General features: G+C 41.7%; 24 protein-coding genes, 1 long non-coding RNA gene and 1 other non-coding gene across 42 annotated transcripts; 17 read left to right on the plus strand and 9 right to left on the minus strand.

Moving 5' to 3' along the window:
- Positions 1-2250: 2250 nt before the first annotated feature.
- Positions 2251-16929, minus strand: srl (sarcalumenin). 2 transcript variants are annotated; one of them, XM_029508264.1, is made up of 7 exons: positions 16867-16929; positions 9252-9344; positions 8947-9042; positions 8057-8092; positions 6801-6917; positions 6385-6618; positions 2251-6302 (listed from the first exon to the last, which is right to left on the minus strand). In XM_029508264.1, exons 1-7 carry the CDS (start codon positions 16925-16927, stop codon positions 5491-5493), a joined length of 1449 nt encoding a protein of 482 aa, XP_029364124.1. In that variant the 5' UTR covers positions 16928-16929; the 3' UTR covers positions 2251-5490. The 2 variants fall into 2 exon arrangements, with proteins under 2 accessions (XP_029364124.1, XP_029364125.1); XM_029508265.1 differs by lacking the exon at positions 8057-8092.
- Positions 16930-19896: 2967 nt separating this feature from the next.
- tfap4 (transcription factor AP-4 (activating enhancer binding protein 4)) lies at positions 19897-28003 on the minus strand. 2 transcript variants are annotated; one of them, XM_029509470.1, is made up of 7 exons: positions 27621-28003; positions 24393-24558; positions 24196-24294; positions 23900-24070; positions 23660-23809; positions 22132-22299; positions 19897-21896 (listed from the first exon to the last, which is right to left on the minus strand). In XM_029509470.1, the coding sequence occupies exons 1-7, from the start codon at positions 27707-27709 to the stop codon at positions 21738-21740; spliced, it is 1002 nt and encodes a 333-aa protein (XP_029365330.1). In that variant the 5' UTR covers positions 27710-28003; the 3' UTR covers positions 19897-21737. The 2 variants fall into 2 exon arrangements, with proteins under 2 accessions (XP_029365330.1, XP_029365331.1); XM_029509471.1 differs by lacking the exon at positions 27621-28003 and adding an exon at positions 24797-25649.
- A 3157-nt stretch (positions 28004-31160) lies between these two features.
- On the plus strand, positions 31161-54591 carry glis2b (GLIS family zinc finger 2b). 2 transcript variants are annotated; one of them, XM_029507890.1, is made up of 7 exons: positions 31161-32135; positions 49849-50049; positions 50160-50290; positions 51681-51836; positions 51944-52077; positions 52169-52287; positions 52390-54591. In XM_029507890.1, exons 2-7 carry the CDS (start codon positions 49872-49874, stop codon positions 53130-53132), a joined length of 1461 nt encoding a protein of 486 aa, XP_029363750.1. In that variant the 5' UTR covers positions 31161-32135; positions 49849-49871; the 3' UTR covers positions 53133-54591. The 2 variants fall into 2 exon arrangements, with proteins under 2 accessions (XP_029363750.1, XP_029363751.1); XM_029507891.1 differs by having other exon boundaries at positions 51699-51836.
- A 1637-nt stretch (positions 54592-56228) lies between these two features.
- On the minus strand, positions 56229-154194 carry LOC115047142 (mitochondrial import inner membrane translocase subunit tim16-like). 3 transcript variants are annotated; one of them, XM_029507886.1, is made up of 31 exons: positions 154059-154194; positions 151956-152052; positions 151596-151676; positions 151375-151445; positions 150683-150869; positions 149571-149647; positions 145715-145765; positions 127375-127458; positions 127026-127108; positions 66906-66960; positions 66664-66721; positions 66425-66570; positions 66242-66340; positions 66054-66158; positions 65764-65923; positions 65495-65670; positions 65259-65367; positions 65047-65133; positions 64710-64852; positions 64409-64513; positions 64157-64242; positions 63925-64066; positions 63749-63838; positions 63507-63623; positions 63240-63375; positions 62989-63080; positions 62682-62768; positions 59417-59501; positions 58745-58881; positions 58446-58511; positions 56229-57873 (listed from the first exon to the last, which is right to left on the minus strand). In XM_029507886.1, exons 1-31 carry the CDS (start codon positions 154116-154118, stop codon positions 57784-57786), a joined length of 3162 nt encoding a protein of 1053 aa, XP_029363746.1. In that variant the 5' UTR covers positions 154119-154194; the 3' UTR covers positions 56229-57783. The 3 variants fall into 3 exon arrangements, with proteins under 3 accessions (XP_029363746.1, XP_029363748.1, XP_029363747.1); XM_029507887.1 differs by lacking the exons at positions 56229-57873; positions 58446-58511; positions 58745-58881; positions 59417-59501 and adding an exon at positions 60420-62141; XM_029507888.1 differs by lacking the exons at positions 62682-62768; positions 62989-63080; positions 63240-63375; ... (22 more) ...; positions 151956-152052; positions 154059-154194 and adding an exon at positions 59866-59932.
- On the plus strand, positions 84523-107628 carry vasnb (vasorin b). Its single transcript, XM_029507889.1, has 2 exons — positions 84523-84793; positions 103619-107628. The coding sequence occupies exon 2, from the start codon at positions 103626-103628 to the stop codon at positions 105708-105710; it is 2085 nt and encodes a 694-aa protein (XP_029363749.1). The 5' UTR covers positions 84523-84793; positions 103619-103625; the 3' UTR covers positions 105711-107628.
- A 404-nt stretch (positions 154195-154598) lies between the features above and the next one.
- Positions 154599-159221, plus strand: dnaja3a (DnaJ heat shock protein family (Hsp40) member A3a). Its single transcript, XM_029508612.1, has 11 exons — positions 154599-154810; positions 155367-155503; positions 155590-155673; positions 155784-155990; positions 156131-156283; positions 156363-156510; positions 156962-157026; positions 157254-157382; positions 157485-157600; positions 157759-157856; positions 158294-159221. Exons 1-11 carry the CDS (start codon positions 154603-154605, stop codon positions 158311-158313), a joined length of 1365 nt encoding a protein of 454 aa, XP_029364472.1. The 5' UTR covers positions 154599-154602; the 3' UTR covers positions 158314-159221.
- A 448-nt stretch (positions 159222-159669) lies between these two features.
- Positions 159670-164505, minus strand: hmox2b (heme oxygenase 2b). The gene is made up of 6 exons (XM_029508613.1): positions 164442-164505; positions 163376-163448; positions 163142-163259; positions 162480-162971; positions 162027-162150; positions 159670-161938 (listed from the first exon to the last, which is right to left on the minus strand). Exons 1-6 carry the CDS (start codon positions 164449-164451, stop codon positions 161811-161813), a joined length of 945 nt encoding a protein of 314 aa, XP_029364473.1. The 5' UTR covers positions 164452-164505; the 3' UTR covers positions 159670-161810.
- A 2787-nt stretch (positions 164506-167292) lies between these two features.
- Positions 167293-172045, plus strand: tedc2 (tubulin epsilon and delta complex 2). 2 transcript variants are annotated; one of them, XM_029508860.1, is made up of 9 exons: positions 167293-167796; positions 168309-168364; positions 168806-169397; positions 169512-169565; positions 169670-169748; positions 169943-170087; positions 170405-170500; positions 171282-171475; positions 171605-172045. In XM_029508860.1, the coding sequence occupies exons 1-9, from the start codon at positions 167693-167695 to the stop codon at positions 171752-171754; spliced, it is 1470 nt and encodes a 489-aa protein (XP_029364720.1). In that variant the 5' UTR covers positions 167293-167692; the 3' UTR covers positions 171755-172045. The 2 variants fall into 2 exon arrangements, with proteins under 2 accessions (XP_029364720.1, XP_029364719.1); XM_029508859.1 differs by having other exon boundaries at positions 167693-167796; positions 168306-168364.
- Positions 168000-168073, plus strand: trnat-agu (transfer RNA threonine (anticodon AGU)). Its single transcript has one exon. It is a non-coding gene; the product is annotated as a tRNA-Thr (tRNA).
- A 10095-nt stretch (positions 172046-182140) lies between the features above and the next one.
- On the plus strand, positions 182141-191160 carry ccnf (cyclin F). The gene is made up of 17 exons (XM_029508746.1): positions 182141-182364; positions 183219-183370; positions 183458-183564; positions 183681-183748; positions 183911-184107; positions 184448-184501; positions 184747-184851; positions 185005-185082; positions 185631-185785; positions 186172-186336; positions 186508-186631; positions 186788-186968; positions 187144-187231; positions 187901-188000; positions 188238-188374; positions 188693-188871; positions 189176-191160. The coding sequence occupies exons 1-17, from the start codon at positions 182352-182354 to the stop codon at positions 189628-189630; spliced, it is 2358 nt and encodes a 785-aa protein (XP_029364606.1). The 5' UTR covers positions 182141-182351; the 3' UTR covers positions 189631-191160.
- Positions 191161-192413: 1253 nt separating this feature from the next.
- abca3b (ATP-binding cassette, sub-family A (ABC1), member 3b) lies at positions 192414-214458 on the plus strand. Its single transcript, XM_029509143.1, has 31 exons — positions 192414-192724; positions 193701-193804; positions 194724-194970; positions 196922-197049; positions 198302-198467; positions 199009-199268; positions 199354-199470; positions 199847-199967; positions 201549-201722; positions 201842-202023; positions 203340-203486; positions 203610-203739; positions 203837-203991; positions 204336-204491; positions 204572-204782; positions 205091-205241; positions 205562-205660; positions 206402-206600; positions 206688-206994; positions 207080-207347; positions 207758-207962; positions 208106-208325; positions 208611-208769; positions 209111-209283; positions 209802-209936; positions 210085-210279; positions 210386-210573; positions 210703-210873; positions 211272-211468; positions 211710-211783; positions 212065-214458. Exons 2-31 carry the CDS (start codon positions 193751-193753, stop codon positions 212194-212196), a joined length of 5121 nt encoding a protein of 1706 aa, XP_029365003.1. The 5' UTR covers positions 192414-192724; positions 193701-193750; the 3' UTR covers positions 212197-214458.
- A 2127-nt stretch (positions 214459-216585) lies between these two features.
- LOC115047921 (cytochrome P450 2K1-like) lies at positions 216586-229902 on the plus strand. The gene is made up of 10 exons (XM_029509146.1): positions 216586-216934; positions 226191-226425; positions 226526-226688; positions 226830-226979; positions 227188-227348; positions 227663-227842; positions 227932-228073; positions 228512-228696; positions 228796-228937; positions 229027-229902. The coding sequence occupies exons 2-10, from the start codon at positions 226216-226218 to the stop codon at positions 229212-229214; spliced, it is 1521 nt and encodes a 506-aa protein (XP_029365006.1). The 5' UTR covers positions 216586-216934; positions 226191-226215; the 3' UTR covers positions 229215-229902.
- LOC115047922 (cytochrome P450 2K1-like) lies at positions 216929-219800 on the plus strand. The gene is made up of 9 exons (XM_029509147.1): positions 216929-217169; positions 217270-217432; positions 217579-217728; positions 217937-218097; positions 218412-218591; positions 218681-218822; positions 219023-219207; positions 219307-219448; positions 219538-219800. The coding sequence occupies exons 1-9, from the start codon at positions 216960-216962 to the stop codon at positions 219723-219725; spliced, it is 1521 nt and encodes a 506-aa protein (XP_029365007.1). The 5' UTR covers positions 216929-216959; the 3' UTR covers positions 219726-219800.
- On the plus strand, positions 220941-225402 carry cyp2k16 (cytochrome P450, family 2, subfamily K, polypeptide16). Its single transcript, XM_029509148.1, has 10 exons — positions 220941-221070; positions 221406-221689; positions 221780-221942; positions 222028-222177; positions 222408-222568; positions 222775-222954; positions 223189-223330; positions 223441-223625; positions 223734-223875; positions 223953-225402. The coding sequence occupies exons 2-10, from the start codon at positions 221492-221494 to the stop codon at positions 224138-224140; spliced, it is 1509 nt and encodes a 502-aa protein (XP_029365008.1). The 5' UTR covers positions 220941-221070; positions 221406-221491; the 3' UTR covers positions 224141-225402.
- Positions 229903-230131: 229 nt separating the features above from the next.
- On the plus strand, positions 230132-234764 carry LOC115047924 (cytochrome P450 2K1-like). Its single transcript, XM_029509149.1, has 10 exons — positions 230132-231417; positions 231756-232039; positions 232130-232292; positions 232378-232528; positions 232742-232895; positions 233102-233281; positions 233516-233657; positions 233768-233952; positions 234061-234202; positions 234280-234764. Exons 2-10 carry the CDS (start codon positions 231842-231844, stop codon positions 234465-234467), a joined length of 1503 nt encoding a protein of 500 aa, XP_029365009.1. The 5' UTR covers positions 230132-231417; positions 231756-231841; the 3' UTR covers positions 234468-234764.
- A 1126-nt stretch (positions 234765-235890) lies between these two features.
- Positions 235891-239074, minus strand: LOC115047920 (uncharacterized). The gene is made up of 4 exons (XM_029509144.1): positions 238878-239074; positions 237562-238241; positions 237321-237422; positions 235891-237239 (listed from the first exon to the last, which is right to left on the minus strand). The coding sequence occupies exons 2-4, from the start codon at positions 238195-238197 to the stop codon at positions 236283-236285; spliced, it is 1695 nt and encodes a 564-aa protein (XP_029365004.1). The 5' UTR covers positions 238198-238241; positions 238878-239074; the 3' UTR covers positions 235891-236282.
- rnps1 (RNA binding protein S1, serine-rich domain) lies at positions 239062-241876 on the plus strand. The gene is made up of 7 exons (XM_029509153.1): positions 239062-239124; positions 239655-239801; positions 239973-240155; positions 240255-240360; positions 240961-241114; positions 241206-241347; positions 241484-241876. Coding segments are annotated over exons 1-7 (840 nt in total). The 5' UTR covers positions 239062-239122; the 3' UTR covers positions 241590-241876.
- A 524-nt stretch (positions 241877-242400) lies between these two features.
- Positions 242401-254428, plus strand: LOC115047927 (arf-GAP with dual PH domain-containing protein 1-like). The gene is made up of 11 exons (XM_029509152.1): positions 242401-243030; positions 244878-245008; positions 245616-245707; positions 246615-246697; positions 250185-250297; positions 250571-250717; positions 251056-251139; positions 251404-251466; positions 251620-251691; positions 252031-252259; positions 252351-254428. Exons 1-11 carry the CDS (start codon positions 242940-242942, stop codon positions 252377-252379), a joined length of 1134 nt encoding a protein of 377 aa, XP_029365012.1. The 5' UTR covers positions 242401-242939; the 3' UTR covers positions 252380-254428.
- Positions 253804-338655, minus strand: rab26 (RAB26, member RAS oncogene family). Of its 3 annotated transcripts, XM_029509155.1 has the most exons (10): positions 338532-338655; positions 330925-331023; positions 295814-295924; positions 280598-280639; positions 277744-277810; positions 272285-272337; positions 257156-257221; positions 256223-256279; positions 255369-255445; positions 253804-254971 (listed from the first exon to the last, which is right to left on the minus strand). In XM_029509155.1, exons 3-10 carry the CDS (start codon positions 295919-295921, stop codon positions 254872-254874), a joined length of 570 nt encoding a protein of 189 aa, XP_029365015.1. In that variant the 5' UTR covers positions 295922-295924; positions 330925-331023; positions 338532-338655; the 3' UTR covers positions 253804-254871. The 3 variants fall into 3 exon arrangements, with proteins under 3 accessions (XP_029365015.1, XP_029365016.1, XP_029365014.1); XM_029509156.1 differs by lacking the exon at positions 330925-331023 and having other exon boundaries at positions 338532-338621; XM_029509154.1 differs by lacking the exons at positions 330925-331023; positions 338532-338655 and adding an exon at positions 297283-297870.
- On the plus strand, positions 336376-343475 carry sox8a (SRY-box transcription factor 8a). 2 transcript variants are annotated; one of them, XM_029509151.1, is made up of 4 exons: positions 336376-336396; positions 340110-340522; positions 340842-341077; positions 341169-341923. In XM_029509151.1, exons 1-4 carry the CDS (start codon positions 336376-336378, stop codon positions 341921-341923), a joined length of 1425 nt encoding a protein of 474 aa, XP_029365011.1. The 2 variants fall into 2 exon arrangements, with proteins under 2 accessions (XP_029365011.1, XP_029365010.1); XM_029509150.1 differs by lacking the exon at positions 336376-336396 and having other exon boundaries at positions 340107-340522; positions 341169-343475.
- A 43796-nt stretch (positions 343476-387271) lies between these two features.
- rasd1 (RAS, dexamethasone-induced 1) lies at positions 387272-388641 on the plus strand. Of its 2 annotated transcripts, none has more exons than XM_029508790.1 (2): positions 387272-387630; positions 387738-388641. In XM_029508790.1, exons 1-2 carry the CDS (start codon positions 387360-387362, stop codon positions 388259-388261), a joined length of 795 nt encoding a protein of 264 aa, XP_029364650.1. In that variant the 5' UTR covers positions 387272-387359; the 3' UTR covers positions 388262-388641. The 2 variants fall into 2 exon arrangements, with proteins under 2 accessions (XP_029364650.1, XP_029364651.1); XM_029508791.1 differs by having other exon boundaries at positions 387812-388138.
- A 360-nt stretch (positions 388642-389001) lies between these two features.
- med9 (mediator complex subunit 9) lies at positions 389002-389790 on the minus strand. Its single transcript, XM_029508792.1, has 2 exons — positions 389695-389790; positions 389002-389456 (listed from the first exon to the last, which is right to left on the minus strand). The coding sequence occupies exons 1-2, from the start codon at positions 389772-389774 to the stop codon at positions 389237-389239; spliced, it is 300 nt and encodes a 99-aa protein (XP_029364652.1). The 5' UTR covers positions 389775-389790; the 3' UTR covers positions 389002-389236.
- A 6285-nt stretch (positions 389791-396075) lies between these two features.
- usp22 (ubiquitin specific peptidase 22) lies at positions 396076-420407 on the plus strand. Of its 3 annotated transcripts, XM_029508459.1 has the most exons (14): positions 396076-396534; positions 397453-397485; positions 407744-407876; positions 410690-410803; positions 410909-411010; positions 412029-412195; positions 413746-413905; positions 414534-414639; positions 415767-415925; positions 416868-416994; positions 417689-417780; positions 418248-418310; positions 418796-418945; positions 419034-420407. In XM_029508459.1, exons 1-14 carry the CDS (start codon positions 396415-396417, stop codon positions 419074-419076), a joined length of 1569 nt encoding a protein of 522 aa, XP_029364319.1. In that variant the 5' UTR covers positions 396076-396414; the 3' UTR covers positions 419077-420407. The 3 variants fall into 3 exon arrangements, with proteins under 3 accessions (XP_029364319.1, XP_029364320.1, XP_029364321.1); XM_029508460.1 differs by lacking the exon at positions 397453-397485; XM_029508461.1 differs by lacking the exon at positions 397453-397485 and having other exon boundaries at positions 414537-414639.
- Positions 420408-424081: 3674 nt separating this feature from the next.
- LOC115047436 (somatostatin receptor type 2-like) lies at positions 424082-427400 on the minus strand. Its single transcript, XM_029508363.1, has 2 exons — positions 427282-427400; positions 424082-425517 (listed from the first exon to the last, which is right to left on the minus strand). The coding sequence occupies exon 2, from the start codon at positions 425472-425474 to the stop codon at positions 424362-424364; it is 1113 nt and encodes a 370-aa protein (XP_029364223.1). The 5' UTR covers positions 425475-425517; positions 427282-427400; the 3' UTR covers positions 424082-424361.
- A 54759-nt stretch (positions 427401-482159) lies between these two features.
- Positions 482160-528918, plus strand: LOC115047011 (uncharacterized). Its single transcript, XR_003840995.1, has 4 exons — positions 482160-483312; positions 514168-514227; positions 525912-525967; positions 528067-528918. It is a non-coding gene; the product is annotated as an uncharacterized LOC115047011 (long non-coding RNA).
- Positions 528919-568555: 39637 nt separating this feature from the next.
- Positions 568556-572470, minus strand: LOC115046984 (transcription factor Sox-9-A-like). 5 transcript variants are annotated; one of them, XM_029507588.1, is made up of 4 exons: positions 571659-572470; positions 571041-571288; positions 570533-570765; positions 568556-570475 (listed from the first exon to the last, which is right to left on the minus strand). In XM_029507588.1, the coding sequence occupies exons 1-4, from the start codon at positions 572084-572086 to the stop codon at positions 569996-569998; spliced, it is 1389 nt and encodes a 462-aa protein (XP_029363448.1). In that variant the 5' UTR covers positions 572087-572470; the 3' UTR covers positions 568556-569995. The 5 variants fall into 5 exon arrangements, with proteins under 5 accessions (XP_029363448.1, XP_029363447.1, XP_029363446.1 ...); XM_029507587.1 differs by having other exon boundaries at positions 568556-570459; positions 570514-570765; XM_029507586.1 differs by having other exon boundaries at positions 568556-570459; positions 570511-570765.
- Between the last annotated feature and the right edge of the window lie 4246 nt (positions 572471-576716).

Genomic DNA, 576716 nt, shown 5'->3' on the forward strand with positions numbered 1-576716 from the left:
GCGTGAATTACGCGTTCATTGGTGATGCACGTCCATTACCGCTGATCCATTTAGTTTTAGGGTTCCACTGGGAACACGGAGAGCTGGGCAAAAACTTCATCCAAAACAAATCCTGCGCAGCGTCTCTCAAAACAATCTGCAAGATCCGAGTCTGCTGTTTTAGTCCCAAACGAGTGAAAAAGCTGTCACCAAGTGCCCACATGCTCTTGGCTGCAGGGCCTGATCGCAACAGTTCCCGCGGAGTCAGCCCCGTCCTTTCCTGACTTCCCCCTCCGGAGTCTCCGTGCGCAGAGAGGAGCTTGTGCAGAAGGTCTGCTGGAGACAAATGAAAATGAAAATAAAAACAAAAACACAGATTTGTTGAGGGGGGGGGGGGTTATGGAGCTCTCCTGTTAGTGACTCCCGTGTAGACTGTGCAGCAGCCAGCCTGGGCTCACTGTTGCGTTGGTGTCACTTTAACACCCAAACACAAACCAAACGCGGCCAATTAAACGCTACAGTGAGCCCAGAGTTAATCTGAGCTGTTTTCTGTGTCAGTCGGAGTTCTGCGGACTGAGGCGGACTGAGGTGGACTACGTGAGGTGGTCCGGGGTCCGGTCCTGCCTTCTCTCTGAGCTAAACTTCCCTCTCGGCTGTCTGGTCCGCTCCTAAATGGCAGATGACGAAAACCCGGAGAGACTCTGGCTAATTAGAAGGTCTCCACCTCCGCTCCACCCCCCGCCCCTCATACAAAAAACAAAAAACGCACACGCACACACACGCACACGCACACATACATCCTACAGGTCAAAGCGGAGCGCAGTCTGGATCCAGCTACTTTAATTGAATTGCATGCGACGCGCTCGGGAATATCTTCCTACCTCCAAATACCTGTCCTTTAATCCCAGCCTGACGTGAAGGTTCGGCTCCTGCATTTCCAAAATCCCAACAGCGTCCTCGGAGGGATGGGATTGTCCTGTTTGCGTGATGTGGCCGCTCTCCGCGCAGCGCAGCGCCGTCCACTCCCGCAGGAAACGCCGTGTGCCCTCATCCGGGCGCGGCGGCCAACGCTGTGGCCGCAGCCGCCACCATCTTCTGTCCGCCGACCGCCGTCCAGCCGAGAGATGGCTGTGTGTGTGTGCGTGTGTGTGTGTGCGTGTGTGTGAAGTCACCTAGAATGACGTTAAAGCCTTTTCCGCCATTTTCTTTCAAAATAAAATCCAGTGCTCTTACAATACAACCATGCCAGGTAGCCATATTGTCTTATGGTCTTCTTTGGATCTGGTCCTGGTCCACGACTGCCAGACTGCACTGACTGAATGATTTCTTTGACAACTTTGCCATCAGGCCAGAGCGACAGTCTGACGACCTGTCCAGGGTGTACCCCGCCTTTGCCCAGTGTGACCTCCAGCACCTCTGAATGCCATCAGGCCAAACCAAAGGAGGAAGGAGAAAACTTTCCTCCGATCTTACACTGTCTCCTCTTTATTCTTCCACTTAGTTCCTTGTTTTTGATGATCATGTGGTCAGACTGGACGTCTGTTCCTCAGAGATGACCAGAGAACTCTTCGACTACACTTATTATTTTGAAAAAGTATAATATAAGAAAAAATATTACTTCCAAGCCAAATTGCAGACTGTAAGGTGCAGCCAACAGACTGGCGTTATGCAGACTTTATGGGACCTTTGACTCATCTGAAGAAACAGATTTTTGGGGGGCGGTTTATTTTGAAAACCAGCGGCCGTGTTTCCGGTGCAGTGGTCATAATTGCCCATGTCTGTGTTTACTGAGCGGAGGAGAGAAAGGAAGGGCCGAGCGGTGATGGGAGTGGATGGGAGGTAGCTGTGGAGGTTGTGCAGAACACACTCATTTGGGCGAGAAAGAGCTTGACTCAAATTAACGGTACGTATTTCAGAAAAGGGTGGGGACGTCTTCTTTTTCTTTCTTTGATCGCAATAAGCTCATCCCCTCCCTTAGAGCAGAAGCCCCTTTACCTTTTTTAATTTTTCAGAATGAACTCTGCTTCATGTAAACACCTACCCTGAAATGATTAGAAGTAAAACATTGGACTACTTGAAATAGTGAAAATAATCCAAAAACAGTCGAGCAATAAACTGGTCTAGATGTTCAATATGAATACAAGTAATCTAATTAAAAAGTGGCAGATGAGTGAATTTAGTTTGGCACACTTCAATACTTCAGCACCTCCGAGATTATTCAAACAGTGACCTCTTAGAAATAACAAAGCTGGCAGCATATTTGAATCCAGTTTTAATGCTTTGGCCTCTCATCTTTGTAGCCTCAGAGAAATATTAATCAGAAGCCATCTCTATAGTCAACACTGTGGCTTCATAGCTGTGCAAGTAAATCCCCAGGAGGGACTGTGCAGACTCTTGAAATCCACCTCCATTTAACAACAATATAAATTCCTTTATGACAGGCACGAAAACAATCTTCCTCCTCCTAATGCTGAGTTTTGGGTCCAGTCTAATAGAACTTGTACAAAATGGGGAAAGCATTAGATAAGTCTCAAAATGCAAGATTTACTCCACAGGTATAAAACATGAGAAAAAGAAGGATTTGTTCTGGGATTCAGACTGAACAAGACACAATACAACAATCAACGATTGTGTGTATATGGCTGTGCACTGCTGCATGCTTAATCATCAGTACAGCTTTATGTTGAAAAAAAAAAAAACATGTTTAAACCACTAGCTTTGATTTAAGCATATAAAAAGACTGCTTTAATATATTGTTCCTTTTTATGAAGTTTAAATTATACTTTTCATTTGCAAGTTATCTGCTTTTGAATCTTTATAAATCAATGTTTTAAGGGATTAACCAAATGCACTTACAGAGAAACACACATCAGGGCATTGTAGAGGAGTCATACACTGTCGAACACACACTTATACACACACCCCTCCCTTCTTTCAGTCACGACAAACTGTTGGTGCAATGCAGCTACAGGATAAAACTTTCAAAACTAAAAGAGTGTTCAGACCCTGATAAGAAGGGGTCAGACAAGGACTCTCAGTACAAGTTCAACCCTCTGTCTTCTCTCTCAGCTCCCCCTGATTATAGTTTTATTATTTTGTCAGAATAACTGCAAAGTTTCACTCACTCGTCAGTCAGAAATCTTTATTCTTCATGATCAAGCTTCCAAAATTTGGGCCAAGATTAGTTTAAAATTTATACCAAAACAAAGAAAAAGTGACTCAACAGCTATGTTAATGGGACACACATCCATTCCAGATCTAATTCACAGATAAATTAAGATAATTAATAATGAAATATACCAAAAGCACAACCCCACGACATAATTAGCCCGAGCTGTCCCTCCATTACAGACTGTTGCTAAACATGGGTATTAAGTTAGTGGTCAGTATAACATTTTACTCTTTTACACAGCACTCTCTAGTGGGCATGTTCTGGATCTGCAGTGTAAACATGCCAAACACATCCTGTGATACGCACACACGCGCACACACACACACACACACACACACACACACACACACACAGATTCATCTGGGTGGCATTGCAAGTTAGTTTTCCTTTTGCTTCCTTTATGCTTCAGATTTCATTTGGAAAAACACTCTGCACTACAGGGTTACTGAGGGAGGACCAAGAGAAAACAGGAAGTGTATTTGCCCATGAGCTAACTTTTGTTTTTTATGGAGTTGTAGTACAACCTCTTTCTTTGATGATTTAAGAGTGAGTGTTTTAAGCTTTGGTTGTGGTTATATTTTGATAAATTTAACTCCACTGTCATGGGGGTGGATCCAACAGCTGGTTAGCTTAGCTTTGCATAAAGTTAGGAAAAAGAGGGCAAAATGTTAGCCTAGGCCTGTCAAAAAGTCACAATGACCTGGAACTTAAAAAAAAACTCCCAAATTAACTAATTATAGGTTATTATCTGAAACTAAATCAAAAAACACATTTTAAAAGCGTTGTGTTGCTGTTGTAGGAGCGGTCATGAGCTCAATGTGCTTTCTTGGCTGTGAGGCGTAATTCGGCGAAGATATTAAACCGAGGATAAACATAGTATTGAATAAGCGTGGTCTCAAAAATGTGAAACTATTCAAAGCATTTTTGTCATAACACGCTCCTCATGGAGTAAGCTGTAGGTAGGCTCAATTAAGGAATTGATTTGAGAGATTTGGTGTAAGGGTCAGTATTTAGGACTTCCTTCTATTCATAGAGGTCAGGGGTCAACTCATCAGTCCTCCAATTCATCTTTTCCTCTCTAAAGCTAGCTTTATGCAAGCTAAGAAATCCATTACCACAACTATCCACTATCACAATCTTGCCACAAGACTTTGTCTGATTTTGTAGCAGGATTGTTCAGTACACAGACACAGTCTACTTCAATGCCCATTTGGAAAGTTTACACAGAAAAATCCATAGTTATCTTCATAACCTGCACAAGAAATGGCAGAACAAGTGGATGAATACAGCTATAATTCAAACACAATCCTATGTGTAATTTTTTGTGGTCATTCAGCTATAAAAGCTGGGAAGCTTATCATTGAAGGAAAAAATATATTCATAACATAGTTCTGAATTTCTGCTAAACACCAAGGATTTAGAAATGCTAACAGAAACAGCAAGAGCAGTTAAGAAGTCAAGCAGAATGAACATATCCACCCTGCTCTGAAGACTCTGACCCTTGAACCCTGACCTCTGCTTCCATCACTGTGCTCATTTCACAGGTTGTCAACAACCAAAACTGATGAGCGTCTAAAACTAAGAACATTTATTGCACGGCAGGGCTGGTTCAGGTGTCAGCATCGCGAGAACTATTACTCTAGTTTGTTAGAAGGAAATTACATGCATCTGTTAAATAAGATGTGGCGTCTAACATGCAACGTTAATGTCAATCTATGTCAAAAGTTTGGATTATCACCCAAACTCACAGGCTTTGTATAGCACCCACAAAAAAAGCTACTTCAAAAACAATTTCTGAAGCATATGGAATTGACCTGCTGCAATGCAGCACTTTACAAAACAAATTTGCAACTCCTATTTCAACTTTTACCGTTTTATTCACATACAAGGGAGCTAGTAATAGACTGTTTTCAGTCTCAGGATTTATCATTTTTATTTGATATAGCTTTTCTCCACTTTTGGTTTTCTTTACATTATTACTTCCTCAACCCTGAAATCCTACACAGTCCACTGTAATTGTGCAAGGGTGAGAGGAGGGTGTGTATTAACAAAACCCCGTGATGAGTGGCATGCTCTCAATTCTTTGGTAGTGGTGTCCTTAAGCTGCCTAATCAAACAAGTACTCTTTCCTCCCACTATCTGCGTCATTTCCACAGTTCCTAAATGCATTTCCCCCCATATTCTCCTGAGGAAAAAAACCAAAAAAACAAACACTAATCTCCTCTCCTCGGTTTCCTTAAACAATACAGGCATTCTGAAAAAAAGCAGGGCTGGTATCCACCAGACCCCTTTACCCTCTCTTTCTCCTTACTTCCCAGACTCAAGTTAATTTGGGTTCCTCAGTTCTTCCGGTAGCGATTCTTTGGCTTCTCGCCGCAGCCGGTGACCTCACAGGAAGACAACCCAGGCTGTTTGCCAGAGTTAATGCTACTCAGAAGAGCAGGCAGCTCATTGGTGATCGCTTTCTCAATCTTCTCCAGCAGACAGCCTCCCATGTAGGAGCACTGGCCTGACAGGGGCTTGAAATTGGTGATTGGGTTGATGCCAAAGAAGTCACGGTAAGCATCACGGTTGGGCAGATCAAACTTGCTGACATTAGTCTTGGCTAGGATTGATTTGAAAATGTAGAACTTGTCTGGGTCATCTATGATCTCCTTGAACACTAGCTCAGGGTCGCTGAAGAAGCTCATCTTCTCTTTGAAGGTCTGGACGTAGCGGTCCACCAGCAGGCCATGGATGCGCACACGGATGCCATGCTGGCGGATGAAGGCAATTTTATTCTCCATGCGGTTTTCAATCACCTGGTTAAGATCTTCCAAAAGGGAGATTTCCTCTCGCTTGAAGAGGTCACGACTGGTGTCAGGTGCGTAGTCATATGGCCAGAAGGAACTGACGTAAACGCGGGGGGGCTCAGTCACATTGATGAGTGGAGCCAAGCTCCAGAAGAGTGCTCCATAGACTCTCATTAAGTCCTGGGTGGCCAGGTTGTCAGCCTTGTTTAGGATGATGCGGATTTGGGACTCACGACCCTTCAACTGCCGGAAGAGCATCTCCAGCTCCAGGCCAACATCCAGCTTAGTGGGGTCAAACACCACGAAGATCAGGTCAGCACGGTCAATAAACCACTGGCAAACATCATTGAATGGATAGCCTGGGCAGGAAAAGAGAAATAAGTAGCTTTTACCACAAAGTACTGAATTGTACTGAACTGATGGTCAATGTTTCTACTTCACCTCTCTCCTGCTGTTTGCGGTTCTCAATGATTCCTGGTGTGTCCACAAAGGTCACACGCTCCAGCAGCTTGTGGGGCATCTCGATACCGATCAGCTTTTCCAGGAAGTTTTGTCCAAACTTCTCCAGGGGTGAAAAAGAGCGAGAGCTGTCTGCTGCCATAACAATACCCTCAACAGAGCGGATCTTCTCCCCATGCATAATAACAGTGAACTCAGAGGTAGTGGGCTCAGCTCCTAAAGACAAATTAGAAACAGAGGGAGACATCAGGAACATAAACAAACTGAGATACATTTTGAAGAAATCCACAAGGTTTACACCATCATTACTCAATTGTAGTGCAAACGATTCCAAAATTTAGTATTTTCATAGCTAAATTAAAAAAAAAAAAAAATCAAAAAAGGGGAATGATAGATACCCGTGTAGAGCTGATAGGGGCTGTCGTTCAAGCCCAGGAGGTAATTGATCATGGAGGACTTTCCAACACTCCAGGGTCCCAGGAAGAGTACCATGGGTTTGGAGGTAATCTCTCCATCTGTGGGCAGGGACAGACAAACAGTGATTAAGATATCTGAAGGATGGCTAGGTGGTGATAAAGGTTCATCCCAATTTTGATACCGTAAAATAGGAAAATTATGCTGAGAATGTATTTTTTTGTAGAATAGGTATGAGATCTTTGTTTTTCTTTGTTCACCTGTGGTTAGCTTAGTATTCTTTTAACCCTGTGCCTTATGGCTGGCTAGTCAAACCAGCATTAATCCATCCAAAATGCTTCCTTTGGTTGTTTTTGGGATGAACCTTATTTCAAGTCTGAGCGACACTAAGAGGCGTGTCAGAGAAGCACTGCCATTCGTAATCCAAAGCACAGAGGAATGTTTTTGAAGACTTAAAAGGAAGCAAAAAAAGGAAAGGCAAAGAGACACATTGAACCTGTTAGGTTTGTTTAATAGCTTAACAGGAAAAAAAAAAAAAAAAAAAAAAATCGATGAAATGCGGCAGCCAAATCCCAGTGGTATGTAACAAAGCAGCGCTATCACTCTGACGTAAGACTCAGCAGACCAAGGTGCCACGTGTGTTGTGGGTGGACATGGTGTCAGGTGGGAGGAAAGCTCTGTGACAGCCCACTGATAAATTCAACAAAAGATGTGGAAAAAATGCCAAAAAAAGAAAAGACAGAATAGAAAAAAGAAGAAAGGAAAAAATAACTACTAGTTAAATGATTTTAAATGGTAAAAAACAAAGTGGACTCCCAGCTGAACACTGACCACCCTTTCCCACCAGTGCCCCCTCCTCAAACCTTTGTTTAAGACAAAAAACTACACATGCATCACCTTCCATATATTATGCTTATCTTTGCTATCTATTATGCTTTCCCACTTTTAAAAAGTTCTTTTAATGGACAACAATGAATAACTTTTAATGATTCAATTTCTTCCCTTTTCATTCTTTAAAATGCTATTTTGAATTTTAGATTGAAATTTTGAATTGTAATTGAAATCATGGTAGATAGTAAATAGATTTTCTTTTGCATAAGATATAAAAGCTGTGGAGTATTTATAATGATTTAAATGATTCAACAAATGTATGAAGATTAATGAGGATGGGGGGTGGGAAAGGAAGGGGCTGAGCACTTCAGGCAGTGCCATGCACAAGTGAGCCCCGGACCACACCCACCTGTGGCTGAGTCCCCTAAAGTTCGTCCGGGGTAGGCTGTTAGATGAGGGGGTGGGGGTGGGGGGAGGACAAGAGAAGGAGGTGGAATATAGAGAAATGAAGGGAACAGGAGGTGGAGGAGAGTGAGGAGAGCTACGTGAGGGAGTGAGGTATTTAGAAAGCAACAGGGAAGTGGAAGAATAACAACGTGGATGAATGGCATGAATGGTGTGTCCCATATTTGACCTGATGCGTCAAACATGTTTTTCTACTAATGGATTTTGTGCCTATGTGGTCAAGCCTTGAAGTGATTTTTTTTTTTTTTTTGGTAATCTGTTTCTTGACACAATTGGTATTTAACAAATTAGCATGCATGCTAAGCTTGAAAAGAGCAGGAACTTTATTTCATTGGTGGAAGGAAGAACTGTGACTTCACTGTGCATTTTGAGCCTACTGTAAGAACTCATTCTGCAGAGTCAAACACTTCACCACAGAGGTCTTAGAAACAGAAGAAAAGGGGAAGAAATGGTTTTTCTAAGTAGCATTAACTGAACGAGTGAGTTCAACAATGGCCTATCAACAGACCATATCTGTGTATGTTGGGCAGGAAATCGAAGAGGACATGATTATTTCTTTACAGTTTCTGTGCTTCACAGCCAACATATGATTTCACATATCACAGGTAACAGTGAGTCTGAGTAAGTAACCCTAACCCTAACCCAAAACCTAAATAAAACCACAAAGTCACAAAAGGTGAACATCTGAGAGAACTACTGTGCTATCTATATGCTAATGGCACAAAGATGGGCGTGTGTGTACAGACAAGTTAACAAATCAGTCACCAAAGCAACATAAACAGAGAACTGACACAACAGCACAAAGTGCAGGCACAGCCAAAACTTCCGTGGTACCTGAAATCTCATGCTGCCTCAGCTCATTGTACTTGTAGGCCTGCTCCATCGGCTTGATGGAGTTATGATAGATCTTCCGCAATCTCTGTATTGCCGCTGAAGGACAAGAAGAAAAGAGGAGAGGATGTTTAGGATGTTCTTCTTTATCATATCAGTCTTTCACCTTCACTTCCACCTTCTGAGATTATATACTGTATTAGTGATCAAATGCAAGTTAAAGAAAAGCAGGGAAAGGGAATCTGTCAAATCCAGTTCAAGCGTCACAAAAAACAAAACACATCCACTGAATGACCTTAGATCCTTACCTGCATAGTCTGCCGCTTTTTCCTCAGCTGCTAGTCGCAGCGTCTCGTCGATGTGAGATCTGTCTCTGAGGACGGAAGTAAAATCTTCTTCTTCTGTAAAAGGAACATTAACGAAATTCAACTAGGTTCAAGTCATCAGTATATGTTTAATAAACAAGTGATGAAAGTGGACCCAGGTGGCCAGGTGAAGCCCGCAGTGAGGCTGTTGACAGCCCATCCTGAGTTAGCTTTGCTACTGAGCTAAATAATGCTGCTTTTTCTGGATGCAAATCACTCAGTGCATCCCGATACGTGTAAAACTGGGAATTTAATTGTTACGCAGGGGATTTATAACTGCTTAAGAATAGTTTTACATCCACTGCGTTCATCAGTTTCACATGCCACTTATGTGAGCAGTCTGAGTCCAGTTGCATACATTGTACACCAAATGCCTGATCTTCACTTTCAGCTATATCTTATATCTTTAGCTTTACTTTGTAAATAAAAAACCTTTACTGTGTAAACGGCATGATAAGACCCACATTTACTATGGCAGACCTTTTTTAAGGTGGGGAAGGAACAGAGGCCAAATGAAAATAAAGTCATCCTTTCAATCCCTTTTACCCCAGTCTGAGCTCTTCCATTTTGGGCATCATCAACATGACAACCCTTATTTCACCCCATGCCTGCACTACAAAATCACCACCATTTTAATGTGCGGACAGTTTCCTAAAAGAAAGAAAGAACAAATCGAACAACAAACAAAATATCAATTCAATCTGATAGAATTTATCATAATTTACTTTCATGAATATGCATGACAGACAGAGACCAGAGCACCAGAATAGGAGAGACCATATCTGCTCAGTGTGTCATGTCCTTTTAAACATATCAGATTGCATGGATCACAGCTGGGAGTACAATTAGCTCTCAATTTAGAAAGCAAAGGCTGAAATTAAACAGACAAAGACATCTGTTTGACATCATCATGGCTTCATAACAACAGAAAAGATAAGAGAGACAGATTAAGGGACTTCCCCAGTTTCACTAGGGCCAGCAAATTCTCGACTGTCCTCATCAGTAATGTACATGAGACAATGATGTGCAGTCCTCTGTCTTTTCTCCTCTATATTTATCCACCTATCAGACTTATTGCACTGTGTGGCCTGTCCTTGTGTGCCCAGGTCTCGGAGGAGGCCTCCCTTCTAACGCCTCCCACATAGCCCTGCTGCTTTCAGCCAAACCTGCTACGGCCATGAGCTATATATAGGAGCAGTCGGGAAGTCTTCCTTGTTCACACTTCAATGCTGTGGGGGGTTATGGGCACAGCTACCAGACACTCCCCAAATAAAGTTGTTCAAGAACTTTAACGGTATTTACAACATGTAAATGGACGTTATAGTAGCAGTAGAGTGGTTAATTGCATAGCAGATTGGGTAAAGCACACGAAAACTGGCTATTAATATTGTTATACACTGTCTGTCTGTCTAGCCCGATTAACACAGTTCAAAATCAGTCATGGACTCCCTTTTTACGTCTATGAAAATCTGCCACAAACATTAGAGTGATCATAGTCTATTAGAGCTAATAGTCCAGGTTTGGATGGAGAGATCTGCATGGAAGATCAGAAAGCATAACAACCTGGAGCTGCAGCCGGAGGCACAACCGTCTGATCACAGCTTCAGACTGGCAAAGAACCTGTCCTAGATATATCTGGGGATCTGAACAAAACTCATCACAAATCAAAAATCAAAAGCTAACTGCTGTAAAGCAGAAGCACCCTAAATGCAGATTTTTTGCAGACGCCAGAGGAACAAAAACGTGCGCTGCTGGCAGCCTTTACATTCTTGTTGCTCTGGACCCAGTCCAACAGATGCAACAATATGCAAATACATCTCCATTCTGGTGCAGCAACACGAAACACCAGCCCCATCACTGTTTTTTTCCCTTATTGCATTTTCAGATAAATTTGAATGAATGACAGCCAGACTCTAAGTAAGCCCGCTCTCTGGGAACACTGACTGTCAACAGTCATTAAACACTACATTGTCTTATGAAAACAAAATCAAATATTATTTCCTTTGGTTTGTTTCCATCTCCACCTATTTTTGTATGCTGATAATTTCATTTCAATTGTTTTATTTTTGGGCTTGGCAAAGAAAGGATTTAAGTCACAGCCAAGTGCTGGTGTCATTATTTTCTACACATAATAGTAGACTGTATAGCAATGTGAGATGACTCCACCCTGTCAGAGGGCAGCAGTTCTCATGGCATCCTGCTCCATAACCTGGAGTACAGCCACTGGCCATGTGGTCAAAGACTTCTCATGTATTTGGCCAAGAGTCAGAATGGCACGTTGTGTTGGCCAAAACCAACGGTGCATCAAATGACAAGTAAAGTCATCTGAATGCCTGTTTGTTTACAAGCATCACACAAGCTGGTTTATATTGATTTGGGTCAATAACGTTGTCTGCCAATGCAGGAATCTGGACTGAACGTTCCATCAAGCAAACCATTTCAATGATCAGTGAATCACTGTGGCCCTCCCCAACCACACACACACATACACACACGCATAAAGACATGCTATATGGCCCAGGCTTTAATTAAGACCCCAGCAGTTGCTTCTTTGCAGCATGGCTGCTGTGACACACACTCCTGGTCTAGGAACAGCACAGAACTGATGATTCTCTCCGAGTCAACCTGCTAAAAATAAACCTGTGTAATGTTGCTCCCAGCACGGAGGAACAGCGAAAGAAAGCAAAAGGTTAGCAACCAGAATAAAAGAAGAGTATGAGTAATGCTGCAATGCCTAAAAAGGTCTCCATTTATATCTAGATATTTTGCAACCCATTCAGATATGGAAAAAGCTCAATTATTTGTTTTTGCTCTCAAGATGGTGCTGGTGGTGGAAAGACAAGGAGTGCCCTTCCAAAGCAGGATTGCCATAATGATGCAGAAGTGTGCAAGCAATAAAGACATTTATTAAGATGTATTGAAGTATACATAGAATTATGTGGCACCATTGGGGATACATTGCTGCCATTTCACCACTCCAGCCCTCAGGAGATGATAACGCCGTATCCTGTGGAACAAAGGTGAAACACTGGGCTGTTTTTTTGTCAGGGAGAGATAACTTTCCTATTAGAAGTTGGTTCAACTTCGACGCTTTAGTGCCTTTTTGAAGACCATAGCTATCTTTTCAATGTGCCAATGTGCGAGCTGTGCAGGGTCCACAGCTCACTCAAGCTTCTGTGACTTCACTTATCACTCAGACAGTCATGTCTTTTAACACTAGCCTCTTGACTGGGCCTGAACTGCTGTGAACTTGTTAACACCTTCCAATCCAGTCAATCCCTGATGGAAGCCCTGGGATGGAGCTCCGCAAAGATCAGAGAGGTATTGTTGCCCATGCACGGTGGGCCTTGCATCAGCGCTCCAAATGAGCCCTGCAGGCGCCAGGGGAGTTGAACCCTGGACATCTGCACCCAGGACCATGTGTCCTCACTGAGCCCGTTGCCACACAACCCTCCTACAGTTTGGAGAAACATTCTGGTGCCATCGGCACATCCAGCAGGAATGTGAGTGATTTAAGCCCACCATGGCTCCGTGTCTGGGTAAGTCATGCCTCAACTATAGCTTCTTGGGTTAAGGCTGTTCAAACTTCATAAATTAAAGTAATCTTAAACTGTGAGTGTTAAATCGACATGCAAATATGCCACTCAAGTTAAAGACCTTCCAACTGCCTAACTCCTCCAGGTATTTAAATCTTGGTTTGGTAAAATGGTTTAGTAAATAATATGCACAAATCAGAACTAATGCCATGGTTAAAAGGTTTTTATTATTTTGGGCTTAAAAGGTTCATTATTTATTCTGCAACACAACTAGGGAATACCCCAGGTCTGATATAAGCATATTTGTTCATCAGAAGTCATGTGCATTTACACTGTGTATATTAAGCGTATGTGTAAAACCCTAGGATCATATTATGCTTGCAGCACAGTGAAGGTAAATTCAATTATAGTAAACATGATGAGGGCGGCAGGCCTGGAGCCCCCAGTCAGAGGATTTATCCTAAGCATGGGGGGATTGAGGCAATCTTAACTGAAGGCCAAGGAGGTCCACTGGAGGGATCAGTAACGAGGTATCGAATTCATTCAAATTTAAACTGATTGGAAGATATTTTTTACATAATATGGGGTTGCAAAAGGCCCAGAATTTCATTCCATATAAACCAATAACCCCAAAAAATATGACTCCTGATGTACCGAGGGTAAAAAGTATGAGAGCAGTCGGCAGAACGTATGCGGGGTGTGGTGAGAAGAGGCCACAGATGGCAACAGGTGGCACAGCTTGTGGACCTAGTCCTCCCTCAAAGTCAGGAATAGCCCCACAATGGGTCAGAAAATGGACAGAGGTGGGGCAGCATGGCTGCCTCCTATTTTAAGGTTTTGACTGTTGGTCAGTGTCGAGACTCAGAGACATTCACGTCCCACATAACTGAGTGGCTACCTCCTACTTGGTAATACATGATCATTTTTCTTGAATATTTAGCATTTTACAAGGGAAAGGCAGCTCAGTTGCAGATATGACACAGTTTGTCTTTATTATCTACATTACTTTCAAACTGTGTCTTTTAAATGTAGGTATGTATTTAATCAGCAGGTCTTTTCCAGGAAAAGGCAGACCACCATCTACAACAGAATGCTGATGCATTTTATTTCATAGCAAAAGAAACAAAAATGAAAAACACTGTCATCATCTTAAGTTGGCCACAACCAGATTTAAAGTCCTCTAAGAGGTTGCCGACAGCTCGGACATGAAGTGGAATGACAGTCTCAAAGAAAGGCACAAGGGCAAAGGCACTTTACGCTGAGGTGTTGATCAGATGCTTCTATCCCTGCTCTCCTGTTCGAAAGCCAGGGAAGGACGTCAGGTGCCCTTGGGGCAGTGGGGTGGGGGGGGGGGGCGTCTTAAGGAGGGGTGTAGTAAGGCAGTTATGTATGACTGATTTGTGTCCTCTACTATTGCCATCAGAGGGGTGTCCCAGACATACTCCATGCCTTCGGATGAGATCACGTGGAGACAGTGCGACTTTAACTTTCCATGTCTCCCCCCCTGCAAAGCGAGGAGGCCAAAGATGTTTTTACTGTATTGAGGATGGCTTGTATTACCGCTTGAGTATCAACACATTCGTGTGAAGAACTAATCAGAGCCCGAAGGAAGCTGCAGTCAATTTGTATATACAGAAAGTCACAGTTTGTTTTGTGTTTTTGCTGCTTTCTGTGTGTATTTTAGTAAAATGTTTTGAATACATATTGGACACATGACCTTTTTTATAATGTATGCTTAAACTACATCAGATGTGGTTAGAGTGACATCAGACACTGAATGCGGCTTAAGACTCCATTTGGTAGGTCTGAGCCATTCACACAAGACCTGGTTAGTGTAGGGTTTCTAGCAACCTTATAATAACCCAACAGTTACTATAGTAACCCATGTTTACCACTACACGCCAGCCATGTCACATCCATGTATCAGGCATGTAATATGCCCATTGGCACCAACAAAGCAAAAGAAAAGAAATAACTCTAGCCATTGCTTTGGTGTAAAACTGGAAGGTTTTTAGCACTTTAGGAAATGACTTTGATACAGGTGCATTCATGTTGTTGCAGCCAATGCTGCCTGATTAAACCTGATTACTGCTTACTTGACTACAATATACCACATCACTGTGTCTCTACTGGCTCCAAATGTAAACATCTCCTGACAATCAAGAAAGGCAATGCATTAATTGTTACATAATCAACTGGCTTCAGACTTGAAATTAATTCGGAACAGAAACATGAGTGAGAGTGAGTGGAAGCTTTCACAACATCATGATTGTGTTTGTTGATGTTTTTTTCTCACAAGATGGACCTGCTAAATGACAGTGTTAGGACACAGTGTTAATTTGTCTCATTTGTGGACTACAGATCTGCTCTGCCCAGGGCAGTTAGACAAGCCATGATGAAATGATTGCAAATCAATTTTGCATTCCTTTAGCAGGAAATTACCCTTTCTGCTCCTCTCTCCTGAATTAGCTTCTCCAGTGGAGTTCCTGACAGAGAGTGAACCAATCAATAACACAAATACAGTAATAACACACTAGCAGGGAGTTCATGATTCTCATAATTGTTGCATAACTTGTAGCTGTTGGAATGAAAACGACTGCACGCTCTACAGTCAAAAAAATCAATATACCGTTCATTATGTATATGCAGTAGATTAAAATACACCTGCATGAGCCTGCAGAGGGGTCTGTAAAGGCATGAGTTGCAGTCACAGCCCCTCCTGCCTGGAGAATGCATGTCCCTATAAGGCCAACTGCTGGGAATAAATTGCGATTGTGACAGTGCAGAGTGACAGCAGCTGTGCAGTGTATCTAAAGGGAAGCATGAGGCTGGGAGGGGTGAGGAGTTGAGAGGGGAGGGGAATCGATGAGGAGTGGAGGGAGGAACGGTAGTGGACAGTGTTGGGTTTCAGAAGGCCTTCCAATCTTAGACACCTGACAGCAGCCTGGAACATGGAGGCCTGGCCCCGCACTATGGAGCTAGACGCCACCCCAAGGACAGACAAGGGTGACAGACAAGGGTAACAGCTACCGTTCTGGTCCAGAACCACAAGCCAGTCCACATTTTTAGAACAGGTAATCTGGGGGTTGTTTTCTCCATGACAGGCGGCACCATGTAATCAGATTAATTGTGAGTATGACATTATTGCTGTATCTAAGGACACCATGCATCTCCATCAAATGGGAAGTTTGGGTGCAGAGTAACCAAACCTAATTTATCAAAGATAGAATTCCAAAGGAGACCGAAAAAAAAAACCAGATGGTGACGTTAAAGAAAAGACAGTGCCCATTTAAGCTTCAGTGTGATTTCTCTCCTCTCCTTGGTCAGAGTAAGACTTTCCATCAGCTGGTGCCACACGTTAGAACAGCTGACAGACTGTCACAGAGGAGGATGAACTCTAAGTTTAATAATCCTCAACAGCTCTTCTTTCGGAAACTCATCCAAAATGGGGATATAGCATGTTCTCATACATCAAAAGTGGGGGGTTTTTGTGTGAATTTTAATAATTAGAAAGATGGGAAGGAGAATATTTAATCCATTATTTTACATTGGGTGACAACCCTTTAATTATAATCTGAGACTTTAGAGAGTTAAAATAGTGCTGCTTGATGGCAAAGAAAGGCCATGGTAATGTTTCTATCTCTGTCTCTGTCTATCCCAGGCCGGTGTCCCTATGACTATCATTATCCCATGTGCTGTAATTCCAGAAGTCAATGCCATTCCTGAGCAAAATGCCCCCACATCCAGCAAAATAACCCAATAATAATAATGAAAACAACAGCTGAACTGTCATTTCAACAGTATGAAATGTGAACACTGTCAAACCATCAGACAGATGAAGTACAGCAGTAACGGTAGCAGTATATTCACTCAACCAACCTCTAAACCTGTACCCTGGTCCCAATCCATTTGTTTTGGAAAAAAACAAAAACAAAGCACCCAAACAAACTTCATGCCCGCAGTGCACCATCTTACATAAAACAGGAGGAACCCACCCAGTATTTGACCAAGATCCTTCCTACCTGCTGTGGCCTGCAAAAGCAGCAGGGAGAGGAAACAGCAGATCGAGACTGCACCCTTCATGATGGCTGCCAGGAGAACTCTGATAGTCCCACAGACTATATATACCAAGGCAGAAAGGTCAAAGGGCATGCAGAGAGAAGGGGCGGGGCACAGGCAGGGCCAGCTGGTACAGGGGATGAGATGTGTGTGTTTAAGTTGTTGCAGGAGTCATACTGTGCCACAGGGACTCCACACATACGAGCAGCTGAGTCTGCTTTTTCAGAGAGGTCGCACCCAGGGTCTCTGCATCAATGCACCAAAACCTGGCTCTTCAATCAGATATCGTTTGGGAAGGGCGTGTTCCATTTTTTGTTAAGACCTAGATGAGACAGAAACTCACTGTGTAAAAAACTAAACATGATGACACAAATTAGACGCAATGTGCCAAATAATGAACTTACTAGTAGGTTTTATACGCTATTTCCAGTCTTTGTGCTGAGAAAAGCTAACAGCCTGCTGGCAACATATATTTAAAAATATAAATGTGAGAATGGTAAAAAAACTAAACAAAATCTAACTCTCAGTAAGAAAGTGAATACATCGTTCCAAATCCATTTTAACAGTGAATTCAATTTAAAGTTAAATTGAACACTGAAAAGGAATATTGCCTTCCAGGAAATTAATGGTGACAACTGTGCATTCTTTGTAAAAATCAGTAGGTAGAATCACAATTAGCTGCTGTGGTTGCCGAACAAAGAATGATGATCAAACATCTGAACTTTGTTACTGTCTTGCAGTAAATGTGTGACATGTAAATGAATGGATCGCACTGGAGGGCGCTGTTAAACCCTCACTTTAGTAATAAACACAGCTCATGGCTGCATTGTTTGGAGAGTAATGACTGGTTTAAGGGCTCTTGGGGAGCCTCTGGTGGCAATCACTCTGAACACTGGCTGTGTGTGTGAGAGCGCGGAGGATGAGAGCTGAAGAGAAGGCATGTCTTCAACATCAGGACCCCTGAGTCAACCTGGAATCCTTAACACAGCAAAACGGCAGGCGGATTACTGCTTTATCACACCCAAGCAGATACACTGTGGTGAACATAATCTCACAATTCCTCGGGAATCAAAATCTCAACTATAAATTAATCCCCTAATATGGCATGAGTTCCTTAGCCAAGCACGTCTATCCCAAATGACTTCGGAAGCGTGTCAAAAAAAAAAATAAAAAAAATAAAATACAGCATGTTCATCCTGGAGCGTTAAAATGCTTTAATCCTAAAGAACTTCACTGATGGCAGGATTTATCTGAAAGGCATAATCATGTTTATGAAAGAAATTGTGATATTGATGAGAAGTTGTGAAAACTATTTAACAGAAATGTAAGAATAATAACTACAGTGGCTACTGTCAGTAGGCATGTAAAAACTTGAACAGAAAATGGTAGATGTATAAGTGTAGAAGCCGTAGCCACAGTCAGGAAAAGCACAGTTCACTGTTTTGACAGTATGAGGAAGTGGCAACAGGATAAACCACATAAATTATTATTTATTATTATTATTACTATTCGCAATGGGAGCTTTTTGGTGAAGCTAATCAATCATAATGATACAAAATGTAGGCTTGCAGGTGATTAGAATACCGACTGATTGAGCAACAGCGGACACACAAACCAAAGGTGACTCTGAAAAAGGGTGTGATCAAGAGGCTTGGAGTGAATGAATGCACATCAGGCGACCATTGCAAAGGAAACCATTTTCTGCCCCTTCAGTCACAAAGAGGGTGGTCGATCTTAGTTTAGCAATGAGCTGGAGAGCTGGGGAAGAAAGGGGGGCCTTCAAAGTCTCATTCACCGATCAGGAGTTGATCCCTAGAACTGGAGGGCAAACCAATGCAGCGACGTCATTCGTATCACAACAACCATTTTGAGGGAAAAACAATTCACACATGGGGCTCGATGTGTAAAAAACAAAGTACAAACTTTATTATTCTGTCTTTACAAAGGCACGAGCCTCTTTATCCCCAAAACATTTCTCTAAAAAAAAAAAAAAAAACTTCTTGGTGACCACGTGCACCAACAGGTCTTACATAAAAAGGTACAGTGGACAAACCAAAAGATTTGGGAGAGGGAGAGGATAGAGCTGCAAAATGTGAGGGGAGATGAGAGATATTGACAACAGATAAACAAAGGCAGCAAAAAAGATTGTAAAAGAACAAAAAAAAACATTTGAAGGGCAAACAGGTCAAGTTGTAGGAGAACTTTACATGGAGGGAAAGGGGGATACAAAGCTGTGCGGTTTAACTCCATAACCTCAAGAGCTTCAGCTGAGGAGATGCCCCTTTTTACAAAACAAAGAGGCAGCCTCCCGTATAGTACAGTAAGTGCTTTGTAATCTTGACACCATTTAATGATCCCAGACCCACCCCACTCTTATGACAACATGATATGTCCACATAACATTTTCTAAGACACACAAAAGGATGCAAAACAGATGGAAATAAAACTGCTCTTGGATTCAGCATAAGATTCTCAAATGCAGATACTCAGAGGAAGAAAGATAAGGGCTGTACAAAAAGCAGAGCGTACAAACCGTGTTTTCAATATCCAGGAATCCCCTTCCTGTAATGACGAGTCTTGGGAAAATATCCCATGATTTCAGCTGACATCAATTTTTTCTTAAAGGGCAATTCCGTGACATGATAGATGAAGTCTATATGTCCAGCAATTCAAAGCTCCATCTATACATTGGTGCAGAGAATTCTACTAAATGCAACTGCAGTGATGTGTCAAATGCCCTAAATGCAACTACTGTCTAAATATATCAGGTTTAACATTTGAAAAGTCACCTGATCAGGGGAAAGAAAATTTAAATTATATGGAATGTAATTTCAACATTTCATTGTGGATTTTTTCCCCCCACACATTTGATGATATTAGTGCACACAGTGGGGCAAAAACAGCTGCAAATCTACATGCAAATCCTACCAGAGGTTATTATTCAGATAGATTTTGAAAACGAAGGGGGGAAAACGATTTGGAACACTTGAATGTAATAAGTATACCAGCACCCTGTTCTTTTTTTTTTTTTTTTTTTTTTTCTTTGAGGAAAATAACAATACAAACATAAGTAAAACAGACAAAAATAACTGTAAATATATCTGCCAACACATCCTGGAGTTAAAAAGCCTGCTTGGAAAGGTGAAGTGAAAACCAGAAGGATTCCAGTGGCCACTAAAAGGCCCAGATCAAGTGTTCAGGTACATAACTCAGACCCCAGGGCTGTGTTAAGGCTGGCTTCACAGGCTATCAGTAAGGCAAGCTGTTGCCTCTCTCAGCTACTCCTTAATATCTATCTGTCTGTTAACCAACAGTTCCAGGCAAAAGAGCGCATTAAAATAAGATCTGAGCTGAGACATGTAAATAGTGTGGTACACTAGACAAAAAACACACAAACAGGACAAATGATCTCTGTAAGGAAATGCATAGAGCATATGTGGTTGACCCAGTCACCTCCATGGCACATTCAAACTATTTCACTGGGCATTTTGCTCATATTTTAAGCATATTCTGCTTGGACAGATGTCCCAACATTTTGGATGAGAAACTACAATGTTAAAGGCCAAATAAAACCGGCGGCCCTTAAGATTTAGGAAACAAGTGATTGTATGTCAGTCGTACACTTGTGCCTTAATTTCAAGGCAAAAGTGGCGTTGTTGCAGACTACCAGAGTCTGGGTAACACTTAACGCCATGCTGATTCAAAAGTCTAAAAGGGACAGAGACAGACAGACACAAACACACACAAACACACTCACTCACACACACTCATACCAGTGGAAATCACTAAGGAATGCCCACAAATTAGCTTATTTAACAAGCCAGGTGCTTTTATATTCAACAGGGGAGGGGTTCAAGAAACGCTAAAGCACAGATTTTCTTTCTTTTTTTTTTTGTCAGGTCCTGAATAAAAAGAAAAACATGCCAAATATATATGTGGGATTACTGGGAACCCAGCCCAGTAAAAATGGTAACAAACTAAGAGTTATGAACCAATAAGTGCACTCTCTCCTCCTGAACACTGGACAACCATGACACCAGCATTTAAATTCCCATCAGGGTGGTTTTCCAATACAATTGCTTTAACTTGCTGGCTGTGGGAGCCTTAGAGAAGCAAAACATGATAAAGGTACAAGAGCACAATGACACAATCTTTCATTCAGAAGCCTAAAGGGTGTGACTTTGAGACAGTTTTATAAGCTCACAGTGTCTCACCAACAGTTCAAATGGGTCACGATAAGAAGGGTGTTTAAAGGATGCTTATCTTAGCAGAAATGCCCTTGATGGTGGTGGTGATGACGCTACGCTGCTGGGCTCTTCATCGACTCTGCCTCCTGTTTTGCTGATAAGTCAAATGGCTTGAGAGCCATGTAAAGAGACGAACAATCCCAGTGGTTGATGGAGATGTTTTGCAGACATTCAAAATTTCTGTGTCCCATTTGACAGAGCATTTATAGATCAGTTTGTGAAGTAGTTGTTCTAATAACCTTTCTACAGATAAATGGACATGTGTTTGTGTTTATGACAAGTAGTAGAGGCCTAAATATATGCAGAGAAAAGACGCAGAAGAAACTGCGTGTATGAGTGTCTAAGTGTTAACCTATGTGGGCTGCCTATCACGGAACAACATGTAAGAGTGTGTGTTAAAAAAAAAAAAAAAAAAAAAAAAAAAGAGGGAAAAGAAAAATTTGAGTGCTTCAATCTGTCTGCCATCCTTATTAATGCCCACTAAACAAGAGTGCTGTGGGTTTGAAGCCTCTCCTCGCCCTGGTCTGCTTGGGCCTCTCTGTGTATGCATGGAAGTGTACGGCACATGTGAGACACTGGGGGTGAACTCAGGGCAGCGAACAATCATCGGGCCCGTCGCTGTTTGAGGCCGTGTCTGAGCCGAGCGCATCGGACAGGACTCGACCTGAAGTGACGATGACTGCCCTTCGCTGCTCTTCCTCCCCGGCGCAACCCTTTCCCTGGGTGCCCTCGATGTGCTGGATTGCCTGGAAAAGGAAGATGAGCGACGTGAGCCTGTTATTTTCAGATCCTCGAGCTTTACACCATGAAATGGTCCACAAGTCTGCTTTAAATTTTTTAAAGCTGGATGGATGGATGGATGGATGGATGGAGAGAATAGATAGATAATCCTCAGGGGTGGGGGTGTCACAGCACCCTAGCACATAATTACACAAGTAAATAAATAAATGAAAGAATAATATTTTGGTAATTGTATCTTACTTGAACAATGGTGTCCAGGTTCTGTCGAGATGTGGAGACTGTATTGATAACTGATGAAGGGCCCATGGTTACCACAGTGACATGATGGGGTTGAGGAGGTTGGACAGGCGCAGGGACGATAACCGTGGCATGATGTGTTGGTGCAGGAGGAGTAGCCGGAGCCAACACCTTGGGGAAGAAATTCTCATTATTCCTAATGTTCCTGTCAGCTCTCCCCTGTCCTAAGATGCGAGGTTAATGGACTTAGGCGTGGTGTCAGATTTATGTCCACAGTCGTGAGCATGATAAAACATGTGCACGGGTGAATTAGCTCACACTTTGCACAGGATCCCAAGCTGGACTCCTTATTAACCATTAATTAACCAGTCCAGATCGCTCATCCACCTACAACATTTCACCTGTACGTTTGCTGTGTATTTTGAGTTGCCTCTAAAAAACTGAATTATTTGACGAGTGTCTGATTTTTTTTTTTTTTTGTTTTGGTTGTTGAAATGGCACAAGTGATGGTTGTTCAGGTTTCTCACAAGTTTGCTGCTTACAGGCGGCGCTTTGGATTGTGACCAAAAGGGAGCATCTCACAGATACCAGGAACCTGCATAACTAATAGTAAGACAGCTGGATGTTACTCTTGCTCTAACATCTTGTAGCTTTAACGTGATTAAAATGGTAATGAAATGGACTTTCTACTACATGTTGATAAATGCACTTTTAGTAGACAATATGATGCTGCAAAAATCATTATTTCACAGATATCTGTTCAGTGATATTAAAGCAGATCATGTAAAAAATAAAGGAGCCACGAAGTGCACTTCTGTCTCCTGTAATTTGTTGCTCGTGGAGTACATTCACCAGATTACACTGATATTGATTTGAGGTCATATCACTCAGCTCTGCTTGGGGAGTTGCAGTGTCACATGACTAAACCATTGTGTATCAATCACTGTTCACCACCAGCGCCCCAACTATCACTAGCAGTAAGTGGACAGAGAGCACACACCAATTGATTTGGTTTCATGTTCAGTTCGGGTGAGGCTGCAGAAATATACTGTGGATACTGTGGCTGTCAGGGCAGAGATGGGCCCGGTAGAAGGATGTGTGAGCTGGTCACTTAACACATCATAAATCAGTCATAGTTGTTGACAGGTAGAATTCAATCCACAAAGGGGACCGTCATGTACAACTATGTGAGTGTGAAATCTGCAGCATGTTGTGTCATTGCGTGTTTTAAAAATACAGTATGCTTCAACATGGCTATAAAAATGTGCAGTTACTCACAGCCACCTGATGAACCTGAGTTCATCAGGTTCAGTTTTTAAAATGTACTGGGTAGAAAACTGGGGTATGTCTCCTAGTCTGCTTGTCGCTTGTTAAGTTTAAATAAAAACTTTCACGTTTTCCCCATTTGTCTTTGAAAGGAAATGTCTATTTTGAATTTACAGAAAAGGTAAAGTCATTAGCACAAGCTTGATTTTCCAAAGGTATCCCACTGTTTATCTGTGAGCCAGGCTCATATGCAAATGTTTCAAACCTGTGGGCTGTGAGCTGGAGTGAGGTCCCTCTCCAGCTGCTTGTGCTGCTGAAGACGAACAAGGCTCTGTGTTTGGGCCTGCTGCTCCTGGACCTGCTGGGCGATCGCCTTCAGTTTCTCTGGGTACAGCTGTGCATCTAAGGAACGCATCTGACGAACAGGGCAAGAGATTAAAGTCTCGAAACAAAACTGGTTACAAGCTACATCTGGACATACATTCAGACTTTTGGATTTGCATACCTGATCTTCCAGCATCATCCTGACTGACCGCTCTTTCTCCAGCTGTTGCCTCAGCTCAATCATTTCCCTCCTCAGGTCTTCAGTCTTCTCTTCCTCCAGGATGTCTGGTGAGCCAATTCCTTCATCCTTCTCCTCTGCACGCCTCCTCTTCGGGGAGGAGCCACTTAACTCCTACAAAGAGCATACAAAAACAAAAATAAAAATGGAAATCCATTTTAGCTCAAGGCTAAAGCTGGTGATACAGAAACACAGAAATGCCTTGTATCAGTTTAAGGTTTGGAATGGTGATGATTTACTTGTATGATTCGTTTGAGCTGACTGTTTTGCTGTAATAGCCGTGTCTTCTCTTGCTCCAAAGTAAAAATGTACTCTGCTGTCTGTTGCAGGATGGCAGCCTGGGGAAAAGAGAGGAGTAACATTAAAGGCATTTTATGAAGGTGACTAACAGCAACATCTAACTCATTGTCCAAAACAAATCTGTTTTGTGACCCACCTTGCTGAGCTTCTCTCCATCGCTGTGTGGGATGAGTGTTTTAAGTGACTGGAATCCAGCATTGATGCTCTGCATACGCCGACGCTCATTGCTGTTGGCAATCTCTCTGCGGATTCGCCTCTCTTGGTCCCGGGCTGTCTCTGGGGTCAGAGGAATGTTGGCCAGACTGGGGAAGAAGAAAGTCAGGAGAGGCAAAGGAGTCAGTCTAAGATAAAGAGAAGAGTTTCACAGACAGATTGTTAACTTTGCTCAATAGAAATCTGCATTATTTTCCTACTTATTAATAATTCCATAAAACCTGCTTTTCTTCTTTGAGCAAATCTTAAATTTTTTAAATTTCATCTCAAGCTGAGTATATAGAAATAAATATTAGTGCTTAAGTTAACAAAGAACTAAAGACTGACCTGTCTCTCATCATAATCCTCGCTCACTGAAAATGCAGCGTATGCAAGGCTTCTCTGATTGGACCTTTCAGCATTCCTGCCTTAGTACCCAAGGAGTAGTCCAAAGCCACTGACGTCATAGTGAGGTAACCAAGACAGGCCATTGTTTCGATTTAGGGCTCTATTCATTTCAGTTATATTGGGGTGTGGGCGAATTTTCAAGGTAAATATCTCATGAACCTGAACACATTAGCCACATGGCCAACAGATAGTTTATAATGGGCGAGAAAATATAATTTAAACCATTTAATGTTACACCATCACCTCACAGATGAAGAGGCCATGAAGCACAAAAATAATACCCCGGACTACGAGACCTTGAAGTGTTGTTGCCCTTTAACGCAACCAATAACTGTGCTTTAGTGTGTGCATCCTGCAGAGGTAATCACAGTGGGGCATTGCAGGAATTACAAAAAACTATTCTTTTGACCCCAGCACAAGCGGTCAAGCCCATTTTAAACTGCCTGCACCCTGCTGAAGAGGCCGCAAGCAAATGCACTATATGGCTCCAGAACTAAAGACACTGTATGACATGACCTTATAAAAGTGAGCAACCTGAGAGAGAGAAATGCTTCACAGATGTTAAAGTGTAATACTACTTTGAGCGCATCAATCCACGTCTGATGTTTCCTCTTGTTAAAACCAGCACATTCACATTTCAAAAGTTGCTTGCCAAACACCACCTGCACCCTAAAGAGGTCGGGTAACATTGTTGTAAACTCTATGACTGAGACATAATTTGAGCAGCCCAAAGTCTGTGAATATGTTCATCCTAAAACTGAGCTGATTTGCAGCAAAATGCATATGATGGCTTTTCCTCTAAGGAACATTCCTCTGACATCCTCTGTATCAAGCTCAGTATCTCTGGGACCCTCTCTAGCCAAGCTCTTATCTGTACTGACTCAGCTGCCACAGTGCAAACACAGGGAACAATTGTGCAGACACAGATGAGAAAAAGAAGAGCGAGTGTGTGGACACACACAGTCACACAAACATACACAAGTACCAACACTGCAGCAGCACATCCAGCAAACGCATCAGCTGCCAAAACATGACCAAACCAGCCTGGACTTCACCATAATCTCACAAACCCAAACCATACCAGAGGAACAGCCAGGGTCCCAATTAGAGCTGGTTATGGCGTAAACAAGAAGTAAAGTACTAGGAAACTAAATTTAAATGAATTTAACAGTTGATTAAAGGATTATGAGTCAGATCAGATAATTGTTTCAACATACTGGGTAAAATACCCGAAAAAAAAAAAATGAATGGGCTTAAAGTCTCAAATGCACAAAATTATACCCTCTTACCTTAACTGTAACTTTTAAGGTTGGTCTGACAAAATAAGACACTTGCAGATGTCAAGTAAAAAAAAAAAAAAAAATTGTGGATATTTTCTTATCTATTTTCAGACATTTTCTAAACAAATTGCAAATCAGTATATTCAGTTAATCATTAATGGAAATCGCTTCATTAGTAATCGTTTGAAGATAAGAAATTTAGATCTTTTTTGACAAAACAAAATGTATTTTTTAACATCACGCGCATGATAGATTATATATATATATATATATATATATATATATATATATATATATATATATATATATATATATACACACACATACACACACACACATAACAAAAAACACATCTTCTAACATAATCTGACCTACTTACATTACTTTTAAATTAAAAAAAATTTGGGACTACATTTCCCAGATTGCCCGCGTCCCTACCAGCAGCAGCAACAGCGGCAGATCCCTCCGCCTCCCTCTTCAAACAGGGCTGCGGGCAGCGGACGTAGCGACGGGCCTTCCGCGACACACACACCCCCTTATTACTAACACTTTTAATCCCTCTCCAACCCCCTTCCCTCCTAACGAACGCCAAAATGTCCGTATTTCCGGACATGCCGGGGAGGTAAATGTAATTTTCACGGCCCAAAATGAGCTCCCTCCGTCGGTCATGAGCAGTCAGACTTTCCGTGTCCTCCGCCATTACAACAATGCGGCAGGCAGCATGGCAGAGGTGCGGGATGAAAAGACGCAGTGGAGGCGGCTCGACAGCGCCAAGCAGACACGCTGAAACCCCACCAAAACTATCACCGCGTCGAGTGGGGGCTATTTGGAAAGCGGCTGTGCATTTTCCACTTGGGGAATAAACCACAGCAAGGCGTCACACTCGGGAAACCAACGCCAGAACCCCCTCGTCACTTTTAGCTCAAGCCCCAAGCATGGCCGCACAGCCCACAATAACTTCTGATCGCTCTGAGCGAAAGCGGCGACCCCCCCCCCCCTCTCCCCCTCCTCCTTCTTTTGATGTGTGCGGGCAAAAATAGACCCTTTCACACCACAAGACCCCCCGGTCAGCCAGTTTATCTTTCCGATGATAAATCGCAGCATCTGTAGGCGACACGGGGGGATAATTTGAGGATAAATAGAGCTGGGATGCGCTCCGGAGCAGAGTAGCAGCGTGGTGCGCACGGAACCACGTGGTTTGTGTTTGTTAGCCACAAAATACGCCGATTTCGCAGCCAAATGTGCGAAATAACACCGGAGGCGGGATGCTGCGGTCCAAACCGGAGCCCCCGCTCGGTCGGCCGCAAGACAATTTAACGTTTGATGATAATAAACGCCCCGCAGCTCCCCGTGAGTGGGTCGTGTACACAATAACAGATCACATCAAACATGTTGCCTCAGCGCCGTCGCTAAGTGCGTGTGATCCAAACACATGATTTGGAGGAAAAAAAAATACACACAGCATGAGTAAAGTGTATACACACCTACACAGACCCCCGATCACTTCTTTCTCCGTTTTCCTGAAATGTTGCAAGGAGGGCACCTTCTGAGCTGGTACCATGAAATACTCCATGCTCGCCTCTCGCCAGTTTTGGTCCCCCCCCCTTCTCTCCCTCTCAAAAAAGGCAAATAGTCCTCGTGGAATAAAAATAATGGTGATATTAGAGAACAAATAAAAACGTGATCCCACGCGGATTAAATCCTCGCAGAAGATCTGAATCCTTCGGCTGTGTAATGTAGTAGTTTCAGGCTGCTGAGAGTTGTAATGTTACTCGACTTCCAGCTGATGGGGTTCCCTCGTTGTGTGTGGTGCTCTACCTCTCTCTCTCCTTCTCTCTCCCTCCCCTTTGCTTTCTCTCTCTGCATGACCGTGTGTGTGTGTGTGTGTGTGTATGCAGCTGATCGGATGGCTTTCAAGGCGGGAAACAGCTGGTAGGAGTCACACACTGCTCTACCAAAAGCCTCCTTCCGCAGAGACGGGGGACTGCATGTAAACAAAGGACTATTTACACCGACCAGAAAGCGCACATGTGGAATTCGTCTGTATGAATGTGAATAAGAGCAGAGCGAAGCATTGACATGGACTTAATGATTAAAACTGCAAGATGATATCGAGTTAGTAAAAAAAAAAAAAAAATCCACGGCCTTTCCAGTCAGTGATCAATTAGTTTTCAATGAAACACCAGTGTCATGTTATCGCCCTTTAGAAATGGATGCTCTTATCAGGAGCGCCTATACTTATTGCCCATAAACATGTTTATTTATTAATGACACATTAATTATATAATCACGGCGTCTGGAGTCGCTTTTTAGAAAGTACATTTTTATTGCAGCAATCCAAATGTGTTTTGCAGCTCAACAAAGGAACTAAAGAGCGGGGCTACTATAGGGGTGGATACAACATCTGCGATAAGCGAACAAGGGGGATCAGCTGACAAGTTGGCAGGGCTGCACAGCAACAGCGCACCGGGGAGGGCTTTCAGGGACACACTGCTGGCCGACAATCAACGCGGCTCCACCGGACTGCTGCTCACCATTTTGGGTGCAGCGGTGGTACAAACAGGACAGGAGGAGAAAGCTGCGGTGGCGTCGTCTCACTGGGTAAAAGGAAGCGGAGACGCGCAAACGAAGCGAAGCCACAAAACAGAAAAAAAAAAAACTAAGAAACAAACAGTGGATGATGAATTATAGTGAGAGAGTATGTTCTTAAACCCGGAAGTGTGTGTGTATGTAGAGCTGGGGGGGGGGGATTGTTGAAGTTGTCCAACAATTAACGTCACAATAATAATATATCTTTCTTCAATAAATGTAAAATGTCGCGAATGAAGCATATTATGTAACTTTCGATGAATGAAACAATGGACTGTAAAAAACAAAAAAAACAAAATCAATAATAAAACAACAACTTCTTTATAATCGCCTATTTTGGCGTGGCCGTTAAAAACAACACGTTTACAGGATATTTACGGGTTTATTTCAGCCAATTAAAGAAGTCTAGTGTTGCCCAAACATTTACACAAGCATACATCCAGTTAATGAGATGAAGTCACACCCAGAAAATAGCATGCACACTGCAGCATCAGAGTATAGTTTATTATTTATTTAGTATAGTTTGCTAATACTGAGCTGAATTTTTTCTTAATGCTCTTGTATTTCAAACTACGGACAGGTTGTGTTTTATAGTGTTTTCGTGTGATTGTGAGCTGGGCCCTTTCCCTCCTTCTATCGTTTTCCATTAGATTCACAATCGACCTGCCAAGCTTTCAAAAATACTCCCCAAATAAACTGCTGACTATTGCCGTTGACACTTTGTTTGAAATTAGTGTCACAAACACTCACTAATTTCAATTGAATCTAATAGTTTTTTTGACTGCATTAAAACAACGAACTTAATCTGCACTGAATAAAATACCTTTATCAGATGGATCTTTATGCTAAAAATACTGAGTCATTAGATTTCTGCGGCTTTCCATAAAATGGAAATCTTCAATTGCTACTGATGAATAAAATCCCAAGAGACTCTCGAGTAATTAAATCTTCTCTCGTGCTACTTACCGCCTTCTAGTGGTAGCATGGTGAAATTGTGGGGGCGGTGAGGGGTGCTCAGTTTTCATCCCACATCACAGACTGGCACACGGTGGACAAAACTGGAAAATGTCGAACCAAAAATGAGAATAATTGTCATGGGACGCCAGTTTTATTTATTTGTTTGTTTGTTTTTCATAAAATGCTCACAGGTTTTTAGGTTGTGTAAAGTTGTCCTGTATTGATTTCAGAGACTTCACACAATGAGAAGTACCTCACCTGCTGCTGCTATTCCATAAAAAACAACAACAACAACAACTGAAAAGTCATTTGCCAAATACAAGAAAACCGTGTTTATCCATTGACAGACATGTATGGAACATTTTACATCTCACCATACATCAAGCCTGATGATGTTAGTCATGACATTTCCATGATAGGCCTATTGTCCACTGAAATGTGTGTTTGGCTGTAGACTTCACCTTTTCCTTATCTTCTCCTTATCCAGACTTTCACCTTATTGCTATGATTTTATTAGCTGTAGGAAAACATACAGCATTTAGATTACATTGTTATTTTAGAATACATAAAGTCACTCTATCCTACTTTTTTGTTCAATTGTTTACTTTTCAGATTGAAACACCACATATTGTGTGTATATATATATATATATATATATATATATATTTACACATATATATATGCCTTTATTTCAGCCAGTAATCGGCAGAGAGGCCGAGAAGTAACACGGACGGAGGGGGACGACCTGAAGCTCTGCTCCTTTGGCAAAAGAGCCAAAAAAGGGACACTGTGATTACACGGACCGTGTGTTAACCACTTGATCACCTGCGCTGCCACATGCAACATTGTTATGGATAACTAAAAGGTGAGGTTACCTCTTTGACCCCTGACCTCAGATCAGGGAAGCCCAGTTTTTCCTACACATGATGTGAGCACATGCAGCAGTCCAACAGGAGCTATCAGAGCCATGAGTGAAGACAGAAATGCAGGGTTTGCATTATTTACATTATTCAGATGTTATTTACTTCAGTCTGTTTTATATTTACCATCACTGTTGTTATAGGCCCCGTGTGTTTACAACAGCTGCAAGTTGATCTGACTGTAATGCTTTGCAGGGGATTTAGACTGACATTGTTATTATAGTCAAAATGACTGTGTACGTTATGAAGAAAAAAAAAAAACAAAAACGTGGTTTGGCTGGACGGCCTGTTGAGGCAGAGCTGGTGGCCAGCAGGAGAACAGAGATGTCAACAAACTGTGGAGGAGAAAAACATTTTATCTGAGCAAGAAACAGAGGGGTGTAACCCTGCAGGACGGCCTGTTGATGGAGGGCAGCTGAGGCGGGGGGGGGGGGCTTGAGGACAGGGAGGATGGTGGTGGTGGATGGGGGGGGTGGTGGTTGGAGAGGAGCCGGGGACTGCCCACGGTGGAGGGGCGGAGCAGTAAGCATGCGCTGAGCTGGCAGACTCTGGGCTGGTCCTGACGGGCTGGCTGGGCTCCGGACGGCTGTCTGTGCGCTTCAGACGGTCGGAGGGAGAGACTACCATCAACGCTCGGCGTCTCCTTGAGTGCTCAGAGAAGAAAAAAAAAAAATAATAAAACGAAAAAAAAAACAACAACAACAACAACAACAACCCAACAACTAAAAAACCAACAGCTCGAAGAGACACGGGGATAACTGCGAGAAAAAGAAAGCAAACAACCCCACATCGGCCTCTGGAAAAAAAAAAGCACCGAAGAAGAAGAAGGAGACGATCCTCCCCCTATAACCCACACCCCGTCGCCAACCTGCCCTATCTACTCTACCCACCACTTCGTGCCATCCCTGTGGTCTCAGCTGCCCTCCCACCCCCCCAGGAGAACCACCAGCACCCATAGGAAACCCCCCCACTTGACCAGCGTTGCCATTAAGCGATGCGTTTTGCATTTTAGGAAGAAATCACTTAGACGTTTTTGATGCAGAATTCAACCAGTGGTCTTCATTTTTTTCCTCAGCGGGAACAGTTAAGGCTTCGGATCCGGCTGTTTACACTTTGACGGGTTATCAGAGGCATGATAACATGCAGCATATATCATCCTACGGCAACAGACGAGGCTGTCAGTCCTTAGATTAGTCTTTATTTGCACAAGCAGCTGTCATAGTCGCTGCGTGTGAGCTTATGTTTGATTCTTTATCCACCCCCCCTCCGTGCTTTAGAAATAATCCTGACAATGGTCTGGGAACGGACCGCCTCTCCAGACACCTAGTAATATATTTGTAAGACAGTGTCAGATCTGTATTTGGTTTTCACGGAGGAAAAGGCGACAAAACCGACGAGGAGTCACTTGACACCGACGCCGTTTGAGCTGCAGGACTTGTGCGTGCGAAGTTTTTCACCGGGAAGAGGCGGAGGTGGGGGAGAACCGAGCCGGAGACATCGCTGCTGTGTCCACGTTATTTTTCCCCCCGAAAGGTAAGCCGGCAGCCGCCTTGTCTTCTTGCATGTCACCCCTCTGCACACTGTGTCTATTGTCATGTGTGTCCCCGTTAGAGAGAGCGCTGAAAAAAGAAATAAATGCTGGAGTTCAAACAGGGCAGTGACCTATTTTCAGACACTCTCCAGCGGTTCGCCTACATCCCGATGGCCGGACTGCCCACACCGATGACATGCTGGTGGTGGACGTGCAGTTTGTGCCATTTACGCAGACACCGTAAATCGGTTCCCCAATCCAACATGGGAGCGACCGTTTTTTTTTTGTTTGTTTTTTTTTTAGCGCGTCCGCATCCTTTTGTAAACGGGCACCCCCTGTCTTCAACCTCCGAGAGGGATCGTTATAGAGCAGCGATATCACAAATCCTGCCCTATAAAAAGGCACACATCAGCGCTCAGACAGCTGTTGTGCAAGATGCAGGCTGGCTGTGAGCTCTCTGCTGTTCTGTCACAACATCTGATAAAGAGTTCAACGTCTACAGACCGCTGAGCACTTAAAGCGGTGATGTATTGGTAAATAGAAAGGTTGGCGAACTGAAACCTCCTCATGGGGTAAACATCTTCTAGAGTGATGCTCATTTTCAGATTTTCTGATCTATTTTCCACGTGAAATACAAAAACCCACTCTATTATTTCAAGCCACCAAGCCCAGAGAGTGAGAGAGTATGCTGACATTTAAGGAGTGTTTCTGGTTACAAAAAGAGACTTTGGGGTGTAAAAATCCTTTGGTTTGTTCCACGCAGGGGGTGATTTTTGAATGTGGTGTCATTGCTGAATTTTTATATATATTTTTTAGATGCATTCTGGCTTAGTTTAGGCCAAGCATGTTATGCAGGGGACAAGGATGAGCACAGGCAGAGAGGCCCAGATAAAGAGCTATTTTCCTCCAATTAAGCAATTCCACTGTCCCTAAGCCTAATTGTGTGCACACTGGGACTGGGTTTGGGATGGACCTTCTCCTCATTGGCTGCCTCCCATGGGCCCATTGTTTCAGAAGATGCCAGGGGAAAGAGCTGAGCCCTGCCAAGGCAGACCTAACAAGCCCTGTGCTGGAGTGGAATAAGGCCCGATCATTAAAAAGCATTAGACCACAATGCAGATCGAGGCACATTCAAGGGTTGCAGTTTTATGTTGGATCAGAGCATAATGGCTGTATATTTCCAAGGTAACTGTGAGGTAGGAGGCTTGAACATTTCAGTGTGTGGATGCATTAGTGGAGCTGTAATACTGATTCAACACAAGAGTGGAGGAGGTCTGCCTGTTGGCCCACCTGACCTCTCTCAAAGTATTTGCAGAGGAGGAACAGCGAAATTGGGGGTACAGGCGGTCGCAGAGGACTTTGATTCCTTCTCCTCCTCCCCATTGTTGGCCCCTGCTATTTAATCCATAACCCCGCTTTGAACTGTGAGCACAGGTGCTCTTCACATCCCCAACATGCTTTCTGCATTGTTTATCCAATCAGCTGATTATCAGTTCAGCCACAGGTCAGCCATAACGTCCATCTGACAGAAAGACATGGGCATGTCACACCACGGGCACACCAATTATTTAGGTGACACTTCTCTCACATGACACTTAGTCATTACAGAGGAAAAGCTCAGCTCTACCATAAAGCCAGATGTCTGCTCACTGAGGTCCAGCTGTGTATCCCTGTAGTGGGATTCCACATTCAAAGCATATATATGTGCTTGTGTAGGCAGCCTTTTTTTTCTTTTCCCCCTGTACATTTTCTCATCCTGACTGCATGCTTGGCTGTACGTCGGTACTTGGACAGCTGCTGGGGAGCAACAGCTTGCACAGAGTTTTGCTCACAGTCACAAGTTTGACACCAACTGGCTTCATCTGCTGTAATTAGTGCAGCATAGGATATGTCACAAAGTCTTTCCAGCATGCCAGCGTCTGAAATCAAATCATGGGTCATGGGTGTGGTTGTCATCCCCCTCCCCAGATTTCCTCTGTTTTGAGATTTCAACCCACACCGCAACTGTGTGACATCATACCTCTGAGGTCCTAAACTGTGAGGGAAAAGCAGCTGCTTTATGGTGGAAAAGGTGGACCCTAATGGCATATTCCTGCGTCAGAGAGCAACCACGAGGCATGTGGTAGAGGGATGGTGGGAACCCACACTGCAGTTGTACTTAATGCCTTAAACCAGACCAATAAAAGTGTGCCTCATCTGATATAAGGAGGTGCACGTTCAGTTTGATTCTTGTTTCATACGGTATGCTGTCGGAGAGAAACTCGTATTTGATACTGGCCTGTTGTGGTGTGCTAAAATATTAGACCCCGGGAAAATAAAACTCTGAGGACTGGTGCTGCTACCAGTAAGTGGGGAGAATTTAAGTGGTACAAACTACATTGGGAGAGTGTTTGAATTAATATCTCAGTGGGGTTCCATAGCTGCTGAGGATTACGGTCAAGCTGGAAAACAAGTGAGCAGCAGGGGAGGGAGGATTACAGTGGTCACTGAATAAGGCAACATGCGGTGAAAACAAGGCAGCTGATACACTCCTGTATTCATCTTCATAGAGATAAGAGCCAATTTATCCTAGATACGGCTGACAGATAGGTCCTTTTAAACTTGTTGGTAATTAATGCTAATCAGTATTGTGAGTATTCAAGTATGCAACACTATGTCGTCTCTCTGACATGCTTAATGGAGTTGCACGTTCAAGCTCTTGACCTTTCTTTCAGCTGAAAATGTCACACGGGATGCATGATGTACCCGGAGGAAGCCATGTGGTCCCTCAGAGGGATGAGGAGCAGAGGAGATGTGTCCAATCTTTTGCTATTATGACGTTGGGAATGGTTTGAAACTAATGGCATGAACACAGTAATGCCACTTCATGAGTAGAAACATAGTTGATTCAATAGCTAAGCTTACCGTAAGTTAAACTTGGAATATGACATGAAATTATTTTCTCAACTTTTTCATCAATAAACAACACTGAACATTTTTTCCCCCAAATCTCTTTTTGCTCATTTTTGCCATGTGTGTAGCAGTGGAGGTGACACAGCACTACAGTGTGATACATGTGTGCGGGATGATGGCCAGGTCCCTGCATCCACACATCAATAACTCACAGAGCTTGACTCACACTAACTTGCAAACTGAAAGAGACCAGTGCATACCGCTTTGCTCCCTGTCTGCCTGGGGTAAAGGACTGTGCATTTTTCTGCAGTTAAACTGTAACCACTAATCACCTCACAGCCTCGCTGTTTCCTCCTGGAGCAGACCATTCCTGGATCCCCAGGGTGGCATAAAATAGTCCCCCAGGGCTATATGGTCTGCCCTTCTTAAAATCACCTGTGTGGGACATCCCAAACGAGCGTGGGGCTCTCGGTCTTTATGTGAGGATCTGCCCCTGAGAAGTGTAGGGGCCAGTTCCTCTGCTGCAAGTCTGCAGGCCTGCATTTCCAAAATAAACACAGACAACTCAGTGCCTCACTCCAGCCAGTACCCCACCCTACGTCTTCTCATTCTCTTTAATGTTCCTTCTGTGCTCCCTGCTCAGTATTTCTATCGTGAGAGAATTCTAGCTCGCAGGGCCCTTCAGACAATGTGCAGACCATGTCTGGGACAGGACACTTGATGAGGAAAAGTTGCAGAAAGAATATCGGACTGAGGCTAAAATATGAAAGAATAACAGCAATGTAAAGGAACTGGCAGAGTGGGAAGTGGGCATGAAGGCTGAAAGGGTGTGATTGTTGGTTTTATTTTATTATTATTTTTTTTTTTTCAAAGTAAGTTTTGGGTTAGTTTCTACCAGCTTACTTAACTTATAGATGATGGTAAAAGCGGATTGTGCTGGAGCCACATGTGGGAGCTCCGTTTAGGAGCTGTGAGTTGTACAGTAATGTGCTCACAGTGTGGCTGTTTAAGTAGAGCCACAGCTGGTTTGTATTATTATTTACTTGCTTGGCCAACACCCTGGATTGTCTAGTATAACCTCAACAGGACTTAGGTATGTATGTGTGTGTACATTTGTTTGAAGAGAAAAGAAAGGGAGGGGTCTAGAGAAGTGGGGCACAGCCTGTAAGCATGGGTGAGGGATATTATGCTGGGGGGGAGAGAGGACGGGGGAGATGGATTGACGGCAGATATTTTTCTTGAGCAGGGGATGAAGGAGAGATGGGTGAGGCCTTTACAAGACTCAAATAAGGCTCTCAAGTCTGGGCCTGGGCCTGGCTCTCTGTCTGGGCATATCCAGTCCTGTCTAGCTTCCAGACTTTGCCCCCTTCACCCCCTCCTCCCTCTATCTCCAACTCCCTGGGACTCCATCTCATACTCGCTTTAAACTCGTCTTCTGCTCCCTCTCTCTCCCTTTGTCCCTCCCTTGAATTTTCTTCTTCTACTTTCCATGAGCCCCCAGCTTCATAAACGGCACATAAATTATATAAGAGATTCTCCATCTTATACATGCAGTTAAAGAGAGCGGGAGTGAAAAAAAATTGGCCTCTAAGTGTTTACCTTCTCTGTGGTGTTGTGGAGATGTTGCCAGCACTAATTTAATTCATATGTACCGTGGCTGTTTCTTTTTTTTTTTTTTTTCTCTCATGATGGAGCCTTATGTAATTTGGAAATGTTTGAAGTTTGAGGTTCCAAAGACTTCCAAAGACCTCAGATGCTTTCCTTGAAATACCTTCTCTGTTTTTATTTGTTAGATTAATTGACTTTCAGTGGTCATCCTAAATAATAACTAGTCTCTACCTGAACAGCCTGGTCCTCTTTTACTGCATCAGTGTGTTGTTGTTCCTTGTTTGCTAGTGTTTCAGTAAATGGTGTTGTCAGTCATTGTGGAGTCGGCTATTCTTTAATTGATTCTAAATGTCAGTATTGATTCAGGTCAGCAGAGTGTGTAAGAGCTTGAATATCGCACTGACCTTCAACACTAATTGAGATCCTCTCTAAGACTCATTCTTCCCAAGGCTGCCGATACGCTGTTTCACTGCTTTTGTCACACATGTCACACAAGGCACATTTATTAACCGTTAGTGTGTTTCAAAAAATGAAAAGAGGACTCGGCTCCAGATCTTTTCTGATGCTCGTTTCCAACAGATTGTCCAAATTGGATGTGCCAACAAATTTAATTCAGGAGTTTATTGCTACTCCATTTTGCAGCATTATGCTCAACTATGTCTGTTGCCATCTCGGTCGCCCTCCATCTGTCCCTTTACATCTGTCTCTGCTCTCCTTTTCTGTTTCTCTCTTGGATAAAGCCGCAAAAGATGAAAGCTGAAGGGTGGAGCCTGTCACTTAGTTGAGCTAGAACACAGAAACAGAGAGAAAAGGAGAGGGATGGAGATAAAGGGAGAGAGAGAGGAGAGAAGCGACTGTCATATTGACCTTGTCTTGTTGCCAGCCACGGTGGGAGGGGACGCAGAGCGGAGGGTTACTCAGAGAGAACCGATGCTCCATGTGAGGAGACAGAACACAGGGCCGCCGTTTAGTTGGTACCGCCTCATAAGGGAAAGACAACACAAAGTTTGTGTGCATACGTCTGGTCACTGCTGAGTGAGGTAGAAGGGTTGAAATGGATGTATAGCAGACGGCAAGGGGTAGACACCCAAATTTAAAGAAACAGGAGCTCCTTGATGGTCCTGCTTCTGTTTTCCCCCCTAACAGACACACACACACACATCACGTCACTTCATCTGCTAATTGCTCTCTCCTGTTTTGTATTTCTCCCTCTTCCTGTTTTCCTCTTTTCAACATGCTTTGGTTTTGGAAGCTGAGCCCCTGACCTCCTCTCTCTATATAAACACACTAACACATGTATAGACTCACATGCTAATAAGCACACATAAATGGAGGCACTCCCTGTCTAGAGTACATCTGGCTCAGTGTGACCCCCCCTCCTTCCTGTGTAGTGTGGCTGGTGCATAGATGTCACCCAGCCCTCTCCAGGGACAGGGAGTGACCGCCCAGGATATCTGGCGTTAAGAATTAGAAAAGTCACAACATGGCAGACATGTCTGATAGGACTGAGCAGCACCTCGTAGGAATAAACAGAGCACCCTCCAGCCCACCCCACGCCTTACCCCCAGGCTGCCTGTGGCCGTGTTGCATAAAGCTGTTGTTGGGATCATATTACTGTAGCTATTGAATAAGGAGACTTGCTTCCCAGAGAGTTCACTGTGTGCTCTTGGCTTATTCAGTTGCAAGCAAATGAAAGTGGCTGGGGTCAGTGTGTAAAGGGGAAAGGGGTTTGTTTCTCATGCATGTGGTGCCATAATATCCCAATCCAGGAAATGACTGTGAGACAGACGCACCCCTCCCATAGCTGGAGCGGTACCACAACACTCTGAACTGGTCTGAACTCCACAAGGCACAGCCTACAAGTGTGTGCTCATGTGTGTTTGTACACGTATCTGTTGCCTGTATTGTTGTACACAAAGGCTGTCCATTCACTGTGTTTGTGTGCTTGTACTGTGTGGCCCCAAACTTCTTACCATGATCCTTGAAGCTGTCATTGGAAGGACAGACCTCATTGGCCCAGCAAACTGGTGCTGAAATATAGCCTGGGTTTGCAGCTTATCGTAGTTTCCATACGCATGTCACCCCTATTAATCTGGCCTCAGCCCACTGTGTGGGAGAGAAGAAGAGAGAAAGAGAGATTTCTGGACCTCCTCCCACTCCCTCCTACCCAGTGGCTTAGAACTGGTGTTGGGTTTTCACCAGTGGAGGAATACAGAATTCAGACACAGCTGCTTTGTGCACTCAAAATTAGCTTTAGCTGTGGTGGTTATTCAATATTATTTGATGCAGATGCACTTTTGGTGTGTACACCTCTGTCTTTTGTTTTGAAATTAAGTCATTTCGCCTAAGGCTTAAAATCTGACCTGGACTTTCGGGGGCTGTGTGTGTGTGTGTGTGTGTGTGTGTTCTGCGAAAACCTGGTATTTTAAAGATTTAGGCAGGTGCCAGTGCTTTTGCATTCCTAACCTGACCTTGTGTCGGTTTTTGCTGCCTTTAGGGGAGGTCTGCCTCCACAAAGTTGGCGTACCAGGGTGGAGTGTGTGTGCGTGTGTTTACACATACACACCCCTGCATTTAACCATTACAAGGTCTCAGCTTTAGCTTCCACTCCTTAGTTCTATTATCTGCCTTTCCATTCCTATTGAAGTGCACTTAGTTTGATAAGATCACTCTTTCCATGCACGCATTTCCACAGTAAAGAGAAATTAGCATACCACGACATGTCCAATGTATACACACAGTGCAAACAAATGTCATCGTCACTGGCCCAGGACCAACATACAGAAAATGGAAGCTTTTGTCTGGAATTATACTTCCAGAGTGTTAACCATCCAGCGCCGATGAAGTTACACCTCTTCAATTATCAGTAGAATTTCATACCTCAAGTCTAGCTGTGAGTCAGCTGGAATGACAGGATTTAGTGTGGGAGTAGCAAAGAGTCGTCACTTCCGAAACATATGCCCTATCCAGCAGGCCAGGCAAAACAGACACAGCTGGTCAGTGGGCTGATGAGAAGACAAGGAGTTGGGATGTTGGGCTGTTTGATCTCGCACAATGAAATTCATTCACAAGAGCCCTGAAGAAAAACACACCTCTTACCACAAGAACGCTAAAAAAAGACATGCTTATTTCAAGTTTAATTGTTAATATGTAAAGACCGTAAAGCAGAACCATTAACTTTTATCAGGTTTTTTTCCCCCTCTATCAACTATCGCCAAGTCCGACAGACCCAGACTGTTTTTCCTCTTTCACTATTTGGCTTCATTTCTTCAACCCCCCCCTCCGCCTTCCCTTCTTTCCTCTCCTGTTGCTTTCCTTCTGAGCATGGTGCGGTGACGCCCCTGCTTGGCCGGCAGGCCAACTTCAGACCCTGTGATTGCGCGCAGGAGTCGGAGGATTGCATCACTGCCTGTGGGGAGAGGCCACAGGAATGGACTGAAAAGAGGAGGGGGAAGCAAAAAGGGGAGACGTGAGAGGGGTCGATGAAGGAGAGGAAGAGAAGAAAGAGATGACAGACGATGGGGATATAGCCTGAGGAAGTGAAGAGGAAGTCGAGAGGGAATAGAGCTGAGGGGAGATCCGGCATTATATGCTGGTATGGCAGGGAAAAGATGAGAACGGGGGGTGTGAGGATTGGAGGTAAACATATTCAGTGGACTGCAGGAGGTAAAGAGGCCCAGCAGAATTAGTGGGAGGCCAAAGTGAGCCGAGGTGGGGACGTCCATTAAATCTGTCCGTCTGAAATACATACTTCTCTTCTTTTCTTCTCTTGTCTGGTGACACAGGCCTCCTGCTGTGTTCATTGGTTCCCATTGGCCTTTGCTACACTATGAAACTGCTTTGTTGTGAAATGCCCCACATTATTGTCAGATTACTTACCACTCTTCAAAGCCTACAGTACTGTTGTGTGAAGTGCCGTAAGCATTAGTGTTGGGTTTACTGCTTACACACTCAGAGTCATCGTCCTCAGGAGGATTATCTGTTTATGGCTGATTGCTGTCCTGATACTGCACTATAGATTAAAACAATTTTGGTTGATTAAAAACGTATGTAGTGGGGTTGTAAATGGGAGTAGGTGGAAGAAAAAAAAAATAAGCAGTGACTCAAAACACATGTTGCTACACGTGGGCCCTCAATCACTTCACTGTCACAGCCCCATCAGCTTCTCTTCCTTCTGTAACTGCCTCTTCTAGTTCAGAAGCTTGGATTTATTAGAGACCTGATTTCCCAAAGATATTTACACTCGAAACCCAATAAATCCTCCTCTAATGAATTACAGGTTGTAAAACAAACTTCAACTGGGAGACTCTCTTTGTTTCTCTTTGCAGATGAAGTCAAACAATGAAAGTAGCACTTTCCTTCTGATCGATAATGCATGTCTTCCCTCGACACTCACCCTTTCATCCTTCTATCCACAACCATCCCCACCACACAAAGAGCCAAGTCAGGTCACTGTGTCGTTCAGTAATCCCAGGTTCAACAGGATTACTGACACAATGTGAAATCTCCCTCAGTCATTTGTGGCCAATTCTCACTATATGGAAGAATAAGTTGGATCTGCTGTCAGGTCTGTCCAATTGCTACAGCCACTTGAATACATTTTCGTTTTAAAATTCATCACTAGCCCCCATACTGCTCTGAGTTGTTGCTGGCCCTGGTTTAGTTTGAAATCTCCCTGACTGGCCCTCATCTGTCACAATACATCTTGCTGTGTGACTCTTTTCTGGATAAAAACAGCAACTCCCATTTTTACAGTTCCTCAATCACTGTTTCTCAGATCCAACAAATCTCGCATTTTGCCGTTGCTGTTCCTCATTCACAGTATTTTCTTCAACTAAGCAACCAACTGCAGGGGAGACAATCTTCTTTCTGTTTACACCAGCGCAAATCATCTATGCTAGACATAGATGGCCATGCAACGTGCATTATCAAGCGGTTTAGTATGAGATTATTTCTGATACAGACCTCAAATATTTGTCTAAATACATCATCCTCATTTTAAAAGGTTGTTTCAAACTCAAAATGTGTCAGTGCAGATGTAACTACAGGATCTGGAGAACTATTTTGTCTCAAATTAAATGTGTTACACTTAAATGAACCTCTAATGTTAAAAAAAAATAAAAAAAATATTTTTTTTAATTAATTAAAACCTATTATTTTCAGTACTAATTAGTCTGACAATCTTGATGTACAAAATGTCAGAAAATTGCAATTTCCGAGAGTCTGGGGTGACTCGTCAGTCATCAGTTAATGGCTTTTGGAAATCAGACCAAAAGCTTTGCATCCTAACCGAAATTCAGCTACAGAGAGGTTTGACTTTAAGCGTGTGCCCGTCCTCCCTGATGTAGTGATCCCCTTTGACAACAAACCACAGGCATGACCCACCCTCCTGGTTTTGTGCCTCCCGCCCTGCCCTCAGTATGGAATTCCTCAGTGTCTGAACACTTTGGCTGGAGGCCATCAGTAGCTCGCTGAGACGCTTCCTGTTGCACTCGTTGTCTCCATCCATTCCACCCTTTTTTCCTTCCTTTCTTCTCCCACTCCTAACTGGCCCGCTCCATGTGTTGTCGAAGATCTTTCCCTCTCTGTCCTCCAGCTCCAGCTCTTATTTTGTCAGACTCTCTTCCAAACTCTTCTTAGTTCATTAGTCCTGTTTTTATTTTAAATCGCCAAAAGAACAAGTGGTAAACTTTAGCTTTTTTTTGTCCAGCACGTTTCTCTGTTTTGCAGCTATTGTGTCTCCACTCCAACATCTTTTTCCTCCGTGGCCCTTCCCCACTGGCACCATGCATGCTGGTATTACATAATCCTGAGTACGATCCTATGTGCCTTTTTACAGCAGGGGGAGGTTGAAGTTGGGGAAGGCTGATTGACAATGAGAGAAAACCAAACTGTTTAATTTTTTTTTAAATAATGTTATGTAAATTAATATCAGAGAAAGGGTATGAATGCTGGAAATAATCTGTCAATTAATGTAGCATCGAAGCCAAGGGGGGCTACAGTAGTAGGTTAGAGAAGAAGGCGATGAGACAGAGAAAAATGAGGAAAAATAACTGAAAGAGGAAGCAGGGGAGTAATTGTGATAGAAAAACAAAAGCGAAGAACAGAGGGATGAGGAGAAAGAGGGAATGAGAGGCCCAGAGGAGGAGGAGGAGTGGAAACTGAGGTTTCCTGTCTGAAGAGGCGGCTGGCTGAAGAGGACAGAGGCAGGGAAAAAACCCTCTCAGCTGTGTGTGTTGTTTGTGTGTTGAGTGATCCATCAGGGGTGAGGGGTGGAGGCTGTACACAGGGGTTGCGGCTTGGGTGTGGATGTGTCAGTGGAGGTGCGGTCAGTTGGGGCTATTACCTCAAAAACATCAGCAAAAACAGAAGACGGAACAAAGAACAGACCGTTTGGGGGCTATTTTCTTCCATTTTTCTTCCAACATCACCAATTAACTGGATATTAACTTGTCTTACCTTCGACTTACTGTCTTCAGAGCCCGTTTGTAAAATTCACTGCATCACCTCCCTCTCTGACTAAGCCTGACTTTGATACGAGTCCATGTAAATCTGGCTGTTAGGGAAAAAAATCCAAAATGAAAATCGCTTTACTTTGAAGAGCAGAAATGCTTTGATCACCTCAATCCGATTATTGTGTGTATAAAGCTGCCTGCAACATGCCAACTTTGTTTATTCCTCCTTGGACAGAAATGCAGATGAAGAACTCGAATGTCAAGTGTCAGAGGTCAAACCACACCCTCACCTTACTCAGTCACCTTTGACCTCATCCCTCTCACCTGGAGAATGGCAAGCGCAGCAGGTCTAGACATGACCTGTGCTGCAGCTGTGATTCTTTAACACACCGCTGAAAAAAACTGCAGTTCCCAAACCTAGAAGAAAGATATTTGCTACGCAGAGTTGTTTACCTTCAGTTCATTAAATATAGTCTGTGGAAGAGATTCCTGTTATTATTTAAGGCACCTTTTGAAAAGCTTTGCTCATCCTTGAATGAGCCAAAATTTATCTCTGCTAAACAAGCTCATGACTAAATGGGCTACAAGTGCATATGATGTTTCAAATATAGTTTTACTAACCCCCTCTAATATCAGCATATCCCGACAGAATAACAGAGAAAGGGAACAAAGACATTCACAGCAGTCCAACCTATACTGCATTTTTTGAAGAGAAATATATCAATATTTGGGTAAATCCTGTGAAATACATGTTTTCCCGATCCTCATTTTTGAACATTTTGAACCTGTCTGGGTCTAAAAGCTTTAAGTTAAAAGCTACCACGATTATTTACTGATGATGGATAGATGAAGGATACCAGACACGGCACTGTGAGAAAATTAAATGAAAAGAGGACACTTGTTGATGACTTCACTTGCACTCACATTTTCAAAATCAAATCCATACAACAAAGGACAGAGAGTAACATCACGGCACGGCCTTTGCAGCAGACTTGATCAGTGCACATTAAAGCCACTCAGAATCATATCCACCAGTGTTATCAGTAGTTTAAAGCTGTTCCTACCATGTTGTTTGCCTTTCTCTCTCACTCTGAGATTTGTGTGCGTGTGCTTTCTGTGTGAGAACGTATAAAAAAGAGCAAAGACCCCCGGGGAGAGATGGCTTACCTCCTACAGACCCACCTCCCAGGGTCACAGCAGGAGGGAGATTAAGTTACAGCCAATCTTGGGGGGTGGGGGGGGGTCACACAAAACATCTATGCACACGCACAGACACACTTTCACTCTGTGAAACCCTGACAGAAACCAAAATATTACAAAATACGATCTGGAACATAATTATCTGAAAGCTCACAGTTCTGATGTTCTCCGATGCTTTTTGTTGGCTCTGGTTTCTGCACCCTCGGTCCAAGTGGACTGAACTGAAACACGAGCCTCTTTGGTGCGGATTTCCTCAGATCAGGACTAAAGATCAGTTGGTTGGAGCGTGATTAAGGGTCAGCGCATGGGTGCTGAAATACTAAAACACGCCCTGCTTTGGCTTAATGCCTTCCCCGTGTTATCTCACCCATCTCCTAACTCCCACCTCTCCAACACCTTCCAGCATCTTTCCCGCAGAACACACACACACTTCAACAATGGGACTAGGGACAACACTCTGGGCCCAGGTGGAGAAAGGTTATGCAGGGGAATAGGTGACAGGAAATGTTAAGAGGACGCACACAAGCCTCTCTTTCAGGACCCAGTGCTCTTCCTCCTCCACTTCCTCCACACCATCGTCCATCCTCACTGCGGCCCCTTGGGTCATCCCTCTCTCTCTCCCGTTCAGCTGCTTTAGCTTGTGTTTACTCTGCTAGAGAGAGCAGGCCCAGAGAAGGGACAATGCAGCCTTTCAGAGAGAGTGTCGACCCCACGGCTGAGCAAGGAAGTCTACATGGGGGCCAGCCAACACCCCTTCCCTAAACTTCACAGCCACCCGCCACTGAACTTTATACACACACACACATTCACACTTGAATATCTTTCTGGCATGCACACACAGACAACACCACGCTCTCTCCTTCTCTGTATCACGCTTTCACTCACCCATTGTCTTTGTCTCACGTTTCCCACAAACCCCCTTTTCACTGGCTGTGGAAGTTTGGAGGATGTAGTTGAGATCCTGCTACTCCAGTCCAAGATCCACACACTGACTCACAGTCTCTACTATTCCTGCAAGAAGAAATAATCATGAGGGTGGTCTGAGGTCAATCCAGCATTGGGGACTGATAGGAGCTGCACTGGGATTATATCAGTGTGGTTTAGACTGCACTGGCTCTGTTTTAGACATCGCATGCTGTTTCTCAGAAGTCCAACAGATTTACAGGTGAATTAAATATTTTTATTCCCAAAAAGACGGCACATAGAGTGACAGACAGATGTGAACCAGTGTGCCCTGACATGCACCTCCAGTAAAATAAAGCAAAATTTTACTTTAACACATCTCCCAATAAACTCAATTTCCATTTCTTATCATAAAATTGATTTCAGTATGTTGTAGGGCTGAAACTAATTATTTTCTTTATCAGCGACTCACATTTTTAGCCTTTTTATCAAACAAGTGGCTGCAATGATGAATTCATTATCAAAACTGTAGACAGATTTTCTTTCAACTTAGCAGTTGTGTCGACACAAGCAGATCAGCAGAAAGCCAATGTAACCTTATTGAGGAAAATGGAAACAACTAAAATACTTCCACTCCAGGCAACAGTATTTACTTAAAAGGATAAAGAATGTGTTAAAATTCATAATTCACAGCAGGCTACTGCCAATTTGAACTAGCAGTCCCTTTCTCCAACAACACGTAGCAAGCTGAGAGACTCCAACAATGTTCTTTATATATCGATAACAGGACACATGAGACTGGCTGTTGTGTGTATGGGGTAGCATATATATTGAAGCCTGCATAATAAATTGAAAAGAGGAGCCGTAGAGTTTCTTGTGGAGGGATAGTAACGGTTTGCACGTGAATCAGCTGCCTGAGAAGACCTTTTGTGTGTGGATCCCCCCCATAGTGTCTCCCTGCCGGTCTTGCATTGGATCATATGATCCTAGTTTCCAAACTTATTTATATTCAGATAGATCCAGCAACTCCATATCTGTTTCTCATTGAGTTTTATAGCATGGTTTCTAACACTGATGGGCGGCCAGATTGCTGTTTGTCAGTGCATGAGAGTAGGAGAAGTTAAGTCGATGTCACATGGTGATGGCATTTACACTCGGTCTACCTGAATTCTGCAGCTACTAGAATGACCAGAGCAGTCATTTTGACTGCTCAGACGTTATTTGCATATAATTTGGATAATCAATAAAAAGATCTCAGAAAAAATTGATGGAACAGGTAAAAAGCACATAAGGACACAAAAGGAAAAAATTATGAATGAGATTTTTACTTATCTAATTGATACTATGACATAACTTCTCTGAAATGACACGTAAACCCGTACTGAATCAATTTTATACTGCCTTCAAAATATGTTAGCGTGATCATAAGACCTTAACAATGAAAAGTCAACAATGTCGCCATGCAATGCAACAAATCGTAATGTTTCGCCTTAAAACAGAAACTTGATTACCTCTCAGCAGAACTTCACTGAATTTGTATGATGAGTGTCCTGTTGTCAGCCATGTACATAGTCACAGGCCACTGTAGGAATTATTTCCTCGATCAAGCACATCTACTTCAACATTGGCTCTGTTGTAGTATGTAATGGTCTCCGGTTTAGCCTTGCAGCCACTTGCGATGGCAACAGCTGTGTGGACAGTGCTTTGGTTTTCTTGGCCTTTAGTGCCTTGGCAAGTTCAAGTGAAGTAAAGAAGATATCAGTGGTGAAGTTGTCCCCCGTCCCCAGGAAAGACTCAGCCAATTTCAACACCACGTTGCCTCCCACTCACTGTCCTGGCCTTTGCGTCTCATCTATGCCTAGATATGGCGCAGCATTCAGCATGGATTTGGCATCAACGTCAGCAGCAAGCCAGAGCTGGATACCAAATTTATCGGGTTTGCTAGCAATATACCGGGTGAAGGTGCACCTTGCTTTTGTTGGGAAGAGCTGACCAAGGCTACCATCTCCACGTCGTTCATTCTCCTTCTAGCTGTCATTTTTGCCTTTCTTGGGTTTTGAGTGACGCTATAGCTAGATTTTAGCGTCACAGATCATAACAAACAATAGAGCAGGAAAAAGAGATAATGTAGCGTGTGTAGTAAAAAGCAAACAGTCAGTTTGACTGCTATGGTCATTCGAGGTAGTGGTACTCAGACCTATTTTGCGTTTTGAACTTTTAATGATAAGACAATGTTTGAATAAAATATATACACATTTAGGAACAGTCAAGGTCCTCTTGGTACAAACAACATCAAGCAAAGTTATGACGGTGCAAATTTTGAAAGCAGCCAGAATGACTTTCTTGGCAGTTTGAATGTTAAAGTGGATAACAGGAATTTCCTGCTTCTTTAGCCAAACAATAAAGCCAAAACTCGACAGCTTGTGTAGTAGCTGTTACATGTTAGAAATATTCACTTAGTTCAGTTGATGGAGATGGCATTCAAAAAGAGGACAATATCTGTTCTGACTGATCTAACCATGTTTATTTTCACAGCTGGTGACGAGTTTTACCCCGACAACAGACTGTCTGCGGTCAAAATGATCATTAGAGCAACCAGCAAAAAATGCTCCTGTTATCGTCACACACCTGACCTGGGTTTAAACTGATGGTTATATTTCTGTTAGCCTGTCTGTTCGGTGTATCTGTCCAGGACATTGGACAGTATTACAATATTAGACAATAAAACAAGACAGTGACACCCTCCAATCTAAACACACATTTATCTGTTAAATGGCAAAATTATTTAAAAGACATATTTATCTTCAGTCCAATGTGACTGTCTCGTTGAGAGTTGCTAAGAGTTGTTTAAAAATGTGAAGAAGACATATTTTTTGATTTTGTGACTGACTGGCAGCAGTTTATTGGAAACAGCTTTTCTAATTCTGTCACTTCACTCTGTCTCTCCTGGTGTAACACATCTCTGCGCTGTTTTCCTGCTTTTAGTGGATTAAATGATCGATGACAATTCAGCGTCTCTCTAAACCAATGCTTATTTGTTCTAAGAGTTTCTCCATGTGCATGTGAGGAAAATGAGGACACGTGTGTTACCGCAGTGAAATCAGTTTGATTGCATCACAAAGCTGCTCTGTGTGCGTTGTCATACAGTATGTTCCTCTGTTTATGTCAGTATGTGAGTGTATCATCATCCTTTATCAGTGGCCGGTTGAGTCTGTACATTCCTCCACCCCCCCCCATCTCCTTGTGGCTGTGTGTGTGTGTGAGGTGGTGCCCTTCCCTCATTGGGTTGGTGAACCTGGTGACCTCTCTGCTTCGTGCCTCCCAGACACAAGGGCTTCTCATGTGGCCCCTGGCCAGTCGTTCTCAAAGCCTACCATTCACTGGCGGCTGTGGCTTCTATGAATGTGTGTCGGCATATATGTGAGGGAGAGGGAGAGCAAGTTTGAATTTGTTGAAATTACAATTGATTCATTACTTGTGTGTCGGCATGCGTGTGTCTATTTCTCTATTTTTTTACCAGTATGACTGTGTGTGTGTCTGTGTACGGTCCACCCGCTGCATGCGCACTGGCAGCCCTTCTGCAGGAACTCGAGCAGAAATACGGGTCATACTGCCAATGGGCATGTGAGATGGCAAATGCTTTAAGGAGATTTGTGTGTTTGGCTGCGAGTCTGGTGAGAAGGACCAGTGAGCCCTAACACACTGGGTTAGGGCTCACTGCGTAAGGGAAAGCTTGGTTATAAATCAGCAGCAGTGTGCTCACACCACCTGTATATGTGAAGCATGGATGGAATAGAATAGACTCAGCATTTATTTATATTTGAGTTGAAAAATTCTGTCTTATGTGAAAGTCTGTCAGTTTATAACTTCTGGTTTGCTGAGTGATTGTTTCTGATATATCTAATAAGATTTTAAAAACGACTTACACTGTTCATGTAGCCGTATGGTTGTGTATTTACTTGCTAAATTCCTTGCTTAGTCATCAACATGGTGATGGTAGGTCTGTCCACCAGCTGAGGAACTTGAAATGACAGCTAGATGAACCGTCCCTCCAACTAGCCTCAGGGCTGGGCTCCGAGGTCAGTGTGTTTAGAAGAAGGAGGAGGTGGCTGGAGTGGGTGCAGCTGGAGTTGAAGGCCTGGGGGTGGCGGGGGGTTGCTGGTAGGACTTAAAGGTCCAGGGTGTTTAAAGGTGCACCCTGTGGGGGTGGGGGATGTGACCCGGTGCAGGGGGCAGTGACTGGCCGAGGGGCAGGGTGAGGGAGGGCTCACTGAGGGTGACCATCTGGATTGGATTGTAGACATTCCTCAGGAAGAGTGTGTGAGTAAAGGTCAGCATGGAAAAAGAGGAGGGGGTCACTCAGATCTCCATGTGTGTGTATGTGTGCTGCGTGTTTATTTTTCTTTGGCTTACTCAGTGTTTCAGTTTACAATCATGGTGAGTTTACCTTTGTATTCCTGACCCAGTGGGACTGTGGAACGTGAGCCACTTTCAGCAGCGTTTCATATGAGAAATAGTGCAGGTGACAGAATGACTCTGTCTCCTGCAGACTGTATTTGCTGTATCTGTGTTTATGTGAAAAATGTGTAATCTAACATTTACCCCCCACACCCCGTTGGCCTTGCTCTGACATTCTGTTATTGGCTGTTTGTGCAAGTGGGAGGTCAGTGGGTCGCTGACATGTTGTCCCTGGACGAGCCCCTGGACCTGAAGCTCCCTCGGCGGCCCAATGTGCGGGACAGAGTAGTGCGCTCACCTCCTCTTTCCCCACTACACTCCAAGCGAGCTCGCCAGCTCCACATGGCAGACGATGGCACTGCAGTCATAGAGCCAGCCTCGCCATCTTCCCCGCACACAGGTAGGTCACCATGAAATGAAACGAAAGGGAAGACAGAGCAGTGTCCTTGTGTCAGAGCGCCCAGATAATAAGTGATCTTACTGTGTGTGTGCATATGTGTTCTGTGCCAGGTGTGCAGGTGGTCCCTCATGACCGAACAGACACTCCCACCCCCCCTGCGGTGGACTTAAGCATGTCTCCCTCCTCCCGCCACACCCCCAGCTCTCCCGAAATGACCAATGGCAACTACGTCCCCTCAGGGGTGAGTATGATGGCGCCAAAGCACACATACCTACACAGCAGCACAGGTGTTCGCCTTAACAACCAACGACCCCTCCTCTTTGTTCGCCTCGGCGTTGTCCAAGAAAAAGTCACTATGCTGTTTGATGTAGCAGTGAGCAGCCAATTTTCTGTTTTCAGCTGAGAGTGATTCAGACTGTTAGGGTGAACAAATCAAGAACAACTCAGGGTCGTGCCACATGCTCCATCAGGCAGTGAGAGGGTGTCAGCTCTTATCAAACACCTCTTGTGTCCTCAACAAGTGCCTTTGTCTGGGCAACTTGCACTCAGTGGCCCCGCTGGTATGATGTGTGTGCGCCTGTGTGTGTACAGGTATAATCAGATTTGAAATGAGGTACAGCCATGCAGACCTCACGCCACCTAATTCGATTCACTCTCAATTGAATTGAGAAACACTGGCTGGGACCATTCAGCCGCCCTCCCACGTCCTGCTGAGTCCAAGATGGCCTCCCAACCTGACAGCTCCTCTCACCCCACACTTATCCCCCGTGGACATTCTCTCTCGTATGCACAATTAAGTGCTTCTTATAAGCTAACAGCTGCGCATACTCACACTCACATGACTCACATCTCCCCTACAGCATCTCACAAAGCAGCTCACATAGTTCTGCATGCAGAGGCAGAGTTCAGTGCAAGGAATTGGCCTAATTTTATGAATTTTACGAAATTTGTCACATACACATTTTTGACATAGCTGAAGACGATGAGACAGCTGCAGGATTGTGATCCGTTTGCACCCTTTTTCTCTCCCTGTGTCTGCCTCCCGACTCTCACATGACTATTTGGACTTATGTGTCCCTTATTCTGAATTCCAAATTTCATCCAGACTCCTCTGTTTTCAGCCTGAGTTGCGTTACGCTGCGTGTGTGTGTGTGTGTGTGTGTGCGTGTGTGTCTGAGCTAGTGCAAGAGCTCTTTGAGCCCTAGCTGAGTCTAACAGCTCCCATGCTGAGCTCAGGGATGCAGGGAGGTTTTGTAGTACGCAGCGGGTGACTACAAGAGAGAACCTAGAGTGGCTCTTTTGAAGAAAAAGATGTGTTCCATTGACAAAATGAGAGATTTAGTCTCAGCAGTATTAAGCATTTTCTCCATCAAAGTCATCAGGATTAATCTGTCCTCTTCTTCTGGTTTTTTTAGTCCAGCTGGTCTAAAGCTGGAAGCATCCAGTGATCTAGCTCAGCTAGGAAATCAGAATCCATTGCTTCCAGCTACACAGACAGTAGTGAGGCTTCTACTAATTTCAGTTGTTTCAGGCACATTTTACAGGAAAGGTGACCGAAAGTTTCTTCTGTCTTAATGGTGCAGCTGATGAATCTCATTTGCTCCTTTTCCTCTTTTGTTTTTTCTCATCAGAATTCTCACATCTCACAGGCCTTTCAGTTTTTTGTGCCCATCGGAGCTGGGGCGGGACTTCATCTGCCATCCTCCATGTTCATTGGACAAACAAGTGACACAAGGGCCTCTCCAGACCTGTCAGCAGATGAACAACTGGCCTGCCGCTGGAGGAAGGTAAGGTCCAGAGAGTTGTCCATTGAAGGTGAACTAACATTGGACTAAAATAACTTGTCAAAATGCACTGCAACGAAAAGAAATGCTAAATGTTTTCCCTTTTCCAGTGTCATCTGCTCTTTGACTCCCTGCAAGACCTGGTAGACCACGTCAACGATTTCCACGTGAAGCCTGAGAAGGATTCTGGGTACTGCTGCCACTGGGAGGGCTGTGCTCGTAAAGGCAGAGGGTTCAATGCAAGGTGAGAAAAATCACACAACTGGGTGATTTAGAAATAAGCAGAGAATTCAAGAGGATGATGATTTAGTGACTTTATGTTTGTTTTGTTGTAGGTACAAGATGCTCATCCACATCCGCACTCACACTAATGAGAAGCCCCATCGCTGTCCCACCTGTAACAAGAGCTTCTCACGATTAGAGAACCTTAAGATACACAACCGTTCTCACACAGGTCAGTGCCAGTTGATCATGGTCCCTGGGTATGAGATGAGATGGCAAAGCAATTTTTTTTTTAATTCTAGACAAAACACTGAAACGATCTTTCCCCCTGCAGGTGAAAAACCCTACATTTGTCCATATGAGGGTTGCAACAAGCGTTACTCCAACTCCAGTGATCGTTTCAAACACACGCGTACACACTATGTGGACAAGCCCTACTACTGCAAGATGGTGGGCTGCCTGAAACGCTACACAGATCCGAGCTCCCTCCGCAAACACATCAAAGCTCATGGCCATTTTGTGGCTCAGGAGCAGGGATCCCCAGGTGGGGTGGGGTCCCTGCTGAAGGGGAGTCAGAGTGGAGGGCTTGCAAGTGGAGGGGGGAAGGATTCAGAGCTGTCCTATGTGAGTGGAGCCCACATTATCATCCCAGGGGCAGCGGCTGCTCTTCTGGGGGGCCATGCTCTGCAGGGCCTGAGTGGTGCGGTGCCCCTGTCGCCCCTCAGCCCTCGGCCTTTGGACCTCAGCTCTCTGGGTTGCCCCAACTCACCTCCAGGAAGCCTGGGAGGAACACCCATCCTTTCCTTCAACGGCTCCCCGCTGGGATTGGCCAAGTCCCCTCTGCTCTCTCCAGCGTTCTCCTCCTCAGCCCTGGGCCTGCCGATGGTGCCCATGCTGGGGGCTGCGTCAGAGCGCAGAGCCCAGAGCCAGCAGGCCAAGAAGGGCCAGGGGGAGGAGGCTGAAAATGAGGTGACAGGGGGGGTTCTGAATCTTTCCACAGGAGGGTCTCATGATCCCCTGTCCTGGGTGGTCATCCCCCCAGGCACCGTGGTGCTCAAGCCAGCCGTGGTCAACTGATACACACACACACACACACAGATACAAATACACACGCATTCCAGAAGAGCTCAGGGGGTCGGGATGGGATGGAGAACGCCATAACAGGGGTACGGGCAGTCAAAGATGAGTGATGGGGACTGACTTGCACAATGCAGGCAGTGCATTATAGAGAGGGTGGAAAAGGATAAAACCTATAAAAACTTCAGTTAAGAAAGGAAATAGATGACACTACACCTCACAAAAATTAAGAATACAACGCAAGCCTCTTTTTTTGTTGGGAAACCAAGGGGCCCAAGGACTCTGTACAGCAACATGTATGGTTTGGCTCCTTGTTGCTTATTTTATACTCTTTTCATTCCTGATTGCTGGTCCCGTGGACAGCGCTCTGTGTTCTCACAAAAGTCCCGATTCATTGATATTAAATATTTATGTGACCGTACTTCAATGACAGTGTGCCTCCAGCTTAGCAGTGAGATACATACGCCATGAAACTGAATGACGCACTCACAGCTGGGCAAACTTGCACATAATAGGAAGATTATCCACAGCTGATTTTAAAGTTATGACCTATTTTTCACAGGCTGCTGTGAGAAATAAGATTCAGACAAGCTTGCTGTACCAAAGCAAGCAAACTCAAACTGTCTTGGATTTGTGCAGGGAAAGGCAAAGTCCGCTGCTTCAGCTCCGAGGCTGTTCAATTAAACACAGCACTTAATAGTGTCAACTGGTTATAGTATTGAAACCTCAAAACTGCTGCTAACTTCTAAGCTTCCCCGGTGTAACATAAACTGGGAGAGAGCACTTTTGACAATCTGTCCCCAGTTTGGGGAGGGTGACCAACACGGACCAGCCTAGTCCACCAGAATGTGTGCCAGGCGTGCAGACTAGGGGCTTTTAGGGCACAGAGTGATCTGAGGAATCAACAGACAAATGGTGTGACATCACCTGGCAATGACCAATCATTATTTCCTTTTTTTTCTCTTTTCTTTAAAAAAAAAACAAAAAACAAAAAACAAGTGAAATTTAAGCACTGGTGTGTCTGGCTCCCTCCTCTGGTTGGCCATGGCATCCTGCTTGCCATTTACAGAACTAGCACTGTTTTGCTCCTGGATTGTCCAGCTGCTTTCCCGTAATTGAATCAACATAGCCAGTTTGTGTATGAAAGGGCCACTGTGGTGATAAACACTACTCTCTTGTGCTTTTAAAAAGTGACCCGACCCAAAACCAACTGTGAAAAGCAGGTGGTCATCCAATCAAAGCCCAACTTAGCCAAGTTTTGACCCAAGTTGTGCCAAAAATACCTGGAGAGGGTAAAGTGGGATGCACGTATTGTGCCACAGAGGGAGCGTGTGACACACTCAACGCCACATACAGCTGGACTGACTAGGAAGCCACACTATTGCAAACTGCCTCATTTTACTGTCCAAAGGGGCAAAAAAAAAAAAAAAAAAAAAAGAAAAGAAAAGAAAAAAAAAAAGACTTGACTTCTAGGAAAACTTTTCTCATGGTTTGATAAAGCAGTCAACACGCACTTATCACAAACTATATTCCTTACATGTGTTATAAAATGTTACTGCTAAGTCATGGTTCTTTAAAAACTAGTTTGCTTATTTCATTTCGCTGCGGGGTCCTTCCAGGCTCGTGTTGCATAGTGCTAATGCATGTATGACGTTGACAGCTGTCTCCACAGAGGAGAGGCTCATCACAACACGAGGAACATTCCTTCAAGAGACTGACTCACTCAGCCCTCCTCTCCCCATATGCTTTTTGTTGGTGGTCTGAGTTTCCATCACCCAGTCTTAGAACATCATTAGACATCAGCTATTGTTGTTATGTATTTTTTTTTTTTTTTTGTCATTATCTTTTGCTGTTGTTCAGACGAGACATTTTTTCTGATGTTGATGTTGCTTCTTGTGTTCTACAATGACTGCTCTGCTATCAGCTTTCTGCTGTTGAGGGTGAGTCTCTCTAAGGGATGAAGAGATGGAGAGATTTGGATAATCTTTCACAGGGTGGTGGTTCCCAGATCTAAGATCAAAGAAAGCAAAGCAAACAAAATGAACTTGAAAATTTCGTTTTGGTTTTGTGTCGGTTCATCAGTTCGGTGTATTTCCCAGTAGGCCTATTTGTGGGTATGTCCATATTACAGTAAATCAAAAATTTTGTAGACACTACATCGGTGCTAGGGGGATGAAACCCAATGACTTTGGTGATCCCCTCACTTTTTATGTCTCCACCAGGTTGATATTTCTGCTATTAAATGTCCCGACAGCTATAGGAGAGATGATTTTGCTGAAAGTAGGTGCAGATTATCTTAAAGACTCATTGCAATATCTTCACTGCGATTCCACGGCTCATCTCGGACCATCATGGGTCCAATTTTTTATATTTGTTCGGTATGTTGGATTGTGACCAAATAACTGCAAAACGAATGACATTCCCCATCAGCTAACACAGCTGCACCCATGAACATCCTTTGTTAGCATTCCTGTAAAATCCAACTCACTATCAGAGTATGATCACCAGTCCAGTGCTGCAAAATCCATCATTCTAACATAATTTATAATTTTAACCATTAACTAAGTGGCTCATACACTCAATTACTACATTTTAAGGGGCCATATTTGGAAACCACCACTCTTGAAAGTAAATAGAGTTGACTAAAGGACACTCCTTAATGACAATCACACTGTTATATTGAGGATAATTCAGATGAGGTATAGGCATGAAATATTTATCAAATGTTGTAACACCAAATTAACTTGGATTTACAACTCTGCCACTTGACTTTTAATGTTCAGTCAGATGCAGGGAAATGGTAGAGATATAACATTGGACTGTGAAATGGTGACAGCGCTGGGAGAGCAAGCATTGGCTGAATGAATAAATGAATGGACAGGGGACAGGGAGAGATGAGGGGGAAGGCTGTGTGCCAGCAGTGGAAGAGAGGCAGAGGATAGCTGTGTAGTGTAGCCGCCCTCCATCTGGCCACCTATCCAGCAAAAGGCCCTCTCGGCTCTGAAGTCGCTGGCTGTGCTGCGTCCAATGTGGCAGCCACTCACAGGCATACCGGCCTGCAGAAAACTAGGCCACTGAACTCTGTCTGCCCTCTGGTTTTTTTTTTTCTTTTTCTTTTTTTAAACAGATTAAACCCAAAAAGCTCAGCTTCCCCACCTCCTGGTTACAAAGCTTTTTACCAGAGATGGGTTAGGGGGCAACTAACAGGCTTCAGTAAACAAAAACAAATAAAACCTGCTCTGCCTGAATTCAGTGTCAGGCTGTCAGAGTTGAACTGCCTACCTGTCTTTCTGCCTCAGTGTCTTTTACTCATTATCTCAGACAGACACACACCAGTGGCCTGTTTCTGGGCTGGGTGTCAAAGTGAATATCTTGTTGTAAGTGGATAGTCCTGGCTAGTGATGTCATGAGAAACAGGTGTTAAGTAGGCTAGACATGGTTTCCGTGGCAACAGTGAAACCCACAGATGCTGCAGCTCTCCTCCTCCTCCTCCCTGTCTGTCTCTCCTCTGCTGGTCAAAGCCAGGGACTGAGACTCAGCTGAGCAGCAGAAAGCTGAATATGACATGGATCCTCGCAGGGTCCACATCTTTTCAATATTAAATAAGCTGTAAGATCCATTAACCCTTTGAGCTCAATCTGTAATAAACTGCACTTTTGTACCCCTCATAGTGTGTGTAGACACAAGGATGCTACCACATCCTCACATCCTCTCACTGCAGAGTGTTATTTGTCAGTCAATTTGAGAACCAAGAATAAGTTAAAATTCTCAGCCGGTAAAATGTTTGAGTTTTAAAGTCCGTTCTTTTTTTTTTTTTTTTTGGACATAATAAAAGCGGTACTTGCTCATGGAGATTTTAAAGTAACCCTTAAACGCTATGAACTGAAATCCAGGTCACAAAAACTGTGTTAGCTAGCTGGGTCAGTGTAATTGTAAAGGGGTGCCATTGACTAAAGTGCCACAGTGTTGCACAAAGGGTTAATGATAAGACCAAGGCCATGCAAGGCCTGTTCCAAGTTATGTTTTTTGCACATTTGTGAGATATTATGTCAGTATTTGAATTTTTCCAAGTGCCTTTTTATTATAGGTAAAAGATATAGAAGTTATACGCTATATGAAAAAAAAAATATTATATGAAAATATATTTTTCCTGGCATCATGTTCTGTGGTTGAACATACAGAATTTTAGAGTTGTAAAGGTCTCCAATTGGTACAACATAGCGGTGTTCTCCTGTTTTAGAGGAATTTTATTACGATATTGATAATAATGTCAATGAAAAAAGAAATGTTTAATAAAGTTGCATTTGATACAACTTTTGTGTTCATTTCCATCCTAAATATACAATAAAAATTATAGAAATGTGCACATCCCATGAATAGATTCAGGTAAATGTGATTTAGCTATACCAACATTTGAGAGCTTCAGACTTTGACAGATTTCACCTGAATAAAAACAAAATCATAGTTTTCAGTGTTCCATCTTTTCCAGATTGATATTATTTCAAACCATATGTACTACTATTGCACCTCCCTGTCTAAGTCTCCCAAAAACTGGCATAGGTCTTGATTAGAGAAAAGAAGAAGGCTTTTATTGGGCTATAATTTACAGAGGACAGGGAGAGGGAAGTGTGGGTGAGCATCATTTCATACTTCATGTTTCCGTTTTCTGCTGCGGCTGCTCCTTTTGTTGTTGTGATTGTATACTCAATTCCTCATCTAGACGTTCTTTAGCTCGCACCACCTAGACACAAATTGAGACAAGGACACTTTAAATTTTGGTGGGAAATAAAAACACTTTTAACAACTTGATTTCAAACACACCCTAAGAGTGTGTTTTTCCTTCATTCTGAGAGTCACGGGCCTTGGCTAAGTGGCTAAGAGCCGTGCTGATTATCACTGTTTCCAGCTCCAATACCCAATCTATATTTCATCAATGCTGCTTCCAAGAAAACATCCAATTCCTAAAAAAACATCTAATTGCACATTTTATTGTCATATGTACAGGGAGACCATGTCACACAGTACAATGACTGAAAAGATAAGGGTTTAGTTTTGACTTTAATGCTTTATGCTTTCTTTGAATCTTAACAAGTGCATCAAAAAGGGTTAGTATAAATAAATAAAAGGCACTAATTTAATCTTTTAGCTGACTTTTTTTCTTTTTTCCTTTCCATTTTAATAATAATATTAGAATTATAGAAGGCATTAACTTTGTTCAACTCTGCAACACATTTGACAATCATTATGTGCCAACTGTTTAAATAAAAAACAGAAATGAGAATTATATTGAGACAGTAGAGAAAGAATACTTACTTTTGATTGTAAGTAAAATGAACCACCGACTGACTTGTCATTAACTTTAAAAAGGTGTTCGTAGTTCTGAAAGAGAGAAGCCAATTAGTGTTAGTGTTTAGGTATTATCCTTCAATCTAAGGTCAAGGATGTTTATATTTCAAACCGAAAAATTCTTTAAAGTGGTGTCTGACACATACATGAACACACAAAATGATTTTTGCCAAGAAAAGGGTGGAAAAATCTGGAACAACCCCAACAAAGAGTTCATGGCTCTGCAGCTCGGTGCCTACACTTTGATTGTTTGCATGAATCTCTACCTTCTGAATCTCCTCTGGAGTGAGCATGGAGATATTGAGGATTTGCTGCGCCTCTTGCAGGCTCATTCCAGTGATGCTGGAGGCAGCAGCAGACTGCTGACCGGTGCGGCCCCTGGCTCGCGCCGCTGCTTGGCTCGCTTTGAAGAAAAACACAAATGTCATTTTGGATCAAGATCAACCTAGGCCTAGCTGTATTATTCATAATCTGAATGACGTGATATCACCACATTTTATCTCAAAATGTCTGTCCAAATAAACTGTTCTGAGCAGGATGTATTACAATTTATTACAATCAGCATATCAGTAGAAACCCCTGTATCATTATGCAGTGGTTGACTTTGCACATGTTTAGCCATATACTGACACGCATCAATCAGCCATCATCTGTATTCAATAACATCTTCACTTCAGTCAGTAAACTTTCTTTGCTGTTTTTTTTTTTGTTGCTGTTTTTTTTATAATCTTTGGATCTGATTACTGTTCAAATAAAATACTTTCCCTAGTGGTGGGTTTTGTATTGCTTTCTCTCACCAAACAAAACTGATATTATTCAATTTTCAAATATTTAATACGCTGCTCTCAATCAAGAGAAAAACTAGAATATCTCACTAACAGCACAATCTTAATGTATAATCACAAAGTTGGTTTCAAAGCTGAAGTCACGGCGATCACCTGCATATTCTTGTTGTAAAGCACGAGCAAAGGCGCGTCCCACCACCTGAGCTCCCATCACAATGATCTGAGCAAGATACTTGGCCTGCAGGGGAGACAGGGGAGACATGAGAGACATCAGAGACCGATCTGCGTTAGAAGATGGACACAGGGACAGTGGAGGTCAGCCAGAGGAGCCGGTTTTAAGGAGAGCCACAGATCCGGGGTCATCCCGGGGCACCGAGGATCTCCAGTCCGGCACAACGACAAACAGCCCCCCGCCATGTTTGGACTGTCTGTTTACATTTAGCACTTTGAATTAAACCCAAACTGCAAAGGAGCCTTGTCTGTCTTACGTAGCAATGTCGGAGAAGCAAACTACCAGCTGAGGCTAATGCTAATGCTACCGTGGGGCTAAAAGGTCAGCGAAGGCGACAGCTGTGAGGATAAGAAAGAGGAAAGACCCTTACCATCTTAAAATGTTTAGGCAGCCTCCATAAACGGCGCTCACATGTACATCAGCGAAGGTTACCTCGGGGTCAAAGTTGAAGGAAGCGTCAATGAAGCAGAATTAGAGTGGTGGCGTTTGTCACAGAGACACCTGCCGGCGGGGAAGAGTCACTGCAGCGGTTATTAACAGTGGCATTCATGTGTGTTTTGGGGGTATAGTATGTATTTCCATCACAATGCTCTAAGAGAAAACTCCAGAACTGAGCTGCGATCTCCAATTACATTGTGTCATAGTTAAAGTGAGATAAATAGATCATGTATATGATTAAAAGGAAAAGCGGTAAAAAAAAAAAAAAAAAAGCATTTGAAAGGGTCGAACGATAAATTGGATGGTTTATCTATATGGAGAAAAAAAATCTCTCCACTTAAGGACTGAACTAAAGACTTGTGCTACACTAACATTACTGATGGGTTTTTAATCTTTAACAAAGCAAATTAAAGAAATTCTTCAAATGTTTTGAAAATAAAAACTTTTTAACTACAGCTGTTCACACAATCACACAAACATAAAAGGCAATGGGTTCAAAAGGTTTATTGCAAGACAATATTGATTAGCCACAAACCATTACTCAAATAATGCACTCCTTTAGTCACCGTATAAAAAGAAAGTTCCTTTTAAACACAATGAAAGGCAAGTTAATCCAGTCCAAATACTACGAAGTATGGCATGTGAGAATTACAAGCATGTACAGTATATACCGCACAAACACTTGACAACACCTGAAGTTCCGATGTAAAATAATATGATGTGGACGATCATGCATGGCTGAACTGATTGGCTTATTTCAGTACATCAGAGGTTGAATGAAGTCTGGATATTTATATTGCAGCCCTGATTAGAACTAACCAAATGGCTTTCATGGTTGCATTGTCTGGTTGTTGTTAGTTAATACTTGTTAACATTAGACAGGAAAATTTAATCATTTGTGAGGAACATATCCCCAAACAGAGAAACATGAGATGCTCTACTATCCAGAAAAAAAGGTTAAAGTAAACAAACATCGATTTGAAACCCCAAAAAGGATCTGGTTTAGCTTTAAACGCAAATAAAATTTCATTTTTATTCAACTTTTAATGAAACTTAAACATAAGACTATTTCTGGAGAAAGAAAATACCTAGCACAATTGGCACAAACAATAATACTCATGAATGGTAAAATGAAGCTTTTTTTTTGACAATGGCAAAAAAAAACCCCAAACAAACAAAAAAAAAAAACTAAATTGCAAAATTTGTCATTAAAAATTCCAGTTCATGACTAAACATGAACACTGATGACCCTGTTGTATCCTGAATGGTTTTTGCTTCTGAATGCATGCTATAGCAATTGTGTGTGTGTTTGTGTGTGTGTGTGTGATTGTGCTTTGTCTGACTGAACAGGAAGACCATTTTTGTTATCAGATGCATGATGCTCACGTGTTATTTACTCATTAATGAGACATTTTTTGCAACATTAGTGATTTTTTAGTGACACCTTTTTTAAAGACACATTGTGACTAGAAAAAGCACGAGTGGTCCACTGTGGAGGTAACTCGACAGGAACAGAGTTTGTACACATTGATACACAACGAGGTATGCTAATATATATATTTAAAAAGACTGGGCCATTATTATTGTTATTATTTTTTTAATCAAATGCTCATCCACTATTGCGAGCGTAAAGCAGAAAGTATTATTGCTATGACTGCCTGCAGCTCAATTCACCTTGTAGTTTACAAAAAAAATGTTTCAGCAGTTTTGTGTATTTACTAATTATTATTTTGTATGGATGATGGAAATATTTTTTTTCTTACTAACAACATTAGCATGATAATAATTGTGTAGTCTGCATAAACATAAGAAAGTCTTTACAGGGTTTCAGGTTTGAATGATTTAGTAAATATTTAATAACTCCAGCTGAAAATAGTTTTCATATCAAATTTCATGCAGTTTTTTGATTTGATGAGCATCAACAACACACTGTGACATTTCCCATTTCCCTAACCTGAACAGATATTATGATGTATACAGTATTAATCTCATATCAGGAGATCTTATTGTGATTCTTTTCCCTTTTTTGCTTCTTTTGTAGATGTGTTCATATAGTATAGTATATGATTGTGCAGTAGGAAGAGACATTATTAGATTTAGCTCCAGAGAAGTCTGGTTGGTCCTGTGGCAACCGGAAGACCAGTCTCTCCTCTCTGTTGTTGGCACCATGATTGAATTGACCGCAAGGCGATATCAGCTCTAATCATCCTGAGTGACGGAAAAGTTGCTGTTAGTTGACAAAGTTGCAGTGATTTTGCATCATGTCCTGTTGGTCCATGCAGTGTAAATATTTTGACACTTAACTTTCCCCACACCACACATGCAGAATTTCATTCTGATGCTACGTATATTAGGCTAGCACAGTTCTTTCCACTGATTGCTATTGATATCATGACAGTGTTCATATTAACGTTAATATAACTAACTATATCCAAACAACATCACTCTTTATGAGCCCTAAATAAAGGAATAGTGAACAAAACACAGACTGAACTAACAAACCTAAACAGAACCACTCCATTCTGCTTCCACAAAATATAAATATTTTATTTGACTTGGTCTTAAAAACTTTATATTCTGATCACAACAGAAGGAGCACAATGTACTGTAGATGGTACAGGTGTTTATGATGTACTAAGCTAGTACTGTGGCTGCATATTGTGTTAGAGTACACTACACTACATTTGCCATTCATCATTTAATCATTACTAACTTACAACAAAGATCGGCTCCATGATATTCACTCACCCATTCATCGTCAGCGACCCCCTCAAATGACTCCTGTGGCAGTGGGTCGTCCATGTTCCCCAGCTTGGCCACCATGGCACTCAGGAGCTGGATGGGTGCATACACACACACGCACAAACAAACACAAACAGATCAGTGGAAGCAGCTTTTAGCCAGCACATACATTTTGAGTAGGTTACTATGAAAAACAGGTGGCTGACTCATTAGATGTAGCACAAACAGTGGAAAGTCTAAACAAGATGAACTGGATAACACAACACATACAGCAGATGCACAATCACACAATGGTATTTTAGTCTGCCCTCACCTCTTCTTTCTTCTGTTCATCAGTCTTTTCCTCCAGGTAAACAGACGACGGCAGGTATTTCCTAACTGGAGCCTCTTTAGGGGCCTCACTCACTGAAAAATAAAAACATCCACACAAGTACACAGCTCATCAAACACTGAGATAGAACAGAACCTGGCCTGGACTGCGGTGTAGACCTCTGAGGATTGACAGCGATTTAAGATAAGTACGCACTGTATGTTACATATTCAGACTCTGTTATGTATCCGCACCTGCTGTCATGTTTTTGGGCTTCAAGCTGATCTTTTTGTGTTGGCCGTTGGAGCCGGACAGCCAGGCAGAGGCAGTCAGGACAGGTTCCCACCACACGGCCGTGTCTGTGTACACGTCGTCCTGGAAAAACTCTTTCTGAAGACCCGAGCGTGGACAGATATAGGAGACAGTTATGTTTGTCAGTTACAACCTTTTCTTTAGATTAACCATCAGGAAGGACTGCAATGTGATATTCCTATATATCGTGGGTGGTGTAGTTGGCTCACCTTGACCCGCGGCACTCTGAAGGCCACTGGCTCTATGGTTGTCTTACTGAGCATTAGTCCTACAGCTATCTCCACGTCACGCACATTGCACTCTGTCTTCGGCAGAAAGGCCAAGCCCTGTTGACAGGAAACAGTCAAAAATGCTGTTAGCTAATATGAACAGCATCACAGAGAGAAGAGAGCCGGAGTAGAACTGTGTGTGTGACTAATAAATTTAAATCTAAAAATAAGTGAAGAGGTACCTTATGTGGCTCAGGAGAATGAAAACTGCTGCATTCCATAAAGTAGGGGTCTTCAGGGACGATCTCATAAATGTGCACTCTAGTGTCACCCTGGAAAACACAAATTACAACAAATTCTTATTCTTTTTTCGATTTTGGTTCAAATGTAACTCGCACAGTTCATTTCATTTACTTACTTTTCCAGTGAGAATGATCACATTAGTATCAGGGTCATAGAAGGGGATGAGTGTAGAGGGGGACACATCTACTTGAATGTTTGCAATGGCTCCAGAGGACAGGGAGTCTGCGGAGTACAGGTAGAGTCCTCTCTCACTGCGACTACAGGCAGGAGAAGAAGAGGAAGGGTCAGAGGTCATGCATAAGCAACTTTATGCCACTTAAGCAATATATTGATATGATGTTAATTACCTGTCAAATCCAGACACCAACAGGTACTTTCCCTCACACACCCACACTATACGAGCTCCCCTGGGGCCCTCAGGACCAGGGCCTTCCTGCAATCGAAAAAACAAACAAACAAAGAAACAACAACAACAAAAAAGAAAAAAGCAACAAAAACAAAAAGAAGCAGAAAGTGTTAATTTATTTTTGTGTCAAAACCAACCAAATCACGATGCTGAATGCATTGTTTCAACATATTTCTATGTCTATTCTGCATACCTGCAATGGTGATGTAGACTTGCGGGGGTCATAGATGCGAACTTTACCATCTTTGCACACTGTGGCCAGGAACTTGCCATCTGGGCTCCATGCAATCCCAAACACCTGAGCATGAACCGTAGGAAGGAGCAAGAAAGAAGAAGCTGATGTTTTCACTTTGGTACGTTGTAAACAAACATACATCCTAACCCATGTCGAAAATGTTGTGCACTTATCAGGGCTGCTTTCTTAGCACCATTTCATTTCTCATTATGGCTGGATGACTTCTTGGCTTTCACCTAATTCTTTCTACATCACCCACCTGGTCCTTGTGCCCAGTGAGGAGTTTGACCTGCTCTCCACTCTCCAGGTTCCACAGTCTGACTGTGAGATCGTAGGATGAAGACACCAGGAGTCCACTGGCCAGAGGGTGAAACTTGATTGAGTAAATCTTCTCCGTATGGCCTATAAAGGGTCATATCAGTCGTCAGTCAACTTTTGTTGTGGCTATCATCACTTCTTTTCTCTCTCAAACATGAAATATTTTATAGGCACACAATCAATAATTCATAGACAGTTATATAACAAATATGTTAATCATCAATTTGTTAAACACACAACTGAACTGAGCTTATTTTGGAAAATGGGTACTGTCCTACCCTGCAAGATGAGCTCAGGCTCCGTCAGGGTCTCTTTCAGCCCTCCCTCTGGTACCTGCCAAAGCCGAATCTTGGCATCATCACCAGCTACAATCAGACAAAGATGCAAGCATGTTAAATCACACTCATACTCTTGTCACGAAAGTCAGAGAGATGACAAACACGGATACAGCGACAAATGGGCCGACATATAGATTGTGTGTATTACTCACCCACAGCAAGACGGTGCGTGTCAAATGGGTCCCATGAAAAGTCAGCCACATTCACGGAGTTTTGGATGGTGGGAAGGGATGCGTCTGGTAGCCTGCCAGGCTGAGAACGCTAAGAGGAATAAAATAAGTGACACACATCCATCAAACAGGAGTTACATTTTCCAAACTAACAATAAAGGGACAATAGTTTTGTTTGTGACAATCGTCATTAACAATTACATTTCCAGGTGTTTTACCTCATAGATGGCAATCTGCCCCCCAGAAATGGAAAGGGGCACTGCCACACGGTGGCGGTTGACACAGAAGCCATCACACTCGCCTGGTGTGGTCAGATTGAGACCACGCATGTTGGTGATGTGTGTGTCCCGGTGCATCACAGCTCCCTGGATGTGACGGAACTTGGAGGTTGGCCCTGTATGGGAGATAATTTTCCAAATCCATTTTTCTTTTTGCTAAAAGTGCTATAAATCGACAGACACTAATGAAGAAATGCACGTGTGCCTACCCAGCAGGCTCTGGATGGCCTTGGCGCTCTGGCTGGGACTGGGGCTGGGGAGGAAGCCTGAGGAGAGCCCAGAGGTGGAGGAGGGAGAGCGGGATGGGACAGCACTGCTGCTGGGAGTACTCAGAGGACTACTGGAAGTGGAGCAGCCACGAGCTGGATCCTGTAGAACAGTATGATGCTGCTGTTATAGGTAAAATGATGGTGAAATACCTCTGGAAATTCTAGCTCTAGACTGGGTGGTAAAATTAAGACCATGTACTACAATAATATTTTCTGCCGATGTCTCTCACTTCTTTTCTCTCCCCGCTGGCTACCTCCTTCTTTGCAGGCATCTGTTTTGCTGGAGGAAGCTTTGCTTTGGGCCTTTTGTCTGGGTGGAGGCTGACTTTCTCCACCTGAGGACAAACAGAACCAACTGGTTGAGGCATCTGTACGGTTTAAAATATGGAGGATCTTGCTGTCGGTTGAGACCAATTACCTGCTTGTTCCCTCCCTGCCACCACTCCTCGGCAGGCATGGCTGGAGTCGTGCCCATTGTGTCTGGGTAAAGATCTTCATGAAACTCCTGGCCTGAGTGCTGGAGATCAATAAAGGGCGTACACACGTTTAATACCTGTTTTACAATGAGGTGATGTCAGCACAGCACTGTTTTTGAGCACACCTTGCGGGGGACGTGGTAGCTGATTGGCACAATGCAGCTGTCCGTCAACTGCAGTACACACATCACTTCACAGGACATCACATTCAGCGCCAGCTTGGGAACCATGGCAACCCCTCTGGTTGAAGTATCCGTAAGACAGTGACTCACTTCAGTGTTAAACAGAGAGAAGAAAATAAACGGTGAGGGTGTGTGAATGAAGCTGAAATGATCCAAACAGACAACAGATGACTAGCTCTCACCTTGAGAGAGGAAAGGCTCAGAAGAAGAGACTTCAAAGCAGTCGACCACTGTGTCTCCCTGTGCATAACAGACATTCAATATATCAGAATATAACTCAGAGGTTCTTTAAAATTCATCTCCTGTCACAGTGAGATTATTTGCACAGAGGTGGAACATGTACTGCAGACCTTTGAGGACATGATGGTCGACATTTGATCTCTGACTTGTCATAGTCCACAACATTAATTAATCTAACTCTCACCATGCCAGCCAGAATGAGCAGACCAGTGTCTTCATCAAACAGAGGGATCAGCATCCTGAGAGCAAAGAGACAATACAGGGGAAGAGGGGAGAAAGGAGAAAGAGCCATTGAAAAAAATATGCATGCTGATGCCAAGTACTTAGTGATGTAAACTTTAAATCTGTCGCAGGCTCTACAGGTTGGTATTTAACACAGCCACCACTAGATGGAGCAGTCTGCTCAACTTTGAGGTAAAAGTAGCAACACTCAGATTAGTCCCCAGAAACTGCAGATATTTTAAAAAATATATATTGTAAACAGAAAGAAACACCAAAACTAAAAAATAAATTCAACTGCATTGATAATATTCAACTCATGAAGAATGTGTTTCAAAATGGATCTTCTCAGATGGATGTGAACAAAGAAAACCAGACTTAAGGTGGGAGAGGAACAGGGCTGGAGACAATCTATTGATCTGCTAGTCATAAATATCCTATATCTCCCATTATAACGCTCAAGGCAACATCTTACAGTGCTATGTGTTGTCCGAAACTGAGAAGCAGCAATCAGCTGCTTGAAATTTGTGTTTAGTTAATTTTGGCCTATTGACAAATTGTTCATTCGACACTCACTGCACTGAGGCAGGACGAAACAGGCCTCAGTCACCTGCTTTCTCTCATGACTTGACGTAACAGTAAGACGGATGAGGAAACTGAATGAGCTTTACCTCAATGAGGAAAGGACAATTCTATGTCGTAAGTAAATGTAGCTGGCTTAGGCAGAGGAAACTCGCACAGGGGCAAATCCCCGGTTTCATACTCTCCTTCATATTCCCTCAGCCCTTTTCTTTCCTTTCCTCTCCTCATCGCAGAGTAGCGTGCTGTAGTATTTTCCAGGGCCAGGACAGAGAGTGATGGCTGATCCAGGCAGGCCCAGTGAATGGCTTATGGGAACCTTGTGTAATGCTGCTATTATAGGGTAACGGCACTCGACTGCTTCCACATCAACTGCGAACGACAGGCATAATGTAATATACCAAGTATGACAATATAATTAAAGACGTAGTTTGAGTATCTACAATGACAGCACATGGTGACACGCAAAGGTTTTTCTAGTGTACATGTGAAAGAATGAGAGTGTGTGTGTGTGTGTGTGTGTGTGTGTGTACAGGTCAGCTGTGTATATGTATGAATTCGATGAGATTTATTCAAACCTACACAAGTTCAGGGTCACTCAGTTACTAACAAGTGGCAACAAGCCACATGTTTGTGGTTATAAAACTCATATCCTTTATTCAGCTTACAAATGTTTTCCATCCTTTTTCATTTCAAACCTTTGTTACATTTTTGGAAGTAATTTTAGTTTTGGCAGCTTTTCCATAAAGGCAGAAAGAAAGACAACTGGCTGCAATGTTTTGGGAAACTACCCTGCCAAGTAAAAATGAAATATTACTTTGTGTATTTGGATACGAGGTATTTTTTTTTTACTGTACTGTACAGATAAACTTTGGTGATACTACAAAGGGAAACTGAAGATGAGCATAATGAATTGAAGATGTAATTGCACATATAACTTTAACCCCTTAAAGGACAGACCTATTTTTGGGCATCAGGCCAAAATTTCTCAAATAAATGGTTATTCATCTTTACATTTTTGATTGCAATTTAACTGTGGTCTCCTATGAAAGATAAATCTTTATATGTAAAAACTGAAATGTCTGACAGAATAAGAGATACTGACCCAAATGTATGAAGTGTCATGCTTATTTTATCTGGCAAAAAAGTTCATATAAGTCTTGTACTATATTAACAGGGTGAAAAGTTGCTGGGTTAATGAAATTATGAAATTATTATTAAACATACATGATTTCCTAATGGATATTACAATTTAATATCTAATATCTAATGTGATTCTGCATGTCATGTTTTGTTAAAGTGTTAAAGGAAATGAAGTGTGAAATTAAACTTAACTCATAAGTTTATTGTATCGAAAAAGTGGACATTTCCCCAATCTGTGCTTCCTCTTTTCTCTAAGCTCCCTCCCTTTGTCCCAGGCCTGTGAGGTCAGCGAGGGGCAGCCACGCTTCGTTAGGGCGGCTGTGTGTTCCCATGTCGGAGTCAGTCCACAGGGAGTCCCTAAACACCTCCATTCCCACACCCCTCTTTCTGCCTGTCCTCCTTTCCTTCTCTCACCACCACCTTGCATGCTGCACTTTCTTTGTGCCTCCAGTCCCAATTATGTCTCCAAGACCTTATCGCTGCTTTTCTCACAGTAAATGTAGCAAGTCAAACAGCCACATAATAGGAGTGGAGCTTTATCACTGATAGTAGCCTCTGTTTACGTTTGTTTTCATACTCCATCTAGCCCATTTTCCCACACAGGAAAACTGAAACGAGTATGCATTTGCATATGGATGTACAGCTGTGGCCAAAAGAGAGTGATTATTAATATTGATTTCCAGTCTGCTTCCTCAGTTTTTATGACCGCAACTTGCATATAGTCAGGAATGTTGTGAAAAGTGATCAGATGAATTGTTATTTATTGCAAAGTCCCTCTTTGCCATTAAAATGAATTAACACACCCTCCACCCGAAAAACAAACAAACAACAACAAAGCCCTCCCACAAAAGGACCAGCTGATATCATGTCAGTGATTCTGTTGTTAACATAGGTAAGAGCGCTGACACAGACGAGGCTGGAGATCACTCTGTCATGTTGAGTGAGTTAGAATAACAGACTGGAAGCTGTAACAGTGATGCTAGAAAACACTGTTCTTCCTCTGTTAACCACAGTTACTGGCAAGGAAACAAGCTCCAAGCACTGATAATGCATGAATGGGCTGCCATCAGTCAGGATGCTGATTGACAGCATGCCAAGGTAAAATGCAGAGGTCTTGAAAAGGAAAGGTCAATACTGCAAACACTGACTCTTTACATGAAACCCTTCGATGCTAACTATTCTTCAGTATATCATAACAACAGCTGAGAAAAAGACTGAAAAACACCGAAGCCAATACTCAGTCATTCTCAAGACTTTTGCCCACGGCTGTGCAAGCAAACATGCAAATCATGTGTTAATAATAAATACAGCTTATTGATGTGTGTGCTCACGCATTAATAACAAAAAAGTCGTGCTCCCACAGGATTAACTGTGGCAGCATGCTTGTTGTGGGTCTGAATCACATGTTCTGATTATGAATGAGAAGACAAACTATTATAGACCTCATTCATGCTCTTAGAGGAGAGGCTTTAAATAGAAGTGTGTGCAGTACTGAATTAAGCCTGACCTGATTCAGACCAGCCTTTTCAAAATTGGGTGTGCAACTCAAAGAGGATTAACCACACACACACTAATTTCTTATAACATAGCACTTCTACAAAAACAATAAAAGAAGATAATACCAGCTGAATAGCACAAGTATTACCTAAGAAAAGAATCGGGAGATTTTACTTCAGTAGCAAACCTCAGTGTCAGATTTTCAGGCATATCTGCATCCACCAATGTTTCAACAGATTTCTGACCCTTCCAACACTGTGGTTGCGACCTGATGCTCCAAAAATCCTCCTGGCTTCAGTCTGTCACAGGCACTCTACTCCTATCTGAGTTTACACAAAACAGAAAGTGGGGGAGAGCATGCCTCCTGCCTCGTCAGCCGTCACCCCACACCACTCTCTCGCACAGACCAAAACGTACATCATAAAATGACCTTCTGCCCATGACAGCAGCCATCAGCACCAGCAGATATAATGGCCAAATTACTGTAGTGTGTGTGTGTGTGTGTGTGTGTGTGTGTGAGAGATAGAGAGAGAGAGAGGGTCTGAATCAGTCAAGGTATATTATGATTATGAGAATGTGTTGTCATTTGATAATGTGGGAGATACTGGAATAACTGACTAATGGAGGGACAGACAAACATCTATTTTACGGGGATGACAGATACACACACACACACACACACACACACACACACAGAGAGAATAGAGAATAGCAGCCTTTCCATATTTGGCATACACAGGTGCAGAGATAAATACTGCGTTATAAGAAAATGCATACGCTCATGCATCTGCATAAGCGTGACAAAATCTGAAAAATGCACATGCAGTACTCATTCTCCATGCTTGTGAGCACATCCAGACTCACTGATAACATCAAACACACTAATACATTATATACAGTATGTAAGTACAGCTAATGAGAGCTGCCTGCCGAAGCCATTAGGCGACGGGATGATTTAAAGCAGCTATGTTCAAAACAGTGTCTGTGTAAGTGACTTTTCTCTGTTCTTTGGCCGTCATCTTTGCCAAACTTAACCTCTTTACTCTATTTAAATGAAACTACTTCATGGTCGCGCAGACTGGAAGAGAAATTCCTCTCTTTTCCTTGATCCACTCTTTTGTATTATAACCTTGTTTTCTTAATACATGATGTCCTTTTCCGTACACATTATAGAGCCCCCTGGGGTGATTTGAGATTTTAGTCCGCGTAAATAAGCCTGCCAAGCACAGTCAAGCACGTTCCTTCTTGATTTTGGCCAGTTTTTTTGTATACATCAGATTCCATTTGGGATTTGTCAAAACCTCAAAGTGACAATGAGGTGGGAAAACTTGAAACTTGAAACATGAAGCACAGCACTTCTTTATCTGCCTCCTGGTTGTGCCATCCTTGACAGTGGGAGTGAAGGAGTGCTGCAGCGCTGTCACTGATGTTGAAGAGTCTGCTGAACTGTGAACTCCAGCAGTCCACTTTATCAGCCCACCAACATCCACAGGCCGATGCCTGCAGCTCGTCGAGCTGTCCCACTGGACTCACAGCCTCAGACTGTAAGTTTGGCTATAAAATCCTGTTTGGATTAGCACACAGGTCATGGGTCTAAAACAGCGTGTTGGTGTGAGCAACAAGTCACTGATTTTAGTGTCTGAGGGTGAGAGTGCACTCAAGTCATTCCAATAAACAGGAGACAAATACTTTTGGATGTCAGCTAAGGACTCCTTTGCTATAATTCAGTGACTTGCACTTCATGATAGATGTTTTCGCCTCTCATCCAAGGACTGGTGAGGACTAGTCAGACCGATGCGTTACGAACTGATGAAGCCCCTTGGATAAGAGTCGAAACGTCTTTGACAAACCTAAGTCCTAAATCCAGTTGCTTTCGATTCAATTGTTGGCCGGATATGACTATGACCTGGATGAATGAGAAAATACACAGACATGTTTAGATGATATAAATATTAATGGGCTTCTCTTCTCTCCATGTCAATGAATCCTACTACCTCTTCTATGCTACGGCGATTTGCAGCGATTTAGTTAAAAATTAAGTAATGGATAAATTAAAATTCAAAACTAAAAAAATCACCATTTTGAGGCGGTGCTCAACAGTCCACAAGGCATGACACTTCTTTGTCAACATTTCTTGACAATCTGTCCCTTAAAGGGCCATGCAGCTGGCATGGTGGAAAATATAGAGATCAATACAAGCATGAGGTCAACTCCATTGACAAGCTCCTTTGTTTCATTAAATTGTAACTGTGAATCATCTTTAAAACTGGTGTGGATTATATAATCAGTAGCAGATACCGTGGCACATCTGTTGTAATATAAAATGAATCTGGAAAGATATTTGGTATGATAACAAGCTGGCTGTAACTAAAGAGCTGTATCTCCAATCAGAAGTATGACCATAAAATCAGGTTATATTCATAACCATGTGACCAGATTATCAATTATCTTCTTCTTATGATTTCTCTTCCTGCCTACATTGTCTGCTCCAACAGAACACACTCTTTCTGTTTCGGTGTTATTACTCTTGTGTAAAGGAATTGGACACAGCTAATGGTTTTAAGCACACTTACACTGCAGGCCTATGGCTGTTCACATTCACCCGACAATGGGAGGACTGGTGCGGAATAATCCATCAGTGATTAACTGGGATTTATAATGACATTGGACACGAAAAACCGTCTCCAGGATGGTAAATCCTGGGTTGGTTTCTAGACTTCTATAAATATGTGAAGTACTGAAAGAGAAATCCTTTCCATAGTAGATTTGTGAGTGAGAATATGAGAAAATCATGGGAAAGGTCAACTGAAAACCAGTGAATGGTTTGGCAAGCATGTGCCAAAGCAAGCAAATATACAGCATATCAAAATGGATTAACTTTGTCACCTTTATAAACTTACAAGTTCACAAAAAAAAAAAAAAAAAAAAAAAATCAAAGCTCTGCGCCTGTGCAGTCTAAATTTGTATAAATGCTGCCATTAGCGGCAGCAGAGCTGCAGACTGTACCACATCAGCTAAACCACAGGGTCAGAGCGAGGGCAGCGTCAGTCTAAGGCTTCATAAAACAAAATATAAAAAAAATAAGAAATTCAGTTATAGCTTTAAACACAAATACATTTCACTTTCTCCACTGTCCAAATTCATTTCAGATGCGAGTGCTGATTATCAGCCCCCTGACTCAGCAGTTCTCTGCTCTCTGCCTGTTTGTGGACATACAGCTAACAGTATAACATCTTGATGTTCATTCTCCGTTTCAACCTCCCATGTACTGTCAGTGAACTAGACAGTGCTACAAATCAGCTTCTCTCTGTGATAAATCATTTCCTTATGTTTATCAGAGACAACTATGTTTCCAAGGAGGCTTCGTGTGGCCAGAAATGTATATGTCCTTTCTCACTTTAAATGATAAAAGAAAAATATTACACTCTACACTATATAAAATATAACACTTTACAATTATCACCTTTATTTGGATTAGGTAATGTAATTGTAGCACCAGAAGTATAGAGAGTATTTTCATCCAGATGGTTATATATTTCTCATTAAACGTTGGAATGAAAATGAAAAAAGGGCCCAAACTGAGGACACTGTAGGTTCTTCTTATAAGGTCTCAAAGGCTAAACCATATCCCTGTCTGGGGCGTTACTGCAGCTTCCAAGCAAGATGAGTTCAAGAATCCTCAGCAGGAATCTGAGTCAAGCTGTACAGTCAGCCTGCTGAGCTTTGAAATGCACTAAAGTGCAATGTACTTTTTCCACTGAGTGTGTGTGTGTTTTGCTCCCAGTTTGTGTATTTAATAAGTGTGCTGGGCCTACCTTCATAGCTAACTTCAGTAGCCAGTTCATTAGAAGGGAATTAGAGTTGACGCGCTGCGTCCCTGAGAGGGGAAGAAAAGCTCGGATTGTTGGTGGAGGGGCCAGCTGTGGCCGTGTCTGAGCCCCAGTGACGAGGCCCTCAGATAGGCTGCCAACCTGCTGCTCTCCCCTCTCTCCTCGCTTCACCGGGCCCCATCCTCTGGCCCCTGACGACCAGCACACACATAGACACACATGCGTAGTGGCACATATGCATGTGTATACACACATGCTCGGCATTTAATTAAACTGACTGAGGCCTATGTCAACAGGTCTTTGGTGACCCCTCTGACACCCACACACTCCCAATTCCACAAAGAACCACATGCAAAGATGCTCAAATGGAAAAATGCAACAGCTTCAGCAGTAATTTCCTCTCTGCCCTCAAGAAACAGATGAATGCTCCAATGCAATTCCAGCTTGTAGTCAGTGCAGTTCCAGCGTCAGACTGAGGCAGGCAGCTCCAACCAGTGCCAAACAAGTACTAATCCCTAAAACAATGAGGCCACAACAAGGCAGTCCTTGCTGCATGAACCACATTTCACATCTTTACAAAATGTCAAGCATGTGTAGAAAAACAGCCACTTAAAATACAGCAGGCATCACGATACAGCTCAACAAACAGTGCTGCCCAACCACATGATGGAAAGTGCTGTTTTACATAATGGTGAGATGAAAAATGAAGACAGAGAGGAAAAGCCAGGCTTTCAACTAGCTGAGTAGATAATCACACACACACGGTTCTACTTGTCTCAGATGAATAAGAGATATTAGGGGCTCTTCTCAAAATAACACACAATTGTGTATATTCACACACTCGTAAGCATTCAGGCAGCCCTTTAAACGCGCAGCAAACTGGTCCAGACAGGCCGAGCTATAAAGCAGCCAGGACACTGGTCATAAACTGGCAGGATATCTCTGACTCCACACCCACCACAGCTCTGCAGACTGGGAGGGCTGGAGGGCTCACACATGTTGGGGGTTGGGTTGTTGTAGGATGTGGGTGGGAATGAGGGTGTCAGGGTAGGCAAAGGGGTGACAGTAATAAATGAAAACATAAATCTTTTAAAAGCACACGATAAAAGTAAGATGGCGGTGAATTTACTGGCAAATGAATGTACGAAATAAGTGTGTCTCATATTGTTCTCATACTGGTGTGTGTTTACGTTTGTGATTGCATCTGTGATGTCTGAGGCGTGTGCCTATCTCCCTGGCTGCTTGTCATCTGTGGAGCCCCGGAAGAGGTGCGTTCCACGTTAACCCCAGGGTTCAGCATCAAGGGCCCGCACTTGATGACCATTAAATGACCCGTCGGCAAGGGCCTGGGAACTGATCAGCAGCAATGACTGTCTGAAGAGGACAGAGAGGAGAGGAATCATGGCAAAGAGGACAGAAAAAGGTAGAGTGAGGGTCACGACCACTACAACCTTCTTCTCTGGTGTTTAGGTCACCTGAGAAAAACTCCAGTTCTGGTCACGGTTGCATTTGAAACACTAGAGAAAGAGTAAGTAAGGAAGTACTGCACTCCTCCTCGGAATCTGATGGATTGTCAACAAGTATTAATGCTTCACCAATGTACTTTGGTCATTTAATAAAGCCCCCATCTCTGCCTCCCTCTGCATGAGCTTTTATCGTGTTTTCACATCAGCTCTGTCACACATGTGAGTCCATACTGATAGTGGACCCCATGCAGACATGAGGAGACCAACTCTGCTCAGAAAGACCACAGCTTGCTGGCAGGTTCTCAGCCAGTGTGTTGGTGCTGCGAGGCATCAATGTTGCCCACTACATTACCGTGCCACCCTTATTCTGAGAACAGCCACTGAAATTTAGGGCTAAACCACAAAAATAGTCTCGCACAGTAATTATTCTGCATGCCAGGGGCATAACTTGAAAGTAATGATCACACTTTGAATTCAGCCTTGGCTCAGCTCCAGCGTGTCTGTCACTCCACATTGAATTGATTTGCTATAGAGAATAAATTGGAGATGATGTAAGCCTTAGGTACACTCAAGCCTGTTTTTCCTACTATGAAAAACCCACAAGTCCAAGCTGTTGCTGCTCTGTCCTGCACACAGTGAGACACTCAATAAAGTCTGATAAAAACACAATCCACCAATAACTGGCTTGCTGAATGACTTGTTTTAACTGCTCTGTTAAAATCCTGTCCATCTAAATGGTCAGTGGTCTTTCCTGGACAGACACTCCAATGCTAAAAAGCAGCAATCCAACCGAAGCAACAACCAAACTGTAATTTCACATGACCTGTACATGTAATGATGAGCATTTTTGGCAGATGTTGCTGAAATTTTCCAACAGTGTTCCTTCAGAAGATAGCAGTGCATGCTTTCTCTTTACTGTCTGTGACTGAACGTGTGTGTGTGTTCGCGTGTGTATGTCTGTGTGTGTGCGTGCGTGTGTGTAGGAGACTTTCCTTCATGGACAGCCAAGACAGAATTATTGGAAGTGGTGGAACCATAAAACTCAGTAATTTACAGACACAAAACATACTGTTTAATATTTGTTTTTCCTTCAACCCCGAATACGCCTGTGCAAATGTGAGTGAAAGGGTCGAGCTGAGAGAGGAGGAGAAAAATAAAGAGAGAAATATAAAACCTGAAACAACTTCTTCAGACCTATGCTTCCCCCCCTCCCCGTTCCAATCTCTCCTGCTTCAGCTAGAAAAAACATTCTTGAGTTGTTGAACAGAGCGCCTTTCATCGATCGTTTCACACATGTTTAGGCTCTGCGGTGTCGTCCAGTTCTTCTTTATCAGAGACAGTTTTCAGTTTATCAGTGCTGCTGTCTCTGTGTCTCCGATGCCAAGCAACTAGGGGGCTGACTCGTCTTGCTGTGACAAACACCCATGCTCTCTCCTAACTGCAACTATGTGTCCATACTTGCTCTTTCTGGTCCATTTAAAATGACACTTTATCATTCTGATCTCCTGCAATGATTGCCCTTCTATCTCAAAAGCACAAATTCCAGTCCACAAGTAGGAAAACCTTTTTTCAACAGAAAGCCAATTTTTGAAATCGGGAAAAAAAACAAAAACAAAAAACAAACAAACAAACAAACAAAAAAAAATAAAATAAAGAAAATAAAGAAAAATTATTGTCTGACTGATAACAGATCTGTCTCACATTTTGGTATCAATTTTATGGATGATATTGTTAATGTAAAAACATGAATATAAACAAAAACCTAAGCGTTAAGACATTATCCCCACAGTATTCTTGTCAAAAACGGTATGCTGTAGGCTGAGCAATTTAAGAATTATTCCAATGCTGTAAGGCCTCAACCATACCTTTCCCCCTTTGTCCTTGGAGGACTGACTGATCACAAGTTTTATCGTTCTACCCAACCACACTAAATCATCTGCTTTAATGACTGAAGGAGGGATTCATACAGCAAAAAACAATAAAAACCTCTGAGAACAGAGCAGATTTACTATAAGAGAGGGAGTTAAACACTGAGAGAGGGAAAAAAGAGGGAATCTTAGTGAGACAGCAAAGTAAGAGATAAGATCACTATCACATTTGTGTAGTAAATCACAACAGTTATGCATGTTCCAACGCGCATGTGTGTCTATGTGAGTGCAAGTGTCCTTATGAGAATGCTTTGAGCTTTATTATGCTACATCTGGGAGAGTTATAGAGGAGGAAAGAGAGAAAGAGAAAATAAAAGAGTCCTGAAGATGCAAATGGTACGACCAGATCAACTCCTTTCACTGCCCCATCTTACCAGCAACCACTCACACACACATTGGAAAAGACATTTTTGCTCTAGTTTCCCTCCACGTCCGTCTGTCTCCTGGTCAAAGAAAAACCATATTTTTTGACCACCCATACAGAGTAACCATAGCATTGCACAGTTTGGTATTCTAGTCAATACCAGCAGCAATGCATCTGACAAAAGGAGATGTGAGGATGAGTCACACACTTTTGCTGTCTTCTCTGTTGCCACCATCTCACACATGTTTATGAGCCCACATACAGCCACACAGCAGGAGTGTATTCCCATGGAGGAGAGAGCATAATGGTGCTCATTTTGCACTGAATTACACAAAGATGAACCACAGCCTTGCAACACAAAGGAGGATGGTCATGAGATACTCCTAAAAAACATAGTTTGGACACTTCTCAAACTGATTGCAATAAAAAAAAAAAAAAAAAAAAACTCTCTCCACTGTTTCTTTTTATTTAATTTACTTCTATTTGACCTCTCCCTGGTGTCCAGTCTTCCACATCCATCTTTTCGTGACACTGTTATCAGTGGTGTGTGTCACAGCTGAAGAGAGGCTTGTTATCTGACCGCACGTGTTTGTTTTTATTTAACCTCCTTCATTTAACCAGGCAGGTCATTGTAGAGCCAAATCACTCAGTGTTTGCCCGGTAGAGCCAAAGAGGGGCTTTGGACAGAGCCATGATATTGTCAAAAGCGTACACACAACACAGAGAGACAGAATGAGAGGAAATAAATTTAAAATGCATCAGGGCAGGAACGGCGCCACAACACTTTGGAAACAATGCACCAAGGCAAGACCACACAGTTTGCATGTCAGACAGAAAGGGGCATAGGGGTGAAAAATGTGCATAACATTGAAAGAGTATTGCTTAATTATGAGAGACAGGAAATGAGATGGTAAGATGTGTACCAAGGACATGTATGAAATAAAATAGCAGATTTTTACATTTATAGCCCCCCCCTCATTTCTTTGTGCCATGACACCGCCACACAGAGAAGGACCTTATGAACACATCATGTCACTGGCTATATGATAAATATCTAATTAAATCAGCCATCTGAAAGCTGATCTGATGTGATCTATTCCATTTAGATGTGCCCTCTGATACACTTTCTGTCATAGCACTAAAACACCAGTGCGTTCAAAGTGTAGATACTGTAGATGAGCTGCAGTCACTTCCTGCACGAAACCACAGGCATGTTGCTGTTACACAATACCTGACATACTAGACTTGCAGGGTGAGAGTAAGACAGAGGTAGAAAGCACCAAGCAAAAAAAAAAAAAAAAAAGGAAGAAAAGGAACGAAGGATCTTCTTTACATGAGAAAACGTTGGCACGCGCCTCTCTGGTTTATAACAAGGTGCACATGAACTTGGAGGTTTGAGCACATTTGCGCAATTCTGTTTTCCATGGATTTTAAGGGCATGTTTACATGTTACATGTTGAACCCAAGATGAAAAAAAATCAATCAGACTGGATGACACACATTGTTGCAATTTGGGATTTGTGTGCCAGCTCCTCCATGCGTCTCTATGCTTCCCAGAACAACCTTCCTTGTGTAGCCTTCCACGTTGTTGACCGAGCATCAGCCCACGCAAACACACAGTGAATGAAACAAGCAAGCGAAGGAACAATTAAAACACATTGCCGTGTGAAGGTGGAGACAGAAAGAAAATGAAGCCTCTGTGTTTTATCATGGGAAAATGGCACTACTGGGTGACCCCCTGAGTAAGTGAGGGATAGATGGATCGCAGCCCTTCTCCTGTTGGTCTGAAATGAGCAGAGATCCTTCACTTTGAGCTGCTTTCTACCTGCTCTTTCCACAGACACGGGATACCACAGCTGACACTACTTTAAAAGACTTCGAAGGCAAAAGGGCCAGTTGCACAGGGAAACATGTTCTTAATCATCTTGATAATATCACTTGGTGAACCCAGGATTGTTTTCACGATGGATTCCTCATCCTTTCAACAATAAAATGAGCACTAATGGCTTGTCCAGTTCTGTGACATGCACATCCCAGCTGTGCTGTCTGCCTGTCTCTTTTCTTAATGAGTGCCAAGATGTGCCGAGTCAACAGACTAGTAAATCTCAAAGTGAACTATGGTCTGACCTCTGAAGGTTTCTGTGTGCCCTCCTCGGTGAAACAAACAGCTCCTGCAATCACTAAAAGCTAAGTGTACAGATTCTTGAGGTCTTTGTGTTGAGGGCCTTTTCATGTTCCTCACTAACATATGAAGCACTCAGCGTACTTCAATGAGGACTAATTGGCATGACAGGGCCACAGGGAAAATGACAAGGAGCCCAACATCATCATCATACTAATAAAAAGTAAAAGAACAAAACAATAAACAGATGAGAAACATTAGCCAACATTTTTCTCCTCCTCCTCTTTTTGTAAATTATGACCTCCTGTCTCTTGAAGTAAGGTTTGTTAACACAGACTGTCTAGCCCAACTTCTCCTGGATGAATGCTGAGAAAGGGCAGAGTGACATTCAGAGTGAACACCTCAACCTAAAACTGAAGTTCACTTTGGGTCCAATTAACCAAAGATGGATGGATGAAATCAGTACCTGCTGTGATACTGTTATATATAAAGGGTTCCTCGATAGAAGACAGCTTTATGAGACACAAAGCGACTTAGTGTGGGTAAGGCTTCAAGAGATAGCAGGTGGGAAGAGTCAACATTTTCCTTTGATTATTGCATTACATGTTAGTTCACACAGAAACAGTGACAACTTCTGCTTTTACTATCAAACCATTATCTCTCTCTCTCTACCTCTGCTGGCTGTATTTCTCGTTCCCATTCAGGTCCTTTAGCAGCCGCTAATTTAGCATGCATGTTCCTCCTCCCCCCGTCTCCCTCTCCATGTTCTTTCTCCTCTTCATGGAACTCCTTCCCACGGAGGCTGTTCAGAGCCACCCAGTGCTGAGTAGCTGTGGGAAGAAAAGGCAACTTGGGCCTTGTGAGGAGGTTGCTGGCCATGTTTCACAGTAGCCCACACATTTGGCCGTCAGGGCGCATTTATGTGTGACGGGGAGACATGTTCCAATGGACAGAGGGTGGGGGGTAGCGTGCATCTGCACAAAACACACATGAACATAGATGCCAATGTATATGCAGATAAACTAAACACTCTCACTAAAGCCTCAATAGGACAAGGAGAAAGAGAGAATAATGACCACGGCTTTAGTAAGGGCTTCCCAGGCTGTTCGAATGGGAAAGTAAGTCAACCCCTGAACTCTCCCCACTGTGTTTGTGCTCACTAATTGTGCGTGTGCTGTATATTGCTAAATATGACTAACATTGTACATTCCTGAACCACTTGTGTAGTAAAATTAAGATAAAGGAACAGGGCATTCAAAGCTCTGTTGAGAAACTTCTAATTCAGCTTTGTTTTGTCTGACAAATTATCTAACTTATGAATACAAGTGATTTCCTTACGTAGCCCTCCTAACAGTCAGTGTGACCAGAGGTTTTTGACTGAGCAAGAATTAGTATGGCATGCCAGTACAAAGAAGGAAATCTGACAAGTGAGTAAAAAACTGGTCAATGGGAAAACGGAAAATTTGTGGTGAACTGTTCTCCTCAGTTCACCCACATTCTCCTTGACTCTTTTCCTTTACTCCTGCAGAGACACTTTCCTTGTTTGCTGTTTGCTGAACCCTCCAGCTCCCACAAGCATGTTGTTAGCAATAAAACATGTGCACCTCAAACCGAGACACAGGCTTTTGTTTCTGAACACATAGATGGATATCATTCTGGAGTGTGGTCCTGGGCTAAACAGATACAGTGTGTTTTTGTTGCGGTTAGTTTGTCCCATGGCCTGGTGTTGAGAGGTTGAAGGGCAGTTTTAAAGCACAGGGTGTATTTACTACGCACCAGTTGGTTAACAGTAAGATGAATATGAATGCAATAATTAAGGGAGAACATTTTGATGATTGTAATTTACTGTGATAGCTAGTTTTGTCCATCGAAAACCATCTGATCCAAATAACAACACAAGAGCTGAACCGTTCCTGTTGAGTGAAATCTTAACTAATCTTAACTTAATCCTAACTTTGGCATAGAAGATGTAATCATGATTAAAACACACACACACACACACACACACGCTAGACAAAATGTCATTACCAGGAACAGATCTACTAATTTATGTATGATAATATGTATAGGCTTTTTGATAAGCTCTTTGGGGTTTTTATTCCTGTGTGGAGTAAAAGAATAAAATCATACAAAAAGAGCTTGAGAATCATTTTCATGTTATCATCACTTTGCTACACTACAACTTGAAGATGCTATTTTTAAAATACAATATTTTGATAAATATAATAATAATATGATATGACACAAGTGATGCACAAGGTCTATAAATACTGGGCAAAGCTGAACGGTAAATAGAGTTAAGCAACAGTTTAAAAGTTATTGCATCCCATGGGGTAAGCAAAGAAGTAAAACACAAGTCAAAAATAATAAAGAAAAATTCGCAAAACAGTGAAGCAGCCAATTAAAGGAAAAGGATTAGGGACTACTTGGGATGGAGAAAGAAAGCGATGAAATCCTAGTGGTTGAAATGTTTCATCATGAATTTGCACATGAACAGAACACATTGGCAATTGTGAATGACATGAAACTGGAATGAAAAAGGCAAACTGTGCGAACACGAGTTAGAGGGTAGAAAATGTAATTCTAGGAAAATTGACAGAAAATGAAAAGAAGAGGAAATCGCTGTCACCTCCTGAAAAGTTAGCAAGTTTCTGTGCGGCTAAGAGCCTCTGGTTTTAAACCGTTACCAGGCTGCGGTTGGCTCAGCAGCAAACCAGTATTTTACTGGTTCCCCTGGGCAGTGTTGGGGAGCAGGCTGTGCGCCGTCTCGCCATCTTTTATTGAGCCAGGGTCATTAGGAACTCAACGTGCTGACGGCACACACTGTAATGCCGTTACAGTCATTAGAGTGTGATTTACACCACTGACCAAGTGGCTATGACGGTCCTGCATTGTACAAATAGACAGAACTGACCGTAGAAAGGCCTTAACAGAACAGAGTGGACCAAACTTCAAGTGAGACAGAATCCTGAAGAGAAGGAGCAGGTACACATACTTATTGTTGAGTTGTTTGGTCAAATCAATACACACAAGTGGAACTATTCTTGCTCAGACGACATGATAATGAAGTTATGTTTTATTTTACCATCTGTTCACCAAACACGCTGGTGAGAATCATCTTATAATATAAAATGAACGGATGGTCTGAGAACCTGAGCTCTGGCCCTCCTTCTCACCTAACACACACAAGCTAAAGGACTAACACAAATAATTTAACCTCAGCCTCACCCACCTGGATAACCTTGGTCCAGACTACAGTACCAGTTACTGCCGTCTGTACACAAAAGACTGAGTAAATAAAGTGGGAGACACAGAGATTGTTTCTGATGTTTATACTTGTGTGATAAAATTCAAAACGATAAGATTTATTTTTTACTTCTTCTGAACACATAAAAACTCAGTTGTGGCTACGACAGAGGAGCTACATCTGGTCCTGCGGGGCATGTGCAAAATCATTTCTTTATTCCTGCAATTTGATGTAATGCCTTGCAGATGGGACTGTGTGTGTGTGTGTGTGTGTGTGTATGTGTTTGTGTGTGTGTGTTACACAAGGAGTTGTTGGTAATAGCGTCTACTGTAGGAAGCAGAGGGAGAGCCAAAAAGGAGAAAGGTATGTGAGAACTGATATCAAAAAGTAAACTGTACAAAATACATAAGCATGGCTTGACAAGTGGAACTAATGTGTCCCTTGATCAGAGGATACAAAATGTGGGGGCGGTTTTTTGAGACGCGTGCGAAGGCCTTTGGGCTGGTGAGCGTTGTGCTTGTTCAATATTTTTCCTGTTCCAGTCCGTGTGCCTTCAGGACCAGGCTGAATGACATCATCACAGAGAGACATTTGGCCTGGTTTCAAATATTTTTTACAATATCTGTCAACGTGGAGAAAACAGAAGCTTTGCAAGAATGTGTAGGCCGGCATCCAGACAGCACTGTGCACAAGGGCCTTCAGGGAGCTGCTTGATTCGGTGACACAGGGCCAAAAGTACATATCAGAGGAGACGCAGTTCCTGTGAGCTATCACCTTAATACACCTTTGACTGAATGGCTGTGAAACTTGGCCCCTGGCTGCTGGCAGGTTGTTGATCACTGGAAGTATTGAATAGCCTTCTCATCTTGAAAATGGCTCTGCAAATGAAGCAACCATATGTGCCAGTGAAAAATGTGATGAGTCAGTGCCTCACATGCCAAAGATGGATAAAGTGTGTCAGCTTCTAAGAATCAAAGGCTAGATATTGACGAAAAAATAAGAAACAACGTTCTTTTTTTACTCCTTAGAAATCATAAACATTACTTTGACATGTTTGCGGGTTTGCTGGGATTGTTGTATCACCACCAAATTTGATTTGGCGTGATGTGGTCCAAGTATTTGCTCTTTAAAAGTGTGTGTAAACATAATGCTGACGCGTCAGTGAGTTCTGCAGAAATGACATCCAGAAACGCTCATTAAGAAGGAAATGTGACCAAGCTCTGTACAAAGCAAACAATGGCGCTCGTATTGCGTCGTGCTGAAAACAGGTCTTGCAGGTAGGCATTAAGATACGGTGCAGTGAAGGAGGCAGCAGAGCTGGAAGGTGAGCTGAGAGCTGCTCTCCGGTCTGTGCAGGACTGAATGCGCCGTGCGCCTCGCCTGGCCCGGCCTGGCCCCTCCCATCCCTCCGCTTTAGACTCTCCTCTGTGCTCAGCAATAAAGCGCTTTTTGTCCAGGGAGTCGGCACTTGAGCGCATTCCTTGACGTGGAGGTCCGTGTCCCTCTCCTAGGACTTGATGAAGACCTGTCCTTGTAAGTTTAAGACGTTTTTTGTTTTTTTGTTGCTGGTTTTTTTTAATGAGCGATTCCACGGAAAAACTACAAGCTGTGGAGTTATATCGGTGCAGCGGATAAAGGCACAACTGCGCTCCCAACTTCACTTCTTCCAAGTTTGGGGTAAGACTTTCCTGCTTTAACTACTGGCATAACCTTAGTTTTCATTTAATCCTTGGAACAGGACGATTTACATTGACAAACGCGGTTAGGTATTATTTACTGTCGGAGCATCCCAAACCACAAAAAAAGAAAACAAAAACAAACAACAACAACAAAAAAATAATAATAATAATAATGATAAAAAAAATCGTATTGAACCATAATCCTAAAGGATTCGTCAGATTTTCGTCTCTTGAAAATGACTTTAACACACACTGACCGTGTAGCTTATAAAAGTCATTTCAGTGTGTCCTGAATGACAACTCTCTTCAGCAAAACTCCCTAAAATATTCCAAAAGACACGCACCGCGATTCTGTTAGAACAGCAAGTGAGATGACAACATTGTAAAGATGCTTTTAAAGCACATTGTGTTACTGAAATGACAAGAGCTGTGCGGTTTTGTTTTGTTTTTGGTAATGCATCCCTAAAATCAAACTGTCGCTCTTTATTCCACCTAAAGATGAAGGCTCCTCCGACTTATTGCATTTAGCAGCTTTTATTGGCGGAAAGCGCCACTAATCCTTCACATCACCAAACGCTGCCAGTAAAACAGAGCGCCTCTGTGTTTGGGAAATGCGTAAAACGCGAGCGTGTGCGCGGAGCAAAAGGAGCCGCCGGGGCGGTAATGAGGCGGGCTGGTGTCGGACCGCAGGACGCCGTACAGCAGGCAGAGGCCGAGCCCAGAGTCTAGACCGCACCGAGCAGTTTTCACCACGGAGGACACACACACAACGGAAATCCCACAACAGAGAGTTCAGTGGCACACAATGTGCCCTGGTGTGTAGTGTGTCAGTACTCAGGACGCTCAGGTGGGTCAGAGAACGTCAAGTCAATGGATCTGTTACAGTTAACAGCATGAAGTCAAAACATTTTTACATTTGGAGACAAAACAATAAATGGTATCACAAACCATCAGGTGACTACAGTTTAGACAACGGCTTCTTTATTATCCTGTAGTTGGCTAGTGCATGACTGCTTTTCACTGGAAAAGCTGAGGAAACAAGGACAAAGTTGGGCAAAGACAAGCACTCATGCCAAGTCTGACCAAAAGTGATGCACTGATCTGATGAGCTCTCTAAATGATTTGGAACAACAGCAAATTGCAGATTCTCTGTACGTCGAAAAATCCACAGCTATTAGATAAACAGTAAGTATATGTTAGCTCTGTCATACAGTGGCCAGTCAGTATCAGCCAGGCATGACTGGTGACTCAGTGCAATGTTAAAGTTGCCCATCAGCAGGTGCTACTGTATTATTATTATTATTGTGATAACAGATATGTTTCACCTTGATTGAAATGTGGACAAGTTCCATCATTTGACTATGAGCTAAACGCGGCGTATTGCAGGATGAAGGAAACACTGACTTAGATGTGAGGGAAAGGTACGCAGAAAGTAGAAAGATCTCGTTTTCGTTCAGTGTGTGTGCAGCAGAGCAGCCAGTGATGAGGTCAAATTCCTGAAAGATTAAATAGCTTTGTGACCCAATCCGGCAATAAACCAACATCCAATAAACACAAATCTCTGTTTCACAAAGTAAAAATTACAAGGAGCTGTCAGAGCATCTCTTTTTTCCAGATAACACAGCCTTATATTTTCAAATAATATGCAAATATGCCAACAAAAACTTTGATTCCTTAAGAGGTGACTTTAGAAAGGTTTCTTTAATCTTAGATTTTAACCTGTTTATTCTCAGTTGCTGGTTGATAAGCACAGAAACATGACCACACTGCTCCTTTAAAAAAAAAAAAGATCTCATTGTGTTAACACTAAAGGTATCAACAGTGAAATTTAAAGGTTATTTATGATGTGAGAGACCCCTGGATTCTCCTCAGGGATAACTGGTAGCCAGCAACAACACACCACTGATAAAAACATGACAATGTCAACAACGGTCATATACACCTTCCCCTAAAATACTTCATCCAAGTCAGAGCAGTCTGCTGACCACAATCCTCCCAGCTTTCCGCCAGATTAGCATCTTTTACGTGGCTCCAATAAACAGGCACGGAAAATCACCTAATCTTTCCTGGGGGCAAAACAGGCCGTGTAAACTACTCCAATAGCCCCACAATTAACCCCTAGAGCGGCGTGCAGCGTGTTTCCTCTCCATGTGTTTCCTCACAGACCGTCATTTCGCTACAGGAGAAGCTACCGTGTCATTGATGTATATAATGGTTGGTTTATATTAGGCTACCAGGTACAGCAGAGCAGTTACAGGAGGCCAGTTATCCCTGGCTAATGTGGAGAACTTTCAGGCTACTACGCTGCACGGATTGTAACACTTACAGGACAAAGAGAGCAGTTGTGAGCACAGCCTGACCCTGTAAAGCTGTACAGCTCGCTGCGTTCAGCTGCAGTGTTTCCCTCTTACTCACTCGGCAGAATGTCGTATTTGTACACTCGATTATTGACACTGACACACTTGATGGAGACTGAGAAAAGTCTAAGACAATGAATGAATCGTAAGAGAGGAAGAGGACAGACATTGTCAAGAGGCGTAGTGAACAGGGATGAAGGTCCTTTTGCTGTAAAATAAAGTTGAAGCTGATCAAAATTGCTGCATAATACATCGGGACGCTTTAGCGATAAAATGTGCAATTATGCATGATGGTGTGAGCATTAACTGAACCATATGTGCACACTGCGTGCACTATCCCTCCCCCTTGGGACGTCATTACCTCTTAAATGTGGTTCCGAGGATGGAAAGGGAAAAGAAACCCTCTGTCATAAAGTCTGATTCCAACAATTAAGCACAGGCCTGCTGTCACACAGCCGTCACTGACATTGATGTTGAAACCACACATTCAAAATTTGGTCACAAACATTGTGTCAGCCTGTACTTGTATTTGTTTTTTGTTTTTCTTTCCTTTACAAAATCAAGTCTGGCATGGGGTTATCTGTGCTAAAGAGCTTGAGAGGAAAAGAGCATGATGTCTAAATTTGGTGGTGACGACAACTGACAATTGTGTTCTTCTGTTTGTTGTGTTGAGACATGACTGAAAGACCTGCTGGATGTTTGGCAGGAGTTTACGGCGCCCGTTAATGTGTTTGTTCCTGCGATACAGCGGTAGACACTTAATTTCGCTGGTATTCTTTCTCCAAACTGGCTCGGCTCAGTTTTGGGGCAGTGCTTTAAGTATCCTGCCCAGCGCATCAGAGGGATTAGAGGGTTAAAAGTCAGGTGCTGGGCCGAGGAGGCCTAGGGAAGGGAGGAGAGGAGGAGGGTTCAGGGAGGTGGAGCAAATAGAAATGGACTAGCGTTGGGCACTCACATGTGAAAAAGAGTGGAGTCGATAGGGCAGAAAGTTTGAATGAGTTTGTCAATGCCATGAGGAAGTAACGTCTCATCACAATTAGCAACAGTGCAAGCAAGTGACTCAGGTGCTGCACAGCGGGGGGGGGCATTCCCTGGTTAACTACCAAGAGTCACTGCTCTCTCGAAGATGTGTTTTAAATAAAACCCCTAACTTCAAAGGTCTCAGCCTCACACATCAATGCTGACCCAGCGGTATGCAGAGGCAAACCCCGCCACATACGCCTGCCAAACTAAATTGAAGAAGAGCTTGCCGATGCAGCCAAATGATGCGTTCAGAAGAACCACTTCAAAACCTTGCATAAATATACACACACATGTGAAGGCATCTGAGGCCTTTGGAGTGCCCCAGCTTGAGCACAAACCCCAAATAACTGCTGTCGTCCATGCCCACACACACATCTTATAAAGCACATGACCCTTTGAATCAAATACTCCCTCAACCTTTGTATTAAATTGAACTCTGATATTTTTGTAACCTTTTCAATCCAGTTGGAAAATCTTCCAAAAGCCAGAAATCCCCCGAATTCCTCAACTGACTCCAGTGAAGTGCCGAGGGAGAGAAGCAGGGTGAGAGACACAGATGGAGAAAGAGAGAGAGGATGAGAGGGAGGATGCTCATCCCAGAAAGCCACCACAAATTGCTGCATTTCAGTCAGCCTGTAAAAAAAGAGAAACTACTCTTAATCTTAAGGTTGTAATTACCTCTGGCCAGTGTTGTAATTAGAAATCGAGCCTCGAACGAGATCATACTGGGCAAGAGTGAAGTGAGGGCACACACACGGGAGCGCACACACCAAGACCTACACTGTTTAACCTAATCAGAGGTGAGGGAGGGAGATCTCACTTTGTGAATAATGTAAAATATTTCACCACTTCTTATAAATGACCAATGACAGTTAAACAAACACTGAGTTGAAACATTAACTATTAAATTAATGTTCTACCACATACGGATTGTATGATAGAACTGCAGAGTAAACGTGGAGTGTGTGTAACCTTTGAGCTGTGTCTTAGACCTTTATTTGTCACAGAAATTGGTGACATTCTCATCGTACATATGACCCAACAAATACACACAAAGCCACTCTCTTTATTACACCTCTTGACGTGTGGCGCCCTCTTTTCTTCTTCGGCAGTTTTAGGCTGATGTTTAGAACCATAATTTGGACAAATTGTTGGCAGTTTTAGAGGATGCTACTACAAAAAGGCTCTCACATGAACACCAGACTTTGCTGTGCTCTGTTTTTGAAGAGGTTACACCAGATGTTAAAAGAGAAAAGGGAGTGAAAGGGAAAAAAGGAGTACAAGAGGAGAAGAGTGGGGCGATGTTTAACAGATGAACACGAAGAAAGAAAATTACAGTGGAGGGAAAAGCTGAAAAGAATCAATGCTCGGAAAAACAGAATGAGGGAATGACAGACAAAAATAGCTCCTTCTAAAGAGAATAAATGTGATTGCAAAGCAGTAATAGTGAAAAGAGAGAAAGTAAGAGCACTGACAGGAGAAGGGATGTTGCAAATATTCTGGCAGTGCCTAGTCTGCTCAAATTAAAGACCACATGTCTCGTGGAAAGAGGTAGAAGACACAGCCTGAGATATTACAGCATACCAAAGCAGAAATAAAGTTGTCAACAGCTTTTTCTTTCAGAAAAGTACCACAGTTATTCAAGAAGCCTGGCGGTGAAGCTGAGTTGCATCTATTTTGAGCGTTGTTTCACTTTCAAAGCTAAATATTTATGATGTAGTCAAAGGCTGTCTGAGAGACAGTGACCTTGGCAAACCGAGCACAGCAGGGTCAGTGCATGAGAATCCGCACACACAACAGCTACACACAAGTTTGTCGCTCACCACTATTTGCGCTCAAGCATGGCAAACATGCATCATCGCATTCACCTGTGCAGAGCAGTAAAAGCAGGTATGCAAATTACATGAAAACACGCACTGAGCACGCAACGCGGACAAAAACCTCTGTGTGGCAGCGCACAACACTCTGACGGACAAATAAACACAGAGCAGCAGAGTGCAGCAAAGGCCTAAAAGCAGGACAGAGAGCCAAAACAAGTCTTCGCTATTTTCAGATGTAAACAATGCAATATAAATGTGGACAAGTGGCTTGGCTGCAGAATGAGTCAGAGAGGCAATATGCAAATTGAGGTGAAGTGTCAGGTAAACGTGCTTTACCTGAATGTGTTTTCTTTATCTCAGTGTCATCTCCACACACTGTTGACTCAGAAGTTAGGTATGTGATTTATACACATACCTAAATACAGTTAATTACAGATAGAGACTAAGATATTCAGTTTTTACAAATGTATTCAATAGGCTCTGTTGCATCTATGGCAAAAAAAAAAAAAAAAGGTCTCACAGCTTATATTCAACTTTTTAATGAAACGTGGGAAAACTGTCCTTGGCTGAACATCTCCCACTGAAAAAAAAAAAAAAAACATTTACCAAGCAGTTGTGCTGTGTTTTGGTTTCCTTAAACTGAATTACATTTATGATCCCATAATTTTGCCCCAAAAAAGAGGATTCAATGTTAGTTAATCGTGTATTTATACAAAGCAGCAAATACGTGAACAAAGTCAACAAATGTACACAAATATTTTTTTGGTAAAGGAAATTCAGATGAACATTCAAGCAGTGTGGTCAGTTTGGAACTTGCCTGTTTATATCACTGAAAGCTGCTGGGCCACGGCATCGGGCCGCTTCAGCACACAAAGCTGAGGAAACGGAGATAAAGTTTTTCTTCAAAAACCGAATTAAAAACTCCGTACCTGCTCTGGTACATTAGTAAAATGATTGGACTTTGCATCAGTGACCTTTGATGTCCTCCTGAAGCAACACCTCATTCATGTCCAGGTTAAGAAGATGAAACTGAATGAGTCACACAGTAATAGTGCAATGAAGACAGGTTCAGGCAAAAATGTGTTCACGCTCTGCATTCACAAACATTTGGGCCCCAGATGATAATCTGATACCACAGGACAAGGAACCGACAGCGCGGAGAGTGGTTGACCTGCATTCTTCCTCTCCCGCTCTGTCATTCCCCCTTGTGTCGCCACACGGCCAACCAGCTCTCAGCATGCTCCCGCACACAGCTGGAATCCAACCAATTAACTGGAAAAAAAACTTCCTGCCTTGCTTGTGCGCCATTGGCAAAGCATGACGGGAGATGGATTCCAAATAGATACAGAGAAAAATAAACAACAAAAAAAAAATCATATGACAACAGATTTTTTTCGTAAGAAAGGTGGAGTGACTGGATGAGTGGAGCAGTTTCTTTAGAAATCTTCATTATTGAGAAGATGGAGAGATAGATAATAATAAAAAAAGGTCTGTTTGGCTCAAGACAAAGATAAGCAAACAATACAACAATACACTCCTTTCAATTATTTAGCAATAGCAATTATGTCATTCTGCTAATGGCCTGGGTCCTGGGGCCTTTATGTGTGGAGTTTGCTTGTTCCTCCTGTGCCTGCATGGGTTTCCTCCCACCATCCATAGACATGCAGGTTCAAGTTAAATGACTCTAAATTGTCCGTAGGTCTGAGTGGTTGTTCGTCTCTGTGTGTTGGCCCTGCGATGGACTGGCGACCTGTCCAGGCCGTCCCCTCCCCTCGCCCAATGTGAGCTGGGATTGACTCCAGCACCAGAAATATATAAGTGGTAGAAGATGAATGAATGAATAACAGTGGCAGTAGTATTCAATATTTCAACAGAAATACAGAAAATTAGACAGGTCCCCCTTTAAAGTTTTTGTGGCGGTTAATGCATTTGCAATTGGCGAACTCTGTTTGCAACAAGGCTCTAAAAATAATCTTGGCACAAAGTCAGAAGAGAAAAGGGGAGAAAAATGCCTATGATCCACAAAATATGCAGTTCCTGTAAAGAGAACAAACTGTTTCAGTCACAAATCTTATTTTTAAATTTCTGGTTTGGAGAGATACAATTTTCAAACTTTCCTCTAAAATCAAAAACAAAGTGTTAGCAGTGAAAAGTTCTGATTTTCTGTTCAACATACATGGCCCTCTCTGAACCCTTACCCTCTGTCCTGTCTCATTCCTGTGTTGTACTAATTGTCAATGAGCTGTGACAGGGAATGTGTGGGCTTGCAAAGATGCACACACAGGACAGCCTTGGTAGCCTCAGGCCTCGGGACGCACACCGCTACTCTCTCTAATTACTTTACAACTCTCGACCCTGTCTCCCAGAGGCTAAGTCCTGTTCAGGGAAAACAGATCAGAGGTGGAGACAGCCGCGGCGGTGCACAACTCCTCTTCAGGGGATTGGGATTTGGTCATGACACATGTACACATTCCTCAGGTTAAGGGATTTGGGCAAGGTGTGTCTGCTGGTTGGCTGTAAATTATTTGCCATCCAGCCAGCGCTTCAGGATCAACATACACACTGGCTCAGATTCTGCCTTGATCCTTTTGACATCAAAGCTCACGTGGCCATTGACTTCAATTACAGCACACTCTGACAACCCGAGTGAGTGTTTTGCTAGTCTACCTACATTACCTAACCACACAGGCTTGTCTGACCCACACGAATGCCTTAAAATTTGACAGTTAACATGCAATGAAGCTTTGAACCAGCCGTCTGTTTACTGTTACTGTGTGCGTATTTGTGTAAAACGTCTAGAACTTGGCAAATGTAATCAGTTAATGTTAACATTTCTACCTTAAAACAAACAGAAAAGAGCAAATTAAGTGTATTCTAAACAAAGTTCATGTTGTCCGACACGTCCATTTCCACACGAGTGGATGAGTAAACATAAACAGGTATGCATTTTTCAGGTTAGCTCAGGATACTCACTGAATGGCAAGTATGAACAGATACATTGATATGAGGAAAGAGCTGCTCTTTGTTAGGATGAGTTACAATTCATTGCTACAATAACAAAGCATTACCCCCTCCCCTTCCATTTCTGTGCGAGTCTGTCAGGTTGTCTCAGGCTCTGTCTAACAGCGTGACTAAGCCATAGGCACGGACGTACAGACACAAACACGCTCTATACTGAAAAGACAGATCTCAAAGCCCTGCCAACAGACCACCAACTAGGGTAGGGATCAGTGTCAAAGTGTGAAGACATCTTTTATGCCAACATTTGCAATTTAGTATAAATCCCATTTAATGAACAAACAATACTACTGAGTTTTTAGAAATTTGAATAGAATTTTTTTTCCTCCCTCAACAGGCACTCACTGATTTCCATTCATTCACATTACGCATGTAAAAGGACAAACTTGCTTGCATCATAAACATCGAGCCTACAAACTATGCAACGGACCACTTTTAACTCAAACCGGACCTAACCAGCATTACCCACTGTCAGACTGTATTTAAATCAATGGAAAGTAAAGCCTAACTGAAATGCAACAGTAATTAGGAGATTTGTCTGAAAATCCAAAACTTCTTGACTTTTATCACAATCAGCCAATCCTGCTAAATGCATTTGACAAGAAATCACACTAGATAGATTTTGACAGAAGAAACACACCATGAATTCCTTTTGGCAGTTTGCCTTTTCGTTGCATTCAGCATAATGAAACAGTCTGTTGTGTGTCCTGACAGCCTCAAGGAAAAAAGTTGTTTATTCCCCCGCTGCTGTCACTCTGCTCCTCCTCTTTCTTCACTCCTGTCTTGTATGTGCTGGATATGAGGAACCCTCAGGTGGTGTGCACCTGCTGCAGTCAAATTGTGAAACTGAGGACCAGTCTTGATGTCTTAATAGTCTGTTGCTGAGTGATGCCTCTACATTTGATATGTTGGAAGGGTTCAGCTGCTTAATCTGGGCTTGGCACAGGGGGGTACAGCAGCTGAATATGCTAAAGTACGGATCAGGAATGATGTTGGCTCACGGGAACCTGTGATTTACTTGAGGAGTATTTGAAAAATTTCATTCAGAGAGTTTCTTTGCCAGATTTACTTAACATACATCTCGCTCGTGTGATACTAAGCAACACAAGTTTAGCTTAGTTTTTAAAATTTGGACAATTAAATAAAATGGATGCAACGACTTGAGACAAATAGGATGTGTCTCTAAAAGGCAATTCGAAAGAAAAACGTTATGATATTGATAGTAATCCTGTAATAAAAATGGTGACAGTTCTTGATCAGTAGGTGATCAGAGGGCACCTGAGGCCATGGAGGCATGTTACTATTAGGTGGCAGGGAACTTTACAATGACTGTTGGTTTGACAGTCAGCCTCCTCAGCGCTGGCATGCTACCAGCATAGGCAGCAGTTTCACAATAAATTCCTTTGTGACATGTTAATCTACACCAGTGATCTCCATTTCCATCTATCTTGTGTGTGCGGCACAAGCTTGAGGGTTTCAAACCAGGAAAAAAGGCTGCAGGGTGGAATGACTCAAAAAAATCCCAACCGGTAACAAAAGTGGGGGGTGGGGGCAGACACTGAAAATCAGGTAACAATAGCTGCCTGTTCAGTAAGTGAAAGTTGAGGTATAAAGTAAAATGAGCAACGTTTACTGTAATTGTACAACATTATTGCGAAACATTATCTACTTCATTTACAGCCGAACATGCAAATGCCACTGGATTAACTTTAAAATGTACTCAAACTATGACAACATCAATAAAGAGGAACCAAAGCCAATAAATCAAATCATAAATCAGTTTTCTTGTTCACCTCCATGAAGTAGCAGCTATCACACACGCACAGCTTTAATTGCCACGTTTTAGCTAATGGTGACAGACAACTAAATCACAACACCACACAAAGAGGAAATGCTCCTCTCTTAGAGGCATGTCTGATATGAATGTTTTATAGTTTTATAGCGTTGGTGACAATGGGACAAACAGCTGAGGAGAGTTTCATTTAGCTTTCACGTTCAAATATTATCACACTAATGTGCACTAGTTTCCGTAGTTTCCAACTCTGAACTGAAAATTTAACTAGGTGAATAACTTGTCTATCTTTTAGCGCTGGCCCTGCCCCAAGTTTCTGTTTACCGAGCCATAACCTTAGCTCTGAGCTAAGACAAGCCTGATGAGCACTTTGACAACTATGTTGTTACCAAGGGGCCCTGCAGGGCTGTTGAGGCAGGAGACGAATGTTCATCGGATTCCAGTCGTACTCTCACTAAATTCATGAACAAGCCTGAGAGAAAGAAAAGAGGTGAACAAAAGAGCAGGAGGAGGAGAGGGTGAAAGAAATATTTGTGTGATGAATTAAAGAAGCAGCTCAGCACCAGTGCTTTGAAAGAAAATGCAGTCAGACCATTTTATTGAATCAGGTGATGGAAATTCTTTTAACATACCAAGATAAGGTACACAATATTCAAGGAATGAGTGGAAACATTCAGACAGAAAGATGAGCAGACGGGCACGTGGATAATGTGCAACTTCCTCTGTAAGTGCGTGTGACGCTGTTTGTCTAACAAGGATAGTCCACCTGCCAGTCAGTCAGGCTTACAGTCAGTAACTGTGTGCCTGCCTGTGGCCTGACTCATCTCGCTTCTGTTCAGCCGAGATCCAAATTAACCTCTTACACAGCTCAGTTGCAAGAAAGAACAAAGGCAAATTGGTGTCAACATACAACTGCGCACAAAGTCTGTTCCTTGATCTTTTCATACATATAGAGAAGGGTGCTAGCTAAGTCAGCTGTACTGATACTGTAGTTTAACGTCACATGTGACCTCTTGCGTTGGGAAGTGAAATAAATCAGTCCTGAGAATACAAACACAAATTTTTCAGTTGATATCAGGTAGCTAAAAGCCATGGTGGCTAGATGACGGAGTCGCATTACAGCATGCTGGCACAGGGGGAGTGTGTCAGTGTGTGCACATAGCTGAAAGATAAAACTGGTCCATCCAGCCACTTAAAACCGCAAACACGCGCTCACAGCACAAATATTGTCCTGTCCCTTCTCCAGGCCAGGTTGTCACAGTAAAGAACACCACAATCTTTTTGCTAACTACTTCTTGTTGCATAAGATCAGCTCCCTTTGGGCGCCCCTACCAGCAGCACAAAGCTTTGGACGAAACTCACAGCACATTCATGTTTTGGTTCTGGGAGAATGCATGGATAGATGCTGAGAGGTAACGAAGGTGCTGGCGAAGGCTTGGCAAGGGCCCAGTTTTTTGACATGCAGATGTCTTATATTCACTGTTTCCTGGTGATGTGGTGCCTTTGGCTCATTGCACTGTGACTCCGACCGTGGGGAGTGCGCTTGACTGCTGTGTGACAGAAAAGGTGAGCTGAGTGGAGAAACGGGAAAGAATGAGAGTATGGGACGCAAAGGAGTGTCGCTGTGTTTGTGGCATTTTGTCACTCGTTTCTGAACCATTCAAGCCAGTTCAAAGCAGCAGGGTTGATTCAAACTATGTATGTGTCTTTGTAATGCAAGAGTCTTTTGGTGAAGCTCTCAGGGAGATAGATTTGAAACTCACCATAAAAGTAATGCGACTGTGACCTCCAGTATTATCAGTCCCAAGAGGTCAAAGAGCAGGCTGCACTGGTGACAGATATGTGTCAGCATCACTCTACATCACTCTACAACGCAGAACAAGAGCACAGTGTCAGTGAGCTGAGTGTCCTGAACAAGTGAACACAAGAAAGAGTCTACCTCAGTCAGAGCATCCTGTGTCTGCCCTCATAAGCCCTTGTAAAACCTTTATAATAAAATCCAGTCGAACATCTACTATGCAATTCGTCATGTCCTTCGGCAATAAAAGAAAAGGAAATGGTCCACATTTCCTTTTTGGAACTCATAGCAGCTGACCTCTGTGCTCTAAAGCTCATAGGAGACAGAGCTGGACTTAAGACATGCTATTGCAGGGACACAGTGCTGGTCTAGTCTGCCTGCATCTGCTCTCCTCCTGCCTGGCTCTGACCTCCGAAGCAGGAGCTTTGGTGCTTGCCGCATCATTTACTCAGGCACACTCCAGAAGGTTTTGGGTTTCATGTTTCCCTGGGGGAGCAGAGAAAAGCACCTGTCGGCAGACGGGAGACCAGCAAACTTCAGTTGTAACTCTTTGAAACTAGAGCTGGGCGTGTTCCTGTGTCAAACAGAGCCTGTTATCTGTGTTGTCTGTGCCACCGTACAGAGGACACAGTATATCGAGCACCAATGGAAATACTAATCGTAGCCTGACCTCTGACCTCAAGGAGTCAGTCTCTGCTTTGTTGTCCTTTAGACTGATGCTACCTGACCAGATGAATCAGGAAGAGGAATGACTGTTCCTTTCTTGTTCTGTGTTAATATTTTTCACTGAAACATTCTTCAGCACATGGAAATGTAAACAGACCCCGCGACTTGGAAACAGATAAACGGTTGAAGATGAATGAAATGTAAACAGAAACACAAAGTGTAACCACTGTCTTGGATAACAAAAATCAAAGACTGAGGCTTTCCATATCTCCCCTCCAGTGCAGCAAATAATTACCATTTCAGTATCCCCCATTCTCCCTTGTACTATATCTTATATTGTCTTTCATGTGGTCCAGGTGCTGTATTTAATAGTAATGCTTATTATGGGCAGCATGGGGGAGCACGGCGGCATAGTGTTAGTGCTGTTGCCCCACAAAGACGGTCGCGGGTTCGGTTGCCGGGCCTTGGGCCTGTCTATGCGGATTTTGCATGTTTTCCCTGTGCTGCGTGGGTTCCTCCCCGTCCAAAGACATGGATGTTTGGGTTAATTGATGACTCTGAATTGCCCGTAGGTCTGAGTGTGAGTGCGAGTTTGTATTTGTCTGTCCCTGTTTGTTGGCCTTGCCTGGACTGGCCACCCGTCCAGGGTGTACCCCACCAGGGTAGAGACCACCTTTCACTTCTTTGCAACTCATTTAGGTTGGTACTTGCAGTGTCAAGAGGCAGTCCAAGAGACACCTGTCTGTTTCTTAAATGGTTCCTCAGTTTAAGTAAAAAAAGCAAGAGCCCTCTAACATCAATCAGTCGTGGCAAAGGAGATATTGGATGGATGTGGCCATTACAGAATCTATTCTTGTGGTCAGGCTGAAATCAGTTTGAAATCTCTGTTTGTGCAGCACATTGTAAAACGTCTACGACCCCTAATCCCTCCCTCTCAGAGCACTACAAAGCCTAGCATTATGCTGTGGCTTCAAGACGAGTATTGCTTGTGGCAGACAAAGTAAAACTATCATCCTTCATTCATTCCACACATCCTCCTCTCCCTATTCTGTGTTTGTTTTATGCCTGCTTGATTGGCCTTGATGTAAATGCACTGTTAGTAATGTATATTTTGGAATATCAAGTTTGTGTTTAGACATTCTGTTTCACATTTTATGCATATTTTATGCAACTGAGCCCTGATCTTTGGACACCTAATCTTCAGTTTAGCTTCCCACAAATTTTAACTTGCATTTGCTTTCAGAGGAAAATACACATTAGCTTTCATTTCATCAAACTTATTATCAATGCAAAGATATTACATTTAAATTTTGGATTTTACAATTTTAAGAAAAATGTTCTCCTGTTATGTCGCCAAAGCCTGTGTAGTGAAAATCCCTGAATTCATGACAAGAGTAAAGTGCTGCTCTCATAAGTACATTTTAGTTTATGCCATATACAAATAGGTCAAAGCAACGCTTTCATACCATAAGAGCTACATAAACATAGTTGACATTTTTAAATACATACTTGTGTGAAATGTTTCTGCTGTCTGCATAAACATGCAATGGTATCCCCCGTACTACTACTACAATAATCTTTTCATCCTCAGATGTTTTTACATAAGTCATGTATCTCTGTTCCCATTTCTCTCTTGACCTCTTTGTCACTTTGACGGATAACTCCACTGGATTGTTGATAACAGGGTCCAGCTGTGGCATGGACGGCACTGTCAGTGCAAATGGATGGGAAGATGTTGGGGGTGGGGGGGGGGGTTGGTAATATGTCTTCTCTGAGAGTCGCAGATGGAAAAGAGGCAAATAAAGAGAAGGGAGTGGGGCATATTGGAAGGAGGAGGGGTCAGGGGGCCCACTTCAGCCCTCAACACCACCTCATCTCCGGGTGCCTAAGTCATCATTTACAACTAAAATTAATTCATGCCCCTCTGCTACTGAAATAAATCTATACCAGGAGCTGTGCACCCCAGTGAGCTGTATATCATATACTAATGCATGTTCTGCAAGTATTCCTTTGGACGACAGTCCCAGAAGACAAGGGGCCTCTTTAATGGCAGTGTGCATTCTGTAGTATGCAGCCTCATCCCCTTACTGTGACTTGGCCTGGTGCCCCCCCCAGTAATTTCTGGCCAGGCCTGCTGAATTATGCAAGTGCACAGTGACCTGTGAATCCTCTCCACACATACACACACACCAGAACCTCCCCCCCACCCCTAAACCCCCATACCCTTTAATGCCCCTCGGTGTTGGCCTTCAGCTCTGAAGATAAGGGCTCTTGACGCTTGGCCTGCCGGGATTTAATTGCTGAAGCCCACTTCACCCTCCCAAAGCCAGGCCTTATCCACCTCTCCACCCATGTGCCCCTGCTGAGAGAAACCTGCTTTTGTCTCCACCGTTCCCTTGCTCATGTTTTCCTTTCCACCTCATCTTGGAAAAAAAAAAAGGCAGGATAAGAAGTGAGCAGAAGGAGCAGGGAAAATGCTTTTCTTCCTTTTGCCTCTCTAGGTTTGATTTTCAAGGGCTTGACAATGTATTTCACATTTTGTGGACTTTCCCATGCTTGTGTTTTTGTATTTTCCCTTTACTGTTCCTGGCACTCAGATGATTCCACATTTTCGTCAGTCAACACATTTTATTCTTATACAACCCACAAACCTGTAATAAATCATAGCGAAAACACAGATGAGGGAACAAGAGTTATATAGTCGATCTGATTGCAAAGATGTTTTTACTAGCATCAATTTAAGCAGTGGCATAATCCATCCACTCAATCATCTATTTGTGAATTTAGTAAAATGTTCTGTTAATCTCTAAATGTACACCATTGAGACAGACAAGCTCTCTTCTTCAAACTTAGCTGCTGTCTGTCTGAGGAATGTCTCAACAAGCACGCAGGGGAGAGAAAAGGAAATCACAACTCAAGAAAGGAGGAGGAAGGCGAGAGGGGAGGAGGTATTCCTCCATTTGCAGGATGACAAGCCTATCTTTATACTATCTCTCTCTGCAGCCTGCCCACCTTCACTCACTTCAAAACACTTGAGTTAAAGCCACACAGTCAGGACTCACTCAGCACCACAGTACAATGTGGATCAGTAGTGCAGTGACGCCACAACTGCACCTTATCTGACACGTTGATAAGACCTGCACAAGTTACTCACATCCAAAAAAAAAAAAGATGAGAACAGGAGAATCAAACCAATCAAGCTATGGTTTATCTATTATCCGCCTGAATGAACCACCCCTCTCCACCACAGAGTTATCAGATCTGCCTGGCCCAGTTTGGAATGAGACACACTCAAATAAGCATTCTGCCCCAGGAAGCTACAGTAGAATCACCACACTGAGTTTCTAAGAAAAATATTCTCAGCTTTATCTGCATACCTCATTCCCCCCTCATGGCTGCCTTGATGTTGTTGTATATTCTGGTGCTGGTCTCATACCCGTCTCTGGCTCCAAGGAGACCGTACCAAATTAAAGTTTCAATGTCTCCGGAAGGAATGATATTGGATTTTTTCAAGTTCAGACACATTTCTGTCACACAAACCCTTTTATACAAACAGACAGTATCCTGGACTGAACTTACAATGCAGTGCCCCACACACAGTCATAAAATGAAAACCTGAGACAATCTGCATACGTTTGGGCTGTTTGATTCCTCTTATCCCTTTCATCTCCTGCTTATCTTCCTGAAACCTTTGCTTTTCCTCGCTCTGTTCACTTATGCAGCACAACAGCCACACTTTCTTTTCTACCTGCCCATCCACCCTTTCTGAGGCCTATAGTGAAATCTACAATTTGCTCTGGATGTCCTGTGTATGCTTTATACATTTAAAGCTTATTGCGGTACAGGCATAAACCAAAAATCCTTTACAACACTGTACATATAATCACTCGCTGTAGCTCCCCCAGGTGTTACGTGTAAATTATGGGATAACTGCAACCTTCCATCTCTACCACCAAATTTGCTGTAACCAACAACAGACTATCGATATCAGATGTTAATATTTACTTTTAGTACAAGATTTTCCATACACAGTTGCAAGACTAATTAGCTTCAACCTTGTTTATTGAAGTGTTCAGGTTTGAGCAGGATCATTTCTGTTGGCGCCTGCCCTATATTTAATACAGTTAAACATTGGCAATAGTGAATGTTGTGATTGCTGTGAGTGAACAAATTGGAGAACGATCAGAGAATTTTTCCAAAGAGGTTGTAATTTCAAGGAGGGGCACACAGTCAAGTACGCTGAAAGAGAAGGAAAATAAATGCCATGGCTGTGGCATGATGAGGTTATGAACCTGCTGTGGATGGGGACAAAAGTGATCAAACACAAATTAATGAATTATTTAATTTTGTAAAAATAAAATGTAAATAGAGAAAAAGCCATAGGGACATAGTAATATTTGATACTTAATAATATTTATTTACTCGACCATATTTATGACACACTTGAACTTATAAAGAGATCTTGAAAGAGGACATTCTGCTTCAAATGAACATATATTGATAATATATCTGTAACTTCAGAAGAAAAGAACACAGTTCAAGGATAGATATGCAAACGTTGGACGCCACAATCCCTAGTAAGCAAAGTGAGAACAGAAAGTTCTCCTCGTATGCCGCATCTGTGTGAAACTGTAAGTCACACATACTTGGCCTCTCATTCAGGTATTTGTGCAGTGCCGACATCGAAACCTCAACATTTAAGGCCATAAAGTAAGTTTCTGGAGCATATAAGTGAATCAATTTGCTGCAGTAAGATATTCACGAAGCAACATTCTTTAAAATTTCCTATCCCCAAGCAGTAAGCATAACTCATGGACAGGACAGTGGGGTCATTTTGAGTGTATATAAGTAAGACCAGGTTAAGAATGAAGGACAAAAACAAATTTAGATTGACTCCCTGAGGAGTAAAAAAAGTAAAAGATCAAAAGCTGTCTAAAGAAGAGAAATGGCAACAGATAGAGATGTTGTCCCTTTCCCTCAAGGCCGTTTCACTCGATAGCAGAGGATGATAAATTGCCACACAGGTTGTCTGCTACTAGTTTCCTCTTTATCTGCCCGCATGTCTTTCCCCTCTCTATTCCATTATAGCTTTTCTCCCTTTTTGCCCTTTCAAGTACTGTGTGGATGCTTTGTAAGGCTTGGGCTCCAGTAAATGGGCTTAACACAGCAAAATATCTTCATCTTGAGCTCTGTATTTCGTTTTTGTTTTTTGTGTTTTGACAGAATGAGGGGCACTTATTTGGTAAGGAGCAGTGTCACTGTATAATGACAACATAGGAAGTTTGTCTTATTTATTTAGTGCCATGGTCAGGGAATCAAACGAAACCATCAGTGAATCAAAGATTTCAATGGTGCAAAATAAATCAGTATGGCAGCAGTATGGCAACTATACAGGAAGAGGACACTAACACAGTTTGGTTTAATGAAAACCAGGCAGTGTTTATGGTGAAATGTTTAAAAAGAGGGTGCCAAGCTTTCCACTGTTTTGATAGCTCTGAGAAACAGAAAAAGTTACACATTCACTGTTTTCAGTTTGACACAGTCCCAGAAACAAACCGAGTGTACTTTGTTCATTGCTGCTGTGTGTCTGTGTGTTTCATAGGCTGTGGAGCCTGTCATAAACAGGGAGAACAGTTAGCTGTGACCTCACTACAACCACAGAGCGTGTGCAGTACAGAAAATAGCAGTGGGTGGGCGGCTTACATCCAAGCTCAAACTCTTTTGTTTACAAACAACGCCACACATATGACCGTGTGTACATTATATGCAGCACATGTGAATGTGTGGCTGCGCGTATGCACTTGCACACAGAGATGCATATGGCCATCTGCGGAAACATTAGAGAAGCAAATAATAGTACTGGCATCCCCCAATACTATTACATATATCATAGCAAGGAGTACGTGGCACTCCTTTGGACACAAAAGTATCGTTGGATGCCACTATGCCAATTTCCCCTCTGAAGCCTGAGGTTACTGCTACCGCCCTTTTGTTTGAGAGCCCTTGTGACAAAAGACAGCCTTTGATCACTGGCTATGTATACTTAAACCTTTGATAGTAATCTCCATGAAACACAATGAAGAACTCCATATAAAAGAGCCACACAAAAGCTGAAAGCAGAGAAAATAGAAAAACAGAAAACAGGCTACATGGAAAATATGGTTTGTATGTGTCACACTTATGTTGGGGGAACAGTCGGATGTTTCAAACCTTAAACACAGAGCTGATAAGTGACAGATATGAACAAAATCGTGTTTACTACTTTTGTTTCTTGTTCACAATCTGCCAGAATTTATAATATATATTTCTGATGTAGGTCATTGACAATTTTTATGTTCTTTTGTTTTAGGCTGAGCATGGAGAGAGAAAGAATCTACACCATGAAGGTCTTTCTCACTCCGTGGATGCTCTTTCTACTCCTGCTCATTCTCGCTCATGGTATCTTGTCCAAAGCCTGTCCAAGGGACTGCACCTGTTCTACACCAGAATCCATCTTATGTTACTTGAGACGTTCCACTACCATTCCCAAGGGATTACCCCCAAATACAAGAAGTCTCTACCTGTTTGCCAATGGCATCGAGGGGCTGAAAGCAGAGGACTTTAGTGGTATGGAGAAGCTGGAAATGCTGGATCTCAGTCAAAACAAACTGACTGAACTTCCTGACAGGGTGTTTGAACCTTTGACCTCTTTGAGAAACCTGGATTTGTCATCCAACCAGATCACCCACATTTCAGAGGAATGTTTCCAGGGTATGGCACTGCTCGAGCGCCTATATTTATATAGTAATCTTATCAAAACCATACACCCTGCAGCCTTTAATGGCTTGGAGCACCTGCTGGAGCTCAAAATACAGGGGAACCAGTTGACATCCCTGCCTGCCCTGTCAATGCCCAGACTACTGCTGCTGGACCTTCGCTTTAATGTCTTACCTAACTTGGGTCCTTCAGACCTTCACACCCCAAACCTAGAGTCACTCAAGTTGGGTGGTGTGGGGCTTACCCTCCTGGATAGAGAGCTCATAAGTAGTCTGAAGAACCTACATGAACTTGACATCTCAGGAAACCAACTTGAGTCCTTCCCTCCAGTACTAAAGGAGACTCAGGGATTAATTCACCTCAGCCTGGCTGGGAACCCGATGGGTCCTCTTGAGGTTCAGGACCTGCAGAACCTTGGGGAGCTTCAGGAGTTGGACATTAGCAGCCTCAGTCTTCAGGGCCTCCCTGAAGATTTCCCACAACTCTTCCCCAATCTCAGAAAGCTCACAGTAGCAGAGAATCCCTTCAACTGCCTCTGCACCTTAGAATGGTTTCCAAGATGGCTGAGGGCCCAAAGCATCATCGTGGAGAGAACAGAGGAAACCCGGTGCCATTTTCCACCTATTAATGCTGGGAAGGTCTTGGAAAGATTAGAGCACAGGGATTTTGGCTGTCCTACCACAACTACAACCACCACGAGTACTGTCAAAACTACAACTACGACCCTGCCTGCTCCAATCACCACTTTGCCAAGCACAACTGAAGCTATTCTGGTACCCAGGGGCAGTGATGGCCCTTTTGACACAGGTGATGACTCTCCTCTGGCCCCTGTTCCTGCGTCCCCCAGTAGTAGCAGCATGGACTTAGGAGAGGACCAGATTTTTTGTCCCTCACACACCTGTCTGAATGGGGGTACTTGTCATTTGGACAAGCATGGCCAGGTTGAGTGTGCCTGTCCAGATGGCACTTCTGGCATGTATTGTGAAGTTCAAAAGCTTCAGCCACCCTCACCACCTGAAGCTGCAATCCCTATGGCAACTGTTACAGCAGATACACCGGATATCAGCTCCAATGAAGTGACGGCAACATCAATCCTGGTCAACCTTCACCAATATATAAGAATGCGGCCTTACATCCGTGGAATTCGCCTAACCTACCGCAATCTCTCTGGGCCAGACCGCAGGCCTATCCAACTCAGCCTCCCTGCAACCTTTCCAGAATATAGACTCCGAGGCTTGAAGCCTAACTCCACTTACACTGTGTGTGTCAGTCCACTAGGTTCCCCTAGTGGCACAGACAGTGCCTGCACTGAGGCCCATACAGCCCCTGAAAGCATCAGTGGTCCTGATGCACGGGTTACTGACCCAAGGCTGACCACTATGCTGGCACCTGCTGTTGCCATCTTGCTCGTGCTGGTACTGATAGCAGTAGCAGTGGGAGTGGTATGCTTTCTTCGCAGGAAGAGGGCAAAGGGCCACTTGGAGTTGGACTGTGAGCCCTCCCAGCTAGAGTTGGATGGGGTTAAGGCTAGCTTGGATAACGGGGCACTCCCTCAAAAACAGCCTCAAATTATGATTCCTGAGCCTGCTGTTCAGAATGGCAATCTGGAATATGAAGTGCTGTTACTACAAGATCACTGTTCATCAAATAACAATATGTCTTCACACAAGCCTTCCTACTTTTGACACATGGATTTTACTGCTCAGACTTAAAGGGGGGTTTTCAGTATTCAGCTCTTTTTCTTCCCAACCAGTGAAATATAGAGAAAGAAGAAAAGACTATCAGCAAGCCAACAATATTGATATTGAACTCAGTCCCCTGTGTAGGGAGACATTAAACATGCTCAAATCATTTGTTTGGACATCAGAAGGCATTTTAAGGGCCTCTTTTGCATTTACATGCCACATTCTGCTTCAGGATTTCTTCACACACACTGCAGGACTGGAACCCCCTTCAGCTTTGAAGCTATATTGCTGGGACTAATGATGTGTTCTCATTGGCTGAAATGTTAGGTTAAGGGACATTGTGACTCCATGCCCTCATTTATTTGTTCATAAAGGAGTGTGCACTGAAATGGGGTATTTGCTGCCATTTGCCCGTTACAACAGCTCAGCTAAACGTTACCAGAAATTGTTGTTGCTGCATGTCATAACACATTAGTACTACCCCAAAAGAGAATGAATGACCTTTAAGTACCAAATTAAGTTGTGCAGAGAAAATGGCTGATGCTTGCATTGCTTTATTTGGCTCTCAGAATCTCTCTGGCTCTGATATTTGTTTTATTTTGTATATGTGTTTTTTATACAGTACCTGTGTTTTTATGATATACTGTGCAACATTGTGACTGTTAGCCCTTGATACCCTCCACCCCCCCCCCCCACCTCTTGTGACTAACAAGACAAAACAGCAGATTAAAATCTTTGAAGATTAAAACTCGTTTGGTACCAGTAAAGTCAATCAAAGGGCTTTGCCCCTAGAATGTCAGACAGTCTAAGTAGATGTTAGTCTGGACAGACCCAAGAGTAAATCCCCCGTCTTCATTCTGAAGGCCTTAGCCTGCTTTACCATCACAAAGGGGGAAGGTAAACAGGATTACAAAAGGTACAGAGAGAAGTAGTTGACTGAACTCCTTTTGTTTCAGTGCTACACTTTGTTTCATCCAGTCTAGAGTTCATCTGAATTACAGTAAACATTCATGTGACAACACCGCAGTAAAAGAGAATTTAGGAACATTTATTTATTCTTTATTTCCCCTGCAAGGGAAACTCTGTGTTATCCCTCAAACACAATTCATGGACAACATATTACTCGGCCTGACCAACAACAAGCAAAACAAATTGTGGTTGCGTGTTGTGTTTCTCTTGAGTAAAAATAGCCTTTCCATCATATTTCTGTAAAGTTTTGTTCAGTTTTACCTAACCAGGTCAGGCCAGATGCACAGTGTGTTGTTGTGTAAAGCACAATGTGACTTGCAAAATGAAAGAGTCACTTGAAGGTTACAATGCAGGCATGGCGCTGAGATTCAATCTGTGAATACCCAAAGAAACCTTTTGTCTGTGCACACGTGTGTGTGTGTGTGTGTGTGTGTGTGTGTGTGTGTGTGTGTGTGTGTGTGTGCATGTACCTGTCAACTTCTGTGATAATGCAACATGTTCTGGCGTGTCCAGAGGCCTGCGGACATGAGGTTACTATCATATACCTCCTTCATGTGCCCACATACGAAGGAGTACATTATGCCCCATACAGCCTACAACCTATGGACAAACATGCCAAAGACCCAGTTAATATCTCTAAAGTCACCTAAAATATTTCCATGATCATCTGTTTCACTCCAACAAGGTGCCGTAAAAGCCCACATGGATAACATCATCAAGCGATGCAACTGGAATAATTGTCTGTAAAGTAGAATACATTGAAGATAACCTAGAAAGTATTTTCGATGTGAATGTTAATATTTTCCCTGTTTATTTTGGGAAGCTCCTTATCGTCGTTTGTTGTTGTTGTTGTTGTTGTTGTTTTTTTCTTTTTTTTTTCTATTTTGTGAACTTATTTGTATAAGTGGAAAAAGTGATATTATCATTAAATGAATATCCAAAAATAAAACTGTCATAATTGTGTTGTTTTTTTTTTTTATTGTAGTTTTAACCTTTGCTTTTAAGAGGAGAAATTACTTTGATGGACAAAGGTGGTTATTAACTTCCTTTTCCCTCTCAAGCTATCAGTCAACAAGGGAAAGATCACAGGAGGGAGAGTCCATGAAAGAGGAAAAGACAGTTGCTAAATTATGCAGTAAATAAAGCTATTACATACTGAATGCCATAATAACGAACACAGCTATCTATGTGTTTGTGTATTTGAGTGAAAATGTATTTCAATATGGGTACAGTGTCAACCATCTACATGGACATTCATTTCAGTCAGATTGTCATCACCTCTTTAGTGTGTTTACAGTGTCATTACAAGGCTAAAGCTCAGCCATGCTAGTAGCAGTAACAGCATGTGGTAAAATCAGCATGCTGTCGTGTTCACATCACAATACTAACAGATGACTCAATGCACTATGCCCAAACATTATCTAGATATTTTATTCTGGATGGATATAAGATCATTTAATGTGTTCTTTCGCTTGACGAGAGCTCTTGGAATGTTTACTTACCATCAGTGGAAGCAAAATGAAAATTAGGATAACAACTGGGACTATTTGGTTGAAGGTAATAAGTGGATTTAACCACTGATGAATGACTCACTGGTGTAAGCCTAATGAGTGAACATTGTTTGCAAACCCACACGATAAACAGGCTGACCACCCGTATGTTTTATAGGTGGGATACTAGTTGGAACTGATGCACTATGCATGCAGATAGATAGGAAAAGACACACACATACACACGCAAACACAAACACACTCTTACTGTGGCCAACTGCTGAGGGCTGTTGTGAAAGGTTCCATGCGAACAACACAAACACATAAAACAGCACCACTCCTACCATGCAGGCTTCATTATATCAATTTGCACAAAGACAGCAAACTTCCGAGTGAAATAACAGGAGAAACAATGCACCCCCTGGAGGTCAAGAGGCTTTAACACCTTTCTTCTTCTTCTTCCACTGTTTTAAACTTAATGTGCAAAAATGCAAAAAGGAAAAACAAGGCATTGGACTAGTAAGCTCACTGAGTGCATACAACAGTGCCTCTAGGTAAAAGAACAGGGAGGACATATATGATATAAGATCGGACTGATGCTTCCAGGCGAAAGAGTGAAAACATGTTTCTGTCCTCTTTCCCAGCATCCGTGAGTATGTGAGTAAGACAAGGAAAGAGCAGAGGGAGTGTGTCTGCATGTCTGTTTCCCTCCTTCCCTTGCATAAAACACTCTTTTCTTCTCCTGGCTTTAAGAGAAATCTGGAGCCAACTTTGACACTCACACTCTGTCTGCACTTCTCAATGGCCCCTATTGTCGTTTCAAGGGAACTTTTTCATAATTGTCACCCCTCCCCCAAATAAATAAATATCTGCATGTATTACTACTTCTACTTACTTCTGAGTAAATATTTCTGGGTAAACATTTCTTTTCACTCCCATTCCTCCTCTCCCTTTGTCCCACTCACACTTGATTTTTTGTTTCTAATTTGTTTCAAAAATCAGGGCTGTGAGAAGGCAGCCAAGGACAACGCATTGAAGCACAGGGTCATGTGGCAGCAAGCGGCACGTATTTCCACTGCACCTAAATATTTTATTCAAATGACTTTGTCCCTTTCTGTTTTCCATCTTCCAAATAGCACTGCTGCCCACACAGTACAGCTGACCTCTCCGTAACCTCAAACCATCTCTCTAAGCTCTGTTGAGAGTATTTCATGTCAGCCATAAAGGGTATGAAATAAGCTACACAAAACTCATTATAAACTCAAAAAAAGAAAAAGATGCCATACACATACTGAGTGACATCTTCTATGATATACATCTTAATTTGTCCAGTCTTAGTGAAATGTAAATGTTACATAATAAAATACCTTACCTGATACAAATGTGAGCAGTAAGGCAAAAAAAAAAAAAAAAAGTAGGACACCAAAGCCTCAACATCCTTCTAGATTTACATGAATATTCATAGATTCATGTAGATTTAGTACTACTACCAGACTAGTTGATCTGGAGTTGGTCGTACTGCAAGATAATGAGCCAAAACAGAAAAACTAAGAGAAAGGCAGAAGGGCAGAAGAATGTAATGTCTTCACATGATAGAAGAGTAGCTCAGTCTCCAGACTGGAGATCGTTTGGGATCAATTGCACACAAGGCGAAAACCAAGCAACCTGTAGGTGAAACACATATCACTCCCTACTCTGCTTTATGGTCTATTTTCATTTAAATGGGACCATAATTTTAACATTGTGTAGAGTCAAAGGAGACTTAGAAATAAAGAGTGAGATCATAAACTGAGGTAGTAAATCAAGCGAGAAGTACAGCCATTTTCACATAGACTTCGATCCAATCTGACATTTTCATAACCAGAGCAGTCGCCCCCTGATGGTCATTAAATTTTGTACAAGTTCAAGGCAGTTAAGTATTAAGGATTCACTTTTTCAGACTTGGAATCCTTATTCACTTTTATATACAGTGTATGCGTATAATAATACAATATCATAATAACAAACATTTGAATTTCTGAGCTGTATTTTCTATGATGGGTTATATGGTTTCTATGTCTTTCAACAAGTGCATAGGATGGTAGCATCGCGCAGTAAAAGAGCAGAGAAAGAAAAGAGCTGAGTAGAAAAACCAAACCACCAATTTGGAACCCAGATTTCTGGCTCCAGTTTTTGGCCCACTGGTTGTTTTCCTACAGTGCTCACCCCAACTTTCCTGCCCCACATCCCACCTTCCCCTGCTATTGATCTTTCTATGGTACTATTAACAGATGAAGGATTATGCGCCACTGGTTCCTCTCATGCCATCCAGATGCCAGTCTCTTCCCACAAATGGCCCAGATGTTGTTGTGACAAAAAGCAGCAAGGGGAAAGATGAGAGGTGAGGGAACGTGAAAAACAGGAAAGGAGAGCAGAAGAAAGAAGTTGACTTTGGTTAGTTCTTGGCATCGTACATTAGCAGGCACATGTGCAATTCATTTCACGTACTGCTCAGTAGATTATTGCATATAAAAGCACGTGGTAGTATTATACCCAGAGCAGGTATTCAGTTCTTTTCTAGGATTGTAATTTCTGTCATTTTCAGTCATCGTCTCCGTTTTTTTGTGCCAGTACAATGAACTTAGATATACTTTTACTAGTGTATCAGACAACTAAGCATGACACATATCTTTAGAAATAAGTGTCAGTCATTTTTTTATTAATTAGTATCATTTAGTCAATAAAATGTTCACAGGGCCAAATTTTGAGTCTTGAAATGTCTTGTTTGTTGAGTTATATAAAAGACTAAAACTTAATTTTCTTAAAAAAATAAACAATTATCCAAATACTTTGACTGATTCATTGACTAATCCTTCCTGCACTAGTAACATTCATTCTGTGTTCATTTGAAAACAACATAAACTTTTCTTTGACTACACTTTGGATCAAACCTAGGGCCCCAATGCAAAATCTGACTTAGTGCCTCAAAAGGCTGAGGCTGCTCCTTGTTTTAAAGCAGGAGAAAGAAACCTGAGCTTCTCCCCAAGCATAAGGTGTTGAAAAATCCCAGGCAAAATAGAAACATAAATGAGGAAACCAGAAATGGAGAGTGGCGATCCAACCAACACTGTAAAATAAGAAGGAAAGGGTGTAAAGAATGAGCTGAAATTAAAGAGATAGAGGAGTTGACATGTGAAGGGAGAAGAAGGCGGAGGGTTGCTGTTACTGAGTTCAAGCATGGCCACATGTTCTGTAAAACGTATCCGTCTATGGAAATATACTGATGAGAGGAGGTGTTGAGCATCTGTGTATATGTGTGTGTGTGCCGATAGCAGTGGAGTTAAAAAGCACCTAAACAGAACCGCCTGTCACTTCTGGAAAGCGACCCCACTGCACTCATCTCAAAGGAATGGAGACAAAAGTGGGTGGGGAAATGTTACTTATTCAGAAAACCATAAGCGAATGAGTAATATTGTCATAAGGAAGAAGAGAGGAGATGCTAGTTAGTGCGCAGTAAGGAGGTTGTTGAGGGTGACAGAGGGCTAGGTATGCGTAAAATACTTCATCATGATCAAGTCGCAGAGAAAAGTCTGTCAAATCCAAATAAGCCCCATAAGTCGAGAAGATGGGGCTATCAGATCAAGCATTTAGCTAAATCAGGTCCATTTTATCCCAGAGTAAGGTCATGTGAGAGCATAGTCCTCTCTCATTTCTTACATGTTTTGAATTTAAACAGCTATAATCTTTTGGCTGCAAATTACAATTCACTGATGAGAATAATTGAACTCCTAAATGCTAATTCCTTGGAGGCAGCAATTAAGGGACTGAATTCAAAAGCAACAGAGATGTACTGTGTACTAAAGGGTCTGTCTGGAATAAGTTCAGAGAGGTTTTAAAGTCTGCTCACCCTGACAAAGGTTGCTCCCCTCGCATGGCCTTTGACAGAAAACAGCTGTGATGAGAAGCGACAAAGGTCTGAGCAGCTGTTCTTGGAACTAGTAGTTACAAACACCAGAGGCAAGTGAAGGGCACAATTTTAAAGCTGAGAGGTGAATTCCAGTGATCATCACCAAGAGTTGCTGCATCAGTGCCTTGTGAGCCTCAAAGCTCTCCTGGGATCCCACAACCTTAATGCTCTCAGCCAAATCACGACCATATGAAGGAGACAAGGACGCAATAAAGTGACAGCGTCTGAGGGGTGTCCATATTTCTGGGATATTTACAAGTTATCCTCAGGATGCAGTGCATGTACCTTTTATCATATATACAAATTAGCATGACGGCACTATTTTAAAAGTATGAGGGTAAAAAAGTATGAAAATGTATGTTTATGATCCTTAGCTCAATAAGAGGAGCAGCACAGCGTCGTAGTGGTTGGCATTTTTGCCTCACAACAAGAAGGTTGTAGGTTCAGGTCCCAGCCTGGTGCCTTTCTGTGCAGAGTTTGCATGTTCTCCCCGTGCCTGTGTGGGTTTCCTCCAGGTACTCCGGTTTCCTTCCCACTGCCCAAAGACATCATGTTTGGGTTAACTGGTGACTTTAAATTGTCCGTAGGTCAGAGTGTGAGTGTGAGTGGTTGTTGGTCTCTGTCTGACTATTTGTGTTGGCCCTGTGATGGACTGGCGACCTGTCCAGGGTGAGATTGGCTCCAGCACTCCAGCATGAATGAACTCAATAAGAGATCACTAAACTTAATTAGCACTATGCTGAATTCAGAGTACATGCAAAATACAGATAAACAAGAACTCATTAAAAATTCGATCAAGGTCTGCAGGGAAAAAAGCAAAAAGCATTTTCATCTATTGAATTGTGTGTTTTCTTGACCTCCCATGAAGGCACATAGCGACATACTGTGGACCATCGGGATGCTTGATCAGATGAAGTCATAGTTTATGTTCATTTGTCGTTGCAAGGGGCTACACATGCATCCAGATGAAAACGGGTGGAGCCGCAGCAGGAGAGGATGATGTTAACTGCAGGGTCGCCTGTGCTGATTAAAACAATATTACTCAGCGCAGTATTTGGTCTTTCCACATCAGCAAAACTTGTGCTGACCCAGCAGAGCAAACACACAGTGAACACACACAGATCTGCACTTCCAATGAGGTTAAAATAAGGGCTCCATGGTTGTTTGTGATGTGCTACAAAAACTGAGTTTACTTCAGGTAAGCAGCTGCTCGGTCTGAGCATGCTATAAAGCATTATTAGGCATTATAATGTAGTAATGTACATTACTACAAGTTCTGTTGTAGAAATGCAGCCACAGCTAAAACTTGAAAGCAAACTTGAAAATGAAAAAAAAATTGCGAAAACGCCATAAAAGCTTTTATGGAAATTACAGCTTTTTGACCAACTTCTAAATATTTAGATACCAGAGACATGCAAGGCTTCTGCAGTTAGTATTAGGATTAATCTTGCATATTTGAAAATCTACATTTTACATTGAAATCGCTCTCCAACCCACCCGATCAACAACTAAATTGCGACAATAAACAATCTCTCATATGCATGTGCATTTCTTATGTAAAGAAGCGGAAAATGATCTGGAAAACACAGTGGCTGGTTTAACTTGGAAACCACCAGCTACTGTTTCCTTTCCCTCTCCCTCCAGGCTCCTTTCATTTCTTCCACTTCTCATATTTCCCAGATGCAAAGCAAAACGTGCACAAGCATAATGTTTAACTGAATTTCTAACATAACTTCAGAGTAGCACACTGACAAGGAGCAAGCCAACCAAAGCCTTGGAGGTCAAGCATTTGGGCCTCTGATACATCCCCCTTAAGACACCAGCAGCCATTCATCAAACGCTGTGTACACATCCTGCGCTAACTTCCAAACTCTGCTTGCATCATGCCTGTGCTGTGTATACACATCTGCAAATTCCACTTTGTTTGTGGCTGGGGCTCCTGTGTAATCTCAAACTGAGCTGAGCTATGCTGTAATGTGGGTGGGCATATTATGGGTACAGGAAAGTAGAGGAAAAAAAAAAAAAAAAAAAAATCCCAGATCTGCCGCCACAAAGTCAAAAAGTGGGAAAAAAATAATACTGCTTTGAGACACTTAGGTGTGGAAGAGTGTATATTGTTATTTAAGTTGTAATGTTTTTACATCATTAGGGAATTATGTATTTGTGCTAGTGTGTGTGGTGAGTGGAGGGTGGTGACAGGCGCTGATTATCTGCCTGTAATCCTTTTCATCACAGTAGGTGCTCATGGTGTTTCTGCAGCTGATAGAATGAGTTACAAACATCTCTTACACACACACACACACACACACATAAGTGGATGAGATGGGACATGTTAGGTTTCTCAGGTTTTAATGAAGACTTCAAATATAAGATAAGGCTCCTGACATAGCTTGAAAGGATGATGGCTCAGGGTTAAAAATGCATTACATGATGATCTTGAACTGTGTGTATGTGTGTGCATGCTCTGGGGCAAAGCCTGGATTTAGTAAGCCATGCCAGTCACACTAATTCCACTTCCCTTCAAACACACATCAATCCACATACAGCCCAAACAAATATTCATAGGGGGAGCATAATGGCCGTCTGCTACCAGAGGGCTGAGGCCACCTGACCTCTGACCCCTGTATGTGAACTCTAACCCCGCAGCAACAGACCCTAAACTTCCGGCCAACAAACACCTGTTTGTTCCTCACAGATAATAACAGTGAAATGAAAGGGTGTGTCTCAGAGCGAGTCATTAAACTCAAACACACAAAGTGCTAATCAGCTAATCTTGGCTGCGGGAAGGGTCTGGACAGTCACAAGTGTCTGGGCACTGATTTGTCCGGAGCGTTTGAATGAATAGCAGACCTGGATAAAGCAGATTTTTAAAGGCTGCTGTCTGGTAATTGGGGCACTGGTTTACATATCCTGACCAGTTGGAGCTAAACAGGGATAAACATGCACATGTCCTCTTACAGATCTTGAGTAAACAGTGTCCCAGTGTCATATTTGTCTTTGTGGTACTCTTTGAGTGCAAGACTGAAGTTGTGCAAAAGATGTCTTTTTTAAAAGTCAACCCCGTAAAAAAAAAAAAAAAAAAAAGGCCATAACAGTCTTTCAAAAACAGGCAATTGTCCAAGTAACATAATTATTGTGATACAATACATGAACCATATTGTCAATGGCTGCCAGCTCAGTCCAAACCTCGTCAGGCAACAAGTAACTCAAAATCCCAGAACTTCAGGGAGAAATTCAGAAAGAGACCAGCCCTTCCTCGGATGGCTAATGCTGCAATAGGAGATGTACATGTAGGTAAAAAATATTGTATATGCACAGCTTGGCATGTGATGTTTTGCATGGTTTGTTTTTAGTCTTCATTTGTCAAAGTCACTGAATTGTCAAACGTAAATGAAGCTGTGAGCAGGGATGTTTTTCCTAGTTTGCATTACATGCATTTTTTTTTTAATGGCTAAATTGGCATTAAAAAAAATGGCAAAAAAGCACAATTGACCACATGCAAGTTAGTTTTTTGCTGATCTCTCACACGACTCACGCTTTATGGTAACCAACTCTCCCATCTCCTCGGCTTTTTCGAATGGACAGCTGCTGTTCTCCGAAGTGTTCCTGCTTTGTTTGTAAAATTGTATTGTTTATATAGCGGCTACAGAGAGTAAATGGGTACTGCAAAGCGGAGAAACCCGAGCTATCTAATGCAAGTCTATACAAGGTGCTGGACAAAACAAAAAAAGTCAACCAAAAGATTTATGATATGTTTAGGTAAATGATAGACAGTAATTTTAAGTACACACAATTAGTATTTCATGGCCTAAAACACGCAAAACCACTAGTATGACCCTTTAAGTATGGCCTAAGCTCTTGCCGGCTTCAATATATGGACATGCAGCCACAGTCGACTTCTGATTTGGTCCAGTTGCAGTGATGGATGCCAAAGGCCACTTTACAGCACACAACTGTCCGGGGTTGGAGAGGGCATTTCTTGGACAGACGGTGGCGTGACCTGCAGGGTGGTGCTACAGCCCGAACATTACAGTGAGAAACTAGCCACCGCACAAGACAAACATAAACAGGGGCACCCGCTGGGCAGGCTGACGCCGCGTGCCTGTGTGGGTGCCTGCCAGCCTAGACTGCGGCCTTGGGGTATGGGCAAGGCAGTCGAGCACCCTGGTAGGCACCCCATGTCGATGGGTTCACTGCAGTGGAAAGTCTGTATCAGCCTGCATGGAGCCCATTGTGGCTGAGAGAAGGTAGTGATTCACCAGACACCCCCACCCCCTGCTAATGTAGCCATCACTTCCCAAGTGACCACAAGTTAAATGTATCCTGCAGGCGCAGTAAAAAATAGCATAACTGTGGGGAGGGAGACAGAGAAGAGAGAAGAGTTGGGGGAGGCCGATAAAAAGACATAAAACTGGAGGGTTCGAGCGGGAGAATGATGAAGTGATGAATAGATTAAATAAGAACTGGCGTTATTGTGGTGCGATCAAAAGGGAAATGGCTCAATAAAAAAAAAAGGATTGAATGCTGAGAGCAAGATATGAAGAACAACATGAAGAGACGCAAGAAGACATTGAAGGGGGGTCTGAAAGATGGATGGAGCACTGCTTCAAAAGAGTGAACGGCAGCATAGAAAGATGAAGAGAAGAGGAGGGGGTTCTCTCCAGTTAAACCACCACATAGTTTCCCTCGTAAGGGATATAATTTACACAAACCCACCAAAGGTCAGAAGGAGAGCATGCGGTGCCAGCTAAATCTCAGCGGCCAACATTTTTTTTAAAATGTCTTTCTGTCTCTCTGTTCTCCTTGTCCCTCTCTCTGTCGGTCTGGCTGTTTTTCTGTCTCTCAAAGCATCCCCATCTTTTCCATCTATTTTTACAGGACCTACTCCAATCACCTTAGGTTAGGATATTGTGTGTGTTCGCGTGTGTTTTTCCAAGGCCATATGTCTTTTAGCAATCTTGGTTTTTGCAGCATGCGGTTGGCAGACAGCGGTATTCCACTCCTGTCTCAGTCTCTCACTTCCTCTTCTTCATTATGGCCAAAACTTAAAAGAGATTGAGGGAGATGAGAAGGGAAGAAAAGTAATAAGTAAAATAAAAGGTAGAATGGCTGTGGCTTTCTAGAGAAAGATATAAAAACATGTATCAATTTCAAAACCTTAATAGAGAAAAAAGAATTAGTGTAGTTTGGGGGTTTTCAAGGTCTGATACAGAGGGCATCTCCTCCACTTGCCTACATATTTGAAGTTTTTAACATGGGGTGAATACCTCTATATGGATGACGAATGAATGCTCACTAATTTCAAAGTGAATTGCAGCATTGACAAAAGACAAATGGTATTTCAATTTGATGACAATGATGACTGGCTTTTGCTGTATGTGTCGATTCCCCTGTGTTAGTGTGCACAGTAGCTGGCTCATAGCAGCTGTGGTTTGTGGATAGTTAGGATGTGTGAAGAAAAGTTAGGATTGATACAGGCTACCTCATCTTTGCATGTAGTGAATACATTTCTATTACCAATAATCAAGCCAGTGTTTTCTGTTTGTTTTTTTTCGGAAGGGGGGGGGGTTCAGTCTAGTGCAGATGAAATATTTTTCCCTCTTGTACACCAACCAGGGAGGTCAGAATGAAAGGCCCTGCAGCTTTGTCCCTTCAGCTTCTAAGGAACAAGTGGTCTCTTAAATATTTCCCTCTAACTGGGCCTCCCTTCTTTCTCAGGGAAGGACTTCTGGTCAAACATGTTTGTCTAAGGTGCTTTTTGAAGGGGTTACTCTTTCACCATCTCTCCAAGAGCCAATGCACACAGCTGGCACATAAAGAAACCCATTGCAAAAGAAAAACAGCAGGACACAGTAAACATGTAGGTACAATCCTGGGAGGGCGCAGCAGCTTTACATTGTATGCTTTTCAAAGTAATTGTGACACAGGTCCGGGTTTTAAAGGAATGAATATACACACACACACACACATATATAAACAAAGTGGAGGAGTTTATACTGTATGTTTTCAAATATATTATCTTGTTAAAGTATCTCACATGCTGTGCATGAATTCATGGTGAAACAAGGACATGGATGATTAAGTCTATGTCACTCCACTTGTCAAATCCTGCAGAGTGATGATGAATGGTGTTTGGTGATGGTCTGCCTGTGCTGAAAAGGTATAGAAACGGCAGATCCGCTCAGGCATGTATATGTGTATGTGACATCATGTGTGAGTGACTGACTGACAGCTTCCCAGTAAGAATGCAGTCCCTCCAGCTCATGGCTGAGTTGCTGTGTGAGAGACACCTGTGCTGTACGCTCAACACACACACACAATACCCTGGACAAGTGCCCCTATGCTGGAGTTGATGGCATTTCAAAAGCTCCCCCAACACACGCAATTCACTGGATATTGGAGCAGAACTGGAACCACTTTTAGGACTTCTGTGTAACTGGAAACTAGCATACCAAGGCCTGGCATGGCAAGTTTATTTAAATAGAGAGGATGAAAGAGAATACCTACCGCAAATTCAAACTACCTCTTCCCAACCATCCATGTAGGTCTGTTAACCACCACCAGCAGGTCCATTTTTATCCACAAACCACAATTGAACAGGTGCTACAGTAATTTGAAATGGCAGATTAAGATGCTAAATTAGCCTCTTACTGTTTAAACTAAAAACATCTTCAACTTAAACATGAAGTGTGCTTTGTTCATCATGTTTGGTGCCAGAGGAAACAAGTTCTGGACAAAAGACGGTAAGGGCACAATAGAGGGCTTACACACCCAATGCTTACAAGACGTTTACCTCCCACTTGTCCTAAACTCCATCCTTTGAACACCCCCCTCTTCTGGCTTGCACAAAGCATCTGTACAATAGCTGGCTGACTAATTGACCTTGCTGAAATAATGTTAGCTGGACTCATACAGAGAACTTCAATATTAGAGAAGGTAAGTCCATGTTTTTTTCTTTAAGAGCACACTGACTAAAGACCAACTAGTGTTCCCCCTGAGGGTGCTCCACCTTTTCTTCTTTTCTCCCATGAGAACTTGCATTGCACAATGGGAAAATTATTTCCTGGCCACCACTTCCTCCACTCACTCTCCCACCAATTACATCTTGATGAATTTTTTTTAGCTGTTTACGACAAGTGCACTTGCATGACACAGACACACAACCCTGAGCTGAAAAGCCAGAAAGTTCATGCAGGTGCAGAGGAGCTTTTGTTGACATAACATTTCCATAGTGACAAGTGAAATCTGACAGGCGGTAATGTTGTTCAGTCTTTTCCTTGCAGACATTTAACAGTATTTCAATCTCTGGTCCAACAGCACAATGAAAACACGGTGAAGCATTAGAGCATCCAATCATGTGACCTATCATGTAGTGATGGCACACAATGAGCAGCAGCATGCCCCGGCACTTTTCTCATTAAACTAACCGTGGCATATTACTCCTGCCTCACTGAAACTGACATGTTTCCACAATGTGGGCAGAAAAATAAGGTCCACATGGGAAATGACATCAGCCAGCAGCACGGGTCCCACCTGTAACCAACCAATCAGGAATCCTCTTTAATAAAGTATAATCTCCTGTTTCCTCAAAGACTGCAGGCCTTCAAAAGGATGGAGCCAAGGGTCACTGGTTTCTATCCTGGAAACATTATTGTAAAAAAAAAAAAAAGAACACAATGAGCAGACAACCTACCTTGCCTGCTCTCCCTATTAAATGATTGGAAAAGTGTGCTCACTCAAATTTGCTTTTAAAAAAAGAAGGGACTTTTGGCTGGTTTTGCTGTAGTTCCAGATGTGGATGAGTGCTTTGCCGAACTTACACAGACCATTTACACACGAGAGAAGTCATTCACTGAGCTTTGCCATCTCTGTTGGCAGTCATGATTGGCTTTAAGTTGTTGGACAGTGATACTCTTTTTGGTTTGTTTTTATGTCTGGATCTGAAACGAAACAATGATTACGATGTTTAAGCACCTCGGTTTCAGCTTCAGGAGATCATCATTGATTCATGCAGAACAGAATAACAGTCAAGAGTCGTTAACTTGTGACATTTCCACTGTTGGGAGTGTCAAAATCAACTGCCTATTATCAAGACAGAGTTATAGTAAGTCTCAAAGAGAGAAGTTAGTAATTGCAAAAGCAATAGAGTTAGAAAATGTTGTTGAGATGGATGAGATGAAGATCAATTTGTCCCCGAAGGACAATAACATTAAAGCATGGAGTAAAAACACAAAATATCGTGATCCAAAATGTATTATGGTGCAAGAGAACTATGATCCTAAACAGACAGAACTCAACCATTTTTAAGGGTCAAACAGTGAAATAGTCTTGGCCACCAAATACAGGATATGATGAATATATTCAAGTTCATTCTGATTTCATGGATTATGTTGATTCACTGAAATCAGGTTGACCAATTTGGAGGTAAATGCAAACCTCAAAGCCAAAAGTAAACACAATCAGTCACAGTCAGATGGCTTTTCATGTTGGCAAATCAGTGGAGGCTATAAAAAAAACCACAAATTTTATTTTTCACGGTCGATCCTATCGCTGTCTTTCAAATATCTACCAGTATACATATGTGGGGTTTTGTTTGTGTGTCTGTGTGTGTATCGCTGTCACTGCCTTTGTATCTTTGTGAGTCTTTTCGAGACTATAAGCTGTGCTGTCACGAGCTGCCAATCTGCAGCACTCCCAGAGACAGTGGCTGAGGCAAGGGTGCCGGGCAAGGGAAGGCGGGGTGCAAGGCCGAGGAAACCAGCTACTAATGGGAAACACACTTCTCCCCATTGCTCAAATAGTTGCTTTTTTTTACCACTGCAGAAAAAGATGGCAGGCATCCAGGTGACTGGCATCCAAAAGCCAGGCACAATTTAAAAACGGGAGCTCTGCTGCGCCACAGTTCCTGATTGTTGTGAATCATCCATCTCATAAAACAAATACACGTGTTGAAAGGGAGTTGTGGAAGAAAAAGAGGTGGGAGGAGATTTAACAATGCATAAATAGCTAGAGAATAAGACAGGGCAGCCAATTTGAATGAAAAATACACAGTGAAGCAAACTGAAAGCAAGTAGATGAAATAGATATACTGGAACAATACCTAAGGGTAAAGGAAACTAAGGATAATTATAGAAGAAAATGGAGCATAAGTAAACCTTGTGGGTGTTCACAAAGGCTACTCCTCCTTTGGAAAATCTCCTTGAACCTGACATTGCGGCAACTCAGCAAATATTATCCCTTTGCCCTGATACTGCAGTGTGTTTATTCAATGCTTAGGATTGCATCCATGTGAAGTGAGTAAAGCCTGCGCTGGTTTCACTTTAGTCCAGTCTTACATCTCCATCAGACAAAAAGCTGCTGGATACCCAAAGCTGCGGGGAGAAAAGGGGCTGAAATGGTTTTGGGATGACCCAAGCTAGTGTGAAGGTTTCTGGTGGGGGAAATATCCCAAATATTATTGCCAGTGAAATTTTAATCAAGTGAAAAACAGACATTTTTCCAGTGGCTGGGGTAAAGTGGTATCTGCAGCTGCAAGTGCAACACTACTGCTGTTTTTGTAAAAAGGATGGAAAGTGAAGTCTGATGCTGTCCAAAAACGTAAAACTCAGATGAGAGTGAGATTCCAGAAGAAGCCTCCAAGTTTTTTGTTATTTGTGCAGCTACCATATTAAGATGTTCATCAATGCCAAACAATGTAGAGCGGCCTCCCCTGACAAATCATCTCCAGTTTGGTCTGCATGAAATTATGAGCCAAAGCATAGAAGAAAATAAAAAAGTAAAGGTTAATGGAAGATTAGGAAGGGGAGGTAGGAAGGAAGGAGGGAGGGAGCCAAAGGTGGGAGGGAGAGACTTTTTTCTATTTTTCCTTCTGTGGTGGGTTCACACAAAAGGGTCCTTCTGATCCCTGGAGTGCTGAGCACATACCTGCGGGATGAAATCAAAACCCTCTGTGAATTATATTAAACATCCCCTGCCAAACGCTCCGCATACTTCTATGTCTTTCTTACCAGTTATGAAAGGCTCCATTAGGCTTTGCTCTTAAAAAGGAAAAGAAAAACCTTAATCAGGCTCCCAGACACCAGCACCTCTAAGAACGCAGTTCTATATTTGTTTGTTTCATCTGCTCAGGTTTGAGAGAAAAATTAGGAAAAAAAAAAAAAAAAAAAACTAAGTCAGGGGACAAATGATAACAGACAAAAGCTGGCTAGATGAAGACAAGGAAAGGCTTAACTAAAGGATAAAGGCTTTACTTGTTTCTGGCAGGTTAGCAGGTTAAATAAGTAAGCTGCTCAAAGAGCTTTAAAAAGGAAACGTGCAGGGGTTGCTATAGAGTGAAAGAAGGCTGGAGTTGCTACATGGACTTCCATTAAAGTTCCATAAACCTTAATAGAGACAATATCTCCTAAAAAAGAAGATATAAGAGGGGATTTCAAGGCCCCATCCTCCTGCTCCTTTTTCATCCACTTCTCCTGGTTGGACTACCCCTCCACTGAATCACAAACTGAAACCCCAAATGACTAACTGATTCCAGACACCATGTTTCAACTGTCAGAACAGAGTTCAGGTTCTTTGCCAGAGCCCGTGCGGTCACATCTTTACCCTACACCATCCCCCAAGGCCATCCCGGAGAGGGGGTGCAGCGGCTGAACTGAACTGTCGACTTGACCCTGAGGAGCAGCACAAGACTGCAGTTTTGCCTACGTGAGTTTCTGGGCTGGACCCATACAACAAAGCTCCATTTTCCGTTGGAAAGTGAACTCTGAGAGAGAAGCTGGTCAAACTATCACTGAAACATTTTGCGGCTTTTTTGGGGGGGGTGCGGTGGGGGGGGTCGGTTTGGTTAGCAGTGCTGCAGCTGCACCTAATCCCCACAGGAAAGCCTTCAGCTGGGATTGATTTTAGAGTGCTTGGGCTAGAAAGGGGAGACTATTCTGTAAAACCTTGTTCCCTTCTGGGGCCACAGGCCCCTTCTCAATCCATCTGATTAAAGGGGGTTTGGCTCAATTACGCCCGATGACTGGGCTCTGCTCTCAACCCTGGTAGAAAAAAACAGAAATAGATGATGGAGAGTGAACAGAGGCTGGGTGCACGTGTATCACACCTGGGGCCCTCACATTTGTCCAACACAAAAACACTCTCTCTTTGCCTGAGTTGCCTCATCGCGTGAACCCTTTGTGTAACCCGTGACTAGGTTGGGAAAACAGTGGGGTCAGCTCCTTGGGGAGAGGCTCATGTCTTCTCCAATGGGAATGCTGGATTCTTGACAGCACCAGGTCACAGCGCTCTGTTTTAATCAGCCTCATGCCAGGCCATACACACATACGCAGAGGTACGCCAATATGGGGAACAATTGTGTGTGTATGTGTTCACGCCCTTATGGCGAGGACCTTTACAGACATTAGAGGTATAGCCAGCACTTTTACCAAGGTTATTATTTAGTCAAGCTGAATCTCGACGAATCAACTGACCCTCAGAGAATTCACTATCAACCTTATAACATGATTACAAGCAGCTACACAGCCATGCATCATTTAGACTTGCTGTATTAAATCTGTGACAGCAGTAAATCTTTGTGTTGTTGCTAAAGCAGGGGTATGGATAATTACCATGACGTCTCAAGCATTTACACGGCAAGCTGGTTGCAATCGTGCCCAGTTGTAAAGTTCGCTGACTGCAGCTGGCTTGGAGGCCCTATTAAACTCATTATTATAATTCAGGTTTATGGAGGAAAGAGTACAAGTACACAGAGATCCATGCTGTTCTCCAGTGTCCAGATCTGCAGCTTGTATGGAAAACGCAGTAATAGCAACCTTTACGCAGTTAAAAACACCCCTTTCAGACTCATCACTCTCAATTTTTCGGTCTCCATTTCAACCCCAACCAAAAAATAAACATTTTCCCTCCATTATTCGCCATCCAAATTATATTCCACCCACAACCCTATTTTACTGGCTCATGGTCCCAGGCCTCTTCATGTTGTGACAATCCAAAGAAAACAGTCCTACTGAATGTTGTGGATGAGCACAGCAAACCTGACACAGGCCAGTTTGCTGCTCCAATTACACACCATGTTTACCACAGTGCTTTTAATTAAAAACATGCAAAAAAAAAAAGAAGACAAATCCATCTTTACAGTATGTGCACCTCAGGCCTAAAATGAGAGGGAGGAAATGCTCCACTATGGATGATTGACTTTGAGCTTGTGGTCCAATCTATTGATTGCAGAGAAAAATGGACACAAGTCATTCCTCTGATTAATGCGTTTTGCCTTTTTCATAACTGCTTGGTCATACATGAGAGACATGCACCGAAGCAATGCCGAACTAAAACAAAATTCTCTACAGAAAAGCCACCATACTAACATGAAACAAATAATTAAAATCGTGAAAGGAAAAGGGAACTTGAGGACAGCCCACTGCTGAAGTTGAACGATGGAAAGTATGGTGACTTTCCCTAAGAAATAACAAAGCACAGTGAGATACTGAGTAAATAGTGACTAGCATGCCTGGAGGGAAGCCCAGACACGAGCCTCTGTCCCCCAGATGTATTCCAAAACAGATAAAAGGAGATACAGTAAGACTGAGTAAACAGAAAGCAGTAATGTACATTTTAACCTTGCTCAAAAGATTGAAGCAAGTGTGCCATTTCTCTTATCAGCAACTTCTGATTGCAAAATGTGTCTAGGAGTAGTTTAGCTCTTTAAAGTGTTTGGCCAGCGCTTTGGTGGATATGACTGAATACGACATTGTGAATACATTTTCCACTCAATTTAACTCATGAAGGCTTGTTTACTTTCAACAGAGTTTTGGATATTTCCCATTGCAGAGATTAGCAGACATGAACACAGGCTCAGCCTGTAAGAGCAGTATGGGTCAAAAAACAGACGGGACCTTGGCCAAAGCTGTGGCTACACTTTAAGAGAGTAATAAGCAAGGAGGAGGAGGGAGAAAGATAAATAAGGAAATGTGTGAAGAGAGATTATGTTAGTAAACAAAAACAGATCCGTTTCTGAAATATTGTACAAAATGAATTGGAGACATTTTGATTTCTGTTTAATGGAAAACACCAGACAAACGAAAAGAAGTTGAAGGGTGAAGGCAATATTGCAGCAAAAAAAGACATAACAAAGTGGGAAGGAGAAAAGAAAGAATTGCAATAAAAGGCAAGGTCTCATCTGTCATTTCATTGTCTGTTTTATGTCAGTGCTGGTCTGCAAGAATCTGGAGGGGATGTGGCCTTGGGAGTGATAGCTAACGGACAGAGCATCCCAACACATGATAGTATTATTGAGTTGATTTAACGCAGAACACGCATCAAACTTGTCAGCACGTAGACTTAAAATTACTGTACAGTATATCCAGTGGGGAAAAAAAACCAAAAAAAACAAGGTATTTCTGATGAGCCAGTACCAAAATACAGGAAATCATCAAAGCTAATAAAATGAGTTCAATAAGTCAGCAATGATTTTTTTTCTGTTTACTTATCAGACGCGTAAGAATCCTCACACTGTTGGTACATTCTCTTTGAGCTTAATCATCAGCTCTCCTACAAAACAGTGACTTTTAAGCAAACTTCAACATTCCTTTGTCTGTGAGCGAAGTCATTAGAAAGACAACACTTCCAGTTGAAGCGACTACCAAACTCTGTGGGTCTCAGCTCCTCTTCCTTATACAGCGGCTTGCCATCTATTATCAATATTTTTATAAAAAATATATCTGCTTTGGAAATATGAAATCGAAATGCGTTGCATCAGTGGCATCAGATATTCTAAATTTCCATGAGAAGTATGCTGGCACCAAAGAATTTGATGGTTATCAGTGAGGCATGGAACTATTTGTCAAATGAGGAGGAAGTGGAGGAAACAGGCAGAAGGAGGAGGCAGAGCGGAGGTTGTAATTTGGATCCTGCTGTTTCAACTCTTAAACATCTCTGTCTTCCTTACTTACACACACACTCGAATTCCAAAACAGGGGGAAAAACAATTACTGCTTTTCAGCATCAGTCTTGGCCTCATAAAAAGTGGTCTCACTATTTATAAAAAAATTACTTTGAACATATTCACACTCTCTAGTTCTTGCTGCAACCAAAAATGGGCACATACAGATGCTGAAACACCTGAGCCAAAGAAACCAGAGGCAAAAGCAGGAACAGAGACCGCCCTCTCTCTTTTACTGCACTGTGTTACTACCTCACTGTCTTTTTATAGTAATATTCATGATAATAGATCTATTCAGTCCACCCCAGCAAACTGCATGACCTTGTGAAGTCTGGTCAGCTCTGATTTGGAATGGCTTGGCCCGCCAACCTGTTTATGCTACAATGGATGAGCTGGATCTGACAAAAGAGCCCTCACTCCCACCCCCTCTGTTCTCTTTCTTCCCCAGTCCTTCCATGCCTCTCCTCTCTGGAACCTGGCCACGCTCCCGCTCTCCTTCAGTCCTCAGCAGCCGTGTTTGGAAAAATAAACGAACTGATCGGAGAAGGTCAGGAGCAGAAATGACACATAGGCTGCTGAGGGGAGAAGTGTCTGCTGCTGTTGCCTGACCCTTCACAGTGGTTATGGACAGAAAGACAAAGAGCACACCCAGCTAGAGGATAGGAGTGAGTGTGTGTGTGTGTGTGTGTGTGGCTCTGACCCAGGAAATGGCAGGAATGTGGAGGAACAGTGTCAGAGCTCTGGGAGGTCTGTCTGCCCATCCAGCTGTGAAGCCACGAGGAGGATTCACAATACACAGAGGCCATCCATACCACACACATATATCTCCATACCTCATACACGCTGTATTCTCAGTATGCCAGATCACACAGAGAGACACTGTGTGACACATGACTCTCATTTAGGACTGACGGTGTCATGACAGGACCAGTCAGTTATGAGGGGCAGCAGTTGTACACTAATGTTGTACTCACCCACTGGAAGTGCCGAGCGACACAGAGCTGAGAGAGGAGCTCAGCTTCCTACTGTCCCACAGTTTCACTTCCCGACTACGCATCTACACACAAAAACATGAGACGAGGATGGGTAAATTTGGTCAGCTTGATGAGTCTGGAGTCTGAAAAAACATTGATGTGCCAAATAATTGGGGACAGTGTCAACATAAAAATGGGGTAATAACAACTTTTTGCATCTAGTTTAAAAAAAAAAAAAAAACAACAACTACAAAAACAGCCAGCACATACATATATACATATATATTACTCTGAAGTCTATGAGGTGGGAATAAACACTTTTGACAAACCATGTCAAAGAGTTTCTCACCATATCAAAGCCAGTGGTCAGTAGAAGGTCTTCTCTTGTCCACAGGATGCGTGAATCCTTGTTGTTCTGAAGACTTTTGGCACTCTATGGGACAAACAATGCAAAAATGGAATTTCCAGACAGTCACAATTAGATAACTTAAACACAGCTAACGTGACTACATATTCCCTTTCACAAAGGGTTCAATGATGAACCCAAAATTTTAAAACAACTTTGAGGTTTAGTTCAAGATAACAAGGAGGGGAGGTGGTGAGTGAATAATTTGCAGGTGGGAGAAAAAGGACACGAGAGGAAGGAGGACAGACAGGACTATTCCAAAGTGCCTCTGGCAGATCCCTGTTGTGGGACAGAACAAGACTTGTCCCATGAAAGGAGCACTTGTTGATGAAGCAGACGAGGTGACTTTGGCCCTAGGTGTAGCTTAGATTACCACAGTGTCTTTTTTTTCACTCTTGATGTGTGCATTAATGGTACTAGGACGTTGTTGAACTGTTTCCATGGGGAATATGTGTCAAAACAGCACTGCCAGACTGGATTTGATAGGTGGTCTTCCAATACAAATGGCACATGTCAGTGGTAATGACTAAAAACAACTGTGAGCATTGAAATGAGAGAGTGTTTGTAAAGACAACACGTTAGACAGAAGCAAGTGGAAAAAGGACTGAATAAAGCCATAGACAGATCACAATTAAAGAGGTGAGGACAAAAGGTGAGACAAGATGTGCCAGGCTGGCTCAATCAAAGGCAACAAAGTGCGATTATTCAGTAACTAAGTATTTAAAAACACTGCATTGTTTTTATTTCGAGCTTATTTGCCTGGTCTGAAGTACTTACAGTCTCAAAAACAAAGTCAGTTACTGAGTCTCCTGATATTTCTGTGCTAAGTACTCAGTACTGTCCTCAACCTCAGCAGCCCGTCAGCCCTCTGGATCTCCACCTAAACCTTTGTCATTTTCATGGCTGCAGTGTCCTGAAAGAGTGTGGCTGGGCATCTGTGCCATGGCAAGAAGGCACTGGTTGATAATCCATGAATTAACACCTACATCTGAACTGTACAAGATTATCAACAGGCATGTCTCCTGGGCCAAAACTACAACAAGAGCTTGATGAATAGGAATGAACACAGTATAAAATCCAATTTCAGAGCAACACAGCAGAGCGCACCAGTACAACTTCCAGACATCACTTTCGCCACATACCCAGCTTAGTATGTGCCATGGGGGACAAACCAAGAGCCTGTGAACCGTTCCAATGTAATGTTTCATCACTGGCTACTCTCCCTGAATCCTCTCCTCCAGGGTGTATGACACACATGTTTTGATGCTCTGATATCAGCAGGACATCTCCGGATGAAGTAAGATGAAGGATATGGGCTGGTCACTTTTTGCATTATTTATTGATTTCAATGAAAAGGAATTCAAAAAGTTTCCACCCCTTCCCCATGAGGATGCTGTAATCGCATCTCGTGTTGTTAAGAAAATATAGATTTAAAGAAACTGAAGCAATGATCATGGGATGAGTCATTACTTGATTAGTAACCACTCATGCAGAAGATCAGAACTTGTCCTCACAATGGTTGCCTACCCCAACTAAAACACTCGATGTCTGAATTGCAGACAAATGCAGGTCCTGCTAAGCGTATCACCTTTGGTCCAATCACTGCTCCGAATACAAAAAATTGACAGTGGTTCTGATTTTTTTTTTTTTTTTGAGCTGTCACTGCCTGAACAGCTACCTCACATTTGTCTATTCTGTTAACTATTGCATGACATGGATATAAATCTTGTCTAACTGAGGGTAGGATGGAAAACAATTTCCATATTCCTCGAAATGTTAGTTTCCAATGTTAGTAGCCAAGAATTGGAACCATGGAACCATCCATGTTGGTGAAACTGAACAAACTATGAATTGGTCAGTTATCTCGTGTGTGCTCAACATTGCAGCGCATGTTAAGAGCACACGCCAGCTACATCATGCTTTTAAAAAGACATTTTTTACACCTGGACTTCTGATGCTTTTTCTCAGAAGATGTTTTTGTCCATAACAGTGTTTCATCTTATACCGTCTGTTTTATGGTCCTTGGTGTGCTGCTAAATACCTTTATCCACTAATAAGGATTAGCAAATACTCACCTGACCAGACTCTCAAAGACGTTTCTGAAGTAATGCTACCAAAGCACTGACAGAGTTGATAATCAGTCCTGGGTTAAATAAACACTTTTGTCTGCAGTCAACCAGTATGTCTCGTGCAGGTAAATGAACTCATATTTGTCTTGATAAGTCTATGCTTATGAATGTGTTGAAAATAAATAGTCCAGACATACTGGAGAGACCTCCGAAAATGCCATAGATCAGAGAGGGGTGGAGGGAGGAGACAGGGAGGCTAAAGCCAGCATGTTATAAACAGACATGAAGGGAATTCATGGCCACTGAGCTATCATCACCACCACCGCTGGATGATTTCCTTCCAAGGGTAGGACAATGCAGAACTGCCACTCTGACCAAACTAGGAACAAGTTGAGCGTGGACTATTTTAATCTGCTCAAGGTTTGTTTAACACTAGTGCTGCTATCAGGAGCCACATGTGTTGTCTGATTCATATTTCTGGCTAAAAGGAGATTCTAATTGCATTCCTATTAGATCCAGGAGTAAACAGCATAAATTCTACATCATCACTTTCCACTTCAGTCTATTAGGCCCAGCTGTGCTTTGAACTGAACATCAGCAAACTACCGTGCTCACAATGGAACTACTAAGAAGCTGTTGTTTAACACATATTCTGTGTTTTATTAAGCTCAGCTAATTTTTAATGGTATTTAGCTAAGTTTACTTTATTACCATGCTAATTGCCAATAAAGCCAAAGTCAACAAGCTTCACAAGACACCCATATTGATCCTGCCTTAGGAAGTTCGAAGAACATGACAAATTTGTCTTTCAGAGGATCAATTAAAAAAAAAAAAAAGAAAAGGAAAAAGAAAATATATCACCTTTCAATGAGTATTTCATGCATTACACAGGCCTAGTTTTGCCATTACAGCATCCCTCACGCCTTCTCTACACAGCCTGAGCCAGCCTGCTGCATGGCTGCCTGCAAATAAACTGGCCTTCCGTCTCACATCGCAGACAGCTATAGACGCTTCATAGATCCCACCAGCATGATGTCATCTTGCACCCGGATCTGAAGGCACGTGGAGCTTTGAGCCTTTTAACAGATATGTCATCAGGGCTTGGCGGCTGGAGCGACACAAGCGCAAGTGAGGATTAGGGGTTTGTGCTGGGCCCCTGCTTACCCTATCCCAATAAACAGCGTTTCAGCTTAAGGAAGCGTAACACAACTGTCAGAGAGCTGAAAAACTACTAACACCATGGGGCAGCCAGAGGACACAACATCTGGACCTTGTGTGTGTGTATATAAATGTTGCCAAACAGTATCCCTCCTCAGCAGTCATAAATTTAACGAAAATCCCATTCACCTAGAGCCCCCACTCCTGAACGGCTGAAGCTTACTGACATGCTACAAATCGATCATGACACACTTGAAAATGGGGAAGAAAAGGAGAGGGGGGCAGAGAGAGATATAACACAAATGTTTTCCTTAGCAGCAGAACAAAGGAGCCATGTTGATTGAATTCACACAGAAGGATGGACGCAGGGGAAGAAAAGCTCCTTACTTGACTAAATATGCAGAGGAAGTGTAAAGAATCAGTTACATTTGCTCAAATGACTTGCTCTCATTCTCAATGAAGGAAGTAGAGGAAATGACATCACATCTGGGAAAATAATTTCACCAATGCAGGTGTCTACATCCAGATATGAAATAATATTTTTCACACTGCGGAATAACAGAAGTAATGGAATAGGATTAATAGCCACAAAGGGAGTGGGGGGGGGAGTGGGGGGGGGGGGGGGGGGGGAGTTTTGAGTGTCCATGGCTGTGATAACGCTACTCAAACCCAAATGACAGCAGACAGGTCTGACTCTTGGCACTCACAGATGCCGCCACAGAAAGTGCCAGTCAGCAGCCCTAGCCAATTATGGTTTTATAGGTCTATTAAGTATCCTCTACCACTATAAACAAATGAGAAGCACTCCATTTCCTTCTGTCCTTCTCTTGCAGCTTTTCAACTTCTGAACTTCAACAGACGGAGCACACATCTGTGTCACTCACGGAGAATGTTGATTCACCCAACAGGACCGATATCAGGTGTCTGTGTGCACATATGGGAACTATCACGATCTCAGCATCTAACTCTATCTCTCTTGCTGACTTTTTTCCTTTGTCTTTCCACAGCTCTGAGTATCAGCTCAATAGGGGTGTTAAGGATCTAAGAATAAGTGCCAGTGGTGCAGAAATTAATGCAGTGTGCTGGAGTGTGGGCTTCACCGACAGGGATGGCGTGCTTATTTTCCTAATTTCGTTCAGTTTCATAATACATTCTAATGGCAGATCTTCCATTCAGATTATCTGTGTTTAAGTGTCAATCAAGTGTCAAGCATCAAATGCTGTCTTTAACTCACTTTTGCCTCCTGCATGTTTAATCCATATCAAACAGTTCAGCTGTTTTCCTCCTATTTCCATTCTTATAAGCTAATCACATGGGAGTGGTGTTCTTATACTTGACTTACAAATATGACTGCGTATTTTCTAAAATGTCCAATTTATTTTTCAAAAACTCAGTATCTAATGGGGAACATGCTTGTTTTTGTTATGCTTTATTATGATTGGGGTTTGGCACAAAAGGTGTGCTGGATCTCCGTGCTGAACGCCATATATTTCCCCAGCTGCAGCCACTCATCTCTTCAACCTGCTCCTCTTTTTCTCTCCCCTCCCGTCGTTCCACTCGACCAAATCATCTTTTTTCTCACTTTAATTTTCCCTCCGCTCAATAACTGTTGCCTTGCAGCTTTCATCACCCCTGAAACAGACTCTGTCCCAGTCTTTTCATCTAAACTAATTAGTCTTTTCAGCAATCACTGAGGTTTCTTCATCCCGCTCTGTCTTCATGGCCCATTTCATTTGTGTTTCTTTGTCAGGATTCACTTTTGTGAATGCAACTGTGACTTCACAGGAGCAGCCTGGCTTTTAGAAAGAGGACAGAAAAGAGGGTTGTGCATCAAACTGGCCATTTTATTCTTTCATTTCCTCCTCAGCCTGCTGCGACATTTCCTCTGTTAATTGGAACCATGTGACATTTCACTCATTTTTCTTTAACGCCCGGGAACCCTTTTTCTAATTTTTCTCTGCTCTATCCCTTGAGAGAGATGAAAGATGAAAATGAATGTGCAAGGTCAGAAGGGGGACATACAGTGTAATCTCCGAGTAGGACAACATGAAGTAAATCCTGCAGTTGTAATAGCATGAATCTGAGAAGTGATCCCACTGACATTTGAGGGTCATATATGTTAAACTCTAATTCACTGCAAATGCATGTTGCACAATTTTTTTTATGCAAAATAAAAAGAAAAATACTAAATAAAAGATAAATATACATCAAATTTCAACTCAGTAGAACATTTGAGTGATTCACCTCACAGGCTGTCACAGACTTTTCTCATGTCATAGAGGCCTTGCCTGCAGTCATTCTTTCCCTCACCTCATTTCCTTTGTGTCAGCAAATAAGAAGTACTGTGCAGAAAAGAAAATCCAGCTGCGATGTGAGCCAACGAGACAATGAGCACTGCCACGGGGCCAGGTCTCATTTGTAGACACCCAGCAAGCAAGCTGTAGCCTTTGGGGAGGGTCCAGGGAAACAAACTGGACAGATCCCCAGTTAAATATAGTATCCAACTAAAATGGGAAATCCAGAAGTCTTCTCTTTGCAACAGTTGTCTGGATTTTCTTCCTTTCTGTCCTTTTTCTCATCTTCCTACAGTAGCCTTAACTGAAACAAATGTGGGGGATAAAGATAGGACAGGAGTGGAGAGGGAATAAAGAGGTGAAAAAGGAAATAAGGCACTCTTGGATTTGCACACAAGTAACATTAATCTTAGAAGGATCAGCAAGGGATTTCCTCAATTTCAATCTACTCACCCCTCAATGCTGCATATCCTATTTATATGTATTGCATATGTATCGCATATCCTACATTTTCTTTATTATAAGCTGGCAGGTGCAATACGGTCATGAATGTTGCTCCATTTTTACTTTGGGCTGCAAAAAAGAGAGAGAGAGAAACCAAAGGCTACATTTCACCTATAAATGAAGATCTACTTCTGCAGCTAAATATTCTTTTCATTATCAGCCAACAGATTATTTCCTTGATTGTCTGATTTATTGTTTGGTTGATGAAGTGTCAGAAAAAATGTCCATTACAGTTTCTGAGATCCCGAAGAGATGTCTTCAGATATTTTGTCTAAGCCCCAAAGTTATATAGTTTACAGTCAGATAAATTGTAAAGGTAGAATGAATGATGCAATGATCAAGTCCATTTTCTTTCAATTAACAACGCACTTAATCAAATTTAATTTTGGGCCAACAGTACCAACAGCTGGCTCAGCTTCTGTGCTCCACTGAGACCTTGTGAGAGACTGATTGCAACCGACTGGCGACCACAAAGACGTCACCCTTTGTTTAGGAGGGCCGGAAAAATTATTGGCCCCAGAAATCAGTCTACCCAAAGGAAAAATAAATCAAGGGGGGAAAGGATGTGGACGGAAAAAGGGGATTCAACAAGAGATCAATTCCCTTTAGGATAGTAGATGACAGCAGCTAAAAATCTGCCGAAATGCAGTGAAAAGAGGGAAAGAGCCACAACACAGGTTAGAAAGGTGATCTAGGGCAGCACACAGTCTAGGATGTGCAGTTTTTGTCCAAAAGTGGCTAAAATACAGACAGGTCCTGCTTTCTCAGCAGTATTTACACTGTGCTACTTAACCTCCACCACGACTACACTCGTTTGTTTGCTATTATCTCTTCAATCAGCATTCAAATACAAATACTTTCCAGATCGCCTCAATTAAAATGGCTACAATTAAGCTTTTTTTGGTTTATACTTCATCTTTATACTCCAAGGTCACTATGAAATAGATATAAGAAAAATTAAACCTCAGCAAACAGCTGAAAAACAAATAACAAACGCCAAAAGTCTTAAATGTCCTGTCCAATTTGGTTAAGTGAAGATGTAATTTTATCTAGCAAGTGTACAGTATATTTTGAAGAGTCTGTGGGACAGGTGTAAAAACCATTATACAGCCTGAAACAGTGAAGGTTACTTTTTATCCACACACAATCATTCAGTTCGATTGAGCCAAAGATCACATGCCTTTTTTTTTTTTTTTTTCCTGGATAACTGCAGACAGAGAGAGGCCAAATGCCTCAGCAAAACTGATTAATAGGAGATTTTCAGGCTCTCAAGGCTCCCACATCCATGTTTAGTGTAAAAAAAATGAATTATGGGAGTAAATCATCCTTCAATCACATGATGTTGTCTAATTTTATTAGTAATTTCATGAATTTTACATCAAGTCATAAAACTCTTTTCCAACCAGTCTCATTAATGTTTTTGAAAACTAGTTTTAAGACACAGTAAGACAGACATTGTGGTTTTTGGTCAAGGCTAGAAAAACAAATCAGTTTAACTATCATGTTAAGTGAAATGAAACACTGAAGTCGAAGAGAGACTGTGATTATTGAGCCACGGTGCTAATTGGGCTGTGTGGCCGCAGCCAGAGATCCAACAAGCTAACCGTGCCAGCCTGGGCTGTGGTTGCCCCTTTCTGGGGCCTGGGGCACAATAGATTGGACGCAGTTGCACAGCACTTTAGGGGGACTGGCACCAACAGCACTTTGCCTATTGGCAGGCAGCCTCCTGCGGTAAAACTACCCAAGGTCAGAAAGACGGGCCTTGGATCAGAACCCAACACAGAACTAGTCAGTTCCAGGAATTAACATGATTAACTGGTCCGATGAATTACCCAAATTTACATTTCAGTCCAAAAGAAGCACTAAAGGGCCAGCGAAGATTTCAAGTTCATGTTTGGTGATCTTTAGAGTTCTTGAAGGTTATTGTGGTTGATGTTCAAGCAGTGAATATCCTAAAGATGCACTTAGTGCCTTGGTCCTTTAAATCAAAACAGAGATCCATAGAACAGGACAGGCCACAAATGACAGAAGAAAGAGAGATGATGTCAGATGAGAGAGATGATGACAGCAGGAACACCCAGGGCTGATTATATTCTGCACACCAGACCTGCTCTATAAAAACAAAGAGATGACTCTTTGGAGGATTTCTTATTAAGATGGAATGTACTAGACACAGCAGGAGCATACAATACAACTAATCATGTTCATACTGTTAGAGACACCAAGAAGCCCTTCAGTCCTTATTCCTCAGCCCTCGAGTCCCTGTTGACATCCACGGCTCATTCAAAGCTGGCAAATGATACAGTTGGCTGGCTTTACTCCCTCCCTGAAACCACATCATACAAGCTTCACATCTTCAAAGTATCCCCACGCGTTTGTGTAGAGTTGTGCACAGTGGTATACACACAGGAGGCGCATGTGCACATAGCATGTGATGTCCTGTCATTTGTGTACAATCATAGAACCCTTTGCCTTTTGTAAACAATGAAGGCTTAAAATCCTTTCGTAATGCTGTAACCAAAGTAAATGTACAAAGTAAGTAATGGTGGAACGTTTTGCATCAACTTTGTGAACTTAAGAAATCATTCATGTTGTAGGTACATTAAAAACGAATGGAAGAAAAATAAGGTCAATGTGATCATGATTACAGCAGCAGGTGTTAGCCTAAAGTGATATGAACTTGTGGTGATTTCTGCGGTGTGCTAACCAATGCTCAGTCTTGCAGGGTATCATTCCAATGGCCTGTGCCAATGTGTTGACCCCTGACATACTTTATGTGCAGCAGAAGTGTATGGTGCAGCTGACTGACAGCTTGATTAATTACCTCATCGACACAATGCTAATAAACAGCTGAATCTCCTGCTGCTGCTGCTGCTTGAACACTCTTTTGAGAATTCCCAATGCTCAACAGCTTTGCTCATGGTGAACTTCTTGCTCTTGCATGAAACCACAGACTCTGACAGAATCTCTTCCCTTAGGCAGTTAATTAGTAAAAGATGACCAAAGCTAGCTTTTGTTGGAAAGGGATGTGGTATTTATACGACATGTGTGAGCCAGATATCAGGGCCTCCTATGCTCAACAGTTTCCCCTGTTAGTAACTCATTATGTGATACAACATTGTTCATTTTTCTTTGGCATCCGAGAAGAGAAACATTATGCCCCAGTGCAGGTATGCACACCTGTGTCCTATTCTCATAACACGTGGTAAACAGCAGCTGCAGTGGGATACGATTTTCTAAAATGACCCCTGGGAAACATTTTGGGGGAATTATTCTCAAGAGAATGTCTAAATTGTACTTTGGAGTCACTGTATTCAGTATCATTCACTGCTGTTTATGCTAAGTAGCATGAAAATAAGCAACCTCTGAATAGCCACAAAGTTAGCACTTATATTGACTGACTGATGAGTCACATTGCTCAACTTTGTGTTTCATGTGTTTATGTTGCATAAAGGTTTTTGTTGCTATCTAACAAGTGAATTCTCCCTTTGGCTCATGAAAAAGTAGTCTGCCAGTCTACCTATCCACCTCCCTATCCATCTCTCTACTTATCAATGAGTCCATCTCTTGAACTTTAATAAAGATTGTGTCATAAAAAATAAAAATAGTCAAACTGGAAAATCAGCCTGATTCCATATTGAACTGTTCTTAACCCTATTTCATTTTCATTTTTATGATTATCATATTAGTGGTTCTTCTACTTTTTCTCCTTCATATACTACTGTTACAATTCACTGAATGTTGTTATTTCTCCTAATTTGTCGGCTATTAAACCAATTATCTCCTAATTATGTAACCACCATATCCTGTAAACTATTTGATTTTTTTCCCTACAACAATGGCTTCGACATTCTATTTAACAAGGATACCAGAGAATTAGATTTAAGTTTTTAAGTGTATTTTGGCTATACCTAATAATTATAGTTGCTGAAAGAATGGAAACTTGTTAACCCACAGTGTGATTATGCTAGCATATGGAGGACACACAAACTGTCCAAGCTAAGCTAAGCAGCATCAGTGAAACCAAGGTCACTTGGCTTAGCCTCAGCTAGAGGCTCTTTATTTCCGTCCAAGCACAGAGGCCAGTCTCAGCTGTGTCTCATGTCCTTTGGAGGACCATAGGGGAGGGATGACCTCATCTGGCCTGTGCTTTAAGGTGAAGTCTGAGTCGATGCGATAGTATTTATACATTTCCATAAGACAATGGAATTATGTCCTGTATGTCGTGATGACTGGCACAGGCCTAACTGATACATCCCCACCTGTTCAATCCTCTGAAGAAAAAATGTCACTTCACACACAAACAATGCCGGCTGCTTGTAGCTATTTGCACGGCCTAAAACCACACAGTTAAATTTACCACACTAATTGAGCATTCATAAAACAACAGAAGGCACAGAATATCAACAAAAGGCCAGTTCACACCTCATTCTGCTGTTCTGGCTGCGAAAAAAGAATGAACCTAACTGAATTCTCCCCTCTTATAATGCCTCTAGAAGCAGCAGACCTCTGCCAAGTTTAAAGCAAACACAGAGGTACAATTTAGTGTTTGATATAAAATGGATAATCTCTGCGAAGCAACACAGTTGCTGATTTGGTGATTGAAGCCATATTGCGGTTTTTGAAAAGGGGAGATAAAAAGAGCAAACTGAGGTGAAGTCACATGGGAGTTGGTTGCAAGATGCCGAAACTGTGCTGGTTTGAAAGTGCTGATGTCAAGGTTATGATTCATTTCTTATATCAATGCTTTCCCTCCCCATTTAAAAAAAAAAAAGAAGCCAAAAACTTGCCATACTCCCACAACGAGCCATTCTCATGTGAACTTTTCTTTTTGAACTTCATTTACCAAATCTTATTTCTTGCTTCATTTTTCAGCTTCCCATCAGTAAACTCTTGACTGCTGAAGAGGACACTAATTCCCATGATGGCTGATCTTAACTCTCAGGATGCAGCAGGAGAAAGCGCTTATCAGCATTGTTTTTTGGCTCCAGGTGTCACCCATATGTGCGTAGGGTCTAAATTAGTTGGAAACTAAGAGTCCCAGAGCACTAAACTCACTAATGAGGCCTCCGTTCACAAACAACACACACGTGAGCAAAGTCCATCTCTGCCAGCTGGCACCTACTCTTACTCTTTTCCTCCAAACAAAATTCTTCAGCACCACCGCCAGAGTACACACCACCACAAACACTTACACACACAAAGACAAACTCAGTTTACTATCCGAAAGAGCTAAAACCCTTTCAAACAAATATTATCCTCCCAATCCCCATCCCCCCTCCATTCCACTTCCTCTTCCAGCAACCAGAATGACCAACATTCATTAATCCAGTCTTTTTATACCTAGACACACAAAACATAACTCACACATGATATCACACCAAACCTTAGATTATCTCTTTATTTACAAAGATAATATGCATCCAGTGGAGCATTAATGGAGTAATCATGATTCAGATGGACTCCAACGAGTTCAGAGAATGGAATATCCAGATTTCATGCCACTATTTTTGCTGAGCTGTCCAGGACAGCAAAAAACTTGCCCCCTCATTAGGAGAGACTCCTGTCAGCCTCGCCAGATTCCCTCAGTCTTTAACTGATACTGGCAGTGGGGCAGCCAGTAATACAGGGAGCCGAAAGATGGAGAGAGGAAAAAGAAGGGGGGGGGGGCGAAACATCTGGGCTAAATTAACCACTGTATATTACCAGGTCCTGATCACAGCAGGGTCCAGTCGTTTGCTGCGTGCAGGCACTGTGTATGGGGTGATTGAAAGAGAGGGAAGGTATCCAGAGACAAACCACGGGAGTCAAGATAGAGGGGAGTGAAGAGAGTTTAGTCAAAACAGATGGAAAAATGATCATTTGAAATATGTCACGATGCCATATGAATAAATGGATTTTGATGTACCAAGGCAAAGGTTGAAATGCCAAGTCAAATTCTGACAACCTGAAAGTAAATCTCTTTCAATCTGGAGGAGGTCAAAGTTCACAGAGACTCTGGTTAGATGAGGGAAGAAAAGTTAGAAGCAGGCTTTATTTCTATGACATTTCAGCAGGCAGTGGATGATGTGGGAGCATCACAAGTTGGTATGGGGAAAATAAAAACAAAAATGTGTCTCCTTGTCATCACTGTCAATATTTGCAAAGGCAGTTTACATGTTATCTTCCAGTACTGAGATAAAATATTCACTTCATGCCGTCACAGATTCACGGGGGAGGCAAAAATGCTATGAGGGGAATGTCGCTGTGTATACCAGAGGAATATTTCTGCTATGACATGTTTACAGTTTGAAAGAGAAATTGATGTTGAGCACAGTATTTAGCAGTAAAAAACTGTGTATAACAGCCACAGCACACATGTAGGAACTGAACATGTGTCATCAAATCACGTTATCACAAATGTCAGCCAAAGCATTGCCGCCAATACTGGCTATACAGAGAAATAGTTTTGAAAACACATATTTTGGCGTAATTTCAGGTAAAATTACACAGTTTGTGCATGAAGGAGTTGGAAGCTCACTGTTGAGTAAGCAAATTACGTATTCTTGGAAAAAGCTCTTGTTCTTTATTGCCATTATATTTTACATTTCACAATGTCGACTGCGTATCCCCGTGGTGTTAGTATTAGACATTCCCCAAACTGTAAACAAGCTTCATTCTGTGGGAAACATCAAAATCTCATTCTCTGGTAAGTGCTGATTCTATGAGAGGAAATAATTTGTTGGTAGAGCACGGGGCATTTTTGAGACTGAGAAAGGACCACAGAAATCTATATCACCATCTGATCTGCATTTTCTGCAATAAACTTTTGAACCTTGAACTGCAGATTAACCCCTAACCAACCTGCTGATTATAAGAATGCCGCTGTCATGAAACAATATATTTGCTTACGTTATTACAAATTATCATACACAGCGTACACCACCATTAAAATCTGCAAATGGTTTGGCTATTAAATACTTTGAATTTGTTTATGAGGCAGGATATTAGACAAATTACTAAAAGTGACATAACTAAAATTTATATTCAATTTACAGCAGTTTACCTGTGCTTCATTGGAAATTTGAACAAACTAACAACATTGCAAATGCAAAGAAATATGTTGAACTTGAAGATTAGAAACTTGGTCTTCTGGTGAAAATACTGAAATATAACTGAAAGTTCAACAGCAGCCAGTAAAAGGACTTGAAAATTTGTTTTGGCAAGTTGAATTTGAAAAAACAAGTTGTATATAAAATAGAGTCTGGCAATTCCAGCTCTATTGCAGCAATTAATCAAATCTTTGCCAACACATGAATGATGACAACATATCTTTCAATGTGTCAAGTAATACTATCAGCACTAATATATAACTTGGGATTTTGAAAAGAGGCCTTCTATTTCACCTCATCTCTCTGTAAGTTTCTCCTTCATGTCTTTCCCTCTGGGTTTACATCCATGATACAAACTGAACTCCTCTGCTCCACTCAAAGGTTTTCATTGTACTGCTTGCCAGAGTCCACACACACACTAAGCTCACTGTGCCCATTGCTAGTTTACTCTGCCCGTAATGAGAAATGTGAGCATGGACATACAAACGCACGCGTCCCCCCATTTCCCAAACACACAATTTTCTAATTATAAGAATTCAAAGACATAGATAACACAGATGCACTAAATATAGTTTATTATGCTTGTAATGACATATCCACATATGTAGCCACACACACACACACATACACCTACCAGGGAGTTTAGCCTAGGTAATTTATGGCAGAATATAAAAGATGGTATGAATGGCTGCTTGCAGCCACCTATAGCAGTAAAACCGCGGTGCTTTTTCTTGGCCCTGCCCAGCATTCCCTCCGTAAGTCCAAACCCATTTCAGCCCGTGGTCCTCTCTAATTTCACCCATAGCAGCAGAAGCTTGAGCTGAAAAAGTGGAATCTGGCCCCCAAGTCCAGCAAAATATTCCCTTTTCCTGTCTCCCTCCTCTTCCAGCAACCACAGATCGACAGCTCTACGGCCAGCACTGGCCCAAAACTATGAGGGGTATTTTCAGCACTGTAATTTGAAGCGCACATGGTATACACAGAGACACACGCTCATACACAAAAACACACACACTCAGCAAATACACAGGCATTGGGGATAGATGAAGATACAATAAACCAGGAAAGAGGAGGCGCAAATGCCCACTAAGGCACGAGTCCTCACATGCATAAAACACCTCTGGTCCCCTGGGACCGGGTGGGTGAATGTGCCTCTTTTCCTTGTGTGCTGGGTCTTAGGAGTCATATAGCTCAGTGCAGGGAAGCAGGGTGGAGGCCCAACTACAGAGAGATGTAAAAGAAGCTCATCTGAAAACAAGAGGCCAGTGCAGGGATGTTATGGTAGTGAAGGCAGAACCTTGTATAGCAAAGAGAGGGGGGAAAAAACTACTTTCATGCTATATGTAATATCTATCTTTGGTAGTCAGTGTTTTACCGAATGTCATCAGCACAGTGTTTCATTTATATGTTTATTCCCAAAGATATGTGAAATCAAGTATTCTTATTGTGATGTTCACAGGGGAATGACATGGAAGTCACGCCAAACAGAAAAACAAAATGCAGAAAAAAATTCAAATTTGAAATTCAACCCTGGGACAGGAAGCAAAAGATGCCACATGTACACACACACACACACACACACACACACACACACACACACACACACACACACACACACACACACACACACACACACACACACACACACACACACACACACACACACACACACACACACACACACACAACGTGATTACAGATGCAGTATATACAGCTCCTTCTGTCCAAGACCTTAATTACCCTGCACAGTCTTATTTCCCATAAATACAGCGGAGGCTGGGCTGTAATTAGGTCCTATATTTACCCCACCTGGCCAGAGGAGAACCCAGCTCACTGCTGGCCACGAGGATGAGCCAGCTCCACTTAGCTCCGCTGCCATGGGTGGAACCAGGACACGAGTAAAACGGAGGAGCTGTGGCATGGGGGGCATGTAAATACACTTCCTCCTCAATTACGTGTTAGTCATAAATTTGTTAGAAAAACTGTGATTTTCCAGTATATGGTGACATATTGAACAAAGTTTGATTTATTTGATATTGATCAAGAAGAGGTCCATTTTACAGTTCAACACAATATCTACCAGTGATTGATAGCTAGAAAAATGGAAATATGTGGTAAACAGGAGGATGTTGGTTGCATGGTACGTCCAGGCTGCATGAGTCATTTTTATTAGCGCTGCACTGATTATTGCAAACCAACAGCTTTGCAGAGTTGACTTTTTGACTATATGGATCACACTTTTGATGTCCAACATGGCAACAGTCGGCAGAGCTAATGATAACAAATGGGTTGTGCATTTGTCCTATGAAAGCACAAAACATAGTGGTGAGGCTAAATTGGTACATCGCCACAGATAACATATTTACATACCCTCCATTGCTACAATTATCAATCAACTTTTGTTACTACAGACATTTCAACATGACGCTTCTCTCTAATGCTCTGCAGCATTCGTGAGATACCCTTCCCCAGAAAGAAGCTGTGGCTTCTCTTGATGAGGACAATGGACTGGCCCTCATGCAAGACACAGACCTCACAGTGAGGTTACAAATCCAAATATTTTGGAAATTTCTTTGCCTCTCTCTATTCACTTTGTGACCACACTGGTCTTTTCCCCAGCATCACATCACATGTACAACAATAAACGGATCAAAATGAAGTGAAGAGATTGCTTGAATATAGCCTCACATTGGGCACAATGCGGCATCTCCTTTAAACCACTGACACAATGTGAAATGTTTTGTTGTTTTATGGTGTGGAATATTTATTTTTTTTGTGGCGCTATGTAGAAATCGGAACTTCACATTCTATTATGCATCTAAATTACTGCCATCATCACATTAGACTTTGTTTAAATCCATCGCCCACATATAAACCATCCTTCAGAAGATGGGAGGTTAATAGTAGTGCTGGTGGCGCTCTCATACTCCAGAGTGTGAAGGAGAGAAAGTCACACATGTGAAAGCTGTCAAGGTAAGACTCTGCCCGCTCTACTATCCAAATTGAAGTGTCCCACAGCAGGACTTGTGTATTTGAGAGCGACAAGGAGAGGGAACCAAAAAGCGAGAGCTCAAAACCTAAAAGCGAATAGAAACACTTTATTAACTTGAACCCACATCCCAACTCTTCTTTAGTTTGAGGTGGTGAGACCTTGAGAGGAGTGCAGAGGAGGCCAGTGAGCTGACTAAGGCACTCCTTGTTCCTCCTCTACATGGAACTGAGGATTTTTGAGAGAGCGTGGAAGAAGGAGAAAAGAAGAGAAGAGAGGAGGAAAAGAAAAACACAGAGGGTTGAGAGACTAGTAGACTTTGGCTGATGACTCCAGAGTGTCCTGGTGGCCAAGAAGTCAAAGGCAACATTTTTTATACCACAGACCATTTAGACCTTGGCAGTTTTTTGTAGACCAACTATGAGGGACAAAGGGGTCTCCAATTCTCATAAGCTTTTTTTATATTAAATAAGATGACAAAGACAGGATGAGACAGATGAAGGGAAAGCAAGAAAGAAATTAGTGTCTGGTAGAGGCAGACAGGCAAGAATAAAAATTAAACAACTTTAATAACTTTTATAATCTCTCTCTCTCTCTCTATATATATATATATATATATATATATATATATATATATATATATATATATATGCCACTGCTTTATCATCTGCTTTATCATCTATGAAATGGGAATATGATTTAAAAAGGTTTAAGGCATTTCTGCATTGGTTTCACTTTACAGCCCTGAAACCACATCTATATAAAGTCAGTGGTAAAAACAGAAGTTGCATTTCATGCATGCATTTATTGTGAAGTATTGTATTGTGTATTGAAGTATGTGGGTTGTAGTTCACCACTTCCACCTATCTATGCAGTCAAAAATTAACTTGGCTGGAATATCCCAGCACATTACATCCCCACCACTAGTAACCACTGGACTCCAACTGATGATGCCATTTCATACATATACATAACCCAGCAGGAGGTCAGACTGAACTAATGCATCCGCCTGGCAGCACTAAGTGATTTAGCTTCAGCTTCAGAGCAATTTTATTTGAATTACTTAATTTCTTTAACAGAGCACATGTCAGGCCCATGGACCTGTTATAGTATTTATCCAGGCAATCTGGAGCACTGTTGAAAAGTTGTGCTTCATGTCTGCTTGTGTAGCGAAAGCATTGAGACAGAGAAATCACATCAGCTGTCAAAAAGATTTGCTTCTTCACTGATAATGCTGATGTAAACATTCACATTCAAACACAGGAGACAAGCCAGCTCACTGAGCTCACATTATGAAAGCAAACACGCAAACACGCAAACACACACACACACACACACACCTGTACAAAGTATACGGTTTTGCGTGTGCCACAAAGAAAATAATCCACATGTGCCTGTTTCGATGCCTCTCTGAGTGAATTACATCATATCACCTCTGAAACAGTAACACATTCATAAAGGTGTCAAAACTTTGAACGGCACATGAAGGAGCAGATACACAGACACCAAGCCTACAGACCTACACAGATATTTCCAAGGACATACGCCCTCCAGGTATTTCTGTGGTCTAACATGTAATCTGCTGAAGCATGTTGTGTTTTTGCAGGATTTCATGTATTTACAAATGAGAGAGCCCTCAGCCTGAGGGAGTGCCAAGCATCTCTGGAATTAAAACACCCTGGGAGGTCCACCCACAAAATGTATGAGAATATTTGCTCTACGCTGACCAACATTCACCCTCCCCCACTTCATCTTCCCTCAACACACCAATTAAACTCATCACTGCTGGTTGTAATCTGGGCCATCACAGCTCAGGCCTGGTTGTCACTGGTGAGATTTTTAATGAGGCGGGGGGGGGGGCGGAGAAGTTTGTGGGCTCATTTGTCTAGTGTGGGATGGGTAAACCATGGGAAGAGGAGAGCCAACCATAAATCAGTTGTAGATGAGTCACTGAGAGAGGCCAGTGGTGAACCCCCTGGCACAATATCTACATGTTAATCATTGGATTTAACATGAGGGGGAAAAAAGTCTGGAAATGGCAGTGATTGACAGAGACAAGAACAGTTTTGTACTCATGTCCAAGATTTTCTAATGTGGGGAACAGGATTTTTTTTCCTTTTCTGAGAACAGATGATGTGAATTTTGGTAATGCAGTGACAGCTTTATAAGAGGACTTACCTGCACAGGTGTTAGCTGGGCCCGAGGGTCAAACACTCGCAACATCTTGTCCTAAACATCCAAAGAGAAAAAACTTTATTGGACTGAAGGAAGACGGAAATTATTTACAGTACTACAAAACACAAAATAATATTATAAACCCTTTGGCTTTCTATCATATTAGTTATTGGTTCCTTCTTATTCTTAGTCTTATATGAAGAAAATGTGAAGTAGAGTAATAACATGTCACAAAAAAAAAGGAGGCAAATAATCAGGGCCTCCTAAATCAGCTGTAATAATTTCATAGAAACTGAAATATGAAAGCTGAATACTGAAAACATTAGCATCTATCCAACTCAGTTTAGATCGGGGGGAAAAAAAAAAAACAACACAAGCTTTGTGAGGCTTCCTTGTGTATACGTGCGATCTCACTGATTCATCCTGACCCCTCCATGGCCTCATGTGCCTTGACCCCAGCCTGCCCAAACATGCATTCAGCATCAATCACAGAAGCCAATCAGAGAGGTTCCTATATGATTGAAAGGAAATGGGACCTAATGGGATCAGGCTGTGACCGGGACATGCATGTCTGCAGCCGTGTCACTCAATACCACTGTGTGACTGTGATCACAGCAGCAGGCTGACATACGAAGCTGATAGCAGGTAATAAGTAAAATGGCTTGACTTAACCACGCACACACTCAGCAAACATATGTCAAAGAGAATCAGGAGCGTCACACTGACACAGTCGAGCATGCACACACATGCACAAACAACATTTAGCCATACACAACATAGATACTGAAATTATATCTGGCTGAATACAGTGTTGAAGGAAATGATCAGTGTGAGTTTCTCCTCTCAGTCCAAGTGGGAATTTTCTCCCCGTTTGTTAGCTTGAATAGCAAAGATGGGTTATTCCTAATGTTCCTTTTCTCTTTCTCTGTGTGTGTGTGTGTGTGTGTGTGTGTGTGTGTGTGTATGTGGCCCACCCACAGATATGATGCCCCAAGGCTATGTCTTCAGGCCGCTATGACCTGGACGTAAGCCAAAGGCTCAGTGAGCAGTATGGACACACACACACACACACACACACACACACACACTTAGAAATAATAGAGTACTCAGCACACGCGCACATGAATGCACACACACAAAGACGTTTCCCTTGAACTTGATGTACACATTGTATCCCATTGGTTCCAGAAATTCCAAATTCTGGCTAAAACAACCTTCGACCTGACAGATTTCATAGTGTGCCAGCACGGCATAAATACAGATGAATCTCTTGTAGAAAGATGATATTTTGGTGATAAACATTTTCAGTTTACCATCATCTATATAACAAAGAAAAGTACAGGGTAGCACATATTTAGTTAAAAATCATTCAGACTGATTCAAATATTTGTCTCCTTTCTTTCTGTCTTTCTGTCTGATTAATTACAATCATTTGTTCATACAATCCTTCAAGCTGCTTCATTCACCTTTCACTGATTTCCCCATCCTTGCCACCACACTTTAGAAAAAAAAAAAAAAAACACACACACGCATTCCTACTGTACAACTGTACACATACAAGACTACAATTGCCAAATGGAGTTCAATAATATAAATGTATATTATGTACACATGATACACATAGAAGAACCTATATGGCTGTGCAAACACACAAATGAAGCTTTTTCATCCCAGATGTGCCCACCAAGTAACCACACAAACATTCAAATGAGCATTTACACTCTCTAAAGCCTATGACAATAACCCATACAATAAAGTGCGCGCACGCGCACACACACACACACACACACACACACACACACACACACACACACACACACACACACACACACACACACACACACACGACAACAGTGTACGTCTATGCTGAGACAGCAGCTCAATCAAAGGGGCAGAGCCTCATTCTCAAGCTTCTGGACTTCTCACTGCTGGCCTTCTGCGCACAACTGTCCCATGCAAGTAAATACAAACTTTAACTGGTAATATTCAAGCAGAGGCGTTTTCTCCCACGGCCGTTCCTAATTTCCAATGGTTACCACGATATGAGCCTGCTGGATGCCGTCATCAATTAATATATCTCCCCCTTTACTGAGAAATATTGCATGGAGCCGTCTGATAATGTGAATCAAAGGTGGACCATGGACCATCAACCTAGCGACACCTAATTTCTAAACTCCACACCACCCACACCTGTCCATCATTGGGGTAAACTTAAACTCCTTTCTCACACTACCTGTGGATTTCCCTTCCGAAAACCTGGGCACCGCCTTTCTCCCTCCAAGTGTGTCATAAATATACAGCTCTCTAAGTCCAAATGAGTCCTGTCATGCTTCCTGCTCTTTGGGGTGGTGGTCTCCCCTTCATCTCCCCTGATCTCAGCCCTGTGCTCCAATGTTTACCCTATGGGAGGGCCGGGGGATTGGACCCACATGTTGGCAGGCCTTATTTGCTTTAATAAGCCGGATTGGAGAGATTGAAAGGGGTCTTTTGGGTTAAATGGCACCAGAGCCCAACAGGAGCCCCCCAGCTCTGATCTTAGCTCACATTTCCCCATGCTCCTTTTCTTTCCAGGTGCCTTGTTCTCTCAGCCTGCACTGAGGCCAATGGTAGCTCTGCTGAGGATGATTATCCTGTCAAAGTGAATGCCATTATTTGGATATAGCCTGTGATGGGTGGAATAATTTGTTACTTGTCAGAGCAAAGACAAACAAGAGGGACAGGCCTGACAACCATACTTTTTAAACCGTGCACATACGGTCAATTTTTGTGTCAAGGTTTATTTTGCTTCAAACACAGGTAAGCTCATTACACATTAAACCAGAGGCTTCTTGTTTATTTTCACATCAATCAGTCAATGTGTAGTTTAAGGCAAATAAATGGGGACATTCACTGAAGTGCTCAATCTAAGAGTTAAAACACTGAAAGCAAATGCCCATAGTTTTTCCAATTAATCAAATATATTCATGAAACAACCCCACCTAAACTCATAAATCTGCTCTTTCTCTGCCCCCTAGTCTTAAACACATACCACCTCCCTTCCTCCTCCTACACACAATATTAACAACCCAATGAAAAGCCCCTCATGCTCTGTGATTGTTTCCTCATGACAGAGGAGAACTTTGCCATATAAATGCATAAAAACCCAGAAAGACTTTCTCTCTTCTTAGCTTTTCCCTGTACACCATTTTACTACTGTCCATGTCAAAGGAATTACAGTCTTCAGCCCATGATTACACCTAAACTAGCACTAGGGGATGGTGGGGTTTGCAGAGCTATGTACTGTGGATAGGGGCTTTGGGATCAGGTGGGGTCAAAACAAAACAAAAGCCATGACAGATTTATCCTTCCAGTGCAGGCATGTGCCCTTATTACTGCCTTAATTGCCAAGTTACTGCAGTTTCCAGTCAGATTACTAAAATATCTACAGGCCCTTGTACGTGTGGTCAGGATTTTTTCTTAGTACTTTGTTATCACAAAGTTAAATTGTCTTTTGTGCTTTTTTGTTCACTGGATTTTCCAAGGTTGTTCTTCTTTTCCTTTCATGATCTGCTCACTAATTCCTAATCCAATAAGTGATGTGCTCCACACCCCTTTTATGAGCATAAACCCTGTTGACATTTTGATGAATGAATCCCATGTAAGCAGATAAGGAAGTGTTGTGTCCAAGTTGAGGAATGCTACATTGAATGAAAACCAATGGCTGCATCTAGTGGTCCAAAACTGAAACTACAGCAGCCAAAACCCCAACAAGCACGATGAACTTGGTGGGAGACTAAAACAAAGTGCAACTTTTGATTCATGAAAGGTTGAGTCAAGTATGCGATTGCAATTAATGGGGTGCAATGTTAGCTGTCCTCACCTTGCAGGAGGAAGCTAGTAGTGAGCCGTCCCGTTTCCAACTCAAACTCTGCAGCTGATCACTGTGCTGCTCCAAAACTGTAGAGACACACGTCAGCATCAGAGAGGTGAGTCAATGGCAAAACAACAAAACACAATGTTTATGTAAAACAGACAAAAAAGACAAAGAAAAGTTGAAATCATGAAAATACAACCAATCAACACAGAATGGCTGCAAATACACAAACAAGACAAAGAATATGGATATCTGACAACTGACAGGTGACTGCAAGAACAACGCAGGAAAGAGATGAAGCCATAAATTAAGCACACAAAATTTAAACAACACACAAGTGGGGTTGATTATGCCAGAGAATATGCCCTTGCAGTTAAGGCATATGAGAAAAATCATGAGCATGATGAATGTATTAGCTTGCAGTGCCTTAAGTGAGCACAGCACAGCTTGTGTGAATTGTTCAGTTTCACAATGACACCAGACAGATGAAAAGAAATGAGAGGTGCACTTGTTAAGACAGTTACAAATAATATAGTAGAGAAAATATGAAATCCAAAACACAAACTCATTCAAACATAGACTTTTATCACTCAGGACTTGTCCCTTAGCTACAAATGAATGAGGAGCAACTGGGATCAAAGACAGTGTGATGGTGGGGGGGGGTTACAGCTCATGAAACGTTCGATCAGCAGTGAGCAGCAGCAGCCAGGCCAGCTGTCATGGGATGGGAGCGGGGAGGGGGTGTGAGGCCAGAGGATAGTGACAATATCCTGAGGCCAGTCTGGGGAGACTGGGACCAGGACTGCAAAACCAAAACATTACCTCTGCTGCTCCAGCACTTAGAGCCACAGGGCTGTAAAACGTAGGCAGTGTCAGTCAGACAGTCCCCAACGAAAGAACAGAAACTCAACCACTTCAAATATATGTATATTAATGTTACACACAGAAACAAAAAAGACCACAACAACAAAACTCGAAGACTAGCTGACAGAAATTGAAATGTTATATGTAACAGACAGCGCAGGATGTACAACAAAGCCTTTGACATTCTTGCTGTGATGTGTGTTTTTCGCAGACATTTGTAAATGCACAGCTCATATTACAGCAACTATAGCTACCTGCTAATGGTGCATCCTGGCGGCTGGTGTCCCAAATCAACGGACACTTAGCAGTGCCAACAGCCAGCAAGCCAGATGAGGAGGGGTGGAAGTGCACCATCTCCAGCCTGCCTTGACCTGGACATATGGTCAACTCTGGACTGCTCGGTTGCTCCAGCTCTGGATCACACAAACGCCACAGCTTCACCTGCATACACAGAGAGGGAATTATAAGGTGGAATAATATGTGGAAGAGGTTGGTATGTCAAGACAGGACAGAAATGGCCTCTTGGCAAAAGATAAGAGGAAGGAAAGTGAGTTGCAGGTGCTGGGCACTGTAGATGACCGCAGCATGTGCACTATAGGTCTGTGTGTGGCAAAAGTTGTGTGTGTTTACACAGGGCTCTGAGGTAAATGAAGCTGTTGCGTCTGAAGATGAAGGCCCACACTCAGCAGATTTCAGTAAGCCAGTGCACCTGTGGCTGAGGATAATGTGCTGAAAGGACAGAGTCTTCAGCTGGTTTAAATAACGAAAAGCAAGGCGGTTCACATTGCAATCAAAGTCCAGCCAGCAACAACAAAGCCTCAGAGGATGTGAAATGCACTCCAGTGTCAGTACACCACTAACACTGGAGTGTAGTGTAACAAAAATCAATACAGAGAAAGAAGGGACGGATGAAGGACAAAAAGAAAGATGGCATCAAAGAGCTTACTGTCTCATCTCCAGAGCATGTTGCCAAGAGATTCTCTTCGAAAGGTGAGAAGTCCATATCAGTCACTACATCTGTTGGAGAAAACAAATGGAAAGTAAAAATCTGATTGCGGAAACAAGCTGTTTTGTTTTTTTTTTTTGTTTCTGAGCCAAGAATTCATATGATTTGTTTTCTAAACAGAAACAAAATACTGTGCTGATAAAAGAATGAGGGAAAACTACCAGAATGGCAAGAAAGCTGGGTGACCCTCCATTGGCCATCTGAGCCAGGTCTGAGTGAAGACAGGCCCACCATACCTCCACCTGTGGACACACACACGAAATATTCACCATCATACCTTAACCATTCATTCCCTGAGATGTGATTATGAATTTTTAATAGAGTAAAGAGCCATCCCCCTTCCCAGGGAATCCTCTCTGATTCTTGCTCGCCTTACAGTTTGATTTTAGATTCAGCCTTCTTAACATTCTCAGTTGATTTTTTTGGACATTTGTTGAAACACAAATACTGATTTCAACTACATAAAGTTAATCCTTCTGTTTATTTGAAGCAAACTGTTTTCCAGAGTTTCATAGCCTTACCAGCCTGCTCGGTGTTGAAGGCCACCAGTTTGGAGTTTGCCTTAATGTGGTTCCCCTGGCAGGAGAAGGAACCAGCACGGATGTTGTTGATCCATCCCTGAAGACCAAGAGATTATAGTTGATGAAACAAAGACAGGATAATTGACATGGACCAACAAGATAAGAAAGAAAAATCATTCCGTTTTTCATCAGACCACAGTAATATGGAACTTGAAAAATCTGTAGAATCGCAAGCGCTCTCTTGATATTTGGAAACAAGAGAACACCAGCAAACGACACTAAAGAAACCAACAGAATAACATAGCTTATCTGTTTCATAACACACAACCAAGCTGCTTTCACAACTAGACAAAAAGAAAGACATAAACAGGAAGGCTCTGGCTGAGAGCACACGCACATAAGTAGAACTGAATGAGGAAATTGCTGAGGAAGTGGAAAGGCTCCCTGTGTTGCACAGCACAAAAACCCCTTAAAACCTCTTTCATAGCATTAACAAGGCAAGAGTGCCAAGAGGAAAGCGCTTCTGCACAACAAACTCCAACAGCTACTGCCTCACTGCTCCACAGATTATTGTTATACCAAAAATGGCAAATATCTACCCTCTAGAGGACACTTAACAGCTGAAACAGCTTGGTGTTTTACTGCTCTGTTAATGCATATATGCATTTCTCAGCACACTTCATATCAAGCGTGAATCTGTTTCAATTTGACTAAAAATTCTGCATCTCCCTTACAGAAACAGTCAGGCTATAAAAGCAAATGTGCATATATTTGTTTTTATGTACTGTTACTGTAAGGGAGATGCTGAATTTTTTATCAAATTAAGCTTACGCCCACACTGTGAGGTGGCAGTTTTACTGGGAGGAAATATTGAATAAATAAGAATCCTGAACTTGATGTCTTCTGATTTGGACATATAAGGTTGTGCTCGTTATTTTCAGGACTACCAGTCATGGGTAGCTGCATCAGAGTTGCACAGATATAATGTTGTTAATCCCCCTGAACAAATCTTGATAAGATTCAAAGAACACATATTAAACTGTATCAAAGCACTTTAAACCTCCCAGTGTAACTCTTTCGGGGGTGCATCCTGGCCTGCATGGGTAATATTAAGGACAGCTAAAGTGTAGAGATTATCTGGAGATTTAAGCATTGAACTGAACACCTTTTGTTATCAATGCACCTGCAATGCCATGATTAGAAGGAGCAACACCGGACAGTTTTCAGGGGAATAAAATGAGAGACCTCTGAGCCAAATTCATTCATTTCATGAGACTACAGAGTGACTACACGCCCATCCCTGAATCCCTATAAACCTGCCTCTCCACTCGCGTGTCCCACTTTCTTTTGCATAATGTTTAACATGACAGCTTCTGTCATATGACTAGCTACGAGCACATATTCAGTGGTTTGTTGGATAAATGGCTGCTGTCTCAGATCTTGTGCAGAGATACAGCAAGACCATCTTCTGTCTGCACATACCAGGCATTACACCGCCTCAGCAAAAACTAGGCAGGGGGTTACATAATACACCTGGGCCAGGAGAGCTGCAGGGGTTGCAACTTGGGGGGAAAAAGGGCGACAGGGAATAGCAAATGTGCATATTTGTATTCAAGGAACTCCATTCCAGTCCAGACAAGCCGTCTCCTGCAGCCAGAGGAGCAGCCTTCATTAAAAGACAGACACTAGTAATGTCACTTATCGCATCTACTATTCAAATGCATATCATCCCCTTTGGCTGACACGTAAAATCTGTGCACACTCCAAGCGTGTAACCAGGACCTGGCCATAAGTGAAAAATGCCATAATGATGGACGTCGCCGCAACATCAGATGAAGGCTAGCGGCTCTGTGGAGCACATGGCTCCTTGTTTCCTCCAGCTGCCTTCAGTTCGTGTGGACACCGGTGTGCGGAGTGAAAGTGTCGTGAACTTCTCTGAGTACTGTGCAGCCTTCCAGATGCAGGAAGTTCAACATCCCTCGCAGGCAGGCAGGCAGGCGTTCCCCCCAAAACACCACTTACATAGCACACGCTATGAACCAGTGCTAATGTTAGCTAGAAAAAAAAAAACTCTTTCCACCTAGACGCTGGCGAGCTACTCACATCTTTCTTCGCAATTTTCGGAGTGGTGTTTTTGAATTTGGAGGCCTTAAATCGGTTCATTCTGCCCCTCTCAAACTGACTTTCGTGCCTTCCGGGTGTCTATGTCGAGCTGGTTGGTGCTCTGCAGAGGTTTCTGCTACAGCTGACAGCTCAGGCGCTCCGAGTAGGGGTGCGCTCGCTTTGCTTCTCAGAGCTGCCTAACTGGGCGGTGTTTGCCTTTCTGAGCGCAAGAAAACACCTTCTCTGCGCTGCCACGGGCTGCCCTGGGGTTTAAAACATGCCCACCCCTTTTTTTAATTGTCACTTGTGGAACTGCGATTCGCAATAAAACTAGTAATATGTGAACACTTGCAGTCTTTGATAATCTATGCCGGCTGTAGCTCTTCGTTTAGTGTTTATTAAAAAAGGCAGAAGGACAAAAAGAACAACTTTTAAACATCTTTTTTTTTTTTTAAGAGAGCATCATCTTGAAGTGGACCATCTCTGCGCTGGCGGGAACGCCCACTCCGTCCCGAGCATGCGCAGTTTTGTCCGGAGCGGCGGAATGATGGCGTCCTCGGCTGCCCGCTGCTCTTCACGCTGGATTACAGTCGTCGCGTCCTGCGGACACCGACGGGCCGCCGCCGCCGCTGTCTGTACCGGCCATGGAGGCGTCCGGGGTCTCTCTACGGGGGGAGCAGAAAACCTGTTCAGAGGAGGGAGTCGGGTGTGCTGCGGGGCGGGAAAAGCGTTGACATTGAGACGGCTGTCAGGTGAGGGCAGTAGCCGTATGATACTTGCCTCTGGCTCGGCTCAGCTCGGCTCGGCTCGGCTCGGCTAGGCTATGCTAAGCAAGGCTAAACATTTTTTTCTGTTGTTTCTGGTGTGAGCAGAGCCAGACGGCCCGGTCATTTTACCCTCTGTTATCCTACTTAACCGAGCCTATACTGTCTAACACAAACGTTTGTGCTTTCATACAGGACGAGAAAGTTGATGAAATGTGATGTAACTTTGGTTTGCACTTCTCACCTCGACCTAACGGACTCTGTGGCCTGCTGAGTCAGATACTGCTAAAATTTGCTTTTGTTATTTTTATTGGAAAAGTCACCAGTAACGTAATCATCTTTGGCAATGGTTTCTCAAATCTTCCTATCCCAAATCCCAAAACTGCATCTGTGCTTTACAAAGAAGTTCATTCTATTGAAACAACAACGGGGTTATGTAAAACTACCTAGTTTAACTGTTGCACGGTGGTACATGTGTAAAGATAGTTGACAGTTGATACGTGTAATTTGACTGTCCCTGTACCCTGTTTTGACACATTTCCAGGTCTCAAATCGCCCCATGCTATCTGCGCACTGTCCTTTCACACAACTGCCCCTGCCAGCAGAAAGCAGGATTTCTACCAGGTTCTTGGGGTACCTCGCACTGCGACCCAAAAAGAGATCAAGAAAGCTTACTACCAGGTGCCCTCCCACTGACAAATGTTTGCAGTTGCTATTGGTTTTCATCAATCATCGCAGTAATTCACTGTGTCTCTGTTGACTCTTAGATGGCCAAAAAGTACCACCCTGACACTAACAAAGATGATCCACAAGCCAAGGAAAAGTTTGCTCAGCTGGCTGAAGCTTATGAGGTCTAGTCTTCAACTTTATTCATGCAATTACATCAAACATCTTTTGTATATTTGTTCCCACAACTATGTGTTTGCCTGAAGATTTTTGTATGGTAATTTTTGGCCATCAGGTGCTTAGTGATGAGGCAAAGAGGAAGCAGTACGACACATATGGATCTGCAGGCTTTGATGCGGGTCAGTCTGGTGGAGGGCAACATTACTGGTCCGGACAGGCCAGCAGTGTGGACCCAGAGGAGCTCTTCCGTAAGATCTTCGGCGAATTCTCAGGAGGGCGCGGTTTTGGAGACTTCAACGCCATGTTCGATCAGCCACAGGAGGTTGGTAGGAACCTGTAAATTGGGAGGGGAAGTAAAGGCCAGAAAGTGGCCTTTGAGAACTTGTTTGAGTCTCCTTCATTAATTCATATTAGTGAATATACTGAGTAACGACTTTTTGGCTCCCAATTTCTCTGACACAGTACATCATGGAGCTGACTTTCACCCAGGCAGCAAAGGGAGTCAACAAAGAGATTACTGTTAATATAGACGCAGCCTGCAAGCACTGCGATGGGAAAGGCCATGAGCCAGGCACTAAGGTCCAGCACTGCCACTACTGCAATGGCTCTGGCATGGTAAGGACTCTGACAGTCAGATCTTCTTCGGAATGTTCATGTGGTGTTTTTCTTACACATGTATGATCCCTACCTATAGGAGACAGTAAATACTGGCCCATTTGTAATGCGCTCCACATGTCGTCGATGCGGAGGCAAAGGCACAGTTATTTCTACCCCCTGTCATTCCTGCCATGGGACCGGCCAGACCAAGCAGAGGCAGACTGTTATGGTTCCTGTGCCTGCAGGTTAGTTAAACTCAACCACGTCTTCTACTCAGTACTGTTGATATACTATAAATACCTCAAGCATATTTCCTTTTGTTATGACTATTATTGAACACAGTCACCCATCAGTATATTATGCCAGAGTCACAAGCAGCGTCATGTCCTTGATGTTCTTTGAACGATCATCTGAAAATAATTCCCCATAAAATACAAAGTCTTCACTTCAAACTAAAGGCATGTTAGAATAAATGAAATAGTTTGAGCCTTGATTTATTATACCTATAGGTTTAAGCTCTTGATATTGACTATAAGAATAATAAAAATATACTTTATCTTTTGGGATATGATCCACAGGAATCAACAATCCAAACACCAGTTTGAATTTAACCTGACTTTGCCTCCAAAATACAAATTTTTACACTTTATTTTAGAAGATTTAGGCCAGCTAACTGTTTGTTGTTTGTGCTATAAGGAGTGGAGGATGGCCAGACCGTCCGAATGCCAGTCGGTAAGAAGGAGATCTTCATCACGTTTAGGGTGAGTGTCTTCATTATCATCACCATAGTGTAGCAATCCCAGGCCAGAAATAAAACTGCTCTGCAGGATGTGCATGTTCACCCCTTTAATGGGATTGTCTCATATGTCTGTCTGTGGATGAGTAGGAGGCCCTGAGCTGTCTGAGCTCTTTAAATTAACAACTGCAGGTAAACTGCTTTTTGTTACTGTTTCCAATTGATTGAGATGTGGTTTGATTTGGGATCCAGGTCCAAAAAAGTCCAATGTTCAGGAGGGACGGTGCAGACATCCACTCAGATCTTCATGTCTCTGTTGCACAAGCCATTCTGGGGGGCACGGCCAGAACTCAAGGCCTTTATGAAACGCTCAACATATCAGTAAGTAGACAAGACATTTGAACCAGAAAATGGCACACTGACACTGTAGTATGATATGGCATATAATGACTTGAGTGGCATGTTTTCCCCCCTCATCTTCAGATCCCTACAGGAGTCCAGGCAGACCAGAGGATCCGACTTTCAGGGAAAGGAATCGCTCGTGTCAGTGGCTATGGTTTCGGAGACCATTACATCCATTTCAAAATAAAAGTACCCAAGTAAGACTTCTCAAATAAACGTGCATATAGTTGGTCATGTTGCTCTTTTCATCTCCTCAAGAAGAGAAGTAGCCTCGTGATTCCAGATGAAATTATATAAAAGAAAAAAAAACTAAAAATATTAATGACTCAATCAAGTTTTGTTTTTTTCTGTTCAGGACACTGACAGACAGACAGAGAGCTCTGCTAATGAGCTATGCTGAGGAGGAGACAGATGTGGAGGGGACGGTGAATGGTGTCACTGCCACCACCACAGGTAAGAGGAAAACTTTGCCTTTCCCAAATTTCCTTCACCGAGTTTCTGTGTCTTCAGAAATGACCGTCCTAGTTGTGAGCCTGGTTTATGCAGTGTTAATCCCTGTTCAGGTGGGGGCATCAGTGCTAAACAGACTGAGGCAGGACAAAGCAAGCATGATGGGAGGGAATCAGCTGAAATATGAGGGGGGCCTTTTCCCCTAGATATAATCAGTTATGCAATCCCTAGTTGTTAATAATAATATACTTTTCTATTCTTCACAAGCAAATGGGATGGATTATGCAGTAGTCAATCTTTATCAAATTTTCACAATCAGGTTTGTAGCTGTGATAAAATCGTTGATGCACAGACGACTGTGTGCTCAGCTGGATGTAGCTAGTCTATGGGATGTCCTAAATCAATACAGGAACCTTTTTTCTTTTTTCATTATCTTCAAGGTAAAAGATCCTGGAACTGAGTGTTCACCAGCATGTCAGAGCAAAGAGAAGATGGTGTAACGCAAAGGCAGCCACATTATAGATGAGGAGACAGATCACATCACCAATGGTTGAGCGCAACAAGGTTCCAGGATGGATCAGTACACATCTACCAGAGAGGAGGAAGAAGATGACTGTTTTTTATTAGACCAGTTACCTTTCTGGACAAGGTCTATGGAAAGATGGCAGAATCCGTGCGCACAACATAAACATGCACTAGAAATGAAGTCAACAGTGTAATCCAGGATTTCCCTCTGTATTTGATGCTTTTGGTCTGTTCGCTTTGGCTTCTCACAAACGCTTGAATTTGTCCCCAGACTCTCCCCGCTGTCAGTCCTAGTCCTATCAGGTTGACAATTTGCCAGACTACATGTTTACTTTTGAGTTTCAGATGTTGGAAAGTGAAGGTGTGGTCTTTGTCCAGCGGTTATTCTGCTCTGGAATAACTAGATGCAGGGTTAAACTGGAAATGTTAGGATTTCCTATGAACACTGATGAGCTTGATCTGTCCGTCTTCAAGTCCTTTGCAATATGAAAGAGAAATCTCTTAAGCGTTCTGAACTACAATTGCATTTGTTCATAGACAGTCCTGTGTCATATGGAGGAGATATAGTGCAGAGTTACAATAAAGCTATAGTCTGTCTCCTATAAATCTCTGTAGAACTGATTGCTTTTACTCTGTATAGCTCTTAATACATGATATTGTTTATCCTGTAGATGCAACAGAAATATAAAAAAACATACTGCCTCCTACATCTTCTGAACATCACAATCATTGCAATGTTATTGTATTAGAAAATGTGCATTTGTACACATGTGCCTAATACACTAGACTGCATATTCCAATAAATCTGGTAGCATTAGCACTCCCAGTCATCATGTGTGGACACTTTCATTATTTTTTTTAAAGAAGGAGCTGGCTTATTTCCCAGTAACATCATATTTGCTTTTGATATAACACGATCCATTATCACTGCTCACAAAAATTAAGCATGCTATTAAAAACATTGTTATAGTTTATATTTCTAAACATTTGTAAGGCAAAGCCTTTATTTGGAAACTAAAAGCCATCCTCACAGTCCTCGGTTTTTCAGTATACCACCAAAAGAATATTACTTGACTGGATGAACTGATATTTCAACATGATGGAACTGATTGAAGTGGTCACTTATCAGTGTAATAGTATGTTGTTGGCATCAAACTGCTGCAATCCAACCAGTCAATATTCACATATTTCTTCCAAACATTACAAGCAGGACTCATCCCCAGGACCTGATTTCTTGCTGCTTTTCCTGTTGGAATATTTTTGAAATTATTTTGTCTTTGTTAATTCATGATGTAGTTGAGGCAAACGTTTTGAATTAATCAAAAATCTTTTCTCTTTCTGTGCCAGAAACTTCTATGATTAAAAACACCAGATTCTTTTCAACATGAGCAGGAAAACAGATTTTATTTTACCACTGACAAAACATAATCCTGGATTATAACTCATTCAACGTGGGCACTCTTGCCAGTCACGAATAAAGCTTGTTCACCTAATATACACAAAGGGACCAAGAGCATAGGTATAGTGAAAATGCAAGAAAATTCTGAATCAGCATGTATTACTTAAGCGTTCTTTGAAATTGTGTAATTTACCTGTTCTCCTGAGATCAAACAACTGACTCTTCAGTGTGTCTATAGATACTAACATATCACACTGTTGCCATAAAACTTCAAAGAAACAAGGACACTAAAGGAGTATATCAGTCAGTCTGTGTGGTAGTCTTCTATACACATTGCATTGCATTGTATTGCCATCTTACTGCAATACGAACCTGAGGCTCTCAAATACAAAATACGTCATTACTTATCGTCACTCTGATCCAAAAAAAAAAAAAAAAACAATACTGCAAACTGCTAATTCCTGTACAGTATGTGTGAGAATGTTGTGCAATAGACACAGCACAGCAACCTGGCTGAAATGTTTTTAGCAGGTTTCATTTGGTACTCCATATCCACCAAATTCAAGCATAGGAAATAAGGGCGATAAAGCAAAGTTAATAAAATGTCATTACTGTGTCAGGATAAATATTAAACTTAAATTGCAAAAAGGTGCAATTAGTCTGCATACAAACAGCACAGCAACAATGCTGAGAAAAAAACTAAAACTGTTGTGCATGGCTCTGGGAAAATTTCCCAGCATACAGTATGGATAGTCAGTACATAGCTTTTGTGGTGATGATTCTGGAAGATCCATAATAAATGGATACATAGAGAGAGCTGAGCTGCTGAAGGACCTGCCTATTACAAATATATTCTTCGTGTAGATGAACCACATGTCTATTACAGTGTAGAGAAATCATTACCATTATAAAAAAACAATTTCCTTTTAAAACAGCTGCAATCACCTCTGTTACCACGTTTACCCTGATATAGGCTCCTGCCATCACTCATCATGGCTCATTGAGCTATGAATGTAAATGTATAACAGATATTTTAATAAATCAATAAGAGATGTCCTACCACATAATTCTGAAACAGAGAAATAATATATTTCAACATGCAGCAGCAGACATTTAAATATCTGAAATATGCTTATTTATCATACACTTGTCATGGTGTAGGCGTGCTATATCTTGGATAAAAGCTTTTGATTCTCATCACTTGTTATATAGCTCACATGCCCAAACTCTTGAAGCCAAGTATGAATCATGAAATGTGAAAGTGGATTTTTTTATCTGATAATGTAACTGCAGTGTACCATCTTTTCGAATTTGGAACTGCAATCCAATATGTTGAGGAATCAACAAATTTACAACTGAACCGCTGATCCATTGCTGCATTATTAACATACCGAATTTGGTTGAATTTACATATTTCAACAGAAAGGCCTCAACAGTCCATTCATCAAAACATACTTTGCTATTAAATTCATGCATAGTAAGTTCTAACATGTTTTGCCTACACTCACCATTAACTGACTTTGATAACATGTCTATTGTGTTACTCTATACTCAGTTTATAAATTGGCAGTATCAAAAAGTCTCTGCTTTGTCAATCTGCTAGTTTCATTTAAAGTTAGGAGAAAATTTCATTTCACAACAATTAGTTATTCACTCATTGTTGAGGTATGACTACACACATTAGGACACAGAATGGAGGGATAGTGCAAAGGAGGTAGAGAAATAAAACAAACTAGAGGAAACATTGTAACAGGGTGTATTTTGATGACTGGATGGTTAGCCTGATAATGGTCCTGAGGAACACTTCTTCTGAATCCCATCAATGAAGAAACAGATCCAAGTTTATCTCCTGCCAGCTACCATCATTACCAAATGAGCAACACTAAATAACTTGGACCAAAAGGACAGAATGCTTGTATGAAATTATGGCATGGTCTTCACCTTGCAGAACATTTATAGTCTCCTTACTGTCCATTAATTTTCATTTTTCCTCCTTCGCTCTATAGGAGACAAGTGAGAGGCTGAAGGGTGGATCACATGAGATACCATGCAGCCACTCCAGCAAGAACAGCAAAACAAGCTGCAAACAAAACCTGTCCTGTTGGGTGTTGGAGTAAGGCCATGGCGAGTTGACAGGCGTATGCTGTTCCACCCGATGCCGCTAAAGGCACAGAAAAGAAAACACTGTTACAACAATGCAGTTAATATATTATGTACATTGACACACAAAGAGAGGTATAGCAGCGTACCCATTTTAGCAGCATAGTAGGGGCATTTACTGATATCACCACCCATTTCTCCATGGACGGGCATGCCAGCATCTAAAGCATCTTCCTGGATGGTTTTACCAATCTCTTCCAACTCCTCAAACACCTGGAATCACAATATTTATGTAATAGCATTCAGTTCGTTATACACAAGTGAGCATCTGAAAAACCTACCTATAAATATATAGTCATTTGTTTTACGAATGTAAATAAAATTGGTATTATTTTTTATTTCCATCACTTTTAGAAAACTAAAAGTAAACTTTTGCTAATAGATTGACTCTTCCCTAAATATAATCACTTCAGATACATTCCACTCAAGATATTAAAGTTATAATTTACCACAGTACCAAAATAATAAATGATCAATATTTCTCTAGCTCCATTTCTGCTCTTGTCCAACTCCCTAACTCATTTCCTTTTTTCCCCTCTCACCTCCATATTGAACTGGAAAGCCTTGACAGCTTCATTCACCAGGTTCTTCTTTGTTTCCATGTCCAGCTCCAGTTCGTTCATCCGACTACGATACAGCTGCTTGAAAGCTTTGGCGCTATGAATGGCATCAAACTGATAGAACTCCAGTCCCTCTCCTGTGGGCGGAAGCTTCAAGGCTCTCTGCGCCACCTTCTTCAGCACCTGGCCTCCGGACAGGTCCCCCATGTACCGAGTGTAAGCGTGGGCGACAAGCAACACTGGGTCCTCCTGTCCTACTTCATGGATACGGTCAACATAACGCTGGGTGGCCTCGGAGCAACGGACCTTGCTCTGCCAGTTTGAGCCATAGAAATATTCAAGGTCACGTGCAAGAGCTTCATGGCGGTGTAGCTCTGCAGGAAAATAAAGAGGGGCAAAATCGGGATGGTCCTTGTTCCTTTCAATCTCCTCCTCCATGGCTGTGTAAGTGTAGTAGAGTGCCACAGCCCCAAGCTATATAAGCAAGAAAGAAACTTTGAAATTGTGTTTGCTTCCATTTCCAGGTATATTTGCTTTCATTCCCTTCATGCACATTTGATTTATTAAAAATGTTTTATATAGTGAAGGCTAACATCACATAACATTAAGCTGAAAATGTTCTCCCTGATTTGAACCAGACTGACCTTAAAGAGCTCTTTACGAATGCGTCCCCTGAGGAAATCTTTCACAAACTGTGTGTTCTCAGCCTTTTCATGAACTTCTTTGGTCCCTGCTGCCAGCATCTCAGAGAGATCCTCTGGACTGTGAAAAGGGGAAAATGAGGTCTAATGTGTGATTGACAGAACCACAACGTGATTATTTTTAAGTGTTACACCACTCTGCCACTCTTTTTGAGAATCTCATGGTATCATATTTACCTGACATTGTCCTCTTTCTCTTTATACACAGGCCCAGCTCCATTTGATACAGTTGTGGTCTCCATTTTTTCTGCTTCACCATGCAAATCAGTGAAAGACAAAAAAAGCATTATATAACATTAAATTACATGACACTCATATTTGTGGTTTTTTGTTTTGTTTTTGGAGTTTTTATCAAAATATAGCCACATACCTTATGCAAGACTGTATTTTGTGTTCTAGCTATGACCTATACTGGTTTTCTTTGTTTCCTGCTGTCAAAACCTGTCACCATCGTAATGATGGTGTCAGTGTTTTTTCTCAATACACAATGAAACAGCCAGCCATGTTCCCTGTAGCTCTGGACATACGCATGACTGAACAGAAGTTGTATATAAAAACACCATCAAGTTTAACTTAAAGGGTTTTATGTAAACCATGTTCAGTCCATTGGATCCTTAATATTTAAGTTAGGTTTGTTAAGAATTTCACACTTACACATTCTGACTTTCAAATAATCTAATTCTCCTGACAAAATTAACAGACGGAGAGAAACAACAGCAGCTTGAAGACTTTGACCTCATTTACTCAAAGGCGGAGCTATGGCCAGGACAGTGACAGCTGATATAGTCTGGCATGATTTACACAGGCTGGACTTTATCTACACCAACACAGTCAGACAAAAGGCATCTCAAACAACACAACACAACACAACACAACACAGGCCCTCTGGCGTTTACCAGGGGTCTCACAGAATAAAACCTCTGTTTAGCTAGCTGAAGATTTTTGGCGCATTAATATTTCACTCATTTATTTAATTCAAGCCGGCCCCACACTGCGATCACACACACAGATATCGTGTTTGTTGGACCTGCCGCTGGCTAGCAGCATCCTTTTGACATCCGCTAACTTCACCAGCTAAGTTAGCTTACAGCTAGCTAGCGGTTGGACAAGCTAACGGACTGGTTAAAGAGTTGACGAGCAGCGCTTCACTGCAGCCGACACGTTTATTCAGCAGAACAAACAGTAACTGAGTCGTACTGTTGAACTATGAGGCTTCGGTATAACAACATTAACCCCAACAAACCTTCACCCATCCACTCTGACGCTCGCTCGGTGAAACTACAAATCAAGTTGGAGGTTCAGGGCGGAACTGCAGGTCTAACTCCGCCCCCCCCGCCGGCCGGCCCCGGTCAGGTGCCTCTGTGAGGAAAGCGATGAGTGCGCAAAATCACAACACAGAAGTTTGTGGAAGGAAAATATTTTTCGGACAAAAATCGTTTCCTGACATGGATTTGTGTGTTTTTAGATGAAGAGTTACACGTGGTAAAAGTTCAGTTTACCTACATTCAGGGAAGGCATTTATTTTGACATTCAATTGATTTCAAAATAAAATGACATGTTAGCGTGGTCAACAGTTTGTCAGCACACTCTGCTGTCTGCAGTCTGCTGTATTGTGTGGTCACAATTAACCCGTGTAAAATGAATAATTCTTATATGAAGAATTCTTGTCAGGGACTGAAAATGGTTGTTTTTTGTTTTCCATTTTAATAAGTGCAGTGTTGTGTTATTATGAGATTACATGTTTAATATATGTGCATATATTGAGTTTACACTTATGAAATATGTAGCACCCAAGACCAAATCAATAGGCTTGATTATAGTAGCCACTAGATGGCATTCTCACCCTATAAATTTAGTGCATTGGCGGGTTTCACATTTTACTCACAAGTTGAACATACAAATCAAAAGCCTTATAAAAGTTGCTTGACCCAATTTAAAGACTTCATATTTTAAGTAACATTTTATTGAAGCATATATGCTTTAAAGTTTTCCTCAGCTTCCATTACATTATACATTTCTTCCAAAATGTTGAAAATCAGGTCTTTATATAGTATAATACATGTTCTTGTAAATATTAGGTCTGCACACTTGCATTTTCTACGCAGGTGCTCTTTTTATGACTGTGATACAAATGTGATGAAGCCACTTCTATCTGTAAGAGGTCAAATTTTAGGAATTGAAGTTTTTTACTGTGGAGTGGGCATAATAGTCCCACAGCGAAACTCCATTACAGATGTGACACATTTGAAAAATCAAAGAAACAACAAAACTGAAGGTGTGACATTTGAAGAGGGGAAAAGGGAGCAGAGGGGCCAGGCACATAATTTTAATGAATAGTCCACTGTCTTTACAGAGTGTACTGTGTACATAATGCACGCTGTACTGGGAACACCGTGCACAGAATGCACTGTGTAATTATGAGTGCCCCCAGATTAGCAGGTGTTTGTCCAGAGCCAGCCCTAATCGCAGAGACAACCTCAATTTTAGCTTTCTTTCCACTGCTGAACTGAACATGTTAGTCAGGCTCCTTGTACTAACAAAACAATGTTCCTTCATGTTCTCTGGTGGACAGCATGCAGTTGGAGTACTCTGCCATTCACAGATCACAGTTGAATACTGATTTCGTGTATATGTGATTCACACATTCTGTTCATTAACAATGTCAAGGTGATTCCGCATCTTGCTGAGCAGATTTGTCCATCAGTGTATGACTGAATGTGGCGTGTTTGAAAATGAGTATATCGTTGGTGTGTGTGTGTGTGTGTGTGTATGAGACACACCACCAGATGCTCTGTTGGCAGAGCAGCTCAGAGCCCACCCCCCTAAGATGCTACTAAGGCACAGGAGGCTGGGGGGTGGATGATTCACTTCCATCCAATGGGGCCGGCAAGCTGTTGCAATTACACCAAATTGCTTTGTGAAGTGCTTTTGTGCTGCTGGTGCAAGGGGGATTTGGTTTAAAAACTCATGTGGGAGAAGGATGTGCCAATGATATTATCTTAATATCCTCTTGGATACTAATCTGTCCATTTAATTTTGACTAGATATTGATTAGATTCTTAGAAAAATGTCTCACAACAGCCATACACATTGACACCACATTATAAAACCAAGAGATCACTCAGCCAATAACAGGCATCTATTTATTTAACTTGTTGGATATATTTACAATGTTACATAAAACAGGAAATCAACAGCAGACCAGCCAAAAGTTAGTCATATCTTGTGTCTGTTTACTCTCGCCAAATCTGAATATGTGTCACTATCGGGCAGCAGTTGGACTAAACTGCAATGTACGTGGGCTACTTGAGAACATAATCCCATATTTTTAATGAATCTTGTCATAAACCTGACAAACAAGTACAAAGGAGGGTGTGTGGGTGGGTCAGCTCTGGTTGCTCTGTAGGGGTCCAGTCTCTGGGGGAGGGGGTCTGGTTTAGTCTCTAGTCTGTGGAGGGGTCCAGTCTGCGGGGTCCAGTCCAATCCCTGGTGGGGTCAGCTCTGGTCTCTGTGGAGGGGCGACAACAAGCTCAAGACACACAACAAAAAGTGATATATCAGCAAACTCCATCTGTATTTTTCATTCACATCCCTGCTCATATACAGGTGCAATATTATATGATATTATTTTGATATTATAAATATGATAGATATTTACTTTATATTATCCTGAGGGAAATTCACTTACATGACTCATTCACACAGTGACACATAAAGCGACATGCTGCCTCACCTTTACACTTTTATGTGCTTTACTTCCCAACATGACAGACAAACAGTTCGTTTTTGTAGAGATTAGATAATGACGGGTTTACAAACACAAAATAGGCTCAGCAATGGGGAACTATATTAGACATTGTGCTAAGACACCTGGTTAATATCCACACTTTAGGGGATCAGGAAAAGAGGCAGAAAACTGGAGTTTGAGTGTCTGCTTTGTTGCTTCGTGTCCAGCAGGAGTCAGTAGCAGACGTGTTACATGGACACAGTAAACACAGTGTGAAACTCCGGGGGGCCTGTGCAGTCAGGCGTCCGGATCGTCCCGTCACGCTGTGGTAACGCGTTATCTCGCGTTATCTCGTCCCTGCTGGTTGTGATATTTCTCGCGAGAGCCGATAACTACGTTGTGGAGACAAGTCCTCAAAGTTTTTACCTTGTTATCTTACGTCGCCACCTGAATGCCTATCGTTTTATTTGTTTTAAAAATCAGACGACTCGTGGACAATTTTCATTTTTTAAAGACCTTGATGCTATTTCACGCCAACTTCTGTTTGCACCGCGCGAGAAACGTGACTTCCGCACCCGTTCATTTCGATTTCGCGGGCCAAAGCGGCCGAAGCTCGCGTCAATGAACGTCTTACGGAAACACACGAACCGACCGAACTATTTACGAGCAAGTCTCTGTAAACTTGAGCTCATTCTTTATTCTAGTGCTTTAGTTTGTAGTTTATCGGTTCGTTTTGTTTGGTAAAGAAATGACGCCCAGATTCCAACATGTCGCTGCTGGCTGGACTCGAGCAGGCTATCAGGTCATGTAAAGCTGAACAGCAGAAGATCAGTGACAGTATACGAGACTGCAGAGAAATATTGCAGACCATGTAAGTACTGTGTGTGTGTGTGTGTGTGTGTGTGTGTGTGTGTGTGTGTGTGTGTGTGTGTGGGGCTCACCAACCCATCTGTTTCTGCAGAGCTTTGTTTTTTACGTAGCAAAACGAACTAATGTTCAGGGATGATGTGCTCATTAAACTCACAGCCTGATGTTGTGTACTTGTTGCTCAGCCGCCGCTCTTTGCACCCATCCGGCGCTGTGGCTTAGTTGGTTAAAGCGCCTGTCTAGTAAACAGGAGATCCTGGGTTCGAATCCCAGCAGTGCCTTTTCTTACCAAATTCTCGCCAACAGCAGTTGGACTCCTTATTCTTCTTGTTGATAGTAAGACAGCATTTTATGATCTTGGCTGTTTGCAGCTTTGTAAATATTAACGCTAAGATTTAGAAAATATCATTTATTTTTATCCGCAGTAAACACTGCTGTTATTGCAGCCTTTGTTTTGTTTTGATCATCTTGGTTCCTTTGAGTCTGTAGTCACATGGGTGTTTTTCCCTACAGAAGGCCACAACCCCAGATGGACTCTGAGGAGTCTGAGTGTGCAGATGCTGCTTGTACAGGTAATTATTTAAGAACACATAAAAATATCTGTGACAAACAGGAAAATTATCTTCTCTTTTACTAAACTGATTCTAGAGATCTTTAAAAAAAACAAAAAAACAAAAACAAAAAAAAAAACATTGCATAAATTCTAAAGAAAAAATCATTTAACTATTTTTCTGGTTAAGGTTGTCAAGAGACAGATGAGAGCAGTTATGTATAATGTTATGAGCATGACTATTTCACATCTCTCTCTTCTATTGGGTCTCATTTAATTGTGCTAATCATGAATGTTGTGAATGTAAATGTAGGTGCTCTTCAATTACTCAACGTTTAACATGCCATGCAGCTTTCGGCAGGTCTCCTTCATGGAAGACATAATGTATCCAAAGACACTTTCTGGTATAATAAAGATTAAATAACTAAACTGTAACCACGTGTCTCCCTGCTGCTATCTTCAGACACAAGTACTTCACAAGGGGAGAGAGAAGATATAGAACTGCTTGAGCAAGCGCTGGAGAAAGCCCTTTGGGTTCGGACTGGCTCACAAACATCTAGAAAAGATCCAGACAGAAACAAGAAGTCTGGACTTCGAAAGGAAACAGGCACTTTTGATATCACATCAAAAGATGCATCACAGCCATCTGCACCATCGAAAGGAAATCAAGTAACCAACAGATCAACCTGTAATTCTGCCAATATTAACAGAAAGGAGCACAAAAAAACTGAATCTTCAGTATCCTCTTCACTACGATCAAGACCTTCGGCTGTCAACAATCCTGGAAAATCCAAAACTATTAAACTAAATTATAGAGGCAAAATCCAAAAACATCCTGTCTTGTCAGCTGGGTCTGTGTACCACCGGTCAGCTAGGAAATTGCAGCAAGCTGGTTCATCATCTGGCACTCATGATCACCCTAAAAAAGAGTGTAAGAGTAGTGTGTTGACAGGTGATGACCTGGGAAAAGCTGCCACTATCCCCATACCTTCCTCAAATGTTCCTTTCTCACATGCAAAGGAGTCTGAAGCTCATACTTCGCTTCAACACACTGGGTATATATTTTTATTTTATTTATTCATTTATTCTAACTGAACTGCACTGTACATAGTCAGAGGATTGGTCTAGGTGCCCAACTGTAATCATTTTCTGGATTTAATTTATGGCAGGACAACTTTAGAGCAAACAACGAAGTGGAATTCTTTAAGAAGCAAGCAAAACAGGTGCCAAATTCAGACTTTTTTTTTTTTATGTTCTTGTTTTTGCTTTTTTTGCTTCAGTTTTGCTTTTGTAACTTTACACAACTAATTTTCTATGTTATCTTTAGGTTGTGGGACAAAGTTATGGCCATTCAAAGGAAACCTGTCCCTGGGAGGAGTCACTTCATGGAGAAAATGAAAGCTACGGTATCCATTAGAATTCCAGCTTTGCCTATAACCTGAAAAAATTCTGGGTGTATATATTTGTGTGTGTGTACCCTCTTTTATTAATTTTGCAGGATCATCATTTCAAAACAAATTAGAAAAAGGCACTTTGATTTCTGTGAACAGCCTAGATAGCTCATGTGTTTCCTTTGACCATATCCCTGTGATTTTTCTAGTTCCCCATGGACTGGCCAAGTGGCAGTCCAGCTCAGACCAAGGCTCTGGTGGACCGACTGACTGAACAAGGGCGTGACCTCACTCAGCACTGTCAGACAATGGAGCGACTAGCAAAGTTGACTCCAGAGACGACCGCTGGACAAGGTGAATTGCACCTGCAAGCACACAAAATTGGAATTAAATGAACAAAACGAAAAGAAATAAACCAATGACATAATTGTGTGGGTGAGAGGATGATAACTTGAGAAGAAACTTCAGAGGGAGCTGGCACGAAGTAGCTTTGTTGAAGGTTTTTAAATTGATATAACAGTGATTAGCCTTTCCTCCGCCAGTGACACTCAGATTCCCCCGTTGAGATGAGACTTAATATGGCAATAAAACAAACAACTTCTGTGGTTTCTGATAGGAAAATGCTGGTTGTCTTAGTTTTTTAAAAGGATTATTTTTTTCATCTTACGCAGGTGATAAGAAAAACAAGTATGACTCCTACCCAACACTTGAAAGATTGCAAATGACTGCAGCACAGCTCCAGCGCTATGCAGACCAAACAAAGCAAGGTAGGAATCCTGTATCAAGATAACATGAACTACACTTTGCACTTTCCTTAACTTTCATGAGCAATGAGAGGAAAAAAATTATGAAAAACATTTATTGCAGCCCCATAGATTTGTATAATAAAGTGAACCTTTATCTCTGATTACCCAGCTGTGTTTGAATTATTATGTCTGAGTGTCAGGGTATCACTCACGCAGTGTCTATAGTATGTTATATATTAGTATTATATTACCTCCAATGGTACAATTACATTGAAACTGAATGCCTAGAGATTTTCCATTGGCGCCACACAAATGAGCATATAACCTTCAGGATGGAGTTAAATTAATGTTTACAGACATCCAGTGCAGCAAAAGTATGCTGCTTGTTTGTTTTGTAACTCTGATGTTGTGACTATATGGACCCAGTTTAGCATCTGTTATCCTATATTCAGTAAGTATTATATTTCAGAGTGCTTTATTTTCCAGACAGGGATTTATTGTTTATTGCATTTTAACAGCATTTGAAAAATGATGGGTATGGCGTGCTAACGAGCTAATATGGCCTCTCCATCTTGGCAAATGGAAAATGAAAACAGAGCTGCAGTGAAACCTTGGTGCCAGATAAGGTTTTTCCTTGGCCTCTATGGATCCCCTCGCCTGTGACGATGGGGTTTTAAAGCTGTCTATCCTGACGTGGCCAGGCAAGGGTCTAGCTATTTAAAGCTGAAGCAGCAGAGCAGAAAGCATTTTAGGGTACGGTTGCTCATGCTCACACTCTAAAAATAACACTATTTTCCGTTAGAGTGGGAAGCATGGGATCGATGGAGGCCAGACGGAGGCTGTCTTTGCCCCAGTGGGACAAGTAATATGTGGGTAGATGGGATGGTTGCACCCCTGCCCAGGACCATCACCTACACAACAGAAGCAGAGCTCTGTGAACTGGAGAGGCTTAGAATGCAGGTGGCACTGCTGCAACAGGAGATCAACCTTGAGCAGGTATGGGCTGTGATCTTCAACCATCTGATGAATTATAAGTATATCACACGCTTGTTTGTGTTAATCTGTGAAGTAGTAGTCATTAACTACTAAGACACAATGTGCTGACACTCTTTTTCTGTGTGACAGACCCTGCTGGACACTCTGTCCCCTCAGCTCTTATCTATCACGTCTGGGCCTGAACGTCCCAACCCCAGTGTGTTGAGAGACGTGTACTCTCTGCTAGGTGAAGGAGGGGAGCGTTTCCCTTCCATAGTGTTGGACTCTGAGCCTGAATGACAACGGAACATTCAGTAACTACCTGACTTAAGAGTTTTTGAGGTACTTTCTCCCGTCCCATATGAAATATACAACCCACTGCTTTCAGTTGGATCATTGGCTCAGTTGTGAAGCTAGCAAAAATATTTTTGCTTTAAATAATCTAGCTAAAGAGTATAATTTTCTGAATTGTAAATCTAGGTCATTATTATGAAAAATATATATATTTATTTTGCATATTATTCATTCTATATGTGATGCCAGATAAATAAATAAATGCTGATGATGATGATGAAATGATTATTGCTTATTTTCTCATGCTCATCTTGTTTTGTCTGTGAATTGCTGTACTAACAATGTTGTCCTATGGCCAATGAAAAAAATGTACATAAATTAATGAATAATCAGCCAACAAACTCAACGAATTCTAAATAGATCTGTATAGCACATTTGATACATTATATCTGCAGCTGTTCAGTAGTCTCAGTTCTTCTCATTTAAGGGTTTTCAATGTGTATTTTCTAATGGTTTTAAGTTATTTTCATCTTTTTAAATATTTTCACCACGTAGCATGTAAAACTTAACTGAAACAGGAGTCACTGACATGGACTTCCAGCAGGTGGCACTCCACTCAAAGAAGACCAAACCCATGTTAGTGTGTCTAATGCGAAACACTTGATAAGTTATTATCAGTGGTTGACATTTAATCATAATTTTTCAAAATTTCACACCGTAGTATTTGTCCATATGATGTTTGATTTTCATGCTGGGCTTAAATCTTCCTGCATGCAGTGAATAATAGGTGACTCACATGGGACCAATAGCATGTCTCTGTGACCTGTCAAGATTATTTACCATGTTTTTCTGCATTCCAAATGTGATGTGAGGGTGTAAGTGAGATGCAGGAGGGCTTGGAGCGGCTGATAAGGCTCGTGCCCACAGATGACGTGTTGATGGCACGGCCTGTGCCAGACTGGGCAACAGGTGGCGCTGGGTTCACATAGAAGGACGTGGGTGTTTGAGCCCTGCTGCACCAAATCTCATGAACACACAAAGAAGGGGACGTGCACACCCAAAGCTGGGTGAGTCACAGAGACAATGCACTTGGGAAGCTGCTTCCTTGCTTGCTGCAAGCTGGAAACTGTGGTTGTCTAAAAAGAAGATAATAAAAGTGAGAGGACTATTTCTGTGTCAGAGTTTCTGCTACCTGTGCCTGACCAGTGAAAAGCTGCTCCTGGTGTAAATGAGGCACGTGCTTGCATGTTCACAGAGCTGCCCCGGATCCAACACCATCAGTTTCTCACCACTCTTGGACTGCAGCCAAGTCATCTGTATGATGCAGTAGTAATGTGTTGCAGTCTTCTGTTCCACCCATCCAGTCTTGGATCAGTCTGTGTGAAAGGATTAAAGGAGGAGGCAGGGATGCATCCTTGAGATCAAATCAACACCACACAAAGGGTCCAGAGGGATGGGCGCCTACGCAATCGGCCTTCCTTTGACCTGGATGCATCAGCTGCTGCCTGGTTCTGGCTGTCACCAACAGAGCTTTTCCACTCCCACCGGCATGGCCTGGCCCTGCCCAGGTTACCCAAGTCTCACGCCTTTGTCCCATATTTCTCATGCTTCTTTTTGTCACATAATGGAAGCGCCAAAGAAATTATGCTTCCCATGGAAGAAGCTTAATTTTCTTTCCGTAGAGAGAAAATGTCACAAACGCTCTCACACAGAGAGCAGCAGAGTTGAATAGCCACCTCTTTGTCATACACATTCCTTCCTACTTGTTCACTTTTTTCACCCTTTCAGTTTTCACTTTTTATAAGCCTTAGTCCGCTGCAACACTGGAGTCCAAGTACAAATCCACAGAAACCGAACAGAGCTACCAAGAATCCACTTCTTTCCTTCAAATGCTTCTTGCTCTTGAGCATCTCTTTTCTCTTGATCCTTCACAAACACATTCCTCACTTTCCCTTTTTAGTCCTCTTTTGCTCATCTACAACACTTGTCGATTGAGCTACAGCAGGAGAGGTTATGTCAGTGTGCTCAGTTTGACTGCAGTGGGGTTTATTTGATTTTACCTGCCCTTCAGCTGGTCTAAAGACAGCTTCATCTGTCCTTTGTTCCCCTACATTTTATTTTCTGTAAAGGCAAAGAACATAGTTGTCCTATGCTGAGAGATACATGTCAGACCTTTATATGAGAACATGAGGTGTCTTAATCTGGGAAAACCTATTGCTAAGATTAGGTCATGTTGCAGATTTATAAATGCTTTAAAAGAGTTCCACAATCCTGGCCTGTTCTGGCAGTACACATGTGGAATCTTAAATAGACTTGCACATTTAAACTCCAAAACTGCTCAATAAAATTTCAATTAGATTAGAAAAGCTTAGGAGAGAGAGCTTTGTTGATCGATTTTCCTTCAGTCACTTCAAGGTAGCCTTTCATTCAGAAAAGACCGGCACCAGCAGTGCATGTGGGTGGGAAATGAGTGGGGGCTGTTTGTGTTTTTCACGAGTGTCACATATGGGCATGCTCATTAGTGTATTTATACTTTGGTTATAGAATGAATGTCTACAAATCACTCTCTTTATGTGTCTGTGTGGACGTAAAAACAGATCTGTGTGGGTGTTGATTTCCACAGCTGATCTGTTGCTGTGCAGTGGGAGCACTATTTCCGTGGAATAACCATACAGAAGTGACACATCTGTGCTGATGCAGGATGGCATGAGAGCCACCTTTCTCCAAATGTGTGGAAAGAGTAGCTTTCCAATCTAAGAAGATGAGGGATTTCCCTCTCTCTCTTGTTAATTTCGAGACTGAGGCAGGTTTTCTTTATTTGTCGGCGGTGGCTTTTGTACTGCAGAAAAAAAAAATTGCAATAGGGAGGCAGTGATGGGGAGATGTAGGAAAGAGGGAGCAGTTAACTCTTCTCCCCTCCCCCCTTCCTGTGCTACATCAACCCCTATTCTCCAAGCTTCGGTGTTTGACGTCACACACAGAAGACCAATCGAAGCACTTGGACTTCCCCATTTTCCCTCCCTAGCTCCTCCCCTTCTGATCCTTTATATATCCCCCATCACTATGTTCAGCAGAGTGTACAATGTGCTGCCAGAGAGCCAGCAGACAGAGACACAGCCAGAGCAGAACGAAGACAAGGGAAACGTGTGAGTGGATTTCAACGCTGATTTCATCTGACACGCTCTAGCCATTCCTGCTCCAGTCATACCGACCTCCTCCTCCTCTTGCTCTTTCTTCGCCTTTATCTGTCTCTCTGTTTCTCCAGGCCAGAGGTGACTACAAACATAATCCAGAAAGCCAACGCTGCAGCCTGGCTTCAGGATCCATCAGCCCGCACGATCAGGATGGGCTGTACGACAGGCCACCTGGCATGCCAACCTCAGCCCCAGACCGGCTCGGAGCAGGAAGGTCAGGCCCTGGAGGCTGGTGGTGCCAAAGTCCCTGATGTGCTCTCCTCTCTGGAGCGTCTGTCCCAGGCCACTGGAGGCATGGAGAAGTCCTGGTACCGCTGCATCTTTCCCTTTGGAATCATCTCTTTGGTGATAGGTGTAGCAGGAACAGGTGTGACCTACGCCTATAATGACTTGCCTCAGACAAAAGTGGTGTCACTGGTGCTGCTTGTCATGGGTGTTTTGCTGCTGCTGATGGCCACCGCCTGTTGGACAGCCCATAAGAAGAAGAGAAGGAAAAAGAAAGAGGGAGGTTCGTTCACCTCTGAGCAGTGTCCCCTGTGAAGCACACGGGGAAAACAGTTAGGAACTTGAAAGCAGAGACATACCCAGAGCCGGGAGTTCAAGGATTGGCCAAAGAAGCTGCCATTTCCCCTCCATCCTGCGCCAAACCCCCTCTATTCTTTATCACAAAGTTTGGCTCAGCTCATACTGGGGAGGGATGAGAAATCATAGCGAATGGAAGGACAGATAGAAGGACGCTGATGATCTGTTTAGTCTGTAAGGTCTGGACCATTTTGGACGTGCAAGGAGGGATCACCAATGCCTCACACACTATTTTATCATCAGACAGCAGGTGTCCAATGTCAAAACAACCTCAGAGGGGACACACACAAATATGCACTGCACACTGCATGCAGATTTACACGCACAGATACATGGCCCTTACAGTCTTCTCACACATATGCACAAGCAGTTAAAGTGTGAGCTCGCAGACACCCAACACGCTATGCAGAACTGTTGCTGGAGTCAATGCTGGCGTCACTTGGCACGTCAGTCACAGCATTCCTCCTGCCAGGACAGGTGACTCTCCAAGAGGTCAGAAGTGGGCCAAAGACGGCAACCTGATACCCAGCCGAAAGAGCAGTGCACCAGCGTCAGCAGCCAACGTCATTCACTCGTCCTGTGACACCGCAGCAATGTGTTGGGGGGCTTTTTTACGCAATGGGAGAGTGGAACTTGAGTCCACCAGGATCTTGCTGGAATCTGCATGAACGATAAGCTGGAGAGGACAGAGAATCTGCTGAGGAAGAGCAAGGTTTTTGTCTGTCTTTACACGAAGTTTTGAGTAAACTACATAAAAAAACAAAGTTTTGCACATGTGGCCATGTCCATGCATCAACAGAATCTTTTGTCAAAACCTTCAGGGCCTTTTGTAGCTTCAGGTCCATTTCATAAAGGGGCGTAATATCGACTCTCTGACTGACTGATTGTCAACATGTGAATGTGTGAACATTTACGCCTAGGCTCCTGTCTACGTGGGACAACCCCAACTCAACACAGGGCAGGCCAGGATTATTGAAGGACATTGCCCGAGGGGACATGCCACTGCAGGGACACTTTAACTGATCCTGCTCCCCTGTGGCCCCTCCCATTTGGTGCCTTGAGCAAGCACTCATGGAAAAAGGCTCTGCTGCATTCCCCTGTTTCCATCTGAACTCCCCACAATTACCCCCCTTGTTCTGTCTCTCTTTCTTTCTTTCTTGTTTTACCCCGATAGCCCTCTTCTCATCAATCTCATAAGCCTTCCCTCTTCCTATGTGTCCACTTTTTAACTTATTCACCTAATTTTAATACAGCCCATGTAGAGTCTACAGCCTTTTCACAGAAATGACGGACACTGATCTTAAATTTAAGCCACACAATCCACATAGTATCTCTGTGCCAAAGAAAAGTGATTTTTTTTTTTTTTTTTTTTTTGCTCCAAGGGGAAAGAATATCCCTTTGTCAGTCTGAAAATATGGTACAAGGCTGTGCTCTTTTGAATACAGATGAATGTTTGTGCTCTAAGTGATGGTGGGATTTCCCTTTCCTTCGCCTTTTCTTTTAAAGAGAGCTGCTGAATGTAGCTGCACTCAGCTCCACAGCTGTGAATAGGTGCTTTCTGTGGGCGTGTGGTCTCACAGGATGAGATACACAATGGCATTTTTATTCTTGTCTTAAACATTCTTGTTTCTTTCACTGAATGTAACATGGGATGGAAAATCCAACTTCTGTAAGGAGAAAGTGCAATGTGTAGAAAGTGAGAAATGTCTAGACTGATCCATGTCAAGGACTGTGGACCACCACTTCTTTACCCTTGAGAATTGTCATTGATCACTGTTGCATTGATTTTTGCTACCAGTCTGGTGACGCATGTTACTGAGTAAAATGTGTTGATGCATTCAGAAGTAGCAGTTAACGCACAATGCCAAAGACTGTCATGGAGGCCAGCTTGTCAATTAGAAGGGTGCAACTGCCTGCCTGCTTCAATAGACACTCAATGGATCAGTCCATTCTCCCACTTTTTTTGCAGCCCAATGTGCACTTCGATCTTCTCTTGCATACTGATTGTGAGCTAACCTACGCTAGTTTAAAGAGAGGGAAGGGAGGGAAGAAGGCTGAAAAAGAAGGTAATAGGCTAAGACAAAAGCAGAACCAGGAAGTCATTCCTTTCATTTCTATGTAGAAGTAAGGAGCCATCTCTGTGGTGAAGTGTCCCAACCAGAGCAGCCCTGTTCTGAGGGGATATGATGCTTTACTGGTAATAACAGGGAAAATGCTCAGCTGAGTGGATTGAACGCGTCTCTGATTCTTTTTCTACTGCAGTTTTAATATAGATCTGTCTGTATTTCCAAACACTTTCAAAATGCATGGTCACATCAGTTTGTTTTGAAGGAAGACATCCAAGAAAATGCTCATGAATCATATTTATGAGTATGTTTGTTTTGTTTTTGTTGTTTGTTTTTTTTTTTCTCAGGGCAGTTGCGTCCTCCGGACAGTAAGACACAAGAGAAGCCCTAGGATTACATTACATTAGACCATTGCAAAGACAGCATAGCAGATTGCCTCACATATCTGTCTCTGCCATATTATGATCACTTTGGTCAGTGTTAGCTGTAATAAGAGGACTGTAGATGGGTAGAAGTGGAATTGAACATTAATAAGATCATCAAGTGGGCAGTTGTAAGAAGTGACGAAAGAAAAGCTGTACATGCAAATTATTTCTGTCTTTGGCTGATATTGCTTCTTTTAGAGGAAAAGATTTTTTGTGGCACAGTCATCCAAATGTTGTGAGTGAGAGAGAGGATAAGATACATAGGAAGCAAGCAAAATAAGAAAAAAACCCAACACCAACAAAACAAAAACACGACTAGTCTACATACTTTTATAGTGCCCTGAATTTTGGCTTGTGTATCAATGCAATTTTCACATGTATATTATAAATTTTACTATGTAATGCATTGTAGTTGCATAGTTGTCCTTGCTAATTTTCAAACTATATTGAGTCAGTGTGTTGTCACTAAAAATAGAAAACGGGAGACCAGAATTTGTTAGAGATGCAAAGTGATTTCCCTCCTGCCTTCTGAAAAAGTAAAAGGGAAAATCTACCTCTCTGTTGTGAGGGAAGTCCGTCCCTCACCCAGCAGACAGCCGTGCTGTCTGTCCATGCTGTTTGTCATTCTAGAGAGTGACAAAAATTATGTTTGTTTGTGTGCCCTCTAAAATTTGGTGCTGTATATACAATCATTTATATTTCTACTGTATATTTCTACATATATGTCAATTTAACTGATGTATTAAATAATGCAATGTGAATACCTTGGTCTGTGATGTTCTAGTCTGTATCTTGAAGAAAGAAAATTTGGATTTATTAAAAATGCTTTTGTATTGAACCACCTTTACTCTCAAAGATAACACAGAATTGTCAAAAGAGTAGGAGCAATATGCTTCATTATTACAGATCAGAAGGAACCTCCAGACACGGCTGATAATACCAGAGAACAAAGACAGATGGGGACTGAAGAGTGGTAAAAAAATAGAGTAATATTGTTTTTAATAGTGTACACATTAGATTATAGTTGTCACCACAAGACTATGAGCACTCAACATAAAAACCACATTTGGTTGATGAGAGCACCTGAACTTCTGACACATTTCAGTGTGCTGCCCTGCCAGCTTGAATGACTTGGTCAGAAATCCACTGACATGTGGGATGCTGTGGGATGGTTGTTATGAAAACAGATTGACCAGCAGATAGCAGAACGAATGACACCCCCTGCTGGCAAAACAATACAAAAGGCATCCACTTCACAGCAACAAACATGTCTAGCATGTAACCAACACAAATGACTGTCAGAATAAGATGGATAAAACCACTGAGTTGACCAGTTTAGTTAGTTAAACTGGTAAATTAAGCCTATTTTTGTCACTCATTGTGTGCTAGGAATTGACTGTGGGTGTGGAGGGAACAAAGTTAAAACTTGGAGTGAAGGGGTGGCGGAGGCCAGCAGGGGCAAAGTGCAGATGGGGTGGAAGTGGTGAGTTGGATTGCTCAGGTCAGCCGAGATTACAGGAAACTAGATGGGAGCAACTCATCCGCCTCCCAATGTCCTGAACTTGGCTTCAGACCAAAGTGCTTTTTGGCTTTTATCTTACTTTGAATAAGATGCAGCTCACGTTGGCCTAATTTGCAGCAGCCGCAGGCAGCAAAATATGACATTATGAAATCTGAGTTTGAGCCATACTGGAACCTGACAAATGTTTTATCCAAATTCCTGATTAACAGCATCCATGTGAAGTGCAGCTGTGTATTTGATTAGTTATTGCCTCCTCCTGGCTCCAAATCAAAATACAACCAAACATGACAAGAATCTATTGGCTTGACTTTGCAAATTGCCAACATGCAAAATATAATTACAACTTTTTGTGTGACTCGCCTCTTTTTATCTCAAGTGTCAGTATTTGAGTTTCTAAAGTTTTTTCTCAAAAAACTTTGTTGAGATTTGAGGTGCAGGCTTTCAACTGTTAAGGTGTGAAGCTGTCACTCGTATTAAACTCAATGATTTCCTTTATATCAACTTTTCATGGTAATCAACCTGAGAAAGAATAAACGCTTGACCTACTCAGAAAAAAATTGAGATTTGGTCATCATTATTTTTCCAATGCTTTGATGTTTTATTGCTGGAATTATTTTCAATCAATTTTAAATGCAGCAAGTATTTTCTTTTGTCCTATTGACATTACGAGTCAGTAAAAGAAAATGGCTGAGGATGGGTTTCTATGGAAACAGCGACTGCATCTGTCTCAGGAAGTCACAGCCTCTGCCCTGTCTGAGGTCACTAAATTATGAGATAATTTGATCATGCGACACATCCAGAGGACCTCATGCTTCAACAGCCATAGAAAAACAAGATTAAATGTATTATCCATGATTCCAGAATGAGCAAAGAAATACTCAGCTGATTTACCCTATTGGAATGGCTTTTGGATATAGATTATATAAAAAGGTTTTCGTTTTAATTTAGATAGAAAATGTCTTTTATTCATCTTAAAGGAAAGAGGTAACAAGCATGTGATCAATAAATGCTCTGACAGGAACAAATGATAATTTGTGGTAGTACACTGTGTTCCTTGACCAGCAATTACGAGGAGACCATTGAGCCAAGAGGGCCAATTATTCTCAGTGGGAATCCAACACAATGGCCTTAATCATGATTTCATTTCCTCAAAGGCGGTTTTTGTCAAAGGCTGAAACAGATGCCTTATTTGTTTATTTCTTCGTGGTCAGACAATTATTGATGATTTGATAAGGGGTGTTGTGTAATGTACAAAAGGACACAGTGCCCAACCTAATGATTTCTTATTGTCCTCCTTCACAAAGAACATATCGATAAATTGCTTGCTCAACTAGATTTTTCGTTCTTTGTGTGTAACCTTTATTCATACATACTCAGCTTTATGTTTGGTTTCCCTTTAACCCTGTAACCCTTCCAATTTGACATTATATTCCTCTGCAATGAACCCACTGTGACTTTCTTGTTTCTAAATCTTGTGTCACAGTCTACAGGTGCTCATGTGCCTTAGAAATATTATAATATTTCTCATTATTTACTTTTATAGACTACTTTGGTGAATCAGTAAAAATTTCTTCTGAGAAAGGTGTGTTAAAAATAAGAGAGAATGAAACAATGAATATAATCTAAAATTTATTTGTGTGGGCATAGGATGGGGATTTTGATGACATTTCAATCAAATGTAGATCTAACGAAACAAAGTTAGTTTATTTACAACTGAGCAAGAATGGATCTAAAACAATCAAAATATACAAATTCTTTAAAAACATATTAATTGATATCTAATGAAGTAATAATCTTTGTTTCATGTCAAAATTGAATTGCATCTTCAAATGCCTCCAGGGCAGTAGCACAAGGCCAAGCTTTGGCTGGTTTAATGATAGGAACATGAATCCAGCTATAGTTTCATAACAGATTAGCTTTAAAAATAAAAACAAAAAGTAGATTAATCAAAGAGGATTTAGTCAGAATAGTCTCCATTATGATTAATTTTTTTTAAATTGAGACACAAATCTGCAGAACCTAAATATTTCTATTCATTGAGGAAATGAATGGTTGAAGTTTTAGCTCTTTCCAACTTTTCTACAAGTTAGGTTCTTACAAGGATGAACTTTCTTGGCATGGGTAGATAAAAGTATAGTAATGAGGGTTTTAAGAGCATTTTTAATGAGGCGTCAGAGCCCTCTGTTCAAAACTGTGCGCCTGTCCCTTTAAAGTGGTACCTTTAAACTGTACTTCTTCGTTAACTACATGTCCCATGATGCGCAGTAAAGAGGTGGCTCTGTGGACGCGCTTCATAATCAGGTCAACCAATCATATAAGTCTACTGGCGAGCGCGTACTTCGAAATCGCGTGACGTTGTCCAATGACCTGCGGATGTTTTACAGTTTATAAACTCAGACCAATCGCCCACGTGAATCCTCAAGGTGACCAATCAGAAGGCCGCAATGGAATGGCTGGGCGTCAACGTTTCCGGCCAATCAGATTGAATGTGGAGTTTAAACGGTGAGCGTGGGCGGTCCTACAGCAGCAGTGGGGCGGGGCCAAGAAATGGGGACGCGTGCTTGAATTTGAATTCAACCTCGACCTTCCAACTTGTTGCGATATTAGACAACCAGAAGAGCCGAGCCGAGCAGAGCAGAGCAGAGCAGTCAGACAGGTCTACTGACAAACTACCTGCTGTAATATCTGCTCCAATAACTTGTTTGGTTGTGATATTACCATCGGTATCGCCACAACGTTTAAATCACTGCAGGGTTGTAGCTAAAATTACAGGCATCAGGCATCGCTGGTTAAAGAGAGATCACTGCACTTGCAATGAAAGTGGGTGGTAAGTAACATAAACTTTCACTTTTCTCTCCAGATATATGGAAATTGATTAATTCCGGGCGAGATTTTTGAGTTGAGTGTGTGTTCAACTTTAGCATTTTCACAGAGTTAGCAGGGGTAACTAGCTACTAGCCGACAGGGACGTTAACCGGTAACCGTAGCTTCTTCCTACTGTGGTTTTAAACGGGCCGATGTTGGTTGTATTTGTGTAAAACGTGTCGCATCCTGCCATTTTGAGTATTTGTGGTGATGGATAACTAACATATTTATTTGTACTTCAGTAAGTAGAGTCCTACCTCTGCGTTGGTTGTATTTGAGTCGCAGGAGGGAAATTTGGGCGCCCACTTGGACTTCCAAGTCAGATGTGCTCAGCTCTCGGTCGTTAAAAAGCTCAGTGTTAAAAACAACTTTTGACATGATAACGTAGGCTCGTTTTAATACCCTCTGGCTCATCAACTGTTCCTAAAATTAAATATTTTTGCATTGAAATAGAGGTTTATCCAGACCATCCGGGGAAGCCTGACGTTAGTCGTTTTGAATGTGGAGCCATAACCTTCATCTCGGTGGGACTTACTACCAGCTAACCTACCAACATGTTACTGACCTGTTTTACACATACTGCAAATATTGGTTTGACATAAATGTGAGAATTACTCTGCCATCCTTGCACTGGGATGTGAAATACTTCTAGGTTATTTGTGTGTGTGCGTGTTTTTGTTCAGTTCAACTGTGTTATCCTATCTACTGTTTCAGGCACTGCTCCTATTCAGTGCCTGAAACCATACCAAAAAGGGGGAGACCTGATAGTTTAAAATGTGCACACTATCTAACTTTTTTGATTCCTTGTCCTTTCAGTCCACTGCCGCTGTTCAAAATGCTACTCGGTTCCAGCACGGAAGCGGGTCCGTAAGCGAACCTCAGCCCTAACTCTGCTGTCTCTACCTGAGGAGGTTCTTCTCTGTGTGCTCCAGTGCCTCTCTGCTGAGGATCTGCTGTCTGTCAGAGCAGTAAGTGAACACATTACACATGTGATGCCATCTTGGATTTATTGTGGCCACTTTTTGTTTGATTAATTGTCTTAACTTCTGTCACAGGTTCACTCACAGTTGCGGGACATTGTTGACAACCACTCCAGTGTATGGGCCAGGATTAGTTTCAGGGACACGTGGCCATCACCCAACACCTTATGGCTATTTGAGAGGTACAGTAACTTCCACTGAATCCCAAATAGAAATATGTTTTGTTTTTTTCCCCCCTTTTTTTTTTTAAATCTACGTGGTTGTGTGTTGTTTACTGAAAATCTTTCTTCTCTTTCAGAGCTGCCGAGAAAGGGAATTTTGAAGCTGCTGTGAAGCTAGGCATTGCTTATTTGTACAATGAAGGACGTAAGTTAAACACTATACGACTTCCCAATGTTCTTGGTACATATAAAATGTATATTTGAAAACTAACAGAGGTCAAATAAAATTATACGACATAAAACAGTCCCAATAAATGCTTTAAGTGAATACTGCTCCTCTCTTAGCATCACTCTCTCACTCCACCAGCATTGCTGAGCGATGAAGGAAGAGCAGATGTTTGTGGTCGTAAGGCCTCACACTTCTTCAGCCTGGCAGAGAGTCTGCGCTCTCCCTCAGCTGATCCCTTTATCTGGGTGTTCATCCGTCCACCATGGTCACCCACTGGCAGCTGCTGCAAGGCCGTGGTGTTTGATCGTCTGAAGGCTGAGTGCGATATCAATGTGGTATGTTTTTCTGTTGGTATTTTTGAAAGGCAAACTTTTGTAGGATATTTAGTTGCATTCGTTTGATCTTATCTTTTACCTTATCGATTGTTATAGATGCAAGTTTGAAGTCAGAGGAAATAAGAATATATTTATGCTCTGGGAAAACTACAGAGGTTTCTTTTTTTTTTTTTTTTTTTAGGGCTCACTGTCTTTTTATTGCTTTTATTTACATTGTGCAAACCAAATTTCTTTAATTCACAGCAAATATATTATATTTCCAACATAGACTATTTCATATTATGCCAGATTGTAACATGTTCAATATTAGTGTTAATGTACTTTGCTCTTGTCTCTATAGGAGAAGAGGGGACCCCTGTTGCACTGTTTGGCCAGAGTTCTGCATCTGTTTGAAGTAAGTATGAAAAGGAGACTTAATCTGGCTGGGTGTGATTAGACCAGTTTTATAAGCCCCCAATCAGAAGTGTACAGCTGCTGTCACAGAAGGCTGTCTGTCTACTCATGAGCACTACAGAAAGGATAGTTTGTTTATTTATTTTATTTTTTTTATGTCTTCATATATCACAGCTGTTGCTGTACATTCTCTGTTGATTTTTCTTTTTTGTTGTTGACATCTGGAACTTTGTTACCTTGTCCCAGGAGGATGAAAAACGCTCAGATGCCATTTCTATGCTGGTGGAGTCTTCAAAGGCTGGTTGTCTGCAGAGTTCCTACCTTTTGTGGGAACACAACCGTAAAACAGCTGTGAGTCTAAATTCGCCATTTTGTGTCCTAGTCGAAGTTACTTGTTGAGTTACTTTGATCATCTTAATTTGAAATTTATTGTAAAATTCAGTATACAAAAAGCTTTTGTCTAAATGTCAATTTGCAACTGATTGTTAATTGTTTAAATATCAGATGGCTGATCCAGGAAGGTACCTCCAGTGCATCAGAACCCTCAGAGACTTTGCTGCCAAAGGATGCTGGGAGGCACAGGTGTGTGACTTAACTTAATAGCATCTTGAACCAGTACATACATTTGAGTTTATTTAATATGCATATTCTGTCTTGTGATAATGCCTGTGTCAGTGCATGTGTCTCTTAGTCTACACCCCCCCCCCCCCCCCCCCCACACACACACACAAAAAAAAAAAGACAAACAAACAAAAAAACCTTTCCAATAATACAGAGGACAAAGAAGATTTTCTCTTGACAGCTTTTCATGTCATGTTTTTGTTTCCCTTTTCCTCCACTCCTCCATTTGTCCACAGTTAGTTTGTTCTTATTGAAGCATTATGAAGCAGTGTCAAGAGGTCTTGACAGTTGATGGCATGTTTCTTTTTCTCTGCATTGCCTTTTAAAGGCCAAGCTGCACGACAGAATTTGAAAAAATATGAATCATCTAAATCACAAAATCTGTAATTATAGCAACAACTAATGTCAAACGCGACCTTATTGTTGGGGCTTTGTGTGATTCTATTCAACAAACCAATCATGCCATTTTTGTGAAACAGCTATATAACAACATCTTTTGCTGTCCCCAGCTCTCTCTGGCAAAAGTGTGCAGCCGAGGGAATCCGCTTGGCTTGAAGACAAAAGCCTGTTCTGACTTAGTGGCACAACTTTTCAGCTCCTCGAACCTGGCATCACGGCCTGGTTCTCAAGACATCCTCAGACGAGGCATCAAGGACACCATGAGGTAGACAGCAACTTAAACTTTACCATGATTACTCTGTTTGCGAATAATATCTTAAAACAGTTAAATGCTCCTGTTAGTGACCTTGTGATGACTCTCTCTGTTTTGATCATCATTGCTGTCTTAAATGGCATTACTGAGTGCAGTAGATTAAAAATGGAACGGAGCACAAGGCTTTCACTCAAATGTTTCTAAGAAGAAAAAAAAAGCTATCCTCTGTAATGGAGGGAACATGCCTCAGAGCCATTGGGAAGACTGTCAAATTGGTGTGATTACCCACATTTAGATCACTTCAAATTATATTTCCTCAATTTTGTTTGACTAGAAAATTGAGATGTAATTTTTTGATTCTTTGTCTTTGATTTAAATGTTTCTTTCTCCCACTATAGGTACATTCTGGTGGACTGGCTTGTGGAGGTAACCACCATGAAGGACTTCTCCAGCTTGACCCTGCATGTGACAGTTGGTTGTGTGGATCGATACCTAGCTCTTCGCTCTGTCCCAAAGGCTCGCCTTCAGTTATTGGGCATCGCCTGCATGGTAGTTTGCACACGGTGAGAATGTCTGTTCTTTGAACTATCCATGCCCCGATATGGTTGTATACCGTTTAGGGAATGGAAACGGCTAAACAAATTTAATATTTGGAGGCAAAAGTAAGACAACTTTTTTTTTTTTTTTTTTTTTTTTTTTTCCCTTTTAACAATATTTGGTTCTGTTCTTTCCAGCTATATAAGTAAAGAAATCCTGACCATCCGAGAAGCTGTTTGGCTCACTGACAACACGTACAAATATGAGGACTTGGTTCGAATGATGGGAGAAGTTGTCTCTGTGCTGGAGGGAAAAATCAGAGTGAGTAGAATAAATTGCCTTGGCACTGCAATATTTGTGCTGGACATATATTTCAGTGCCAATTCATGTTTTCAGTTTGGGGTTTTTTTTTTTTTTGCTACCACTGAATTTGAGCATTATCTATAGAAATAGCAATTTTATGTGCTTTCCTTTTAGAGCCCCACACTGCTGGACTACGGCGAGGTGCTATTGTCTCTGCTACCTCTGGAGAGGCGGACCACTCATCTATTTAGCTACATTTGTGAACTGTCACTGCTCTACTCTGCTCTCGCTACACAACCACCTGCCAAACTTGCCTGTGCTGTACTACTGCTTACACGAGCACTACATCACTATGGTATTGACGCACACTCACATGTATGGCAGGTCTATTTGAAAAGATGTTTCATGTACATTTGTGCACATAAAAAAAAAAAAAACACTAATCTTTTTAAACACAAGTAACTTACAACTTTATTTCGGTGTAAAGTTTATGTTCACTTCAGTTATATCTGTTGTCTTCTTCTCTGCAGCTCCTCTCTGGCCCAGCCAGGTAGCTGACTACACAGGCTTCTCCAAGCAAGACCTTGTCTCCCTTTCCGTGCTGCTTTATGTAAAGTGGTAAGTTTCTCACTATGCATTTTGACTGGCCATGAAATGTACTTGTTTTTCTTTTCATCATCAGTCTGTCTGCTCATGTTTGCACAGACACACACTCAAACCCTTTTCTTTTTCTTTGAATGAGTCACAATGTTGCAACAATGATTATATTGGTTTTACCAGTTAAACTTAATCTGCTGGAACCTCAGTCTGCGTCCTAATGACCGATTTCTCATCAGTCTAAATAAATCACTTATTACATCTTCTGAATGAGTGAAGAAGATACCTCCACAGCTATGGGGCCATTGATTTGTGTTTCTGAATGTGTCATGTGACACAACATCTACTTCAGTTTTCTTCTTTGAAAAGAGAAAATAAGAATTGATTATCTGATTATTTTCGGTGCTAATAATAATTATTTAAATATTTGAGCTTTAAAACGGATAGCCTTTAATATTTTAAAGTAAACAGGAAGCCTGGGGAAATGCAGAGTCATAACACAGTAGAAGGCATTTCTGTGTGAAACCAATAGTGAGTGAAAAGTACCTGAAGTCATTTTGATAGGAGAGTGTTGTCGACAAACTCAAATTCTCAAATGGACAAGTAATAATTTTTGTTCCCAAAAGTTGATAATAGAGATGCAACAAGAAAATCAAACTCGCCCTAACTCCCTCCACTCTCTTTTCTCAGTTTCAATCAAGATGTTCCCAAAGATTACAGGCACGTATCTCTAACTGGAGTTAAACAGCGATTTGAAGATGATGCCTACCAGAACATCAGCAAGGAAATGGTACATGATGATGATGATGCTGATGATTATTATTATATTTATTTTTTTAATACAATAATTTTTTTACAATACAATTTTTTTTTTAACAATAAGGTATATTGTTGTATATTCACAGTTCAGTAAAGGCTTCTGTCTAGTGGACATTCATTTAAAAACATTTATAAACTGTACCACGGTAGGTGTCAAATTGGTTGAAAATCTAACTGCTTACTGACTTTTATTTCATGGACAACCAAGGTGATGGATTTTAAAGAACTATGCCAGATCTTGGAGATTCCTGAGGTGGAACCTCAGATGGAGCCTCCCAGCCCCACCAGCAGCCAACCAGCAGATATCCATACTTTCCTCGCCTCTCCATCCAGCACCAACAAGAGGTAGGCCTGTTCGTAGCACACATGAGAACTAAATGGTATTCAAAATATAATAATGGCTTTTAAACATAAGCCAAAACATTGTATCATCAAAACGGCACTTGACAGACAAAAAGAATTCAGTTATGAGAAACAACTCATTACCAGCAGTGTGCATCCCCTTTATTCATGCACATTTAGCAGCTCTTATCCTTGCTGTGTCCCCAGTGCAACATGAAAATCCCACTTGTGAACTGTTTTCACCATAAGGCGTTTGTTTGTGCCATCTGTGAGATGCTGCAGTGACTCACTGTAACCCACGGTTTGTTCCCTAATCCCAAGGAGACGTGATGACAGTATGCAGGCCCACAGAGCGAGTTTTGTGGCCACGCCCACAGCAGAGCTGTCTAATCAGGAGGAGATGCTGCTGGGTGACATCCTGGACTGGAGCTTGGATTCTTCCTCTTCGGGTTATGAGGGCGACCAAGAGGAGGACAGTGAGGGAGAGAAAGATGGTGATTGTAAGTGATGATGATTAATAGAATACAAATGAACTAAGCAGCAGGACATTTTCTGACTATAGATAACTGAGCAGTTGCGATGTCCAGCACAGTAAAGCAGAGTAGACATTTAAACATTATAATATAGTCACTGTCATGGACAAATGTTGATGGATGATAGGCTGCTGTGGTGGCAAAATGTTGACAAAAACTTTGGAACAATCAATGTCAGAAATTTTCCATCACACTCCTCTGCTGCCTGCATGTATAAGATGTGATCAGAGTGGCTTGCTGTTAAGAACTGACAGTTCTTGTCTTTCCACAGCGTCAATGATTTCTGTCAGCCTTCAACCGTTGGATGATGCAGACAGAACATCAGAACACTGCAGAGCCCTGTCCAGCGATGAAGACAGTTACTGTGAAGTGGAAAGGGGGGTGAAGATGGATTGCCAAAGCCGAGAGCCCCTCTCTCACTCTACAGATCTTCACAGTTCAGGATACTCCTCAGTACTCTCCATTAGCCCCTCATCTACATGCTCCTCTTCTTCCCTCATGCCTTGTACTTTCAAGAGTTTTACCACTTCTCTCGGTGCAGCTTCTGCCAATGCCCAGCCAGGCTTCCGTCTTTTGGTGCCCATGCAGAGGCCCCGGGGCACCTCCAGCAAACAAGTGAAAAGGAAGAACTTAGCAGCTCATAGTGGAGGAGAGGTGGACAGAGATGAAAAGGAGGTCAGGAAAGAGGACGACTATTCCACCAGCATAGGGTTTCTGAGCCTATAGACAGTGTTTTGTTTTGTTTTTCATGGTTTGTTTTATTTTTATTTTATTTTTTTAATGGCCCAATGATCTTCACAGATCATCTGCTCAGTCGTCTTCTAGCACTTTCCTTTAGTTTGCAATGCTGTTCCTCACCTGTCAGTGTGCACTGGTCCATCAAAATGACAGAAGATCGAGAAGCTTTGACGTTTAAGACAAGTTAAGGGAAGATAAATAAATAAATATATAAATTTACCTGAAAACTTCCTTTTCTGTCAAATCACATTTCATTTCCATGTTTACAGGTATGTCATTGAAATACCTCCCATGAACGTACACTCACAGTCAGCTCTCATACCACTGGAACATCACTTTCCTCAGGACCCATGTACAATGTTTGCCTTATCTGTTTTACAGTCTTTAACAACAACCTATCTCAGATCATGTTAAATAGTGGTGCAAGAACCTCATACTTTTCTGACGTGGGGGGGGGGGGGGGGGTAAATGTTTTCACTATATAAATGTTTTCTATATATATATGAAAGCAAAAAACATAGCCACCATGTTATTGGGATTGTTTTGATTATTATCATAGTCTCTGATATGCACTGTCAAGAATCTATATTATTTTTGGTGAATGTCATCATCAGGTGACTACTCTTTAAGGTAATAGTTGATGAAATGTGTATCTGAAGTCTAATAACTATGATTGTATGAATTCTTGTTTTAAGTTCTGCATGTGTTTGCCAAAGGTACTGTTGTCATTTGTGTTTTCAGGGGCATCTATTTCAAAAGAAACAGCTGTGAAAAAATTTTTGATAGTCTGCATCTTCTATGATTTTGTACATACACACCAGTTAGGATGATCAGATTTCTGATGAATGTTGTCCAAAAGACCTGCAGCACACTATTTCCTCAGGAACACCAGTCTGACATTTAAGACAACGTTACCTGTTGAGATCTTGACACTATGTTTAGTAAGGTGTGTTTAGGCCAAGAATGACCATCTGGTTGAGTACTGTGCAAATCCCCACCCTGCATTCTACATTAAATAATCTCAGAAACATTGAGGCACTTGGAAAAGCAGAAAAAATGATAGTTCTTTACGCAGTTTCAATTTGATGAAATGTGACCATTTTTTTAATGCTTGAACAATCAATGCTAAAGTATTAAGTTGATTTGTTTTTACATCCTTTGAAAGAAATGGAAGCTCTGACACTAAAGGAAAATTATTACTTGATGGGATTTTATGAGTACTTTATCCCTTTTTCACAGTATACAGTGTCTAAATGATTGTGACTGACTGTAAATACATTTTAAACTGTTACTCCAGACTGGTTATCGCCTGTGTTTTATAACTGTACATAGTACAATATGTATAAATGGACAAAAGGAAAAGAACATGCCACTACTTGAAATTGTTTTTGCTTCATTCCAAAAAAGCAGTGTTTGTCTTGAAATGTCTGTTTTTCCACAATACAGTGTTTGTTCTTTAGACCTGTGAATATGTAATTCTTTTGTATTGAGTTTAAATAAAACAAGCCATCATGCCAATTTCTGTTTGATGTCAATTTCCACACAAATACTGTTAGATTTGTAACAGATTTGCCTCAAAATGTATCTTGGTTTGTTTTAGCAAGATGTGAATGAGATCGTAAATACCTCAACTTATTGTAGTGTGTTTTCCCAAGCAAGCTGTTTTTCTTGGATGTCAGTAGACTTGTAAGAACAGCAATAAGATATCATGTTTCCTGGGAAAAATAAATTACCAAGATGAAAACCTTGTGCACAGTGTCCCTACAAAAATCAGTTGGCACCATTTAGCAGTGTTGGGGCCAAGACTACAGTACAGTGCATTAATGTCTCACCTCTGAGTAGTCTTTTGTTTCTTTTTTTTTTTTTTTTTTTTTTTTGCGATTTTTTTATGTTTAAATAGAGCAATTCTGTTGCTCTGAAAGTTTCACACAGCTGACTAATTTTTAATCCTCCAGTTTGCATCTCTTGTTTTTTTTTCTTTGTAATTACAAGACTAAATGGGTCAGCCAGGAAGCTATCATTGCTGGTTTAACAGATATGAATTGTCGTTTAGACTTGGATAGACATGATCTGGTAATTGTCCACTGTCTGCAATGTGAAATGTCAACAGTTTGGTAAAGCCCCCACAGCACCAAAAAAATGAAGAAATAAAAAATACAGTCCTACAGTATGCTCTACAAGCCTGTGTAGTCTGTACTACACACACTTCACTGATTTGCACAAGGCTCAATTTACTTTCCATATGAAGGGGTGTGACTTAAGATATAAAACAGGAAGGCTTTGTTGCAGATTGTCTTCAGGAATGGTATGATTTTAGATCAGTGTTTCGGAGGTGTAGTCAGTCAAATTTGAACTCAACTACAATGCTTGAGTAAATGTACAGTTGCATTCAGTAATTTCCCTTTTGAGTTGCATTCTGTGGCTTGAAGGATCTGACTTGACAGGACTACAGACAGGATATTATCAGCGTCATCAAAAAGCCCTAAAAGTATTGCCTGGATGAAAGGACGTAAAGCCGTACTATGATATGTAATGCGAATATTTTTGCATAAATTAAAAAAAAAAAAAAAAAAAACAACAAAACAAAACAGCACACAATATTATTTCTAATATAGTTTCATGAATACACTTGTTAAAATACATAAACATGAGCTAAAACAAATAAAGAATCTTATTTATAGATTGTAGTTTTGCTGCAGATGCGGTCATGAAGTCCAGGTGTTGCGATCACGTGCCCCCCCCCCCGTTCCACTGACATCACGTGACGCGTTTTGTTGACGGTTGTCCCAACATTTTCCGATGAATTCACACGCTAATCCCGCAGCTGGTGCAATGTCATCTCGCTAGCAGGCACCAGAGAAAGGACGGGAGCTCAACAAATACAAGAAAATCAGGAGCGGCATCCGGACGTCTTTGGCTCGACTAAATGTCCGACCGAGCCCGGCTGGTGTCGGTGAGGAACGAGGCCCCGCAGTGATGGTCTGGTTATTGGTTTAAGACAGAAAGGAGGAACCGTTCACCTCGACAGGAAAACGGGATCATAGCTGCATGAAGTCAGTGCGCCACGTCCCGCTGTTTTGAGGTAATTCCACGTAGTTTTGTGACTTGACACTTGCGACTCACTTCGTTAAAACACATTTTGGAGATAAGACTGTGAGTCAGCACATTCATTATTTCAGAGAAAAGCTAGCTTTGTCTCGCTGCTCCCTCATTAGCATTCAACAGAATCCATAGGGATTGACGGGCAGGTCGATCGTCCAATCAGAGGGCAGAATCCTGCGTCGGCCCAACCACAGCCGAGAAACTGGACCAGACAAGGAAATCAGTCATTTATATTATGCTTTCTTTCATGCACATTGTCTGACACTACACGATAATACGTGTAACGAGGCTTCAATTACAAAGATATTACTATTCTCACGTGACCCTTTAACAGGATGTAGCCTCTCACAGCCAAATGGCGTTACTTCAAACAAACACAGTCCCAATATAACCTTTTGCGTGGTACTCATGAAATGGTGTGCTTCGCTGTGAGGTCAGAGACTGCTGAGGTGAAAACAGTGATCTGGTAGCTGCAGCTCTACCACTTCATATTTATTAATTGTCCCCTTGTTCCGTCTTTGTCACTCAATTCGTTTTTAGTAGCTCAGTTTGATAGGGCTTGCGTTTGAAGCTTTGTCAACCATACTTCTCTGTTTGATTAAAAATGATAATCACCTTTTGCTTGTCCAACTGGTTCAGCATGATGATGTCAGCAGCCTGTTCTAATCCTTATTTGCCTCTGAGGAATTTCCCCTGTTTCTGAAGATAACAGAAATTTCATTCTAATTTCGATAATACTGATTGCTCTGTATCACTTCTCTCTTTGGCTAGTTTTTTAATCTTTGTTGAATGGAAACTGAAATTAGAAGCTTTTTACAACTATCACAGTTGGTAGGACTGATTTTGAAAACTCAACCAACATTCAAGAAGAAAATTTACATCACAATATAAGTTTCAGAATTTACATAAGGGACTTTACCCGAAACTTTAAAGTGTCACTCTGTTTCTGTCTCCAGCCACTGTAGACGACTGATTGGACTTGACAGTGCCCCTTTTCCTGATCAAAATGGCTATTATGAGGCAATTTGGACTGTTGGTGTGGAAGAACTATGTTCAGCAGGTGAGTTTGACTAAGATGACATTGCACTCAGTCTGTATGTGTCCTTATTAGGTGGTGACCTTGTTTGCAACTGTGAATTATCAGGCACAGCTGTGTTTGTAGAACAGAGGCTCATGTGGGAGTGTTTATTAAGTTACAGGCTTGTGTGACATCATAAATAAAGTAAACTGACTAAGACTTTGTTTTCTGCGACTTTGTGATGTTATCCAGCCACTTTGAAACTGTTTGATCCCAGTATGCCTGTAGTGTGTTGTTTTGTCACACACTCTAGCTTGGTCAACACATTTGAGGGCTTTCACATGCTTTTCCAACCCTTATATGGTTGTCTTGTCTCCAAATCATGAGAAAGGTTATCATGACAATCACATTTTTCAATTGTGGAACTGTGTCACATGTCTGTATTTTCATTTGTTGGCTAACAGGCAGATCAAAATCTCCAATTGAGACAGTATATATTCTTGTACAAATATAGTTCAGGGAACATATACCATCATACTACAAAATCTATGATTTTTATTTTTATTTATTTTTTTTTTTATTCAGAAATGGAATTGGCTATCTGCTGCATAGCATGCTGGTAAAAAGCTGTTGAACCATCACTTTTTGTCCACCCACTGCTTCTCTAGTTGTTATGTAGAGACTCTATAAGGACCAGGAAGTGAAAAAAACAAAAACAAACATAGTGTATATCTTGGTGTTGTTTGTCCATCTTGGACACATAAAGAACATACATGTTAATCTGTTTTAAAAAAAATCTCTGTATCCTCTCTGTCTGAACTTCATATTCATAGTTAGAACTGTGCACTGAACAGTTTCTTTACTCCTTCAAAACCTAAAACTGTTAGCATTTTTCCACTTTTTGTGATTATACATTCTCACCAAACAGATGCCTGATTATCTTTCTATTTCTGTGCTACAGAAACGTCAGATCCTGGTAACTTTGGTGGAGATACTCCTGCCCTTACTCTTCTCTTGCATCCTCATTGTGCTGCGTCAGAAGGTGCCTTTTAAGGATTATCCAAATGCCACGGTCTATGAGAGCTACTCTGTAGACTTACTACCCAAGAAGTTTTTGAGGGAATTTCAACTGGCCTATGTGCCTGGAAACTCCAGTGTGGTGCGTCAGGTTGCAGAGGATGTGAGAGGCATCCTGTCGCTCTCCTCAGGTGGGTGATACTTTTGAGAGGCAGTTTCAGTCAACATGCTAATCTGTGAAAAATAAAGTATCTGCTCCATTATGCCATTGCTACAAACTATTGGCCACCAGCTCACAGGCACCAAAGATTAGTCAGTGGCAGTTTGCCAATAACATAATTTCAGCTGTCAAGTTGTGTTTTTCAAAGAGTAGTTTGATCCCTCTGTTTTCTCACCGGGACTTGTCCAGCAGATCAATAACCCTCTCATCCCTATGTGGAAAACATAAGACCCTGCCAGCAGATTGTTAGCCTAGCCTAGCATAAAGACTAGGCAACAGGTAACTTGGCTTCATCAAAGCTAACAGTCTGTTTAACAGCACAGCTCCCACATCAAAATGATATATCCTTTTCTGTTAATGTGCACAAAAACCAAAATGTAGAAATGATAAGTAGTGTGTAGTGTGGAGTTCTGTGCTGCAGTTTGTCCTCTGGCTTGAAAAAGGTGATTAGGTTTAAACAAAGCCTAAGGGTGGCATACCTAACTGGAGGTGTCAGGACCACCATTATGAACAGGGAAACTAATATCGCCACCTTGACACCACTTGCAATTCAGGGCGAAACCTGGGAAAACTGGCTTCTCTAGAAACAATCCCCAGGAGAGAAAATATATACACCCTGCTTCTGTGACAGACTTAATGAAATTGGAGTAGAGACAGGGAAAGAGAGGACGCTCACATACTGTAGCATGTTCCTCACCTCCCCCAGTGACACCTTACACACCATCTTTCTCTAACTGACAGAATCCCACACACCTTCTCTGCATGACCAACTGGACAGATAATAAATGCAAACGGTCTGACTGACAGGTGTGCAAGCAGGCTGTTCACATATTTCTTGCTATGTCAGATAATGAAAAAGACAGGTTTAACAGGAGCAGTGTGAGGATGTAGATGGATATTATGCTGCTGGTGGATGGATCGGTGGATGGCTGTTGCAATACAAAGCTGAGTGAGATCCCAGCTCAGCCGTGAATGAATAATTTAGCTTGTTACGGCGTTCACAGGGAAAGGTGGAAAGGAATTAAGGCTGAGCTTTTGTATGCACACATGGAAGACATTGTGCTGCATAATATTATGACCTGAAATTTGAGGAGCTTTAACAGCCATTGACTTTCTAACTTGACTCTAATTCTTTTTAGTGAAACTCTTGGTTTGTCAAAATTCTTGTGTGACAAACCCATTAGGTGATCTCAAGTTCCCCTCCTTCAAAACCATCTATAGATTGTATATCTATAGATGCCACATTGTAATGGTGACAGTTTAGAAATGAAAAACTATGTTACTTTGAGTGTATAGAGTAGAACTCGTCTACAGTCTGTTCCTGTAGTCCCTTTACAACCAAAAAGATAATAAATTCAGTAGTATTCATGAGGCGCAATTGAAGTTAAGAGCAGTTCATATAGGGCTTGCTTTATTTGGTACGTTTGATTGCTGTTTGTCCTTGACCTATTTTCCTTAGTGCACCTTGTTTACTTATTTCCTGAGACTAACTCTGATGTAACCCCTTGGACACATGAACAAGAATACCTTGATGTGTGCTTGATAAGTGGGGGAGGGGGGATACCATTGAGAACGCTGTTTCTGTAAAATTAAGAAATCGTGAAAAGGATATCAAATCGTAATATTGTTTTTTAGCTATATTGAGCTACTCTCTTTTCATATTGTTTTCCTTTCTATTTGTTGCAGAGGTGTCTCTTCCCTATTTAGTACCTGTTTCAAATAAAGTGTGTACGTGGGGTTTTTGTGGAATTTTCTTTTGAACTCCTAAATTGGAAATTGACCATTGAATTCAGTGTACTGCTGGCATCTCAGTCAACTTCCTGGCTGTTAATGGGAATGATTAAAAATGATCTGAAAAAACAAACAACAATATCATGTTCAAACTGACAGTGTTTTTGCATGCCTATGTGTTTGTTTTCCAGTGCGCGGATTTGAAACAGAAGAGCAGTTTGAGGAATATGTGAGAAATGACCCTCTGTCAGGGAACCTTCTGGCTGCTGTGGTGTTTGAGCACCATTTCAGCCACGATGATGAACCTCTACCCCTAAAGGTTACAAGAAACACACACACACACACACAATTAATTGTTTCACCTAAAGAGGGCAGTAGTGTCATCATTCATTTGCATTCATGTAGTTGTCTTTAGCCAGCCAGTAGCTTCAAGGTAGAGGCTAACAAACTAAAAAAGCACAGTAGTGCATCCTAACCAAGCAGCATGATGTAATTTTAGCCATCAGATTGTTGTCTGCTCTGAATGTGAAGTAGAATTGAAACCGCTCCTCCATTGTGGGAGGACCCCTGACAGAGGAGAGATGAATCTGAGGGTTCATGCTGTGTGAGCCCATGTGGGAAGCACTTTGTCTGGGTTGTGATGGGGAAAGTCTAACAGATTTAATAAGATTGAATGCTTCAGTGAGCCAGTGCTCACAGCAGCACCAGGGAGACAAAGGTACTCCTACATTTAAGGGTGAATCATCCTCTCATATTTATATCCATTCTTACCCCGTGTGCCTGTCTCCCTCTGTCGCTTTCATATCAGTTCAATTCTAACATCCTAATTGAGACAAGGTGGAAGAAAGTGTAAAACAGTAAGAAAGCAGTAGCAAATAACTTATTAAAATACAGGAATGCTTAGTTACGCTGTCTGCTTCAGACTAAAAACCTTTAACAGTTCAGCCAAAGCAAGAAGGACCAGAGTCTCCCAACACATCAATCCTTTTTCCATTTTAAAACCAATAGTTACTGACTTAGACATGAACAACATGTTGTGAAATGACGCACATTGTCCTACCTACTTGTTTATCCCTATTCTTCCCATCATATTTAACTTTTGATTAATTAATTTTTTTTTCTGCTTTTTCAGCGTCTTCTACAGCATATGGTTGTTAATGAACTCTTACTGTAAAAATAGCAAACAAACAATAAACAAAGGGACATTCATTTAACCTTATGTTTTTTTTTTTTTGTTTGTTTGTTTTTGGCAATACAAAGGAATAATGTGAAAATAGTTTGTCGTATATACTCTACATGGATCAGCTGTTAAACAGAATCAAAAGAGGCCCTTGATCTTTTTCTGAATTTATTATTTTAGGAAAGCCTAAAATGGACAATGATATATCTGTTTTTTTCCGAGAACACACTGTAATTCTTAAAATCACTGCTTAGCTTTAACTTTAACTTTGCTTATTTTATCTAGTTAATTTACTTACTTTCCATAAAACTGACTAAAAGGCATTGAAAGCATTTGAAGCCAAGTAAATACATAGAGACCTGACGTATGTTAACTCCATTCTTCTTTTCAGGTGAGCTACCATCTGCGATTCTCCTTCACCCCGCGCTGTGCCCCACCAAAGGAGAAGTCTGAGCTGAACCCAAACAGTGACCTGGACTGGCACACACTCAGCCTCTATCCCCTTTTTCAACTGCCAGGGCCCAGGGAGCAGTATGACAAGGAGGGTGGCACACCAGGTGAGGGACCCACCCACCTCACATTTCTTTGAGGAGTCATTAAAATAAGAATAGGTCCTTCCACAAAAAAGCATCCGCTTTTCTACTTGCACTTGAATTTTGCTACCATCAATAGAACTAGAGCCCTCTCTTCAGCCTGTAGTTTCCTTGACAACCATGACCTTAGTTTTGAGAAGTGTTCAAGCGACATCAGATGCTCTTACGCAGTCACATTACACCCCCCCACCCCCCCACCCTTTTTCAAAATTAAGTTCCAAAGTTGCATGCAACTAAAATTAAACGATGAGGCATACCCAGAAAGATGAAGTCACCCAAAGAGCATCATTTTACACTGCCAAGTTTTTAAATGCTCATGAATATGGATTTCAAACCTCCACATGTATTACAACTCACTTTTCTTTCTCAAGGCCACCTCATCCATTTTCTTGCTCTTCTAAAGAGAAGTTAGGCCCATCCGTTGTGAAAATGACCACTTTTAAAATCTTGAATCTAGATGAATTTTGAAAGCTTTGTCCCATTATGGTTATCTCTACTTGCTTAGGTTATTACCGTGAAGGCTTTCTGGCTGTGCAGCATGCAGTGGATCGAGCAATCATGCACTCTTACAACAGAACTGCTGCCGCCTCTCTGCTGCGACAGATCAGAGTGGTTCTATCGCGGTTTCCTTATCCCCCCTTCATATATGATGTCTTCATCCTGGCCATTCAAAACCAACTACCCCTAGTATTGGTGCTCAGCTTCACCTACACATCCCTCAACATAGTACGGGCTGTGGTGCAGGAAAAGGAAAGGAAGCTCAAGGTTAGTCTCCACACAGGCTATTGCTCTGTTGTCTAAATTGGTAATAAAACAGTTAGACTGATCTTTTACCTCTGTCTTTTCTTAGGAGTACATGAGGATGATGGGTCTCAGCAACTGGCTTCACTGGAGTGCCTGGTTCCTCATGTTCTTCCTCTTCCTCTCTATTTCTGTCTTTTTTGTTACTCTCCTGCTCTGTATCCAGGTGAGTTTGTGTCATCATCCAATACGTATCATGACTTTGTACACATTCCAACAGATAAGGCCTTTGCTACATATTTAATTAAGGAAAGATGTAGAATGCTATAAATGCTATTATAAAATGCATAACATCTACTATATTTTCATATGTAAATATCTGCCTTGAAATGGCTAAAAGAGAAAAATTGTGTGTTTAAATAAAATCTTCAACTAGGTAGTAAAAACCCTTACTATATTGGACCTATATGTATTTTTTGTGTCCAGCTGTGTATTTACTTAATTAACTTCAGTGTCATGATTGAAACATAAAGTGCAGGACAAATTTTTCCAGAGTCTGAAAAAGTCATAAGTGATCATTGAAACTGAATCTGTTGTTTCAGGTGAGCCCTAACGGAGCAGTGCTGAGCTACAGCGACCCCACGCTGGTCTTTGTCTTTCTACTTCTCTTCACTGTGGCCACAATCAACTTCAGCTTCATGATCAGTGCCTTTTTTTCACGAGGTATGTGGGGTTTTTTTTTTTTTTTTTTTATATCAATCCACTCAGTCTTTCTTTTTTGTGTCTGTGTGGTCCCTCAGATCTAGCTCAAACTGCGTTCTTCACTCTAAAGTGAAGTGAATACACTATAATGTTCTATATTTTGCACACTGTAATTTAATATTTTTATAATATGGAAGTTTTGATTATGCTTGTTCCATTGAGCATTAATTTTCTGGTTTATTCCTTGATGACAAGAAATGTTTTCCTCTCTTTTAAAATATAGCTAGCTACTGCTCTGAGCTTTTCTTATTCAGCCACATGAAATTAAAAGATTCTGTGTGCGCCCTAAGCAGCACTGGCAATAGAGAAGACCATATACATCTTTTCTCTTTCTCGCATCCCCCTCTTTCTTTACACTTTCACCCTTTCAGAGCTTCTTATTCAAACCAGCATTCGTTCTCTTTCAACTTTCACAGCAGACTTTAAGTGTTTATCAGCCTCAGTTTTATTTTGCCTTTTGCAAAGCAGTTGCTTATTTAACATACGTGCAGTCAAGTCTATGATGTTGTTGGATTCTATAATTATTATTGCAAGGATCCCTGTCTGATTATGATTAAGCCTGAAAGCCTTTTGTCCTCAGTGGCTGAGAGGAAAAAGACTGGAAAAGCTATAGTTTTGCTAGTTCGCAGTGAGGTTTTGAATTTCTTTCAATTAACTTTTCTGCTAATCAAGTTTATTTCTTCCCATGAGTAATGTAATGTGCTACGTCAACTGCCTGGACAGTTTCTCTTTTTTTTTTTTTTTTTTTTTTGGTCTGGCCTGTGTTTACTCATTGAGTATTTGGCCAACTGTAATATCTGACAGCCTGTAAGCATGTTATATGTGGTAAACTGAATGAGCTAACACACCACATACTCGTGTAGTGTTCCCTCTTACTCTACAGAAATTAAATAATAAATAAGTCTTAACAGGGTTTGCTTGAAAGTGTTTGCCTAAATTGTTTTGGTCAGAAGAAAGTTGGCCAAGCTAAAGCAGTTGATCCCCCAGCATGATGAAATGATCCCTTCTGTTATTAAAAAAAAAAAAGAGGAACGATTTTTCTCTCATGATGCTTGTTTTTCTGTGCAGCTTTCTGGTTACTTCTCCAGAAAACTACACCCATGCATCGTCCCATCCAAGTCTCGGAATCTTAATGTTGACACTCACTGTGACTTTTCAAAATGCGTCTAAAAGAATAAAATTAAAATGAGGCGGTATCCAAAGGATAAACTTAGATAATGGCACTTTATCAATGCAGCGCAGGCTCAAAATGTCACATTATCTGACCAAAGTGCTCTTTCGAGTGAGAGGTGGAAGAAAAACAGCTCTGAAACACTGTCACTCTCCTCATCCATAGCCCTCAACGACAATAGATGTAGGAGCAGTTCAACTTATGGAATTGATATATTCTTCCTTTAACTAAAACAATAAACAGATTGTCAAAAGCTTCAAATGGTTACTTTCTTCTGTGAAACCCCATAATGTTTAAAGCTTCATGAATCTTGCTATTTTTTAGCATCCAACAAACCACTGATTTTTTTTTTTCTTTATGTACGCTTTCAGCCAATGTGGCGGCAGCAGCGGGAGGCTTCATTTATTTCCTGAGCTATCTGCCTTATTTGTTCTTGTGGCCACGGTACGATTTACTCAGCCATGTCCAGAAGGTGTCCGCCTGCCTTATCTCCAACGTGGCCATGGCCATGGGTGCTCAGCTCATAGGAATGTTTGAAGGCAAAGGTGAGCTCCCATGTTGAACACTATTGTCCATGTATTTGGTGCCATCCGCCCTTGTATGTCTTTTAAAACATTGGTATTGTGTGGGTATTTGATAATCTTGTCCATTTCCTCTTCTGTAGGTACAGGAATCCAGTGGTCTAACTTGTTTGACTCTGTGACAGTGGATGATGACTTCTCCATGGCCCAAGTTTTGGCCCTGCTGCTATTTGACTCTGTGCTTTATGGGCTGGTGGCTTGGTATATGGAGGCAGTTTTTCCTGGGGAGTATGGAGTGCCTCTACCATCATATTTTTTTGTACTGGTAAGCTGCGCACTATGCTGCTCACATATCCATCATCACTGTGGCTCAAGATGTTCAACAGTCACTTTCTTGTTAAAACTTGAACCAAAATATGAGGAAGTTGAGCACAAACAAATAGCAACTTGTCATTTGGTTGGTGATTGCCATCGCCTTTTTCAGTTACCAACAGTGTAATGTTGTCGATGTGATTATTTACCGTTAGGTGTCTTGTGAAACCACTAGCAGATTTTTTTTATTTATTTATTTATTTTTTAATTACCTCATGCTGTTTTATCATAGCCACTAAAATTGCTTGGATATTTTGTTGTATGAGTTTTGTCAAGACATTTAGATAAAAAGTGGTTTATCTCTACTTTCCCAAGGAGTTTTCACAACCTTTTATATTCCATTCAGAGATTTTCCATTCAGAGGTTCAAATGGAGAATGTAAAATTTCAGACAGTTTTCTAATAATAGATAAAATAGGATGGGAGGCAATAGCTTTGTTTTAGAGGATGCAGACACACTAACACATATCCACACTTTCATCAAGTACAGGAAATGATATTTGTTACCAGCGCAGTAAAATGTGCACAAATGGAGGCTGTTCAGGTCTCATTACATCATCCGTCATTTGTAAGGTCAAGGTTGAGATCTCTCGACCTTGGTTTTTGGAGAAAATTATCTTATATTAAAGACAGACCTGCACTTGGTGAAAGTTGCTCAGATGTAGTTACGCCAGAGGGGATTAAAAATGAAAGGCCCCAACATATCAGTCAGAGGAAGTCTTTCTGTTCAACTAGCTAGAATAACAGGAAATGTCTGATTCTTTCCTGCCAACACAAATAAAGGTTATCTTCAAAACAACTGTAGATGATTGTGAGATGAAGTGTCTTTGCGCACACATGAAAATAAACAAATTCTAGCCAGTTTCTCAGGAACTAGGAATTCAAGAGACTGCCAGAAGGGTGTGGATTAAATGTTGACGTGCTTAATTCTGTGTCCATTGTGTGTGTGTGGGTGTGGGATACTGTTTCTTTGGCCTAGAGAGTGAAGGTTGGTTCTGATTTTAGGAAGGTTTACTGAGCAAACAGTTCCCCCTAATGTTGACTGTATATAACCAACCTACCAACCTATTTGCTTTTCATGGTCCATTTACATGAGATATGATTTTGTTCCTCTTCCTCCCTTGTTGGACCCTGTAATGACCTTAATTAAATGAGTTATGTTAGAAGTGAAAACTGAAATTGGAATGTTGTATTGTAGTCTTTTTTTTTTTTTTTTTTTTTTTTCAACTAAGGTAGGTTTTCTTCTCACTTTGAATATCCCCATCTGCAGCCTTCATACTGGTGCAGCAGCCCCCGCATGGCGTTGTTGAATGAAAAGGAGGAAGAGGAGGATGCAGAAAAGGCTTTGAAAGGAGAGTTTATAGAGGAGGAACCAGCTGGGCTCATCTCTGGGATCAAGATTAAACACCTCGTTAAGGTAGGCCCTTTGACTCAGAGGATCAGCATGTCCATTTAGAGTCAATTGAGTAAAAAAAAACATTCTTTCCCAAATTAATGCCTGCAAATATTTTTTTGATCCACCTCCCCCGCCCCCTAACAGGAATTCAAAGTGGGAAACAAGACGCGGAAAGCAGTACGGGATCTTACACTGAACATGTTTGAAGGACAGATCACAGTGTTGCTAGGACACAATGGTGCTGGGAAGACCACAACGCTGTCCATGCTGACAGGTGAGCAGGACACAAAGGCAGCAATCGTCTCTGTGAGTGTTGACGATAGATGGGACCGAAATGATCTTAAGCCACTTAATCCACTTTGTCCTTTCAGGTCTCTTTCCTCCCACCAGTGGCAGGGCCTATATCAATGGTTATGATATCTGTCAGGACATGGCTCTGATTCGTCGCAGTCTGGGACTGTGTCCCCAGCATGACGTGCTGTTCGACAACCTCACAGTCAGAGAGCATCTGCTCTTCTACGCACAGGTGGTCACACAGCCATGCAAATATTATCTTCATCTTATCGTAACTTTTCCCCCCCATCGTACACAATAAGGTCATCTTTATTTATGGGAAAAGTGCATATATATGCAATGCAACAAGCACAAAACTCAATGAGAGTACACACAAAACCAAAAATACCTTTATGGTCTATAAGTGCCCGCTCCTACCAGCTTCTTGTATTTTCTCACTTCCACTAAACAATAAATAGCTCAATTTTTAAGAGCAGAATGTTTACAGTATCTTAATTCTGGGCTTAATATTGACCATGATTTGAAATAAGCCTGTTTGTAATCTTTAGGATAATTTTTTTTTTATTTCTTGTTCAGTTGAAAGGCTACTCCAAAGACAAGATTCCAGATGAGGTGGACAGAATAATCCGTATCTTGAGCCTGGAGGACAAGGGGCAGGCTCGCTCCAAGACCCTCTCTGGTGGCATGAAAAGAAAACTTTCTATTGGCATTGCCCTCATTGGCGACTCCAAGGTACAGAATTTCATGCGTCTTAGTCACCCCCATTATGTTTGTTGTGTCTTTCCACCTTTTTTGAAGACTTTTCTCTCCAGGTTGTAATGTTAGATGAACCTACTTCTGGTATGGACCCATCGGCTCGACGCGCCACCTGGGACCTTCTGCAAGGGGAGAAACGTGGTCGAACCATTCTGCTCACCACACACTTTATGGATGAGGCCGATCTTCTTGGTGACCGTATCGCCATCATGGCAGGAGGAGAACTGCAGTGCTGCGGGTCACCACTATTCCTTAAGAACAAATATGGTAAAAGAAGAGTGGAGTTTTAATAGTTTTATAAGGATTATTAAGTGATAATTACAGGATGCCATCTCTGCAAAAAAAGAAAATGTATAAACATGTACATATCATGTATATATCATGTAAAAATCAAACATGTATATATCAAAAAATAATATATAAATATATATATATATATATAAATATATTTTTTATTTATTTATAGAGAGAGAGAGAGAAAATACCTTTTTTGTCTTAATCTCTAGTCTATGAATAGAACTGATATCGTCATTGCTATAATTTATTCAAACCTATTCATTTCCTTTGCCCATCAGGTGCTGGCTACCACATGGTGATAGTAAAGGATGCTCTTTGCAACGTGTCTGAGATCTCCCGCCTTGTTCACATGTATGTTCCTAATGCCACAATGGAGAGCAGTGCTGGAGCTGAGCTCTCTTACATTTTGCCCAAAGAAAGCACCAGCAGGTGAGTCATCGGACGTTTGTTTAAATGTTGCACAGTGGCTAATATGAAATGAGCTCTGTTGAACTGAATGAATAAATAGTAATGACCCTGGTCTCTTTGAACTGAGGCAGCAGACTAAAGAATGGATCAGGGAAGAGTAAGAACACACAGCTCTATATCCTTTAGCACACACACTGCCTCTACATTTCACTCTCTTTCATTTAAGAATCTGTTCTCTATAGAATATAGATAAGAATCTTGTTATCTATATTCCATTCATCAAGAGCTCATATGGAGTGAATGCATTTCTCCTGATGTCAGTTTCCCTCATTTCCTCTCAGGTTTGAGCTGCTTTTTGCTGAGCTGGAGATGAACAGAGAGGAACTGGGCATTGCAAGCTATGGCGCTTCTGTAACTACAATGGAAGAGGTTTTCCTCAGGTAGGGGAAATATACCATTAGAGCATTAGAGTTTTTTCTCTTCAGCAGCAAGCTCTGCCAAAAACTCTACTGCTGCTGGGTGCATTTTCAATTAAAAAACTGAAACTGTACTTTTCCCACATTCATATAATCATTCTTTTCTTGGCAGAAATTCAGCTAACGGGTTTGATTTTTCTTTCTGCCTCTCTCTCTCCTTTTTTTCTTTTTTTTTTTTTTACATGGCTGATGTTTCAGTTTCTCTTCTCGCCATTGCTCCCAAATTGCATTCCCTGCTGCTTACTTTCTCCTTTTTTGTGTTGTGTGTATATCTGTGGGGACAAACTATGGGTGTGCTGCTATTTATTTCAACTAGCACAGGTGCATGGCGTTGTAATTGCTATTACCAAGTTGGTTTCCCAGCAGGCCTCATTACTTACAAACCATACTGAGAATCCATCAGTGTGCTCGACTAACAGAATGCTACCCACCAACATCAATGAAGCCACCAAAAGCTGCTTTTTGAGCATTTGGTCATTAAGCTCCATCCTGGTGTTCAGTATTTTGCAGCCAAGTAAAATGACTTGTCGCTTAGACCGTAATAGCTACCATTAAGGATGTATTTTTAAAGTCTCAATTTCATTTTAGTCATAAACACCAACTGGAATTATAATATTATCTCCTTGCACAAAAGCATAACAATTGAATTTTCTGCCTTTTTAATTGAATTTCATCTTCTATGTCTATTGTGTTTTCTGTCTTCAGAGTAGGAAAGCTTGTAGATTCTAGTTTGGATATCCAGGCTATCCAGCTGCCCGCCCTGCAGTACCAACATGAGAGACGATCCCATGATTGGACCACAGACGACGCCAGCAGCATCAGTGGCATGACAGATGTCACCGACTTCACAGACAGCGGCACACTCATCTCAGAGGACTGTTCCAACATTAAATTAAACACAGGGGTGAGATTAGAGGAGGGAAGGTAATGCTGTATTTTTGCATATTGTTTGAATGGCTCTCATTTCAGTTATCCCCTTTCCCTCCCACAGGTCAGACTGCACCTGCAACAATTCTATGCCATGTTCCTGAAGAGGGCCTTGTACAGCTGGAGAAACTGGAAGGTGATGGTGGCCCAGTTCCTGGTTCCTTTGGTTTTCACTATCGTGGCCTTAGTTGTGGCACGCACCTTCCCCAATCACAAGGATGCTCCTCAGTTAAGACTGGCACTCAGTCGCTACGGCCCCACCAGGGTTCCTTTGGCTCTGCAGCCTGGGGCAGGTCCCCTGGCCTCTGCCCTGGCAAATGTATACAGTTCACAGCTCTCTGCCCAGCAAGGTCACCTTGTCAACATCACTGGTAAGCACAGTGAGACAGGGACTTGGTGTGACTGCTTAGCTCTGTGTTCACCATGTGTAAGTGCAACTTTTCTTGCTCCCCTCAGACTTTACTGATTACATCCTGACCCAGGCAGCGGAAGAGGGTGGCAGATTTAATGAGCGCTGTGTTGTGGGTGCTGCTTTCCGTGGTAGCCTGTATGCTGAAGCAACAGCCTACTTCAACAATGAGGGCTATCATACACCTGCCACAGCTCTGATGATGGTGGACAATGCTCTGTTCAAACTTCTAGCAGGGCCAAATGCTTCTATCCAGACAGGCAACTACCCAATGCCACGCAACGTGTCTGAGGTTGCCCAGAGCCAGCTTACAGAGTAAGTAGGGGTGGCGGAGAAATGCTTCATATTAAGAACCAATGTGAATGATTACCGAATGTATTTCCAGCAATGCCCAGTGTGACTCACATGGTAAATGAGGTAATTTGGACTATGAGGTAATCTGGACTTTGCTTTGGAGCTAGGAAATATCTGTCAGTTTCATTGTTCCTTAGAAATTCACACAACGGAGTGGGTTGATTGTAAAAAAAAAAAATAAATAAATAAATAAATAAATAAAATAAAAGAAATCAACTCTCATAGTATAACTATAAACACTGTCAGTTTTCATCTATCTACACAGTTTCAGACTATCTCTATCACTCTTTGGTGCAGTTTGTCTTCAATTTCCTGTCTACAATTTTTGCCACTATCTATTTATCTTACCATCTTAATTTTTCTTCCTGTAGGGGCAAGATGGGTTTTGCCATCGCCATCAACCTGATGTATGGTATGGCCTCCCTGTCCAGCACCTTTGCCCTGCTGCTTGTTACAGAGTCCTCAATTAAGTCCAAGCATGTGCAGCAGGTCAGTGGCGTCTACCTGTCAAACTTCTGGTTTTCAGCCCTGCTGTGGGACTTAGTCAACTTCCTGCTGCCCTGTCTCCTCATGTTGGTGAGTATGACATGTGATATTGCTTTTAGGGATTAAGACACTGAGATTGACAAGAGTGATCTGTTTTGTCCAGTTTTCACATAAGTGACTTGTGACTTCATTGATTAATACTTTTTTTTTTTTTTTTTTTTTTTTTATTTTAGGTGGTATTCCAGGCATTTGAAGTCAAGGCTTTTGTTGACCACAATCACCTGGTGGATGTGCTGCTGTTACTGCTTCTGTATGGCTGGGCTGTGGTGCCTCTTATGTATCTACTGAGCTTTTTCTTTTCCACTGCTGCCACAGCCTATACCCGTCTCACCATCTTCAACATGATCTCTGGCACAGCCACCTTTCTGGCTGTCACCATAATGACCATCCCAGGTGGGAAGAGGCACTTCCAGTACTAATTAAGTGTCTCACATTATCACAAAGGGCAAAATATAAGGTGTCAGGGTTTTCCTGAATGCTACCATTTATATTTTTAAGTCTTATTTGAGCCCTTCGTGGAAATTGGGAACAGGTAATTCTTTTGGATAAGTAACTTGTCTAAAATGAAAGTAAATTTCTATAATAGAGACACCCAGCAAAATAGGGGCTAAATGCATAAAAAGCAAAGAATATAACCATGTTCTTTTATCCTTCCTGTTGACTACTGCCTTTCCACAGACTTGAACCTGGAGGACCTGTCACATTTATTGGATAAGATTTTCCTGATCTTCCCAAACTACTGCCTTGGCATGTCCTTCAGCCAGTTCTACCAGAACTATGAATTCATCTCATTTTGTACCTCCAGCCACCTCAGCGATGCGATTTGCAAAATCCTAAGTAAGCACTGCATTTAAGGAAAACAGAAATTGAGTCATTGTTGTAGAGATGATACCTTAACGCTTTCAGCTATAAGTGAAGATTTGATTTACTGGTAGTGTATAATGATGATGAGTATTACACATGTATTCAAATGAGAATGGTGGCTCATTTTTATAGTGACCATGATTATATGAATAATGATTTATCTTCAAATTAAGGAGCATTTCTTTTGGTTTTTGCCAGTTTTCAACCCTAGACTGCAGGCTTTGTTTTCACTTCAAAATATCATATTTCCTGCTGCAAGTTCTCTGTAGTTTACACAAAGAGCTTAACAAACACATTTTCTGTCTGGTTTTTAGACATCACATACCAGCCAAACTACTTCTCAATGTCAGAGCCTGGTGTGGGTCGCTTCCTTGTGGCCTTTTCAGTTCAGGGAGTGGTCTACATAATTCTGCTGTTTGCCATTGAGCTGCAGTGTGTCCGCACTGTATGGCGACTTCTCACCTCCCTGGGCAGAGGACGCAAACAGGTAGATGCAATGTGGGAGTAGGACCTTTTTTGTCTTGATTGGGAGTCTTTTTTTTTTTTTTTTAGGTTTACAACACTTAACATACCTAAAAATCAAGTTGGTCCCAGTTGGAAACACTGACACTGGGCTGAATTCCATTTTGCAACATTGGTTAGTGAAGAAAGAGGTCTCGCAAGTAACACTTTCATTTGTGAGTTTACAAAACAGCATGAGGCTAATAACAAAACTGCAAAGAGACGAAACAATCTGCCCACTCACTGGAAGAGATGCTTTTAATAAACTGATCTATTAAATCAAGGCAGCCAGTCTCCAATAAATTGAAAATTGGCAATACCCAATTTTATATAATTTTATATTTAAAAAAAATCCATTCTTCCAAAGTGGTTAGAGAGCTTTCTGGTATGATGCCTACATAATGAAACCTGAGTAGGAACTATACTTTGGGGAACCCTGTTTGGGAAACAGAATAAAATTGTCTGTCTGTCTGTGTGTGTTTTGTGTGCATGTGTTTGCATCAGTTACCTCTAATAAAGGATGCAGCACTGCTTCCAGAGGACAGAGACGTTGCCGAAGAGAGGAAGCGGGTCCTGGAGTGCCAGCCGATAGTCGAGTCTATGATTGGCAGCCCCCTCATACTGCAAGAGATCAGTAAGGTATGTAACATAGGAAAATGTATATCACAACCATATGCACAGGTCTAAATGGTTTACAACACAGGATTCACTTAGCCTTAAGGAGGAATGTGTGTGTCCGTGAGGTACGACCAGGTGACACAGACTCACTGTTATCTCTCTGGCTCAGGTGTATGGTAGTGGAGCCAATCTTCTGGCTGTGGACAGGTTGTCTCTCGCTGTTGGAAAAGGGGAGTGTTTTGGCCTTCTGGGCTTCAATGGAGCTGGGAAGACCACCACCTTTAAGATGCTGACAGGTGATGAGAGTGTGACCTCCGGGGACGCTTTCATTGATGGATACAGCATCCTGAGGGACATTAAGAAGGTAGGACGAGAGGGACATGAATTTTCCTCTCATATGCTCTTCATCAGTTTAGCACCACAGTGCTTTTGAGACACAAACATTTGAGACTGTTAACTCTTCATTGCAGGTGCAGCAGCGCATTGGTTACTGTCCTCAGTTTGACGCCATATTGGATCACATGACAGGAAGAGAAACTCTAAGTATGTATGCCAGGCTCAGAGGAATACCAGAGAAGTATGTGTCTGGCTGTGTAGAGAACGTCCTGCGGTCTCTGTTGCTGGAGCCTCATGCTGATAAACTGGTCCGCAGCTACAGGTACATAGACAGAGAGCAAAATCTGAGCCATCTGCTCAGTGTGTATTGAGCCATATGCAAATAAGCTTGGATGATGGGCTGTTTTGTTGAGCAAGTGCATATAAATAATGTCATCTTCAACATACACAGTGGCGGTAACAAGCGAAAACTGAGTGCAGGTATGGCTCTGATTGGTGGGCCCCCTGTCATCTTCCTGGATGAACCCTCGACCGGTATGGACCCTGTGGCCAGGAGGCTCCTGTGGGATGCTGTTACACGCACACGGGAATCTGGCAAGGCTATAATCATCACTTCCCATAGGTGAGATTTTGTAATGTGATCAAATGTAACTAAGTACATATATTAAAGCACACACTTAAATTTAAATTTTACTTTTTTCCCATTAAATTTCAAACATGTAAATCTACTAAATATTTTTTTTATTCCACAACATTAAGATAGACTATAATTCATTGTATAAATTATTACTTTACATGGATACAGAGATTAACCTACCAAGCAATTAGAAAAAGGTTAAAATCCTTTATGCACCATTAATAAACATCCAGTCATATGATAAAATAACATTTTCAGTGGGTGGTTTATTGCAGATCAAATGATTTCAAGAAGTAAAATAAATTCTATTTAATATGATTTCTTCCATGTCATGCTACAGCTAACTACCCCTAACTGCACCCCTCTATATATTCCCTCACCAGTATGGAGGAGTGTGAGGCCCTGTGCACCAGGCTGGCAGTGATGGTCAATGGTCAGATCAAATGTCTTGGAAGTCCTCAACATCTGAAGAGCAAGTTTGGCAGTGGCTACACCCTGCTGGCTAAAGTGCACATAGAGACTGAGTTGGAAGAGAGTGACTTGCAGCTATTTAAAGACTTCATTGAAAGCACTTTTCCAGGTCAGAGGCACAGACAAAGATGATTAACTGAGAGTAAATGGAAAAAGTTTAAAAAAATACTTTAATCACTTATGGCTAAAAGTAACATACTGGCACGTATGTTTACAGTTATCATTCTTTGGTTTCTTCTCAGTTGGATCTAGGATATCTTCTGCTCTACATTAACCAATCTATAGAGTAATCTATTACCATGAAAGAGATGCAAAGCAGATCTGATGATGTGAATTTCATCCCACCACAGGAAGTCAGCTAAAGGATGAGCACCAGGGAATGGTGCACTATCATTTGACTGACAAAACACTAACCTGGGCCCAGGTACTGTAACAGATCTTCACATTAAAACTGCTGATAATTTGTTCTAAATTTTGAAGAAGACAAAGTGATTGTGATGCGCTGTGTCTGACTTCCCTCTAGTGGACATACACAGCAACTCCCATTTAAAACTTCTGGTTGTTTTTTCATTGCTTTTGAGAAATGTTACTCAGCCATGTAGTGATCTTTTTAACGATTGTCATTGTTAAAAAGATGCATATTGTGATCCTGTCAGAAAGCCATATGTGACAGCCTTTCACTTCCTGTTCTCCTCTCCTATACAGGTGTTTGGTACATTGGAGGCAGCCAAAGAGAAATATTGCATTGAAGACTACTGTGTGAGCCAGATATCACTGGAGCAGGTGTTCCTCAGCTTTGCCCAGTTCCAGCACTGCACAGAGAGTGGGAGGAAATAGGAGGAGCGAGGAGTCCATCCTTGCATACAGCTTATTGTGATTAACATTGTTTTCTCTTTGTCACCTGATTGGCATTCCAAGAAGACACTGTTGTATGGCCTCGAGTCCATCCATCCATTGTCCATTTTCTACAGTGTGTGTGTGTGTGTTTGTGTGAAGGACTTGTCCCGGTTACACAGCAATTGTGTACCCAGGCTGGAGCAGAACAGTTTATCTCCAGCTCAATTTTTACCTTGATCAACAAAACACACACACAAAAACACATACACTGAGCCAGTCCCCCAAACATCAACTTCAGCATTTCTACTACTGTATCCTGTTGATGTGTCCTTGTTGGCTCATTCATGCTGTCGTTATTGTTATTTGATGATGAAGTATCTAAACTCGGGTTACGGCATGGAGGTATGTTCTTTATATAAGTAATGAACTACTGCACCTTTGTAGTGAGGTCAAAGACAATGACACCACTCATTAGCTGCCACCACTACTCTGAATTGTATGGGATAGGATTATTTGTGTGTGTGTGTGTGTGTGTGTGTATGCACTTCAGTGCATGCAGCTTGTATTTGTGATTTTTATTTTGACCTGATTTTTCTTTCAAAGAATTTGGACTTTGATTTGGCAACCATCAATCCTCACAAGAGAATGATTGGCTGGCTCCATTTGACATGTACATGAATTTGTTGCACACATTTCCGCCTTATTGAACAAATGAAGGTTCTTGTATCTTTATCTTGGCCCGTACAAAAGGGCATTGCCAGATGTAAATAATGGGGAACTCTCATGGCGCTAAAACTACTTATTGTGGAGACCAGAGCAGAGCTTTTTAAGAAGTTCTTTCAAAGGCTGTTTTTGGCTCATTAATGAATGCATGCATTGATAATGAATTACTAAGTGCACGATGCTGGGAACACAAGTAGACCGTCCTTTCTCTGAGGATTACTCCTCAGTACATTTAGTTCCAGTCGGAGAATATTTATTATGACTACATTATTTTGCTCCTCTTTTGCTGCCAAACAAGTCATATCCATCCATTACAGTTATGCAGAATCTATTTAGATTGAGACATTGTGCAATGTGGGAGATGGTTTTCAAATGGTGCTGTTGTACTAAACAGGAGTTTTTTACTTTAAATAGAATCATGTAATTAGCCTGAATCAAGAATAGTAAGGCAGCAATGACCATTTGGGTGTTTTTGAATAATTTCATTTTCTGTTCTTCCTGCAGCTATGCATTTCATGCGGTACACTTGTTTCTGTGTGTGTGTGTGTGTGTGTGTGTATGTTGTGAGTGAGTGTGATGACACATTATTCCAGAATTTATCCAGACAATACAAAAAAATTGTTCTTAAATAGATGACAACCAATAGATTTTTTTACCATGCATTGGGCAAATATTGAACAACGTAAATGTAGCGCTTCTCTTGCATCAAGGAATGTCGGGAATGGCAACAAAAAGGCCCATGGTGTGGATGGTAAAAATGAACACAAACCTCTGCACTAAACTGGCTACCTTGTTTTTAGGTAGAAGGATCAGCGCCTTTTTTTTGTTCCTCTTTATGATTCTCAGAACGTGCCCATTTATCACCCAAGTTCCCAAAGCCTTTTTTTGTACTTTATAGAACTTGTAAAAAGATGTGTGCATTCTGTATGAATATTAAGAAAGACATTGAAAGTCCCCTAAAACTTAACTCTTACATGTGTTGATGAGAAATTAATTCTTATTTCCTGCCTGTCGTCTGTGTTAAAGATCAAGTGTTATAACCTCAGATGACAAAGCAATGGTCTTAACTCTTGTGATCTACTCTGGTTTCTCAGAAGTGAGATGAATGTATTTACTGTCTTAAACAAAAGCAAAAAGCACTCACTTTAATCTACTTTAACAGCTTGATGTGATTAACATTGTTTTCTCTCTGTCACCTGACGGACATTCCAAGAAGACACCGTTGTATGGCCTATTGGTCTTTAAAGGATTTAACCTTTTAATTTTGAATATTGTTACTTTTCTGTGTGTAATTGCACAATGTATGTCTCATTACATGTCATGACTTGAATCAATTGTTGGATGCGTAGTTAGAGACAAATGGAAGAGTTTGCACTGCTGATATTGATGGTTGAGTTATGATGAAATACAATGTATCATATATTAAAAAAGGGAATCTCCATCATTGTAACTGTGTACTGTACTGTACCATGGAACTGAACTTGTCAACTGTATATGTATCGCTATTCTTTTTAAATGAAATAATGCTCTATGCAAATGGAAGCAAACATCAGTGTTGTGTGTTGTCTGTTCAGCAGCAAAAACTTGTGTGAAGGAAACTGGAACACACTTGAGATTTTTCTAAACGTACCCAGGTCAGTTTCACAAAGATGGCTGCTGCCCAGGCCATCGCAAGGCCATAGCAGAGCCAGCCTCACTCACTGATATGAAATTTGCCTGGGTAGTGAATTGAAATTTGGTAGGAAGACAAATATGAAAAAGAAGAAGAAGATAGGAGCACTAAAATTGTACACATCTTTAGATTATGCAGAGATACAATGATTCAATATGAGCTGTTTGTCTGTGTTTCCTGCTGTGCTGGATTCATTTCTGCCTTCCATAATGTCGGACTAAAGGCCCAAACAAGTGGTGCCATGTTTCTGCTGTCACGTTTGTCACGCCTTGAATGATGTGTGTACCAGTTGTGTGCAAAGAGGACCCACAAAGGCAGGGAGATACTGAGCAGCCCAAAATTAATGACACTGCAGGTGTTGCTCTTGTCAAGCACAGAAAGTGTCCTGCCTCAGGCAGTGTGAGCAAAAATACAAAACTCAAAATCACCTGGCACAAATGCTGACAGGTGAGGCAGCAGGAGTGTCTGGGCGTGGATGACAGGTGAGGCTTTCTTTGGCCGAAAGCTCCAATCACATACAACAACGAGAACCCCGACGGTGGCTGTCGGCTCCATCTGTCCACCCGGGCTTTCCTCAGCGCGCCCTGTGCGCGTTCACGTGAAAAGGGGCGTTTAGGCGCCATTTGACGTCATTTCCGCAGAAAAATGGTCCAATTACGTGCCGCTTATTTCAGCCAAGAGGAGCAGATTGTGATCATAGAGAGCCATGAAGAGGTCAGACCGATAAGAACAGCTAAAATCAACACTGTTTCTACAAACAAGACGACAGATCGTGTAAGGTAATATAATGTTAATACAGCTGATACAATATAACATATCATATAAATTTAATTCCCTCCCTGACATTGTCTCACAATAAAGGATACATGGAGATCACTTACATTAGAGCCAAATCAAAGTGAAATTAATTTGATTTGTTTTACTTGTGATAAATAAATAAATATTTTTTTTCATTGGTGTTCTATTAGTTGTAGTGCCAGCAGGGCAAATCTGGACCAAGCACAAGAATATCATCCAAAGTGGTGTGTATTCATCACTCTTTTACTGTGGAAGATACACCGTGTAACACATTACGTATTATCTGAAGCAAACAAGAAGAAAAATGAGAGGAGAAAGAGTGGAGGGGCCCGCTGCAGCAGATTACACAGCCTCAGAGGAGCTGGATCATGGAGGGGATACAACGGGGTGTTCGGTCAGACCGTGGAGCTGGCAGCTCCCAGCAGCTATTCTTCGTCCAGGGGATGCATAAGTGCTTTGGTGGTAAAATACTAAATGCATACTTATTGTTTCTCAGATGAGAAAAGTCTTAATCTAATTTACAGTTGAAGGAGACACTGGTGTTGCTCAAGCTGCTCACACACCCTTGCTGACCCCCACACATAGTTAACTGCCAAAGAAAGTTGTCATGTACTCTCATTTTTGTTTGCTGTGTTGAATCCACTTTATTCGTTTCTCTTAAAGTGTTCCACAGGTGGAGATCAATGATTAGGAGACATTTTCAGTGTATTGTACATTGTATCAGGTACATTTGGCGTAGATATTTTAATAACCTAAATAAGGATTTAAAATACATCTTTTTAAAATTATAAATATGTTTTTTGCTCATTAATGTCACAGGAAGGGGGTATTGTGCAACCCTCCCCTCAGCCTGTGGCCTCCACCTCTAGGCCCACAGAAGAAAAACAAGTGGTAAGGGTTTTATCATTTCAGTCCTGTGCCTACTTTTTTAAAGTAATCCTGACCAAGAACACAGTACACCAACATAAAAGTCTATCTCACTCATCTCTCATCTCTGTTGCTTGAAAAAAATCAAGAAACAGAAACTTGAGATCGAGCAACTGGAGTAAAGGGAAAAGGATACTGCAGTAAATGCTACTTTGAAATGTTTTGTTAAGCATGATTGACATTTTATACTTGTGACCTTTCCTCTTCCCAGGAAAGGCAGAACTGTAATAAATAATAAAACACATCCTGTGACTGGCGGTGCATGGCTTCCTGTGGTCGCATTCCCTCCACATGGTTCAACAACACTGCATAAGTAACATCTTCCCTGAGCTGAGAATCTGTACCGCTCATAGAGAGGATCTCCCTCCGAAGAGCAGCTGTAATAATACGGTCACCCAAATCCCCGACGAACGGGGGTACCGTGTTCAAGCAGGGGCGGCGCCTTTAATTGCGGACTTTAACCCGAAAGTCGGTTTGTTTGTTTGTGTGTGTTCGCAGCAGAAGTCAGTTGAGGAGAAAGCCACCTTCGTGCCACGGGAGCGTCTTTTAACTCAACACAGCTGGCGAAAACACTAATCCCGCTTCATACTACGCCCCTCAGGACAGCTGCAGTCAGAGGAGAGCATCAACAGCAGCACACCAAATGGATCTTCTGGATACATTCGCTTCCTTTTCCTCCCCGAGTCCCACCATCCTGTTGGGCGGCGTCTTTACCCTGCTTGCCCTTTACCTGATTTCTACGAGCTTCACCTTTAAGGAAAAGGGAAAAGAGCCTCCAGGGCCAAGGCGTCTTCCTGTGCTTGGCAACCTTTTACAGCTTGACCTCAAGAGGCCCTACCAATCCCTGTGTGAGGTAAGTTGAACACTCCTAATCCAATACAAAACTATGTTGAAACATGACAAACTAGTTTAGATATTTTTGCTAAAATATTCACAATCTTTTAATCTCCCAGCTATCGAAGAAATACGGGTCCGTGTACACGGTTTATTTTGGATCCAATAAAGTGGTGGTCCTGGCTGGATACCAGGCAGTCAAAGAGGCTCTGGTTAACTATGCAGATGAGTTTGGAGACAGATATATCTCGCCTATATTTTATGATACCGCTCAAGGTCATGGTATGGCGCCCTTTCCAAAACCTTGAATATACTTTTAAATATTTGCAGAACTTTGAATTTGTTTGATATCAGAATTTTTTGGGTTTTTTTTTTTTTTTTTTTTTTTTCAGACAAAGAGATTTGTTTGTAACTTGCATGTTCAACAGGAATTTTGTTCGCAAACGGAGATTCGTGGAAGGAGATGAGACGATTTACCATCACTACTCTCAGAGACTTTGGTATGGGCAAAAAAATGGCTGAGGAGAAAATCTTGGAGGAGTCCCTTTATCTGATCCAAATGCTTGAGAAGCACAAAGGTAGGAGGTTAAAATATTCTGATGTACAAATATCCACATAAAGTTGGTGTGAGGAACCTGTTATGAGGGGATATTTCTTAACTTATCAGGAAATATAATTGATGGTCTGTCAAATAATGACCAACTTTCAGAGTTTTAAATTTTGACTCTAAGTTGTACTCTGTTGTACTTCAGCTTGATCATTTAATTGTCTATCTGTCTCATAAAGGAAAACCACTGGACACAAGTTGTCCTTTGAATTACGCAACATCCAATATCATCAGCTCGATTGTGTATGGAAGCAGGTTTGAGTACGATGACCCCAGATTTACAAACATGGTGAAAAGAGCAAATGAGACGATCCGTTTGACAGGTTCTGCATCAATCCAGGTAAGCTGGATGTGTGCAGCTGAAGCTTTTGAAGTTGGATATAATTACTACTTTATGGCAAAAATCGAATGAACAACACGATCGAGTTGTTTGTCTCTGTAAAATGTAGCTTTAAAAACAGATGGTAACTGCACAGACTTGGCAATAAAAAATATTAACTTATCTTTTTACATTAATGGGGCACATGGAAAGAAAATGAGCTTTTTAATGTGTAAAAAAAATATTTTTACATTTCAATGAAAGCATGTACCTGCTTTGTTGTTTGGAGCACAATGACTTAAAGAATATCTGTCCTTCTCATTGTTGTGTCACAGCTTTATAACACATTTCCCAGGCTGGTCAGGTGGACAAAAAATCGGCAGCTGATTTTAAAAAACGCAGAAATGAATTTAAAAGACATCAAAAATTTGGTCACACATCTGAAACAGACACTGAACCTTCACTCATGCAGGGGGCTTGTTGACTGTTTTTTCCTCCGCAAGCAGAAAGAAGAGGTGAGGCACATTTTCTGTTCTTCGTCCTACACAAAACACAGCACTGTTGCACATGCCAATCAATAACCAGGTAGATGTTTTTCTTTTAGGAGTTGTGTGTTGTGAACTCTCATTTCAATGAGAAAAACTTTATATTCACAATATCAAACCTGTTTGCTGCCGGTACTGACACCACAGCGGCTACACTGAAATGGAGTTTGCTGCTTATGGCCAAATATCCACGAATACAGGGTAAGGACAGAAATGAACCCCTAACCTGAACCATTTGACCTTTGGGGGGAAAAAATTGACAAAAAGGTTAAAGGGGAGAACATGAAGAAAGAAATATCTGAACATATTTTTGTTGTTTTTACATTATAATGAATGATAATGAAGCCTTTTACAATGACACTGCAGACAAAGAAAATCAGTTTCTTATTTTGCGGCTGCAGACCAGGTCCAGGAGGAGCTGAGCAGAGTGATTGGAGACCGTCAGGTCCGTGTGGAAGATCGCAAAAACATGCCTTACACAGATGCTGTTATCCATGAGACACAGAGATTTGCCAACATCGCCCCCTTGGCTATTCCTCACAAAACCGCTCGAGACGTCACCTTTCAGGGTTACTTCATCAAAGAGGTCAGTTTTTCACATTGGATTCAATACTCCTTCACAGGTTGTCTTTGGTGGTTCGGGCATTGATAAGTACTCTCATTCTTCCTCTACTTTTGCCTCCAGGGAACTATTGTGTTTCCTCTCCTTTGTTCTGTCCTCACTGATCACACTCAGTGGCAGAGCCCACACACCTTCAACCCTTCCCACTTCCTGGATGGGGAGGGGAAGTTCATCAGGAGTGATGCCTTCATGCCCTTTTCTGCAGGTATAACAGCTCTGTCAGATGTTTGATCATTGCAGATAAGAAATAGTTTCCATTGGAATACACATGATTGCTCTTCCTTCTTGTTGCAGGTCGCAGAGTGTGTCTTGGAGAGAGTCTGGCAAAGATGGAGCTCTTCCTGTTCTTCACCAGCCTCCTCCAGCGTTTTCGCTTCACTCCTCCACCTGGAGTTACAGAAGATGAACTGGATCTGACTGCGGCTGTGGGCTTCACCCTCAGCCCCTCACCTCACAAGCTGTGCGCCGTTAGTCGTCAGTGAATATCCTGTCAATGGAATAAATAAATAAATGGCCCCGCTCACATTTTTTGTTTTTAACGTCTAGATTGCATACTACTTAACAGAGACAGCTGTCATGTCCCTCTAAGAGAACTAGTAAATCTGTGTGGATGAGTATTATGTTTCAGTGTGCTTTAAAAACACCTGGCACAGCTAAGTAAATATATCTGAGATTATATGAAAGGAAATTTCGGCCTAGGCCTATTATATCTGATGAAAGCACTACCCAGTCAGCACACCCACACGGGGCCCAAACGGGGTGCACTTGGGCTGATGTGTGGGGTCCAACTAATTTGGTCCTCAGTTTCCCTAGAGGCCCCACATGTGTTAGCCCAAATGGGTTAATGATGGGCCCTTGATGGGCTCCATATATGACCCATATGAGCAACCCAGATTTCTCCCAACTGCGGCCTACAGGATTCTGCTTGTATGGGTTCATGATGGGACCCAGCTAGGTCTTATCTAGTGCTCTCATGGGCCACAGCAGGAATATATAGGCTACCATGCTATTCTGTGTGGGTTACCTTATTTTACAGCAAACTCTTAAATACAATTGTGAAATTGACCTGCTATATTTAAAAATACACCAATGTGTGAAATGTGTTGCTTTAAAGAAGAGAGACCAGTAGTATAGTTCATGAAAAGAGAAAGTAAATGAATCAACCATTTGCCAAAGTCCAATGAGGTTCTCTCCTTTTTCAGCTAGAATCTAGCCTATAATACCTGTTGCCATGGTGAATCGTAATATTGGGGCTCCATTCATGATGTCTTTTTTCTAATCGTGGTGAATGTGCTCAACTTCTTTGAACCGACTCAAATCAGCTGTTCTCGAACTGGAAACTCAGAGGCAGTCAGTGCTTCTCCATCTTTTTCTGTCACCCCTCACTTTGCAGCATTAGCTGCTGCGGTGCTTTCACCTGAACTTGTCCGGTAAATCCTGGGGGGTGTGGGAGGCCCCCGGAAGGGAGACGCTTTGCGACCTAGAGACAAATGTAGAGTTTACTTCAGCGTTCAGCTGTGTGAACTCACTGATGAACTCCCTTTTTCACCCTTCCTCATTCTCTTCTTGAAACTTGAAGCTCGACTCGACAGAGCTGCACATTCCCACACAATGAAGTGGTTTAAACCTGTGCTAAGACTTAAGGTGTATTCATGTTTACAAAACCCAAAAGAACACACACACACGCACATCAACAACGAAAAGGAGGAGGGGACTGTCAATGTTCGCTTTCACGCAGATACAGCTGGGTCACGGCCAGCTATAACCTTTAGGACCCTGTTTGCATTTCCCACTCTTTGTGGGTGCAACAGTAGTGCAGTTGGTCTGGTAAGTTTTAAGTTTTTTGATATTTTAATCAAACAGTGTTTATCGCCGCAGGCACAGCTTTGACATGTCAACTCCGTCTTCCCATTCTAACATTCTTATTAAAGAGTTTTGAAACAAATGTTATCTTTTTAGTTCAGGTTAGCAGGGTAGCTAACAACTGGGGGAGGAAGTTTGACTTCACTGTACAAGTAGCATTTGCTAAATAGCATTTATTTATTTAGTGTGTTCACAGGCAGTCAAGGGAAAAGTGACTGAGTCAGAATTCAGTTTAAAGCAAAACGCAAAGCGTGCTGTGACAAGCCATGTCTTCCTTTTTTTTTTTTTTTTTTTGTTAGTTCATGCTTAAGTTCTCTGTGAGAACACCACAACATCTGTGTTAATCGAAGGAGTTGGAGAGAAGCTTCATGGTGATCATACGATCATGTTGGAAAATCTTCTTCACTCGCCCATTTCAGTCTCCCTGTTGGCGTCCATTGTAGGCCTGCTGGTCCTCCACTTTCTTTATTCAACCTTTACCTCCCAAGATAATCAGCAGGAGCCTCCAGGACCAAAACCTCTTCCCCTGCTTGGCAACTTACTTCAGTTGAATCTGAAAAGAGTCGACAGCTCTCTCTTTAATGTGAGAAATGTTTCACAAATGTTGTCTTTGTAAGTCGGGAAATTCATTTTCTTCTTTATGACTGAGTCTTCATCCACTTCACACTTTTAGCTGTCTAAAAAATATGGACCAGTGTTCACAGTCTACTTTGGACCTAAGAAGGTGGTAGTTCTGGCAGGATACAGGGCAGTCAAACAGGCTCTGGTCAACCAGGCTGAGGAGTTTGGAGACAGAGAGGTCTCTCCCATATTCCACGATTTGAACAATGGACACGGTAAGAAAATGTTGTGAGATTTTCTTTGAGATATTCTTCTATTTCTTTTTTTGTATGAAAACAAGTTGCTTCCACTGGTTTTCAGGGATAATATTTTCCAACGGCAACTCGTGGCAAGAGATGCGGCGTTTTGCTCTGACAACGCTGAAAGATTTTGGGATGGGCAGAAGGATTAGTGAAAGAATGATAATTGAGGAATGTCACTACCTGACAGAAGATTTTGAACAACACAAAGGTAACTGACAGAAACTTCAAGCATTGGCAGAGATATGGGCTGCAGTACACCACTCAAGCTCTGAATGTTATAGGCATATCATTTTGTACTGCTAAGAATGCATTTGTTAAAGTTTTCTTTTTTTATTTATATTAGGCCAAATTGAATTATTGCTATGAGATACATATTAATCTGCATAGTATTTATTTTTCCTTGAATAACTTTTATCTGACCTTCATCCTTTCCCTCAGGTAAAGCGTTCAACAACACTCGGGCAATTAACTATGCAGCTTCAAATATTATGTCTACTTTCTTGTTTGGGAAGAGGTTTGAATACACAGACCCTGACCTCCAGAGAATGGTGGAAAGAGATCATGAGATTATTTACCTGACAGGATCGCCTTCCATCCTGGTACTGTCGAGTGACGTGCTGATTGCAGCTTTATTTGTATACACCATACATATTAAAGTACATAGGTTTTAGATATTAAATATATATTGCTGTTGAATCCATGAAATATTTCATAGAATTGAAAACAAAACCAACATGGATTCATGCCTCTTAATTGTTACAGCTCATAATCATTTCTTTTAATGGTGCATTATTCATTTTTACAGATATACAACTTATTACCCTGGCTGGGCCCTTTCCTTAAAAACTGGAGAGATTTGATGAAAATTATGAAAAACCTTAATGCCTCCACAAGAAGGATAATATCTGATCTGAAGGGAACTCTAAACCCTGAGACATGCAGATGTTTTGTTGACGCTTTTCTGAGCCGTAAGCAAAGTTTGGAGGTGAGGTGTCCCACAGATATATACTCTTTGATGAAATCAAACAAAATGACTGTTTGTCCATATGTCCCATTCTATATCTATCTATCTCTCTATCTCTATCTATCTATCTATCTTTTAGTGAATTATGTGACTTTGGGGAGAAGGAGCAGATTGCAAATATATCCAAAGTGTATTTTTTCTTTTGTGGAGACAAACAACCATGAGGCACCAATTCATCTTTTTCTGTCTTGCTAGGAATCTGAAATTAAGGATTCGCACTACCATGATGACAACTTGTTGCACAGTGTGACAAACTTGATTGCAGCTGGTTCCGATACCACAGCAAATACACTTCGATGGTGCCTTCTTTTCATGGCCAAATATCCTCATGTTCAAGGTGCAAAAATCACATCCCTGGGCTCGTCTTATGACGCTCACAAAGAAAGTGGGGTTAAAGTAGTATAAATTATTTTTATCAAATTAAATCTATATTCCACGTACATTCAGACCAGGTCCAAGACGAGCTGGGCCGGGTGGTTGGAAACCGTCAGGTCCGAGTAGAGGACCGGAAGAACTTGCCTTACACAGACGCCGTCATTCATGAGTCACAGAGACTTGCCAATGTCGTCCCCATTGCTGTTTCCCACAAAACCAGCAGAGAGGTCAACTTCCAGGGTTATGGCATCAAGAAGGCCAGTTTGTCAAGTCAATCCAAATTCACATAAGACTTTATTTGTTGGATGTGTTTTCCCATTATGGGTTCTTTTATTCAAAGAGCTGCCTCCTCCTTTCACCTCCAGGGAACGACTGTGTTTCCTCTCCTCACTTCTGTCCTGTATGATGAGAGTGAGTGGGAGAGCCCGCACACTTTCAGCCCTTCCCACTTCCTGGATGAGGAGGGTAAATTTATTCGAAGAGATGCCTTCATGCCATTTTCTGCAGGTATAACATTGTTGACTTTTGTCTTTTATGATGACGTACGTCATGTTCAACTCAGCTGCAGCTCCTTGTTCTTGCAGGCCGCAGGGTGTGCATTGGAGAGAGCCTGGCCAGAATGGAGCTCTTCCTGTTCTTCACCAGCCTCCTCCAGCGCTTTCGCTTCACTCCTCCACCTGGAGTTACAGAAGATGAACTGGATCTTTCTCCACTTGTGGGCTTCACCCTGGCTCCTTCACCTCATGAACTGTGTGCTGTCAGACGCCAATAACAAAGACAGAGGACACTTCTTGACTGCCAATTTATGCCACAGTGTGTGTGAGAACCGCCACAGTGCTCATATGCACTTCATTCAATCATCTATCTTTTAAAGTAGTAGTCATAAAGTTTATATCTGTCTATGAAATTAATCTCATTATCATGCGTGCGATCATAAACATTAACTTCTTCATTGGACACGGTCTGTATGGTGGTCTGAACTGCTAGTAGAAAGTAGTGATGGGATAGTTTGGATATTTATACTGACTCATGTCTTTTCATCTTGTTCAGTAAAATGGAAAAATCCTTTTTCAAGTCTTTCGTTCATTGGAACCAGCATGACGCTGTAGCTGTCATTTGAGTAATGACTGCCGAGCAACAGAATTGACTCAGAATTGACTCACCCATCACTAAAATCAAAATCAAAAATCAAATCCGATTTATTTATATAGCACCAAATCATAACAAAGTCACAGACCAAACTCTTGTTGAGTTTCTAAACCTTTCATCATCTAATCTCTATCTAATATAGCTAAAATATATATTTAACACTTCAATGGGCAGAGCTGTAGAGTCTGCTATTCTTAATCTTAAACTTTACCACTGTATCAGTGTTGGTTGTTGATAGAAAAATATATATACTGTCTTACTTACTAAATGGCCCCACTCACATTTTTTGTTTTTAACCTCTAGATTGCATACTACTTAACAGAGACAGCTACAGCACATGTGTATTTTTATACTTACTGCAAAGCTGTTGTGGACTTTTCTTCAAACTGTACCAAAATTAGTTTTGTAAAATTGTAAAAACCACAACATTTATTCGCTGTAAACAAATTTTGAGTAGAGGGGTTTACAGGATCAGGAACAGCAGAGAGTCATAGTCATTACTGTGATGTGGGCATACATTTCGTTAGCAAAGGCTAGCATGGTTGGGTTAGTGTATCAGTTGGTGGCGTATGGAAACTGGCTCATAGGGTTAGGTTTGGCTGTTGGATTAGTATTTCTGTGGTACTGCTGGAGGTGTAGAGTTACTGTTGTTAATGCCGTTGAAAAGATGGTGAAAAGGCGACTTACCAAAAATTTAGTGCCTTCACGGCTGGACTGCCCAGTGAAATTCAAACTCAACATTTCAAGGTGGCTCCCAGCCAGATTAATGAAAGAAAAACCAGTTGGATCAAGTGGAACAATTCTCAGGGGAAAATGCCTTTACAATTTGTGACAATACAAACTGAGCACTAGCTGTCCATGTCAAGTTTTGTCTTGTACCCACAATTAAAGGTGCACAATGTATGTTCCCAGTGTAATGACATTGAGATTTATCATGGCATAGCCTGCTTTATGTCTGCTACTATTAAAAATACTACTTCTAATAATAGTTGTATAGTAATAGTAATAATATGGCGCCTGGGGTTCATTTCAGAAAGCAGGTTCTGTTTAAATTCTGAGTTTGTTAACCCTGAACTGAGGGAAACTCTGAATTTTCTGCTGCATAAAGTGAGGTAACTTCTCTCGCCCTTCCTGGCTGGCTGGGAGAAGGTTTTCTTCAAGAAAGCTGGAGCTTCACCTGTCATGTCCCTCTAAGAGAACCAGAAAAACTGTGTGGATGAGTATTATGTTTCAGTGTACTTTAAAAACACCTGGCATAAAATCTTTGGCATCCTCTCATGTACTTGATGTACTTGAATAGTTACAGCTACAAGGGTTTTTGTTGTGGCACAAGTCTCCACAAGGCAGCATGTGAGCAAAGTGTGAGCAAAAATACAAAACACAAAATCATCTAGCAGAGGCACAGAGACGTCGGGCGTAAGAAAAACTAGAAAATTAGGTTTTGGTCATAGATTGTCCAAAAGGGCACAATTACCACAGGCTCGACCTCAAAACACAATCTGTCAAAGGGGGATGGTCAACTGACAGGTAAATGAACAAACAAGCAACAGATGAGACAAGAGCAGGTTGACAAGCACTGCAGGAGGAGTGTCTGTGGGTGTGGATTACAGGAATCAGCCGTATCTAGGACAGCTGCTGTCAGAGCAAAACGCCTAGTGTTCATGCAGTCAGAGGAGAGCATCAACAGCAGCACACCAAATGGATCTTCTGGATACATTCGCTTCCTTTTCCTCCCCGAGTCCCACCATCCTGTTGGGCGGCGTCTTTACCCTGCTTGCCCTTTACCTGATTTCTACGAGCTTCACCTTTAAGGAAAAGGGAAAAGAGCCTCCAGGGCCAAGGCGTCTTCCTGTGCTTGGCAACCTTTTACAGCTTGACCTCAAGAGGCCCTACCAATCCCTGTGTGAGGTAAGTTGAACACTCCTAATCCAATACAAAACTATGTTGAAACATGACAAACTAGTTTAGATATTTTTGCTAAAATATTCACAATCTTTTAATCTCCCAGCTATCGAAGAAATACGGGTCCGTGTACACGGTTTATTTTGGATCCAATAAAGTGGTGGTCCTGGCTGGATACCAGGCAGTCAAAGAGGCTCTGGTTAACTATGCAGATGAGTTTGGAGACAGATATATCTCGCCTATATTTTATGATACCACTCAAGGTCATGGTATGGCGCCCTTTCCAAAACCTTGAATATACTTTTAAATATTTGCAGAACTTTGAATTTGTTTGATATCAGAATTTTTTGGGTTTTTTTTTTTTTTTTTTCCAGACAAAGAGATTTGTTTGTAACTTGCATGTTCAACAGGAATTTTGTTCGCAAACGGAGATTCGTGGAAGGAGATGAGACGATTTGCCATCACTACTCTCAGAGACTTTGGTATGGGCAAAAAAATGGCTGAGGAGAAAATCTTGGAGGAGTCCCTTTATCTGATCCAAATGCTTGAGAAGCACAAAGGTAGGAGGTTAAAATATTCTGATGTACAAATATCCACATAAAGTTGGTGTGAGGAACCTGTTATGAGGGGATATTTCTTAACTTATCAGGAAATATAATTGATGGTCTGTCAAATAATGACCAACTTTCAGAGTTTTAAATTTTGACTCTAAGTTGTACTCTGTTGTACTTCAGCTTGATCATTTAATTGTCTATCTGTCTCATAAAGGAAAACCACTGGACACAAGTTGTCCTTTGAATTACGCAACATCCAATATCATCAGCTCGATTGTGTATGGAAGCAGGTTTGAGTACGATGACCCCAGATTTACAAACATGGTGAAAAGAGCAAATGAGACGATCCGTTTGACAGGTTCTGCATCAATCCAGGTAAGCTGGATGTGTGCAGCTGAAGCTTTTGAAGTTGGATATAATTACTACTTTATGGCAAAAATCGAATGAACAACACGATCGAGTTGTTTGTCTCTGTAAAATGTAGCTTTAAAAACAGATGGTAACTGCACAGACTTGGCAATAAAAAATATTAACTTATCTTTTTACATTAATGGGGCACATGGAAAGAAAATGAGCTTTTTAATGTGTAAAAAAAATATTTTTACATTTCAATGAAAGCATGTACCTGCTTTGTTGTTTGGAGCACAATGACTTAAAGAATATCTGTTCTTCTCATTGTTGTGTCACAGCTTTATAACACATTTCCCAGGCTGGTCAGGTGGACAAAAAATCGGCAGCTGATTTTAAAAAACGCAGAAATGAATTTAAAAGAGATCAAAAATTTGGTCACACATCTGAAACAGACACTGAACCTTCACTCATGCAGGGGGCTTGTTGACTGTTTTCTCCTCCGCAAGCAGAAAGAAGAGGTGAGGCACATTTTCTGTTCTTCGTCCTACACAAAACACAGCACTGTTGCACATGCCAATCAATAACCAGGTAGATGTTTTTCTTTTAGGAGTTGTGTGTTGTGAACTCTCATTTCAATGAGAAAAACTTTATATTCACAATATCAAACCTGTTTGCTGCCGGTACTGACACCACAGCGGCTACACTGAAATGGAGTTTGCTGCTTATGGCCAAATATCCACGAATACAGGGTAAGGACAGAAATGAACCCCTAACCTGAACCATTTGACCTTTGGGGGAAAAAATGGACAAAAAGGTTCAAGGGGAGAACATGAAGAAAGAAATATCTGAACATATTTTTGTTGTTTTTACATACTCATACATTTATGCATTTCAAGAGTTATTTGTACACGTATTTATTTTTGCATTGCTATATTTCTATATGTTGAAATACAAAAATAAGCTTAAAACGTTATTTCACAAATAAATGAATAAATGTGAAAATCCAGTAATTTAACTTCAAATATTTTATTTGGTTTATATTCAGGTCATTGACAGCTGGTTAATAGCATTTATTCAAACAATATTTGAATATTGTAGAGCACCTTTTAATTATAATGAATAATAATGAAGCCTTTTACAATGACACTGCAGACAAAGAAAATCAGTTTCTTATTTTGCGGCTGCAGACCAGGTCCAGGAGGAGCTGAGCAGAGTGGTTGGAGACCGTCAGGTCCGTGTGGAAGATCGCAAAAACATGCCTTACACAGATGCTGTTATCCATGAGACACAGAGATTTGCCAACATCGCCCCCTTGGCTATTCCTCACAAAACCGCTCGAGACGTCACCTTTCAGGGTTACTTCATCAAAGAGGCTAGTTCTTCACATTGGATTCAATACTCCTTCACAGGTTGTCTTTGGTGGTTCGGGCATTGATAAGTACTCTCATTCTTCCTCTACTTTTGCCTCCAGGGAACTATTGTGTTTCCTCTCCTTTGTTCTGTCCTGACTGATCAGACTCAGTGGCAGAGCCCACACACCTTCAACCCTTCCCACTTCCTGGATGGGGAGGGGAAGTTCATCAGGAGTGATGCCTTCATGCCCTTTTCTGCAGGTATAACAGCTCTGTCAGATGTTTGATCATTGCAGATAAGAAATAGTTTCCATTGGAATACACATGATTGCTCTTCCTTCTTGTTGCAGGTCGCAGAGTGTGTCTTGGAGAGAGTCTGGCAAAGATGGAGCTCTTCCTGTTCTTCACCAGCCTCCTCCAGCGTTTTCGCTTCACTCCTCCACCTGGAGTTACAGAAGATGAACTGGATCTGACTGCGGCTGTGGGCTTCACCCTCAGCCCCTCACCTCACAAGCTGTGCGCCGTTAGTCGTCAGTGAATATCCGGTCAGAGATGTATAAATGGCCCCGCTCACATTTTTTGTTTTTAACGTCTGGATTGCATACTACTTAACAGAGACAGCTGCTAAACCTTTCATCATCTAATCTCTATCTAATATAGCTAAAATATATATTTAACACTTTCACTTTTCTTCAAACTGTACCAAAATTAGTTTTGTAAAATTGTAAAAACCACAACATTTATTCGCTGTAAACAAATTTTGAGTAGAGGGGTTTACAGGATCAGGAACAGCAGAGAGTCATAGTCATTACTGTGATGTGGGCATACATTTCGTTAGCAAAGGCTAGCATGGTTGGGTTAGTGTATCAGTTGGTGGCGTATGGAAACTGGCTCATAGGGTTAGGTTTGGCTGTTGGATTAGTTTCTGTGGTACTGCTTGAGGTGTAGAGTTACTGTTGTTAATGCCGTTGAAAAGATGGTGAAAAGGCGACTTACCAAAAATTTAGTGCCTTCACGGCTGGACTGCCCAGTGAAATTCAAACTCAACATTTCAAGGTGGCTCCCAGCCAGATTAATGAAAGAAAAACCAGTTGGATCAAGTGGAACAATTCTCAGGGGAAAATGCCTTTACAATTTGTGACAATACAAACTGAGCACTAGCTGTCCATGTCAAGTTTTGTCTTGTACCCACAATTAAAGGTGGACAATGTATGTTCCCAGTGTAATGACATTGAGATTTATCATGGCATAGCCTGCTTTATGTCTGCTACTATTAAAAATACTACTTCTAATAATAGTTGTATAGTAATAGTAATAATATGGCGCCTGGGGTTCATTTCAGAAAGCAGGTTCTGTTTAAATTCTGAGTTTGTTAACCCTGAACTGAGGGAAACTCTGAATTTTCTGCTGCATAAAGTGAGGTAACTTCTCTCGCCCTTCCTGGCTGGCTGGGAGAAGGTTTTCTTCAAGAAAGCTTGAGCTTCACCTGTCATGTCCCTCTAAGAGAACTAGTAAATCTGTGTGGATGAGTATTATGTTTCAGTGTGCTTTAAAAACACCTGGCACAGCTAAGTAAATATATCTGAGATTATATGAAAGGAAATTTCGGCCTAGGCCTATTATATCTGATGAAAGCACTACCCAGTCAGCACACCCACACGGGGCCCAAACGGGGTGCACTTGGGCTGATGTGTGGGGTCCAACTAATTTGGTCCTCAGTTTCCCTAGAGGCCCCACATGTGTTAGCCCAAATGGGTTAATGATGGGCCCTTGATGGGCTCCATATATGACCCATATGAGCAACCCAGATTTCTCCCAACTGCGGCCTACAGGATTCTGCTTGTATGGGTTCATGATGGGACCCAGCTAGGTCTTATCTAGTGCTCTCATGGGCCACAGCAGGAATATATAGGCTACCATGCTATTCTGTGTAGGTTACCTTATTTTACAGCAAACTCTTAAATACAATTGTGAAATTGACCTGCTATATTTAAAAATACACCAATGTGTGAAATGTGTTGCTTTAAAGAAGAGAGACCTGTAGTATAGTTCATGAAAAGAGAAAGTAAATGAATCAACCATTTGCCAAAGTCCAATGAGGTTCTCTCCTTTTTCAGCTAGAATCTAGCCTATAATACCTGTTGCCATGGTGAATCGTAATATTGGGGCTCCATTCATGATGTCTTTTTTCTAATCGTGGTGAATGTGCTCAACTTCTTTGAACCGACTCAAATCAGCTGTTCTCGAACTGGAAACTCAGAGGCAGTCAGTGCTTCTCCATCTTTTTCTGTCACCCCTCACTTTGCAGCATTAGCTGCTGCGGTGCTTTAACCTGAACTTGTCCGGTAAATCCTGGGGGGTGTGGGAGGCCCCCGGAAGGGAGACGCTTTGCGACCTAGAGACAAATGTAGAGTTTACTTCAGCGTTCAGCTGTGTGAACTCACTGATGAACTCCCTTTTTCACCCTTCCTCATTCTCTTCTTGAAACTTGAAGCTCGACTCGACAGAGCTGCACATTCCCACACAATGAAGTGGTTAAACCTGTGCTAAGACTTAAGGTGTATTCATGTTTACAAAACCCAAAAGAACACACACACACGCACATCAACAACGAAAAGGAGGAGGGGACTGTCAATGTTCGCTTTCACGCAGATACAGCTGGGTCACGGCCAGCTATAACCTTTAGGACCCTGTTGGCATTTCCCACTCTTTGTGGGTGCAACAGTAGTGCAGTTGGTCTGGTAAGTTTTAAGTTTTTTGATATTTTAATCAAACAGTGTTTATCGCCGCAGGCACAGCTTTGACATGTCAACTCCGTCTTCCCATTCTAACATTCTTATTAAAGAGTTTTGAAACAAATGTTATCTTTTTAGTTTAGTTTAGTAGGTTAGCAGGGTAGCTAACAACTGGGGGATGAAGTTTGACTTCACTGTACAAGTAGCATTTGCTAAATAGCATTTATTTATTTAGTGTGTTCACAGGCAGTCAAGGGAAAAGTGACTGAGTCAGAATTCAGTTTAAAGCAAAACGCAAAGCGTGCTGTGACAAGCCATGTCTTCCTTTTTTCTTTTTTTGTTAGTTCATGCTTAAGTTCTCTGTGAGAACACCACAACATCTGTGTTAATCGAAGGAGTTGGAGAGAAGCTTCATGGTGATCATACGATCATGTTGGAAAATCTTCTTCACTCGCCCATTTCAGTCTCCCTGTTGGCGTCCATTGTAGGCCTGCTGGTCCTCCACTTTCTTTATTCAACCTTTACCTCCCAAGATAATCAGCAGGAGCCTCCAGGACCAAAACCTCTTCCCCTGCTTGGCAACTTACTTCAGTTGAATCTGAAAAGAGTCGACAGCTCTCTCTTTAATGTGAGAAATGTTTCACAAATGTTGTCTTTGTAAGTCGGGAAATTCATTTTCTTCTTTATGACTGAGTCTTCATCCACTTCACACTTTTAGCTGTCTAAAAAATATGGACCAGTGTTCACAGTCTACTTTGGACCTAAGAAGGTGGTAGTTCTGGCAGGATACAGGGCAGTCAAACAGGCTCTGGTCAACCAGGCTGAGGAGTTTGGAGACAGAGAGGTTTCTCCCATATTCCACGATTTGAACAATGGACACGGTAAGAAAATTTTGTGAGATTTTCTTTGAGATATTCTTCTATTTCTTTTTTTGTATGAAAACAAGTTGCTTCCACTGGTTTTCAGGGATAATATTTTCCAACGGCAACTCGTGGCAAGAGATGCGGCGTTTTGCTCTGACAACGCTGAAAGATTTTGGGATGGGCAGAAGGATTAGTGAAAGAATGATAATTGAGGAATGTCACTACCTGACAGAAGATTTTGAACAACACAAAGGTAACTGACAGAAACTTCAAGCATTGGCAGAGATATGGGCTGCAGTACACCACTCAAGCTCTGAATGTTATAGGCATATCATTTTGTACTGCTAAGAATGCATTTGTTAAAGTTTTCTTTTTTTATTTATATTAGGCCAAATTGAATTATTGCTATGAGATACATATTAATCTGCATAGTATTTATTTTTCCTTGAATAACTTTTATCTGACCTTCATCCTTTCCCTCAGGCAATTAACTATGCAGCTTCAAATATTATGTCTACTTTCTTGTTTGGGAAGAGGTTTGAATACACAGACCCTGACCTCCAGAGAATGGTGGAAAGAGATCATGAGATTATTTACCTGACAGGCTCGCCTTCCATCCTGGTACTGTCGAGTGACGTGCTGATTGCAGCTTTATTTGTATACACCATACATATTAAAGTACATAGGTTTTAGATATTAAATATATATTGCTGTTGAATCCATGAAATATTTCATAGAATTGAAAACAAAACCAACATGGATTCATGCCTCTTAATTGTTACAGCTCATAATCATTTCTTTTAATGGTGCATTATTCATTTTTACAGATATACAACTTATTACCCTGGCTGGGCCCTTTCCTTAAAAACTGGAGAGATTTGATGAAAATTATGAAAAACCTTAATGCCTCCACAAGAAGGATAATATCTGATCTGAAGGGAACTCTAAACCCTGAGACATGCAGATGTTTTGTTGACGCTTTTCTGAGCCGTAAGCAAAGTTTGGAGGTGAGGTGTCCCACAGATATATATTCTTTGATGAAATCAAACAAAATGACTGTTTGTCCATATGTCCCATTCTATATCTATCTATCTCTCTATCTCTATCTATCTATCTATCTTTTAGTGAATTATGTGACTTTGGGGAGAAGGAGCAGATTGCAAATATATCCAAAGTGTATTTTTTCTTTTGTGGAGACAAACAACCATGAGGCACCAATTCATCTTTTTCTGTCTTGCTAGGAATCTGAAATTAAGGATTCGCACTACCATGATGACAACTTGTTGCACAGTGTGACAAACTTGATTGCAGCTGGTGCCGATACCACAGCAAATACACTTCGATGGTGCCTTCTTTTCATGGCCAAATATCCTCATGTTCAAGGTGCAAAAATCACATCCCTGGGCTCGTCTTATGACGCTCACAAAGAAAGTGGGGTTAAAGTAGTATAAATTATTTTTATCAAATTAAATCTATATTCCACGTACATTCAGACCAGGTCCAAGACGAGCTGGGCCGGGTGGTTGGAAACCGTCAGGTCCGAATAGAGGACCGGAAGAACTTGCCTTACACAGACGCCGTCATTCATGAGTCACAGAGACTTGCCAATGTCGTCCCCATTGCTGTTTCCCACAAAACCAGCAAAGAGGTCAACTTCCAGGGTTATGGAATCAAGAAGGCCAGTTTGTCAAGTCAATCCAAATTCACATAAGACTTTATTTGTTGGATGTGTTTTCCCATTACGGGTTCTTTTATTCAAAGAGCTGCCTCCTCCTTTCACCTCCAGGGAACGACTGTGTTTCCTCTCCTCACTTCTGTCCTGTATGATGAGAGTGAGTGGGAGAGCCCGCACACTTTCAGCCCTTCCCACTTCCTGGATGAGGAGGGTAAATTTATTCGAAGAGATGCCTTCATGCCATTTTCTGCAGGTATAACATTGTTGACTTTTGTCTTTTATGATGACGTACGTCATGTTCAACTCAGCTGCAGCTCCTTGTTCTTGCAGGCCGCAGGGTGTGCATTGGAGAGAGCCTGGCCAGAATGGAGCTCTTCCTGTTCTTCACCAGCCTCCTCCAGCGCTTTCGCTTCACTCCTCCACCTGGAGTTACAGAAGATGAACTGGATCTTTCTCCACTTGTGGGCTTCACCCTGGCTCCTTCACCTCATGAACTGTGTGCTGTCAGACGCCAATAACAAAGACAGAGGACACTTCTTGACTGCCAATTTATGCCACAGTGTGTGTGAGAACCGCCACAGTGCTCATATGCACTTCATTCAATCATCTATCTTTTAAAGTAGTAGTCATAAAGTTTATATCTGTCTATGAAATTAATCTCATTAGCATGCGTGCGATCATAAACAATAACTTCTTCATTGGACACGGTCTGTATGGTGGTCTGAACTGCTAGTAGAAAGTAGTGATGGGATAGTTTGGATATTTATACTGACTCATGTCTTTTCATCTTGTTCAGTAAAATGGAAAAATCCTTTTTCAAGTCTTTCGTTCATTGGAACCAGCATGACGCTGTAGCTGTCATTTGAGTAATGACTGCCGAGCAACATGGTTTGCTTCACTTGGCATAATTCACAAGTTTGCTTTTGTTAAACTACTGAGCACCCTTTGGGGCCATAGCCTACTGAAGTTGAAATGACTGATTACTTCATCTGCAGATCATTAAAAAATTTCTCATTCTAGGTGGCTCTTCACTTCAGCCTACCTGGTCACTGAAGACTTACGAACGAGTCATACAAAAGATTTGTTCAGAATGAACGGATCTTTCGTGAACGACACACCTGTAATGGCTGCAGGTGTCACTAACTTCACGTTCCTCAGAATTGACTCACCCATCACTAAAATCAAAATCAAAAATCAAATCAGATTTATTTATATAGCACCAAATCATAACAAAGTCACAGACCAAACTCTTGTTGAGTTTGTAAACCTTTCATCATCTAATCTCTATCTAATATAGCTAAAATATATATTTAACATTTCAATGGGCAGAGCTGTAGAGTCTGCTATTCTTAATCTTAAACTTTACCACTGTATCAGTGTTGGTTGTTGATAGAAAAATATATATACTGTCTTACTTTGCAAAGAAGTCCAGTCTGGTTCCTACATCTTTTAGGGGACTCCAGTGGGATGAGTGGATAAATTATTTTAACCCAGGCCATTTTCAATACAATGAAGAAAATTTTACCTATGATGAACGGTACCTATGATTTGTTTGTTATTCCAAAAATAAAATCAGATTAAACAAATTTATTTGAATATAGGGCAGTACTTGTTTCAAGCTCAAGGACTTGTATTGGAGAGAACCTGGCCAAGATGGAGTTCTTTCTCCTATTCACCTACTTGAACCTGGACTTAAAAAGGACGAATTGGATCTGACATCCGTTTTTGGGTGTTATCCTTAATCCTTCACCTCATGAGTTATGTGCTATCAGCAGGGTCAGATGCTGCTGCCTCCTGCTGACAAATTTGACAATAATCCATCGTGGAAAAGGAAGCAGGAAATAATATGAACTGTACAATTTATAAGCTTCAGCTTTAGACGATGAATATCCTTATTTCAAGTTAAGTTAAATGCACAAGTTAATCATGACTCCAAAATTATTACACGTTGAAATTGGAATCTTTATTATTACACTCTTTCATTTCGTAGAGAAGTATGAAAAGTAACAGTTTGCACTGCCAGTCCTAGTTGTACAAAATCAATTGATACAAAATAACTGAGGATTTTCACAAAAGTTTTCTTTAAGTACCTGCACAAAATACATCACTTTGTCTAGGTTCCTGCCTCTGATAAAGACACAACCACATTTGTACTTAAGTATTGGAATACCTTTATTCTATTGCTTTTTGTGCTCTCTTGGAAATAAATAAATAAATACTAATAAAAAAATGCTACAGCACACATTAATTGTAAAACATATGTTTTCAATAATTATACCAATGACAGTCTAGAGCACATCTAAGCCCCTGTTGTCCCAAAACACTGGAGTTCTCTATGGTGCTTCCACTTTGATAATATTAATCTGCTGATCCTGCCCAGAGTGATTTGAGTTCATTATCAGCTCAGTGGAAACACTGCAGTCCTGGAGACTACTTGCTGAGCAGCTGCTTGGAAAATCGGATGATTTGCTATCTGATATTCTGTAACTCTGAGACTGGGACTGGTTGTATGTAGATGTGTAGGATTGTGTGTAGGGCGGTATGAGTGTTTGACTGCTCTGATGTGTGTATGCAGCTGCATACGCTTGTACTTGTGGAGGTGTGTGTGTAAGTGGGAGGTTGTCTGCGTTGCTACATGGTGGAAACCCATTCATGCTTGTCGGGCTCAGTCCCGACAGTTTAAAGGCCTCCACATTTTCTAAACTCTCTAATGAGTTGTAGTTTGGTTGGGTTTGGCTGCACTGAGTGTATGTGCCTTGATTAAAGCTAAAGGTATCTTGACTGTAAGAGGTAGATACAGAAGGTGTTGGCAAATCAGAGGGGGATGGAGTTTTGTTTTGCTGCTGTTGAGAACTGATACAGGGTCCCAGTTTGGAGACAAGACTCTGTAAAGTGCTGAGGATCTGCCTCTGAATGTGTGTCTGCTGAGACTGCTCTCTCTCCAAGCGACACTGCTGCTCCACCAACATCTTCACTGCCAGGCCCAAGCTGCGCACCTCGGAGCCAAGGGTGTGTATCTGCTCTTGTAGGCCGCCTCTCCCTCCAGCGTCCTGGACTGCCTGCTGTGGGCTTGGGTTCCCTTCGCTACGAGTAGCACTCTGGCCTCCAGGAGTCTGTAAGCGAATGACTGCTCCTCCAGGAGATGAGGATGTTAATGGAGCTGACGGCCGATTAGGAAGACGGAAGCCAATCCGAGGAGGAGGGTGCAGGGAACGGACAGACAGACCTGGTCTCTGTGTCAGAAAACGCCTCTGGACACTGCCTGCTCCAGGTTGACCCTCTATAACAGTCTGTACAACGTTCAAAAGATGTCTTTAAAGTTACAATGAAATTTTACATAAACATTAAATATCAAATTTATCAGGACTCACCTTTTCAGTGGTCAGGTCATACGTTTCAGGCTGCTGAGGTATTGCATTTCTCACATCACTTGAGTGATCTCTCCTCAGCAATGATGCCATCTGATGGTATGACTGTTAAAAACCAATTAATGCAGGATAAGAATGACAGACAATATGACGCTTTTAGTTTTTGGCAAAAACTGTCATGCTGTAGAATAATGCCAAATATAACACCTAATTAATATGACTAGAAAGAATTTTAAATAGGTACCTTCACCCTGTGTGACAGTGCTTTGTCCAAAAGCCTCTTTCGAGCTGCCAACATTGAGTTGGTGGCAGGTGAAGGTGTGACTCTCCTCCTCGTGAATGCTCCAGTACCTGTTATTGCGGAAGACACAGCACCTGTCTCTGCTCTTGATGCAGTGGACTGGGATAATGTTTGTTGGCTGTTCTGTGCAAGGGAGGTGACGCTAACAATCTGGATGTCATTTTCTTCCTTATCTCCTTCGTGCTGCTGTTCTGGCCTGGTGCCTCCACTGGTCTCCTTATACCCAGATGACTTTGCCTCTGGATTTGCAGATGTTTGTTTTGTAAAGTCTGTGGCTGCTGTGAAGCCACCATGGTGAGATGCATCACGTATTAAGTTCTGGAGATGAATGGTACTCCAGTTGTCCTGTACTGACCCGGCTCGAGCTTGGACCTGTGCTACTGTTTTGCTGCTTCCTGCCTCCACAGGTCTGACCCTTCCTGGTGGCCTGCCCTGGAACTCCCTTAGGAACAGGTAGATGGCCTGGGCAGAAACCTTGATGTTCTCCAGCTCCAGCACAGCTTTGATTTTCCGAAAACTCAAACCAGCTTTCCGCAGCTCCACCACTTTGTGTTTGGCAGCATCATCCAGCCGACCCATGGCCTCTCAACCCAGAGCAGCTCTGTAACTCAGGCAGTTAATCTCTAGAGGAATCATAATAAAAACTGTAAATGACACATGTTTAACAAAGAGAAATAAAATCACTAAATGTTAAGGTCATGACATATTCATAGTATAAATACAGCCTTATGTTTTTGCCATCGTGCCAAAAAATCAGCTTAATTTTTTTTAAGAAGCCATTTTGAAGTTAAAGTTTTTTGTACATCTTATGAAACCATGTTGTATTTTATTTGACTTTATCACATAAGAGCCATAAACAACAGGGACAAATTTACACGTTTTATTTAGGCTTTTGTGATTGGGATGAGACAGTAAGAAGATGATAATATAATAACAATTGTTCTGTCACAGTATGTTTTGCTTGATACATCAGTGACTAGCCGACGAGGTTGTTATTTCATTTGACTTTACTTTACAAACATTTCATGGCGTAATCCAAGAATAACAAGCAACAACAAAATAACGGAATAACACAATTTAAATATGAGTTTAAATTTTCCACCGGGCACTGTTAGTCTGTCGGATCTACAGATTAATGCAATAATACTTTGCACTGTGGCGGCAAGGGTACATCGGCAGTAAAGTAATGAGATGTTCAGCCAGTTAGCTGCGCCGGCTAACGATAAGAGTCAGTCCCATTCATAAAGTGAAGGACTCACCGACACGAGAAGCGATTGATTGTTGTGTCCTATTCCGTCAAATGAATTCAGGTAACATGGTCATATGCGTCGACTTGCCATAGCTAACATCTAAACAGATACACACCGACACCGTCAACGAAAACAAACAAATGAGTTGTAAGTGGCGCTCAGACTCTTACGTAACGTCCGCTTTTGTCGTCATCATCCAGCGACGTTCTCTCAGCCCTCGAGTGCTCGGAGCGAAATCACTTCGTTTGAAAGAAATGTAAGTTTAGCCATCTTTTAGCCTTTTTTGAATTCCATACATTTGCAGCATGGTGTTTATCCACTGTGAAAAAAACGTGCCGTGTTTCGTGGTTGCGGGTGAACTCGATAAATGGCGCAATTCTGTATAAACAGCCGTCTCAGTTGCCGGCTGCCTGTTTCTTGTTTGGAAGGAAATCAATGGCGGCGAGTTTCTGCTGCTAGCGGTAAAGTTGGGAAAGTTGAAACGCTTTGTTTGTTATCGGTAAGGGGTGCACTTTATTTTTATGTGAACTAGAAGTTTACACTTCCAACTTAAGTGAAATAATCTCTAAATCAATTTTTTTTTAAGAATTGTTTGTTTTAATAAAGCGCAATAGAAAAAATATAGTTATGTATCACTGTCTTTTGCATGCAGTTTGTGGGAGGTTTTTCCCAAAAGAGGGCAATTTGAAGACAATTCGTTGTTTTCTGATTATATACATTATACAAATAATTATAAAAATGTATCATCTTGAATAAGATCTAATAGCATTTTACATTCAATTTTAGGGCTCCATCTCCTACAAAGAGGAAGGAGGTAGAAAAAACAAAAGACAGAGGCAAGGAAAAGAGTGGCACCAAAGAAGGAGACAAGGAAAGAGGACGCGATAAAGTAAGGAAACGCCGCAGTGCTTCCACTGGCAGTAGCAGCAGCAGGTTTGTTCCAGTACTTTTATTCTTTTATAGGTTAAAAAACATTACTGAACAGGTTCAGAATTTGTTCCACTAAATAACCGTTTAATTTGAAATTATGTATGTGACATAATCAAATTTAATATTTAGCAATTTATTTTTGGTTGTTTTTTTTTTTTTTTTTGTTGTGACCAGGTCCAGATCCAGCTCTTCAAGCAGCAGTTCTGGTTCCAGTTCAGGGTCCTCAAGTGGATCCAGCTCATCTGCTTCCAGTCGATCTGGTTCTTCAAGCTCACGCTCCTCGTCCTCGTCCAGCTCCTCTGGGTCCCCAAGCCCCAGCCGCAGACGCCACGACAACCGCCGTCGCTCACGCTCTGCGTAAATTACTTTTTCTAAGGCAGAGTTTGAACAGTATATGCGTATTTGTTTGTTGAAATTGTGATGAATTTGATATTTTATTCCCTTGTAATTCTAAAGGTCAAAAACGCAGAAGAGGGGAGATGATAAGGAACGAAGAAAAAGAAGCCCAAGCCCCAAACCAACTAAAGTCCATCTGGGGCGGCTGACCAGGAATGTTACCAAGGTGAGCAGAGAAAACGTTTCATAGCTGTGGGTATGTCTCTGCTGCTTTCAAGCTGTTATTCTTTAATTAGAGGGTTTCTAACAAGTTTCATTAATAGATTATAAGTAAAGATGGATGTAACCTCTGTTATGCCACTCATAATTTTATGAAGAACAACATTGAAGCTCAGAGTGCTCTGATTGTTGTCAACATTTTGGTAGTGCCTTATTCCATGTAATTCAAGCATTTCAAAGCAGCATGCTCTCAATGATGTAAAATTTTAAAAGTAATTATTAAAATGACTAAGATGTATAAAACGTTCACCCACAATGCAGTTGTTATGAAGGTTGAAATTTAAAGCTGGTAAAAGTTTGTACATTATGAAACTACCTCACACAGCATGCTATGCAGAAAATCATATTTGGCATTGTATAATTAGATTGATAAAATACATAAATATAGTATGATAAAATAATTTCTGACATTGGATTTGTCTTATTTTCAGCAGTTTTTTTTTTTTTTTTTTTTTTAAATATGTTCTAGAGTAGAATTCTTAACTACGCACGTTATCAAGGAATTTGGTATCCACTATTCTGAAAAGTGTTTGTTTGTTTTGTACAGGACCACATCCAGGAGATCTTTTCCACTTATGGAAAAATAAAAATGGTTGAAATGCCTGTTGACAGGCTCCACCCTCACCTGTCCAAGGGCTATGCTTATGTGGAGTTTGAGACTCCTGAGGAGGCCCAGAAGGCCCTAAAACACATGGATGGAGGTAGGCCAGGGTGTTTGTCTCAGTGCCTATGTCTTGTAGTATTCCCCCTGGCATTTGTGATGGATAATTTTCTGTGTTATTTCATTAATAGGGCAGATTGATGGACAGGAAATCTCTGCATCTGCTGTATTGACTCAGCGAATCCGCCCTCCACCTCGTAGACCCTCCCCACCCCGCCGAATGCCCCCACCACCACCAATGTGGCGGCGTAGCCCACCACGCATGAGGAGGCGGTCAGTCTCATGACCTTATTTTTACAAAATATATTGGACATTCAGTAACAATGTTGCTTTTATTTGGACACCATTTTTCACTATGCTTATTATCTGCATGCAGACCACAAATGTTTACTTTCTTGTGTTCATGCAGGTCGCGCTCTCCAAGGAGACGATCCCCAGTACGTCGCCGCTCTCGCTCCAGATCGCCTGGTCGCAGGCGTCACCGCTCTCGTTCCAGCTCCAACTCCTCCAGATAGATCATTTAGATTGACAAAAGAGCTGGATTATCTGTATTGACAGTTTACAGGGTCATCAGAAATAAAATTATCTGCTTTGTAGTCAGCATAAAAATCTGCCTGTGCGTATGAAGTGGATATTTTTGTTCATTTTAAAAAATTTTCCAAATTGTGATTTTTTTTTTTTTTTTTTTTTACATCTGTTGATCCCATGAAGCAGCTGAGTTTAGATTCCCCTGAGAGCCTCCCATTTTTCCTCTGCAAGTGTATTTTCTTTCTAACATGTACTGAATTTTTAGACAATTTTGACAAATAAATATGATGAAACGTGTCTCATAGTTCTGTCAGTTCAAGATGCTGAGCAGTGTTAGGTGTGAACATCATGGCTTTGTGTTGGCATGACCTGCTTACTCAACATTGCCATAGTGTGGCCACAGTTCAGAAACATTTCCTCCCTAGGCTGCTGATTTTCACCATGTTTTTATACAACAGCACAGTGCTGCTCATTGCTATCTCACTGCAGCTGGGCACCTTCTTCCTGCTCAGAAGAATTAACTGCTTAGAGAAATGGATTCTGGGAAATGGTATACATCACTTTGTGAAGAACAGGAAGAACAGAACGATCACTTAATGCCTATAGATAATTTTAAAAGGAAGTGGAGAAAGGTATACAAAATGTTCAAACTATGTAAAGGATAGGGACTTTTCCATTCTGCTGTTGACCCAGAGCTGCAGATACAGTGTTGGACTGTAGGGGACCGTCTCCTTCACTCATCGGTGTCCAGCGTCCTAAAACTGGCCACGCCCACATCGCACCTGAGGGTGGAGTCAACCACACCTGAAACACCTGAGTGAGTGAAACTGGCAGACATGAGAGGAATTCAGAGTGTGTTTTTCGTTTGAGCGGCAGCATATCACACGGAAGAAAGTCAGAGTTTTTATTCATTTGATCACATCTGAGGGTGAGCCCAACGCTTTAACACGACCTTTACCGGTGTGATTAGTTTAAAACGTGGCAGAGCAGCCGTGTGCCATTATAGACTTCCTGCCAGCGGTGGCGATAGCAAGTCCGTCCGTCCGTGTGTCTGTCAGTGTGTATCCGCTGTGTGGGAGTGCCCTGAACTCATCTCTCCATTCAAGAAAGACCGCAGCGCGTCTCAGCACCCAGACAGGCAGACAGGCAGACAGGCAGGCAGGCAGACAGACAGACAGACAGACAGACGGACTCACCGACTGACCGGAGGGATGAATGTCACCGAGCCCCGCCGTCCCTCCACCTGAAGCTACAGCTCTGCCTACCTAGACGCGGCTCGACTGGACTTTTGTTCTGTACCGAGTCTTCTTCTGCGGATGAAATGAGAGTTTGACAGCATGGCCTCAGATCCGGACAGCAACAGACAGCGCATGAAGCAGCTTCTGGGCAAACCCGGCAACGGAAAGTGTGCAGACTGCGGGGCTGCAGGTAGGCTGGCTTAAACGCCTTTATCTCTTTATTTGTGGATACTGGGTAAGGCCATACGTTAGTTTGAGTCATGAAGCAGTCTAGACTCAGCTGTGAAATATAAAACAGATGGCTACAACAGCAACGGAATAATGAATAAGCCCTTCTATACCAACTATATCTATAGTATTCTATCACTTTTCATTTAAATAAGTTATATTCAAGTGTTTACATTTTATCTTAGAACTCAGCTTTAGAAAAGTGCTTGGCAAAATGTACTGAATGAATCATAATCTTATTCTGTGGGTGGGGGATTTTGTCTCTGCCTTCAGCAGTTATACAAGTATATTCTTGTTGCTGATTTCCTTTAACATGTGGTCACACACTCTCATGGTCAAACCAAGTTCACACTTATCAGATCTGCAGTTCAGTGCGCAAGCAAATGCAAACAGGTGTGGTTTTCAAAGTAACCTTAATATATTTGTAGTATGATGGGGCCTCCCTTGTGAGATATCTTATAACCTTACATGTGACAGCCCATTGCATAGCAATAGAATTTAATTCTGCTCTCTTCAGGTCAGTAAGTTCAGGTGTTTTAACAGATTCCTTGTTAAATGTCTCCTCCATTGCTATCTTTAATCTGATGATTAAATCTGATTAATATTGATCCTACATCCAACCAGGCTTCATAATGCAGAAGGAAAAATAGGAGTGGCCAACAGCACATTATCCCCTTGTCTCTTCTGCACAGATGTACTGTGTAACTTGTGTGCGGCTTTGAGATTATATGCAAGGAAGTAAATTTTTTTCCCCTTATGCTATTTTTACATAGTATGTGTGTGAGTGACTCCCTTCATTGTCACTAGTGGTTTAAGAGGCGAGGCTCATAATACAATCCATACTTCACACTGCTCTAGTTCTTTGACTTACAAAAATACAGTGGTAACCTCCCCTTGCATGAGAGTAATGCTTTTTGAAAAAGAGATATGTATGTGCAGGCAGCTATTCATTGCTGTTTTGTGTTGCTTCAAAAGCAAGGTGTGTGTGTGTGTGTGTGGGGGGGGGGGGGGGTAATAAACAAAAGTAATCTATTTATTGTGAAATTTATGCTTGCTTTGCTGCACTCTTTGCATACTCGTGTCCCTTCAAAGTAATATTTAAACTTTAGTGGTCTGACCATTCACAAGTTTTTCACATGTTTTATTGCGTATGTTTTTTCTTGCTTCATAGGCGTGAAATGGCATGTTATGCTGCACAAACTTAAAATAGGCAGAAGGTGTAAATTAATTTAGAATGGTCATAAAAAGGTTGATTTAAAAAAAAAATATATATATATATATATATCAGCTTGAATAAGATTTAACCCCCCAAAAATTTCAAGATTGTTCACCACCAAAGCAACTGTTGTAGTAATAAAGTCGGGCTGTTGTGTAAATGGGAAACACTATAGTGATTCAAGGTGAGCAAGCAATGAGTCCACCCCTAACTACTGTCACCTCACTGAGACACACAGGGAAAACATTGGTCATGCACATATATATTCATAAATAAATCAAAATTCAGTCCATATTCCAATTCACATCATGTGCTTCACTGTGTCTACACTGTGGACTGTTTTTGAATGTACATGCTGGAGATGAGGACTTGTATACATTCATGTGTAAATACAGTGCAGTGGTTTTAAGCCTACAATAATGTGCGACTCCTGTTTTGGTTGCCTGCTTTCGACCTTGCTCAACCTACTTCAAATAAAACTGAGCCATTCACATCTGTTGCAAGAAAGTTGAGAAATGTTTCAGTTGTGTTTTCAGTTAAATTTGTGAGTGGTTTTTGTGTACGTCTGTTTATGTCTATATGTTGTATTGCAGACCCGGAGTGGGCATCCTATACCTTGGGTGTGTTTGTGTGTCACAGTTGCTCAGCCCTCCACAGAAACATTGCACAGATAAGTAAGGTGAAATCACTCCTGCTGGATCCGTGGAGCTCCTCTCAGGTGGAGGTGAGAACCACTATCTGAAGGATTTGAATTCATGTGCACCCTGAGCAGAAATCCCTGTCTTTTGTAGGAAATGATCATTGATTGTGCTCTAACACTTAGCTTAATGTCCCATCTGTAGCCCGAAGCCGCACCCATCCACCCATGCTCCACTGTGAGCATCGCACTGTGTTTGCTTCCCTCGCCTCTGCTTCTCTGCTTGGAAAAATAAGACAAGTCAATTCACCATGGCCTGAAAGGCATCAGCCAGCAGCTGGCAGATTCACATAAGATCTTTGTATATGAGCATGTACTGAGGCCTCGTTTCAGACTTTAGAATTAACAGACATCTGGCATTATGTCGTCGTTGACAGAATGAATGCCATGCTGCTATCCACCTTGCTTCGCTTGGGTGCAACAAAAAGGTTTATGATGTGTGTTTTACCATCACATCTTTCGCCTTGTCCCCTTTTTCCTTGTGTGCATGCTAATGAATGCGCCTCAGGAGTTGCACTGATTCCATTTGGGCAATGAGTCAGCCAACACTCAGCAATGAAAAACACATTAAACCAACTGCTTGCACACAAATAACTTGACTTAACTTGACCTTGTGTTTCTTTTGTCTTTGCAGTTTATGGATTCTGCAGGTAACAATGCTGTCAAGGCCAAATATGAACAGCTAGTTCCTGCATTCTACTACCAACCCACATACAAAGACTGCATGTAAGTGGCACTGTCCTCATTAATATCTTTTCTCTACGTGGTTCTGATACTATAGATACATTGCATCTTGATTTTTGAACTAGTTTGGCAAAGATGGTTGTCGCACACATCCATTTGTTTAGGGAAAGCAAAAACAAACCTAAACCAAACCAAAACCAGTTCTGTGGTTTTGCCGTCAAGGAACCGTACAAATTTCAGCAGATATATTGTGGCTATTCTTTTAATACCACTGATAGCACTTTTGATGAACATATTAAGGATTGACATATTTAGAGGTGATACACAAGTGTTTCAGGTGGGCCGTGTGGCATGTGAAAAAGCATCCTGTTCCTGTACTTTACGCAGGAAGAAAAAGCTCGGTAGGAGGGCCTCTTCTTAACGGTCTGGCGTTATAAATAACATGCAATGACACAATGAGCAGTGCTGGAATTGTGCTTAAGAGAGAAAAAGACACATCTTTTGGGTGCAAAAAGCTTGAAGCTGTTGAAAGAAGAAGCTATAAAGTTAAAGACTGATACTGAATGTGACTCAAGCGATCAAGCTGAGGAAAAAAAAAAAAAAAAAGCTGGAATAAGTTTATGAGTGATGCCTTGTCAGTGTTGATGATAATTACCAGGGGAGCAGAAAGAGTCCAGTGAAATTTACATAACAAAGAGGGATGAGAGATAAAAGAGGAGTATGAGCTGTGTAATTAGCATCATGAAAGATAGAAGATGAGGAAGCTACAGCTGATAATTACAGATGATGGAGATAATGAGCCAAGAATTATTTCATTTTGTATATTCAGCGTTGACACTGAAAATAAGGCTTAGTATTGACTTTGTAAGTTAACGGGAAGTTTCCAACAAATCAACCCAACCGTGAAATAAACCTCAAATCTGAGTATCTGACGGCAACTGTTTCTCAGGCTCCTGCGGGAACAGTGGATCCGAGCCAAATATGAGAGAGAGGAGTTTCTGTGTGTGGCGAAGCAGGAGCCCTACTCGGCAGGTAAGAATGAAATGCTTCTGGATATTTCCTCACATAAACGCATTACGCTTGCTTTCCCTGGGGAACAAGTAATCGTCTGTTTCTCTCACACCATCTCCCCCGTGCATTTAATGAATGCTCAGCAGGAAAACAGAATCATCCATTTATCATTACCGTAATTCCCGAGTGAAAGAGCTGATCGCATCTTAGAGAGTGAGTGGAAGAGGAAGGGAATGAAGGCGTCAGCTAGAACCACACTTTGCTGTCTCAGCTCAAGGGAATACATCACCAAATTTACCAAATGATGCACTCATAGCCATTCATCCTGAATAGTTTGGTCTGGTAATAGCATGGTCCTCTCAAAGGATGCAATCACAAGCAACTCATGGCCCAGTTGCCAGCTTTATTTTTTACATTCCCACCAGCTTTGTCCGGCCCAATTAGCCAGTCAGAATGTACGACTGCTCATTTGGTAGCTTGTTAGATTGATGCATTGTCAGAGTGGATGTTCCTCAAAGGAAGAAAAAATGCCTTTTGCTGTTTCCCTTAAGATCCTTGCTTGTCTCATTGTCTTTCTGCCTTACCTCATCTGCACCTACCACTGTTTCTGCCTAACTACAGTATGTGTCAGCCTTTTTTCAGGTTGGCTGTGTGAAATCACTTTGTCAGTGTCGTCAGTTCGCTTGTTCTGTAAACATTTATTACATAATCCTTATCTTGTTCTTTTGGGGTTTTTTTTTTTTTTAATGCTGAATCAAAAATTCTCAGTTCAGCTACATTAACAGAATGCCCCCAACCTCATTGCTAGTCAGCTGACTTATCAAAAATGGAAACCCCCAAAGTCAGCAGGCGCCAAGACACTGAAGCTAAAGTGGGGCTGAAGTGGGTCTCATTAAAGTATAAACAGATTAATTTAAGCGCTCAGAAAATACCACCAAACCTCCTGTTCCACTGGGGTGCCTCAGTAATGCAGGGCTCCTGTGCTGTTCATAACCCCCCCAACTCATGTTGATGGGTTGCACCCAGAACAGAAAAGTTATGAATAATAAAATCAATATGACCTTATAGAAGCATTATTTATGACCATTTTTGGGAGAGTGTTTAAAGACATCACTGTGACTCCACAACCCTCTTGTGTCAGGACTTGTGTAGGGACTTTCTTGATAAATTAGCTGTAAAATGATGTCATTGCTTGAGCCACTTTGTCATGTTCTTATGACATGCAGAATTTCTTATGATGAGGATTGTGACGTCAAACACAGTTTGCTGTTTTTGCTGTGCAATATTTGTATTGGCTGTTTAAAACATTATTTCTCTCTGAGTATTTTATTTAGGGGCGGAAATACAAATAATATGTAAGACATAATTCACAATGACCATTTGATAAAATGTATCTAATATATCAGAGCATGAGAAAAGAAGTACAAATAAGCTATCACTTTTAGGTAGAAAGTAAAGCGCTATTATCGGAGACCCATGACTGTCAAATTCCTCTGAATCTCTCTTCTTCTCTGTCAAAGGCTGCTTGTGTTACGCTGTGCAGAGGTTTACAAGCATGTGGCTGTGCATCTCTGCCACGGCAGAAGAAAGGCCTCCTTTGTGAACAAATATTCTATACAACACTGCTCGTAGGCTTCAGGCCGGGGAAGAGATGGATGCTGCTTTGCTTTCCTAAGTGTTTGCAAATATTTCACACTCCATTGTTACCACTTCTCCTCTCCTCTGTTGTGTCATGTTGTTGTGGATAGTCTGACTCTTTGCTTCTCCGTGGTGAAACCCAACATTGTGACTGAATAGCAGATAGATCTGTTGCTCAACCAGCAGTTTACTATGGGCTGTGACTCACCCTGTGACCACTCCACACTGTTAAGTGAGCGAGCAGACCAATGTTTACGTGGCTAATTTCCCAGAAAAAAAAAGTTAGAACTGAGTTCTAATTTATTACTCACCTGTGGAGATGCACAGAGACAGACAAACATACACAAATAAGGGCAATTTAGAGACACCAACTTTTCCTAAAGCGACATGAATTTGGACTGTGGGAGGAAGCTGGAGTAACTGGAGAAAACCCGCGCAGGGAGAACATACATACATCACAAAGAAAGGCTCCAAGCTGCAGAATAAAACCTAAAACATTCTTTCTTTGAGGCTAACCACTGTTCCAATGTGCTGCTAACAATAATAATAAAAGAATACATTGTATTCATCTACAGGAAGCTTTCAAGCCACCCAATAACACCTTACAATTTATATACAGCATGTTGATGTGACTTAAATTGTACAGTTGTCTCACGGATAGATGGTTTATCAGTTGTGTGTAATGTAAGCAGTTTTCATATGTTTAGGCTAAGACAAATAATTTCACAGTGGAGCAGTTGCAGTTTGAGGATATTCACTGTGTCACAGTGGATATTTGTTCTTAACATATCAGGCACACAAGAAAATGAGAAATGTTCGGGGGCAGGAAATCATTACACTATATTTCTTCCAGTGATGCTTTTCCTGTTGGTTTTCACTTAAAATGGGTTGTTGGCCGGATCTGCAGTGACCTCACCTGTGTTCAAGCAAGACAGAGGGGAGAGGACGTGAATGGTATTTTTGATATCAGACATTATTTAGAAGACATTACGAAGGCACATTTTCACTGACACTAATCACAGATGAAATAAGGTTGCTTTTTGCAGGTTGTTAATAAAAAATACCTTATGTGTACACTATGTGTGTGTGTTGGAGAAGGAAATGGTTTATTTTAGTAATGTTCAAGCTTGTACAGGAAGCTACCAGGTGAAGGTGGATTATTTATATGTAGTGAAAGCACAGAGGTGGGTTCTCTTAATACGGCTTAGAGTGGTGACCACATAAGCAAAAAGTCTGCATGTACACTTGCGCACCCAAGTTTCATTTCTGGTTTCCCAGGTTTAGGGTTAGTCTAATATCCCTCAGGCTGGTAAACACTATTTCACGATATCAAAATTACTGTTTTGGTGCTCTCACAATTTGCTGGATGCACAAGCACATTGGAACAGCTATTTTAATTACCTACTCTTCAGCTCTCGGCAGGTAACTATTTTTTCAGTTGTAAAACTTTGTGTGCACGACCTACCCAACACCACAGAGACTGTTGGTGACCATAGTACAGGTCAAGCAAAATGTTTGTGTCACAAACACGTCTTCAAAAGCATGGTAGTGTCGCACATATCCACATCCGAATATCACATTAACTTAATAAGATTGTGTTACCGTTGTTTAGATAATTCTATTGCATCCAAAGGGCCAAACATGTTATTGTGATATGATAATCAAGAGTCAAAAGAAGTGAATAAAGGTTACTGTATAATTGGATTTTATGATTTATTTATTTACTGTTATTCTTTATGAATGTTTATCATAGATTTTCAGGTATTGTAGTTTTGTTTTTGTTTTTTTTTTTTTAAAACAGCTCTTGTCTTCTCTGCATTTGTTCATTATGCTAATTTAATGAAACTGTTGGGGCTCCCCCTCCTGGCAGGTTACAGAGAGGGGTTTCTATGGAAACGAGGCAGAGACAATGGACAGTACCTCAGCCGAAAATTTATTCTGTCTGAGCGGGAGGGTGTGCTGAAGTACTTCAATAAACATGATGTGAGTGCTTTCTCAATTTTTCGGCTTCTTATCATACTTTTTTATTTATTTATTTATTTATTTTTTATTTAGGGGCCTTTTAAAAATGTTTCCTTATTTAGTACAAGTGTATCTTTTGAGAAATATATCTGTATTTTGACACAAAGGAGGAAACATAGTTTTAATGCCTGTATTGACCGTAGTCACATTTGATGAATGAACAACATTTTGGTGACCTATGGAGATGAGCTTTTAATACTGGCTGGTTTCTAAAAATGTCTTTCCTTTCTGCAGGCAAGAGAGCCCAAAGCGATAATGAAGATCAATTCTGTGAATGCTACTTTCCAGCCAACAAAAATTGGCACTGCCCATGGCCTGCAGATAACCTATCTGAAGGATAACAGCACAAGAAATATCTTTGTTTACCACGAGGATGGAAAGGTGAGCTACAGTGCCTCTGTTTGGTGGTTGAGGTGTGTTAGTACGCAGCAGAAGATGTGCCAATCTTGTGGAAATGGTTTGTTGTTACAAGTGTGTAACTGATGTTTATTTGTAGCCAGGCTAAACAACAACCACGGGAATCATCCTGTGACCTATGACATCATCAAATAAAGTTGTGATAGAATATGCCTCTGCTGCCACATGATGCCGATTTCCTTTCAGTATGGAATTGTTCAAATGTAATTTCTAGTACAAATGCCATTTGAAAAAGCCATTTTGTCTCATGAGTGTCGCGTGCTGTGCTGAGTCATTGTACTTCCTGATGTCCTGTCTTGAAGGAAATGGTGGACTGGTTCAATGCCATCAGAGCCGCCAGGTTTCACTACCTCCAGGTGGCTTTTCCTGGCGCGTCCATCTCTGATGTAGGTACATGCTCTTAAACTGATATATGCACAAAGATGTACCAAGTAGTTCACATACTGATCTATTCGTTTGTAGACTTATCATATTAATATTTCATCATGTTTTGAGCTGTAATAAATAATTACATTAGTTCAGAAATGTATCCATAATTTAGGTCTTTGAAACAATATTCAGATTTCAAATGTGCACAGAAAAATGGAACTTAGCATTCTGCATGAATTAATTCAGCGTTCATCACAGATATTTGCTCTTTCCCTGTTTAGCTGTTGCCAAAACTAACCAGGAACTACATAAAGGAGGGTTACATGCAGAAAACTGGGCCAAAGGTGAAGTGTTTTTGGTTTTGTTTTCATGTATGTGTGTACATGCTGTATTATGAGAGGTTCATATTCAAGGTTCATGGTGATACCTTTTAGCTAAAGCATGAAAGCCGAGGGATTGATTGGCCTCTGACTTAAGCCTCCGTTTCTGCCCCACAGCACACAGAAGGCTTTAAGAAGAGGTGGTTTACAATGGATGACAGAAGGCTGATGTACTTCAAAGATCCACTGGTATTAACGCTGCACATCATGATGATACTGCTGTACTTTAACACTGTGACCAGCAGATGCTGCTGTGCTTTTTTGTCCATCAGGCTCAATTTCATGTTGGCGTTGTTTTTTTTTTTTTTTTTTTTTTTTTTTTTAAAAAACCTCAACAAAATTATGCATTTTGGGTGTGTTTAGAGATGTCCGCTTCTCTACGATGGCTGAACAGTGACATTTGGTTGTCATGCACGTTTTTCTTTTGGCTCATTTTACCAACATGTCTGTTTGTACTCATGTCTATTTGTTTCACTCAGCATGACAGTTTATGTTTAGAGTATTAACCGTTTCTCCCTCTGCTGCTAGGACGCCTATGCACGAGGCGAGGTGTTCATTGGTAGTAAGGAAAACAGCTATACTGTGTTAGCTGGCCTCCCTTCCAGCATTCAGGGCTACCACTGGCAGTTTGGAATCACCATCGTGACACCAGACAGGAAGTTTCTTTTTGCATGCGAGACTGAGGAGGATCAAAAAAGTTGGATAGCTGCTTTTCAGACTGTTATCAACAAACCAATGCTGCCTCAGGAGTATGCAGGTAAACTGAACATTCAAATAATTCCAGTGAATATTTAGCCTTTTCTGATCGATAGCTAAGTCTGATGAAGATATTCCTGTTCTCTCTGCAGTGGAAGCCTATTTTAAGCACAAGCCATGATCAGTGTTCGCAGAACTACTGTAGGATGAGGAGAGTGAAGTGAAGCTGGAAGGGGGGAAAAAAAAAGACATGTTCTTTACATCTCATAACAAAGGTAATGGCCGGTGGAGGGAAAGGACCAGGAAATCACCATCCTCATAATTACTTCCTCTCCTCGACTTGCTGTCCCACTCAACCTCACATACATAATGTGCAAGAGCCATTTCTCAGAATCACTCCTTTGCTGATGAGTGTTAGTCTAATGCACTCATCTCCCATGTCATGTGACAATGTACTTGGAAACGGTCACACATCTTGACCTGTGCAGAAGTTATACATGTGTGCCTTTGGTGTGAGATAGTTGCTGCTCAGGTGTTCAGTGTGTGCTTGTAAAGTATTTCCTTAATTCAAGTATTCAAACTGTACCATTCTGGTGAGTTAGGGACGAACGAAAACCAAAGTCTGACAGGACTGTTATGTCAGTGAGACACCAAACAAAAACCCAAGCATTCTCCTATTCTGTTTTCATTTGAGTGAAAATATATTTATTTCTTGATTTATTTATTTTTTTTTAACAGTCTCCAATTTGCAATAGCTTTCAATATTATGCTGCCAATTGACCTTTACTTTTTGTACGTATTTAAGCAGCTGAATGTAACTAACTGGTTATCAGCTTGCATTCCTGTTATGTTTGTGAAACTATATAAAACGATTAATAATGTTATGATTATTTAGCCTCTAGAGGGAGACAAAGGAAACGTTTTAAACATTTAGGAAAAATCCTCCACCTGCCATCCCCACTGATAAGGTCATTAAACAAATGACTTAGGAATTTTAGCAAGTACATTAAAGATAAAAGATAGAATTGAGCTAAAGAATATGTGAAGAGCTGAGATCAACAGATAATGTGAACATACATCTGTCCTGTAAGTTTCCACATTGTTTTGGTTGTTGTTGAAAGGTTGAAAGCCACATTTCTGTATGTTTTTATTGTGGTTAAGTTTCAGTTACAAGAAAGAAGTTGCACAATGTAAAGTTGTAAAATGATACATCACTGAGAACATCAAGGAGACTGTACAGTAAATATTGTACAGATACGAATTAGATGAAATCTACCAAAGCAACTGTCATATAAAAAGAGGGCTATGCTTCTTAGGAAGAAGAGGTGGAATACTGATTATAAAGAAACAAAATGGTCAAATGTTTTAAAAGACAATGGCACAATATACCCCAGTTACATATTGTTGAACAGAAAACAAAAGCAGAAATTAAAGCTTAAAGTTTGGTCATGTTTGCACTGGCAACAAATAAAATAAAACTCAAATGTACACTTAATTAGTATTATTTTCATGTACAATATCACTATCATAGGGCTTTATTGTCAACCCCCCCCCCCCCCCCCCCCCCCCCACACACACACACTCATTTACCATCTTAAGGGCTAGTTTTTTTTTCTTTTTTCTTTTTTACATGCAAGAACCAAAATAGTATTTACATTGTCCACACCCCATTGTATATAGACTACATAGAGTATGTATGACCATTGGTTTCAAATCATTTCAAAACACATATCATCAAGAAGAGGGGATGCTTTAGAGCACTCCAAAACTCAAAACTGTTTCTCTGTGATAGAAAATCTTCCAATAATGTGTCTGAAAAGAAGGCTCTGTAATCCACAAACTGTCACATTTCTGAAGATTTGTTCAAACTATTATTTTTGCATTTAGCATTAATTCAAATATATGAAAAACTGGTTTAATGTGGCTAATGATGCTGTTCTGTGCTCAATATATTTGGATACAAAAAAGTAACATTCATTTACTGTTATATTATGTTCCACCAATAAATATTACCAAATATGCACAGCTGAATTATGGCAATGCAAAGAATTAATTTATGCTGGTGAGCTAAATTGGCTCCATGGAGCCTGAATTACTGATGTGAACACTCCTATGGGACAGAAGACACGTCACTAGTTTATGAACATTCATCTGTATGCTGAGTGAGAACAGAACATTCAAACAAATTTCACTGACGTTTGAAGTTGATGTGAGAAATAAATAACTTTAAAAGATGTATTCTTTGTCTCTACAAAAAGATTGACTCCCTTCACAATGAAATCACCAAACAATGTGATGCCAAGGTATTGTGCAGCCATCAGATTCTACGTTTGGGATGCAAAAGATAACCGTGCAGATATACGTGAGAACATGTGCATTAATAGGTTAATAGCTATGGTGTGCAGCGCCCAAATATGGGTCTTGTAAACCACAACCCGGGGCTACATTCACAGCTGCAGAAGGAAGTAGGTGAGTAAAAGCAGGACACACAAGAGGGGAGGGCAGTGAGATTGAAGTTGTGAGTGCTTATACAAAGCAGAGGGTAAACAAAAAGGACAAAAAGTTTTATACCTCGCTGCAGCTGACTCCTCATCTCTGATCAGGGCGGATATGAAAACATGCTGTTTGAAAATGAGTAATACACACAGATCCAGAGAGCAGCAGGCCCAGGCTTTAAGACCTGCAGCACCCAGTGCCTTTCATCTCCTTGCTTACGTATTCTTGCAGTTTGAACTTCTCATTGGGATCCTTCATGGACCTGTGCTTCAGCTCCCTGACACAAGGGAAGAATGTAAAATGTGCTTACAAAGGATGGAGCCACTCAACATAAACAAAAGAAATGATCAGTCTTTGACTTAAATCACTCCAGAAACGTATCAGTACCTATGATGGAAGATTCACGTAATATTTTTGCGATAAACAAAAGAAAAGCAAAGAGAATTAATATGGGTCTTTCACAAATACTAAATCTATAACTCAAATGGCCTTGATGTTTGACCTCCACTAAGTAATGGCGTCTATGCAGAGATTGAAGGAGGTAAGTTTCTTTAAGCTCTTCTTGAATACCTTTTGTGCAGACTTCAAGGTTGGGCTCCAAAGTGCGATGTGGGAACTTAAGGCCTCCAGTACACATACTCTCATTTATGACGTGTAAGCAGAATGATACTCACTTAGCCACAGCTGTGAAAGCCAGCTCCACATTGAGACCTGACCGAGCACTGGTCTCCATGAAGGGAACGCCAAACTCCTGCAGGGTCAAATGAAATAAGTGGAAATTTAATTATTGGACATTTTTTTACCCAAAGCGCACGCAAAGTGAAATTCTAACCAATAAATCAATGAAAATCATGACTAATTCAGGTAAAGTTTCCAGTGGAACTTCACAGCACAGTAGTTGTGCTCAGGCCTTGTTTATGTTGTATAACTTCGGCTCTGAAGTGATAAATTTGTCTCGTAGAGTTTCCTCCACAGAGGAATTAGTTTCAGTCCTCAGCGACAATAACTGATGTGCTTTTTTTCCCTCCCAGCTTGAAGTTACTTAGTTGTTTTACTGCTACCACTACTGAGGAGACCCTCTTGGCTGTTTGCTGTTTTGTTGTGGGCCATGTTGTGGAGCAATGGTCAGTGAAATTAATACAAATAAAACTTTTTTACCGTTTAGTGTTTGTACTTGTAGCTCACCAAGTCAAGGACTATGAAACTGACTCTAAAGTGACATAATGTGCTGCAGAGGGTAGTGAAGCTTTTATGGACTGAGGTATTTGTACAGTACATAATTATTATGATCATTATCTGCACACTACTGTACATCTGTGGAATATTTGGTTTGCAGGTGGTGTATTTCCCTCAGAGCAGAAAAATCTGTGTGATCAAGAGTAAAAATGAAAACTGGCCTCTAGATAATTCAAACTTTCTTCATGCCACTAGAGTTAGAAGATGTATTGAAAAAACTCTTGGTATGTTGTGTTCCCATAACAGCTGCTGCGTCGAAGCAGTAGTATATATGCTCTTTTGAATTGCTTACCTTAGCAAGTCTCTCTCCATCCTCTCTCTTCACCACTCTGTCATGAGTGGCATCCGCCTGTGGAGAAAAAATACAAGAACATGGTCAAACACCAGCCCGGCTTATCTGCATATATAACTCTGTGCTCCGGTCTGATTGCAGCCAGTGAGTTAAGATTGACTCTCATATTGTAAATTATGGACTGAAACCAGGCAGAGCTTAAAGGCAGATGCATCTGTTCTCTGTGCAAAGGGAGCGATGTGTAGCAATGAGATTGACCCATACTGTCAGATGTTTTACAAATGCATTTTCCAACATTCCTCACACTGTGGAAGAAAAACTTCTGAAGGGGTCCGTTCAGTGATTTCCTACATTTTTGTGGCCGTCAGCAGATCTAACGTAAAGACCAAAATGAAAAAGAACAACAAAAAGTCCCTCAAACACCTGTGATTCTGGCAAATGCAAGCACATCAAATACAGAAATTGCGCATTAGTCAGAGATAATTTTGAGCTCTGGACATGATGTGGAAGAGAGTATTTCCTTAAGATAGATGGGGGATGTGACATTAATGATGCAACATAACCGTCAGTGCAACTGTGTGACTCATTTATTCATTAATTTAGTCACACAGAAAAATAAAGATGGAGAGAGAAAATTTTCTTACAGAGAGTGTATCAACCAACTTGAATTTACTGTCACTTGGAATATTAAGAGTCGGTCTAAATTTATCACTGTCTTATTTGGGACTGCAAAGTTACCCACCAAGAACTTATAAATGAGATGAAAGGTCTGAAAAGATGGGAAATATCCAATCATAAGGAGGAAGCTTTTGGTCCTGCATTAAAGCTAGATTAAATTAAAGTTTGATCTCCATCTGTAGTGTGCATTTCTATGTATGGTATTGGTCAGCTCTATTGTACCCACAATGACAAATATTTCCCATAATGCCTTGCCTTGTTTCCAAGCAGCATGAGGACCACATCTTGTTGGGCGTATTCATGGATCTCAGACAGCCATGCCTGGTAATGACACAGGACAAAGAGATAAGACATGAAGCTGTTAAAGCATGAAAAGATATAAATAAAGAAAGAAATCACAAAACAACCCAAGAGAGGAAACGTGTACAACAAACAAACAGCTTTGGGAAAAGAAAACCTCGTCTGGAACTTGACAAGGACAAGCCAGAGCATTAAATCTGAAGAGATGAGGAAAGCAAGAAAAAAAATAAAACAGCTTTAGGACGATGAATACAGCAAAAGGATTGACTTGAAGAAAAAAGCTAAAGCAAGGGCAAAGTGATAAAGCGGCTAAAACCGAGAGAAATGATGTGGGAAAGAGCAACAAGGAGAAAGGGTGTTACTTTAATGAGAGTTGATCATCAGTTTAATCAGCACCGTCGGCTCCATCCTGTTTTAACTAGTGTGGTTACACATGGGAACGAACAGCACTTCTGACCGTACGAGCTGAACCACCCGCTCACTGTTAATGAACAGACACCTGCAAACTCTCCTGCTGAAACAATAGTCCTCGTCTCAGCACAGAGCTTTGTTGTGCCCACGGTGAATTACTCTGCATCAGATTTCATTAATCCCCCTTTTTCCTTAGCGGTCCTGCTCCAAGGGCTTGCCCTCCGACGGCTCCCTTTTAATTAATACTGCAGATAACTCTGCCTTTGTGAAGCGATTTCAACGGGATCACCTTCAGCCAAAGGTCGTGTTAAATAACAGATGATGTGACATGAGGGGGAGTTGAAACTGCTGACTGATGACAATGAAAAAGTGGGGTTAAGTAAAGCGTGTCAGCTGGCATCTTGTAAACATCAGATACGTTTTGATACAAATCCTACTTGGTAAAATAATTTGAATTTAAATTCTTTTGATAAATATTATTATGACAAATACTGAAACAAGACTAGGGACATGATGTGAGCGTGAGAGTGTCAGCTTAACAGCCACAACATTTTCTTTCCATTCATGGCCCCCAGAGGAAGACTAAAGGAAAAACTATTTGTATGCACACTCAGATCATGTATCTCTGGTTGAAGTGGATGCTCATCCCCACCTTTTCATCTAGTGCAATGATAGTTATTTTTTTTTGTTGTACAGTTCTTTGGATTCATGCCCAGATAAATGGGCTATAAATTAGCAAAACCTGATTGAACCATGATTGATCAGAAGCCGCGCTCTGATTGTGGGTTTATTCTGATTAATCATTTGTAGTCCTGGTGTTGTGAATGGGGGGTCTTAAGCCTTATTCTCAATCAGTTGCTGTTATCTGCATGAAGCAACCAGAGCAGAGCTACAAAATAAATCAAAATGCAGCTCTAAATGAATTAAGAAATCATAGTACAGCTACTAGCTAATAAAACTACATATTAGCTGACCAATCAGAATATGGCTGAAAGCTAACCAAACAATCAGATGCTACAAACTATCACTGTGACCTTGACCTTTCACCGTCAAAATCGAATCAGTTTTCTTCAGTCTGTTGAACATAAATCTTTCCAAATCTCAGGGAACTTTGCTACAGACATCACAATCCCAACACCGCAACCAATAAATAAAGAGAGTTGTGTGGAAAAACAAGCAGAAAAAGATAATGAAAAATGCAAACCACTCTTCAATTGTCCTCTATTCTGTGCTTGCTGACAGAATCGTGAAGTGAAGCATATCAGCAGTTCTGATCCAGTAGTTCAGATCTCATGAACATCACCTGCTGATTCAAACGTTTTTCAGCTGCACCTCCACATTGAGCTGGAGTCAACCTAAGCAGCAGTCAGCTCCACATCCAACAGAATGATGCATAGCTCTTAAGGGCTCAGATGATTAGCATTGCATGACCGTGCTCACACGCGTGCATATAAATAATAGATTTGCATTTCACTTGGCAGCATCACACTGGGAGTCTTTAACTTTAAAAGGCTTCTTGCTCATGAATTGACACTTAATTGTTTCGCTCGCTCGCCACGTCATCGTGACCTATCATGCAAGTTTGACTGTTTTTGTATCAGCATTAACTACCATTTGATAACCAGCCTCCAGCTTTGCATTTACTCACATTACACTCACCGGTTAGCATTTCCACTTCCATCTACTTTAATTTTGGCATTTTGGGTGATTTAAGTTGAACTTTTTATTTATTACAGAATAGAATTTAGAGTGCACAACAGTGCTGTGATTGAATTTACATTTGAGCTAACCCCCTAACCCTAACCCTAACCATTTTGCACCACATTAACTAAATAATTACCATTCTGTGAGATAGATGGTTGGCAAAGTGTTTAATCTATTAACACTATTACAACTTGTTTGCTTGTACCCGTGTCTGTTCTTTAACCAATACTCGACTTTATGCTGTTTCTTTCTTGAGAAAATGGAGATTCAGTGAATGGGGTTAATGAGGTCAGAGGGGTCTGGTGATCTCTGAAGCTGGATCTGAGGTTCTTTAATCAGACACTAGGCCTCAGCAGACACAAGAGACGAGTCAAGCATGTGTTTGGATAAACTTCTTACTAAGTCCTCTGCTGTTCCAAGAAAGCTGGAGAAAAAGATTGGCTTACATGGATAAAATGTTCCAGATAAACATTCACATTTTGCCATTCGTTCATCTCATTAAATTCCCTTTAAAAAAAAAAATAAAAAAAGTCTGCCTGTATGAGCAGATATGTATCGATCAGATTCACAGACATACTGGCAGTAAGTTATTGCCAAACCATCTCCCCCTTTCATCCTTTCATCCTTCCAGGAAAGAGTCCATAGAAAGTATCCTCCCTAAACTGACAGCTTGCCTTTGAGTGATCGTCTCCATATGCTGCGATTACGTCTGATGAACCAGAACTTGTAATTAGATAATTCAGCTGTTTATGCTGCATCCCCCTGTGGGTCATTTCACAGATGCCACTTGTCTCCTCTTTCCTGGAATGTTACACTCGCCTGTTATCTTTCTCAATGCAGAAGAGAAATGATATGTGCAGTGACGGCAAAATGGATCACAGCAGTAAATCTGATCTCATACATTTGAATGAGAGTGAATATATTCCTGCGAGTACATTTATTCTTACCCAGTGAGAAGTTGGTCCTTTTTTTATACACAACACTTGATATAGCGCTGTAGCCATGTGAGACTCTTCTCTGCTTTATGCTTCTGTCTGTGTTTTTTCCATTATTAAACTTTTCCCTCACATGAAAAAACTATTAATTTCAAGTTCTTTTGTGCCTTTGGAACAAATTACTTAATTTGAACATCGGTGGTGGCTGCTTGCAAATATACATATAAATAAGACTGTTATGGAGTTGATGAAAGATCTTTATTTTTAGGCCAAAACATCAGGCTATTTCTGTCTACTTGTGCTTGTATGCAGTTTTTGCCTTGCATAATATCAGATGACTGCTGTTTCTTTGAACTGTTTTTAGAAGTCTCACTGTGGCATTGGCAATTAGACAGAGTATTTAGTACGTTTAATAAAAAGATAATACATTTATTTATCTGTTTAGAAGAACAGGGCTTAGTGCATATAAATACCAGGCTCTGAGTAAGTCCAATATTCTCGGTGGACATGGCTGTAGGAACTGGGCTGTGTTCATCTTTTATTCAAGACTAACACCAACATCTCTGGTCAAATGCTCAGGGAACCAAATGTCAACGCCAATATGGCATTGTGGAAGAAGAGGAAATAACTTTCTTTGCTCATTGGCCTGGCATTTAAGTCCCCAAATAGTCGGCAAATCAGACAGAGCTGGAAATTCACTTTGTTTTTAAGTGACCAAAAAAAAAAAAAAAAAACCTTTAGCCCACAAACTCAGCCCCTCTATGCATATTTTAACTTCTAAGTTTATCCAACAACAAGATGTCAGATGGCTCTCTGGAGCTCTGATAAATTAAAGTGTCAGTTTAAAACACTGGAAATCAAACTCACTGCAACTTATCTGACAGAGAAATATATGTTTCCAGAGATAAAAAAAAATATATAACAAAGCCAAAATGTTGCAGTAAAAGTTAAGCTTCTATCTCGCTGACAGAAATGTTAACAGCAGAGAAACTGATGTGAAAGAGGGAGAGACAGAGGAGGAGATGTGACAGTGTGGGTGCCAATAGGCAGCAAGATGGAGAGAGACAGTGACAGAGAGAGACAAGACGGAGAGCGACGGATCTGTATCAGAGAAGAGGAAAGATAAAAGCCTGCCAGACAGCTGCTGGCGGCTGCATCTTGACATTGGCGAGAGTTGTCACTGGCAGAGGTGTGTGAGGGTACTTCTGATGTCGCCTTGTTTTCCTTTGGTTGTCACTGGGACACGAAAGCAGAGCTGTGCACTACTCCAGGTTTTTTAACTACTAAGGCCAGCTGTCGGTGGGAGAATACTTTGTCAAGCGTCCTTTAAAGCTCTATGGCTGTTCAGGGAAATAGCTTTTCATAGGTAAACTGCCCGGCCACATTTTGCTTTGGTCTAAGGAAAGGGCAAACAAACGCACTGACTGTGGTACCAAGGCTCACACAGGTCTTTGCAACAGGGCATAGCATTGTAACCAACACGACTAAACCGGAGAGGACGATGCCTAAATAATGTTTCTTTCTTGTTTTAAAAGGGGAAAAACTAGTTCAGGGCTACATCATCAGTTTTCACAAGGTCAAGTATCGAACTGGGTGTTTTTTGTTTTGTACTGACCAAAGAAAGCTATTATAAAAAGAAAGTAAACACCTTTGTGTGTATCATGACTTCCTTCAAAATCCTTTTGTAGCCTTGTCATAATTCCTTAAAAGAAGGCATAAGAACAAACCATGGCACAAATATATTCAACTATTATGTTCCTCTCCACGTCCCGCTTTTTGCTTTCGGTATCTGTTGCTGTTGGCTGTTCGTGGTTGTCTCAGTCTCAGGAGATGTTGATAGTGCTTAATATGCCACACCAGACCTCACAGAGGTTGCAGCAGTACATGAGCAAGAGGAAATAAACAACATTATACTAAGAACCCTAAATCCATGAATCAATTCTATACTACCATAGCCAGAAGAATTCAGAATTAATCAATCTCAAAGGACTCACTTGGCAAAAATATTTCTCTGTGTTCATGTGTGTACGAGTACACAAGCGTATAATATTTCTCAGTAACCGAAGATGCAATTTGTCCTTCAATTCCCTAATGTGTTCACTCTGCGCAGAATCTCCCTGCATCCTGTCATAACTCAGGTCATACTTTGCTGACTCCAATAATGAACAAGAATTTCCAAAAGGAGACTCAGTCTTTCCAGATTACGCAACTTCCCCTCTGTTGCACTTTTGTCAAAGCAGATTAGTTATGGGTGACAATGCTATTCTTGCCAAACTTTGATCAGAACGTTACACCGCAAGAGTGGAAAAGTCTGCTCCTAACAACAGGCAGAGCCAACCCACAGGAGCGCAGGGAGAAAGTAGGACTTCTCTCCTGAGAGGAAGTTCAAACTGCGAGGCAGCTAAACGGAGTGACACTGTGATGCTATCTGACACACGAGGGCGACGCAGAGAAATCCTGTCGCTCTCTCAGCTGTGCACATTCCCACATTCATGTGTGTACACTAGTCATGCATGGGGGGGCGGGATTGGGCTATTTTTTCTATTCAAAACAAATATTTATGATACACTGGCGGTTTAAAATGTGTTTGGTGACATTTGTGAGATTTCTTTGTGCAGGTTTCCATCTGTGGGGTTTAAAGATACACACAAATAGAAGGCATGTCACTAAACAAGCCCTGTGCTGCAGAACCTCATGCAGCTAAAAACAAAACAAAAAAAGCACAGAAAACAACAGTCGTAAGCTGATTTCTGTGGCCTCACTGGGAAGAGAGAGGCTTTTATCTTTCTAAAGCAGCTGACATGTCTACTACAAACAAACATGGGCGGGAGACATGTCTATGTGACTGATGTGCTTTGAAAAGCTAAGGTCACGCTGAATACGAGAATGAATGCGAGTGTGTGTTTAGAGCAACCATCCTCATTCCTCCCAGCACTCTCTTTCAGTTTGTTTTTGTGCTACAGTGGAGTGTAAGTATTGGCCTTAAATCCCATGTGTCGCTTTGAGCCAGTGACAAGTTTACATAGTGTTGAATAAACCTGATGAAAGGCTTTACGTGTGGGCTCTGAGAGCAAACTGGCAGAGCTATCATTAAAAGGATGTTCTGATGAAACACGGCGTCGCCTTTCAAATGAACACTTATAAAATGATTGATTTGCCTCCTGTAAACATTCTTTATCTTCCCTGTTTAGATCTCATTTTTACAGCTTCAACAGTGATTCAGTTTGGCAATGTGTACTCCTGTTTCTTTGTCTCTGGCCCAAAATAAGAAAAAATTACTCATCAGGCTGAAACAAGGTCAACTCACAGCATTTTGCAAATGAAGGTCTTTGCTTTGGAAAAAAACCAAACCAACAGAGAATACTGAAACTCTGCCAGCATTTTCAAGCGGCTCTGAAACTACAAAAGAGCGCATGAGCTTACGTGACTCTTTTTTTTCCCGCCTTCCACCAAAGTGTTAGTTAACCAGCCAAGGTATATATCATACAACTACTACTGGCCATTAATTTGAATGGGTCAACTGATTTAAACTGTAAAGTTCACCTAAAGAAACTTTATGAAATTACAGAGGTCGACTTAGAACTCACTTTTCTTTGTGAATCCTCAATTCTTTGTCAATTATCAGCAATTCTTTGAAAAATGTCTACTGTGTAACTATAAAGAAATCTATTCATTCTCATGCAAATTTGTAAGGAATACTGAGTATACAATTTGTACAGATTTTCCTCACAAAAAAAAAAAAAAGACTATTTTCTAAAGTTTTTTTTTTTTTTTTCATTTTTGAAAACGAAGCATTTCTTTACTGTAATGTATAGATTTTATTTAATGTACAGGTTTAATGCTTTAATTTGCTTTTATATTCCAAAATGTCAACATTGTAAATGGTTTTCTATTTCTCCAAATTATGAATGTATGAATAGGAAAATCAATAATTTAAGGCTTTTCAATATATTATGAAGGGAAAGATTTTGGGTGTGCAAAATGTCAAGTGTTGGCAAAATGCAGATTGGCTGTAAGGGGAATTAAATTTCTTTCAGCTACACATGAACAAAAGCCATTAACCTGAAAATGTGCCACTTAGACACTTTTTAATTCTAATAAATTGATCCACAAGCTGCTCTTATGGTAGGAAGGTTTCCCTGTTAGACACTCCTCATTACGGTGACATCCTCAGTGACATGTGTGCCAGCTTTCTGGAGACGAGTGCTGAGGATCTGAGGTGCATGTGGGGCTCTGTGCCTCCCTGCCAGTCAAGCTGATATCCTGTCAGTTCTCATGCTGGTCTTTGTAAATGCAATTCCTCTTTTGAAGATGTTTTCTGGTCGAAAGGAGGTTCTGCTAATGCAAGGTGGGGGGGAAAAAAATCCTCATCTCTTCACCATCAGCAGATGCTATTCAAAAATGTAAAATAAAAAAGCGTGGAAAAGCTCTGAAAACAGCTCAAGCCATAAATAGAGTTTTGCTGACTCTGATACACAGTCAGTCTGTGTGGGACGAGTGTGACCTCTGCTGAGATACCTCTACTTTGATCCAGGCCTGCTGCTTCTGTTATTATGGACCCTACGACATCTCAGATCCACTGCTGATGTCCTCACACGCTGCAGGCTTATCAACACTGAACATGGATCCTGTTTTTTGTTGCAAACACAAAGACTTCAAACTTTTACAAGCTTTCAGTAATAAATTGGATTATTCAGCTTACATCGAGAAAGCCTTCAAAGTTCGGCGTAGATGAAACATAAATGCTTTATCGCATTAAAAGTTTCATTAAGGGAAGGAGATGATACCAATGCAGCCTGGTTTCAAAGCAAATTATTGTATTGTTGCTCACTGTGAAGCTGAGATAACCCCTGAAATCATCCCTCTGTGCATCAGTGCCTCACAGACACCGCTTGCAGCTACTATTCTGTAATTTGCTTTTGTTTATACAAATTACAGTGTCATTATGAAATTTCCCTTCATCTCAAGTTCATATAAAACCCAGCTTCACTTTATTAAAGGGTACTTCTGACAGAATTCTGTCCGTTACATTCTGTATGCTTGAAATCCATTTTCACACTTTTTCTATCTGGGTAAAAAAAAAAAAAAGACAGCAGGGTTGTGATAAAAAAAAGAAGGGAATAAGAGGCAGGAAATAGTGTTTGCCTAAGTTTTTCTGTCAAGCATGAACCAATAAAAAGTAATCAATAAACAAAATCTGAATTTGAGAATAGAGAATGATTCAATGACCTCTTCTGCAAACCAATATGACATAAAACACAGTGCAAGATTGCTAGATTTCATGGCTTTGTATCCCGGCAGAAATCTTTTCAGGTCAAATATAAAACTGAGGTTAAATAAATAAATAAGTTGAAGAAAGAAACACTTGTGTTTACAACCCATAAAGATTGCAATTGTTTCTCCTGAAGCAGAATACACTTCTCACATTATCCAGCAATCTTTATGTTTTTGCTTTTGGAATTGTTGGCGATACAAAAACATGTTTCTTTTTATAGACTGTAAATGCAAAACACTCTACCCAACGCTTTTCCATCTTAACATTTTCTTCAAACTGCCCAGTGTTTCATATTTCCTCCATTTGTGTGTCACTCACACCATCAGTGAAATCAGCAGAACAACCAGTATTTAATGCATGCCTGTCTTTCTTAGATAATCGTTGCTGCACTAAAGTACTTGAAACCCAAATAAACTGTGCCAGGGGCCAGTCAAGTACTCCATGAAAAAGCTGTCTTTTACTTTTCTTTTTTGAATATTTTGCTCATGGAGCTTTGCAGTAAAAGAGAGAGAGTCTGCAAATCATATTTTGGTTCTGAGAGCATCTGAACAGTTTTGAGCTCTGTCAGCTACCTCACAGGTATAAAGAGCTTTTTCTGTAGCATACTCAGTGGGGAAAAAAAAACACTGGTGAGAGTGAAAATGATGAGTTATGTAACAAAGGGCAGGAGATGTTGGAGAGGAGAATGCCATCAGCAACAAAGATGAACATTTTTGGAGCTATAAAAGTGAAATAAAAACAGAAAACGACAACAGAGAATGACTTCAACCTCCTATTCCTAGTTTAGAGTTATTTTCATACAGTCAATCTAACAGCGCAAACTTATGGGACCGTCTCATTTCATTGTGCCTGCGCTTCAGTGCATGTTTGTGTGCGCATAACTGCCCCATTCATTTTGTCACTTTGCTGCTGACATCCAAGTAAATGGAAATGTCCACAGAAAGCAGCTGTCTGAACCTCCAAAGAGCTACGCTCCACTGGACGCACCATATATGACTGCAGAAGAAGAACAGGCAGTAATCTACCTCAGGAATTGAGCTGACACACTAATAATAATCTGTGCATAGGAACAAATTACAGGTGATGCATGAGTGACAAGGTAATGAAGGCGAATTACAGCATGTCATGACCTCACTGACTTTACTGAACCATCTGGTGTGGGATTGTCTGTGAAATAGTCACTTCTGAAAGGCCAGAGTCTCGGCTGACTCCAAAAAATTTCTGTTTGAATTCATGTCACTGCATTATTTGCTGACAGTTTCTCTCATCACCATCTGGTGTAGTGGTGCGAAGTGCCATGACATTTAGGCAACAGCAATAATGCAGGCAGACAGTTGTTTGATTTGCAGCCAGTCCACGCCACAGGGACACACTGAGAGATGAATTAAGGCCTACGGATGAAGGCTTCATCTCTTATTTCTTTGATTGGGCTGGTACAATGCAGAGATACGAGCATGATCAAGCACATGCAGCTGAAACACACACAGATATGAAAGACAAGCACGACTACAGAATACATCTTTAAAGCAAGTTTGTTCAATTACAAACATTTTATTACATTCAGAGATAATGCAGACTAACCCTGGTTAGAGCTCTTGAGCTGCACAGTCACCATGAAACAGAAGTTGGCCTTGTGAGACTGCCAGAATGCCGATCAATTTTAATATGATGGAAATGCTGAAGGAGATATTTCCGTTTTTGCATAAAATCAAAACTGCAGGTTGAGCTACAACAAAGCACAGCCAGCGTTTTGCTCCAGGATACGTCTGGAGAACATCAAGACCTTCAAACTACAAAAATGGTCATAAATATCTTTAGAACCATTTTTTAAACTGCTACTGTTATCCTAAAATATGTTTTTAATCAACATTTTACAGTCAAAAGTCTGAACAAATCCCTTTGAGGCAAGTGAATTACACTTAAACTTGGGAGTCTAAACCACCGTACCCGCTGGTGAGTATAATGCAGCATTTATTGCTAAGTGACCAAAGTGGAGTTAGTTAAACAGTGAGGTGAAAATGTGACGATGCTGTGTTAGAAGGTTGTTGCACTGCTCTGAAATGGTCAAGAAAAGAAACCAAACTAAAAGCTCTTCTTACAGCTTTGTTCACCGAAAGAGGGTTGCGCCTTCTGACGGACCTAATTAATAGTACCGTTAAGAATCTTTGGCATGGTTGGCTAAACAATTACACATTTGTACAAACAATAATGATTTCTTTTCTCTGTTGATCTGTTAGTATCTCTGCCTCTCTTAAGAGCAGAACAATCTTCTGTCCTTTTTAAATTCTGCGTTTCAGGATGTACAGGTTAAATGACAGATGGAGAGAACTGAACCGTTTTCATTTGACAGTCTTTCCAATTCCTGGCTGCAGTAAATGATTCTTGTTCTGAATGATAGCACAATGGAAGCCAGAGCGCTTTTTAAGGGAGCAATCCAGACAAATGATGCGCAGTTTAGGCCTAAATGGACTCCTACAGTCTCCCCGAAGTACAGCTTCTGACACGAAGACATTAATCATACTGCTAAATGATGGGTATTTCTGCTCTGTTGGCTTACACCAACAAATATTCAGTGTAGTGTATGACGAAAACAAAAGGTTTCTGATGATCCTGAAACATCAATGACTTTCTGCCCCGGACTGGAGCTTGAAATATATTTATACAGGCATTACAATGAATAGTGTTTTGTGGATGTAAAGAAATGACACTTTTATCTTCAAGCCATTCAATACGATATCCGAATGAAAGCAGCTGATATGAGATGAGCCGTTTTGACTGAGCCCCTCTCGCCTTAAATTTGAAGTCCCTTTCCCCACTAACACCATCTGACAGCTCAGATGACATTAATGCCCTGCTTGTCTAAATGTCTCCTAGCTGGGGAAACAACATTACACCGCAGAGACGAACGGGTTTGAGGGGCGGAAGAGGAGCGAACAATCTTTCCCTCTAATTTCTACATATTCCTCAGAGGGGCATTCATCACCATCAGCGTTCATTAACTTGAGTTACTCATTGTTAGGCAGCGGTGTGCCAGCAGGCTTCTGTAGATCGTCACCAGCACATTTCCTTGCTGTAATGGACACTGAATGAATGTGTGAGCGATGGAGGGATGTGGAGACGATAAGAGAAGAAAAGAAGAAAGAAAGCAGGGCGGGGACGAACTCGTCAAACTGTGACCTTAATTTATCTTTTGGAAGCTAAAAACAGTATAAATTTCAAAAGCCTGAGATAGAACGTGAGCCAATTCAACGAAAATTAAAGAACAGGCAGCTGCGTAATAAGTCTTTGGTATATTAAGAAGTGATCTGTACATTTAAAAAGGGTTAAAAACAGTCAGGACAGTGAAACCGAGGCTACATGTTAAAATCCACCACATCTCTGCCCAGACCTGTATCGGGAAAAACCTACAGTGACAAATACAAATGTGCATTTCAGTCTAAACAGGAAGCAAATAGTCGAGTTGGATGCTCAGTTGCAGTAAATGCCACAAACGATGAACAGCGATAGCAAAAGATATTTCCAGCAGGGAGGTGAATGGTGATGCTCGTGGCATTGGAAATAAGAGATGGGAGGACGAATACATCATGGCCAAATAAGCATGAATGAAGAAGCTAATAAATGAATCTTCATTAAAATTATTTCCTAAAGTCTCTGTTAGAGGGAATTCAAAGCAGGAATATTTTGATGTTGTAACGTTGAAAAAACCTCAGCCTTTGATTTCCTACTGAAACATGTTGAACAATGTCCAAATGACCAAATTTGCCATTGTGATGTATTTTTCTGTGTTTAATTAGCATTTTGAGAGGACAAACGCCAAACTACAGGTGATTCAAACCTGGACCCCTCAGATGAAGCTACAGTAAGCATTCACATAATAATAAAAGCTAACTAAGAGTCATAATGAGCTGCTTCCACAGAAGAGCTGTGCGCTAGTTAACATAATCACACTGAGGGGATAGTTGTGCTTTTTAATGTCTGGTATTCCTTTTCTAATTTAAAGGCATACACTTCTTTTCAGGGCACAATAGTGTGAAGGACAGTTTGTAGAGAGAATGTAAGCACTGTGCATCAGTATTAACCCAGATGGCTGAGGTGGAGGCTGGAAGTCACCAGACTTGGGCTAAAAGGTTGTCTGTAGGGAGCAGAAAACTCTTTCATATAGCTGAAAGTTTGTTATTCATCCTCCCTTCTGTTATTGCCTGTCATATCTGTGCCCTCTGCTCTCTCACACATCCATTCTTCCTGTCTCTTTCCGTGAGCACACCTGGAGCTAAGGAAACATCCTTTCCTGCCTTAATGACATGTCAGCGCAGATGGACTCATTGTAGTGTTCTTGCTGAGACTGCTAGAGAATAACCTTTCCTTCTCTTAACAGCCTCTCTGCTGCTGTGAAAAGGCAATTTTACCTGATGACCAGCATCAATTAAAGCAGTTCAAAACTGCCACCTGTCCTGCTGCAGGGCACACTTTCTCTAAGACCCAACAAAAAAAAAAAGACAGCCCGTATCATGACATAGTGACACCAGCTGGCACAACTTCAGTCCCTCTGTCAGCAGCGGCAGCATGACGGATGGTAATAGAGAAGATGGATATTTCCTAAAAGCTGCCATTTTATGGTCCTAACTGCCGACTTACACAGGAGGCACAATGTGAGAGCTGCTATATTCATAAAATGGGACGAGCAGAGCTGTATAATTACGATTTTTTTTGCTCGGTTGGCACTGCAGATACATATTTTGAAAAAGATACTGATGCATACATGAGTCATTCATTGATTATAAGTGCGAACTCATTCCTCTGCTGCATTTCGCTTGTGCTCCACATTTAAGACCCCTTAAGTGATGCTTTTAGGACTCTTTAGACAACCATTAACTACTTTCTGAAGAAAACATCATGGTTTGCCGTAATATTAAAAGATGAGAAGTGCTCATAAATTTTCATTTATTATGGAACAATGGTGCAATGAATTTAGTCAAAGGGACAAATGGATGAAGCTGTGCTGGATTTACCAGGAGGTAAGGTAAAACACCTCTCTACTGAGCCTCGTGATGCCTGTCAATGTGACAAACAATACGCCACTAATTATTCTGGGGGCTGTATGGTAATGTGCCACCTGACTTGAAGGCACATTAACTGCACCAAGTTTTTCCCTGGTGAATGATTAACAGTCACTTTCCAGTGCCTTGAAGTAGCAATCTGCCAACAATGCCAGGCCACATTTCTCTTACAGCCTCTTTCATTTTTTGTTTACCAGAGAAAATATATTGCATGTAAATGAGAACAGCCTTGGTAAGGATTGCATTGTAAAAATGCTATATATTGTAAAATATTACATATATGAGCAGAGAGAGTTGTTGTTTACAGTAGTTGTGTAACAGTTTTCCTCCATGTCTCCAGTCCTGCACATGAACTATATTGGCCTTGAGCTCCAAAAGGATGCTCTTTTTTTTCCCTTCTTATGTTTACAAGTTATTTGGGATGTTTTTGTGAATCCAAAATAATTCCACGTATAAACCATACCTAGAACAGAAAAGTAAATGAAGGTAATTAACTGGGAGTCTCAGGAGCAGAGTTATCCCATCAAATGTCATTTAGTTGCGTCTGAAGCACAGAAAGCTATTACTGAGGCCTGTGCAGCTGTAGAGTTGATAATTTGTAATTATTTTCTTTTTATTTATCCTGATCAATACATCGATTATGCCTGGGGAGCCAAGATTAGATTGCGCTTTGATTTATAAACTGCCATGTTCTGTAGGACAGACCATTTCTTAAATAAAGCTACAAGGCCACAGACAACAGTTTCTGTTCAGGAGACTTTGTTAAATCTCAGTTCATGAAACTTTGAATCCAGTCCATCTGGTCACGTGAAAAGGATAATAAAATTCTCTGGCTTATAAATTGCTTCCTTTGCATGAGTGCTCAGGTGATTCTCATCAGTTTCATCTAATCTGCTTTCAGCCTTCCTGTTGTCAGAGTATATGAGGCACAAAGATTTCAACGTCTGTGCCAACAGGCAGAATAGGCGGCTCAGGACTGTTCAGTCCCATCCGGGATTCACACAGGCCTTTTTTGTGTTGCACAATGCAAAATTATGAACCTTAAGTAGGTAAGACTGGCTACTGCTGGCTCTAACTTCCAATATTTGTGTTTACAAATGCAATACCAGATTTAACATCATGTATTCTTCCCCTCTTTATAGGCAGTGGAGAGAGAAAGGCAGTGATGACCGGAGGGCTTGGAGGTCTGCCAGATGACTTTACATCTGTACAGTCTGTCCCTACAGTCCGCAGAAGGAGCTAAAATTGAATGTGTTGCCTCATGATAAATCACAGTGAATAAACTTTCTCTTTTTGGAACCCAACTACAAGAAGAGAGACACATTGCTCTTTCTGCCTGTGTGACCGTTTATCAATGGGACAGATATTGATGAAAATGTGGGCTAATATTGACACAGACAATGATCTAGCAATTGGCATAAAACCCATTCAATCATTAATCTGTAATGAATATTATATCAGATCTTTCTGTCACAGCATGGCAGCCATGGCCTCTCCATTCATAAAATTAATGTGATGGATCACGGTGCGATTTAAATGAATAATTAATTATAATAGCTTGATCAGGCATGACAAATGATGCCCAGTGTAATTATAAACTATCTGTGTTGATAGAAAGCAGAAAAAAGACACGAGAGAGTGAAATTGATCCTTCAGAGCTGCAGTCATCAAATGCAGAGAGGGGCAACAAAAAAGGACCCACCTGGATGTTGTCAAAGGACGTTTTGTTGGTGACGTCATACAGAAGAAGGAGAGCTGAAAGAACAAAAGGTGTATCATTAAAAAATGTGCAATATGTCATTTTACATTGTTGAACAAATGGATGGAAAGAATTCTCTGAAAATATTCAGTGTGCCCTTGATGTCTTAATGTCATTTTCAATGAAAGTGTTTCTTTTCACTCTGAGGAGTGTCTCTTGGCCTGAAGTCTTTAGGCTGAATTCAGAGCACTGGATAACTAACAGCCTTCATTCAACAGTTTGAACTGCAAAAACCTGGTGGCTGAATTACCCACAATGCAACGTCAGCATTGACAGTGTGGTCAAATTTGAACCTGTAAGATCTATCTGCTGAAATGTAGCATAGAGAAGCTGTACACTGCATTGGAGGTTAATGCTAGCCCAAGTGACATTATTGTCCATTTATACGATAAAGATACATACAATGCACTTCTTGTGTCTAAAACATGTTTTAGTTTTTTTTTTTTTGTCAGACAAATATAATCCTTGTTGCATCATAAGAAAGCAATCATGAAGATCTGCAGCATAATAAATAATTACACAGCTATCTAATATCCATGCAGTGTCAGTTCATTGCTGTCCACACTATCACCCAGTGACAGGCGGTGTGATTATTCAAAATGTGTTTGAGTCCATATGATCCTCCCCGTTTTGTTTTGGCTCATAACTTTTGCTCACACTGTTGAGCTGGACAAAGTAAAAATGCCAATTCAGACCAGAATACATAAATATATAAAGTATATGGAGTATACTTCATATACAGGTATAAGTAAACCGCCATAATTTAGTGGCTATGTTAACTACTATTCTGAATAAATAACACAAAATGAGATATGTGAGTTGCTTATATAACTGATGTGATCACTGGAGTGCGATCCAAACCTTAGATATACAGCGGTATGTACGAGCTTGTGTATTTTGTAGGTGTTCCACTTTAAAGCATGAGTGAAAATGAAGAGGATTAGATGAGAGTGAAGGGACCTTTTGAGCTGCACAGATGCCTCAGTCTGCCTCTCTGCCTCTGCACAGAGCAGTTCACCTGGGGAGTGCAGGTATCCGGGAGGCAGAGAGAGTTAGAGCAGCTGAAAAACAGACCGCCCGGGAGGGATGAGCATGATACAGACTGACAGCTGTGTAATAAAGCTGAGCTGCAGAGTGCTTCTCACTCTTCTGCTGTTATCACCTGGTTGAAGTCAGGACCCTGCTGTGACAGTTTGAGTGTGCATATGGGTTTGTGTGCAAACTAATGCATGCCTGTTCTGTAAACATTCACGTCCAATGCTGCCATTTTTGATTTTACCACTAATTTTCCACTATCTGTAAAAAGGTCAGAAATCTGTAATATATAACGTGTGTAAAATGTATAGGTCATCTGTTTTCTCTAAGGCCCTGGGAACAATAGATACAAACAGACTGCATGTGAGAATCTATTGTTCCTGAGATTTACAGGCAAATGGCTCAGTGAAAATGAGTTTGGGATGAAGAAGTGAGCAGAGATTGTAAGTGCAGAGAAGAGAAAGAGTTTATGTGAAAAGGAAAAATTGTAACAGCAGTAAAAAGCAAAACAAACAAACAAACAAAAAAAAAAACAAAAACAAAAACAAGAGAAGGAACTTAATTGCTGAGACAACACATGGAAAAAACACACACCAATACAGAAAAGAAGAAAACTATGATGTGCACACGACTGTCTCTCTTTGTCACATTTAAACTTTCTCTTTCTTCCCCAGAAACAGTTAATTTACAGCTTTACATAATTTGTTCCTATTCTTTGTTTGAGCTTGCACAGTTTTTATTAAACCGTCCAGCGCATTACAAAACGTGCAGAGATGACATTAACCATTATGGTTCACATTAAGCCTCTTAAGACAGTTTAGGAAACACAGTTTCACATGCAGACAATAGCTTTTGTTAATCACTTTTCATTTAAACCGAAATTTTGCTCGCCACCTGTGCAACTTGCAAAAAAAAAGTTTTTTTCCTGCCTTAAAACATTAATGATTTTACATTTCCATCTGTTGCAACTAGGCCACACAACTACAAGCTGTTGTTATAGTGGGCGGACTGATCATCCTCGGAGCTCAACCATATGTCATTGGAAGATGTTAAATTTAGTGTAATGTTAACAAATGGTGTAACTTAGCCAGTTATTTTAGCGTAGGAAGATGTGAATGGATTAAACTGTAGCAAAATCTATATTTTACTCTGCTTTCCCCACATTTCATCAGGTGCTCCTGCATTCAGGTCACTGGCTTAGTCATGCATCAAATGTTTAGGCTTTAGAGTTGGCAGAAGTTGGAAACAAAAACAAAATCAAACCAAATGGAAAGGAGAGAATTACCCAGTGTTCCTCTCACTTTAATTTGAATTAGAAGCAAGTCTGTTATTTCCATAGAGATTAAATGAACAGTGTAAATTCACAATTTTAAAAGGAGACACAAAGGAATGCTGTCTCTCATAACACAAGGTGCTTCCAGGACAGTTTGGATGAGGTGAATTTATTTTGGTAATGTTTACTTTTATGCGACTACCTCTGCAAACCTGCAATTTAGCATTTCTTCTTTGTGCTTAGCGTGGTTAATTTTTACGCAAAAATATGATGATAAATATCTGATGACTGTTTACACTTTTTCTCCCACACAGTGGATACACAGACTATCTACCAAAAGATAAAATAATCCTCTCTCACCAAGTCCTCATCCAGAACCTTTCTCAACTCTCAGTCCCTCTACACACCCACATCCATCCTCTCTCTGGATGCACTGGCACTTTCACTCTGGACTTTCTCTGCCTGCAGCTCTACATTGGCCCTGAAAAAAAATAACTTAGGGCATCGACAGTTAGCTCCATTTATCATTCTACACCGAGGCTTCATGGATGAGTGTGTGCTTGCACGTTGTGTGTAAATAAGTTTGGTGTCAGGCTTCTCTAAACTGAGCAGCCTGCAAATCCTTACTGCACCCTGAACTCACCGTCAGTGGCTGGCATATAAATATGAAAACAATAAACCATGGAGGGTCCAAGCTGTTTGTGACCCTCAGCATTAGCCGATTCCTGGCTTGTGACATCAAACAGATGTAGATTTCTGGCCTCAGATGATCAATATTATAACCATGAGCTTGCCAAAAACGCAGCTTTGGCAGTGCTCATTGTGGCAAAATGTTGCTGAACAGCAGTTTAGTTCTCAATCAGAAGGAGTCGGTGCCCCAGTTTCTATCCAAATTCAGCAAAAACCGTAAATGTATGTGAGGAAAAGTCAAATGCAAATGAATGCATGTTCACAACATTATATAACATTAGCAGTTGGGTGCATTGAGTGAAATGGAAGGTGGAACCAATTCAGCGGTCGGGTGCTGAACTTTTTCAGGTTTTTCCCCTGGTTGTTTATGCGCAAATTAAAAGTGCAGATGAAAAACAGCAGATGGAACCTTTGTGGACCAACGCGTTTTGTATTTTGCATTTTGCATGTGCACGTGGAGCCATCAAGATTCACATGCTGAGATTGTTTTCACTGGTCAACAGCTGATGGCACTAAGACACCAACAAACGTATCACTATGCCAACAAAGGTGCTGGAGGAAAATACAGCTGAAAGCAAACTGATGAATACAATTCAAGATTAAAACAACTATGTATAGAACATGTTCACAGATCTAAACGTGATTTATGTTTTCCCCGTGATAACAGTTAGACTCCAGATTTACTGAGGAGGAAAGAAGGGAAAAATAAGATTTCCAGATAGATTACTTTGATTATTAATTTTTTTTTTTTTCGAGGTCTTGGAAAGCAGCCAGAGACTGACTAGGAGTGAGCACAGCATTGGTCCAAACAGGCAGATCAAACTATATATGTTTTTGTTTGAAGAAAATGCTCAAAGCTGGGACGACAAACACAGCTCATTTACAGGGCTTCAGAAACAAAGGTTCACTGGCTGCTGCTTAAACAGACGTTTCTAAGTTGCGCTGAATCACAGTCAGCAACGTTTTTAGGCTTAGTCTCTACATGGATGTTCAAGTGAGACTGCAACTAAGCACTAAATATATATATTTTTATTCTTCATCAAACTGTAAAGCTTTCAATGTCTCAAGCTGCTGTAAGTCTTACCCTAAATAACTTTCCCCAGTAATGTCAGGAGCCAAGAGGCTATTTCTAATTCACACTCCATCTGGCAGGCCAAGTGAAGAGGTGATCACCATTTTAAAGGGGTCACATCTTTGATAATTAGGATGTGTGAAGATTCTTGATGGAACACAGAGCTGTGTGGTGAAGATAGCACAACCTGCTGCACTCATCATCAGTGGCTTCATGGTTATGGTGGAAAGGTTATTGAAAAACCTGACACTGAGAAGGCAATAAGGCTATGTACTCAAAAGATGAAGGAAAACTGCTCAGCGTCCTCCGGGGCGCCCTTCCCTCAGGAAACAGACAAATAAATTCTGCTGTAATTATGCAGGCTGACCGCCAAACCATGACATGCATAATGAGGATAATACGCAGACACAGATCATTTACACTCACTAAATCATGTATGCATGCAGTCACTGATGCGCATGCACACACATACAGAAAATCTATCCCTGCATAGGGTGCACAAAAATCAAATGGATTATACAGACACAGCCCAGACAGTAAAACTTCCGTTTGATCAAACAGGCATTCCTGACTGTTGGAGATTAAAAGACCACTTCAGATTGTTTATTTTCCATACATATGGCGCTGACAAAATGACATACGCACACTGCAAGACTGTGAATATGAAGAAGCAGACCCACTGACTTCTCCCTCAGAGAAAGGAATTACTGCTCTGTCAGGCTCTCAAATACATACATACAAAACGGAGTTTGTGTGACCTGGGATATGATCCGATCATAACAAAAGGGGATTTGCACTCTGGGGTACTCCTGCTCCTGTATAATAGATTCACCATCCTTGATACAGTATGTGTGTTACATATAATTGTCGGGATGGTGAATTAAAAAGAATATAAAATATGACTAACCGTGACCAAAATGTTTATTACTGTTCAAGGTTTTGAACACACACCATGTTATGTCCATTTCCAAGAAACACTTCTTTGATTGCCGTCTTTGTAAGAAACAGTTAATTATCGCTTTCAAAATGAGTTTGTGTGGGATAAATACAAATATAGATGCACACATGCAGCTTTATATGTAAACACACCCATCTGACTGATTCCAGATCGTCAAGTTACCCTGAATACTGAATGAAACCTAAAATCTCAACATGAATATGAATATTTCATGGAAAACTGATGGATCACGAATGAGAGGCTACGGATGGCACACTCACCAAAGTTGCATGTCTAATGTCTGGAGGGTCAAGTTATAAATCTACAGTTTTTCAGCTAAGAAAAGCCAAAACTGTATTACAGCAATCCCAAAAGTGCATGTATCAGTTCCTCACCATGGGCATCACGGTAGTAGGCATGAGTGACACTGCGGAACCGCTCCTGTCCAGCTGTGTCCCAGATCTGCAGAGAATGAGAGACGAAAGTAATCACTGAAAAGTGAGAAGTTTCCGTCTCTTTAATAAGGCTTCTGTTTGCTCTGTCAGTCCCCTGCAGCTCATTGTAAAACCATCATTTCAATTTACCACTGTAGTAAAGGAGAAGTCTGGAATATGGAAAGGAGATAAGCAGGACTATTGAACAGGGTCATGAATTCAGCTCTGGAAAAGATGTTCTTAAAGCTGCCTCGATTGATTTATTTGGTCACATGGGGGCAGAGCACTGAGGCAGTAAACACAAGGCTATCATCACTGAGGTTTCTATGGCTGATGGGAAAAGGCTTATTTACATACACAGTTGTCAAATACAAAAAAAATGTGCTTGTGTTTACAGTTCCTAGAAGAAAAGTATACGAACCCCTCAGAAGGGCCACGTTTTCTTAAAACAATAATTAATGGACTGAAATCTACTCTTCATATAAATGAAGCGTGGGGACAAACAAGGTGCTTAATTTCAGATCACGGTTAGCTGTTTATGTCTTTAATCACATCCATTAGACAGTCATAGTGGCGGCGGTGGTTTGTAGCATAAAGCAGCTCTAACCTATAACTTAAAAATGGCCCCCTTGGTTGGACTCAGGATTGACTCAGTCCTGACACCAACTAGCTTGTGTTGGAATCATCAGTGGAAGTTCAAATCAAGTCTTTAATACGAATAAATCGATGCACTGACGTGTGCCATTAGTGAAGACCGATTGGGTTTGTTCAGTATTGTGACATTGATGAAGATCAGACTACGATACATAAATCCAGGTTGCTCACTTGAGCTGCTCCATTTGGGTTTGTGCTACCTCTTCACCAAAGGAGCTGAAGTCCGGTATTCACTCTACTTGTAGCTCCACTAAAGTCTGAGGGCTGAGCTGCCTGTTTAACAGCTAAATTCTTTACCCTGCTCATCAGCTTGTTGCTGTGGCCATGGAGCATGAAATTGGTTTATCAGTGGCTTTTTCATTTTTTCCTCTAGCTGTAAAAATAAAATGAGGGGAATATAACAATATATATATTTCTGCTGCTCATACTGCATGTAAAGTACAGCTAAAGCTATTAAGTACTGAACGCTTATCGCCATTTATGAGTTTGCTTTGCTTTTGTTTGTTATATAGCCTGTCAATTTTTTAGCTCATTGTAGTTCAGGATATTAAATGGAAATCAGCTGTGGTCGATGTCATTCCTCAGTTTAGCAGCAGTGGAATAAGGCTAATTTAGTGCTTCTTTTTCTCCCATCAGACCACAATCAACCACAAGCAGTTTGGCTCCACGGGCAATTACATTTTCTCATGTTTCAAGCAGACTGCACAAGCTGGGTCACTTAGTGTTTCCATGAGCAACATTACTTCAAGTTTTTTTAGGGTATTTTTGGCCCCTCACCTGTTTAGATATCAGCATTATCATTCCCTGTGCATGCCTAACCAGTGTTATTTTATCTTCCTCTGCTCTGTGAGACATGTCAGCTCTGACCCTGGCTCCGCTTCCTGATTAACCCCCGGGGCAAGTGTCCCCTCAGGATCGAAGCAGCAGTAATGAAGAATGGCAATTTAAAAAATGAGCTCTCCCTCTGTGTTTGTATGCTGCAAAATGACTCTGCAAAGGGACTTCAAGCCAATTAAACCAAAATGAATACACATCAGTAAGCAAAGGCCAAAGGCCATCATCACCAGCGTCATCAACCCCTAATTAAAATCATTAGGGAAGATTCACATAATTACTTGCGTGTTTGACAGAAATATTATATATACACAATGCTGAGTTGTTCTCAGTGTGGGTGCTAATTCTTAAAAAAAAATAAAAAATGAATGAGCCGTAAAATAGGGAAGAAAACTCAAAGGCTGACAGGAAGCCTTCATGGAAGTGAATAAAAACTAATTATCTTTCAGCTGCTTTTTTATCTCCGCATCATTTACAGTCCTCACAAAATAAGGCAAAAGACAGTGCTTCATTTCATTGTGTGTGATCAGGCGTCAACAAAAAGTAAAAAAAAAAAACAAAACAGCACCTTCTAACGTAAAGTCCCCCCCCACATCATGGGAAACACCAGAATTCAGAAATGAAACACAGATGCGAAGGGAAACGGATAAAACAAGAACCACAATTGGAGTGCTGTGGGACTCCTGGGGGAGAGATGGGCGTGCTTCAGATACACAGCAACATTAGATGGCTTTGCTTACGAACACAAAATAATTTAACACTTGGTTAGCTTTTCAGCAATTTTCAGCATGTGATCAATTCTACCAAAACATGTTGATTTTGTGGTTTGTAAACAAGCCGGTGGCTCACTACACTGCAGTACAAATAAATCTGACTGAACTGGGGCAGCGTGGTCAAAATGAAGTTTCCCTTTATTTTCAGTATATACAGGTATATAACGTGTAGCCTTTAGCTTACTCACTGTCAACCTTTTTAGTTTTGTGTTCTTTATCCAAATAGTTAGGCCATCACTACCCCCGAGTGTCCCAGAGCACTTCTGGTGTAGCAGTCCTTGTTGCGTGTGCATTCCCTTCCTGGATGTGTCTTCGTATTTGGTGCATTTCTGGATTTGTGTTGCAATTCCCCAAATGTTTCTGCTTATACTTCTGCATGCATTTTGGTTTTTCTGCAGCTGTGAAACTATCTCGGGAAAGTTAGAAGTCAGGGGACTTTGGAAACAGGATCTGACAGGTGGCGGCACAGCCTCCTTATTTCTTTTGACATGCATTATCCAAATGTTTCTCGAGTCTGTTTTCGTATGACAGTCATAACAAATTAAAGCTCTTACCTGGAGCTTCACCTTGACTCCATCGATGTTCAGGACTTTATTCTGGAATAAAAGCAACACACAATAAGTGACAGTTCCTAAATGTGAGAATTTGTCTAACTTGCATTCATTTTCTTCAGTATGTGGGAGGGTTAAGGTGTGTGTGTAAGTATCTGTCTTGTGATTAGACACCTATCTCTTCTTTGCATCTTTCCATCAAACTCATCTCTCCTCTATCAATATTGCACGCCTCCTCCAGCTCTCTTTGGTCTCTTTTGATGAAGCCTTGCCTCCACTCTCCAGGGGATTAACTCACTCTGCTCCCCTCACCACTGTCTTTCTTCACAGTGAGGTGAAGCTCGGCTAAGTGGATGTGCAGTTTCTCAGGTCAGAGGTTTGCTCTGTCTTAAGAGCTGAGCACACAGAGTTTGAACGGCCTGCTGTCAAATTTACTTCAGTCTAAATGATGACAGGAAGTGATTTAGATGATCCTTTCACCTCATTGATCAACACCTGTCTTCTTCCCACTGCTGGAAAAGTACATCTTTTAATGCCTCCCCTCTGCTCTGGAAATCTTAAAGGCAGATAATGAATTTTCCTCATTATCTATTAATCTTCATATATTTCGCTGACTAATTAATCTGTCATTTTGTTCAGTCAGAAAACATAGCTCTGAGGTTGTGGGCTACTTGGGTAAATGATGTGAGCCGAAGGCTGTCTGTCGATACGTTCATATTCTAAATGATTAGCTTCGAACTGCTTGTTTTGCCAAAGACCACAGGATATGACATTTGTCACCTCATAATGATAAAAAACTACTTTCATAACTATTTTTGAGGTTTATAGCTTCATTTTATAATTGCTATTCAATTGTAAATTTTTTTTTTTTTTTCATTAAGGGCTTTGTGCAATTACACACAGTGTGACCTTTTTAAATTATTATTATTAAAGTAATTTTTAACATTTAAAATGCTGTGGAGATGACACAATAATTTTGTATTACTATAAAAAATTAATTCTGGCTGGAAACGTCCTGCAAAAGCCCCATCTCCTGTCAAAGTCAGCATCACAAATGATACTGAATTTGCTTCTCTAGACTACAACACTGCAGTGCCAGTTCTTTAAGGAAAACTAGCTCTTTGTAAAAAATGTACTACTCTGCTGCTTCCTGGGATTTTTGATACACTTAATTAATCTAAATGTGACTGGTTAATTTAACTGCCACTCTATAAAAACACATTGAGGAAGCTTTAGACTTTCTCTCCTGGTTAGGAAATGGTAAGCAGCGACTGGGGCAGCTAATCTTTCCTTCACCTTGAGAAGAAAAAAATATATAATTTTTGAAGCAACCTTGACAGAAAAATGACAAAAATTATAATTGGAGGAGAATTCAAAACATGCCGATATGTTTGCCATTTTCTGGCCGAGAGGGTACTGAGGTTTTCACACTGGTGAATCAACAGCAGCTTTTCATGCTGCTTGGACAAAGACATCAATACATCTCTGTCAGCACATGCAATCCCATTTTCTATGAGCCAGTTAAAAGGAAAGAAGGACGAGATATTCTTTGGTGACCCACATACACGCCTCTCAATGCAACAGTGTGGATTTCTTCACCCAGTCCGTCCCTCTACCATCATCCTGTTTGAGTTAACCCTGAAAGCCACTGCTGACCTCCTCATTCTCCCAAAAGGAGAAAACAGACAATATTCAATCCCAACAGCCTCTCAATTTATCATCCAAGGTCTTAGAATTACATACAGCCTTTGTGGACGTGTTGATTTACCTCATCATGACTCAAAGGAGAGATCTCATCCATATTCACGGTGAAGTTTTAGTGGGCTCTGATAGGAATCAAAGTCTCAAAAGACTTTCTCTATGTTGTTGTTGCCACGAGAGAAAAAAAAACAAAAAAAAAAAAACAGCCCACAACGTGCCAGGAGGCTTCATAAATATTTAGTGACCCAGAAAAGAGGCTCATGATTGCACCGTGGTGAGGATTTTGGGTGGTTAACACAGGTTTGATTACACTGGTAATTATGCAGGGTTTGTCGAGGGGGAAACACTTGAAATCAGCTAGAACAGGACACAATAATGCAGATTTAATAAGTGCTTGGATGAAGGATAAACATGCTTACACTTGAGCCTGCCGCGGAACACGAGGGGAATTAGGGTGCTGTAGATTAAAGACCCTAACCCTAACCCAATCACACTGTTCCCCCTTTGTTTTCAAAATTTTTCTCATGCTTCAACCTTTTTCAAGCTGACACAGCTCATCTCTGTGTAAATACAATTAGCTTACAAGTTACAGATGGAGGAAGGGGGGCCGACAAGCCTACAACACTTTTAGGTCAATTTCCATCCCCAAGGTATATAAAAAAAAACAAAAAAACAAAACACTCAAACAAGGAAGTGTCTTCAAATGCAAACTGCTCTATTTACCAGAAAAACACTCGATGTAAGCCATTTAATGTCTCTTTAATGTATATTTTCCCCCAAAGGGTACATGAGTGAGAAGGTGCAGTTGGTCCAGAATGACTGGAACAGCACTTCTTGGGGTGATAAATTACAAATGTATAAGGCGCTTTCAGAGGAGTCTATGAAGTGTAAGGCAATAAAACATTAATGATGGAGGCGTGAGGCAAAGAATGGGAACATGATGGCCACAAAAAGGAGATAAATATATGTAAAATACAAATATAAAAAGGTATAGATGATAAGAAAGGATTTCTCAACATGTTAGAAACCACAGCAGTGGAAGTGAGCGCAGCACTGTAAAGAGAAGCAGCACTCTCCACTCTGCTGTCAAGCCAACTCCCAGCTGTCAGGTTTTCAAAGTCTTGTTGACACAGACGTATGAGCGCACACTCTCACATACTGTACTGAAAACGTTCAGTCCGTTCACCCTCCCCGTCTGCTACACAGAGGCACATGTTTTATCAGCTGCCTGGCAAACGAAGCTGGGTGATGATTATGATGACAGATCGCCCACTTCATATCAATTCAAAATGAGTCCGCTTCCTCCCCTCTTCCTCTCCATCTATCTGTCTTACACCCAGGTCAAAGTGGTCTTGCAACTATCAGCCTGCAGTCACAATGTTTGTGTGTGTGGAAAGAACATTATCCTGATGTAATTTTGCAGCTATTGCAGCTATAGCCAAACCCCGAGGGCAGAGGAACCTTTATCATGTGGCACATATGAAGCAGAAAACAAACACCTGCATTGGTCAAGAGGCTGATTACAGTTCATTATCTAGAGGGAATGGTATCTCTTCCCCTCATTCTTGCTTCATCAGCATTTTCCAACTGCAGGACAAATACTTTCTAATATGATGCAGTGGGTATAATTCATATTTCAGCAGCCCCACAGATAATGCCACCTGGAGTGGGATTCACTCACTGACTGGCTGACCCGGCAGTACTTTGTGTGGTCACCACGACTTCACTTGGTGATTTTGGAGCTTTCCTTAAAAACAGACCAGCTGAAAGCGCTTGTGGGCTTTAGGGCCAATTCAGACCAAAAACTGCACTGCTGCAGAAATGCTGGCTTGCTGAGTCTTTTCTGTCAGATGGCAGCAGTGGTTGAGCAGGAGGGCTGCTTCCAGATTATCTTTGGGTTGTGACATTATCAGGCACAGCATAGCTTTGGCTGAATAATGATACAAGATGTAAATAAAATTGAAATATAGTAAAGTGCGATATTCAAATCTCAGCTGCAAAAGAACTAAAGAAGATGCAATATTTTTATAAAACTACATTGTTGTGCCTTTTTGAGCCCCATGGTCATCTTGGTGCAGCAGACACACCACAGCCTACAAATCACATTCTCTGGACACAAAGTACTTTTTGTTTAATCCCAAAACCAAATAAAATTCACAGCAACACAACTTTAAAGTTATTCTCATTGAATATCTGTCGCAATTGGAATAGCAGCCAAAATCATTGCAATATGATTTTTATTTTTTGCATATCGTGCAGTATATGCACAATCATCATCCAGATAGAGCTCCTTCTGTCTCTCTTAGCTGACCAGGTTGTGTGTTTTGGCAGATATCTAGCAGAGAAGTCTGTGATGACACTGGACAGAAATAAAGACAGCAAAAAAGGAAAGGGAGGGGCAGACAGGAGACATATTTTCAATTTTGCCATTCTTATAGTGGCTGTGTTTGCATGCACGTGTGTGCGCGCACGCTTTCGACAATGTAGACGGTACACTGCGTGTGTGTTGGTATATTTATGTCTCAGTGGCAAATGATGAAAGCCGAAAAGAATTTCATGAAAATGGAAGGACAGGGAAGAGATGTTGGTGTTCCAGCCAACAGCTTACCCCACCGCCTGCTCGGTCCTGTGAAAGAGCCACATCAATCTCCACTGAACATGGTCACAATGAACACAACCGTTGACTGTTTTGCTGCCATTTTGATTTGTATCAGCACAGCGTATGAAAACATCCCTGGGAAGAGCTTCAGAGAGGTCAAGGCTTACTCACAGCGTATTCTGCTAAATAATGGATGTGTGGTACAGCTTCAGTAAATGCTTTGTGTGTGTGTATAATGTGAAGACTGATGTTTGGATCCCAGCCAGTGTTTGCGTTAGTGTGAGCGTGCTGTTACAGGTAAAGCATCAGAAACGTCAGCCAAGGGTAATCCTGTGACTTGTATTAAGGCTTGCCTATAAATAATCTAATAAAATAAACTTAACTTTTAAAACCCCACGGAGTGCCTTTAATGAACATTCTGCCACCGTGACAGATGATTTAGTCTTTCAGCAAAACACAATGTTTATTGCCTGGAATCTTATTTTAAACAATACTGAAGTAAACACAAATCATAAATGGAAAACATTTGCTTCATAAGAACTTTTAACTTCAGGTAAGATACCAATTTTATTTAATAAGTGTCCAAAGTGATCTGTTCCATCCACCCGTTTCATCTTCTCATCTATCTCCTGATGAACAAGGTCCAATTGCTTTATCTCTGTTTACCATCTCTGACTCCCATCAGCCATATTCCACCAATTGACTCCCCACTCCTTTTATGTCCCACTTAAATATTCATAATTCTCCTCAGGGCATGCCTCTCTGGATCCATGTGACATTAGGGCAGCAGATGGCAGAGCTGCTTTTCATTAATTACAAACATCTCCCTTGGCAGACGTGAACCCCCCACTCACAAGTTTACGCATGCTAGTGCGCATTGACACAGCTTCAACAGCAGCTATTCGAACATAGCTGAATGCATGACAATTTATTTTTATTTAGAAAAGGCTGGAGATGGTATTTCATCATGCCCCGAATTACGGAACTAGATGCAACAGGGCAATTAATGGCAAATGAAATGGCTCAGTTGGCATCTACATACAGCACATGTATTATGCTACTGTTTCTATGTGTCCAACCCTTCCTCTGCTTTTCATTGAAGCTCCTATTTCAACTTAATTCAATTCATTGAGCAAAAAAAACAAAAAACAATAAAAGACATTACTGCCACTAGCTGGCATGATGACGTTTGGCACTTTAATTGCACCCACTCAGGGGAAGGCAGGCAGGCAGACCGGCTGGCAGGCAAAAGGGTGGATAATGGAGGAATCAGTCAGCCACCGACTATCCAAAAAGGAGAACATGTAGACGCTAGAAACAAGTGAGAGGCAGATAAATAAAGGCCATTATGAGTGAGAAGTAGGACTGTCATTGACTTCTACAATAATGCAGCTGCAGCTTGATTTCTGTGCTGGGCTCCTTACCATCATCTCATATGCCAGACTTGCCTGTTTCTCTGCTATCCCATTTTCCTCTTTTCATGACTTGTGCTCAATGTGGATATTCCAGACTCATGGTGGTTTAAATGAGTTACATTTTTGAATCCTTATTAAATGCAAATTTTAAGTATTACGTTGCAGTATGTAGTTTTATTTCTAATATCTTTAAAGATAAAATGTCCATCTTGGCAAATTTGAATGGTGGGCTCTTTCAGTTAACTAAAGGTAATGTTTAGAGCCAAAGTTTACGTTGACTTGTCAGGATGAAAGAAATGAGCAAGCTTGTCATCCAACTGCATCTGGCACCAAAACAAAAGCAACTTCAAGGTTATGCCTGTTTTGCCTCTTGTCTATGCTGTGTCTTGTTGGGATTACAGGTCAGAGCTGGCTGGTTAGCATGCTAATGTCAATAGATATATTTCTGATCATGACATGACCATTTTGACTCCTTTCCACATTGTTGATATTAGTTCTCAATTTGAACATTTTTACCCAAAGGTCTAGGTAAATCTTCCACATTGCACCTTTAACTGGAATATGACAATGCAAGGTCAATGTTGTTGACCTTATTTGTTGTAGGAGGATTATTTTCCTGTTCACTGAGGGTTGGAATATGGACATCAGGACATGAGGTGCTGAGTGTCAGACGTTCTCATACAGTCTAACCATGGTCTTTGTTATTAAGTCAACACTGCAAATGAATCATCTGATGTGCTGAAGACATTTAGTTCTTTAAACCTCTGAAACTGAACCAAGCAAATTGCAATGCCCAGTCACAGTTCTTCCCTCTAAAAGCAGAAACAAAATGACAGATCACTGGACTAGTCTGTGTGACACGTAGGGAGTGTCCTTTATCTTACCCAAGCAGCTCGCTTCACCGTTCTGCTTCTGTCCTCAGCCTGATTCCTACTGATCTACAGTGTCAATTAGAAAGCCAAGCACAGTCAGTCAAGGCAGAGGTCCCCCCTGAGTCCATATCTGTTTGAGGGTCCTTTGTTCTCACTGTCACTAAGTGCTTGTTAACTGTTCGGCTTCTCTCTAATATTTTAAGGTCTCAGCCTCACTATCCAAAGACAATGTATCAATTTGCCCCATTTATTAATTGGTAAGCACTTTTATGAAAAGCAATGAACAGGTCTGCATTTCAAATAAAATTTGAATGCATTGAATGAAAAAAAAAAAAAAAAAAAAAAAAAGACAAAACAAAAACCAAATACCAGCATTGCCATGTTTTTGAGGGGGGAAGAGGGAGAAATCATCCACTGAGTAGAAAAATAGGAAAATGCTAAATAAAATTATAACTCATGCAAATCCATTAATAGCAATGTTCATCTAGTTTTTGTTATGATAATGTGCTTTGAAAAGTCGCAGCCATGTTTGTGCACTTAAAACTCAGTGAGTGTTGAGAAGTGTATAACACACTCGTGTACATATTGAATTTTACCAGCCAAAGCTGCAGATGTCAAGTAAAAATTTAAAATGGAAGTGATTCATATAACATTTGTCCTTATTTATTTCACAGTGCCTCTACTGAGGATGGACTGACTCAGTGTTGCAAAGGATGATGGCTCAAGTTGCATCTCTGTGTGTCACTCATATCTGGTGAGTTATACACCAAATCCTCTTACAATAACTTTATTAATCACCTGCTCTATAGTTAGATTGACAGTGATCATGAGACGTAAGAATTCTTCAGTTAAAAAAAAAGAAAAAAAAAAAGGAAAGGTTATAAATGCTATTTAAGTACCGAGTAAATGGTCCTTCCAACACAGCAATTCATATTACAGACCAAGAAAAGCACCAAATCTGGGAAAGTGTTCAACAAGGTAATGTTTGAAAGTGTTCAACAAGTGTTGTTGAAAATGGTTCCAGGTGTATAATTAATATTATTTTTATCATTTGACTGATGACAGCTCTTTCCCCACACATGACCAGATCTGTTTCTCCATTTCACCTCATCTTTAAAAAAAACAAAACAAAACAGATATATTGCCTTTATGAGAACACATCGGCTGCATCCCAAAACATGGAGACTAATAAGCTGATAGTGCCAGTTTTCGCTGAAGTTATGTGCCAAGAATGACGTAAGAGACACAGCTGACGATGTCTGGTTACAGTCCGAAGAGAGAGACACAGAAGCATAATAAGAATTGAGTGACTGGTTCATTATGAGTTGCCAAATCTGTTGACACTCCAAGTTCATATACTGCAGGTGCGTGCATGCGTGTGTGTGCGCTTACCAATAAATGTGCCATTGAATCTGTGAGTGAACAGACTGCCAGCCCACATTAACAATCCAACTATGGTGAGATTCCTCTTCATAAGAGCCTTTTTATGTTTACTGTGCTTACTTTGTCTACTAAATTTACACACATCTGAGAGCCAAAGCCAATTTCCTTTTGAACTTGCAATAAGTTTTTTCAACTATCCAAACTGTTTTCAGCCCACTTAGCTACTAAGCTGTTATCAGCACTATCCACAACACAATGAGGGCTCAGTCATCCAGTGCCATCATGAACCACTGCGTACTGCAGCCAATGCAAAGACATGAGTTGGCCAAAACACATAAAATCCAACCTTAAGGAGGAATTACAGGTCTAGGAGAAATGATTGGCTCCGATTTATGTGGGTTGAAGGTCAGGAGTCAATATTTGTGGCTTCAATTTACAGTCCTGTGACAAAGGACATGTCAGAGACATAGGATCAAACATGGATGTTTGTTCCCTTGGATTTATTGTTCGCATGTTCTCTAAAGGAAAGTGTTTTTTGGAAGAAGAAGGAAAAAAAAAAAAAAAAAAAAAAAAGGAGATTTACTGATGTGCCTTAATACAGTATATATATATAAAAACACTGTGTAAACATTTTTGGACAATATGTGCTGAGAAGGAAATCTGTAGGAAATAATTGCCATGCTTACACATCAGTCAGGCTCCAATGGAGGTTGAGCTACCAGAATCCAATAACTGCAGAGCCACATTTACATGAAGGAAACCCAGAATTCACACTGACAGAAATATCATTCATCTTTTGCAAATGCTTCAATGTGGAAATGGATCCAAGTAAATGAGATCCAGGGAGCACGCCTGTTACTTTGCTCTCCGGTGAGGATTCACCACCACATTGTGAAACGCAGGTGTATTCTGAAGATGTGATCAGTGCTGGAAGACTGAAAAGTGTGTTGCACATGAGCTTCATGGGTTTTAGGATATAACATTTACATGTAACTGCTTGGATAGGTCACAATAATAATTGTTTCCGTAGCAGCTGAATCTGCTATAGCAGAGAAAAGTGAATGGATATTAATTTCCCATTACTGTAATGAGGGGAGAGAATGGGCATCTTTCCCTTACTACCTTACCTCATGATAGTCAGGGGTGAAGGGCCGAGATCTGTACATTTATTTTTAATGCATCTTTCACATTAATGGCTGCAAAGAGTGCCAACATGCAGTCACACTTCAAATTTATCTCAAAATCAGACAAGCAAAAGGTTGAGTGAAGATTTTTGCTGTCGCCTGATTCATAGCCCCCACCCCCACATACATACTAAGTATAGCTAAAAATAAGATCAGAGGGAAGTGGAATCCAAATCAATGGGGCTTCCTCATACGAGTAAAAATCCCCCTCTAATGTGCTTAAAAATGGAAACTTGAAATATACATGTCCTGACCCTTCTATGAAGGGTTGAAACTTCAGGTCTGACACACAGGGGTCAACATGATGCTTAACTTCCCTAACCCTGCTGAAGAAAGGTCTTTTTTTTTTTTTTAACGGAGTAAGTATATACAAGCTTACAAGATTTTATATTTGGTGGCATTCTATACCAATTATTTTGTAAATTTAATATATCTCCTTTCATGCCTCTTAATTTCCAGGTTTAGATTTAATCAGAAAGAAAAGAAAACCCACAGTCAATTAAAATTTCGGTCAGGCGTAGTTCTGTGAGAAAGAGATGTCCTTCAGTGTCCCAGAATTTAACGGCTGACATTTCACTCAGAACCACTCCAAGGGAACATCCAAATTTCAGGGATTACTGGTGTGGCCACACTGAATGTCCATACCACATTTCATTGACAGAGATATTTTGGTCTGTTGTGGATGGACTTACCGACCAAGACTGCCTCGACAAGAACTAAAGGTGTGTGAAGGTTTTGCCAGGTTGTGCCACATGTTCCTCCATCCATTGCAACTGAATCTCACAACACCATATCCTCAACACTGCCAATGGAAATCACTGCAATGCAAACTACAAACAGGCTGATATGAATTAGTATGCCAGGTGAGATCCTTGTCCCTTAAACCTGTCAGAAGCATTTTATGGACCACTCTTAGATGAAGTACTCTAAGTAAATCATTGGCTAAGGAAAGCTGGGTTTTAATGATTCCTCTCCTTTTGGTGGTAAGTTGACCTGTTGTAGATGACTTCATCTCCAGAACGTAACATTTGATAATATCCCTTTAAACTGAGATTTTTTTTTTTTTTGGTGATTCACTCATTGAGGGATTTTTAAACATTGCACCTCATATGTTGACGTGGGTATGATATATCTTGTTCACAAATCGAGCAGAGATCAGGGAGTTCAAAGTGTGTCACGCATCCTTCAAGGGATGTCACAACATTGACTAAAAACCACGTCAACCTTAAGGTGATGACACCAGAGGTATCACATACCAAAAAAGTTCTCAGGAAACATCATCTGGCAACCTGAATCTTATGATGCAAAGATACTTCTAAAGATAAGTTAAAACTTTGATTTAGTGGAGGGGACAATGTGTGCCAGAAAAATATTTTACCGTAATCCACCCAGTGGTTGTTGAAATGTTAAAGTCTGGAACACAATGGTGGACTGACAAACCAACAGACTGAGACTGACGTGCCATGAGGCTAATAAGGCTGATGCCTAACCCTCAGAGGCATACTTCAAGATCTATCCTGCAAAGTCAAACTAGTGATGCTATTTTATGGAGGCCATGAGGTGAAGCTTGCGGTTGCATAAAAAGTCTTTCACTCGGGGAGCTGTAAAAATAATTGACAGCTGGGTGCAGCTCCCCCATCTCTCAGTAGAGGTGAGAAGTGCTGCCCTTCTAACCTTCCCTGCATTTACATCATACGAAGGGAAGGATTTCATGGGGTGAGCTAGATTGCAGGGAGGAAAAGATGACGAGGGGTTGTTTCCCCAACATGTCAGAAATAAATAAGTTAATTGGCTTCCCTCTGAGCAGCTTTGCTTTTCAGCTGTTCCCAGAAAAGAGTTCCTCCCATTTTTCCCCCCTTATTTGTCTTACATCCCTCCTAATGGCTGGCTCTTTGACTCTAGCGGAATTCGTTTTTTTTGAGCCTCAAGATATTTTCATCTCGGCAGTGGAGACAGAATCCTTTCTCAGACTGACAAAGCATTTGGGACTGATCATGCTTGCAGCTAAAGATAAATTCACCGACTTCTCTGCAGATTTCTGCGGTGGTTGGATGAAAGCAAGAAAAAACAAAAAAAAAAAAAAACAAAAAAGTTTTCCCTAAGGCTACAACATTTCTAAGAATCAATAACGAATACTATATTTAGTCAGATGATGCCTAATGCAAAAAACAAAAATTAAACTGTGAGCCACTGATAATGGGACTCCAGAGTGTGACTACAGCAGACTGGGACAGAGCAAGTGCCATGTCGAATACTGGAATAGATTTGGTATCCTCATATGCCATATATTAATTTTGGGGACCCCAATTATATCCTCTGCTAGTCTGTTGTGCACAAAATTCAAACGTGGTTAGCATTTCCTCCCTTCCAAATAATGACTTAATTTCTGTTTCGGTCCTTTTCACACAGTTCTAACGCTGTAAATAAATCTGTGTGAGTAATGTTTGCTAAGAAACTCCAGTGACTAGCTGTTTTCAAACACATCTGGACCTTTATAAATAGTAAACTAATATTGTCTGTAGTCAGCCATTTAAGATTTACAGTATATAGTATCTTCACTATGAATCAGCGGACTTGGGCCACAGACAGTGTGGAGGAGTTGGAATGTATTGAGAGAATGACTAATGTCTTGTTTTGCGCAAAAAGAAAAATATTGAATAGCATCATGCTTTTTAATAACTGTACCGTACCCAGCGAAACAAAGGATTGCAGTTCTAATCTTTGTCTGAGCACAATGAGAAAACCAATGACTGCTTTTAACTACTGTCTCAGAACAGGCCTTTGTTTTTTCTTTATTTGTCAGCATGGAATAGTTTTGATGTTTTTCATGGCTTTTTATAGATAAATGAGTCTTGTTCACTTTTAAAAATTGCATACATGAAGCTTCTCATGTTTTGATAAATTTTTCGTCACTTATGTGTTTAATATCTAATTAAAAACATTTTCATTCACATCATCTAAATCTCAGAGATAAAAAAAATTTGTCACTGTGCAGATTGTTGAGTTATATCTGTGGAGGCATAAATATATGTCCAAGACAAGCGTAGAATATTCTCTTAATAGGTAAATTCTATTTCTAAAGATGCATGCAATTTATTTTCTGAAATAAAACTCCAGCTGTCTTTTCATAGACACGCTGAAAACCAAACCTTGTATCTCTTGGAGAAGGAAGAACCAACAGGGGCACAAGGAGAGTAGATGGATGTAAATGTAAAGAGAAACAAGGAATCCAAGTGTCATCTGATTTTTTTGTGCCTGTGAGTTTCTGTGTGTTTTGTACTTCAGACATTAAACTGTCATCTGGAGTACAAAGAACACTTCGAAAGGTCCTTTTCACCGAGACAGAAAAAAAACTGAACTGCACAAGTCATTTCCACCTGGCTGATACCTATCAGGCTCTACTCATGACCTGATGGAAGTTAAAAAAAGAAAAAAAAAGAAAAGGAAAATCAGCCTTTTAGCTCAGGTATTTATGTGGAGGAGGGAAGAACAAGGGGAAAAAAAAAAAAAACACACAAAGACAAGCTCTGCTCAATGGTCAATCTCAATCACCTGCCCATCAGTTACGACCTGCATTACCATGGCAACAGATGATCTGGACAGGCTGCGCCATGCAAGTGCACTATTTTCTCTGATTTTCAATAACAATACCCGGTCTGATCTGTGCACAAGAGAAGAACTCCCTTTGTGTGCTGGTGATAAAGACCACTCAGTAATTTCACAATAAGGAGCAATCCTGTTCACCTTATTAGGCTTGTGTGGAATTATTTGTCAGAGTAAGAGATAGATATATATATATATATATATATATATATATATATATATATATATATATGCACTAAGAGCATCATGCAATAAATATGATTACATTTGTTTTCATGTTTGTGAATGCTCTGCCCCCAACAACCAGATTTTATAATGAAATGCAATTATAGCTCTGACTCATTGTATTTTAAGCCTAACAAGGCTCCAGTGCAGCGCAGTAATCCTGAGAACATGCTGAGGGTTAGATGAAATGAGACTACAATAAACAAGACGGGAGAGAAAACAGAGCATCTTGCTGCAGCTTTGAAGTGGGAACTGGATCAAATCCCCATACGAAGCAAATTGCCTTTCTTTCCCACCAAAACCATGTTTCCTAAAAATAACAATTACTCCTCGTCTATCTGTGTCTGTCCTTCTTGGGAAGACAAGCATCAAAGACCTTCATGTTTTCCGACTCAAAGTCTGGCCTCTAAACTTCTTAAACAAGCACAATTTATATGATTTGTGCAGTTGCATTGGGGGTAATTTTGCATGTGTGTAGTCATACTCTGGAGTAAGTCCAGGCATGCTCATGCTGATTTAGCTCATCTGGCACTTGTGACGACTGAGTTGCTTGGAAAATGGATACCGAATAATTAAACAGATCATCTGCAGTATGACATGAACGATCCTCATGACTTTGGAGAAGACTCTTCTCCAAGCCAAACTATTTGACATGAAACCATGCAGAGAGAATGGGAGTGTTGAGGATGATAATGAAATTATTCAAGTCCCACAGCTCTGTGCCACGCTGAAATTAAATAATACGAGAAAAGAGCCGACTAAGCATCAAACTTTATGAGTTTTCTACTTTCATCTTCATTAGCAGCAAATGCAGCAGACAGAGATGGCAGATGAAAGTCTCTGCTTTGGTTAGATAGGCCTAAATTTACATCAGAGCTACAGACACTTTGTTAGAAGAGATGTTACATAAGTAAATAAATCAACTGCTCATCCACCCACAAACTCTTGCAACCCACACACAGAGCTATAGAATGGTTGGATACTTTAGCTCAACACACATACACCAGGATGTCTCTCAGGGCTGTGAATTATCTGATAAAAATCTGCTGTTGCCCTTACGCTCAATGTGATGGCCTTAAATTTGGCACTTTAAAATATGTAAATTGACCAAGATGGCTTCAGGAAGTTTGGTAAAGCAACAAATCAGGAAACTAATAGAGATAATGGAGGAAGGGTTTGGTCCCTATTAAAACTGGGTACACAACTACTGACGTATTTGAAATGGCCAAAAAAAAACAAAAAAACAAAGCAAACAAGGTAGGAATGTGTGTGAATATGTGAATTTGCCTATGGCAAAAGGTTTTACACATCAAAGTTTGTCTACTGGTGTTTGGACTACGGTACAAGTTATGTAAAGTGTTGTGGGGCTGCAGCGGGAGTTGTGCAAAGTCTCATACCTTGCCTTGAGTGATGTCACACAGGACAGTGTTGGTTGGATGGGAAAACAAGTTTGAAAGTGAAAAATATTGTGTGCTAGAAATTTCCAACCTCTGAAGCCTGCCAGTCATCTCTGCTCGCAGCTAGCGCATGAACCTCCATTAACTGCTACTACAACAGTACACCTGAATTTCTGACAAAACAGAATAAAAAGATCTCTGCTTTTGTTGCATTGATTTCAACAGCAAAGTTTTCTGCCTGCATACTAAAAATCACACTATAAATATATTTGTAAGACATCTGATAAGAAACATAACATTAAATACTGTTAAATGGTGTTTGTGTGTACTCATGTCAGTGAATGTAAGGAGATTGAACTTATTTTAAACAGAGTGTGTGAGAGCGATAACTGCAACATGAAAGTGTACCGTTAACGCCAGATCTCAGCCATCACCTGTCAGTCTGTTCACGTCACAGACAGATGGACGCACATGGATGTGATCATTACAAAAGATGGACACAGATTTTTCCTGGCTGCCCATTTGGAATCACAAAACTGGCACATGAGCGGCACAGTGATCAGCCAGGGAATCAAAAAATCTAAAGCATGTCAAACTAATTTAAGAAATCAATATCCTGTCTTGTAAGACACCTAACACAGGAAATACTTGTATCTCTGGGGAATATAAAGACACTGAATAGCTTACCAAAAAAAAAAAAAAAAAAAGAAAAAAAAAAAAAGGAAAAAACCTACTTATGGCCCTGCTTTACAAGAGGCATTAAATCAGAAAATGCGGATGTGCATGTGTCTGCTTGCGGGTCTCCGTCCCCTCATCCCCTCTCTATTGATTGAAACTCACCCTGAAGTCAATTCCCACAGTGGAGATGAAACTGCCAGCCAGGAATGCTCCATCTTTAAAACGGACCAGTAGACAGGTCTTCCCCACACCAGAGTCTCCAACCAGCATCACCTGTTCAGGCAAACAAGAGGAAGAATGAGAGACTGAGGCAGGAAATACTGGAGGGTCAGACAGCAAGGCATAAGAGAAGTGTGAGGGATAAATGTTAAAGAGTGATTCACCTGTTGATAAGAAGTGTCAGACAACTCCAATAACTAGCAAAGAATAACATTTAAAAACATGCATGTGCAAACACCAATGCCTAATTTATTGTCATCAGACCACTGGGCTCATTCAGCTAAACCAGTCTTGGTATTTTGGGTCTTGACCAGTGAATGAGTGCACGGCTGCTCATTACGGCCACCAGCGGATATCCATCGTCCTGCCCATCTGTGTGTGTCTGTGTTTGCACATTGGTGCATGTCCGTTCACCTATGCAACAGACATGTTTGATTCATTCCTGCCAAGCAGGCTTTCTATTCACCTTTCCTGCTCATGTGTGATCACTGTTATCAGCTTAGCCCCAGGACTGTGGGACCTAGGCAGAGAGGAGATGAAAAAAAAAAAAAAAAGAGAGAGCAGTAACAGGTGCAAAATGTGGCGCTGAGCGGGTAAAACGCTCTCACCCCCTGTTTTTCTCTCCACGTATTGCTCTTTTTAATATCTACAGCCATCTCTCCTCTCTTGTCACATCAAGTGTTTGCAGGATGCTGTCATTAGCTTTTTGTGAATAAAATTAAGAATACTGCTGAGAAAAACAGTGTGAGCTGCTCCTCTCTGCACAAGAGGGACGATATGGCTCAAACTCTGCTAAGGCACAATTGTTTATTGTCAGTGGGCTTGGTGTGTACAACAGTTGTGCTCAGCCAAGTAACTAAATGGGAACATCTACTTAAAAAAAAAAAAACAAAAACAAAAACACAAAGGCATCAGCACTTGCATTAAGCAGCTGCTTCATCAGAACATGGAGTAGGTGTTGAAGTCCCTTGAAGCTGTACCGGGGGCACACACTGAGGCTCTGTGGGCGTCAGTCTGTGTTTGTGTTGTAGTGGAGTGACAGCTTTCGACTCACAGCGTAGCTCGGCAGATCTCAACCCGCTGACACAAACACTGGTCCGACCAGTGGCACCGTGTGCGTAAATGATTTGTTTGACTGCCGTGGCAGGGCGGTGTGCGCCCTTCCAGGGTATCGATCGTCCTATTGACACAGCTGGCGTTGTTTAATGAATGAGGTGGCAGAGGAGGCGTATAAAGTGGACCGTGTGTGCTTTTACCGTCTCTACCTGCTCATCCCGAAAAGAGCCAAAGTATCCAACCGACTCCCACTGTGATTATTTACTCACACTGACCTCTGCCGCTGTTTACCAGTTTGCACCGCACCCATCTGATCCCCGAGCTGTCTTTGGAGCACACTTGTATCCGAGTCTTACCTTAAAGGCGATGTCATAGAACTCGCTGCTGTTGCTGATGGAGGGTCTGCTGGGATGGACCACGCCGTTCATCTGCACGATGCCCGGGCTGCTCCTCGCCGCTTTCCCGGCGCCTTTCCCGGTGGGGCTGCCCGCAGACGGACTGCTGGCGGCGGTTTTGCCTTTGGCAGTCTTCTTGCGAGACATTTTTCAAGGTTTCCAAACTACCTCTCTGCTAATCTCAGCTATAGCGAACCACACAGAAGAAAGAAAGAAAAAAAAAATCCCCGACCTGCGAGAGGTAAGACTGAAAAGTTGGAGAGGCGACGAAGTGAGAGTGCCCCCCTCCACCTCCTACTCCACAAAAAACAAAACCAAACAAACAAAAGAGAAACAAAATCACCTGCTCGTCGGACGCATGTTCCTCTAACCTCAGACACTAACTGCTCCCTGCTGTCAGCAGTCTGCGCTGATGAGCCACTAAACTCCACCTGGAGCGCAAAACGGTGAGACCACCGCGCGCTGCGCCTTTCTTTCTCTCTTTTTTTTTCCCCCCAAACAAACAAACGCACCGAAAGGAGCGCTTACATTCTCATTTTAAACCTGCAGACATCCTGCGGGACGAATGAATCCACCGTGAGAACTTTAAAGGCACCATGCGACGTCACGCTGTCTGTTGCCAGCGTACCAGCTGTGCGTCACGTGACTTCATGTCGCTCGTCGCCAGCGAACCAGCTGCACGCCACGTGACTTAATGTTACGCGGCTATACGTATATGACCTACACGGGCCACCGTAGTCAGCCACAGGACGCTCTCCGTGGTGCTGAAAAATGGCTGCGGCCGATCAACCGCTGATGATCCGTCTGTCTGCCCCTCAAAGCCTTGAAAATAAGATGTCACAACAAAAGATTTATTCAGAGTAACCTGTTCTCTATAATGTGCCCTTCTGTGGTCAGTACGTGAATATTTTTGCTGTCATGTTATCGAGTAGTATAATATGGTGTTGCTCATATGCATGACAACAGAAGCTATTACTCTTTCCCTAATTGATCTTTATTTTTCATCTGGAGGGCTGGACTAAAAATAAAAAACAGATGGATTAACATAATATTCTTATTTTAGATTATATGTGTTAAACTAATTGAATGAGACATTGAAGAAATTACCAAAATGTTCAACTTAGTTAATATAAGAGAAACTAAAATGCATTAGCTTTTGATCTGGTTCTACCAGCATGAGCTCTCCCTGTATAAAGCAGATTATAGAACAGATGCTAGCAGGCAGGTGATGAGCCTTAGCCACCTGTGGAACCAACCTCAGATGTGATTTCAATTAAGCACCACAAGAGGGCAATACAGGAATGTAGAATAAATTCAAAGAAAACGGGGTTGCAATGCAGGGTGAAGTCAGCTTCACTTCAGTGAGCGTTTTTACTTAAGAATTACATCGCACAAATATGAATGATACATTATTGTAATACAGTTTAAAATGGGAGAAAGCTCTTTCTTATAGTGTACTTTGGTGATAATCCGATAGATTCTTACTTAGAAATGTCAGCTACAACAATAACATTACATTTTCACCGATACACATAGAGGATCCTAGAGGACATGCAGGTTGTAATCAGAACAAGCCAGTCACGGAGCTGGTCACTGGCCTTTTTGTGACACTTAAGCACACCAGCCATAATTCCTAAACCAATTCAAACATCTCTCCAAAACATGGACATGGATGTTGCTCTGTTGCCGGGTCCACATATTGTCTGCGTTTGCAACAAAGAACAGCAGCATATTCTGATTAGACCCTGATCCTCTGTGGGCTGTAATGGGACGCTGTTGTTCTTTTCCCCCTCTGCAATCTAGTTTGTTACACAACATGAAATTTGTGTATGATACAACTGCCTTTGTGTTCATGTGCCAGGCTGTCCAGGCTCATTATGATATGCTCAAAAATCACAGCACAGAGATCCTCATTTCCTTCCCAGAACAGGAGAATGGAATGAGCTTGTGTTACCTCTGACCTTTTACAATGTGTAGCATGAATGACTCAAGGCTCAACTCTCAAGGAAGCTGCTTAATGTATACAGTTATCAAAGCAACAGCAGAGCAATAAACATTGTTAGTTATTAACATGAGGTGGATGAACAGCAGTGATACTGCCACTTCTTCCTGGAACTGTCATGGACCAAGAAATCATTTTTGGCAGATCCTCATGTGTTTAATATTAATTTTGCTCAATATTTGATGTAAAAATTCAATTTTAGCATACTCTTACATTAAAGTACAGAGCATATGCTACTCCTCTCTTTATTTTCCCACAGCTAAGTTTGAGGTTTAGTATGCAGACTTCTTAGGGACATCACCTAGTTGACCACAGTTCAGAAGTACTGAGATGTTTGGTAATAAGTTTGGTTTCTGTCCCTAAATCAGCCGCCTGTCAGCATTTTTTCCACACTCCACCCCACTCCTGGAGAGGAACAGAGTAGGAAGTGGCACGTCACTGGTTTGAGGGAATACAAACCCCCAAATCCACCAACCCCCGCATGCTACTCCACTCGACAGCTGAGATTCGTTCTGCCTCCAAAGCAGCTGTCTACTTTGGCAACAGCTGGGCATTTTGGAGGGAATAGGCGATGTGGAGAGAGGAGAGTGTCATTGGAATCCATCCTGCCTTTAGATAAATTAGCAGCCTTGTCAAGACGAGTTAAACATGCCAAGCAAACGTACTGTACATCATGAAGCTATAATGTGTAATTGCGTCCCATATGCTTGTATGTATTTGTGAGTTTAGCGTCTGTCATTTATGGCAACAATGACATAAATATGTCTGTAAGGACAAACAGTGGAGGTAGACGAGAACAATTTAAGCAAGAAATGTGCGTTTTCTTTGTGAAAAACAGGACAAGCTTGCTTTCATGTACAATGAAGCAGCTGTGTGATTCAGCTGTCAAGAATGCATCAAATCACATCGTTCCAACATGTTAATTAGGAGCAAATTACAACACCCTTTACTGGGTGCGAGCATAGTCAGAGCTGTATCACTTCCGCGACATCGAAGTGCAAGGGTAATGTGCTTGGTCAAGTTCTTCCAAAAACTTAGTGACTGGACACAAAAGGCATAGAGAAGGTGGCTCTATGAACACAAATGCGCACGTGTGTCCAGCGCAGCAAGGTCATCACCCCTCATCAGAGCCGCATCACTCTGCAGGCACGCCCAAAGCCCAGGCATTTGTCAGTTTACCCAAGGTCAGGTGCCCCAAACGTCGACTGTGCGGCGTGCAGCAGCCTGGCCAGTCGCTCAACCTAAGTCGCAGCAACTGTTTATCTGTTGGCTGCTCTTCCTCTCAGCTGCCTGCGGCCTGAGTACTGCAAGGAGGGGCATGCCAGCCGACACCCCTGTTTGTCAGGGTTTGGCACGAGCAACCATCAGTGGACTGGTGCTGCCTGGCACTTATTCGCTCCCTGAAGAATCTTAAATGAGAGAAACAGAAAGAGAGTGTGTGTGTTAGAGAAAGAGAGAGAGAGAGAGAGAGAGAGAGAGAGAGAGAGAGGAGAATGTGTGACATGGGTGCTGCTTGTTTATAGTGTATTAAATTTGATTTGTATGTGGTTATATTGGACATGTCTTAATGAATCATAAAATCTTAGATTCTGAGCCTTCACAATAGCTGGCACTGTGTTTACCTTCATGCTGACTTTAATGTCATCCTTATTATTAAAATTCTCTTTTAACTCCACAACAGTTACATACTAATGAGTTACATTTACAGCCTTCTAAAATATCACATTAGACATCTTAGTACCGTTAAATTATTTGAACCTTTGAATAGTTTTTATTGCAATACCATAATTCCCAGCCTTTTGTCTCATGAGCCGTTAAATTAAAACACTGGGTGTACAAGAAACCAATTTATTTACTCATTCTGTTTGATAGCCATTAGAATGGCAGCCACTCTTCCAGGCGGCCTGTATGTCAGACTTATCACAATTCAATTCCACAGGCTCTAAGAGATAAAACCAGTCCATAGACAAGTTGAGAGAAGACTTGAATGTAATAAAATGTTCAGAAGCAGAATGTCATGATGTAGAGGTCTTGGTCGGGCCAAAAAAGTAAGTAAATAAATAAATAATTCTATCACCAAGTTGTGAGGACATATTAGAGCTAAGGAAATTTTTATCTGAAATTCATCCAAGGAAGTTTATTTCAGATGGATTTATAACGCATGTTTATTGTGGCTACTGTAAATGTACAAACACGTATCCTGAGTCCAAAATTGAATTTGATGTAATGATTTATGGACTTTTCTCTACTTCTCAATTCCAAGTTAAAATATTTTAACATATCCACACAAGTGCAGGAGAAAATGGAAAGAAATGAACCATTACAAAAACAATGTGTTGGTGGTGGATTGAAATTGCCTTGGCATGATCACTTCACTCAATCATGCCATATTTTAATGTGCTAAACCGGCAAAGCCAAGCGCTGACTTCAAATCTGTCATCATACACAATTTTTAATTCTCTTTCCTCTATGTCGTAAAAAAGGTGACACCATTATTACCTTTCCAAAGACGTCATTGCTGCATCTCACTGTCACACACGCAATTTCCACCTCTTTTTTTTTTTAAACACAGTTTTCACAGTCACAGCTGTAATTTTTATTTTAATTTTTTTTCATTTTTAATTTCGCTGTAACCCAGCAGGGGGTCTGCATTAGTAAGACCTCAAAGGGCCATAACACGGTTTAATCTGAAGTGTTGAAAATAATACATGCCCAACCCTCTCTGGACCCTTTAAAAGATCCAGACATTAGAGTCTGAGCCAGGGTACTGGGATGGAAAAACTCTGCGATGGCAATAATCACTACCAGGGGCCCAATTTCCCCCAATATCTGCTCCTTATTTCATTCTCCTTATTTATTTGAATATGAGCACTTTAACTGAGATTTAATTTGAAACTGCTTCGTGTTTCTATGGATTTATTTAACGTGCAAAACACTTCCATGTTGGGAAAGAGGGTACCGAGTGCACTCACAAATGATGGGTGTGTTATCCAAGGCCGAGCCATAAATCCTTGCTAATCCAGGGTGCTTCCTGCAAGTGTCAGTGTCATCGTAGTCTGTTGCTGTGGTGACCAGATTTATGACCTCACACATGGTGCTGCTGTCAAACAGGAAGCACTTGGTGTGAAGCGCACTGACACACCAAAACATGCAGCGTAAGCGCAGGAGTGATTTAACACAGCGATCATGACATTCAGTGGCCGAAAACATAAAGGCAGATCAAGTTGGGCACTGAGATTAAAGCGCAAAGGGGTGTAAAGCGGATAAAAAGCAGAGATTCACTGCGAGGTGGGACCAAATTGCACAGTGCCATTTCAATCTCCTTGCTGCTCTCAGACGCAGAACAGATTGAGTTTTAGGTGGCTGTAATTTTTCACAGTTTAGAGGAGGCCAGAGCAAAACGTGACTCATGGTCCGCTTTCTTTCTCAGGCTGCAAGACCAGAGGTGGGCTCTCCATGTCTGAGCTCAGCTGGAGCCATGGCAATAAAAGACTATGACACACACGTAAACACACACACACACACACACTTTGCATACAAGCTGCGGCAGAGAGTGGGCACACAAGAACCAACTGGAGAGAGCCATGGTGAGCGGGAAAAGGTGTGAGCAGGAAAAGTGGTGTGTGTGGGTGAGTGTGAATATGTGAGAGTGTGCGTGTGTATTTGTAGAGTTTTTGCAGTTGTGACAGCTGGGATGAAGGAGTGGAGGCGGTGTGTGTGATTGGAGGAGGTGCCAACAGAGCAAGTGTCTCTTTATTTTCATCACACACAAGTGTTATTTTCATCACACACAAGTGTGTCGCTGCGTGTGGATATATGTTAACAAACAGTATGTACATCTGTGTTTGTTCCTGTTAATGTCTGTATTCATGGTAATTTGGTCTGCATGTACAGAACGGCCTCATCTGATAGGAGTGCAATATGGAGCACTCATACATGTACATGAAACAGTATATACATTAACCTCATTTCATCACACATCTGTGTTTTGTTCTTTCTGCCTGTGGTAAGTCCGCTTGTGCATATGCACATACAATAGCAAAGTTTTTTTTATTCACTACACACATTGCTTCAGAGGTTTTAGCAGCGTTTTTGTTACACATGAAGGTAAATATTCTGTAAAACAGAATACTAACACTAAAAAACTCTCAATATAGTATCCATAGTATGATAAAAACAGGGGAAACGATCATGGTTAGGGCAAATGAATTACAGTTTTAGGCAACAAACAAAACCAAAACCAAAGAGAGGTTACGATCTGGGACAATAGTTATTGTAAACATGGCTTGCAGGTCTGTAATGTAAATTCAGATATGCTACACGCTCATCCGCCCCCCCAACCTTCACACTCTCATTTACATATACCGTACAAGACGTCTTGTTCATGCACTCGACGTTTGGATGCAAGTCATGACGTGCAGTCATCTAATATGGGCCTAATTCTTTGGGATAATAATCTGACGTCTGAGACTACAGCTAACACTTCAATACAGAAAAGATGGGGAAGTGTGTGTTGATCAAAGTGCTGACAAATAACATTCGAAAGTTTCAATAGCTTTGCGATACTCCAGAAACAATGTCCTGGTTGCTCTGAACAGTGAGCACAACACATCCTGGACAGTTTTCATTGGTACTATTTCTTTCTTGTTAATATTGTCCGCCCACAGTGAGGTCTGCTGAGTATCAATAACTGGGACATTTCTCCTGGAAAGACACGTTTTTTTCAATACTTTATCTTCCTCCAGACAATTCCAGTCACCTCCCTGTTTTAAGGGGCGAATGCAAAAATCTGGAACTATGTGCCTGGCCAGGCACCAACATCAACAAAATAAGATGCCTTTCCGTAATTTGTGTGAACTGTTCCTTGTTTTTTGTTTTGTTTTATTTATTTATTTATTTATTTTTTGCATAGTTTGGGCAACTTGTCTCGGCTTGCTTTGCATATGATTGCATGTGTTGTGTACGTGAGGTCACTCTTGCTGTTGTAAAAACGAGCCACAGCAGCCGCTGCAGAGAGAGAGGCTGGCAGGCAATGATGAGGTCATTCAGCAGGCGGGATTAAGGCCGTGACAACTGGCGCTGCGGCCAGTGCCAGTGCTGACCGGGGCAGTTGTGAAGCGAGCATGGTGCTGTGGTCCCAGCACCGCACCAGCATTACCCCTCTGTTGTTTTTTCATTAGCTTGGTACTGGCCCAGGGTCCTGTTTGGCTTGCCAGATCCACAGCGTGAACCCACAGTTGTTGCAAAGGCTTTAGGGCCCTCTCCTACTCTCTCTCTTCGTCTCTGTCTGTGGTCACACACTGTGACCGCAGTCTTCGCAGGGAATAAAGGGTCAGGTTACGAACCAAACACACTCGTTAACTCAATTATGCAAGCCTTTAACGCTTTGATGTGTCGCGATAACGGCAGGGTTATTGAAGGCCCAGATGCCATCTGACCACAGCAGAGCTCTGTTGCCACATGCCTCAGCTACAGTCGATGAAAGATGTACAAAATGGACTGGCGGGGGTCAGGAGAAGGGCCACTTATAACCTGATAGGGTTGAAAGATAGGGGCAGACATGGAAGATTTCAAAGTGGATGAAAGCATTTCACTGATCTGTAGATAGGATCCTGACTTTTGGAGTGTGAAAAACATAAAATGGCTCATATGTAATGGACTAAACAGTTCTACATTCGCTCTAACATCTGTTTAATACATGAGTGAGTAACAGGATGTGCAATGCGTGGCTTCAAATTAGGTGACTTCAGTCTCCATTTTCAGTTTTCCTGCACGTTAAATTCTCCTTCTCTCGCAAAATGATGAAAAATACATAAAAACTCAGCAGCTAGACAAGTCTGCATTGGTTCCCTCTTATTATTCAGCTCAGCTTGGACATAAACCTAAAACCATTAGCTGCACCACTGAGACCAATTAGCAAAAGCTAGCTAAACAAACATTCCCTCGCTTTAGCAAAATCTTTTTATACTCTCCCATCCACTTAGCCCTTCAGCTCTCTCTCTCTCATACATGGCTATTAAGTGTGCTTTTTCTTCTGAGCTTCTGATAAGTAATCTATTCTGTTCATCATCAGTGTTCTCGATGGCTTGCAACAGTAGGGATGCTCCATTCAGCCCTGACTTATGGCCTGAAGGCCTGACATATTGATGTGTATCTCCCACATAAGCTCCAGATGTGAACTCACTGGCTTGGTGTTTGGTTCCTACATTTATTGGGGGACTGGGTGGTGGAGCTCAGCTGGAAAATTTCACAGTCAAAGACCAACTGTCTGCTGACAAAGATAATGGCAAAACATTGCTGATTTGAACATCTTCTGGGCCCACTTATATATTCATCTTTGAGAGAAAATGCAGCCTCTGTTCACTGAACGTACGTGAATTTAAACCACAGGAGTCTGATGACAGTAAACATCATTTTCCACTAGGTGGCATTACAGTTGCAAACAGACATGATAGAGAATGAAACACCTGTGGGATCACAACATCTCACTTCACGCTTTGTGCCGAGAGAGTCCAAAATATTTTGGAACGTGTTATTTTGGTATTTAGACAATAAATCAGCTTTCAACTTTTAACAACAGACATCGTTTCATTTCCACACTCGAGATGTGGAACAAGAGGCCATGAAAATGAAATTTAAATTTGTAAGGTAATTTGGGAGCTCAAACTCAGACTGAAAATGATTTTTCTGTGCTCTGTTATCACAAATCCATTGTCAGTTTGTATATTTCTGTGCAATGTCTATGTTCTCATTAATAACTGAAATTAGCTACTAAAATATATTGTCAATTGAACAATAAGAGCCATATAAGCCATAAATTTGGTAATATCAGCGTTTCATAGAAACTGTGGAAATTCATAGACAGTGTCCTTTAACACCCCTTCCTCCACCAAACTCAAGAAATGTACTTCTTGTATGTTTTTTTTTGTTTTGTTTTGTTTTTTTTTTTCACCCACAAGAAGGCACACAGCATAAAACCTTAAACTTTAAACCTTTATCTGCAGATTTTGTCTGATTTCCATTTCAACATCTCTTCAATTTCAACTCTTTAATTTCTTTAGGTGCAATTTGGCATTTTTAAAAATATTTTTCATGACATATGCCTGAACATTTCTCACTCAGATCTGTATCCCTTGTTAGTGCACAATAGCACATGTGGCTGAGATGACAACAACAACAGATTCTTAATGTTATCACCAATAAACTGCCTGCTCTGCCTGCATCACGACATCCACCTGAGAGTGCGACTGTGTCCCTGATGCTGTATGTTCATGTTCCCAAGACAAAAAAGCATGGACAACTACTGTAACCCAGCGAGAGGTCGAGTTTTTCTTTTCCTGCACGCTGCCGTTTGCCCCATTCACATCTACTGGTGACAAAAGTTTAGCAACAGTGAGCAAAGGACGTTCATGACCTTCTCCCCTTATTTTTGGTTCCAGTTCCTGCTCTTAAACTACAGCCAGAAGGACAGCAAAAACAGTGTTTGATGTTGTTAGCGAGGTCTCTCTCTGTCTGCCTGGAAGTCCCCTTCTCTTCTTAACTACCACCAAATGGTATCCTGTAATTCACAACGTGCATGTACATCATTTGAGAGAAGACTAAACCCAGAAGCCTAACCTTGGGATTTCTTTGCCACATGAAATAACTGCCATATTTAATGTAAACATATGGCCAATGAAATAACAATAACACAAATAAAGTATTTAATGTCAGTTATAAATAAAATGAAGGAGATAAATCAAGAGGTTGTGTTAGCCCCAGGAGTGTAATCAATTGGGGACTGGGGACGTTGTGGTTTGCTTATGTCCACGGTGTTTACTTACATCTCACAGGGTCAGAGAGTAGATTAGGAAAGAAGAAAGAAGTGATGTCAAAAGAGGATAAAGTGGGTGCTGTGACAAGAGACTAGAAGATGAGACATGGAAGAGACAATACGAAGAATAAAGAAAGTGAGCACAAGGAGAGAAAAGCCTGGAATCAATAATCTGGTTTCTCTAGTTAGGCAGAGGAGGGGAGAGCGAGTGAGTGGCGCCTGAGGACAGCAAACCGCATCCTTCCTTCCTGCGAGGCAACACGGGGACAAGCAAGGCCACCAGGAGAGGTCACTTGGCTGCAGCCTTACTTCCTGCTCGGGTTGCCAGGGATCAGGATCTAAATATATCTGGGTCACAAAGTGCAGCCACCTGTCTGTGATTGTTTCCCTATGATATTAACCTTGAAGGAAGGCAGGTGAGAAATAGATCCAGAGAAGAGGTGGGGGCATCGTTCTGTGTCTTTTTTTCATCACCAGCAGTATGAAATAGACAAATGAGTGTGGGGATGAGGTACAAAGGCTGCTGATAATCCAACATGTCCATCTGACAATGAGCGAAGGCATGCAGTCTCCTACCTCATCCTGCTAACTGTTATGCCTGCCGTTAAAACAAAGACAGCTCTGTATCAAAACAGCAGGCCTGTATGTGCGTAAATGTGGCAATATGTGGCTGTGTAACTTCACAGCGTGTGGGGTGGTGCTCTGTGCCCGTCTCTCTTTTTAGTTTTTTAACCGTTCCATCTAATCTTCAGACATTAGCAAAGAAGGATTTAAAATAAAAAAGGACAAAACCACTGCACGGTGCCAAAACTTATAATTTGAACATATTATCGGGGGCATCTGGGAGATTAACACACTGGGAGTACATTATTGATGTCAAGACAAAGGAAAATATACAGTGAAATAATGTGCAGTGGATCCAAACATCTAACAAGCTGTTGCGGCACAGAGGGCTAGAAAAGTGGACAAACTTTGCCACTGTGATGGTGAGAAAGGCGGACATAAGCCAGCGGAGGAGTAAGTGGGTGTGTGTGTGTGTGTCCATGTACGTGTGTTTGTGCAAAAGTGTGTTTGAGAGTGTGCCAAGCCGACCAGAAAGAGCTGGCAATTTCCTTGAGATGCAAAGCTTCACCGCACTCCCCAGAGGAGGCCAAATAAACCTCAGATGTGCAGAAGGATCTGGGAAGGGGTGAGGGAGGTAGAGAGGAAAGGGGAGATTTTTGGTGTTTTTTTTTTTGTGTTGTTTTTGTTTTAACTCCATCACTGTAAGTTGTCATCATAGTCAACTCTGGGGAGGTTTGCAGATGTTTATCATGTACAAGGGAGAAGAAAAAAGAAATCATAAATTGTTCCACGATGCATCCAAGGTCACAAGTTCAGATCTATAAAGAACACGAATAACCCTGCAAAGTGTAATTATGGAAGTAACCCTCTGAAATTGTGGACCAAGAGATTTAACCTCACAAATGTGTTTAAATCATTTTTGGGACGACTGATGTCTTTGTGATGTGTAGATATAACTGCATATCCACACACATTTGGAGGCCAAAACAATAATCTACACTAAGTTTCAGAGGAGCACATCTTAAAGATAGCAAACTGTGCCGGGAGCTAAACCATTCATACAAGTTTACCATTTATGGAACTGGGAGCCAGAAAACTGCAGTCACATTGTAATCATGTTAGTGTAAATGACCATGTGGTTGAAGACTCATGTCTGAACCAGCCAATAATTTGACTGGCGGGAATGAATCTATGGATATTATCTGCTTAACATGTTCATGCTTTGAGCATGTTGGGAGAAAGTGATAAAATCTTATATTAATGGGAGCTCTCAAGGAAAGGTCATTTCCTTCCTATTAATAATGAGCCTCCGTCATACGCAGGTTTTGTTTTTGTTTTTTTTAACCACAATGAGTGTGCTTTAATAACACTGGAAATCCAGCCCACCACACAGACGCCTTCATACACCTCTGACACCCCACCCTGTCCTGATAGCCCCCGGGAATATCTGCATGTGTCAACACACACTGACGGGTAAACAAATACACGTGCCACCAGGTTGTTTACCTGTTTACCCAGCGCTCATTACTCTGGCCCCCTTCCCTTGGCGCAATCTGACTGCCGTGCTTCACCGCTAAAAGCTTTTTCATTGCTGTACTGACATAAATGTGACGATAATGTTGTGATTAAGTGGAATAAAGATGAATTAATTAGTTAATTAATAGTACATTGAGTAAAAATTTAACTCGGGGCTATAATGAAAATGAAAAGTAAATACTTGATGTGGAAATGCAATTTCCATAAAGAAAAAAAAATAAGAAGGATAAAAAAACATTAGTATTAACATGGCTGTAAAGGTGGATGGGTGAGTTTAAATGTTCTGATAGTATTCCTGTAAAGCCCTGTAACCACTTGTTAAACTCAAACAATTTTTAACTTGGCCATCAAGTGACATATTTTATGTATATGGGAAAGGATTAAATAAAAATATCTTGATCTTGTGTTTCTGCTATTTAACCAAAAATCCATTCAAATAAAACAAAATGTACAAAATGTAAACCTTTAGGTTTTACATTTGATTCCTGTGGCCCCATGTAGAGGATGGTGACACTTTAACCTCAGTAATCCACAATCTGGACATTTAATGCTCGGTGTAAAATGAGACAAGTACAGAGATAATGCAGAACAGTTAAATTCCTATTGATTCTTATTCATAATCTGGGGCAGGCAATAATATGTAACTTTGTTCACTGTTTCAGTGAAATGCCAATTTAGGCTAAAATGTGGGCAGAAAATCTTGAAGTGGTAAATGAAAATAATCTATGGCTATAGAGAATATATGCATGCTTTCTCTTTTCTTGTCATCTCTCTTTTATGCATTTAAGTCTTGCATCATCAGTTTGGAAAGTAGGCTCTGTTACCAAGCTCAGCCCATCATTTAACTGCCAACCCCTTTTGGTGTTTTGATTATCCTCCTGCAGTCCCAATCTTTGGCCAACATTTGCTGATAAACTGTAAAAAAAAAAAAAAAAAAACTGAGATTCCTTGTTGTATTTTCTTCCATCCACACAAGTCCATTAAGTCCAGCTTGTTTTTGTGGTGATTGTAAAATGTCACATTATTCTCCAACTCGAGTTGCAGGAGCAGAAACAGACTCCCCATAGATCTCAAAACCAACTTACAATTCCACAGCAGCACCTAAACCACACTGGCACTACCTTTATTTTCCATTCTGACTTTTTCTGTTTTTGCAATCATTATTTAACAAGTCTGCGCGCTGTAGCAACAGCCAGACTTATGTCGATGTAAGCTTGTGATGGACATGGGTTAGCATGCTATACTCAGACTACTGGGCTCACAGCGGGGAAGTATCCGTTTACCCTTGGTCTCTCTATTCTCCCTCTGGATGGATGCCGGTAAAGGCAAAGGAAGGGTTTTTTTTTCCCTTTGGGGGGTGGTGTGGGGGAGGGGGCGTATATGCGTTTCCATTACGACTATTGCGCCTCTGAAACATTAGAAGCCTCATTTTGGGGATCCAATTTTATTAAATCAACTGTGTGACAACATTGGACTGTTTCCACAACTCGAGCAGGTACGGTGGGTGTGAGGTACGCAAACAAAGTGCTCTTTGAGTGCTGTGGTCAGGCGCTCTGCCAGACACCTTTCCACACCTAGCACTTGGGGAGCCTTATTGAGAGAATGGGCTGAGCCTTTACCATTATTGCACTCAACACATGGCCAAGAGGCTATGATAGCTGTAACAGAGTTGCTACCAAGGCTCACTTTGAGTGTGTGTGTGTGTGTTTATAAGGAGGCTGGTTGAATGTTTTTGCTTCTGTCGGGGCTGGTGATCAGAAATGGTGAACCCTGCTGCTACATAAATGTCCTGACAATGACTTTAGGCTTATGGCCGTGCTCAATTATGAAATAATGAAATACCCAGACTGAAATATAAATGGAAAAACAGGTGACAGGTGTTTGTCTGAAAATCTGTGGTGATTTGTGTGTATACATGTATCTAGGGAAAGCAAAGTGTGACAAGAGAGCAAGCAAGTCCTCTTAACCTGATAGAATCAAGGAGAGCCCGCAAATCATAGTGAAAGCCTAAGTAAATAAATAAGGGGGAGATTATTTATTTGATTTCGGGGAAGACGGAGCTATAACTCATGTCTCATTGGAGTTGGCGCTGGTGGAGCTGTGGTTTCCAACATGCTGGGAGCCTCCTCCCTACCAACTCCACTCTGACTCAAGACTCAACTTACAACAAAACATACAACTGCTGTAACACCCTGTAAAGCACAGCAAGGAAAGGGCAGGCGTACACAGAGATAGGTCTGATTCACAGTGTTAATGTAACCACTTGCAGGCTGGGGTCTGATACAGCGTTGATACAACCAAATGTGACTGTTGACGTGAGAATTTTTTCTGACCTGTAAACATCTAGATAAAGTATAACAAATTGAAATCGTGCAGATGGTTTCGTTGTGCATAAATACAGAGAATTTATTATTTTCATCAAGACCAACAATGCATCAAAGGAGGATAATGATAAAAAAGAATTGGATGGTGCAGTTAAGCCTCTTCACACTCCTCTCCTCACGTTCTTACATGCTGTCGCTCTGCAACAGGAGGCCTGTGAGAAAAATCACTCTTACTTTTGCTTGGATTCCAATCCCATCCCTCCTTCTCTGGCTGTCCATTCGCCAGCTGAACAGCGTACAGGGCGGCTGCCATTTTGGCAGGGCGAGTCTTTTCCCTTACAAACTTATTAAAGGCTGATTTTCCCCTTGGCCAAGTTCTCCTTAAACAAGGTGTGCTCACTCCCTGCATAGACCCTTAACAATCTGGGCCTGATTTAAAAGAGAGTCAAAGAGGATTGGGTTTTTCAAGCTCTATGAAGGAGAGTTGGCCTGAAATCAATGTCACAGCCAGAAATGATTATGGTAATCTGCGTTAATTTGACCGCAAATACATTAATACGGATTAGGACAAGATATTTCTACTGAATGCACCAACCAACTCACACATGTACAGTATTTACACATTCTGTGGTCCACACAGAGAAGCCAGCATGGAGCTACCTTTAGAGGTAACAGTGACGAGAAGAAATACGAGACAGTCAGTTTACAAATTAGCTTGTGACGGGCTTCACAGGCTCATATGGTGGTGTCACATCATGCTATGCAGAAATGAACAACAAAAAAGAGCAGTTGCCGTGGTGATACATCAATGGAGACACACATTGACACGTACGAGTACTTGCAGATAAACACACACGTTATGTGAGGAAAACAGACAAAACGACACACTTGGCTGCAAGCATAGTCCAAATGGTGAGACTTCCCCGGGTGAGACAGCACCCTCTGGCCTGTGGGGCTAACAATAGGATCCATTCTGCACTGCTCACTGTCCCCTCTCCCCACCCTCCATGTCTATGACTAATGACCTCAGGGCAGGGTTAAGATAGGCGTGAAGGTGGGGGGCTGTCACTGAGCACGCCAAAACAACAACATCACCGCAATATTCAAAGTCGGCCTCTGCCCAGCTTATAAGCACAACATTTTATGACACAAAGTAAAACACTCAACTAATGGCAAAATAAACTTATTATATTAATCATCACGTTAAAGCTATACAGCTATGGCATATGTTGTGTCAGTCACTGTCTATGTGAAACACAGCCGTGCATTTGCCAAGACGTTACAAAGAAAAGTCACGTTTTTGACAGATGAGGGATCGCTCGCCGGTGGCATTTGCTGCTTCAGCGAGCATGCCAGAAAAGCCTTGAACATGTGTCACCATGAAAACACATTCTACATTAGGGCCATTAGAAGTGCATTAAGGCAGTTGACCCATCTCTTTCTCAATCAAAAAATATGTTTCAAATAAAACCCACCGTATCACATTCCCTTTAGAAATACTTTAAATAGGCCACAGGACCGTATGGCTGTCTGAGGTTTGTACATGTATCACTCAGCTGGAAGGCCGAGGGACGGTGGCGAGGGGCCAAGTCCAGTTGAGGGTGTGTGGGGCGTGGGGGCCGGAGTGAAAGGCTTGAGCCGGAGCACACAGATGTGGAGGCACTGACGGATGTATCTGGGACAGATGCATGCTTTGCTCAAGCATGTGCAGCTGTGTGAACATGGACACGTGTGTCTTTGTGGAGTGTTGCTGTTTGTAAGTGGTCATCTGTACAGTGCATTTGTCAATGCAGAAATATTCTCTTTTCTATGTGTGGTTACATCACAAATTACTCAACTTCATACCTGAGTCATTTATATTTTTCATCAGTTACAATAAAAGGAGAGATGACTGAAGATAATCTCAGTGTTCAATGTTCCCTGACCATTGATTTGCTCCCTTCTTGAAAGTTAAAGGGTAAAAGATGAGAAAATGGGCCCAAATTATAAAAGTGATGCAGCAGAGTTATCTGGCTGATACAAAGGGGAACTACTGTAATTCTAAGGAGTCACTGCATCCGCTCCTTCAGATGGCACAGACGGAAAAAGCCGCAGAGTGTAAGAGTATGAGCTGTATTTGCGCCCCACTGAGTACATGTGTGCATGTGCGATTGCTGTAACTATAATCACAGTTTGTGTGGGTTACTGTACACACGTCTGACTGTGTGTACACATACGTATGGTGGAACAGTTTTTGCAATCGCGTTGGAGATGACGAAAGCCTTGCTGTTACAAGCTGGTCAGTGCTTGGTTAGGGTCTAATTGGACTTCAGCTGCATGACTGCAAACAGACCCAGGTGAGTGCCTGACAACTCCGTGCTCTCTCCTTTTCCTTTACTCACTCCCTATTCCACCTAACTCACTCTAATGAGTTTCAAGACTCATGTCATGTACATTTCTCACTACAGTGCTAATGATTACAATTTGTCCAGCCATTTGATTAAGGAAGTGGCTATTACACCACTGAAACACACTTAAAATCCTCCCCCACTGGCAGGGAGTTTTATGGGCCCAGGCAATAGAGTGTCACTGAGGAATAGCTCTGCACCATCAAAGCGCTAATGATCCTTAATAGCATATGCATGCATTTTACAACTGTGCAGCTCACAGAAAACCCGCAATTATATGTAATATCATTCACCAAATATGTTAAAATGCATACATTTTGGAGGCAGCTCAGATTTTGGTGTTGGTACACCCTAACAGGAAACAAACCTGATTTTTACAGGGCAGGGGCACCCATAAGTAATTACTTATAATACAGGTTGAGGCCTGTAATAAACAATTACTTGGATTACACCAGCGCTGTACCTCGTAAACACTGCGGCTCTAACGTACACCTGAGTTTTCAGTCTGTCTGCTGGCAGACCCAAAGCACTACCTCATAGGAGAACCATGCTTGGCAGTCGGCCAACCAAGAAAGTACAGGTTTGTTCAGATGCTGTCATCATACTATACTTTATTAAGATTATTACAATAAGAATAACTCGGACAAGTTAAGACTCAGCAAAAGATTGCTAACAGGAAACAGCAGCACAGCCCGCTCTTGAGAGTAAAGAGAAGCGACAGGTTGGGGCAAAAACAAATGCACCAGAGAACTGGTGTAACAGTCAGAGACAGGGATCTGTAACTCATGATGCTCGTTCAAAGAGATGAAGATCATCCACAAATAAACTGCAGGCCATGTGGTTCCTTGTATCCAGCACAAATGTTCTGTTTCTCTTCCCCCCGAAGGCCAATAAAACAAACGTCGTGGACTCCACAACACACCAACCCTGCCTGAGGAGTACACACTGAGCAAATGAGCGCTCTCTGTCAGTCTTTTTCTCCTTTCTCTCACTGCTGCCTATTCTTGAACACTCAGCTCAGCACAAAATCATCCCTGTCCTTCACCTCAGTCCTTTTAAATCTGTAAATAAATGGGAGTAAAGCAGCTACAAGGACTGTGGATAAAGAGTTTTTGTCTTTTTTTCCTTTTTTAAACTATCCTATAATGAATCAGCACCTTTGTGGTCATAAAAATCAACTCCTCCTCATTCTGCTCTTCCTTTCCTTTCGTCTATCCTTCTGTCTTTCCTGTTCTGGCCTGTTTCCCAGCCTCTGCCAGTAGGCGTTGTGCTGGAACGCTCTGCTCCTCTCTGTGTAGTCTCTGTTTGCCTGTTAGTCCTGAGCCCAGCCCGGCAGCTAAAACAGGCCAGCACCCAAAGACTAAGCCAGGCAGAGTGAGATTAACATGAGCCTGGAGTCATTATGCTGTTCATGAGCCGTGTCCAAAGCAACAACTTTTATAGCACCTGTAACACACCAGCTAATCTGTCTGACACCCCTGACCAAATAAACACAGTGAATGCCCCTCCAAACACACACACACACACACACCAGCCCACCAGACTAAGGCTGGCTTTACACATAAGCAGTCGCTGCTCACCGAGGCAGATGCAGATATGTGATTTAAGCCTGATAGCAAGTTTCGGTTAGTGTTTGTTTAAAATGTAGTTGCTAGAGGTGAAGTGCAGCTTTAAAACTGATTATGTTTATTGACCTTTGACTCTAAAATACCAGGAACAGGATAACACACATGCACAATCCCAAACCCCTCTCTGTCTCCACCAACACCACCACCTCTGTCTTACCCATCGGTCAATGCCAGCGGTAATTGTCAAAATAAATCCAATAAACCAAAACACAGACCCCTACATTTAATTACAAGAATTGGGATCTTGGACGAAACTGCACCCTGTCAACATACTGACCCCTTTATCAACAAGCATAATGCACTAATTGCAGCCTCTGTGATTATATAATTTAACTGTATTTAACCCCATTAGTAAAACAGTGTGCACTACCGGGAGTGGACATAATATTCGGGAAGAGGAGATGCATATAATTCAATATTTTTTGATTCAAAGGATGATAAGCACCAGACTTAAGGAAGCAAATTTCTCCACGCTGGTTGCAATCCCACACCATAGTCATCTCATTAGGGTTAGTCAAAGAACGCCTTGTGGTGGGTTTGCCCTGAGCTGGTGACTGGTGTTCTGTGAGTGAGAGGAGAGGAATGATGGTGTTCCCAGGGAAGCCATGGGTTAAAAGGTCACTAGTGACCAAGACCTGGTGAGTTGTATGAATTCTAGAAAATGCAGTAACACACAACGGGAGAAAAATAGCAATTATTCCCTGATTTCCAACGAGTGATTATTTCTGAATAGTAAATATGTCTGTAAACAAGATGGGATGACATTGTGTAATGGTGTTTTCCACTGCAGTTCTGCACGCACATCTTTGATTATTCCTCCCAGTCGGGGGTTTCCCAGTTACAAACAACCACAGCACTGGGTGTGCAAGACCTTCTGATGACTAATAAATGAACCGTAACCAATACTGTTATTATATTTATAGTATATTATACTGAGATCGTATACTAATTATTCTTATTATGATACTATAATAATAGCAAGCGGGTTAGGGTTATCTATCTTTTTCATAGTCAAAAGCATACTTAGCAGCACGATGATATGTTCAAGTTCAGAAAAAATTGTACATAACCGGTGTACTAAATATGGATAAAAACCATCTTGAATCAACTATAACATGTTCCAGTGTGTAGTACACAATGGGAAGCACCAGCCCTACAGCCTGAAGCTCAAAAAACCACAAATATCCACAAATGCTAAATAAAAAAGCCCATTCATACCCATTTATGAAAAAAAAAGTTTAAATAAATAAATAAATTGAAATAATTCACAATAGATGCAACATTTCATCAGATTTTACAACACAATGGTGACTAAAATGCAAATTTAAGTTTGGAACTGAACTGTTAGGTATGAATAAAAGCACTGGCAATAATGTAGTCTTACCCACAGTCTGCTTCGTGCATAGAAACCAGGGTTAAGTCAGAGCAGAGGAGGTTTTGGTTCATCCTAACAAATAAGTCATTCAGCCTTGACTGCTTTTAAAGTTCCTTTTTAGTAGAGAAATAATGAAGCACCAATATTTTGGCTTTGGATTTCTGCTGTGGGTCTGGCTGCTAGAATTGAAAAAAGGCCACATGAAAACTGTGATGATGATGATGACCCTGGTGACTACAGTGCTGATGAACTGGGATGTTTCTCAGGCCCATAGAGAGGAGCAAGGAGGCCCTGCATGCGGAAGTGTGGGTGATCAGCCAACAGACCAGGACATGTGGTCAGGGTCGAGGGTCATCTCACCCCCATCTCTGCTCCCCCGCACCGCTGCACACAGGAAATCCGGGTCACACAAACACACACGCAAACACAAACACAAATACAGAGAAGTGAGCGTGCACGCACATTTGCAAACACAGGCACACACAGCAAGGGCAAAAAATTCCTGGTTGCTCCTCCAGTGCTGACCCAGTAACAGTCCCCCCGCAGCAGCCGTGTTCTTGGCATAGTGATGACCTGCTCCTGGATCTCGTAAACACAGGCCACCCAGAGAGAGACAGAGGTAGGCGTGGGGTGGGGGGCTTGCATTAGCCTGGAGGCTGCTTTCCACTGACTGTCATGTCCTGTGACCTGACCTGCTGGACCTAGAGCTGTAATGAAACACACACACACACACACCCACACACACGCACACATATACACAGCTCTGTCCGCGCAAATCAAGCCCTGTCAGGAGGACATGTTCTATAGCTGAAGAAGTGCTGAAGATGTTTCCTGACATTTTTATTTCAGGGGACGTATTAGTGAAAAAATTGTTTCCTCAGGACCACTTCAACTAATAAAACACAAAAGGCTCAATTTCACAAGTGATGAGGAAGAAGTTTAATTTCAAACATGCTCCAAATGTCACTGACTGGTCAGAATGACATATGGTGCAGAGATGATGGTTCCTCCTTTGATGATCATGCAAATATCCAGTTAGGTAAAGGAGGAAGTGCACATATTAACTGTGGTTCTGCTTGCTGATAGGGAAAGCCTTGGTGGTGATCTCACTGCTGGTTTGTTGGTCAGAACCCGGCCAATAACTTACATGATTTATTTGCATAGCTTTGCACATATCGGGTCTTGGTTGCAGTTTTGTTTTCTTCTTGAGCACAGTGAATGGCTTATAGAAATCCGCGACTAAACTTTGTGCAACAGCAAGCTGCAGCTTGGAACACAAACGAACAACTGCCACTGCAGGGTGGCGCTGTGTTTCAGAACTTACCAAATGAAATACAAATGCTCCTTTTGCCTACAAAATTGTATATAAATGGATCCTTTCAATCAAACTTTTGCTTGTCCAGGGTTAGAAAACAGAGGTTGCTGTGGGACAGAGCAGTGATTATGTGCAGGATGTGTTTAGTATTGAAAGATGTTAGGAGGGGTATTAAGATGAAAAAACAGTGTGATGACTGTTCAGAATCACACCCCAAACACAGACCTTCATTAATGACTAGAGGTCTGGTCATGAACTTGTGGCCTGGTTAAATAATAAATGCATTTGTGACACTGCAAAGAAAAGAGAAAAGTCACTTAACTTCTCTCACTTCTCAAAGTTACAACTTTGTTATAATCCTGCTGATTATGTCAGTGTATTCACTGGAGGCTTATCTTAATTTAACTTATCATTGCCTCAGCAGACGTGTGTGTGTGTGTGTGTGTATGTTTGGCTGTGTGAAACGCCAGATGTGCTGGGCACCTGTAGGGTGCTGTCAACACTGAAGAGAGGACCCAGCGGCAAGCAGGACAGTAGAGCTTGTCTGGGCGGACACAGATGCACAGGGTGACACAGGGTGGCCATTGTGCAGACACCATTTATGCATAGCCACAAACACACACACACACACACACACACACCTGGGAAGAGAGGCACCAGCAAAGTGCCACTGTGTTGAACTGAAGCAGAGTGCCAGCTGCTGTCTTGCTGTTACTGGGATCCACCAGTGCACCAGTTTACACTGGCTATAAGGCTGCAGAGGTCAGGCAGAGGCTGACTGAATGGCTGACTGGCTGAATGACTGACTAGCCACCCCACGTGACCCTACACAGATTCTGCAAAAGATAAATAATTGACCTATCGATATTAATAATAGACAAAGTTGTAAATCCATATCTATCAGAGATATGGACTTGACCTTCAAACAAATGATGGTGATTTAACTTTGACAAACCAAAAATTAAAAATTATGTTATCATATTGCTTGAGCTAGACTGGAAGATGCATAAAGTGCTCACAACAGCCAAGAGATAAGTAAAGACTTGTTTTGGAGTTGTCTCTATAGACCAGGTTCAGATACTGAGCTTTGCCTTTCAAGGGTTTTGGGCACTAAAGCACTTTGGTTCAGGTTTGTGGTTTCAGCTAAACATTAATTAACATATGAGTCAAGTCTCAAATCCCTTTTGACTTTTTCTGAATGAAACGGGCCTTGATTTTGAAAAGGAAACTATTGATATTTTCAATGTTTCTTTTTTCCTCCTTGTGCAGGATAATCTTCTGGATAATACAGTGACAAGTGAATGCTGGCGATTATACTAAAGAACAAATCCATGTCTTGTTAGTTTTTTTCAGTGAAAGAGCCATCAATTTTTGCTTGGAACTTTAAAATGTAAACTTGATTTACTGTATATCCCACCTAAACCAGGTTATGAAACATCAATGACGAGTGCTGTTTCAAGGGAAAATCTGAAAGCAAATGACTAATCCAAATCAAGAGTCATATGTGCGTCACTCCAGCTGCCTGATATGGACACAAGAAACAGACTCAGAATCAGAAACACTTTATTCATTCCCAGAGGGAAATAGTGCTAGTTTGTGTCCGGAATAGCTGCATCAACAATCGGGGGCAACACACGTGTGACTTACAGCCATCAACGGTTCAATGTCAGCTTTACTCGGGATTGAAATTAAATGTATGTGTGTGTTGTGGGATAAGGGATGTGCAGGAGCAGAGAGGCGGTATAGATCTGATCAGAGGTCAGATCATGCCATCAAGTCAACGCTAATTTTTTCACCACTGTGGCAGTTGAGGATAGATAACAACAACATTCCTCCAGAGCTCAATACCCAGTTTGAAAATGCAGATGTCAGATAGCCCCCCGCCCCAGCCCTTTCCCTCTGACCCCTCCTCTCCTCCACTCTTGATCTCTCCTCTTTGATTTATTCATTTTCTATTCTGGCGAGCTAGACAGGACAATGGCGTCTTTCATAAGTGAGGCTGTGTTCCCACTACCAGGACCCTGCAGTCCCCCCGAGTCCCTCATCCAACAGGCTGCTCTGATGCAACCTGGTCATGGAGGACTGGTTCTATTTGGGAAGGAAACCTAGGATTTCTATAAGGCCATATTTTAAAGGAAATTCTGTTTATATCATACCACAGAGAAGTTATTTTTTTTTTTTTTTATTGTGAGGCTTTTCTTTTAGGTTTAAGTCAAAAATCCCAAATATAAAAACCAAATAAGAATGACAAAAATATCCACAATCTGACAAATGGAATTCAGAAGACCACAGCAGCTATTTCTTTTGTTTCGTTGAGATTAAAAGGTGAAAGGGATGTATGTCACGTATAACACAGCAGGCACACGTTAAGAGGATGTTAGAGGCCTCCCATGTAATATAAAGAGAAATTCAGAATGTAGTATAGTCATGTTTCCTCCTCAAAGCCCAAGATGAAAAAAACAAAACCACAAAAAGACTTTTCAGTTTCTAAAAACACCAGAAGCACCTGAGTGTTTCCTGTAAGTTTCAGCTTGCTTCAGATGAAGCCATTGGTGTGGGAGGAAAACATGGAATGAGAAAAGAGGGACCAGAGCTGGAGGGAATGAGGGAGGAGAGAGAGAAGTACAGGCAAACGAGTTGGGGGTGAGCCGGGGGTGAGATGGGGTCATATTGCCTCCCCCTCCACTTGCTCTCTGAGGTGCAGGGAGGCTGACTGCATAGTTGAAGCTCCTGCTTAGAAAGACAGCCTTTCTTTCTCCAGGCCCTCACTAATGCAATTGAAAGAAATTAGTATAATTGCGCTCCATATTGCAGATTGAGGAGGCAATGTGGCCCGTGGGACGAGAGCGGGGAGGGCAAGCTAGCGTGGGTATTTGCTGACGGGAATAACTAATTCATCAGCTACTTCTTGCCACTTATCAGAGTACATTCTTGCATTTATGACATTATGGCTAATCAAATAAAGAGGTTCTGGAATGCTGCATCTTCCTCAAAATGTGATTCTGCTAATGCAAAAATGGACTCCTCATCCTCTTGCCCCTGCAGCAAGTACCAACCATGTTGCAGCCGCTTGCCCACTATGTTCCCACAACGTTGGGCAGAAGAAACCAATCGGAACCAACTGAATCATCTCGCCTGCCCCACCGTTCCCTGATGTCAATGCCAATTCCAGTGCCATTGTCTTACATTCAAAAACAGCTGCACATACACTGAAACACATGTGAGTGTGCTGCAGAGGACAGAGCATCTGATGACTCCCCTCATCAGATGACAGATGACAGATGTCCCCAATTTTGACACGTTTGTGGAAGAAAAATTAAAAAGGAACGATACAAAGCAAATTCATGCCAGTAACGGATTTCCGTACTTAATGTTGGCTCTGGACTTCTGAGAAATCGCACAAGAGGGGTTCTTCCAAGCCCAAACCAGAAGTATGCATTTGTTACTGCTGTTTGTCTGAACATGGTTTCAGGGCCCTGATCCACTATTATAAATGCAACTGTGACAGTAATAAAAGAGTGCTGGATCCAGGGGTCAAAATGAGGTGCAGCCTGACGAAGAAGATTGATTTTGGTACAAAAGGTGAAAAAGAAGTAAAATGTGTGAGATTAACTAAATTATCAGAGAAGCATTGATGAATTTAGAGATATAATGATGACCAGATGATTCACAGGAAGTGTGAAGTCTGCAGCATACATGACAAAGTGACCTTGAAACACACTTGAGGAAGACCTTTACTTCCTCGGGCTGTCCGTCCGGACTCCACCCTGTAGAGATCGAGGGAGCAGTGGGGGGTGGAGGAACATCATTTGATCCCTGCTCCAGAGAAGATCAGGCCTACACATCATCTATATCCTGTTTGGGGAAAGCAGCCTTTTGAAACCCATCTGTTCATAGCTCCCAATGGCATCATCAAAGACACGAATGAGACAAGAGCATGCAACAAGAGGAGTCCGGAACCCAGAAACTGCTTTTTAAGATCTGAGATTCTACTTTTTTTAGTAAGATCTTTAAGAACACAGTTCTAAAGAGGATGAAAAGCCATATTTTACATAAATATCTGCACCAAAAAAAGAAAATAAATAAATGAAGGGAAATTCTCAGCAGCCACAGGGCTAATGTCCACCCACTCAGATGTCCACTGATCATATATTCATATTTTCCTTTTGGGAGTTAACAGGTCAAATACCAGATGATGTCTGATTTAAGACCTTTATTGTACAGGCTGACATTGTGTGTGTGACAAGAGTCAACCCACATGTGAACCCAGAAGCAAGATAAAGAAGAGGGGGAAATAAAATCTTTTGAAACTAATAGGCTCAAACAAGTGGTTTTAAAGATAGAAAATAATCAAATTCAGAAAATCAAGATAAAAGGCCCTTGAGAGAAATAAGTGGAGAATCTGATTATGACCAGAACACAGTTTCTATTGAATCAGAATGAACCAGATTTCACTGTGAAACTAGAAACCACAGTTTGATAATATTTGTACCTAATACTAAAATTGAAACAAACTAATAGTGACATAGAATATTCAAATCTTACTATTTTTGTTTAAGCTGAGTGAATCAATCAGTCAATCGCATGTATAGAATAAATGAGACATTCCCTCTTTGCTGTGAAAATTGTATTTTTCAGAATTGAACGCATCAAATACACAGAAAGCAGCACGATGGTAGAGTGACAGAAGGTTCTGGGGTCTTTTTCATGTGGAGTTTACATGCTTGCCCTGCGCCTGCATGGCTTTGCTCCAGGTAATCAAGTTTCCTCCCATGTCCAATGACATGTTTTGCTTGAATCCCGCGACCCTGACCAGTAAGCAGTATAGATAATGCATGGCACATACTGTAAAACGACACTTATGTCTATCATTAGGAAATGTAGACAACCATAACAGTATTGTGTATTAAAAAGACTTTTCAATTTAAATCATATCAATAAACACTCATTACAAAAAAAAAAAAGAAAAAGAAAAGACAGCTTAAACAGCCTCACCATGAAAAATGGTTTGGGAGGAGATTTACACGGGAGATTTGTAGCAGTGCAGTATAATAAAAGTTTTGTGACCAAAAAGGAACCAAAAAAAAAAAAAAAAGAAAAGAAAAGAAAAGAAAAAATTGTCAAGGTTGTCGAGACACATAATGTGGACCGTTAATCAGCCACAGAGCGGAGGGAGGCGGCTCCCTCAGGAAGCAATTAGCTGTGTTGGACCAGTTGCTAATAAAACACTTGGGTTACAAGCTACACAGCTACACACGGCTCAGCCAGGCCAGGAGACCCACGACATTGTGTGTGTGTGTGTGTGTGTGTGTGTAGTATAGTATATGACGCCTAGCAGGTAGAAATTACAGTAGCAGAAACTGCAGTACTATTTATCAGCGTCAGAACCAGTTAAAGTGATACTTCATCCCAAAATCTATCTGTTGAGTTCCAACACACCATCTGTAGACTGCAAACAGGACTAAAATGTTAGTCAACCTGTCAGCCTGACACGTCAGTTTTCATAGTGAAAATATAGATAAACATGCAACCAAATGTCTCAAGCCAGTCCTGCAGAGTAATCTGCTGTCTTTAAATGGGGTCACTGTCAGTAAGAAGAGGTAATAAAATAAACTACACAAAAACTACACCTATGTGATCTATTTAAGGATGATTTAGACTAAAGGGTGTAGTGCAAAGTGATGAACCGTGTCCCCATGACGGAAAGCCATTGCCTTTATTAGCAAGCCTATAATGTTCATAATAAAGCAGCCAGAAGCCACTAAGAGTATCCCAAAAACCACTTCTTACGTTGTGGCTAGGACAGCGGTAGATTAGGTTTCAGCTCTGCATCCAGACCCTGTGCAAGCCCAGACACTAGACACAACAAAACCAGCCCGTTTAGGACACAGAGCCCAAGAAATGCCACTTCAAAAATCTTTACTGGGGGGATGAGAAGATTTAGAAGGAGAGGAGAGGAAGACAAGAGGGAAAGAAGGAGGAGGTAGGGGTGGGTATAAGTGGAAGCATATTGACAAGCTGTGGACAGCAGACACTTCACTGCATGTTTAATGTCCAGTCCAGCATCCAATGTTTAGGAAGGATCTGCTGAAAAGATTGGCTACTGACTATACACTAGGGGCCCAAAATTCCACTTGATTGCTTTTGCTAAGGATTAGTGCCCAATAAAGATCCCATTTTTCAGATTTTGAGAAAAGAGTTATCTTTCTACCATCATAAACAAAAGCCCATTTGGTGGCCAACGGCTGAAAGTGAAACACTGCTCTACAATGACAACTGAGTACTTCACCACTTATGGTGTCTATTGCATAGCATAAAACTGCATTTAATGACATATCTTATGCTCATTATCACCATTTATCATTTTACCAGCTCCATTGCACATAAAGCTTGCATGCCTTAAGAGAATGGAGATCTGAAGTGAAACTGTATCCGAGAAGCTAATCACTCGCAGATTGTCATGGGGACTTAATTTAAGCTTTGATTTTATATTAAGGCATAAAAATCCAGGGAAGGCCCAGCGCTAACTGCAGCCTTCTTAGAAAGTTGGCTTCTTAGTTTCTCCTAAAATACTGAAGATCTATTATTTGCCATGTAGCACAAATTAGGCAGCTTTGGCAGTCAGAGCAGGCTGAAGGAAATGAATGATGTGGAAAATGTGGAGGCATAAGTGCAATGAAATCGAGGGTTTGACTTCTCAAGGAATGTCACGGTGGTCAATTCAAACGATTTCTTACAAACATGAAGCATTTGGAAGCACTGGCCAAATGCAATTAGTCATAGCAGACACATGCACACTCAAAGGGAGTTCACAAAATCAAATCTCAAACCGACTGGCCAAACTCAATGAAATATAAATTCCGAGTCCTCTGGGTATAGACAATAAATCAAAGGAGATGTCTGGCAGACATGAACAGGGGTTCATGAGGATAAGCAAAATTCAGGTACACTTTCACATCAACAACATTAACATCTGATGTTAATTGAAAACTTTCCTTTGTCTTGGCAGCCTGAACAAGTAACATGCTAATTCTGCTGAGCTGTTTACTTTCGTTGGTTAGACTGCAGCACAGCTAACCAAATTCAGTTATTACCTGTCTCCTCAGTTATGCACAAACAAAAGCAACTCACAATTACTGTGCCTACAATAGAGGGAAGATGATTGTGCATTTGTCAACTATGGCATGAAGTCATTTGTTGTGGGAAAACGTGGACCGCATGTATGTTTTACTGCACATGGAAACCGAGGTGTGTCTGCGGGCCAGATTTTCACACACACTGTGTGGTCCTGCCTCAAGAGGTGAGGAAAAGACAAACCTCACCCTTAGTCAACAGAACCGGAGAGTGTATTCTCTAAAATCTCGGTGGAGTGCTGATATGCTTTTCCCATGAATGACTCAATGGAGAGCAAGAGAGAGAAAGAGATAGAAGGATAGAGAGCAAGAGAGCCTATACTCTACCAGACCAGAGGGAGCCAATGGCAGGGCAGATACTCCCAAGAAGGCGGGCTTCACAGAAAAGATGAGTCAGCGAAAATGAGCAAGGAGCAAGGATGCAATCACTCTGTCAATAACTGGATGATTTAACAAGGAAAATAGTGCTCTGATGTCTGAAAACCAGAGGAGTGTGAGAGGGAGAGAGAGGGGAAGACCCAAGGAGCGGTGGGAGCAGGGGTAAGGTGGGGGAATGGTCGGGGGACTTCTCCGTCCACGTACTCCTCTTTTTTTTTTCATTGAAGTAATTTAGGTCAGGCTTGCCCTCCCCGCTCTTCCCCCTTCCTCCCCTCCTGGCCTGAGGGTCTCCCTAGCACACATGTTCACTCCGCGGCCAGCTTACAGCGATTAGCCAGGCCTTCCTCTCTGACAGGTGTGCCGTCACGCTCTCTGGTTGAAGCCTCCACCCCAATCCCTCCCGCTCCACTACAACATGATAAACACAGGACATTGTCAGCATCATCCTTCAGCCAAATTTGTGTTTCTGTGTAGTTGGACCAAAAAATTGCCATTCATTCACACAGACTAATAAAGGGCAGTTAATCACTATTGTGTGAGAGGATAATTGCACAATGCATATGACTTTTGCCTAATACTGACCATTCCCAGAATTGTATAGGTGGAAAGATAATTAAGCAATAAACAGAGACGGTTAGAGACGGGATATTACTGCCTGTTTCATTCTAGATGATGATATTTTATATTAGTATTGATATGAAAGTCCAATACATCTTCCACAATTTATAGTCTGTGGGTTAACCACAATCAGTGGCATTTCCTCCAAAGGAATCACACGCAGCCCATATAAATTACCAGCTTGAAAGCAAAAACACTGAAATAAAATAGATATTAGACAGATCCATAACATTTCTCAAGTTCTGCGAAAAACGAAAGAGCTTTGTCTTTTTCTCCAATTTAAATGGACTGTAATTACTTTCAGTCTCAGGGAATCAACTTTGGTTTTTACAGTTGTAAGCACTTAAGGAAAATTATATTCTTGGCACCTGAATTCCACTGTGGCACATGTTCTACTTCCCAGGTCCACACCATTCTGATTGAAAAAACACCAGGAGCAGCAGCGGCAGCAGCACTGTGGCAGCCTCGTGTTTGGCAGTAAACATAACACAGCAAATGCAGAGAAGCCATAAGCACTGAAAGAGTAGAGCATAAAAAATATATATACAGTACAAATAAGAATCCACACATTTTAATTTCCTATTTGGCTGTGGGAGTATATTATTCACGGGTTAGAAATGAAAAAGGAAAAAGAATAGTAGTGATTGCCACTGGGGGGGGATTATAATGCTGAGCCCCAGATGATGACATATGGAAAGTCAAAAACAGGAAGTGGAGATAACATCCAAGTTTGGTGCTCAGTAAGCATGCAACACACTTTCAGATGGACATGATTAGGTACAAAGGGGTGATTTAGTTTGACAAGCAAAGACGGATTACTACATAGAACAGGTTACTGACAATTCCAATAAAAGTGTGCACAATCTCGTGCACATTTGCAGAAACTGTTTTTTTTTTTTTTTTTTCAATTTTGTTTTCATACACTGTCTTCAGCTCTCCTGGCATTGTTCGGTTTTCCAAAGAAATAATGCATATTGAGAGTGGAATTTTTCGAGGGGTGGATTTGCTTGATTTCAGTTATGCAAACATATTCTTCTCCAATGTTTGATATAAGGTCATGCAAAGAACATAAAATTTGTGAGCATTGTGAGGATGCGATTCACTTGTCCAGGACTGCTCTGAGGAAACAGTTTCACAGGTAGCACTTGAAAGGCTAAAAATTTTATTGTCAAACCTGCAAGACATTTGATCCCTCTGCTGCCTTAGCTGAAACTGTACAGTAGATGCAAATGTTCACTTTTGCATCTTATTTTGCATTCAAGACTTCCCAGTTTGCTTTTACAGCTGGAAAACGTCCCATGTGTGCCTGGTGATGTAGACCAGAAAAGAGAGCGATAGCTTTGAATAACCAAATAAGTTCAGTGCAGCTCTGTACAAATTTAATATGACCCAGGCCTCTTCTCAATGCAAAGTGGCCCACTTGGAGTGATATTTATCGCCATGCATGTTACTGTGGCTGCTGAAAAATAGGGAAATGAATGGCGTCGATATGACAGTTTAGCTGGGACCTGACTAAATGGTTTACTTCCCTGTTCTGCTATAGATCAGTTTGGTTGTTTGCATGTTTTTTTCCTCACACAACACTTAAGGCCGCGAAAAAAGATGAACAAGAATTAGGTAACTATTTCCTATAAATGTGATACGAACATATCATCATGTCCAAGGCGGATCACTTTTTGTCAGTTTCTCATGCACACACACGCATACACACAAAAAAGCTATCTTGTTTATGCTGTTGTCTAAACACCCATTCCCCTGGCCCTCAACCCCCCACAGCTGTGTCCCAGAGAGGTGAAACCCAAACCAGAGTGCGGAGAGCTCTCTCAACTCCTCAACCTCTCAACACATCCTCAACACTACCCTTTGAAAATAAACCATGCCGGCAAGCCCCGTCTCAAACTCTCGCCTCGTATCTGAGCACACATGCCCCACACTCCACTGGGAGTGCTTTGGAGACTTCCCCGTCGCTGTTCCAGAAAGCAGATGTCAGAGTGGTGGCAATCAGGCATGATGCTTCACAAGGCAATGCTGAGACCATTACTCTTAGATGGACGATACGGAGGAGGTGAAAGGTGATGCATCTTCTGCAGTTGCCCAGAGTTGGCTTAAAATGAGCCAACGCTCAGATGAAAGCCTCACACCAATGACATATCAGCAGCATATGGCTTCATTTTGTCAAACTTCAGAGATGGGGGTTTGATTGCAGGCATTGGACAAATGCAATATGACAAATGAAACAATGTAAATGAATGTAAATGACAGTGATGTGAGTGTAAATGGCCCCCCAAAAAAACAGAGGGGAAACCACTCAAACAATAACTTCCACACATCCGCAAGTGAGCACAGATGATAAAATAACTTGTGATTTGATATAGACCAGTGACATGTTCTTGCAGCTTCCCACACTACAAAACATATGGAGACATGGAGCTCCAGATGGTTGAGGGTCAGCATTTTCAAAAATCCACATGATCAGCTCTCTTACACTTCTACTCAAACTATAATCGGGGAGAGTGTGGAGGCCAGATTGACCCAGCATGTGTTGTTTCTACTATATGAAATGAACCTGGGTGACAGATAAGAAAATGAATAATAACCTGGAGCACTGCATGAAGAGTGGGAGCGGTGTTTTTTCCCCTCTGGTGCATTAGAGCCTGTCTGAGTGAAGCCCAAGGGGTGCGAGTGACAGGAGTGTGATGGAACTGAGACTGTGTCACTGAACTCAGCGTGACAACAAAGCCACGGCCACGTCAATGGCAGAAGACTACTGACCCATGCAGAGAATTGAAGTCATTCAGAAATGAAGAAAGATATGACAAATTGATGATTCCAGTGACATATTGCCATTGGATGAGTTTTTGTTTTTTGTTTTTTGCTCTGAGAGACAATGAAGAATCAGCCACATGGAAAATTTGTACTGTGTAAATGAACATAGAGTATGCTAGCCTATAAAAGGGTAACAAAGTTAAGATAATGATGAAATTTGAGACTGACTGTATAAATGTCAGTCAAAAAAGGCTGCAAATTACAGGAAATAAAAAAAATATAAATTACTGAGAAAAGGTAGATGCTTTTTGTTTGAGAAAAAGAGAAAATATAGTATGACGCAGTGATCATAGTGATTGTCTGTCACTCTGTCCTTACTAGTGATAGAGCTGTCTGCAAGTACCCCAAGACAGGAATACTAAGTGTCTGAGACAGTGGGCTCTTTCATGGTAAACCCCTGTAGGGCATACTATGTATGAAATGACATTCAAGCATTTTACAGGGAGAGACAGGGGGACCTATTATCAATGTGGCTGAATTATTGCACACATGACGGGGGATGGCAATGCTGAGGTGTGGAGGAGGGAACCATGTGCGTCAAAACTTTCATTAAGGATGCAGAGTAACTTCAGTAACAGAAAGATATTTTAAAAAGCTGCTCGCAAAACCCACAGCTTTCCATACCACCCCAACTCCTTTGCATCCTATTTACATATTGCTTTTATGATAATCAAAAAGCTTGCTTATAGGAGATGATGGCAGACAGAAAACATATGCAAGGATAATGCAATATTAAAAAAAAAAAAAAAATCAACAATATTTTAATATAGAGAGTAAATATATGCTTGTCCAGAACTGGAGCTGATTGAGAGTGAAGATGGAGACTATAAAGCAAAAATGGAAACATTGTTTTCAACCTTCAGCTCTACAGAGCCCTGTCTGCTGAGTTTTTCTTTTATTCAAAATATATGAAAACGCAAATCTACATGTGCACACATCGTGTCACCTTGGTCCAATGTTATGCCCCCTACAGAGAGTATGGCGCGAAATATGATCTGCCTCAACAAGAACAAGTACAACCTCCTGCACCACTTCCTCTCCTCTCTTTCGATTCCTTCCCATCTCCATCTCATACCACCTCTTTCTGAGCTGCTCAAAGCCGGATGAGGGTCATCTTACCAACGTCTGCACCATGATGCAGAGATTCAACATTCTGGCAGCACGCTGACATGTTAACATCTTGACTTCAATAAGCTAAGAGGATCTTCCTTTGCTTTCTGCAGCACTTTGACTAGCTCTGTTACTACTGTGAATAAAATCATTATACCACAATTTAGTATAATCTGAAAGCCTTAGTGAGGCAGCACTTAAGGCTATGTTTGTGTGTTGTAATTTTTTGTGTTGCTTTTCTAACATTAGGCCAACATTCTACTGTCTTTTGCTGCCATGTGGAACTGATTTTTAATGTTGGCAACAATGTTAATAGTGACACTAAAGAATTAAATTTAAACTTAAAATTAAACTTGAAGTTTGAGTGGGCAGTATTATCACTGAGGCAGCAGTTTGACATGTGCATATTGCTGTTTTGTGTGTGTTATTGTGTTTATTTGTTGACATGGTATAATGTTTGTTTGTGTGTGCTTGATGGGGTAGGGCTTCTACAAGTGTGTGTGTGTATGTATATGTGTATATGTATGTGGGGGAGGGAGGCACAGCTCTGCAGCCTGATATTCTGGGAACGGCAGGGTAGCGTTGTTGACCCACCTGCTCCCTTCTCTCTTCAGCTGGATCTAGTCGGATTTCAGCAGCTGCATCCCCTCACAAAGCACCTCTTTGTAATCTTCCCAAGGCGCACAAATACAACTGCAACCAGGAGAGGAGAGAGGAAGGAGGAGGGAAGATGGACAGTGGAGACAGAAAAAGGAAAAGGGCGGTAACTGTTCTGTTTGGTGTGCACTAGTTTACTGGTGGGATCATACTGTATCTTTACGTAAAGTTACATAAAGTAGCAGGAGTCCTGCCCCGCCCCACCCCCCCCCACACACACACACACACACACACGCACGCACACAAAATCCCCTTATACTCACACTGACACACACTTAAGCATGCATTTATGCAAAAGTAGACCATATGTTCTCACAGGTATATATAAGTTATCAAGCTGTTTACATGGTGAATGCAAATTGCAAATGACTGTCCTTAAAGAGGGAGAAAGAAAGCTTTCTGTCCATGCTACCTCATGGATAGAAAGTGACAAGAGCTGAGAAGTGTGGCACATTTGTTTCCCATTAGCGAAATTCGCCTTTGGCACTCTCACTTCCAATGGATATCACGCCTCTGGAATATGCCATGTCACATGCATGTCATTTTACACTTTCACAGACACACACAGCAAAACAAAGACCCTGTCTGAAACTGGTTCTGTAGCCACAAACGCAGATCTATAGAAATACTGTACCAATGTATACATGCCTTTGCAAATATAAATATGATATGTAAACAATTAGTAATTAGAAGTTTTTCCAATTAACTTGAGTTTTTAGTTGTTTTTTTTAATAAATTTTATATGTAGCTTTAGAGTCATAGCATTTTCAAACCACAGATGATGAATTGATCCCAAAGGACCAAACAGAGGTGTTGATTTTTGCAGTGCACCATAAAACAGCATCTTGTTAAATAAGGGACCCTATGGTTCAGTAGATTTACATTCTGTGGTAAAGGTGGCCAAAGCGGTCCCAGGGGCTGCCATTAGGAGACAAGAAGTGCAACCAAAAAAAAAAAAAAAAAAAAAAGGTGAAGGCTTGAATTGAAAATTAAAAAATATTGTTTCATGAAAGAAATGACAATCTTTGAATGTGGAGGTGACTGGGACAAAGTAAGGAAAAAAATCTGAGAGATCATACACACACACGCTCAAACAGGTAACCCAAAGTGATTGTGATGAGTGGAATCAAACGATTGACCATCTTCTGTGAATGTAATTTCATCTGCATGGTGATGTCCCACACAGCCGAACAGAGGCACAGAATGAGTGAAACATCAACCAAGGTGACCTCAGTCCGTTCCTGCAGAATCAGAAAAAAAACTTTTCCCGAAGCATTACATCTGCAATATGACTGGCCAGGATTAGACTGAACACACTGCAGAAAGTGAAGGAGGGTGCTACATTTCTTAAACAAGCAACTTCTAGGGAAAGTTAAATCCCACTGTGAATGAAAAGGTCAGACTATGTGGTCCATTGAAAAGACTCTTTATATCCTTCGTGCTACACAAGCACTTCCGTGTACTCTTTTGTCCCCAGCTAGAAGCCTGCACCTCTTTATAGGGAACAGGAAGTGACCTTGGCAACCTTGGACTCCCACACCATGTGACGTATAGTTGTGCACCGCAAAAAAGCTAACGCCAAAACTCCTAACCACCAGTACATTCAACCCAGTAGAGAGTTTTGATTTTCATGTTCATCCATGTTAAAATTGCCAGAAGCAATGAGTTTTTGAATTGCCTTTGTGTAAAATGCCCGAAAGCTAGAACAGAAGGCAAGGTTTTTCTCTTTGCTGCTTTGCATGTCTGATTCAGTCTGACAAACAGTTGGAAATAGTGAAGTGGCAACCAGGAAATACCCTGCACTTTGAAACAGTGGAAACGGTTAGCAAGTGCTTCCTTCTTCACCTGCCTGAGTCATGTGATGTTCATGTGACAGTTGTTGATAATGGAAGAGTGGCAAATGGGAAAACTGGGTCTTTCCCTGATCACTAGTAGGCTACATAAATGGCCTTCAATGTTTTCATTGTTTTACGTATTTCAATGTTAAAAGACAGAAAGATTGATTGTAATGCTCATTGGAGCAGTATGCACTTTGATTCTATGTGGCCCTCACGTCTCCCTCCCTCCCAAATAATCTATGTTCTGTCGCACAGCATCGCCCACACGCTTACCATCAGCGCAACTGTATCTTTATCAGAGGCAAGCTTCAGCGTTGCTGACATATTTTAAAGTAAAAAAAAAACAAACAAACATATGCCTGCCCAAAAAGCCCAGAGAAAAAAGTTCAAACAGAAATTGCTTCCGATAATGATACATCTAACTGTAGTGACTTTGCAGACAAGGAACAGCATGGGCATAAGTTTTATCTAGCATGAAATGTGTATATTTTCATTTGCTGCTTTGGTTTAACGAAAATCCTAATGTGCCATTTTCCCTGAAGTCTGTGTGATCCGTTCAAAGCTTCAGCAAACAGTCAGTGAAAGTGGGGGCACTTCACATATTTCTGCTGTTGTATTTACTGCTTCACTGCCTGCTCTGAATTCCCATCTCTCTCTGTACCAACCTGTAGTTGTAAAGTTATATGATCATTTATGAGACTGTTGTGGAATGTAATATGACAAGATGTTTCTCTTACAGTCTTCAAAAACTACAATAATAAAATAAGTATTGAATCTGTAAAATAATTATGTGAATAAAAATTTGTCAAAATAATAATAATATCATCTATGTCCAGGTTTCGATGTAGTTTACTACAGTGGTTTTATGGGCCAGTCTGAGTCAAATGTCCCAGGATAATTTTTATTCCCTTTGTTTCCCTGGTGAGTACAGAAGGATGTTATGGATGAATCATGTTGGCCCTCACTGTAGAACAAATATCAGGTCACAAATGTGCGATTAAAGAATATGGCAACCCTAACCCTAACCCTGCATTGCTCAAAGTCTCTCAAAAAAGTCCACTACTCATTCATTTTGCATAGAAAAGCAATTACACTCCCCTACTAATAACTGATTAACAGGTTTAGCAACTGTGATGTCAATACAGACATTTATAGCATAGCTCCTGACATTAATTGTTGCTGAATAATGATCACCTTTTGCTACTATGTTTAAAAGCATTGTCTTTAGCAAAGATCTCAACTAGAGGAGTGCAGATATTTTACTTCACTCATTTCTCATCATCTTCTAGGCTGTGAGCCAAATAATGTTTTGATGATATTAGCAGAGGATAGAGGCGCGCTGCCCTGGTCAATGAAGAAAATGCAATGTAAAGCAGCATTATATGGTGATGACATGCCCAGTAACCTGACTCATTTAAGCCTTTTTGACAACAGATCTGAGGCTCTGTTCTTTCGCTGAGTGAGCATGGTGTTAATCTCTAGATAATGTTGCAATACGGTTTTTTTTAGTCACCAGTGCAGAGCCTGATGGGTGTTTATAGCAGTACAGAGATCCACATTGATCACAGATGTGTGGATGTACAGATGCAGTATATTCCTTCAGCTTTTAACATCCGTGTTTAACATAGATGCTGTAAATTTGCATACTTAAACTTGCATACACTATGCTTGTAATAATATACAAAAGTGATGCAATATTTTTTTACAACCAGCGTTTGGGGGGGGATAGCTTTGATCAAACACAAACACTAAGGAGTTTTCTGTTATGCAGTGCATTAACCCACATCAACCCTGGGAAATAATTGAAGAGCAGTAATGTCCTATAAAATAATGCAACATGTGTTCAGATGACACACCCAGCCTCCTTATGCAGCTAGCTGAAGGTGTGCTAATGGGGTTTTCAGTGTAGTGTTTCTATTAGAGGTTATAGACAGGCTGGAGGCAGACGGACTAAGTGCCGCTCATAAACATTCAAAGTCTTGGCAGGTACACTCAAAATCTAATTGGAGAATTTGATCCACTTCGGCAATAATCATTTTAATAGCTTATAAATTATCCCGTAATATATGAATTGTACACAGGAGATTTAGGTTTCATATTGTACAGGCCTATGTGTAACGGGGGGGGCATGAAAAAGTGGATTATTCTTGTTATAAGTATCTGTAAATAAAAAGGTATCTTAGCAGTGTGAGACACAACAACAGCACAGCCAGCGAAGAACTCTAAATAGTCTTGCTTTTCTGGAGCAGCCTCCCATTTCCCGTAAAGTCAAGGGGTGGGCTCTCTGTTCCCTCAGCGCCCCTGAGCCCTGTCCTAAATGTCTACATGTCCCACACCATCTAATTCACAGGCAAATTAGGGAGATGATTTATGTGAATCAGGGATCAAAAAAGCAAGACAATGTGCAAGACTGAGCACACCGCAAGTTTTATTCAGAACATATGCTGTGAAGATGAGAGGGAAGAAAGACAGACAGGGTTGTAGATCAGAAAGTGTAAAAAAAAAAAAAAAGGAAGAAGAAGAACCCACATACACCCACACTCCTCTTGGGACAGCTCTGGGAGAAGATACACCATGGGAATAGTCCTCCCTGCTGAGCACACAGCATTAATACTGTCCATCATATCAGAAGAAAGGAAAAACATTTCCACGGCACATGGAGGACAAAATGGAAGTTTGTGATCTTCTCTCCAATAATCAATCTTGCACTTCGCCTTTAAGCAAAGGAAACTTTGCTTAAGCAGTTAAAACCACACAAATACTATGCAACCAGGAAACCTACTGACAGTGTGTCAATCAAAGATTTACAGGAAAGCCAGGAGGAGAATCTAGTGAATGGACTTGACATTACTCAGCTCCCAATGCCTTCCTGCCCATAATGCCTAATTCATATGGACATACACAACTATCACATGTGAAACCGCTGCTTCACAAAACATTTATGTGTCAGGGAGAAAATACAGCAAATAATGTGGGAACACTTGAGCTCTTTTTATACTCCTGGCATTAAAAAAGGAGCGTGGCTGAAGGCCAAACACACCCTGAGACGTTGTGGGCTAATTGTTTCCTTCAGTTTCAAACACTCCCCCTTCAATCTATTCAAAACTCCTTCCTTTCCCTCCTCACCGTACTACCCCTCCCCTCCACCTCTCTGCGTCTACTAATAGGCTTAAATATAACCTGCAATTGGTCCAGTAAACCCCTCATTATAGTGTTTTATTAGAATGCATTTAGGATAGTGTGGAGTCAGGGGTCAATGGGAGGTTCTAACACACAGCAGCTGTCATGGGGGTTGGACTGTGATTAGAACCAGCGGAGTCAAGCATCCCCTGGTCCTCAACCTCACTAAATAGACAACCTGGAAAATAAATTTGGCAATAGACCTTCCATATTCCAGCGGGGATGAGATGAGTGGAGAAGGTGGCGTGTATGTGTGTGCGTCAACCTGACTGGAAAATCCAGTCAAATGTTCAACCTAGAGATGATACAACACCAGATCGTTGCCACGACTGTGGAAATACACGTTTTGAATCCAAGCATGATTTTCATAATGGGGATTTTTAATTCATATTCTACAGTGACAGCGACCCAAATAATTGCTTTGCAGTTACATTTTCTGCAACTGCAAATTTTGCACTAATTACCGTCTTTGTGTGAAACCAAAGATAGAGGTGGTCGAGTTGATGTGGTGTGGGGGTGAAATATGGCTTGTTAGCAGCCCAGGAGCTTGTTCCACATGTGGTTAGGTAGTGGTTTGGATTGTCTGGGTGAGAGGGAGGGCATGCCAGTCTTCATAGTTCACCACATTTACACTAACTCAGTGTTGAATCAGGGACATTACTTGGCAGAAAAAAGGCCTGCTGTTTGGGTTAGGTGGCTGTGGAGAGCATGGACAAATGTTTCCTCAGTTGTTCCTCATGTTGACCATTTCATATAAACTCTATCAGGATTCTTGTGGCAGAAAATATGAAATGTGGATTTAAATATCAAATATTTGGTTTGCACGCCATATTATGTTGGATACATAGCAGACATTTTTACAGTGTAAGTGTTTTATGAGCTAGATGACCTTTAAGAACGCCTCATCAGGCTCATCTCATTTTAACACATTCTAAATCCCTTATCTGTACAGTACAACACTATGAGAATTTATGCCAATTTAACTGCTACTTAATAGCCTGGCTAGAGCAAAGAAATGTGACTAAGTGTGTTAAAACACAGAAGCAAAGACCAAAGGGGGCAAGATTCCTGTGGGTGACTGTGTAATTTAATTTTGTATGCACATTCGGAGCCAGAGAGTATTATTTACATGTGGGGTAGAAGTGACTATGGCCCAGGAGAAAAAAGTATAACATGCTCTGCTAAGGACCTGGAAAAAAAAATTAAGAAAATCTTTACCCGGTTCTTTCCTTTGAGATGCATCTTGCAAAAATAGGAAAATTAAAACCTTCCTTCAATTCTTTGGGACACTTGGGGTTCACGCGCGGTTACCTCTCCTCTGCTGCTCCTTCCTTTCCTAATCATCAGCCCAAAGCCCACAAGTTCTGGCCAGAGTTTCTCGCCACAATACAGGGAGGCATGGAGGGGGGAGACTGGGGTCTTTTTAAGTCTGTCTCCTTCTGTCTGTCTCTTTCTCTCCATTCAGAAACCAAGGCTGCCTTACAATCTTAACAGGAATCCACAGCATCTGTCACTCATGCAGTGCCACTATACCTGAGCTGAGATTCACCAATAAATAGTAAAGAAATAAATCCAAGTTTTGACACGCTGTTTTCATTAGTGTTGACTCAATTGTTTGTCTCCCTGTCTGTCAGCAGGATATACCTCAACCCTGACGAAAAGATTTCCATGAAATTTGGTGAGGGAGAACAGGATTTGGGCCAGGAACAGTTGAATCATTTTAATAGTGATAAATTAGAGCGGGGATTTCCAGTATTAAATGTGACACAAACAAACAAACAAACAAAAAAAAAAAAGACAAAGATTTAATTGCAAATCCCCCCAAAAAAAAAAATATATATATATATATCAACAGGACCAGGAAATCAATTGAGTACATGTCTAAGTGACAGGGTTTATGTCTTATTGCAAACCGTATTAAATAAATAAATAAATAAATAAAGGAGGTTGTATTCTCTCTGCATTATCAAGATTAAAGCTCGTCTTATTTCAGGGCAAGCAACAGGTGGATGTAGTTACTGTATTTACATTTCTTGACGTATATAATATCCAATAGAATAAGTCGATAAGCTCTCACACACTAGTGCACTGATGAAAAGATCAATGATTCCACACATCTGAAACATATATATTCTCCACACACGGAAAAGTATTTATCATGTGTGTGGAGCAGGACGAGAACGAAGCCAGACTCATTTGTGTCTCACAACTTGCCGCTGTCCTGTCTGTCAGTTCACACAAACACACACACCCCTATACACACAGATGCACACAAACTCACACGCACATGCACTGAACTTGACCCACCCGGGTGCTATGACAGCAGCTGCTGGGAGGGAAGACGGTTTGACCGAGCGAGCACTTTCATACTTTCTGACTAGTTAAAACAGCACCAACTGAAATTATTCTTTACAACAAGGAAAACAAAAAAAAAAACAGTCCTGTTCTAATAATTAAAACTCAATTTCATTTAGATTCAAGACCCATCCTAGTTTTAATCAAAGAAAAAACATACAATCATCTTACCTTACAGGACAAAGAATTATCTCTCTAGCAGAAAATTCTGTTCTCTGTGCGCAGCCTACAGTTCCTTTTATTTCCACATTACAAACTTTCTTCGTTCCCCCTCAGCCACCTGCAGTGTTCATCGAGCAAAGCAAACTGCCATCCAGCACAAACATACCTTGTCCTTTCATAGGAAGGCCAGTGATAAAAATCATCCCACAATACATGAACACAAAGACACCATTAACAAAGGCAGTGATTCAATCTGCCCCCTTATCTCCTCTGCTCTTTATATCTTCAATGTCATAAAAAAGCCTGCTTCACTGGTGGGGAGAAGTGACTTATGGATCACACACAGCCAGGACAAATTTACTTCCTCTTTTACATTTGGAACATTTATCAGAAATGGGATTTTGATCGAACATGGGGTTGTGAAGTTGGAGGCTTTTCTTCCCAAAGGAAGCACAACTTTTTTATTTATATCTATTTTTTGGTCAGGAGTCGATCCATGAGTGAGACTATTAGTTACAATATAATTTTTTACTGATTCTAATTCAGCTCTACACACATCCAGACACACACACAAACACACAGGAGGAAGATAAATTAGCCACAGCCACTCAGAAGTATGTCACATTCACCTTTCCTTAAGACACTGTTAGAAGTCTAACTAAACTAAATGAAGTGCATAGTTTTTGACACTGATTTCTTCACTCACATTTCAATCAATCCTTGCGACAATCTCCGTGCGACACAGTTCTACCTAATAGCTCACTTTGAAGTAATCGGTCACATTGAGAAATAATCACAATTCTTAAAAAAAAAAAAAATGGAAGAAAGATGGGGGCTGAACTATTTTTTCACAGTGAAATACATTCATTTTATGTCATTCAATTCTATATATTTGTCATAAAATGAAAAAATGTATGTACGTATTTGCATGGATAAAGACAACAAAATTACTAAATTTTTCCATTTTGAGAAGTTTACATTTGAAGAAATCTGTTAATGGAAGAATAATAGTACAACTCTTTTAAATGTGAGTTATTTCTAAGCCTATTACATTTCAAATCAGTATTAGAAAATTGTGGCGGAATATCTTTGTTACACAACGTGCACAGCTAATAAAAACAGAGCTGTATCACTAATGAAAAAAAAAAAAAGAAAACCATTATGATAATAAAGCCCACATTAAAAAGGGAGCCAATGAGGGGAAAGTGCTGATTTATTCCAACCAATCCCAGGCCGTAGGTGGAGTGACGATTTTAAAACTCCAACTCAAGTTGCTGTAACTTGTGTCTCTTCGGCTCACATTGTGGACCACAACTTTCACGACCGTACCTCCCCATGACAGCCTCGGAAACAAGACACACGAAGACAAACAAACAGGGAAGCATAAGACAAACAACGGACTCTTATCGACTCTGAAGTGGTTCAAGGAATTTACGGTGGCGCACTGTGCGTAAAAGGCGCACTGGGCACTTGGCTGTGCGTTTGAAATCAGTGGTAAAGTTTGATTCTATTTTTTTTTTTTTTTTTTTTATTCCGGTTTACCTCTTTTTTTTTTGTTTTCATTCCCGCGGGGCTTAATAAAAAATGTTGAAAATGACAGAGGAGCATGACAAGTGTGTCAGCGACCAGCCCTGTAGTCCTTCGGGCACAAACAGCTCCGTGTCCCAGGACGAATCCGATTCAGACGCTCCGTCCTCACCGACGGGATCCGACGGTCAGGGATCCCTGCTCGCCGGTTTGGGCAAGAAACTGGACTCCGAGGATGACGACCGCTTCCCTGCTTGCATACGGGACGCGGTTTCTCAGGTGCTCAAAGGATACGACTGGTCCTTGGTGCCTATGCCCGTGAGAGGGAACGGATCCCTGAAGAGCAAACCTCACGTCAAGAGACCCATGAACGCGTTCATGGTGTGGGCTCAGGCTGCCCGCAGGAAGCTGGCGGATCAGTATCCACACCTGCACAACGCCGAGCTGAGCAAGACGCTGGGAAAACTGTGGCGGTAAGGGAACACCAAGTTTATTAGAAGGAGAAAAGCAAGGGAATAAAATGTATATAAAATAAGTAGTATTTGTTTTTGTAAAAAAATGTTTTACTTTTTGACAATGAAATAAAATCATCAAATTGACTAATTGTCTTAAAGTTTTGGTTTTCATTCAGAAAACAGAATAAAGAAAAAGAAAATAAAAATTTCCATTTTAAATAAAATAATAATAATAATAGTAATAAAGCAATTTGGGCTTGTTAACATTTTTACCTTTTCAGTTATGCTTTATTTGACTGAATAATTTATATATTTTATATTTTTCTTTTCACCACAGTTTGCTTTCAGAGAGTGAAAAGAGGCCGTTTGTAGATGAAGCAGAGAGGCTCCGGGTTCAGCACAAGAAAGATCATCCAGATTACAAGTACCAGCCTCGGCGACGGAAGAATGTGAAACCAGGCCAGAGTGACTCTGATTCAGGAGCAGAACTGGCACATCACATGTATAAAGCTGAACCTGGAATGGGAGGACTGGGAGGGATGAGTGATGGGCACCACCACCCTGAACATGCAGGTATGCCATCATATGCAATATAAATTATCTATCAATGTTTCTATTTTGGCTACTGTGAAATAGGTAATGATGGCATTTTCCTTCTCTTTAGGGCAGCCCCACGGCCCCCCTACACCACCCACTACTCCGAAAACAGATCTGCACCACGGGGTGAAGCAGGATCTCAAGCATGAGGGCCGTCGACTTGTTGACAGCACCAGGCAAAACATCGACTTCAGTAATGTAGACATCTCTGAACTCAGCACTGATGTCATCAGCAACATGGAGACCTTTGACGTGCACGAATTTGACCAGTATCTCCCACTCAACGGCCACGCCTCAGGCTCCTCTGCCATGGCTGCAGAACATAGCCACGGGCAAGCACCAGCACCCGGCAGCTCTTACACTTCCTCATACAGCCACGCAGGTGCCAATGGTTCAGCATGGAGCCGCAAGAGCAACATGTCCTCTTCCTCTTCCTCTGCTGGTGAGGTGGGCCAGCACCGGCTCCACATTAAAACAGAGCAACTGAGCCCCAGCCACTACAGCGAGCACTCCCACGGGTCACCATCACACTCTGATTACAGCTCCTACAGCAGCCAGGCCTGTGTCACTTCAGCCACATCAGCTGCCTCGGCTGCAGCCTCTTTCTCTAGCTCCCAGTGTGACTATACTGACCTCCAGAGCTCCAATTATTACAACCCTTACTCTGGCTACCCTTCTAGCCTCTACCAGTACCCTTACTTCCACTCATCCAGACGGCCCTACAGCAGCCCGATCCTTAACAGTCTGTCCATGGCTCCTGCCCACAGCCCCACCACCTCCAGTTGGGACCAGCCCGTCTACACCACACTGTCTCGACCTTAAGGGGACAAGAAAGTCAGTTCCGACCAGACTCATTCAGATTGATGCACTACAATGAAGGACGTAAGGTACAGGTGGACCAACATGTGCAGGGGGTAGTAGGTTACCTGTGACCATTTGAACGTAAAACAAAAGAAAAAAGTGCCTGCTGATTTTATACAAAGTTATATTGTCGCGACAAAAAACACACTTGTGTTGTTGGTGAGCCAGACTCCTCCATGAGGACATGTCACCTACGCCTGCATCCTGTACACCACCCTCCTGTCTTTCCGGTTTAAGGTTGCATGTGTGAACACACTTGAGGTAAAGCAAAGAGCTGCCACTGAGTTGTGTAGGAGCAAAACAGTTTGGTCCGAGTTTGTTGTGAAACAGATGGAGAAGCAGATACTTTGGAGAATGTACACGGGACCAATTGTGTGAATTTGCAGTAAAATTTACATGAATGGCCAGAGCTATATCAAAGCATATTTGGTCATTTGCATTCGTGGAGCAGTCTTAACAAAATGGCTCATATGAATCTCATAGTGTCATTTTGCCTTAAAAGTCTTGTATGTATTTATGTTCATGCATTATTGTTTTTTTGTTTTGTTTTTTTTTCTTACATAGTTAACACATGTAATGTGGGTTTGGTCATTTACAGTACTGTTGGCTTGTATTGAAAACACAGTTCCGTAGAAAAGGACAGTATAAATTCAGTGCATTTTAGATCATTCCGTTGAAGACCAATTTCCTGTCTAATTACCACACTTTCCTGTCTCCATTCCCGAAAATGTAGCGGGACCAACAGACTAACACAAGACACAACAGGTGTCTTAAAGCTATGCTTGGCAAATTGCGATTAGTCATGATCTAGGGTTAAAGGAAATGGGGTAAAATAACACCACACTCTCTGAGTGACATGTCAGCTGGACCCCCTGTATATGTGGACGGACAGCACACAGATATGTGTACATATGCGCATCTTTGTGTATTTCAGGGAGATGAAGTGCATCTGTATTCAAGAGTCATTTCCTTTGGCAAGAAATACATATCCCACGACACAATATGCAACAGTGCTACTCAAAACATCTTTTACTGGAAACAATCTTTGACCTTTATCTTTTACTCAAACAAGGGTATTAAAGGTTTAAAGAAGAAATGAAGTGTGTGAGAATCTCATCAACTATCATGTGCCAACTCACTGCTTTAAGTCTAGCGCAAAACTTTTTTTTTGTGCCTTCTAATGCTTATTGTCAGTATTTCAATATGAAACTGAATTATTAACAAACTCAAGGTAGCATCCAAAACTCCCAGAGTTAACCTGCTGCTGATTGTATCCTTAATTTGACATCATTCCTCACAGCCACAGTTTGTAATGTTCTGTGAGATGCTGTTTGAGAAACCTCCTGGTCCAGGTTGTGTTCACAGAACTTCATTGTGTATATTATTCTGGTGTATAATTTTGAGAAAGGCTGTGAAAATTATTGTTGTCCTATTAACGAGAGTTTCATGCACACATACACAGCTAACCCATTCGCTGGCCATTTTTTAAAAATAAAAGATACTTTTTCTTTGACATTTGTCATTGTCTTTCTTATTTCCGTCACATGTAGTGTCATTGTTTTAAATCAAAAATTTGGAAGTTAGCAGTGGTAATGGGCTTTCTTTTGTGCAGGATACCAGCTGTTTGTATTAGTGTCCTTGCCCAACATCTGTAATGCGAGCTAAGACCGGTGCGACCTTCAAAAAAAAAAAATTATACTCAGGTCTCATCTTTCTGAGCAGTTCCAAAGTGACAACAGTCAAAACTTTGCAGTGAATGAGTCAACTGCCGAAGTTGCATTGCTTGTGTAAAATATACGTTGAATTCTGTAGAGCTCTGTAGAGCTTACATGCTTTTCTACAGGAAAATAACGTAACTGCAAGTTGCTGCAAAAAAAATAGCTCATCTCTCATCTATGATGTTTCTCACAGAACTTTCTGACCTTACAGAGCCCTTCTTTGACATTTTATATGCTGCTAAATATCAACCAAAATAGTGGATTTCAGATTTTTTACAAAATCACTAAGAAAAGAGGAATTAGGAGAGATCATATCTCCTCTGGTCCAGTGGGTAGAACACTCAACTTGGCCCTGGCATGCATGCCAAGCAGCCGTCCCTAACCAGCCCAGGGAGAAGCCAAGTGCCAGGGCCGCACTGCTGAATTTTAATGATTCATTATGCTGTGGAGGGGCCTCATTGTGTCCCTTTATCCGGAGAGCTAGAAAGGAATTAATTGGACAGAAAATGGAAGGGCAAGGGGAACTGACAAGCCATTAAGAGGGTCCTGAATGGACGATTAGATGCACATGGGGGAGGATTCCCCCCCCACCCCCCTTGCTGTCTCATATCACAATGCTCGACAAACAAAAAACAACAAGAACAACCACCACAATGACCACCAGACCAAACTGTAGAAATCATATCAGTGCACATAATCTGTAGATAATAAAAGAAGATAATACCACAGCAGATGGGGTGTGGGTGGCTCAAGAACGACTTGTTGTTTTTCTTCTCTCAAAGTCTTTTTTTTTTTCACCAGTGTTTGCCAAATACTTTCAGGAGGAACTCTTGAGAAAGAACAGGAGTGAATAAAAGTGAGGCAAAAAGGCTCTTCAGGGTGCTTGGGTCCTGTTTCCCTGGAACTTGTCCATAGTTTCTGATTGGGCCTCCTGAAAGCACTACTGTAAATAGCTGAAAAAATGAACTGGAATGGGGGGACTTCACTGAGTTACATCAGCACAGTATATTGAATGAAGGAGTGAAAGAATGAATGAGCGAAGGCTTGGAGGGCACATTTTTCCACCAATATTGCAATCTTATTTGTGAAAAACCGCTTCATTTATGAGTATAGACATACTGTACAGTAGTTATTGACCCAGTCACATTGGACCTTTTAGTCTACATTCACTTGTGCACATTGGAACGTGTAAATGTGACTGGTTATCACATTTACTGCTGATGGTGGGAAGGATGTTATCGCATGAAGAGAGTGTCGGTGTTGGAACCTGGACCCGGGGAATGTGAAGCGGGTTGGGGGGGTGGGGGAGGTTACGATGAACCCAGTGGAACTGGTACGTCCACCACCTAACCGCATCCCATTGTTAGAGGAAGGGATGACTCGCCTGGTAATAGTCTCCTGTCTAACGAGCCGGCCTGACTCAGACCATGTTTCGCGGGAGAAACAGAGAGCTGGGAACTGTGAAAACTCTGAGAATGCAAGACTGATTTGCAAGGGAAATGAACTGGACATAAAGCATGGTTATTGCCTGCCACTGAAACCGCCCAGCCCAATCCTTCTTTGAGTCTTCAAATGAATCCAGCTATCTAAAATGAAATAAAATAATAGAATACATGGAGTTGGACTGGTGTGCATTTTTTTTAAGTTTATGTCCCTTCACAGCCTTACAACCTGACAATGCATAAAGTTTTGTGGAAACCACTGCTTGAGTGCATGCAGATAAAATTGAGGATATGAAGTTTACTTTTGGAAAAATTAGCAACATACAGAAAAAAGTTACATCAAATGGGATAGATTCTTGAAAAAGCTGCAATATTCCTCTTGTTTGCTACAGTATCTCACGCAGCTTCCAAAACAAACACATTCAACTAAACCTTTGCCGCTCCGCCCGAGTAAATGACTTCCTGAGCGTTATTTAGCCCTGTCGCCCTCATCTTCTCACTAAATAAAGCAGTCTAATTTTATTATTGGTGTCTCCTGTGTTTGCTGGCTTGACCACGCCAAGCAAAACAAGGTGGCAGACAGAACCAACATTGGCTTGCCCAAATCCTCACTGATGGGGCCCGCACAGAGAAGAAGGCAGAGGATGTGGACTGCCAACACCCTGGCTTTCAAAATGCCACTAAATTGAAGCTGGCTCCACCAAGATCACCTAAGATTGGCTGGCAATGCTTATGTCACACAGTTTCTGTGAGGACCCTGAGGCAAGATTGAACCTATGGTTAAACGGATGGCAAAATGTTTGAGGAGATTAATAAACTTTCAAACTTTCAAAAGTGTGTGGAGGTACAAATTCAAAAGCAGAATGGTTTGAGTTCATCTGTCTAGAAAGTTGCAGTTTGTTTATACTTATAGGATTTAAATAGGTTTTGGTAAAAATCTGGTGGGATCAGTAAATAAGTCCTTGTGAAAACGTTATCATCATAACAGTAAAATTCTGGTGCCTCAGTAAGACATGAAATTGAAACAAAGAACAAAAACTAAACAATTAAAGCAATTTTGAAGTAAATCTGTCCCGGGGGAGGAACTGATTATGGTTATTTACTGACAAGATATTCAGACCTGAGTCTAAAACTATCTGCAAATAATTTTCAATGTCTGTTTCAACCTGCTTTCAGTGCCAGATGGGGATGGATTATGGCACCAGAGAAAGTCAAAGTGTGACAGGTTACATTTACAACTTTCCTGATTATTGAAACTTTCTGGTACTTATGATTAAATCATTACATTTGATAGAATGAACATGCTCATAAAAGTAAGAGAAATAAGTTTGAATGTTAACTGAAATAATATATTTACTGATTGTAAAATGGTGATAGCGATGTGTTGAAGATAAGCAGTCACCACAGGTGGAGTGTTTAAATTTTTTTTCCCAAAAGGGAGAAAAGAAATAGATAAAATAATAATAATAATAAAAAATACAGCAACAATTTGACATCTGGTCATGTTCTGTTCTCTGAACAGTTGTCCACAGTCTTTCACTTTCTTTTTTCATTGGTTCTCTCCTTTTCACTTTTTCTTGGCACATCTCAATTGTGAATGGGGTGGCAACGTAGCTGCTCGTCTTCTTTCCACAGCTTTAAGACTTGTTGATTAGTAACTATGGCTGTGTTTTCATTGTCACAGCTTTCTGCTTTTATTGAACTGTGGCACTTTTCCATCGTCACGTACTTTCTTCTTCTTTAATTGAACTTAACTCATCTAAACCTTTTTCTCCTCACACTTTCTTTCCCTACTTATAATGGAACCACTTCACTGTCCAGCACTGGAGTCAAACTGGGGATTTGTGATGTTTAACAGCGGTAAATATTTTTTATTACAATAAGCAGACCTTTTAAAATTTGAAAGTGTCTAATTCAGCGTGCATTTGAAAATCCTCTGCTCTTTGCAATAAACAAACCATTAAGAATTTTATGACAGAATAAGGAAGACTCTTCTGGCTGGTGTAACTAAGAATTATGAATTAGCATATTATTGCCCCCCTGCACACACAGACATACACTCATACTTATACTGCCCCCAGCACCCACACAAGTTGCACTCCTCTGTCACCAGCAAGACAGAGGAGAGAGAGACTGAGCCACCAGCATGTGGGATCCTGTAAGACCCTGGAATGTGGAGTGTGGGAGGAACATTTGCCACAAATTTTTCATGCTACTGATGCAGAGGTAGTAGAGGTACAGACAAAGACGAGAGAATGGAAGAGAGGGAAAAAAGCCAAAATATGGCAATGAGACAGAAAATGGTCAGAAGGTTAGACAGGCTTAGGTAGAAAGACAAGGAGAAATCAAAATCCCTCTCCCTCATTCCTTGTGTTTGCAAACTGCTTGGCACAAAGTGCGCTAGGGACAGCAGGACCAGAGTTTTAAATGTAGCTGAGTTTTGGCAGAGCCGCGTGTGAGTCCACTCTGAGGGAGCATCAAATCTTGTCACACAGTGCAACATGGCAATCGAGACAAAACAGCGGAACCCATCAAAACCCATTTACCATCGAAGTGTATACACACCCCACAAGCTGCGGTTGGATTTTCTATACTCACTTGCTCAATTCTCACAAGCCTCTATACCATAGTGCCATGAGGAATGCATTTTAAAACCATGTCTGCGATGCACACTTTCTCTGGTTTCTGGGCCATACTAAAATGGACAGAACACCGCAACATATTAGGTGACCAATGCAATATTTGTTTAATACCCATATGATCAGCAACACATGTCCATCCTCTCACACTTGATATCTTTTGTGGTATGAAAAAGAGCAGGGTAGAGGGGGAGATGGGAAAAATAGGGAAGAGTTTGTTCTCCCATGTGGTTTTGGCCTGTTCTGAAGGGCTTGGAGCCACGCCAGTCTATCCCTGATCCAGCCTTTGATATGGATGGGGTTCATTATGTAACTAAATCTATTGTCAAAGAATAAAACAATATGGGGCCAGCAGGAGAGGTGTGTTGTGTATATATATATATACATATATATGTGTGTTTGTGAACCACAGAGAACCTAAAACCCAAGTGGCCGAAGCTGAATTTACACACGACTGTCACCTTTTCACAGTCTTGACACTGTGCAGGTTCTGTTCCCTGCTCTGACTTTGAAATGAGCCGAACAAAATTAATGGCAACAATCTACTTGCAGGTTTTTTCACTTTGCAGTTGCTGAAGATGTGTCAGAGAATTCAGCAAGAAAATCTTTTCATCCTTTTCATGCACTTATTTTATTATTTATTTTAACTTTTTTTTTTTTTTTTTGCACATTTTGGATGCAATGCCAAACCCAAGAACTTAATCAACTGCATTCACTCAACAAAATCTCCAAGGGACCACAACAAACACAAAAAGAAGTGAAGTAAACTTGAGACTGGCTTTCACCCCCATCATCCGCAGTGCCTCCCTCCTACTACAGCCTTTTTCCTGGGACTCTGTCCTTCCCAAGTCTGGGGAACTGGGGCTGAGCAGGGATACTGAGAGGAGGCCATAGCTTTTTAGTGGTGTGCTGAGTTCAAGACAGTTGAGCTATGGTGGGAGCAGAAAAACCTCAGCGTGGTTTCAGAGGTCATTGGCTGCACAACGCTCTGGCGCCTACAACCCAACACTGGGTCTCTAACTGTTGTTTGCTCTCACAGATGAGGAGACACAGCAGGGAACATATAGTGGCTGCCATTGTGGCTTTAAGGTGCTGGAACAGTGTCTGATAACTGTCACTGATGTGGTGGAGACGAGCATTGATTTGACTGCAGCAACCAAATGCTGCTGGATGCAAATGCAGGTATATTTGGATCAGGAGAGGCTGCCGATGATTTGAATGAATGGAAATGAGGTCAGCGTGTTTGCTGTTTGAGGCTGAGATATTAGTGGGGAAAAAAAAAAAAAAAAAGAAGAAGCAAAGGCTACACAAACTTTATGGTCATAGCAGCTTGTTGCCAGCACTCCACTCCAAACTTGGCATGGTGGCAGTCAACCATGGCGTTAGTGTCTGGGATGGTCAGTCATGAAGGCTGAACAGTCATGAATACAAGATTGGAGTCTGTGGTTTACAAACCTCCTTTCTCTACTCCTTTCCTGAAGGTAAAGTTTGCTTTGGACCTGGGCCATCATTTTCCCCCATGTCAAGACTCAAGATGACAACAGTCCATGCTCAGCGACAATTACATTCATGATATTTCAAAGAGAACCAACAATGATGTTTGACAGCCCTGTGTTTACTTTTCAGAACAGCCAGGAATAAGCATTATGCTTACACTCAGTAAGGACACCCACAGCCAGAACCCCCCAAAAATAAACGCCCTGGTTCATGTACAAAATCAACATAAAATCAAGATCAAATTTCTGCCTGTTTGAATAGTCTCATGCCTGATGTATTGCATGTTGGATGTGTCACAGTTTAGTTTTTCTAATAAAATTCCCTCATGACCACAGATAAAGGTCTCCCTCACAAGTCTCTTCTATGTTCTTCAGCCAAGAGTTAAAAGAAGGGACCTGCTTTTCCCCCTAATGTTTCATTGTCCAAGTCATCCTACACAGCCCACTTCCAGTAACATGTTACAGCCCCTGTAGATGCATCCATCTTATGAAGAAGAAAACACTTCAAACTCTAATGAAAAGGCCATGATGTCACACGGGTATGAAGTAATGACAGTGTCAGATTTGAGGGTTCTGAGACAGACAGAGAAGTGATCGAGCTGAGCCCTGCCAGGATGCAGGAAGGGTGACGCAGTAAAACTTTGCTTGTGCCAGCAAGACGAACTATTCACTGTGAGTAACTAATGAGCTTGAACTTTGACTCCTTCCAGGCAGGGGGCCTGGTGCTAGACTGCCCCTGCCATTGCCTGTTTTTATGGTTTCGTATAGAGAGGAAACAGTAACGAGCTTCAATGAACAAAAGAGAATATTTTGATATAGAAATGTATTTCTGACTATTTTAATTCATGACCAATATTGTCTGGAAACTGAGCTCTAGTTACATCTCTCTCTCTACATATATAGAATTGGAAGCACTATCAGTAGTTATCTATTCCTTAGTGAAAGCACAGAGACCACAGATTTGCACAAAGCTATCCACTGAAAATACACATGAATATGCATGCAAACCCAGCTAACAAGGTACCCAGTATTACAGTTGCTGTCAGCACTGACAGGGTGTAATAGGCTGCACAGGAATTGTTTGATCGAATGTGAAGGATGTTTTTTGTTTTTTTTTTTTTTATAAAAAAGACCTTTCGCTGCTTTGTGGTGTGATATCCCTGAGAAGAATTGCTCTCATGGCTGCAGGGGTGGGAGACAGGAGATGGCACAGGGCAACCAGATGGGATGGCTAAATGGTGAAGGTTACTGGAAGTTAGATATCCACACAGTAACAGAAGAAATCACTGCAGGTGAAAAGACTTTTTTTGTTTTTGAAATATATGATTTTTATGGATCCCATTGCATTGTCATTGCACAATAATGGATTCCTGGATTGGTTGAAATTAAAAATATATTATAATATATTATTCAAGTTATGCAATGTTTTGGTCTGAAAGGTGATGTGTATGGTTAGAATAGCTGATGTTTATCATAATCAACACTGTTTGAAATATGAACTTGCCAAACAAGTGTGTAACTATTAACAGAAACAGTTTCAGCAGTGTATTGAAACATGGCAGAGCAGGGACTCGGTAGCAGGGTGCTTTCACACCAAGTGTGAGTTTAGTGCTCACTAAACGAACTTGGTCCCTTGGCTCGGTACGTTTGCGTAGGTGTGAATGCAACCACCACACTTTGGTGCGCACCAAATCAGCCGGTCCGAGACCACCCCTTCAGGGAGCTCCATCTTCTTAACTTTGGTGCGGTTACTCCAGTGTGAAAGCAACTGAGACAAATTGGACCAAAACGGTCTAGTTTTAATGCATTGTGGGTATAGGGCATACTGAATTGTGGGTAAAATTATTCATTTTATTTCCTGTTGATCCCATGGTTGACCCATTTGTTTATTATATGAAACGGTGGCTCGAGATAAAAAAAAAAAGCCCAAATGGGTGAAGATCAGCCCCAGGAGCGCAACACAAAGCTGTCGCTCCATGCTAACTTATCGAAAGTGACGCTAAGTTGTCTTCGCAAATTGTCTATTTTGGTTCATGTAGAAATATGCACATATGAAACCAAACTGTACCAACGTCTGTTTGCTACATTGTAACATTTTTCTGCCTGGTGTGGACCAAAGTAATTGAACTATAGGTCTGAAAGCACCCCAATGAAATTTTGATTCATGTTTTTAATTATACTTTTGCTGTGGCAACAAGGTAAAATGTTAACTAAAGAGGTGAACCAACCAGGTCGTAGACCATGAAGAATGTTCATCTGGTCCGGTCAAGGTAAATTACTACTACAAGCCTTCAAAATCAACAAATTACAATCATACATTTGAACAATGTCTTAAAAAAAATCAGCAAAAAACAAAAATGTACCTAGTTTGGTTGGATGCATCTTTAAAAGCATATGGAATATTAACATCACCCACACAATCATTTTCTGAGCTAACAAGCGTATTGTGTATTATTGTTTTGGTACATATCCACACAGAGACTAACTTAAAAATAATTGTCAAGTTTGCATCGGTGATCCCACTACAACTCGGTAGCTGACTTTATCTATGCTGTCAGCACGGTCAGAATTTTCATATTTTTGATTGTCCCAACATTCTTGACACTTAGGGGTCAGTCTTAACTTTCTATACTTCTATCCAATTATAGAGTGCGTGTGAGGTGTGTGTGCAGACTTGACTGGATGCACAGATGTAAATGTAACTGCCCTCACAGGATGGGGCTAATCCCAGGGTGGCAGGAGCAGAGGGAGAACCAGCACATGTGCAGATCTTTCAACTGCGGTTTGCGATGTTTAGTCTTGCTTCGTCAGCATTTTTGAACACTGTCCAGAAAAGCTTTCAATTGCTCATAATTCTCGACTCCCCCTGCATCCTGAAGCCCAATCACCCTTTCTGCCCGGAGGACCTCCCCTTCACAGGATAAGAAAATTCTAAAGTTAATATAATAAACTCATCAAAATGTGTTGTTGACGTCTTTTAAGGTAAAGAAGGAGCATGCCACAGATTTTTTTCCCTGCAGGGGATTTCCAGCCATCATGAACGGCCCCTCATCACTTGGCAGATTGGAACTGTCATGATGAAGGTATCACTTGCTTTTCATCCTCAACTGTGTACTGCCTTCCCCACCACCCTGTTTTTTGTACCTGACCCTCTGAGATATTTCCAAAGCGGCTCATTTGACAAGCCACATTTTGGCATGAAGGTTGAGGGGGGTTCCCCCAAATTGTCTGCTAAATTTCATCTCTGATGTCTACGTCAAAATATGTGCTGCTGTCATGCAATATCTTGAAATTGCATCTGCATGTCACATGTTGTATATTTCAATATTTAAACAAATTTTTAATAAATTGAGCTTAGCAATAGAAAGCTAATTGAGTAGGGTTTTCACAATGACTAAGTTTTTCTTTTTATACTATTCCTTTGCAGTTTCAGTGTATGTATATCATAAGTGACACAGCTCTCTGCCCTCACTTTCACCACGTGCTCTGCACTTTCTGCTATAATAACACTCAGTGGCCAAAGACAGGACAACTGCTCCGCGCAGTAATAACTTTTGCTTTCTTGGCTCTTGCAGCTGTCCAGTCACCCAGGTCTTCAGTTCATAACAACAGCTGAGGCTCAACCTCTTTACTGGCAACCAACCTCCATGACATGAGAGGCAACATAAACTCAAATGCAATTCCCTCAAAGCTTCCTTGAAACTGTAAAAACATTTATCTTCATTCTTTTATTGTCCCTAAATGGTCATTTCCACCTAAAATTGTGAAAAGATCCATTCGACAATGATGGAAAATATACTAAAATAAGACTTAAAGCTTCATGTTCTTCAACCCAATTCCCAGTTTTCTCTTCAACCAACCCACTCAAACTCATTCACTCGTGCAATGCACAGAAATGATAGCAGAACCTCAACTAACAGCTAAACACACAAAACCTAGCGTATCTCTTACACCTCATGACCAACCTCCTGCACACACACTTCCCCTCTGTTGACAGGGGAAGACATAGAATCAAACACAATAAACTATCATCTTACAACTAAAGGTGGGGAATTTGTGTGTCATCTTCACTTTATCCTGGAAAATATAAGACCCACAGATGGTTAAATCTGCTCTGGGGTAGGAGATTTCCCCCAAGAGGAGGCCAAGTTCCACCTGTTCTTCCAGAAATCAGTCACAGCTGAGTAATTTGACCCCCTTAAACATCTATATAGTAAAGCTGTAAATCGTTTTGGTTCATGTAAAATTTGTGGTCTAAGAATGACAAGAATATATGTACTTACATGAGAACGTTGTGTAAAATAGATGATAAATGTTCTCCATAAAGATGAGTAAAGAAGGTTTGTGGACTGACTGACTGTTAAAGCACAGTTCCTTTGCCACAAGAAGGCACTATAGCACTTCAAATCAATTCTTTCTAATCTTGGAATCTGTTGCGCCACCCAGTGTCCAAAAATCCACACTACACACAATTTCCTTTCATTTCATGAACTCAGCTCCCTTTTGTACTGTAAAAGTAACTGATTGTATAACATGCATCTTGTAATGACGGGTCAATAACTGAACCCAACTGTTCAGCTCTATACTACCAATATTACTGAAAGATTTAATGGAAAAAAGGCTTTTATTTTTACTGAAGACCCATTAGCAGGCTGGTTCCTACACTCCTCTAACTGTCTTTGGTTACAGCTATTTTTACAATTACCATCAAACATTACATAAAAGAGCTATGTTGGGCGACTAAATAACCAATTGAAAACTAATATTAATAAATAAATCAATCACATAAATCAAACATAATTTATAGCGAGTTTGGAACTAGATTCTGTATGTTGTATGCTAACTGTGGTTAATTTAGCTATGAGCTGCTGCCCCCAACATGGAGAAAGGGGGTTAGTGTTAGGCTCTATAAAGGCCTGACATAAACATCAGTATCCTGCCAAACACGACCCAACAATGCAGAACTAAGAGGAAAGCTGCCAGGGCAGTAATTACTTCCAAAACCAGTTAACAGAATAATATTCAAATAATCGCAGTCTCCCTATGAATACCACTTTATCTGACTAAAATACAGATTTAAAATGCTCAAGAGCATGTGGAACATAATTCATTTCAATGCACAATCAAACTGGGCTTTGCACTGGATAAATCTCAGACATTCCCAATACATTCATTACCTCTATTATTCAGTTGCATTTGCCAAACAAAAATGGTATCCATTAATTTTTTGGGCTCTGACTCGTAAATTATGTCAGTCAATGATAGATGAAGGCTCGTTAAACTTTTGTCTTACCTGCACAGGGAACTCTGGCAACTTGTCTTGTTTGCGCATTGGTCCTTACCCTAGAAACACATGGAAAGTTTGATTTCAAAACATAATCCAGCCTGATAGGAATTCTTTTGAAGCAATAATTAGAAAACACCTGGCAAGTTGGGTTGGGTACACTAACATGCTTAATAAACAAGAATGTGACAATGGGCATTACTGCAAATACTACGGGAGTTTATTAATTCAAGTGAACGATATAGTCAATATTAAGTGAAATGAATTCCGGAGAGCAGTTACAGTTTATAGGACTTTTCCCTCCAAAATAAGTGCCATTTTGACTCCTCTAAATTACCTCCAGATTTTCCTACCGATGCTCAGCAGTGGTATGAATGGTGTGCTTTGACAATACAAGAAAAAATTGACTGGGACCCAAACCTTAGAGAAGCATGTTTCATGGTCATAGTAAAATATCTGTGGCGAATCCACAAAAAAAAACACTGCACAGCCCTGCAGATCCCCTTAGCACTATAGAGTCCTGAATGTTTTACCCAGCACAAACCACCAGCATGCAATCAAAATCAGAAAAAAAAACAAAACTAATATATATATATATTAGTCTGTATGTCTCTATGTAAGTTTTTATCTACAGATGCTGCGAGACAAACCATGACTGAGCTGCAGTACAAATGACTGATAAGACTCATAAATCACCTATACAAGCTTTACTGCCATGATGGCCAAAAGTCCAGTTTATGTGGATTTTGAAATCTACGATTCATTGAAAAATACAAAAAGCGTTTATACACTAAATATCATCAACCTGAGTCCCAATGATCTATACCTGTGGGGGTGAAACATAACCAAAAACCACAGCTCTTTGGGAGTTGTGTGTCTCCAAATCAATAATATCCTGATGAATGCAAAGATTAAATCTCACTTCTTTGTCCACCCACGCAGTGTCCCAAATTGTGAAAACTAGAAATAACTATGCTTTTTTTTGTGCGTCATTTTGGCAATAAACTAAAAAAATGTTAAAATCTGCTTGACCATATTGCCCACACTGGTATTCTGATATCACTTCCAAATTCATTCTAATTTCACTTCACCCACCACTCTGCTTAATTTAGGACAATTGCATGTTGGCAATGAAACATTCTCACATCTACTGTTTCTGTTTCTGAGCCCTGGCCTTAGGCTTTTTGTTAGGCAGACACTTACACATTCACACTAGGTAATCCACCTTCATAAACACACTACTGTCTGGCAGAACATTCATTTGAATTCCTCTGTTGCCGTGCTCCTATAAGCAGTTGCTAGACCTATTTTCGAAATACCCAGGAGCCAATACATATCTGGGGAAAAAAAAATTAAAAAAATCTTTCAACCAGATGAAAAATAATCTTAATAGAAAGGAATAAATCTTATCTTTACATTTTTGAACACTGGTTTAAATTTATATTCCTGAAAAACAGATGGAAAAATCCTACAAATATTATAACTGCTGCCAATTTGCTTTGTAATATGCATGCAATATAATCACTTTCTTACTTAGCCGTTATTCCTGAAGCATGCAGAAATATTGATGCATGCCAAATATAGACACAAATCCAGAGAAAACAATCACACATTCCCATTAGTGCTGTAAGTAAACAGAGATTTAATTTCCGAATTCATGTGCATATTTTATTAGGGCCATTTCAGACGAGGAAATGAATGAAGGCAGATCAGTTATCCATAGCGAAAGGCGCATTCATTTTTATAAATAACAGTGAAGATAATGGACATTCTTATTGAGTGTGACCTGAGTCATGAGTGCAGTTGTTAATATGCTCGCCCCATGACAGCCCTGTGATGTAGAGCAGATGGCTGTTATTAGGCAAAGGGAGTGAGGAGATTTTTGAAACTGAAAAACAAAAGTCACTGAAAAAAAGGATAGTTCACCCAGTCAGACATGCATGAACAAACATGAGTTCATCCCTTTGTTGTTGTTTTTTTTCTCAGCAAATCAAGCAAATACATAAAAACACACTAAGAACATCAGCTTGACATGAGGAAAACTGGAAAAGGACAAGAGGGTTAGCAGTATTGAAAAGCAGACGCATGCAACACAAAGACACATGTATCACACATTTCTGTGTTATTTGTCAGATATAAATTGAGAAAATTGTGATTTGTCAATCAATAGCACAATTTCTTATACTTTCTATTTACTGCTAATATATAAGTGCTGCATGAAATGTATGCCTTGTTCAAAAATGCAAATATGAAGCTGTTGCCAACAAAAGTAGGCTTCCTCGCTGAGCCTGTACGTTCCTTGAACAGTCTCGCTGTTGAAGAAAAAAGGAGCTACGGAAGAAGGAAGAAAGAGAGGAGGCGAGGCAACAAACAGGTAGAGCGACAGATTCATTCAGCACTCAGGCCACTTTCCACTGAAATCAGCGCTTAGCAACAGCTTCCATCTGAGTCCCTTGTTGTCATGGAGACAAGAAAAGGATGCAGAGGTGATGAATATTTGCCAGCACTTTGAATAGTCAACATTTGTACGGAATGGCAAGTTATTAATGCTGTTGGCATGTTGGCCCTGCTACTCTGCACAGATTAATTGAATCGTATCTTTAAAACATTTTGTAAAAACAATGTCACACCCAACTAATTTTAGATTCATATCATTCTTAGGTTTCAAAGTATTATTTTTTTTTTTTATTCAATGTATATTGAATACACACACACACAGAGAAAAAACAATAACCCCAATAACTGTCTTGTGCTCAGTTCAATAATTAGAAATACTTGTTGTTTTTGTTATTTCATAAAACAGAATACACTGTATGTAGAAAACTGAACATCTGTTTTGATGCAGGAACAGAAAGTTTTAGCTGACGGAAAATTAATGAATGGGACATGATGTCATTTGGTCCAAAATCTCTTTCAGTACGACCCAGGGTACTGATTTACCTCTTTAAGCTGAAGAACAGTTGCAGTTATTCCTTCTTCACACCATTTGTTTGGCATTTATGAGCTTAAACTCAGAGCCAAAAGACTTGGTTGTACCATCAAATTGGCAATTTCAAAGTTGGGGATGTGACAGTAACAGGGAAACCCTTCTGACTGTTAGGGGTTATGTCAGAGTTCATATTGTAACTAATCCACATGGGAGAAAACTAATGGAACATTGTAGGATGACTTGCTGTCAATTTTTGGCTAATTATAAAAACATTAAGAAGCAAGTGAATTTCAAGTGAAATGGATCTCACATACTCAGTTTTTGCTTTTGTCGAGATTCCCAAATGAAGCAGGACATGAATGACCTACACGTGAATGTCAAGAGAATCCAAAAGTCTCAAAAATCAACACGTGACTACAGCCGCCTGTGGTGTGGACACATGCACATATACACACGTGTAGCTAAGAGCAATACACTTTTAAAAAACCACAGCTGCCACTTAAGGACACTTGGAGGTTTTGAGAAAGAAAAAGCACTGTGTACCCCAGGAGACCTGACTGATACACCTTAAATCCTGCAAAATTCACACAAATTATATTTTTTTGTGTTATTAAAGAGAATTAAAAACCGGACTTAATTTAGGATTTTGAGAATTTGAGACTCACTTAACTAACAAATAAAATACTTGCTTTTCACTTTAAATTTGTCTTGGACTTGAGAAAGTTTACATCAAAGGATGTGACTTTTAGTAATTTGCATTTTACTTGATATTATGTGCATATATATTCTTAATGAGTTACACTTTCTTTTTGAAAAGTAATTTCTAGTGTGATACCTGCAAAGCAGCTTTCAAATAGCGGTAAATTGAAAAAATACAAAAATTTTGATTGCAGGAGAGAGAAAATATTAAATACAGATCACAAAACAATATTTATTGTAATAATAGTAGGGTAATTTAATAAAGTGATAGAAATGTCAAATATCAGAAAGGTTGAAACACAGCTGCAAAAGTTTAATTAATGCTCAAAGTAAAGATCAGCTTTATATGATGACTGATTTATACTGGTAGAACACTTGGGACTTAAGGTTAAGATTTGTGACTTGCATGTGTGTGAGTTCCTACCTCTGGTGCATAGACTGTCCAAAAGGGTAAAGGTAGGGCAGGTAATCTAAGGAGAGATAAAAGACAGGAAAATAAAGTTTATAAAGCACCATCGGATTAGCAGATAGCAAACTGCAAAATGTAATTTGAAAATTAAGCACCAAACTTTGACCCTAAAACAAGTTTTTTTTTTTTTTTTAAATCAACTAACAGCTTTATCGTGAAAGCGAAACACCAATCTGTCACCATTTTATATTTGGATACGATTTTTTTTTTGTTTTTTTTGTTTGTTTGTTTTAATAAATCAATGGAGATCCATCTCTGTCTCAGCCATGAACGCTCTACCTATCCTCCAGATCATTAATGAAATTATCATTAATAATTAGACCAATTATCATTAATCTAAATTAATGCTCAAAAGGTCACTAGATGGCATTTCAATAATGCCAAGCAATTAAATGCTTTCTCCCCCAAACACAGTTCAATGGAACAAAGCTCAAATTCCATAGGACACATCAAAAATGTCTCATTTGATGTCAGTGTTTTTGCTTCACTTAAAGCATCTCCGATTTAGAAACCTGACTGCACCACTTTAAGGATAACGCCACGTCAGTATGAGAGCCCCGATCCTTACCAGTTTCCTGTGAAGATATAAAGTTTGACCGGAGGGATGAGTCAGAGGAAGTCCGTAGAGAGCGCCATACTAGAGAAGAATCCCAATACCCAGGATGCTTTGCAAACTGAAAAGGTTACCCTAGCAACCAATATATTTACCTAATTAATACGCATATTCGCAAACAGCCATGATAAAAATTTGGAAACTGGATGAATGATAAATATGTCATCGGTCTTGTCCTGTCATGTTTAAAAACGCCAGCTAACACAGCGACGCTGGTTAGCGGAAGCTTGTATGACTGCCCGTCGCCGATGAATTCATTCATTAAAGGAAGCATGATGAACTTAAAGGCAAGGATTGTCTTCTGGCGTCGCCATCTTGGAAAATATACCAGCACAGGAAAGCGGCTCGTGCTCGGTTTCGTCGCTTGTGTGCGTGAAGGTAACATGCGCGGTGACGTAACAAAGGCTGTCCCCACAATTTCAAAATAATGACTACTTAATCTAAATAAACATTATTCTATTTAGATTTTTTCCCCAATGGAATTATTCTGGAGATTCAGGTGATCATCTAAAACGTGTTGTAATGTTTTGTCGGTCAAAAAATACGTCGCACGTTGTATGCGTCACTTGCTGCCGACAGACTGGTGAGTCATTTTGAGCTCTCAACCGCCGGTGTGTCAACCGATTCGGTTCCCCCCAAATTCATGTTCCCCTTTACGCTGATTTACTGCTGAGTCGTACGTAGTTGCTAGGTTACCATGCGTACTTAAGGAAGAAACACAAATAGAAACACAGCTGGGTGTACGGAAAGCGAAATGGAAATGGCAATGTGTAGGCTACTGGTCTGTTATTTATTATATAAAAAAATAAATTGAGAATGCCATTCATTGTCAATTTTTGTGTAAATGGATGCCAGCTAGCATAACTGTGCGAGAGTAGCCTACCTTAAGTAAACCTCACTGCCGGATCACTGACACTAGTTAGTCGCTTCGAAATGGACTGCTCGCTAACAGGTTAGCTAACTGGTTAGCATGCTCGATTGACGAACTGATGACATTATTTTTGACGTATTTTTGACGGGCAGAGCGCCTGCGAATGACATATTTCTGCTCCTCGGAAACACCCACCGGATAGTGTCCTTATGTTTAAATGTAAGCTGCAACTCGAGCAGCTTCTCTCTTCTCTTTCTGATCACTGGAGTGATACTGACTGGACATTTTCCTACCGAACAGGCTAGCATAGCAACAGTAACCAATGGGGGCGGGGCTTAGCGAAGGATCGGTGGCCAAACCATTTGTTGTGGGGGGTGGTTACAATTAGGAAGAAAACAAGTTAATATACTGAAATATTACATAATCTTTCACTAAAATAGTTCATCTCAGCGGGTGACTTGTTCGCTTTACTGGTCTAGTCTGTGTCTCCGGTCTGGTCTCCAGGAACGGACCGATATACTGGTATGTATATAAGAGATACTTACCAGTAGCCTACACATTGCCATTTCCATTTCGCTTTCCGTACACCCAGCTGTGTTTCTATTTGTAGTTCTTCCTTAAGTACTACGTACGACTCAGCAGTAAATCAGCGTAAAGGGGAACAGGAATTTGGGGGGAACCGAATCGGTTGACACACCGGTAAGCTAACAATGGATACATAAAAAGAGGAAAAGAGAACTAACCCTGTGCAGCAAACTACAGTTCTTATGTGCATAGTATAGCTGTGATAAAACTACATATGAGGTGTTATCTTGTGTGTCTTTGTAGCGGTTAAATCGATTTTACGGCTCCAGGTGGGGTTTATTTGCTGGGAATCCGCCCAAAATGGCTGTTTTGATGCTGGAGGCATTTGCCCTATAGATGGATGCAATCACTTCCACACTGCGGAAAAACAATGAGACAAGAAATAAAAAACACAGCTGGTTACCAAAAATTTTTTCTCTCATGTCTTTCTACTCAGCATTAAATCTCTGATGCAGCCTTCCTTCCTTTTTTTTCAGATGGGAGGCCAATTGTGAGTGAAATGAGTCACCTTATATAGGTTTTATTCTCTTTTCCAAGCACAGGACACTAAGACCTCTGCTTAAGCAGCTTTCTCTCCTGTGAGGAAGCTCATAGCAACATGCGTCACAGTGATTGACAGAAAACCAATGCTCATACAATGCTGGCGAAGTAAGAAAGAGCAGTCAGTGTTACTTCTAAAATAAATAAGCTCTACGATATGATGGGCAAGGAACACTGATTATTAAACTGTTGCAATGCGCACCGGCCCTCAGTATTGCCAGGACAGAGTAAAGCAGATAGTGATCATTATTCAAATTAGTTTTCACCACTTGTGGTTGTTCTTGATAAGCAAAATCTGCAACAAATGAACAAAGTTGATGCCATTGACAGTGATGATGCCATCGAATTACAATTTCTGTCTAACATCTCATTAGACAACATAAAAATAGTCAACTGTATATTTGCAGCTGCTGTCAATATTAGAAACTGAGTTACTGTAGCAACCACAAAGGCATGCTTAAATCTCTTTGATAAATAGGTGTAGCTTATTGTGTATTTCCTAGTCAAACCCAGCTGGCTCAGATTTTTGCAATTAATGCTCACTCACTAAGTCAGTAATCTTCTACCACTTAACTGTTTCCATGTCATGTGGGTTGCTGTAGCCAATCCCAGCTCACATTGGGTGAGGGCAGGATACACCCTGGACAGGTCACCAGTCCATCGCAAGGCCAACATACAGAGACAGACAGAGCGACACTGCCACTGGAATGCAACATGGAATGCAAATTTGTAAATAAATAACCTTATTATGTAGTATATGTGACTGGTTCATGTGCAGGAGCATTTTCTGTTCCTACATTTGCGTAAGCAGAGCAGGTGTACAGCTAGCTGAGACTGAGGATTTCTTTTCCTTCATGTGCTCTTTATCTTTTGTGACCACAACATTCTATTTCCACTCCAGGGAGTTGCTTTTTTATCAAATTGTACCCCATCCAAAATGGCTTATAGCATTATCCATGACCCAATGCCTGCAGCGACTACAAAGAGTGACACACAAAAAATCATGGTGACCTGATAGCTCTCTGGTGCAATTTCAACGCTACTATTTTTTAATAAGTGCAGCAGATGGTGTTTGAGGAAAACTGTTTCACCCACTGAAATTGGCAGAAGGCATATAGAACGGAACAGAAGTTCATTTTTAGCTGAGGCAGGAAAATATGGTCTCACCCACGGACTGCGTGACGTAATGTCAGTGACATCACACACAGGTTCCTAAAAGGCAGTCAGGAAGGTCAAAATGGGCCCTGTTGCCTGATTCCACACCAAACCAAACACAGGCAATGAGGTGGTGCATATGTGACACAGCTGAGTGTACTAGTTGAAGGCAAACCCAAGACTACTTCCTATGCTGGCTATTTAGTTAATTAACTGGCTAGTTACATGAGTCATATGAGCTCAAACACCTGCTAACTACACAAAAATTGTATTCACCTCAAACAATATGGGCATGCCACATTCTTTCAGTCAACTAACTTACAGCCAATTTCTCTATTATATGATATATATATATATATATATATATATATATTTAAGGGGGAATTCATTATCGTCTCAGGCTGCAAACATGTTTATTTCTGCTGTAAGGTTTAAGATTTTATGATTGACTCACTTTTGGAGTCAGCCTCAATTGGTGATTTGAGGAACTGCATTTTTTGGCACCTAGATATTGGCTTAATTTTTCAGCCCTGAATTATGCAACCTGGTCTCGTCTCTCATTGACAGCAAAGATCTTACACATTCTGTTTCTCACGGATGTGTTATTCTTTCATTATTTATCATATTTCACTGATATAACTGCAACATTTCTCTGGTAAAATCCGGTAATCAAGTTTATCATGGCGTTTTTGATGGTTGTGTAAGATAATGGCATCTCAAATAAGTGAGACAGTAAATAATTGTGGATTTGAGCCTGACTCATCTTAAAATGAAAAAAAAAAAAGCTTGAGTGAAGCTCTTTGAAGAACAGTTGGATGTTTTTCTGCATCAAACAGTGACTCAGCCATCAGCAAACAACCACAATGACATGTTTGAATTAGTGAGTTCTGCCAGGCCCACGAAAGAGCCAGTAGAGGGCAGTGGGAGCCTCACTTGTATGGTTTGTGTGCTTTGATCGGAAGAAAAACAGTTTGTTTACTGAGGGCAGGGCAAACAATGTGGCTTTATACCTTAGCTTGGATGGAGCTAACCTGTTAACAGTGAGTTGAAATAAAGAAAACAGAAATTTAACGGTGATCCTCAACTAGTTGGTTTCACTTGACTGGTTAAAACTGAACTTAAACTTCAACTGTTTACATGTGCAATGTCCTTATTTTAATGTACTTTAATGTTAATTAAAGTGAAAAACAGAAACTGACAGAAACTTTGGATATTGTTGTTGGAGGTTGCAGCCCTGAGTGGTTACCACGAGGTCCACTTTCCACATCCTTTCAAGTTCTTATTTTAGTCCTTGGTAAATCTTGAGCTTCTTGTGTAATATGTAATATTACATTGTAATATTGCTGTCACTTAAAATTGGTACAGCTATCATCACTGGCTTTTTCTGTTTTTGTCCACCAGCTATGTCTGATTGGTTAGAATCCAAATTTGGTGATTATCAGCCACCTTTAGTGGTGTATCCCATTTTGATCTGGGGGCTTCCACCACTTGCTCCACTTTTTTATGTGAGGTACAAAATAAATGATTACCAAAATCATTTGTGGATATCTGTAATTAACTTTGCTCTGTAAATACGCCATGACATAGGTCATTGCAGAGGAAAATGTTTAACCCACCAATCAATTAAAATATATTCCCATGTATTGTCTCTGTGAACTAAGTGGTATAAAAGTGATTGTTTATCTATTATGTGTGCAATTTGGAAAATTTTGCACTATGAATGATTGTCCGGATTTCAAAAGTAAAAAAAAAAAAAAAAGCAGATCTTCCTTCACCTATTCTTACACATACTGTCACGTTTCTTTGTCCATAAACTAGATTATGGTCCCCCAGTATTACAAGTGTCAGGAAAAATATCTCTCTGTTTGCCAAATAAATCTCTGACAGAAGTGTTTCAGCTGAATGTGACAGACTGAAGATCTAAATGTTTTTCCATGTGCAGCCTAATGAATTACTTCCCCTAACTTCAGTGTCCTCTCTTTGGCACGTGATGCATTTAGAATGGTTATGCACATGTATTAACGCCTTCCATGCACGTGCAACTCTGATTAGGTCTTTCATTATTTGATCCCACCTCATTATCACCCTTTTTTTGTATTCTGTTGACTGAAGTTCAGTGACATTTGGGGAGATGGCTTTTTGTCAGTTGTCTGAAATGCAACTTCAATTTTTCATCCCTCAGATCAGCAATTGGAGTTTTTAAATTGAAAGACCACCTTTTCTCATTGAATAATCTAATTTGCATGCAATGAATTTAGTTGGGAAGGTTTTTCCATGAACATGACATATCATCAATGGACATCTTACACATACACACACATCTAAATAAAGCACTGTACACATCCTAAGGTTCTTCCATATTAAGACTAGCAGCTCTACACGTGCTCTATCTGTTTCTTCATGTGACATGGCTGTACCTTCTGTTAAGTGACTGCATGAGCTACTGACCTGACCCACCAGCAGGTCCATTTTCTTGTGACGCTTTGCACGGCTCTGTTTGTGTGTGTGCATGTTTGCGTGTGAACAGGAACACAGGAACATGAAGTTGTTTTACAGCCTGGTGTTTCTGGTCCTCATATTATGGTAACTTGATGGCAAAGGTTCCCCAGGTCTATAAACCTGGTAATCTTGGATTTTGGGAGGGTTTTTTTTTTTTTTTTTAATCTCGTGTCCTGAGTACAAACCAAGTCTCACATCTGGAACAGTTAACTGAACTACAAAATATGGGGCCTTTTTTTCACAATGGAAAAGGTTACAGTACAAATTCAGACCTGCGTCAAATGAATTATAAACCCTAACCAGTCCACTTTTCAGCATCTCTTTCTTCAGTCTGAGGCAAAAATTGTCTGCCAGTGTAATGGATTTTAAATCATTTTTCAGTGGGCGTACTGGGCTCTTGCTTATACCTGCCAACGTCAGTGTCTGATGCCGTCCCCACAGGCACAGCTCTTGGACAGTCAGTGGGCAAACTGAACTTAAACCCCACCATCCTCTATCCGTCCAGCACCAACCAGACAGTGAACGCTGTGGATCATTTCACTGTTAAAACAAGGCAGTGAAAATTCTGATGGCAAGCGCAGTATATCCTTAACTACTCTTCTTGACTGAGCCCTGTGTCAATTTTTTATGCATGGGGACTCAGAGAAAAGGTGCCATCCAGGTGATTCTTTTTATTTGTAAAGAAATCCATATTTACACATGCAGCAAATCTGAATTTAAATCTTGCATGGAGTCGGCTTTCTTAACAGCTGATGAAAGTTTTCTTTTAGATCTGCTTTGGCCTCTATACAACCTTGGAGGTTGTGTAGTGGCCATTGAATGCTGTCCATTGAAATTTCTGATGCAGGTGCCATGTGTTTTATATGCAACAGAAGGGGAAACATCAGTCACACTGAAGCTAGGATCTCATTAGGCAATCGTATGTAGGCAATTTTATATGTATTCTATTTCCCTCTGGTAAAAAAAAAAAAAAAAAAAAGCTAAATAATACCTTTTCAACAACTTCTGGAAATGTCATCAACCTTTCAACCAGCTCCCCTGCTGTCACTTTGCTTTAATTGTTCACCTTTATTTCCTGATCTCACCTGGTGATTCAAAACTGTCACACACTTACATAAAAGATAGGAAAGTTTCCAGATATGGACTACTGCTCTAGCTCAGCTGTCATTCTTGGCATGTGATTGAAAAGTTCATTACATTATGACTTCCTGTATTGCCTGAAGAGTTGGACAATGTTTATTTTCCAACTCTTCTGGATCTTCTGGCTACTGGATTTGACGTTTCCTTTTTCCCACAGAAGAGATTAACTGGTCCCAAAGGATGGTGCTTACAACAATCCACAGCTTAATTAGGTCATCATGCATGTTTGTTTTTGATAGGAATTAGATTTAAATGAGATGACCTTATGGACGTTGATGCTTTTCTCATCAAACTTTCAAAAACATGGACATGAATTGTTTTTCTTTCTGTGAGATCCTGCAAGAAAATATGTGCGAAACAATTGTAGCATAAAATGCATAACATGAAGCACAATGGCAAGATGAGATGAAACAAGACACAAACAGATGGCATGAAAGGGGTAAGACAACATAATAGAAATCAGGACTAAGTGGGATGAGAATAAATGAGATAAAATGACCCCAAGGAGATAAGAGATTCAGACTTGGTTAAAGTGCTACTGTATAAATACCTTTGGTCACACTGCATGTGAAAGTGTGACTAAGATCCATTCAGGTTTAATTTTTGAGAAAGGTTGTTAAAAGAAACCTGCTGTGTGAAAGGGCCATCACGGTAGAGATGGGAGCAGCAGGTAGTTGTAAAGGGCCTTCTTTCTTTCTGAAAGCTTTGATGAAATGTAAGGCGTGAGCAGTGGGTCAGATGTCTGGACACAAGCAAGACAGAGGTTTTTAGAATGAAATGGTTTCCAGAGATTGAATGGTCTGGTCTCTCGTCTAGTCTACTCTCTGGGGAGGTCCCGTCTCTGGTCTGGTCTCTACTCTCTGCAGGGGTCTAGTCTCTAGTCTTGTCTACTCTCTGTTGGGGTCTGGTCTAGTCTCTAGGCTCTAAGGGGTCCGGTGTCTCGTCTGGTCTATACTCTCTGGAGGGGTCCGGTCTCTGGTCTGGTCTAGGGGTCTAGTCTCCAGGAAGGTCCTGTCTCTGGTCTCTGGTCTGGTGCCATCTGTCTGTAGTCTGGTCATCTTCCTTGCTGTAGCCCAGTCCATCGCTGGTTACTAATTAACAAATTATCCTAAGTGCCCCCACTGGGAATCAAACCGTGCCTCTCTTATTGTGGGGCAACATCACTAACCACTACACCACCGGGCTGCCCATTTACATCAAGTCACAAATTAACATAAACAAGTTCAGGTGACCCTACCGGGAATTGAACCGTACTTACTGTGGGGTGACAGTGTTAACCGAGACACATTTATTCATTCATTCATTCATTCATTTTGTCATTCACAGGAAGGGAGGCATGCATTATTAGTGACCTGTTGAGTATTTTCCCAACAGATACCTTCCTATTTACTCCAGAAAAAAAAAAAAAAAAGTTTATGTAAAATGTCGGCCAGTTCTGTTATTCTGTGTTTATAATGAATTCTGTTTTTTCGTGATCGTGGATTTTATAGGGCCCTATTTATCGAATGTCCGGGAAGACCGAGCTTGACATGAGCATCACAGTGTTCTAGGTTTGCAAAAATGAGGAACCCGTGTTCAACTGCACTATTTTTTTTATAAAGAGACACTTTTATTTTTGTTACTTAAGCAATATTTGATATTGATTTTATGTAACAATTCCATCTAAGCATGGATACATTTTTAAAACTTAATAAATGGGAAAAAGACACTTTAATGTCTCTATTTGAAGCATTAGAAGCAGAAATCGTTATGAATCGAAAATCGATTTAGAATTTAATCGGTGCCCCAAAAATCGGAATCGAATTGTGGGATGGTAAAAGATTCTCATCCCTACCAACAAGTGTGTGTCTGTGTGTCAGTGTGCCCGACAGTTTCTCCCAGTGGATATCTCAGAGCGTACCAGACACGTGTCCTAGTGTGTGAGCTGGAGGACAGGACCGACGTCAGCAACTCAGTTGGCAGTGGTTACAATGTTACTTTCGTGTGCTTGACAGTATGTTTTACGGTGTGTATTTGGTCTGAAGCCCTCCGTTGCTGCATGGTCTGTATTTTGGCTTTTATGCTCCTCTCTCACTTTTTAAATTTTGATGATTCATCTGTGCTTCTACAGTCACCATTGGTTGTAAATGCTCTGGGGCAATTGCCTGATTGTGGGTATGTCAGCAGGGATTACATTTGTCAGTATATGAAGGCGGATAAGATAAGCTAGTAAAAATGTTTCTCAGTTAATAAACCATAAAATAAACTTAAAGTAAAGGAGTTTAACTCTTTCTGAATTAGAAACATTAATCAAGGAGCCGAAGGACACCAACCAATCACCTGCCACAATCAAAAGCAAACAAAAAAATTCTCTTTGGCCCAATAATGAAATCACATTTGTATTTGTGCATATTTGCCACATTGATCATGAAAAACAACATGTAGTTCTTGAAGGCAGATGGAGGTCATTAGCAGCTACGATTATGTAAATTACTTTACACTTAGCACACAACAGATCAGTAGCACTAACAATATTCTTGGGAACAGCAGAATAAGATGAAGAGGAGAAACAATATATATCATGAGCTTTTCGTGTGCCTCAGCATGACTGAGCATGACGACGTTCATCATTTAGCATTGCTGTGCAGCACTTGTTTTCATGATCGGTCTCTGTTGAAGTTTTGTAGACTGTAAGAACCTTTTTCCCAATGTTCTAAAAAACACAAAGACGAAGAAATGATGAATGCAGGTTTTTCCAAAGCCTCATCAGTGTCTCAGCTGGAGGATGATGTAACAGATAGCATAACCCAGCCAAGATAAGCAGGAAAATTGACAGGTACAAATGCACTAGCTGTTTGTTTGCATCTTCCGATGACAATGTAACTTTATTGCGGGAAAGTAGAATAAAACCTGCAAAGTTTATTGTCTTTACTCAGTAGCTCAATAGCTACAAAAATTAGGATTATTGTAGTCACATACTGGTATTTTTCAGTTAATCATATTTCTGTAATTTGTTTCTCTAATTTGAACCAACAGGCTTCCTCTTCATTCTCTGTCAGTTTGAGGTCTTAATCACTGTGTCCGTTTGTGAGATGCTCTGATTATTCTGTGACGAGCTCTTCAGTTGTTTTCGCTCATTGGACGGAGATTCCAGCTACAGCTCGAGGAACATATTGTCTTTTGTCCTGATCATTTGATAACGGATTTTCTGTGACGTTGCTCACTGTGTGACCTGTGAGTCAGACTTGTAAAAGAAGTTGTGATGAGGATTTGCTGCGAGTTGCCCTTATAAAGCTAGATTACGATTTGAGTGCACAGTTTGGCTCAGGAACTCTGAAAGTTCATGTAAAAAAATGTGAACTTTTTTCTAACCATCAATGGTGCATAATTCATAGCTTTTTCAAGATAACGAGAAAGGCAATTATCTATTTCATCGCAATAATCTGGCTCTTACAAGAGAATAAAGATGCTCTTTTGACTTGTTGTGATTTTGCTCCATATTAAAACTCAATATTAAAACCATGAATCTTTAGTCGAGTGTTGCTATGACTTGTAACACAGGAGAAGCTGGTGAAAATGAGTTAAAACTGCCAAATGCATAATGAAGTAATGAATTCCTGGAATATTAAAAAAACATTCACGTTAAACTATGTATCACATCCCCTTTAAGAATAAAGCTGATGAAACAATAATAGGGAACATTGCATTACTATTGCATTGAAGAAGCATAGTTCTCTGTAATTAAAAGGATTGAATAATACCAGATGCCCACAATAGGCTACATATTTATCCCCTCTGTAGGAGGATCTAAACAGCGAGCACAAAAAAAATAAATATTCATATACAATTTTTGAAAATATATATATGCACAGTAAATGACGCCCAGCAGTAAACAGAACAAAGACTGTGTAGTTTTTCAAATGTGCTGTTCGTCCATGTGTGATGCCACCCACCACTAACTCATCTGCACTTCAGCAGGATTAGGCAGCATGTGCAGCGCTGAAGAAAATGAATAGCATGCTCAGGTTTTTATCATTGACTAAATCAAACTCTCTTCCCTTGCATAATCGGAATGACACGAAACGATAATGTCCACTATGTTGCCTGTCCTTGCATATCTCTGATGGGGATTAAAAGAGGTCTGAGTGTGCAGTCTGAGGAGGTGGGTGAGGGTTTCCTTTCTGTCTAAATAATGGAAATGGATTTTGGCTGGGCTGAACGCAAGAACAGTATATGTACGTGTATATGTGCATGTGTGTATGTTTATATGTGTGTGTGTATATGGATCAGCTGTTTTGTCATGGAGACACAAGGGCAAAAAAAAAAAAACAGTTGGAAACAGGAATCAACAAGGTGCCAAGATGTGCACACCACAATAGAGTGTGCATCTACACAGCTCAGTGTGTGCTGAGTCAGGCGAGAGAACAGCTTGTCCAGTGTGTGTGTGTGTGTGTGTGTGTGTGTGTGTTAGTAAGCCAGATCTAAACGTCCTTTCCTCCTAACCTTTTCCACCACAGGCTCTACTTTTGGTCCAGGCCGTGCTAAGCACCAGGGATAATGTTCTGCTCTTTTAATTACGCTTTGGCTTTGACCTTAGCGTGAAGGTCTGGTGATACTGCCACCAATCTCTGAAAATCAGCACTTTTCTCATTTGTCTGTCTTTCTGTGCTTTATGCTGCCTCCTCTGGAGGGGACAGAGTGTTAGGGTCAAAGTGATTGCCATATACAGAAGACAACTTGTAGTAGAATGAAAAGAGAGTGAGAACAAGCTGTACCACTTCCATGTGGACAAAAAGATTTTTTTAGCACATGATGTTATATTTCATTTTCTGTTGAAACACTGGATTTATGTTCATGCTTAAAATTAGAGCAGTTAACTTTTTCCATTTTTTTTAAACAGTCAGCAACGTTTTTCAAATCTAGGGATGTGAGCAGGACTTGCAGCACTGGTTAGGAGTCAGTTCGACCACTTTGTTGCCTTTGTTGCTGGAGTTACTGACTCAGTAACAACATACCTTGTGACTTTCTGGACAATCTGAAATAAATGTAGGTGAAATCAGCTTTCTGGCAGTTCAGCTGTATTAAGATATATGTGAGCACAGAGAGGAGGAGAGAAACAAAAGGATAAAGGGATAAAGCTGACGGACACCAGGCAGAAAGTAATTAGCATCTGATGTAGTCCACACATAGGTTTTGACCTATTGGAATACACTAGAGGGTTCATGTTAGATGGCGTGAGAAAATCCAGCCAGCTGCTAACTGGGGTAAACATTCTTTTAGCTCTTATAAGGCGTTTGTGACGAGGAGGTGAAGCACGATGCACGTAACATATCTGGCTTTACTGAACAATATGAATACAACTGCTACTAATCCCCCCACTCTTTAGTGAACTGCTCTCCATGAAGTTGTTATGTGTCACTGAGTCCATCAACAACAAATGCACCAGTGCAGGCCTACATGAAGGCAGGTGTGTCCTTTTCTCTAGCTGTACTGAGGAAGGACATGCAGAGGGTAACAGCCCCCCTCACAGCTGCTGCTGCAACACAGACTGAAACTCAGTGTTCAGTGCCGACTGCTTCCTGCGTATGTTCCAGCCGCTGCATTATCCTAAGTCCTCATTAATATTAATAACTTCACCAAAATATTGTGTACTGGTTCATATAAATAGCCTGGACTGTGATCATTGTTTTATTAGGTAAACATGACAAAATGGGAAGCTGCTGCAGAAATAAACAAAGCACAAAGTCAACAAGAGAACCTGGAGTACTTTTTGCTTTCTCTCTTTACCTAAAGCTAATCCAAACACACAAGTCAGGACATCCAAGCACGTTTCCTCAGATGCTGGGTAAAGTCATAATTTGCTTTTTTATCTTAATTTCTTAAAATCTCTTCATGGTGTCTAACTGCGGCAGTACGGCCGCTTAGCGCTGTTGCCCCATAACAAGAAAGTCACAGGTTTAATTCCCAGACCTGTGGCCTTTCTGTGTGGAGTTTGCACGCTCCGCATGGGTTTTCTCTGGGGAGTCCAGTTTCCTCCCACCGTCCAAAGACATGCATGTTTAGGTTAATTGTGCGTAGGTCTGAGTGTGAGTGTGAGTGGTTGTTCTGTCTCTGTGTGTTGGCACTGTGATGGACTGGCGACCTGTCCAGGGTGTACCCGGCCCTCACCCAATGTGAGCTGGGATTGGCTCCAGCACCCCCCGGAAACGGATAAACAGTAGAGTGAGTGAGTTTCTAACTTGGCCTCCCTGTATGGATGAACTGGGTTGTGGTAGTTGTTGCTGAAGAGACATCAATCTTGTGTTTGTTTCTTCATTTCATAATCTCACAGCATAAACTTTAATATTTAGGAGGAACTCATGACTTCATATTCAAATTTTTATGAACGAGGGACTGACATAATGCCTCTTTTTCTGCCCCTCCCTATTGTTATTATCATTGTACTGTGGTATGAAAACATATTTGAGATTGATATATTTAGTGAAATGCTCTGGTGGCATTAATCACAGCATCTGACCATTTAAATGCTCACAAGAGCGGCTAAAAACACAGTTTGTGGTTGGAGAATGATAATGTGTGTCATTATGGTGATTAACTCAGGATCCCATTGCATGTATAGTGTATAATCACAGCTCATTACAAACCCAGGCTGCTAATTGTTATGGTACATCTCGTACACACAAAAACACCACCCCCATTTTAACTTTGTCACATGTATCTGATACAGCAGGAGAGACAACTGCTGGAAGTGTGTGTGTTGTTAGTGTTCACACTTGGATTGCTCTGCTCTGGACATGAAAATGCAAGATGCATGAAAGGCAAGTGGAAATAAACACCTGAGGATGCGTGAAAAAATATAAAATTTGTGGACTGTGGAAGAATAGCAGAGAGTTCGCAATGCCATAAAGTGTCTCCTTGACAGATTAGACTGACTAAAGCATTGAATCATGGGGTTCCTCCAAACAACTCAAAGGGCTGGATGTTCAGTGGTAATATTAATATTAAAGAGACGTATTATTGTAATGTGTTTAGTGATTGATTTGTCAGCCCATTGTTTAAGATTTAACCATTTTTCTATCATTGATTGAACTCCATTGTTTATGTGACATATTTATGTTTCATTCAAATTCAGTATTTTAACAACATATGGTACACATATGCAAAATCTTCCACCCAAAAATTAAACACAGCTGAATATTAGTTGCAGAATTAATTACATTATATATTCAGCGAGTCCTCCCAGAGGGCCTTATGTTTAAAGTCCTCTCTGGACTATAACAGTGAGCCCACACGGCGAGTGCGTCTGCATACATCCCATTTTGCTGTCAGTTTTCGAATTAGCTGGGCGTTACAGTAGGCGGAGTGAGGCGCTGCTCAGATGGCAACGCCCCAGCGGCCTGCTATGAACTTCAGAAAGCTCTTCAGCAATGCATGGGTGACATCACAGAGGCTATTTCCATCTTTATTGAAAGTCCATATTTGTGCAGAACTGGTACGATTATGAAAGAGCTATGCTGCAATCTATAGCTTATAAAGAAAAAAAGGCAATAGGCGAGGACGTGAAGTTGAAAGTCACCTACAGTTGCTTTTCTTTTTCTTTTCTTTTTTTTAATTCCTCTTTTTCAGTTTGTTCCTGCTTTTCGGTGTACAGAGAGTCCCTGGAATTAGTTTCCACTCATGTTTACTGCAACAAGCTGTTATCGCTGTGAGGGCGAAGGTGCCAAGGTACCAAGGACACACAGGCTCAATATACAGTACACTATGTGTGGATACATTTTGCTTACGTGACTATGAATGTACATATACAGATCATACTGTAGTGTGCATATACTTGCCAAAGACACACACCAGCAGAATCTTGATTTATTCTGCGAATATTGAGAATGAAAATGTTTTCATCTTCTTCTCATTGTCAGATGCTGTGTTTCAGCATCGGGGCCTGCTCTTTGAGAATTATGTAATGTTCTTTTCAACTATTTCTCTCATAAGGAGCCAAAAAGGAATCTGACTAAAATAAATAAATAAATAAATAATTGACTCCCTTTTGAACTTCAAAGGGTAAAGGCGATAGTTTTGATCAGACAGTAGAAAGCCATTTTAATCTCACATCACTGCATCCCTTTTTTCTATCACAGAGCAACACAAACCCACTGTTGCCTCTATGATTTTAAAAGCACTGAATGTCACTCCGGCTGTCTTATCTCTGGTTTGTTACATAACATCTGACACATTATAAATGGGGTAACAAGTGTCATGAAGCATTTACTGGCCCTGGTTCATTCTTTACTGCATACATTTACCCTCTTGTCCATTTATGATGTACATGCCCAGTGCTCTTGGCCACAAAATCAACCACCTGATCGTTCATACATACTTAGAAGTGTCAGCAGGGTTGCCGCACTCAATGCAATGAGGGATCATGCTTTATTCAAATTCGCTATCTGGCTGACATCACCAAGCTGTCTGTTGCCTTGTTCTTGTGAAAAAAAGGTTGCACATTCTGTCATTCAGTGGAACACACCACAAAATGTTTGTCCTGAAAGTCTTTCAAAGTCAGAACTTCCCAAATTTTAGGGATAAGGTTAGTGTAAGAGAAAGTTTGTCTTTCTAATAAAAGATTCAACAAATTACTGAGCAGAGAAAGACACCATCACGGAAATAACACGAGAAACACCATAGTTTTGTTTACCTTTTTGCCAGTTGGTGTTGACAACCCTGTATTATGTTAGTTATGTAGCCTTCACAAATGAAATGTCAGTTTTAAATTGTGAAAGTAATAACAAAGCATATAGAAGACGACTATAGGTTAGACCATTTTGTTCAGTAGTTATACTGTGACTGAGAGCACTGAGAGGGATACCAACAAGCTTTTTTAAATTAGGTTTGCTATTGCTACAGAACCAAATTATTGATCAGTCTGTCTAGATTGCATTTACAGTAGAAGTTGTAGAACACAAGCTGCAGCCAGCTCAATATTGATGTTCAAAGAAAAAAGCGACGAGGATAGAAGCTAATTGGCTTTCCAATTAGCTTCTATTCTAGGAATGCAAAGAATGAAAATGAAGTTTGATGCTGAACTTTAGATTGCTACGTAAACAAATGGTAATGCTACCGCTAGTAGCAACTGAAAATGAAATGCCCCACCACATCTGAAATGGACCTCCACACAAGCAGAGGAATAATGGCTTTGTCTGTCCATATCTGCCTCTGCTTCAGACAATGAGGAGAATCGAAATCATGATTTGATCGATGCCTGGATCTTGGCGAAGAAAGAAATTCGTGTAGTAATTTTCCACGCAAAACAATTCAACAAATTTGAAAAACACAGCAGCAGGATTTACTCAGGGAATGTGCAGCATATTAAGATACACGCTGGTACATTTTGTACTTTGTAAGGCTTAAGTAGTAAGGTTCTCTGAGGTCAGGCAACCACTTGATGCACAGTGTTGCTTATCAGAGATGTTGATCATTATCACGCTCCATAAACATGGTTGGTCAAATTAAGATATGAAGGATAGTCTGAACACAAAAGCTGCCATGACGCAGAGCCAACCCAGATGGCTCACGGGTTTGGGCGAGAGCTCAGGTAAGAGAGTGCACTCAGGTTCACTATTTGCATCTGTGTATGAGTTTTTAAAGGTCTGCGGGTGCATGTGTAGGTGTATGACCGTATATGTTTGCACCTATTTACCCCATGTTCAGTTTTCACGCTACCAAAAATCAGTTCCTCCACAAAGTGCATCTCTGGAGTTATGGTGGACTCTGAGCAGCTAATGCACTCACAACACCTCACACCAATTATACATAATTAGCTTGGTGGCCAGGCTAACAGGCAGCCAATGTTGACCCAGTCTGTCATTTAGTCAGCACAGCGTGTACTCCCGCTGTTGGTAATGGATGGAAGGGACCCATGAGTTCCAGTCAGGCAGTGGCACAGAGTTTGTGGGACATGACCTTGTGTTCCCTTTTATTTACCTACAGACATTACCACTTTTAGCAACAGGAACACGAGAGGAATTTCTATTTTGGTGTTTTCAACAAGAAGTACCTTGAAGGACCTACAACATGGCCACAGTCCTTCCACTCTCCCCCCGAAATACCTTGATGTGCAAATATCTGCACTCACTGGAGTTGTCCTTGCATTTATCAAATGCTGCCAGGAGAAGGTTAGAGAGGCAGACGGACAAAGATGACCTTGTCTTTTACTTGCTACATCTCGCCCTTATCCCCACTCAACTTCAGCATCCAGCGTAGACTGACCAACTGTTGCACTGAATAAAATGAAGCTAATTAGCTGAAACAAGCTCTATTTTGTCTTAACAGCCTAACATGTTGTGCCGGACTGGATGAAATCGTCAAATGCAATGGAGCGTGTCACACATCTAATCAGAAAAACTGAAAAATTGTTTCTGGGAAGAAAAAAAATGTTCATGGAAAGTTCTCAGTTGTAGTTGTTATGCATTAATGCACAACTCCAGCCATTGAGAGTTTGACCTCAATTCACCCAAACAGACTGTTTTCCTGGAAAAAGGAACCTCTGGCAGGTTTATACTCCCTGAACTCTCATGAATACAGTCAACCCTGGTGAAGTTATAAAGTACAAGAAGCCCAGAACATCAAAAATCAGTTGAAATAGAAGTGATTTAAGTGTTCTTAAGTCTTTGTAAATGCCCTGAACATCATGAAGTAAAGAGACCCTAACCCTAATAGTTATAGTAACCCTAAACAGTTGCATTGATGATTGCGTTGTACAACAGACGCCATGAAACATTTACTTATTATATTTATTTAATTTGGACAAGATTGAACTCAGTCACAAACTTTTTTCTCTAATAACTTTTTTTTATTTAGTGTTTGTGTGAACACATCTGGTCCTCTTAGCCTGTATTTGTCTGCTTAGCATACTGTAGGCCCTCATTTACGGATCTACCAGTGAGAATAAATACAACCCAACTAATCATATGGTCCCTACAGGAACGCGCAGAGATGGCATACTGAACACTTCACCCTGGTTACATTTATGCATGTGGTTACACTTATAAAAAGGTCACAGTCTGGTTAAGTTTAAAAGGAAAAACTACCTGGTTATGTGAAGTAAAAAGCTTTCAGAATGGCCACCATTTAAAGAAACTGATATCAGGTTCAGCCAACAGCGAAACAGCACCCACCTGCATTGGCCTTTATCCTTGACAGTCAACCCATCAACACATGCGGCAACCTGTGGATTTTATCGCTCTCTATATGTCACTTGACCTTCACCCTGCTGAAGTCATAATTATTCATAATCATCTTGTCTCAAAGGTCACAAATTAACACTTAATTTCAACTATTTCATTTACATTTTGCCATTAGCTGTTTGATCTGTCCTGTCTTTCAGGTGTGAATCTGCGTCTGAGTCTATTTTTAGAATCTACACTAACACAATTCAGGAGCCCTGTTTTCCTATTATAGTACATCCTTAAGGCTGTGCTTTTCTGTCTTATTATTGCATCTCAACAGGCAGTCAAGGCTGCTGTCACCCAGCAACTGTGCCTTAAAACCTCAGCTACCTTAATGTTAATGGTAATGTTGCATTGGCAGCTGAATGGAAAGCCAGTATTTACACTTGTGTGTCTGTTACGTTTGCTGCTATATTATCAAGGTTGTTGGGTATTGGGATACATTTGACCATGAAGGATCCTCCCAATGGGTGCCTAAATTACCAAGGCCACACTTCGAAGCCTTCGAGAAGGGGACATCCTAGCTGCATCACTGGGACGCAATCAGCCTTTAAATGCAGCTCCCAAACAATAAATTAGGACACAGCTATTGTTTTTAATTAAACTGTGTGCACATTGTCAATATTGCAAAATCATTTTTTTCTCTCAGTCACAGATGTTATTGTAACACCTGTGCTGTTTCATCCCCCTTGGGGGTCTGCCATTACTCACCTGACCATTAGGCATCGTTCTGCACGGCCGTTCTGTGTTTAGTCACATGTACTTTCCTAAAAATAGAAAACTGTTCACCCTCTCTGTTCTCTACATTGTTAATGATTCTGGAGCACGCTTGCCCTTTTTCTTTCTGCACGGTGTGTTATTGCACCCTCTATATCAACGCAATGCCTATTCTTGCGTGTCTGGGCTCGGATAATTGAACAGTCTAATTGAAACAACGAAATCGGGGCCAGTTAGTACTCACGAATATTAGTGGTGTTTGGTGCCTGGGGTTTTATGAACAAATTTACATAAGTTATGTGCTGTCCTCTGCGTGCACTACACTTGACCAGTACTTGAAACCGAGTGAGTCATTAGGCTATTATCTATTAATATTAAATTTAATTTTATATGTGTATATATTTATTGATTAATTTTTTAAATTTTTCATTTTTGTGACATAGTACCTGAGGGTAAAGTGGGGTAAAAGAGCTGCAGACAGATAAATCCCACTGCTGCAGAGACACAGAATGATTGTAAATGATTTTGCTGATTTTACCGAGTACAAATTTAAAATCTGTAATTTGTAATCTGGGGAATGATGAATACATTAGGCTTTGATCTTTATCTGAAAAATAAAACTTGAGTTTCTAAAAGTTTTCGCTCATTAAACGGTCATATGCAATCAAGGAGACTCAAGCAAAATGAATAAAATGAATGAATGATTTATTGAATGACATTTGGCTGGGGACCAGAGGCTAGACGGGGCAAAGACAGAATCAATAAGGAAGTAGATACTCTCTCATCAGAGACCTGCCACTGCTGGTCCCTCAAACGGAGGTACAACGGTGCAGGGGCTTGCTGTGAACAGCAAGCAAACCAATGGACTCATTAGCTGGCGCTCGTGTGTGAGCTGCCTGCCAAGTCTTCAACTTCCCGCAGTGATCTCACATTGTTAAAAGCAGTCTTTGTCTGCCTCTGCTAAATGATGTGGAAATGTCCACGCTTTGCTCAACAAAATAAAGGTTTATAAATCTTAACTGATTTTCCAGCACATCAAATCCAGCTAGCCCTCTCAAAGAAACAGATGTCAGTCAAAATGTCTCTTCAGAAGAACTTATCAGACTGAATGGTTTCATGTACAGACATGAAGCATGCTGAATATTATTGATTATTGCTGTCTCGTTTGTCTCTGTTGTTATCCAAACTCTACATCAAGGTCCAGCCACATGAAAGATTAACATTAATTTGAAGAGTGCACAAAAGCTGTAGGTAAATGCAATACATGTCTATGTACATTTTTTGAATTTCCATATGTGTTATACTGCTATCAATTACATTAATATATACACAAATAAAGTACATGAAACAGTTTGATATCGTGGCTATGTATGCAATAGTTTCAAACTTGATAAACAAATACAAAACTTTCCTGTCAATATAAAAATTGATATATCATAGTTGGTTATATGATATTGTAAAATGTTAATGTTCATGATATAACAAAATATACTATGTCATATATACCATTTCTGTTTCTGTGCCTGTGTATGAAGAATAATATGTAATATCAGATAACCATCAAACCATTTTAAATATAAATCTTAAATCATTAAATTCCTGGAAGCCTTTTATCAGGTTAGCCCATAAAAAGTGGGGCATGCAGTTACAGACAGCAGAATCGGGGACTATCTGGGACTGTGCATCCATCCCAGCCCACTCAAATTTCAACGCATCAAAGTAATATACTGTTGCTCTCACCATCCACTAAGATTATTTATAGTTGGGGTGCAGTTTTCAAATTGTTTCCATGATTCAGTATTTTTCCATATTGCTCTTTTAACCGAAATTAGTCAGACACGATGAATCAAAGTGCCTGTCACAGGCTTTTTCCTCAAATGTTTTAAAAGTCAGGATGTTATTTTTGTTACAACAATGTGACTTTAAAGTTAAGCTCTCCATTTCCCAAATGTTGTGCGTTTCTAATTTATGAAACATTATCTGTGTGAGCATTATTCTATCACGGAAATTAAAAAGTTTTTTTTAGTATGCAGATACTTCCATGTTTCCACTCGGTGCATGTCAGGCGGGCTTCATTGTCACTGTCATTTACTCATTTCTAAATTAGTGTGTATGAGTGTTTGTATTTGTACATTGTGTTTATAAGTGCTTCCTGTTTACACATCTGATTCAACTTAAAAAGAGGGAGAAGATGACTGAATCATGTGTCCAACTTGAAGCCCACTGTACCAGTGGAGCAGGCATGCCTTTGCATACTGCCTACGTAATTATTAGAAAAGAGCGTGCATATATGTCTTATTAGCTGAACAGTAGGAATTTCCTGCTGGCCACTGAGCACTAATGCTCGCAGCAGCTGGTGGGATTGGCCTCACACTGAGTCAGAATGGGCGCTGCTTACACAAAGACAATGTAAACAAAAACAAAGAAAATGGGCAGTACAGGCCATGTGCTCACCTTACGTTATGAAATCCTGTCTTGTTGATTTTTGTAACAGCACCTGGTGAGCTTCTGTCTCACATGTGAAAATTTGCATCACAAATTATCTTTGATTTTTATAGATGGAAAGCAAGAACACCATGTTGCTTTTGCTGTGAAGAAACTGAGAAAACAATTGTATGTATTTAAATAACATATCAGTTTAGTAACTCTGAGTAATGCCAGACTGGATGAGCAGTTGAGTAGATCTAACACAAATATTATCAAAAGTGACTGTGTTTAATTAGCATCTGTTCTCTTAAATGTTCCAGTATAGTGATGCAAACCTAATTTAGCTGTACTGATCAGAATAAGATGTGTATTAAGCTGTAGTGTGACATGAAGCCCTGCGGCACAATGATTCAGAATTCAATGAGCAGCATTTTGTTTGTCAGTTAGCTGTTGTTGCTGTCATTGCTTGGGAATCATGCTTTTCTGAAATGGTGATGTCTTCCTACAAAATAGGAGAGCTTCCTTTTGCCAAAAGAAATATCTGAGTCCAGAAACAGTATCTGAGATGTTGAAAGCACCAGCTCACATACCTGGTGGGGGAGTTTATGTAAGATTTGTAGGGGGTGGTAAGGTGGATGGTGGTTTAAATGTTGACATAACAGGCTGGAGGGTGGTTTGGCTTTGGTTGATGTTATTAATATTCATTATTAAAGGTGTGTGAGTGCATGTGTAAGTGTGTGTGGTGGAAATGAATATATCAGTCCTAACCAAAGACTTGTAATCTTTCTATCTTTCTATCTTCCAACCCCCTCCCAATCTTTTTTGTCTGAGCATGAAGCCATTAGAGTTACGTAAACAGAGCTGCAAAGGGCAGCAGCTCATTGACGTCTGAGGTTAAGCATTTATAAGATCACTCAGTCGTAGTCACATTCACCAACTGTACTGCTCAGTGAGGTAACACGGGTTTGGAGCAGACCGTTGCCTCTGATACAAGTCTGCAGAAAGCCTCATGGAAACAGAAATGCATTCAAGGCCAATTTTCCAAAAGGGCATTTCACTGCTCTTTCCTCCTCAGACTCTCACAGAAACGAATGATCTTGTGTTACATCAGTGACATACAGGTCAAATCCAGTGTGCCTTAGTATGGCATGAAGGCACCGAATGCCACCAGCCATGGAGACGCCCATTCACCTTCAAACTACATTTGCTTTACCAAAAGAAAAGTTGTTAGCCGCCATTCTCAAACATCCAAGGTTGTAGGAAATAAAGCTTATTTTTGGAGAAACTCGTCTTCATTGATTGCATAATAATGCACATATAGTAGGGCAAGATAAGAGAGAGAGAGAAAAGTAAATCAGTCAATAAATACATACTTCGGGGTATCAGCCTACTTTGGGGCAGAAATTACAAGCCTGAAGAATCAGCTGTTTTGAAGACCAACGGCAGCAAGAACAAAATAATTTCTCAATGTGTTATTCCTACGTTTTGGAAACATATAGCCGCAACCTGACAGGAGCAGCAAAACCTCACCAGCCAAGAGATAGCTCTGATCAGCCAAAGCTTTCTGAGGGTTCTGACCTTAACCAGCTTTGTGAGATGATTCAAATTTAAACCTGTAATTTTGCTGCACTGTCTCACTATCCCCTGCAATCTGTTCCTGTTTTTAGGAGAAAGGGAGCCAAACCAGCAAATAAAAGAAAAGCCAAGGATTGATTCGATGAAACAAGAATAAAACATCTTCGTGGAAAAAAATTCCAGAGTTTCCTGTCAAAGTGCATACATTGGTGTGCCTTCCGACACGCAGCCTCAACATGAAGCTCAAGAGACAGCTTGTCGTCGCTGATAGTGCCAAGATATTTATATGCATGAGCCAGCTCAACTGCCTGGCTGTCGCTGAGGACAGGAGAGATGACAGAGGGATGTTTCTGAAAATCAGTGATCATCTCTTTAGTTTCTGACACACTGATTTAGAAGAAGAATGATTATAGAGCCACGCTCAGGGTGGCCACTGCTCAACAAGGATGTATATCTGAACACATGTATATATATCTATGTATAGAAAGAGATGTGTATGTATATCAGAGGACTGCAGATTCTCTGTCACTATGAGCCGCTTCTCGCATACACAGTTATTTGATCTGTTTTTAATATGTTGAGTAGACCTCCATTTAAGTTGCAAATGTGTAGATGCATGCTGAATTGACGTCACGTCCAACATCGTTAGGTGAACTCAGGTCCCTAAGTTCATATAAGCATCTGTTTGTCTCCATGTTCGCCCCTCTTCTTTGGTCCGAAGCATTCTAGGTCAGCCTGGTCAGACGAGGAGAACCCTCTGAACCACAACCTGCTGGGTGTGTGTGAAGCTATCATCCAGCGTCAAACCATTTCTGATCAAAGGCCATAATTACCTTGATGGATCAAAGATGCTTATCTCCTTTGTCTCTGTCCCTCAGTGTGAAATTGCTGTGTTAGTTGTTGTTCGAGCTGACTAAAACCATTTTGGAACATGAACACAAGTGCTGCAGTGCTGCCAAACAGTTAAAGTATTATTTACAACCGTGTGTCGTACGTCATGCAGGGGCGCTAACATCAGTTTGGATGTCACAGATAACAACCCAGCTGACAGATCAGTCCCTTTATCAAAACATACAGGTGGTTGGCAAACTAAACCTGGACTGAAGCGAGCCCTTTGATTGGCCCCGAAACTTAAAGCCTTTGTAGTGGAAACCACAAGCTCAAGCTTCATTCAACGCTTTCCCTGCAACATGGCCCAGGTTTACACGCAACAGCCACGAGTGTCACGCCATGTAAACACAATCCGCAAAGAGAAAATTGATGGTTTAATCCGTCTGTGGAACAGAGAGATTTATGTTCTGCTGAATTTTCTGCTCTCTGTTGCTCCGGTCCGTAGCCAATTAGACTTTCAGGCCAGATGCCACAACTGCAACACAACACATTACATGGAAACTTCACTTCTGTGAAATGAATGGATTTCTGAAAGATACTGTACAGGGAATAACCAACTGCTGCTGGTTTTCATACCACGGAAGAACACTTACTGTACAGTTAATGAATCCGGCCTTAGAAAGCAAGACCTCAGCTAGTCCCTTTTTTAAAAATAGTACCACGAAAGTGCTTCTGCACACAAGTCGTAGCGTCAATTATGCCTTTATATAGACACTTGACGAAAGTCTGCAGTCACTCACACACCTGGGTTTTGTGGTATCACATTTGAGTGGTGATCTGTGCATGTGTCACCTACTCCGTTTGCAATTACACTCAGATAGATTTGCATGTCGACTAGGACTGATTTGACGTGTGTGTTATTTATAGCAGTAAATTAGTGCGGGGCATGAAGTCAGTTAAATTAGATTATAAAAGAGAATCTTTGGTCGCATCCACAGTTTTTACCATCTTACTGTGCCATGGCCTGTTCATGTGTTCATATTCTGGAAAACAAATAAACCTAAAAAACTTTATTGACTTTGCTGCTGGGGCCCATCACGGCAGATCCACGCTGGCCCTGGGATGTGGACCATCGACAACCAAAAACTCAGGTCAGGTCTACATGTCTCCACAAACACATTTTCTCACAACAAATCTATATTCACACATGCATATATACTTTTGCCTACTATTAATTAAGCTTCTCACTAACTGGTGACGTGTCTAGCATGTTACGCACATGTAGCTCTTCGTGTGCAAGGTGTCATTATAAGACGTAGGTGTGATGTTGCTGTTCTGTCTACGAACATATTTCTGCCTGATGTGCTTTCCATACCATTAGAGGTGCGTGGACTCACTCGGTGGCTCCTTTTGTTGTTTTTCACACTTCAAGCAAACAATACTTCATCCATGAAAATGCAAATGATGTCACGCTACAACACATGATAGAAATCTCTGTTGTTATTTTCTTTCAGAGTTCTTGTCCGCGGATTGATGCGTGCTTGTCGGCCGTCTTTATCCAGCTTTCATGGGATAAAATATGGAGAGAAAACTTGAGCCTCTTTCATCTTTTTTTCTTTTTTTTTGGGGGGGGGGTAGTTCTGTCACAGTAAAAAGGTTCCTAAAAAAATATAAAAATGAAAAACATAAAAAAGTTGTTTTCACATCAGCACTGTTTCCTGACAGAGGGCCTTGGCATGTTTCTTTTTTTTTTTTCATCTTTTCTGTCCTCTTTAGTAATTGATGAGGGCAAATGAGGCTTAGAAGATAATTAGTCTAATGTGGGATGGCAGCTGGTGTGTTTTCTCTGCTTGAGGGCTACGTTGCAAGGACAGTGTTTCAAGGTCCAGCTAGGTGACAGAAATATAGTTCATGACAAAAGATGTGGAGCCGAATGCCTAAAAGACACACTGCGTGTACTGTATTGTGTATTTGTGTCTGAGACTGAGACTGAGCCAGTTTTCAGGTGAGCGACTAGGGTTTGTGGATTCATCACAAATGTTGACCTTTCTCTTTCTTTGACCAAACAAATAAAAGAACTGCAACTGAGTTCTCGCCGTGTGATTTGTTGTGAAGCAAACTTTTTCTCTTTTTTTTCATACATTTGCTTTTCACCAGACTAAAAAATGAGGAAGAAGCAACTGCTTTGACAAAACGCTTGACAAAAATGATCAATAATGCACAAAGAGAAGTATGGATGTTTTTTTCCTTTATGCCCCTGGCAGATTCATCGCAGGACGAGCATGTCTGCACGTGTTCTGTTATACTTATCCTGAGAACACACTGGCTTAATTACAACCAATAGTTAAGGGTGCAGCACTGGTTCGCTCCACCCTGGTTATACAAACCCACCGCCCAAGACTTGAACAAGCAGGCTTAAGTAGACCTATCTGATTTCATCCTGGATGCCCAAGAGAAAGGGTCATCCATGTGGGCAAGTTTTGGGTTTCACATGAAATCATGATAAATACCAGGACATGTGACCTGTTTTGGATATTGGGCAAAATGTCCTTTTTTGTTATTGTTATTTTAAGCAAAGTTAGAGCATACAGGGCAAAAAAAAAAAAAAAAAAAGTCAACCTTCTGAAGCACGCTGACTGCTGGCAGCAGGAAAAGTTCAGAGAATCTTGATATATTGACAACTGACAAATACCAGCTGCTGTGAAAAGATCACTCAAGAGCACAGGATGTCATTAATTCTATGTTAAAAGTTACCCATTTTGGCTAAGAAAGCTTTACTGGTAAAATAAATTGTGCTAAATTATGTTAAATTGAGATTATTATTAGCAAAGTAAATCATTGTCATAAAAAGCAGGCTCAGTAAACATCAGCTGCCACAAATTTTAAATGTAATTATATAAATTTTTTACAACATAAAAAGAAATGTTATAATAAGTCAAGCATACACGTATCCTTTCTCATTTGAGGCCTTCTGTTTAGAAGCTAATTTTGTCTCTCCCTGCACCCATTCACAGATGTAAAGATAAGTGAAAGGTGTTAAGCGTCTAAGGTGGCAAAGTGGACGAGCCAAGTTTGAGTCACAAACAGCAGGACCTATCTTTAGACTATCTGTGGGGTTCTTCGATTAACACGTTGTGAGAAAGTCAATACAAATTGGACTGGAGGGTTTCCAGGCTCCAGTAATAACTGGTCTTCTATTGCAGTCATTTTTAAATCAGTTTTAAATCATGACGTTTGTGTGTTGTTGCGTGCACTCATGATGATCTGACATTTTGGCAAACCTTTTAATTTTTTGAAGGTGAATAAAAAGAAAGGAAGCAAATGAATCCATTAAATACGTCATTAAAAATTTTGAGGATTTTTTTTTTGTGCCTGTGTTTCATCTGGACAGGATATTGTTTTCCTTTATATCATCATGTCATTGCTTGTTTCTTCTAATGTTTTTATGCTGACCTTTTGCCAGTGGCTCAAGGAAAAACATTTTAATCCCAACAAAACATTAACCTTAAATAAAGGAAAATGTCATTCACATGCTCATCAAATTGTTTGAGGCTTTCAACTGTCCTGATAAAAAAGTCCAGGTTATATAATGTTCAGAGCAGCAACAAAATGTTATCATATGTTACGTAAAATCCAATATTATGTGTATGCCATCTTCCATGCAAGGTGGTGAATTTCAATGTGTTTTAATAATGAGTGAGAGCCATTAATAATAAGAGTAATGCAGAGATAGATGCACAGGACTAAAAATGTTAAATAAGAGCTGCAATTCAATTAAAAAATAATTCAACTGAACATTAAAAGCACAAAATAAATAATAACTACATTAATATAATGCATGCAGCGCTCAAGCATTTCCTTCAGTAAAAGCATCTCGACAGGATGGCACATGAAAAAACACACTGGCAGTGTGATTGTGAGGACCTGATGTGCGTGTGAATGCCGCTGCGCCCCCGTCCGTCCAGCTGCTGTCTCCTGAGGGAGCAGTCTCATTACTTACTCCTGCTGTTGGAAAGCAAACTGGAACACGGTGACTGCGGTGTGTGAGCCGGGTGCAGACCATCTGTGGCTTAAAGAAAGAAAAGTAAGCTATAGTTGTCTGCGTGCATGCACGTCTGAGGTCCATGTGGGATGAGTTTTGTTGGAGACGCTACAAAGCAGCTGTGTGTATTCGGATATAATCCATCGCAGGGTCGGTTTGGGATTTTAAAAATGACAAAGATTATTATGTCCATATTTCATGCGTTCACAGGAATAAAAATGAGATGCTCAAATACAAACTGAAAGGCAAAAAATATTGGCAAGGAGTAGCGGGCCAGGCTGACGCACAAAAACAGCCATAGTAACATCATAATTTCGGGTAATTTGCTCCAACTCTGCTAGCTGGAAGATTGACGTATGACGCACAGGAGAGGCGCGGCAAAGCGGCCCCATATATTCCCAGGCTGCTCTCCTCCAGCCTCACAGAGAGACTGCGAGGTGTCACCTCCCGCATCCCTGGACGGATTTTAAAACACGCACACCCATCTCTCACGGCACCGTCGACGCGCCTTGTGCAACCGCTGCAGGCATGATAAAGAAAATGTCACCACCCGAGAATGAGTTCGACATACCGGCCAAGAACTGCCACAGGATGGTGATCCTGGGCTCCACCAAAGTTGGGAAAACAGCCATCATCTCTCGGTTCCTGAACGAGAGGTTCGATGATCAGTACACGCCGACTATTGAGGACTTTCACAGGAAATTCTACAGCATCAGGGGAGATGTTTACCAGCTGGACATTTTGGACACATCTGGGAACCATCCCTTCCCCGCAATGAGGAGGCTTTCCATTCTCACCGGTGAGCTGAGCTGTAAATCCCAACCTTTGGTGTGCCTTTGATTCATCTGAGGTGCTCCGGTCATCGTTTAGGCATTAAACCTTCTCTGCTCTTGTGTTTCTTTGCAGGTGACGTGTTCATACTGGTGTTCAGCCTGGATAACAGAGACTCCTTTCAGGAGGTGCAGCGCCTGAAGCGACAGATTTACGAAACCAAGTCCTGCCTGCGAAACAAAACCAAGGAGAACGCGGACGTCCCGCTGGTGATCTGCGGCAACAAGTGCGACCGGGACTTCTACCGGGAGGTGCAGGAGGAGGAGATCGAGCAGCTGGTCGGCGGAGAGGAGCACTGCGCCTACTTCGAGATCTCGGCAAAGAAGAACACTAACGTAGACAAAATGTTTCAGACTCTCTTCACCTTGGCCAAGCTGCCCAACGAGATGAGTCCCGACCGCCACTGCAAAGTGTCGCTGCAGTACTGCGAGGTCCTGCACAGAAAGTCCTTCAGGAACAAGAAGTGCAAAGACGGGAACGCGTACGGGATTGTGGCGCCGTTTGCGCGGAGACCCAGCGTGCACAGTGACTTGATGTACATAAAGGAGAAAGCAGTGGGAGGCAGCCAGGCTAAAGAGAAGGGCTGCATCATATGCTGACAGTTTTTCGTTCTTGCTTTTCTCCTTCCAGTGTGCAAAGACTTTCTGAGACTGTCCACAGTCAAAAACAGAGGCCAGACGTCCTATGTGTAGGATTTGATCATCAAGATTGCAGCGCCTGAAAAGGCGGTGATACACATGGGACAAGCTGTTCAGCTCACAGGCCGATGTCTATGTAGCGATGCATTAGATGGTCTTAAAATGCTGTAAAATCTGCCGTTTTATTAGCTTACCTAAGATCAGCACTTGAGAAAAAAAAAGTTTACATTTTGCTATTTTTTAATCTCAGTGGAACTTGAATGTTTGTCGCGTCATGAACAAATTTTATTCTGAATGTGTATTTATTATGTCTATATCAACTTTTGTATGAAAGAGAAAATAAAATCCATTTTACTTTTATAAACTGTCTTCCTAACCTGCTTTCTTTGGGGCAGAACGCAGTGACATTTCACTATGAAACATCCCACAGACCTTTCTGCAGAGTTCACGTCACTTCAAGGTCACGAAACCATGAAAACTGGAGCAGACTGAATCAAAACAGGCTTCTGTTTCAAAGTCTTTCACGCAGATTTAACTGCTACTAACTTCTTATTCTTTAATCTAGTATTGAATCTCTTCTTAATGACCACGATTCACTCAAATTCAGCAAGAATAACTGAATTGTGGCTAAGAGTACTGGCAAGCTTAATTAATAGATGCTGCCACATACTGGAATCAGTGTGTGCCAAGTTACCAAAGAGTTCTGAAACAATTCATTTTATTACAAAGTGTTGAAAGACAAAAATGGAAAACTACATTTCATATAAATGGTCATGGCCACATTACATCCTCGCAATGCAATGTGACAGACAAAGGGGGCATCGTGTCCTGCGATGCATAAGTCAAAGCAGTCTTTGTTCATATAAACATACACCTGGTTTTCTTGAGTCCCATCTTGTATCTGTTCCACGGGAGCTAAACAAACTGTCCTCCGTCTCATGATGCTTTCGGCACGTCAAACATGCACAGGCTCTTGTATTTCTGCAGCAGCTGGTTTTTGGTCCGGACCTGCTCCCGCAGCGTGGCGAGCTGCTGCTGCTGCTCCGCCGGACTGCTGTCGATCCCGGGCATGCTGGAGATCTGCTCCCGAGCCTCCTGGATCTTGGCCTTCAGTTTAGCCAGTTCTTGGTGGACATCTTGGCTGTCCTTGTCCATGCTTAAAAAAAACAAAGACCGTGGCTATTTAAAAGACTGTTTAAGCTTCGTAAATATGCCGATTTAGAAATTTACATTTTCAAGGAAACCGAGCAGCAATGGCTAACGCTAGCTTTAGCTAGCACAACAGCAGGCTCGGTAACTCCTTCAACGCCAAAACGACTGAACGATGACACGTAAACAAGATGCAACGGAGCACCGAAGACACATTCAACATTTACACACATCAGTCAGCTTACCATTTGATAATATCGTGAACTAAAGGCAGCAGAGAGCAATCCTCGCTCTCTTTCTCTAACTTCGGCTGAGCCGCCGCCATGTTGACCGGGCTAGGCAGCGCAGGCAGTTTACGTCACCAGTGACGTCACGAAATAAATAAATAAACATGAGAAGAATCCGAAATATTTTATGAATCCCTCAGGGGGAAATTGTACTATTTGGTAGTTTATCTTCCACAAAGGGTTTTTAAAGTCTGATGGCAGTGGGAGTGATTTTTTTCCTGCATCGTCGATGGATTAACCGACAGCTGCTGTGGTTTGTTCTGATCCAACCTGTATTGTTGTGAATTGGATCTCGGTCATTCATCATTTTAGGACTGTCTCTGCCTTCCTCCTTATGCATCTCTCCACCGCAGCCGCCAGTGAGTGGAATCTGGTTCCAATCACAGAGCCAGCTCTGTCCACCTTGCATCCTTTTGTTTTATGCAGCTTCGCCAGCAGACTGCAGCAGCTGGTAAAACATCTGCAGCATCTGTATGCAGATGTCTGAGGATCTGAGTCTCTAAGAAAAAGAGGCGGCTCAGTCGAGTAAATCTATGTCAGGGGACTATTCAATAATTCATATAAATAATGGTTTACAAATATAAATTAATCCAATACATGAATGACAACTAGAGCATATTGAATTTGCAATATATAGCAATTTAAATGGCACTGCTCAAAATAGGTTAAAGATAGATAGTTGATAAAAGTGCATAACTTATATGACTAACCCCAAGTTTTTCCTTTGCATTTCTAAATATATAACAGCAAACTAACCAACGAAAACGAGGCAGGTAAAAGCCAGGATACATTTTTTTAAATGTATGCCAAGTTATTAAAAATGAGGGCACTGAAGTGCTGGGTTCTTGATTTCATCTTATCTTTTTGTAAAACTGTGGCCAAATACGGTGCTCCCAGACTAACTGAAGTAAGAGGATTTTACCCTTATTTCCTTGCCTTTGGGAAAGCAAATGTTCGCATCACCTGACATTCTTGAAAGGTCTTGACCTTGCCCTGAGAAGTGAGATAATGTGAGTCATAATCTGTTGCAAAATATATAAATACATCAAAATTTCAACCTCTGGCAAGCTTGCTTCACATTTTCAATGAAATAGTAATTAACCACGGAAATTAATTTAGTCATGTGCAGAGGGCAAAGAATTTTTTTCTTCTTTTTTAAATTAATCCCTTGTATACAGTTATATCAGTAAAGCCCACTAAAAGAGATTTTACAAACCCAAGCACCTGGCCCAAATAAATTGTCTTCTTGAATGAAACCTTCCGATAACCTATATTTCCCCAGAAATAGGCCACAGAATCTATTAATCTACAGAACAAACAATGCTGACCTGTGTAAAAGGTATGCCTCACATCCCATTACTTAGCAACCTTAGGTATCGATATAAATTCAGCCTCTTGCATCTACACGTGTCACACAATATGTGTATGCATGTGGAGCGACACGTGGATACTGTGCAAATATCTGGGGGCATAATGTGACAAATATGATCTAATGGACCGCAACAGCAGAGTGACTGGACATCTAGTCTATAGATCAGTGAAAGCCATAATCAGGTCATTCATTTATCTGGGTATCTCTCTGTTGTTTGCACACGGCTGTGTCATGTTGAAATTAGATTAATGATACAGGACAAAAGCTTTGAACTGGGGTAAGCATCACTGCAGCTACCTGTACAATGTATGTCTGAGCGACAGCCTACTGCTTCTGGTAGCATACACACACATGCATTTGCCTCTTTCTTTGGATTCAAGCGTGATTCCAATAAAGAAAGCAAATATAAACCTTGCTGGATCTATCTTTTCATAGATCCATAATCCTATAATATCAGGCCTCATCCACAGATCTTCTCAGCGCCAGACATATTAGCCATATTAGCTTCCAACTTCAATACAATGGGCTTACTTTTACTTTTTTACTTTTTTACTACTGAGAAGTCAGTTTAAGTTAATATTAGTGATGACCATGTTTTGTGTAGTATACAGAAAATATTATAAAATTCTGAGGTTCAGAAAACCCCATAACAGATCTGGGTTACTGAACTAAACACCACTGTCCTACATTTCACAGCTATACGATTTCATCAAATGTTGACTTAGATGTTGATCCCCTCTGCTTCCAACATGCACATGCTAGACCCACCTGGTAAACAGTGAAGGGATAAATTCTCATTAGGCACCATCAAGAGACACCAAGGTTGTGACAGAGGGAGCGAAGACCTAATTAAGAGCAGCTTTATTGAGTCTCGAGTGAATAATAAGAGGTGTGGCTTGGTGAACGTTTTCTTTAGTTCACCTTCAACTGTCTTTTGAATGATCTTACCAAACTCTTGAATAATCATTCAGTGCTGATGCTAAAACTTACAGTGTTAGGGTGTGTGACCCAGATCTGAATTTGTTGGGCATTACGTAGTCTGAGTATTTTACAATTTGGGTCATTAGGAAGGCTTTGACACCTCACATTTATGAGTTCTGAAAAGTGGGTCACTTCATGACCCAACAGTCCTGGTAACTCCCACACAAACAGCTGAATATATTCGACCGGAACACATAATTGGACACACATAACAGCTGTGTCACAGAACAAAATGGAGTGTGTCACAATAGTAAAGGTGGTAAAATTTCTTCTTCAAGTGAGATAATATCAGATTAGTATGTGCATATGAGTGATTTTTCATTGTGCCATATGTGTAATCCTGATGTATTCAGTCTTATTTTGACCTATTTCCACCTGCTCACAAGACAGGAAGAAGCTTGTTAAATTTTGTTGGTCAGAATCACAATATCTCTTCTATCTGATTTACTTTCTGTTGGTTCTTTAAATACATGAATAAAAAATGCTATACTATTTAATTCGTGGATAAATAAGTAGATGCAATTGATCTTGTTCTGTATCCTCACTGGAATTTTATGTCAGGATTACAGTAATTGCTGTGTTAGTACTAGAACAATCCATTTTTAGTTTTAAATAGCATGTACTGTTTGTGAAAGTACATTTAACATGTTTTTTTGTTTGATATTTGCACAAAAAACTTTGCTGACACCATACTCAAATCTAAAATACCCAGTAATCATTTTAAGAACTTCCATTGAAATCCCAAACTTTTTTACAACGGGGTGAATCATTTTATTTTCAATCATTTTCTATGAAGCAATGATTTTTTTTGAAGGTTGCATGAAAATGGTCTCAAGCAGCAGTAAAATCAGAGCGAAAGATCAAAGGTCCTGTGATTTGTTTAAATGCTGGCTCCTGAGTAAACTTCAGAAGTAAAATATAGGCATTTTTGGCATCTCGTGGAACTAAACTTATCCTATAATTTATGACAAGGGACTTCTTGATGGGTCTGTTCTTTGGTGACTTGAGGACATTTCCAGTCAAACTCTTCTATAACTGTCCCAGAGTGACTGGCCTTGTCCTACACAGTGTCTGTGATGACGTGAAAGAACTGTGGACAGCTTCAACAGATTTGTTACCTCCCAGCATCTCTGGCCAAGAGCTGGCAGGATGCAGATGTCCTGCCTGATGATCTGTGGTCTATTCTTAGCATTTATACCCATCAGAAATATAGTCTAACACAATATCCATCTGAAAGATGATATAACAAAGTCAGTAACCGAGGCTGTATGACATTAGAATCAAGGTTTTTTCCAAGAGGATAAACTTGTATTAATGAATCATACTGCCTGTACAAAATAAAATGAAATATTTTGCAATCACGTGTCCAGGGAAGTTAATTTACCTGACATACTTTACCTGCACATCTATTTGGTCAGTTGATTTGAATTTAACAGTTTTTCAGCAACGTCCTGTCTATTTTTTTTTCCCAGAAAAGAATTGTGAGCAAGATGAGAAGCAAAATCACTGTAATGTTGGCTGATCACACGCAAATCATTTTATTTCTCTCTTGAGGGCTGGAGCATTAATGCAGAACTCATACTCCTACTCACTCATACATGTCTGCTCAGGAAATTTCCAAGAAGGCTAAGGATCAGTTCCATGGTACCCATATATTGTTCTGGTTTTACACAGACCTGTTCAGTGCCATAATTGCATCATAACTGGTGTTGTTCCTTCAAAGGAGTCATATGTGGTTTGAACAAACAGAGAATTTACTGCTGCAAATCATTATATTAAGCACTGAAGGCTATATTGTTCATGTGAATGAGCGCCTGTAAAGAAATAAGAATTCCCAGTCCAGATGAAAGACAATGATATGATGGGTAAATGCAATAAATCTAGAGCAATACAACTGTAGTAGTCAATGTCACTTTTTTGCCAGTGACTGTATTAAAATTTTACAGTTTGGGCAGATGAGATATGATTCATACAAGTCCCTTTTATAGGATATGTATGAATCTCAAAGCGTTGATTAACATCCAGCTTTGAGCTGATTTGAACATGAAGCTCTTGTCTGTGAGATATTGATCAGCTTGCAGAGAATCTGTCCCTACAATCTCCCAAACTCTCTAAAAAACGAATCCTAGAAGCTGAAACATAATTGATCTAATGTTAAAACAGCAGGTGGCTGAGGCAGACACAGTGCCTGCATATAAAGGCTGGTGACCTTACTAATTAAAATTACTATTTTTGTTTACATAACAATTACAAATACTGGAAAGTTCTAAAAATTGAGTGTTCACATGAGCAGACTTACACTGCCCCCAAGTGAAAAATCCACTAACATGACACTCTGGATTCATCCCATCCTACATTGTTTTTAAAAATAATATATAAGGAAAGCAAAATTAATGCTGGAAATCATGCTTTTCAGATCAAGTTATCTGCAAATCAGTCCGCAAACCAGCAAAACAACAAAAAACAAAACACGCACACACACCAGCTGTCTGCTCTGCCTAATCCTCTTCTCCTCCCCTCAGGTGCAGATTTATGTTCTACAACAACAACTAACAAAAGACGTTTTTGGCCTTTAATATTACAGTAGTGGTGAAGCAGTGACAGGAAAGTTTGGGGGAGAGATGGATGACATCCATCAAAGAACCCTGACTGGATTTGAGCCCAGACTATCGAAGTGAGGACCAACCCTAAGTGGTATGCCACTGTGGCACTCCAGGAAAGCCATTTTTGTATTGGGTTTGGAAAGCTTATCTTGCTGCTTTTTGCCTTAAAGTTACCTTAGACAAACACCTTTTAGATCTGATATGTAAAAAACAAAAAAACAAAAAACAACAAAAACAAACCAGTGACAGCATGTGAGAGGTGTGGCAAAATGTCTCTGCTGTGACCATGCCCTGTACTTGGTGGCAAGCTGCATCAGTACAGGTTTGAAGCTCACTAGTTTTTTTTAGTTTTTGAGGTTAGAGGGCGTTCAGAAACAGTTGAGCATTCAAACCTTATTAACAAAAAAGAAACAAACAAACAAACAAAAAAAACATTCACACACCAGCTGTCTGCTCTGCCTAATCCTCTTCTCCTCCCCTCAGGTGCACATTTTGTGTTCTACAACAACTAACAAAATATGAGTTGTATGGGATACATGCACGGGGTCAGGGGAGCTATATGCTTTATATGGATTTAGACTCTTACCACAAATTCCAAAGCAAAATCTTCAATCAATCAAAATTCATTCAAAGTACATGGAATTTAAAAGATTTACAGCCTATTGACCAAAGACAAGTAGCTAAGAGTGAGTAGTTTTATAAGCGTGAGTAGTTTATCATTGTTACTTTGCCTCCTCAGCAACTCTTTCAAGTGTCCAAAGCCCAACTGACTTTAAAGTACATCCTAACAGGCTCCATGTCATGTTACACCAAACAACCACTAGATGGTAGGCTTTCATTGGTGATGCAAAGAAACTTAACATAATAATTGTACCTTCAAATAAATATGGAAGAGGTTTGCTCATTAAAATATTTCTCTTTCTGTCTTCAGATGTTAGGCTACATACTGAACTCAACTGCAGACATAAAGTGACATTTCTAGAAATATGATAAATAACAGCAAGTACACGCCTGAAACAACAAGAGGACATCTCCAAAATTATCCATCAATAATGACTGACATACGTTAAAGGCAATAACTGTAGGATTTCTGTATGTATTACGCCTATTTTTTTTAAGTACAGTGTGCACCATTCAGAATAATATTGTTGTAGATTTGTGGATAGGTAGTATATTTCAGACTAAGTTGGGCGGGAGGTGTTATTACCAAGCCACTGTTATTGACTCATCCTGAGGTTGAAATCCAAAATTCATCCATTCGGGACGAGCTGGGCTTCAAACCAAGCGCTTCCAACGTGCTCTAAAGTCGACGTAGTGACGTAATCTCTTTGTGTTGGCAAATCACGGTGTACGCTGGGCGGGCATTGTGAAGCTGTAGTTGAGTGTTAGCAGGCTAACTAGAGAAAGAAAGCTAACTAATCGTGAAAGTGGAAGTGGAGCTAACGTTAAAGGAAAAGGCAACTGTCATAACCGCAAAGGGAACTGAAATTTCACTGAAGGATTTTTTTTGGAAGAAGACTACATGAACCGATTTGTAGCCGGTTAATCTAAGACCGCGTTTGTCAGATGCCCGAGGAACATTTTGGATACTACATCGATTGTCCCATTTCCAAACGGAAACCATTTCTGGACAGACAGTTCGTGCTAGCCAGCTAGCTAAGTGAATCATCCAGGAGACTTTTCATTGTCACCTAAAAACCCAAACTGAATGTTTTGTCTGTCATGAGTCCGGCCGGGTGCTCCCATGTGAACGGTTATAAGGTGGATAACTGGAAACAAAATCTTCGAGTCATATACCAATGCTTTGTTTGGAGTGGTACTGCTGAGACCAGGAGACGCAAGGTAAAAACACAGGAACTGCAGCGTTAGCTTCACAAACAAAAGTCGAATCGGTTTAAACGTGGCACATGCAGACACACAACCGGAGTGCAAACGATTTCCCACTTTGAGCACAAACGCTTGAATGCGTTTGAACACAACTACGGTCTCAGTCAAACTACTCTTGCAGCAGCAATGTTGCTAGTTAGCCAGCTAGGATATCACCGGTAAGTTAAGCTAGCAAGACTCTGCCGCTGTGGGCGAGCTGCGGAGACTTCACAGCAATTTTCAACTGCAGCACAAAATGTGTCTGAAGTTGCTGAAGCTTTTTAGTCGTATTCTGGTGAGCCAATCGACAGGGCCAGCCGAGCTCTGCATTTGGTAGGTGCTGTACCGTTAGCTGGATGGCTAAAGTTGGGTTTTGTGTGGAGTTGTGGCCATGGGCTAACATTACCTCACCAAATGGACCCATTGTGTGTCTCCACACGCACACACTGGGTCCACAGATCACCGGGTAGCTCCTGGGCATCCCGGATCAGTGCGTTTTCTGCATTGGTCATTCTATTAGGAGTTTGGATGCTGAGGGCTCAGCTCGTTACTTTACTGCCAATTTGTTTGGTAGCTCATCCCACACCTGCTCGGCCTACACAGCCCCGAACAGCTCCTCAGAGTGTGAAGTCATCACTGGACTGTGTTGCAGTCTGCCTCACTTTCCCTCCCTTGCTCTCCCCCTTCCTTTTAAACTTAGACTGTTTTTATTTTTTGCTTTGTTTTTTTTTTTTTTTAATAGTTTTTGTGCTGTGCATTTTGGGAAAAGAATACTAAAGCTTAATTTTTCTACTGTGGATTAGCAACATTTTGTAGGTTGCTTGATTGTTGTTCAAAGAAAACAATGCCTCTCTTATATATGTCATACATCTTTATGTCGTTGTGCTAAAATAGGTGCGTCAGAGTGATGCAGGATGGACAGAGCTGGTGAGTTAATGCTTATTCTCGCCTCATCTTCACTGACATACTGTAGATAGTACAGATGAATAAGAGCTGACTTGCTTTCTCTCCTCTTGCTCACCTACCTGTGTGCCTTAGTGCATTTTCATTTAATGGACTGAATTTTAGATGTAAACCTATATAGCGGAAGAATTCAGCCCCATCCTTCTATCTGCTGTGATCCACTGTTCCAGCCAACAAAACTGCCTAGTGGGAGGGAGGACTGTGAACAGAACATCCAAAAGCATCATTCAGTTACACTGAGGACACGTCAAAGCAAACAGCTAGTGCAAAATGGTCAACGACCCTTTTGCTGATTCAGTGCTATGGAGGCTTCGGGTTAAGCATGGTGTTCACATTGTGTTTTTTGATGCGATTTACACCCTGATATACATCAGAATTACAAAGTACCAGAGGACATCTGAAAACGTATGCGGCAGTCTGGTGGTGTAGTGGGTGACACTGCAGCAAGAACAAATATTAATTTGTCTACCTTTTTCCCCTCTCACACACTATCTCAGAGGAATGGAACCAACAAAAGCTCAGTCAGTCTGTCACAGATATAAGACGGGTGGGGTGTTTTCTAATGCTTGCTTCATAGGGATACAGCCTCCTAGGTGTGCTAAGCTCTTGAAACCTGGTTTGTTGGTTATCCTTGGGAGAACAATTTTTGGGACATTTTTGGCCTTTAATATTACAGTAGTGGTGAAGCAGTGACAGGAAAGTTTGGGGGAAAGATGGATGACATCCATCAAAGAACCCTGACTGGATTTGAGCCCAGACTATCGAAGTGAGGACCAACCCTAAGTGGTATGCCACTGTGGCACTCCAGGAAAGCCATTTTTGTATTGGGTTTGGAAAGCTTATCTTGCTTTTGCCTTAAAGTTACCTTAGACAAACACCTTTTAGATCTCTGATATGTAAAAAAAAACCAAAACAAAAAACAACAAAAACAAACCAGTGACAGCATGTGAGAGGTGTGGCAAAATATCTCTGCTGTGACCATGCCCTGTACTTGGTGGCAAGCTGCATCAGTACAGGTTTGAAGCTCACTAGTTTTTTGTTTTTTGTTTTGTTTTTTTAGTTTTTAGTTTTTGAGGTTAGAGGGCGTTCAGAAACAGTTGAGCATTCAAACCGTTGAGATTGCAATGTTGTGAGAAGGCCTCTGTTCACTGTAAGATTGCTACTTTAAGATTTCACTGTATTTTATGCTATGTTCTCCTTCAGTCCATGTGATTTCATCCCTTTTCACGTATCACTGTGTAACAAGTAATCTTACATAATTGAAAGTAGGGCTTCATTTGTGTCTGTATCTAGAAAACTGCTGTGGAATACTGTACTTTGTCTGATAATGAAATTGTAGCTGTATAATTGAACTTATAGCTATATTTTTGACTGTAATACAAATGAAAATGTTAAATGAGAACATTGGGTAGTTTTTTGCTCGATGTTTTTTTTTTTATTTTATTTTATTTTTTTTATAAATGCATGTTTTTCTCCTTCATCTTTATTTTTATAGACTGTGCCAAGGAAGTGGCCACCCTTTTCTGTTACGTTGTTTGACTATCAGCATTTAAACATAGTCAGCTTTGTGTATGAAAGGAATTCTTTCAGCTTTGCATTGTGATTGTGATTTTGTTGTGTAACAGCTGTCTAACATTTGTTATGGTGTGTACTTGGTTGCCCCTGTTCTGCTCATCTTTTCCCAGACAATGATTGTCCAGGTAACTGCTATAGAGAAGAAGGAAACGAAGGGTCCCTCACTAATTACTCTCCAAGATGTCTGTATAGGAGCATGAGTCTTGTGGCTCTCACCTCTTTCAACGAGCCCCTTTTACCGCCTAACTAATCTGAAATGCAGAGCAGGTGTTGTGCTGCTTCTCTGGTACCCAGGTAGTTTATTCTCATGAGGTGAGGCAGTATTGATTTTTTTCTTCAGTTATGAATTATGGTTTGGCTTGCAAGACTTTAGCATGCCCTCCTGGTATCTTAACATTGTCTAAATAGGTGTCTGAATAGATGAATTTCAGTGGTGCATTGACACACAAAGACAGGGAAAACAGTTGTAAAGAGACACCTTAGTTAAGACATTATGATTCACTGACATGGGAAAGAAGGGCAGGACTTTGGCATTATAGTCAGACTTGTTTTAATTAGGCAGTGCCTTTTTATCCTGAATTGCGGTTTTTCACCTCCCCTTGTTTTCCTCGTGTCTTTTTCTCCTTTTCTGTTGTCTATCCTCAGCAGCCTCCCTGCAAGCTCTCATTCCCTGCACCTCAAGCTAAAATCAATTCTCAAGAGATGTGCAGGAACATTGGTGGAAAATCTGTCACCTGCTCTGCATGCACAAACTAAAACTCACAGGGGCTCACAAATGGTTGGATGAATACCATAGTTACTAATTTCAAGAGATTCCAATAAAGCTTACTGGGGCTTCGGATCTCTTATCTTCTTTTCAGAGATATGAGGATAGTAATCCTTTTGACAGGTTAGTCCTTGATGTAGTGCTCCATGAAATGCACAAGTGTCAACTGTAAAGTACGGGGTTTGACAAATTTGTCATTGTTGTGGCCTCCATTAGGTTTTATATGTAAACATTTCTTAATTGTCTTTTGTGCACAAGCACTAATTACACCTAAATCATTCTATAATTGTATATGATAGAAATGCTCCATAGAGAAAACAATTAAATGCAAATTGGGCAGTATATTAAAGATGTCCCATTATTTTAGATAGCAAAATTGAGCAGCATGCAATTTTTTTCTGATGTGGTCAAGGTATACTACATCACAAGAGCTGCTTACTGTCAGTTGATAAACAGATTCTGATTGGCTGTGTCACATAGCCAGAGAGACTACACCCATGTAAACTGCCAGTTTGGGTCATGTCACAAAAATCTGCTTAATGTCAAGGGGAAGTATTGTTGTGATCGACTTCCCCTTCTAGTTTCCTGGGTCCTTTCCTTTACTCCTTTACCAATCTGTTATTACTGCGTTGTGATATTTACTGATTTCAGAGAGGGATTGTTTGAGCTTGTAAAGTGAGCTCCAGTTTAATTTTGTCTGAGCAGATTTCTGATGTTTCCTTTCTTAATTGAGATTCATATGCCACCAGTTTGCATATTGGCATTTAAGCAGATTTGTTCAGAACGATGTCAGCACAACGCAAAGATGGAGACCTGCCCTTGCTTGTAACAGTTGAATTCATTCCTCTCTAAACCCAGATTTCAGTCATATTCATAATTTATATTTTGTGAATGGCTCTGGTGGAGGAAGCATGGTGTAAATATTCATGAAGGTCATGGTTATTTATTTTGTGTGCCGCTCCATCCAGCAGGATGGACTCGATTTACCATTTGTAAGAGAAGGTTCTGTGTCTAGTAAAACACTGCTACCATGAAGGAATCTGTCATGCAGTAAAAGCAGAGCTATTATGTTAGAATGAGTGGAAATTGGATGAGATGAAAGCAGGGTGGGTGGGGTTGGTAGAATTATACAGCCATAAAGGCTTTGAAGAATTTGCTGTCACTTTGAATAAAGGGGTAAGGGTCGTGATTAGAAAGCTGACTGAACTCAACTCTTTTTTTTTTTTTATACTCCAGTTTTGATAAATCATACGTGATCCGAGGAGCCACAACACCCCGCTCCCACAAGTTCAGACCTATTCCCTGCTTGCTATGAGACTGAAATAATTTGCCAGATATTCTTGGGAATTTCAGAGAATGATTTTCAAGGATGACACATACTTCTTTCTGTCCCTCTTCTCACCCACTTTACACACACACACACACACACACACACACACACACACTGCACTGATGCACAGCCCATCCTGTGCTGGGAGCACAGATCAGTCAGATCAGTCTCAATCACATCATAGGCCTGTTCCCTGACTCATCAGCATACGTTTGTAGCATCAGGATCTGTTCTTCCAGCCTTCTCATAGGCCTCACTTGTTCCTCTTCGCCATTCACTCCCACGCTGCTTCTTCCTGCTTTTGATTTTTTTTCTTTGCAAACACAGTTCAGCCCCCAATTCTTGTTGCCTTTTCATTATCTCATTAAATGTGTGCAAAGCTTATTTGCATTGTTTATTTCTTGGTAATTTTAAAACTATAGTTATTGCATGTCCTATTCAATGTATTGTTAAACTGACACACTGAAATATAATTTCCTAATCATTGAGGTTGGTATCTGAATTTTTCAATCCCTATGAAATGTATAGCCCGGCCTCTATTTTTTCCTCAATTTCACCACTTCTTTTTACTCATTCCACAGCTTCATATCCAGCTTTTGCCAGGTTTAGTGATGGCAGACTTTGGTTTTTGGCTCTCATCCAGGCCTTTTTCTTCTGTGTTAGTGTGCTTTCTGTTGCTCCCAGGCCTTGTCTAATGTGGCTTTTGGTCTGTCAGTCACCATGGCTGTGGCTCAGTGACTCAGACTAAACAAATGGCACAAGGTCTACAACCTCCTCCCAGAGTAATCTGGAGCTTGTGGTGTCCCTTTCACATACTATTGCTTCCCAGTTTCTGACTACGCCAGGTTGATTGTGCCTCAGTGCTTTCCATCCTTTGATCAAATCTTGCATTTCTGGTTAGAGATGCTAAAGGAGAAGAAAGGCTTTTGTGTGGTACTTTTTGCAGTCGACCAAGAGCTTGGTCTGCGACTATGCTTTGGCAATCTTCAATTATAGAGCAATCCTGGAGAACTATATCTGCTGTTTGCATAGACAATTGGATGAGATGCTACAGGAAGCTGTCAATTGGCCTTTATATTTTACATTGCCTTAAGAGAAGAGATATTGGGAAGACTAAAATACTACCAGTTTTACATTTTAATCAAAATAGTGGCATTTGTTATATATCTGCAGGTAATTTTAACCTAATATATTATGTGAAAGCACCATGTGTGTTGAAGAGCATGAACACTGCATCCAGCTCTATTCTCAGCACAACCTCAGCAAAGATCCCTTTTTTTTGTCCTTCTTCCATCTTTCCCTCACCCAGTGGTAGTACTTCTAATTTGACTGCCCGAAAGCCTAAGGAAAGACATTACTGATACACAACATTGTGGTCATGGCTTGAGCCAACCAATGAGGCTGCTGTCCAACCCTCTCTTAGTATCACCATCTGGCTAATGAGCTGTCAATCACTCTCCAGGGCCTGACCAAACCCAAATCCGAGAGGTAATCGACCTCTTGCAGTGTGGACACTCAATTGTCCCCTATTTTATTTTATTTTTTTAAATCTTCAATGAAAGGGACTGAATAATTTTTGATTAGGGTAAAACATGTTTATAATTCCTTTCTGTATATTTTAGCCCTTCTCTGCATTTTCTCTTCAAGGGTGTCTCTATCAAAAAAATGTGGCACGCTTGACCTGTATATTAGTAGCCTTGTGGACCTTTATTGGTGCATTTCTGTTAAAGAAGTAATCGACATGTGATCTGATGAGATTTGACTCCTTGGGGAGTCTCAAGTCAGAGGCCATGTGCTGTGGGTGTTGGTCACATCCACAGTCCTCCTTCTGTGTGTGTGCTTGTTCTTTCGGTGGAGCGACGTCATGGTTGTGGGCATCTGGTATCCGCAAGGTTTGACAAATGATCATACAGCCTTTTGTTTAGCTGAAGCTAGACTGTTAACCATCTGTGCAGACAAAAACAAACACACACAACCTCTCCGTACAATCTGTTGCCTTGCTGTACATTTATGTCAATGTATGTTGTGATTATTTTTGTAGCTCTGGTCCATCTACATCCTGGGGCATTGGATAGATGTTGGTGTAGTTGTGTGACGCGGATCTGTGCAGTAATTCTTAAATACTTTTAATGCAGTACAGCTTGTTTCTAAGTATGTATGTGTATTCCACTAGAGTATTTCTGAAATGTGTGTATAGACTTAGTCAAAGAATAAATGCATCTATCACACCATCATACAACATAATGAAAAACCAGGATGTTATTGTACTTATGTCAATGGAAAGCCTTTTGCTGTTCTGATCTCTGGAAATCAAGAACCTAATTCTCCCCAGTTGAGCGATCGAAATCACATTCACACTTCTTGCACACCATAGGCTGGAGCTCAGGGTTTAGCTATAATGTCCTTAGAGCAGTGTGTGACAGTATGAGGCCAAACTACACTACAACTCAGATTTGTTTGGATGAAGTGGGAATATTTTCTCACTGAAAGACCATACGGCATGTCATTGTCAACAGAGGTTGCAATGAGCTGATGGAGGATAGAAGTGAAAGGAGAATGGAGTGAGATTTATATTGTATCTGTGTGTCTCCAGGGCTATATATTGGGACTGCATATTGCAGTCTAGGCATTGTCATGTGGAGATAGTGGGGATGTGGGCTTTGTGGGGGGAGGGAAGGGGCAACAGCATCATCTTGCCAAAGCACTGACAGGCTGCAGCCCCACGGGGTCAGTAGGCAACATGGTTCTGGAGCATCACCACCAGTCTCCATCCCAAGCCTCTATGCATGTGTGTTCAAACAAATGTCTAACACTGTCCATGTGTACTGTATGCATGTTTGCAGAAAGATTATTCTCATCTTTGTATGCATATGAGCAGTATGTGTGCCAGCTATTGTTAATAGTGTTGGTGTGTGTGTTTAGAGGCATTCACAGGCTGATGAGTGTGAGGCAGCATGGTGAGTCACTCTCATATAGTCATCCTCTCTACTCTGTATTGACTCTCACTCCACACCCCTCTCCTCCTCTCCCCTCCCTGATCAGTTCTTTGCAGCAGCAGGAGCGTGCTCAGTAGAGCCAGACCTTTGTCCACATCGTAATCATCATCATCATCATTCTCTATCCTCCTCAGTTGCAGCTCATCACATTACTGGCTCTATTTGAATGTATGAATGCATGGACCTCAATGCTTAGGAAGGAATTATATGGCGAGATTTAAAGAATGCAGGAGGAGAAGCAGGGCGTAAGGAATGAATTATGCTTCATTTAGATTTATGCGCGCAGTGAAACCAAAACATCAGAGAATTCATAGCTGCTCTGCCTAAGTTATTGTTTGCTGACAGCTACTGAGCCCCACAAAGCATGTAATGCTATCCTATGTTCATGTTAAAGATGTATTGTAGATCCATTCATCCAGCTAATGCTTTTCAGAATCTATTCTTTCATCAATCAACAGCTTTATACACCAGTGGGTCATTCCCTGGGACATGGAGCTCAGCCTAACTGGCCTCAAAGAGCACATCTCAAATGGAAAATGCAGTCTAGCGCAGCACGAGTGTGACCGTGCTACCTGTCCAACACTTGTTCTAGTCATCTGAACCAGCGGCTGATCAATAGCTGATCTAATAGAACATTAAAAGCCCTGGGCGCACAGAGATGCAAGACTGCTGACACTGAAGAATAGACAGCCTGTGAACTGTGGGCGCTGGAGCTGAGATGGATTTTTCTGCCTGCTAAAGGGGTGTTAAAGCAGGGGAGGAGGGGGTAATGAGGAGGGCAAGGCGTTGCATTGGCGGGTTTTCTTGTCTTTGAGTTGGAGTCCTGGTGCATTGAAAGAGGAGGGGGATTGATGGGATCAGCTCCTAGTTTGATGTGGCACAGAGAGGCAACTAAAAACATACATTTAACTAAAATCCAGAAATATTGTTTCTATGCAAGATTCAGTCTGTCTTTATTCATTTTGATCGTGCATGAATTGTTTCTTATAGATTTAAAGCACAGGCCTCCTCTCCAATTCATCTGTCTTCTTCTTTCCGTGGATGCCAGTGACAAAAGCTCTATCTTAAAACTTTAGACTTTGCTCTAGATGTCATACTTGATCTTGGTTATCGAGTCAGTCAACAAATTGTTTCTTCCACCATCTCCATCACTCATCATTTTCCCTCAAGGAAAGGGTTCCTTTCCTTCTTTGCTGCCGTCCTTTCTCTTATTCAGGGCTGCCTGGCTAACTGGCTACTTTGAATAAAAATAGAGCTTAGTGTCTTCAAGCCTGAACATCCCCACTACTGGAGTGTCATCACAATGAAGCCCACACCCACTACTGCTCAGCCAAAACAAAGGCCCAGTATTTAATCTAACACCCATTCTTAGCATACTGTGATATGAGCAAATGATCAAGTGACAACCGAATTTCTTCTATCTGGGTCTGCTATTTCAGTTTGCACCCACCTCCTCAATAAAAACTTCAGACACTTTCAGTCCACTCTCGAAGCTCTGCACAATTCTGCCAAAAACTTGTTTGTTTTCCTGTTGAAATCTGACTTCTGCAGTAAGGAAATTAGACACGTTTTAAGGGAAAGCCCATTGTCTCATCAGGTTGTTAAACCATCTTCAGCAGACGTGCTTAAAATAAAGCCTAATTAACAAGCAGTAAAAGTAAAGAAGAAATAGCTTCAGGCAGTAAAAACCAACTATGGCTCAAACAATTGTGATTTTTCTTGTTTTCCCACATGTTGAAATGTCAAGATTCAGAGTTGCTGCCTTGGTATCATTGTTCCTGTTTCCAATTATTGAAATGCTTTCATACTTAAATTGTGTGTTTATTAAAGCAGTTTCACTTTTATTCATGTAGTCATCATATTACACAGGCTATTCTTTGAGCAGTCTGTGTCATCCTGAGAAAAGGAACAGAGCTGACTGGCTACACCTCTTTTCTTTCCCCCTCTGGTACACTGAGCTGCCCCCCCCTTCCCCCGTAGACGGTGTCAGATTATACTATTGTATCACAAGTTAGAAGATAACAATAGGCAGGCAGACAAAGCAGAGGGTTGTGGAGTTTGTGTCCATCTTGAGTTATGGAGGAGTTTACCAGAAAACTGGCAAAACTGCCCAGCTAATAGTTACTTTCTCATTTTGTGTCAGTTCACCTCACACCTCATTTCCCTCTGTCTTCCATGAGTGGGCGACTTATTGCAGCAGGTCTGCACCCCAAAAGGCTTAGATTAAATCTGTTTCCTCTCCTTCCATCCCTTCTGCTATTCAGTTTCTCTCAAAGCAACCATGCTGACAACTTTGTGATGCACTTTCACTCATCTTTCCTACAGAACCCTTCAGATGAAGCAGTGCAGAGTATTACTGAGAAGTTACTGAATTTAGAAATCACCCAGAAAAGAAAAAATAAGGAGAAAACAATGCTTCACAGGCTTGTGGGGTATATCACAGCTGCATCTGTTTCTTTTTCAAATAGAGAGCAGCCCCTGAAGTTCTGGATGGCAGTATTATCTTTCACATTGTTCAGACAGTGTCAGCTTTAACATTTTAAGGCACTGGAGTATTGAGGCCTTGATAATGCACATATAGTGTGTGTGTGCATCTGTATTACTTTTCTACCTGATATTTCTGGCTATTTTCAATGTTTCTTTTCCCTTTCTTGCCTTACAACACTTGTCCAATCAGATTTGGGCAGTCATGGTAAATTAAGTCTACTCAGCGTTATATTTTCTCACTTTTGTGGCTTTATTGTTTTGCGCTAGAACTGGGCAATTTGGTTTAAAAATAAAATCTCAGAATTTTTCACACCAGACGAGTTACCCTTTCCTAAAACTAAAATAACATTTTCCAAAACACGTTTGGCTTTTATTTTGTTTTGATTTACCCTTCTGGGATTTGAACAAAATTGGCAAAGTGCAAAATGTTCTTATTTCGGATTTTTTGTTTTTCTCACAAAGTCTGACAACATTTTTGTCCAAGTGGGGTTGACGTACGTAATTGTCAGAGATGGTCAACCTAACTGCACATCACTGCACCTCTGCAAATCACATTAGATAGTGAGGGCTTTATTGCCCAGCCCTACTACTACAACTACTCTGGTCACTCTTGTGTGCTGTTGTCAAACAAATGACACACATTCCATCCCCAGCTAGTATATGCATCAGAAAGATCTTACTTTTATTTTTCATTGTGCCCGCCAGGCATTAAATCCCATCATGCCCTGCATGTGTTAGACAGCGAGAGATTCCGTGTGGAAATACGTTGTTATTCAAGTGCATTGGATTTGTCACAGGCCCATAAGTCTTTAGCCTGTCTTCATATCAGATCTATTCAAGTATCCTCCAAAGTGTTTGTGTGACTGACTGGTAGATACAAATCTAACTCAGCTGGCAGGGACTTCCACCCGCCTGCCGATGCCACTCTTCAGCATAGCTCAGGGCTCTGTCCTGCTGCACAGGATTTTCTTCCCATACTGACTCACTCTGGTCTTTCACACTCTCAATTCCTGTTCCCTGTCTCTCTCCACCCCAACCCCTGGTCCTCCCTTGGTTCTTTCTCTCCAGGCCAAGTCGTGCATTTGTCACATGTGTGGCGCCCACCTGAACCGACTCCACTCTTGTCTCTACTGCGTCTTTTTCGGCTGTTTTACGAAGAAACACATCCACGAGCACGCGAAAAACAAGAGGCACAATCTAGGTAAGGCACACAGTTAGTCACTGCACTCTCAACTCTGCGCACTCTCAAAATCTATTCTAGTGAGTTAAATATCCACTTTAAACTATTAATACAATAGTCTAACTCACAACGGAGCTTGAGTACATTGCCCCGTCTCACATCACGCCAGGCTTCACATTCACATGCACCCCTGTGGTCCAATGCAGCACCAGCTATTATCATTGAAGGATTACAGCATTACTTTAGGCCACTTCCTCCTCTGAGCAGACAGGGAGCTGAACCTCACTCTAACCGCAGCACATTACCATTCTGGTGGGATCTCCTAAGCCAGTCAAATGTCATGGGTTTAAGCTATAACATTTGCCTTCTTGCTGCAGCAGAGGAGGAGTAGACATTGATAATTCACAACTACATGATTGCATAGCTTCAAACTCACATGCCAATTAAAGGAAATAAGACAATAGCACTAATAAGCAAGATTTACCATGACAGGGACATCTATATATAGAAACAGGGAAGACATTGGGATGGCTTGATACTCACCTGAATATTTAAGTGATGTAATTTCCACAGTTTTGCTACACACACATACCCCAAGTGCATGGCCACAGTGTTAATTAACTGTAAGCTTTCCACAGGAGCCTCCCTGACATTGGCACTCTGGATTAATTTGATTAGAGGTGCAGAAGAACAAAGTCTTCTGTCTGCTAGATAGTGAGCTCACTTCTTGTGGCCCCTTTTACATATTTTTCACTTCCCTTTCCCAGCAACCTCCCTCCTTAATACTCTTTCCTATCTGCTTCCTGTACTTTTGTTTTTTTCAAGCTGCCTCATTCTCAGTACCACTGTCACATCCTCTTCTCTTTATTTCACTTTTTTTATGTTCTCATACTTTGTTCTCATCCTTGACTCAACGGAGCAAGATGTATGAATTCCTGCCTGTGTGTAGTACTTGATATCCTTTTCCTCTCAGTTCCACTTCTGTCACTTTCATTCTTCTCTCAGACGTTGGTGTTGTTCAGAAAGAAGAATGCTATTCAGTACAGTTACCTAATGTGGCCATGCTTTACCAGCAAAAAGAAAGAGGACATAAAATAACCAACGTGATTGTTGGTCATGAGTCTTCATTTCTTTTCCCTCATTATTTATGTGTGTCTCATAAAAATGTGTAGCACATAAAAAAAAAAAACATTTCTGTATATGCTGAATACTCCCCAACCACATTTATTGGCACCCCTGTTGTTAATTTAAATTAGATCCCTCAAGAATCTAAAATCCAAATAAAGCACACTGACAGTTCTTAATTTTAAGTGACCACATGACCTGAATTAACAAATGCTGAGTTTTACTGAATAAAGGAGTGGCACAGGAATCTGCACCGAAATACAGAACCATGTATGTAGTTTTGTAGTGCTTTTATAGTCTGGCTCAGAGTGCTTTACATTTCAAGCACCATTGACCTATTTGTACATGTAGTTCTTTATTCAACACACATATACTCACACAGTGATGGTACAACAGGGATTTTTAGGGTTCAGCATCTTGCCCAAGGACACTTTGATATGCAGTACTGGAGGACCTGGGGGACTGAACGACTGACAACCTGCTCTGCCTCTTGAGCCACAGCTACCCCTCTTCAGCGACATACTGGTGCCCTCAATAAGCTCTCATTGAGAGAACGGCACAAATTTAGGAAGAGTGTTTGGAAAAAACCTTCCAAAATAATCAAGTCTTTATTTTCTATAATGATTTATGGACTGATGACTTTATGAATGCAGTACAGGTGTTTCTCGGTGAATGCATGGTGGAGAACATCACCACGCCATTTTCAGGTGTAATGTGTTAGCCTGTGCCAAAGGGGTCATTGGTCTTTTTGCCCGACAATGGGCGCATATCCAACAGCAAAAAAGAAGAACACCTAAAGGAGCTTGAACACATTGGCAAAGACGCAAAGACTGCCAGCAGTTCAGTTTCAGTTTCATTTATTTCTGAAGATAACCAATGTTTTGACCAGGACTGTACATGCACACTCACGCACAAAAAAATTGATAAAAATGTCACATGCACAAGTCAGGTTTTACATGATGTGCTGCTCACTTTGTCAGTGTGGGTTTCACCAAAATCAGAAAAATGTCTGGTTCAGCTAAAGCACATATCCAACAGCAAAAAAGAATGCCTGAAAAAGAAAAGATGAAGTGATTTAAAATGGCCAGCAATAAGTCCTTATATCAATCCTGTTGAAACATTCAAAGAGCGTTCCTGTACACCTAAAGGAGCTTGAACACATTGGCAAAGACGCAAAGACTGCCAGCAGTTCAGTTTCAGTTTCATTTATTTCTGAAGATAACCAATGTTTTGACCAGGACTGTACATGCACACTCACGCACAAAAAAATTGATAAAAATGTCACATGCACAAGTCAGGTTTTACATGATGTGCTGCTCACTTTGTCAGTGTGGGTTGCACCAAAATCAGAAAAATGTCTGGTTCAGCTAAAAATAGGTTGTCACGGCAACAGAGCTGAAGTATTGTTGCCGTGGATTTGGAGAATGGAAGAGGATGGTATGTTAGTTGAAAGCATAGGCGGGGGTTGGAGACATACACCTTTTCCATCACTGCCTTCTTTGTATCTCCTATCGCTGTTCATTGCAGGCGATCAGATGCAAACATGTAGTGGTAAAGTGGAAAAGCACTTCACTGCCACTTCTCTGCATCCATACATCCAGCTGGGAGCATGGACAGTAAAATAAAACATTGTGTTTGACTGTGCTGAAAAAACTATTTGTAATTATGGCACAACCTCTCTCCCCCCTTTCCCTCTTTCCTCCCTGCAGCGATAGACTTATTATACGGCGGAATATATTGTTTTGTGTGTCAAGACTACATATACGACAAAGACATGGAGCAGATAGCCAAAGAGGAGCAGAGAAAAGCCTGGAAATTGCAAGGTAAAACCATTTTGTTTTCTGTGCGAGAACTTAATGCTGTTTCTGGGACAAGGCCATCTGAGCGCCCTCTTCCGTCAGATTATTTGTCTGTCTTTGTATCTACAGGCATAGGGGAGAAATACACAACGTGGGAACCGACCAAGAGAGAGCTAGAATTATTACGACATAATCCAAAGCGGAGGAAAATCACTACGAACTGTACCATAGGTGGGCATTATACTGGAAGATTCTCGCTACACATTTTTAACAGTATAGTTTTTTGAGTTATTTGGTGTATGTATATTAAGTCCATATGTCATGCATTGATACTCGGGGTTAATATTACCAGCCAGTCCACACACACACACACCGTGTTCCTTGTCTGATAGCACACCAATGTGGTTCTCAACAGTGCCTGTTGTGTTGTCTCAGTTGTGTGTTGCTATGATTTTGTCTCTGATTTTGTTCACACATTTTTGCTGATGTCACTCTATTTGCTGTGTTTTGCCATCCTTCATCAATTTATATCTTCAAATAGCTCAGCTAGTAGCGATGATTGAGCAGTAGACTGAGAACGACTATAAAGTGTTTCAGTTCTTGCTGAGTGCTCTCAAACCAAACCAATCCATGCTTAGCTGGATTAGACCCAAGACCTCACTGTGTCTCACCTGTTCTACTGGCCATCACTGGAAGGACTGTAGCTTTCTCACTTTAAATGAAGCCATTCACAGCTCAGGGGTCTGCGCCAGGGGAGACACAGTTTTGCTGGCAACCTGGTTCAACCATATTATGTTCCTACACGGTCAAAAAATCTGAATCTGAAATCTGAAACTGCTCGGGTTTATATCTAATAATTACCTAGTTAATTCATATGTCTGCAAGAAACAAATTGAACTGCCACTTGTATTTTTATTTTTTTTTATCAATTAGTAGTCCTCTATTGAATGAGCAAAAGAATAGTGGCACACACTCACAACCAAAAATGTAATCAGGTAACTGGCATTCTTGCTCAATTAATGCCTTAAATTAATATTTTATCATTAAAGTAGATCCTGATTGATTTCCTGTCTGTATGAATCTGTATGAAGTATGTGTTTGTGAAGTATCAATAAAAACTAGATGACTACATTTAAAACTAAGAACACAAGGTTCAATCAACATTGGCAGCATCAGCATCAGATTGCTGTCAGTTTTAATCTGTACCATGTTGTTCTCACTTTTGATTTCCTCTCCTCTTGTCCCACAGGTTTACGAGGGTTAATAAACCTGGGCAACACATGTTTCATGAACTGTATTGTTCAGGCCCTAACACACACACCACTGCTGCGAGACTTCTTCCTCTCTGACAGACACAAGTGCGAGATGCAATCAAACTCCTGTCTGGTGTGTGAGATGTCGCAGCTCTTTCAGGAGGTATGATACACAGTTTGCATGTGTGAACTTGTTATATAGGGGTCTCTAATTGCTCAGTGAAAAGAAAAGCATAAGTCCCCCTCCTTTAAATCAACTGTATAATACAGAATGTTCTTTTGCACTGTAACCCACTGTAGATGGCTGAGTCACTGTTGCGCTCTCTTATCGTGTCCAAAGAGGGAAGCAGAGAGGAAGGAAAAATCCTGTCTGGAAGGAATGTGCAGGGCCACATACAAATGAATGAGCAGAATGCAGTAATTACACCTTTATTGGTCCTGATCACCCAGTGCGAATTATGTTGCATAGCCATTTATAGTCCTGACTCAGCTCTTTGTTACAAAAGTTTTGCATTTTACGTGGAAGAAACTCGTTGGCCTTGAATGTTATGTAACGGCTGCCTGGTCTACTCCCACACTGCCTCGCTTTTTTTTTTTTTTTTTCTTTTTTCTTTTTTTCTTTACACCCTCTCACTTCACAATATATATGGATCTGCAGATGGTAAGTGGTGTTATAATGAGTTGAGTCACACATGTACAGCCACCCCTGTCCTGTACTGTCACAGCTGGCTGAAATGTTCAGCTGGTAATCACTCACCTTCATTGCTCAGAAAATCAGTCATTGATTGAGTATTAAGCAGTGTCTGCAACAGAAAGTCATACAGGAAGAAATAATCAATACTTTTAATACTAATCAGCAAAAAAAACTTACCGTTTGCAAATCTGTCCACCTTACCTTGTCCAAACTCTTTATTTTTGTTCCTTGTTTCAAATTCCTTATCATCAAAAGCTATTTTCTGACTCCACCTGAACCCATGATCGTGACGTGCGGGCTGCTTTAATCAGCCTCTCTGCCCCTCCACCACCACCCTTGCTCTTTCTTCCCTGTTTTCCCCCATCTTGTAGTGCATTTCAATTGTCAACTACATTCATGCTGTGGAAAAGGAGTGTAGTCTGTACAACTCAAAAGAGGCATCAGTGTGGCGTGTTTTCCCTTCCTCACAGCTCAATCTGACTTGAGAGAGAACTGTGGAGAATAAAGTGAGGTGTGCATGATGTGTTGAAAAATGAGGGCCCTCTCTGGCATTAATGAGCTCTGGTTAGAATTTCGTTGTACTGTTTACAATCTGCTAGTTCTTCTCTTCAGCTCTGTTACTTTCTTACCCGCATCTCATGACCCTGACCTGGATTGTCACTCACTCTGATTCCCATGGCAACCTAAAGGCTCTGCAGCTCTTTACAAATGGATGTTTTTCAGCCTCTCATCCCCTCTCTCCAAGGATGTGCTGTCGTTAGCGTTCCAGTGGTGTAGTGAAATTCGTTCCTGTGTGACGAGACCTATAGAAAACAAGTGGTTAAAAGAGTCATGTGATCACCTTGACTGACAGAATATCGGTGTTCTGTCTCACCAATGAATTATAGATGATGAAATGTAGCTGCAATGTCAGAAAATAGATGCTAAAAAGTGATGCACTTGTTAGCAATGTGAGAAAATAGGCTAAACACCCCTTTTCTTCACCCGCCATCATCTTTTTTTTCCCCCACTGTTCTCAGTTCTACTCGGGCCACCGTTCACCCCACATTCCCTTCCGGCTGCTGCACCTGGTATGGACCCACGCTCGTCACCTCGCAGGCTATGAGCAGCAAGATGCCCATGAGTTCCTTATCGCAGCGCTGGATGTACTACACAGGCACTGCAAAGGGGACACCATCAGTGAGATTTCTTCAATTCGCTATTATGTTTAACAATATCATCCTTATTTGTGTACACAGCTTTTAGGGTCAAAATCATATTAAGTTGTCTCTGTCAGTATTAAGTTTGAAAAGTTGTAAGTCTTTTTTACTCAATATGTCTTGAAATATTCAAAAAAGCATTTAGTTCAGGCCCGGATTAAAGCTTCTAACAGAATACGACACATACAAAAAACAGTACAGCAGAGAGATTGAGAGGTGCCACCTACTGTCTCTGTCTAATGCCACATGTGGAGTTGTATGTTTGATTACCCGCAGAGCAGAGTGTGCCACTACACTGAAAGCATAGTGAAGGAGTTTGATAGTGGAGTCTTCCAAAGGGACAGAGAGCATGCAAGCAGTGTGTGTTTGATTTGAGTAGGCCCTACTGCAGTGCAATGACAGGCTGACTCACTCTTAGATGCTGCAGTAAGGCTTGCTCTCATTGGCTAAAGAAAGACTTGTGAAGTGAGGTACAGAGAGCAAAGAGGCTCTGCTCCAGGGGGGATGGTGAAATGAGAATAAGGTTCAGAAGGAACCCTTTAGAGGTGCTACAAAAGTTGTTGGGTGTTTGTGTGCTTACTCCTTTTTTATCTCTGTGCTCTCTGCAGGAGACGACAATGGGAAAAAGGCCAACAATCCAAACCACTGTAACTGCATCATTGACCAAATCTTCACTGGTGGCCTGCAATCAGATGTAACCTGTCAAGTTTGCCAGTAAGTTTCAGCTCCTGTCTAATGTGTCATGTGGCTTTTTGCAAATCAAAGGAAACAAAGGAAAATGTATTGAAAGTAAGTCCCACCCAAGATGTTTGCTGTCCATTCTTCTTAACTGATCACATGAATCGCATCCCCACCTGTACCAATGTTCCCTCTTTTCTTACATTGCCTCATTCATACATCATCTCCCTATTCTCTGATGCCATAACTGCATCTCAACATTGGGCTGATCAATGTAGACACAGTTCCCTTGTCCTATAGTTAGTGAACGAGTGGATGTGGCCTTTCCACTGCTCTTATTTAAGGGCCCAGTCCCTGCGGAGCTTTTGCAAGAGGGGCTGTCTAGACAGCAGCAAACCCAGGCGTTGCCTGCCTGCCCCCTCTAGCTGTCCTGTCACATTAGCACTAGCACAGTGCACTGAACTGCAGAGCACCTTGCCCAGACTAGCAGGCAAGCTGTTCAATGTTGTCTGCGTCCACAGTGAGAAGTGAGGCTACAAGAGCAAAGCTTGTGATGGTATCTTGCATATCGTTCAGCCATAAATTGACCCTCCCCTCCCACCGTAGGCAAAAAACAAAACAGAAGTGGTACCATACTGGTACCACATTACTGCAGGGCTGCCTCTCACAATTACAAATGCGTGACCACTTGACATATCAGCCCCCTGCTGGTACTATTGGGTCTTACAGCAGTATGACTCATCTGATTAAAAGTAATAAGGTGTGACAGCCCATTCCCTCTGCATATATATTTATGTGTACTGCATGCAGTCAATACTGGAAGCCACCATTTTCCCTAGGCTGCAGTCCATCACAGTCATCTAACTGCAATAATGCAAATTCCTTATGTAAAGCCAATTTACTTTGATGTAACACTCCATTGAATTGCAAATGAGCCTGGAAGAACAGTGCGGATGTTATGCGCATGCACACACTCAATCTCCCAACCGGTTTAAGCAAAAACATGATCAGAATCTCTCGAGGCTGTGTGAATTTAAGTGTTGTGTTACCATCCATGTCATCATCCTTTCATCATGACCTGTAACGTGACACACAAGCCTACATACAACCACACATCATTTATTAAACATCATAATTGGGCTCCCCCTTTTTCTTTTTCCTAGTGGTGTTTCCACAACGATAGATCCATTCTGGGACATCAGTCTGGACCTGCCTGGTTCATCCACACCTTTCTGGCCACTCAGCCCAGGAGGGGATGGCAGTACAGTGAATGGAGAGAGCCACCTGTCAGGGTCCACCACACTCACAGACTGCCTACGCAGGTATACCCTTAGACTCCCCCTTATCCAGATTTTGTAATATTGAATATCTTCTAATCTCTCTTGTAAAAAACCCACCAGTGTGACACCTTTGTTGTGCATCCTACCACTATCCTCTATGCTGACATACAATAACACTAAAAATGTTAAAATGATGGAAATTTTAACATTTTGGAAGGATAAAGTGCTATTGCAATCTTTCTTCCTATTTTCCTTTAGCAGGCTTATGTTCCTGTGTTCCCTCCACCGCCTCTTCGAATTCATATGAATCCAATGTCTCCTTGTAGACAAAATAAATTTAATTTATCCCTCCCCTTGTATGTGGGGTCACATGTTGCCTGCTCATGCACAACAACCCTGTTATCTCTGGATCTCATCTTCTCCCATCACCACGTTGGCAAAGCAGGTGTGACCCCTCATATCTCCTCTACTCGCTCTTCTTTCTTGCAATTTCTTTTCCTCCTCTCCTTATCTTATTTCATTCCCTCCCCTCTCCACCTAATTCCTTTTCCCTTGTGCCCTCTCTACCTCTCACATTTATCTTTCCCTCCCCAGCCCCCATCCCCTCCCTTTCTCTCACCTCCTTTCCTTCTGAGTTTTTTTTTTTTTTTTACTGCAGCTCCTCACACACCCCTAGTTGCTGCAGCAAGTCTCTTAAAGGTACAGAACTGGTTGGTGCTGTTGCCGTGGTGATAGGTGTTGGCAAGGCTCTGGGTTGGATGCACTGAAATGCGGAGTAGCTGCTCTAAAACTCACCAGGCAGACTTGATGTTAGGACTCTTAGATATCTCCTGATTTCATCAAACCCAGCATCGTAACACTTGTATGACTAGACAGGTGTGGCAGGGTGTAGATTTAAAGGATGTGTGTAACATAACAAAAAAACAGCATACCATACAGAAACCATAACTGTTCTCTTCACCCTGTCCATTTCTCCCTCTGCAGGTTTACGCGGCCTGAGCATCTAGGAAGCAGTGCCAAAATCAAGTGTGGCGGTTGCCATAGCTACCAGGAATCCACCAAACAGCTGACAATGAAGAAGCTCCCCATCGTAGCATGTTTCCATCTCAAAGTGAGTCAACCATTGACAGTGTGCTGCCAATTATCACTTGATCCTTTGTCTGTCACTGTCTGACAAGTTGATGATTAAAAGGTACATTGAGATTTAATCCCACATCAAATTGTCATTCATCACTCCAAACAAGCAGATAGAGCAGAGTGCTGTATTACAGCCATGGGCAGGAATATGATATATTTTGACCCCTGTATATGCAGCCTTACATTTGATGGCGGCAGTGTTCAGATTTTGCAGTGGCTTTGCTGTCTGGTGCATTGCATGGGCGTAATCGTATTGTAATTCAGTTGTTGTTGCACTACCTCCGAGTGTGTTTCACACATTGTCCCAAGACACCTATGATGTTATTGGCTTGTGAAGTCCTCCACTGTCCATGTTTTATTTATCATACAGTATTGGAAGCCTATAATCTATTTATGGTATTCATGAGAGCAGCAGAATATGGTTTAAAATCAATCCCAGTCTCTTATTATCTTGTTATGAATGCATAAATGTGTGAAAGCCAGGCTGACAAACTTGCGTGACCATGTTTACCTAGATCTGTTGTACTTTGTATGTTGTAATGCCGGTGCCTGTTATTTCTAAATATGTTTATTCTCCCCTCCCCCCTCTCTGTCCCTTGCCATTTTTCTGCCCCTTCCCCCCATTCCTCTCTGCTCTCTTCTCACCCTCTGCCTTTGGCCATCTCCAGCGGTTTGAGCACTCTGCTAAACTGCGGAGGAAGATCACTACATATGTTTCCTTCCCTCTAGAATTGGACATGACGCCTTTCATGGCATCCAGGTAAGTGTCCCATTGAAGTCAGTGTTTTTTGGGTATTTTTTTTCCCTTAACAGGCCGTCTCTGTTTCTCTATCATTCATTAAATTGGTCATGTTACTGTGGCCACTAGTTAGCAGCTCTTATTTTTGTTCATAAATCTATGTTTACATTTTATACATATTGTGTACTCACTTTGGTTGCACATATCTGCATGTGTGCCAGCACAGCTTTATAAAATGCTTTCTATAAATACATATTAGTGTCAGTGGAGCACTCAGCAACAGACTTGCCCCACCCCTGGCTGTAGCATCCATTCACTTGTATTCAGTGATGGAAAGCTCATTAGTGCCACAGGCAGGGGAGAACAAGGACTTCTGCTTTCACAGATGGGATAATACTGTCACCTAGTGGACACGTGTGTGAGTGCAGTATATTCACAAATACATCCATTAAAATGTCTGTCTTTTTCCTCTTTCTTGTCACCTGCAGTAAAGAAAGCAGAATGAACGGGCAGTATCAACAGACGGTTGATGTATTAAACAACGACAATAAGTGAGTACCTTGGGAAACATGTTGTACAAAGTGATTTATGAACACACCTCATCAGCATTGACACTGCAGCACTGTCATCACAGGAGAAATTCCTCCTCTAGCACAGCAACACGTGCTAATGACCTGAGGCAGCCGGCTGTGACTTTCCCAAATTAAATCAGCTTGAAGCCTATTAAAAGCTGCTTAGTTTTCTTCATCCGTGGCAGTTACAGTAGCTTTCATTTTCCATGACATTTGCTAGGAATTTACTGTTTAATACAGTTGACAGGTTGCTTGTGGTGAAGACAAGAGGCAGAATGCAAGTTGCTCTTTAATGTGTGAAAGAAACTGTGCTGTGCTTTAGGCATATCAAAGCTTTTGTCCTTACAGAGGATTATAAGGCTTTTTTAGATAGTGAGAGTGCAACAAAGCAAAACAAAAAAAAATAAATTCAGAGGAGGGTGTTGAGCGAGTCCATCAAGATCTTTATATTCCTTTATTTGCAGGTATTCCTTGTTTGCAGTGGTCAACCATCAAGGCACATTAGAGAGTGGCCACTACACCAGCTTCATCCGCCAGCACAAAGATCAGTGGTTCAAATGTGATGACGCCATAATCACCAAGGCCAGCATTAAGGATGTACTCGATAGTGAAGGGTGAGACTGGAACTAGGCAACAGCAGTAATGCAAGAATGCAGCATGAAACTTCATTTGAAATCAAATGTTTCTCTTTTTTTTCTACAGGTATCTCTTATTCTACCATAAACAGTTCCTCGAGTACGAGTAGTCTTAGTGACCACTGACCACGAAGAACCACTGCTTCTAATGACAGAGCCAAGGGACTGGGGACAGGATGAAACACAAACACACAAACCTACCTGAAACTCTTTGACTACCAGTCTGCTCCTCCAGCGCTGGAGGACAAAAATAATAAATAAAAAAAAAAAAGACGTGTGAAATCATGCAACCTTTCAAAAGAAAAAAAAAAAAAAAAAAAAAGCACTGAGCTACTTCTTGGCATCTACTTGACGAAACTGAATGAAGAGGAGAGAAGGAGGAAGAGTCGGGCTTCATCAGTTCCAGGCTTAGGCAGAGGGAGGAGGCCCCACACCCCTCAATCTCTCTCCCTTTACCTTACTTCCTGCTGCAGGGGCCGAGTCTGAGCGTGACTGACTCTCATGTTGATTGGGCACATCTGGATTTTTCTTACAGTATTCTGAACCCCTATAACCACACACCCTCACACACAAACACACCCCCTCCATTTCTCTCCCATGGTGCTTTTGTTTCAACTGACCAAGCATTTAACTTAGTCATGATGGAAGACATGTCATATGCACTTGGGACTGAAAATAAAAAAAACAAAACAAAAAAAAAAAACAAAAAAACAAAAAACAACAACAAAAAAAACCTAATCAAAAAAAAATAAAAATTCAAAATAAAATCAATGTATTATGAACTTTGCAAGAACATTTTTAAAGGTATGGTTATGATTCTTATCATTTGTGAATTTAGTTATAAAATACTGTATGAATCTAGTATACATCTATTTTTAAGAGCAAAGAAAACATGGGAGAGCTTAGAGATGCTGCCTTTGCCAGTTGCTGAGGAAGCGCTGCCATGGAAACTAAACAGATTTGGACCTGAGTGTGCTCATGTTCCATTATTTACTTTGTTGATTGTTTTATTTTTAAGTCTGGTTGAGGGCAGGGAATATCTATTTTTTTAGCAACTCATTGAATTTTGAGGGGTTTTTTTTGTTTACTGTTCTTTTTCTGTTAAATTTTTTTTTTTATTTTTTAGTTTCAGTACAGTCATGTGTCCCTCGCTGTCCTGGTACTGGAAATGTTTTTGGACGTATTATACTTTCATTCTTGTGGAATTGTTGGTATAATGATGGTGATGATTAAATTGGCTCACCTTTGCTGTTTATGAATTGTATGTTGAATGTGAGCTTTGGGTTTCGTTTGGCATTCTGAAGAGAAGACATACATACAACACATTGAACTCCAGATGAGCTCCTCCATTATGTGAGAATGCTGTGGTCTCTCCTCATTAAACACCTTGAATGCTCTGCAAAAAAAAAAAAAAAAGAAAAGAAAAAAAAAGCCCATTTAACAACACTGCATGCAACTGGGCTTGTGATCTAACAATGTGAAGAACTGCCCTCAGTAATGCCTCAAGGCCTGCTGCCCATCAAGACTTTTGTTCTGTGTTTTGAGGATGGGAAGGCGATCATTTGACATAAAGGGGGTAAAACACATCAGTGGGCACCGTGCGGCCGCAGCCTGGCTCTGAATCCATCAGTGTAAATCTTCTCCATGGCAACTGTGTGGCTGGTATAGACCGGTGTGGTTCGTGGTGTGTCTTGCCTCTGCAGTGCAGTAAACCCAGTGCTCTATTCAATCAGTATGCTGTCAAGTCAGACTTTAGATAATGCACATGCACATCAGGGTGTTGTGGTATGTTTTGTTTGAATATCACTGATTGTGTATGTATTAAAAAAAAAAAAATACTGAATAAAAAAAACTATTCACTTGTGTATAAGATGAGGGCCCTAACCTATCACAAAGTAATGCCACATAAAAGAATAAACAACAACCCTTGGTTGTTTAGCTGCTCTGTAATTGAAATCAAACATGCATATCCTTCGGTCTGCTGCAGAACCGCTGCGAGAGGACAAGTGGGTTTCTCAACAGTAAAATCAAAGACTTGTGAAAATGGTCGCACTATGGTTTTAATGTATCATGGAGCAGTTAAGGCCACCCAAGGACATTCAGGGACATGGCTGAAACGAAAAGGAAGAGGAGAGCTTCATTATCCGTTTCAGTGATTAAACTCAGAACAAAACTGGAAATCTGTATGTACGTTTTTGTTTTGGTTATTTTGTGTCTCATTCCTTCAGTTTACCCTTCCCTTCATGGGAACAGTGTGATTGGCATGTACACCTTTATCACTGCTGCCAAGGTATTATCATGATGAAACGAGAGAGCACAGTAAAGAAAAAGAAGCTCAGTTCATGAAGACCTGACAGAAAAAACACAAACACTCACAGAGTTGCATTTCTGGCCACAGCTATGCGTTTGACCATGGCGCCACGCTGTGGTCAAACCAAGAACCACAACGCTTTAAAAAAAAAAAAAAAGAAAACCCAGCGTTCAACATTGTGCCACTTCAGACTGAAAAGAAATTATATTCCCAAGATACACCCTAACTTTAAAACGCGTTTCACAGGCTTTGTGTAACATGCAGTCCATTGTGCCAGAAAGATTAAATATGAAGAAGTTTTGACGTCTATATACTTTGAATTTATTGTAATTGTTTGCAAAACCAAAATTTTGATGTGAAGAAACTTACAATTAATTTTTTCTTATTTCATACCATTTATTATAAATTTCTTCCAGAGAGATATACCACAATATTTCCACCAAAAGAAAGTTGACACTATTTGGTTTCAACACAACTATACACAATCTTTGCTCCATCAAATGTGATGTGAAAAAAGAAACTGGAAGAACATGCGAGACATGAAAAGATTGACCAAGGGTTTTGAAACTTCTCCTTCTAGCATAAAAAAAGGGGAACAGACACTGAAGTATTCCACAGATATCAACTGGAAAGACTGCTTTGTGGATTTTAAAATATGCAGCCATTTGAAAAACAATGAACTATGAGCAGATTTGTACAAGATCATTTTGCCAAAAATAACAACTCAACAAGACAGATGGATGATATAGCACAATTTATGCATGTCCAGTCTGTGTTAACTACAAGTAAACAATGACATGTGTTGCACTACTGTAACACAAAAGCAAGATGTTTGGTTTTGCTCTGGCTTACGTTTTCTAATGCACACTCACAGAAACTACGCACTTTATTCTCCTTCAACGTGACTGTTCTCGTCTTTCTTTATGTCTAAATTAATAATTCATGTACGGAGTCCCCTCTCCATTCTTCGTATGCAAATAGATTTAACAATGCCAACAACACTTCTAGTCACTGTTGCCATGGAAATACTGGACACTAAAGGTGTGTCGTGCCTGTCAGCCGTATTAAAATGTTCTACAGGCCAAATTCAGCTGCACTGCAGAGACAAATATTGGATATGGGATTTCATTTATCATGATAGTAGGTGTGTGTGTGTGTGTGTCGTACATCAAACCGGCCTAACACACGAAGAAATTATATCCACAGGCTTTGTTTTTATTGAGTATGGTCACATTTTATATATACAATATATATATAACGGCTTGGCTGTTTAAATCAATGTAAAACAATCACCTGCCAGATGAAGTCCGTATAATGAGTGAGTGTGTGAACAGATTGAATTCCCTACAACATGAGTAATACCTGGACCACACACACACACACACACACACACATGCACACTGCATACTTTGCACATTCATCATCATCTGTCACTGACTTGGTTGTATGAGGAGGAACCTGCACACGTAGGGTAGCGCACACACACCGTACGGTGACAGACAGGGAGACACGGGATGTCAGGATGAACTGTCAGCTCCCTGAGCAACATGGTGATGACGATGATGATGACGATAATGATAATTAAGGAACACCAGAGCCTTCGGAGGATAAGTGTTCTAGCCCTTCACAAATTTGCGTCTCTCAGACATAACCCTAGTAGCCTCCCCGGGCGGGTCAATGTCAGCATGCAGTGTGACCACACTGTGCTTTCTGAAATGCAACACAGCAAGATCTTGTTTAAAATAAAGTCTGTATAAATTTACCGTACGTTATAAACCTGTGCCTCAGGACTTCTTGGATAGTGACACATTGTCTTGTAATAACTGAAAACAAAACCGGGGAAACTTGTATATAAGTCACTTGGTGACCTCTGAACTCTGGCGCACACCAAAGGAGACTGGTGAGCAGGAAATGGGAGCGAAACAATCATTCGTGAAATATTATCCGAGCAGGTGGTTCAATGTCAGATAACATAACAGCCAGTAATCAGCATTCATACAGAATCATTTAGAGTCATGCAGCATGGCATTTTTGGTAGAAGCCGTTCAAGAAACATGATTACAAGAGACAAATGAATAATGTTAAAAGAACCACGATAAAAACAATTCAGCTCAGCAGAAGAAGCCACACAGTGACATGATTTATATCACACTTCAGAAGAGTTTCTATACAACTTAGCAGCACTTTGGTTAGAGGCTAGGCTGATATATTGACCAAGCCATTGGCACAACATAAATTATGCATTTAGCCAAAATGAAACAGATAAAAATGACACGTCACTTAGTATTTTACTATTGACTGAACATTACCATTCACATTTTCATTTGATACATTTGTATAACAAGTAAAATTGCTCACACATATGAGAAAACAGAAGAATTATTGGTTCTAATACTCATAATGCTCTGAAAAAAATCATTATTTATTCACGAGAGATTGACAACATTATGGCACCAAATATAAAATCCTCTCACTTTCTACACAGTCTCTTTTCTTGTTTTCGGTACAGTGATTTCTGGAGTCTGGAGAAAATCACCTGCTCATGGGACACCAACAAAAACATATAAGCTCACAGTCATGTTGTTGTTTTTATGAGACACAAAGCATTCGAAAGTCGGTGCAGCCCCTCTGCTGTGAACTAATCTGAGGTTTCCAGGGAAAATTCATTTCACCCAGGCGACCATTTCCCAGTGTATCCAACGACAATACACTGAAGACAAACACATTTAATTTTCATTTCATTTAGAGCATGGAGCAAACATTTTTATGAATTTATGATTATGTTATAATGTCACAGCCAAGGAAACCCGACACTGGTTGTCCGGTGGGCAGACAAAGAAACAGTCCAGTTCGACCTCTGTTTGATTTTCTGTCTCTCTTGGTGCTTTCCCCTCCTTAATAAGTCATACATTCCTCTCAGAACCTCTTGTCTAATATTTAATGAGCTCCCTTCTGATGTGAGATATTCATAATTTGGGCCTTTTCCCAATTTCAGAGATGTCTGTGTGTGTGTCTGTGTGTGTGTGTGTGTGAGAGAGAGAGAGAGCGAGAGTATGTGTGTATCCAAGTCCAGTCACCTTCCTTTCAGATGCTGGTTTGCAGGTCACCATTCAGCAGAGTACTTTGTGTCTCCGTCGGGTCGTTCATCATGCGGGATTTATCTTGCCGGCTGTCACTGCGCTCCACCTCGTCCAGCCCCCCCACCTTCTTGAGACAGAGAACATTCTGGAAACTCTTTTTAAAGTTCTCCGACAGGAAAGCGTAGAGGATGGGGTTGGCGCAGCTGTTTGCGTAGCCAAGCACCACCACAAAAGCGAATGTGCTCCTCAGGACGGGGGTGGTGCTGATGGTACCCGTTACCGAGGTGACGTTGAAGATGTAGAAAGGCAGCCAGCAGAAGACAAACACCGCCACCACGATGGAAACCATCCGGGTCACCTTCCTCTCAGAGCGCTTCCTCTTGGACGAGCCCACGCGGATGCCTGAAGACTTCACCTTGATGATGATGAACAAGTAGCAAAGGCAGATGACCATGAGGGGCAGGAAGAAGCCCAGGATGAAGGTGTAGAACATGAACGCTGTGTAGTAGGCCTCTTGAGGCTCAGGCCACACGATGGTGCAGAAGCTGCCGTCGTGCTTTACGATGATGCCGCTGTAGATGACGATGGGCAGGTTAACCATCAGCGACACCCCCCACACTGCTAAGTTGATAGTCTTGGCCATTCGGGGCTTGCGCCACTTTGTTGACTTGATGGGATGCACCACAGCCAGGTAACGGTCGATGCTCATGACCATCAGGCAGAAAATGGAAGTGAACTGATTCAAGGAGTCGACCGTCATCACCACCCTGCAGAGCACAGGACCAAAGGGCCAGTGGACCAGCGCCAGCTGGATTGCAATGAATGGCAGGCCTAGCATGAATAGCACATCAGCCACCGCCAGATTCAGGATGTATATGTTGGTGACCGTCTTCATCTTAGCGTAGCGCAGGATGACGTAGATAACAAGGGCATTCCCACAGAGCCCCACAGTGCAGACCAGGAAGTAGAGGCAGGTGATGACGACCGTGCTGATCCTGTTGAACCTGTGGTCTGTGTAGTTCCCATGGAGATCTGACTCATTGACCTGAAAGAAGCCGTCATACATGAAGTGGTCCGACAAGTTGGGAGGGAATGATGGGAAGGTCCAGGAGTCCATGATGCCTCAGTTACCGTCTCTCACAGCAGTTATGTCATCCCACCTGCAGATATGAAGACCTACGTCAGTAACAGAGTAAATCATTTCAAATGCCTTCTCTGATGATGGTTGCAGTGTAACAGAAAGATCTCTCAAATTATTGATTTACATTTTGATTTTATGCTTTCCAGGGAAACAAAAATGAGCCCAATAGCTCTCATCTTCATCTGATATTTATCGTGAGCTCTCTTTTGTCCCTCGTTCAGATTACCTGCTAATGGATGTCAGTGTGTCGAACCAAATGATCTGGGTGCTATAAACGCCAATAAAATGGTATTCTACAGCACCGAGGTGCACATGGATGAGGAGGCCCGGCACGATATTCAGAAAAACAGCTTTTCTCCCATGTGCCTGCAGATGTTAGAGTCAATTGTTTCAGTCTGTTCCTCACCCTTATGGAAAGCAGCTCCTGTAGGGCATTTATAGATTTTTATATAGATTTTACTTTGTTATCCTCTTCGCCTGGAACAGAGCTGACTGATAGCATGTCTAAAAAAAGGCAGCTCAGGACCTGATTCCGACCAGAGGCCAGACCTTGGCTGCATGTTCATCGGGTCAGGCACTGCTGCTACGGGCGATCACTCTGCACGCCCCACGCTCATCCTGCACATGCTGCTGAATGACAAGCTGTGACTTCTTACAGTGAATTCATTGCTGAGACATTTCTTTTTTGTAGTTTATTAGGGGGTGGACATGGATGTAAATTAATCCCAGCCTAAGTAATTGAATGAAGGGAATCACCGTCCTGCCAATAGCCCTGCTGCAGTCAGATTGAGATGCTTGTCACCGTCAACACAGTGGAGCCAAACATGGTCTGACAACTTAGTTTGGTGTAAATAGCCTGACAGGTTATCGTTTTCATCATCGCAGCCCAAGAGAGACCCTGCCTGAGGTCTTGTTTTTTGTGTATAGGTGTCTGCATGTTTGTAGAGGAGGTTAAGCTCAGCGACAACATGGCCTGCATCGTCTGAGAAACATGGGGGGAAACATGCGTTGCTTCTTGTCTTGCATAAGATAAACATGCATGCAATAGATCTGCCAGATCTGTCTGGAATCTGTCAGACACAGAATCAAACAAACAAAAACAACTTAACGCTCCCTTCAAGCACTTTTCCATCACAAATTACTGTTGGCATATATGATAGTTTTATATTTTATTTTGTGTCATGTTTTATTTTGTGACACGACTTTAGTGGTTGAGACAGTCTGCACACTACGCAACAGGTATTCTCACTACAATAAACCCTACAGAGCCAGAACTGTCGAAACACACTGAAGCATTTCGAGACATTTGACATCAGAGCAGCCTGTGAAATACTTTAATAAAGTATCTGTTCTCACTTATTAATTATTTATTTTTCCTCAAGGTCAGAGCTTCGGCTTTAACTTTTGCTTTCAGTGACAAGAAGGTAAAAGATGGATTTTCAGCTGAATAGCTGAATGAATACATTCTGCTCATGCAAATCCAGCTCAGTGAAAATTAAGTCAGACTGAGGTCAAGCTTTTCATCAACACTGTGGAAAAAAAAATCCCCAGTTGAAGATTTGATTGGATATTATACAATCGAATTTTTCTTTCACACACACACACGTGATTATTTTATCATTCTGACACTGCAGTGGATAATCAGACCAGAGCTTCAAATGTTGGACCTGAAAATCTGATGAAATTACAAATATGACAGCAATTGAAACAGGACAACTACATGAACCAAAAGCAAGGACTGAGCATTCACTCCACTGTAAGTCAACTTTGAGTTTCGCCTCACCTGCAACCTGCTGATCTCACAAAACACGCTGGGGATGGGTTAGTATTTCTGCATTTATGGGAGATTCAGCTTCTTCATCTTCCAACACTCCCGCAGGCCTCGAATTGGGAAAAGCAGGACGGCAACGGGATCTACCCTCACCTTTCTTTTTCTTTTAACAGCCCCTCAATCTGCGGACAAACGGGTCGGACTAGTGCAGCGCTCAGACTGCAGCTGCCGATGCGGAGACGCGCGGAGCCGAAGTGCGCTGAGGAGCTGCTGCAGACTCACCTCTGAGCGGCAGAGAGGCTGCCTCCTGTGGTAAGGCTGCTCAACCCAGCCTCCACACACAGAGGGGGTGATTTAAGTCCAAGGAAAAAGAGATCAATTCAAAGTGACACATCAAATTAACCGAGTGACGGGGCGGCGGGACACAAGAGCTCTGCGGGGGACGTGGCCGTGATTTAAGCGCAATGCTTGTTCCCTTATGTATTTATTTATTTACACATAAATTAATGAAAAAAAAAATCACACTGACTTCATCTCACAACAGGTGATAAACGTGTCTGCTTTGCCACCCATCAACACGAAAACGTGTTGAGGTTCAAACCAAACTGGCCAAACGCACCAAAGCGGCGCCAATTTTACGCACCATTTGGCACAGCTGCAACAGGGGCAGGACAAGACAGGGGCCTTGGCCAGACGCGGACCGCGGACCCACCTATATGCCACCGGTGGCCAGGAGCTGTACTGCACGTCCAGGCAGTAGTAGGACTTTTCAGCTCCCTCCAGCCGTCTGGGGGCAGCACGGCTACGATCAGACTCTGAGCGCAACTCCAGATACGCGCCGTGGAAAAGTTCCCACGCTGCACTGCCAGCTGGCTTCAAATACTGTCACTCAAGAACGTTTAAGTCAATTAGTAAGGTTTATCACACGTAGGTTGAGGTGGGTGCAGCTCCACCAAACACATGGGGTTTCCTCCCTAATGAACCCAGTCCAGGCTGCAGGACATCCCTTCAGAAACAACGTGGCTGAAGACAGAGGCCTTGTCCATGAACCTCAGCTCCTCAGACCACCAGCCTCCAATAGAAATCAGGTGAGTCTGTTTTGCTAGTGTGTGCATTCGCAGTTTTGAAGCTGAAACTATTGGGCTGGACTGTGTTGACACAAAGCTCAAAAAGCTGTTTTCCTTTTGCGTGAAGGCTTGTGTGTTGCTTTTGGTATTTTGTGTGAGAGTGCCTGTTTCTGAGCAGGAGCTGTTTCTTGGTGGAGATTTTTAACAGTTGTGCAAATGAGATGTTTCTTTTGTCAAACCTTTTAGCAGCAGAAAGGTTTCCTCTGCTACTGCCTTTAATAACATGATTTACTGTGAGGCAGAGACTACGGCCGGCCTCGGTGGATCTGCCGGCATTTGGATGGTGCCTAAATGTCTCTGTAAAAAGGTGGGAGGTGGATGAGCTGACAGCTCTGGCTTCAGAGTTCTGTTGTTTTGCTCCGGCTGGCTTTTGACCTATACTAACAAAGTGAACACAGCACGTCAGATGTCTTCTGCAAAGTTCAATCATGGCCTCTGCTTCACAAGTAATACGGTTTGTTATGGTTTTATTGAGCATCCACTTGATAAATTATAGACCATGACATGAGCATGGGCCTCCTTGATGTGAGCGTTGGCGCTTAATTGAGTTCACAGATCAGGGATGTGTTTCAGATCTCAGCAGCTGCGGTGACTTTTTCATCAAGCGGGGACTCTCAGATATAGTTGTTGAATCGAATGCTTTGCTGTTGCTGAAAACCCCAGAACAGCGTCAGAAGGTTCTCCATACAGCTCAGTGGGGAACCTGACGTTCCCAAATATGGCAGCAAAGTTAGTTTGGCATGTCTCCAACAAACATGTGGGCTGAATTAACATGACATCAGTGAAGTGAGTGTTGATGTAACACAGCAGGCAGCAGTCAGACACTGTCAGTCTTTCCCTGGCCTGTACATCCTTCTGCTTCTGGTGACAGATTTCAGATTTCAGATACTGATTTGTTTCTATATGCACCTGTTTCAGATGGGAGTCAAAAATCTCAGAACATTGTGAAGAACCTAAAGAACACTGAGTTACATTTCTAGACTACATTAACTGTGACTCCCTGTCAATCTGAGGAATGTGGGGGAAAAAAACCAAAAACATTTGAAAGCCATGTCTCTGACTTATTATTTATTGCTCTGTTAAACACTGTTTATTTTGGCTGTATAATTACAATTTTGTGACTAATTTTTCCATTCCGAGGAGAAAAACAAAAGTCACAAACAAAATTCCTACTGGCACCCACTTACCATTTAGAGATAGCACGTTATTTTTAAGTATACCGTAAATGTCAAAGGGAAACAATTGTACAAAATGATGGGGGTTGGTGGTAATTCTTGACTCTCTATTCATGGGAAAGTTCTGTGTTTACATGAATCCCCCTGTGCAGCAGGTGAAAAGGTCATGAGAGAAATTAAACAGATTAAGTAGGAGTAGGAGTAATTTATCAGAAGTTAATTGTCCCCATAGGAGCAATCAATGACCTATGAACTTTATGTTGTGTTGAATTTAATTGGAGTAATCTAAAGCAATATAATGACTTTCATGTGATTAGATTTTTAAACAGATATGCAAGTTGAAATCAAATTATAAAAATCCTTCTTTACCATTCATCAGGAGTCTCCCAGAGTGAAATCACCTTGCCAATAGACATTGGCATTGAAAGATGTCCGGAGTGGAACCGTGGTGTCGCCCTCGGCTGATTATTAGTGTTGATATAATGCAGGAGAGAGCCCGAAGCTCAGGTCTGTATTTGCTTCTTAATTACTGAGGCATGATCAAGCACCAATTTAGTTCTGGGCTCCTGAATTGAAAGCATTGATTATACATCCTGCTGTAGTAAATTGTCAATTAGCTGCCTGAGGTGGTCGCAAAATATTCACTGCTTTCCACTTACGCTTTTGGCAATTTTTTTTTTTTTTTTTGTGTGCTTTTTGTGTTTGTTTTTTTTTTTTTGTCATGACAAATCTACGAGAGAAATAAATGAACTGCGTATACTGGAAGTTATTGCTGCAATATGTAAGTGTGCAAAAAAGAAAAAAGTTCCCCAGTGGCTTCGAGCTTCGGGCTAACTTCTGTCTGGTTTTTCAGACTCGTCGAGAGAGTAATGAGACTTGAAGTTGGTGGATGCTGTTTTGATGGATCAAAGCAATATGCTTTCTCTGTCATGTTTCAGTGTTCTTTCCTCTGTTATATGTCCACGCTTCCTAGAGGGTCTGTTAGTCAATAATGTCAAATAAGCTGTTTTTTGTTTTTTTTTTTTTTTGGGGGGGGGGGTGGGGGCTTTTGGGTTCAATGGATATCAAAATATGAATCAACTTCTCTCTCATTCTCATCTTCACTTTATCAGGGTATAATACATCTAAAATGTTGACATCACAAGCATTTCTAGTTTGACAGCTGACACTCCTGTCACTCATGTATTGACTTCCTTTTGTATGATGCTCAAACATGAAGGGTCTCTGAAGGTACTGCAGTGTACGGAGCCGTCATTTTGAGGAGCAGAACTTCTAGAAATGTGTTTGAGGCATTCAGATATTTTATTTGAATTTGCCATCCGGCCACAAAGGATGTTTTAAACACAAACATCAGTATTCTCGCTGCTTCATTGTGACTACCCAGCAGTGTCAGTTACAGGCCTCGGCAGACTGCTCAATGTGTACTCATTACACATTGCTGTTTATTTACATAAACTGACTGGCTGGCTGCTTTGATAAAGGCTGCTGGGACCAGCTCTCCCTCCAGGGAAACACAGTTGTGTTAACTGGGAGATTCTGAAGGATGTTGAACAGGATCTATAACACTGTCTCTCTCCCCCCCCCCCCCCCCCCCATTGCACGATGGCAAAAATTGTTCCTCATATCTTCCCTTTGCAAGCTTTTCTTGATGTGAATGAAACCGCTTTAAAGCCCTTTTTTTGTTTGTTTGTTTTGCCTTGCCAGTATGACGTTACTTGCTGTAGTTTCCTCCAAAGAAACCTCCAAAAATGACAGTTTTTTTTTTTCTCCCCCCCCCCCCATTCATAATGCACACTAAAGGCTGTGCTACTCAGTGTTGATGTGCGTTCTGTTATTATTCCATTGTTTACTGATTGATGATAGATATTTTGCATTACTACACAAGTTATGTTGCGTGTGTCTCTGTGCCGGCCCTGTGATGGACTGGCAACTTGTCCAGGGTCGATCCCGCCCTTACCTGGAGCGTTAGCTGGCTCCATGACCCCCTCCCCCCCTGCGACCCTGACGGATAAGCTGCTGAAGGTGAGTGAATGAATAAATACAGGCTGTTTTTTTTTTTTTTTTTTTTTTTTTTTTTTTTTTTTTTTGGGGAGGTCATTCTTCTTCCCGTGTGTAATAGTCTTGCTGATTTCGCTAACTGTCATCCCCCACTGCCATCAGAGACCTCTTATTTCATCAGTGCCTGTGATGAGTTGAAAAAGTGAGCTGTGGTGACTTACTGAAGGAAATTATCCTGTCAAGCATGACACGGCCGTCAGTATTCATGAGCCGTTTGTGTGCTCATCGCTGCGTCTGTTGTGGTTTCTATCAGATACAGATGTGATTGGCAAACAGTCTGGGTCTGTGCTCACGACTGAAATGTTGACATGAGAAATCTGTTTAGCTTGACTTGAGTGTTTGATGCAGAATATAAATACTTACTAATTCCACGTTTCCCATAATAGCTGTACCAATGACATTTAACAAATTGGCGTGTTCAATTCAAACGAACGAACATTAATCTGTATGGCTGTGCTTCGTCTCAATTTGGATTATAAATGAGCTTGTGATTGAATACGTGAGTAGAGTTGGTGACACTTGAAAATGGGTTATGGAGGGGAGTGCTGCAGCTCTGGTCTAATAGAACATGTGTTTTTGTCACTGATTGTGTTGTGCAATAACACACACACACCATATAGAGTTGGATTCAGCCGCTGCTCTACCTCTTGCCACCTGTTTGTATGTAATAGCCGACAGCTGGTCACTTCCTGCCCTGGCTGGGAACGTGCTCTCAGCACCTCCGAACACTGTCACAACCTGTTATCTGTTATACAAGGCAGTGGCTGCGCCGTTTTTTTTTTTTTTTTGTTGTTTAAACTTTTGTGTGTGTGTGTTGCTCTTTATGGCACAGGGGAGCTAAAACAGCAGCTTGTTTCAATGCTGTTAAGTGTGATTGATTGGCTTTGCTCCAGGTTGTGTCTCTGGACTTTTTAAGGCTCTCTGATTAAATCCTGAGTTCTCCTAAATTCCCTTCCTCTAACGATGGCAGGGATCAAATTGTTTTCATCATGTTCATTCCCAGAGCATTAAAGATCAAACGGCTTTATGAGAGACAACATATTAGAGAGCAGAACCTCTATAGACATGACATGAAATCGATGTTTATTGTGGTCTTTCAGTGGATGCTATATTTCTGTTTTGGCTGGCATGTTGTTTTGCTTTTTGAATTTCCATTCTTGTGATGGTTGGTTGTTTTGTTTTTCCCTTCTGGTTACACATTCACGTTTCATTTCTGGAAGAACATGCTAATTAGAATTTAAATGAAGGCTTTTAATACTGAGGACTGTTTTCAGCCTCAAAGATCAGTGCCATCTCCAAGCTTGGCAGTCAGCTCACAACCGTTTTAGATGTATGTGGTTTAGCCTGTAACCTGCAACATGAAGCATTAAACCACATTTTCCTTCCATTACTAAAGATTTTTTTTTCTGTCCTTGGTATACATTTAACAGACCTTGAAATAGTTTGCATCCACTTTTCATTTCAGGCTTTAGATAGCAAAACTGCGACGTTGTCCGACTTGCATTCCCTGTCAGAGTTTTTGGCTGATAGAATTGGAAACATTAATGATTGAAATTAATCTTTCTTTTTTTTTTAAGATGAAATTATTCATCAAGCACTCTTTCAAAGTGTTCCCTTTTTTTGTCATTACCTTGGTGTTTCTGGTTTTGAATTCTAATGTAGCATTACTGACTCACTGAAGTGACTAAAATTCTTGACATTTTGTGTGTGCAGACTTGCACAGAAGAGATGCAGAGATCACAGCTTATAAGTGGGTCAATAAACCACACTGCCTGCAACCCTCCAGGAAATACTCCTAATTTAATATTCAGATTGAATTATGGATGATCATTGCAATTAAGCAATAAATGCAATACTGTTGTCACACACAAACACTGCCTCACACAACCACATTGTCACATTACTAACATGAAACCACAAAAATAAACAATTAAAAGATAAATATTAATGTTCTCATAGGTGTCACTAAGCGCAGTTATTGCCATCATGCCCACCAGTTGCCAATACGGACATTTGTGACGGAATAAGTTACAACAAATAGATAAAATGATTACAGCGACGTGAAAGGGTCTAATGACAGTAACACCACAGTTCAATGGGTGGTATTCATTTGATGGTTCTGTTGTTAAGTGTTGCTTTTTCACTGATTAAATTGATTGAGCTTTAAAGGTGCTGCCATCTGAGATTTGTTTTCCACCTACAGTGGAGTCAGGCTATCTGTTTCCAGTCTTGATGCGATGCAAGGCTAATTGGAGACCGGCAGCACTGAGGCTGACGGCTTCGATTTCCTCGTCCGCTGGCAGTGTCATGTAAGCTTGATGTATGCCACTTTGAGGAGTGGTAATTAAAAACCATATGTCCCCTCCGCCAAGCAGCAGTCCACATGATGAGCCTTAACTGATCTCTGGCCAAACATCAGGCCGTTCAAACGACATTTCTTGTCACACAGCAGAGACACACTACATGTTCAGATTTAAGTGTGTCTGCAGAATACCACTGAAAGCACCACTAGAGGAGAAGTCATCCCATAACATAGAAGAGCTATAATCAGTATGCTGTCACACGAATCCCTAAAAATAATGCACATCCGTAGATATCTAATCCATACAGTGACGACTTGAGTGTGAGCTGAGAATTAAGAGCAGAGCATAAGTAGTGGAGCTCCTGGTCACTGTGCTCTTCTCGCTAATCTCATCAAAGCAGAATTGGTTTTCGGCCTTTTCTTCAGAGCCTCGATGATGGATAAATTATCTCATGGAAGGAGGCAGGCTGGGGGTGGGAATCTTTTACTATCTCATGATTTGATTCTGATTTTTGGGGCCACGATTTGATTCATAATGATTTTGTTGTGCAAAGGATCCTCATGATCAACTCCACAATGACAAATGGCGACATTAAAGAGTCTTTTTCCCATTTATTAAATTTTAAACATTTATTCACACTTAGATGGAATTGTTGCATAAAAGCAATATCACATATTGCTTAAGTAACAAATAATTGTCTCTTCATTTAAAAAAAAAAAAATAAATAAATTAAACACGGGTTCCTCACTCTGCAAACCTAGCACACTGCGAAGCTCATGTCAAGCTTGGCCGTCCAGGGCATTCGGTAAATGGGGCCTTATAAAATCTGTAAACACGGAATAACAGAACTGGCTGACATTTTCTATGAATGTTTTTTTTTTTTTTTTTCCCCGGAATAAAAATGAAGGTATCTGTCGGGGAAAATGCTCCGAGGAGTTCACTAATAGTGCACGCCCCCCACCAGTGAAGTGGCCGTCTGGGTGCGAAGTCAAATGAGAGTCACTCACTGAGCTCAACACAAAGAGGCTGACTATCATGTACTTCAATGGAGATGTCAGTAATGGGTGGAAAAGCAAAGAGCATGGGGATTGAAGAAACTAAAGTGTTTACTGCGGATTTGATGTGTCCAGCAAAGTTTTGGAACATATGTTTCATTTTGTTTATGTTTTTACTTAAATGTATGAAAGTATTAGTCTTCTGTTATAACTGAAGAAATTGTCTTTCATTACTTAAAACATCGTCTCGGGGTTGAATTAGCATGAAATGCTCCTCCTTGTTTGCTTGTGCTTTACTGCGCATGTGTATGTTCCAGAACCAGCTCCGTAGTGACGTCAGGACATCCCGCATTCAAAATGGAGGCAGACAGCCTGCAGATTTCTTTTTTTCTTTTTTCTTTTAATCGATATTGGGACATTTTAAATCGATTCTGAATTGTATTAAATAAGAATTGTGATTCTTATATGAACCTTTTTAGAGGGGGCACACCCCTACTGCCCACCGTAGTTGGCTGTCTGACTCCCCCGCCTGCCCGCCCATCCAACCAACCCACAACTCACAACTCGCATGCTACAATATTGGAATCACTGGAGAAAAACTGACTTGTTTCACAATGTGGCTTTATTTTTATTCCACTTGTCATTTTAGTTTTCTAGCTCCACTGAGTCCAAACATCACATTATATGCCGTGCAGAGCTTCCTGAACAGACTGGAAAATTGCAGCTGGGACTTTATACCTTCTTAGTTACCACCTTCGACATCTGAAATAGGCAATTTAATGCTTTTTTTTTGGGGGGGGGGGGCACTGTACTATGATATAGTTACTTTACACTCTGCCACCTCATATTCCACGCACTTCTATTGGGCTGGCACGTCAGAACGCTTCTTAATTCCTATTTGTTGCACAAATTACAAATTTTTTTTCTCTTGATACGTGCTGGTCTCCTCCCAGAGTTCAGCAATTTGAGTTTGTTTGTGCCACCCCTTTTTTTTTTTAAACAAAAAAACACAGGTTGCTGAAATGAAATTTAACTGTAATTTTGAATCCAATCTATTCCTAAATTGCTGTGGGATTATAAAAAGGGTAATCCAGTGAATGACACAACAGTTTTCTTCTTTTTCATGTTGTGGAATCACGAATATATTTCAACACCTTGTCTTTAGCATTGACTCGAAAATAAACACCTTGGAGATGTACTCACAGACAAAAACATGATGTTGAAGTACAGAGTAATGACCTAAACCTAAATTATTTTAATTACAAACCTGGTAGCAGGCGGTCCAGTTGAAGATGGAAGATATTTTGCACAAAAACAGCCCACCCTTGTGCTTTGTCCTGTGTTTAGGGAACAGTTTACCAGAGCTGGTACAAAATCACGCATCATATAGTTGAGATTGTCTGAAGGACCTGAGAGGATCTAATTCAACCTATAACTCATCTGTCCTCTGTGGTGGAGTGAGCTATCATCGGCCTTTAGCTTCTGTCCTGCCCAATGGCTACGATTCAGTGCTCAGTCCCTAAACCTCGGACTGCTAACTGCTTTGCAAAAACAGCAGTCTCTTCTTAAGACTTGTTTTTGTAAATTATTTTTCAATTATTTTTTTTTTTTGTGAAGGGAGCTGTGGTTAAGTTAAAATGTGAAGCTTTCAGACTGGGGAAAGAGAGGCAGATTTGACGACAGCCCTGTCCTTGAGGAGAGGTGTAAACAGAATGCACCGCCATCTGCACAACACAGACCTCTTGTCTACCACTGACAGACCTGCCAATCTTCAGAAAGTCATTATTGAAGTAGCCTCAATTTGGATTTTACACCGAGTCTGGTTATTTACTGTAGTTACTGTCTTTACTGTAGATTCATTTCACATCCTTGAAATGTTTGCAATGAGCTAAAAGTAAAAAAAATTACAAGCCTCACACTTGTGTCGCCGTGTTGTTGTATTGTAAAGTATACACATTCATGTGCCAAATAAGTCAATCGTCTTTCCTCCTTTTTTCACTAAAGTCCCAATAAAATGCCTGGCATGTACTGTAAATGATTATTCATTAATATGCGCTTTGTGTTGGACGATACTGCAGTCCGCTTTGTTTTTGTGGTTATGCTTCATATCATCAAAAAAAAAAAAAAAAGCTATGCTATTAACGCCAGCAGCTTGTGTTTGTTCTTTGTGGATGGACCTGAGAGCAGTACTAGTCCAATTTGTGTATAAAGTGAGAGGTCCATTTCTTTTTTTGATTAGAAAACAGGTCTGGTGTTGAGTTAATACTGTGAACATGTCAAATGTCACAGTCACCACAGAAAGGCACCCAGCCTGCAGAAAGCGATCCTTAAACACAACCCATGATGTAACGTGATGGCTTAAGAAGCAGCTTACCTGAAACTCTAAGCGCACATCATAGGCAGCAGTTTTACTAATGGGGGGAAAAAAGAGGCGAGAAGAAGGTGTGTTTTTTTGTTTTTTTTTTTAAATAAAGTAAAACTACAAAATATAAAGTCTTCAAGCTGTTAATGCCTGAACTTTGCATCGGCACACGAGGCTTTGGCTTGACTTTGATGCTCTCTGCTCATGCTCACATTGGGCTGATATTTATCACGTGTTGCTTCATCCTATGTTCTATTTTTGCACAAAGGCAGCCCTTGTGCCTGGTCCTCCTTGTAAATTGTGTTTACCCGACATGGTACAACGTCACCTATCAAATAGTCAAGATTGTCTGAAGAACCCGAGAGCATTCAATTCAACCTCTATCTCATCTTTCCTTAACGCAGGTGTTTTACCGCTCGCTGTGCATCCTGCCTGAGTGACGTTGTGAGAAATGGCAATGATTCGGTACATGGTCCCTAAGCCTGAAACTGCAAATGTTAAAGTGATGATGAGCAGCCTCAACATCCCTTTTAAATCTCAACCAGCCAGTTTAGCAACAGAAAAGCAAAGGCGGATGCAAACGCTTCTGTCATTTACATTTACGCAGCAGAATGAAGAATACATTTACATGAGTAATCATGACAAACTAAATCATCTTGCTTGTATTCTAAAAAGGATCTTCATTTTGTAGCTTTTACTGGTAAAATGCTGCCAATAAAGGAAGAGACCTTCACTGCAAACTGACTTTTTTTTTTTTTTTTTGAAAGGTTACTTAATTATTATTTTTTGTCTGTTGTTAATGTTGTTGTTATTGTTATTGTTATTATTATTATTTATTATTATATGGAACTCTTGCTTTGAACGCTCCATTCATTCAGCAGGGTGATTAAATTTCAGCCTAATGAGATGTTACTGGGTGGAAATGTTACCTTTTCTTTACATCCCATTTAAAATTGTAATCTATCACGCGCTCATTATAAACGTTCCAGACATGTCTAATAGCACCCAACACACAGCTCAGGAGCGTGTGCCCAGTTTAATAAGGTCGATGAAACGTCGCCTGCTGTAAGTGACGGTCTCTTGTCTGTCTGTCCACTTGTCCGTGCATCCGTGATGACTCGTCTTCGACTCTGGCTTTATTCATGCTTACGCTGTGCACACAGTGGTCCCATGGGGATTATCACCGGTGCCATGCATGTGCATATTTATCCTACTGAAATGCCACTGCCTGCAGTCATGCACGCACACACACGTGCACTATCTCGCAAAGCCAGTATGACATTAAAAATGATTGTAACTGTGTATACCAACTGTTTTGAAGTGAGACGACATCATGTGATACTATTTATTCTCATATATCCCTCTGAGTGGATGCTATGCTTTCTTGGAGAGATTGTAGACTCCGTGACGCCCGGCTGCTACATCTAACAAGCTTCGTTGATGCTAGTTTTGCTGAAATCTCATTGCTTGGTGGTGCTGGCTGTGTTAGAAAGGTCAAAATGCCCATGTTACAAAATTCTTGGCCATCTTGTCACATGGTCCAGCAAGCAGCTAACAAATTATAACTTTGACTTTGACGTACAAACAAATGTAAAGTCAAACTTCAGGCTGAATTCACTACCTGCTTTGTAGATGTAACGTTTACAAACCGCCTTAAATGGAAAGCAAGAAGCAGCAATTGTAATATTTGCAGAATTGACAGGACTCTAGTTCATAGCAGAGCTGCCTCTTTCAGTAAGTGATATATATATATATATATATATATATATATATATTTTTTTTTTTTTTTTTTTTTTTTTTGGTAAAAGGCTCTTAACAGGTATTGGAAGTTGAATGTTCTGCTTTTGTTGTTAAAAGGACAGAAAATGAAATCCAGACTGGCTGCCCCTGAGATCTGTGCTTGGTTTCACTCCTTCACTGTTTTTGCTGAGATTTGGGCCTGCTGTGTGCCTTTTTATATTCTTGTGTACACACACACACATACACACACACACACACTATGGCTTTCTCCTGCTGTAGTTTCATTTTACTGACATCGAAACAGACTGATTCCATTTAAATGAGGAATTAATATTTAATAGTGAGCAACCACTTTAAATTGAGGAAACTTGCACATATATGGTCTGCGTCATGTTTGCTCAGCAGCACAGACGACAGAACATGCGATCCAGGGACAGATGGCTGTGTAAGGAGATACAGTAACATGGCAAGTGGAAAACTGAGAGAGGCGAGAGCAGGAGAGTGAGAGGGGAACTTTCCTGTGGCAGCAGTGGTGTGTATGTGTGTGTGTTTGTTGTCGTACACGACTAAAGGCACAATAACAGAGATGGAGAGTTCGGCCTCAGGCACCAGACACTGTTTCAATAACGTGCCGCCCGCTGCTTAATGACTCTCTAGTACAGAATTAACCAAGAGCGTTGTTGCTATTGGAACCTGCCATGTGTTATGGGAAATTTGTAAATGATGCGCTAATGAAATAAATAACCCAGAATAATACTCAACTAATCACTAGGATGTCATTGCCTATGTAGGTAATAGTGTTTGGACTGTATAACAGCATTTTACTCACTTTGACATAACTAAGATTAAAATACGACGTCACACTCTGTGATGTGTTCTTGGTGTATATAAGTAACAATTTTTGTATAAAAAATGTGGTTTACTGAGACAGGATGCTGAAATGTATGGCACAGCGCTTAGTGCTTACTGGCTTCCACTGAATAAAAATAATACTAGGAAGAATAGTCGCTCCCTCTTTTCACACCAAATGTTTCCAAATAAAAAAGAATCACTTTCGCACAGTGTTTCTAAGAGTAAGAACCCAAATCTGATTGCTTATGCTGACATAACTCTGAGTGACAGATTTGTGCCATGAATGTCATGCTTGCTTCCGTTGTGGATGGATGAATCTTCGGCAGTGGAAACTGAAAGGAGAAAACAGACATGACTGTGCTCCACAGACGACCTCGATGACGCCAGTGTCCCTCTATGTCGACCAGACGATCCTGCCATGTGTTTAGCTTGAGGAAAAGGAGATGACAGCCTTGTGTCAGTGCAGGGCCGATCATGACAAATACAATGTCCTGAGGTTTTCGTTGGAATTTGAAATATTCCAAATAGATGATGTGATTTAATGATGGAATCACGGCTAGAAACAAAAACTCATACTAATACAGTGAGAGATTGAGATTCAATCTCAGCATCAGTTCAATGTTTCCTATTCATACAGCCATTTAGATCAGGTGAATCATTTTCAACCCCCCCCCCTCTTTTTTTTTTTTTTTTCTGAAACAGTTATGCTAATTTGTGGTAAGCTACTTGGGAGAAGGGCTGATATTTTAATGTGTTGCAAAAGCAGGCACAATGTTTTTGGTGTTTGGTTACACCTTAAACAGTGTATCAGTTCTCATCTGCATGTTGTTGTTTTCCTATGATGTGTCAACATAGTGTCACGCCAAGTAGCAAATCACAGCAGTGTCAAGTCATTTAGGACTGAATGTACACAAGTGCACACTTTTTTTTTTTTTTTTTTTTTTTTTTTCTCTTCCTCAAGGATGCTTTCAACAAAGTAAGAGGGTCACATACAGTGACAAATAGATCATGAGTGGAAGCAGCTGTGAAGCCACTGAGCGGAGAGGAGAATGTGATTCCAATGAGACATAAAGCTGTGACATTTAGATTTAAATTTAGATGACTGTCAACATCATGAAGCCGTAAAGCTGCACAGAACAGACACAATTTCCTGCATTTGTATCTCACCAAGCAATGAAAGTGTTATGCACACAGAATATGGCATTTGAAGTGAGACAGATAAATCTGCTATGAAAAAAAAAAATGTATGCATTTTGGGGTTGGAGATGTCACAGCATGCATATCTTAATCCCGTACGGTCTCAAGGTGGAACTGAAATTGCTTTGTTGCTGTGGCGACTGGATGGTGTAGTTACCATTATGTAACTTCCCTTTGGATGCGTAGGTTCAAGGACAGACAAGAGGGGCATGTTGAGATGAAGGGCTGTGATACCAGATCCTCATTATGAGTCTCTGCGCGTTTCTTATTTGTTCCTTTTATGCAGTTGATGCATCATGAAAGGCTTCCTCCATGGATATGGATACACGTTATACGGTGTGTGTATAGAAGTGTTCAACACATTGCCTCTTTGCAATTCAGTGATAAGGGCAGAGTAGAGGCAGTGCTACCACTGTGGAGATCAATTGTGCCATGGGGGAGTAATGGTCGTGGTAATTTCAACAGATGGTTTATCATGGGGGTCCGACTAAAAATTAATGGCAGGGCATGCTTAAATTGACTCTCCACATAATTTTTTTTTCATAAATAATTATGTTTGAAAAATGGCTGTAAAAAGTCCCATTGCAGAGAGCAGGAGCCCGGTCATTAATGATGAATTCAAATTTTCATTATTTTTCACAGCGGAAATTAAAAATGTGCATGCCCAGAAAATCTCCTTGCGCATAACTAATTACCAGAGAATGAAACAAAAAATAAATAAATAAATAGGCAGTTATAGTCAATTAGTGGTTACCAACAACTTTAGTAGCTGGTAACAAATGTTGTTTTTTTTTTTTTTTTTTTTCGAATTTATTGTGTAACAATTAAATATAACAATCAGCATGTTGAAAATGAAAATGAATTATTGATGAGCTGTTTATGGTTAATAAAGGCTTTCACTAACCTTTTCATCCGATGGTAGGGTCCAGTAAAATGTGCTGGTATAAGCCTTAATATATCTGTTACATTGTGTTTGGACGAGGCCATGCTGGGATTGGTATTTACTGTAAACAGGAAATGCAGCGTGCTCCTCCAGAACGTATTAATAACTCCATCACAGTGAGATGCGACCGCAACAATGAGCACATTTGCATCTGAATTCTCCATGACTCCCTCGGATACAGCTGGCTCTTTGATTTGCCACTGCGCTGTGTCCTTGAAATCAAGCTCGCCTCCATGAACCCTCTCATTATATGACCCAGCATCACCTCTGATCCCAATTACCTCTCAACAGCAACAGGAACCACCCAATTTCTGCCTTTCAGCTCTTCAGCGGAAAACATACTGTCCCTTAATTGCAACACGTGGCGTGGACCTGCCCCCCCAGCTCTGCAATTCATGAGACATTGTCCATCTTGTCATATGAAGTCCAGACCTTGAAGTGGCTTTTTTTTTTTTTATATATATATATTAAGCCGAAAACCCATTACAGGTGGTGCGGAAATGAGCAGAGACATGTTCCAACCTTTCCTGGGAAACAGAAAAAGCCAGGGTAAATCCTCTAAATGTCAACAGACATTTTTTTGGTTTGCTTTCTTCGGTGCATTTCTGGAGGGAGTGAGATGTCACAGGGGTTAAGGATTCCTCTGCAGTGGGGTGTTGTGTGTTACTGCGACATTAATCCTTTGACAAAGATGTGTTCCTCTCTATGTTGAAGCATAATAAATTAAATTTAACCTTGTTCGTGGCATGTCTTAAAAACTCATATCATTAACAACAAGGGCGCCCCTGCTTGGAAAGAAATCTCACTGTGACTTCATATGTGCACTTGAGCAAATGTTTTTGAGTATTAAAGCAGACTTGTTTTTGTTATATTAAGGTGTCAGAAGAAATAGGCCGAGGCTCAGGGGAGTGAAAGCTATGTTTGGCATCATTAATCAATTCCTGTAGATATGGAGCCAAAGGAAGAGACTGTGTCCAGCAAATGGGAGCTCCGTAGAAACTGGGCTGGTCTGATAAGAGAGAGTATTTGCAGCATGTTTACTATTTGAATTTCTTTCAATTTTAAAAAGTGTGCTCTGTAGTTTCCATTAAAAACAAATAAGTGCTTATATTCTACCACATTCATCACACTGAGTATATCCCACAGTGTTGCTCACAAATTAAATGGTGTCTCCTTATTTTCAACAGCCAAAGGACTAACTAAAGAGGCAAATAATAAAAGCAGAAAAAAAGCTGACCTCTTCGGCAAGTTGTTATTAAAGGTGGGTTGCTGCATTATTTGTTAATGTTGAGTCCTTTTTTCTGCACCTTTTTGCTGGCACACTGTGTCCCTGAATCCTCCCTTGCCCACATTGTGTAATGTTCTGAATGGCTAAGTACTTTTTTCTTACGAGTATAATTTAATTATTTGATCACAGTGAAGTGAAGTGAAACTATGAGCGATCTTCAAAAAGGGTTACTCAGCTATTCCGTGTTATGAATTCAAAACTGAGTTAGATGTTTTGGACCAGACTGAGATGCAAGCAGCGAACAAAAAAATGAAAATGTTGTTAGTTTCCACGCAGGATTTCAATAGAGCTGTAAAAGTTCACTCTGTTCAACTCTGCAGGCCAAATGGAGAAATGTTTTCTTCTTTGAAGAATCATTTTTCTGCTGTTACAATATAAAAAAACAACAAAAATTAAATTAGCTGCAGACACAAATTTGTTGTTTTGAATCAGAGACCAATATTATTCTCCTAGCCATCTTTTTAACAACCTTTTACAAATGATCATTTTCTTTCATGTTGTGCTCTGTGTGACCAAACTCAACATCTCTGGATGCTACAGGCATAATTTAGTTGGAAATTAGAGTTGGGGGACCTCTCCAGACTCTACCTGTGGAGAAAGACTGACGTCATTAGAGCTCATGAGGCGTTTGTGTAGTGGTCAGGTGTGTCCCGGGAGAGGTGATATTGCTAATTGTTGTTCTTACATCTGATAGTTGGACTCCATTTAGCATCTGTAGTATTTAAAGGCCGCCAGGTGATGTCATAGTTGGCTTCCCTCCCTTCATGAAACAATGATTTACCATCATTTATTTAATGTTGATTATTGCAGGCATAACAACCAAATACCCTAACCCTAAGGAAGTATGTGTTTTGTTTTTTTTTTTTTAACTGATACGTAACTATTGTTACCATGACAACGGAGGTCTGAAACGCCCGGCGCTCTTGTGGGGTCTTTTCTGAGGGTGAAAAATGTGCACGGATAAAAGCACCGCACTTTGAGAAGTGCTGCACAGTGTGCCAGCCTGACGAGCTGGAGACAGGAAGATTAGTTTCCTTTTCTCTTCTTAATGGTTTCTTAATGTTTTTAAATCGGTGAGGCTTTGGAGGGGAGGGGATTAGAGAAGTGTTTAATGTGTGTGTGTCATACTAGTGCATTGTTCATCTTACAGAATAATCGTTTTTATGTTACTTTCAGCTTTTCCTGGTTTTTTGGCTTTGGCTTTGGCTTTTTGTCATTTTCACATGACCTCTGAGTCACATTTTATGGGCATACCAGACTCCGATGAAATTGAAGGATGAGCATATAAACCATATCTTCCCCCCGTGGAATTTCTGCTCTCTGCACAATCTTGGTTTTTTTTTTTTTTTTTTGTCCTTGCTTATCAGTCAAGCTTTAATTTGAGATGAAGCTTCCAGAGGAAGAATTCTTGACCTTCCTGGATAGATTATTATCCATCACGTGCAGTACAAACTTAGAATGCTGTTCAATTTCATTTCTTTCCTATATTTAAGCCTTGAACAGCACTGATGTTTTCATTGCTTGCAGTTATGTAAAAAAATTTGTCCACAGGCTGTGAGCGTGCTGGGTGTGTTGCAGATGAATCCATGTGCCTGGTTCACAAAAACAAGCAGGCAGTTTGCGAAAGTCCTTTGGTCCAGTCAAACATAGATGCTTTGAAGGATGCTGAAAAAGTGTTTATCATGACTTGGTGCAGTGCTGAGTGTCATAGGGATTTCAAACAATGAAAATGAGACTAGAATGACAATCACATATCAACTGATAGAAACATTTTCCTACAATCCAAAGAAAAAGCTGGGACTGTTTTTGTACATGTGAGAGGCCCATAGCATTTAATCTACCCGTGTTGCTGCGCTGATATCAGCAGAAACACATCTTCACTGGGTGTTTTTCCTGTTGGCTTCATGTACCTCGGTGATTGCCATCTGTGTTTAGCGCTGGATAGCACCAACAACCGCACTATCACACACCAAAGATCATAGAGCATAAGAAAAGGATATTGGCTCAAACGAAGCAGCCGTGCTTCTTCTCTTTCAAACACGGGAGCTGAATGGGTCCCAGACAGACAAACACAGGCTTTGTTAGCAAGAGAAATGGTGACGGTTTCCTTTCTCTCCTTCCAAAAGGTCAGGGGTTAACGGTGTGTTTCTTGACACTCATTACGGCAGCAGATAAAAGGCCTGATGAGAATCACTTTCATTGGAGCTTCCAGTCAGCTGCACAGCCCTCAGCTGAACACAAACATGCTCATAGCTAACAGTGTAATCATGGCCTTTGATTTACAGGCGAAAAAGATAAGGGATGGTGAAAGGGGTGACGATACCGTTCCACTTAGATTTTTGTTTTCTTTCTTTGCTTTAGTGATTTTCTCTCTCCAAATGATCAATTGTCTGACAGCAGCAACAAAAGGATCATATTTGGTTGTACTTTGAAATACTACTCAATGTTTGAATCAGACTGGTTGATCATTATGTCTTCAGAATATATGTTCAATATATGTACTCAAACCAATCTGCTGTAATTCTGATTATCTGGCCTTACTCAGAAAATGAACGCATGTCAGAGGATTTACTTTGTTAGCATCGGATATAAATGAGTTAAGAACTGCAATCAAGAACAGAATCCACCGGCAGGCTGACAAACTATCAATATAAACATTCACTCAGTATCTTTGAAATCTAAGCAAAGCACATGAAAATTCCCTATTTCATTCTCTGGGAAGCTCTTAAGTAGAGTCTTATCAGATACAGAGCACGAAAATGGGAGTCCTGTACCTTTTTTAGTGTCATTATTATTATCATCACATAATTGCACCCATTACAACGTTTTCTGTCAGCCATTAGATATTGGAGGTTCTCTTGGCATCTTCTCTGCTTGCAGTAGTGCTCATCTGGCACATGAAAAATCAGGTGCTCTTTACTTTAATGGTGATTCACTGTTTGCTGCCCAGTGACATCTGATGAACAGGCCTGAGCTCACATGGATTCCAAACTGTCATGCAGGTGCCAAATGACTCTGCTGCTGCTGCGAGTTGATAGGCAGCCACAGCTGGAGCGAAACTAAAGCTTTACTTTCAGTCATAAAACATTTACTCGTGGACTTACATGGTTTGGCAGGTTTAGATATTAAAAAGTGTGTAATTTTAACTGCGGATTTAAAGAATTGATGATAAAATGTAGATTTTCTGGGTTTAGTTATGAGATATTCTGGAAAACATTAGCGGCCAGACCAATTTAATTCTGATTCACATCACTGGGCAGGTGGCGGCTGGATGTTGGCAACAGTGTGAGCAGCCAGAAGCACCAGGCTGAAGTGGCAGCCGGACTGATGGCAGCAGATTTGCAAATGTATGGGCAAATCAGAAGACTGCTGCTTAACTTGATGAAGAATAAAATGGAATTGAATATGGTTTCCAGGTTAGGAGATGCATGAATGGAGAAGCACTAGACAGTGTGGGTGCGAGGGAATTACAAATAAGGTGGTTCTCATTATTTGAAAAATTGTAATAATTAATAATCTGTTGCTAGTAATTATACATGTGTGGAAAACACAAAGGGCTAAACGCACAGTGGGGCTCAAACATATCAAGAAAATTAAGATTAATCAAAATTGCTCCTGTTATCAGATGATTAGCTGCAGATTAATGCTTTAAAGGTCTCAGATTTCATTTGCATGTCAAAAGTTGTCACAGTAACTGGTAGGAGATGTTTCTGCGATTATTCAAGCAAGTTCTAATTATCTAAGGAAAAATGTATTCCTCATAGTTGCTTTGCATGAAAACACAGACATGTAAAAGCGTGCACCCATTGTTGAGGATGTCTGAATCCTCCTGCCATATGTTGCACCCTCCTCCTCTCTATTTCACACATGACATGCTGACACCATCTATTCAAAGTCATCGCAGAGAGCATTTCCTTACAGCATGCCCAAAGCTGTCCTGTCCTTCTCAGCTAAATTGCATCTGGCTCTGCATAATACATGTTACTGTAGAAGGATTCTACCAAATACATTTTAGTATTTTAATATCACTTGCCTATTAAAATCAGAATCAGAAATGGTTTTATTGCCAGGTATGTGTAAACACATTAAGCGTTTCTATCTTCGACAAGGGAAAGACAAAAACACAGAAATATTTGCAGGACGGGCATAGCTATTAGCTCTGTTGCCTCACAATAAGAAGGTCATGGGTTCGGTTCCCAGTGGGTTTCTGTGTGGATTTCCTCCGGGTACTCCGGTCCCAAGATGTCATGTTTGCGTTAACTGGCGACTCTAAATTGTGTGTAGTTCTGAGTGTGAGTGGTTGTTGGTCACGTTCTCTCTGTGTGTTGGCCCTGTGATGGACTGGTGACCTGTACAGGGTGAACCCTCCCTGCAAGTAATGTGTAATGTGCAAATGTTCGTGAGGTTGTCAGTTGGCTTATGGGGAGATTTGGGAGACAATCTGGGGGAAGAAACTGTTTCTAAGTCTGGAACAATTAGAAAGAGTACCCTTCAGGCCCTTAAACCTTAAGCAGCTGTGAATAAGGTGAACGACAATCAGCTAAAGTGAAAGATTAGAAAACATCAAAAGCAGACATGATGTTGGGCTCCATGTTTCTGGCAGTGCCCCGTGTTATCTGGTTTGCACTCAGGCAGATTGGTATGAAATTATGAGTTATAGCATGAATGGTTATTCTCCTTTCAGCTTACTTTTACATGTAACACGGTTGTCATACTCGGTTTGTAACGCAGCGCGCTGGCTGTAATCATTCCATGCGCTGTAGATATACATATTAAACATGCCTTGGAGCTCGTTCATAGCTGGAGCTCTGCTTACATGTTTGTGTAGTTGTTGATCTGTGAAAGGAAACCAGTGTTTTCATCCAAAGTTTGGCATTATGAGACACTTTCTTCATTTACATTTGCTCATTGTGCAACATGATTTAGGTCTTTGTGACCAGTCAAAGTGACCCACTCCGTCCTTTTCTCTTTGTGACCAATAAATGCTCAGCTCGCTTTCTTTTCCTGCATTTGACGGAAGGATAGCTCGACAGCAAGGGAGCCATCCCATCAGAGAGCAGAGAGAAATCAATGTGCTGAAAGATTGAGTCACACCTCTTCATTTGGGAGCAGCCGGCTTCTTAATGGAACAAAATCTGCTTCATGTACTTTAATTTAGCTGATTACCAGAGACATTTTCTGTTCGGCACAATCAAAGTTCAGGTTCCACAAGCTCAGGTTATAAATTCAATTCTGATATTGCAAATGCATTAGAGATGATGGTGCCGAGGTACAACATGTAATTGAATCCCAGGTGGCTCTGTCGCATGATAGTGTGTGCCTTAACCAACTTAGCCACCAGGATGCACCATTGTATTCAACAGCGTTCACAGTTAGTCCCTCCACATTGCTCTACTCCATATATCCGCTGTGCGCCCGAATCTTGTTGCCATTCTTCTTACTTAACAGGGCCATCACCATGGTAACGCCATGGCATTCATGATTCAGAAACTCAGTCTGACTTGGAGTCATTTCCAAGGATGCCAGCTGGAAAGTGACAGGAAGCTCTCAGCTCCAGCTGCGTCCCAGAGTAGATATGCTGTAGTTTACTCTGGTCATCCAGTTAGTCACGGAGCAGCATGAAGAGATGGATGATGGGACGTCCATAGCTTACTCAAAAGCAATAAATAACCGCAACAACAACAAAAACAACCTTAAATTGTTTCATATTACTGTTTACAGGACAGCATTTATTCTATATGAAAAGCTCAAATATATCATCATTGCAGCCGTCACATGACCATCGGGTTGAACACCTGCAAATACTTTGTGTATTATTTTCTCGCTCCACCACCCAATGACTATTTGTTGAATCTCATTGCCTGAAGTAGGGTTGAAATGATATGCAGAGAAGTGACATTATTGGCAAACAGCAGCAAAATCAATACTGGTGGAAAATCTAATAAACCCAATGAATTCATCACAGCTGACAATGCACTTGGGGAAAAGAAATGAGAAATGTTGCACATGTTGCTGACAGTAATTAGTTAACAGCAAATTAAAGTTTATTACATTTCTAAATTTAAAGTTCTGAAACGACAGTCCAATTAAACCGTCATAAAATTGAAAATGTTTTTCATGGAACACAGAATATAATGTATCATAATGTAATTATATTCTTACATTTTCAATACTAAAACACATCAGTAATTCCTAGCTAATACATAGCTATATGTTTAATTCCATTGTATTTCATTTTAAGCTTTGGAGGTTTTCGTGTAGCCAAGTATCATGACAGAGGAAAAAACTTCAGGTATTGGTGTGTAAAATGGCTGTAAGTTGGGATAGTGCACTATATTTTCACTTTATTTTGGCGTTATATTCGCTATGTGAAGATGAGAAGGAAGTTGGAGGGAGAATTCTGTTGTGTGAAGTTGTGCCAAGGTACAAGAAGTTTTTGAAATGGAGCCAAAGCTTCCCTTTACTTTTTGCAGATAATGAGATTTTTCAAACTTCTTGTCAGAATTGTTGCTGAAAATTTGTGAAAGCGCAGAGGAGAGAGGGTTTGAACTTAACTGAAGTTAAACATGACTCCCTCAAACTGTTCATTATGGGAAGGAGAGAAATTATATCAAGGAGAAAGTAATTTTTCCTGCACTGATATTTCGATAATATGAACAAATTAACTCCCGGTAGTTAACTCTTTTGAGAATTAACCTTTACGCTCATCTAGATGCTTTTTAATAGATTGTTAGTATTCCATTATTCAGACCACAAGTGAGACTTGCAGCTTTGCCAATGACAGTATACGCGCCGTCTGTGGGAATGTGACAGCTTTGCAATTACTTGGCCAGCTCCAAATTCAAATGCCAGGCTGGAGGGGAGGCTATATTAAGTCAGGTCATTAAAATGAGACACTGCTCATTAACTTCTGTTGAATACCACAGGTCTGGCCTGTTGCTCTTTATGCTTCCTATGGAGGACAAATCCGAGTGCAGCTGTTCTCTCCTGCCGAAGCATAGAAGTTCATGCCAACGGCAGCATGCTATCTCGCAGCGGCAATACAAATCACCATCCCCGTCTAGCATGTGGACATTTGACTATTAATCCAATATGCAACAGGGGTTTGATGGGAATGCTGCTAATATCCAGTCGTGAAACAAAATTTTATTATGAACTTAAAATGTGGCTTCTTAGGACAATGATTTTGGACAGGAAAAGTCAGTGCCTCAGTTAATGGAGTGTATGTCGCACCCAGCGATGGACAGGTTGATATCACTGTAAGAGCCATTATTAAAGCAGAGTCAACAAAACTGAAAGCTTGACTTTTCTGGACTTGCTTATCATATTAAGGGCTGTGAAGGTCTAAAGCATTGGTGAGAGGCTGAGTACCCCCTAAGCAGGTCACCATGTGCTCAAACACACCAATAAATGGTAAAAGCAGTGGGAACCTACAATATAAAGACAGGTGAATAAAACCCTCCTGTGCAATAATTGTGAAGTTTTGTCAGTGTCTTGTGTTTTCTTTTTTTAAGTTGCTTCTCAGTGCATATAGTTAAAAGGTGTTAGGCTTCATTGTAGCTTGTGATGGAGAAAGTCTGCTAAATGAGCAAAGAGCTGTGGAGTAATTTGATGGAATTGACTTTTAGAAAATCAACATAGATCATTTGGTGTCCCCGGCTTTATTGTTTAAAATCAATGACAAGGGAAGGAGAGGGGAAGAGAGGGAGGGGAAAAGCAGATGGCAGATTTTGGCTGCAGGGTGTTTACTCTGATCATTGCTCAGAGGACTACAAATGCCATAGTTGCACATGCCTCCATCGATTACAGATTGCTGTTGTTGAAGTATTTAGGTCCTCTGAAATTCTTTCCTCGCTTTCAATTTTCTGAATTCCCTGTGGACAATTAATGAACACAGAAACTATCCCTGTGAACCAACCCAGATTGCCCCCAAGGAGATGGTTATGTACATTCATGTACATTATGTTCATGCAAAATGTGAATTTCCGGTAAAACATTCAGAATTCAACAAATTAGCACCTTGAGGGCTTTCATTGTGCCATTAACTTTGATGTCAGAAAGGTTGGGTTTTGGCCATATATGAATAAATGTGTATTTATCATATTATATGCTACATAATGATGTGACCACAATCCCACAACTTACTATCTTTTTGTATATTTGTCCATTGTTTATTGTTTAAGTGCCTGTTTAAAATTCTATATTTAAAACTTAAATGCTGTACATATTTGTTAAATTGCCAATCTCAAACATTAAGTTTAGTTTTTTATGTTCTATATATATATATATATATATATATGTATATATATATATTTTTTTTAGACTCTATTTACTTTTGCACAAAGAGAGCCAAGCTGAGCCAGAGTCAAATTCCCTGTGAGCCCATGCATACATGGCCAATGAAGTTATTCCTTATAGATGCAGCAATGCGGTTGATGATAAAATTTAAAATCGATAATGAAGCGTGAAGCCTAAACAAATGTTCTCCAGATACTGCCATGTACACCAATATCCCCCAGTAGATATGGAGTGTATTGATTCCAGGAGTTAAAGCTTTATGACTAAGTTGGAAGTTCATCTTGGCAGAGTTATTTTCTTGAAAGCAGACAGCCCTAAAAGCACCACTGATCTGTCTTGGATATTTCTTCAATCTGGGGGCCCGAGCTCACAGCCTGTTCTGAAAGATCTATGAGATGATCAACAAGTTTGTTTCCCCCAGTGTGTTTTATGAGCTGTGTATCGGAAGTGAGGCGGATGGCTTTGCAAGTTGGGATGGATGTCCGTGATATCCAGCTGAACTGTTGACGCCCTCTGAACGTGGGATGATCTGTCGCACACTCACCTCCCCTCCTCCCCTCCAAGGAATTAAAAAAAAAAAAAGAAAAAAGAAAGAAAGACAGATATCATGGTGAATTGTTCGGAGGCATTTCTCTTTCTGGAATCACATTCTGTCTCTCAACAGAGACTGGACAAATATGCAGCAAGACATTTTCAGAACGATTTGGTGATCTGGGGTTTGGCAGACAAGTGTGATGTAGAAAGGCACAGATGGCCTCCGGCGGTCATGGTGCTGTTTTACCAGGCGGCCTCGGAGTCACTGCAGAGGTGGAGGGTGTCAGTGCAGTAGATGCTGAGGCTAAAGACAGAACTGATAAGTGAGCATGGCTTTGGCATCCATGTTTACTGGCTTTCTCCTGCTGTATGTGACTACAGCTATACTACTGTGTATCCATGAATTTATGCTGCAGTGCGTATTTTCAGACAGTCACTTTTGACTTTTTAAATAGAAATGAAAAAGGGTGTAAAATTTAAATTTGAAACACACCTGTGGATTTTCTAAGATGGGGAAAAAAATGGTGCTCTTACCTGCTGATAAGCGGCAGCATTTGTAAACATCTACCGTGTCTTTTAGAGGAACCAAGCCTGCGCTGTGATCTGAGGAATAGGCTGGGAGCAGTAATTGGTTATGAATGCTGGCAGGAGCCTTCACAACTCACACGGCCAGGGGTGATTTATCTGAGTACAATGGCACATTAATTCTGAAAACACAGAACTGAGGAAATCATCGGACACCGTCCAAGAGAGAGGTGGAAGCGTGTGGGAAAGAAAAATGGAATATAAACGACGGAGGAGGCAGAGTTCAGCTCACTTGACGCACCCAGTGCAGAGAAAGTGACAGACCATAAAGATAGGGCTGTAAGATATTGTGCTGGTATGCTGTTTGGCATCTGAAATGTTAGGACAGTCAGGGTCCTGCTCTCCCTTAAATAACAGCTATTGCTGTACCTGTGTAAGAATGTAATTGCACACACAGACCCCTCAGCTGCTGTTAAGTTGCTGGATCTGGAAAGAATTCTTTGAATGTGAGCCATCAACGGGGCTTCATGAACTCCTTACTCATCGTGTCTTGAGCTGTTTTTTTTTTTTTTTTTTTTTTTGTGCGTTTGTGGCGAGTAAACAATCTGTCCCTCTCTGCTGTGTGGTGATGCCACCTACTGGATAAACTGTGGCTGTGCACTCACTTGATAAAATGAAACGTGCGCTTGTCTGTTATCACTAATGCCATAAAGTCAGAGACAAGGCTCTTAACTCATGTAGCTCTTAGTTTTTCATCCTCAGAGATCTAGATAGCTTGTCTCTAGAATACCTTGTCTCTGTGCACTGGACAAAGCATTCCTTTGTCAGAGTGGTTCAGAGCGCTTTCCCATCTGCTGCTGCCTGTGTGGACTTATGACGTGGCTGATAAAGACACAATAACCTGCAAACTTGTAAAATATGACTTCACTCACGTAGATTTCTAGGACCTATCCTCACTGAGTTCCTGATGAATTGACATGTCACTGCACAACAGGTGCTGGGGATCAGTCTCACAGCCTTACACCTATCTTTGGCACAAGATCCTAATGAATCCCACCAGCACCTGTGTCCATTCTTGGCCCCATCTCATGTTTTTAAGAAGGAAAACCAAACACGGGGAAACAAAGGGCACACTGTGTCTGCCGGAGATATTTGTCACCTGTGGTAACACTATGATGTAGTGGAGCTGGGATTACATGGGTTGAGGAATGCATGGGGTGACAGTTTGGACAAGATGGCTATTGTTGAAGGTAACACCTGAACTGGTAGTAGGGGTGAAAAGTGATCGGGATGAAACAGGAAATGGCTCATGTCTGGCGAAAGTCCATCAGCGTGTGATCTTTCCATCTTCAGGTGAGCCTCCAAAACTCAAGAGCCGGAGCCGATGGTGCCAACGTTACGTCAGTGCTGCAATCTCTTCATGGTTAAAGACACGATTACACCTTTTGCCTGTTCTACATATAAAATATACAAAAAGCAGAATAACGGTTCAATTGCGAACTTGCATGATCCTAAATGTTTCCAGCAATTTTCAAAGCAAAAGAAATCTGTAATTGGAATCAAGGTAATATTTAAATTTTGTTGCCTGTGGTGTGATACCACTGACAGGCAAACTCATAAATGTGTCTTCTGACTGTCAAACAGTGTGAAAGAAACATTTATTTAACGAGAGGAGTAAAAATTAGCTGAATTATTGACAATCAAGAACTTTCAGGATTGTCGGCTGCTTCACTTTGTAGCCCACCTGACTTTTACTATCATCCATTCTGATTTAACTGTTGAAATACTGTCTTTACTATTACTAGTAGTCACATTTTAGAGTATTAGTGGAACAATGTTTTCATGCAGAGCCTGAAGTTTCAATTTGTTTAGATCTGGGAGCTTTTCTGAACAGATTTCTGTTTTCATGCTAACGGCTTAGACATATTTAAAAATAGGAAACTCTTTAAAACTTCTGAAGGCTGCCTTCGCACAGCTGTTGCCCTAAAATAAGCTGTAACAGATCCACGTTGGAAATTTATGAAAAGTGAATGGTATTTCTTTATTTCCAGGCCAGATGGGATACATTAGGGAGGAAGCCCGGTCAAGTATACAGAAATATTTGTAACAGATTTGGGCACTGTGCATTACGTGGCCAGCTGCTGTGAGATTCAGATCTTTTTTTTTTTTTTTCCTTTTCTTTTTTTTTTCCCCCTTTACAAAAACAAAACAAGAGAAGACATGGAAGAACATTCGGCTGGCTGTGAATTTTTTTGTATCACATATGTAAGGTGCATGCCATGCAAGTCAGTCCGGGGATGTGAATGGAAACGACTAAGAGGCGTGGGACACTGTGGAATGCACCGGAAACCACTGTCCAGATGTGGAGTGTTGAGTGGGGGATGTGGGCAGCGATGTCGAGCGGGTGCAGGAGGGATGTTGCGTTAGGTACATGTACACTCAGCAAGCAGCAATTTAACACAACTGGAATGGATAATGAGCAATAATAAAAAAAAAAAATAAAAAAAATCCCAGCAACTTCTTTTTACTCTAATTCTTACATTTTTCCAAAATGTATTAATGTATTTTTTTTAAATTTACTGTTGATTTAAAATGTTGAACAGGACAGCTCACCACTACTGTAATAATAAGCAAAACGTGATGTGATTTATAATCTTTATGTAAATGCACTGATATCCATTGATCCTTTGTCTAATAATCGCTGTTACTTTTTGAAGGTATGCAAACTGTGGTATTTAGGCATTTATTATTATTATTTTAATATTTGCGCATGCACCTCGTGTCGTATCATTCCTACTCAGATTACAGGTTTAATGGAATCATCCAGTTTTCCATGGTATTTTGATGCATCGATTGTTGACAGCGTTGAGCCAAGGCACTTCTCGCGAATCCATATTTCATCACTGATGTTAAGTTGTCAACACTACTTTTCTTTGAGTGACGACATGATGTCAAGTAGTTGAGTGGTTCATTTGTCAATAACAGAGGCAATATCTTGTATGAATAAATTATGTCCTCCTTAATAAAAGGATTTTGTGTCTGTAGTCCATTTATGGTCGACTGATCCTTCATCTTCTGAAAAAAGCTGTCACGTTTTCATTATCAAACAAGTGACGTGTCTCCTCATATCGATCATTTCATGGAGCGGTTGACTGTAATTGCACGTACACTGTACTACATCATGGAACAAAGAAGACAAGGCATGGTGCCTCAGATGCAGAAATATAGAACAAGTCATTTCTTGATCTTGCGTGTATCAATCACACACTCTAAACAGACGGCATGTCAGCTGTCCACACGGAAACTTAAGTTTCTTCCATTGTACTTTAAGGGTGTGTTTCTTGTACGTGTGCCTGGTTGTACTGGCTTGTCAGTGTGAATCTGTTTGCTTTAACAAGTGGTTGCTTGTGTGTGGTTCCACAGCATATTGTAGCTATTAAAATCAGTAAGAAAGGAGTCTTTGTCACGGCCATCATCTAAATCCAGTCACACGGGCCATCTTGTGCCAGAGAGCCCAACTCATTTGTACCACTGCATTGCTGTGCTGTTTGGTCAGCCCATTGGGGTCGTCTTCTTCGCCTCCCTCCTCTCTTCAGTTCTTCATTCCCTCTTCTTTTGGGTCCGAACGGAAACGTTAGTCTTAAATACATGTACATGTATTCACAGGTGCAACTGAGTGTTGTGTGTGGTGCATTAAGGCCAATTGCACAACCTGCACACCCATGTTTGTCCTTGAGTGCAGGTGTCATAAAGATCCTCACTGATACAATGTGTTTCACTACTCCTTACTTTAACAAACTCCCTTCTCAGCAGTAGCGGTTATTGTAATGTTAAACCTAACATTCCTGTATCTGCGTTTGTCATTAAACCACTGTGCTCACACTTGTACTGGCAAGGAGCTTGGGTGATATTAGACATTGTTTGAAACTGCCCAACTTTGAATGACCTGGTGGCCAAGAGGCAGAAATAATGTTTTTTTTTTTTTTTGTTTGTTCGTTGTTTTCTTTTTTTTTTTTTTTTTGAATGTTCGTGGATATGAGTGACTGGGTGATGATTTGCATGATCACGTTGCATCATTGATTGAGTCATTCAGTTGTTTTCACTATTCCTTGGAAATCCAAGTCTTGCTGGCTGTTTTAACAGTCATTGGCACAATTCCTATTTGGAGGGGGTTTACATCCTTTATTATTATTTCTATTTTTTATTTTAGCATTTTTCAACATGGAGCATATGTTGACAGATTCAGAGACATGGAATAATATGGAAATAGACTGAAACTGTGTGAGAAACCAAACATTTCTCTCACTTATCCCAGTCAAACTGGGCATCACTCTGCCGTTCATACTCCCACAGTGCAGGACATCCCTTTCATCTTCATGCTCGAACAGTGGTTTCTGCCTGTCTGCCGTCCTTTACTCATCCACAGTAAGCTTTCAGTTTTTACCCTCTCAGGAGCAGACGGTGTGTTTTAATGGTCGTTTCAGGGACTAACAAACAGTCCATTCATAGGATAACCAGAAATTCAAGCATTTGTCTATGCATTCATCCAGTGAAAGAGCTTAATCGTGGTTGAGCTTTCCCACATTTCACTCTCTCTCATTGTCTCGCTGAGATATTTTCCAGACTTTCTTCCACCTTCCTTCTTTTTACTGTCCTGTGTTTTCCCAAATGTCTTTTTCCACAGCTCCTCTGCTTATTTATACAGTGCTCGTTCACGATCAGTGTGGAGAATGAGTTCAACATGTTCAATTTAAAAACTTGGTTTGCTGTGTATCGTAATGAATCCAGCCTGTGTAACGCATCCATTATTACGTTTAACCTGAAATGTATTTGCAGAGAGAAGGAGGGGCACTAGGCAGCAACCCAACATGGTGCCGGGCAGATTTGTTGACAAATGTTTTAAATGTCATAAAATTCTAATTACATACATATTTTGTATGTTATTCATAAGCTTTTAAACATTTCAAAGTAGCACCTAAAACCTCAGTCATGAGGTTTCCTAAATGATTTGTGTTTTTGATTTTTTTGGAAACCATCGTCTGTCAGGATGAGAACAGTTTAACACAACTGGCACTTTATTCTTTCTGAGTAAACTATGGCACCGTGGTTACTATTACTTTGTTTGATGTGTTTGATGTTTTACTTCACAGTACATGTATAGATGTAGAGCAGATGGTTTCAGAAACCATGCAGATGACGATGGTTATTTTGGATTGGTTTCACTAAGTGCTTTGAACGGTTGGTCAAAGCACGCGTCACAGCCTGCACTTCTGGCATTGCTGGATCCATATCACTTTATCCACAACTCCACAAGGGATGCAATATCCACTACGCTGCACACAATACTCACCCATCTGGAATACAAGAACACTTCCAGAGTTCAATATGGTCGTACCCCAGAGATGAGTGCAAAAGCTCCTTCTTCTGGGACGGAACACCACCACCTGCCTCTGGGTCCTGGACTTCCTGACTGAGAAACCACAGACAGTTCATGTTGGAGATAAGTCACACTGAGCACTGGATTCCCCAAGTCTGTGTACTCAGTCTTGTTCTGTTTGCACTGCTCACACACACGACTGTGCATGCAGACATGTGGGGAACCTCATGTTTGCTCCAACACGAACATGAGGAGAGCCTCATAGCTGCATGAGCCGTGAATGTTTCACGATTGAACAGCATTACGTTTGTGGATGACATTATGGTGGTGGGCCTTATCTGTGATAACAGCAAAGAAATATACAGAGAGGAGGCGAGACATCTTATGAGCTGGCACAGACAATAATCTAGTTCTCTTTCTCAGCGTAGACAAGACGAAGGAGATGATTGTCAACTTGCATAAGTCACAACTGGATCACACGCCCTTCTGCATTGGTGACTTTACTGTAGAGAGGCTGCACACCACCAGGGAGTACAGATCTCTGAAGACCCAACCTGGTTAAGAAACACAGCCAGAATTGTGAAATGGCAGAGCCTGTACTTTTTGAAGAAACTGAAGCAGTACTACACAATATTCGACAAAGGGGCGGTGGAGAGCGTAGGCACCTATTACACCTCCACATGGTTCTCTCATTGCAGTGTGGCAGATAAGAAGGTCCTGCAGAAGAGGAGAGGAGAGCAGAGAAGGGATTGGTATCTCTTTACCGTCAGTACAGGGACTTTGGCACTAAGCATCGCCAGAACCCTTTTTCTGTTTCTGATGTACAAATTTGAACATAGGATTCGTATTTAATGAACTAATACACCAAGAAAACAATTTTCTCCTGTTTTATAGCCACCTTTACTTGGATGAAGATCTGAATATGTATTCCTATTTTGTTCTGAGATATTGGGCCAGACTCTGACTCAGTCGGTAGTCTGACTCATGCTTTATTCACACATAGCTCGAATCTTATTTGGTTTTAGTAATATCTTACTCTTTTTCTTTTTTTTTTCTTTTTTTTTTCTCCATCTGGCTTTTGTCATGCACAATACTGTGGTACACTGTGTTTTTATTTTTATGGACTACGTTATTAATGTGGACTAATTTTTAAACTCACAAACTTGTCTAAACAGAAAGTCGTTGTGCAATGTCCACTCTGAAATAGTGGTGATCTCAGACTACTCTGATACAAGGTGGTCGTTTGCAAAACGCAAACATCATATAATACTTTAATGCGACTGTTAATTTCCACCCTCTTATTCCTCACAGAATTTGCAATGTTTTAGTTTTCCACTCTTACCCCACTTTCTGGGATTCTGTCTGACAACATTTATTAGCTTTTGTCTCTTTTACAGCCAGATCTAATCAGTGGATTAGGTCTCAATCCATGGGGGTTTAACTCCTGCTTCAGCATGCCAGTGTTTTTGGTCGGGCCTGGGCATATATGGCAGGCAGCCTTGACTTTCCGACTCTACCCTGTGTTTGTCTTGGCAGAGTATTCCACTTTGTATGATCTATTTTGCCACCCTCCCCTTTCTTATTACACCACGCCAGCCTTGTCGAATAACCCAAACATTATACCTCACACGTGCTCAACAAAGTTGACATTTTGTCACATAGATCAGGGACTAGACAGATGTTTGTTGTCTTAGTTGCTTGGGTTTCCATTGAGGGCCATAAATCCAGATCAGCCGTGGCAACACATAACTTAAAAAGTCCCTTTTTTTTATTTTTTGGTCAATGGCAGGTTCTTTCTTTTATCTCCTGATGGCAAAATGCTCGATATAATTATGTTTATGTTTTAGAGCACAATGAGACTTCTTCCAATTTACCCAGTTTACATCCTCTCAACTTAAATGATTCAAGTGGGTCGTGCTGGAGACTCTCTGATACTTGCTTGTGATTAAAAACCGATTGTGATAACACGAACAGACTATATTTGCTCTTCTGTTACAGGTGTAATATTCTTTCCCAAGACTTGAAAGCTGATTCAGTAAAAGGTTTTCTCAGATTTTTCATTAAGCCGGTTTGCTTGAAAAAAAAAAAAAAAAAAAAAAAAAAAAAAAAAGGAAGTCCTTTCCTTCCTTTCCCTTCCAGCTGACAAGGCTTGTTCACAGAGAGCACAGAGAAAACATTTCCTCCCCCGGACACTGTTAGTGGATTGCTTCCTTAGTTCCACTATGGAAATATCTTGACAATCTCCTCTCCAAAACTGCCAAGACACATTCTGTAATACAACAAGTAATGCGTTGTGCCATGCTTGACTCCTGAGCGGTGGAAACAGAGTGGCTCAGTTCCCTTGGCTCTGCAGGTGCTGGTAGCACATTTCATAAACACCTGCTGAGAGTTTAGAGTGTGAGGAACTCTGAGTCCTGGCTGATTGATACTGGGCTGTGTTTGTCTGGGTTAGGGTTAGTGATGGGCTGTCATCTCCTAACCAGTAAGTCTGAGACCGACATCTATTTGACCATTGCAAAGGAAATCAGCATCCTGAATGAGCAGAACTTGAATGTTTTTTTTTTTTTTTAAACATGTGGCATTTCCTTGTCTAGATTTGCCAAAGAGGGCTTGAATAAATTCTGGATGCAGTTTTTTCCTGCTAAAGTTTCTGGATGGAAGACTGCAGCCACGTCTTAGGCCCTTATTCCAGCCACATGCTGCCCGAAGCCCCAGCCCTAACCTCAGCCTCAACCCTTCGACAGTTTAGAGAGCAAGAGGACTGGGCGAGTTGACCCAAACTTCCCAGGATGAGAAAACTTTAAATCTAAATGTTATTCTTCTGGGTCCTCAAAGGATACATTGTGTGGGGATCCAGAAGGACATACCAGGCTGTGAAAGAGCCTCTTTCTTGTTTTCTGCCCATTGGCCCCCTCCCAGTCTCTCCGGGGCGGCCTGTCTCTCTCTGACAACAGCTGCTTGCTGCCTGTGGAGGCTGGGGGCAAGCGGCGCAGCTCCAGACATCTGTAGGCCCCGAGCCTGGGCCGCCTAGCTCTCTCTCTTTCTTTTTCACACTCTCTCTCACACACACACACACACACACGTACATTGGAGCCCACAGTCTGCCCAGCACAAAGGACTACATTCATCCCCCTCATACAGTCTCCATTGGTGAAGAGGTCGTCAGAAGCTCCCAAGCTCTCACTCTTTTCTGCCTCCTCTCTCTCTCTCTCCTTCCACATCTCCCGTCACTCTCTCAGGTATTCCCTCCCTTCTTAAACTCCCTGCTCTGTGTTCACTCTCTGGTAGACCAAATGCTCTTCCATTAATCCCTGAGTGTCACATAATCATGAAGCATTACGGGTATGCAATTGAACGGAAAGGGCAACAAAGGCCACGAGTATGAGTGACGGAGTCTAAATTTTGGGAGGCATGCCGACCTGGCCCGTGGCTGTGGGCTACGTCTGAATGCATGTGTGTGTTTTTGAAAAATATGTGGGAAAGTCTGTGCGTGCATGTGCATTTTACCTCCTAACCCCGAGAACAGGCATTCCAGTGCGGAGGACTTGCCGACGAAGTTCACAAAGGGATACTGAGAGAGGCCAGAGCGAACAGAGATCCTTTGTACAGACTGAATGTGGCCATGAGAAGTTTGGGAACGGCATGGTTTCAGAAACAACTCAAAGTTGCTTTTAAAAAAAGCCCCACTGGTTGGAAAGCATCTACTTTGAACGTAAGAACTTGATGTTGGCGTTACATCCATAACCTCTGGCAGTCACTCCCTCCACATCACAACTACATGGAGTCAGTTCGGAAACTCAACCACGAAATGCACTTTGAAACAATAAGTGCCTTTAGGTCAACATCACTGTTATTCAGCAATAGTTGCGGGTATGAAAATGGTCCTTTATCTAGTTTGTCTTTCTAAAAGCTACTAAAGCGCTCTCGATCAACAGTAAAACCGGACAAGATCATTGCAAACACGGCTGGCTTTTAGTTTGAATCCTGCAGCTCAAAACACGTTGGTTGTTAGTTAGTATGTTTTGCAGGAACTTTAATGTGCGCTTTTGTAAATGTATCCCACTGGAACTTTACATTGAACTATTGCACTAAACTTATTTCACTCGACCTTTTTTGTATTGTGTTTATATGCATTGCTTAATATGTAGTGCTTTGGTTGAATGATTTATGTTATTGTTGATTGTTTCTGGAATATTAACACCTTGTGTTCTTGTGTACTCGTATGAACATGAACATATATTATACTGGCTCTATTATATTGTTTCTGAGGCAAACCCCAGGATAACACGGTGTGCAGCATGTTCTCTAAAATCATCATTGTATTGTGAGAAAACAGTTTGTGGTTGTTCCTCGTCTGACCTGTAGGTGGCATATTACTGTAGTTGTTCCACTGTAGGAGTGCTGGAGCTCCAGCTATTTGTACTGGATGACACGAGAACCCATCACTTGTCTCCAAGTGCATGAGGCCTGACCTACAAAGGGTTCACTGTGTGAATATTAATTTGTTCAAAGAACACACACAGAGCTGAATCACATCTATTGACTTCATGACTTTTTATTTTCTGTCTTGCTTTTTTTCATTCGCTGACAGTAGTCGTAAAGTGTGACACAGAGCAGAGAGCATGCTTTACATCAGCATGTTCGGATCTCTACGTAAACCATGTTTTTAACCCCAGTCATGTCCCATAGCTCAGCAGTAAAACCCGTTTAAGCTCCATACACTGATGTACACATTGACACACGCACAAAGTCAGTCTCTCTCTCTCTCTCACGTGGACACACACACACACACACACACAGGCAGTGCAAAGCACAACTTGTCTGCTCATCTGCTTCTGATTAGTGACGACATGAGCAATGCCAAATGGGAGATATGGATCTCATTCCTCTGCAGACAAAGCCTCATTCATTGGCAGCAAGCTAAGATGTGGGAAGATTCTTGTGACTTGGACCTGAGCCGGTCCACTCGTTCTGGGTCTTATGTTGTCCTGAGAACAGCAGGGCGTACCCCATGCGTTTGGGTGGATAGAAAGATGTTGGATCGCACAGTGGGAAGGTGGCCTTTTACATGAAATGCTGTATTCCTTCCTGAGGGGCGGAGACAGTGGGTGGTTTCCATCAGACAATTCTCACAATGAATTATAAGAGTAGCCTTCTTCAATTTAAGCCACTTCAGTGCAAAACATTTTCTAATGAACAGAATGCTCTCAAATAAATAATCCACATACAGTCTTCTAAGAATGAATCTTTTCTACTAGCACGTGAAACAGATGTATGTGTTGGCTCACTTTTCAGGATGCCTTTAACCTTTCTGTTCATTGTCTTATTTGCTTAACTTGTATTTGAACAACCGGTTTGTATGGTCAGGCCTCAAGCCAGAAGCCAGACTCACACCTGACAGTTGAAGAGGTGATGGGACACCCTGAAAGGACAGACAACCTTGTGATGATGGCTCACCTACAAGCCTGTCTATGACTCAATGTTCAGCAAACAAGTTTTCAGCGCCAGCATTACTAATAGTCCAAACACTCACAAAAAATAATACAGGCTGATATCCCATATTGACTCAATGAGGCAACCATGCGCCAGCGATATTAATTCAATGTGGGTCATATTTTGCAATTTAAGTTTTTTTTTTTTTTTTTCTCTCTCTCTCTCTCTCTCTCTCTCTCATTTCACATATTGTACTTCTGTTGCTGGAATGGCACAGTGTCATTATACTGTATACCTGCAATTTAATTTTCTGACTTTGGCAGTAAACTCCGCAGGCTCGGAGGTTGATGACCTAAAGTTCAACTACATGCCGCTGAAGTACGTCATAGATAATAATGTGTGTGATTTGTCTGTTTCTTTGTTCTTGCAGGTGTGCTGAATCATCAGCCTCACAAAAGCCCACAACAATACAATCCCCATAGTTACGCTGCATCTGGACTCTATCTCCCCATCTCCTTCTCTCTCTCTCTCTCTTGCCATGAGCTGCAGAACAATGCACTCTCCAAAGCGTTTCGGGGCAAAGTCATCATAAAATCATTTCCCTCATCATATTAAGTGCAGATTTCTGAGGGGATAAAAGGTCAATGTTGGGTTTATTCTAGAACTGGGAGGCAGTTAGGGTGTTTTTTTTGGCTTGCCTTGTGAACCTCAACAACATTACACACTTGCCCAGAAACGTACTCATTGGACTCGGATGTGTGTGGGTGTTTGTGTGTGTGTGATTGCGTAAGACATGGATATGTGTTTTTACTGCCTTGATAGGTCATGATGAACAAAACCAACAAAAGCAGAGTTGGTAGGCTTGATTCTAAAGTGTTAATTTAGCATAGAAATTGTTGTTGCCGTTTAGGGTTGGGCAATATCACAATAAATAAAAAGAGACAAAAGCCATAAAATTGTTTTAACAAGACATACACTATTCAGGGGAAGTGGCAGGACCTGGAAATTACTGGTTTAGTTGTGAGTTGCATATGGAAATATGTTTTTCAGACTTCTGCAGAAAGTGTTGCAACAAAGCAAAAGCAAGTGGGAAACTGAGAGTTATGGTTTCTCTTGTGATAAACTTATGAAAAACAACAACAACAACAAACAAACTGATAACTGCAGGGCGTGAGAGTGTGGGAATGCATGTGGAGTTGGCGGTCCCGTCTCACTTTGAGTTGACTTGCTACAGCAGCAGAGCAAGTCAACTCGACAAGATCCAAGTACAGCACCACCGGGTTTTCTGTAATCTGTGAAAACAAGCAAATGTTTTGGGCTTTTCTCTCCTGGGTTCTCCCCTCCCTTTGCACCGCATGGAGCAGGGTTCATTTGAAAGGCGCTGTTTGTTAAGGCTTTAGCGGTTAGTAAGTGCTTCCTTTGTTTGGTAGGAGCGTGGAGACAGGGGGTTAATATCTCCCAGGGAGTGCATACAAAGAGGGCCTTTAGCTCCCCTGGCCAGAGAGGGGTAGCTAGATGAATGAGGCCGGGCCGTGGGGCAAAGGTGCCAGTGAGGGCACAGGAGGGGTGGGGAAGTGCAGGGGGTGGGAGGTAGGGGAGAGTCCAGGAGGTCATGGGGCTATTCGAGCAGAGGAGGTGATCAAAAAGACTGTTGGGGGCAAAAGGCAACAAGGAGTGCAGTTAATGTTCGGGTAGGGACCGGGAATAGAGCAGGGGCGTGGACGCTTTGTGTACGTTTGGGTAAAGCAAGTGCAGGTCTAACAAATCAGCTGGGTGACCCAGAGGTGGACAGTAGCTCCCTCAGGACCAGGTGGACCATGGAGGTCCTCAGGCTAGAAGCCACAGGTGGCAGTAGGAGTACAGCAAGGAAAGTGGGCACAAAGACACAATCACACTGCTCACAACAGAAAAGCCCCTCATGGTGCATGATGACAATCAAAACTGTGGACAAGGCACTCCACGCATCTTCCAGAGAGACAGAGAAAGTGACAGATGAAGTAACCACTTGGAACTTCTGGAGAACAGAAGATCGTAAAATGTTGTGCCCTTAAAAATATCAAAATTAGTTCTTATCTGCTATCCAGCCAGCGCCGTGTGTGCGTGTGCGTACGTGTGCACTGTGCAGCGTTTCCCCAGTTGAGCGTGATTGTGGAAGGTCAGTGTTCCATGATGAAGAACAATGGGATTTCTGTCTTACTGTTGGATCAGACTGATGCCTTTATTTCATCTTTTGGATTGCGAAATTTGGCTTTGGTGATGATGCAGATAAAATTAGGAGATAACTGGGCCATATGGAGTAAATCACTTTTTTTTTTTTTTTCTCTCTTTTCTGTCATGCTTGTCCAACACTGCAGGTAATGTATAAAACCCATTATAATTGCATGTTGATGATTACAGATAATGTATTCCAGAAGTGCAGCTTTTTGAATATCATGGGTTCATTAACTTGTTTCATTAGTTTTACCATCCCACCAGCAGGATTGAAATGGTGCATATCTCATGTTAGATTGAAATAATGCCTGCACTGAATCACCGAGTGCTGCTTGTGAAGGCTTTGTTGACATCTCCATCTCCTCTTCTCTGCCACAAAACCACAGAGAGAGAGAGAGAGAGTGAGTAGGGGGGAGGGGTCGGACGGGATGGAGAGATCTTACTCATTGAGCCCAACTCTTCCCACGGAACTCCCAACTAGATTCCTGCTGCGTCTCCGCCAAACCAATGGTTCCTTTGTGCCCGTTCATCAGAGTTCCTCTCTCCCCCAGACACTGCCCTCTCTGTGCCCTGTAACCCAGGACCAGCTATCGCCTGTCCTCCTTGCTACGGGACTCTGTGGACTGTAACACCCCCCCTCCCCGGCTGACAACCTCACCCCAAAACTCAAGTTCACTGTCCGCCTCTGTTGGCGAATTGGGGAAATGTGTAGATGCTGTGGTTTACAGTTATTGTCAGAAACTCTGGAACTCAAATACAGCTGCAAACTTCTGAACCGCTGCAGGAGTTCAAAGGTGGCAACAATCAGGCAAGCCAGCTCTTGGAGATTGGCAGTTTGTCATCATTTATTTTAATGGAAATAACAGAAGTCAAGCACTCAATGAAAGACCAATCAGTCATGTAATAAACATGGGATTTTAGGTTCACAATGAGAACCACGCTGATGTTTTGACTTTTTCTCAGACTGGTCATGGAGGTGGCCATACTTTCCCTCCTTATTAGCACAATCTTAGCTTTGCGTTACCTTCTGACTGTTGCAGGTGCCATTCCTGTACCCAGTGCATGAACACATCCATTGAAGCTCTTGTATTTTTAGGTTATTGGTAAATTAAATTCATCTGTTTTGCAACAAATGAATGACAAGGGTGAAAAGCTTTCACACACCAGATGATTGTGGTCAGACAAAAAGCTGTTGAAAAGCACATGTTGGAAAACGGTGCGGCCGATTTACACCACTGGAACTACTGCAGCTAATTCATATAATTCATGAACTGGTGAGGAAATGCAGCATAAATACTGTATTATGTTACTTTTCGACAGACGAAATAAAGCGTGTGTTTCCTCCACATACATCCAGCAAGTTCAAGGCACTCTGCATGTATTGCATGTATATAACAAGGCAAACAGATATATCTCATAAATTAAAATATAAAGCATAGCTAATTCAATAGTATGAAAAATGAGTTCTGAATCCCAACATTCAAATACTACGTTGAGTCCAGCAGTCCTGCGTTGTGGGCTAAGCCATCAAATTATACATCACTGATTAGTTCAAGAAGAGCATCAGATTCCCTTCCTTGTACATGACTAATCTAATATGGTGCTGTTGGGGCTCAACTGACCGGTCTGTCCAGTCAAAAGGAAAAATAAGCCAAATACTAGCCTTCAAATTGACTTTGGAAACTGAGCAAGTCAGCAAACAATCAGTGATTTCTATAATAACAACCTGAGCTTTAGAAGAAGCTTTGGGCTTAACAAAGGCTCAGCAGTGGCCTAAGTAGAAGCAGATTAGAAATGCTCTTTTTTTTTTTTTTCTTCTCCCCCTTTAACATTTGGACTCTTGATTTCCCTGTTTGTCCTCTGCTTCAATATCTTAAATTAGAATAAACTTAATTGACTAATTGCTAATCTTAAAGTCAAAGTTGCTCAAAGTTATTATGTTATGAAGGGGTCAGTACAGGGCAAAAGGTGACGTGGCAAAAATCAGAATAAAAAACGCACAGTAAAAAAAAATAAATAAGATGAGGTAACTGTCCACTTAACCCAGCCTGAGAGCCAGTTAATGAAAGTTAATCTAAGGTTTGGGAGTGGTGGATCAAAGCAGGCCCTGTGCTGCCAACCTATACTGAATTTCACAATGAATGCAATTTGTGTTGTTGGTTAAAGGGGGGAAAAAAAAAATTGGGACCATACTTGGGGTCTTCATGTTATATGGGTGGCTCTCTTAAACCAGTTGTACAGAAGAAAAATGGAAATTAAAATTGCATTGAGACATTTATTTAGTACCTTTCCTGGAGCTTCCAGTCATAAGTTTGTCTGCTTTTGTTGGCTTGACTGCTGTTTTCGTTGTCAAGAATGACCTTTTAACTGATGAAGTCCCATATGTACTGAACAAAGGAAATAACAAAATGTGACGTCCATGACAACAGAGCCAACTTGATCTATTAATAGTCCCATCACAGAAAAGTTAATGACGCTATCTATTGAAACTTTTAGCCCCCAAGTATTGGCTTAATCCTTAATTAAGCCCTGTGTATCCTCAGTATCTCATTGGCCCCTCTATTTACAATATTGTGCACTTAACAAATGAAGACCTTGGACCTAAATGCAATTTGAGGCAATGCTAAAAGTCTCGGTGCAGAATTTGTTTTTGTCATGACTGCGCATCAACCACTTCAGGGAAACTGGTGACAGAAATCTGAACTTGCCCAAATCTTCATTAATCAGCTGTCATATTTCTCCTGAAAGAAAATACATTTCTCAGTGACATGGCTGACTTGCTCACCACCTACGTCTTCACTCCTATTGATCTTTCTGTCTTTCCCCGTTGCTTCTCAACATGTTTTCCCTTTTTGTATGGGTCACCACAGCACCGTTTTTGACTCAGTGATCTCATCCAGCCTGTTGAGCTTTTAAATAGGGTGTTGAGTGCCAATTCAAAGCATTTCTGAGAAAGAACAATATTTATTCTCTTTAATTCCCTTCTCCTTTTTTTTTTTTTTTTTTTTTTTTAACACATTCCCCAGGCTACAAAACTACCAGAGGTTGCCAACAATAGCAACCCTCCTTTCTTCTCGGTCTCCTTGCCACTCACTCAACTCTTGCCTTGGTCATGTCGACAGGATGGGTGGCAGGTGTTTAGGTAAAATGCCATGTCAAAGGCAGAGGAAGTGTATAAAGGATTTGGCTTCAAGAGTTGAGGCATCTTTTTTAGACAGTTGCACTGTTGTCTTCTCGCTACTATAGTTACAGATTTCCACTCTTTCCATGCACTGATTCAGCGATATCACAGCTGTGAATAGTGTATAGTACAGAGTAGGCTGCCAGATAAAATGCTGCTGAAAGGTACTACTGGGTTCAACGCTTAGCTTTATTCCTCCAGGTGCAGCAATGAGAATATTGAAGGGATTCAATGAGTGATGTTGGTTGGTTTAAGTGAGCATGAGCACCTCGCTGCCGATCACCACATCCCAGCTGTTTGTTCGCTACATTGCTGCCGAACGTTGGAATGAGAAGTAATAGATGTGCAAAAATGATCCGATACGAGTGTTACTCCCACACAGTGTGAGCTGAACACAGCCTTCGGTTTGATATAGGCTATGAACAGACTGTCTCGTGAACAAATTTTCTGTTCTCAGGATGAAAATGGTTTTAAGGAATAACTTTTCCCTCATTCTTGTGGTCAGAACTCCCTGGCACCACGAAATGGAGCATTTTAGAATCCAGCATGTCTCCAGAATGAAGTAAACAGCTTAGAAAAACAGACGCACATTGGTCCTCTCACTCATTTTGTGACATCTAATGTCCCGCTTGGCAAACTTTACTCAGAATCGTTTTTCCTCTCTGATGCAAAGATTAAGTTTGGTAGGGACTCCAAAGTCAGTGAGGTCATTTAGCTGTGTGGTCAAGGAATAAACGAGATGAGTGAGTTCACCGTGACCTGTGTCTGCCCCGAAGACCAGGACTTTTGGGGTTTGGAGTTTGGCCATGGGCACAGGGAGTTCAGTTCAGGCCTGTTATTGGCTTATTCATTGCACACTAGTTGTAGTTCAAATTCAAATTCCTTCATTTGTCCCACAGTTGGGAAATTGCAAGTTCATGTTACTTTTAAAACAACTGCTGATGTCCTTCTTTTTTCCTCTTTGTTTTCCCACCTCATCACTCGGTCTGTTTTTCCAACTGAGAAGGTACAAACCTACAAGGTGAAACATTTTCAAAAGTTGACGTTTCGATAAAACAATGAGTGCAATACATCACACCCTCAAAGGGAAAACTGCAAAATGAAGATTCGCAGCACTGTCTGTTCAGCTGTCAGTACAAGACAGGGAATGGATGTCATGTCTAGACCATAACTAAACAAAAGCTGTGTAATTAACCATCTCCTTCTCTCCCCAGGATTTGGCAGAGGTGTTCAGCATATAGAGTGTGAGCACAGCTGGAGGAGGAGGGTGAGGTTTTGTTAAGTGGCTGTCAGAGCTGTCAGGGGAACATTAGCTGGATTAGTGTGATGAAATTAAAAGAAAACCATATCCAATCATCGTACTCACAATGTTTTTACAACTATTATGAGTCTTCATGAGGATTGCATTGATCTGTTTAATCTACGTTTGCATTGTGCTTTTTTTTTTTTTTTTTTTTTTTACATGCACACATACACAAACATTTGAGGAATCACACACCCTTTACTTATACCTTCTCACATCACTCCCACTCCAACACAGCAGTTCCTCACCTTTGCTCCCACTTCTCTCCATCCTCTCTCCCATACTCCTCATTTGCTCTCTGCCGTTATAAAGCCTTTCCGTGACTAGCTGTCATTAATCTTCTCTCTCTAGGGGCAGGATCTTGACTATGTGCCAGCAAGTGCTCATACAAAGCCAAGACAGTCATCCAAAAACAGAGCCGCTTTTCTTGTTACCAGAACACCACGCATCTCGCACTCATGCTGCTGCATCCCCGAGGGCAACACTGCTCTCCCCAACAAAAGAGTGACTCTGATGGCTTAGTACATCACACCTAATATCTATACATTAGGTTAAGCAAGCGGACGTGCAGGTTGGCACGTAGAAACCTGTCGTTTTTTTATTGTCCACTCTCGCTGTCACTTTTGTTGAAGCGTGCAGCAGCAAATCGTTAAGTTGCTGTTCGTTGTGGCAACCAACCCCCAATTTATCACATTTAGCAAGTTTTGTCAAAGACACAGTAACAGTCTCATTTCCTTTCACTCCGCTGTCCCTGCTGCGGCCTTAACAATAGGCTGCAGGTACAACACCTGCGGCGTGTTCCAGGAGGAGAAAAAAATGATTACAGTTGCTACACATGTGAGTCAGTCAACTGCTGTTGACATTTGAGTGTGATATTATCAAACTATACACACCTATGTCACACATTATTTTTCACAAGAAGGAACACCTAAAGCGAAAATACCTTGAATTCTGTCTGAGGTGGTTCCAAATTAATGTTTGAGTAAGAACTCGTTATTCAGTTGACAACACAAGTTGTTAACTTTGTTTAATTAAGTTGTGTTATACCTTTAATGTTTTACCTTGTGTGTAATTGGTTGCATTCTTACCAAAGTTGAAAATCAGTGTATCCACCTGTTACTCTGCATTTATAGATGGCTATGACTGACAGAAACCAGGGGGGGCATTTAACTGTCCCACCAGTCTGCTCTGACCGGGGTTCAGTAGGTGAACCTTTCCTCAGTGTCATTCTCAGTGTGTTGGCGGGAGACTGTGGACTTTGTGTTGTAGGCAGAAATCAGCACATAGCAATGCAGAGGAGAATGAGTGGTACTTTCACCAGTTGCCCCTAATAAAAAACCAGCTCCTTTGCCATCATAAAGTGCTACTGTGAGGTTAACAGTCATTTGTTGGTGCTATAAACATCAGCCAGGCAAATGAGATGAGAGGGAGAGAGCAGGAGAGATCATACCTTTCAGCAGCACTACTTGTTTGTACGCCTCTATGACGGTGCCGTCCTAGTGTGTGTGTGTGTGTGTGTGTGTTTGCGCATGTGTGCTAGCAGCTTAGTATTTCTCATGAATGTTTTCAGAAATTTAGATAACAAACTGTGTTATCTTCCCCTAACCCCTGGGTTCTTTTCTCCTCTGAGATGAGATACTGTAGTCTACGCTATAAAGAGAATGAAGGGGCCACCTTCAGTGGGTGTATTGCAATATCTCCTCTTAACACCAAGTTCCCTATTTGGCCCCCATCAAGCACTTCACAGCATTCACATACCTTGCTTCTTCAGGAAACATCATCCAGCCTCCACACAGAAATGAACATACCCACTTCCCTTTGGTCTCAGATCTTTTATAGTTCATTCACTTCAACATAGCCGGACCACTACACGTTCCCCACCTCTTCAGTGATCCAAACACAGGAACCATGCACGGTTTACAGTAATCACTAAATAAACATTACATGATCGTACTGTTGATATGGTTTCGTCTCTTTGTGGGTTTCAGCAAAAGCAGCCCCGTATCATGTTGTTACACGGGTGCACAGCAAAAAACGCTGTGGGTGTGAAATAAGTTGCAAAGTTGCTATCACAAGCAAGATTCAAATATGTTTCAAGATCAATCACAAGCTCTGCATGAGCCATTTTTGTTTCACACTGGTCCGATTTCTCTTAATGTGGACGGCCATCAGAAACACAATACAACAGTCGAGTCAAGTCACCTGCAGACACACACGCACACATTGAGGGGCTATACATGCATGTATGCATTAATAGTCAGACATGCCGCATGCTGTTTCAACAATCTATCATCAATTAACAATAGAACCACTTGTACCCTGAAGGCTCTGCATGCTCTTTACCCTGCGCATAGCGTATGTTTTCGAGATTAACTCTGCTGCACAAAATCAACATTAGGCATGATAAAAGATGACACGTATGTCAGTTGTGGAGCTGAATACTGACTGTACAATGAAGACTTTGTAGTAATACAAATAGACACTCCTAAGGGTTTGAAACAGACCTCTGGGTGCTTTCTGTCTGCCCAGCAGCAGGATGGATTTACATTCACTCATGGGTTCAAAGGGGTATGTGGTGATCCTTTCTTACTGTTTGCACTGGCGTGCAAAGCAGTAAATGTACACTAATTGCTCCGATGCCTTAGATGCAAGGATGAGATAAGCCCTGTGTAATATTTTCAGAAAAAAGGGGATATGCAAATGAAAACAGAAGTTTTTCCCAGCCTCTGCCTTAAGGCCACAATCTGTCAGCCATATTTCACTGTGTTTGTCTGGAGGGGGCAACAAATTAACCCGCCTTGGCTGTCACGCTAACTCGCAGTTCAGTGAGTCATTGTTGATGAAGGAGGCCGGACCTCAGCAAACTGTTCTCAGCCCAGAGTGACTCCATACGGTGAGGTTGTCACATTTCTGCTGCGCTTTCTTCACCATCCCCATCTTCTGCAAAATAGTGTTAAGTGTTGTGAACTCGACTTTGTTGCCAGCTACTCAAAAGGGCAACTATGACACTAAAAGAGTCAATACTAATCATACAGGATTTGCCACTCAGAATAGCGTTGCTCCTTTGAAGTGGTTTTTAGATATGTTACCTGTGGGTGTTCCTTCATAACACTGTAACAGAGAGAAAACAAAAGATGATCCTCTAATCAGATGTTGTGAAGAGGTACAATGAAAATGGATGTTAGTGTTTGATGCACACAAAGTAAAACGCTATTGTATGCTATGTTTTGCTCGCCAACAAACCTTAAGCATGAGTTTGTGAGCTTATTAGGTGTTTGTGGGAAATGTTTTGTTGATGTCATGCTGCACATTTCCTTCAGAAATGGCACAGCATTTTTTTTTTTTTTTTACTTTTTGACACAGCTCCGTGGTAACGGTCATTAAAGCATTTTATCTGAGCTATGTGTAAAGAACAGGAATATTTTGGACTGAGTGCTGGACTTTTTTCGTTGGCTGTAGCTATTTCAAAAATCAGTTGCCCTGAATATTTTCTCTTCCATTTTCAGGGGGTGTATACAGCCAATCAAGAGCTTACATTTTGATTTTATTTATTTATTTTTTATTTTTTATTTTTTTTTAAGCACCCAGCAACATGTTTGCTATGTCAACACGTTGACTTTTTTGGACAAACCTTCGTTATTTCCCATAGAAAAATTGCCAGTAGTGCCCCATGAGCACCTCGCTCACCTCTTATATGTATTCAGTGAGTGACAAAGAGGCACAGCAGCGGTTTGTTGCCCCAACGGAGGCTACGCTGCGTGTGTGAAACAAAATAAGAAAGACTTTGTGTCATGTTATCTTTCTGAGTCGGTTTTTATTCATTTTACAAGTAAATATAACAGAAACCACCGCACAACAACTGTGTTTAAGTTGATGTGAAAGTTGGTGGTCAGATGATGTCTCTAAATTCAGGATTACAGCAACAGCTGAGTTTGGAAATCAATGACAGCAGGTTAGCACATAATCCTAATTCACTGAATTTCTCTCACTGTTTTGTACTTGGGGAACGGGCGAAGAAGCTTTATTGGGAATTTGACTGTAATAATATTTAACTGAACAAATACGATGCGGTGGTGTCACTGTGTTTTACAAGCCTTTTTGGGCAAGCGTTATCTCCCTCGGGTGTTATCTATTTCAATTGTTTATTGAAGGGCACTCATTAGGTTGGACGTATTTGCAAATTGGTACCTGAATCTGTCCCAGAAAAGTTATAGATCTCAATGCCATAAATGTTTTTATAGAAGACCCACATTTTATTTTTTTAAGACTTTTCTCAAAGTGTTAAATTCCCTATCTTAGGAACTGTCCAGTCTATGTACCTAATCTTGTTGTTCAGAGAAACTAAATCAATGCACATGCTTAACAGACAGAGAGGGGCATGTGTGTTGGTCCATGCTTTTGTATGAATGTGCAAATAGATTAAAATAAATGGAACGAATCAAACAAAGATTAAAAGCTTGAATTTTTTCCTTGTTTGTTGCTGATGACTGATTTCAAAGCTACCTTGCCAGTGCTGTTCTTTTCTCTGTTGGAGTGTGCCAGGAAGCTATTGTATTCTCACTCAACCCTGTCATTAGTTGGCTGTGGTGTGAAGAGTACTGTTTACAAACAGCTGCCTGACACAACCAGGGAAAAAGTGACACACGCTACGTGCTGCAGCTAATGCCAAATTTTTCTGTCTCTGGCTATCACTGAATCACAAACCCCTATTGATGCAACTGTACAGTGAAGTGTCTGAAGCAAAGTTTCAGAGCGAACTGGTAACCTCTGGGATTGGAAAAAACAACAGTCCACCAAGTATAACAAATAACATCAGTAACTGTAATAATTCCTGTGGATTTGTGTTAATGCGTGTGGACATCAGGCAATAATACATAGTCAAATATTTCACTACCCACTTGTTGTGAACAATGATAAGGAACAATGGTTCCTTCAGCAGGCGTGTGGTACAAATTTAGAAAAAGAACGTGCTTCATCGTTACGTTGCGATGTTTTTGGTTTGTCTCCAAGCACACCTTGTGGTGTGAGGAAAGACAATACAGCTCTTTCACAACTCTGACCTGTCACACCTTACATCCATTATATTCACTGGTGTCAACAACAAAAGAAATTTTTCCCAATGTGAGCAGAACGCAATAGATGGTATATACTAAGAACGAACAATAGGTCCAGACAGGGCATGACAATAAAAGGAAAAAATCTGATGGTGTATTATTAGAAGTGTTGGCGGGGAAATGAGAATTGTATCGCAGCCTTTGTGGCTGCATGCAGGGGTCCAATGACAAACAGTAGAGACTGTAAGAAGTATCCCATTATTCTCCCACACCAATTGCTTCATATTCCCAATCAAACGGCCCCTTTGTCTCAGTGTTTCGTCCGAGCATGGGGAAACAGTGCGCTGCATTGACAAGACGCAGACAGATTATCTTGTTTGAATGGCTTTAACAGAGCAGCAGCGGGGCCAGTACAACAATAGGTAACTTGTTGCAGGCCCTACAAATCTAATATTCATTTAACATAGCCTTGTAGCCGGCTACCCACGGGGGCCGCTTATGCTGGTACAGTGACTGTTTGTATTTGCATAATACACTCCACCTCAGCAGGGCTGCTAATTGGGCTAGTTGGATCAAGCCAAAAGCCCCTGGTGAAAGAGGGCAGCAGCTACAATTATCACAGGAGACACAACAATGTAGGGATTGAAATAATTTCTTTTATGCTTGTATTGGACTCCCTTTTCCTCTCTGACTTTTGTCTTTTCAGAAGGAAAAAGAACTGGGAGGACTCAGCTGCACTTAGATTAGAAAGCATTCCCTAATTTCAATGGCTCTTTCTTGATAAAGGAATTATGCAGAGTATTTGATGACCATGCAGCCGGAACTGTTTCCGAAATCTCCATGCATTCATTTAGCCTCGTGTCTCAGTTTGCCAGGAAGCATCACATGTGTGCAGACATGCAAGTGTGGTTTTGGGTGTGTTATGGCTAACAAGCTGAAAGGCTTTTTCTTAGCCCATATATTCATTAAAGCTGATTAAAGTCATATGTTCTGCTGGCAACACTGGCACAAAGGTTTGTGTTTTGTTTTATTTTTTTTCCCCCCCTCTCTTTGGACATGATGGATGCTGATGTTGTACCAGAAACAGCCAGACCTTCTCTCCCACACTCTTGGAATTTGTTGCGGAGGGCAGCTCGAGGGATATGCGTGACTGAGATTGGCACCAGATTTGGACTTGTTTTATTAGCTTTCCTCACTGTTCACCATCTGTTAGCTCACAATCATTCACATGCAACTGTAAATATTTTGGATTTCATTCACACACATTGTGTCGATATAAGCTGAGTTGAAACCTTTTGGCAACAATAAATTACGAAAGTAAAAGTTGGTGATCTCAACACACTTTTATTGTTGCGTGATTTGAATTAATAAAGGAGATAAAGCCAACATTCCACATTAGTCATTATGAATGGCAAATTTTTTTTTAAGAGGATGTTGTAGTTTTGGATCATTACTGGGGGAAAAGCGCAGCTGTATTACAATACAATACTAGAAATTTTGTTTTTATTCAGTAATAAAGTAGATTTGCAATATTTAGTCTTTTTTTCTTTAGCGATAAAGAATCTGAGGCACACAGAGCTGACAGCTAATATGTTTACAACAAAGAGTCAAATTCAATGAATAAGTGAAGGCTTCAGTTGTGTTGCTAATGACCCATCTGGTGTGACTATGCTTAAATGCTTAAAACATTCAAGTTAAAAATCTTGAACAAATGTGTCCCCTGGAAACGCTTCTGATCCGGTCATTTGGAGCACATGTATTTGTATTTGGAGCACAAGTGCTGTCAAAGCCACCGTAGTATTTCACAGCTGGACTTTGCTGTGAAATGAGGAAATCATAATATCATGATAAATTGAAGCATTTATATTCTTATGGACAGACAAGTGTTTAGTCTCTTAAAAAGGGAAACTAATAGTTTCAACACCACAACAGATGGAACAAAGTTCTGCCATGTTAATAAACCTCATAAGGACAGAAACAGCAAGTGTGTTGAGTCCCTGACAGGGGACAGTAGGGGGATGTTTTCCCAGTTACCAGTCACTCAGCAATAGAAAGAAACTTCTTAACCTTCATAGGAAACAGGTGCTGAGTCAGTGAAGAGAGGAATTTCAGAAGAATGGGGAGGGAAGGGTAACTTTGTGTGTGTGTGTGTGTGTGTGTGTGTGTGTGTGTGTGTGTGTGTGTGTGTGTGTGTGTGTGTGTGTGTGTGTGTGTGTGTGTGTGTGTGTGTGTGTGTGTGTGTGTGTGTGTGTGTGTGTGTGTGTGTGTGTTTTCTCTCTCGCGTTCGCGCGTGAGGGTGTGAGTAACACTGAGTGGAAGCCAGGGAGCTAAGCAGAGAACAAGGGGAGGAGACTATCTGGGGATTGCGTGCGGACATCAAATGTTTACCTGTAACAAAAAGAAAGGGGAAGGTGTAGAAGGGAAAAAAGGAGAGGAAAAAAAAGGCCGTGGTTTACAGGGGTGGGCGGGGACCCAAAGCCTAAAGCATGAGCTTCGCACGCAACTTAACAATACTACCTTTATGAAGACTGTATTGCGTTAGTCAGTGAGCACACACGCACTCATATTCATGGAAGATACAACTGCTGTTATATATACACACACACACACACACACACACACACACACACACGTACACAGGAATAGGTAACTAAATGATGGCACTTGCACTGCAGCTACCCAGGAAAGAACTGAAGAAAAGGCTTTGTGACTTCCAGAAAATGGCATGAAATAGGCTCGGCCACACATTATAAACCAAATGGGACCAAATAACTGACCCCATCTGTTGAACAGCTGGAGTTGCTGTTTGACAGAAGGGCTACTTATGTCCATCTAAGCTCAACCCAAAGTGAAAAACATCTGAAAGCAGATGTTCAGCATTCCCCCCTCGTCCCCAACCCTCTCTGTGGTTGCCCTGTTCATATTTCATCATAATTGGCCAACAAATCAAGACAAAATGAGAGTCAGCCTTTGTTGGGGAAACCACAGAGAGCCCCAGTGATTTACCCACAGACGGTCCTTCTCATGCTTTCACTCTGGTACGCTGTCTGTCAGTCTGTCTTTCCCACTGTATCTCCATGTACAGCATCTTCTCTCACCATCTCCAGGTCGCTTTATCTGTGCTGAGAACAAAAAGCCTGGCAAAAACCTGGGCGGGTGTTGGGCTGATAATATTCTGTTTAAAATAATCATTTCTTTTGAGAATAATGAGCCTGTATTATAATCAACCTTTACAGTGACACATCTGAATCCTTATTTGTGTAGGTGTGTACTGCTGTAGGGGAGTCCAATCACCACAATAAACTTTTTTTTTTTTAATGCAGAACCTGGACTCGTATACAGCAGTATTTTCATTATGTCTATATCACATCTATTGCCTTTCATTTGATAAATATGTGCACACAAACTGCTGTCAACCAAGTACAGCCTTCCTTCTTCTGCCAGTCCCTTCTCTTTGATTGGAAGCAAAGTCTGTCCGTCATAACTCTGATTGACACCTTGCGTGTAAAAGGCAGCATTATTGGGATTTTCGCCCAGGGCGGCTGCGGTCAGCATGATATGTGTACTATAAATAATTTGATTGTGTATGTTGTGTTATTATGTGAGCAGGAAGAGCGAGCGAGAGAGAGACGGAGAGAGACAGAGACGGAGCAAGCTGTACACACACTGGGCTCAGGGTTTCCTCTCCTGCGAGCGTCTGCAGTCAGAGCGCAGGTACAATGGGGAGCATTGTTCAGCTGGCAGGCCCCTGCGTGCCGGCTCCCCCTCCGTACCTGAGCACAGAGACAGGTGTATTTCTCCTAGTCACGCATAGCCCTGCCACACTGCCAGCTGCCTACAGACTCCTTGCCGCTGAGATCAATCACATACAATTACACGCTGATTAGAGCGTGATTCCTTTTTTTTTTTCTGCTTCTCCTTATGTGAACCCATACCTGTATAACAGCTTTTTCATAATTAAAGTTTTAAACTTAAGCCAACTTTAAAACAGGCCTTTTTACACGCTGCAAGGAAAACCAAATGAAAGAAATTACTCCCATGAACACAATGACTGAATTTACATGCCAGGTCGTACAGCTGCACACTCGCTGCGTGGTATTTTCCTAAAGGAAAACTTTATGTTCATTAGCATTTCCAAATTTGATGTTTACAAGTTTTCCCATTTGACACATTAGCTTAATATGCCAAGGCACCTGCAGGTAAAGAACTCTGCTGAAAACACTATGCTCAGGCTCCAGGAAAAGGGTGTTATTGTTTTGTTTTTGTTTTTTTTTTGTCCAAAAAAGTTTCTCCTCTGCCCAGAATGTGTGTTAGCGACCAAAGGGGTATGAGTCATGCACATGTCCGTTGTGCTATGCAGCAAGTCTAGCTTACTGTTAATTTAATTTCTCCTTGAGTGGGAAAACACATTTGAGTTAACATTCAAACTGCTGTGAATGTTTAGAACAATTGCTGAACATACAGGGCCTGAAGAGAGCAACTGTGGATAAAAGGGGATGATTATGTACTGGGGATAAACAAGCGGTAGCTAAAATCTTAATTGCTTGCACCCAATCAAAAGTGAATAATAACACTGTGGAAGGGATGGCAATGATGGTGGTGGTCATCGATTACATGGTTTCCTTTGAAAGAGCCTCCGTTCCACAGAGCTGACTCCCCGAGGTGCTGGAGGGAGTCCAGAACTATCAGTCTCATAGCACAAGAGGATTAGTTCTTTATCCTGGTTGATTCAGAAGAAAAGAGGTACACGCCACATTATGTCTTATTATAAAGAGTGGGCACTAGCCATTTTTTAACGGTTTTCACTTGAGTAATCAGCACCCATGTCACTTTGAAACCTCGCTGTGACCCTCGCTTAGCCTCTCTCTGCCTGTTCCCACGGTGAGGCTGAAAAAAACCTGGTTGGCTTTATATGAAATTACATGAACTGCCAGCACTGAGTCCAACCCCAGGCTTCCTGGCTGTTATTTACCAAATTAATTCCCTGGTGGATGCAGAAATAACACCCACGAAAAGTGGGATAATGGGAAAATAAGGAAGGGAACCCAGTGAAACGGTATGCTGTTGTTGGGAAATGCTTGTCATTCTCTCATCTACCCCATGGTTTCCATGATGTCACTGCCCCCCCCTCCGCCCCCTCCCCTCATGTAATAATGGGACTCACATCATCCTATAACACGGGCTGAGTAGTTAAATAGCAACAGTATGGTTTGCATTATTGTAACTTTCTCTGTCTTTTGGTCTCAGTCTTTTGCTATCGCTGGAGTTTGGGCACTCTGAGCCACATAAGGAAACATTTGTTCCCAGTCTAGTTGAATAGAGCCTTCTGTTGGAGGTAGTCAAAGAGATACAAGGGGATAGGACATCCAAACAGTTCAACACAAGAGCACTACTCTGAAGCCCCTCTCTGTCTGAGCCGGGCGAGTAATGAATGTCCTCTAGTCTTAATCACTCTGAGCACACACTGGAGATATGACTGACTCCATTGTCCTTTCCTCTAGGTTTTGTATGTTGAAGCAGAAGTCGTACAGGTCATTGCTTCCAGTAAATATTAGATTTGTTTCACCAGCACCAGGTGGTAACAGTGACACTTCAACATCCTTATTGCGCTGATTAAGCTGCCATGTATCATGCATTTTACAGTTGTGTGGCAGTGTGGATGCGCTCTATAAATTTCTTTTCTTTGCTCAAAAATAACTGGAGCTTCTCTTCACTCAGTCAGCCTTGTTTCTCCTGGATTCTCTGGTGCTTTCCTCCATTTTTGTCTGTACCATCTGTTGTTAGTGATTTTCAGGATGCTTTTATTTTTTGTATTTTTTGCTCTCTGGATATGATTATCCTTGTCACACCAATCTGGAAAACATTTGCGTACATATTAGCATTTTAGCATATTAACATACCTACATACACATTGCTCACTACTGTGGTGGAGGAGGATGCGCAAACGTGGGAACACGGGCACTTGCAGGCACACACACAGACACATACACATTATGCACATGGACATAATGTGAAATAATGCAGTTTTGTTTCATTTTCATTTGACTCAGTGTAGAATTTGACTGATTGATCAGTGTTAAAGTATGAGAGATTGCTCTTAGTTATTTACATTCATCACAGTTTCAGATAAGAGATAAGTAGTTCTTAGTTACTTCTACAGGTTAATTAACTTTATTATTAACTTAATTTAGTCTTGAGTGAATAATGAGTTGAGGGGGTACGTTAAAGCAAAAAGTGGTCAACACAGATAAAAATGTCGCTTTCCTTTTCTTTCTTAGAAGGAAAAAAAAAATCCTTCACACAGCAGCAGTGGCTTAGGAATGTGAGACAGGAATGCTGTTGAGTTACTAGAAAGGGGGTTTGATCACTGAAAACAATGTCTTTGTGTTTTCATCCCCAGCTCTAGTCACGCAATGCTGTGTGTGCAAACCTCCAGCAACTTTTCAACCCCGGCACACAAGAAAGCCATCAAGTACCTGCAATTGACAGAATCGCGTGCAATTCAGGTACTCCTGGATTGTGCTGGAGCACGGCCAAATGGAGAGCAAAGGAAAAGGTGGAGTGGAGCTTCACCTGTTTAAAATGTAAGACACACTATGACTTGTATTCAGACACCAATGGTGGTGCAATGGTGGAGGCTTCAGTTCAGTATAACCCTGACAATGATCTAAATTCTTTCATAGATGTAATATATGAAATGATAAAATACAATTTTAATTAAGTTCCTTGGGGCAAATAGTTTTTTCCTCTCACTGGACTATATCTCTTTTTCCTAATGACTATCATTTGTTTCAAGTCAGATTTTGCCCACATGTATATGTGCTCCATTCCTCAGGATCCAGTCCTTGTTTTCAGGTTTAAGGGAAGCTATGATCCCAGTAATACAAGCAAGCCTGGAGGTGGTTAGGACATGAAAGTGAGGTAAGACAGACAAGAGATTCATTCATGGGAAGGTGAGTCAAGGCACCGACATCCCTGTATCTGTGCAGAGCGACAGATGATCATTATTACTCATACTGCTCACACAAGGCTCACACGCAAGCTAGGCTCAAAATGACAGATGAGTGACTGAAACAAGATTTTCAACAGCTAACTTCATGATTTAACAACTTAATTGTGTTATTATCATAAACATTAATGATGACAATAATAACAAATCTAATGCGTGGGATCATTCTAGGCAAATTTTTTAATATTAACATTGTTTAATATTTGACTATAATGTTCTAATTATACAGAATTATAATTCTTAGGTGCCAATTATATATATATATATATATATATATATATATACACAGTATAGTCACCTTTTTTTCTCTCTCTCTCTTTGCTGTTTTTAAAAGTGCGCGTTTGATATCATTCCGCTGCTGTGTAATATAATTGCCCGCAACAATAATAAACTTCACTTCCCGGCATGCCTTGCGCGCCTACGTTGGGCAGAGCGCAGCATGTGCTTCGCCGCGCTGCTCTCACTATGGCTCAGTGCTGCCCAGGCTTCTCGCAGGGAAGCTCTGCGGAGCTGTAGCTGTGAACCATCACAGACAGGAATACAGACTCCTTTATCGATTGTCGGAAATAACCACACTGACCGGTGGGCTTGATCAGCCGGAAGCGCCGATTCAATTTACGCACGGATTCTTTGGAGAGGATTAAATTGCCGATGTTTCCGACACTGACACGCGTGAAGTCGTTGTTATAAATATTATTGTCATCGTCATCACCATGATTGTCGGTAAAACTGGATCCCGATGGCAACATCTGCTGGATCCCCCAGTCCAGCTGTGGACGGTCCAGGATGATTTGAGGAAATACTGTCTCCTGTGCGGGATGGACGGTCAGCAGCTGCACAAGTCCTGCTCCTAGACAAGCTGCCTCCTCAGGCAGACCGGTCTCTGGGGATATTTCACGCGTGTTCGCTGGTGGCCAGTGTGAGAGATGGCCCGGACCGTGATGTGCTTTATGGAAATTTCCTGTGTTGGATTTTGGCGCATGTGAAGGAATATCCTGGAATATATTTTGTGAAAGCGATGCTCAACAGATGACCAGCAATTTTGGATAATGACAGCGCGCATCAACTCATCCAACAGGTAAGTGACAAAACACAATGAACTACTTTTTTTTTATTTTTATAGATCAACAGTAGACTAGGATGTTGTTAGAAATTCATGTTTTCCTTGGGGGGGGGGGGGTTACCTAAAATTCCAGTTTAGTCTAAATAGGTTTTTCTTTTCCCCCCATTGAGGGATAACTTCATCAGGTGCTCCTTTATGTCTCTGTTTTGACCAAAGGTTCTGTCGTTATCTCCCAACACGCCCATTTGGCCTACATCTTCATTACCAAATTACACCTCACCATGGAAACTTGTCCCATGGGATTCCTTTGGAATCATGTTGGGGGTCTGTGTCTGCAGAGATGGGCGTGTTTCATATGAAGACCCTGCTCCTCTGCACACGTGCAGCTTCGCCTGTACGCTGCTCAGTTATTCTCTGTGCCCATAAGGTGCACATCCCTCCCTCAAAGTCACTTGACACTCAACTATTTTAATTTCGAACACATACCCTTGACGTCCGTACTCTGATCCACCGCTGTTGAAATGCACACCATAACCTGTCCATACACCTGTGCTGCCAGGTGCCCACAGCCCATCCAACGAGCCCTGACCTGACCACATAAATGAAAGGTGTGGATACAGTGACCATAAAAAGTGAAATGTAGTCCTCCCACCTCCTCCACAGTGACTCTTTTGAAGTGGGAGTAAATCTGTTTGCCCACAGGGTGGCCTGAGAAGTTGCTATTACCTGACACACGGCACGTAGAAGAGATTAAATCCATAGTGTGGTTACAAAGGTGATTCCCCTGAATGCTTCACTAGTAGTGTATGAAGTAGAGTGAGTTTGGCTTGTCATAATGACACTTCATCCTAAGTGTGTGTTTGTGCGGGTTATCTGGAGGATCTTCCACCTTCTCATTGCTCCTTCCTCTTCCTTCACTCAACCCCATCCACTTCCTTAGCAATAAAGAATTCGGCCCATTGTTGGGGCAGTGGACAGAGCCCCACTATATGTCTGTATACAGCGCTGAGCGCAGACTCAGCACCCCCTCCCACACACCCCCCCCATTAAAAATCTTCTCCAAACAAGACCCCCTTTCTCCACTGAAGAGGGACCCTCTGTCTAATGCCAAGTGACTCTCATGGCCAGCATTGACGGTGGGACACTTGCTTCACAAAAGGAGCTGAAGTGTCAAATAAACTCGGTCAGAGCCCCCGACACACAAGAATTCCTTTATCTGGCACCCTGGGAGGCAGACAAAGACGGACTTTGTGTCAGTGAGCAGGCCTTGACTAAACACTGAGGCTTTTTTTTTTTTTTTTTTTTTTTTTTTAACTCGTCTTCTCACAACTTCTGCCTCTTCTTCCTCCTTCTCCTTTTGTCATTTGAACGGCAGAGCGGGAGCATGCCTGTTGACGTGACCCTACTCACCCAGCATCTGTCCTGCACATGCCCAACATCACCCCTGTGCTGTGTCAGCTCCGTGCAAACACAGATGCACCCACGCTGGCCCGCTTGCGTACACCGACGACTGGCGGCGAGACATCAAAGCAGCCATAACTTTTCTGTAGATGTAATTCCTTTCTGATACTTTTGGCTATGTCTTTGCCCGTAGCTGAGAATAGTAAGGCAGGAATTTGCTTTCTCACAGGGCTGAATGTGCTGCCTCTGGTGTCATATGATATGCTTGCGGTGAACCACAGTCGAGAACCGTATACACACCAGGCTCAAGTCACTTAACAACCCTGTATTTACTACATTTCCGAGGAACTTTCCCATCACTTTAAACTTTTAGTCCAGTTTCAGCTATATTGTTACATTTCATTTTTCAGCTAATTGGAGACTAATGATTTTTCAGGTTTTCACAAATTGCAATTATTTATTAAATTATGAAGCCACTCTCCATTGGCATGTAATTTCACCTGAACCTATCAGATAATATAGATGGATAGATTTGTTTTATTGGTTCGAACTGGGACTAATATAGTCACATAACACACTAAAGGTGCTATTCAGTGATTCCAAAGAGCTCTATAGTCTCGTGCATGAAGTAAAACGTCCTGGTTTGCATGAAAGTGACCCCCAAAGTTCTGGAAAATTACCTCATCCAGCCTTGAGACGACATTGAGGCAGCACCGCTGAGACAATTTCGTGGCACAGAGCTGTTGCTGGCTGGCCCCAGTGATGGACGTGTGCATCAGGCCCCCCAGGCGTGCTAACACAGGCCTGCCCAGAGTGCAATAGTCCCTGAGCACAGTGGTTAAGGTAAACAGATCAAGTTGCTGTGGTCGAGCGTGTTAATGGTGTGTTTATGAGCTTAAGTTGAGCGGTGATTTATCATGTCCAAACTCAGGGCTCACCTTTAGTCCTTGGCCTTGATTGAGTTCGGTATCTTGTGTGAGTGTGTGTGTGTATATTTGTATGTGACATCGCACACAGGTGACAACACTGGCTGAGCGGCGTGACCTCTCGGTGAACTGTGATGCCATGCCTGTTTCTGACCACTGAAGGAAAATGGAAAGCAGTAGAAACGTTTATTACACATTAATTGCACCCTGCTTTTGTAGCAAATGTGCGCTCTCCATTACCTCATCGTGGGAAGAAAATATCCTTCTATTCTTAGTGTCAGATAACCTTTTAATGAGAACCATGAGAAATATCAGGCAGTAAAAAAAAAAAAAAAAAACTGTTGTGTATGTATCCTTTCATATAGAGCAGCATTTACGCTCAGGTTGTGTGTGTGTGTTTAGAATGTGCTCTAAAGTTTGTCTGAACAGGAGAACTGTCATTTATTAGTAGTGAAGGAACAATGGGGAGCTTGTCTCCGGGGGTGGTGGGAGCCAGAGGGGGGCCAGAGGGGGCCGGTGGAGCTAGGGGAGGGTGGCCTGAGATTGGGCAGCAGCCTCTGACCAAGAACAAGCCCCTGTCTGATGGAAAGAACTGCTGACCCTTCCTGAGTAAAATGGCACCTTTGTTTCGAGGTGTATGTGTTTGTGCCTATGTGTTTATGTGTGTGAGTGAGGGAGAAGGAGAGAGTTTTAGAAAAGCTGGGAGTACGGTGTAAAGCCCCCCCTCAGTACTTTGGAGATTTTCCCTCCATTTGTGATTTTTCTTTTAATTGTAAGTTTTGTGGCAGATTCTCACAGTGGTCATTATCAGAAGAGCTGTTACATAACATCACCTCCGGATTGGTCATCCTCTGTAGCATCACACCAAAGCTGTGAAATCTTCCAAATGAAATGCCCAGTGCTCATTTTTAGACCATCTACTTATAAACATGTACATTTATTTTGATCTGTTTTGATCTGAGACTTTTTATTAAGAAATGCATCAGACTGTCTATGAAACTACACAACTGCAGTCGCAGTCTTCAATGATGCCACGACTCCAGACTAACGACACATTTTTGACTTTCTTCTGTTGTGTAGTGCTTTCTTCCCATAGGCCTTAAACAATTGGCCTTTCCCTAATGATAGTCCAAAAGGAGAGGGATTGAGGGGAGGTCAAGTAAGTGCTGGTGGGTAATGTCAGCAGATTGCTGATTTCCTACAGGGAAACCGCAGCTTACAGGGTGGTGTGTGCGTTGATGGGGGGTGTTAGCCTGCTTGGGGGGAGTTATTAGGAAGTGGGAGGTTGAGGGAGACAGCCAGCCACTGCTTGAGTGAGAGTGTGGCAGAGTGATTTAGAGGAAGCGGTGAACATGAGTGGGGATTCTGTGGTGAGTGATGCCTCTGGGTCTGACGCTGTCCTCTTTAATATACCTCCCTCTGCACCTGGTTCGCAGACTTTTCAACTTACCTTTCCGCCACAGGGTGTGCCACTCCCTGTTGGGTGATTAAATGTGACACGCTTCACCGCAGAATTTCCTTCAAGTCCCTGCCATCCCTTCTGTCCTCGACCTCCTGCGTGAGCACGAAGAGTAAGAGAAAGGTGTATGGAGGATGGGCAGAGGACAGGCTCCTCTACAACATGCTCCTGACACAGAAAGAGCAAACAGCAAAGACACACAGTGTAGCACAGGGGCATCTCTGTCAGCCCAGACACACACAGACAGCACTCCATTTAGGCTGCACACACCAGCCACTGAAATACAAGTACTCTAGTTTAAAAAAAAAAAAAAAAAAACAAGCTAAAAATAATCAGAAGTTATATGCTAAGTGAGGCAGCCACTGTGCTTTTTTTTTTTCCTATTCTTCGTTCTGAAAGTTTGTTTCTTTTTGTGTATGTGAAGCAGAAAGGTCTTGTTTTGACTGGCCCGTCAGGTGTCTTCTTGACCTGCCTTGCGACACACAAAAAGCACAAAAACATCTGCAATGCTTTGAATGCCAGACATTCTTCCTTCTGTTTTCCCTCAGACTGACCTCTCTCGTTCTTCTCCTGCTCTTGTTTTGGAGGGAAAATTCCTCCCTTTGTGTTACGCTTTAACAAATGTCACATTCCGCTGAACCTGTGAGCACATTGGGCCTTTACTTTGGCGGGTGTGGGTCGCCATGGCAGCGTCACCTCATTTCAACGAGTCACACCTACAAAAGTAAGCCATCCTCATTCAGGAGTTGGGTCTCTTTTTTTCCTTCATTCAATCACTTGTCTACCCTTTTCTTTCGTTCTCAGAGGGAAGGATAAAGGAGACATTTTGAGTGTGAAGAGGAGCGTGAAATTTCCTGGGTGACCTCCCCGGGACACAGCAAGACCACCATGCTCCTCAGCCGATTTTGTGTGTGTGTGTGCTTCTTCAGGAGCTCTGTGTGTTGCTGACAGCTTTTAGTGAATGTGTGTTTTTATTTGGTTTGTTTAAAGGAACTTGAATTGCAGATATACACTCCTTTTCACGTAATGAGGTGGATTGTTAACTATCCAGAAAATAAGAAACTGGACACAAATTTTCATGTCATATAGAGCTGTAGGCTGGATGAAGCTCAGGAGCTTCAGGGGCTTGGTTGTCAAAGTGAGTCCTAACGCTCTGACAGGCTGTGCCACGGAAGCGGATAAAGTGGCTGTCAGCGTCCCTGACCAGAAGCTCAGATAAGTGCTGCAATGACAGTTGAAGCGACATGGAGGCTGTCCAGATGTCAGGCTGTCGGCACGTCGCATTGCTGATTCAACAGGCAGCAAAGGAGAGCCAGACATCCATGTTTGTTCAATTGGCTGATTGGATTTCACATCTTTTTTCAGAATGTTACAGTCAAGCAGATGATGAGCATTGTGCAGGATTGTTTAGAGACCGGTCTGAAGTCGAGTTTGGAAATGCAGATGTGCATTTCTTGGCCTTTGCTGCGCCCGTGTGGACAAATTTTCAAACAACACAATAGTACTTCTGTGCTGCAGTTCCTCCTCACTCCACCTGAGGTGTGGTTGTAAGAGAAAGCTTTGATTAGAACATGGATTTATGTTTTTTCATGGCTTTTATTGTTGTTATTATTTATATATAATCTTTTTTGTGGTTAGGCTAAGATAAGTTTTCAAAGTCTCCCCATAGATCTCATTATTCGCTGTATTAAATCAAATTGAACCTGTTATTCATAATCTCTGGTGCCACTTTTAGATTAAAATGAGACCATATTCACATTTAGAACACGTTTTACATTAAAATTGGAATTTATCAATTGCATGTTAAAAAAAAAAAAAAAAGACCAAACAAACAGTGATCCCAAAATACAACTCTGTGTGTGTGTGTGTGTGTGTGTGTGTGTTTGGCTTCTCACGCCGCTGTAAGGATGTGTGGAAACTTCACTGGCTACACTTCACAAGTATGTGTCCTAAGTGTAAGGCCCTAGACAATGATCTACTGATTTTGAAGTCTGACAATGTATCTCAAAATACATCTGAGTTCTGAATTGATATTGCATAGCTGATAAGGCTTCCCTTTCTCAGCAACTGAGGGACGGGTAAAGAAGTCAAATGTTTTCAATGAATTTCCATTTTCATGAGAATGTTGGTCAGGTGACTAAGGTTATGTAAGATGTTAAAAACATTCCTTCCACTGCAGTTTGTTTTGGATGATTAAAACATTAAGCCATTAGATAAGATTAGAAGATTAGTTTCTTCATTCGAACACTCAAGGTCAGAGTTTCATCACTATCCTGGGATGAAATAGTGAGCTTCATTCGTTTACTCATTTAATGTGAAATACTCCAAATTGCAGTACAATGCACTTTAGAGACCTGGTTGTCATATATTATGAAGGCTAATGTCCTCAGTGGAATGGGACAGAAATTGTGCTGACTCACCTCAGTGGAATAAGCTCTGTGTTTTTGAGCAGATTTTCTCTAGTTTGCAAAAATCAACCCAAAAATTAATACTGATTTTCTTACTGCATTGTCAGTTTGATTATTCAGTGCTTAGTTGTTTTTGTGGTGTGCTTTTTACTGCATTTCCCCACAAGGTGTCTCCCTTGCATTAGGGGACTGAAGACAACTTCTGTGTTTAACACGCGTTGTCTCAGTTGTCTACAGTGATGGTGTGTATGTATATGAGCAAATGTTTAATGACCTTTGCTACCGCATTCAACTTCAACTAGACTTAAGTACGAACATTGTAGAATTCTTTCCATCTTTTTTTTTTTTTTTCAAGTCTACTAAAATTTCCTTCAAAATGGCTTGATAGTCCAGGTTTTCACCATTCATTTCTTTTTTTTTTCTTTTTTTTCTTTTTTTTATTTAGTACTTGAAGTCACATTGCTACTGTGGATTCAATCGTTCATTCAATTTCCAAGCCCCTTTTGGGGAGAAAATATTTTTGTAAAATTGTGCCACTAGATGGCATTGTGGTAACATGAAATCCGGCTTCCCGGTGGAAAGCCAAAGCCATTTTGCATGCCCTAACCTTGTGATCTATGGAGTAATGCGTGCAGACGGGCATTATTATCGTCTTATTGCCCCTCATTCTAACTCATCTCCCTTTGAAGATCAAATTAGCGCTGTACCTCTGTGTGTACCGACAGAGATAAACTCAGAGTGAACTTCAATAAAGCCAACTGCTCAATTTGTACATCTGTCACTCTGCGGCCTCTCTCGGCCTTTCTTGTAGAAATTCTGTGAAACGGTGCAGATTTCCTTTTGCTCTCTCAGAATAAGCCCACATTCAGAATACTTTCAGAAATGAGGGGGGGAAGAGCTACAGAAGACCTAAATAGAAACGTGGAAACTGCCAACAAACACCAGTAATCAGCCACCAGTGGTTTTTGGTTTGGTTATTTCATTGTGATGGGGAAACTTTGTAGGTACCTCAGCTCTCTGTTGGCTTTGGTCCTGGTCTGTTACGCACTACTCAACACAATGAATGAGAGAAACACACAGGTGACATGGCTAAGTAACAGGTGGGGCAGCTCATGGCTTACTGACAATAATAGCACAGGTATAATGCCACTGAGAGTTGATTTCCCACAGGTGTCCTATTTATGCAGGTTTTAATATTAATCCAGCTAATTGCTGTACACATTATGTGCTGGGCCTAAAATTTTCAGGTTTGTAGCTCAACAGTATTTCAAGTCAACAGTAACTCATCGTTTCTGTTGACAGATGACAGTTTGATTTAAACTGTTCTCAACACCCAAATGCAAGTCCTCCTGCATATTGAACTGCTCCTTTAAAGAGGTGTGTTGCTCGCGTTGGACGGCCTACGCTTCTGTATCGTCCCAGTCTGCATGGCAAATTGTTGCTCGCTGACCAGTTTGCCTTCAACAAATCAGATGTCAGAGCATGTAGTTATTCAAGTTTCTGTCAGTTGGAGATTATAGGAAAGAATGCCATGGTTTGCAATCATCAGTGAAGTGTTCATCCACATATTGTGCAACCACGTCCATATTGAGTGTCCTTAAAGCCCGCTCTTCATACTGTATTTTATGTGCATACGTTGTCTTAGGTCACACCTGTTGCACTTGCACATGTGCATGTTAAATTGTCCACAATCTGCAGCTAATCAGATTTCTCCTCGTAGGTTCGTCACTAATAGGACTTTGGCCACCGTAAAGGTCTGTGCTGCAGTATTGCGTGTGGACGAGCGGCCTTCCACATAACCTTTGTGAAATGTATGTGCCCTCTCATCTCCTCCTTGCTCTTTAACCAAAATCAAACTCTAAACTGTTGGCTTATCAGAGCCGTTGGCCACTGTTTACTTTGCTGTGTTTTGTAATTTCTTTTCTACGTATCCCCATTGAAAGTGCAAGCTTGCGCTGCCCACAATTTACTTTTAGGTCTTTGCGGAGAGCTTGTTGGCGTTAACACCTGCTTCAAATCTCATTCATTTTCCAACCAGTGATTGCTAGCCCACAACAGAATTGAAAGGTTGCGACACCGCTCCCCGGCTGCTTATCTCTGCCATCTCTTCCTCTAAGCTCTCCAAACACACTGATCTCTTCGTAACAATCGATCATCTAAATCCTTCGGCAGCTTCTGATAACAGCTACCGCGGACTGGCTGAGCTGAGAACCTGACCAGACGTGTCCGAGGCAGACACACAGGCAGACAGGTACTGTATGAACTCTGCTGCCTTAAGGGAAAAGGATCCTTGTTTTTTCCGCATGCTCCTTATTGCAAAAAAAAATATGTTGAGGCATGGCAGAGCAGGTTGAGTGAGCAAGCCAAAGGTGGAGCTTAGGTCAAGATATGAGAGGAGGAAGTCTGAGTGTATATCTGTCTCGTTGATGGCTCAAGTAAACCTTCGTCTACTGTTTATACTGTTAATAATTGACTCTGCGGTTCACTGTCTTTCTGTTCCTTGTGCACAGCCCGGCCGAGGAAATCCTTTGATCTATAGCTTAATTTTTCACATGATAATGCATTTTCTAGCTACGGCATCCAACACACTTTGCAACTATGCAATAAAGCATTATATGGTGAGCATTCCTCTGTATCTACATCTTATTGCTCTTCGTGTTTGTTCCCTGTGGTGAATGTTAATGGGGTGTTGTTGGTGGCAGCGGCTTCTTTACAGGCCTTCTTAGTGAACCATTGCGCAATGGAAATTAGCAACTACGCCATCCTCCTATTCAGATACCCCCAGCTGATTGTTCCAACTTTCAATCAGCACCCACCTAAATGGAGTGCATGTGTGCTCAGGGCGTGTAAGGCGGGGTTGGGGTATTGGGAGGCAGGTACAGAGCGTAACTGACGTGAACACATAAACACATGCACATATAAACGCAAACTTATCCACACAAGGAGGACATTAGCAGCAACTGTTGTTAGCTCAGGTATTGTTTGGTGTGTTAGGAGGGCAGTTTATGTGAGGTGGATGTGTATGTTAGTGTGTGTTCCTCTGTTGGTTTACAAAGCCTGCACGCCCCCACCACAAACTCTGCCAACCTAGCCTCTTCCAGGCATCTCTCTTTCTCTCACTCTCACTCTCTCTCTCACACACACACACACACACACAGACATACACACCACCCTCTCAGTTAATCCCCAGTCCATACAAGCTGCAACTTGAAATCCAAGCCCTGTGTCCCAAAGTCTGTGCATATGAAAATGGATAATCCACCTTCAAATACAATCACAGCTGTGACATTTCTATAATCAGGCTATGCTGTGTTAGTCGTGCACTATGGGCTCTGTTTGGCCTGATAAAAGATGGGGGGGGGGGTTGGTGCTGCTAAAGGTGATGCTCTGGTAGGATGAGTCCAATCAAACCAGGGAGGAGAAGCAGTGTGCAGATCGGGTGGATGGGGGGGGGGTTGGAAAATCTGAGTGAGGTGGTCAGGGGACCTGGTGGTTATGGATGGCAAGCTTTCCTCCTTCAAGCTGCCAGCTTATCAACTTTAATGATGTGAGCAAGCGATGGCCAGTCCCTTTGCCCCCTGGGTCTCCATGTCCTTCATGCTTGCCAAGGCAACGAGAATGGCAGCGGCACACTAATAAAGACCCACATGGTACTGATTGAGATGTATTAAAGTTCAGTTTCCCTCGCTTGTGTTCACTCATTCAATGAATCATGAAGATGAAAGAAACTGGAGCAGCTAAGCACTTTCAATGATCCCATGTCTTCCCCAAATTGCCTCAATGTAGTTTTTTTTTTTTTTTTTTTTTTTTTTCTTTAACCATTTAGAAAGCAGCTTTTCTAAAATAATAATAATATAAACACTTTCCAGGGGCTAAACTGCTTTTCCAATCAGGACTTTAAATCAACAATGAATTTTTCTTTATGTTTTTGTTGGTAAAACCTGAGCTGTGGAGCACTGCAGGGCAAAATCATTTGCCAGTTCCCCTTCGACTGTAATTTTCGTTCTACCTTCCCTATCACCTCCTTCCCTTCCCTCCCCTCCCCTCCGTGCTTTGACTGAGCTGTTTTGGAAGGAGCTCCAGGGGCAGCATTCATTTAAGAGTCACATATAAACAGGCATTAAAAGGCAGCGTGGTCTTAATTAGCTGGAGCTGCTCATGTGTTTGGTGTGATTGTGTAATGTTTATACTTCAGTATGTGTGTGTGTGTGTGTCTGTGTGCATGTGGTGTCAGGCCACCATGCTAATCGCCTAGCCTGACTTTTATTGCTCAATGTAATGTTGTAATGATGCCGAGGATGACAGGCGGGGGACATTCGCACCCGAGCAGGAGAATGAACAGACGCCTATCGCTGACATTAATGACTGATGACTGATGACTGTTGCTGTCACCAAGAAAGAGCGCAAAAGCATCTTATCCTTTTTATTAACCTTGTCTTACCGTGCATTCTACCCGCAACATGTCAAAAAAAGTAAAAATAAGTGACACTAATTTCTTTCCTCACAAAACCCCTTCAGATTTGCAGACAGTAACTTGGCTTTCATACTGGATACTTGTTTTTCTTTTCGTGAAAGGCAACGAAAAACACTAGTTGGCAGGGTTTTTGTGGCAATGAGCTGCACTGGTCGTTGAGTGCAAACCATTTGCGTGTGCATGCGCCAGCATCAGTGATCGACTCATCCAGACCTCCACAGTTTCTCAGGTTTGTGTCAAGGATCCTGCAGCAATTATGAAATCAAAATAACTGTCTAGCCGCTCCTCTGACAAATTACCCGCCCCTCTTGATGTACAGTAAAGCAGCGACATTTGGCCCAGTCATAAACGAGCTACAAGAGCTGTAAAAACACCTTACGATGTCTGGGTTTCTGTAGCTGGGCTATTAAGCAGTAAAGCCCTATTGTAAAAATCTAGATTTGAACCGATATAGTTAAGGAGAGCAAAGATGAAAAGGGGCTTGCTCAGCCATACTTTCATAAACCCACAGTGGGCTTGGTTTTTACCGGTAAGCACACGAGAAAATTCTTTGAATTCCCCGGCCTCACACCCTCACTCTACTTTTGCCGCCCTGCAGCCAATACCCCTGGCAAGATGGGCTTGTTTGTGGCACATTTGACGTCATAGAGTTCAATTAGCTCCTCAAACGGGAGAGCTGTTGCTTTTTCCTGTCCAGTTTACAAAGATGCTTCGCTTTATAGTTTGCACATTGGACTGAATATGTAGATAAGATGTAACAGTTTGTGGAAATAGAAACATTTAACTCTGTGAACACTCCCACACAGACACACAGTAAAATTCAGCCATTGCTGTGTAGGTGGGCCAGATCGCACAACTACACTGGAAGTCACCCACGTGTTCGTTTGGACACACCACTCCCCTACCCCTTTCCCTTTGTCCCTCACCTCCTCTATCTATCTTTCTATAATTGTGTCCCAGACCCAGACAGGTCCATAAATAAACGGGGTCTCCTTCTCCTCAACCAGACCCAAGCCATGTTTATGTTCAGGCCTGTGTTGGGGGGCCATCTGGACCACTGGGCCCGCCTCGCCGCTCTCTGAGCTCAGGTGGAATCAAGATGTGCCACCAAACACCAGCATCTGCTTAATGGACTAACATAGGCTTAAAACATAAGCATTGGGTCAGTGGAGAAATGTTTTATTAAAGATTAAACAATCCTTTACTCCCGTCCCACACATTTTTGTTTTAACACTTTGCAGTCTTAGCATACTCTGAAGGAAAAATAAAGATCCAGATCCAGCCTCGCTTTCAGAGTCACTGCAGTCTGACAGTTATTTACTCTTCCCAGACGTTTAATGCCTTAGATCAATGATCAAATGCGCCAATCCAATAGAATACAAACTTTTTGGTCAGCATAATCTTCCAGTTCCTGCTTTAGTTTTACACAATCTGTAAAAAACAAACAAACAACAAAAACCCAGTGAGATAAAAAAAAAAATAAAATTTCAAGACAGACATTGGATCAGATTTTTGGTTTATTTACATTAGCTGGATGTGGTCTCTTGGTCTTTATTTCATTTGGTGCAGGAGCCAGGCTATTAAAACTAATGAACACTTATTACCTCGAGTTGGATCCTGAGCTCCTTGCTAAACATCCCCTCTGTAACTGTTTGTTTTACTTGTACCTGATTATTCAAACAGAGCAGTAAAACATGTGGCCGAGCCTCTGCCTCTGGTCCTTACAGGTTGTCTCATAAACAGTCTGATCTGTGATGCATGATTGGACATGAGAGCCGAAGTCTTTCTGTGAGTAAACACGGGTGGTCTTTAGTTTTCTTCACCCAGCAACTTGGTCTGAATTCAGCAATTTTTAAAGCATTTGCTACACATATCAACATGCTATCTGCCAAATTATTAAAAATCTAAATACTTTCCCTATTGAGCACAACATGGTTTTTATTGACTCGCCTGTGTGAATGTTTATTTCCCTCATTTTGTTGGAGAGAATGACATATATTTTTTGTTCTAATCAACACATTTCCCTTGCAGAAGTGAGAGCACGTGCAGAAATTTAAGAATATCATTGCAGATTCAATTAAAAGCTGATCTAATGCAATGCAACGCATGCCTCTTTTGAATGCACTTACATTTTGATAATGCGGTTATGTTTTCAATGATGCCATGTGTCTAGTTCACATTGTGAAATCTGCAGCTTCACCTCCCGGCCTTTTTATCATGGTTTCAACATCACCAACTTGATGGCTTTATAATTGTTTGCTGATCACCAGGCGTCAGATTGAAGACTGTAGTGACAACTGACAGATGCAATTCAGCGTGTACATAAAGTGTGTGCGTGTGTGCATTCGTCCGCATGTGTCTGCGCACATGACATCCTTGAGCGGCAGTAGATAGCGAGTGACACCTCAAAGTGTGTATTCCTGAGTCCTCCCTGAGACCTTTTGTGCTGCATATATCAGCCGGAACATCTCAGGTATTGTTGGGGTGAAGGAACGGGCTCTTTTCTTCTGACTCTTCTGCCAACACTTGTGGATTAATATGTGCGTACAGAAAGCATGGTCACATAAACAGTGTGTAAAGTTTCCGCATGTCTGTACCAATCCTCCGCCCCATCCCCACACACACACAAACACACGCATGCACACACACATGCGCAAATGCACAAATGCAGCCACTATTTTGCCCCCCCCAACCAAATCCTTACTGCAACCCCCTGCAGCACTTTTCATCCCTAGCTGGATTTCCCTGGAATCACAGTTGGCCATTTTGACTTATTTTAACCTAATTATTGTGAGAAGGTACGCTACTTAATGGCACCTTTGTTTGTCAAATATGAGATGAAAGAAAGGTGCGACTTTGCAAGAGAGACAGAGCGAGAGCATGGAAAAAGAGAGAAGGCGAGGAGAGAGAGAGCTTAGTCAGAATGGAGTGATAAGTCTGAAAATGAAAGGCAGATTGAGGGAAGGGCAGCGTGAAGGGAAAAAAAAAAAAAAAAAAAACCTTTCCTGTCTACTTTTCTGCCAGTTACTTTACCTCTGCACCACTGAGGAGGAAGCATATCAGCCCCTCTTTCAGTGAAACCCTATATGGTGAAATTAAAAGGTAGGGCTTCATGGGCTGCTGTGTCTAAGTCAATGCAGGGGTTCTAACACTCTTGTATTACATTTCGCTTAACATGCTATCATTGTAAAAATCTGTAATTAGATATAGAACACAAGGCACCACACCTATAAATCTAGCTCGATTATAAAGGCCTGTGTTGGCTTGATACTCGGACTCCACCTACGTCAGTGGCACAGCTGGCACTCTGGCTTTGTGTGTGTGTGTGTACTCGCAGGTTATAGACTATATCAGTCCCTGTTGTACTTAGTCATTCTACAGCTTTGCTCTAAAGAGTTTGGAGCCCTCACAACAGCGTGAAAGCTGGTTTTATGACCCCACTTTTCTTGTTTGTACTGAAAATCATAGAATATACTGGCAACTCAGCAAACAATGGAAAGAACAGATTAGAACATTACAAGATGACGTGAGACAACCAGATATTTAGCACGCGAATGGGCCCTGGGCTGCCGTGTAAAGCAACATAAAGAAACGGGGAGGTGAAGAGATGTGGGCCAAGCATTGTGAGAGAACATGGAAGGTCGACCTATATGGAAAGAGTTTGAGTTCCTCGGTGTGTCTTAACTCCAGCTAGTGGTGGAGGCAGTGCTGAATCCTCACTGCGGGGGCCTTTCTCTGCTCTCTCCTGGAGCGAGGGAGGCTCCATGGTGCTTGATAGTGCCTGATAGTTTTTCTTGGATGCATCACAAAGTCTTTGCTCCTTCTCCCCACACATCTGAAGATGTTTTTTTTTTTTTTTTTTGTATCACAGAAGAGATGACAGGGGTAATTCTTTGGTGTCTTGCTGCCCCCCAAGTGACTGTTTACTTCCCCTTTTTGTTTTACTTTCTCTCTTTTTCTTTTTCCCCTCTTATCAGCTAATCCCTCCCTGTATAGACCGGCCAATTAAGAAGCTTAGCTGATAGAAAATGAGTCCATTTTGGATGCACGGAATGTGTGGAAATGTCATGAAAAGGGGGTTTGTGACTGGCTCTCCAACCAAAGAAAAGGGAGAAATGGAGCCTTTTCGGATGGACTCATTTACCAAAGCGGAGTGTGTGTCGCCTCTCAGAGTTTTGATGTAGGCTGTTGAAAGTTGCACTGAAATTGCGACAAGCAAACATCATATCGTTGACTGGTTTTGTTACACAAGTTGGAGTTTCAGACACCATGATTACACACTTAACTGTAGCATTGCTGACCTTCATCTTGGATGCCGATAACAGAAAAGCACCAGCTTGCAGCATCTGAGCACACTCATGCATAGTTTCTGATCTGCTTACAAAGATTAGGCACAAATGACCTGGCTTATGACGCTGCAAAATGGTGATTAAAATCCATAGATTTATAGTTCTAATGCTTTCAGCATCTGCTTCGATTAGGAAAACAATTTTTTTCTAAGTCCAGTCAAATGAATGGAAGCCCTGATATTATACATATTCCTGAGGATCTCAAAAGTAGCTCTGGAGCTAGCAATAATTTAGCTTGAATCTTTTCTTATCCTTTTCAAACTAAGGAATTCATACTCGGCACACACTTTTCCAGAAGTCCATGTACATATAATCTACCTTAAGTCGACTGAGTGCCTCACCATTTCTCCTGTGAAGTTTGAGATTCAGCTGGGGGGGAATGAAAGAAACACTTTCTGTGTACAAAACATAAACTAGATGCTTTGGAACAAACTCCATGCTGTGCTGCTGGGAGAAGAGAGAAGAGGTGAGGGAGAGGAAAGAGGGGGTAATTGCCACATTAAGGGGAAGGAATTCAAAATAAATTTAATCTCTCAATCCCTTTCACCCCCCAAGAGGTTTACAGTGAGCATGCTCCGTCTTGTTGCAAGACACAAGGAGAGCACAGAGAGAGTGAAATGGAGACAGGGAAGAAAGAGGGTGAGATTCTGATCGAGGTGACTCGACTGGCTCCTAACCAGAGTGAACTTTGTGTGGGAAGGGTCACACTGAAGTGGAAGCTTTTTATGCACCAACTATCTAGCCATGTCTAAGTTGGTCGTACCATGTGAAGTAGCCCTGATGAACTTTGCTGCCAAAGCCACATTTGCATTTACTCCTCTCTGTCTATTCCCTTTCCCACAGTGCCTCAGTCAGTAGCTGAATAGTGTCATCCAGACCCAGGAGCATGTTTTCAACCTAGCCAGGCACACTGCACCAGCTAATTGTCCTGACTGGCACATCATCAGGAAAAGGAAGGAAATGTGGAGGCACTGTGTACGTCAATAATATCAGTTGCTGAGGTGTTTGCTTGGACTTAAACTTTGCAGATTTCACAGGTCACAGACAGGATGATTGGAAACCAGACGCTTAGCCAACTAAGTGGGTTCTCGAGCTCAAATACCTTGCTGTGATTGTTTTCAGTCCCAGTTTTCCATCAACTAGAGACTTGCTGAATAAGCAATTGGTGTCTTGGAAGTCATTGCATCCTGCCCTCTTTCTGAAAATAACTTTAGGTGTGCAGATTGCCCAAAGCCAGGGTGAGGCTGCATAAGCTTGTGAGGTGCAGAGGCAGGGTTAAAGGCCTGCTGGATTCTACCGTAATGTCATTGTGTGGTTTGGGCTCTCACTAGGACATATGGTGTGGTGTATTTTTATAATATAATCATTCCTCCTCCTGCAACAACACTGTTAAAACTTTCTGCATGCTGGGGCAAGAATTCAGTCAAGAGCCCCGCTGACCCAGACACAGCAGAGCATAAACAATGGAGCTCGGGCCTTTGCAACCCATGCAGCATACACAGATACACAACAGACAGGCAGAATTGCACCACGCAACCTTTGTTGCAAATTTCTTGCATTATTTTACCGAAACAAATGGATGCTTTTTACATATCTCATTGTTTTTAGATGATTATTTCCAACTTGGGGCAAAGCCGCTTGCAATGTGGGGCCCCTTCCAGTGGTTTTATTACTGTGGTGTGTTTACTTGGCCAAATGTAACCTGTGGTTTTCTGAGGTGAGTCATCTTCCGCTGTCAAGGAGGGATGGCGAGGTCAGCTGGAGTTCTTTCGCCTAAAAGCTGTTTAAGTGACATTGATTTGCTTCTCAAGTAGTAAAGGTGGAGTGAAGATAGTTCCCCAGGCCTGTAATTATAGCTGTTCCTGATGCACCATTCATGCATATCCTGTCTTTCTGCATTTATCACCTGAAAATATCTATCCACTGTACATATAGTTTAAAAACAAGGTCCCTGAACTCCTCACTGGCTTTGAAATGAAATTTATTTATGGTATAGCTGCTGTCAAAATGATTTGTCTCCTGGAAAAAAAAGAAAAGAAACACTCTTCATCTGTTGCATATCTTACTTTGAGTGATTTTACTTGATTTCCGTGCCTTCTGGTTGATAAAACACTTCCTGTTGAAATGTCAGCTTACCTGCCGCTGGAGGACTGACAGCATGATTGAATTGGATAATGGGATTGTCTCTGCTGTCTCCCTTCCGCTCATTAGGGAAAAACCAACCTGGGTTTTTTGGGGGTGCTGACAGGCCGATAAGGTGTGATGTGGTGCCCTGCACATGAACATACTAAACCCCTTGGCTGCTGGGTGAACACTGTGCTCTGTGTTGATGGGGACGACGGGCACACAGATCATGTTTCGAGCAGAAGCAGGAAGTGAGAATTGGAGGGTTCCTGCTACCAGGCCCCTTCTTTCCTCCTCATCCTACATGGGGCCAAACTCAAACCATGTGTTCTCACCCAGTGGACGTCCACTTTAAGCTGGCCTGGCTCGCTGGCAAGTGCTGTGGTCTCCTTGTGATCTCAGGAAGTAGTCAGCCCCTCCTTCTTGCCATTGTTATTTGAATCCCTTCTCTGTGTAACTCCACTGGGGTCTCTCGGGGAAAGTGGTAAGTGATTCCTCTCTGTATCCAGTCCCTAAAGAGACACCCCTCCCTTTTTGAGCATTCATTCAAAGTTAGACACACGATGGATGTGATTGGGGAAGTACAGTAGTCTGTCCCCAGGGCCAAAGGTCATTTCCTGATACTCAAACTGCCACAGCTTAACCAGGACCAGATTAAGAAAAATGTCTTAAACTCACTGTGACAATTGAGCAGCCAAGATAGTTACATAGTTGCCCAATAAATATATTATATGACTGGTGCATGTGACCAGTGAGTATCAAACCAGTTAGAAAAAGCATTGTTACATAAGCATAATTATATAATTATTTATTTAAATGACTTTTCTCTGACCATATCTCTAAAGTTCTTGTAACGTCCTCTGCCTCACCCATTAAAACTCATTGTTCCCTTATGTATGCCCATGTGTGATGAAGTGGTGAAGAATGCAGTGCAAAAACACCTCACAGGCTTGACCTCAGTCATCTGTTTCAGCATAAACATTGTTTATATTTGCCAGATGGTGGCTGTTTGTGCGCTGAAGTTCCACTTGAACACCGGAGAATGAAGCCGAGGAGCTCAGTAAACTGTGTTGTCAGACGGAATAATGTAGTCAATAGCGGCATGTTGTGGCATGGGAATACCCCTAAGATGGTGTATGAGGCTGATTAGGTGAAATACCTGTCTCTGCTCTCAATCCTTGCGCTTCAAAATGGCTGTTTACAGAAAACACAGGTTGATGAAGGGATAATCTGTGAAAAATATATGTGCCACTTTTTTCCCTTCTCTCTCCCCTACTGGCTTTTGTCGCTCTTCCATTTTCACGGGTTGAGAAAGCTGATTCGACGGCAGAGTGTGAGAGATTGCGCATGCAAAACGAGTTTTCGCTAATTCTCACAAGACTCCTGCGTCGACATTCTTGCTGCCGCTGTCAGTCCTTTTGTCGAGGCCCTTGGTCCTGGCCTCGCTCTTCTCGTCCGTCTCATGTGAAATGTCATGCCTGAGACGCCTGCCACTGCTCGTTTTTTTTCCTAATGAGACATATTGTACGGACACCTGTGGGCTGCCATTTCCTCAGTGAGGGGGGCGGTTGAGGGATGGGGGCGTGCCAGCATTGCTAGCTCTTAATCGAGACGCGTTGACTAATCGCCCAAGGATTAGGCTCTCAGACAAGGCCTCTTTCATTCTGACGCTCCATATACTGCAAAGACTCTGTGTGGAGATGGAGTGGGCGGGGGAAAGTAAAGATTTTGGGGTCTGGGTGGGGGAGTACAGATGGCATACTGTACCTGGATGTGCTTTGTTTGATCATGCCTAAGCCAAATGCATACACACACACACACACACACACACACACACACACACACACACACACACACACACACTCACAAACACACAAACATAGTTATTTCCCGAGGCGGAATCTTTCCCCGGCTCTCTCGGCGGAGACAGCTCTGCATATTTCTCACACCAATCACCTTCTGAACCCCTAACAGCAGAGGAGCAAGAGGATACTCTTCCCTTGTGCTGCATAACTGCGTAAATGATTTTGAACAATAAAACAATTGTACCATCACGCTTCATGCCTTCTAATCACCCTGCCGACCACACCAAATGAAGGTGACTTGTTCTTGGGAACTTTGCCATTCTTTCCAGCCAGCTTACAAACAAACGCACACATACATTTGTGCACAAGCTCTGACTGAGATTGAGTTTAGCATGCCGTGAATGGTTTGTGTATGTGTGCTCAGGAGTGGGCTGTGGACATGTATATTGTTGTATGTAAATGAAGCGGGGAGACACTGTTGGGCTCTGTGGTGTAGCTTCAACCTGATGTTGCCCAGGCCTCTCTGCTGTGCATTGTAGGGTTTGATGAGGTCATTCGTAACACACAGTACATACAGACACATAGGGATAGGCAACGCACAATGGCGAGAGCAGAAGAGAGAAAAAGAAGAAAACCATGTATTGGAAATGGTCGTTTGCTGAACATACATTCTGTCTAAACATCTATCAGGTGGAAAGAACAATTTTTAAACCACAGCTTTAATTATGGGTTTGATTTTTATTTATTTGCTTTTTTTTTTTTGTTGTTGTTGTTGCAAGAGCTCAATTACTGTGTATTTTTGGCCATGTATTCCACACACAATGAAGCTCTGCCACTGCACAGTTTGACTATCTTAAGCAGGCTTTAAGAGCACACCACTTCTAACTTTCTTTTTTTTATTTTTTTATCACACTTTGCACGGCTCCCTCTAAAGTCACAACAACCATAGATAATTATTTTCTACCATATGAAGCACTTTGATGTGGAGAAATTGTTAGACACAGAAAAAAGGTTCAACAGCCTTTGAATGTGGAACGAGCAAAGCTCAATATGATGTGTTAAATAATATATTTCCTACATGGAAGATGCCAGATCTGTTTGGCTCACATGCCACCGTAACCCTCAAAGTGGTGTGCCCACTGCTGCTTCTGGACACAAATGTCATAGTTATGCATGTCATTAAGTGGGATGCTGCGATAAATTTTTCAGGATTCTGTAATTTTACAAGGACAATGCAAGAGAATGCAGTCATTTTCTAGATGAATGTGTGACATGTAAGTTTTCCAGGGTTTGTCACACACCTGACACATTTGCTGGTTCCTCCTAAAGCCTGGGTGTTTCAGGTTTCAAACACACCTATAAGAGCAACCTGCCACAAACTAAGCCCCCTCTGAATGGAACATGGTGCAGAGCAAGCGTAGGCCCAGGACGACTTTGTAATACGACAAAGGAGAGCAAACACCTCAGTGATTCTTGTCTTTCTGAAGGGCTTCTGTTCTGGGGTGGCTTGTTCCAGAGATCTTCCATTGTTCCCTCCATTAACTCACACAAGTGTCTGTTTGCACTGAGCGCGCTCTAACAGATAGGCAGGGGCCTTCAGTTTTTCTCCTGCCTGATTTGTCGCACTGACAGCGTATGCAAAGGTCACGCATGTGCAGCAGGCAGCCTGCTCTCAGGTGTGCAATGACAACCGCATGTTTGCTCTGTGAAATTGTGCGTTCTCAACAATGTACACTCTCAAGTAGCCCCCGCTCAAACACACGCAGACAAAGAAACCTGCGCAAGGAAACGGCCCTTCCTTGAATATCACACCTGTAGAATCGTGAACTCCCTCCTGAAACTGGATTAGAGTTATTATTTTTTTGTTCAGTTGCACCGTTGAACTTTTGAGAATCCATTTCTCTAAACCCCGTTCGCCTTGGAACGCACACTGTGGCCTGTTGTTTGTGCAGTGACAGGAGCTGGAAGGGATCTAGCTCGGCTGTTTGTGTGCTTCTTTCAGCTGGTGTCGAAATCTCTAATAAACGAAATAAATTAAATAGCACTAAAGCATTTGCGGTTGGGCAGGTAGAAATTCAAGACATGCTTTACAGAGGATGGGAGGGGCCAGATAGAAGCTGAGGCTGCAGGATATGAATAGGTCTGTGTGTGTTTACGAAGCACAGAGCTGGGAACTAAGTGTTTGGCCCTCCAGGTGTATGTGCCAGTGGTTGTCGAGGCTTGTGAGGGCCGCTGCGGAGGTGGCTACGTGACAGCTGTAATGATAGGTTGTGGCGGGTGAAGACGTGTGTGTGTGTCTGTGTGTGTGTGTGTGTCCTGCAGGCAAGTGTTAGCTTGGTCTTGGTTCCTGATGACATACGCATTCACACACAAAAACTCATGCACACCGTTCACATCCCACGCAGTGCGAGCAATTAGACACATGACATCAGGACGTGTGAGCACTTGCCACGTAAAGAGGGCCAAGTTCTGTGGTAGCTCCGTCTGAAATGCAGGTGTTTGGATTTGGTGACGGAGAGGTCAAGCTCAGGTTGAGCCGTAACCCAGCAGAGAGGGTCAAGTGCTGCTACCAGTCTGATGACCTGTTGTCTAAACAAGATCATCCGTGTTTGCAGCTCTATGGGGACGAATCTGTCAGCCTCTGTGGTTTCCGGTTTGCCTTATTTGCATTAAGACATCAATAAAAAATCTCCCTCAAAACAATCTGTGGCTTCCACAGTCAGATTGATAATGAAAACTCACAAACTCCAGAAAAGAAAGCGAAAACTGCGGGAGAAAATAACTGACAGGCCAAAGAAGCCAGAGAGGTTTACTGTGATCCAATGAACATGTGACATGCATTCACAAAACTGCTTTCAAGCCCTGTTTCGTTTCTCAGTGTGAATCTAACCAAATCCTGCAAATATCCTGCAAAATAAACAAAGATTTATTTGTGGCCTGGGCATGCATGGCTGCACCATGCAAGCAGTGTCAAACTGAGATGTTTCTCTAAAGAATTGAAGGTGATTTTAGAGATGCCACATAAGTAATTTGATTTTCCAGACTTCGTTTCCACAGCGCTAAAATCTGTAAAATTATGTTCTACAGTAGCATCCCTCTTGTCTAATTTTATCATCAGCATTATAATCATAGTCTTCCATTTGTTTAGATGCTGAAAAGAATATGAGCTCAGCTCTGCAGATGTTTGAATTTGTTTCTTGTTTTATGACAAACACATACCTGGAGCTCATTTACTGGGATCTTCAACACTCTCCCCTCTCCTGTCATTTACAGTAATGTATGAAGATAATAGTGCTGCTTGACAAAGATACTTATTGTTGTGGGTTGCAGCGGGGCCTTGCATCTCGGGGAAACAGAACTGGCTGCGGCTAACTGCCCCACACAATGAAGCTCTCAGGAGAACTGTAGCGCAGCCGGGACGTTCCACAGTGGTCTCACCACTTCGGCCGCATCCGTTCACCCAGTTGTGCTCGTCTCTGTTCTGTGACACCGCAATACCTGAAAACAGATTCACAAAGAAAGAAGAGAGACAGGGAGCAAGAGAGACAACAGACAAACCATTGTCTACACTTACATAGGATGGACTCAGAACTACTCATGTCTGCATGTCTGATCTTAAAGCTTTGGCTGTGGTTTTCCGTAAGACGGTTTGTGTCAAGGTGACTCTTTAACATGTCACCTAACATATAACCTCTTAAAAGCTAGACATGTAGCAGTAATTATATAGGAGACAAATAACTTTCAGAAGGCGTCCAGTCATCCTGCAAGTGGCAATTTGCCACATGCTGTGGAGTAATAAAAATTGACTCCATAACAGATGAGCAGTTTGATTTGGTAGCTTTTGTCCACAAAGCTCAGATGCAATTGTGAGGTAGATCTGTTTGAGTCCTGCTGAGATTATTTTTCTATTATTTTTATACTTGAGTTGGATTCTAATGGAGCTGAGTTCAAAGAAATGAAGAGGATATTTCCTGCTGTCTCCAGGCTTAGTGCTAGTTCAAAGATATCCAACTGTTGACAGAAGCTGGTCCTCTCAGGAGCTCTGACTTTATCCTACTGTAAAAAGGAGCTACATCTCAACTGCTTTAGTCAATCCTAGACGATACAATACGATATGACCCCCCCATCCCCGCGCTCTGTCATAGAAAGATTTATGATTTAGACAGTATTAAGCTGTCGGGAGAGAAATAAAAGCTTCCTTCTTCCATTCCTGACTCTTGTTGTTTTCTTCAGTTAAATTTTTTTCTAGTCCGAGAGACGGCAGTGCCCGGAGGCATTGTCAGCGCTTATATTTATGATTCTGTTGGCAGAGGAACAATAGTTCAGTTTAGACAGTGCATTCCTGATTATTGACACATTGGTATGGAAGGGGATTAGTGAATGCCTTGGCTCTCTGATTCTTCAGCTCTGGCCTGCGAGGAACACCTGGGTGTATCCATGACAACAACGAACAGTGATTTCACCACCAACCGGTTCAACAGAGAGTCCGAAGTGGTGCTGGTGCAAGGACGATCACTTAAGAGTGGAGAAGTATGGAATGTGTGCCTGACATGTGCCACACAGTGAGCCCCTGCAGAAATTTAACTTCCCTTCTCCTGAATGAAACTCATTAAATGTCTTTTCTTTTTTCCACAAGTTTCTGCATTGCGCATTGAATAGAAATAGTTTTATAGGGTGGAGACGGTGGTTTATAGTTTCTGCCAAAGGAGCCCGTTCCATTCTGACAGCCCTGATTACCTGTGTCCGGCTAGCCCACACGTGGTCTGTGCTGAGATGGCCCGATAGCTGGGACTGAGGCAGCATTGTTGTAGAAGCAGTTGCTGAGGGTCTCCCAATGACCTTCTCCACAATCTTATCAGCAGGAGCCCACAGGACCCATATCAGGCATCCTGCAAAAGACTGACATCATGGGCTCTGCAGTCTACCCAGAGTGTATTTTGATTCCTGAGAACATGCAACTTGGCGTCAAGAATATGAGAATGTACTGTCTTGCATGCATACATTTGCAACACGCGCCATGCTGTGTGTGTTGTGTTGCATAACATTGTTACAATGTCTCTTCAATATAACAACTAAATGAAATTCAGGATGCAAGCATTGTTGACATTTGAAGTGCAAGGCTGGTAAAAGTTCAGTGTTGTGAAATGAGAGTTTACAAAGGCTCTTCTCAAAATTATTTAAAGACAGACTGCAATGCTTTAATTTTACTGAACAGCCCAAATTTTGGCCTTTTTCCAAGAACACCCACATTTGATTGACAATTTAAATTAGTCAAATGTGCATTAAGAATTGCATTGCGTTTTAATTTCACTGACTTTTAAATGCCCTGGAGAACAGCACAGCAGGTTTTTGCGGAGCAGCTGCAGGGGTGTCGCGTTCAAGCATTTCTATACACTGTTTACGTTTCCTGAAATGCATCCTTCAGCGTTGAGCAATTATCTGGACTGGAGTTAAGACGGTTGATTCTGTTCATTCACCTTCTACAGCTTCTCGTGCATTGTGCACTGACCTTAAGATCAGACTGATGTCAAATAAAGTCACTGTCTCTACATCCCAAAGGTGATCTTAGTTTACAGCAGAAACTTAATCACAAGTTCTCCTTTAATGTGTTACTAACAAGTACTGGTAAGTGAGGTATTTGGGGTATTCAGCCACTCTGTTGTGTGTTGTATGAGGTGATACTGGCTGGCAGGCCAGACACCTGACAAATAAGGCAAGAGGGGGAAAGTCCCAGAGTTTGGAGGCCATCTGAGTCGCATTGACTCACTGTTAGCTCACCTGGCGTGTGTCATAAAATAATGATGCTTGTACAGATTAGAATTTTCCACCTTTTAACCTAGTCTGGTGCCACACCATGATAAATGGGGAAATGTTTCTCATGGGCTTTCCATCATGAAAAAAAAAAAAAAAAAGTTGTTTTTTTTTTCCGCCAACCAGGTGAAATTGCACCATTCACAGTTAAAATGCAGCCAAAAAAAGTTGCACTTTTTATCGTATCGGTTTAGTTTTCCAATGAGTGATGATTTGAAACAGTCAACGTTCCATAAAAAAAGCAGACCAAAAAAATATCTGACGGAGTGACAAAGAATTTAACAGGGAAGGTCGCCTGTAACTGCTGGCTGCTAAAAATAACAGAGAATTTGTCCAAATAAAGGCAAACGTCTCGTGCTCTTCCTGATCTGAGATGTGCAGAAGACCTATAACTGGAAATGAGGGCCGGGCAGAGCAGATTGGAACCAGAACAGGCCTGTCCAGAATGGTGAAAAGTGGTTGTGTTTGGCACTGTCACTTTTGTTGACAGTGTCAGGTTCTCATGCCTTATTAGATTACTGTCAGCAAATGGAGCACCATGATGACATGGCCTGCACAGTGCCGTCGCCGTCGTTCAGCTCGGCAGCCATGTTTTTAAGTAGAAATGGACACTTTCCTATTTTAAGTTACTGTGTTATGACACATGTAACGTTGAGACACTAATCACTGTGATGCTACTGGGCCACCTGACTCACATTCTCCCCTGTTCCTGTTAAGACACATGATAACATTTTGGTTTCATCATGAGCATAATTGTTGTATCAGCACAGTCATGCTGATGAGGAAGTTTTGTATATTTTATTTTTTTCCTGATTGCTCATCACTGGTTGGGCACTCGTGCACTTGCCCTTTTGGAACCAAATTCCCTTGCCAATAATGAAGAAAGTTACAGGCTCTAACCGTGGTCTTCTGGTGCAAGGCAGCGTGGGAAGTTTGGTGAACTTCCTGACCCCACGCACCACCACAGCACATTGACCCTCATCACGTGACAAAGGAATGTTCCACATCTTTTGTTTTAAGCTCCATGGCACTCATGGAGTTGAGAGCAATTTTGCATACTATAGAATAATCACTGGCTTGGCATTTTGCCTCCCCATTCTCTTCCTGTGTTATTCTGAAGCGGGATTTGCAGTCAGCTCTCTCCTGCATCTTTTAAATCACTTCAAGCGCCGCTGAAGCCTTTTTCACCCAAAGCGGGCACCAATCTAATGGCATCATTTGGGCCTGCACACACAGGGGGAATCGACCCCTTTTTTTTCCACGCTTAAAGTTTTGTGAAGAGGGGAAAACAAAAGGCCGGCCCAGTGAAGCGCATCTCTGCTGGCGGGCTGAATAGAGGGGCCCCTTTCATGGCTGTTTATGAGCACCCCTCTTCAAAAACACACATACAAATCACATCCAGTTCTCCCAATGGCTCCTCTGATACGAGGATGATGGCAGGGAGCACAGGAGACAGGAGGGGACGGGGGCTCTTTCCCCCTTTTCATGTGTTCCAGTTGATGGATTTCCACCCAGCGTCAGCCGGACTTTACTATGGGATCTATCAGCTTGTTTTTGTGGGTTTAATCACGTTACATAAGAGCAAATCCAGCATTTCTGTCTAAAACATCATTAAAATGTTTCATAGAAGAGATGCTGGATAGAAGGCAGGAGAAGAAAAGGAGGCGTCGTTATGAAACTGCCTGTTGTCCAAGGAACACAAGATATAATTGAGGGGGAAAGTAAACCAGGACAGACATTGTGACTGTTTGATAGTGTATATTAAGTATATAAGTATATATCACTGGAGCTTCACCTTTTATTATTTATTAATAAAATATTATAATTTATTTTAAGGGCAAATCTGATTCACAGAGCCAGAGGTGATACTTTTTAAACCCCTCGTTTTGCCTGACCAAAACAAAACAAAACAAAAAAAAAAAATTGCCATTCATTCATTATTTTTCATTCATTTATCCTTCAATCCAATATTAAAATATTTTCAGATTAATTCTCAGTCAGTTGTACAAGTTATTTCAGAAAATTTTAAGCTGTACGTTGACATTCATACAAACTAACATACTGTGTTCCCTCTAAACTGTAACTGTTGTGGCATTAGTGTGTAAATGTATCTCTTTATTGCCCCCCCCCCCCCCCAAAAAAAAAAAAAAAAAAAAAACAACCCAAACTTGTTTGCACACCTTTTTCAGTGGGTGAGAGACATGAGACATGAAGGCTAGAGGGCTAGCAACATTTTAACAAAGTGCAAGTCATCCTGCCACAGAGTAAATTTTCTTGCAGCTACCTTTTTCCACTTTGTGTCATATGTTGTTCAACAGGTAGGATTTGACGGACAGGAGGAATGCAGGCTGAGGGATGGTGTTTTGCAATGGCAGTCCATTCTTTTGGTGTTCTTAAGCAAACAGAATGGCGCTATGTCCTGTTTTTTACGGGTTTCACACGTCACTGTTCAAACTCTCAAACAGGCTGGTCCCCATGAGTACATGGCGGAGAGCAAACAGTGATCTAATACTTCACCACTCTGACCTTCTGCTAACTTGATACACACATAGACAAACACACACCTTTTCACTAATGCACTCACAGTGTGCAGTGACAAGGGATGTGCAAAATGTTCATTTTGATCTTGGATTTGTGTGCTTTATTTGTCATGAAGCTAAATAAAACAAAGCAACAGAGATGGGCGACATGTTGAGGCAAACCAAATCTCTGGTTTCATATAAACATACTTAAGCCTTTCTGTGTGATTAATGCAAGGTCCTTCTGATACAGTGCAGCCCTCAATATATCCCAATTAGGAGCTCATGATTGTAAAATCAGTCTTTTTTAAGTGCAAGGCTGGCGTCATGAACGTGGGTGATGGGTGCTATAAGTGACATTTAGCATGCGAGTGCCGCTTTGCAGGCCCGGTGCGCCGGCCTAATTGTGCGTTTCTTTAATGTGTGCAGGTCAGAAGCATGGAAAAATTCAGAGAAATTTGTGGGAAAGTTTGAAAGCTCATAAAAAAATGGATTTTCAAAGTGCTCCCCGGATACCAACAAAATGGGCTCAAACAGTACGATGTGTCGTTTTATTAATGGCATGGAATAAATGTTGGGGAAGCGTGCAGTGCTCCCTGGTTGGTGCGGAGTACTGTGTGTCTCGGGCTGATTTAGTTTATGTAAGTATGTGTGAAGCAGTTAGCTGTGCATGTGTCCAGACTTGTGTGTCATTACAGCGCGTCTTTACACTACTGCAGAGACTGCTGCCATGTTGTCCTTCTCCACAAATATAAAGGGAGCGAACACCCACTGCCTGTGCAGATCCCTCTGTGATCCTCTCTTTAATGTTCTTTTCTTTTCCGCTTGTTTTAAATCAGTTGCTGATGTACAAGGCGTTTCTTTGTGGTTGCGTAATGGAGAGCAAGCATAAGACAGGAGAGAGGGAGAGAAAGGTTTGTCTAGCTGGGTTTCACGTCCTACTGTGAGCTCATATTTCTCAGCCCGCTTCACAGTTGTGGGTAGCAGGCTTATCGTTGGCCTCCTCAGCTCTTTCCGTCATGCATGGCCTACCTTAATCTCTCTTGTGTACTGTAAACCGCCCCTAATAACCCTGCGTACGATTAAAGCAAACATCTTAATAACAGCCCGCCTCATTATCAACTCGCACTGGGAAAATGAGTGGTTCAACCTCACCTCTGTAATGTGGCTTACAAATAAGCACAAGTCAACCTGTCTGTGTGTCTTTTTGTTTAAAACTTGTTGCTTAGTCAAATTTTCCTAATTTAAAAACTTAACTAACTCAAAGAGCTTTGGTGTTTTTATAATTCATTCATTCATCTTCTCCCGCTTACCTGTTTCCCGGGCACGGGGGCTGCTGGAGCCAATCCCAGCTGACTCTGGACAGGTCACCATCACAGGGCCAACACACAGAGACCAACAACCACTCACACTCAGACCTACGGACAATTTAGAGTCACCAACTATCCTAAACATGATGTCTTAAGACGGTGGGAGGAAACCCATGCAACCAATGATATGCACCGTGCTGCCCATTTTTTATTATATGAATTTTAAATATATCTTGTATATATCTATATCGAGGAAGTCAGCGAAGTTCAGGCTTGGATGTGGGCTGTTGCTCTAGAGGTAGCTGTTTACTGAAATGTGCTCACCTGCTTGTTTCCTTCTTTCACTGCTTTCTCTAAATCTCAATTTTTCGGGCTGACAAACAAAGCTTAAAAAGCAACCCATCAGTGTCAAGAAGATCTAAATGTTTCTGTGTGGCAGAATGGATGGATCAAGCAAGGTCAGGTCTCGAGGGGAAGTGAGAAAAAACTATAATAAATAAGGCGGTTATTTCTTGAAAGAAGGATGTTACAGTGTCAGAAAGAATGCGTGGTATTGTGCTGGAAGGCGTTCTCGATATGACATTAGGCCATTGTAATCCCGCTGTGTGTGTTTTCTTCACCTGTGGCTTCCTGTCCACACATACACAAGCATTCAAATGCCTGCAGATGTTTACACAAGGTCTATATAGCCAACAAAGATATATGATGAGCTGTCAGACAGACTTCCATCGGCAGGATCGAGATGGGGAAGAATGCGTCTGTGGCCGTGTCACGGTTACACCTGTGCTGTCTGTGGTTTCCTGCGGCGGTATAGCAGGGTGTAATCCCTAACATCGCCTGTGTTTATGCTTGTGTTTTAGTTACAGGACTGATAGTTGCATGCTTTGGAGCTTAGATGGGACGTCTGCTTCACCTACTCCCCAGCCTGGCCCAGGGGCATCTTCCCCAGCCTGCCACACACAGTTTCATCCCTGTCATGTATGGATACAGTAAACAAACACAGTAGCATGGTTATTGAGTCAGGCAGTCTTTATTCACACCAAAATGAATTCACATGCAAAGTTACATTTCTTGCCTATTCATTCTGTTTCTTAACATCAAGGCTGTTCTCTGTTAAAGTTTGTTATGTGAAAAGGTTATTTATGCTCAAACTCTGTTCTAAAATTAGAAAGGAGAAAATAAAAAGTTGATTTGAACTTGGATTGGTATAATGGGATCATTTACAGGGAACATTAAATTGTGGTTGTTTCCTTATGTACTCTGAGTATTTGAGGAGGTCTTTTTTTGTTGTTTTATATGGTTAGTATTTCGTCACGAGTGACGCCGGCTGCACCACTGAGGTCATGAATGGGGAGGAGAAAGTTCTAGTGCCAGTGACTGAACTCACTTTTTATTTTCGTAAATATGCTAAATTTAGAGCTTCAGCCACAGCCAGAAGTTGATCCCAAACTCCCCGAATGACACACCTTTCGAGAAGTGACTCTTAACATCTGGTATTTTTATCATAATCATACTTTTTCCCTTGTTTTTTGTCTTTCTTTTCTCTTTCTCTGACAGATGTGCTATAAATGATGCACTTCTGTTTTTCATTTCTAAGATTTGTTGGGTGGATTTTTTTTTTTTTAAGACAATATCCTAATTCCCACTAAGGGAAGAACATGCTTAAGCAGTGTTTATGAAAAAGTTGCTCTGACGTGAGTAGCTGTGGAGAACCAGTAAAAATTCATCTCTGCTAACACACCCTCTCCGCACTCCTTCGAGCAGAAGCTCTGTTGTAATGGTAGCATTTCAACCTTTTAAATTTAGATTCCCAATTAGATAATTGGGGTGGGTTTGTCATTTTGGGGAGCAGACCAAGCTGTGATGGTGCATAAAGTTACACGTGACAACTTGTGCTGACTAAAACAACACTATGTAATGTCTAATCTAACATAAGTACAGTGTTGAAGCCTTGCGGTTCCTTTTCTGTATGATGTGACACTGATGTGATCCACCCGTTGGCCGTCTGTTATTTCTGCCTTTGACCCATGATTGTCAAATAGAGCTCCGGTCCGCTGTAAAGTGGTCACTGTTTTGGATCCCCGTCCTGTGGGTTGAGGCTTTGAACCGTTTTCCATTTGTACCTCATATTACATGTTCTAACATGGTTGCACCTAAATTAACCCAGCTGAACAAATGGAGAGTGAAGAGTTGAGCAGCTACGGCAATGGAATACTGTATATTCAGTGTGTGAAGGGATGTTTATCCTCTTTAAATATATATTTTTTTCTCTTTTTTTTTTCAGTGATGGAATCCAAATTCCTAGAATAAGCTGTCAAGCTTTAATTGCTTCTTGGGATCTTTGGTGAGTATAAGTATTTCTAAAGAGACTGAAAATATGCAGAGTTTGCCTGTTGTGTACAAAGTTCTGCCACTGCAAGGTTTTTGGTTCAGAACGGTTTTTCTCCACAGCTCTTGTGGCTAATCCAAATGCTCTAAATCTTCTATCCGTCAATCAAAAGGTGTAGATGTGGTTTAGTCTTATTAAGCTGATGGAACTCCTATTTTACTGTAGGAACAGTGGCCAAATGTCATTAACAATTTTGCTGAACATGGAGTACTCAAACAGAACATACAACCTTATTTTTGTTGCGGTGTCCTTCAGAGATTACTCATATTCTCAAAGCGGTATCTTAACACAAATCACTTAATTACACTGCTTCACAAAACCGCAGCCATCAATACTGAGTTGTCGCTGTGCCGGAGCCTGTGGTACTGAATGTACTTAGCAACTCTCTCACATCCAAGTGCCGCCCCCCCTTGTGTACCCCATCCCCTACTCCAGCTTTCAGCTGGTCCACCCTCTACCAACCAGTGTGTTCCTGTCAGTGTGTCACCCCAGGGTGATGCCCCTCTCTCAGACCCTTGGGGCCCTTTTGACTCCACAGCGCTTCGTGTTTGCCCAATCATTTGAGAGCCGGATACGGGATGAATTGTTAACTACAGCAGGTCAGCCTGTGCCCCGCAACCCCCAGCCCACTCTGCTTTCCCTCGACCTGTTGTTGACTCATCTCCATGGCAATGGGGCAGGAATTTGTTTTCTCTCATGTGTCCGCTGCCAGCCAGCTCCCCGCCACCCTCCGCTGCCACCACCACGCACCCTCCCTCCTTCTCTTCATCTTCTCCGACTCTGAGCAGCCAATCTAAAGGCGGCTAGAGGAAGTCACATGGTCAGGAAGCACTAAGGGTGCTTCCTACTGTGCAGAGTGGCGCTGTCACCAAGACTTTGCTTTCCTCTGCTGGGAATGATGGGTGTTTGGACGGAAAATGTGATTTTTTTTTTTTTTTTTTTTTTTTTTTTTGGGGGGGGGGGGGGGGGGGTTAGGAAAATTAGTCGAGTCATTGATGACTTTCAGAAACACACAAGCATGTAGTCACTTTGAAACACTGGTACACAAACAAGTTCTAAGGAGACTATAGTGCATTAGCAGGCCCAAACAAACGCCTGATCTCAAGGCATTCTGGTAGTAATAATTTGTAAAAATCAGTTTATTTTTGCACTGCAACGAACCAATAATTTTCAAAATAGTTGTGTCTCTTTCTCTGCCTTAAAAAGCACATTAATTCAACAGATAAAAAAAAAAAAAAATCCTATTTATTTATTTTTATTTTTTGTTGAATTCCCATTATCGTTTCAACATATTGACAAACTCAGGTGTGTGCATATGTGTGAGACTGTGTTTGTCTGTTTGCCTTCACATGTGTTATTAGCTTAGGGCAGGTGAGTGTTTGCCTACCTCTCTCCCTTTATGAAGTGAGTGTTTGCCCAAGGAATGCACTGTGTCCGATTTGTCATTGACTCTCATTGTTTGGCTCATCCGACTGGTGCCTTGAGGTTGAGTTGAGCTGTGCCCTGGCAAGTGAGAAATATGTGCTTTTCAACCCCGGCTCCCCCCTCAGTGTATTCGCACATGTTCTTGGATCAAAATGTGACTTGGTGGAAAAGTATTAACGGTGGTAAATGCATTTGGAGTGAAAATTTGAGGCGTCCGGGCCTGCGTCAAGAATAGTGGAAAGTGAATTCTTGTGAAATTGAGAATTTTTGATACAAGCCTGAGTCTGAGCTGGGCTTCTGCTCTCCCAGTGAAACGACGTGTGAGGATCTGGGCCACTTGAGATAGAAATTTAACCCAAGTCATCAATCTTCAACTATGCATTATGCAAAAAAATAAAAATAAAAGAAAAACGTGAACTGTGATGAGCAAAGCTTGCTGCCTTGTGTTATAGTAGTAAGAAAACCTCAAAGAACTAATTCCTCCCTCTGCACTTGACTGTTTAACAGAGCCACTGCAGATTGCAAGTGCTGGTTTTCACGCTTGGTTATTTCCAAAAAGCTCAATCTTTAACATTAAACATCTCAAACAGCAAGATAGTTTTTTCACTTTAAGTCATTAAGGTATATCAGCTGTGTACAAATGTACATTTGTGCAGCATGAATACATAGGCATATCTGAATTTGTGTGCATGTGTGCCTCTGTGTGTTTGTGCGGCTGTCATCCTCTGCCACCATCTGGGTGGTCCTCACGGCTGGTTTGATGGTAATCCCCCTGTCCCATAAATCAATGTCCGGGCTCGGGCCGGGAGCTGATGCTCTGTGACCACTGGAGCGACGGGCTTGAGGCACTAAGCCGAGACCCCAGGCGCTGCCCTGCCCTGCCCTGGCCTGGCCACACGTCAGCTCTCCACACCACCTTTAAAATAACTCGTCACACATGGCTGGCTGTGAGAAGCGGCTTCAGCTCCAGGTACATACAAGTCATCAACAGCAGAAAGGGAGGGGAACCTGCGCACCATGTGATACAGTTTTGTGATTTATAGCCAGAACGGTTGAGTCCATAATATCTCCCTCAATTTCAAAACTTTTTCATCACGGGCTATTCTTCTTTTTGCAATTTCTCAAAATTATAAATGCACTTGCTAATAATCTAGTTTGTTCTGATGAGTGGCTAACAAACCCAAAGTGACTGCTGATAGCTTCGCAGAGAGTTCAAATGCTTCTGTCAGACTCAAAGGCCGAAGATTAAAGCCGTATCTTAGTCTTTGTAGGGACCATACCTCTTTCTGAGAATGAGTAGTGAGGATGAAGGCCTGTCCAAGCTGTCTGGCTTGCATACAGCTCTCTGCTGAGCTTTTATCTAGGGAGATTGGTTGCAGCTCTGTCCAGACCCAGCTCCCTGGGAGTGCACAGTCCTGAGACCTGTGGCATTAATAAAGATAATGCTGTTTGGAATAATAACGGCCAATTCTGCCCAATAGAGGAGAGAGACGACAGACACACATGTAGTGGAATACAAAAGAAGCCAAGATGAAAGGCTTGAAGATATGCTTGTGCACCTCTCTGGCTCTGTAGTGAGAACTGATGGAACCTATATCAACATGCTCGCACACAAACAGTATTGAGTGGCAGTCTCTAGCGATTTTGACCCTCGGGTGCCGTGACGCAGAAATGCAATTTGTTCTTTTGTCTGCCAAGATCACAGAGGGAGAGCAGTGACTTGTCTTTCTTTTTTTGTTTTCTGTTGCCCCCCTCCTTTTCATTCTCTCTATTCTATTCCACATTGCCTTCACTGAGTGCAATTTAGTTTGATGAGCAGGTGGTCTTTTTTGAATCAGTGCTTTTGGCTCCCACCTCTGGCGTGTGGGGCTTTCAGTTGGAGTCAGTCATGTAGGCCAGGATTAGAAGGGTGGTGGAGAAGGAGGAGGAGGAGGTCCGGTAAGAGTCTTGGTATTGGGCGACCCTGCAGTCAGAACCATGCAGAGTGCAGATTGAAAGAGTTATTTTGTTGCTAAAGCTCTCAGCTGCACCCCAGATGGCTTTTGTGCTGGCCAGGGACATGCTTAGGGACATGCTTAGGGACAGGGTTAAAGCAACAGAGTCCTTCAGGCTTGGTGAGTCTCTGGGCTCAGCAGGCAAAGCAGTGTGGGCCAGACAGGCTGAGAAGGCAAAACGCTGCAGTCTCGGCACTTTTCCACCTTGATTCTGAACAGTGGACCGAAACAAAATTGGTGGATTAGAGCAAAGAGAGCCTTTACTTCTCAGCATACTCACAAAAACACCCATATACAGAGTAAGATTAAGGCCTCCGAGCATCTAGCTAAATTCAGATTTAGTGGAGCATTTTATCTTAAGTCTCATTGGACAAAAGAGAAGAGATGGGGGAAATGTGCTGCGTCTGCATTTCCAGTGTAAGCCCCTTCTCCTCTTGCACACGATTTCTTCACTGGAGAAAACTGCAGCAACCAAATTACAACCTGCTTTTGCTGCCTTACCTTTGATCCCAATTTCATCACAGACATCTAATTAGCCCATCCTAGTTACATCGTAAGAGAATTTATGGCCCATTTATCTGTCCTGCATTCCTCTGAAATAATATCCATGGTGACACGTTGACAACCAATCAATATTTGTCAATAATGCTAAGCAGGCCTACTCTTCTGCCAGTATAGTGTTCACTCCCTTTTGCACTTAAGCAAGAAGACACCGTCGCCTGGTTCCAGACCCTTATTTTGGCACTTTTATCTCAGTTTGAATTGAGCAGTGCAAAAAGTATGGCATTTTGTTTGGTAAGTGGTTGGTGTCCTGGTTTTTGACAGCAAGATGTTTCACGAGGGGTCAAAGGCAACAGCTAAATCTCAGATTTATTATTTTTGCCCATATTCATTTGGTCTGAAAGAACAGCATTGTGAAACATGCTCATTCATTACTCCCGACAATCTTCAGAATCAGCTGTTTCTTGTCAGAATATGGCCAACCGGAAGGCAGCATCAGTGTAAATAATGGAGTGGAAACAGAGCGGCCGTTTGGGCTAAAGTCTCAGGTCCGAGCAGTAGATCAAAGTGGTAGGGGTTGATTTGGTTGGGCCGCTCTGTTGCCCATCCTGGGTTTGTCCTCCAAGTGTTTGTCATGGAGGTTTCACAAGTGACAGCTTCTGCTTGCACTGATAAACAGCAGGGATTGGATCCAGACCCTGTTGGGCTCTAGCTGAAGCTCGGGGCTTGTAACCACACACAGCGGGAATGTTAGTCATTTGTTTATTATTGGTGGTATTTGCCAGCTCCTAATCCCTGGCCGGATTAGCCTTGATATGTTCCTCATCCCACCTTTTTCCACCGATTGCAGTCTCTGACATTTACTTTAAGAGTGGGGAGGCTTTGTTGATGTATGCACGGGCTAATATGTACACACATGTTCTTGCAATGGCATGCTTCTGGGCTTGTGCATCGATGCATAAATGTGTGTTTAGGTGTGTTTGCCATTTCACATGTGCTGCAAAAGGATGTTTGTAATCAAGGGAGTTTGACCCTTGAACGCTGTGTAAAGCTGTGATCAGTGTCAGTAGGAAAACTCTGTCACTGTGGCTGATGAATTCTCCCCTGCCAGGGCATCTTGAGCTGTCTTTGCCTGGGTCTGGAGGCATGTTTTTATCTAACAATTCAGAGGTCCACAAAGTGTTTCTTGTTATTCATTGGAAACTGTTAGATCCCCAGGGGAACCGATTAATCAGTGACACTGAATGTCAGTGTGACGTCAGTGGAATTGGAAATGTACTGATGTCATGAAGAAGGAAAAGGTGTTCAGTGCTTATGTGTGTGCCCCATGTGTCATGAAACTATTGGCTGAGAGTCACCTGGATCAGAGTGGGAACAGGGCTTTGCTGAGGAGAGCTAACTCGTTTGGTGTGACCTTTAAAAAGCTGATCCTGGACACTACATAAATCTGTTTCCAGTTTCAAAACACGCACATGCTGACTAACATGCTGTTGTGTTTTTTGTGAGAAAGTCCTGCAAATCTGCACATACAGATTTGCAGGCCCTGAAGACAATCCCTGTTCCCCTGCTCCTCGCACAAACAAACACAGAAGCAGATATTCATACGCCATAAACGCTGATGGATGTGTAGCATGTAATTGCATCTGTGGATGTGTTTGGGCTTTCAAGCCAAAGGGTTAAGAATGACAGTTTATTATAATAATAATAATAATTATTATTATTTTTATTTTTATTGTTTTTAAATTGTTATTATTATTGTTGTTGTTGTTGTTGTTGTTGGCGAGAATCCCATTTCTGATCAAATCTTGAGGCTTGACTGCTGTGGCTTTCAAACCTAACAGCTAGTCAAGTCTTAGAGCAAGCAAGACAATTGTCGCCATTCTTGTTGTGAGGCATTTATGGAAAGTAGGTCATCTTATGTTCCGTCAACCCTTACAGTAAATACTGGATGACTATCAATCTCTCAAACTGCTCAGTAGAAATGCGAGTGTCAGATGAGACCACCAGGCTGAATATTTGACCCTTACTCTACATCTTCTCCAGCCCTGCACAGACTGAGGTTTTACTCACTGCACATGCAAGCTCTCCAGCTGTAGCAGGCACAGCTGAGCTTCACGGGGAGCTGGTTAATTGGCAGTTTTTGGTAAATGCAGATATGCTCCACTATGCATATCTTCCTCAATGTCCCTTGCACTTTTTGCCTTTATAAAGTGTCCTTTAATTGGCTGCACGGTCACAGTCTCCTGCTTTAACAGTCTCCTGTGGTACCTGGTTGTGGCCTATTTGACCCTGAGGCCCTGGGGTGAAATGCTTATATATGTTGCCAAAACCACTGCCCGTTTTTTGTTTTCTTTTTTTTTGTTTGTTTGTTTGTTTAGGTTTTTTTTTGTTTTTTGCTTTTTTTTTTTTTTTTGTTCCTGCCTTTCACCTTTTTTCTACTCTGCCTCTGTTTTGGTTTTGGTTGATCCCACACCATTTCAACTCTTTTTCATAAAGCTTACATACCCTGTGTCTGCCATTCTCAGTCAGGCAGTTCTGTCAACATGGTAACATGCCTAGCTCCTCAGCCCCAAAGAAAGCCCTCTAATGCAGACTCAGGAGGACCCTTAGTAGCCCACCTGATAGTTACGGCCATGGCTTTTCCCTGCACACCAGCCATTTCCAACTGGGCTGCATCAGCAGTACTGAAAGACCTGTGAGTACTGTGATCCCACCATGGGGTGTATAGCCGTGGATCCGGCTGCACTACGCTTTAATCCCCTTCCCTTTTAACCACAATGGGAAACATGTGCTTACTCTGTGTAGGGTACAGGCCCACCATGGGAGAGGCTGTTTACCTTCACTATAAAACTAACATTTCACAGCTCCTGTGACCACTACTGGTCACTTCTTTAAAAGGCGATAGATTAGATGAGCAGATAGACATTTTCACAGATGATTCATCATCACTGTGCAGCTGAATGAAACTCACTGACCTTTCAACAAACATGTCTTTTTTTTTTAACGTTCTGTTCTGTGTTCGCCAAGGGAGAGAGAGTTTGCCGTCTAATTTGTCTTGTTAAGGGGCTGTTCAGACCTTTTTTTTTTTTTTTTTTTTTTTTTTTTAACAGTGCTTATTAAACTTCCTCTCCCTGAGTGAGTTTTGGGTCAGAGATACGTCACTGATGATTTGATTTCACTCCTTGACATTTTGGTGGGATGACAAAGCAGAACTTACTGATTGTGCCGTATCAAAACTGTACCCTAAACAGATATAATCCAGTATGTATGAAATGTAGGGTTATCCCAGATGTGCAGAATTAATCTCATAGCTCTAGATTTTCAAGACCCAAAACACAAGTCTAAGATCAGCACCTTTGTCACAAAAGGTCTGTCTCAAAACAGTTGTTTTTGTTTCTGAAGTACGACACAGAGACACTGTGGTTTAAAACAGGAACCGGTGGGCATGTGCCAACCCAGTGGACAGGAAATAGACTCCAGATGAAGACACTGCGTTGTGGTTTATTTTACCAGTGTGTGTGCGTGTGTGCGTGTGTGCGTGTCTACGTCATATTTCCTCTAATCTTTTTTTTCCTTTTTATTGGCACAGACTCTTTGACCGATTTACCATTTATTGACTGAATACTATCGTGGCTCATTTAATCACGCCTTTGTATATTTATCTAACAATAAGACAGTGATATAAAAACAAAAATTTAAAATCTACAAATGCTGCAGCCGTCTTTTCATTTCTGTATAAATATTAACCTGAGTAATTTAAAACCTGCTTCAAATAAATTTCCTAGGTACGCTTTGGATAATGGTTGCAATTAAAGTTTAAAGTCAAGTTAAAGGTTTTTTTTTTTTTTTTTTTTTTTTCCCGACCAGGGCATGTACAGTAAAAGTACCAGTTCAATAATGTATTACGCACCAGTCCGAGACTTTGGCGAGAAATTCCCAGCTCCTGGCCGGTGGCGCTGTGAATCAGATCCCGGTCTCAACAGGTGTGGCAGGTGATCTGAGGGATGAGTGAGCTCTTCCTGGCGTTTCATTAGCCTCTGCCAGCTTCCCCTGCTGCCCTTTCCTGTCAGTCTTATCAGAGCATCCAGTGCAATCTAACCCAGGGCGCAGTCTCTCTGCCGCTCTGTTCCCCACGCTGCTGGTCTCCATCACTACTATTCTCAGATATCACTGTGAAGACAGGATGACTCGCCTGAGTTGAACTGGAGTTGGGCTGACTGACAGAGACCTGGCACCCTATTGCAGCCACAACAATCTCCGCTTTCCCACCCACACCTTCCCACCAAGGGCAAAGGGAGCACAGACAAACAGCTGATCTGCGCAGGATTTTGTTCATTACGATAAACAGTGAGACAGCAATGATTGTTTTTCCAGACTTAATAGGGAAGTAATTTAAAGTTGCAAAGACACTTGTGATTTGGTTGTTGATTGGAGCCAAAGGGACATATTGATGTAGTCGAAAGGCTTTTTTATTAGAGGAGTGGAGACTTTAGTGTAGATCCTGCAGGGACAGGGACTTGTCCCTCCTCCAACCATCTGAGTATGATTAAGCAGGCCAGTCCACCAGCAGCGGGACAGTATGAAAACTCAGATAGCTGCAAATTTCATTACCAAATCTAAATGTGCAAGACATGAAGTTTTCAACAGCCTGGAAGCAAGCCATGTGAGCAGATTCACACGATCAGCATGCCTTACCTGTTTTTTTTAAAGATATATGCATTTATCTGTCACTCAATGGAATAATAACATTTCACTAACCACCCAAATGATTTGCTTAATACATCAGTCTTTGACAACCTGGATTGGGCCTGAATTATTAACAAATAATCTATTGTTTGCGTTCCTGCTAAACAGAGTATAAACATGTCTCCACATGTGCTCATTCCCCAGTGCAACTGCCAAACAGCAGTCAAGTGCTACGGAAAGGAGTCTTATCACACACCACTACGATTTCCTTTGACAAAGAAATTAATTGATCTTGTTTTTATTACAGTTTGTTACAGTTACATATTCACTGTGTCCTGTAAGTTTAAAATGCGTATTTTGAGTCAGTCTTTCCGGGCTTAGCTGTTAACTAGCAGGTTGCACACACTCTCAAAGACGCAAAGGTTTGTGGGGGGCAAAATCTGATTAAGCTCTGTGGGTGAGTGTGGGTGCGCGTGTGTGCGCATGGACCTGAGCACCAAGCTTTTAATGTCTGTGTGGACTTGCAGACCTCAGCTTGCAGATGTAATCTGATTTGCAGAAAGGAACGGGTCGATTCACATGACTGGTTTAAAGGACCACTGGTGCAAGGTTGTGCCAGTGTCCTGTGTGTGTGTGTGTGTGTTTGTGACGTGCATGTGCATGTGTGTGTGTGGCTGCACATATGCACCTACTGGTATTTGTTTTCACAAAATGCTCTAGAAATAGAAGCATTTGTCAGAATAAGCTCCTCAACAGTGGAAATAGAAAGGTGTTAAAGTTTGCTCTGTGGCTGGAGAAACCAAAATATTGTATTTGGTTGTTTTTGGTTTTAAATAAGATTTATTTGAGGCAGCTTGGATGAAAGTACGGCCACTGCTAATAAAGAGTCAATTACGCATCTGGAAAAGAGTACTGCTCAGCTTTAGACCTCGATGCAGGTTTTGTTGCAACTTTGTTTACACATCTCATATAATCAGAGCTTTATTTTAAACTAATGGACCATCAGAATTTATATCAAATAATTGAAATCATCCTATAGCTTCAACCCTCTAGTACCAAAATCCCCTGAAAGCTGTGCCTCTGAATCCTCTGTTTTTGTTTTTTGGTTTGTTTTTTTTTTAGTTGTTTGTTGATGTTTTTTTCGGGATGGCGGTTCTTTGTGGGTTTTTGGGTGTTTTTTTTTTTTTTTTCTTTCCAGCGCTGGTTGCGGTCCATCATGTGATTTTCATTGGAGAGTGGCTGGAGGAGATGATCACAGTAGAAGAAAGGGAGGGTGTGCGAATGTGCATTTGTGTGTCATCTGGCCCTGTTAATAAATGCAGGTTGTTTTCCATCTGGGGGTCATCAGCTGTGGTCATGACATACACAAGTGGGAGAGAAGAGGTGATGTTTGCAACCATGTGTGTGCTCCTCTGTGTACACACTTATTTACTTACAAGGGTGCACGTTTGTGTGTGTGAATGTGTGTTTTTTTCTCGTGTGTGGAGAACTCATAAGCAGGACGATGTAGCGGGCAGGAAGCTCTGATCCCATCAGGCGTGTCAGCAGGGGCAGTTTTTCATAAGGTAGTAATCTCACCACACAAAGGGGTGTCCAATATTAGAGAGAGCCCCTACCCCTGAGCTAATCAAGACCTGACCAACCCTCTCCTGGCTTGCCAACCCCGTAAACATTACCTCATCTGGGGGCTTAGCCTAGCCACATGCAGCTCCAGCCTGCTGGTGTACATGATAACTCACTTAGCTCAGTATGAGCACGAGAAAAAAGGCGAAATATAAGAAGGGATATAAAAAGGAATGAGAGCAGCACACTCCTACCTATGGTGCTTGGTGCCAGGGAAAGGTATTTTAAAAGGGAGAGGAAAGAATTATTTTACCATGTCCTCCAGAAACTCTGGGAAGCAATTTGCCGGTATTCAGTTTCTCTCCCCGCCGTCCTGTTATTGCTGTTTTCCCCTCAACTCTTGGAGCCTCCAACCTGAAAGGAGGTTCTTAAATTCAGGCTTTGTATCACTCGGAAACAGTCCATTTGTTACCAAGGTAACAGGTCTGGGACAGTGAAACTCAGAAGCAGAGAACACCTTTGTCTATGATTGGATGAAGAGGGACCCAAGTTGTCAATGGTCCAGAGAGCACAGCTTCAGGCTTACTCATGTCTGTATAAAGAAACCTGTGATTTTCATGATCCAGTATCTACCTGAACCTGTTGACCTTATAAAATAGAACCAGCACACCAAGTAAACTTTAATTGCTTCGATGGAAAAGCCACTTTGACTGCTTCCATTTTCCTGAACCTGCCAGGTATTGCAGCGCTCCACTGAAACTTAAGATTTACATAAAACAGATTCAGTGTGATCTATGTGGCTACACCAGGTCTGACTTTTTAAATGTTCTGTGAAGATACTGGAGAAGGTCTGAGTCATGTGGCCTTTATAAAAGCAGTTCAGGGAGAGCGAGAGCCTTAGAAATAATGTGACGAGAAAGCACCCGGGGCAGCTAAGTAATAACCGGAGTCTGAGTTAAGCCTTTTCCTCGATCCTGGTGATGGAGTAACAAACATCTTCTGTGCAGTTATTGTACTCATGGATCATAATTTGAGTAGGTTAGAAAAAAATTACTTGTAAACCTATAGCACGACCTGCCGCCCATTATAAGTGATTGAATATCACAATAAGCTATAATTTTTTTTTTTTTTGTCCTCGAATTACATGTGAATTTTTAGAGGTATGAAGAAGTAAAAGTATCTAGTATTTCAAAAGAACAGAAAAAACAGAAGAAGATAATTGTTATAATTGTTTTCCTATCCTGTTAATCATCAAAGAGTGATATGAAACCACAGCTGTATATACTCGTACCTGCGAAAACAGAAAAAAAATATTTCCTCTCTCAGTGTCAAGAAATAAATACGAGTTGGTGTGTTCATGCAAGTTTAGGCAGCGCTCCACAGGGATTTTCTGTTGTCAACTTTTAAATTTACACTTGAATGAGCCTGTCACTGAATCATTCCATTTCCCCCATCCTTTATCTCTTTCAGATTACCTCAGATGAGCAACAGGAGGAGGCTGACTAATGGAAACCTGATCTCAACAGGTAGGGATGACTCTGTTTTATTTTTATTTTATGTATTTTTTTCCTTTATCTTTGCTCTTTGGAATAGATGATTGGTCACAATGACGTCGCATCATGAAACACAGACAGTTGCTATAAACAACAATAGTATTTTCACTGATCTAACAGAGATAGCAACAGTTGTTCACATGTACTGTAGAGGAGACGTGATCGAGGTGCTGGCACTGGCTTTGTGCCCATGCTAGGTTCTTTTTTTTTTTTTTTTTTTTTTTTTGGTAACTGAAGTCATGACAGCACGGTAAAGAATGCAGTGGCACAGAGATATCACTTCAAACACGGCTTCTCTCATGAGCCTCTGATCCTTTCAGTGGAACCGAATGAAGATATGCTTTGATGGCCCACCACAGAGTCGGTGGCCTTCAAACAAACCTGTTGATGGGACAGTGTGGAGAAGCCAGCAGGCTGAATGAGTGGTACTGTATACGTGCACCGCTCAGAGTAGCTGTGAGTGTTCTCAATGTCAAACATGCTTGACCCCAACATGAGTAGTCCTTTTTTTTTTCTGTAGATTTCAGGCCTGCATTATGGGGTTTTTTTTTTTAACTTTTTCTACCTGCGTCTCGCACTAAATGAAGCGGCACTGTGTGTGTGGATGGCAGGGTGCCAGCAGACAGGTACAGTAGATGTGCTGATGAGGTGGAGAGATAGGGTGACGGCCCCAGTTGCAGCTCCAGGCGCAGATGGGCGTACACGGGCAGGCCGAGGCTCAGCGGCAGGTTGGAACCTGGTCCTGTGTGCTGATGCTGCTCGACAGGCTCAGCTCCAAGGTGAGGCACAGGAGAGAAACGTGGGAAGGGAAAAACAAGAATTGAAGGTGAAGTAGACATAATCATGTCAAAAAAAAAAAAAAAAAAAGGGCAGGAGGGGGACAGGAGGATAGATTGTTGAGGTGAGGAAGAAAGAGCAAACGACCAAGAAATAAGGGTAGATAACAGTCAACAGTGCTGACACAAAGATACACAGCGGTTGTAGCTAAAGCTAGGGGAAGCAAAATGGAAGTCGACGGTGATGTGTGAGGCCGGTGGGAGGGGAGTGGCGGAGGAGTGATAGTTAAGAAAGAAAGGGAGAGAGTAAAGATATCCGGTTTGACGGTGGAACGTGACTCCTTACAGGTAAACCAGCTCAGAGGTGCAGACAGGCAGAAAGAAGATGAGACATTGATGGATGACTACTTATCCTCTGACATGTTGTTCCTTCCCGGAGCAAAGAACGGGCAGGACGGGCCTGTCCTGCCACTTTGCTGCCATGACAACTGCAGGGCCGCACGATGGCGTGTGTGTAGGGGGGGAGACATTATGTCATTATGTGGGAGGTTGTACACCAGGTAAAGCAACGCAAAGCAGAGGTTGTCAAGAGGCCACCTACCTGCATTACCTCACATTCTGTCGTTTTTGGGAAGACGCTTATGTTGTGCACTAAATCAGCGACGCACAACAGCTGTTGTTGTGGATATAAATCTGTTCTATTTTCTCCCTGATCTGCTCTCACAGACAAAGGTGATATTTCATGTCCTTAATCACTGAATATATTCATGATATAATCAATCATGACTTTTTTTTTTCTCCCTTTTTTATAAGTTTTGAAAGAGGCTCCTTTTTTTTATGCCTTTGTTAAACTGAAAAATCGCCAATTCTAGGTACACAATGAGCCGGCCTAGTGATGTGTAGCCGCACTGATGGAAGCCTGACACACAGCCTGGATTTTGCCACCACTTATAAAGTGATAATTTCAGCTGTGGATGAGGCTCTGGGTGGTTCATCTGTAACTTCTTTCTGCTAATTCGTATCCACAAGTTCCTGTGATGTAGAAAGTTTGCGCTTGCCTCCATATCTGTTCTGCTAAAGAATTCAGAGGCAGAAGTTTGTGTTTATCAGTTTTGGATAAATCTCTGCTTTCTCAAGAAAACTTACTTTTACTTACTTTTATGGTTATGAACAGATAGATTGCCAGAAAAAACCTGTAATCCTCTGTGAAATGAGTATTCGAAACATGCGCGATTGTTCAAACTGAAAATGTTTTTTGGCCTCAGTGAGTCATTATATTCTGTATTATGTTTCTAGGATCATACCAAATCCTGGCTTGGACTGTGGACCAGCAATCCCCTGCAGCAGATGTTTGCTCCTGGCATGGCAACTGACAGCATGAGCTCCATCGCTGATAATCGTGCACTCAGGATACAGAGCCAGCAGCCTTGACTCAGGAGAAGCTGTGAAATAAACCCAGCAGGACGAGAGAGTGTATTCTGCTGCTCAGATATGATGGAACAGATCAGTCAACCCCGCATGGAGAGGTGTTTCATTGGAAAGTCAACTTGACAAATGTGTATTTACTGTAGCTACCACAATGAATCTACATATTATTTGACTTTCTCTGAATTGAACCTGGATTAATATTTTCCTGTATATACATCTGCTTTTGATATCCAGTGCTTATTCCCACTGTTGCTCACACTTATTCTGTAATTGTGATATTTACTGTATTATTCTGGGACCGGTATCAATAAGTGCTGGAACCGTGAATGGAAAATAATTAGGTGCCATTTTCATTTTTATGACTATTTTCAGCAACTGAAGGCTGCGCTCACACCAGCACTGGCATGTTAGCTGGCGAAGAACACAATAGACGTCAGTTATGGTGTAGATCAAATAAATATACATTTAGTCAAAACTCATCTCAGTTATTTCTTAGTTAGTGGGAATGCACTTACTTTGATCATATGACATCTTCAAATGTCAATATGTCACAAGTCAATAGCACATATCATCAAGGTGCTGATGAATGCTTTCCAAAAACTTCTGACTGCATTTCATTGACACATCATCAGCCCACATTCATGTTGCTTAATAATTCTGTCAAGTTGCTCATTATACATGATGATTTGTAGCTTGTGTCAGCGAAATCTTATTAACAGAAATAAAAAAAAAAAAAAGTCCAAGCTGCTCTGTTTATTTTTTTATTCCAGCTGCAGATCAATGAGACTGACATACACTCAGTCGTATCACACTTTTTTTTCTTTTTCCGTTTCTGCTTGAGTAATAAAAGACAGAATAAAAGTGAACTTTAAAGTGGAAGTGCAAGAATGTGACATTTAAAAATTGATAACACAAATTGGGTTTGGAAACCACTGGGTTTTACTTCAGAGTATGAATAAATCAAATTTGAAAGTGATGTCGTGCAAAACCACAGTTTACCTTTAAGCACAATGCTGCTTTCCTGAAAAAGATGACATATCTTTGCCTTACTGAGTTCACTTTTCTGGAAAACTTGCAACTATGATGTTGACAGGGCAGCGTTTAATGTCACTGCCTGGGTCAGCAAAGGTCAAACTGCAGGGGGTTTTTGTGATGAGGATAAAAATCCCCAGAGCTCCCAATTTTCTGCAGAAAGACATTCCAGTATGAAAAACACAGTTGTGAATTGTTTTCGATAAGTCTGAGTGAGTCCAACATTTCAGCAGTGACTTCCTATTCAGCTGTCTTTCACTGACAATTTCAGCTGTAATTCAATGACTTTTAGCTTGGGGAAAGGGGGCGGTTGTGGGTGAGTATGGGATAGTGGAGTGGCCAAGGGGGCAATTATTCCTCGAAGGGTTGCTTATTGTTGTCTTTCTCTCTGTGATAAAACAAAGCCACCCATTCTCATTTCCATTGCTTCTGTGTTCATGCTCCTATTCTGGTGTTTGACAATATCCTGACAAGTTATTCAGAGCATCATAGGGATCATATTAAGAATCAAATCTGTGCAGGACAAGGTCATCACCATCTGATAAAGAGAAGGGGTGTGATGGCTTCAGTGCTGCTTTAGAAGCTGTGCTTCATGACATCCTTATAGCTCTGCTTACGGTCAACAACATTAGCATGTCAACAATACTCTTCCGTGCTTGCCTGTGCTCCCCCCCCCCCTTTCCTTTCACTTTCTTTCACACACACACACACATCTCAGGGAAAAATGACCTCTCTGCAGCTCTCAATTCACTGCACTTCTATAGCTCTGAATGGACCGGCTCAACAAAAGGTGACATAATTTTCTCAGGGTTTGATTGGCCCCCTCCATGCTACAGGATGACATCATGCAACACCCCTTCCATCCCCCACCCTCGCAACACATCACAACCAGCACCGGCACACAACCAACCCCCCGGCCGCTGGGTGCTTGGATGCTGGGTTGCCAAGACAACAGAGTAAGGCCCAGGCCGCGGGGCAGGACTTGGCAGTATATTGCAGCTTGGCTGTCCATAATGAGCTCTGGCTGCGTTGCTCTTGTGTTGGTGGTAAACAGTCTTGGGAAATGATAGGCGGAGATGGAAAGAATGGGGGAATGGGCAACACTTCCTTGCTTATAATGGTGGGTTCCCTCTTCATTTCAACCTATGGCAAGTTTGCATTTGGAAAAGTGTTTCAGCAAGCAACAGCAACCAGAATTTATTTATTTATTTATTTATTTTTTGTCAGGCTTTGTGTCCAACACTTTGCTCTAACTTGATGCTCTGCCAGGTTTGATGCACGTTTCTGTGTGTCTCACTTGCTCTATCTATTTTTTTTTTTTTTTTTACTTTGTGGTTCTCCCATAGCATCAGAGCCAGAAAAACTGCTCTCCGCTGCCTAGTTCTGCTGAGTACAACCTGTGACCCTGACTAATAAATGCCACTTTTCATGCTGGTGTACATCCAGGACTATTACAGAGCCTGAACACCAGAGTGTCACACACATACAAACGGCCGTTTCCCCTTGGAATTGTCATTAATGAGGATAATTTGAAGGGAGGTTGACATGCAGCCAGAGCCAAACCTTGTTGGTTCCAAACACTCCTGCAGCATAGACGCCTTTAGGCGCATGCCAAACCATTTCCTCAAATTGGGTCTGCATTTGAAGAAAAAAAATGACACAATTACCACTCGATCTTGAAAATGGTCCATGTTTCATACAGAACGCTTGAAGAGTGCATGATTTGCTGTATGGCTTCCACTGGTTTTAATGGACAAAACAAGTACACTTTTCGCATTTTGTTCTTCCTGTACAACATCCTGTCGTTAAATTGTGCATCGCGCCAAGTGTCTTACCCACTTTAACGTGCCCCTCTCTGCAGTCTTCATGCTTTCCCTGTGGTGTGATGTGATTAACTGTGGTGTGCCGCGCTGGCCCCTCCTTGTACTTCTTTGGACGAAAGCGTAGCTTTAGTGGGTTTTTAAGTTTGGATGAACACTGATGGGGTATTGGTTACCTCTGGCATGCTGAGGGTGCGTGGGCTCCCAGTGACCATGACGTCGATTCACGCAGCTCTGCTTGCATTTGAGAAATTGTGGGAATCCGCTACTTTCCCTTTTCTCTTCTTTTCCACAATTGTTCTTTATAGCAGTAACCTATTTTCCAACAGGTTTTCCCTTTCTAATGTGTCGTGGGATTTACCTTTAGCTTTTTACGAGCATATTTTCCCACAAAAGAACTTTATCAATACATCAACAGCAAATTGATAGGGACATTAAGATTATGTGCTTCCCAAAAATCAGAAAACACAAAACTGTCTGCTCTATTCAGGGTGACAGCAATGATTGGCAAGGTGACATAGATGAAGCGGTTGTATGGCAAACCATCCCTCAGTCTGGGCAAGCACCGGCCATTAGCCTCTCCATCTCTCGCCTCTCTCCCTTGCCCTTAATCCCCATTGAGAAGGAGAAGGGGAGACTCGGAAAGCAGGAGAAGATGAGGAGGTAGAGGAGGAGGGAAGTAGCACTACAGGCCAAAGGCTCCACTGACATCCATGGGAATCTGCAGATCCATTCAACAGTAATTATCAGCATCAATGCAAAGAGGCAGTGGCAAGGCGCAGGGTGGGGGCAAGGGGGTGTGGGAGAGTTTAGGGGGGTGGGGCTGGGCGTGATGGAGAGGAGGGGATGGGGAAGAAAGAGAGAGAGAGAAAGAAAGGAGGGGGGGGGGTTAATCCAAGATGGAAATCATGGGCCTACAAGCAGAGCCAAAAGATTGAGAGCAAAGATGAAGGGAGGTGGCAAAGTTGAAAGTGGAGTGAGTCTACTTTAAATTATGGTGACTTTATTGAGCAAGCACATTTTGATTTCCATTTCCTTCATCTCCACTCTCTGGGGAAGTGACTACAAGAAATGATATTTATAGACACAGGAACTGTACAATAAAGACGTTCACATTATCACATTTAAAGGCAGTAATTATCTCCTATTTGGATTGTAGATGGATGGTCCCAGAGGGACCTCATTTCATTTGAGCAGCCAGTCATGCTCATGTCTTCATACTATAATATGAGCTTACAGCTTTGTTGTTGAGTTGTAGTATATAAGTATATCATGTGAAATAATTCACACACACGTATGCCTCCTGCCTGTCTGTGTGAAATGAAACGACGGGGCATGGTAGACATTCTTCAGTCTCAAGGATGCCAGGACTCTGTCCCTCCTGCATCATACATCACTCTGACAGGCTATTTCACCCGTTGATTCAGAATTCCAGCTCAGAGACCACCTCAAACGCTCTGGGTTGTCCCCGCTCAGTGCGAACGTCACTCCCAGCCCACTGAACACGTTTGAACTGTTGCCGAGCGGCCAGCAGAGCCAGATCTGTCCGGCGGGGTAAATTATGACAAATCATTTTTTTTTCTCCCTTTTTTTTCCACTTGAAATTTAATAATTTTCCAACGGTACAGCAGCTTTAGTGGCCTGACCTTTACCGATTGGCAAAGAGGAAGGATCACTTTCAAATGAATGCCACTAAAAATTTTGTATGTATGTATGTTTTCCCGTGTAGTGTTGCTCATTTCTTCTCTCTGAAAGAAAGGTCAAGTCAAAGGTCAGGTCAGTACTTGTCCTCTTCGTTAGAAAGCCTAGTGATATTCTGGAGTTTACCTTGGGAAACACAGTCAGATGGAGATGTCTCATTATGCCTCTGGTGAATTTAGACAGAGGGTGTCAACCTGTCAACTCCATGGATAAATGATGTCTTCATATGAAGCTGTCACATAATGAGTGCTATGCAGACAGCATTACACGCTGTGAGAATTTAAAAAGAAACACACACACGCACAAAAAAAAAGCACATACTGAAATCTATTACTTTGTAAAACTTCGTTGGTTTTAAAAATAAATGATCTGAGATAATATTTCAAGACAGTCTTCGATCAATTCCCCTAAAAGGCAGAAGTGAAAATGATGTTGGTGTGAAAAGTCTAAAAACAACATACGCGATAGAAATGCGAAAGTGCAACCTGTTTCACTAATGAGGATTTCAGATATGAACACATGCTGCACATTCTCTCGTATTCTCATTTTATTAACTTGATTATATGTTTTAAATATGAGTGAATCTCCTGGGCAGTCCCTGGGCTGCCAGGTCTGCCTTGATGGAAATAAAATGATGAATGAAAAAGCACATAAAGAAACATTAAGCACATTGTTTTTGGTAACATTTGGAGTACAGACTCAGACTATGCGCAGCAAGAATTCCCTTACATAGTGTGAAATTAAGAAAGTAGTGGGCCCTCCAGCTATCTCCTCAAGCCTATTTTATTTTAACAGAGGGAAGCAGGTCGCTGATTATTTCTGATCATATTGCAGCAAAGGTTCTATGTTTATGTTTGGTAACTGTGGTGATTATAAACTGAGATTATACTCTTTACCTTATTGGGTTCTCTTTGTTTCGCCCTGACAGATCTGAGAGTTTACTGCATCCCACGCTGCCAGTGTCCCCTGGTCAGGGAAAGGGGTGACCCCCTGACCCACACGAACACAAAGTTCCTTTTTACATGCAGCACTTGAATTTCGTTTCCTGCTGTGTAGGGCTGACAGAGGGGTGAGGAACAACTAGAACTCACACAACCATCTATCACAATGATAGGACAAACAAGATGGTGGTGGTGTGTCACTTGTGAAGCAACACTGCGTGCAATCCTCACGTCCTCCTGTGCGCGGTCTGAGCCCATTCCTCCAAAGATTTGGACAGCTATTGCTTACATAGAGACACAGACACAAACACACACGGGCGTGCGAGCGCGCACACACACACACACACACACACAGACCTGTATCTCCCAGCACAACCCCAGCTCCAGATAAGGCCTGTCATTCCTAGGTCTAGGCTGGTCGATAGCTATCAGCTGTCAGTGTAGTTAGGCCCTGTTTACACAAACAATGAGGCCCTCAGCACCAACATACACAAGTCTGATCTGCGAGGACATAACACACTGGGGAAAATCAACACCATCTACTCCTTTCCCACCTTCTGTCACCGAGTTCAGAAAGGGAACTCAGAATTGAAATATAAACTAAAGGTCTATATACAAGCGTACGAATATGTGCTGTTAATAACATTAAACAGGGTAAAGGTTAAATCTATCGAGCATCCCGCAGGCAGAAATCTGAGGATTCCAAGACAAAATTAGGCCTGCTTTTTATCTTGCAACAGAGGGTGATCGAAATACTGCAGACTCAGGGTTTTTCTTCATTTGTATTTGTATTTCAAAGGCAGCTTTGTCTTTCCTGTTCATCCTGCTTGAAATGTAGCCCAGAAAGTTGATGGTGTGTGATCTTATCAGTGAGCCCCAGAATGTTCTATTCCTCGCCAGAAATTTAAAACGCTTCCTACTTTTTTCCTTTTTTTTTTTTTTTTCCTTTTTCGCTTTTTTGCACTGAGGTCAACACCATTCATAATTCTTTAGAGGATATCATTTCTCCATTTTGGCTTAATTTCACTTTGTGTCCTGAGTAAGATTAGGAAAACATGACATAATTATCACATAATTTACACATAATCAGCCTCTTCTATAAATGTCACTAGAATCTGAAATAGATTTTTTTTTTTTACATACATACCGTACATTTAAATGTTTAAATCTTTTTTATTTTATTTTTTTTTTTCTAACCTCAGAGTCAAATGTAATTTGACACGTGTAAACTATAATGGCCTCAGACAGAGACACCATGCATGGAAATATGGAAATATATCTGTGATGTCTATCTGCTTAAAATGAATGGTTCCTTCTGGAGTTTTTGTGTGAACAATGTTTGTGTTTATATTATATTTTTATGCAAAACGTGAAATTAGTATATAGTTAAGAAAAAGGAAAAAAATATATATGGAGGAGAGGACTGAGTTTCATTGTAAGAAGAAAGAATTTTATATTGGCCTGGTCTTCCCAGGTGACACTTTAATGTCCTCCTAATGATGATGCTAATTTCAATGACTGTGAAACCACAGATCATTTTATGGGGATTTTCACAACATCTGCACAGTATTCCTAGAACTCAAGCCCTGTTCATTATAGCAGTGCATAAATGCCTGGACACGACTCAGCAAGTCCATTTACTAAAACAACACAGAACTGAGTTGAGCTACTCCCCTGAGTTTATTTCCACTCTGAAACAAACATGAATTCGCTCATTTAATTTTATTTGGATGTTGAAAAGCATTGCGTTGGCTTTTGTCCAGTCAGTAAGAGTTGTGAAGTAAAGTGCAGCGGTAGCCTCTGTCAGTGGCAACAAATGACACATAATTTAACCTGATCATAGAGCTCCAAAAATCCCCAGTTCCAGGCCAAATGCTGAACACGATGAATATGGATGTTTTGGGTGACTCGCTCATATGCTGAAGCACGTTTTTTTTTTCTTTTTTTTTTGGGGGGGGGGTGGGGGTTGGACGAACTTGCATCATTTGCTGTCAGCTGTCAGTCTCAGTGTGGTTGGCACCATGTGTCCACTTTCTCTTGCTCTGGGAACATGTTTGTGTGGTAGGGCAGGATCAGGTGCTGTGTGCCTCCCACCCTTCACTGAGTGTGGAAACGTTGCCTGAGAAACTGCAGAGACGGCTAATTGTGCCTTTGTTGTTGCTTTGTTTGTTGGCTTCTGTCAGGTGTGTTTCAGTATAACATCTTAGCAAATGCCTGCATGATATGATCCCGCTCTTGCTACGAGTGTGCAGATGTGAAACGTTTCATTGTGCTCACTGTTGGATACAAAAGCGTTCCCACCTTGAATCCTCCTGAGAACCACAGTTGGAAACCAGTCCCATCTCCTTCACCTGAAGCCGTATAAGTGGCATTGTCTTCGACACAGCTGAGTATGGGATCCCGATGGGATCAGATGCAGTTTCTCAAGGGCTGGACAGTACAAATATCTTCTGGTATAATTAAAGTTAGTGCATGAAGGTGCTTTTAAATGAAGTCCTTTCACTTTCTTTTCTGTCCTGTGAGAAAAGCCGCTTTCGTCCCCATCAACTGCACAATTTTTGTTCGCATCTTAAAGCCTGAACCTATGTGACCTAACCCAAATCCGATCAGCTCACACTGCTGAACACATACTTGATGCACACAGTGAGAATCAAGCAATTAAAAGTCAAGCTGCCTGTTCCTATTTTGCTAAAGTCCTCTCACGTTTCACACCCTGCATTCATTCAAAGCACCTGGAAACTCCCCTGAGAAGTAAAGCAAGAGAGAGAGCTCTTCTCATTAATGGGAAGAGGGAAGTGACAGAGGCTTTGTGGCATAGACTGGGTAAACAGTCATCTTAGGAATTGAAAGAATCTCTCTGCTGTAGCGCTGTGCTGAGATCTTGTTTACATGTTTACAATCAGGGCATGTTGGAGCCGCTCAGCGAGCCAGTGGACATGGGCGTGAAGCTGTGGCTGCACGGCTGGAGCCGAGCTTCGCATATCACACGATTAGAGCACTCGTGATGGCCATAATGACAGCGGTGTCGGGGGTTATCAAGAGGTTATGACTGGCCAAAGCAGAGTCACAGTTTATTGCCACTGGTGGGGGGAGTTGGGGGGGGGACCAATTAAAACTGTGACACCACAGTGCTCTTTTGGTTTCATGCTGAAGAACTCCGACATTATGTAGTGCTGCTTTACAGCACTACATAAAATGTTTAAACTGTGTTGTTATGGTGATGATAGCTTTAAATGAACAGAGAAAACTCCTTCCGGTGATTGATAACAAACACAAGGTGTGGGAAGGATGGATGAGAGTGAAAGAGTGTCTTGGGATGGGAGTACATCCTGTCAGCTGAGCCCCCCCTTCCCAGTTGCTCCTCTTAACAGCTGGTGCTCCTAACTGCATGCAGGGTGATGTGAGGGTTGAAGGGGACTCTCCTCAGGCTCTCCAGCTGAATCGAGATTTGGCCTGGAGTTGTGCTCCAGGGTTACCTGACCTTTTGACCCTCAGGTTAACCTCTCAACTTCATCTCTCCCCAGGGCCAAACGCATAGCCATACTGAACACATTAACCTACTGACCCTGCTTCTTGATAGACAGGACACTTCCTTCTCATCCTTCTCTCAGTAGTAACAAAAGCCATTATTATAAACACTCGCTTGCGAATAGTATGAAACTTGAAATTTGAGGTTTGATGAAGCATTTGAGTTTACCAGGAAATGAAGGCAGTGCCTGCTAATGCTGAGTGGACAAGGGCAGTTTAGGACACAGTCAAGCTGACAGCAGGCCAGCGTCTGTTAAACCCGACTTAGCCATAACTACTCAGCAGCTCCTTATCAAAATGAAACACTGAGGCTCCCGGCCTGCGGGCTGCAGGGCTGCCAGGCTGGTCAGGTGGAAAGCTTGGGGCCGGGTGACAGCCACAGGGTAGCACGACTCCTCCCTTAGTCCCTGATCTGCCCTGCGTGCACAGGGCTTAGGGCAAAAGCCTGGGATTATCTCCACTGCACTTCCACCCCTACCACCCACTGCCTCCTTGCAACTCAATGCCATGTAGGACTTAACCCCCCCCCAACCATACACCTGCATTTCACATAGAAATTGTGAGCAGTGCTCATCACTTAGAGTGCACTTATTTAGTTATTCTAATAACAAATAATAAACTGTTAGTTATTATTCACTTTTGATATTGCGTCACTATGAATTCTTATAAGTTATTTCAAGGATTTATACAAATCTGTGTTTGTAAGGGGTTAAGGATGGATCCTTGTTGTTAAAGAGGGCACCAAAGGCCTCTACCTCACTCTCTGTAGGGTTCCTCTCCACGGGATGTGGCTTTTAAAGGCAGCTTATGTTTCATTTCCCCATAACTCATGGCCTACTGTGTGCTTTACCTTTCTCCTGGTTCTTTCACTCTGTATCTCTGCTTCTCTCTGTCTCTCTGTTGTAGACACACACAGCACAGTCCTACGTCTTTAGCTCCTCTCACCCTAATGAACTGCCTCTTACTCTTGATATTATATTTGAGTACTGATCAAGATCTCGTCTGTGTAGAATTGAAAAGCAAACAGTAGCTGAATAAGATGGCCACTGATAGGAAGACTAGGCACACACAAAAAAAGAAAAGAAAACAAAAAAAAAAGAAAAAGTCATCAGCCCTCACGATCAGATGACATCAGTTAGCCTGTGGCTGACCCTGCCATATAGCAACAAAAGGCTGGATAGAAAAAACAAACACAAGATTCATCAAGCATTTAAGATGAGGTGATATAGCGCTGGTTAAGAGACACGGGCATTACAAAACCAGGGAAATTACCTCATTATGTTGGAGTGGAGATGTGTCAGTTGCAATAGTTCAATTATGTTCTTCTCTAAGGGTGTTGTGTTTCTGTGTCTGTCTTCGAGGACTTGCGCCGCAGATCTGTGCCTCCAGAGCGGGCCAAAAGCTGCAGCGTTGCAGCTGTGGGGTGGGATCGGTTTGGCACAGTGACATCATTTTTGTCTTAAAGCTGAGGTCATCGAGATGTATACCATTCCTCCGTTCCTGATGCATATTCATTTTACACTGTCTGCTGATGTGAAGTTGTTATCAGAGAGATCCCTGCTGTATAAGACGACACATGCAGAACGGCTTTGTATCGTCTCCTCTGCTCAGGCGTAGACAAGCTACACAAGCTAAGATGGCCTCCAAAAAAAGTGGATATGTGGGGACATGTTCTCACAGGGCTGCGTGCTGCAAGCTTTGGCTCAGACTTCAGGTGGCAGTATGAGTGTGTTCGCACATGACTGTGTATGTTAAAGGGGGGTGGGGGGTGGGGGGGCTGATAGTGGGCTGACGGGAGTGGCAATAAGCACAGGCAACAAATCATGGGCCCGATGCCAGGTGAGATAGTGAAACAGCCCAACTGGATTTTGGGGGCGATAGTAGCTGTGGAAACAATTATGTCATCTGGGCAGTTTGCCTGCAATCTAGACCCGCTGGTTTCATATAAGGTGGTAGCTTTTACTTGAACAAAGAGCAAAAGGGCAAGAAGAATAGGAGATAAGGGTAGAGAGCTGCTCGTGAGGTTAGAGATGAGGTGGAGAGGAGTTTATAAAAGTGTGTTTATGCAGAATTGTCTGTGATGGACGTGATATGAGAGGGATTACGTGTGATTCAGCTTGTTTGTTGTATGGGCTTATGCACAATGCATATGGTGTATCTATATGCACGGCATGGTGGCAGAGCTTCGTGTAGTGTATAGATTCATCATAGTTCATCCTCTCCTCTTTCTCCTCCTCCTGTCTTCTCTCCTGACTAGGACTGGCCTCTGTAAAAACCATTTAGCAGGCATGTAGCCACTGCACCGTTTCCTTCACCTACCTGTGTCTACAAACACATTGCCCTCACCCACTGCTGGCAAATAGCCACAAAGCCAATGTGCATTTGCCTGCATGGCTCAATGTCTACACCTGACGGACACACAGCAGTGGACTGTGAGGATCAAAGTAGCAGCTGCCTTATAGTCACACAGCGTGTTCAATATGTTGACTGGTGTTACATTTCTGACTTTCTGAGGAAGTAAAATCAGCCAAACCAAACCTAACCTGTCAAACCAATGACAGGATAGTTCTGCTTCTTAATTTTTTTTATCAGCAAGACACACAGAATGCACCTCAAACAGAAATGTAGTCACAATGTGGGTAATACGGGAAGTTCAGGGGAAGAAGCTAAACTCACATTCAGCCACAACCTGAGTTTCTGTCCTTGTAAATCCTGATCTCGCTGAACTGTTCAGCGAGATCAGGATTTGCAAAAGACAACAGATACATCTAGATTTGAAAGCTTCGGCTCTATTTCAGGTTTAGCAACCTTTCGTTCTGTTAATCTTGTATTTGCTTTCCTTTTTGTTGGCAGGGAACATTGAGCAATCCCTTTTGTTCAAAGCTTACAGAGGATTTAACGAGAGCAAACAAACTCAGTCCACATAACTTAGAAATATGTTTGAGATACATCATCCATGATGGAAATATAGATAAACATATAATGCATGACGGGCCGTGCTCGCCTAAGGGCTAACCCAATTTAGCCGCAACACTTTTATGGTATAGTTCGGACCTTTGAGTCAGCACTCCCTGTGGTTTGAGGTGAAACCCAAGGCCCCACAGTCTAGGTGGGCCTACTGTGTTAACCTAGCTCTGACAGCACCTGGGAGTAGTTAGCATCCTGGCTAGAGCTAGATAGAGCTGCTGGACAAAGTTCAGCTCTGTGGGAGAGAAATAAAAGTTACAAAGAGAAAAAGAGCTTTCTAATGTAAGCATGACGTTAATGCTGCCAGACATCTCCTGAACATTCGCAAACCCACAAATCAGTTGACACGTGCGCCACCTAGTCTCTCTATGTCTATACATTACATACGGTAGTCATGCGTTACATGTCTTCTAAAACATATTTAAGTTTACATGGGCAGATGTGCTATAGCTGTGCGGGGGGCACAAATAATATCAAAACAAATGGGCTCGAAAAAGAAGCCAAAAAGAGTCACAAGGCTGCTGTTAATGACAAGCTATTTTAATAAGGCAAATGTTCTGTGACTAATAGTTGATGGGAATTTACAACTCAGATCTTATTGTTCTGTTTATTGCTAGTAAATTTGCCAAAAGCTCACATTAGCACACAAATTGTGGGATTACCACTCAGAAAATAGGTCAGTAGTTACCATGAGTATGATCTTTACCATATTTTGTCAAGATGCCCCTGTCGTGACCATCCAGACAGTGGCTACCAGAGGATAAGTTATGGTTTAACACTGAAGCACTTTTTTCTTTTTCAGCCCTGCGTGTATTCATTTCACAGACATTTATTCTTCATCAATTCTCTTTTTTCCATTTGCATCCCAGCAGGATGTATTCTATCAACACTTCAGTTTATCTACTGGAGGTACTAAACCCTAATCCCAAAATGGTCATCATTCCTCTTGCTCCCACATGCCTCCTCACTTTTCGCATTAGCGCAGCGTTAGAGCAGTGGTTCCACCTCCATAGCCATTTGGCTGTGGTCCTTGTTCCGCTTCCAGCTTCTGCACCAGTATAGTAGCATGGCAGCTCCGTCCAAAGGGTTTGCACAGTCAAAGGGTCTGGGTCAGAAAAAGGGGTTTCTCTCTTGTGACACAGTCATTACACAATCCAGGGTAAGCCTGCTTTGCTGGATGGATGGGGCGATGTTTTGCCCTGACCAGGGTTGACCTGACTAGACGACCACAAGCACTTGGCCGCCTCTGGCTCATTTTTGGGCTTCCAGCCCACCTCCATGTTCTGTGCTCCATTTGGGCTTTCTTGATCCATCCCAAACAAAACCACAAAAGTGGAGGGGCTGATGCAGTGAGGTTGCTGAGCACTTCTACCACGCTGCAAAGCAGTGAGGTCATAGACTGCATGCCCCAGCCTAGTTCTTGGCGTGATGTATGGGAACCGTCTTTGGATCTCTCTCAGCACCCAAACCCCATATCCCCATTTCTTCTCCATCTTTTTCCTTTCCTCTCCTCTATCACCCAGCTTTCTGAGTGTTGAAGATCTGACATCCTAGCACCTCATCATCCTTCAACCTCCTGGTCTGGCAGACAGGCAGGGGAACATATGGTTTGTATATCATGGTCATATATTACTCATCTTTGAATCTTTCAAGATCACATCCATGCATGCTGCACCAGCTTTCCCACAGAGCACAAATCATTAGTCTCTGCATCTTGGCGATACAGAATGGTGCCATGACGTGATATGTTAGCATTACTTCAGTGCTGCCAAACAGGGCTATATGTAAAGCAGGCAGGATTTTACAGTTACATTCTGTTACATGTCACAGAAGTGTATCAGCCCCTGAGCAAAAACTATAGCTTTTGCAGAAGTCACCACAACCCCTCAGATTTCTGAAGCACTGTCAGAACATTAAGTATTTTTTACATTAAGCTGAGACACACAAAGACAGAGATTTACCGTGAATGATGGCGGTGTTGGTTTTCATGTTCAGAGGAGCCAGAACCTCTCTCAGGGGATGAGAAGCTGATAAGTAGCAATGGGAGGAAAATAAAATAGCTCAATCCTACAAATTAGATATTATGCATGCTGAATCCTGCTTTCTAGTATTTGGCCTGATAATGTTCCCAAGTGCAACAACATGCCAAGCAATTGTGAAAAAGAAAGGAGAGAATTTCTAGATTTCCCTCCATGTGTGATCTGCAGTGACTTGCACACAAGACTGTTACACTTCCACAGCTCTGTTACTGCCTGGGCAAGCTCCAAGGGCAATTTTGTTGTACCACACAGTTTTGAATAGTAATATCCCTCTGTTGTACAAACTGTACTGCACTTTTGCACAAGATGAGACATGCATGGCGAACATATTGCTCGTCAGTCATACATTACCTTGCTCTAAAACCTTCACAAACACAAAGGTGCCAGTATTGTTTTCTATAATATGGTCTCTTCCCAGGGTTTAATCCTTTATTTTACAGTGGAAGAAAGAAAAAAAAAAAAAAAAAAAAAGACCTCGCTTCCTGCATCACAACGTGTCATATTTCTGTCTCACACAAACAGCTCCTTGTCTCAGAGTGCAATTTACCTGTCCCGTAGCCATGAGGGCTGTTGTTCCCCTTCGCTTTGTCAGAGCACAGTTCATTGGGAGGACAGGTTTATATAGAGGCTCTCTCGGTGATACACAGTCACTCTAAAGTGAGACAGGATTCAAATTATGGGATGCCATATATGGCTGTAGTTGATAAAACAGGTTTCCACTATTGTTATAAATGATTTCTCCAGTGGCAAGTGCGTGCTGTCTTGATTTTTCCAAAATCTTTAAGAAGTTCAAGATCCGTTTTTTTTTTTTTTTTTTTTTTTGGCACATGCTGCTATTGACCCTTCAACTCCTCTTTGAAATGTGGGATTAAGAAATTCATTCAGTGGGAGAGGGTTTGGGCTTAATGAGTTGAATCTACAGGGCTGCCTTGCCAGGTCTGGTGCCACAGTAATAGGTACATAAGCGACACCCTACTGTGTTGAAGGCCTGAGGCCAAAGGAAATGAGAGGTATACGAACATACTCTGCTCAGACTTGTTTGGCCTGTCACTGTAGCCAGAGAGTATCAGTCCAAAGCGACTGTCAGCAGCTCTGTATCTGATGAGTGTATGCGTGTGTGTGTGTGTGCGTGTTCACTCTTACATGTACCAACAAGCACATGTGTGAGGTAGGTGAGAGAGCAAAGGCGAGTAATTCAAAGGAATTAACTCTTGACCTACATTCATGTACTAGGATGTATAACAATCTTCCTCATCCTGAAGTGCACTGATTCTCATGGCTTCTTAAGAAATTGGGTCCAGCAGGATTTCCAAGCTCTATCAATGCCTTAAAATGTAGCAATTTCATTGTGCGTCACTTGAAAAGCCACTTCCTAAATTCATCATAAATCTGTCATCAGATTGCAGCTGGTCCAATTATAACTTGCTACTTTATTACCACGTGCCTTAAAAATTAAGGGGAAAATTAAGGAGAAAGGAGAGAATGAGATGAAAGAACTTGGGTGGGGGTACTAAAGTTTTATGATATTACCCTGCTTGTAAAAGGGAGCTGGTGATGATTTCATATTGGTGGAAAATTATTCATAAATCACGTAGCTGCCCAAATTCCTCATTGGCTCCCGCTTCATAACCAGGACTTGAGAACAGACAAGGTTGTCAGGACACATTAAAGGAAAACAATGCAGATTCTGATGGGTAGTGTAAAGTGACAGGAGGTAAACAGCTGGATCACAAATATCATTGTGTGCAAGTTATACTGAGGTAGCTGTTCCCACTGTAACAGTAGAGACTGATGATAACATGAGTAACACTCTAACTTCCCCCGGTGTCTCGATCAGTCACAACAGATCAAAGCAGCTTATTGAAATTGGCTCTTTAAACAGGTTTTATTTGTCACCACATATCACCACACATGTTTCAGTCCCCTAGAAATGTAAAATTGTCAGATAAAAAGGAGAAATGTCTCTATGAGGTTGAAAGAATCATATGCATGTGGAGGAATGTAGTTCACGCTGAGTGCGCTGAGCCTTTCTCCCTTTTAAATAGAGCTGCTGAAGAGGTTGACAAACGTACCCACTGAAAAGGGCTGGAGACTCGTGATCTGTCAGCAGGGTGACATGTCAACACATCTACAGATGCAATACATCAACTGTGTTTGTTGTAAGTACATCATCCAAGAGTTTGTTTTAAGTCCAACAAACTCTTGGATGAACAAATTTTAACTGGTGGTTTGAACTTTATTCAACTTACTGAGCACAGTGTGCACCACACGCTGAAGCACAATTAACCAGATGATTTTCCTCTGTGCTGTATCACAAATATCATGCAACAGGGAACACCAGGCAAACAATTTGATGGTAGATTTAATGTATACCACAACATAGTTGCATGCCTCATTTACGTATCATTCTCAATACTATATTGGTAAGATATGGTGGTTGCACTTTATCCAAGCATTCTCGGTAAACACTCCATAGTCTGCCAAAAGTAAAAACAAAATCATCTTACGAACGTATAGGTTAATGCTGGAGGTCAAGGGTCTGTGAATGTACTTTGAACTTTGAATTTCATTAAATCCTTTCATTGAAGTTGTCGTTAGTTGTTCTTCAGACCCATTTGTTCGTTGTTGCGCAGTATCTATGCAAACAGTCCGCTAATCAGAAAATCTGAGTCATGCAGAACACATAAGCTGACAGCTTGTGCCCAGTAAACTGTGCTGGGTGGATGAGACACATGCACCGGTATGTGCGACCTTATGCCACATTCACATAAGCATCTTTAGCTGCCATTGTTGACCTGTAGGCGTGACAGTGACAGTGTGACTAGTGACATATAGATCTGCCGGCCTAAGTCTGTGCTGCGAGAATTCAACATATGCACTACAGAGTAAGGAGGTGACGTTAATGACTATCCTATACGGTCACATGTGTATTTGTATGAGTACATTTCAGGCACACACTTAATTTTACGGCTGATCTCTAGTTACTGATGGGGATGACAGCTTTGTTTATAGTGAACTAATGAGCCTGTATGGCGATTATGAAAGTCTTCCTTCAGAAAACCTGGCAGTTTCTCAAGGTAAAACTGAGGCAGCCCTACCGTCCTCCCTCTTGGAGCTGATAGCAGTGTGTGTGTGTGTGTGTGTGTGTTGGCAGTGGGTGTGTGTGAATGCAGGAGACTGGGAGACTGCCAAGGAGAGCCTATTATAGGCAGATATGAGTATACAGTGAAATTAAAGAAAATGACAAATACATGTAGCGGATGTGAGAAGATGAGAGGAAAAGTAAAGTAGAAACATTCATTGGTTTGACAAAAGAAAGTATAAAAGGGGAGGAGGCATGGAGCGAACCTACATGGCAGGATGGAAATTCTGCCCTGACACAGGCCTGTCAGCACTCCCAGCAGCCATCTCGGAGCGCTGCCATTGCTATGGCGACAGAAGACTGTTTTCTTTAATAATAGGCAACTGTGAGCCCCTGAGCGTCCCCGTGCACAGATACACTTACTCATACTTTAACGACACCTGTCAGAGAAGCTGTCTAATCCAAACCTGATGAGCTCAACAGCTACTGCGAGGAAGTGTGGGGGCTTGTGTTTGGTCATGCTCGCACACACACTTGTACACGAGCACAGACACTCGTAGATCTTTACAGATGAGTAGAGTCATCAGCGAAGTCAATAGATTGGAAGTCAAACTCTTCATGAAAGAGGCCCGAAGGAGTTTTGACAAGGGCTCTGTCTCGCTGTCTCTGCTTGACAAAACAAAAGCTTACGCACACTCAGTGGAACTCTGGGGAAGTGAGCGAGAGGAACAAATTAGTGATATTGTTCGTAGGGGGATGTTTTGGGGCCTGCATCCGATGCTATCACTGCCCCCTGATGATATCTCGCCCCCAAGTGATCCTGGGAGATGTACAGCAGGGAGGGAGGCTTGGTCACGTCTCATTGCCTTAAGATGGATAACACGCAGCTGTTTACAACACAAGGCCGTGCAAAATCTCAGGGTTAGGCCGTCTGTATGTTGTTGTGTTTTGGGGTTTTTTTTTTTTTGGTCGATGTTTTCTCATTTCCAATGCATGTCACTTCACAATCACGTTTTTGTGCTGTGTTGAGATAAATATGATAGCTGAAATACATGATTTATCTGTTCCATATAAACCATGCTGTTATTATCAAAGTATAAATCTGCCACCAGCTGACTTTACGTTTGTTTTACAATAACAACCACAACTGTAAAAGGCATTTTTATGTGATCCTGTAAGGTACACAATTTGATGGTAGCTGGTAACTCTGCTTATGAACCTTTAGTACTGAAGGTGCTCATTAAAACTGAAACTGATATGGCTCTCTATCTCCAGTTGCTCAAAGCTTTTGTTCAGTATGGGAATGGCACTATATCCCAGAGTGCTTGGCAGTGAAGCAGTGGGTCGTTCTGGCTCTGTCGCCTGTTGTGTCTTTGTCAATCACCTGGCTCTGGGAGGAAATGACTGTCTGTTGCATGGGCAAGCAGCATTCTGGCAGGCACCTAGGACAGCTGAAACCATGGGAATGTCTGTCCAATAGAAACCCTGGGCACTCCTATTATTGCATTGTACACCATTATTTTGAATACCTCACAGTGGAGGTTTTCTAATAAGGAAGTGGAACCTCCTACAGCTCTGCTTCCTTCGTCACAAGATTTGTAGGATTGTTTTGATTTTTTTTTTTTTTCTTTCAGTCAGACCGATGACATATACATGCCAAATACAAGTGTAGCTTATTTTCAAACTTTAAGCTTTATTGTTCCTTCAGTGACATGTGCTAATAAAGCCAGAGCTTCATTCTGCTGCTGTGCATTCATATCCATGGGGAAGACAGATCACACTTCTTTTGCTGTATCATGTTTGCACATGTGTCACGTTGGGCAACGTGGCAGAGATTGAATAGTTTTTAATAAGTAAAACGATACAGAATTAAACTTCCTTATTGAAATGTTTTCCCCCTGAAGTTCTTAGATAAAGTGAAATGCTCTTCTGATGTTCTCCTGTCTGTGAAAAATGGATCTGTGATGGCTGTCAGCCAGCGTCTCCTGTCAGACTATTATCACTTTGCAATAAAGATCCCCCTCACACACAGTCTGTCTATGCATATGTCTGTCCATGTGTAACATATGCTTTGGCAGATGAATGCATGAAAAAGTGCACTTATACGCAAATATTATAGATAATGTCAATATGAAATCACTGTTTGCCTTAGGCCAACAATCCACATACAAGCAATTTTAGGCAACATATAATAACCTGGGTAATAACTAACAGCAAGTGAGCTCTTAATAGAGTAACAGTTTGGCTAAAAAAAAATACTTTCCAAATAATTTTACAATGAAAAACATTTGTTCTCACTTCAGGTGCAGCTCATTGGAACAAATAAATATTCTCAACAAACACATTTTCTCAAACATTTGTCCTAAGTGGGCTTATGCTTTTAATTATTACGTTTTTTACAGCAAAACAAACATCCCCTAGTAACAAGCCAGAAATACGCTGGCCAAAGGAGAACACATTATGAGTAGAATCCATGTAGGTTTTCATAATTTGAGGCAAAGCTCACTTATGGTCCTGTAATCACTCTGAACCCATATAACAAAGAACAGACCATGCAAGTAAATCTGATTCAAAGCAATTTGTTCAATTATAGGGAGCTGGAAAGTGGAAACTGATACCCGGTGTGAGACTTTAGTTCCACTGCCTTCAGGAAAGGGTGTTGGAAAAATCTTTGTACTGTGGCCACGACTGCTGCATTGCTCTCATAGCAGGTCCACGTTTGCTTGAGGGCTTAGTGACACATTTGATGCACGGACTGTCGTGTTGAGCTGTTCAAGAGGGTGTATAAGCATCAGGTCTAAGCTTCAGGGTTACTTTTACTCTCAGAGGCCAAGACAGGCTCAAAGAGAAGTATGAGCTTCACACCTGGAGTGACGACAAAAAGCATTGCCAGGTAACCACTTGTGTTTCCAGCTGAGGAAGACACTTTTCCACCTGTTCTGTCCTGTATGGCAGTGACAGGAAATGATGGCTTTAAAAAGCTGCATATGCTAAAATAACAATATATTTTTCCTGTAAATTAAAATATATGTGCATTTATAAAATAACATAATAACGTATACAAATAATATAAATAGTACTGAATTCTAAAGAGAACGTGTTTTAGAGTCCAGATTACCAAGAAAAAATGTCATAAACTTGCATCGGTGAACAAAACTTTACAAAATTAAACAGTACTGTTCGGATTTCGCAATTTTTTATTTGAAGACTTACTTCTCAGTTTAAAAAATGAAGGAAAACCTAACCTCATACCTTGATTATTGTCTCCTTTCTTTTGTTTGTGGGTCATGTGATAGAGTCTCAGCATGATCAGATGGCTGTTTTGTTTGTGTTTTTGGGACACTTTGACATCATTGCTGTGGGCTGAGCCCAGACTTTGTGCCCTTTCACTTCTCTCTGTTTTCTCACGTCTGTCTGACATGAGTGATATCATACAGACCCATTTTTATTTTTTGCCAGCCTCTTAAGGGGAAGTTTGAAGTCATATGCAGAGCGAAATGACGTGATAAATTTGACGACTTCTTTCTGAGCAATATTCTATAATTTCGGTGGTTTTTACTTCTCTTTTCTCCTGAGCTGGTGGGGAGTGTCCTGCGGCTTCCAGGGGTGCAGTCCCTTTGCCATGGAGAGTACAAAGCTTCACATGTTCACAGCTGTAGACCACTGGGAGTGGGGATTCACAGCTTCTGTCTCAGCAGTGTTTTGTTTCCATGTCCAACCTGCTGTTGTAGTTGTTTTCCAAACCAGGGCAAGGGTAAAAAATTCCCAAAGGTTTTTCAAAGTTGCAGCAGGTGTTTGTGTTTACATGAAAAAGTCAGACATTTTTCAGGAACAGAACTAAAGGACAGCAAAAACAAAATATGACAAAGTTATTATGGAAACTCCAGATCTACTTCTTTGACTGCTTGCTTTTGAGGAAAAATGCTTCTCAAATGCAAACGCATTTTTTCACCCACGTGTTTTAAGCATATGTGCACAGACACGCATGCTCTCACATGCACAGGCACAGGCACAAGCATCTGCACATGCACAGAGTCACAAAACAAGAAGTATTTCAACCTTTGTAAGTTGCTGTTCCAGGAGCCAAATTTATGGTGAGAACACAGCAGAGAGCAAACAAGAAGGGAAGTGTAGGATGCTTCATGAATACTAATTTTGGTGCTATTAGCCAAAAGGCTATCACATGAGACAGCTGGAAAATACCTCATAGCAGCGTCTGTAGAACAGTGGGAGAGCTGTGGTTTGAGCAACAATGCAAACCTTTGGTTGATTTTTGTGTAGAACCACTTGCTTTTACCACCAATATTAGCATATCACAGAAAAATAAAGCATTCTGAGACTGTTGTGTGAGATAGTGACCCCACTGGCAAGGCAACAATGTTGTGAATGGAAAGTGGAAAGTGGGAAGGGTGGAAGGAATAGGAAGGAGCAATAAGAGCCTGAATCAGTGGAGGTAGGAGCCTGATATCTCAGGTACCCACACAACCTTGTTATGCCAAACACTGGCATCATATTTCATATTTCTTACTGTGTACAGAGGCGAGAGTGAGAGGGGAACTTTCCTGTGGTAACATCGGTGTGTGTGTGTGTGTGTGTGTGTGTGTGTCATACAAAAGAAGCAAGAGGTCATCTGAGATAAAAAACATTCCCTGGTCTCCCCATAAATCTCCCTTTATTTTCATCATATTTTTGCTAATCTCATGTCCCTTGGGATGTGACGAGTTGGGATTAATCCATACTTAATGGGTAAATTAAATAGGCTCACGGCTTCCATGTTGCAAAGCAGGCCCATAAGATTTGGGTCAACTGCTAAGAGGAGGTGATTAACGTTTGACGCTTTGATAGGCAACCAGATGCTAACAAAAAACTGTAAACACAGACGCCTGATCTATCGCAGGGGTGAAAAATGACAGCATCCACCGAAAACCCAGAGGCCTTCACACTCATGACCACCATTTTTGCAGTGATCCAAAGCAATTACTTTCTTCTTGGACCTGTTCTGTTTAATATTATTGCTGTCACTTCTTGCGGGACAGCATTTTACTGCAATAAGGTCTGACAAACATGACTTCTCCAATTGCTGTGCCAAAGGTTTCGAGGTGAGGTACGCCCTCCGTGGTCTGGAGATACCAGGGCTTAACACTCAGTGGGGAATGATGTGATTCACGGACGTCACTGGTGCTCCCCTGCTCTGGCTGTGTTAGATCACTGGTGGCTCAGATGCTTCGATGATCGCTCGGCCTCACAGTGTCTCTCAGCTGCAAAAGCATGACTTCATGTGTCCAGTGAAAGCCAGCAGGCCTGACTAGACTCGGCTGGGGCTGTGTGTGCTGCAGCTGGCTGCCAGATAGCTACGTCAGAAACGAGCAAGAGAGGGAGTGATGAGGGTAAGAAAAATCTGCCTGTATGTGTTTGGAAACAGAAGCTAAAATGTGTTGATATTATCATAACTTAATGTGTATGTGTTGATATAAGGAAGTAATATATTGTTATTGTGATTTGTTATGTGCGTGAATGCTTGTAGCTAGCGATGCTATTCAGACAGATGGATTGCAGTGCTCTGTCCCGGTAGTGGGGGGTTGATGTGATTAGATTGCAAGGAGTGTAAAGGCTGTGTGGAGCACCACCGAGCTCAGATTGTGAATGCTGCTGTTCGGCAATATATACATCAACCAAAGTACCTGACTTCAGAGCAGATATACTATAGAGTGCAATTATAAAGCAAAGCTTAATGGTTAAACTTCATGGTTCACAGTTTATAGTTGGATATGCTCTGTCTGTAATATAAAACAGGTGAGGGTAGCAGTGCCACTGAGCCATGGCCTGAGCGGCTCGCCCATTTGGATTGGGCAGCCCTTGCCCGTATAGCTCTCGTTAATGTATTAGCCCTCCCCCAGCCTGCGATGTCCCCACCCTCACCCCTTTTTAACCAGACCTGGTGCATTAATGACATCCATTTTGAGAGGCGGTAACAGGGGCCCTTTTATGTGGCAGTGATAAAATAGCTTTTTGCCTATGCTTAGCAATAGTGGTGCACAGGGCAGTAGACCATTACGTGAAAATAAACCTAATTATTTTCTGTACCACTGCAAACTGTGGCCCCCAGTCTCCAGCTGCTCCTGGGCATCATGAAGCTCAGCCTTCCCCAACTCTGTAACCCAAAGAGTAAGATTGATTTTCTCAAAGTACAACTGGAACAATGGTCTTAACTCTAAAATCATAACTGTCATCAGATTCTCTCAACTATAACAATCTTTTAAGTGTGCTCTTTTAGTGCATTAACTCCAACCCGATGTAAGTGGTTTTTAAAAAAACATAACCAGGGAATATATCTGGTAAATCTTAATCTAATAATTCCCATTTGGTCATGAATTCATATGTAAATGAGGTTGGAGGGGCTGCGTCAAAGGGGCAAATGGTGTAAGTCTGACATGCTACAAACATGAACCACATGTGTTTCCCTCTTTGTCTATAAATGCAGTCAGATGGCTTTGTTCTTGCAGTACCCCCTAGGAGATAGCACTCTTCCATCCAGATCTCTACTTTCCCCTCGTCCCCTCTCCAGTTCATTCTAGGTCCCTTCAGGCAGCCACAGAACTCGGCAGCCTGCTGGAGCTTTGTTTCCTGGAAGATCCACCTCCAAGTGTCCCCTGTCAGATAAGGATGGCAATTGTGTGGCAGCGTGGCCAGAAAAACTCTAAATATCTGTGACCAAGCCCAGAATAACTTTATTGTGAAGGGGAGGTGGACCGGAGGAGCCAGGAGGCATGTGAAACCGCAGTTATAGAACAGAATGGATAGGAAGTAGATATTTTGCATCTGATCCCAGAAGCAGCGCCACACAGGCCTGACCAGCAAGGAAGTGGCCTTCTCAGTGTGAAATAGAGCTCATTGCTTGGCAGCTCATGTGTACCGCTGGGAATGTGACAATGACAAAAAGAGCATTGCTTATAAGTCTTAATAATGCCAATAATAATTGCTTTGCGCTCTGTCTAGACGAGGAACGGTTAAATGGGTGTGCGAGGGTGTTTGGGCATGGTGGGGGGGCAGCGGCGGCCACTGCTGGAATGGGTGAGTAAAGTGAGCATTCTATTGAGGTCTTAGTTTGGCTAATCTCCCCCATGTGACAGCACAGCCAGATTTGCTGCCATGGAATGCTACAGGCTGTTGTGCCGGGGACAAAAAGAGACAGAGGCTTAAGCTGCAGGGGGGCAACACTCCATGGTCCTGGAGAGCAATGCAGCTACGCCAAGAGAAAAAAAAAGTTCTCAGGGTTTCCACACACACCCCTTCCTTTCCTGCCCTGCATAACCCCCCCCCCACCACCACCACCACCACCACCACCACCAGTAGCCTCCAGGAGCGCACACTTGCCACTGACTCCGACTTGCGGACGCACACACGCGCGCACTCATACGTGCACGCCCATAGCTCTCGTCCAATACTGGAGGGTGGTCAGAGGTGTTCTGGGAGGTGTCTTGCAAATATCTGTTCCACCACCACCACAGCCCTCTCTCTGATTATCTTTTCCTCTCTCCCTTCTCCCCCTCTCCGTAGCCTGAAGTGGTCCCTGTCCCGCTCTGCATTCAGCTCAGGACAACATCTGGTCTACAGCCACACAGGGTACACAAAGTCTTCCCATGAATACCACAACCGTGGCGAGGACAAACAGTATACATCCCAAGGGCGGATTGCTCATCTAAATAGCGTTCAATGTTTTTCTGGTTTGCTCTTTTGTGAGGAACATTATCTTAGGGGAGCAGGTCAGAAACAAGCAGTAATGGCTTAGATTCTGACCCTGCAGCAACAGACAGTCATCACAGCTATCCATTCTTATGCTAGTTTCCTGTAAAATGTTCCACTTCAGCACACAGTTGTTCTGCTGAATACATCTTCTCTGGCTTTAATTTAGATATTTCTACTGCATTGATTAACCTGAGTCAATATGAGTGGTGAAGACTATTTGATCGCTATGAGGTGATCTAACCTGAAACTTAAAATAAAAGGCACAAGCACGAGGACCTCAAGTGTCATGACCATCCCAATTTATAATAAGTTTGCATTCTCACATATTGTTGATCAATTTTACTTGCTGGAATTGAAACAAAAATCTTCTAAGTTGTTTGAAGTCTAGATAAAAAAGTGGCCTGTGTCACAGATTCAATGGCTCAGCTCCAATCCCACAACCCAACCAGCCCTTCACAAACCAGCCAAATCCCACACAGCCCCAGATCTCCAGTCTGGGATGGGACGTGAGAATCTCTGTCTAGTAGGGGTAAGGACATGCAGCTCTGTCAACTCCACCCCTTCTCCCCTCTTGCCCCCCTCCGACGCTTTAATTAAAGAAATAATCAGGATTTGCATCACAATAGCACACAGGGCTCTTACCATTAGTGCCCCGTTTGCTATCAGAAGTCTAATGAAAATGTAACATCACCTAAGCCCTCCTTCACAGATTCTCAGATTAGCTATAGCAGACCAGAAGAGAAAGCTTGGACCTTGAGTTGGTTTAATTCTTTTGTATGATAAGCATCGGCACCCTAAATCTGGCCTGGCCAAATCCTCTTGAGAGGGGCTAAGTGGCAGAGCTGAGTGAAACGAGAAGAGGAAAGAAGAGAAGGGCAGGAAAGAGAAGAGAGGAGAGGGGAGGAGAGGGGAGGAGAGGAGAGGCAGCCAAGGCAGCCATACCAGGCTCAGGCTGGGCCAGACCCCTCCTCCCTTGCCTGCCTCCGCCCCATTGCCCTCCCCCCTCAGCTGTCCCGGGCCACAATAGGCTGAGCATCTTTTGTGGCATTAACGGTTTGCAGGAGCAAGAGAACAATGTATGAGAAGTGAGGAGCGCGGGGTTCCCACACACAGGGCCGACATGTCCTCACACCCCCACCCAGCCAGCCCTCAAAGACGGCAACCTGCACACAGCTGATCGAGGCCCCCCTCTGTGCCCCCCTTTCACACAAAACGCACTTTCCTCCACATGCATGTACAAACACACACAGACACACACACACTCTTACAAAGCAAACACTCACACACATAAATATACATCGCTGCCTCGACACAGATATTTGCTCATGTTTAATTCATGAATAAGAATTTATGACATGGGATGCAGTTGTTTATATAGATGCATGTATATGCATGTGCACATGCACTTACACATACACAAGTTTAATTGCCTGGTGAGGCCATGGAGGCCTACGGAAAATCCTTTTGTTGCATGAAGGGTGAGGGTTTGTCTGGGATCTTGATTAATATGTACTGTCATATGTGGGAGGGGTCTTTCTCTCAGGGGAGCAGGATGGGAATGCCACTTACTCAACTCTAGATTCCTCCCTGTCAAACAGACTGACAGGGAACTGTGGACTCCACGAGTCAGTTCCAACTATCTGATTAAGAAATGTTTGTCTTAGGCCTAAGTTAATCAGCACTGATTCAAGGTTGCACAAATGACTTATCTGTGGCCAGAAAATACAAAATGGAGTTTGGTGTAAAACTCATTAATTCTTCAAAACAGCCCAAACTGAGCACAGGCCAAAAACCACTTGGAATTTAACTTCTCATTCCCTGAAGTGCGATTTCAATAACATTAACATAATCGGCAAATCAGCGTGCTGGATGACAATAGAAGTATTCCTCATACAAGTTTATTGTTGAATTAAGATCTTGAATTGTGAAATAAGTAAACAATAGAAAATCCAGAGCATGATCCTGTTTCCTTGTACATGAAGAGTACTGTCTTTTGCAGTGTGCCTTTTGGTGCTGAAACACTTCTGTCAGTCGCTCGTGTGTCTACCTGCCAAATTATTTCTTCCAAGGCAAAACAGGAAACGACAACATTGTAAAATTGATGCCATTTGACAGTCATATTTGTTCTTAATATTTATTATTTCCCTTTATTCCCGTAAGTGTGACTGAAAGCCCTGCGTGTGTGTGTGTGCGCAAGTGAGCTTGACACAAAGCAACAGAGCCAGCAGGTTTGTGTGTGTATGTATGGATGAGTCACTGTTATTTGCGCTTAATAAGAGCATTTAATCTCCTAATAACTCAACGTGTCACTATCTGCAGCTGCACTGTTAATGCTGAACAGTGAAATTCCCTCGGGACTGAGGGATAATTAAACAAGTGCCAAAAACATGCAAAATATGAATTGTGCATAAGAGTCCGAATGCCACCTGTTAAATTGTCCTTCTCATTTATCTTGTTTTATGTGTGCATGCATTCGGAGCGTGTCCTTGTCACCCTGTCAACATGTCATTTCGATAATGTGAAATAACGTGTCTTCACCCCTCCCTCTCCCTTCTGCTCCTCCTCCACTCTCCTGCCCTCCATCATCCAATTTAGCTGTGTGTGGTACTCAGCGGATTCCCACACTCCACTGCTCTGCTGCTGTCAGGCCCAATCAGAGGCCGGATCTGTATTGATTTTCAGCCACCTGTGCCAGGCGCCTTGCTGCTACAGGGACTCCCTGCTCCCTTCCTCCTCTGCTCTCCTTCCTTGCCCCAAGTCCGTCACCGTCTCCCGGGGCAACTGGCACACAGTGTGCAGTGCAGTCCATTTGTCACCAATTGTCAGCGTTTAGTGGGGCAATGATGTGTGGTAAGATGGGGGAGGGCGGGATGGACATGGGGGTAGGTGGAGGGGGTGGAAGAGCTCCCTCCGATGGGGTGAGAACCACATCTCACCATGATTCCCCTTGCAATGAGGACACATTGAGAACAACAATCTGTGTGTGTTTGTCCTTTGCTCCTAACAGTAGCTGTAAAACCTGAGTCTAACAATCAGGTAGACACATCCCTTTCCTGCACACACTGTGTGTTATCAAATCTTTGGCGGCCTCTTTCATTCACTTCCCAGGATATATGCCGGGTCACAATCCCCAGAACCTGATTTGATTTTCAACAGGGGACTATTGGGTTGCAACAGCAATCCGCTGGATTGCCTGGGGACAGTATTTGTTAGCGCAGAGAGTGAATGAGTCTGATGTCCCTGTTTGTTTTCCTTAATAACCAGAGACTTTTTAAGAATGTCAAGGCTGGATGTCATTAGCGGGGTGCGGCTGTTCCCCTGTGAGACAGAGCTTGAGTTCAGCTTACTCACTTCCAGCTCTGAGTCAACAGAGCAGGGGCAGTTTTCCGCCATCACAGCGCCCATCACTAAGCCAAGACCCTGAACTCAGTCAGGAGAGACTGAGAGAGGTGCCCCAGCAAGAGAGGAGATACCAGTGTCCTATAATGGATCTGTTTTCATTCCAGGGGAAGTGGTTATTTAAGTAGACTACGGGGAGAGCCCCCCTTTCCAAACATCCACACAGGGGTTTATACTCTGAGTGAATTGGTGTTTTGAATAGATGAGAGGCTATCCATGAGACAGAGGAGGGGAGATTGGTAGCTTCAGGTCAGTCATTTTTTTTCTGTGTAAAAGCACATCAGATGGAGTCTGAACCCACAGTAGGTACACCAGAGAATTCACTTTTCTTCTCTCAAACACACCTCTATGATGACTCATATTTTAATGCACCTTCCAGTGTAAACTAATTGCAAAGGACCAAATAAACACTGAACTCTTTTTTTTTTTTCAGAAGAGGGGGGTGAACTCACTGCTGTGCTGGTTGGTACCAATCTTAAGTCCAATTGCCAGGATTTAGTTTGGCAGCGAAGACTTTAGACTTCCAAATCACTGAAACGATACGGCACCTTCTTCAGTCCAGGGTTGACAAAGACGCTAAGATTCTGTAATGACGCCATCTGAATATGAAACCATGATATTTTCTTCAGTTTGCTGAAGCAAACACAGACGAAATGCTTTTGATATGCATTCCACACAAATGGCCCTTTTCATGGACTGCCAGGCAAAATGTGTTGACTTGGCCTTGACTTCAGGTGCCTCCAACAATTATGAAAATATGGCGGGTGTAATTTTTAACTGTGTGCCGTGTGCACTTAAGTGCATGGGTGCTTTTGGCAGGTTGCTGCTCTTCTTGATGCCGCTATGCAGTCAACACTATTGGAGCTTCAGTAAGGGGTCTCATGATTGCCCAAGTGCCTTTCGTCTGCTCCCCTCCCAGCCCAGAGTGCCAGACCACGGATCCTGGGACACGTTTTGGGGATCAGCTCATGTAAACACAGACTGACCGTTCCTGGATCCATATGGAAGAGATCATCGCATGGAGAGCGGCGTGACGCCTGTCATAGTGGGGCCATGGGATCACATATATCCCCACCCATTCCCCCTAATATCTCCCAGGTCCTCTTCCCCTGAATAGCCCCTCCTAGAAAACACACTCACATCTGTCAACAGGGTCTGCAACCTGGCAAGCACCCCTGGTCTTCCAAATCACTGACTTAATGTCTGGCCTCCCTGTCCTGGTTGGTGGATACTTTGGGGACTGTTGGTTTATCATTAAGAGGAGCACAAAATTGTACAGTGGTCTGATATCAAACCTACATGCATGTACGAAAAATCTTGAACATAAAACACTTCTGTGTCCTGAAGCTTAGAGGTTAACGAGCAGCAGCGTAATTACTGCACTGATGACTTGCTTATTCTCATCATGGATGGCTGGTTTGGGATTAATTCATTACCCCCTGTCCTGACCATGCAATTAGGCCTTGCACCACAATTAAGTCTCCATTTTACGCCTCACTGGTCACCAGACACAGTGATTGCTGCCAGTGCACCATCACTGCTACCTCTGATCTCCACTCTGCGGATGATCAGCGAGCTATGGGTAGTTATTGTAATGACAGCTATTGTCTCTGAAGGGGCCTGTCTGTTGGATAGTATTGATCAGGCTGGGTGTGTCCGGCCATTCCTAAAGTGTGTTGACAGACAGGCACAGATGCAGAGGTTGTGGTTCTGTCCGTGGGTGCGGTTGGTATCATTTTGGGTCTTACAGGGTCGTCCGGACGTCTGCCAGGGTGGCCAAGGAACAATGCTTCCCATCTGGAAGCAGCTCCTCCTGCGCCTGAACTATCTGATGGATGGGAAGGTCTCACTAGGATGTCCAGCTGAGCTTGCCGACAGGGACACAATCAATCACCCCCTCCTGTCCCCACTGACGGGCACCCTCACTGGCTAAGACCTTCAGGTCAAGGGTTCTGTCAAGTCATCTCTAGTTCCTTGCACCCATCCCTTGACCACAGGCAAACTAATCTTATCAACTTAAGTGTGCCCTTATGCCAGAAGTGTTAATTGTCTGTCTATTTGTCGCTTGCACATTCAGATAATTCTTTTATATTTGCCACGGTTTTATTGCTGGCCCTGACTAATTTGTTTTCCACATAGTTACTGCCAGAGTTACCATTTCAAAGTGATGCAAGCATCAGCCTCGGACATCGCAGCAGACCAACTTATCTGGGAGGATATTATGCTCTGTGCTTCGTCCATACTTATCCACCTCAACAGCATCAACAGAACTCATAAAGATAATTTTCCTCTCCTAACAACATTAGTGATACCAATATAGCATTTACAGTAGCTTTACATTTTGGAAAGTTGTGGTTTACTATTAATGCAGCTCCTCAATCAAGCCATTTTGACAGCCTCACAATCTATTATCTTGTCAGCATCTCAGAGGAGACTGGTAGTGAAAAGCATGTCTTTCAACCAATCTCCTGTGCTGTGATTGATGGAGTTTCAGACTGATTTTCCATTGCTCTGGAGACTCCTCTTGTCAAAAGGCCTCTCAGGTTTCTGGCAATAGTCCTCAGTTGCAGTTCTTCAGACATATGTTGGCCCACTCACTGTATGGAAATATAGAGACTGATTGATGACCTCAATATTTTTCATGCATTTATATTTGACAGCAATGGCAGCGACAGTACAAACGCAGAAGTAAGTCTTAATGCACTGAGGAATTGTCAAGTACAAAGGTGAGCGAAAGGTATAACAATAGATAAAGCCAGCTTGAGGGCCAATGGGAGGCCTTTTTTTTTTTTTCCTCCCCTGTCGCTCAGTTGGCCCACCTCAGCACTTGTCAGTCATAATGACAAATGGCAGCGCTTGATGAAAGAGAGGGGTTACATCATCACTTCCCTAATGAGGCAGCTCACAGCAGGAGGGGAAATGAGGGAGCAATACAAGCAGTATGGAGGGATGGATGGATGAAATGAGGAGAGGGAAGACCACTTAACTGTTGCCAAATGACTATGGTTGCCCAGATATTGTCTATGTTTATCAATGAACAGATTTCAGGATTGCTGTGGAATACTAAAACTGTCATCAGTTATATAATAGAAATGTATCACAGATGATTACTTTTACTTGACTCCAACCCACTGTCACATCAAAGTGTGCCTTTGTACTGATTATATAAGCCTAGCAAGGACAGACAGTTAAGCTAAGCCATCTGTATTGTTGTGTGGAGCCCACTTACGGAAAGCCATTTGGTAGAAAGCAACAGGGATGTATATTTAGACAGTAGCATTTCACGTCTTTTAGTCACGAGGCCAGCAGGGACAGGGAAGGAGCTTTTTACTTAAATATTTCCTTTTCACTCACAATGTACGTGATTTGTTGTGACATTTGTTGCAATGCCGTGTGGTACATCACCAGCAGCAGCCAAGCCGAAGGACTTTCCCTGTGGGCCCGTGCCTATCTGTGTCTTTATGCCCAGCTCTGGACTTGGCGCTGGAGTCCGAGGGGGAGATTATCTGGCCTGTCTGCCTTCAGGAGCTCTCAGGGTTTGTGTCTTTGTGCAGCATTGGAGGTGGCTGGGAGTGCGCCCACCGAGAGAGGGGAAATGTGTTTGACATACGCTCAGCGCACACGGTCGGGGAGGCTGGAACAGCAGGATACGATTAATGACCACAGAATAAGATTGTTACAATATGGCTTCCCTCACCCCCACCTTCTTCACCGTGGGGCTGTCATATTTCACAGACTTGCCTGCCTGTGTGTGTATGCAATGTGTGTGTGCGCGTGTGCGCAAGCGCGCCTGTGTTGAGAAGGGGCCCTTTTATCCTCTCTTTTTGTTTTCTCTCTCCCTCTCTCTCTGTGTCTCTCTGTCTCTCTCCCTCTCTCTGTCTTTCTCTGTTGATGTGGGTCATTGATATGCAACAGTGCATTCCTGGACCTTACAGGAGAGTCTGTTCTCATGGTCATTGTGGAGTACTTTGGCAGATTAGACATATGGGCATAGGTCCTTGGCTTCTTGTTATGTTTTAGGTAGGACATAAAAGAGGCAGAGGTTAACAGACCCCTGAATTATCAGATGTGTAGCTAAACGACGGAGATCAAATATCTTGTTTATACGCTTATTTTCATTTAAAGCAAACGTGCTACTGTAGAGAAACGAGTTTTGTTTCTTCTTGGCCAGTCCTATGAGTAGATTGTGGTGATGAGGTTTAGTTTTATAGTGCTCAACATTATCAGTGAAAACAGAGTGCAGATGAAACGCCGGTTACACACCAATTTGCTGTACAACAATAAAGACAAGCTTTGAATGGCAGTTAACGGGGAAACATCGTGGGGGAAAAAAAATCTGGAGGCCAAATGTTGCCAGATTGTTGTTGTGGCCCAAAGGCTCCTTTGAGTGATCTTCGGGGCTTTGGGGTCAGTGCCCAAGGCTCGAAGGGTTGCAGGGGCGTGGATATGCGAGGGTGCAGATACCGAAAGGAAGAAGAGGAAAACCTTAACAAGGTGTCAAACAGGCCTGTTGGATCTTTGCACATGAGCGCATGCATAGCTGAACCTGCGCTGTGATGTTTGTTGACACGTCTGGGAGAGAATTTTGAAGTTTTCACAACTATCATAAATCAGGAGAGGGCATGATTTTTCCCAGGGTTAGGAGCCCCATCTCACTCACTATAGGCCAAAGCCAAGGGGCTATCGTGGCTCATGAACGCCAGTAGGCTTTATTGCTATGGCAACCAGTCCTAATAGAGTTGGGGGATATGCTTTTTTAGTCAGTTTGTTTCAGCAGCCTTTACCTCTCCTGAGTGGGAGTTCACCTCAGCCACATTTACATTTACTGTGTAAGCACAAAACTGGTATGTGAAGAGAGACAAAAGACAACATTTCTCTTTCAAGAAAAATTATCTTGAAAACACGGACTCTTGGATTGAAGAAGTTGACTTTACTGCACACAAAAAAAAAAAGAAGGGAAAAAACCAAATGTCTGCCCGATTCTTCTCTTCCTGACGTTTCCTTGGAATTTCACAGCAAGTTACAAAAGTGACTTGAGAGAAAAACGGAGAGAGACAGAGATAGAAAGAGAGGGAGAGAAAGGGCTGGATTTACCGTCTGGCAGCTTTGGCTCTGCACTTGGGCACAGCACTCACTCATTTATTGAAATCCCACTGTGTGATCCCGCTCTGAGCAAGGGATTCAAATTTCTCCTTCATCTATCCCATGTCAAAAAGACACTTAACTGGCACCTTTTTCTAATTTTTCCCACTCACTGTTTCTTTCTCCAGATGTATTGGCTAACTTCCTGTGCTATAATCTGCCACAAAAACATAGGTCCATTTGAGGTTAGCGTATCTTTCTGCTCTAGTTAAGCAGCAGCAGCGTTGTGTTTTATGCATTTAACATGTGGCAGACCTCATTGGCCTTACCATGTGCTCACCAAACACACCTGTTCTCCACCAGTTGTTCCTTCAATGCACTACTATACTAATTCCCTGTTTTCTGAGACCCAGGCGGAGAAAAGAGCACAGAGAAAGATTATCAGGAGATTTTATTTTAATATAGCTGATGATGTAGGACAAAAAAAAAAAAAAAAAAAATCGCTTGCCACAGACAAGACTTGACCATCAAAGAAATGTGACAGTCTGAGATGACTGGGCATCTGTAAAACCAGCTGTTCACTAAAATTAGAGGTGGATAAAAGCGTCCTGCAGAGAGTCCCACTGCACCCAGTTTCAAAGTAATCCCTTCTGCGCACGATGAGGCTAAAACTGCTGATGCTTCAGAGGTAGATGGAAAGCACTAAACTGCCTGTGGAGAAAATAATGGGGGCACAGAGCAGAACAAGCCCAATGCCTGCCCAGCCCCCATCCCAGAACTGCTACCAATTTATACACTAAAGAGGCTGCACATGTAACTTTGTGAAAGTTGCTGCTTGAGCAACCCCATTTTTATAAAAATCCATATATTACAGTTAATGGTGGCCATTATTCAGATTATTCAGCAATTATTCAGCTTTTGCTTCAAAGCGAGTGCTGATTTAACTTGAACTGTCCTGTCACCCAGTTATGTGAGCAGTCAGCTGTCCTGCCGCAGTAATGTGCCCGAAAATTGGAAGCAGTGAATCACAAGGCACTTGTGTCTTATTAGGCTCTTCACTCAATTGAGTTACTGCTTCTATTTATTACAGCAAAAAGATATTTGCTTTAATTCTAAAGAAACCCAATACTGTGTGCTTCCTCTCGTTTGCAGAAAAAAAAAAAGGGGGGGGGGGGGTTCTGCCTCGTGCTCTCTGACAGTGCTCTGCATGGAGGAAATGAGGCCGGTGAAGACCCCATTGACCGTGAGGCATTCTGCCCATATTTCACTAATCTCTTCTCCCAGAGGTAAAGGCCACAGAGATGAACCATATCAGCACACATGCTGGGAGCTGGGGGTCAACAAAGGGAAGAGCCAGGAGCAGGGAGGAGAAGACATCCACAGTCATGTGCACACACATACAAAACACACACTGGCAAAAAGGAACGTGCAAGGCAGAGGCGTGAATGTGAAATCTACATTTTTAGTTTGAAGTGAACCTCGAACATAACTCTTCATACCTCTTTAGAGTTAAGCTTATGTGACTCTATGAGAGAGAGCCCGCATGCTTTTGTGTGTATGTGTGTGTCACTGTGTGTCTCCATGACAAACTGAGTCACTGTGTGTAATTAATTGGTTTACTGCCATGTTAGGCAGCGTCTGTCTCTCAGGAATCTACATTTGGCCCTGAACTTTACTTTTACATGTTGGTTGAGGTATTAACTTATTTGGACAAGGGATTAAGTCTCACTGGTTGTCCTGTAGATGGAATGGACAAACAATGGGGGAGGTATGTTTGAGATACTGGGCCCTGTAAGCAAAGGAATGACGGCTGATAATACTCTGAAACCTGGCTCTCAGTCCTCATTATGGGAACTGGCCACTAATAGCTGCGTTGCATGGACGAGACATTCATCCACACACTCCACCTTATGTACGCCCCCTCACAAATCTTCCATATACATTGTTTGTCATGTTGTTATCCAGTGCAGGACAAATGTGACAAACAAAGAAACAAACCGAAAACTCACACCAGTCCTCCTGTTTCGAATTCAGTAGCTCGCCATATCTATAAATAGATTTGTGCAGCAAATAGACACTTCACAGTGGTTTCTTTTTTCTTTTCTTTTTTTTAATTTGATAAAATTTTTATTCAGCTCTCATGCACCTTGATGGGCATGTGCACTGTAAACATGATCCATGTAGATGTACCAGGTCCGTGAGAGGATTAACAAAGAGAAGCTACCATCTCTGTGGCTGATTTGACAGCCCAAACTTTTTCTCTGTGTGCTTAATTGGAAACAAATGGAAAGATGGAAAGTCTTCTCTTTATTTTGGGCAAGTCCATTTCTGAAGGACAAGGGACAATAAAGATAAGGATGAGAAACGTCGATTATGGAAAGCTCACAGGGAAACCCACTTGATCCATCATCTTGTTTAGGCCCCTGGATTCAATTAGCATGGCTTGTCCATGAGAACATTTATATGTCCTTTTTTTATTTGCTGTAATATATTTTTGTCATATGCAGTTTTCAACATACTGTGATGAAACACATGCTTTGGGATCTGCACTAATCCCGTCTTTGCGTTATGGCATGGAGGCCAATAATAATACAGAAAAGATACTAAAAACATAAAAATCCAAAGATAGATTAAACTTCGACCTCATATCACATCTGACTGTGTTGTTTGATACAAACCCACCCGCTGCCAGCCCTCACCTAGCTTCCTCCCAGACCGAGCTGGAGCTCATGAGGCCTCAGACACGCTTAATAGGATTATGGTAATATAATTTTGTGACGCTGACCTCGGGCCAGTGCCAGGTTTCTTCCACATCCTCAGACAAAAGCAGGAAGCTCACCAAGAGTTCCAGCAGGCTGGCCCAGCTCAGCCCCTTGGCACAGGCCAGCACAAGATAGATGGCTACGGGGCAAAGTTTCACTTACTAATTCTACCCAGGGAGCGAGTAAAATCAAACGGCAATTTAAAAAAAAAAAAAATACAAACTTGTACATAAATTTCCCAGAGTGAGTTGACCCTGGTGACTGTTGTTCGTGTCGTTCTTCCAATTTAATGTAAACAATAAGCAATAGGATTCAGGATGTAGGAAATGTGTTTTGCTCTCAACACAAATCAGCACATAGAAGTTGTTCAGCTCACGGTGAAGCTTCCATGGAGACAGCCTTGTGGTCAACTTGTCTTTCCATGTGATTTAACAGAGGTTTCCTCCTCTGGATGTGTCTTATTGTTTTATAAAAGAGAGAGAGAGAGGGGGAAAAAAGGAATTTTATGGACTGGACAATTTAAAAGCAACTGAGTGTGGGGACTAATTCAAATAGTCCTTGTAGGTAATCTAAACAGGGGGATTGATTACCAGTGGAAAATATATGTTAAATAGTTATATTAAATATATTAAGGACACACAAGGTATTTAGATATACACAGTTATGCTTGAAATGTAAATAAAAGTCTGGATATGATTTTTTGGGATCACATTTAGCCTATTAGATCTTTTTTTTTTCAGGAAATACAGAAACAGGTCAAAGACATGCACACTGACACACTGTACTTGCAATACGTCAAGTGCTGTTTGGGTCTTCATCGAATTTTGTCTCATTTTACTTTGTGGTGTATTTTATTGTCGTCCAGTATCCACGGGGGTATCACCAGATTTTTTTCCCCCTTTTCCTTTTCTTTTCCTCTTTCTTTTGCCTTCAGAAAGACCACCCATAGGGTTTGGAGGGGGCAGACGTCTCTGTGGAATAATAATGGGGTCGTCCTGGGAAAATTGCCCATGGAAAGGCCTGTCTGACAAAAAAAAAAAAAAAAGGAAAAGAAAAGAAAAAAGAAAAATTTGGTCTTGTTTCCGATCCCTCTCTGAAACATTCATCAGAGCACTCCTGCTGTTTGGAGGGGAGCAGCCCCATCACAGCCCCAGTCCACTCCGCGGCTGGCTCACTTCGCCACAGCCAGGACTTTCTGAACTGGTGTCAGAGGGCAGCGGCACATATTTTATAAAGATTTTCTTTACTTGCCTTTCCCTGGACAGCTTTATACTGATTATAGGTGGATAGTGTGTCGAGACCAAACATCTGATGTTCTATAGCTGCTTTGGAATTTCTATTAAAACAGAAGTAATAATCAGGCAGCATCTGCTTTGTGACACTATTGGAACTTTTATCATTTGTTTTGGCTGTATGAAACATATTGGTTTTATCATTTTGTTTGTGCTGCTACTGGGCAAGGCTGTCTGTGTCCACAGGAAAGCCCAACAAGATGATTCATCATGGTCTCAAATAGGGAAAGCCTCAATAGTGATGTCATTTCCTGATCGGTTGCTTTGAGAATGACACAGAATTCTGATGAAACACGTTGAAAGTGGTCATTTTGGTTCCTCTTTTTCATGTTTGCTTGTCTTTTAAGGCCAAACTAGCTAGACTGGTCATGCTATCTTTTTTTTCCCACATAGACCAATATCTGTTGGGACTTTTTTGAGTTTTAACAAATCCACACTTCAAGTCTCTTATGATAAGTACAGTACAGGCCAAAAGGTTGGACACACCTTCTCATTCAAATGAATAGGAAAGTGTGTCCAAACTTTTGGCCTGTACTGTACATGTGTGAAAAGACTTGACTCCTCGTTGTTTATATCTGTTAAAGAAGTGATCATGCAGGTACAGCGACTATCAACAGCTCTAAATATTCAAAAGGTTGAATTCAATCTGCAAGATTTTACCTAAAATCAATAATATGATGCTGAACTCGTGATTGGTTTTTGAGGAGCTGGACTTGCAAATGTAAACCTCTCACTTTTTCCTATACACCTCTCTCACTGCCAACAACCTGAGAATGAAACAATTCAGCAAAAATGTTCTGGTCATTCTCTGAAAATAAAGGAACATGGATCTGTGTTTACCAGAGACAACTTTACCCTTGTTTGCTGAACAGAAATTATTGGGTTCTGCGAAATGTTCAGGACACAGTTTCCATTATGAGCTAATCATGTCCTGGTACTGTGCACAATATGCCCACTGGAGCGGCATTCAGTTACGATTGCCAAAACTTTTAGTCTGACAAGATTTTGTTCATGCTACTCTTAACTGCTTTAATATCAAAGTCTTAGTTAGATCTGATCCCCGATTCACTACTTTGTATCATTTTGAAAAATTTTCAAAAACTGTATCTTTCAACTCCTTGGTCTTTGGAAGACCAAAAATGTTGATGATTACTGTTCCCTTTGAGATTCCCCTTCTAAAGCCCCAAGCTGAAACTATCTTGCCTCTGTCAGCCCTGTAAGGCCCTGAGGCCCTGCTGCCCCTTGCTCCGAGTCTGAACTACTAGAGTTCTGGTGATGGATGTGCTTCGGGATCTCTCTGCGGGAGGTGGGCTCTGGCGCTTCACTCATTCTGCCTGCATTTCACTGTCAGACAGAAACAGGCCAGTTTTCATATTTAACCAGTAACTGCAAGAGGGATGCTGTCTTATTCAATGGTAACTATGTATTGATTTTTTTTTTTATTTTTTTTTTTGATTATTATTTTTTTGCTTTGGCTGGCTCTGGAGAGTTGCATTACAACAACTCTAGTCAGTTATGATGCAGTTTTGAGTCAGATAAAGAAGTATTAAGAAAAAAAAAAAAAGGAGCATAGTAAAAAGTTTTAAACTTCGCAATCCAGGGGGAAGCACAGAAAATAGACAATTCTTTACTTTTAACTACACCACATCAATCATCGTGCCAAGATTTAGACAACAGTTAAATTGTAGGTGCCAACTTTAAACCACAACTCGAACTGTATTTATTGCATCGTCTTGCTGATACATGTTATTGGTCTGTGATTGTCAGTCAATGAGGTATTGTGTGATGAAATCATGCAATTTCCCTTTTTGGTGTACTCATTTTCCCACAACTTACACTTCTGTCTCAGTTACAAACAAATTTGAAACTGCTATCCAATCTTTGATGTGATGATTCTTACTTTTCTGAAACCTAAGAAATTCAAAGGCATTTTGATTTAACTTAAACTTGGCATTGAATAATGGCTGTGGGTAGAGCAGGTTGTCCACTAACAGGAAGGTTGTTGTTTTGATAAACAAATGGCCGGTGATTCTATTTATTTTCCGATTGTTAATGCACCAGTGTTGAGCCACAGGGTTAGCATGCAGGGTTATTATGGAGTCTAGCTTTTAGAAAAAAAGAAAAAAGCAAACCTGTCCAGTCACCGCAGTGAGCTGAGGTGCAGTGGTGGGTGGCAGAGTAAGGATCAGTCCGGCTATTGTGAGGAAAGAGATTGTGCCTCAAATTTCAACACAAAGCTATAGTACCTGATTGTGTTTACACTGTCACTGATTTATTAAGGTCAGCTCGATCCCTACATTACTTGGCCAGTGATGAATAAACAATATGCAATGTCTAGTTTGTTTCTCTAAGCTGTGGTGTATACAGGCGCTGGGAGGGGTGTGGACATACATCTTTTCAGTCGGCCTTGGTAATAATGGCCCTGTGACCTCACGGTCTGAGAAGCCTGGCGCAAAACTTTCGACTTCAGCAAACTGCTGCAGTCGGTAACTGACAACCTGGTTCTGATGAATGCAGCAATAACATGATCTGTTTCATATTTAAGAACGTTACAGTGGTTAGCGCTGTTGCCTCACAACAAAAATTTTGCAGGTTCATTTCCCGGGCCTGAGGCCTTTCTGTGTTTGCATGATCTCCCCATGCTTGTGTTGGTTTCCTTCCACCGCCCAAAGACATCATGTTTGGGCTAACTGGTGGCTCTAAATTGTCCGTAGGTCTGAGTGTGAGTGTGAGGGGTTGTCGGTCTCTGTGTGTTGGCCTTGCGACGGACTGGTGACCTGTCCACCCCGCCCAGTTGTTTTGTTTTTCTTTTTAGCATGAGTTGGATTAAATTTTAGTTCATCCATTTCTCTCTTCATTTCCTCTTTTACTAACTAATCTTTAAAAGCGCTGTAAACAGCAAAGATGATACTGTAGAAAACAAGCAGACAATTAATGGCACAAGATGGTCACATAATTTTCAGTGTTTTGTTTTTATTGCAAACAATATAATACAAAAGATAAGCTTTTAAGACAATGGCATGTTTACCTAGGAAAACTGCATTAAGAAGATGACAAAATGAGAACTAATGATACAGAATATAAAATGAGGAACGCAACTTTTTTTTTTTTCAAAAACAAAAAGCATTCTGTTGATTCCTGCAAATTCTTTACAAAACAGCCACAGCTTCCATATCCATTAATTCATTTGTTAGAAGGAAAAAAAAAGACTTCCAGTTTTTCTTTTTATAAGATAGAGAAAGACTCATTGTGTAATTATAAGTAATCTGTACATAACTAGATCACGAATAAAAGAAACTTTTTATACGGAAACATTTACAAATGATAAATAAACAAATTGTACCACATATGTCAGCAAACTATTCCACTGAAATCTCAGTTAGCTGCTGCTGAATTTAAAAGATAATTGCAAATAGTTATTTTCAAATAAAATTAATGCTAAAGAATAAATTAAGAAAAAAAAAAAAGGTTAGGAAAAGGATGGGGCTGTTAGAATGACAGAAGCATGCCTGACTCAGACCTGCTGGCTGCTGAGGAAAAGCATGTCAATGATCACCTCAAGCAGGAAGTCAGAGCTACGCTGTGGTTTCAACACTGCACTGCCAGCGGACAGAGCCTCTCTACTATGGCTCCGGAGGCACCAATGGTATCAAGGCAGTAGCCAGATAAAAAGCGAGCATTGCTTAGTTACATCTAGCAACACAGTAAGGCCCCTAGTAGATTTACATGGCATCTGCTATAGCATTTCTGACACAATAATTTGAGCTAAAGCAAAGAACAAGAAGTAGAATATTTGACTAATTCACTGATGACACAGTCATATCATGGCCAAAATTCAAATCTATTTCCGACGTGCATTGCTCAATTCTTGCATCTCATGAGACTTGTGATAAGAGTATGTACAGTACAAAAATTCAAAGCAGAATGTAGGCTATCATATGACAGCAGTGTCAGTAAACAGATGTTTCTTACTTCCTGTACAAAAATACATCAGTGAGAAGTAAGGCCACCGAGGGTGTTTTTACTCCGCTTTTCTGCTCCTTTCGATGAGTTAAACCTTCAAATGGTGATGTTAAAGATGCTGATGACACTGATTATAATGGAGATGGCAAGAGCAGAGCACATACACAGTACATACTAAAAATATTTATAACCAGTATGTCCTCACAGAGGATTTAACATTTTAAAACATTATATCTAAAAAAATATAATCACAATTCCAACCAATACAAAAGGCACTGTTGTGAGCCAATCCAAAGATATATTTTCAGTACTATAAAAAAGTCCATGTCGTGTTTTTCTGTTGGCAGCGAAGGGTGTGTGGCGTGGCGGCGCAAAGACTGCCGGGCAGGAAAAAAGTCTACGTGTGGATTGAGTGTTGTACAGTCAGTGCTGAGGTGGCCTCCTCAGGGCCTGGACAGCTGTGTGTAAATGGGCTGCTGCTCCCAGTGCTGTGGACTATGGGTCTGGGGCACAGAGGGCACCCCGGTGGTGTCGGCGATAGGGGTGTACATCGGCCTCTGGGTGGGACTCATGTAACTGAAGGTCGAGTAGAGGCCTGAGCCCTGGCCATTCGCATGGCTGTAGTAGGAGCTGGCCCCTCCTTGGTGGTCTGAATAGTCATACTGTGCTCTTGTGATGGAGGGGTAAGAGGAGGCGGTGTAGTGCTGCAGGTTGAAGGACCCATAGGTGATGTGCTGTGGGGAGCCCTGTTGCTCGCTGTAGTGACTGGGACTCAGCTGCTCTGTCTTGATCTGGGTGGTTCTTTGTTGCCCCTGCTGGCCTTGCTCACCTCCTCCACCCAAGGTGGTCAGGGAGTGCTGCTGCTGCTGCTGCTGCTGCTGCTGCTGTTTGGACATCCAAGTGTGGGCTCCGACGTTGGCCGCCTGGCCGACTGAGGAGCTGCTGATGCCGTAGCTACTGCTGTAGCCTGCGCCGGCCACTCCAGCGTGGCTGTGAGGAGGCAGGTACTGATCAAACTCGTCAACGTCAAAACTCCCCATGTTGGAGATGACGTCGCTGCTCAGCTCGCCAATGTCCACGGCACCGAAGTCGATGTTGAGCTGGCGGCTGGTGCCCTCCTGCATGGGACGGCCTTCGCGCTTCAGGTCAGCTTTGCCTGAGGGGAGGTCCGTCTTGGGGGTGGTTGGGGGTGTTGGCGGGCCCTGGGATTGACCTGGTGAGAGAAAAGGGGTAGAGAAGAGTTAACTTCACAGTAAAAATTAATTCACCAAATGAAATAAGCCTGTGAGAATAAATGCTTCCAGGAGGAGGAGCTCACTGGCTCTAAGCTGACAGGTGCATGATGGGTCATAAAACCTACTAATCATTAATCATTAGTCATTTTGTCTGTTCAAGTCATAAAGCCTTTTAAAAGAGATACATTTGAGAAATATATAACCCCTGTAATATCTTTATTTCATTTCTTGATGATTATTTGTCCTCTCTTACCTGAGTGTTCTCCCGGAGAATGCACCTCGCCCATGCTGGAGGCCGGAGAGTCGGCCTGCTGCAGCGCCTTGAAGATGGCGTTTGGGGAGATGTGCGTTTGCTCGCTGTCTTCGGGTTCATTTTGACCGTTTTTGACAGATTTTCTCCGCCTTGGCTGATATTTGTAGTCGGGGTGATCCTTCTTGTGCTGCACCCTCAAACGCTCTGCTTCTTCCACAAACGGACGCTTCTCCACTTCATTGAGCAATCTGGGAGGGGGGGGGGGGGGTTGCATGTATTTATTTTAATGCATCCAATCAACAGACTGACAAAGTACACAAAACGAGTATTAGTTGGTGCAAGAAAAGGAAACACCTCATCTATAGTCGCATTATCAACAATTAATACTGTGCAACTTCCTTGCAAACTCAGCAACAGAACATATCGAATTAAAATAATACAGCTCTTTGGGAAACATTGGTCCAAACCCCACCAGGTAAAACTCTACTTGAAACTGCAGGTGGTGCACTTAAACATTTAAAAAGTAATGCAGAGCGCACAGGGACGCGTAAAAGATAAAATAAGAATTAAAAAAAAACAACGCACAGCAAAAGTGATTAAAACTGGAGGCAAACCTACCTCCACAGTTTTCCCAGCGTCTTGCTCAGCTCGGCGTTGTGCAGATGCGGGTACTGGTCGGCCAGCTTCCTGCGGGCAGCCTGAGCCCACACCATGAAGGCGTTCATGGGTCTCTTGACGTGAGGTTTGCTCTTGCTGGAGCCGTTGACGCGCACCGGCATGGGCACCAGCGTCCAGTCGTAACCCTTCAGCACCTGGGACACGGCGTCTCGGATGCACACGGGGAACTTCTCTTCTTCGTTCTCCTTCTTGTAGTCTGCACCGCGGAGGAGGTGGTTGTCGGACGGCCGGGTGTTCTCGGTGTCCGAACCGGAGCCGGACGGGCACGGCGAGCCGGCGGAGTCCTCAGACATGCTGGGGCTGGGAGCGTCGGAGTGACACTTCTCCTGTTCTTCTGCCATCTTCAGGTAAGGGTCGAGGAGATTCATGCGAAAGAAATTTACGAACAGCTTCTCGCAATGAAAAAAAAAAAAAAAAAAAAAAAGGAGGGGGCACAATCCTTTCTTTTCTAAATCCAAGTGCTGTGCCCAAAGACTGCACTGACAGCCTGGTTGGGCGCACAGCTTGACTGAAAAACTGGAATCCTTTGAAGTAGAAAATGCCCAAAAAGGAAAAAAAAAAAAAAAAAAAAAAACAATGGGAGAAAAAAAAAAGAAAAAGAAAAAGTTGCTGCTCCTTTAACTTTTCGCGCACGAGAATTCAAGTTGCAAGAGGCCGCTTTCTAACGCTTAACTTTGAAAGTGTGACATGAGAGATGAGTGAGTGAGAGCTGCGCTCCTGGAGGACGGCTGTGGAGTCTAGAGACGCAGCGGGCGAAGTCTGGATTTATGTTTGACGGCGAGGAAATGATTGGGGGAAACTTTTTCGGAGGCGGAGACGTAATATGACTCGGTGCAGTCAACAACGGTGAAAACCCCGATCATCCAGGAGAAGTGACCCCCTCCCCTCTTCTAATCTTTGTTTTAAATGATTTTTTTTTTAAGTTTAGAAGAGTTTAGAATTAAAAGTCAATTCTGAGTGACAAAAAAACAACTACAACAACACAACAGACCAAGTCTGTAACGATTTTACAACCAAATGATATGAGAGCCATTTTGATTAAGCATGGTGTTATATTATTTTGAATTAATTTCATGAGCACTAACTGGTTTGGTTGGACCAAAGTTTCATTATAGACTTTATTTCTTTGATTGTGGACGTTACAGACTCATTTAAAACAACTCGTCCTCCAACGTTATGCGATGACACGCTTATGTTTCATTTCCCTCGTATTTCCAATCGAGTTTGTTTGTGCTTCATTTACTGCAGTTGTTTGTCATAGCAGTGACCTAAATACTCCTCAACTCATTGAAAAAAACAACAACAACAGCAACAAAAAAACATCCACTCTTTAGTTGGCGTGCATTATGTGTTAGAATAAACCGGGCTGCTTATTTGTGTGTGAATAAAAGCGGGCAGTTTGTGCGGAGTGTCTGCAGCACTCAGTCGGTTGAGTTGGATGAGTTTGTGGCTGCGGAGCCGATCCGCTCAGTGAAATCCCCCTCCTGCACCAACAGGGGGAGACAGCGGTCCAGAGAGCAGGCTTCACATCTGTGCGTGGGGCTGCCATCACATTAGGCAAAGGAGAATCAGAATATATAGAATATAAATAAACTCTGGCTCTACATTCACGTTTTATGTCTTCCTCGTCCGAACGAACAATTACTACTCTGTCCCAGAAAGGACAGAGTCCAAATTACAGAGCAACAGCTTTGTAATTAAAAATGTTGCCATTTAGAAAATGATTATCTAGAGACTTAAATGTGTGCTCTTCCATAATGTGCGCGTTTTTGAAACCCTACACGTTAAAACAAACAAAAAACGCATCTGCAATAATAATAATAATAAAAATACTAAATAAGAATTGGTGAGCATGGACACACATGCATATAGTACAATTTTTCATTGAAGACAAGGCAGCTTAAATATACAGTCCGTGAAAAACTGGAAGAAAACAAACGTGTTTTGCAATCCTAAAACCTTTGCTGGATATGCTCCAACACTTGTTTTTTTTTTTTTTTTTTGGAACAAAGGAAACTTTGTTGGGGAGTTCAGTCAGTGTAATCCTCGTATTCAGTTTTAGAAACCATATCCAAAACCCCCCCCCCCCCCCCCCCCCCCCCACACACACACACACACATATATATCTATATATATAGATATATATAGATATATATGGATTAATATTTTCACACAACACAGACATAAATTTGTTATCATTGTTATCAGTAACGGCACAAGAATGCACATATGTGGTAATATGTATCTCCTGTGTCTTTAATTGGTAAAAATATACATTTGAAGATATTCTCTTTTTATATTTATATTTATATTTATATTTTACTTACAATAAATACCCCCAAGTCCTTTCTCCCTGTGACAGTTTCCTTAAAAATAACTCAATATGCCTCAGATATATCTGCTATTCCTGCTCCTTGCCTCACCGGTTGACTGGTGACTGTGACAGACTGCCTCATCAGCTCTTTTGCATTCAACTTACTGTTCGTTCAAAGTTCATCTAGGAGAGAGGCCTAGGGGCTCTAGGAAAAGTTAGAGATGTGAGCTGTTTTTGTTTCATCACTACTTGATAGGTATAATTACGCTGATTTAATGACACTTCAAAGTAACCTGATTCCTCATACTTGGACAGAAAACCTTGACCCATTTCCCTCTAATAAGTGTAACTTCTGTCATGCCTGTCATGGCTGCAGTTAACTTCACGCCGTATCTGATATTTGCAGACTTTACTTGCATTGAGATGTACATTTATAGTTTGTTGTAGCAGTTAGAACAACGCAGGGCTTTTGAATTAATTTCATTTGATTTTATGCTCAGTTCTTTCACCGTGTTGTGGAAGGTGTGACGAGAGCTGCTGCCATTTGAGAGCTTTCTGACTGTGAGGCCTTTGGTCTCGACATGCAGAGGAGGAAACCCAGTGATGGCTAACACAGAGGCATCAGAGGTGTGGTTGGGCATGTTCGCGCCCCCGCAGTGCTGACTGCAGAGGGTCTGGGGAGCCCTGCAGACTGACTTATGGTCGATCATAGGGAAAGGGGAGGGGAGGAGGGGGGGCAATCCTCAGGGGCAAGGCTCACAGCTTACATGGAACACCCGCCTGCAGGCCGAGCAGGTCTTGGGAAACTTCTCAGCTTGACTTCGAGCCATAGCGTCAAAATTTTGAGGCAAATACTGAGAGTAAACTGCCAAATCATGTCTTCCACCTTTCCTAGCTCTCTCATATTCCACTGCAAATATTTGAGCAGAGTCCCTTTCTTGATAAAAGTAGTGGTGTATTGTTTTGCAGACATGTTGATTTGTAGTGTGTGGAAACAACAGAACAGGCTTGAATTTATTTTTGATGGAAGAAAATATTAAGTACCAAGGATTGCAGTCATTTATCCAAATAGCTAATTTATATCATGAAAATATGGGCAATGCCTTAGGCTGCCTTGAGGCGTAAAATTCAGAGCAATCAGATATTAGGCAAACATTTTAAGTGCTATAACACTACTGAAATACTTTAATGATTTGCTGTGACTTCCATGAAGAATTAGAGGACGTCACAACCTAGAGGAGGCTTCAACCACTCATAGCCGCCATAACACCTGTCTGAGACTTTCCACAACTTGTGCCAGCTGCCCCAGACATGGCGGAGAACTGCTAACGGGGGAACTGAGAAAATCAGCAAACCCTCTCAACTTCCGGATGCTTCCACTGTTAGTTTTTTCATTTGTTTGTTAATACTAAAAAAATTGGTGTCTCTAATATGAGCCAGTTCGGTTAGAGGACTGCACCGTCGCCGCTGTTAGGGTCTCATGGGGATGGGTGGGCCGCCTCCAGGTGTTTGCCTAACCAGATCAGAGCACTCTGGTCACGGGCAACTGTTGACACATGGCATTTTGCTAGGGGTAAAGTTTAAACAGGACTTATCAAGGCCCTGACACCCGCAGAAGGATGGACTTATATTCTCTGCTCTGACTCTCTCACACCTCCTTGATAACCCACACAAAACCACAACAGCTCCCAGTGGCTTCAAGAATAAGACTTTGGGGAGTGTGTGTGTGTGTGTGTGTGTGTGTGTGAGGGAGGGGGGGTGGCAGACAGCTTTTTCCACAGATATATTTTCAGACAGAATCTTTTTCAGTGAGTTTAAGATTTCCAAAACATTGTTTGTAGGAAAAAGAACAATAATAACAAAAAAAAAATGCACAGCTGTCTTCAAAATTATAACAAAGAAATGATTTACTGCACTGGCAGTCGTCACCTCCATCTTCAGGTCATTCCAGTATCAGATAACACATGAGACAGCTCACCTACGCAGACGAAGGAAATACAGTCCAACTGAGAAACAGATGTATTCTGGCCTTCACCCCTGTGACCAGCAGTGTGTGGTAACTCCTGCCGCACGCTTTCTTGTATATCTTCCCCCTTCTTCGGCCTCCTCTGGAGATAGTGGCAGAGTAATCTCGGCCTTATCTGCTCCTGGCTTCTAGTAAACTGAAACATCTTGGGCACTCATTGATAGTGTATCTGCAGGGAAGGAAATATGCACAGATTTCGGTATGCAGTGGAGCCAATAGTTAATAGATAAATGCCAGCAGTGTTGGATCGGTGCCATTACTAAGGCACAGCTTGGTATTATTATTTAGTAAAAACTATTATCACACAGAATATGTTAAGTTCACAATAAAAAACAATAACAATAACAAGTGGCTCATAATTTAGCTTGTGAAAATCTTGCCTCTGATGAATTTCACATTCTCTGAAGACCTTGTGAGGCTGCTTGTATGAAATCCAAGCATTCCCTCCCCTTAACCTCTCTGACAGCACGCCTGAAAAGCACATTCAATATTGGACTTTGCTGAGTGACTATAAGGCAGCTTCCATGCCTTCAGGTGACATGACCTCAGAGTCAGTTTGAAAGACAATAAATGCTGTAAGAGCATAGAGGGAGAGAGAGAGAGAGCTCTCAGCAGGTCACTCTCGGCTGTTTCTAATAATAGGGTCAGAGCTGCAGTT

The sequence above is a fragment of the Echeneis naucrates genome, chromosome 8 (genome assembly GCF_900963305.1).
Source record: "Echeneis naucrates chromosome 8, fEcheNa1.1, whole genome shotgun sequence".
Taxonomy (NCBI): Eukaryota; Metazoa; Chordata; class Actinopteri; order Carangiformes; family Echeneidae; genus Echeneis; species Echeneis naucrates.

Bases quoted from the DNA above. Each gene is read 5' to 3' on its own strand.
- srl (XM_029508264.1), bottom strand. From the start codon at position 16,927: ATGAAGGGTGCAGTCTCGATCTGCTGTTTCCTCTCCCTGCTGCTTTTG. The intron at 8,093-8,946 runs GTACCACGGAAG...CTCATCTAACAG, and splicing joins GAGGCAGCATGAGATTTCAG to CCTACCCCGGACGAACTTTA. The intron at 6,303-6,384 runs GTGAAGTAGAAA...TTTCCTGCCCAG, and splicing joins CCGCAAACAGCAGGAGAGAG to GCTATCCATTCAATGATGTT.
- tfap4 (XM_029509470.1), bottom strand. From the start codon at position 27,709: ATGGAGTATTTCATGGTACCAGCTCAGAAGGTGCCCTCCTTGCAACAT. The intron at 24,071-24,195 runs GTAAATCATCAC...TGCTCTTTGTAG, and splicing joins AGCTCAAACGAATCATACAA to GAGTTAAGTGGCTCCTCCCC. The intron at 23,810-23,899 runs GTATGCAAATCC...CCTGTTCGTCAG, and splicing joins GGATGATGCTGGAAGATCAG to ATGCGTTCCTTAGATGCACA.
- glis2b (XM_029507890.1), top strand. From the start codon at position 49,872: ATGTTGTCCCTGGACGAGCCCCTGGACCTGAAGCTCCCTCGGCGGCCC. The intron at 50,291-51,680 runs GTGAGTATGATG...TTTTCTCATCAG, and splicing joins GCAACTACGTCCCCTCAGGG to AATTCTCACATCTCACAGGC. The intron at 52,078-52,168 runs GTGAGAAAAATC...GTTTTGTTGTAG, and splicing joins GGCAGAGGGTTCAATGCAAG to GTACAAGATGCTCATCCACA.
- vasnb (XM_029507889.1), top strand. From the start codon at position 103,626: ATGGAGAGAGAAAGAATCTACACCATGAAGGTCTTTCTCACTCCGTGG.
- LOC115047142 (XM_029507886.1), bottom strand. From the start codon at position 154,118: ATGAACCGATTTAAGGCCTCCAAATTCAAAAACACCACTCCGAAAATT. The intron at 145,766-149,570 runs GTGAGGACAGCT...TTGGATGTTTAG, and splicing joins TACTAGCTTCCTCCTGCAAG to GACAAGATGTTGCGAGTGTT. The intron at 66,961-127,025 runs GTGAGTACAACA...CTTTGCTCTCAG, and splicing joins TCGCTCGGCACTTCCAGTGG to GATGCTGATCCCTCTGTTTG.
- dnaja3a (XM_029508612.1), top strand. From the start codon at position 154,603: ATGATGGCGTCCTCGGCTGCCCGCTGCTCTTCACGCTGGATTACAGTC. The intron at 155,504-155,589 runs GTGCCCTCCCAC...GTTGACTCTTAG, and splicing joins TCAAGAAAGCTTACTACCAG to ATGGCCAAAAAGTACCACCC. The intron at 157,027-157,253 runs GTGAGTGTCTTC...TTTGGGATCCAG, and splicing joins AGATCTTCATCACGTTTAGG to GTCCAAAAAAGTCCAATGTT.
- hmox2b (XM_029508613.1), bottom strand. The intron at 163,260-163,375 runs GTAAATATGATA...CCCTTTTCACAG, and splicing joins GAGAAAGAGGACAATGTCAG to TCCAGAGGATCTCTCTGAGA. The intron at 162,972-163,141 runs GTCAGTCTGGTT...TTGCTTATATAG, and splicing joins TTCGTAAAGAGCTCTTTAAG to CTTGGGGCTGTGGCACTCTA.
- tedc2 (XM_029508859.1), top strand. From the start codon at position 167,693: ATGTCGCTGCTGGCTGGACTCGAGCAGGCTATCAGGTCATGTAAAGCT. The intron at 167,797-168,305 runs GTAAGTACTGTG...TTTTCCCTACAG, and splicing joins AGAGAAATATTGCAGACCAT to AAGGCCACAACCCCAGATGG. The intron at 171,476-171,604 runs GTATGGGCTGTG...TCTGTGTGACAG, and splicing joins AGGAGATCAACCTTGAGCAG to ACCCTGCTGGACACTCTGTC.
- ccnf (XM_029508746.1), top strand. The intron at 183,749-183,910 runs GTAAGTTAAACA...TCACTCCACCAG, and splicing joins TTATTTGTACAATGAAGGAC to CATTGCTGAGCGATGAAGGA. The intron at 188,872-189,175 runs GTAAGTGATGAT...GTCTTTCCACAG, and splicing joins GGGAGAGAAAGATGGTGATT to CGTCAATGATTTCTGTCAGC.
- abca3b (XM_029509143.1), top strand. From the start codon at position 193,751: ATGGCTATTATGAGGCAATTTGGACTGTTGGTGTGGAAGAACTATGTT. The intron at 199,269-199,353 runs GTTAGTCTCCAC...GTCTTTTCTTAG, and splicing joins AAAAGGAAAGGAAGCTCAAG to GAGTACATGAGGATGATGGG. The intron at 207,348-207,757 runs GTAAGTAGGGGT...TTCTTCCTGTAG, and splicing joins GCCCAGAGCCAGCTTACAGA to GGGCAAGATGGGTTTTGCCA.
- LOC115047922 (XM_029509147.1), top strand. From the start codon at position 216,960: ATGGATCTTCTGGATACATTCGCTTCCTTTTCCTCCCCGAGTCCCACC. The intron at 217,170-217,269 runs GTAAGTTGAACA...TTAATCTCCCAG, and splicing joins CCTACCAATCCCTGTGTGAG to CTATCGAAGAAATACGGGTC. The intron at 218,592-218,680 runs GTGAGGCACATT...TTTTTCTTTTAG, and splicing joins TCCGCAAGCAGAAAGAAGAG to GAGTTGTGTGTTGTGAACTC.
- cyp2k16 (XM_029509148.1), top strand. From the start codon at position 221,492: ATGTTGGAAAATCTTCTTCACTCGCCCATTTCAGTCTCCCTGTTGGCG. The intron at 221,690-221,779 runs GTGAGAAATGTT...TCACACTTTTAG, and splicing joins TCGACAGCTCTCTCTTTAAT to CTGTCTAAAAAATATGGACC. The intron at 223,876-223,952 runs GTATAACATTGT...TTGTTCTTGCAG, and splicing joins CTTCATGCCATTTTCTGCAG to GCCGCAGGGTGTGCATTGGA.
- LOC115047921 (XM_029509146.1), top strand. From the start codon at position 226,216: ATGGATCTTCTGGATACATTCGCTTCCTTTTCCTCCCCGAGTCCCACC. The intron at 226,689-226,829 runs GTATGGCGCCCT...CATGTTCAACAG, and splicing joins TGATACCACTCAAGGTCATG to GAATTTTGTTCGCAAACGGA. The intron at 228,938-229,026 runs GTATAACAGCTC...TTCTTGTTGCAG, and splicing joins CTTCATGCCCTTTTCTGCAG to GTCGCAGAGTGTGTCTTGGA.
- LOC115047924 (XM_029509149.1), top strand. From the start codon at position 231,842: ATGTTGGAAAATCTTCTTCACTCGCCCATTTCAGTCTCCCTGTTGGCG. The intron at 232,293-232,377 runs GTAAGAAAATTT...ACTGGTTTTCAG, and splicing joins CGATTTGAACAATGGACACG to GGATAATATTTTCCAACGGC. The intron at 232,896-233,101 runs GTACTGTCGAGT...TCATTTTTACAG, and splicing joins CAGGCTCGCCTTCCATCCTG to ATATACAACTTATTACCCTG.
- LOC115047920 (XM_029509144.1), bottom strand. From the start codon at position 238,197: ATGGGTCGGCTGGATGATGCTGCCAAACACAAAGTGGTGGAGCTGCGG. The intron at 237,423-237,561 runs GTACCTATTTAA...GGTTTTTAACAG, and splicing joins CACTGTCACACAGGGTGAAG to TCATACCATCAGATGGCATC. The intron at 237,240-237,320 runs GTGAGTCCTGAT...AACGTTGTACAG, and splicing joins ATGACCTGACCACTGAAAAG to ACTGTTATAGAGGGTCAACC.
- rnps1 (XM_029509153.1), top strand. The intron at 240,156-240,254 runs GTAAATTACTTT...GTAATTCTAAAG, and splicing joins CGCCGTCGCTCACGCTCTGC to GTCAAAAACGCAGAAGAGGG. The intron at 241,348-241,483 runs GTCAGTCTCATG...GTGTTCATGCAG, and splicing joins CCACCACGCATGAGGAGGCG to GTCGCGCTCTCCAAGGAGAC.
- LOC115047927 (XM_029509152.1), top strand. From the start codon at position 242,940: ATGGCCTCAGATCCGGACAGCAACAGACAGCGCATGAAGCAGCTTCTG. The intron at 250,298-250,570 runs GTGAGTGCTTTC...TCCTTTCTGCAG, and splicing joins AGTACTTCAATAAACATGAT to GCAAGAGAGCCCAAAGCGAT. The intron at 251,692-252,030 runs GTATTAACGCTG...CTCTGCTGCTAG, and splicing joins TGTACTTCAAAGATCCACTG to GACGCCTATGCACGAGGCGA.
- rab26 (XM_029509154.1), bottom strand. From the start codon at position 297,468: ATGTCTCGCAAGAAGACTGCCAAAGGCAAAACCGCCGCCAGCAGTCCG. The intron at 280,640-295,813 runs GTGAGTTTCAAT...CTTTTATTCCAG, and splicing joins CTGTGGGAATTGACTTCAGG to AATAAAGTCCTGAACATCGA. The intron at 277,811-280,597 runs GTAAGAGCTTTA...CATTCTCTGCAG, and splicing joins GAGTCAAGGTGAAGCTCCAG to ATCTGGGACACAGCTGGACA.
- sox8a (XM_029509151.1), top strand. From the start codon at position 336,376: ATGGGGATTTTTAATTCATAT. The intron at 336,397-340,109 runs TCTACAGTGACA...TAATAAAAAATG, and splicing joins TGGGGATTTTTAATTCATAT to TTGAAAATGACAGAGGAGCA. The intron at 341,078-341,168 runs GTATGCCATCAT...CCTTCTCTTTAG, and splicing joins CCACCACCCTGAACATGCAG to GGCAGCCCCACGGCCCCCCT.
- rasd1 (XM_029508790.1), top strand. From the start codon at position 387,360: ATGATAAAGAAAATGTCACCACCCGAGAATGAGTTCGACATACCGGCC. The intron at 387,631-387,737 runs GTGAGCTGAGCT...GTTTCTTTGCAG, and splicing joins GAGGCTTTCCATTCTCACCG to GTGACGTGTTCATACTGGTG.
- med9 (XM_029508792.1), bottom strand. From the start codon at position 389,774: ATGGCGGCGGCTCAGCCGAAGTTAGAGAAAGAGAGCGAGGATTGCTCT. The intron at 389,457-389,694 runs GTAAGCTGACTG...GTTTTTTTTAAG, and splicing joins GTTCACGATATTATCAAATG to CATGGACAAGGACAGCCAAG.
- usp22 (XM_029508459.1), top strand. From the start codon at position 396,415: ATGAGTCCGGCCGGGTGCTCCCATGTGAACGGTTATAAGGTGGATAAC. The intron at 413,906-414,533 runs GTGAGATTTCTT...TGCTCTCTGCAG, and splicing joins CTGCAAAGGGGACACCATCA to GAGACGACAATGGGAAAAAG. The intron at 418,311-418,795 runs GTGAGTACCTTG...CTTTATTTGCAG, and splicing joins GTATTAAACAACGACAATAA to GTATTCCTTGTTTGCAGTGG.
- LOC115047436 (XM_029508363.1), bottom strand. From the start codon at position 425,474: ATGGACTCCTGGACCTTCCCATCATTCCCTCCCAACTTGTCGGACCAC.
- LOC115046984 (XM_029507585.1), bottom strand. From the start codon at position 572,086: ATGAATCTCCTCGACCCTTACCTGAAGATGGCAGAAGAACAGGAGAAG. The intron at 571,289-571,658 runs GTAGGTTTGCCT...CCCCCCTCCCAG, and splicing joins ACGCTGGGAAAACTGTGGAG to ATTGCTCAATGAAGTGGAGA. The intron at 570,766-571,040 runs GTAAGAGAGGAC...TTCTCTCACCAG, and splicing joins TTCTCCGGGAGAACACTCAG to GTCAATCCCAGGGCCCGCCA.